At 49.8% G+C, this 557404-nt stretch overlaps 7 protein-coding genes, 2 long non-coding RNA genes and 1 other non-coding gene across 45 annotated transcripts; 4 read left to right on the top strand and 6 right to left on the bottom strand.

The window, feature by feature from the left end:
* Positions 1 to 6989: 6989 nt before the first annotated feature.
* XG (Xg glycoprotein (Xg blood group)) lies at positions 6990 to 40880 on the bottom strand. 21 transcript variants are annotated; one of them, XM_044936705.2, is made up of 18 exons: positions 40734 to 40880; positions 40316 to 40458; positions 32321 to 32365; positions 31910 to 31933; positions 30860 to 30922; positions 29202 to 29258; positions 28784 to 28843; positions 26770 to 26811; positions 25441 to 25485; positions 23007 to 23048; positions 21680 to 21724; positions 19195 to 19236; positions 17869 to 17913; positions 15376 to 15417; positions 14048 to 14092; positions 12430 to 12465; positions 9930 to 10040; positions 6990 to 8789 (listed from the first exon to the last, which is right to left on the bottom strand). In XM_044936705.2, exons 2-18 carry the CDS (start codon positions 40374 to 40376, stop codon positions 8773 to 8775), a joined length of 822 nt encoding a protein of 273 aa, XP_044792640.2. In that variant the 5' UTR covers positions 40377 to 40458; positions 40734 to 40880; the 3' UTR covers positions 6990 to 8772. The 21 variants fall into 21 exon arrangements, with proteins under 21 accessions (XP_044792640.2, XP_044792641.2, XP_045020297.1 ...); XM_044936706.2 differs by lacking the exon at positions 40734 to 40880 and adding an exon at positions 40613 to 40730; XM_045164362.1 differs by lacking the exons at positions 14048 to 14092; positions 40734 to 40880 and having other exon boundaries at positions 40316 to 40606.
* A 5288-nt stretch (positions 40881 to 46168) lies between these two features.
* CD99 (CD99 molecule (Xg blood group)) lies at positions 46169 to 75207 on the bottom strand. Of its 2 annotated transcripts, XM_006049297.4 has the most exons (10): positions 75052 to 75206; positions 63738 to 63767; positions 62071 to 62109; positions 60422 to 60469; positions 59510 to 59578; positions 58141 to 58188; positions 57135 to 57203; positions 52044 to 52157; positions 46961 to 47014; positions 46169 to 46769 (listed from the first exon to the last, which is right to left on the bottom strand). In XM_006049297.4, the coding sequence occupies exons 1-10, from the start codon at positions 75116 to 75118 to the stop codon at positions 46744 to 46746; spliced, it is 564 nt and encodes a 187-aa protein (XP_006049359.4). In that variant the 5' UTR covers positions 75119 to 75206; the 3' UTR covers positions 46169 to 46743. The 2 variants fall into 2 exon arrangements, with proteins under 2 accessions (XP_006049359.4, XP_006049361.3); XM_006049299.4 differs by lacking the exons at positions 46169 to 46769; positions 46961 to 47014 and adding an exon at positions 49458 to 49547 and having other exon boundaries at positions 75052 to 75207.
* LOC102395359 lies at positions 74541 to 89482 on the top strand. The gene is made up of 3 exons (XR_326733.4): positions 74541 to 74832; positions 77024 to 77165; positions 89029 to 89482. It is a non-coding gene; the product is annotated as an uncharacterized LOC102395359 (long non-coding RNA).
* A 13259-nt stretch (positions 89483 to 102741) lies between these two features.
* Positions 102742 to 117238, top strand: LOC112582227. Its single transcript, XR_003106761.3, has 2 exons — positions 102742 to 102844; positions 115889 to 117238. It is a non-coding gene; the product is annotated as an uncharacterized LOC112582227 (long non-coding RNA).
* A 27781-nt stretch (positions 117239 to 145019) lies between these two features.
* Positions 145020 to 145751, bottom strand: LOC112582283 (proline-rich protein HaeIII subfamily 1-like). Its single transcript, XM_025276817.1, has one exon. It carries the CDS (start codon positions 145749 to 145751, stop codon positions 145020 to 145022), a length of 732 nt encoding a protein of 243 aa, XP_025132602.1.
* On the top strand, positions 145729 to 161380 carry ZBED1 (zinc finger BED-type containing 1). Its single transcript, XM_025276656.3, has 2 exons — positions 145729 to 145858; positions 158282 to 161380. Exon 2 carries the CDS (start codon positions 158292 to 158294, stop codon positions 160413 to 160415), a length of 2124 nt encoding a protein of 707 aa, XP_025132441.2. The 5' UTR covers positions 145729 to 145858; positions 158282 to 158291; the 3' UTR covers positions 160416 to 161380.
* DHRSX (dehydrogenase/reductase X-linked) lies at positions 145729 to 359429 on the top strand. 6 transcript variants are annotated; one of them, XM_044936703.2, is made up of 8 exons: positions 145729 to 145858; positions 185665 to 185772; positions 192359 to 192427; positions 248416 to 248517; positions 261014 to 261221; positions 270353 to 270560; positions 284189 to 284451; positions 356501 to 359429. In XM_044936703.2, exons 1-7 carry the CDS (start codon positions 145750 to 145752, stop codon positions 284411 to 284413), a joined length of 1029 nt encoding a protein of 342 aa, XP_044792638.2. In that variant the 5' UTR covers positions 145729 to 145749; the 3' UTR covers positions 284414 to 284451; positions 356501 to 359429. The 6 variants fall into 6 exon arrangements, with proteins under 6 accessions (XP_044792638.2, XP_025132443.3, XP_025132444.3 ...); XM_025276658.3 differs by lacking the exon at positions 356501 to 359429 and adding an exon at positions 290284 to 291841; XM_025276659.3 differs by lacking the exon at positions 356501 to 359429 and adding an exon at positions 286747 to 287648.
* LOC112582428 lies at positions 152061 to 152189 on the bottom strand. The gene has a single exon (XR_003106966.3). It is a non-coding gene; the product is annotated as a small nucleolar RNA U109 (small nucleolar RNA).
* A 98659-nt stretch (positions 359430 to 458088) lies between the features above and the next one.
* On the bottom strand, positions 458089 to 514833 carry ASMT (acetylserotonin O-methyltransferase). Of its 10 annotated transcripts, none has more exons than XM_044936699.2 (8): positions 510878 to 510907; positions 510326 to 510500; positions 508022 to 508151; positions 507318 to 507386; positions 496078 to 496196; positions 494924 to 495064; positions 492122 to 492244; positions 458089 to 458279 (listed from the first exon to the last, which is right to left on the bottom strand). In XM_044936699.2, exons 1-8 carry the CDS (start codon positions 510890 to 510892, stop codon positions 458185 to 458187), a joined length of 867 nt encoding a protein of 288 aa, XP_044792634.2. In that variant the 5' UTR covers positions 510893 to 510907; the 3' UTR covers positions 458089 to 458184. The 10 variants fall into 10 exon arrangements, with proteins under 10 accessions (XP_044792634.2, XP_044792633.2, XP_025132144.3 ...); XM_044936698.2 differs by lacking the exons at positions 458089 to 458279; positions 510878 to 510907 and adding exons at positions 487806 to 488805; positions 514701 to 514833; XM_025276359.3 differs by lacking the exons at positions 458089 to 458279; positions 510878 to 510907 and adding exons at positions 487806 to 488805; positions 513473 to 513867.
* A 12027-nt stretch (positions 514834 to 526860) lies between these two features.
* AKAP17A (A-kinase anchoring protein 17A) lies at positions 526861 to 537761 on the bottom strand. The gene is made up of 5 exons (XM_025275946.3): positions 537603 to 537761; positions 534470 to 535247; positions 533624 to 533772; positions 530501 to 530741; positions 526861 to 528826 (listed from the first exon to the last, which is right to left on the bottom strand). Exons 2-5 carry the CDS (start codon positions 535229 to 535231, stop codon positions 527873 to 527875), a joined length of 2106 nt encoding a protein of 701 aa, XP_025131731.2. The 5' UTR covers positions 535232 to 535247; positions 537603 to 537761; the 3' UTR covers positions 526861 to 527872.
* Positions 537762 to 557404: the final 19643 nt, after the last annotated feature.

The following is a 557404-nucleotide window of genomic DNA, read 5'->3' as shown; positions in this document are numbered from 1 at the left end:
TACACCAATTACATTAATCAATACACTGCCAGGGACACAGCAGGTAAGGGATATGGAGACTTAGCAGCAAACATTGGCCCAACAAGTGAAAATCCCTTCACCAATACAATTTCTAATCAATCTTTTAACTGCTCAAAGGAATCTGTGTTTAGACAGTTTAGAACACCTCATGCCTCTCACAGTTGGGAGGCTCTGAGCAATCACATGTGGCCGGAAAAACCTATTCAGGCAGGCTAGAGGATTTCCAAAGGAGTTTGTAGGTTGAAACACTGTCACACCCAGGAATTGTTAACTGGAGCTGTAAGCTAACTCTTTTTTCAGAGAGAGGTAGTGGGGGACAGCCCCCCGTAAAGTCAGAGGTGTAGGTGAAAGCACAAAGCAGACAGTAGGCAGACTCTGGTTTTGGGGGGTAGATGCTCGAGAATTTCCAGGGGGACTCCTGAGGCTCGATCCCGCCTTTGCGTATGCTGAGCCTCCTTCCTCATGACCTTTGTCATGGGTGGAGCTCCTCACGCTGGCTCCCGGCAGTGATAGAATTCCAGTTGAGCTATTCCAGATCCTGAAAGATGATGCTGTGGAAAGTGCTGCACTCAATATGCAATATGCACTCAATATGCAATATGCCGGCTCCCGGCACCCCAGCTTTTCCTTCCATGGGTCACAGCATCTTCCTGGACGATCTGACAAACAGTCCCAGGTCTTGTTACACCCCTAGCCTCAGGAAACTGCTTGTTGGGGTCTTCCCTCTGTTACCAAGCTTCCCTCCCCCTGGTGGGTTCTGATTGCTGACTTGTGGGCTTGGGATGGCTGGAGCACCCTGTGGCTAGAGAGCGGGGGAAGTAGGTGGGAGCCAGAGAAGCAACTGAAGGGAGCTGGAGAGATGTTTGCATCTGTTCTTTTTCCAATTCTCATGTTTACTTCATATTGTCTGCGAGTGTACTGAGTGGCTTCAGTCATGTCTGACTCTCTGCAACCCTGTGGACTGTAGCCCGCCAGGCTCCTCTGTCCATGGGATTCTTCAGGCGAGAACACTGGAGTGGGTTGCCATGCCCTCCTCCAGGGGATCTTCCTGACCCAAGGATTGAACCCCCGTTTCCTCCATGGCAGGCAGATTGTTTACCGTCTAAACCACCAGGGAAGCCCAGTGTGTACGTATCAATCTCAATTTCACATTTTATCCCACTCTTGATTTCTGCTTTGCAAATACGTTCATCTCTGCCATTTTTCTGGATTCCACATATATGCATTAACATATGATATCTGTCTTTCTGACTTCACTCTGTATAGACAGTCTCTGGGTGCACCCACATCTCTGCTAATGGCACAATTTCATTCCTTATTATGGCAGAGGTATTTAGTCCATCCTAAAGGAAATTAACCCTGAATATTCACTGGAAGGACTGATGCTGAAGCTGAAGCTCCAATCCTTTGGCCACCTGATGGGAAGAACTGACTCATTGGAAAAGACCCTGATGCTGGGAAAGATTGAAGGCAGGAGGAGAAGGGAACGACAGAGGATAAAATGATTGGATGGCATCACCAACTCAATGGACATGAGTTTGCATAAACTCTGGGAGGTGGTGATGGACAGGGAGGCCTGGCGTGCTGTGGTTCATGGGGTCGCAGAGTCGGACACAACTGAGCAACCGAGCAACTACAGCAAAGAGAGCCGAAGGTGGTCAGCCTCAGACCATCCTCCCGGATCTCCGGGCAAAAGCTAGGTCTATTTTTAAACCCAGAGCAGACATCCTGCCGTGGGCGCAGCTGGGTTCCTTTGGGGGTGGGGGGCGCTAGCCAGGAAGCCAGGTGACCTGTGGGTGCCGTGAGCCCAAGGCGGTCTCTGCTCTCGGGTGCCTCACAAAGGATGATTGTCTGTTGCAAAACTGAGCCTGCCTTCTCCCAAGACGTTTGGAGAAAATGAGTCTTTGGTTGCTACATCAGATGCAATGTTGTTGGCAAGTTACAGGGCCCTTTGTGAGACATGGTTCAAGCCCACAAGCTAGAAAAGTATGCCAACCGGCTGGATTGCTTGCCGCATTTTTGTGACGAAAGCCTTGTGAGGAATCTTGAAAGGCAAGCAAGACAATGAGAACAAATTCTGCAGTATATCTATAAATGCATCCTTCTGTGTACATCACGGTTGCAATCATATATCCACATTTTAGGGCTTCCCCGGTGGGTCAGTAGTAAAGAATCCACCCGCAATGCAGACTCAGGAGACGCGGGTTTGATCCCTGGGTCGGGAAGATCCCCTGGAGGAGGGCATGGCAACCCTCCAGTGTTCTTGCCTGGAGAATCCCATGGACAGAGGAGCCTGGCAGGGCTACAGTCCGTGGGGTCGCAGAGATTCAGACTCGACTGAGCGACTTTCACTTCACTGCTCTTTGCCACTCGTGGATCTAGGAGTTACAGATACATCCATGTTTTCCCAAATGTATATTCTAGTGGTGGGGAGAAGCCAGGCAATAAGCAATTGAAAGTCATACTTTATAAGTTGTTGGAAGTGGATATGGGAGACAGAGAGAGAGAGAACAAAAGTCTGAGCAGAGGAGGTGGGCAAGAAAGTGCCCTTGGCTACGATTGCAATGCTCTCATCTCTAATTAATGCCCCTCTGGTTTACAGCCAAAGGTGAGAGAGCCAGGTGGTGCCCCCAGCCCTCCACTCCAGTGGCAAAATGCTCTCTGCTTGTCAGTCCAACTTGTTCAGTCGCTCAGTCGTGTACGTCTCTTTGAGACCCTACAGACTGCAGCCTGCCAGGCCTCCCTGTCCATCTCCAACTCCCGGAGCTTGCTCAGACTCATGTCCATCGAGTCGGTGATGCCATCCAACCATCTCATCCTCTGTCGTCCCCTTCTCCTCCCGCCTTCAATCTTTCCCAGCATCAGGGTCTTTTCAAATGAATCAGCTCTTCCCATCAGGTGGCCAAAGGATTGGAGCTTCAGCTTCAGCATCAGTCCTGCCGATGAATATTCAGGACTGATCTCCTTTAGGATGGACTGGTTGGATCTCCTTGCAGTCCAAGGGACTCTCAAGAGTCTTCTCCAACACCACAGTTCAGAAGCATCGCATCCAAGCACTGCTTTTATTTTTAGCTGAGGGGAGTTTGGGGCATCTGTCCAACCATGGACCATTTATGGAGCCCCAGCTATTTATGGACAGGCAGCTATCTTTGCCGCACACCTGTTCTAGAAGGGCGGGGAGGGAGGTGGCCAGGATAAAGGAGAGACGGCTGCAAAGCACAGATGTGCTCACAGCTCTGCTGGATTCCGGGGAACACGCTGCATTTATATTTGGAACTCCTGGGGACAAGCCTCCGTTTGGAAGGCGGGGCCTGGGTGGACGCCAACCCACACCCACTGAAGCCTGTCAACACTCAGGCCCAGAATAGTAGGCGATATGAAATCAGACAAGCTAATTCTATTATTCCCTCTGGAGTCTGACCTGCAGATAAGCGCTCATGGGAGGGGACTGGCTCTTGGACACCTTGATCCTGTTTTCACTTTTCGCGGCATCTTCTCTGTTTGCTAGGAAATCTCAGGAGACTTTTCACCAGTGAGAGTGGGCTTCTTGTGGCTCAGACAGAACTTGCGTTTGAGCACATTGTGACTCCAAGGAAAGCAAAAGGGTTGCCCAGTGGCTAGCGATCTCTAACGGAGAGGACGCAGGTTCGATCCCTGGTCAGGGAACTAAGACGCTACATGCCGTGGAGCAACCAGACGGCCCGAGTGCCACAACTAGAGAAAGGCTGAGCACTGCAACAAAGACTCACAGCAGCCAAAAGTTGAAAAAATATATATTTTTTAATTTCAAAGAAACAAAGCAGAAAAGGCACTGAATTACCCCACCAAGACTAACGCTTATTCTAAAACTACATGGCAGATGCTGACTGTTTGCAGATGTATGGGCTTCCCAGGTGGCTCAGCGGTAAAGAATTTGCCTGCAATGTAGGAGACTCAGGAGACACAGGTTCGATCCCTGGGTCGGGATGATCCCCTGGAGGAGGAAACGGCAACCCACTCCAGTATTCTTGCCTGGAGAATCTCATAGACAGAGGAGCCTGGCGGGCTACAGTCCATGGGATCTCAAAGAGTCAAACACGACTGAGTGGCTAATACTTTCACTTTCAAAGGAGTTTTTATAAGAAGCCAGACAGTTAATGCTGTTTGCAGTGAAATGGATGGACCTAAAGAGTGTCATGCTGAGTGACCTGAGTCAGACAGAGAAGGAGAAATAGCATATGACATCCCTTACACGTGGAATCTGAAAAGATATGATACAAATGAACTTACTTAGAAAACAGAAACAGACTCAGAGACTTAGAGAGTGAACTTATGGTTGAGGCGTGGGAAGGATGGGGGAAGGGACAGTTAGGGAGTCTGGGATGGACATGGACACACTGCTGTATTTAACATGGAGAACCAGCAAGGACCTGCTGTCCAGCACAGGGAACTCTGCTCAATTCTCTGTAATAACCTTATGGTTCCCAGGGGGAAGGATGGGGGAAGGGACAGTTAGGGAGTCTGGGATGGACATGGACACACTGCTGTATTTAACATGGAGAACCAGCAAGGACCTGCTGGACAGCACAGGGATCTCTGCTCAATTTTGTGTGGCAGCCTGGATGGGAGGGGAGTTTGGGGGAGAATGGATACATGTGTATATATATGGTTGAGTCTCTTTGCTGTCCACCTGAAACTATCACAAGATTGTTTGTTAATTAGCTATACTCTAATACAAAAGTTTTTTTAAAAATAATGAAGCTAATGTTTTTTTTGGCGGGGGGGGGGATAAAAGAAGCTAGAGGGTACAAAGAAACAGAGAATTGAACAACAAAATGTTAAGAAACATTTGCTGAAAGTAAAGATGATTCTGCTACACACGGTGGCTCCTTCGATGTGAAATACCGAAGATGCTGGAAATCTTGAACGTGGATCACAAGAAGTTTCAAGGAAACTGATTTCTGAGCACAGATAAAGGAGTCCTCCAAACCTACGCAAGAAACAGCCACCAAATCTACACTAAATTAGCCAAAGGAAGATAAAAGAACAGATGCACGCACATATCCTCTGAAACAGTCCTCAAAATGAACAAGACCCGCGGCAGTCAGAAGAAAACACAATTTGAAAGTGAGATTCTATCACGTCAGCAGAAACATATGGTCACTAAGAGAGCTGCTCTGTCCCAGATATATACGTGTGTATACAATGTGCTGTCACAGAATATTTGATGTCTAGTGAATTTTCCGTGGAAAGAAAGAGGAAAGTCTCGCCCGAGCCGCCGTAAAAATCAACTGTGCTCGTGGCATGCCACACGCCTACAGAATCCAAGCAAAAATACTCAGAAAAATTCAGAAAGAACTCTTTCCCCCCAGCTTTACTGAGACATAATCTACACGTAGCATTGTAGAAGATTAAAGCGTACATTGGGACGAGGATACATTTCAGTGGGACGAGGATATATTTCAGTGGGACGATGATACATTTCAGTGGGATGACCATTGCAGATACATTTCAGTGGGATGACCATCGCAGCTATGCTTCTGTGGGATGATCACCGTAGCCTTGTCTGACATCTCCACCTTGTGACATAATTCTTTCTTTCTGAGGTGAGACTATTTAAAATCTTTCAAAATATAGGATACAGTTCCTTGGTGGCTCCAGGGGTAAAGAATCCGCCTGCCCATGCAGGAGACTGCAGTTCAAATCCCTGGGTTGGGAAGATTCCCTGGAGAAAGAGATGGAAGCTTACTCTAGTGTTCTTGCCTGGAAATTTCCGTGGACTGGGGCCCCTGGAGGGCTACAACCCATGGGTCTGCAAAGAGCTGCACACGACTTAGCGGCCAAACAACCACAGCCTCACCACCGTTTTGGAAGACAGATGCCAGAAATCAGTTTCCTTGAAACTTCTTGTGATCCACGTTCAAGATTTCCAAAACACTCGTTTTTCAGATGAGATGACGGACGCCCAGAGAGGTTGCCCAACTTGCCTAGGGTCACACAGCTTGACCTGGAGAAGCCAGACTGTGATTTCATGCTTTGGGCCTGAGTCCAGAGTTTAATCATGCCTGGCTTCCCGTATCACCTGTACAGACAAGCTAGATGCATTCCTCATTCTCGCGTTTAAATTAGAAAAAAAACCCCTCACCACTATGTAACCCAAATATATTCATCTCTATGACTTTTTAAGGATGTCTTTAACAGAATCCCACAAACTGGGCAGATGAAACAAGAAATATGTATCTTCTCCCAGGTTCAGAGTCTGGAAGTCCAAGACCGAGGGGTGGGCAGGCGGGCACACCCTCTGAAGGTTATACGGGGCTCTGTCCCGGCTTGCAGTAGCTCTTTGCCTTGTGGCTGGGCCGCTCCAAGCCACTCAGGTTCTTCTCCTCGTGTCTCTCTGTGTGTCTCTGAATTTCCCCTGTTATAAAGACACAGCTCATATTGCTTCAGAAGCCATCATCCTGTTCTGAGTCATTGTCTTAACTGATCACAACTGTCCCCGATCTTTTGACACACAAGGTTCCACTCTGAGATGCCAAGGGTCAGGATATCAGTGCATGAATTTTGATACCTGTGTGTGTGTGTGTGTGTGTGAGAGAGAGAGAGAGAGACTTGCTTTCCCTGCATTAAGAGCTGGAGGTGGGTCAGCAGCCTTGCATACAGTGGTTTATACTTGGAGAAAGGGTGTTCTCTTCTCTTTTCTGTTTCAGTGTAGTCCGTTTACAATGTTGTGTTCATTTCCGGTATAGTCTTCCCTGGTGGCTCAGTTGGTAAACAATCAAATGCCAATGCAAGAGACCCAGGTTCCATCACTGATCAGGAAGATGCCCTGGCAGAGGGCACGGCAACCCACTCCAGTATTCTTGCCTGGGGAATCCCATGGACAGAGGAGCGTGGTGGGCTACGGTCGCTGAGGTCACAAAGAGTCCGATATGACTGACCGACTGACACATAAGGCAATTTCAGTTATTCATGGACATACACGTATATTCTTTTCCAGGATCATTTATTACCACATTTTGAGTAGAGTTCCCTGTGCTATCAAGTAAGACCTTGCTGTTTATCTATTCTACATATGGTATCGTGTATCTCTTCATCCCAAACTCCTAATTTATGCCTCCACGCTCTCCCCTTTGGTGACCAGGAGTTCGTTTTGTATGTCCATGAGTCTATCCCTGTTTTGTAAATAAGTTCATTTGTATCCGTTTTCTTAGATTCCACACGTAAGTGATATCATAGGGTATGTGTGTTCCACAGACTTACGTCACTTACGGCAATACTCCCCAGGTCCACCCATGTTGCTGCATACGGCATGGGTGCATTCTTGTTCGTGGCCGAGTAATATTCCATCTGTACACATGTACCACATCGTCTTGAGCCATTCCTCCGTTGATGGACTCCTAGGCGTCCCCTGCCTTGGCTACTGGGGACAGTGCTGCAGTGAACGCTGGGGTGCAGGTATCTAAGGGGGAGCACCCACACATGAATATCTAGGATTTCCGTGCATCATCTTTCTGCGTTCCAGACTCTAATGACCATCCTCCTCTTTGGTTCCGATACTCAAACCCTAAACGTTCTATCAGCGTTGATCTCAGTCCATCAGACTACACTAGTCTGCCCAAACTACCCATTCTCTCCTCTCCCCTAAAGAATGACTGAAACCCAAGCAAGCAGCTGGTCTACTTTTTAGATGCTGAGGGTAGACAGTTAGTCCAGGACAAAGAAAAGTATACACCAAGGAAAGCGCTGACGTTGTGTTAAGAACTGGTACCCACAGAGGGTCCAAGACCAAAAATAATACAAAAGGGTCTCGACATCTCAAAATCTCTATCCCTCGTTCTGAAAAAATAGTAGAAACCATACAATTTCATGGCAAAAAAACCAAAACACCCCAAGATCTCTCCCCAAGCAGGTTTCCACATCATGGGCCTTGCACTTAAATTTCCAGAAATCCAGCCTCATCCTCTGCAGGTGATAATACTTTTGTCAGCTGAGATAAAGGTCAAATGCTGCCCTTAGGGTAGAAACACATTCATTCCTGATTCACAGGCGGTGGTGAACAGGTCTGGATTCCTGACGTTAACTAAAGGTGCTTAGTTTCCCTGGTGGCTCAAATGGTAAAGCATATGCCTGCAATGCGGGAGACCCAGGCTGGATCCCTGGGTCAGGAAAGATCCCCTGGAGGAGGGCATGGCAACCCACTCCAGGATTCTCGCCCGGAGAATCCCCATGGACAGAGCAGCCTGGTGGGCTACAGTCTAGGGGGTCACAAAGAGTCAGTTGCCACTGAGTGACTAACACTTTCACTTTTGCAAGGAAGCTGTAGCCTCAGCTAAGCTTGTCTCCCCAGCTTGCTAGAAACCCAAGCAGCATCCATCCTTCGGAAGTCCTCCACGGCAGCCCCACCCGAGACCCCCAGCTATTCTCCAGGCTCCTGTGTTCTCTGACCACGTCAGTGGCCTGTGGTCCCAGCAGGACATACTCCAGAGCTCAGACCAGAGTCGGAACCTCTCAGCCCGCATGGCCGGTGGAACCCACAGATCAAGCAATCTCTTTACAATCCGAGATCCAGCTGTCCACCTCGTTCCCATCGGTGTATCTGAGGAATGAGGAGCCCCCTTTTTTGTGGGGCAGCACGTGTATTGCAGACAGAAGAGAAGACCCTCCAGGGCAGCGAGTGAAGCCAAGAATGAAAAGGAACGTTCCACAGGATCGACAGGGTTGTCATCTGAAGGGAGGTTTTCTCAGAGCGGCAGGTGGATTTTGAAGACCTCAGATGGTCCGTGGTTCTGCAAGGAAACATTGAAAGCAAGACGTCATACTTAGGGTAAACACGCACACACACACACACTTCAGTGGATTGATCTTCAAGCACTGTTAATTTTTTTCACTGTAGAGGCGGCAGAGGATGAGATGGTTGGATGGCATCACTGACTCAATGGACATGAGTCTAAGTAAACTCTGGGAGTTGGTGATGGACAGGGAAGCCTGGCATGCTGCAGCCCACGGGGTCACAAAGAGTCGGACACGACTGAGTGACTCAACAACAACATCTATGATGAGGCATGTGGTCCAGAATGTAATTGGTTTTATTTTTTTTTCAGAAACTCTTGCTTCCCCCCCTCCCAAACTTTCAGGCTGGGGTGTTGTATAGACCAAGGCGCTTCCTGGCCAGGGTGTAAGTCAATACCACCCAAACACCAGCAGAGGGAGGCAGAGGGCAGCTATTGAGATTTTGAAGTTTCTCAAATCCAAAACAAAAACAGGATTGGAATAGACTTCTGTTTCATAGCTTCCCTCACGGGCAGTGGAAACCTCACTCTGGCAAAACCCAGATAGATGCCGACATGAGTGGTCTCAAGTCCAAAGCTTGAGAGAATCTAGATTAACGTCTGAGCTGTTGCTTCTTCTGCAAGAAAGCATCTCTTCCCCGACCACCTCTTTAGCGATGTCTCGGAATTTCCTGGATCAGCAGCCAGGATCTCTGCTCCCAAGGGCAGCTCCCTGCGCTTGTAATTCTGCAAACCCAGGAGCTTGGACCCAAAGTTGAAGCAGAAGCCCTACCCGGCCACCCACCACCCCCTGCACAAACTCGTTTCCCTGGAGGTCGTGTGTGCGTGCGGGGTCGTTCAGTCATGTCTGACTCTTTGCGACCCCGTGGACTGCAGCCCAGCAGGCTCCTCTGTCCATGAGGTGTTCCAGGCAAGGAGACTGGAGTGGGTTGCCGTTTAGCTGGTTCTTTTTAATCCCCTCCCCTCCATCTAACCACTGCCCTCTACCATCTCCCCACTGGGAACGACTAACTTTTTGTCTGTATCTGTGAGTCTGCCTCTTTTTCATTCACTCACATATCTATATATCTTTTTAAAATCGGGCTTTACCAGTTAAGGCAGACACAATTGGGGGCGGGGGTGGGGGGGAGGACTTGCCGTTTGTCCTGAGAGAGTTTCTCCTCTGGTTATAGTGCCTGACCGCCAGCCCGATCAGGGTCACCACCACCATGGAGACGATGGGCGATACAATTTTCGCTATCATGTTGCCTGTAGAAATGCAGGGGAACAAGACGGTCTCAGGAAAAACATCTCCAGTGGGGACAGCGTGTATTCCCAGCGACTCCCCACTCCCCCCCGCCCCCGGCCCTCCCCGCCCTCCTATTCACGGGAAAAGGATGGAATTCATCGAAGAAGCCCAAGGGATGCATCCTGCTTTATGTAAGGGCGCTTACTAACCACGTCTGATCAGTCTGGGTCATCCAACGGTTTTGTATAGAAGATATATATATATATGTGTATATATATATACATATATATATATTTAATTTAATGGGTGTGTTTGGATGAATTTGTATCTTTGGGGACAGAAAATGTTGACTCATGTTCTTCAGTCACTCAGTCGTATCCAACTCTGTGTGACTATGGACCGCAGCACGCCAGGCCTCCCTGTCCATCACCATCTCCCAGAGTTTGCTCAGACTCGTGTCCACTGAGTGGGTGATGCCATCCAACCATCTCATCCTGTGTCATCGCGTTCTCCTCCTGCCTTCCATCTTTCCCAGCATCAGGGTCTTTTCCAGTGAGTCAGCTCTTCACATCAAGTGGCCAAAGTATTGGAGTTTCAGCTTCAACATCAGTCCTTCCAATGAATATTCAGGACTGATTTCCTTTAGGATGGACTGGTTGGGTCTCCTTACAGTCCAGGGAAATGCGTGTATAAAGTGCAGAGCAGCCCAGGGGTCACCCGGCCAGTTACCGCTGTAGCCCCCACATCCATCCCATTCCATACTCTGGCCCCACAGATAATACAGTTCCTGGGGCTCCGTTCAAAGCTGGCACAACACCTCTGTCTCCTGTCCTGCCCGACGCCCACACATCTGTAGACTGTGCCTTGGAGATGTCCCATCCAGGAGCAGTCATTCTGTCTTCCAGCCCACCCCAATCCTGGGTGAGTCCTCTGTCCTGGCGAAAGTGAAAAAGTCTTAGCCGCTTCATTTGTGTCCAACTCTTTGTGACCCCACGGACTGTAGCCCCACCAGGCTTTGTCTGTCCATGGGATTCTCCAGGCCAGAATACTGGAGTGGGTAGCTTTTCCCTTCTCCAAGAGATCTTCCCAACAAAGGAATCAAACCAGGGTCGCCTGCATTGCAGACGGATTCTTTACCAGCTAAGCCACCAGGGAAGACTGAGAATACTGGAGTGGGTAGCCCATCCCTTCTCCAGGGGATCTTCCCAACTCAGGAATCGAACTGGGGTCTCCTGTATTGCAGGCGGATTCTTTACCAACTGAGCTGTCAGGGAAGCCCCTGTCTTGCCACGGACTCCATGAATCTGTGTGTCAGACCTGAATCTTGTCTGGGGAGCACCGCTCCTCCCCTACCTCCAGTCCACGAGGAGGAAAGCACCCGTGGCCTTCGCAAACGTCCCATAAACACCCAGGCCCCCCGGGAAACGGCAATATGTCCTGCAAACGGCAATACCATGGCCCCGCCCGGGTCCTGGGTCTGACGGGTTAGAAAGACAGCTCTGTCCCTTATTTCTCCCCCAGAGCCTTGGGGTCGGCCGTGTGGCTCCACCATCACCCTGCACTCGTGTCAGCCTCCAGATCCCCAAGAGGCTGGCCTCCGCCGTCCCAGCGACACACGGCATACGCCCGCTGGCCGGACCCCAGGCCTCCCCTGCGGACCCGTGACGGGGCGGGCGGGGCCCTGCTGGGGGCCTCTCAGGGAGTGAAGGCTGTGTTTTCTCTGCTGCTCTCCTTTGAGGCTTGAGGTCAGCTGTGGTCAACGAAACGGGCACCGGCGGTGGGCAGCAGGAGCTCCAAGCACCACAGCCGGCCTCGCAGAGCCTCAGGCGTCTTTCAGCTCCGAGTTGGTCCCCAGAGCATCAGGCATCTGTCAGCTACAATTGGTCCCTGCAGCCCCAGGCATCTTTCAGCTCCCAGTCGGTCGCCAGAGCCCCAGACATCTTTCAGCTCCAAGTTGGTCCCTACAGCCCCAGGCATCTTTCAGCTCTGAGTCGGTCCCCAGAGCATCAGGCATCTTGCAGCTCCGAGTCGGTCCCCAGAGCCCCAGGCATCTTTCAGCTCCAAGTTGGTCCCCAGAGCATCAGGCATCTTGCAGCTCCCAGTCGGTCGCCAGAGCCCAAGACATCTTTCAGCTCTAAGTTGGTCCCCAGAGCATCAGGCATCTTGCAGCTCCGAGTCGGTCCCCAGAGCATCAGGCATCTTTCAACTCCGAGTCGATTCCCACGTCTCCTTCTCTGACCCCCGTGGGACAGACCCCGCCTGGAAGGAGCTTCTGAACGCCCACACAGAGAGAGAAGGTGGTCCCTGAAAGCCCTCTGTGGAAACAATACCATGCCTGCCCGGGCCCCTCTGCAGCCACGTGGGGACCCCGCCCCTCGGAAGGCCGGGAGCCCTGTCCCCGGGCCGTACCTTGCTGGTTGCCGGGTGTGGAGTGGCCGGCTCCACCTGGAAGGGGACAAGCACACACTCACATGGTATTCGGAAGAGCTGGTCACCGGCTGCCTGCTGCTGGGAGGCGGGCATTACACGTCCAAGCAGGGGAGGGGGCGGGGTGAGGCTGTCACCTCAGGGCGTAGGGATACACACAAAGGCGTGCACAAGAAGCATGTGCACACACCCAAATACACACACGCGCGCACACACACACCCCCATATACACACATGCACACACACACCCATATACACACATGCACACACGCACACCCCCATATACACACATGCACACACACACCCATATACACACATGCACACACACACAATATCCTACACACACAACACATGGACACACCCATATACACATATGCGCACAAACATCCCCCCACACATACACCCATATACACACATGCACACACACCCCCATATACACACATGCACACACACACCACGCACACACACACCCATATACACACATGCACACACATACAACATCCCCCACACACATCACACACCCATATACATGTGTGTACATACATTCAACACACCACACATACATCCCATACACACAACACATCGACACACCCATATGCACGAATGTACATACATGCAACACACCACACACACAACACACACCCAAATACACACATGCACACATATCCCACATACAACACACAGATATACACACATGCACACACAACCCATATACACACGTGTACATACATGCAACACACCACACACCTGACACACACCATACCCATATACACACATGTACATACACGCAACACACACAACACCCCACAACACACATCCATATGCATACATGTACACACAGCCCACACACATGAACATACATGCAAACTCCACACACATGCATGCATGCACACAAAACACACCACCACACATGCAACAACTCACATACATACAGACACGCACATACAACACACGGACACACCCATATGCATAATGCACACCTGGGTATACACATATGCACACATGTACAACACAAGCACACGTCCACACACACACATCGGCACAGCCATGTGTGCACACAGGCAGGCGTGCACACAAGCATCACAGGCACTGTGCCTGTGTGGACATGACCGTGGACACACACATACGTATCTCCACATGTGTGTGCGCAGTACACGCCCACACATGTACACATGAAGACACAAGACCTGCACATATGTCCACATGCACACATTCACCCTGACCCACACACCCACAGCACACACACGGGCACGTGTGTCTCAAATTCATACTCACGCATGCACAGACACACAGCACGAAGGCACATGTGAACCTATGTCCACATGTATAAAAGCAAGCGCCCTCCAAGCCACACGCACGGACATCCACGTGCAGGGACACACACATGTCACATGCGTGTGCACAGGCAGTAACACGCGTGAGCGAGCTTTCATTTCTTGGACGGATTGCGACCCGCGTCCCATGCAAACCCCTCCCCAGCTTCGGTGCTCAGTGAGGACGCCGATCAGAGACCCAGGCGGTCAGGCAGCGCCCACACGGGGGTTAGCTCCTCAGCAGGAGAGCTTCTCCTGCTTTGGCTTTTATGAAAGACCTCCTTTACCATAATAAATGCCAGGGAAGCGGAGTCTGTTGCGCCCTCCTTGCCCTGCAGGAAAGAAAGGCCATGTGAAGAGGAAGGTAAGGCCCGGAAATGCCGGAGACATCCCCAAAGGAAGCTTCAAGAAAGACAGGACCCAGAAGCAGAGGCTGTGATATCCGGGCAAAAGCCCCACCCGGATTGTCCCTGAGCCAGAGAAGAGACAAGCATACCCCGGACATTCACTGGCGGCACCGAGTCGGGCTGAGCTCATCTTGCAAGTTCAGCAGGTCTCCTAATGCCAGGGGCGCGCTGACCCCCAGCTGCAAGAGAGGGGGCTTGCCTGAGCTCAAAACCCCACTTCTCAGCGCGTCCAGGGAGAAGGCCAGTCCCCAAGGCCAGGAAGCATGCCCCACAGGCAGCAGACAGTCATCTCAGGACTGAGCAATAAAGGACCTTTCTCCACACCTTGTGTTCAGAGGGCAATTTTTTTTTCCCCCTCTTTTTGGCTGCATGCAGGATATGCAGGATGTTAATTCCCTGATCAGGCACTGATCCCAGATCCTGCCAGTGAGAGCCCACCATCCTAATGACTGGATCACCAGGGAAGTCCCCAGGGAGTAATTTTTAAAACGTGATTCCCTGGGGGCTCAACATGGTAAAGAATCTGCCTGCAATGCAGGAGACCCAGGTTCGATCCCTGGGTCAGAAAGATTCCCCGGGAGGAGGGCATGGCAACCGAGGGCAGTATTCTTGCCTGGAGTATCCCACGGAGGGAGGAGCCTGGAGGGCTACAGTCCATGGGGTCGCAAAGAGTCAGAGACGACTTAGCGACTAAACAGCACCAACATCTATATTGACAAAGTATTACATGACTACTTTGTACAAGGTTTCATGGGGATTCTATCTCAGTTTAGAAACATGGATCCAGTGCCTTTTGCTTTTCTGGCTCAATTAGCTCCCCAGTTCACTTTACAGCACCAGAGACCCTCTGGAGATTTCTAGATCCACCCCTCGCTTTGAGAAAAGCTCGGTATAGACAAGAATGGAGTTTCTTACTCCCAGGGTAAATTCCTTTCTTTCTTGGCATAATGTACTATCTACACAAAGAATCCGCAATTCCTGGGCTGTTCTCTGCCTAATGAGCTTGCAGCCCGGGGCTCTGTGTCTTGTTTCCTGGATACAGGGGTGTGGGGTCAACCCCGGACACCTGGACGAAACCAAGCTGACGGTCAGCAGTGAAGCGGCCCACACCCAAGACCCAGGAGGAAGCTCTAATGGGAGCCCCGGAAAAGCCCACGCAGCCCCGCCAGCCCCACGGGCCCCAGCGCTGCATGAAGCGAGCCTGTTACCGTAGCCGTCGTGCCCCGGCTGGAACCCGCCACCGCCGCCTCCTGCAGGAGAGAAGAGGGATGTGACAGCCATTCGCAGCGTGGACCTTGGGGTCCAGCAGGCATCCGCCCGGCTGGCACCAAAGCCGGACCCAACAGTCACCCCCAAAAGAGTGCCTGCTCTCCAGTGGCTCAGTCGTGTCTGACTCTTTGTGACCCCATGGACTGCAGCACGCCAGGCTTCCCTGTCCATCACCAACTCCCGGAGCTTGCTCATACTCATGTCCGTCGAGTCGAGTCAACCATCTCATCCCCTGTCGCCCTCTGCTCCTCCTGCCCTCAATCTCTCCCAGCATCAGGGTCTTGTCCACTGAGTTGTCTGGAGCCCTATGTAGTGGAAAAGCTCGGGACCTTCCAGAAAATGCTCTAAGGAGTCGCTCCCCCAGAGGCATGGCTTCTGGATGGAAAAACTCATGCCACAGAGAGCCCTTCAGAAAGCTGTGTGTTTTCAGAGATTACGCATGCCCCCCGCCTATGCCGATATAGGGCTTCAAGGTAACACAGGCTTACCCCCACCTCCAGGGACACAGTTCTATCATGCTAGAAGTCAACTGCATCACATTAAACATACATTTTTTGGGGGGAAGATACACAGAGACACTTCTGCAAAGGTTGGTATAGACACAACATCTGTGTAAACAGAGGTGTGTGTGCGTGACAGTCACTCATTCGTGTCCGACTCTCTGTGACCCCGTGGACTACAGCCTGGGAGGCTCCTCAGTCCATGGGATTCTCCAGGCAAGAATCCTGGAGTGGGTGGTCATGTCCTCCTCCAGGGTATCTCCTGACCCAGGAATGGAACTCAGGTCTACTGCACTGCAGGCCGATTCTCTACTCCTGAGCCACCTGGGAAGCCCAAAGATAGCGACTTAGGACTATAGCTAGATATAGATAAAAATACAGATATAGATGTAGGTATAGGTGTAGACAGATATAGATAGAGACAGATATAGATAGAGAAAGATACCGATATAGATGCTGGTATAGCTGTAGACATATATCAATATACAAATAGGTACAGATACAGATATATAGGTGGGCTTCCTTGATAGCTCAGTTGGTAAAGGATCCGCCTGCAATGCAGGAGACCCCGGTTTGATTTGTGGGCTGGGAAGATCTGCTGGAGAAGGGATAGGCTACCCACTCCAGTATTCTTGGGCTTCCTTGGTGGCTCAGCTGGTGAAGAATCTGCCTGCAATGCGAGAGACCTGGGATCGATCCCTGGGTTAGGAAGATCCCCTGGAGGAGGGCATGGCAACGCATTTCAGTATTTTTGCCTGGACAAGAATGCTTGCCTGGGATACTCTGTCCAGCATCAAATGGACAGAGGAGCCTAGTGAGCTAGAGTTCATGGGGTCGCAAAGAGTTGGACACAACTGAGCGACTGACCACAGCACAGATATAGCTATAGATATACATGTGCATATATACAGACATAGATATACATATACCAAGGCAATGGTACCTGACTCCAGTACTTTTGCCTGGAAAAGCCCATGGACGGAGGAGCCTGGTAGGCTGCGGTCCATGGGGTCGCTAGGAGTCGGACACAACTGAGCGACTTCGCTTTCGCTTTTCACTTTCATGCATTGGAGAAGGAAATGGCAACCCACTCCAGTGTTCCTGCCTGGAGAATCCCAGGGATGGGGGAGCCTGGTGGCATCCGTCTATGGGGTCACACAGAGTTGGACACGACTGAAGTGACTTAGCATAGCATAGCATAGATAAACAGACATATATAAATATATATTCATAAATACATACAGGTAAACATAGATATAAATCAATGTACATGTAGATATAGGTATAGATAGATATACATATAGCTATACATATAAATATATATACAGATATAGATATAGATACGCTTATAGATAAACATAGATATAGATATAAATACATATAGATACATATATTGATCCAGGTAACATAGCTGTAGATAGAAATATATATGCAGGTATGGATATATTTCTGCATATAGATAAATATAGATATAGATACATATACATACAGATACACATGGATCAAGGTCTAGATACAGATACACACAGATATGCACATAGATACAGATATAGCTACGCCCTGACCCGCACACCCACAGCGCACACACACGTGCAAATTCATACTCACGCATGCACAGACAGATAGCGCGAAGGCACATGTGAACCTATGTCCACATGTATAAAAGCAAGCGCCCTCCCAGCCACACACACACACATCCACGTGCAGGCACACACACATGCAACACGCGTGTGCACAGGCAGTAACACGCATGAGCAAGCCTTCATTTCTTGGACTGATTGTGTCCCGCGTCCCATGCAAACCCCTCCCCAGCTTCGGTGCCCATTGAGGACGCCGATCAGAGACCCAGGCGGTCAGGCAGCACCCACGCGGGGGTTAGCTCCTCAGCAGGAGAGCTTCTCCTGCTTTGGCTTTAAGAAAGACCTCCTTTACCATAATTAATGCCAGGTGAGCCGGGTATGTTGCGCCCTCCTCGCCCTGCAGGAAAGAAAGGCCAGGTGAAGAGGAAGGGAAGGCCCGGAAATGCCGGAGACATCGCCAAAGGAAGCTTTGAGAAAGACAGGACCCCGAAGCAGAGGCTGTGACATCGGGCAAAAGCCCCACCCGGATCTTCCCGAGCCAGAGAAGAGACAAGCGCACCCCGGACATTCCCTGGCCGCACCGAGTCAGGCTGAGCTCATCTTGCAAGTTCAGCAGGTGTCCTAATGCCAGGGGCATGCTGACCCCCAGCTGCAGAGAGAGGGGGCTTGCCTGAGCTCAAAACCCCACTTCTCAGCGCATCCAGGGAGAAGTCCAGTCCCCGAGGCCAGGAAGCATGCCCCACGGGCAGCAGACAGTCATCTCAGCAACTGAGAGATCAAGGTCCTTGCTCCACACCTTCTTATCTCCAGAGGGCAATTTGCTTTTTCTTTCTGTTTTTAGCTGCATGCAGAATATGCAGGATGTTAATTCCCTGACCAGGCACTGATCTGATCCTCCCAGTGAGAGCCCACCGTCCTAATGACTGGATCACCGGGGAAGTCCCCAGGGAGAAATTTTTAAAACGCGATTCCCTGGGGGCTCAGCATGGTAAAGAATCTGCCTGCAATGCAGGAGACTCAGGTTCCATCCCTGGGTCAGAAAGATTCCCGTGGACGAGGGCATGGCAACCGACGGCAGTATTATTGCCTGGAGTATCCCACGGACAGAGGAGCCTGGAGGGCTACAGTCCACGGGGTTTCAGAGTCAGAGACCACCTAGCGACTAACAGCACCAACATCTATATTGACAAAGTATCACATGACTACTTTGTACAAGGTTTCATGTGGATTCTATCTCAGTTTAGAAATGTGGATCCAGTGCCTTTTGCTTTTCTGGCTCAATTAGCTCCCAAGTTCACTTTACAGCACCAGAGACCCTCTGGAGATTTCTAGATCCACCCCTCGCTTTGAGAAAAGGTCTGTAGAGACAAGAATGGAGTTTCTTACTCCCAGGGTAAATTCCTTTCTTTCTTGGAATGACCTACTATCTACATAAAGAATCCGCAATTCCTGGGCTGTTCTCTGCCTAATGAGCTTGTAGCCTGGGGCTCTGTGTCTTGTTTCCTGGATAGAGGGGTGTGGGGTCAAAACCTGGACACCTGGACGAAACCAAGCTGACTGTCAACAGTGAAGCGGCCATACCCAAGACCCAGGAGGAAGCTCTAATGGGAGTCCCGGAAAAGCCCACGCAGCCCCGCAACCCCACGGGCCCCAGCGCTGCATGAAGCGAGCCTGTTACCGTAGCCGTCGTGCCCCGGCTGGAACCCGCCACCGCCGCCTCCTGCAGGAGAGAAGAGGGATGTGACAGCCATTCGCAGCGTGGACCTTGGGGTCCAGCAGGCATCCGCCCGGCTGGCACCAAAGCCGGACCCAACAGTCACCCCCAAAAGAGTGCCTGCTCTCCAGTGGCTCAGTCGAGTCTGACTCTTTGTGACCCCATGGACTGCAGCACGCCAGGCCTCCCTGTCCATCACCAACTCCCGGAGCTTGCTCATACTCATGTCCGTCGAGTCGAGTCAACCATCTCATCCCCTGTCGCCCTCTGCTCCTCCTGCCCTCAATCTCTCCCAGCATCAGGGTCTTGTCCACTGAGTCGTCTGGAGCCCTATGTAGTGGAAAAGCTCGGGACCTTCCAGAAAATGCTCTAAGGAGTCCCTCCCCCGGAGGCATGGCTTCTGGATGGAAAAACTCATGCCACAGAGAGCCCTTCAGAAAGCTGTGTGTTTTCAGAGATTACGCATGCCCCCCGCCTATGCCGATATAGGGCTTCAAGGTAACACAGGCTTACCCCCACCTGCAGGGACGCAGTTCTATCATGCTAGAAGTCAACTGCATCACATTAAACATACATTTTTTGGGGGGAAGATACACAGAGACACTTCTGCAAAGGTTGGTATAGACACAACATCTGTGTAAACAGAGGTGTGTGTGCGTGACGGTCACTCATTCGTGTCCGACTCTCTGGGACCCCGTGGACTACAGCCTGGGAGGCTCCTCAGTCCATGGGATTCTCCAGGCAAGAATCCTGGAGTGGGTGGTCATGTCCTCGTCCAGGGGATCTTCCCGACCCAGGGATGGAACTCAGGTCTATTGCACTGCAGGCCGATTCTCTACTCCTGAGCCACCTGGGAAGCCCACAGATAGTGACTTAGGACTATAGCTAGATATAGATAAAAATACAGATATAGATGTAGGTATAGGTGTAGACAGATATAGATACAGAAATAGAGAAAGATACAGATATAGATGCTGGTATAGCTGTAGACAGATATCGATATACAAATAGGTACAGATATAGATATATCGGTGGGCTTCCTTGATAGCTAAGTTGGTAAAGGATCCGCCTGCAATGCAGGAGACCCCGGTTTGATTTGTGGGCTGGGAAGATCTGCTGGAGAAGGGATAGGCTACCCACTCCAGTATTCTTGGGCTTCCCTGGTGGCTCAGCTGGTGAAGAATCTGCCTGCAATGCGGGAGACCTGGGATCGATCACTGGGTTAGGAAGATCCCCTGGAGGAGGGCATGGCAACGCATTTCAGTATTTTTCCTGGACAAGAATGCTTGCCTGGGATACTCTGTCCAGCATCAAATGGACAGAGGAGCCTAGTGAGCTAAAGTTCACGTGGTCGCAAAGAGTTGGACACAACTGAGCGACTGACCACAGCACAGATATAGCTATAGATATACATGTGCATATATACAGACATAGATATACATATACCAAGGCAATGGTACCTGACTCCAGTACTTTTGCCTGGAAAAGCCCATGGACGGAGGAGCCTGGTAGGCTGCGGTCCATGGGGTCGCTAGGAGTCGGACACAACTGAGCGACTTCGCTTTCACTTTTCACTTTCATGCATTGGAGAAGGAAATGGCAACCCACTCCAGTGTTCCTGCCTGGAGAATCCCAGGGATGGGGGAGCCTGGTGGCATCCGTCTATGGGGTCACACAGAGTTGGACACGACTGAAGTGACTTAGCATAGCATAGCATAGATAAACAGACATATATAAATATATATTCATAAATACATACAGGTAAACATAGATATAAATCAATGTACATGTAGATATAGGTATAGATAGATATACATATAGCTATACATATAAATATATATACAGATATAGATATAGATACGCTTATAGATAAACATAGATATAGATATAAATACATATAGATACATATATTGATCCAGGTAACATAGCTGTAGATAGAAATATATATGCAGGTATGGATATATTTCTGCATATAGATAAATATAGATATAGATACATATACATACAGATACACATGGATCAAGGTCTAGATACAGATACAGACAGATATGCACATAGATACAGATATAGCTACGCCCTGACCCGCACACCCACAGCGCACACACACGTGCAAATTCATACTCACGCATGCACAGACAGATAGCGCAAAGGCACATGTGAACCTATGTCCACATGTATAAAAGCAAGCGCCCTCCCAGCCACACACCACACATCCACGTGCAGGCACACACACATGCAACACGCGTGTGCACAGGCAGTAACACGCATGAGCAAGCCTTCATTTCTTGGACTGATTGTGTCCCGCGTCCCATGCAAACCCCTCCCCAGCTTCAGTGCCCATTGAGGACGCTGATCAGAGACCCAGGCGGTCAGGCAGCACCCACGCGGGGGTTAGCTCCTCAGCAGGAGAGCTTCTCCTGCTTTGGCTTTTATGAAAGACCTCCTTTACCATAATTAATGCCAGGTGAGCCGGGTATGTTGCGCCCTCCTCGCCCTGCAGGAAAGAAAGGCCAGGTGAAGAGGAAGGGAAGGCCCGGAAATGCCGGAGACATCCCCAAAGGAAGCTTCGAGAAAGACAGGACCCCGAAGCAGAGGCAGTGACATCCGGCAAAAGCCCCACCCGGATCTTCCCGAGCCAGAGAAGAGACAAGCGCACCCCGGATATTCGCTGGCCGCACCGGGTCGGGCTGAGCTCATCTTGCAACTTCAGCAGGTGTCCTAATGCCAGGGGCACGCTGACCCCCAGCTGCAGAGAGAGGGGGCTTGCCTGAGCTCAAAACCCCACTTCTCAGCGCGTCCAGGGAGAAGTCCAGTCCCCAAGGCCAGGAAGCATGCCCCACGGGCAGCAGACAGTCATCTCAGCAACTGAGAAATCAAGGTCCTTGCTCCACACCTTCTTATCTCCAGAGGGCAATTTGCTTTTTCTTTCTGTTTTTAGCTGCATGCAGAATATGCAGGATGTTAATTCCCTGACCAGGCACTGATCTGATCCTGCCAGTGAGAGCCCACGGTCCTAATGACTGGATCACCAGGGAAGTCCCCAGGGAGTAATTTTTAAAACGCGATTCCCTGGGGGCTCAACATGGTAAAGAATCTGCCTGCAATGCAGGAGACTCAGGTTCCATCCCTGGGTCAGAAAGATTCCCCTGGATGAGGGCATGGCAACCGACGGCAGTATTATTGCCTGGAGTATCCCATGGACAGAGGAGCCTGGAGGGCTACAGTCCACGGGGTTTCAGAGTCAGAGACGACCTAGCAACTAACAGCACCAACATCTATATTGACAAAGTATCACATGACTACTTTGTACAAGGTTTCATGTGGATTCTATCTCAGTTTAGAAATGTGGATCCAGTGCCTTTTGCTTTTCTGGCTCAATTAGCTCCCAAGTTTACTTTACAGCACCAGAGACCCTCTGGAGATTTCTAGATCCACCCCTCGCTTTGAGAAAAGGTCTGTAGAGACAAGAATGGAGTTTCTTACTCCCAGGGTAAATTCCTTTCTTTCTTGGAATGACGTACTATCTACACAAAGAATCCGCAATTCCTGGGCTGTTCTCTGCCTAATGAGCTTGCAGCCCGGGGCTCTGTGTCTTGTTTCCTGGATAGAGGGGTGTGGGGTCAAAACCTGGACACCTGGACGAAATCAAGCTGACGGTCAACAGTGAAGCGGCCATACCCAAGACCCAGGAGGAAGCTCTAATGGGAGCCCCGGAAAAGCCCACGCAGCCCCGCCAGCCCCACGGGCCCCAGCGCTGCATGAAGCGAGCCTGTTACCGTAGCCGTCGTGCCCCGGCTGGAACCCGCCACCGCCGCCTCCTGCAGGAGAGAAGAGGGATGTGACAGCCATTCGCAGCGTGGACCTTGGGGTCCAGCAGGCATCCGCCCGGCTGGCACCAAAGCCGGACCCAACAGTCACCCCCAAAAGAGTGCCTGCTCTCCAGTGGCTCAGTCGTGTCTGACTCTTTGTGACCCCATGGACCGCGGCACGCCAGGCTTCCCTGTCCATCACCAACTCCCGGAGCTTGCTCAAACTCATGTCCGCCGAGTCGGTGATGCCATCCAACCATCTCATCCCCTGTGGCCCCCTTCTCCTCCTGCCCTCAATCTCTCCCAGCATCAGGGTCTTGTCCACTGAGTCGTCTGGAGCCCTATGTAGTGGAAAAGCTCGGGACCTTCCAGAAAATGCTCTAAGGAGTCGCTCCCCCGGAGGCATGGCTTCTGGATGGAAAAATTCATGGCACAGAGAGCCCTTCAGAAAGCTGTGTGTTTTCAGAGATTACGCATGCCCCCCGCCTATGCCGATATAGGGCTTCAAGGTAACACAGGCTTACCCCCACCTGCAGGGACGCAGTTCTATCATGCTAGAAGTCAACTGCATCACATTAAACATACATTTTTTGGGGGAAGATGCACAGAGACACTTGCAAAGGTTGGTATAGACACAACATCTGTGTAAACAGAGGTGTGTGTGCGTGACAGTCTCTCATTCGTGTCCGACTCTCTGTGACCCCGTGGACTACAGCCTGGGAGGCTCCTCAGTCCATGGGATTCTCCAGGCAAGAATCCTGGAGTGGGTTGTCATGTCCTCCTCCAGGGTATCTCCTGACCCAGGAATGGAACTCAGGTCTATTGCACTGCAGGCCGATTCTCTACTCCTGAGCCACCTGGGAAGCCCACAGATAGCGACTTAGGACTATAGCTAGATATAGATAAAAATACAGATATAGATGCAGGTATAGCTGTAGACAGATATCGATATACAAATAGGTACAGATATAGATATATAGGTGGGCTTCCTTGATATCTCAATTGGTAAAGGATCCGCCTGCAATGCAGGAGACCCCGGTTTGATTCTTGGTTCAGGAAGATCTGTTGGAGAAGGGATAGGCTACCCACTCCAGTATTCTTGGGCTTCCTTGGTGGCTCAGCTGGTGAAGAATCTGCCTGAAATGCGGGAGACCTGGGATCGATCACTGGGTTAGGAAGATCCCCTGGAGGAGGGCATGGCAACGCATTTCAGTATTTTTGCCTGGACAAGAATGCTTGCCTGGGATACTCTGTCCAGCATCAAATGGACAGAGGAGACTAGTAAGCTAGAGTTCATGGGGTCGCAAAGAGTTGGACACAACTGAGCGACTGACCACAGCACAGATATAGCTATAGATATACATGTGCATATATACAGACATAGATATACATATACCAAGGCAATGGTACCTGACTCCGGTACTTTTGCCTGGAAAAGCCCATGGACGGAGGAGCCTGGTAGGCTGCGGTCCATGGGGTCGCTAGGAGTCGGACACAACTGAGCGACTTCGCTTTCACTTTTCACTTTCATGCATTGGAGAAGGAAATGGCAACCCACTCCAGTGTTCCTGCCTGGAGAATCCCAGGGATGGGGGAGCCTGGTGGCATCCGTCTATGGGGTCACACAGAGTTGGACACGACTGAAGTGACTTAGCATAGCATAGCATAGATAAACAGACATATATAAATATATATTCATAAATACATACAGGTAAACATAGATATAAATCAATGTACATGTAGATATAGGTATAGATAGATATACATATAGCTATACATATAAATATATATACAGATATAGATATAGATATGCTTATAGATAAACATAGATATAGATATAAATACATACAGATACACATATAGATCCAGGTAACATATAGCTGTAGATAGAAATATATATGCAGGTATGGATATATTTCTGCACATAGATAAATATAGATATAGATACGTATACATACAGATACACATGGATCAAGGTCTAGATACAGATACAGACAGATATGCACATAGATACAGATATAGCTACGCCCTGACCCGCACACCCACAGTGCACACACACGTGCAAATTCATACTCACGCATGCACAGACAGATAGCGCGAAGGCACATGTGAACCTATGTCCACATGTATAAAAGCAAGCGCCCTCCCAGCCACACACCACACATCCACGTGCAGGCACACACACATGCCACAAGCGTGTGCACAGGCAGTAACACGCATGAGCAAGCCTTCATTTCTTGGACTGATTGTGTCCCGCGTCCCATGCAAACCCCTCCCCAGCTTCAGTGCCCATTGAGGACGCCGATCAGAGACCCAGGCGGTCAGGCAGCACCCACGCGTGGGTTAGCTCCTCAGCAGGAGAGCTTCTCCTGCTTTGGCTTTTATGAAAGATCTCCTTTACCATAATTAATGCCAGGTGAGCCGGGTATGTTGCGCCCTCCTCGCCCTGCAGGAAAGAAAGGCCAGGTGAAGAGGAAGGGAAGGCCCGGAAATGCCGGAGACATCCCCAAAGGAAGCTTCGAGAAAGACAGGACCCCGAAGCAGAGGCAGTGACATACGGCAAAAGCCCCACCCAGATCTTCCCGAGCCAGAGAAGAGACAAGCGCACCCCAGACATTCCCTGGCCGCACCGAGTCGGGCTGAGCTCATCTTGCAACTTCAGCAGGTGTCCTAATGCCAGGGGCACGCTGACCCCCAGCTGCGAGAGAGGGGGCTTGCCTGAGCTCAAAACCTCACTTCTCAGCGCGTCCAGGGAGAAGTCCAGTCCCCGAGGCCAGGAAGCATGCCCCACGGGCAGCAGACAGTCATCTCAGCAACTGAGAAATCAAGGACCTTGCTCCACACCTTCTTATGTCCAGAGAGCAATTTGTTTTTTCTTTCTGTTTTTAGCTGCATGCAGGATATGCAGGATGTTAATTCCCTGACCAGGCACTGATCTGATCCTCCCAGTGAGAGCCCACCGTCCTAGTGAGTGGACCACCAGGGATGTCCCCAGGGAGTAATTTTTAAAAAGCGATTCCCTGGGGGCTCAACATGGTAAAGAATCTGCCTGCAATGCAGGAGACCCAGGTTCCATCCCTGAGTCAGAAAGATTCCCCTGGACGAGGGCATGGCAACCGACTGCCGTATTCTTGCCTGGAGAATCCCACGGGCAGAGGAGCCTGGAGGGCTACAGTCCACGGGGTCACAAAGAGTCAGAGACAACTTAGCGACTAAACAGCACCAACATCTATATTGACAAAGTATCACATGACTACTTTGTACAAGGTTTCATGTGGATTCTATCTCAGTTTAGAAATGTGGATCCAGTGCCTTTTGCTTTTCTGGCTCAATTAGCTCCCAAGTTCACTTTACAGCACCAGAGACCCTCTGGAGATGTCTAGATCCACTCCTCGCTTTGAGAAAAGTTCCGTAGAGACAAGAATGGAGTTTCTTACTCCCAGGGTAAATTCCTTTCTTTCTTGGAATGACGTACTATCTACACAAAGAATCCGCAATTCCTGGGCTGTTCTCTGCCTAATGAGCTTGCAGCCCGGGGCTCTGTGTCTTGTTTCCTGGATAGAGGGGTGTGGGGTCAAAACCTGGACACCTGGACGAAATCAAGCTGACGGTCAGCAGTGAAGCGGCCATACCCAAGACCCAGGAGGAAGCTCTAATGGGAGCCCCGGAAAAGCCCACGCAGCCCCGCCAGCCCCACGGGCCCCAGCGCTGCATGAAGCGAGCCTGTTACCGTAGCCGTCGTGCCCCGGCTGGAACCCGCCACCGCCGCCTCCTGCAGGAGAGAAGAGGGATGTGACAGCCATTCGCAGCGTGGACCTTGGGGTCCAGCAGGCATCCGCCCGGCTGGCACCAAAGCCGGACCCAACAGTCACCCCCAAAAGAGTGCCTGCTCTCCAGTGGCTCAGTCGTGTCTGACTCTTTGTGACCCCATGGACCGCAGCACGCCAGGCCTCCCTGTCCATCACCAACTCCCGGAGCTTGCTCATACTCATGTCCGTCGAGTCGAGTCAACCATCTCATCCCCTGTCGCCCTCTGCTCCTCCTGCCCTCAATCTCTCCCAGCATCAGGGTCTTGTCCACTGAGTCGTCTGGAGCCCTATGTAGTGGAAAAGCTCGGGACCTTCCAGAAAATGCTCTAAGGAGTCCCTCCCCCGGAGGCATGGCTTCTGGATGGAAAAACTCATGCCACAGAGAGCCCTTCAGAAAGCTGTGTGTTTTCAGAGATTACGCATGCCCCCCGCCTATGCCATATAGGGCTTCAAGGTAACACAGGCTTACCCCCACCTGCAGGAACGCAGTTCTATCATGCTAGAAGTCAACTGCATCACATTAAACATACATTTTTTGGGGGGAAGATACACAGAGACACTTCTGCAAAGGTTGGTATAGACACAACATCTGTGTAAATAGAGGTGTGTGTGCGTGACAGTCACTCATTCGTGTCCGACTCTCTGTGACCCCGTGGACTACGGCCTGGTAGGCTCCTCAGTCCATGGGATTCTCCAGGCAAGAATCCTGGAGTGGGTGGTCATGTCCTCGTCCAGGGGATCTTCCCGACCCAGGGATGGAACTCAGGTCTATTGCACTGCAGGCCGATTCTCTACTCCTGAGCCACCTGGGAAGCCCACAGATAGCGACTTAGGACTATAGCTAGATATAGATAAAAATACAGATATAGATGTAGGTATAGGTGTAGACAGATATAGATACAGAAATAGAGAAAGATACAGATATAGATGCTGGTATAGCTGTAGACAGATATTGATATACAAATAGGTACAGATACAGATATATAGGTGGGCTTCCTTGATATCTCAATTGGTAAAGGATCCGCCCTGCAATGCAGGATACCCCGGTTTGATTTGTGGGCTGGGAAGATCTGCTGCAGAAGGGATAGGCTACCCACTCCAGTATTCTTGGGCTTCCCTGGTGGCTCAGCTGGTGAAGAATCTGCCTGCAATGCGGGAGACCTGGGTTCGATCCCTGGGTTAGGAAGATCCCCTGGAGGAGGGCATGGCAATGCATTTCAGTATTTTTGCCTGGACAAGAATGCTTGCCTGGGATACTCTGTCCAGTATCAAATGGATGGAAAGGAGCCTGGTGGGCTAGAGTCCATGGGGTCCAAAAAATTGGACATGACTGAGTGACTGAGCACAGCACAGACATAGCTATAGATATAAATGTGCATATACAGACATAGATATACATATACCTATAGATAACCACACATATATAAATATATATTCAGATATACATATAAACATAGATATAGATCTATGTACATATAGGTATAGATATGCATATGGCTATAGATATAAATATATATACAGATATATACATATGCATATAGATAAACATAGATATCGACACACATACATATAGATACACATGGATAAAGTTATAGATACAGATATATATAGATATGCATCTAGATACAAATATAGCTATACATATAGACGTGTCTACAGATAGACACATGCACACAGACATGTCAGTGGAGGTATGTATATGTGTATACACACACATGTGCACACACACATATTTACATGGAGACGATCCCCACTTCTAAGCAGCATCGCCCCTATGGCCGGTTCCGTCCACTTTGCAGACCGCAGGAGTGGACAGCTTCAGGGATGCGCCTCCCTCCCGCCCCCAGAGGTTGGAGGGGAGAGTCCACAGCCCACAACCTTCCTCGCGGGGTCTGGGGCGGGGTCTGGGGCGGGGTCACAGAAGCCCGCACGTACCTGCGGGCGGCCTGGGCGGGTAGCGGCTGCCGTCGATGAGGTCCGAGTCGCTCAGGAAGCCTGTGGACAGAGCAGAGGGCGGTCAGAGCCCGCGGTCTGGGGAGCCCCCTGCACACCCAAGCCCACGTATCGGGACGCACGGACAGCTTATGGAGAGGGGGTTTCCACAATTGGAGAGCCCGTGCCGAAAGATCAACGGGCGGAAACCAAGACCTGATACAGCCAACATAAAAATAAACATAGGACTCTTTAAAAAGAATTGCTTAAAAAAAAAAAAAAAAAAAAAAAGAGCTTCTGCATATTTTAAATGCAACGCGTCTTTCACCATCGAGGACCAAATTCTCCAAAACATGTTCCGGAAGGCGTCTTAGTCCTTCCGAAGACGCTTCTGAAAGTCATCTTAGTCCTGAGGACTCACCTCCACTGTTACCAGGCTGCGGGCGAGGAGGCAGTGGCTTCGTCCTTGGGTAGATATCTGTCGGGAAACACGTGATTTTAGGAAAAGAGGGACAGCTTCCAGCGACGAACCGTTCACACAACACAAAAGGCCGGTATTCAAAACGACGTTCTGGCTAATTCATGTTTGCTGTTTATCGCTTCCACGGAATCTCTGGTGCTCAGAATCCCCAAGCATAAAGCTCTTTTTAAGCATTAGTTTTTATTGGAGTATAATTGCGTCCCTGGTGGCTCAGACGGTAAAGCATATGCCTGCAATGAAGGAGACCCAGGTTTGATCCCTGGGCTGGGAAGATCTCCTGGAGGAGGGCATGGCAACCCACTCCAGTATTCTGGCCTGGGAAATCCCATGGACAGAGGAGCCTGGCGGGCTACAGTCCACGGGGTCACAGAGAGTCGGACACGACTGAGCGACGAACACACACACACACACACACACAGTTACTTCACCGTGTTGAGCTCGTTTCTGCTGTATGGCAAAATGAATCTACTATGCGTATGTCCTAAGTCCTTTCAGTCGTGTCCGACTCTTTGCGACGCCGTGGACTGTAGCCCGCCAGGCTCCTCTGTCCTTGGGGATTCTCCAGGCAGGAATACTAGAATGGGTTGCCATGCCCTCCTCCAGGGGATCGTTCCGGACCCAGGGATCGAACCCTCATCTCTTAAGTCTCCTGTGTTGGCAGGCGGGTTCTTTACCCGCCTGGGAAGCCCATGTAACTCACAGGAAATAGAAATTCATTACTCAGGGCCACCACCATCATTTTAAAGGCTCGAGATTCTAGCAGGCTTTAAAAACAAAAGCCGGAAAGCAACCTTCCTCTGTTTTGAAATGTGCCAGCCTCTGGAGTCCTGAGTCACACACCCCCAAGCCTGAGGCTGGCCCCTGCATGCTGCCGGGTAGATGAGTCTCCAAGGACCTGGGTAGTGACTCATCTTACGGGATGGCCAGCATCTATGATTCTCAGGGGCCCACAGGCGGGAAGCCCATGAAAATATGTTCAACTCATGTTTCCCAAAAACACTGGAGCAAGAAACATCCCCCCACTAGACAAGCAGAGAGATCACTTTGCCAACAAAGGTCTATATACTCAAAGCTCTGGTTCTTCTAATGGTCATGTAAGGGTGTGAGAGTTGGACCATAAAGAAGGCTGAGCGCCAATGAATTGATGCTTTTGAACTTTGGTGTTGGAGAAGACTCTTGAGAGTCCCTTGGACTGCAAGGAGATCCAACCAGTCCATCCTAAAGGAGATCGGTCCTGAATAGTCATTGGAAGGACTGACGCCGAAGCTGAAACTCCAATACTTTGTCCACCTGATGCAAAGAGCTGACTCGTTGGAAAAGACCCTGATGCTGGGAAAGATTGAGGGCAGGAGGAGAAGGGGACAACAGAGGATGAGATGGTTGGATGGCATCACCAACTCAATGGACATGAGTTTGAGGAAGCTCCAGGAGTTGGTGATGGACAGGGAGGCCTGGCGTGCTGCAGTCCGTGGGGTTGCAAAGGGTCAGACACAATTTAGCAACAGAACCATGACAAAGGCTTCATTCAGCCTCCATGACCTTCCCTGAGTTCCAGTGGGCAGGTTCAAAGCTGTTTGGAAATGAATGACCATTCTTACTTCCACCGTTGTTGGGATTTCCAGGCTGTGGCTGGTAGGGGGGCCTCGGGTTGGGGTAGATACCTGTGGGGGAAAACGACATTGCATGTTAAGAAGAGAAAAATGTCCTTCCATCAGAAGCAACTTATAAAACAAGAATATAAGCTTGACAATAGATTTTATATTTTATTCACAGTGGGTGCTCATGAAATATAGATTATCATTGATCAGCTTAAAACTACTTAGACACTAGAAGCAGAACCTGAACATTTAGAAGTTGAAAAGACTACATACACACACTTACAAAACTGTTTAGCATTTATAAGGTATGTAAAAAGCAAACAAAAACTGCTTATTCCTTGAAGGCTTGGGTTTGATCCCTGAGTTGGGAAGGTCCCCTAGAGGAGGAAATGGCAGCCCACTCCAATATTCTTGCCTGGAGACTCCCGTGGACAGAGGAGTCTGGTGGGGTACAGTACATGCGGTCGCAAAGAGTTGGACACGACTGAGTGACTAGCACACACACACAGGGAAATTCTACGTGCAGCTTTCTGAGGAAATGCAAGACTGTTTTCTGTGGAGGCCGCACAGTTTTCTATCCCTACTAGAAACATATAAACGTTCCAAAGTCTCCACACCGCCATCAACACTTGTTATCATCCATATTTCGATTTTAGCCATCCTAATGGGAATAACAGCTCCCTGTGATTTTGCGATCCATTTCGTGAAGGACTTGGGCTTTAAACATCTGTCCATCAGTCACACCCTCCACGACCCTGTCGTTGCTGTGGTTTAGCCGCTCAGTCTGACCCTTTGCAACACTATAGACTGCAGCCCGCCAGGCTCCTCCGTCCATGGGATTCTCCAGGCCAGAACACTGGAGTGGGTTGCCGTTTCCTCATCCAGGGCATCTTCCCGACCCCGGGGGTGGAACTCTCGTCTCCTGCACTGGCAGGCGGATTCTTCACCACGGAGCGTCCCGGGAAGACGTGATAAACTCCTTCCAAAACCTCAGCTTGCGGTGGGGCAGCCTGGTTTCTGTCCACTCACCAGAGTCAGGTAGTCACTCACCTGAGCTGGGCTTCTTGGTGGGCTCTGTGGACAGAGAACATATGTGCAATAAGCCCTGAGGTGTTTTGTGAGGCTCAATGAAACAATCATTAAAGTCCCAATTAAAAAAAAAAAATGAAAATCTCAAGGCACTAACAAAGATAGGATCAGTTCAGTTCAGTCGCTCAGTCGTGTCCGACTCTTTGCGACCCCACGCCAGGTACCAACACAAATTCCATTCCGTGTTCGAGGAGGAGGGGGACTCAAAGGACAAAAGGTCCCTTCACATGCAAGCCCAGCAGTGGCCCCTGGAGCAAATGCAAGCCCACCAGTGTTCCTTTTCTCGTTAGGAAGTTGTCCTTAGGAAGGAATCCCGGCCCCACCCAACCCAGAGCCTTCCAGTAGCTGAGGCAGGCTGCCAGAAGCACTTACTGGGGTCATCGAGAGCATCAGCCAAATCAAAGTCCCCATTCTCACCTGCAAGAACACACAGAGGATCAGTCACAGTGGGATGGAACCGGCCACCTGGCTTTCCTTTGCCCCAGCTGCCCAGATATCTCCCCCCTGCCCAACCCCACTCCCACCACTCCGAGCTTAGCAGAGAAGAAGAGTTCCACCCCTCTCTCCAGCTCCCCAGTAGTGTGTCTGTCCAAACAACCTCCTATTCCTAGCTTTCCCGGCAGGCTCTGCCCACAGCAAAAGAGATCCGTGAAGGAAGATAACTGCACCCGCATCCTTTTTAAAATCAAACTATAGTTGATTTCTGGGCTTCCCTGGTAGCTCAGCTGGTAAAGAATCTGCCTGAGATGAAGGAGACCCTGGTTTGATCCCTGGGTCCGGAAGATTCCCCCGGAGAAGGAAACAACAACCCACTCCAGTATTCTAGCCTGGAGAACCCCATGGACAGAGAAGCCTGGTGGGCTACGGTCCACGGGGTCGCAAAGAGTTGGACACAACTGAGGAGAAGGGGCCGACGGAGGGTAGGATGGTTGGATGGCATCAGCGACTTGATGGACATGAGTTTGAGTAAACTCTGGGAGTTGGTGACGGACAGGGAAGCCTGCCGTGCTGCAGTCCATGGGGTTACAAAGAGCTGGACCCAACTGAGTGACTGAACTGAACCGAACTGAACTGAGTGACTAATACTTTCACAGTTGATTTACGATGTTGTTAGTTTCCCTGGTGACTCGGATGGTAAAGAGTCAGCCTGCGAAGCAGCAGACCTGGGTTTGATCCCTGGGGACAGTGTACAGAAAACTGATTCAGTTATACATATATATAAATTATTTTTCTATACACATACATGTATCTGTTCTTTTTTCACACACTGTTGAATTATAGGTTATTGAAGTGAAAGCGTTAGTCCCTCGGTTGTGTCTGACTCTTACGACCCCATGGACTATAGCCCACCAGGTTCCTCTGTCCATGGGGATTCTCCAGGCAAGAATACTGGAGTGGGTGGTCATGCCCTTCTCCAGGGGATCTTCCAGACCCAGGGATCAAACCCGGTCTCCTGCCTTGCAGGCTGTCTCTTTACCATCTGAGCCACCAAGGAAGCCCATGCAATCAGCCCCTGACAGCTTACAAGCGTCTCTCACCAGGCTCGTCCCTGAAGCTCCAGGCAAACCCCTCAACAATCTTCTCAAACCGGAGCATCCAGCCACTCCCTGTTCTGAGCCTCTGCTACTTATCTTGTCTCGGTCTCTCCCTAATCCATTGCACAACAGACTGGGCAGCACCTGGGCATTTTCCAAAAAGGGCATCTGGCTGCCTCTGGGGACTAGAAGCCTCCAGAGCCAGGCTGCTGGCAGTAGGAAGCCAGGGTGTGCCCCCTCTCCCACTGGCTCTGGAAACACACCAGCTGCCCCACCCCATTCCGTGTCCACTTCTCATTCCAATGATCTCCTTCCATTTGCAGATGCTTCTCATGATAAACCATGCTGAGCGCCAAAGAACAGATGCTTTTCAACTGTGGTGTTGGAGAAGACTCTTGAGAGTCCCTTGGACAGCAAGGAGATCCAACCAGTCCATCCTAAAGGATATCAGTCCTGGGTGTTCAATGGAAGGAGTGATGTTGAAGCTGAAACTCCAATATTTTGGCCACCTGAGGTGAAGAACTGACTCACTGTAAAAGACACTGATGCTGGGAAAGATTGAAGGCGGGAGGAGAAGGGGACGACAGGGGATGAGATGGTTGGATGGCATCACCGACTCAATGGACATGAGTTTGAGTAAACTCTGGGAGTTGATGATGGACAGGGAGGCCTGGTGTGCTGCAGTCCATGGGGTCGCAGAGAGTCGGACAGGACTGAGCGAACGAATAACATCTGCCGATGACTCAACGTCACAGGGGAAGTGGCCTCTGGTTGTCATGGGTGAGGCGCTCTTTGCAGAGCCCTGCGCGTGACTCACAGACAAGGCGGATTCCACCCAGGGGCCCCCCGTCCCCTTGGCGTGGAGCCGATCGTGTGCGGCAGGCCTGGCTGGAGTCTACCAGCCTCCCTCTGGTCTCCGGAGGGGCTGCAGCCAAGAACCTACCTCCCCGACCCGCTGCCGAGTGCATCGAGGTCTAGCCCTGCCCCGTCATGATCTAGTCCCGCCCCCACCACGGTCTAGCCCGGTCCCACCGTGGTCTAGCCCCACCCCCGCCATTGTGTAGCCCCGCCTCCACCACGTTCTAGCCCGCCCCATCACAGTCTAGCCCCGCCCCGTACGTCCTAGCCCTGCCCCTGCCACGTTCTAGTCCCGCCCCATCACAGCCTAACCCCACCCCATCACGGTCTAGCCCCTCCCATCATGGTCTAGCCTCCCCCATCAGTCTAGCCCCACCCCTGCCATTGTGTAGCCCCGCCTTCACCACTTTCTAGCCCCGCCCCATCACAGTCTAGCCCCGCCCAGTACGTCCTAGCCCTGCCCCTGCCACGTTCTAGTCCCACCCTGTCACGTTCTAGTCCCGCCCCATCACAGCCTAACCCCACCCCATCACGGTCTAGCCCCTCCCATCATGGTCTAGCCACCCCCATCACAGTCTAGCCCCACCCCTGCCATTGTGTAGCCCCGCCTTCACCACTTTCTAGCTCCGCCCAGTCACATTCTAGCCCCGCCCACTACATCCTAGCCCTGCCCCTGCCACGTTCTAGTCCCGCCCCATCACAGTCTAACCCCACCCCATCACGGTCTAGCCCCACCCCATCATGGTCTAGCCCCACCCCATCACGGTCTAGCCCCACCCCTGCCATTGTGTAGCCCCGCCTTGACCACTTTCTAGCCCCGCCCAGTACGTCCTAGCCCTGCCCCTGCCACGTTCTAGTCCCGCCCCATCAAGGTCTGTCCACGGTCTAGCCCTGCCCCCGCCACTCTATAGCCCCGCCCCATTACCATAGCTCCACCCTCCGAGGTTCACGTCACTCCGAAGATACCGATTCCAGGGGCTCAATGTCAGGGGGGATGGGGTGTGGGAGACGCAGCTCTCCCGGAGCAGTTATTTCCACCAGCTTTGTTTTTCCCCTCAGAGCCTAAGGACGGGGCTTGGAACACAAGATCTGTTTCCGATCTGGTTCCTTTAGCAGGCCCGGCAGTTTCTAATCAACCGCACATGTGCTCTGGGCTCACCACGAGGGTCCCCATGGCTGACCTCCTGGGAACCTGGGTTTAAAAGGACTTGGGCTGGTGAGCAGGAGGTCTTAGCATCAAACCCCATACCCCCTTACCCTCCGAAAAGAGCTATTTAGGACGGATTTAATATATATATATATGTATATATTTTTATTTATGGCTGTGCCAGATAGTTGGCACATGGAATCTAGTTCTCTGACCAGGGATCCGACTGGGGCCCCTTGCATTGGCAGCTTAGAGTCTTAGCCACTGGACCGCCAGGGACGTCCCAGAGGGATTTTCAAGACAAAACTAGCCTGGGTTGGGAAAAATCCCCTGGGAAAAGGGGGTGGCTCCCCACTTTAGTATTTTTGCCTGGACAACCACATTGACAGAGGAGTCTGGCGGGCTACGGTCCATAGCCCATTGTCGCAAAGAGTCTCAAAAAGTCTCAAAGAGTCAGACACAACTGAGAGACTTAGCATGCAACAGATGGATAGATGATTGATGATAATTAGATTCATGGATCATAGGGAATAGATGATAATTAGAAAGATGAGAGATATACTTAGATGTTAGAAAAATAGGCATAGGATTGATAATAATTATATAGAGAAATAGAAGATAGGATATGTAAAAATAGATGATAGATACAGTGAGAGATACACTGATAAGCTGACCAGTGCATTGACAGACACACGGATAGATACGACAGGTACACAGGTAAATGCCGTCCCTAGCGCTCAGGCAGGATTTCTCAACCTCAGCAGTGTTGACATTTGAACCTGGATGACAGACAGCCTGCTCTGTGGGGTGTATCGTGCATCAGAAAACATGGAACTGCATCCCTTCTCCAGGGGATCTTCCCAACCCAGGGATTGAACCCAGGTCTCCCCACATTGCAGGCGGATCGTTCACCGTCTGAGCCACCAGGGAAGCCCAAGAATACTGGAGTGGGCAGCCTATCCCTTCTCCAGCGGATCTTTCCAACCCAGGAATCGAACCCAGGTCTCCCGCACTGCAGGCTGATTCTTTACCAACTGAGCTATGGGGGAAGCCCAAGGCCCCAGTGGTGACAACCAAAAATGACTCGAGGCAGGGCCAAGTGTCCCCAGGGGGTAGTGTCACCCGTGGTTGAGCATGGCTGGCTGCATGAAGCAACACCTGGAGGTGTGATTTCTGCACCTCCTGGGTGAGAGATGCGTCAATACTATGGGAACCACGGAACAGACATTCTCCCTGTGGCAGAGATCCTTGAGGCTCAACCCGATGGTTAATCAGATGGCCGGGGGGCTCAGACATCACCTCTCAAAGGGCATCCTGACTCCATGAGCATGGCCAGGATGTTTCCCCAAATGCAGCTGCCCTGTCATGGTTTGTCCAGTAGTCACATACAGACGTGAGAATTGGACTATAAAGCAAGCTGAGCGCCGATGAATGGATGCTTTCGACCTGTGGTGTTGGAGAAAACTCTTGAGAGTCCCTTGGACTGCAAGGAGATCCAACCAGTCCATCCTAAAGGAGATCAACCCTGAATATTCATGGGAAGGACTGATGCTGAAGCTGAAGCTCCAATCATTTGGCCACCTGATGCAAAAAACTGACTCATTGGAAAAGCCCCTGATGTTGGGAAAGATGGAAGGCGGGAGAAGGGGACGACAGAGGATGAGGTGGTTGGATGGCATCACCGACTCGATGGACATGGGTTTGGGTGAACTCTGAGAGTTGGTGATGGACAGGGAGGCCTGGCATGCCGCAGTTCACAGACTCTCAAAGAGTCTGACACGACTGAACAACAAGAACCACAGTCAGTCCAGCACCCCACCCACCTACCTAATGAAGCTCTTGCACAGCTGCGACTGGAGTGGTGCCTTCAGTTATTTCTCTTTGGCTACCCCGAAGAGCTTCAAGATCTCAGTTCCCTGACCAGAGATTGAACCGTGAGCCGCGGCAGTGAAAGCCCAGAATTCTAACCCCTGAGCCACGTGACGAGCTGAAGGCATCTGCCATCCAGTGACTCCCGACAGATCAGACCAACTGGGCCGGTTAGGAGGCTGAGTCGTCTGTAGCAGCAGGTGAGCCCAGAGTTCGGTGTCACTGACAAGGGAATAAAGGCTCAGACAGGTTTTCCTGGCTCCGCTGCTGGGCGGGACTGCAGAAAGACAGAGCTTGGCCTCATTGCGCTTCCTTTAGCCCTGGTGTCGGTTCACAGAGAACTCACATCTCTCTGCAAACAAAAGCTCCCGACCTCGTTTCTGCGTGTCCCACGTGCGGGAAGACGCTCAGACCATGTGGATTCGTGGAAGGGTCTCCAGGAAGACCTTGGGCTCTGGGTGCCGGGATGGCTCACAAAACCACACCTGTTTCTAAATACCCGTCCTCAAACAGGTCAAACAGGATGTGCCACAAGAGTGACATCCAAACAAAATCTTTGCACTCCTAACCTAGTCATTTATGCATGGGAGAGTCGGACGGTAAAGAAGGCTGAGCGCCAAAGAACTGATGCTTTTGAACGGTGGTGTTGGAGTGCCGGGAGCCACCACGGGAGATCCCACCCATGACAAAGGTCATGCGGAAGAGACCTGACAGGCAAAGGCGGATCAGGCCTCAAAGGACCCCCTGAATCTGCTCGAGCATCCACCCCAAAACCAAAATCTGTCTGTCTTACTATTTTGTGCCTTTCACCAACTCTTCTGACATTAGCAGGGGGCTATCCCCGACCACCTTTCTCTGGAAAAAATCAACTTAGGGCTTTAGTTAATGGGCATGAAAGGAATATTTCTATTTTAACCCCTCCGATGGCTTTCTAGCTTGCCGGACAGGTTTATCCATACTCTTGCAATTAACACACATGATTGTTCACAACTCCCCAACCTGGAAAGGCATGGGAAGCCAAGACATTCTAAAAGTCCTAATGAGCATAGAGTCCTTTAAGGGGTGAAAAAGTATTAGAATAGAGAGTACTGGCAAAGGGCTTCATTATTGGGCCAATGCTTGCTGCCAAGTTCCCATATCCCTTATCCATTGTGCACCTGGGAGTGCATTGGTTAACGTAGTTGGAATGTAAGAAAAACAAGTAGCAGCCTTGGAATTAACCACATCAGACCTTTGAGCTGATTGGTTCTTTCTTTGTTGTGACCCACCGCACCTTTGCTCTGTGAGAATGTAACTCTGTTTAGTACTTTCTGAGCCTCGGAGAAATAAAGAAGAAACACTTTAAGGGAAATTAAGTTTTCTGGCTGAGCAGCCTTTATCAAAAAAGGGTCATAAAATGTCCACTGGCCTCCAAGGCCAGAAGATAATGTACACAACATTGTTTGTGGGAAAGCTATGCAGAAAAAATCCTGGTTTCGATAAAGACAAAAGAGATGTAATGTTTGGACTGACTCTGTATGACTTGGCATCTTCCATTTCCCTCTATGTACAAGTCAAGGTATAAAGGTTCCTTTTGAAAATAAAGTTATGGGCCTCGCTCACCGAAGCTTGGTCTCCCCGTGTCGTTCTTTTTTCCTTTTCCCTCCTTTTCTCTCTCTGTTCTTCTTTCAGGATGACTCCTTGGAACACAGGAGCTTTATTGGCTTTCTGTGTTTATCAAGGAAGATCAAGCCCTGCTCTCCATTTTGTTATCCTTATCGGCTAAGCCGTCATCCTGAGGGTACCCCTGGATCCTGCTGGGGCTGGACCCGGGTAAGAAGACTCTTGAGAGTCCCTTGGACTGCAAGGAGATCCAACCAGTCCATCCTAAAGGAGATCAGTCCTGGGTGTTCATTGGAAGGACTGATGTTGAAGCTGAAGCTCCAATCCTTTGGCTCCTGATGCAAAGAACTGACTCATTGGAAAAGATCCTGATGCTGGGAAAGATTGAAGGCGGGAGGAGAAGGGGACGACAGAGGATGAGATGGTTGGATAGCATCATTGACTCAATGGACATGAGTCTGAGCAAACTCTGGGAGTTTGTGATGGACAGGGAAGCCTGGTTTGCTGCAGTCCATGGGGTCAAAAAAGACTTAGACACCACTGAGCAACCGAACAGCAATGAGTGACATTGAAAGAAAATCTTTTCATTTCTAACCTGCAACACTACTTACTCTTAAGCCCCTCCCAATCCTCAATGCCTTAGAATTTCAATATCCAAAGGACCAAATATGTGTCTCCAGTTGCTATTAAATCCTGCCCTTCATGGGTTAATTATAGTTTCCTGAGTGAGGCCCCTCCCTGCCTCTGTTCCTCAACATGCCAAGATGGGGAAGAGCCTGTATTGGAGTTTTGGGCGTAAACAACTCACATGCTTTTAATTTGCCAACCGGAGGGCTGACATTGAGGAAAAACATATCTAAAAAACGTGAACCGAGGCTGTCCTTCCTGCAAAACCCCGTCTCTGGCGACAGTAACTTGTCCCACTGAACCCAGCTGCATCTCAGCTGCAGGGTCGCCCTACAGAACTACACAAGCCACTCGGACTGTTGATAGAAAGCGCGGAAGAAAATCTCAACCCGCCCCAGGGACTCGGATCACTTTTTCCATGTGCACCACACCCAGAGATCAAAATCCGAGAACCGAAAAAAAAAAAAAAAAACCCACAGCTGGCTTCTAAGTGTGTTCCCAGCCCTACAGATCTGGGTCCATCCCCCCAGAACCCCGAACGTGGTACCCGGTCCCCTTGTTAGCTGTTCAGTGCCATCAGATCGGAGTCTGTTTTTCTTTTCTACACTCTAGCAGTTTGCAGCTGTTTCCTGAGAGGAAGTGGTTTGGGACAGAGTGTTTATTTTTTTCAGCAAGCAGATAGAAATGCACACCCATCACCTCTTTCTCCGGGAGCCAGCCCTCCCTTACCTCGGACATGCAGCAGAACACACAGGAGCGTGAGGCAGAAGAGACCCCGCCATGCCTCCATCCTTGGTCTCCAGCGGGCGGGCAGGTGGGCGGGCTGGGCGATCTGGCCACCCCACCCTCGACGGGTGACGCCGTGCTGACTTCTGTCGTCGAGAGGAAAACAGGAAAGAAAAGAAAAGAAAGGATGAACCAGCCTCTCTGCCTCTACAGCCTCTACAGCCTCTCTGCGAGCTAGTGATGAGCAGGGCGGTGCTGAACTTCCCAGCCGGAAGCCCGCCCGTGGGGACCAGCTCTTACATGCCTGCTGCAGGGAAGGCACCTCCCTCAGCTACGCTGGCCAAACACCCCTAGGAAGGTGGGGAAATAGGCGACCGCCCGATGCCACTGGGCATCTTGGGTTGTAGGGAAGCTGGCATACCGGCTTGGCAGCTCTGCGCCCTGCAGGCGTGGGAAGAGCCCCAGGATCAAAGGTGCCAAGCTCGTGTGTAAGCAAAAGCTGCCTCGCCCCACGGACGGGGGTCATTCCCAAGACTCTCGTGCAGGGAGACGCCAGACCCAGAGCCTAGAGCAGCGCTCTCAGCCGTGTCCGACGGTAGCCCGCCAGGCTCCTCTGTCCTTGGGGATTCTCCAGGCAAGAATACAGGAGTGGGTCATCTTGCCCTCCTCCAGGGGATCTTCCCAATCTGGGAATTGAACCCAGGTCTCCCGCATTGCAAGCAGATTCTTTACCGTCTAAGCCACCAGGGAAGCCCCCGTTTAATCTCTGCGTTTTTTTTTTTTTTTTGCAACTTGCAGACCCTGTGCCTTTAAAGAGTCACACTGCGCCCCTGAATCTCAGTTATCGATGCAGGTGGTGGGGCAGTGAGGGTCAGCGGCGGGGATGATGGGGGGCCAGACAACCCGACTTCACTTGCTCCTCCTGCTCTGTCCCCTGATCAGTGGTAAAGAATGAACCTGCCATGCAGGAGACGTGGGTTCGATCCCTGGGTCAGGAAGATCCCCTGGAGAAGGACATAGCAAGCCACTCCAGTTTTCTTGCCTGGAGAATCTCATGGACAGAGGAGCCTGGAGGGGCTGCAGTTCATGGGGTCGCAGAGAGTCAGACACGACTGAGCTACTGAAGGACAACAAAACCCACTGTGGGCTTTGGAGGTGGTTATAGACGGGGGCAAATTCCTTTTTTTTTTTTTTTTCAGTTGAAGTATAGAGTTGGTTGACAATGTGTTTTTAATTTCAGGCGTGCAGCAAAGTGATTCAGTTATACAAGTATGTTTATATTCTTTACCAGATTCTTTCCCATCCTACATTATTTTACTGAATGTAGTTCCTTGTGGTCTACATTAGGACCTTGTCGCTGACCTGCAGGGGGAAAAAAAGAAAAATGCATTCTCTTTGAGAGCGACTCTGGGAACCCAAAACCAGGTAGTCTGGTGGTCACGGAGAGGCAGACGATTTTGAGGATTTTCAAGTCGAAGCACAGGCATCACATGAGGTGAACACGGCCGTCACTGTTTCGTTACCTCGGAAGAGCGACCCAATGGGTCTCGGACGTGATTTGGCAAAGAATGAACTGCTCTGCCCTGCCTGCCTTCCCAGGTGGAAGTGAAGTGAGGTCGCTCAGTCGTGTCCGACTCTTTGTGACCCTATGGACTGTAGCCTGCCAGGTTCCTCCGTCCATAGGATTTTCCAGGCAAGCGTACTGGAGTGGGTTGCCATTTGTTCCTCCAGGAGATCTTCCCGACCAAGGGATCGAACCCAGGTCTCCTGCCTTGCAGGCAGACACTTTACCGTCTGAGCCACCGTCTGGCAAAGCAGAAAACATATAAGAGACGCGGGTTCGATCCCTGGGTGTGGAAGATGCCCCTGGAGGAGGCCATGGCAACCTACTCCAGTATTCTTGCCTGGAGCATCCTCTGGGCTTCAGAAGAAATTCCTTCGAACCAGACAGAGGCCCTGGTTGCACGAGACTGCGAAAGCCATCAGACGGGAGACCGACAGGCCGGCTCTGGCTTCGAGGTTGGGCCTGGCCAGCACACCACGTGGCAGGGAGGACCCCCCTGCCACACTCCCACCCACCACCGTCCCACCCCAAGTATGTCGGAGGAGGACCCACATCCACCGGGGGGTGCGCAGAGCAGCTCCAGGCCCCATGAAGTGGGCTGGAAGGAGGGATAGCAGGTGAAATTTAAAATTAAAAAAAATTCCCCAAACGCATCTGCTGCAAGCCCCCTCCAGGCTGACCTGGAGGAAGCGCGGGGTCTCAGATGGGAAAGATACGCTGGGTTAAGGGGGGAGGTGCTGTGTATGCCAGGAGGTTCGGGGACTTCCTGACGTGCTAACACCCCCGAGACCTGGAAGCCCGCTGGTGGAGACGGGGTGCGTTAGGGAACTCCCAGGAGCCTCCAGGGTGTGACGTGGGCAGGGGGGACATCCCCAGATTAACTTGCTGCCGCTAGAGCTCCCAGGGCGTGCCCGGGAGAAGGTGGGTCGTAAGGAGGGACAGGGGCCTAGGGTGACGTTTAATGAGAGCAGGAGACTCAGCACAGGTGGCCCTGGGTCCCCAGGAGGACCTGACTAAGCCCAGAGCTGAGCCCGACCGTGAGTGCACAATGGTGCGTCTGGCCGTTCCTGGGGAATCTCGCAAGCAAGAGAATGTCGGATGCAGGAACCGGTTCTCAGGTCTGGGCGGCGGGAGAGGAAAGCGTTGAGCTGAGACAGGACTCATGGGAAATCCTAGCGGATGGAAGTGCGAGTCACTCAGTCGTGTGCGACTCTGTACGACCCTATGGACTGCAGCTCACCAGGCTCTTCTGTCCATGGGATGCTCCAGGCAAGGACACTGGAGTGGGTTGCCATTTCCTCCTCCAGGGGATCTTCCTGACCCAGGGATCAAACCCAGGTCTCTTATGTCTCCTGCATTGGCAAGTGGGTTCTTTACCACTGGCGCCACCTGGGAAGCCCTATGTCAGTATGGTTGATGTTTTTTCTAGGTATGACAACAAGCCCAGAAACTAAGTTCACTACACAAAAATAATAAATGCGAATGGGGGAAAATATCACTTCAGAGTTAAAAGGTGAGGCATAAAGTGAAAAAGCACATTTGCTACTTATGTCAAGTCAAATCTTTAATATGTGAAGAGTTCCTACAAATCAATAAGAAAAGGACCAGTAACACATACGGGCAAACAGCATATTCATTTCCTGCAAAAACAGAACGTCAACGGGTCTCCCGCACACAGAGTCTCAGTCTCACTTGTGTTAAGACAAATCCAGCATAAACACAGTCGACAGGATATCATTCTTCAGACACTGGCACCAATCGGAAAGCTTGCTCAGCAGTGAGGAAACAAATCTGACATCACTGGGGTGTATCGTGGATTTGCAGAACCTCTATAGGGGGTGTTTGGGCAATGTCCATAAAAATTAAATATACACATGCTTTCCCCACCTCCCCCCTCACAAAGCCAACTTCAGGCATTGCATGGAGCCACAAAACTCTGCTTCCAAAGCTATTCACTGCAGCATCTCACAGCAAAAAAGTGACCACAGTTTACACGGGTTGATCAAATCCATTATGACCAAGACTTGTAACAAATCCTTTGCTGGTATGTCCTCACTTAAATAAAATCTTGACATTGATTTCAAAACCTGTTGGACTGTGATTTCTTTATACAGGAGTTCCAAAATGAGTTTAAAAAGCAATCATTACGCCAAGCATTTAATCATCAAACCTCCCAATTTAAACTCAATTTTTCAAAAGGCCCCACCTTTGATAAACTCTTATTTATTTTAATGTGAACAAGAAATTGAGCTGAGTCTACAACCATGTACATACACCGTCCATAATAAAAGCCTAGTTGACTTCTTTCTTACATGTATAGGTTCAGGAATGAGTCACAATTTCCTCTACTGAACCGCTTTACTAGTGTGTTGTTTAAAGAGACGTTTATGCTTATAAAAATGTTGACATTATTCACAGAGTTACAAAAAGACTTTACACATTTTTTTTTTATAAAGCAAATCACAGCACAGACTCTGATGACTCATTGGGGTTGAATGTGGACACTCTCTGCTCCCTTTGTAACCGGGTGACCTAAGCTAGTTAGCAAGAGGACCCGAGCATATTGATTAACCCTGCCCTCAGCTCTTGACAACTGGTCGACCCCTTCCATTGACTGAAGAGATTTATTTGCGTTCTGTTCTGTAGAACCCAGATGTCACGTCCACCCTTGTACACACCCAGGCCACAGGTATTTGTCATATGAAGTGATGAATGGATGTGATAAACACTTAATCTTCATTTTTTAAAATCATTTCATATATGCAAAAATTATCATAGTGTCCAAGACAGAGCAAGTTCAATAGACAGGTGGCGGTCTCCGGTAATACCTTGAGAAGGAAATTCCCAATGCTTTTCAACAATGACGGGAGGAGGGGTCGTGGAGACAGGGGGGTTGAGCCTTCAATAGGGAGATGGCTCAGTTGCAAACTACCCCAGAAAACAACTGAAAGAGTCTCTCTGAGCTTCCAAGCAGGAAAGACCCAGAATTCATGACCGATACGGGGTTGGCCAAAAAGTCAATTCTGAGCTTTTCGTGAGACGTTTCAGAAAAACCCAAAGGAACTTTTGGACGGAGAAGGAAATGGCAACCCACTCCAGGATTCTTGCCTGGAGAATCCCATGGACTGAGGAGCCCGGTGGGGCTACAGACCATGGGGTCACAGAGAGTCGGACGCGACAAGAGTGACCGGTCAATACCTTGATGGCAGCCGCTTCCCCGGTCAGGTGGTTTGTGAGGGCCGCCCGCACAGGTGTGCTGACATCATACCTTTGAATCCACGGTGACCGATGTGGGGCACACGACGGTTCTTCATACCATCATCAGCAATGAGATTATGTCTTCACTCGGGTAAATGCTGCTACCCTGGATAACTACCCTAAGAGCTTTATGTGAGCAGGCCCGCGCTATGAGAAAATTAGGCAACAACCTCATATTTCTGGAGAGGGAAGTCTATGGGTGGGGTCCAGCCCGTCTGCAACATCAAGGCTTCCACGCTTTCCGAGATAAACACAAAAACCCAAGCAAAGCCCTTGTATGGGGCTGGCCAAAAGGTTCGTTCAACGAACTCATTGCTCACTACAGCTGTGGATGAAAACGAGCGTGTCTTTTATTTTTACTTAAAACCAAACGAACGTTTTGGCCAACTCAACACATAAAAGCCTGCATTTTGGAAGCCGTGCGGCGTGTGCCTTGTTGAGAGTGGAGGAACTGCTTTTAAAGGCGGAGAAGTCATTTCTAATAGCCAAGAGAAGAGCAAGCACTCAGTCCACACTCTAAGATGTTAGAAGATATAGGAGACTGTCTCTCACAAAACAGTGTGGCCCCCCCCAGGTAAACCAAGCTCTCCCGTGGAGGCTGATAAATGTGTTACAAAGATCATAAAAAACAAATTCCTGGCCATTTACCTACATGGAAGACGCAGGAAAGAATCTGATGCAGGGCAGAAGGGCTGCTAACAAATATTTTCCCCACAATGTCATCAACTGGAGGAGGAAACGGCGACCCACTCCAGTATTCTTGCCTGCGAAATCCCATGGACAGAGGAGCCTGGCGGGCTCCAGTCCACGGGGTTGCAGAGTCGGACACGACTTAGCAAGTAAAGCGCCACCACCAATGTGGGCAAAGAAGGGAAGGAACAGACAAAAGCAAACGCCAGAAATAAGAGCTAGCGCCTAGGGTGACGTCTGTCTTATAGAAAAGAGAATTGGGAATCCACATCATGAGTGTCACTAAATTTCCAACAGCCTTCTTTAAAGGGCACCTCCCGGCAAGACATTTACGTAAATAGGACTTGATTTCTAAAATTTCTTTTTATTAGTCTGGTGTGGGAAGAAAAAAATTCACTAGAAATGAAAGAACTTTTGAGGAAACTCGCTTGAGGCTTAACGCCCACTCCATTAAAGAGTCAATGGTCAGGAGAGGTTTCAGACGCATTCTATTTACAGCCAGTTTGTAAACGGTCCAGAGTTTCTGCTCGGGGAACCTCGGTGGCGTACGAACGATGATGGTTGGGAACTTGGCAACTTGGATGGGACTTGGCGATCAGTCGGTCGGACATTCCCTGCACTCACGGGAAAACCCCCTCAGGGTCGTGGAGAAGGCGAGTGTGATTTCCCGCCCCCGTGGATGGAAAACTCACCACAAGTCAAGTTTCACCCGCCTAGCACGGCGGAGGGGGACGTGGTGGAGAGGGGAGTGGGGGATAAAGCATCCCAGCGTTAAAACGAGGAAGCCACCTTGAGCGAAGGCACGGAGAAGCCGGGGTGAGGTCCCAGTGGGTCGTGTCTGCTCCTGCAGCCCATCTCTGGAGCGGCTCGGCAGGCAAGCTTGCGATCCTGCTGCGAGTTACTTGGCTGCCAAACGTCTTTATTTCTCCAGAAGAGTCTGTTGAACTGCAGAGAACAAAGACACAAGAACAGATTTCTGTTTTTTTTTTTCTTTTCAAGGCGTCTCCAGGTGCCCTCTCCACCCGACACCCTCTGCATGGGAGGGCAGGGCAGGGCAGCGGTTGGAAGAGGTGAAATAGCCATGGTGGGGATGCAGGTGGGTGATGATGGGGGATGACACTCCCAGCCCGTCTCACCTGCTGGCTCGGCGGTGCTACGATGGTTCTCCATGTTCACCTGTCCTTCTTCGGCTGAAAGCAAGAACAAAACGTGCCCAAGTTGGGGCAGGGGGGGCGGCAGTGAATACAAAGACAACACACCCCGTCATCATTCTCGGGTGAATCGGCATCGCCCCACTCAGCTGCCTACCTTGCCCCTCCTGGAAAGCAGAGGAACCGCCCCGGTCATCAGGGTGTGAAGGGCCCTTCGTTGGGTCCTGCCTGTTTGCTCCTAAGCTTTTCTGAGTCCGTCTTTTTATTTCCAAATTTCTATTCCTCGATTTCGCAAACACACATCGACGCCAAGAGGAGCAACACGCTTGCCACCCGCCCCCAACCGTCCCCAGAAAGGATCTGTGCGCATAGCATCCTTTGAATTCAAGTGTGAGGAGACAGAATTCGAAATACAGGAGAGGGAGAGGGGATGGAGAAGGGACAGCCTGGGAGTCTGAGGTCAGCAGATGCCAACTCCTATACACAAGATGAATGAAGAACAAGGTCAGACTATAGAGCCCAGTCTATTGAATACCATGGGATAAAGCAGCACCAAAAAGTAAAATATAACAGAGGAACGTACAGATGACTGAGTCACTTGGCTGTACAGCAGAAACCAACACTACACTGTAAATCAACGATGCTTCGATATAATGCAAAGCAAACAAACAAAAAAAAACACATGATATTCCCAGCCAAAACGCGTTTATTTGCATCTGAGTCGGTTCAAATGAGGTGGATGAACTCTGCCATACAGAGTGAAGTAAGTCAGAAAGAGAAAGCTAACTACCGTATATTAATGCATATAGTGTTCGTCGCTCAGTCGAGTCTGACTCTTTGCGACCCCATGGACTGTAGCCCTCCAGGCTCCTCTGTCCATGGGATTTCCCAGGCAAGAATACTGGAGTGGTTGCCATTTCCTTCTCCAGGGGGCTCTTCCCCATCCAGGGATGGAACCCAGGTCTCCCGCATTGCAGGCGGATTCTTTACCATCTAGGCCACCAGGGAAGTCCTTGTTGATGTATAGAGAGCAACGCAGCATTGTAAGGCAATGATCCTCCAACTAAAAATAAACTCTTTAAAAAAGTTAAGGTGGAAGAAAGTGAATGAAAATAATAACAATAAAGCTTGTTTAAGTCGAATGCAATGCAGATGTGGGTTTGATCCGTGGGTCAGGAAGATCCCCTGGAGGAGGAAAAGGCAACCCACTCCAGTATTGTTGCCTGGAGAATCCCCGTGGATAGACGAGCCTAGTGGGTTACAGTTGATGAGGTCACAAAGAGTTGGACACAGCTGAACAACAGAGCATGCATGCTCGCTAACTAGGACGCAGGCTTCATTTCATCAAAACCGAGAACACTCCCTTCAAAGACACAGACGGCCGCAGGAGTGACCAGGGTCAAGGCCATCAGGGTGACTGGTGGAGGGTGACGGGCCCACGACAAGAGCATTGAGAGACACCCCGTCGCGGGGTTCTCAAGCCACCTCCCGTTACTAATCCCAAATCCTGCAACTTGGCCTCCAGACCAGTACCGGCCGTACCACACTGGGAAGGGACACGAGCCTGACCCTCAGCACGAGGTTGGAGAAAGAAAACTCGTATTTACACGCAAGAAGGAGATGGTCTGATGCGAAAAAAGGGACAGAAAGATCTGGTGTTGACTTCTGTGTTTATGGAGGGGTGCAGGATGCACGAATTCTAGGCGGTCATAGACCTGGTCCGTCCTTGACTTCTGCGCTGACATTTCAGAAATTTTAAGTCGGGGTTGGGAAGGAGGTTAAGGGGAGGGTGTGAGGGAGGCTCAAGACGGAGGCAATATATGTATACATACGGCTGATTCACGCTGCTGTACAGCAGATACTAACATCACAAATGTAAAGCGATTATCTTCCAATTAAAAATAATTTTTTAAAAAAAGCAATTGAAGATGGTGAGGTTTTTCAGGTTATTCCTAAGCATGTGGGTTCTCCTTTTTTCACTGAGAACTGCGAAATTCACGTAATTGGCAAAAACCAATTAGAGAGAGTTGGGGAAAAAAAAAAAAAACACTTCATGGAAATGGGCTGTAAAAATCCAGGCGCTATGGAGTCATAAAGTTACAAATTCCATCATTAGTGTGAAAGATCATATCCTATGCCTTAGGGCTGGCTTTGCCCCGGGGAAGGGAGGGGGGTCTCTGCAGACAGGATGGTCCACCCAACGGGCAAGGATGGAAGGTGATTGACAAAGCTGTTTTTGTTCACGGAAGCCCCCCAGCCCCATTGGTGCGTGTCGGTTTCCACTTCAAAAGGGACCACGTCTGCATTTGTCTTCACTTCTTTGAAGGCAAACTGCGCCTTTGAATATAGCATCCCAAGCTTCTGTGCTTCGACAAGGCAGAAAACATAAAGACTTCACAGTACAGCCCGCAGGGTCAGAGAGAAACGTCCCTGGGGAAACGTCTTAGTAGCAAGGAGGAAAAAAAAAAAGGGACAGACAAGGTTTGCTTTTCGAGACAGATGCAGATCAGAAAGGGTCATCTCCACGCCCCTGCCCAGGGTTCTCCACGTGTCCCCTAGATCTTCGACTCATCTGCAAAGGAAGAGCGGAAAAGAACAATGAAAACAAAATAAAAAGAAAATCAGAATCAACCGGAAATAACTGTCTGAGGGCTTGGCTTCGGGTGCAAGAGCCCACGGGTGCATGTAGCAGCAAGCTGTTAAGAGATTCGTCTGTCTGCTGGGCTCAGAAGTTAAGGAGACGGGTTGACACGGCAAGAGCATCACTGGAGTGGATGCTGGGGTTAAGGGGGAGGGGGATGGTGGGGGGAGGGGGAGGGGAGGCAGGAAAAGAAAGAAAGAAAAAGGAAGACAGACCAAGAGGAAGGGAGAAAGGGAGAGACAGAAAGGAAGCAATGGAGAGAAAGAAGAAAGGACGGATTGGGAGGCAGACAGAGGAAGGCTGGAAGAAGGAGGCCAGGAAAAGAGGGGAGAATCCTCCAGAATCCCCTGCCACCAGGGGCACCAAGGGAGCAGCCAGGACATGCGCCGTGAGCAAACAAGCCGTCAGCCACCCACCACGTCCAGCGACAGAACAGCCACACGCCGGGGCCCACCGTGGTGGCCACGTCCTTCCGAAACCGAAACTCCACAGACTCGCAGCTCCACGTGGGTGCCGCACGACTCACAAGAACACCCCAGAAAAGACAACTCTCCTAGAACAGCCCCGTGTGCTGAGGATGCAGAAAAAGGGTCCCCTGGGGTCTTCCCGCGCCCGATGGTCCGGGTTTCGACGTTTCCATACCATCATGGTTCATCAAATACATGTAACTTGATAACAGTAAACTTGTTCTGGAAGGCTTGTGTTCCACGCGGAGCGTCTAACCCACCGAGCCAGAAAGATTCGTCACTGCTCTGCATTCGACTCTGGTGTTCATATGAGAAAGTGTGTGTGCCAGTCGCTCACATACATTCCGGTTTTTTCAGAAAAGCCTGGGGCTCATACCCCGGTGCTCACTTTCCCTATCGAGCGCCTTCCTCGTCTCCCCGCTTGAGTGCCAAGCTCTGAGTTCAAGCGTCTTCAGACAAGGGGAAAATGTAATTGAAAGAGAGACACTGGGACTTCCCTGGTGGTCCCGTGGCCAAGACCCTGCCCTCCCAATGCAGGGCGCCTGGGTTCAATCCCTGACCAGGGAATTAGATCCCACGTGCCAAACTACGACCCCGTACAGCCAAATAAAATAAAAAAGGAAGAGGAAACACTGTTTCGCTTCTATCGAAGGCTTCCTCTTTGAAGCTCTTTTTGCTAGTTCTAGGAGAAGGAAAGGGCAACCCACTCCAGTGTTCTTGCCTGGAGAATCCCATGGACGGGGGAGCCTGGTGGGCTGCTGTCTATGGGGTCGCACAGAGTCAGACACGACTGAAGTGACTTAGCAGCAGCAGCAGGAGAAACAAAAGAAAAAAATATATATCCATATATTTGGCTTCTGTTCCCCTCTAGCCTCGCCTAGATTCTAACTGTAGATCTTTCACGAGTATCTCCTGGAACTCGGTCATCTGGCCATTTGGGCTTTGCTGGATGCTCACCCTTCTGCCAATGTAGCACACCTTCCTGAGAGCGGCCAGATGGAGGGCTCCCACTCACTCCCACATGGGAAATAAGATGCCATCAGGCAACCCTTACCCTCCTCTGGCAAACAGAGGGTTATAAAAAGAGCCGCTTATTTTAGATTTCCGCATCCAAACGCCCGCGTCGGACTGTCAATTTCGGGCTACAAATCGTGTCTGCGGGCCTGAAATGCTGGAAGACGGAGTGTCAAACTCCAACCCTCGGGGGTGAGTGTGCCTCCGTCAGCATCAACTCAAGTCTCCTTGGGAGTTTCCCAAGATCCCTCAGGAAGCAGGCCCTTAGGCAGCCAACATCAGTTGGCAGACGGCCCAGTCGGGACTCAGGATCTTCTTACATAGGACGAGAAGTTCAAATACCTCAAGTCTCCCTACAAAGTGTCTGGGCCATCCAACTGTTTTGAGTACCCCCTGGTACCAGGTTCCAGCAAAAAGGGGACCACTTGCCCGGTGTTTCCACTGTAATTCCCTTGGGTTGAGAAAATAATATGGTGGCCCCATGGCTATGGCTGTTATCCTAAAGACGACGAGGTGTGTGAGTCGCTCAGTCGCTTCCGATTCTCTGTGACCCCATGCTCCAGTCCATGGGGATTCTCCAGGCAAGAATACTGGAGTGCGTTGCCATTCCCTTCTCCCGGGATCTTCCCAACCCAGGGATCAAACCCGCCCAGGTGACCCGGGCGTCACCAAAAGTCTAAAGCACAGACCATTGTCTCTCCTGTCCTCGTTACATAAAAACCTCCCAAAGTGGCATGGTTAGTAACTTGCACAACCTCACACGGCTAGACGCGGGAAGCGCCCAAATCGAAGCGGCAAAGTCAGATCCCGGTTTTCTAGCGTGTTAGGAACTCTCAGCCACTGTCCCCGTGGTTCGTGCCAACCGGAGCTCTGCTTCTCTTTTAGCTTTTTTTCAATATACGGTCCCCGCACCCCACGGAAAGGAGGTGGCGGTGACCGCCCTCACCGTTCTCTTTGAAGCACAGCTTTTTCTTCTGGTAGGCGATGAAGCTGGAGATGGCTCCTCCCAAGGCCACCACGATAGCACCCACGATCCCTGGGATCACGCCTGGCGATTCTTCTGTGGGGAGAAGCACAGAGTGCCGTGATGGGCAGGAGGGAACACTCACGGGGGAGACCACAGAGTCGGGGTAGGGGGGCGGGCTGGTGGCCCGGCCTAGAGGAAGAGAACAGGGCAGAGGACTGAGATGCAGGGACCACAGGGGAGCCACAGAGGGAACCCTACTCTGGAGCCTCTGCCTGAAATTCACCCCTGGAACCGGAATTCATCTCGCCACGCACACCACTGCCAATCCAGTCAAGTGGCTTCCCCGTGGGACGCTAAATGCCACCTCGTCCCGTCCCCAGGACCAGCGCAGGGGACCTCCCAGCTTAGTGAGGAGGCTCCTGGGTGAGGAGACAAATACAGAGCGGAGGGGACCCAGCGGGGACCACTCAGAAGCTGTGCGACCTCACCCAACAAAACTCCCGGGTCTTCAGTTCAGTTCCGTCGCACAGTCATGTCCGACTCTTTGCGACCTCATGGACTGCAGCACCCCAGGCCTCCCTGTCCATCACCAACTCCGGGAGTTTACTCAAACTCATGTCTGTTGAGTCGGTGATGCCATCCCACCATCTCACCCTCTGTCGTCCCCTTCTCTTCCTGCCCTCAATCTTTCCCAGCATCAGGGTCTTTTCCAATGAGTCAACTCTTTGCATGAGGTGGCCAAAGGATTGGAGTTTCAGCTTCAATATCAGTCCTTCCAATGAACACCCAGGACTGATCTCCTTTAAGATGGACTAGTTGGATCTCCTTGCAGTCCAAGGGACTCTCAAGAGTCTTCTCCAACACCACAGTTCAAAAGCATCTATTCTTCGGCACTCAGCCTTCTTCACAGTCCAACTCTCACAACCATACATGACCACAGGAAAAACCATAGCCTTGACTAGACGAACCTTTGTTGGCAAAGTAATGTCTCTGCTTTTTAATATGCTGTCTAGGTTGGTCATAAATTTCCTTCCAAGGAGTAAGCTTCTTCTAATTTCATGGTTGCAGTCACTATCTGCAGTGATTTTGGAGCCCCCCAAAATAAAGTCTGACACTGTTTCCCCATCTATTTGCCATGAAGTGATGGGACCAGATTGCATGATCTTAGTTTTTTGAATGTTGAGCTTTAAGCCCAGATCTTCATGTCCTGTCTAAAAAAAATCCAAAGCCACCAACCTCTTATTTGCTGGACTGTGATGGTGTTTGACCTGCAAGGAGATCCAACCAGTCCATCCTAAAGGAAAATGAGTCCTGAATATTCATTGGAAGCACTGATGCTGAAGCTTAAGCTCCAATCCTTTGGCCACCTGATGCAAAGAGCTGACTCCTTAGAAAAGACCCTGATGCTGGGAAAGATTGAAGGCAGGAGGAGAAGGGGGTGACAGAGGATAAGATGGTTGGATGGCATCACCAACTCAACGGACATGAGTTTGAGTAAACTCTGGGAGGTGGCGATGGACAGGGAGGCCTGGCGTGCTGCAGTCCATGGGGTCACAAAGAGTCGGACACGACTGAGCTAGTCAACAACAACAAGTCTGACCTCTGATCTTTCAAGTTATTTGTTGAAGGCTCACATAATGGTGAGCATTTTTTAGCAACACAAATTTTATAAATTCAGGTCTGAACGTGGTTTTTAGAGACCTAAATGCTACCACACACTAAATCTGTGCCAAGTCGCCTCAGTCACGTCCAGCTTTTTGAGATCCCGTGGACTGCAGCCTCCCAGGCTCCTCTGTACGTGGGATTCTCCAGGCAAGAACACGGGAGTGGGTTGCCATGCCCTCCTCCAGGGGATCTTCCTGACCCAGGGATCAGATACGCGTCTCTTCGTCTCCTGCACTGGCAGGTGAGTTCTTTATACCACGAGTATCTACCCACTCCAGCGTTCTTGCCTGGAGAATCCCAGGGACGGGGGAGCCTGGTGGGCTGCCGTCTATGGGGTCGCACAGAGTCGGACACGACTGAAGCAACTGAGCAGCAGCAGCCACCCAGAAAGCCCAAAATGAAAGTAAGCAGGGATAAAAGACAAAAACTCAACAATGACAAGCAATACACCTATTCCTTAGGCTTTCCGAGTGAAACCTAAATCGACGTCCTTGAAAGAGACAAGCCTCTCTGAAGTGATAAATAAGCAAGTCAGACACACGGGAGACTTAAGATTAATTACTGTTTCCTCCATCATCAACAGCATCTTTTACATCGAACTCATCATTCCCTAAAGCAGAAAAACACTCCACACTGAAATTCTAGCTGAAATGAACAGCAGAAATGGCTTTCCGTACAGATGCTACAGAATGTCAGTTTGACCCAAGAGGCAAGAAAGTGAAAGTGAAAGTCGCTCAGTCGTGTCCGACTCTTTGCGACCCCATGGACTATACAGTCCGTGGAATTCTCCGGGCCGGAGTACTGGAGTGGGTAGCTGTTCCCTTCTCCAGGGGATCTTTCTGACCCAGGAATTGAACCCAAGTCTCCCACAATGCAGGCGGATTCTTTACCAGCTGAGCCACCAGGGAAGCCCAAAGACTCCAGAGAAATACCAAATTCCCAAGTGGTTTCATCTCACTCTCCTCCTCAAGCAAAAGAATAAAGCCAAACCAACTAATGAAAGTAACTTATAAATCAATTAGGCCCCCGAGGACTGAGCCAGAACGTCAGCTTCGGCCTACAGGGCATTCGTTGCCTCTGACTGTCCAACGTATAACCATCCTCTACCACGCGATGTGGATGTTACAAACCCCGTTGTGCTGGAGAGAAACGATGTGACCACTGCTGATGGTTTCAGAGGCTGCCTTCTCCGTTTTAAGGACGCTTTTTCAAGTTCCAGCAACAGCTAGCAGAGCATGTGATGTATCCACCCACCCGGCTAAGAGGAGTCCCTAGCGGGAAACATTGTTGCTGCGATACAAATTCCACAGCTTGATTTACACAACATCCTCTGGGCAAGCTGCCCAAAGCAGAGGGATTCCAGGACTGGGCGACGCCCAGTTTGGGTGGGAAAGCGGGAAATACGGAAGGAACACGTGGAGAAGGCTCTCTGGAAGGCTGCCACCGAGAGCAACAGACTTGATCATCACATGCAGGTTTTTCCAGCTAACAGGAGTGTGCACGCTCATGCGTGTGTATGGATATGCACGTGTCCATGTTTGTGTGTGCATTCGTGTGCCTCGATGCGTGCGTGTGCATCCCAGAGCAGGCACACTGCATAGGGGCGCACGGCACCACTGCCCAGAGGTGCGTGAGTGCACACATGTTCACGTGTGCTACTTCATGAGTGGTGCGGGCGCGTGCTCACGAGTGCACACGTGTGTGTCTGCGTGCATGAGTATGTACTGAACGAGCGCTGCGCGTGTACGTGGGCGCGTGTGCCTTGCATCTGAGCCTGAGTGTGTGTGCACACTGTCTGTCTGCTTTGAGCTCTGTGTCCAGGTACCCCCCAGCCTGGTTGACTCTCCCCCATCACTCGGCAGTGCTGAGCGCCCCCCAGCCCACCCTACCCTCCTAAGAGGCCGCCTCCTACCCCCATACTGACCCCCTGGGACCCACATTCTAAACTATCATAAACTAGCAGATCCGTCATTCTAAACGATCAGAAGACACACACCATCTTCAGAATTAGGCATCAGGTGTGGTCCTATCTAACTGCCAAGAAAATGCATACAATCAAAACTTGTAAATAACATCAGAAAATGCTCCTGGAACTAGTTAGGGAAAAGTTTGACGATATGGAAGGAAGGCAGTGACAAGGTTAAACAGCGTATTAAAAAGCAAACATCACTTTGCCGACAAAGATCTGTACTACTCAAAGCCATGGTTTTTCCAGTAGTCATGTATGGATGTGAGAGTTGGGCCATCAAGAAAGCTGAGCACCGAAGAATGGATGCTTTTAAACTGTGGTGTCGGAGAAGACTCTTGAGAGTCCCTTGGACTGCAAGCAGATCCAACCAGTCCATTCTAAAGGAGATCAGTCCTGGGTGTTCATTGGAAGGACTGATGCTAAAGCTGAAACTCCAATACTTTGGCCACCTGATGCAAAGACCCGACTCACTGGAAAAGACCCTGATGCTGGGAAAGACTGAACACAGGAGGAGAAGGGAACGACAGAGGATGAGATGGCTGGATGGCATCACCAACTCGATGGACATGAGTTTGAGCAAGCTCCGGGAGTTGGTGATGGACAGGGAGGCCTGGCGTGCTGCAGTCCATGGGGTTGCGGAGAGTGGGACACGACTTGGCGGCTGAACAATGTTACGATGCAGTATGACTTAAAGACCGACAGTTTCACTTAACATTGCTTGCATTTAAACTGATATAAAATACTAGAGAGAATAATCACCTTCACTGTGTTAGAAGGTGGACACTATTCCTATTTTTCCATGTTAAAAATTAAACAAATACATCAGTTCAGCCAGTCACTCAGTTTTAACTGACTCTTTGCGACCCCGCGGACTGCAGCATGCCAGGCCTCCCTGTCCATCACCATCTCCCAGAGTTTGCTCAAACTCAACATCCACTGAGTTGGTGATGCCATCAAACAAATACATAAATGTACAAAATATACAAACAAATAATATATTTCAGTGAACAAAAAAGTCCACTCAAAATGTGAAATTTCAACAGCTCTTCAACTCAGAAAACTGATGGCAGTCTAATGACTCTGAGAACACGAAGATGGGTGAGAAAAAGCAGAAAGCATCAAGGAAAAACAAAGAGCTTTTGCTCAACCTCATATGTTTCTCCAGATTGATTCTCGGTATTAAAAATCACATTGAATACTTCTGAGCTTTCATTAAAACCTGGTAAGTCAAGTCAGCAAACTAAACATCAAATCCAAAACAAACAAACAAAAATCTTTTTGCATACTGCTTTCCGGGACTGGAAAACTGGAATTCCCTTGCACAGAGCGTTCACTGTACGATCACGCCAACCCTGGAATGACCTCCTTTCAGCCGACACAGGGATCACCAAAGCCTGAAACACACACAAGGAACCAGAGGAGCCCCAGGCTCTCACCGTTAGAGTCAGGCTGCTTGGGGTCTGGCTGAGGTTTTGAGTTTGGTGAGTCGGGTGTCGCTCCGCCATCTGCGAAAGAGGACAGTTGAACTTATGAGCACTTTGAGGTCAAGAAAGCAAAACATGCGTTTGCACGTGTGGGTGCTGAGTCACTCAGTCGTGTCCGACTCTTCTGCGACCCCGTGGACTGTAGCCCTGCCAGGCTCCTCTGTCCAGGGGATTCTCCAGGCAAGAATATTGGAGTGGGCTGCCATGCCCTCCTCCAGGGGATCTTCCCGACCCGGAGATCAAACCCACGTCTCTTACGTCTGCTGCCTTGGCAGGCAGGTTTGCTTTTTTTTTTACCACTAGCAACCGCCTGCAAAGCAGCTGCATTACAGATAGTTAAGTGGGAAATGCAAGTGTGCCCTTTGTCACGGCCGGGGACACCTTGTCGTGCAGGGGATCCCCGTACACACAGCCACCTGTGGATTTCTGTCCGTCGGCATCCAGCTATAATCCTTCACTTTGTGTATCTCCCATAGAAAATAAAGCAGGTGGCTGGGCCAGCTGCAGAACGTGTGGGGGTCCAGTGCGAAGTGAAAAATGCATTTTGCATGTCCTTGCTCCAAACTGTACCAGGAATTTCAATACGGCGGCCACGCTGAACCGTGAGAAATGAAAGCGTGGCCTCTGTTTGTTCAACCCAAAATGCAGGCCCTTGTGAGTGTGGGGTCCTGTGTGTTCACACATGCCTGTGAGGCCCAGCCCTACCAACGGTATTCAAAGTGCCTTATACACCCCAAAGACTCTGAGTTCTAAAACAGAAGTAAAAAAAAATAAATAAATAAAATAAAACAGAAGTAGGCGTACAGATAAAAGCCAAAAACTCAACCACACAAACCATACGCCTATTCCTCAGGGTTTCCTGGTATAAACTAATTCGACATCTTTAAGAGAGACACGCTCCTTTGAAATGATAAATAATCAATTCAGACACATAGGATATTTAAGACAGCCTACTTACCATTTCCTCCACCATCAACGGCATCGTTTAAATCCCAGTTATCATTCTCTAAAGGAGAAAGATAGTGAATGAATACTGAAGTTCTGCGTGAAATGAAGACCAGAAATGGCTTTCTATACAGACAGTATCGAGTATCAGTCTGACCAAAGACTCAACAGGAAAACCAAACTCTGACCGTTTTCACATTCTTCTTCTCAGGTCAAGAAGAAAAATAAAAGGAAAAACTAAATCAAAATAATGAAAGCAACTTATAAATCAATTATGCCCCATGGGCCGACTTGGAATTCCAAATTCTGCCTGCACACAATTCTTTCCCGTTGACTGTCCACCCTATAACCAACCCTCCCAGGTTGCCAACGACTTCCACAATACAGATGTTACAATGTAAGCACGGATATCTGTGGCCAAATCTGGGCTAGTGCCCACTGAAAGAGGGATTCAACTGACCCAGCTGTGCTCCATAAAAGGATGTTTTATGTCCATAAAATAAAAGATTCCTGATGGTTTCAGATGCTGCCTTCTTAAAGACTCTTTTTCGAGTCCCAGAGACATCTGGGAGAGCTTGTGTATCTACCCAACTTACTGAGTTATCATGAGATGCTAGTGGGGAAGTGTTCCTGCCCCAGGGAGCCCGTGATGATACAAATTCCATTGTTCAAATTATCCACCATCCTCTGGGCAAGCTGCCCGCAACAGAGCGGAGTTTCCAGGACTGGACCATGCAGAGTTTCGGTGGGAAACGGGGAATACGAAAAGAACACGTGGAGAAGGCTCTCTGGAAGCTTCCAGCAACAGCAGCAGACTTGATCGTCTTTCCATCTATGTTTTTGCATGCTCGTGTGTGTGTGTGTGTACGGATGAGTGGCTCCTCTGTCTGTAGCATTCTCCACGCAAGAATACTAGAGTGGACTGCCATGCCCTCCTCCGGGGGAATCGTCCCGACCCAGGGACGGAACCCAGGTCTCCCGCGTTACAGGCAGATTCTTCACCATCGGAGCCACCAGGGAACCCCAGGAATACTGGAGGTGGGTAGCCTATCCCTTCTCCAGGGGATCTTTAAGATCCAGTAATCGAACTGGGGTCTCTTGCATTGCAGACAGATGCTTTACCAGCTGAGCTTATTTAAAATGTTTTTCTCGTTTTTATTTCCATTGCAATCTTGGAAGTAAAATCAGCAAACTAAATATCAAATCCAAAAAAAGAAAAATCTTTTTGAATACTGCTTTCCAGGACTGGAAAACTGGAATTCCCTTGCACAGAGCGTTCACTGTAGGATCACACTAACTCTGGAATGACCTCCTTTCAGCTGACACAGAGGTCACCGAACTCTGAAACACATACAGGAGGCACAGGAGCCCCATGGTCTTACCAGAAGTGCCAGGCTGCTTGGGGTTTGGCTGAGGTTTTGGCTTCGGTGGGTTGGGTGACACTCGGTCTTCTGTGAAAGAGGAAAGTTGCAGTTATGAGCACTTTGAGGTCAAGAAAACAGAACATGCGTTTGCGCGTGTGGGTGCTAAGTCACTCCAGTCGTGTCCAACTCTCTGCGACCCCATGGACTGGGGCCCACCAGGCTCCTCTGTCCATGGGATTCTCCAGGCAAGGATACTGGAGTGGGGTGCCACGCCCTCCTCCAGGGAATCTTCCAGACCCAGGGACCAAACCCCCGTCTCTTATGTCTGCTGCACAGGCAGGCGGGTTCTTTACCACTAAGTACCATCTGGGAAGAACTCGCATACAGATGGTTAACTGCACTGTGGGAAATGGAAGTGTGCCCTTTGTCACGGCCGGGGACACCTTGTCATGGTGGGGACACGTACGTGCAGCCAGCTGCGGATTTCTGTCCGTCAGCATCCAGCTGTAATACTTAACTTCCGACAGCAAATAAAGCAGATGGCTGGGCCCACTACAGAATTTGTGGGGTCCAGTGCAAAGTGAGAATGCTTTTTGCATGTCCTTGCTCAAACCGTGGTACCATTTTCAGCGGCCACACAGCATTCGTTCGACCAAGACCTACTGGGCGGGACCCCACGAACCCACGAGGCCAGCCCTGACAAGGGTGTTTTCATTTTGTCTCATATCACCTCAGACACCATAAGAGGTCTAAATCAAAAGAAGACACGCAGACAAAAGCCAAAAGCTCAAAACCAGCAAACAACAACACCCATTCCTTACGCTTTTCCGGGTGCAAACTCACTTGATTTAGTTAAAAGAGAAAAAGCCTCTTGGAAATGATAAAATAACCAGGTTAGACCCACAGGAGATTAAAGACAAGACTACTTACCGTTTCCTCCACCACCGATGGCATCGTTTAAATCGAAGCCATCATTCCCTAAAGGAGAAAAAATAGTGAACACTGAAGTTCTGCGTGAAATGAAGACCAGACACGGCTTTCAATGCATATAGTATAGAGTATCAGTCTGTATCAACCGCAATACCAAACTCCTGACCGTTTTCACACCCTTCTCTTCAAGGAAAAGAACAAAAGGAAAGATCAAAATCATGAAAGGTATCTATAAATCAATTATGGCCCCCATGGGCCGAGCTGGAATTCCGACTTCTGTCTGCAGACAATTCTTTCCCTGTTGACTGTCCACCCTGAAACCAACTCTCCCAAGATGCCCGTGACTTCGGCAACGTAGACGTTATAATACAACAGCAGAAACCTGTGGCCTGATTCGGGTTCACACCCAGTGAAAAAGTGATTCGGCTGACCCAGGCATGCTCGATAAAATGATGTGACGTTTTAGAGGGTTGGAGATTTTAGAGGTGGCCTTCTCTGTCTTAAGGACTCAAGTCCCAGACACACCCAGGAGAGCTTCTGTGCCCACCCAGCACAAGGTTCGGAGCCACTGTGAGTCATAAGTAGGAAACACCATCAACGTTCCAGGGAGCTCGTGATGGTACACATTTCCGCTGTTCAACAGTGACTCAGCCAGCATGTTCTGCACGCAAAAGGCCCGGGTTCGATCTCTGGGTCGGGAAGATCCCCTGGAGAAGGCAGTGCCAACCGGCTCCAGCATTCTTGCCTGGACAGTCCCACGGATGGAGGAGCCTGGCGGGCTACACAGTTCACGGGCTTGCAGAGAGTCAGACACGACGGAGCAACTAACACTTTCACCTTTTCAGGTGAGAAACCCAATAATTAAACTGAGCTATTATATATACATATATATATTAAAATAGGTGACAAGGGCTTGGTTAACTTTGGGCATTGATTGCGTGCTGGGTGGCTAACCCCCAGTGAATCTGCGCATGCGTGCGTGCGTGTGTGCACTAAGTCACTTCAGTCGTGTCCAACTCCCTGCGACCCCATGGACTGTACCCTACCAGGCTCCTCTGTCTGTGGGATTCTCCAGGCAAGAATACTGGACTGGAGTGGGTTGCCATGCCCTCCACCACGGGATCTTCCCGACCCAGGGCTCGAACCTGCGTCTCTTACGTCTCCTGCATTGGCAGGCGGGTTCTTTACCACTAGCGCCGCTTGGGAAGCCGCCCCCACACCCCAATGAATCTGATCCTTACGCAGTTCTGTCATTGGTCTGAATCTTGAGATTTTTCCAGAAAGGGTGAGTGACGTCAGGTATGGTCCTCGTGGACACTGAGATCTGACTCTGCTCACGGGTTATAAGAGGGTCCCAGCTTCTAAAATTGCTCCTCCCAAGAGATGAGTATTGAAATCCAGTAAGAGACACTCGGCATAAAGAGACGCTTCCCACGGGACCCCCAGAGCACCTCGCAAAAATGTCAGCGTCTGCTCGCTTACGGCCGCTGCTGGACGTGTGAGACATCACAGCATCGTTCAAATATTAACCAGGCCGTATCCATTGCGGGCATCTAAGCCGTCTGCATCTCCCCCAGCTCCTGACGAAAGTGGGGTGCACGACAACTTCTGTGCTGTGTTTTTGGACGCTGAGCACCTCTGCTTCTTACCGGGTGCCGGTTTTGGTGGAAGAGTGGGTTTCTTGTCATCTGTGAAAGAGAAAAGACATTTCAGTCAGAAATCTGGCGGCTGGGAAACACACTCAGCCCTCCACGCACTCCTGTTTCCTTAAAAAGAGTCAGAGAGGGGGGTCTTCCCTTGGTGGCTCCAGGGGTTAAGGATCCCCTTGCTAACAGATTCAACCCCTGATCCGGGAAGATCCCACAAGGCAAGTAAGCCCACGCTCCCACAACTCTTGAATCAATTCAAGATCCAACTCTTGAATCCTGCGTGGCCTAGAGCCCCTCCTCTGCAACAAGCGGAGCTTCCACAATGAGAAGCCCATGTACCCCAATGAGAGTAACCCCCGCTCACCAAAACTAGAGAAAGTCCACGCTCAGCCACAAAGACCCAGAGGAGCCAAAGAAATACATTTAAGAGAAGAAAAAAAAAAAGAGTCAGAAAATGTCTGAAGCATCATGTTTTCCAGACAGCTCAGCCAGCAGCCAAGGAGTAAAAGAGGAAGCCCGGAGAACAGCTGTTTAGCAGCAGGACACGGGGCAGAGCTTGGGGCCTTTGCAGGAGCAGGGGAGCAGTGGACCCCTGGCTAAAAGGCTATTCGGGTTTCTTAGGCGGAGCAACCTTTTGGCCACCTGGGACTCCCACCGAGGCTGACCCTCTGGGCACCAAGGCAGAGTGGGGCTGAGATCATCTGGACCACGGACACCTCCAGGGCATCTCTTCCCAGCAGCCAAGCAGAAGAAGTCTTCCACTGTCAAGAATAAGACTATCCCCGCCACCCACAATCGTTGGCTTTTGGGAACGCTGCTGCTCTCGTGGGTTTCACTGAGGCCTCCGCATCGGACCCCAGGAGTTAAAAAAAGATGTCCTGCGATGGATCCTGGGCCCCCAAATTCAACGGGAGCCTCAGAATTTGACCTTCTTTACAAACAGGGTCTTTGCAAGTAACGTTGGTGTGGGGGCTGGTCACAGTGCATCAGCACAGACCCTTATAGACGAGGGCCCTTATGAGAAGGAGACTGGGAGACAGAGAGGCGCTGACGCCGAGTGGCCGTGTTAAAGGAGACAGGGAGATTGGGGAGATGCAGCCACAGGATGACAGATGGAGTCAGTGTGACCCTGGGGGAGCAGCCCACGGGGGAGCAGCCCACGGGAGACTAGCTCACAAAAGTCCAGTCCACAAGGGACCAGGCCATGGGAAACCACCAGGGCAGACCAGCCTATAGGAGACCAGTTGATGGGAAATCAGCCCATGAGAAATCATCCCACAGAGGACCAGCCCCCAGGAAACCAGCCCACAAGGGACAAGCCCATGGGAGACCAGCCCACAGGGAACCAGTCCATGGAAAACCAGCCCACGAGGGACCAGTCCACAGTCCACAGGGAATCAGCCCATGAGAGATCAGTCCACAGGAAATCAGCTCACCAAAGATCAGCCCACAGGGGACCACCCACTTCTCCAAGCGCCTGGCAATCCTGTGTGGCCTCCTGACCTCCACGGAGTATGGAAGTTATTGCACCAAAAAAAGGATTAACATATCCCGATGAGAGCATCTCCATTTTCCTCAACAAATGTGAGTCTGATGATCGCCATTAAGACGTGTTTCAAAAGATTTACTATGTTCCAAGTCTATAAAATGCTTGCAATCTTACTTACCATCAAGGGCGTGTGATAAATCGAAATCATCTGAAAAAAAAAAAAGAGTCCAGTTAGTTACTAAAAATTAAATTGGGAATTTAAGAAAACAATAAAGAAAGGGGCATGGTTTTGGAAGGTGGATCACGTGTTGTGTTCTCGTTTGCAATATTCACCCTCAAGCCTAAAAGTAAGAACATGGCAGCTTGTGCTTTAGACTGTCGACGATCTCAGTGTTTAGCAACAACTAAACTAGCAGGAAACCAGGATAATTCTGCACGTGAGTTATTCTAAAAAAAGCAGGTCTTTCGAAATCGACAAGGAACAACTTCCAGCACTGAGCTGGGTACCCATTCCCTTCTCCAGGGGCTTCTTCACGCCCCAGGGATCCAACTCGCTTCTCCTGCGTTGGCAGGTGGCTTCTTCACCGTCTGAGTTACCGGAGAAGCCCAGTTTCCAACACACGACGGAGAAAACGTGGAGAGGAAAACCCTTCGAATAGCAACCTATCCATAACTAAACAACCAAAACGTACTTCCTGTAGAAACACCAGGCGATCCAGAAAAGGGGAACTTTTCCTTTTCTTTGTTAACTGCTGCCGAGAAGGCGGAAACTGCCTTTATTCCACGGTTCTTCCATCCAGTTGCTGACTGCTTTATTGAAACAATGTCAATACTATTTCTGTTCCCAATTAATGATGAATTGAAGAAAAGCAAAGGGAATTCTGCTGAGTGTCCGGTCAGCAGAAAGGAGAATGGTGGCCGACTGAAGGATCACTGTTCCGCTCAGTCCAGTCGCTCAGTCGTGTCCGACTCTTTGCGGCCCCATGGACCCCAGCCTGCCAGGCCTCCCTGTGCATCACCAACTCCCGGAGTTTACCCAAACTCATGTCCATCGCGTCGGTGACGCCATCCAACCATCTCATCCTCTGTCGTCCCCTTCTCCTCCTGCCTTCAATCTTTCCCAGCATCAGGGTCTTTGCAAATGTGCACGAATCAAAGATGACACGCACCGCCCCCCCCCAACCTCAGGAAGTGCCGGGCATCTAACAAGCTGCCTTCATCCCCGGGAAGCTCCAGACGGTCACAATACGTTCCGTCCTGCGGAATGTCACACAGAAAGACTAGAACCCCCTCCCTCTCTTGTGTGTATGTGGACAGGCGTGCAGCTGTGTGTGTTGAGTGACTGAGTGTGTGTGTGTGTGTGTGTGTGTATGAGTGTCTGTGCCCATTTACAGAGTGCCTTGGGCTTCCCTGGTAAAGAATCTGCCTGCAATGCAGGAGACCTGGGTTCCATCCCTGTATCAGGAAGAGGGCATGGCAACACTCCAGTGTTCTTGCCTGGAGAATCCCACGGGCAGAGGAGCCTGGCGGGACTACAGTCCATGGGGTCGCAAAGAGTCAGACACGACTGAGCGACTTTCACTCACTTGGGACCCACGGGGCTTGGTGTGTAGGTGTGTGGTTTGGGCTGTTTGCATGTGTGTATGCATATAGGTATGTATGCTTGCTTTATGTGTGTGCCCAAGTGTGTGTCTAACTGCAGTGTGCATGTGTGGATGTGTGGTGTGTGTACAGGCGGGGTTTCCTATGCCGATGTATGCAGTTTGGTGTGTGCCCACGTGTAAGTGTCGAGTTTGGGGCAGCATGTCTCTGTGTGTGATTTTTCTTCCCAGAAGAACAGGCAGGCAGATACTATTTTTAAAAAAAGAACGCAATAATGCCATTTGCGGCAACATGGGTGGACCTGGAGACGACTATACTCAGTGAGGTCAGTCAGACAGAGAAAGCCAGATATCATGTATCACAGACGTGTAGAATGTAAAAAAATATTATACCAGTGAGGCTATTTATAAAACCAAAACAGGTTCAGAGACACAGAGAAGAAACTTGTGGTTCCCGAAAGGCAGAAGTGGTGATGGGGCAATGAATAAGCAGTTCAAGACTCAGACGCACACACTCCTATATCTGGGGCTTGCCAGGCGGCTCGGACGGTAAAGAACCCGCCTGCCAACATAGGCGACGCAGGCTCGATCCCTGGGTCGGGAAGACCCCCCTGGAGGAGGGCAGGGCGACCCACTCCAGTGTTCCTGCCTGGAGAATCCCACGGATAGAGGAGCCTGGCAGGGTTACAATCCACGGGGTCGCAGAGAGCAGGACACGACTGAGCGACGGATGCATATGTGTGCATATGTGTGCTCTGCAGGTACGCGCTCACGGGTGCGTATACGTGTGTGTCTGCACTCGCGTGTTAATATGTATTGAACAAGTGCTGTGTGTGTGTGTGTGTGAATACGTATTGAACCAGTGCACACGCCTTCTGTCTGAGCGGGTGTGCACACACTGCCTCCCTGCTTAGTGGTCCTCACTGCAGACTCTGGTACCTGCCCAGCCGGGATGGTTCTCTACCCATCACCTGGGCGGCGTCTCCACACTGACCAGACCCCCCGCTCTCCCCAGAGGCTGCCTCCTGTGTCCCCACCCCGACTTCGAGAAGCTGACGGGTCCCCTGAGTGCCTCCCACCTCGGCGGGGAGTTGGGGGGGGTGCCCACACACGACCCACCCTCAGCCCACCTCAGAGGTCGTGGAGGCGGGGCGGACTGTCCACACGGCCAGAAGCTGAGTGCCCGGTGCAGACCTTGGAGGCAGAAACCTTCAAGGCGGTTCGCTCGCTGCAGAGCGTGGCAGGACCCCGGCCCCTGGGCCGGAAGCCCTCGGCGCGTCTGTGGTTTCCAGGCGGTGCCCCCTCAAGACTCCAGATGTGCTGGAGGAGGGGACGGGGGGGCACCCCATGACTCAGATGGGGCAAGGCGGGCCCCAGAGGGGACACAGGCCATGAATCATCACCCAGCATCCTCCCCATCGCTCTCGGCCAGCTGGTCTCCTTCCTTCCGTCATCCCATCCTCCCGAGACCCCGGGCGTCCCCAAGGCCTGCGCGCTGGGCTCCTCGTGGGGGGCACCGTCTGGGGCTTCACCTGCTGCAGAAACCACGAGTCCATGCCCCTAATAACCACCGAGCCTCTGGGTGCCCAGCACCGAGCTCGAGGCCATGGTCCAGCTTCCCTGGAGTCCCACCAGGGTGATACTTGGACACGCCCCAACGGGAGGACGGGAAGACCACAAACACCGAGTCACAGCAATGATCCGTCTCCCCGTGGGCGCGGGACACCGAACCACCTCCACGGCGGCATCTCCTGGCTGTCCGAGGGACCCCTCTCAGAAGCCCTTCTCCAGCACCACAGGGGGCAAGCATTCCTTCTCCGGCGCTCAGCCCTCTTTCTGCACGGTGTAGACACCTCAGGCGTGATTACAATGGATTAGATCCATCAGTGGTTACAGAGGTGAAGCGTAAGCTGGAGAGAAGTTTTGGGGGGGCAGGTGAGATCTCGGGGGAAGCCAGCATCAGCCTTCGCAGAGGCGGACAGGAAAGCTTGCTTCCTGCAGCCGGACAGAGTGCATAGTCCACACCCCAGGTGACACTCACCTTCTTCTCCAGCCCTGAGTCCCCTTATCTTGTAGGAATGCAGAGATGACAACCCATGGCCTGGTGATAAGCTTATAAGGAGTCTGGCTGGTCTATTCACCTTATGTATAATCTATGTATCATTTACGTGTGATCATTCATCTAAGATCTATCTCCTGCAGAAGGGAAAGGCTTACCCACTCTCAGGATTCTGGCCTGGGGAGTTCCTTGGACTGTAAAGTCCATGGGGGTCGCAAAGAGGCGGACACGACTGAGCGACTTTCACTTTCAAGATCTCAGTTCAGTTCTTTTCGACCCCATGGACTGCAGCACGCCAGGCCTCCCTGTCCATCACCAACTCCCGGAGTCTACTCAAACTCATGTCCATCGAGTCGGAGATGCCATCCAACCATCTCATCCTCTGTCATCCCCTTCTCCTCCTGCCCCCAACCCCTCCCAGCATCAGAGTCTTTTCCAATGAGTCAACTCTTCGCATGAGGTGGCCAAAGTACTGGAGTTTCAGCTTTAGCATCAGTCCTTCCAAAAAAGACCCAGGGCTGATCTCCTTTAGAATGGACTGGTTGGATCTCCTTGCAGTCCAAGGGACTCTCAAGAGTCTTCTCCAACACCACAGTTCAAAAGCATCAATTCTTCGGCGATCAGCTTTCTCTATAGTCCAACTCTCACATCCATACATGAGTACTGGAAAAACCTCAAGATCTGTCTATCTATATTCATCCATCCATCCAACTGTCCAATCGTTATATCCATCCATCTAACTGCACAATCATTCCATCTACTGGCCTTATCTATTATCTATCATGTGTCTAGCTAGGCATGCATCCTGTCCATCATCTATAAATCGATAACCCATCATCCATCCATCAATCATCAATCCCATCTACCAAGGGCTGGCTCAGTTCAGCCAGGCCCTGAGTTCTGTACTAAGTTGCTTTAGTCGTGCCCAACTTTTTGTGACCCCGTGGACTGTAGCCCGCCAGGCTCCTCTGTCAGTGGGGATTCTCCAGGCAAGAAGACTGGATTGGGTTGCCACGCCCTCCTCCAGGGGATCTTCCTGGCCCAGGGATCGAACCCCGGTCTCCCACATTGCAGGCAGATTCTTTACCAGCTGAGCCACCAGGGAAGCCCCAATCAGGCCAGTGGTCCTTAACTCAGTCCTCAGCACAGTGGCAGGGGTGGGGTGGGGTTGGGGCTGCCCTCATGGGTCAGGCAAGCGCCCCATCCCTGTGACCTCACCCCCTCTGACCCTCCCGCCCACTCTCAGACCCACCCAGGCCCTTTCTCTTCCTCCTACACCGTGTGACCCCTTGTTCGAGCACTGAAGCCTTCACCTCCCTGGGTCCCTTTGTCCAGCAAGGCTTCATTCTGTGCCCAAGATGAGGGCGTCTTGATCCTCCATGGAGCACTGACCTCTAAGACAAGCTAGCCGGCCACAGCAGATGGTGACGGGCAACACTGGAATTCTCGACCTGCAGAGAGAAATCTGCACACCTCCCCACCCGCCCCAGAGGCAGCAGCATCTGCTTGCTGTCTGTCTATCCCTGATGCGGTTCACCGCGCCCTTGCGGTCACACCACCACGAGGCTTCTGGTCGGTTTGCAAAGGGGCAGAGCGCGATCAGACAAGGCTGGGGGTGGGGTGGGGGTGTGGGGTGTGGGTGGTGGGTGGGAGAAGGGGAGGGACGCTGAGAAAAAGAAGTGGTCACAATGTTCTGGCTACACGGTCTGGGGATGACTAATACCTTCCAAGCTCTGGAATGCAACCCTCCTGACTTTAGCCGCGTGCTCAAGGAAGGGCGGTGAACAAGCGGAATTCACCCTAACTCTCTGCAGACACTGGAAAATCAGTGATTGACATATGTGTGTTCCTCCTGGCGGATTCTTCATCGTTCTGGGTCGGGTTTTTTTGTAGGTCTTTCCTCCCTCCTGTGGGTACTGCCCTACGGAAGTCCCTTTAGTATTTGCTGGAAAGCTGGTTTGCTGGTGTTAAACTCTCTTTAATGTCTGCTTATCTGTAAACCTTTTGATTTCCCCGTCAACGTTGAATGAGATCCTTGCCAGGTAATCTTGGTTGTAGATTAGTTTTTTTTTTTTTTTCAGTACTTTAAAGATATCCTGCCATTCCCGTCTGGCCTGCAGAGTTTCTGCTGAAAGATTAGCTGTTAGACAAACTCAGAGGTGGGATTCAAGAGTCAGGGGACATGTATGTGTGTGCGTGCCAAGTTGTGTCCGAATCTTTGCGACCTCACTGGACTGTAGCCCGCCAGGCTCCTCTGTCCATGGGATTCTGCAGGCTAGGATACTGGAGTGGGTTGCCATGCCCTCCTCCAGGGGATCTTCCCCACCCAGGTACTGAACCCAGGTCTCTTAACGTTTGGCAGGTGGGTTTTTTTTTGTTTTTGTTTTTCTTACCACTAGTAACACCTGGGGAATCCCAGACATCTGTACCCTTATGGGGACGACAGAGGATGAGATGGTTGGATGGCATCACTGATTCAATGGACATGAGTTTGGGTGAACTCCGGGAGTTGGTGATGGACAGGGAGGCCTGGCGTGCTGCAGTGCATGGGGTCGCAAAGAGTCGAACACGAATGAGCGACTGAACTGAAGTGATGGTTAATTCATGTCGCTGCATGACAGAAATCAAGCCAATATTGTAAAGCAATCATCAATTAAAAATATATTTTTTTAAGTAATCTTTTTTTCCTCTCAAAAGCACCCTAAGGAGTCATTACTCGACTCTTTGAAAAGTCGCTGACGTCCTAACTGGCTCTTCTGGAAAATAAAGAGATTCTATCAAACACTTTCACAGGCAGAACGCAGAGTGAAAAGAACAGAGGCTTCAGACTGGCAAACGCATGTCAAAGTCCCCAGCCTGCGACCCTCAGGAACAAAGAGGTTTCACCATGAAGCCAGGTCCACCCAGAGGCATGAATCGGCCTGAAACCACACCGGGGCTTACTTAGCAACGCGTGGGCAGAAGCAAGCTGATGTTTGCTCCTCTGACTTGTTTGATGATTTTCTTCTTTGATTGCACTCAACTCACGGCACGTCGGAGGTCTCGAACCCCCCGCCCCACCACCCCATGGAGAAACACTGGGGAATAAAAAAAAAAAAAAGAACTTTTTGGTTTCCTGTTTACGGGACTTTAAAAAAAATAATGAGTTAGCGAAATGGTGGGGGCACCGAGTCATTCTAAGACAAAGCTGAAACTCACACACCCATACGGCAACTCCCAAAACTGTTATACGAACTCGGCAAAGAATAAGAACAGGAAATTAAAAAAAACAAAACAAAAGGAACTGCTGTTTCCCTGCATGAAGAGATAAAACTGCAACTGTGAAAGGCACGGGCAGACCTGGTTTTCCTGTGTTTTCCTTTACACCTATTTATTTATTTTAACAAATCAAGGGTTTGGGGCAATCCCGCTCCAACCCCACCAAATTTACAGGCTCTATTTTCACTATAACTTGGGCTCACTTCCTGTCTGTGTCTCATATTTTGGCGATTCCTGCGACCTTTCAAACTTTTTCATTATGATTATATGTGCAGTCATGTCACCTGCTCCCAACCCTTCATAGAAAATAGATGGGGAAACAATGGAAAGAGTGAGAGACTTTATCTTGGGGGGGGGGGGCTCCAAAATCACAGCAGACGGTGACTGCAGCCATGAAATTAAGAGACGCTTGCTTCTTGGAAGAAAAGCTATGACCCACCTAGACAGCATATTAAAAAGCAGAGACATTACTTTGTCAACAAAGCTCCGTCTAGTCAAGGCTATGGTTTTTCCAGTGGTCGTGTATGGATGTGAGAGTTGGACCATAAAGAAGGCTGAGCACCAAAGAATTGATGCTTTGGAACTGTGGTGTTGGAGAAGCCTCTTGAGAGTCCCTTGGACTGCAAGGAGATCCAACCAGTCCATCCCAAAGGAGATCAGCCCTGGGTGTTCAATAGAAGGACTGATGCTGAAGCTGGAACTCCAATACTTTGGCCACCTTATGCGAAGAGTTGACTCGGAAAAGTCCCTGATGCTCGGAGGGATTGGGGCAGGAGGAGAAGGGGACAACAGAGGATGAGATGGTTGGATGGCATCACCCACTCAATGGACATGAGCTTGAGCAAGCTCCGGGAGTTGGCGATGGACAGGGAGGCCTGGGGTGCCACGCTCCATGGGGTCGCAGCGAGTCAGACACAACACACCATTTGCGTGTCCTGTACAACCAGGCCATTCTCCCAGGAGGACACGAGCATAAAAAACTACTCACAACTGTTGAGTGTGTAGAAGTGTGTGTGTGTTTGTGTGTGTCTTTGTCCCATATGGTTGTAAGGGTGATTATAAATTAGGACTGGGACTTCCTTGGTGGTCCAGTGGTTAAGAATCCACCTGCCAATGCAGGAGAACAGAGGTTCGATGCCCGGTCCGGGAAGATCCGAAATGCATCAGAGCAACCAAGTTCAGGCACTGCAGCTACCGAGCCTGGACTCCAGAGGCCGGGAGCCGCAGTCCGGGAAGCCCCATGCCCAGACCCACTGCTCTGCAACTGGAGAGTAACCCACACTCGCCACATCAAGAGACAGACCCTTTGCAAGAGTGCTCAGTCCTGTCTGACTCTTGGCGACCCTGTGGACTGCAGCCCCCCAGGCTTCTCTGTCCATGGGATTCTCCAGGCAAGAAGACTGGAGTGGGTTGCCACGCCCTTCTCCAGGGGATCTTCCCGACCCAGGGATCGAACCCAGGTCTCTTGCGTCTCTTGCACTGGTAGGTGGATTCTTTACGGCTGAGCCATCGGGGAAGTCTAACAAAGACCCAGTGCAGCCAAAAAGAAAATTAAAAAAACAAAATCCACAAAAGCTCTGTTGGAAACAGGTATAGACGTCTCTTCCCTCACTCTTTTCATTATGATTACACAGGAAGTCATGGCATCCGGTCCCAACCCTTCCCAGCAAACAGATGGGGGAAAATGGAAACAGCGATAGACTTCATTTTCTTGGGCTCCAAAATCACGGCGGACGGTGACTGCAGCCATGAAATTAAGAGACACTCGCTCCTGGGAAGAAAAGCTATGACCAACTTAGACAGCGTATTGAAAAGCAGAGACGTTACTTTGCCAACAAAGGTCTGTCTAGTCAAGGCCAAAGTCCTTTCTCTGCCCTTTTCAAAGGTGGGTAAATATTTTGCATGGCTAAAGGAACCTGTTTTGACAACCTGTACAGAAGGGATGACATTCACTTAGCTGCTTTTACTTTATATATATATATATATATTTTTTTTTTTTTTTTTAATTTGGCGACACCAGGTGCTTGCTGGGGCTCCCCTGGTGACTCAGAGGGTAAAGACTTTGCCTGCAGTTCAGGAGACCCGGGTTTGATCCCTGGGTCTTCTTTGCAGCATGCGGAAATAATTCCCCGACTAGGAATCTAAACCAAGCCCTCTGTATTGGCAGCTCAAAGTCTTAGCCACTGGGCCACCAAGGAAGTCCATGAAGGGTTAGTTGCTCAGTCGTGTCTGACTCTTCTGTGACCCCATAAACTGTAGCCCTCCAGGCTCCTCCATCCATGGGACTCCCCAGGCAAGAATAATGGAGTGAGTTGCCATGCCCTCCCTCCAGGGGATCTAGCTGGCCCAGGAATCGAACCCGGGTCTCCTGTATTGGCAGGCGGATGGATTCTTTACCATCAGAGCCCCCAGGGAAGCCTGTTATATACCCACAAAAGGACTTCTGGAGATTCATAAACACACAATGCCGTATTAATCATAAGAATTGGTGCAGGAAAAGACTTGTCTGGCCATGGAGGGGAGAGTTTAAGACTCTAGGCTTCCGTGTGTGGGGAATCGAGGAAAAAATGGTAGAGACGCACCCCTCTCTCTGCAGGGCAGGAACAGAGAGACAGACGTGGAGGATGGATTGGGTGGACAGAACGGGGGAAGGAGAAGGCGGGATGAACGAGCAGAGCAGCTCGGACATGCGTATACTGCCGCAGGTAGGAGAGAGAGCTGGTGGGCAGCTGCCTATGCGGGCTTCTCCGGTGGCTCCCTGTAGTGCAGCCTCACGGGGGCTAGAAAAACTCTCGCGAGCAGGTGTGACTCACACACAGCAACAGACAGCAAAACGCTCTCACGAAGAACTTTTTACTGAAGCAAACCAAGCAGGTTTTAAGGCAGGAAAGAGAGAAACAGGAAATCCGATCCGGGCCCTCCCCACCAAGCTATAAAGTATTCCAACAAGTCCCCGTGGATCAGGCTGAATGTCTTCTAAAGCCTCCCCCCAAAAAACCCCCCAAAACACACAAGTTCTTGAATGTGCTTTCAACTGAAAGCCGCTTTTGCGACCCCTTGGAGTGCAGCCCACCAGGCTCCTCTGTCCATGGGATTCTCCAGGCCAGAGTACCGGAGTGGGTTGCCATGCCCTCCTCCAGAGGAATCTTCCCGACCCAGGGATCCAAACGGGGTCTCCTGCATGGCAGGCGGATTCTTTAGCAGGTGAGCTACCAGGGAAGGCACACAGTTTAAAAGTTCACACATTAATTAGCAAACCTCCCTAAGACAAACAGCAGGCGGGAGCCAGGGCTTAAAAAATGCAACCTTCATAGCCTGAGCTGGAAATTTCCACATCAACATTTTTTTAGGTCCTTGGGGTGCCGCAGTCTGGTTCCTAAACCGTGCCTACCACCGATCCAACCAGTCCTGAAGACTGGACACAGCCCCAGTCTCTGTCTCCTTAAAAAACAACCATATATAAAGGAGAGAAAGCAACCGTTAATTGGAGAAACAGGTTTTTTTTTTTTAAGCCACACCCAGCAACTTTCCTTTTAAAAGGACAGATTAGACTGGAAACCAGGATCTCAACTTCCATTTTAAGAGGAGAAAGAAAAATGCAGGCAACAGGCAGGCAGGCTGGGTGTGGAGGGTGGTCGGCCTGGGCGTCCTTTATTTTAATTTATTTTTCTAGGGTTTTTCCCAATTATCTCCTGGGCCACATGGCTGATCAGTACGCGTCTCTTGGATGCGGAGCCCTCCACCCGAGCGGCGCGCTCATCAAGTCCCCGCGGCCCTAAAACACACACACACACACACACACACACACACACACACACACACACACAACGCTTGATAGTTTCCAGGCCTCCGAGTTCTTCCTGCCTCCCTCCCCCTCTCCCGGGTTTCAGGCTCCCGGGCCGACTCCAAATTTAGGCCGGGGCCGTAGGGCGTGGCTCCGGGAAGCGGCCGTCACCAGGCCCGGCCCGCGCGCAGCCGGGCCCGGGGGCGGCCGCAGGGGCGCACCGGTGCGCCCCGGAACGAAAGGGGAACCCGGACGGGGCGGGAGGTGGGGTCTCGGGGAGGGGGGTCTGAGGCCGCCGCCAATGCCCACTGGATGCCTCCAACTTGAAGACTTTGTGGATTTGAAAGCAAACAAACACCAAAAAAAACACTTTGAGAGGGTCCGCCTCCAAAGGCGCACGGGGAGAAAGCGAGCGGAAAGAGGGAGCCTGCCTCCTTGGGGCGTCCGGCCACCGCTGGCACAGCGGATCCTTGTCGTGGGGAGGAGAGCCCCGCGCGCCCCGGCTCCAGCCACACAAAGTAAGCCTCCCACCGAGGCGCGTCTCCAGGCATCGTGCGCGCCCACCAGGCAGGTGAGCCCAGACACCGTCGCCCCCAGGTAACCTTCCCCAAGTGCACCCCCCAAAGTGCGTGCCAAACGATGCCCACCCCCCACGGACCGCCTCTTAAGGTTCGCCGGCCCCGCCCCCCTTTCCTGGCGTCCCAACGCGGGTCGCCAAGTCCGATCCGCGCGCCCCTGGTCGTGGTCGGGTGGTGGGGGGCTGGGTGCCCACCGGCCGGCGCTCACTCACCCTGGGTGGACACCAGGCTTCCAAGCAGGGCGAAGAGGATCAGCGTTAGGGCGGCCCGACGCGCCATGGTGCGCCCCTAGCCGCGCAGGGAGCGTCCCGGGAGTGTCGCGCGCGCGCGGGCTGGGGCGCGGGCGGCGGCGGGTGGGCAGGACAACCCCACCCAGCCCCCACCCCCGGGGCGGGGCGGGCAGGCGGGCGAACCCGGGTGGGGTGCAGCGCGATCGCCCCGCCCCGGCCTGAACTCTCCCCGCCCGCGGGCGCCACCCCAAACCCTGGGCCCCCGGGGAGCGAGCCGCCGGGGAGGGGCGCGCGGGCTGGAACCCAACCCTCTCCGGCTCGGGCCGCGTCTCCCCGCCCCGCTTCCACTCCTCTCTTCTCGGGAACCCCTAGACAGACTCCATTCCTCTCCCCTGCTCTGTTAATTGTGCTCCTCCCTGCCTTGGACGCCGCAGCCTGCGGGCCCGAGTCCAGCCCGGGCCAGCACACTGCAGAGCGTGGGCGAGGCTTTTAAGGGCGCAGGGCGGAGGCCCCTGGGGCTTCCCAGGTGGCCTTAGCGGTGAAGAACCCGCTTACCTCTGCAGCAGACGTGGGTTCGATCCCTGGGTCGGGAAGATCCCTTGGAGGAGGGCATGGCAACCCACTCCAGTGTTTTTGCCTGGAGAATCCCATGGACAGAGGAGCCTGGTGGGGCTACAGCCCATGGGGTCACACAGAGTCGGACACGACTTGATGCTTACTTCCCAGACTGGCCAAGAACCTCCTTTGCAGGTTCTTTGCCCTTCCTAAACATCTTCTCCCCAAAGGCAGGAATGGGGAGGTGCAGGCCACCGGGCCTTCTTACCCATTTGAGGCAGCTGGCGCCCAGGTTGGGGGTGGGGAGCGACCTTTCTGGGGACAGTCACCAGGCACAGCTGCAGCGTGGCCCTTTGGCCCTGTCCCAGGCTTAGGTGGGTGCTAAGACGCTTCAGTCGTGTCCGACTCTCTGCCACCCCACGGACTGTAGCCTGCCAGGCTCCCCTGCCCATGGGATGCTCCTGGCAAGGATACTGGAGTGGGTGGCCGTGCCCTCCTCCAGGGGAATCTTCCCGACCCAGGGATCGAACCCACGTCTCCTGCATTGGCAGTTTCTTTACCACTGGCGCCACCTGGGGAAGTGAAGCTCTGAGCTTAAAATGCTCTCTGCCTGCCTTCAGGGCCCTGGAACAGCGGGTTAGACCGAGAAATAGCCCTGAGTCACAGTTCCATCATTCCACCCTGCCCCCCGGCTCAGACCCTCCCCATCACACGCCTTTCTACTCAGGATGACTCAGAACCCTCCTCCCATTCCACCCCACCCGCTACACACACACACACACACACCGCTGCCTGCTGCTACCTTCTGCCCATACACAGAGCGGACACGTGTTCCCCTGGGTGGGACACACACTGGCTGGAGAGATGCAGTGACCCACACACACCCCAGGGCTTCTCAACAGCTAGACAAACACACTTCCAAGGCATGGAGAATGGTGCTTCTTTTTTCTTAGCCAATGGAAACCCCAACACACACAAGATTACATAATGTAATCATGGGGTGGGGGAGGGGACAGAAAAACAGCCTGTGAAAGTGTTACTTCTGTGGATTGACTGCTCCCCACCGCCCACCTCCCCTCTCCTGCAATGCATGCATGCTAAGTCCCTTCAGTCTTGTCTGACTCTGCGACCCCAGGGACTGCTGCTGCTGCTAAGTCGCTTCAGCCATGTCCGACTCTGTGGCCCGCCAGACTTCTCTGTTCATGGGACTCTCCAGGCAAGAATACTGGAGGGGGTTGCCATGCCCTTCTCCAGGGCATCTTCCCGACGCAGGCATCGAAACTGCCTCCCTTACGTTGGCAGGCGAGTTCTTTACCACTGAGCCACCTGGGAAGGCCAGAGAGACCCGCACCTCCTTGCAAACTTTTCTCTGCGTCTTTTTCCGCCTCTCACTTTTCAGGCTTTTCACTCTGCCAGCTATCGCAGTCTTGAGGCCAGCAGAGGGTGTGGACCTTGGGCAGTTGTAAACAAGAGGACTTCTGGGACCCTTCTTAGGGACGAAAGGGATGCTGGGGCTGCTGCAGCCATTTTGGCACCTTGAGGTAAGTCAGACTCTCAGTGAAGAAACTATGTGCTTCCTGCCAAATTCCAAAGACCCTTCCCTGGGAACTTTCCACTTCATCCCATGTACCTTCAAAAGAAACACCCTGCCTGGCAAATCTCCAGCCTCTGATAGCACTGCACCATGGCTGACACGTTTCTCTTTTTGGAAGCTTCTGGAAGCTGGACGCATTTGATCACGGAGCGACTGAGTCCCCATCGTCAGCCATCATGTTTGGCACCATTTCTCTCCGAATGGCAGGCTTGGAGTTTGTTTTTTTCTTTATGTCTCTCCAGAGAGACATTCTGAAGACTTCTCTGATTCATTATGATGACTTTGCTTCTTTTTCTTTTTCCCCAGTGCTGCTTTCCTTGGTTCCAAACAAAAAAATTTCCATAACATCATGCAGATGCTTTGGCTCCAAGAGGCTCTAACTTCCAGAATGAAAATTAAGTTAGTTGAAAAATCTTCCTGCCTTGTATCCAAACACCACAGAACTGGAGTGAAGTTCATTAGCCAGACCGGGAGTGGGACCGAGCACATTTGGGAACAGGCAAGCAACGGGTCTCATCAGGTCAATGCATTCAGCTAACGCTGTCGTTCAGTTGCTAAGTCTTTGACTACGTGTATTGCTTGAAGCTTCAGCTTCAGCAACAGTCCTTCCAATGAATATTCAGGACTGATCTCCTTTAGGATGGACTGGTTGGAACTCCTTGCAGTCCAAGGGACTCTCAAGAGGCTTCTCTAACACCACAGTTCAAAAGCATTAATTCTTCATTGCTCAGCTGTCTTTATCGTCCAACTCCCGTGAATAAGCTCTTTCTCTGCTGCAGATCTCAGCACTGCGGTGTTTGCTTTTGCTGATCGTGTTCAGGATCTAAGTCGTGTTCAATTCTTTGTGACCTCGTGGACTATAGCCCTTGAGGGTCATCGGTCCTTCACTTTCTCCCGGAGTTTGCTTCTGATTCATGTCCACTGAGTCAGTGATGCCATCCAGCCGTCTCATCCTCTGTCATCCCCTTCTCCTCCTGCCTTCACTCTTTCCCAGCATCAGGGTTTTTTCTCGTGAGTCGGCTCTTTGCATCAGGTGCCCAAAGTATTGGCTCTTCGGCTTCAGTCCTTCCGGTGAGTGTTCAGGGTTGATTTCCTGTAGGATTGACTGCTTGCTGGGTGTCAAGCAAATGAAGCTACTCCAGTAGCAGCTTGGATATGTACATACCGGTCGAACCACAGGACGTGACCAAAGTTGGACCATTTTTGATGGATGCAAAAGGCAATTCTACATTTTACTGTTACCCTCGGTGTCTCCCGGTCTTATTCTGGGACCTAATCTATTTCTTCAGTTTTTTAACGGCTAGTTCATCTGACTTTGGTCCATTTGTAATCTGCCGTCCCAGCCAGACCTTTGTGTATATGTATGCATGTTAAGTGACTTCAGTCGTGTCCGACTCTTTGCAACCCCATAGACTGTAACCCACCAGGCTCCTCTGTCCATGGGATTCTCCAGGCAAGAACACTGGAGTGGGTTGCCATGCCCTCCTCCAGGGGATCTTTGCAACCCAGGGATGAAACCTGGGTCTCTTTTGTCTCTTCCTTTGGCAGGCGGGTTCTTTACCACTAGCGCCACCTGGGAAGCCCAGATATATATATAAACTGTAAAACACACGTGTGCACACAGGTTAAACAACAGACGCTTATTCCCACAACCCTGGAGGCTGGAAGTCTGAGATCCCGCGGTGGGCAGATTCTGTGTCTGGTGGGGCCAGCTTCCTGGCTGGCGGGTGACCACCTTCCTTCTGTGACCTCACCTGTTGGAGACACAACTCTGGTGTCTCTTCAATTCAGTTCAGTTCAGTTGCTCAGTCGTGCCCGACTCTCTGTGACCCCGTGGACTGCGGTACACCAGGTCTGCCTGTCCATCACCAACTCCCAGAGTTCACTCAAACTCACATCCATCAAGTCGGTGATGCCATCCAGCCATCTCATCCTCTGTCGTCCCTTTCTCCTCCCACCCTCAATCTTTCCCAGCATCAGGGTCTTTTCAAATGAGGCAGCTCTTCGCATCAGGTGGACAAAGGATTGGCGTTTCAGCTTCAACATCAGTCCTTCCAATGAACATCCAGGACTGATCTCCTTTAAAATGGACTGGCTGCATCTCCTTGCAGTCCAAGGGACGCTCAAGAGTCTTCTCCAACACCACAGTCCCAAAGCATCAATTCTTTGGCGCTCAGCTTTCTTTATAGTCCAACTCTCACATCCATACATGGCTACTGGAAAAACCGTAGCCTTGACTAGGCAGACCTTTGTTGGCAAATTAACGTCTCTGCTTTTTAATATGCTGTCTAGGTTGGTCATAACTTTTCTCCCAAGGAGTAAGCGTCTCTTAATTTCTTGGCTGCAGTCACCATCTGCAGTGATTTTGGAGCCCAAGTAAATGAAGTCAGCCACTGTTTCCACTGTTTCTCCATCCTTTTGCCATGAAGCGATGGGACTGGACCGGATGCCATAATCTTAGTTTTCTGAATGTTGAGCTTTAAGCCAACTTTTTCACTCTCCTCTTTCACTTTCAAGAGGCTCTTTAGTTCTTCACTTTCTGCCATAAGGGTGGTGTCATCTGCATTTCTGAGGTTATTGATATTTCTTCTGGCATTCTTGATTCCAGCTTGTGCTTCCTCCAGCCCAGCGTTTCTCATGATGTACTCTGCATATAAGTTAAATAAGCAGGGTGACAATATACAGTCTTGACGTACTCCTTTTCCTATTTGGAACCAGTCTGTTTTTCCATGTCCGGTTCTAACTGTTACTTCCTGACCTGCATACAGGTTTCTCAACAGGCGGGTCAGGTGGCCTGGTATTCCCATCTCTTTCAGAATTTTCCACAGTTTATTGTTATCCACAATAAAAAGTCAAAGGCCACTCTTCCTCTTATAAGGACATTAATCCTATCCCGGGGACCCAGTTTATAATCTCCTAAACCCCGCCTCCTCGTCTAACCCCGCCTCCTCATCTAACCCCGCCTCCTAATACGGTCACCTTTGGAATCAGGGCTTTCATATATGAATTCTGGGAAAGACACACAGTCATTCACTCCATGACAACCTCCATCTATCGAGAGTATTCTTTACAACAGCAGAATAGTAAAAAGATACAAACAGACACACACACACAAAGCAGCTATCGGAACTGCAGGAAATCAATCTATACTTGGAAACTGCAGCCGTTTGAAAGCTTCTCAGAAGATCGTTTAATGGTTTGCAAATACTCGTAAATCCTAAAGGCACAGCCTAAGCCAATGCATATTCTACAGAAACTCTCCCGAGAGGATGGAGAGAAAATAACAGAAGGCACACGAAAACTTTCCTTGATTAGTTCGTAATATGCTGAGTAAGGTTTTGGTATCTGTTTTCTAAATTTTCTGCACTGTATTATTTTTGAACAGGATGTAAACATATTATGGGCTTCCCTCATAGCTGAGTAGGCAAAGAATCTGCCTGCAAATGCAGGAGACCTGGGTTCCATCCCTAGGTTGGGAAGATCCCCTGGAGGAGGAAAAGGCAATACACTCCAGTATTGTTGCCTGGAGAATCCCATGGACGGAGGAGCCTGGTGGACTACAGTCCATGGGGTCCCAGAGAGTCGGACACAACTTAGTGAGTAAACAACAACAATAGGATAGAATTAAATAAAATGAAATAAAGTACAGCATTAGTAGAACAACAGAATAGAATAGAATTAAATAGAATAAAACAGCATTAATAGAAGAGAAACGTTAAAAACTAGAAAAATAAAGTGTATAAAATAGGTTCTTTGTTTCCCGGGACAAAGAGAACCTAATCTGTCAATGTTTGCAGTAGACAGCTGGCTGGGAAGCGTTCCTTAATAGTCACACATGGAGATCTCTCTCCGTATTTGTCCTGAAATTCCCTTTCCCAACTCAACAGCCCCCTGGCCTGAGAACAATCAGAAGGCTCCCACACATCTTTGAAGGGTCCCCAAGTCTCAACCAACTGATGACTTAAGAAAGCGAACCCCACAGAAGTGAGAACGACAGCCGTAGACTTTTTTATTTTCCAAGGGATGGATTAGATTAAAACACACACACACACACACAACAAACATGGATTGTTCAGCATCTGGAAGACATTTGGAGTCACCAGTCACGTCAAAATCACGAGTCCTTCATCATCTGGAGCTAGTCTGCCTGCTCCGATCAGGACGTCCCTGGGCCGTGACACCCCCGAGGAAAAACAAACAAACAAAAAAACCACCAGCCAAGTCCAGGACTTGTGGGGATGGGGCTGGGGGACTTCGAGATTTAGTTTATCCACAGTGAGGGCAAAGGTGGAGAAGGACGTGGCAACCCACTGCAGCGTTCTCACCTGGAGAATCCCCCGGACAGAGGAGCCTGGAGGGCTACAGTCCATGGGGTCACAAAGAGTCGGACACGACCGAGTGACTCAACTGAACAGCAAAGAGGGGTCTCGGGAACCTCAGACCCAGTAACTGCTCAGTCGGAAGCCCCAGCGTCCGCTGGGACTTGCACTGAGATCAGGAGTGAGGGGGACTGTCTTGCAGGACCCGGCTGACCATCAGCTTGGCTCCTGCAGCTCTCCTGGGCTCCCTTCCGCATTTTCCAGCTCCGTCGTCCCGGCGTCTGGGTGCCCCACTTGGGAGACCCTGGCGACTGCTCCCAGAGGCTGGCGTTGCTGGAACGCTGCGTCCTTCTGGGCAGTCAGCTGGACGGGCCTGAACGCCCTGTGAACTGCCGTCCCCACCACTGAAGTGCCCACCGGCAGGTCCTGACCCCACAGGTAGTCCTCCCTGGAGATCAAGCCTCAGTGTCTGCTTCTGGGGGGTGTCCGACCCCACACACCCCCTGTCTTCCTCTCTTGGAGAACCTTGATGTTTTTCTTCTACATTAGTGCAAATATTTATTGACATCTCAGATGGGGTTCGGTATGATATTTTTTTTTTTTTAATTTTAGTTTTAATTGGAGTCCAATTGCTTTACAGGATCCTGCTGGCTTCTGCCGTTGCGCCTGTTCAGTTGCTCAGTCGTGTCCCGCTCTTTGTGGCCCCATGGACTGTAGCCCGCCAGGCTCCTCTGTCCGTGCGATTCTCCAGGCAGGAATACTGGAGTGGGTTGCCATTCCCTTCTCCAGGGGATCTTCCTGACTCTGGGATGGAACCCGGGTCTCCCTCATTGCAGGCAGAGTCTTTACCGTCTGAGCCACCAGGGAAGGTGTGAAAGTGAAAGTCGCTCAGTTGTGTCTGACTCTCTGCGACCCCGCCGACTATACAGTCCATGGAATTCTCCAGACCAGAACACTGGAGTGGGTAGCCTTTCCCTCCTCCAAGGGATCTTCCCAACCCAAGGATAGAACCCAAGTCTCCTGCATTGCAGGTGGATTCTTTACCAGCTGAGCCACCAGGGAAGCCCGTCCTTCACTATATATAGAAAATAATCTACAAGGACCTACTGTGGGCTTTCCAGGTGGTACTAGTGATAAAGAACCCACCTGCCAACTGAGGAGATGTAAGAGACTTTGGGTTTGATCCCTGGGTTGGGAAGATCCCCTGGAGAAGGGCACGGCAACTGACTGCAGTATCCTTGCCTACCAATGCAGGAGACTTAAGAGATGCGGGTTCCATCCCCAGGTCGGGAAGATCCCCTGGAGAAGGGCATGGCAACCGACTGCAGTATCCTTGCCTGGAGAATCCCCTGGACAGAGGAGCCTGGCGGGCTACAGTCCATGGGGTCGCAGAGAGTCGGACGCAACTGAAGCAACTGAGCACGTAGGCAAGGAGCTACTGTATATCATAGGCACGTCGCGTCAATGATCTGTAATAACCTACATGGTAAAAGAATCTTAAAAAAAAAATAGATTCATGTGTACGTATAACTGAGTCACTAGGTTGTACAGCAGAAACTAACAGCATTGTCAATCAACTACACTCCGATATACTATAAATATTTTTTTAAGAGAAGTTTAAAACTGTAAATTAAGTCAGCGTGGCTCAGGGGAAAATGCTAGTTCCGTCACTCCGATCCTGGCGTGAAAATAACATATTGATTGCTCTAAGAGGAACACCCTTCTCTTAGGGTCGGGACAAACGGAGGTTATAGTGCAGGGCTTTGTTTGTTTGCTTCAGAACCAAGTGGAAAGCAAAACAGAGCTTACAAAAGCAGCAGAGAGACAAAACAAACAAACAAAAAAGAAAATAAAAAAAAGACACGCCCAGCGGCCTCCCCACCGCCCCCACCCTGGCGGACTCCCCGTCTCCTCGTGGCTCAGCAGCGAGGCTGCCTGCTGACTCCTCTGGTTTGAGCTGTTTTGTTTTCGCCTTCTCCATGGAGACTTCCTGCGGCCCTAAATCTGGCTTTTCTGTAACCGCAAAGAACAAAGTCTTGAAGATCAGTTAAGATTTCCGGCACTGAGGCAAGTTCTGTAAGTGAGGGCACTGAAACAGCTTAGATCGGGTCGCACATTCATGTTGTGAAAGCTACTTGTCATTGCCATGGATATTTTGAAAAAACGCAACACACACCCCGGAGATGAGAAAATAATGTGTGTGCTCCGCCCTGCGTGGCAGCCCTGTCTCTCTCTATCATACCGTCTTTTAAGTCTATGCCCACCGCAGAGACATATATCTGTACCTACAGGTTTCCCAAATAGATGAGATGTTGTTGTTCAGTCGCTCAGTCGTGTCCGACTCTTTGCAACCCCATGGACCACAGCACACCAGGCCTCCCTGTCCATCACCAACTCCTGGAGTCCACCCAAACTCATGTCCATTGAGTCGCTGATGCCATCCAACCATCTCATCCTCTGTCGTCCCCTTCTCCTCCTGCCTTCAATCTTTCCCAGCATCAGGGTCTTTTCCCATGAGTCGGCTCTTCCCATCAGGTGGCCAAAGTATTGGAGTTTCAGCTTCAGCAACAGTCCTTCCAATGAATATTCAGGACTGATTTCCTTTAGGATGGACGGGTTGGATCTCCTTGCAGTCCAAGGGACTCTCAGGAGTCTTCTCCAGCACCACAGTTCAAAAGCATCACTTGTTCGGCGCTCAGCTTTCTTTATGGTCCAACTCTCACACCCATACGTGAGCACTGGAAAAACGGTATCTTTGAGTCTACAGACCTCGGTCAGCAAAGTGATGTCTCTGCTTTTGAATCTGCTAGCTCGGTCATAGCTTTCCTTCCAAGGAGCAAACAATCTGTGATTATAACTGCTGACCTATCTACAAGCAAGCTCAATAGTGCTGTGTTCTGTGGCTTGTGTCCCTAAGTTAACGGGCACCATGGGGAAAAAAAGAATACACACGCTTTTCTGAAAAAGTGGGTCCCCTGGCCCGTGGACTGTCTCTCTTTGTTCATGGTGGGGTGATACCCTGGGGACAGACTACAGGCCAACACACCCCTGTGTCCACTGGATGATGGAAAAAAAGAGCTGCAACACTCCAGAACTAGGGCATGAAAATGCAGTTTCCCGGGGCAGGGGCAATGCCATCCCAGCCCCTCCCCTTTCCAACTCTCCCAGAGCCTCCTGGCATCAGTGGCCCATTCAGCTGCCCTGCCAGCCAGTGGGCAAACTCAGTGGGCATGGCTCCAAATGCCCAGCTTCTAGGAGACACCAAACTCTTTGAATTCTTTTTCAGGGGCAGTTAGGGCATGTCTGTGGGCATCCTGAGGGCAGCATAGACAACCAGCTCCCCCCCACACACACACCCACCCCACTTGGGCAATCTAAGGGCGAGAAGTCGTGTGCCTGGTGGCTGGGTTGGGGTGGGGAAGGGAATGTACAAGTGTGTGTTTGCAGACAGGAATGTAAAGGCCCAGGAATTTGAGTGACTCGTGCAAAAATGTCATGCCGTAGGCTGAGCCCGGAAGGGTGGGAGGGGGAAACCCCACGCAGGAGACAGCGCCTCGTCAGCAAGACGAGGATCCGTGTCTCAGGAAGTGGCTGCAGCCGGCAGGGGTGACTCATTGGCAGGAAGAAGAGAATGCAATGGGCGATGACCCAGGAGGCATTTGCGTGGTGGTTCGGCTCCCCTGGTGGCTCAGCTGGTTAAGAATCTGTCTGCAGTGCGGGAGACCTGGGTTCCATTCCTGGGTCAGGAAGATCTGCTGGAGGAGGGAAGGCTATCCATTCCAGTATTCTTGGGCTTCCCGGGTGGCTCAGCTGCTAAAGAATCTGCCTGCAATGTGGGAGACCTGGGTTCGATCCCTGGGTTGGGAAGATCCCCTGGAGGAGGAAATGGCAACCCACTCCTGTATTCTTGTCTGGAGAATCCCATGGACAGAGGAGCCTGGCGGGCTGCAGTCCACGGGGTCGCAGAGAGTCAGAGCTGACTGAGCGGATAACAGTTCCACCTCCGATTCTTCAAGGACCTTTTAAAGTGTGTGGGGGGGCTGCTCCCACACACAGCCCTGACAGAGGAACCTGAGCCCATTCTGGAGTTTTTCGGTGTCAACCAAAGAGGCAGAGTGGGGCCGCAGGCAGGAAGGGGCTCCCAAGGAGACTCAGGCTGCCCTAGTGGACGCCGACGGAACACAGAGGAGGGGGACCCCACAAGCTGTCGGTTGATAAAGGGAAGGGAGGTAGAACTGAGTAGATCCGTTCACAGATCTGGGGAAGGTCACCCCACATAAGAGACCGCTGGGCTCGGCGCCCAGGGCTGCTTTATATCAGCACTAGATTTTTTTCTGGACACAGCAGGGACTTCGAATCCCGTGGAAGAGACAGCAGAGGACCAAATCTTCAAAAGAATATAAGGCATCTCTGTGTGGTGAGCTTTCTTTACAGTCCAACTCTCACATCCATACATGACTCCTGGAAAAACCAGAGCTTTGACTAGAAGGACCTTTGTTGGCTAAGTGATGTCTCTGCTTTTTCATATGCTGTCTAGCTTGGTCATAGCTTTTCTTCTAAGGAGCAACTGAAAGCTGAACGCCGAAGAATGGATGCTTTTGAACTGTGGTGTTGAAGACTCTTGAGAGTCCCTTGGACTGCAAGGAGATCCAACCCGTCCATCCTAAAGGAAATCAGTCCTGAATATTCGTTGGAAGGACTGATGCTGAAGGTGAAACTTCAGTATTTTGGCCACCTGATGCGAAGAGCTGACTCATTTGAAAAGACCCTGATGCTGGGAAAGATTGAGGGCAGGAGGAGAAGGGGACGACAGAGGATGAGATGGCTGGATGGCATCACTGACTCGATGGACGTGAGTCTGAGTGAACTCCGGGAGTTGGTGATGGACAGGGAGGCCTGGCGTGCTGCGATTCATGGGTCGCAGAGAGTCGGACATGACTGAGCGGCTGAACTGAACTGATGTGACGAGCACTTGTTGAGCTGTCGGGGGCTCTGATTGCTTCCTGGGGGCTCCGGCAGAGGCCCGGGTGGTGATTGATCCAAGCCGTTCCCCAGAGGGGAAGTGAGGGTTTCACTGACCATTGAAGAGGAAGCAGGATTCAGGGCTCAAAGAGGACGCGCGTGTGTTAGTCGATCGGTCGTGTCGGACTCTCTGCGACGCCATGCACTGTAGCCCGCCAGGCTCCTCTGTTCATGGGATTCTCCAGGCAAGAATACTGGAGTGGGTTGCCATTTCCTCCTCCAGGGGGTCTTCCTGACCCAGAGATGGAACCCAGGTCTCCTGCATTGCAGGCAGATTCTTTACTAGCTGAGCTGCCAGGGAAGCCCTCAAGAGGATGCTGTGTGTTGTGACCAGCTCAGGGGGCAGAAAAAGAGGAAGTGAGGTCTTGGGTGGGGCCCGGCGAGCAGAGTGAGCTCTCAGGCAGTCCCGGTCCCGAAAGCAGCCCTGGAGTGTCCCCAGGCGTCACTCTCCTGTTCTCGTCTCCTGGCGACCCCCTCAGAGGCCTGCTCCCCGAGACATCCCCCTCCTGGCCCCAGGCCTGCAGCCGCCCTGGGCTTGCACTCTGTTATAAAAAGGTTATTTTTGGCTGGATGGGGTCTTGGCTGCAGCAGGCAGGCGTCCTCGCGTTGTGGCGGGCGGGGGCTGCTCTGCAGCCGTGGTCTACGGGCTGCTCCTTGCGGTGGCTTCTCTTGCAGAGCACGGGCCCCCGGGGACCCGTGGCGTCTTCCCTATGCAGGGATTGAACCCAGGTCTCCCACACTGCGGGCAGGTTCTTTTCCACCTGAGCCACCAGGAAAACCCCGCCAGGCTATGGTAGGCGGTTTCTTCTCCACTGGACCACACGGGAAGTCCCAGGCTTTGCTCTTAAGCTGCTTCTATTGGGGGTCACCTTACTAACAGCCTTTCTGCGGGCATCAAAGTGCAAAGGTCTTTTCTCCATCTTAAAAGCAGTCTGCTCATTACAACCAGAAAAACTAAAAGAATACAGGAAAAGGAAAAGAAGACACGGTTGGCCCTGAAGGAAAGCAGAGGTCTTTCTCACAGTCATCTTCTAGAGCCTAAACTTCCCCATGCACGCAGACTGATTAGATAAGACCCTATTGTCATTAGAAGATTTGCATAGAATGTCTTGGCTGGAGTGGACTTGCTGATAGTTCGTCCTTCCTTGGGTGGCTCAGATGGTAAAGACTCTGCCTGCAAATGCAGAAGACCCGGGGTTCAATCCCTGGGTGGGGAAGATCCCCTGGAGGAGGAAATGGCAACCCACTCCAGTCTTCTGTCCTGGAGAATCCCATGCACCGAGGAGCCTGGTGGGCTGCAGTCCGTGGGGTCACAAAGAGTTCGACATGACTGAGCACGCAGGTGGTCCTGTGACGCCACGCCACTCAGCTTCGGCCCAGAGTATAGCCAAGGGTTTCGTCTCCAAGTTTCACACATTCCAGCCCCCAGCTTGCAATGCAGAGGCTGTTGCAGTGAAAAGGAGATTAAAAAAAAGGAATGAGCTTTTTTTTTTCTTTCTCTTTCCTAAGAACAAAGAAGTTAAAGAAAACTGAGCAGGCCTGGAGATTTCTAGTATCCGGTTTTTTGGTTGCTGTTGTTACTTAGCTGCTCCTAAGTCTGCACATCTGTAACAAACTTTCGTTTTATGCCCTCTGAGTCTACAGCTCACATGTAGTTTTCCTTTGACTCTGTGCTAAATACTTCCTGCATCTGGTGTTTACCCTTAAAACACCCTTCCCCTTGCAGTTATACAGCAGAAAGAGGGCGGCAGGGTCAGCGGACTGCCCGAGTCAATTAGCGGGTTACTGACGCCAGCTTATGACTGTCTTGGCAAGAACGCAAGAGGAAGAAATAAAGACCGTATCACCTTTGTTCCTCATCACCGACTCCTGACTGCAAGCCCTTGTCTTGTATAAGCCCCTAGACACCTCATCTGTCCTAAAGGAAATCAGTCCCGAATAGTCATTGGAAGCGCTGATACCGAAGCTGAAACTTCAATGCTTTGGCCACCTGATGCGAAGAGCTGTCTCACTGGAAAAGACCCCGATGCTGGGAAAGACTGAAGGCGGGAGGAGAAGGGGATGACAGAGGATGAGATGGCTGGATGGCATCACTGACTCGATGGACGTGAGTCTGAGTGAACTCCGGGAGTTCGCGAAGGACAGGGAGGCCTGGCGTGCTGCAGTCCATGGGGTCACAGAGAGTTGGACACGACTGAGCGACTGAACAACAAGACTCCCCATCAAGGGGGGGGGAACAGTCCTTGAGACATGAGTTTACTGGGTTCCCCTCTCCACCAGCTGAGAACAAAAGCCCCCTTTCTATTTCCTCCAACCTCTGTCTCCGTATTTTTCATTCGGCTTCAGTGGGCAGAGAAAGTGAAGATTCTGGCCAGAAGTGAAGCTTGTCCGAGACCCCCCGACACATCAGAATTTCAGGGCAGGAGGAGACCTCTGACTTTGGTGGTTTTTTTTTTTTTCTTTTTTCAGATCCTTGGATCACGCAGGCAGGCCTGGGAGCCACCGCGGCCAGGGTGAGTCCTCAAAAATCATTGTCAGATTTACAAGATGAATGGAAGCGGGTGGAGCGCTCAGCTGTGCCTTCCGAACACACCTGGCTCCTTCCCAGAAGTGACTGTGTCATTTGGTCTTTAAGAAAGCAGACAACTCCCCGGGTGCCCCGCCCAGGGCCCTCCGGTTTCGGTGGGAACTACCTGATATTCAGTCACTGCAGACTATGTGGACATGTCCATGCCAGACTCCCTGACTATCCCTTCCCCCATCCTTCCCCCTGGTGACCATCAGGTTATTACAGAGGATTGAGCAGACTTCCCTGTGCTGTCCAGCAGGTCCTTGCTGGTTCTCCATGTTAAACACAGCAGTGTGTCCATGTCCATCCCAGACTCCCTGACTATCCCTTCCCCCCAGTAATCCTAATTTCCTTCTCTAAGTCTGTGAGTCTCTTTGTGTTTTGCAAGTAAGTTCATTTGTATCATTTATTTTTAGATTCCACATATAAAGGGAAAGTGAAAGCAAAATATTGCTCACTCGATTCTAGCTCTTTGCAACCCCATGGACTGTAGCCCACCAGGCTCCTCTGTCTACGGGATTCTCCAGGCAGGGATACTGGAGTGGGTTGCCATGCCCTCCTCCAGGGGTTGAACCCACATCTCCTGCATTGCAGGGGGATTCTTCACCGTTTAAGCCGTCAGGGAAGCCCAGATTCCACATATAAGTGATGTTCTACAATATTTTTCTTAGAAGAGCATTTTTAAAGCCCTTAAATGAGTGTGCAGTCTTTTACCCACCTCCTCCACAAACTTGAAGCATCTGTGTCAAAATTTAACTCTACGTTAAGGGAATAAGGAAGCTCTCTGAGGTCTCTTTGGATTTTCAGCTACCCCTTGGTAGAGAGGTGTCCTACTTCAATTGCATATTTCACTGGTAAGAGAAAACTTTTCTGAAACACTTCAAGCCCCTGAAGCCAAAGCTGAATCTGAGCCTTAGCACTTAGTTAAAACTATAATCTGAAGAATTAAAGAATACAATGAGATCAATAGCCAGCCATCCTGACTGCAGGTAAGCTAAGCCTTCTTCTCTGTCTCTCTGTGCTCCCTGACAATCAGTATGTATTCCAAGTTTGCATTTTTAATATCACAGAAATCAGCACGATATTTTCAAGGAGCTAATGAGAAGTCATTATGTATGACTTAATGTATGTATGTCATTATGTATGGATGTGAGAGTTGGACTGTGAAGAAAGCTGAGCTCCGAATAATTGATGCTTTTGAACTGTGGTGCTGGAGAAGACTCTTGAGAGTCCTTTGGACTGCAAGGAGATCCAACCAGTCCATCCTGAAGGAGATCAGCCCTGGGATTTCTTTGGAAGGAATGATGCTAAAGCTGAAACTCCAGTACTTTGGCCACCTCATGCGAAGAGTTGACTCATTGGAAAAGACTCTGATGCTGGGAGGGATTGGGGGCAGGAGGAGAAGGGGTCGCCAGAGGATGAGATGGCTGGATGGCATCACCAACTCGATGGACATGAGTTTGAGTGAACTCCGGGAGTTGGTGATGGACAGGGAGGCCTGGTGTGCTGCGATTCATGGGGTCGCAAAGAGTCGGATACGACCGAGCGACTGAACTGAACTGAATGAGAAGTCAAGAGGTTCTTTATATGTTTAATATAAAAGAGAGCTTTGTCTGCCTCCCCCGGGAACGTAATTAGCAGGAACCTGGGCGAATTAAAGAGTCACGTTTCCTTTCCATTTTCCTTCGGATTCTCCTGTTTGTGTGGAGCACTGACTGATTAAAACATTTAAAGCCCTGGTCATGGAGAGATTCACCTTCCCGGGGGGAAAAAAAAAATTGTGGAATAGCTAAAGAATAAACGGAGGAGGAAGGCTGCTCCTGGGCACATATGCAGAGAATAAGGACTTTCCTTGTGGTCCAGGGGCTAAGACTCTTGAGGTCCGAACACCCGGGTTCTGTCTCTGGTCGGAACTGGTTCGCATGGGCCGCAACTCACCCCTGGTGCAGCGAAATGAACACATACATATTTAAAAGCACACGAACGTAAATGTTCTGAGAGTCCGCCAACCCCTTCCAGGGACCCAGTCTCTGATTTACGTGGCTCTCCGAAGCCCACCTCTTCAAAGCATCTTAAAGAAAAGTTAGTGGCTTGGTCCTGTCCAACTCTCTGCAACCCCGTGGACTATAGCCTGCCAGGCTTCTCTGTCCGTGGGATGCTCCAGGCAGGAATCCTGGAGTGGGTTGCCATTTCCTCCTCCAGGGGATCTGCCCGACCCAAGGATAGAACCCGGGTCTCCTGCATTGCAGGCAGATTCTTTACCCCTTGAGCCCCTAACGGCCATATAGTCACTGCCTCCATGGTCATAACTTTCCATATCAATTAATTTCATCTACCACGACCACACGCTAAATGCCATGTTTCGTTCCTGATCGCCAAGTCTCACCCACAATGCATGATCTTTGCAACATCACCAGTTACTGTGTTTCTCCCCCGTGAAAACGCTTCTTGAAAAATAAACGAGCAGTTCTTTGAAACTCATCACGAGAGCAGCCACACTTCGAAAACGTCCTTTTTCGCCCCCTCCTCCTTCCCCCAACCCAGGCTGGGCTAGAGCCAGTTTGGACGTGTGGGAGGCCGTTGATGACTTTCTACCATTTTGCTGTAATTGACAGCGAGCCCGATTTTCCTAGTTGATGGGCACACACAACTTGGGCGATGCTGCGGTTGGGGGTGAAAAGTGAAAGGGTCAGTCGCTCAGTCGGGTCTGACTCTTTGCGACCCCAGGGACTGTAGCCCACCGGCCTCCTCTGTCCAAGGGATTCTCCAGGCAAGAAGACTGGAGTGGGTTGTCGTTTCCTTCTCCAGGGGATCTTCCCCACCCAGGGATCAAACCCAGGTCTCCTGCATTGGCAGGCGGATTCGTTACCACTGAGCCACCAGAGAAGCCTGCGTTTGGGGGCTGGGGGGAGCTTTCTCTGGAAAACAGATGCTAGATGCTCCGCGATCCTAGACGGATCCAGGCAACAACCAGCATGATCGAAGGCATTCTGGGTTTTGATAGGGGCACCATTTCCCTCCCTGGGACTCTATAAATGAAGAAAGAGACTCTTCACCCTGCGGTTGGAGGTAGGCAAAGGACAAGGTGTGGGACTAAAGTGGTCCTGTTGACAAAGCTCCACCACATGCTTCTCACCATGCGCTCACTTCCAGGCACTGTTGCTGTTGTTCAGTTGCTAAGTCGTGAGTGTCTGCTCTTTGCAAACCTGTCCATTCACCCATCCATACATCTGTCCACAAACTCTTCCATCCATCTACCCACCCATTTATTCATACATCCATCCATCTATCCATCCATCATCCATCATCTATCCATCCATCATCCGTCATCTATCCATCATCTACCCATCCCTCCATCACCCATCCACCTATCCATCCATCCATCATCCATCCACCAATCATCCATCTATCATCCATCCATCCATCATCCATCCACCAATCCATCCACCATCCATCCATCACCCATCCATCATCTATCCATCATCCACCCATCCATCCATCACCCATCCACCCATCCATCCATCCATCTATCCATCCATCCCTCCATCCATCATCCACCCACCAACTCATACATCCATCTATCCATCATCTATCCATCCATCCATCCACCCACCCATCCACCCACCCACCCATCCATCCATCCATCCACCCACCCATCCATCCATCCATCATCCACCCACCCACTCATCCACCCATCCATCCATCTATCCACCCACTGATCCATCCATCCATCCATCTATCCATCCATCCAGCATCCACCCGTCCATCATGCATCCATCATCCACCCACCCCTCCATCCATCCATCACCCACCCACCCACCCATCCATCCATCCATCATCCACCCACCCACTCATCCACCCATTCATCTATCCATCATCCATCCATCCATCTATCCATCATCCATCCATTCATCCATCCATCATCCATCCATTCATCCATCCATCATCCATCATCTACACATCCATCCATCCATCATCCGCCCATCCATCCACCCGTCCATCATGCATCCATCATCCACCCACCCACCCATCATCCATCGGTCACCCATCCATGCATCCATCCACTCATCCACCCACCCACCCCTCCATCCATCCATCACTCACCCACCCATCCATCCATCCATCATCCACCCACCCACTCATCCACCCATCCATCTATCCATCATCCACCCATCCATCTATCCATCATCCATCCATTCATCCATCCATCATCCATCCATCATCCATCATCTACACATCCATCCATCCATCATCCACCCACCCATCATCCATCCATCACCCATCCATCACCCATCCACTCATACACCCACCCACCCATGGACACTTGGCTTGCCTCCACAGTTACAGCACTCGCCCACAGTTCTGCTATAAACACCAAACACACCAGTGCACACATCTTCACGTGGACACGTTTTCACGGCTCCTGTGTGTCTGCAGCTAGGAGAGGTGTTGCCGGGTCACACGGTAAGCCTAGCTGAATCTTCCGAGGAGCTGCCAAGCTGCTGCATATCGGCCCCCCTTTCACTTCAACTTAAGTGCCCTTAAATCCCACTCCTGGACTCAGCCACCCTGGGACTTGTAACCCCGCAAATTACCATGGTGCCTTCACTCCTGGGAGGCTCGCCAGAATGTGGATCATGCTCTGCTTCGGACGACTTGAAAAGTGGGCCGTCCGAGCCTGCCCTCCGAGCGTCACCCTTCCTAGTCCCCTACATACGCTGCCAGCATCCCTGGTGATGAGTGTGGGATGCTGGAAATCTGTGCCAAGACTGGGAACCAGGAAACCCAGAGGCCATGCTAGGACACGGGCACTGGGGGTCTTCCCAGGTGTCACTAGTGGTGAAGAACCCGCTTCCCAATGCAGGAAACATCAACGATGCAGGTTCGATCCCTGGGTCAGGAAGATCCCCTGGAGAAGGGAACGGCTACCTACTCCAGTATCCTTGCCTGGAGAATCCCATGGACAGAGGAGCCTGGAGGAGCTACAGTCCATGGGGTTGCAAAGAGCTACTAAACAACAGCAAAATGAGATGAGCAATCTCAAAACCCCCAACAGAATGGGAACATCCTGCACTTCAGTCTCCCAGGGCTCCCAGGACAGCAGGTGCCCAGCATCCCAGGGCCAGGTCGTCCTGTGGACCCAGGGCTGGACCAGGCTTTGGGAAACTGGGTGAAAATTGACCAGGACGGCGGTGCAATGCCCCAACCTGACCACTAGGTAGAGTCATAAGACCGAGTCACTCTTGTGGTTCAGTCCTAAGTCGTGTCCGACTCTGCGACCTCCTGGACTGCAGCACGCGAGGACTCCCTGTCCATCACCAACTCCCGGAGCTTGCTCAAACTCATGTCCATCAAGTCGGTGATGCCATCCAACCATCCCATCCTCTTTCGTCCCCTTCTCTTCCCGCCTTCAATCTTTCCCTGCATCAGGGTCTTTCCCAATGTAGTCAGGTCTTTGCATCAAGTGGCCAAAGGATTGGAGCTTCAGCATCAGTCCTTCAACTGAATCTTCAGGCCTGATCTCCTTTAAGATGGACTGGTTGGATCTCCTTGCAGTGCAAGGAACTCTCAAGAGTCTTGTCCCCAACCAGGACCACCGCCGTCCCCAGAGGCAGCCCAGGAGGGTTGTCACAAGCCAGCCCCAGACAAACCCTGGGAGGCGGGCGTCCCACAAGGTCACAGGGTATTTCAAGAATAAAAAAAATCTAACATAGACTCACAGACGTGGAAAACAGGAAAATGAAGGAGAGATCAATTAAGAGTGGCTCAGTGGTTAAGAGTCTGCCTGCCAATGCAGGAGACCTGGGTTCAGTTCCTGGGTGGGGAAGATCCCCTCGAGAAAGGAATGGCAACCCACTCCAGTATTCTGGACTGGAGAATCCCCATGGACAGAGGCGCCAGGAGGGGCTACAGTCCATGGGGTCGCAAAGCGTAGACACGACTGAGCAACTAAACAATAGGAAAATGAGATGAGCACTCTTGAAAACCCCAACAGAACAGGCATGTCCTACGCTTCAGTATCCCAGGGCTCCCAGGACGGTAGGTGACACGCGCCCAGCATCCCAGGTCCAGGTCCTCCTGTGGACCCAGGGCTGGACCAGGCTTTGGGAAACTGTGGGTAGAAACTGACCAGGAGAGCAGTGCACTACCCCTATATGACCACTAGGTGGCGCCATAAGACCGTGTTATTGTTGCTGTCCAGTCCTAGGTGGTGTCCGATTCTGCGACCCCCATGGACTGCAGCACGCCAGGCCTCCCTGTCCATCACCAACTCCCGGAGTTTGCTCAAACTCCTGTCCATCGAGTTGGTGATGCCATCCAACCATCTCATCCTTGTCGCCCCCTTCTCCTCCTGCCCTCAATCTTTGCCAGCATCAGGGTCTTTTCCATTGAGTCAGCTCTTCCCATCAGGTGGCCAAAGGATTGGAGTTTCAGCTTCAGCATCCGTCCTTGCAATGAATATTCAGGACTGATTTCCTGTACGATTCATAATCTGACGCAGCCACCCTCCAAGGAGCATTGCTGTCCCCAAAGGAAATCTAGCCAGGCTGTCAAAAGCCAGCCTGAGCCCAAGCCTGGGAGGCGGGTGTCCCACAAGGTCAGAGGGGGATTAAACACTGAAATATCTGAACTAGACTCCCAGACATGGAAAGCAGCAAAGTGGGGGAGATATCCCTTAAGAGTTTGGGATTAACGTGTACACACTACTGGTAAAGAATCCGTCTGCAACGCAAGAGATGCAGGAGACGTGGGTTCGATCCCTGGGTCAGGAAGATCCCCTGGAGGAGGGCATGGCAACCTACTCCAGTACTCTTGCCTGGAGAATCCCGTGGACAGAGGAGCCTGGTGGGGCTACAGTCCATGAGGTCACAGAGAGTTGGACACGACTGAGCCCCTAAACCAGGATCCCCCCATGTGTGTGCTCAGACCATCTTTTAGCCAAGCTGATTTTACCAAAGAGGCCTGTGGGTAGCCTGGCATTAATTTTGCATCACTCCCTGTTGACCTCCAAAAAGGTTTTGCTGTGCACGTGCGGTCAGAGGGAGGGTCTCCTGACTTACGGAGAAATCAGTGACCCGGCCTGGCCCCAGCCTCCTGCCTTCGTTGTTCTGCTGGTCTCATCTTGGAGTCTATATCTGCAGGGAGTGAGTCTCCAACTGTTTTATCCTGGGATGGGAGAGGAGGGTCCCATCTGTTTCCTGCCTCGCTCTGTGCTCCTAGGCTTCCTCCGTCTCTTTGGAATGATGGAGGTGATGGTGATGAGCTTGTCTCAAATGTGAGCCTTTTCTTACAAGCCATCTACTTTGCTTCTGGACTTCCTCCAGTTTTCAGTCCATATATCTATTGTAGGAATTAATGGATTCCAACCCCACACACACACCTGGGACAGGAGGAGAAGGGGGCGACAGAGGATGAGATGGCTGGATGGCATCACAGACTCGATGGACAGGAGTTTGAGCAAACTCCGGGAGTTGGTGATGGACAGGGAGGCCTGGCGTGCTGCAGTCCATGGGGTCACAAAGAGTCGGATACGATTGAGCGACTGAACTGAACTGAACATCTGGGACCCACGAACCCCCCAGGTCCTGCCAAGACATACAGAGATTTCATCACTTCCTCCGCCAACGGATAAACAGACCCTCATGTATTTTTTAAGGATTTTTTTTTTGATGTACCTCATTTTTAAAGTCTTTATTGAATTTGCTACTATATCGCTTCTGTTTCACGTTTTCATTTCTTGGACTGCAAAGCACGTAGGATCTTACCTCCCAGACCAGGGATCGAACCCGCACTCTCTGCATCGGAAGATGAAGTCTTAACCACTGGATGGGCAGGGAAGTAAGTACCGAGACCATCAATTTTTATCAAGCCCACCATGCAGGGAGCAAGGACTTCCGCCTCTACACAAAGGGCATAAATACAGGTTGAACGCGGGTCTCAGCATCTCCTAGCTGAGGAGGGCTTCAAACGTCAATTGGAAGCCTCAGGTCTGCAAGCCACTTATCAGAGTCCACATTTCATCAGCAGTCCCCTGATGCAGGAATTAGGTGAAATTTTTATCCACCTGATCGACACTTTTTTTTTTTTTAAATAAAGACTTATAAACCCAACCATTCAAAAATACAGTGTTCCTTTTCCTGTGGTTCCTGTAGTCTTGTTATCGGCTGATAGTTGCTGCAACAAAGGTTTTTAAAAGTGCAAAAGTCTCAACTCCTCCTGACAGCTGTGTTTGTTACTTGATGACCGTCTTTCCAAAAGCGCTGAGCTGAACGTGGCTGTCTTTTGGAACAAAGAAGTTATCCCAGGAATGTCAGCAATGTTTCCTTGTAAAGCGACCCCCTTCTAAGAGGCAGGCAGACCACAGCTTCTGACCTTTCCATGCAAGTCTTTTAGTATCAGTGCTTCTGTTCAGACAGAAATGCAGCGTGCTGTGTGCTGAGTCGCTCAGTCGTGTCTGGCTTTCTGTGACCCCACGGAATGTAGCCCTCCAGGCTCCTCTGTCCATGGGGATTCTCCAGGCAAGAAGACTGGAGTGGGTTGCCATGCCCTCCTCCAGGGGATCTTCCAGACCCAGGTCTCCTGCATTGCAGGCGGATACCTGACCCTCTGAGCCAGCAAGCAAGCCCAGAAATTCAGTACGTCTAAAATATTAGTTTAAATTTATTAGGATCACCCACAGGGAAACCTTACCTATTTTCCACTGAGGTTACCCATACGAAACTTTGAAAGGATCTGGATAAATTAGAAAAAGGCACACCCTAAGGATAAGAACCAGGCAATCCTAGAGGAAATCAACGCTAAATGTTCATTGGAAGGACTGAAGCTGAAGCTCCAATGCTTGGGCCACCTGATACGAAGGACTGACTCATTGGAAAAGACCCTGATGCTGGGAAAGATTGAAGGCGGGAGGAGAAGGGGACGACAGAGGATGAGATGGTTGGATGGCGTCACCGAGTCGATGGACGTGAATCTGCGCAAACTCCGGGAGATAATGAAGGACAGAGGAGCCCTGCCTGCTGCAGTCCACGGGGCTGCCAAGGGTCAGACACGACTGAGCGACCGAACAGCCACAATGATAAGAAAGCTGAGAAAGCAAAGCAACAAACCACTCACTGAAAAGACGAAATGCCAGCCCTGTCCTAAGGTGACACCTCGCTACTCTGGAAACTTCCCATTTTAGTTCATTGGCTCTTCTCGCTTTTTATCATTTGCTTTATCTTTTTTTTTTTTTTTGGCCCCCCAAATGAGCAATTCTGTTTGCTCATAGACCAACACGTAGGCTCACCCTATAATCCCAGGAACCTACCAAGGAGGATACTTACGTGAACTTCAACATCACCCAAAGACACAAACACACTGAAAAACACGCTCAACCAGCTGCCACAGACCCATACAGCAAATGGATGGTTTTTCAGATCGGCTTTTCTGAGCAAGAATTCTGGGATCCAGGAACGGGACCCGTGACCAAGCTTCAGGGCTGTTGAACACTGGTGACTTCACATGCAACTCCGGGAGACGGGGCCCCCAGATCCATCATCGTCCGCAGGAGATAGACGTGGTCGGGGGAGAGAGGGGGTGCGTTCAGGTGAGCTCCTTATGGTAAAAACGCACGTTTGGGCATTTAAAGGGATGACGAGGTGAGGGCAGTGAGTGTTGAAGTCATTCAGGCAACTGAGTCAAACCAGAGAAAGACAGCATCCAAAAACTCCCAAGAAGGATGCTCTGTCTTGTATTATGAAACGCTGGCCGGCTTCCAGCTTGCTCTAGGATTACCGCCCCCCCCCCCCCCCCGAAGATCTGCAGCCCGTTTAGAAAGGCATGCACACACACCTGTTCCACAAGCCCACGTAGACACAGAGTGGCTTGCCAGGACATCCACAGCGTCTCTGGTTGGACCACGGCCAAACGCTTTGCTCAGACACGTGAAGCCAGATAACGAGGAAGGAGAGACTGGGGTGCTTGATTCTGCTAGTCACCTGGGAGCCCTGGATCACGGGGTCGGGGGGACCCTTCCTGGTCTCGGCGACCTGCCCCAAGCCCCTGGGGCTGTCCTCACCCCTGACTTCCCAAATGCTACCGCAAGCTCCAGTGAGAACCCACCCAGGGGACGCGCCTGTCGCTTAAAGGATGTCCACTCATCTCTTTGCTTGTCAAGAACCTTCGGAGGGATGTAGTGGAGATTTGGGGTTCGTACATGCAAATTAGTATATGCACGCGTGCTAACTCGCTTCAGTCATGTCCGACTCTTTGTGACCTCATGGACTGTAGCCCGCCAGGCTCCTCTGTCCTTGGGATTCTCCAGGCAAGAATACTGGGGTGGGTTGCCATGCCCTCCTCCAGGCGGTCTTCCCAACCCAGGGATGGAATCCACATGTCTTACGTACCCTGCATTGGCAGGCGGGTTCTCCACTAGTAGAAGCCCAGACTAATAAATTTAGGATGCATAAACAAGGTTCTACTGCAGAGGAAAGGAAGCTGTATTTAGTACCCTGTGGCCAACCATCATAGAAGGAACATGAAGAACTATATAGACATATAACTGCGTCATCTTCCTCTATAGCAGAAATGAACATGATATTGTAAATCAACTATAGCTCAATAAGAGTAAAAAAAAAAAAGTTTTTTTTCTTAACTTTGCATCTAAACTCCTCAGCTAGTCATTTCAGCATCTTTCAACGCCCCCATCCAGGGGGTGAAAAGCTGAACGTGTTAGCTGGTCAGCCGTGCCTGACTCTTTGTGACCCCACAGACTGAAGTCTGGCAGGCTCCTCTGTCCGTGGGATTCTCCAGACAAGGACTGGAGTGGGTTGCCAGTCCCTTCTCCAGGGGATCTTCCCGACCCAGGGATTGAACCCTGGTCTCTTGCATTGGAAAGGAGATTCTTTACCATGTAAGCCTCTAGCCCGTTTGACATATAATCTGCTTCACCAGCCAGCATGTGTGTGCGTGCGCACGCAAACACACACACACACACACACACACACACACATATCAGAGTTTCCTCACAAGGTTGCTGCTCACTGCAGGCCGTGCCTTCTGCCGTATTATAACCCACCGGATTTCTTAAGGATGCCCATCGCATGCACCCAATCGAACTCAGGACCGTGTGAGCAGTGGCGGCCTGCAGTTTGGAAAACATCGCATTAAAGCCAGGAGGAGAGCACGTCTGTCCACCCACGATTTCCTTCCAAACTTCAAGTTTCCCTCCAGGGAGGCTCTGGCCAGGATTTCCAGATTGGATTTTACACTCGGGGGCAAGAAAAGGTGTTAGGCAAACGTACGCAGATGGAGACGGCTGGATGGCATCGCTGACTTGATGGACGTGAGTTTGAGAGAGCTCTGGGAATTGGTGATGGACAGGGAGGCCTGGCGTGCTGCAGTCCATGGGGTCGCAGAGAGTTGGACGCGACTGAGCGACTGAACGACAACAACAAATTCCTGCTCACCAGATCCTTTCTGGGGACGACTGTGCGTACAGATACTTAGTATTCCTCCTTCCAGGTGAGCTTGAGACGTCCCCCTACTTGTAAATCCTGCCCATCCAGGTGCGCCCATCTCCTACTTCCTGCACAGATGGCAGACCCATCCTGGCCTCCCAGAGCCATCATCGAGGGCTCCGTCTTTGGCTCCAGCAGGCACCCTCTGCCCCACCTTATACCGTCCTGATGGGGAGACCGTAGTGGGAGAGGCGGGGCTTCAGCAAGGGGTCCAGGGTCTCTCTGCAATCCACAGGGGAGTCTTTCCTGCCCTGGGTTCACACCAGACCAGAGCCTCGCCATGCAGTCACCCCACACGTCCTGCCTGCATCCCCACTCAGGTCTCATCACAGGAGATGCTGCTCCTGGAGAGGTCAGGTCCTGCGTCCTGCCCGCCAGGCTCTGGAGGCCACGGCTGGCGTGTCGCTTCAGTCACGTCCGACTCTCTGCAACTATGGACTGCAGCACGCCAGGCCTCCCTGTCCATCACCACCTCCCGGAGTTCACCCAAACTCACGTCCATCGAGTCAGTGATGCCATCCAGCCATCTCATCCTCTGTCGGCCCCTTCTCCTCCTGCCTTAGCGAATTCCTTCTCCTTTCCTTGGGCCTGCCCCTTGTGGCCTAAAGAAAGGGGTGTGTGTGTGTTCCGGGACAGCATCCGGTTCCTCACCCACACAGCGCCCAGGAGGCTGGGAGACACACGTCTATGGAGGGAGGTTTCCAGCCCGGCAGGGCAAAACCCACATGGCTATTCCAAGAGATGCAGCCCGTGCGGTGCGCTCCCCACCCCACCAGCCTCTATGTAAGGACGCTCTGGTTGAACCCAAAGCCCCCCACCCCAGTTCAACCACAGGTGAGAAAAGAGGAGGAAGGGAGTGTCTTTCTCCATCAGCTGACCCTCCCCCTATCCCGGACACAACCCTGAATCCCACACTCCTGTCATTACAGCTCAGTTCACCAGCTGCCAGCGTCGGATGGGGCAGGGGGCCTGGTGGAGAGTTAGGGGTTTGGGACGGAAAGAATTAAGGAGGGAGGGGTCACGCGGAGAGGTGTGGACTCGGGGAAGACAGATAGAAAGACGGGGGCGGGGGGAGGCCACGCGGAGACGCAAGATGGGGAGACAGCCAAGGCCGAGACAGCGCGCGAGGAGACCAGAGCGCACAGGCGCAAGTGGCGCGAGGGGGCACGTGTGCGGGGGGTGGGCGAGACTAGGGTGCCGCGGCCTCCCATCTCCCGGTCTGCGGCGGGCGCTCCCCCTCACCACATCACCCCACCCTGCGGAGAGGCAAGCAGAGGGAGTTCGCCAAGGCTGAGACCGCGGGCGCGAGGTGACCGGGGCGCACAGGCACCAGGGGCGCGCGGGAGCGCGCGTGCGCGGGGGCGCGGGGCAAGGGACGCGGCAGGTGTCGTCCCCCGACTACCCCCCACCCCGACCACCCCTCACCCGGCTCCGCAGCCCCTCCCGGGCGCGCGCCCCCGCGCGCCCCCCGCGCGCCCCGTACGGCCGCGCGCTGCGCCCCGCGAGGGGCCGGGCTTCCATCCACCTGTCAGTGCGCGCCCGCCGCCGCCGCCGCCGCCGCCCAACTTTGCGGGGACTTGCCGGGGCGCGCCGCCTCCTCGCGGCCGTCCGCGTCCTCGCCCATGGCCGCGGCCCCCGCCCGCCCGCCGCCCGCCCAGCCCGGTGGACGCCGGGCGCGGTGAGCGCAGGGCCGAGCCCGGGGTGGGCGCTGCGGGGGTGGGGGTCTCCCCGCGCGCAGCCGCCCCGGGAGCTGCCGCGGCCGAGCGGCGGGGGCCCTGCCTCGCTGCCGCCGGCCGCCCCCCCGCCGGAGCCCCGGCACGGAGCATTGCGGATGCGGCGCGGGGCCGGCGCGGGGCTCCGGGCGCGCTCGGGGGTCGTGAGCGCCGCGCCCCGCGCCCCCGCCCGCGCGCCGCGCCGGGGCCATGCAGTCGCTCATCTCGCCCGTGACCAAGGCCATCCTGGTGGCGCTCTTCATCTTCGCCATTCTGCTCATCCTGTACGTGATCCTCTGGTACATCTGCCGCGATGTGGACTGCGACCACGGCATCTGAGCGCCGCCGGCCCTGTGCCCCGCCGCGCTGAAGGGCGCCCGGGCGCCCGGCATGGGGGCCGCGGGCCCGGCCGGCGCGCGCCCCCACCCCGGCCCCGGGCCCAGCCGCGCGGCGCCCGCCGCCCGCGCCCCCTGCCCGTGACCTTCACGACGGACCGGACGGAGCGGGTGAGCGCGCTCGGGCGGCCGCCCTGCGGGGCCAGCCAGGGGCGGGGGTTGGCGGCGGCGGAGGTGTTAGAGGGGTACGGAGAGGAGCCACAACTTCGCGCAGGGCGCGGGAGCAGGGCGCGGGACTGTCCCCGGTGGGGCGCTGCGCCCCGGGACTCGCCGGCCAGCGGGAGGCGCTAGGGGTGGGGAACGCGCTGGGGGGCCCGCGCCCGCGTGGGGCGCCTTGGGTCCCTCCGGGAGGCTGGGCGCTCCCGCCATCGGTCACCCCCTGCGCAGCGGCCCGGTCCGAGCGGTACCGAGCGCCCGGGGTCCCCCCTCCCCCAGCCCGTGGCTCGCGGGAAAAGCGCTCGAAAGCCCGCGGTGCGCCCTCCTCGCGTTCCCGGGCACTCCCAAGGGGGGTGCCACCCCGCTGGCACGGGGCTTCCTCCCGCGTCCACCCCCCTACCCCCACCCCAGAGGAGACGGAGAGAAGGGAAAGCTTTGCCCCACACCAGGGCTCCGGGAGCAAGTTTGTGACTTAAATTAAGATCTTGTTAGCAAGAACATTACAAAAAAAAAAAAAAAAGATAGCATCCCTCCGGAGCGTTCCTCTACAAAAAGAACGTGTGAGCAAAAACACCCAGCTGAAATAGACTGCCAATTTATGCATCCGCAGAGAGCTAGGTCGTCTTCCTAGGGTAATCAGGGCAGGAATCGGGGCGGCGGCGGGGGGATGAGCCGCGGGTGGGGGGAAATGTTTTGGGTCCTGGCGGTCATGTGCGAGCTGCCTCAACCCTCAACCAGCTCTGCTCTGTGCAATTCGCGCTCCCGGGTGTTTCTCTGCCTCTAAGCCGTTTCCAGCCCCCTGAGGGTTAAGGAGACCGAAAAGGCAGACACTGTCTCCTGCTCCCCAGGAATGGTTGGACAACCCCCCTGAGAGGAGCCAGAGCGTCTGGTTTGGGGCGATCAGCTGTGTGCTGTGCGTTCTCTCCTGGGTCCTCTGGGTTTTCTCCTGTGGTTAAAATTGGTGTCGCCCCAGTCCAGCGACTAGCGCTCTGCGGCTTTTCATGCTGTGTATCCGCCAGGATCCAGTGTCTGGGCCCCAGGAGGGAGAGGAAGGGAGACCCATTTTTAAGTAAACAAAAGCACTGTTGGGTTTTGGGTGGGGGAGGACTCAAGAAAGATCCCAGGAAACCCAGCCTCCCCTCCCTAAACACACACACTCACACCTTGTAAAGGCGTCCTAAAGGCGTTCCGTGGAGCTGGCTCCGGGAACCTGTCTACTAAGATGTCACTGTTTATCTCCTACACCGGTAAATGGCCTGTCCCAGCTTCCCCAGACCCCCAGCCCCTTCCCCTGCCCGCCCCCTGCCCCCACAACGTCCCCAGCTCAAGAACCAAAGCCTAGGACAGACTCCAGACAGACCAGGCTAATACTTGTCAATTTCTGAAGCTCTCGGTGCTCTAGCTATCAGGTGACATGAGCTGGGCAGAAACAGGATGAAAAGGTGTCCGGATACCTTGAAAAACTATTCCTCCCTCTCCTCATCATCGGAGAAAGGACCTCACACGTCCGAGCCTCACACACGGCACGCGGCTCAAATAACAAACACACGCTCTGCGGGAGGTCACAGTGGGACAAGCAGAGATACTCCAACATCGAGACGTCGTTCAGACGCCTAAATTCTAAAATCTAAATCTAAGGGGAAAAAAAAAGATTTAGATACCCGAATGTGAGATGAGCCTGGAGAAGGTTGCTGGGATTGAGGGGCGTCACTCGTGGGAAGCCCCCCCTCCTTTCTGGGAGGAAAACACAGTCGATGGGGAATAGAGCCCAAATTACATAACCGTGACCATCCTTGGGGGGGTTTCGTGCCGGTGGAGTGTCGGTCCCCGCGGCCACGCACGCACCCCAGAGCCCCAGGGCCCCGTTCCCATCTGGTTGATACACTGTCGGCCTCCCTATGGGTTCTTTTCCTCTCGGCCACTTCAATCCCAGCAGATGGCTGTCCCTTCCGTTTCCCAGAGAAGCCTTCCCGTCCACCTGCATGTCACCTCCACGACCCGGGAGACGTGTCTCCTGCATCGCCGTCCCCGAGTGTCTGCAGAGCAGGGCACGGCAGAAATTAGGGCAGGAACCCAGGATTCAGACGGGCTGGCGGGTATAAAGGCGGCTGCCCCGTGGTGGCTTGGCAGGTGAGAGGAAGGTCAGAGAGGAAGGGGGCCTGTGCAGAGGTACCGAGCTCATTCCATTTGTGGTACAAGCAGAAATTAGCACAGTATGGTAAAGCCACGCTACCCCCGATAAAGTAAATGCTCTTGCTGTCAGATAGGAATTGTTACAGTATATAGACACCTCTCCCTTCCAAATTAAAAAAAAAAAAATAGACCAGGGTACAAGGACAGCACTTTAGACAAAAATGAAACCTTGGCCCTCGTGTTTGCCGTGGCCTCTGTGATCTACAGAAGACCTTCCCAAATGGGCTTCGGGATCGCTGCCAAGAGCCCCATTTCAGGTACAGAAAGCAAGGTGGTTTGCCGCCCAAGGTCACAGGGCCGGGAAGTTCCGAGTCCCTGGCGAAGGACAGAGTCACCCTGGCGGGAGATGGGGTCCACTCGGGAGACCTGTCCCCTGCTACGTCCATCAGTATATCTGTCCACTCTTCCACCCCTTCTCCACGGGAGCTCTGAGACCTGGAGGTGGAGCTCTGCGGACCCTGTGGCTGTAATCTGTCTAAAGAAAACGCAGCCTCTGCCGAGGATCGTTCTCCGGGGGTCCAGACAAATGAATCGCAAGCCCACCCAGGTCGCTGGTCTGAAAGGGCTGGGGAAAGAGTGTGACAGGGTGCCCTGTCTCCTTCTGAACTTTCTCCGGGGTGGGCAAGGAATGCAGAGTGCTTGCCAGAAAGAAAAGAAAGAAAAAAAAAAGAATGTGGATTCCTATAAATAGCACTTGCATCTAATCGTCCCCCAGAGAGCGTGTTACAAAGTTCCAGACAGTGAAGAAGGATTATTATTTACACCGCGTTTTATGCTCCTGACAGTAACATGAGTCCAATGATTATCTCAATTACACAGAACAGAAGGAAAAAAAAAAAAGGACAGGCTAAAAAGAAAATGGTTACGTAACTTTCCTAAGATCACAAGGAAAACAAGATCAGTCGCCAACAGTCTCCACGCTCTTTTCCCCGCGGACCTGCGTGCACAATCACCTGTGTTTGTAAACAAAAGCTGTGTGGGTCCTGAGTGACGGAAGTCAGACAGAGAAGGAAAAATACCCTGTGACATCCCTTAAGTGTGGAATCTTAAAAAGAAATGATGCACACCAACTTATTTGCAAAACAGAGACTCACAGACTTAGAGAACGAACTTATGGGAGGGAGAGTCAGGGAGTTGGGGATGGACGTGGACACTCTGCTGTATTTAACATGGAGAACCAGCAAGGACCTGCTGGACAGCACAGGGAACTCTGCTCAATACTCTGTAATCACCTTATGGTCACCAGGGGGAAGGATGGGGGAAGGGATAGTCAGGGAGTCTGGGATGGACATGGACACACTGCTGTATTTAACATGGAGAACCAGCAAGGACCTGCTGGACAGCACAGGGAACTCTGCTCAGTGTCATGTCGCAGCCTGGATGGGAGGGGAGTTTGGGGGAGAATGGATACATGTCCATGTCTGGCTGAGTCCCTTCGCTGTCCACCAGAAACCATCACATCATTGTTAATCAGCTATTCCCCAGTACAAAGTGTTTACTGTTGTTTAAAAAAAGCCAGAACCCGCATTGGTTGCATTTCCATTCAAAACAGCTTTAAATTGTGTTTCTATCTTAACCTATTCCTTATGGTTTAATAATAATATTGCTCTGTTTCGGTTTTTTTTGGATACACTACAAATTAACTGCTTAATGCATATTTCTAGGTGCTGTTTTTTAGTCTCTTAAGTTGTGTCCGACTCTTTGTGATCCTATGGACTGTAGCCTGCCAGTCTCCTCTGTCCATGGGATTCTCCAGGCAAAAACGCTGGAGTGGGTCGCCATCTTCTCCAGGGATCGAACCCAGTTTTCATGAACTGCAGACAAGATTCTTAATGGTTTCGATCCACCAGAGATTGTGTAAAGACACCTCCAGACTTCCCACCTGCAGCTTCTCTCCCCCCATTCCTCAAACTGGAGAGTCTCCACAGAGGCAAAGAGAAATCTCAGCTTCTTTTGAAGATCAGTTAGCTGATGGAAGTGAGCTCCTTGAGTCTGCAGATAAGCGTCACAGAAAACAGAGAAACAGAGCCTGCAGGACCTACAAGCAGGGCACGTCGATGACACGGATAAGGAGGCGGTTTGTCAATCAGAGAGGAAAGAACTTTCTGGGACTTCCTTGCAGGCTCAGACCGAGGTTCGATCCCCGGATCGGGAAGATCCCCTGCAGGAGGGCCTGGCAACCCACTCCAGTCTTCTTGCCTGGAGAATCCCACGGACAGAGGAGCCTGTCGGGCTGCAGTCCACGGGGTCGTGAAGGGTCAGACGACTGAGCAGCTAACACGTTCCTGGGACTTCCCTGGGGATCCAGAGGTAAAGAATCAGCTGGCCAAGGCAGGAAACAGACGTTCAATCCCGGATCTGGTCAGGGAGCTAAGATCCCGTATGCCACAGGGCTCTCACACTGCCAACTATAAAAATAGATTTTCTTTAAGAAAAAGAAAGAGCTTCCTAACACTTACGCTCGAGCAGCACAGGAGCAGACAGGCCCAGAAGTGGCTAGAGGTCTTTGTTTTATTGTTGGCGTTCAGTTGCTAAGCCGTGCTCAACTTTTTCGGTGTTTTTTCTTTTTTTTTTTTCCGTCTGGGCAGTTACATTTGCTCAGGATGTGTGACCCAGGATGTGGGGGGCGGGGGCGTGGTCTCAGCTAAAAACTTTGGCTGCAGGGGTTTCATACCCCGTAAGCTGGGCCACACACCAACCTGCCTCCCACGCCATGCCGTATTCCTGAAAAGCTAGAGTCTATGGGAGAAGAAAGCATGTCATAACTCCAGATAAGTGACTTCGGGGCAGGAAAGAATTGGGTATGGAATCTGATTCTTGCTCCTCAAGCTATTTTCAGCTTAAAAAAAAAAAAAAAAGGAGGCAGAGAATGTTTGTCAAACCATCACGATGCCTCGTACCGTAGCTGTGGTTCCCATTTTTGCTTCACTTCACAGATGTTCACCCTTAAAATGGTCTGAGTTGCAGATGCTCCTAAAAGACGTAGGCACGAAGATGTAATACTTGGCAGGTAATGAAGATACTCAGTCCTAAAGGAAATCAGTCCTGAATATTCATTGGGAGGATTGATGCTGAAGCTGTAACTCCAATAACTTTGGCCACCTGATGCGAAGATCTGACTCATTGGAAAGGGCGCTGATGCTGGGAAAGATTGAGGGTGGGAGGAGAAGGGGACGACAGAGGATGAGATGGTTAGATGGCATCACTGAGTCAATGGATGTGAGTTTGAGTAAACTCTGGGAGTTAGTGATGGAGGCCTGGCGTGCTGCAGTCCATGGGGTCTCAAAGAGTCAGACATGACTGAGCGACTGAACAAAAACAAATGAAGATCGAGCATCTCGCCCGTAAGTTTCAAGATGCCGTATTCTCTGCGTGTCAGGCTACATTGAGATTGCAGAGTGAAATGGATCCGAACCTAGAAGGTGCAGGGGAGAGTTCTCGTCAGGGGCGGTGGCCATGTGGCTGGTGGGGTCCCGAGTCAGTGTCTGAAGCCCGCAGTCCAGGCTCAGATGCTGGGCTGTGCACACAGGGATAAGACAGTTCATTCGAAGAAGTGAACAACCCCGTGGAATGTCCCGGGACTCCCCTAGTGGCTCAGATGGTAAACAATCCACCTGCAATGCGGGAGACCCAGGTTCAGTCCCTGGGTTGGGAAGATCCCCTGGAGGAGGGCATGGCAACCCACTCCAGTATTCTTGCCTGGAGAATCCCATGGACAGAGGAGCCTGGCAGGGTTACAGTCCATGGAATCACACAGAGTCGAACACGACTGAACCAACTTAGCATGCATGGAATGTTCTAGACCCCTTCTGTGCCTTTGGAATCAATTTGTCTCTAAAAGGCAGTGTTGCCATAAGTCACACCCCCCCCCCCCCCACCTCCAACGCCAACACAGGCTGAGTCTGTGCACGCCAAATGGAATCTAAAACTTGACCTTCCAGCCGCATGGGGTCTACACCCTTCCCCGTCTCTCGCTGGCAGGGGTGTCTTTTCCCCAAAACCCACGTCCCCACCCTGATTCGACAGACATGGACCCGCCACTGTTCTTTCCAGCAACGCCCAGCCTGCCCTCGACTCCCCCCACGACCGGGACTTGTGGAGAAAAGCTCAGCTTTCTTCCGGAGCCAATCCAGGGAAATGACTGTGGACGCCAATTTGGCAAATGCGGCTTTTAGCTCAAAATAGTGAGAGCAGAAGGTGACGGCTGGATGGGCCCCTAGGAGGCAATTCCATAAGGATGCCCAAAATAGTGCAAAGCAGACAGGAGCCTTCTCCGCTGGTGGGGCGAGGGGTCAGACATATGTGTGTGAAGTCCGGTACACTGGTTGTTCTCAATGCTGCATTCACACCTGTCCTCCAAGTTGGAATTTTTTTTCTTTTTAATTAATGTATTTGCTTATTTCTGGCTGCACTGGGGGTCTTGGTTGCTGAGCCCATTGTTTGTCTAATTGCGGTGATTGGGGACTACTCTCTCGAGTTGGAATGTTTGGATTTTCATTGCGGTGGCTTCTCTGGCTGGGGCTCCCGGAGTCCAGAACGCAGGTGCAGCAGTTATGGAGCACGGCCTTAGTTGGTCTGGGGCCTATGGGATATCAGGGGCAACAGAGGATGAGATGGTTGGACGGCATCACCGACTTGATGGACGTGAGTGTGAGCAAGCTTCAGGAGTTGGTGATGGACAGGGAAGCCTGGCCTGCTGAAGTCCACGGGGTCACAAAGAGCCGGACACGACTGAGTGACTGAACTGAACTAATATGGAATCTGCCCAGACCAGGGATCGAATCCATGGCGTCTGCATTTGCACTCATATTCTTAACCACTTAAGACCACCTGGGAAGTTCCTCCCCACCACTGGTTGGCTTTTAAGGGGCTGAGAGCAGGGATCACAATTCATTAAGCATCTCCTGTAGGTTTAAGGTTGGTTCATGTGCTCCTTACAAATCCCTGGGAGGTGCTGGTGGGTTTCCCTCTGCGTGGTGAAAACGAGAGTCCAGGCACGTGGTCTGTGGGAATCTGAAGGGCAGCCTGCCAGGGTCAGCAGTGGCTGAGGAAGGGTCATCTGGGTCTCAGTCTCCATGGGGCCAGATGAAAGCCCATCCCACCTCTCATTTGCCTCCCGGTGGCTCCTTAGATGCCTGAGCACGGCCCCCAGGTGCTGGTGTTTGCGTGAGTGTGAGGATGGTTGAAAACCTGGGTTGACCAGTTGCCTGGAGTGTCCATGGCCGGGATGGGGTGATAATATTTATAAAAGGTTAAATGCACCCTTGACTCTACCCGTTCAGGACACTCTGACCAGCTTGCCGTGTCACACCTTACGCTTTCCTACAATTTTTACTGAAACATACTTTGTTCACAATGTTAACAGTAGTTTCAGGATTACAGCAGAATGATTCAGTTATAAATACCTGTGATGATTCAGTTATAAATACCCGCATGCGTGCTAAGTTGCTGCAGTCGTGTCCGACTCTTTGCAACCCCGTGGACTGTAGCCCGCCAGGCTTCTCTGTCCATGGGGTTTCCCAGGCGAGAATTCCATTCTTCCCTCTCTCTCTTTTGTCGTCCTTGTTTTTTGATGTGTGCGTGACAAAGCCCTCAAGTGTTACACTTGAGGTAACTTGATCATCTCAAAATCCCCAGATTCCTTTGATTTTTATCAGCACTGTGATTTGCCCAGCACCGCGATTTTGAGAGATGTGTGTCGCCTCATCGAAGAACCGACTGTCCTTAAGCCTTCCTTGTTTTTTAGTTTTTATTAACTTAAAAAAAAAATGTGGCCACATTGCAAGGCACGTGGGATCTTTCTTCCCTGACCAGGGATCAAATCCACATACCCTGCATTGGAAGACAGGGTCTTAACCACAGCACCACCAGGGAAATCCCTTTATTGACTTACTTTGAAATTTCCCATGACTTCTTCAGGCAGGTTGGAAAGAGTTTGGGATCCATCTGCTCGTGAAAAGTAAAATTTCACTGTTTTTTGTTTTTTTTTTTAAGGAACAAGCATCCTAAAGTTTTACTGTCTGAAATTCATTTTGTTCTTTGTTATCTTTTTCTTTTTTTTCCTTGAAATGTTTCTAGAGTGAAAGTCTTTGAGTCCTGTCCAACTCTTTGCAACCCCACGGACCGCAGCCCACCAGGCTCCTCTGTTCCTGGGATTCTCCAGGCAAGAGTACTGGAGTGGGTTGTCATTCCCTTGTCCAGGGGATCTTCCCAATCCAGGGATCGAACCCAGGTCTCCTGCATTGGCAGGCAGATTCTTTACTGTCTGAGTCACCAGGGAAAACCTGTTTCTTTCTTTCTTTCTTTTTTTTAAATAAAAACAACCAAAGGAATTCTATTTAGGAAATAATTATTCGTCTCCTGGAATGAAAGCCTCTCCCCTGTCTCTTCTTCAGCGCTCAGGGCTTTATTTAGTCCGCTGAGCTATAAAGAGAGGCCACTTTCTGCCAGAGCTGGGTGACCTGTTTCAGGGCCTATATTTGCCCGTCCTGTTTGGTGTGCCCAGCCAGCCTCCTTTCTGTGAGAGAATGAGGTGAAACCAGGGGAGGCCCGGCGTTGGCCTGGAAACCAGGATGTCAGCTTCCATCACTAGCACAAAGTCCCAGAACGATGGCTTCTGAATTGCTGTGGTTCAATCACTCAGTTGTGTCTGACTCTTTGCGACCCCATGGACTGCAGCACGCCAGGCCTCCCTGTCCATCACCAACTCCCAGAGTTTACCCAAACTCATGTCCATCGAGTCAGTGATGCCATCCAGCTATCTCATCCTCTGTCGTCCCCTTCTCCTCCCGCCTTCAATCTTCCCCAGCATCAGGGTCTTTTCCAATGTGTCAGCTCTTCGCATCAGGTGGCCAAAGGATTGGAGTCTCAGCTTCAGCATCAGCCCTTGCAGTGAATGTGTGTGGTTGCTCAGAGTCGTGTCTGACTCTTTGTGACCCCAGGGACTGCAGCCCACCAGGCTCCTCTGTCCATGGGATTCTTCAGGCAAGAACACTCCAGTGGGTTGCCATGCCCTCCTCCAGGGGATCTTCCTGACCGCGGCATCGAACCCAAGTCTCTTGCCCTGCAGGCAGATTCTTTACCGTCAGAGCCACCAGGGAAGCAGGACTTTACGGGGTTGTGAATGGTGGAGTGTCTGGTTGGGACTGACAGGTGAGCCTCCTTGCAAAAGCTGAATTAAGCAGTGCTGTGTCTGGAGCAGCCACGGAGCTGAAAACCTCAGAAATGTGTCCCTCTTGCGGTCCTGGAGGCTGGGTGCCCCCAGGCGTCTTCTGGCAATGAAGTGAAGGCGTTGGTGGGAGCGCTGATAACGGCTCCTTCCCGGCCTGCTCGACGGGTGCCCGCTCGGCTCCCCAGCCTCGAGTGCACACCGGTATTGCCTCTGCTGGGTCCCCAGCCCTGCCTCCTTCGTGGGAGCTTTGCGATGCCTCCTACGCGACCCGATGCCCCCGCGTGGTCTCCCGGGCTGCAGACCCTTCACTGCCTCCCGTCTCGGGTCCCTTCTGGAGGCAGCGTCGGAGGAGTCGGGACCTCACACCCACCGTGGGTCAGGGACCCGGCCGACCACAGCCTCCACGTTCCCCGAGGCTCGTGTTCACGCTGGGCGGTGGGCGGACGCCACTGGGCCGCAGAGCTGAGACAGGTGCCCGACCCGGGCCTGGGACGCACTGGCTGGCTGTCTCTCTATCTGCCTCTCCATCTCTCCTTGTCTGTCTGTCTCTTTGGCTGTCCATCTTTGTCTATTAGTCTCTGTCTCTCTCTCTCCCTGTCTGTCTCTCTGTCTCTTCCTGTATGTCTGTCTGGCTCTCTGTCTCTGCTTGTCTGTCTGTCTCCCTGGCTCTTTCTAGGCCTCTCTCTCTGTGATTCTCTGTCTGTTTCTCTCTCTCCGTCTCTCCTTGTCTGTCTGCTCCTGTCTGTCTCTCTGTATCTCCTCCTCTGCCTGTCTCTCTGGCTCTTTCTCTCCCTCTGTCTCTCCATCTCGCCGTGTGTGTCTCTGTTTCTCTCTCCTTGCTTCTCTTTCTCTCTCTCTCTGTCTCTGTCTTTCTGTGTCTCTCTCTGTCTCACTTTCCCCGTGGACCTGTTGCCTTTCACTCTCTGTCTCCCTGTCTGGCTCTTCCCCCGTGTCTCTCCTTCGCTGACTGTCTATCTGTCTGTCTCTCTCTTATGTCAACCGCTCCCTTCCATCAGGCCTGTAGTATCAATCCGCTCCCTTGGACTGCAAGGAGATCCAACCAGTCCATCCTAAAGGAGATCAGTCCTGAATGTTCATCTGAAGGACTGATGCTGAAGCTGAAGCTCCAATCTTTTGGTCACCTGATGCGAAGAGCTCACTGGAAGAGACCCTGATGCTGGGAAAGATTGAAGGCTGGAGGAGAAGGGGACGACAGAGGATGAGATGGTTCGAAGGCATCACCAACTCAATGGACATGAGTTTGAGCAAGCTCTGGGAGATGGTGATGGACAGGGAGGCCTGACATGCTGCAGTCTATGGGGTCGCAGAGAGTTGGACACAACTGAGTGAGTGAGCAATGACATTCTGAAGGCTGGAGTCTGAGACCCAGGTGTGGTCAGGCCTCTCTCTGGGCATGTGGACGGCTGTCTCCTCCCTGAGTCCTCACGTGGTCCTCCCTGTGTGTGTCTGTGTCCCAACCTCCTCTTCTCATGAGGACCCCAGTCCTACAGGATCAGGACCAGCCTAGTGACCTCATTTTACCTTCATTCTCTCTTTAAGGACCGTCTCCAAACATAGCCCCATCCTGAGGTCCTTGGGTGACGGTTTCGACGTCTGAGTTTCCGGGAAGACTTAGTTCAGCCCAAGCTTTCCAGCTGGAAGCAGACAATAAAGCATCTGCCTGCAATGCAGGAGACGCAGGTTTGATCCCTGGATCCTGTGGAGAAAGAAATGGCAACCCACGCCAGTCTTCTTGCCTGGAGAATCCCATGGATGGAGGAGCCCAGCGGGCTACAGTCCATGGGGTCGCAAAGAGTCAGATGTGCCCAAGCACGCGTGCAAACTGACAGGTCAGCCTATAGTGCTCAGCAAAGACAACGTCCCGGAGCTCCCTCACAACCCCCGGAGGCTGCAGTCTTTGCTGGCCGTGGCTGGTACCGGCTTTGAGTGTAAACCCTTGGCTGGGGAGATGGCCAGGTGATTGGATGAAGGGACAGCCTGGTCTGTGCTGGATCAGACATCTGGGCACAGAGCCAGGAAATCTGTGGAACTGCTGTGTGGGGCTGGGGAGCCTTCTCGGGGACCCTTGCCCGAGGTCTCAAGGACAAAGAGGGGTTCTCCAGAGACGGCTGGGGAGATAATACACACACACACACACGCATGCACAGAATTGCTGGGGTGCCTGGCACCCCGTTTCTGCATTTTTTCCCTGAAAAGCCCATATTTACAGGATCTAGAACAGGGCTGTCCAAAGGAAAAACAAATACGAGCCACTGAAGTCGTTTGCAATTTTCTGGCAGCCGGCGAGGTCCAAACTTCCAGTTGAAAAATAAATAAGTTGAAAAATAAATAGGTGCTAAGGATTTTATGCAAACACGATAAAGATTATAATATGACTTATACGGAAGCCGTTAAGAGGAAATCCTGAGATTCCTCTTCCCAAGAAAGACATTTGTATCTGTTTCTTTAATTTTGTATCTGTACAAGATGATGGATGTTGACGAAACGTGTGGTCATCATTTCATGATGTATGTGAATCAGATCTGTATTGTGCACATCTTATACTGTCCTGTGTGCCGACTGTATCAATAAATGTGGAAGAGAAACATTGGAGTGCTAAGAGAAACATTTGTCTGGTAGCCATGAAAAAGAAACTAGAATGGTAATGATGAAGTCAATTGAAACAATGTATTTGACCTGATGTCTGTATCGAAATAGTATCATTTCAACAGATCGCATGTGTGTGTAGGTATACAAAAACGAACGTGTCAATTTACATAGTAGTAGAGGTATGTGTTTCTATTTTTTAATGCACAACATTTATAAATATTTATGAAAGTATCTATATTCTTTGGGTTTCCCAGGTGGCATGGTGGTAAAAAACTCGCCTGCCAATGCAGGAGACTGAGGAGACGTGGGTTCGATCCCTGGGTCAGGAAGATGCGCTGGAGAAGGACATGGCAACCCATGCAGTATTCTTGCCTGGAGAATCCCACAGACAAAGGAGCCTGGCAGGCTACCGTTCATGGGGTCACAGAGAGTCAGACACATACATAGACTATGAAGTATAAATTTTATAGGCATATACGTACCTTCCATATGTAATTTACTAAAGCTATATTTTAAAATTCTGTATTTATGTACATGCACTTAGAATTGTCTAACCATCATGTATGTCATATCCATACATGTACAAGTAATATCCAGACATAATTTACTAGAGTTATATTTTGAAATTCCATACTTCTGTACGTGCATTTAGAACTCTCCGCCTAACCATAAGTAAGAAGCTGAGCATCCTGTCTTCTTTCTTCGTTTTTATCATTACAAAAAAAAAAAAAAAAGTGTCTGCTGTGTTAAATGTTAGTTGGTTTTATCACCCCAGGATCAGACCCGCATCTCTTGCATCGGAAGGTGGCGTCTTTACAGTGGAGCTACCAGGGAAGCCCTCGCCTCCCGCTTGTTGGGAAGATCCCCTAGAGAAGGAACTGGCAACCCACTTGGGTACTCTTGCCTGGAAAATCTCATGGACGGAGGAGAAGCCTGGTGGGCTGCAGTCCATGGGGTTGCAAAGAGTCGGACACGACTGAGCGACTTCACTTTTTCTTCTTTCTTTCTCTTCACAACCCCTTTAGGGCCTCCGAAAGGACAGAGAAACCCTGGTCGCCATGGACTCTACCGTTCCTCTTGTCTTCCAAGTAGAACACAAGATGCCATGAGCAGATTCCCGCCGTGGACCACGGGCGTGGCCGCGACTCTGATGTGGCTGGAAGCAAGATCCAATGCCTGAGGGTCCCTGGATGGGCCCTTCTTTGCAAAACCGGCATGCCATCCCAGGGGTGCAGGGTGGGGGGGCACCCCCTGCGAGGATCCAGCCCATCTCCCCATCACACGTCTTGCGAAGCCATCACGAGGCGGTCAGGACCCACGAGCCGGTGTCAACCTTCCCCCGGGGTGGGGGGCCATGCTGGCATCTACAACCTCCATCCATCCCCCCAGGGGTGGGGGCGTTCCCATCCCAGCCCCGCCCACCTGGCCCCGTGCCTCATGGTGAGTTTCCATCCGCCTCGCCCTAGCGCACAGTGTTAACTCTCCGGGTGGGGACCCTGCCGCCCAGCGGGGCCTCCCACGGGAAGGCTCTCCGCTTATTCCCGGCTTGATGCGTCTGGAGGACAAGCAGCTTCAGATCGCACCATCACCGTTTAAGGCAGGCGCCGCTGCGGTCCGACCCTCCTCACGTCTCAGATGCAGCCCCGTTTGTCTTGACATACGCGACCGCGCGCCCGGAGCTCTTCGGCTTCCTCCCGTACGTGCAGGAGAAAGACGCCCACGGGATCCCAGCTGCTCTCCTTGCCGACGCTCCCCACTCCGAGGGGTTTTTAACCCGTCTGCCGCGAGAAGAAACCCGGATGGGGAAGAAAAGAGAGTGACCCTGGAAAGTACAAAATGCTGGAGACTTTGCACCCGGGACAAGAGGGTTCTGGGACCTCCCCCAAAACGCACCCGGTAGCGTCGGCTCTCTCTGGGACTCTCAAGGATGCCTCAGTGATCTTTCCACGTTGCACCATGGATAAAACTTGTGGGAGCCCTTCCAGGCAGCCACGGAGGACTCTGGAGCATTTATTGTTATTATTTTTTTTCCTGTCTGCTCTGTTTAAACCGAGAGGGATCCAGGTTGACGGTGGAGGTGGGCCCCCAGCCCTGTGGGGTGCGTGTGTGTCTGTGAATGTCCCGGCCGAAGCCGACCCCCAGCCCCCACTGACCCGTTCTCAAGCTGCTGATGAGCGTTTTCTACGTCTACCCCCCACCCACCCCCCGCCCTCCAAGCGCTCCGTCTTTCTGTCCCGTGGGTGTGGTCTGTGGCGCCTCTGTTTTATCTCGTCTCGTGGCTTCTGCCTGCCCCCTGCGTGGAGACGGGCAATAAAGAGAAAAGCTATTCCAGACATTATGGCTATTCCAGAAAATAAAATATTTTTGAAACCGCACATCAGGGCTATGGCTCTTTTGTCTCGTGGTGGGCTAGTAGGCTGCTAACCCTTGGAAGATGCATGGAGAATTCATTTATTCTGTAGACGATCAAGGGAAGGTGTTTCTTTTCTCCCCCCCCCCCCCAACTTTAAAATTTTCATCTTGTATTAGGGTTGTTGTTGTTCGGTCAATCAGTCGTGTCCAACTCTTTGCAACCCCATGGACTGCAGCACGCCAGGCTTCCCTGTCCATCACCAACTCCCGGAGCTTGCTCAAACTCATGTCCATGGAGCTGGTGATGCCATCCAACCATCTCATCCTCTGTCGTCCCCTTCTCCTCCCACCTTCAAACTTTCCCAGCATCAGGGTCTTTTCCACTGAGTCAGCTCTTCACATCAGGTGGCCAGAGGATTGGGGCTTCAGCATCAGTTCTTCCAAGGAATATTGCTAGGGTTTAGCCAGTTTACAATGTTGTGATGATTTCAGGTGAATAGCAAAGCAACTCAGCCATTCCCCCTCAAACACCCGTCCCATCCAGTGGAAGTCGCTCAGTCCTGTCCGACTCTTTGCAACCCTATGGACTGTAGCCCGCCAGGCTCCTCTGTCCATGGGACTCTCCAGACAAGAATACTGGAGTGGGTTGCCATGCCTTCCTGCAAGGGATCTTCCCGATCCAGGGATGGAACCTCCATCTCCTGCATTGCAGGCAGATTCTTTACACTCGGAGCCACCAGGCTGCCAAATAACCTTGAGAATGAACCTTTTTGAAAGAAAAGGGGGTTGCTGCTGCTGCTGCTCAGTTGCTTCAGTTGTGTCCGACTCTGTGCGATCCCATAGACGCAGGTTTGTCTAATTAAGTCGCAGCCTGTCCGTTTATCCTGGAAGGCTAGTGAAGAAGATAAGAATTTACACTGTTCTTTCAAACATTATTATGTTGAAAAAAATAATGATCTTGCCCCTCTTTGGGAACTCTGCACAGCTGTAAAGAGTTGGTTATAGGTCGGAGTTGTGTGTCCTGGGGCGGCGCTGATAAGGCGGCAAGACAGTCGTCTTTAACGGTCACGTGAAAAGTCTGGACATGAATGGAAAACACAGGCTCTCATACCCAACCCAGTGCTGCACAGGTTATCAAAGGGACTGGCAGAAACCACATCCTCATCCACAAACAGCCCCAGTGAGAAACTCTGTATTTTGGGGACACCCACATCCACATGAGTCCAGCATCCTCACTATTCTTGCTAAAAGTCTCAGTCCAGACAAAAAAAAATCATTAAGATGATTATTGATAAGTGTTTGGTGGCCACAGTGCTTCAGTTCACTTCAGTCGCTCCGTCGTGTCTGGCTCTTTGCAACCCCGTGAACTGCAGCACGCCAGGCCTCCCTGTCCATCACCAGCTCCCCGAGTTTGCTCAGACTCACATCCATCGAGTTGGTGATGCCATCCAACCATCTCGTCCTCTGTCGTCCCCTTCTCCCACCTTCAATCTTTCCCAGCATTAGGGTCTTTTCCACTGAGTCAGTTCTTCACATGAGGTGGCCCATATTGGTAGTTTGGAGAAAAAAAAGGTATTAGATCAGGAATATTCATACGTTTTGAAAGATCGTGGTGTTGTGGGGAAACATAAGAGAAAACATAAGGAATGATGAGGTCCTAAATCAACATCCTGTGATAAATGGAAAAGAATACAAAAAAAGAATATACATTACACACACACATACACACACACACACACACACACATATATATATATATACGATGTAACAATTCATTTGCTGTATAGCAGAAATTAATACAGCATTGTATTAATCAACTGTACTTCAATGAAAACAATTTCTCACTGTTGGAGACTTATCAGATGGTCCAGTGGTTAAGATTTCGCCTTCCAACGGAGGGGCCAAGGGTTCAATCCCTGGTTTGGGAGCTAAGATCTCATATACACTGTGGCCAGAAAATAAAATATAAACCAGCAGCAATATTGTAACAAATTCAATAAAGACCTAAAAAACAAAACAGGAAGAAATTATAAAAAATGTGAAACACGATTCTCATTGGTTTAAAAGAAATTCGCCAGCCTAACCCATGGTGTACTTTGGACGTGAAACCTGCGTGTGTTGTATATACACAATTATGTCTCTGCCGGTAACGGAAGCATTTAAATCAGCTGAGATAACTGGGATACAAATACACATGTGTATGTATAGACATTCCTAGATCGCATCGCAGACTCAAAGGATGTGAATTTGAGCAAATTCCGGGAGACAGTGAAAGACGGGGAAGCCTGGCGGGCTGCAGCCCACGGGGTCGAGAAGAGTCAGACACGACTGAGCGACTGAACAACAGGTCATAGACGCACGATTATGCCTTTGCATGTAATAATAACAAAGACACTTATGTATTATCCATTATATGCTGGGCAGGGAGGAGGACTCAGAAACACAACTCTGAAGTCAGATTCACTCATGTAGAGTTGCTGTGTAGCAGAAATGCAGACAACAGTGTCAATCAACTAGCATCTTTTTTTTTTTAAATAACAAACGTCCACTCTAGTTTCTACAGTAGAGTAGGCATCCCTTTCTCTTCCTGCCTTCAGTCTTTCCCAGCATCAGCGTCTTTTCCAGTGAGTCAGTTCTTCACATCAGGAGGCCAAAGGATTGGAGTTTCAGCTTCAGCATCAGTCCTTCCAATGAATATTCAGGACTGATCTCCTTTGGGATGGACTGGTTGGATCTCCTTGCAGTCCAAGCGACTCTCAAGAGCCTGCTCCATCAGCCATCTACTCTAGAAGCTGGTGTATGTTTATGTATTTGGCTACCTCCGGGGCCTTAGTAGTCGTACCTGTGATCTTTAGCTGCAATGTGAAGAATCTAGTTTCCCGACCAAGGATCGAACCCTGGGCCCCTGCACTGGGAGTTCAGAGTCTTAGCCACTGAACCACCAGGGAAGTCCCAAGTAGGCATCAATTAAAAAAAAAAACACAACAGTATGAACACGTTGGGAAGAAGGAGATGAAGCCGCTTTCTGGGATCGATTGTAAAAGAGGAAACAGGGCATAAATCTGGCCCCTGCGTTTGCTATCACCACGGCGTCTGTTGTTGCAGAAAGCGAAAGCGAAAATGCATCCCCCGCTCCGCAACGCCAGCTCCACCTGCCAGGCTGGACGTAACCTCATTTAGTCCCGCTCAGCCCTGCCAGCCGGGAAGAGATGCCGCTGATCTTTTATAGATTGGGGAGCTGATAGATGTGAGCAATTTGGCCCCGTTACCACAAGCCAGGAGCCAGCCCCACTCAAGCTCCACGTGTCCGAACGCTGGGCCCATGCATTAATCCCCAGACACTCTCACTTGGTTATTTGGTTCCTTCTCTTCATCCATGTCAGTGGGGACAGCTCATGGTTCTTCTCGTGTGTGAAACGGGGCTATTTATCTTCCCCACTGGGGGTCATGCAGGGTAGGAAAAGTGTCCGCCACGTCAGCACCAGTCTGAGTTAATGCCACATCCATGGAGTCGGTGATGCCACCCAACCATCTCATCCTCTGTCGTCCCCTTCTCCTCCCGCCTTCAGTCTTTCCCAGCGTCGGGGTGTCTTATGAGTCAGCTCTTCCCATCAGGTGGCCGTAGTGTTGGACTTTCAGCTTTAGCATCAGTCCTTCCGATGAATATTCAGCACTGATGTCCTTTACGATGGACTGGTTGGATCTCCTTGCAGTCCAGGGGGCTCTCGAGAGTCTTCTCCAGCACCCATCAACTCTAGAAGCTGGAAAAAATACAGGACTAATGTGTATTCCCCGGCGTGTGGACAAGTGGTTGGAACGCGGATGGAATGCCTGAAGGTCCACGCGTTGCTCATTTAGTAACGCCTGGAAGGCCCACGTCTTTCCCTCCCTCTTTTATTTTTTAAATCAAAGGCACTTCTCCAGCACAACATGTTTGTTTTTGGAATCTCCACCTCCGTGTATCTCTGAGCAGGGCCAGCCAGATAAGTTTAAATAGCCAATTATCCGGGATTAAATGAATCGTTCTGCACCAGCGGAGCAGAGAGACAATGAAAGGTGGCCTTGTAGCATCTAGACCCTAGAGAATTCCATCTTCCCCTGAGCAGTCTGGGCGAGCGCACACCTCTGCACTCCCCTTTTTAAAGCACAGCCCTGAGCACTACACCGCCCCCAGGAAAATGCACTTTGCTCAGTGTAGGATAAAGCTCGGAAATCTTTTTTTTTTTTTAAGAGAGTCCACAGGGAGCTCCCCCTGTGCAGACTTGGCCTCTTTCAACAGTGAATTCTAAAAGCATGCATGTAGCAAGACTCATTTTTAAAACTTAATGAAAATAAATTTATTATTTTTTTTAAATCCCTTTCAATCTTCATTTGCTCTGTACACAATAAATGACTCTTTAAAACCGACTGGGGACTTCCCTGCTGGTCCAGTGCCCTCCCACTGCAGGGGGGACCTGGGTTTGATCCCTGGTCACTCCAGTATTCTTGCCTGGAGAATCCCAGGGACAGAGGAGCCTAGTGGGCTGCCGTCTATGGGGTCACACAGAGTCGGACACGACTGAAACGACTTAGCAGCAGCAGCAGCAGCAGAAGCAGGGAACTTTAAAGAAAGCTGAGCGCCAAAGAATTGATGCTTTTGAACTATGGTGCTGGAGGAGACTCTTGAGAATCCCTCAGACTGCAAGGAGATCCAACTAGGAAATCAGTCCTGAATATTCATATACATGTCCCCTGCCTCTTGAACCTCCCTCCCACCCCTCTAGGTCGTCCCAGAGCACCCACCCCCGGCCCCCCCGATGAACTTGAGCTCCCTGGGAAGACAAACAGATTGTGCTGAAACAAAACACTCACTTTTTGCAGATCAGAGTTTCCTACGTACGTGTTTTGATCCCCAGAGACCCTGTTCCTGCGGTGAGTGTCCTGACTTACATTTCTCTTGGAAGGAATTGCTTGGCATAGTTGAGAAAGCACTTAAGAATGCAGAGAGAAGAATGTGATGGTTCGTGTGAGCAATGAAGCCAGCTTTCTGCTTCTAACTGTGCTTCGGTCTCACAGACCACTCGCCTCACCCTGACCTCTGTAAGGTGAGAAGACTCCTACACCTGCATTCTGTAAATATTTGCTGTTTCATTTCCTGAAGTTTTCTGCCACTGCTGCCAGGTAAATATATGTTAAAACATTTAATTGATCAACATCCTTTTTTAAAAAAAAATCACCCTTAGCCTGAGTTTCAGCGTATCTCTCCGTCCCAAGCCCACAACCTGCTTTTCTCAGACCCGTGCAAAAGCGATTTATTTTCTGCATTTATTATTTTTTTCTGCAATCTGGCAGTCTCTGAATCTCCCAATCAAAATAAGTGCTGTCTTTTTTTTTTTTTTTAATTCTTGCCCAAACATTCCCTGTGTCTCTACAACAAAAAGCAATTTCTGTTTTGACAGCATCTTATCACATAATTAGCTTATTCATGTGGTTGACCAGATATACATATTATAGACTTTAAAAAAAAAAAAAATGACATTTTCTGGCAGGGAGAAGAGCTTTCCAAGGGAGCTGCTGATGACTTGTATGGGGTCCAGGCATCAACTGCACAGCGGTAGTTAATGATGAAGCTTGTCTGTGAGTTTTGGTTGAAGGTGGACCTAGTGCAAGACCAACCAGGATCCTCAGACCCTGCTGCTTTAATTTCACTATTGTCGTTGTTTGGTCACTAAGTCATGTCTAAGTCTTTGTGACCCCTGGATTGCAGCACGCCAGGCTTCCCTGTCCTTCACCAACTCCCAGAGCTTGCTCAAACTCATGTCCGTCGAGTCGGTGATCCCATCCAGCCATCTCATCCTCTGTCGTCCCCTTCTCCTCCTGCCTTCAATGTTCCCAGCATCAGGGTGTTTTCCAAAGAGTGAGGTCTTCGCATCAGGTGGCCAGAGTATTGGAGCTTCAGCTTCAGCATCCGTCCTTCTAATGAATATTCAGGGTTGATTTCCTTCAAGATGGACTGGTTTGATCTCAAGAGTCTTTTCCAGCACCACAGTTCAAAAGCATCCTTTTCACTGAAGCCGGCTCAGGTGGTAAAGAATTCAGCAACTTATGGAGCCAGGTCAGGTCCACTTGCAGACTTTCCACGGAATCCCCCATCTTGGCGGGTTTTCAGGGAGGCCCGCCCAGCGCTATCAGCAGACACTGTAGGATCTGCAGGTGCGTGCCGCATCCAGGCATCTTTCAACAGAGCGTTCCCATGCTCGGAAATGTCACGCTGGCTCGGGTGCCAAATATCCCATCTCTGAAAGGCTAGAGAGTATTTTGCAAACACCTGAATGCCTTATCAAGCTGGAGCACAACTTTGGCAGTGCGTGGGTTGGTCTATTTACAAAAGGAAAAAAAAATTATTTTTGGCCACCGAAAAGTCTTTCCACTAAAAATGAATGCATTAGGTTAAAACATGTGGAGTAAATGCACAATTCGGATTCCAAAATATTTGGGGGAGGTGGGGGAGGCTGGAGGCATGGACGTTTCACAGAGAGGTTATTTAGTGCAGGTGAAAGTCGCTCAGTCGTGTCCAGCTCTTTGTGACCACGGACTATAGCCCACCAGGCTCGTCTGTGCATGGGATTCTCCAGGAAAGGATACTGGAGTGGGTTTAAGTTTGACACGATGTGGCATCGTAGCGTGTTATAAATTTATTTCAAAATGTAGCTTAGGGGATAAAAAAAAGGGGTGAGTTAGAAACGTGGCTGGGAGGATATATTTAAATGTTGGAAACAGCAAGTACGCTGACTATAAATGCCCATACACTGAAGTATGGGTCCCATGGGTTGATTTTTATTGATCCTCTATCTGAAGGAACATGAGGAGGTTGTATAATTAATTGGTGGTGATTAACCACCCATTGGTAAATGGGCAGATGTAATAAAATAAACCAGTTTGGGGAACGATCATTCCCCAATGAAATTGTCGCTCCAATAAGCCCAGAAACATGGGAAAATGTTATAGCTGGGTAGCTTAGAAAGTGGACCATGAGCTTCCCAAGTGGTTCAGTGGCTAAGACGCTGCACTCTCAGTTCAGGGGACTTGGGTTCGATCCCTGGGTGAGGCGGGGGGAAGTTAGATCCCATATGCTGCAGGTAAGAGTTCTCGTCCACAAATGAAAATTCTGTGTGCCCCAGTTAAGGTCTGGCAATAGCCAAGTAAATAAATTTTTAAAAGCGAAACTGGGCCAGTGTACAGAATTATCAGATCACTGCATCGTACACCAAGAACTCAGTGTTGTTGGTCAGTTATACTTTAAAAGCAAACAGTAACTTAGGGAAAAAAAAAGAGAAGATCAGATTGGTGGGTACAGAGGCGAGGGATGAAGGGGAAGGGGTCGTTGCAGGATGGTCGTCCAAAGATGCAAACATCCAGTTATAAGATAGATAAGTGCTAGGGGATACTCCAATCCTTTGGCCACCTGATTCGAAGAACTGACTCATCGGGAAAGACCCTGATGCTGGGAAAGATTGAAGGCGGGAGGGGAAGGGGACGACAGAGGATGAGATGGCTGGATGGCATCACCAACTCAATGGACATGAGTTTGACTGAACTCTGGGAGTTGGTGATGGACAGGGAGGCCTGGCGTGCTGCAGTCCATGGGGTCGCAAAGAGTCAGACAGGACTGAGCGACTGAACTGAACTGAGAGGATATTCTGTACAACATGATAAAGATAATTAACACTGCCTTGCATTATATACAAAACTTGTTAAGAGAGTAAACCCTAAGAGTTTTCATCACAAGAAAATTTAAGAAAAATTTTTTTTCTCTTCTTTTCTTTGGTATGTATCTGAAGTGATGGATGGTGAGCCAAAGTATCCTGGCCATCATTTCATGACATATGTAAGTGAAGCCTTATCCTGTGCTGTATCCTTGAAGCTTGGACAGCACTGTCTGTCAATTCTATCTTAGAAAAACTGAAACGAGGAAAACAAGGGAGGATTTTAGGTGGAAAAAATATGATGGAAAAATCCTTTATCACCGCAGCTTCACTTTCAATGAACTGCAGGGAAAACAGATCCGCAACCATGAAGACAGAGTCCCGGGCAATGTGCATTTTTTCCCCAAGGAGTTTATTAGCAATACGTGATTCAAATGGATAAATTATTTTCCAGACATATCTGGAAGCCTGTATTCAGTGTGGTTCAAGGGCGTAAGGAAAACAGATTGTAACGGGTTCTGGGGATCAGAAAGATACACACTTGTTTCAGTTTCTGTTTAATTTACTTTAAGCCAGAGACGTCCGTGCTGATCTAAAGCCTCATTCCTCAATTCTAATTAAAGGGAGGAGTAACTAATTCAAAGCAGTGACTAATAAAAATGCGCCTGCCTTTTAGAATGGACTCGTAGGATCCTCCGTCTCGGACCTACAACACAAATTACATTTTAGGCGCTGTTTTCGGAGTTGGAATTCCATGACTGATTGTCTGAACCAGACGACCTGACAGATGAGGGGAAGAGGGCATGCAGATTAAGTAAGTGTGCATAGCGGGTTGGGTATTTAGCGCTGCATTCGCACTTGGCAATTTTTACCCTCCTCATCCAGCTCCTTAGGATTTATATCTAGAAAATATGCAAGACAGTGAAACCAAACTTTCTGAATATTCTGTACAAGCGGTGGAGAGCCTGCATCATACAGCCTGTTTCGGGTGACTTGCAATCAACTTGATACAAAATTGATCACGATGAAGAAGAAAAAAAATCAGTGTAGTATAAGCTACAGCCTCAACACCAAATACATTAGGAGTAAATGAGATTGAATCGGGGAGGGTTTATTTCTAAGTGGTCTGGCGGGAGGTGAAATGCAAAAAAGATCCTTTTACACATGGCATGCACATATGTCAACCCCAATCTCCCACTTTGTTCCACCTTTCCCTGTGAGAACGTAAGCATAGGAAGCTCAGCTCAGTTCTCTGAGATGACCTAGAGGGGTGGGTGAAGAAGAACTAAAGAGCCTTGTGATGAAAGTGAAAGAGGAGAGCGAAAAAGTTGGCTTAAAGCTCAACATTCAGAAAACGAAGATCATGGCATCTGGTCCCATCACTTCATGGCAAATAGATGGGGAAACAGTGGCAGACTTTATTTTTAGGGGGCTCCAAAATCACTGCAGATGGTGACTGCAGCCATGAAATTAAAAGACGCTTACTCCTTGGAAGAAAAGTTATGACCAACCTAGACAGCATATTCAAAAACAGCGATATTACTTTGCCAACAAAGGTCCGTCTAGTCAAGGCTATGCTTTTTCCAGTAGTCATGTATGGATGTGAGAGTTGGACTATAAAGAAAGCTGAGTGCCAAAGAATTGATGCTTTTGAACTGTGGTGTTGGAGAAGACTCTTGACAGTCCCTTGGACTGCAAGGAGATCCAACCAGTCAATCCTAAAGGAGATCAGTCCTGGGTGTTCATTGGAAGGACTAATGTTAAAGCTGAAACTCCAATCCTTTGGCCACCTGATGCAAAGAGCTGACTCATTGGAAAAGACCCTGATGCTGGGAAAGATTGAAGGCAGGAGGAGAAGGGGGTGACAGAGGATGAGATGGCTGGATGGCATCACTGACTCAATAGACATGAGTCTGAGTAAACTCTGGGAGTTGGTGATGGACAGGGAGGCCTGGCGTGCTGCGATTCATGGGGTTGCAAAGAGTCAGACACAACTGAGCAACTGAACTGACTTACTGAGAGGGGTGGGTTGTAGGGGGTGAGAGGGAGGCTCAAGAGGGAGGGGGGATATATATGTAAACAGACCTGATTCACTTCATCGTACAGCAGAAACTAGCCCAGCATTGTAAAGTCACTATGCATGTGTGTGTCTCAGTTGTTCAGTTGTGTCTGACTCTTTACCTCCCCGCCCCTGGGCCGTAGCCCACCAGGCCCCTCTGTCCCTGGGATTCCCCAGGCAAGAATACTGGTGTGGGTTGCCATTTCCTCTTCCAAGGGAATCTTCCCAACCCAAGGATCAAACCTGGGTCTCCTGCTCTGCAGGCAGACTCTTAACCAGCTGAGCCACCAGGGAAGCCCAAGAATACAGGAGTGGGTAGCCTATCCATTCTCCAGCAGATCTTCCTGACCCAGGAATCAAATCCTGCATTGCAAGTGGATTCTTTACCAGCTGAGCTACCAGGGAATGAGCTACTCCAATAAATGCTCCAATAAAAAAAATAAAATAAAAAGGGTCTTTATGGCTCCCAAACAGCCGCTAAGCTAAGAACACCTTTCACGTTCCTAAATGGCTCCATTTTCTTTTTTAAAAAGTTTTTTTTACATTTTTAAAAATTCCTTCTTCCAGTTTTACTGAGAGAACAGACATACACCACCGGCAGAGCTGAAAGCGTACGGCATAGCGATGTGACTCACATCAAATTGTTTAGTGAAGATTCCTCTTGTCATACAGATGATTCAAATCCTCCGGATGAAAGAAATAGAAAAAATACCTTTCGGTCCGTCCTTGCAATGGTCTCCGTTCCATGGGAGCTGCCTGACCCGAGAGGTCACCCCACACGTCCCCACCCTGGGGCAGCCAGCCAGCTATGAATGACCCATTGTGCAAAAGAGCAGCTCGGCGGTGCAAACCAGGCTCTGGAACACCCGCGGGATCATGCTGCAGAAATCATGTGTTTTTTTTTTTTTTTTTTTGCTGGACTGTCCCTCCCACCCTGCTCTCCGTGAAACTCCCAGCACCCCAGAGGTCAGGGGACATGAAAGCCATCAAGGAAGGCATGTGACCAGCCTCTGCAGTGAGGGGCGCTTTGCACCTGCATTGCAGACAACGCCAAATGCAGTAGCAGTTTCCAGTCTGAAGCTGCAGCGGGTGTCCACACAGCTCTGCTGACTCCTGACCTGCAGAAGGAGCCCTCGATCTGGGGCTCAGGTGAGCTGAACTGTCACTTGACTGAATCCCTTAACACCTACGGATATAGCATTGCAGTCTGTGTGTGTCCTGTTGTTCAGTCGCTCAGTCGTGTCCGACTGTTTGCGACCCCATGCACCGCAGCACGTCAGGCCTCCCTGTCCATCACCAACTCCCAGAGCTTGCTCAAACTCATGTCCATTGAGTCGGTGATGCCATCCAACCACCTCATCCTCTGCCGTCTCCTTCTCCTCCTGCCCTCAATCTTTCCCAGCATCAGGGTCTCTTCCAATGAGTCAGTTCTTCGCATCAGGTGGCCAAAGGATTGGAGTTTCAGCTTCATCATGCGTCCTTCCAGTGAACACCCAGGACTGATCTCCTTTAGGATTGACTGGTTGGAACTCCTTGCAGCCCAAGGACCTCTCAAAAGTCTTCTCCAACAGCACAGTTCAAAAGCATCCATTCTTCAGCGCTCAGCTTTCTTTATAGTCCAACTCTCACATCCATACATGACCACTGGAAAAACTATAGCCTTGACTGGACGGACCTTTGTTGACAATGATGTCTCTGCTTTTAAATATGGTGTCTAGGTTGGTCATAACTTTCCTTCCAAGGAGCAAGCTTCTTTTAATTTCGTGGCTGCAGTCACCATCCGCAGAGACTTTGGAGGTGAAAAAGAGGTGAGCTGAGCTGTGGCTTTATCGAATCCCTTAACACCTACGGATACAGCACCAAGCTCTGTGTGAGTGCGTGCGTGTGTGTGTGCCTGGACAGTATTTTTCCACTTGTGAAACAGACCATCTCTGCTGCATAATCTTTTTAAGCTAACGACAAGAAAAAAAAAAAAAAAAGTTCCTAGCCGTGAAATGTTAATGGGATGCCAAACTCAATTTTCTTGCTCCAGAGAAATCTGTGTCTTCCTGGGCACAGAGGGAAGAGGGGTTGGCAGAGACTTAGTGCCCCAGGCAGGACACTCAATTATTAAGGCCGGGTCAGGACACCCCATGACACCCACATCTTGAGGGATGTCTGGCTATTGGCAAACAGAGTGTGAAAACTCAGAGACAGGGCCCATTTCATGACAGTCATTTGTATGGTGGTTTTTTCCAAGTTATTCAGACAGTAACCTGCCCTAATGGCTCAGATGGTAAAAAATCTGCCTGCAATGCAGGAGACCCGGGTTCGATCCCTGCTTTGGGAAGATCTGCTGGAGAAGGGACAGACTACCCACTCCAGTATTCTTGGGCTTGCCTGGTGGCTCAGCTGGTAAAGAATCTGCCTGCAAGGCGGGAGACCTGGGTTCAATCCCTGGGTCGGGAAGATCCCCTGGAGAAGGGAAAGGCTCCCCACTCCAGTATTCAGGCCTGGAGAGTCCCATGGACAGAGGAGCCTGGTGGGCTACAGTCCGTGGGGTCACAGAGAGTTGGACACGACTGAGTGACTAAGACAACAAACATTATTTTATTTCTTAGCATTATTTGTATGTCTGACTTGTCTTGTTTTTAAATTTATTGATACTGCTTGGAGGGTGATTACTTTCCAACATCGTGATGGTTTTTGCCAACATCAGTATGAGTCGCCCACAGGTGCACAAGTGTCCCATGCGTCCTGAATCGCTACCCAGATTTTCCCTCTAAGCTGTCACACAGCAGGGACTTCAGGTGCCTTTGCTTCATCAAACTCACCCTGGCCATCTACTTTGCATACGGTAAGGTCCTGAGAGTCGTTTTAAAAAGAGACAGACTTCCGTGCCGCATGGCACAGCCAGATAATAATCATAATAACAGAAGAACATAAATAAATCAATAATAAATCAAATAAACAAATAAAATTAAAAAAAATTACAAGACCAGTGCAGGACTTCCCTGGTGGTCCAGTGGTTAAGAATCTGCCTGCCACTGCAGGAGACATGGGTCCAATCCATGGAGATGTGGGTTCAGTCCAGGAAGGTTCCACATGCTATGAGGCAACTGAGCCCAGGGTCCCGAAACAAGAGAACCCATTGCAGCTTGAAGACTGTACGCTGAAACTGCAGAGTAGCACCCCCTCATGCAGCTAGAGAAAGCCTGTAGACAGCAGGAAAGACCCAGGCCAGAGCACTGGGCTGGGTGGCCTTTCCCTTCTCTGGGTGACCTTCCCAACCCAGGGATCGAACCCAGGTCTCCCGCATGGCAGGCGGATTCCTCACCAGCTGAGCCACCAGGGAAGTCCAAGAATACTGGAGGGGGTAGCCTATCCCTTCTCCAGGGGATCTTCCCAACCCAGGGATCGAACCCAGGTCTGCTGCATTGCAGGAGGATTCTTTACCAACTGGGCTACGAGTGAAGCCCTCAAGAAAGGCCCAGTGCAGCCCAGAAACAAATAAACAAATAAATAAAAGAAATAAACTTGCTTTATCTTTCAAGAATTAACAGCTGTCTCTTAAGACCCAGTCCATGATGACTATTGTTCAATAGCCCCTGAGGTTGATTCTATCCATATTCATGAACCGGTAAGGCAGGCTGGTCAAACACTCCAGGGCAGGTGTGTGCTAAGTAATTTCAGGCGTGTCTCACTCTTTGCGACCCATGGACTGTGGCCCTCCAGGCCCCTCTGTCCATGGGATGCTTCAGGCAAGAATACTGGAGTGGGTTGCCCTGCCCTCCTCCAGGGCATCTTCCCGACCCAGGGATGGAACCTGCATGTCTTACATCTCACGCCTTGGGAGACGGGTTCTCCCGGGCAGGTGCAGTTGAGAAGAAAAAAAAGAGACAGCAGCCCATTGTTATGCATGCCTCTTCCTTTTCACAAACAAAATCAGTAAGGGAAAAATAAAAAGAATTGCCCGAGTGTAAAAATAAACGAGAAGGACCGCACACCTGTACCTTGTGTGGATTCAGATCAAATATTTACACAGAGGTAAGCTGAATTTCTAAGTCCACGTGCATGGTGCTGTTTTCTGTTTAAAAATAATTTTTTTTTTAAAAAAAGGGCTGACTCGAAGGTGTCAAAGCCCAAAACAAAAAAAAAGAGGCAGAGTGGAAAATTGCAAGAGGAACAGAAGAACAGGTCTTAGACGCCATCAGAGGCAGACACGCCAGACACAAAGGCGGAACCCTCCTCTGGGAACCGGCAGTGAAGAGTCCTAGGCCAACCTCTGTGGACACAGCTGGGTGTATACGAGGTTGCAAGAAGAGATTCAGCACTGGGGGAGGTTGGGGAAAGTGGGGCTTCAAAGGGATGGATGTTCATGAAATAAAAATCTGTAGGGCTTCCCAGGCGGCTCAGATGCTAAAGAATCCGCCTGCAGTGAGGGAGACCTGGGTTCCATCCCTGAGGCGAGAAGATCCCCTGGAGGAGGGCATGGCAACCCACTCCAGTATTCTTGCCTGGAGCATCCATGTACACAGAAGCCTGGTGGGCTACAGTCCAGGGGGTCTCAAAGGGTCGGACACGACCGAGCGACTGAGCACACACGCAGACTGTGAGGCAAATTGAATAGGAGAAAACTGGGTAAGACGAAAAGAAAAACAAAGCCCGAGGTGCCAAAGTTGCCACTACAGGGGGACATCAAGAAATTTTAAATCATACATGGTCACTTCAGGAATTACTCATTATAATTTTTTTTTTTTAAAAAGAGGAGAAGGCAATTACATACAAAAATTCCTCTTATTTGAAGGGAAAGACATGAACATCTTGCAGCAGAGTTTCATGTTTTTTTGTTTTTTTTTTTTTAGTTTCATGTTTTTTGAATTGCACTTTATTTTATGCCAAGCTGTATATTATGAAGGTTTTAAAAGTTGAATTATTATTGCATTAGAAAGGGAACACGAGGGACCCCACTAGTGGTCCAGTGGCTAAGACTCTGTGTTTCCAAAGTAGGGGGCCCAGGTTAGATCCCTGGTTGGGGAACTAGTCCTACGTGCCCTAACTAACACCCAGTGAAGCCAAATAAAGAAACATAAATATTAAAAAAAATAAAGGTGACATGCTGTGTGACCGTCTGAGACTGGTTTCTTTCACTTCACTTGGTGCTTTTCAGCTTCTTCTGTGTGGCGGAGTGTGTCAGGGGCTTGTTCCTTTATTTTTAAATTAATTTATATTTTAAAAATTACACCTTCATAGACGGGAAAAAAATTTTCTTAATAAAGGTAATACACTATTAAAGTACTGATGGGTAGTAGACCTACAGGGACCTGATTTAGTTAGTAAAATAAAATGCGTTATAATTAGCTTTTCCAATAGTATCTCGTTCTAATGAAGCACACTGATTTATTTCCTAAGGAGCTAAGTCAGAGCATCTAAAATCTCTTGCTTCTTGGAAATCACAAAAATAGGCAGAAGACCTAAACAGACATTTTGCCAAAGAAGCCACACAGATGGCTAAGAGGCACATGAGAAGACGCTCAGCATCACTCATTATAGTTGGTATAGGTGCGGGTGGACAGGTAGGGGTGCGTAGGTGCGGGTGGACAGGTAGGGGTGTGTAGGTGTGGGTGGACAGGTAGGGGTGTGTAGGTGTGGGTGGACAGGTAGGGGTGCGTAGGTGCGGATGGCCCAATAGGGGTGCGTAGGTGTGGACGGACAGGTAGGGGTGCGTAGGTGCGGGTGGACAGGTAGGGGTGTGTAGGTGTGGGTGGACAGGTAGGGGTGCGTAGGTGCGGATGGCCCAATAGGGGTGCGTAGGTGTGGATGGACAGGTAGGGGTGTGTAGGTGCGGCTGGGCAAGTAGGGGTGTGTAGGTGCGGGGGAACAGGTAGGGGTGTGTAGGTACAGATGGACAGGTAGGGGTGCGTAGGTGCAGGTGGACAGGTAGGGGTGTCCAGATGTCGGCATAGATGTGTGACTAGATACGCCTGTCAAGAGAGCCAAGACTGAAAATCAGCAGAGTGGAGAGGAGGGGTCAGCCAGCCCGCTGGGTAGGGCAGGCCCCGCATCGCGGTGAGGGTGGGCTAGACGGCTCCTCGGTGGGGCCTGGAGGGTCTCTTGGCCCGTGGGGCAGACGGGAGGGGACCCCCACTGGGGGTCCTCCAGACCAGAGGAGTCCTGGGCTGTGGGAGTCACGGCTGCAGCGGGGAGGGGCTGACCTGGAGGTCGGACGACCTGGGTCCCGGATACCCGGTTACCCATCAGAGCCCAGGACGCTGGAGGGTTTGGTCATTTTCTTCCACTCCCTCCTGTCCATCCTGAGCTGCTGTATCTTAAACACCTGGGGTCGGGGGCGGGGGAACGTGGTCTCATCTGCATCTGGATGCCTGCCACTGGGTTGGGAGCCAGGGACCCAGGAGTTGCTGGCCCCTTGTGTGGCGGTGCCAGCAGCCTCGGAAGACGACCACCCCAGTCTCCAGATCCAGCCTTGGCCGGGTGAGCGATGCCCTCCTCTCTGCTCCTTTGGTCCTCGCCTGGGGACCCCCTAACCCCCACTCAAGCCTACAGTCTTCGGTTCTTCCGCCACCAGCATCTTTCCGAAATGCCCACCCAAGGCCGCACAGCACGTCACCCTGCAAAGGTGAGGCTTCCTCAAGGCCCTTGGATCACAACAGGCTGACGGATCCGTTGCGATGACTCAGCAGCGTCCTCCCCGGGAGAGCCGGGAGATGAGTAATTGGCCCAGGAGATGCTCTGTTTCAAAAATCAAGGGTGGCTTTCCAGACAGACTTGCCTTTTTTTTTTTTTTGCCTCCCTCTCTTTTCTTTCACAGAAGGAGCTACACCAACAGAGTGCAGCTTTCAGGATGTCAAAATATTTTTTGTAGCTTTCCTAGGAGCCAGGGAACCTTTTTTGAAAAATCTTTAGCTGGGGTTCTGCCACCTTGGCTAGGACAGTTCCGCGATTTCTTCACTGTTGTCTCTTTCTCGTTTTGAGAGCCTGAAAATGCTTCAGAGAGCCAGGACTGAGACTACCCAGTTACACTGAAGTCTGTTTGCAGTTGTCTAACCCTTTTTAATTTTTTTTTTTTCAAATATACCTTTTCAAAACAGGAGATTTCAATGCACAAAGCCAAGGGTGAAAGATCGACTTTGGACTTGCAGCTTTCAGCGGGAGCCGGGGACGTGGAAAGACTACCGATTTGGCAGTCAGATGTGTTATATAAATCAGCTTTCATCTGTCTCCGTAAAAACAGGAAATCGGCTCAGATGAATAATTTATTTGTTCAATTAAAAAGATTGGCCCCTTCACACACATGCCCTGGAGACCAAGCTCAAATAATTAACACGGCAATAAAAAGTCAGGTATCATGTGAAGAAAAAAAAAAGAAAAGAGTGGTTTACATACACACAGACTCCAGTGATGGAATTTTAGATTCTCAGTGAATAAGCTTCCTGCCTCTTAAGGGTGATATTGGTCCACACTTCAAGGTTGAATGAGGACCATGTCTCTCAGTGACTCCTGGATTTTTAATTTCCATGCACGTTGCTTTCAAATTCTGCATTTTTCCCAGGAAAGAGGATCTAAAGGAAATCAACCCTGAATATTCACTGGAAGGACTGATGCTGAAGCTCCAATACTTTGACCTGATGCGAAGAGCTGACTCACTGGAAAAGACCCTGATGCTGGGAAAGGTTGAAGGCGGGAGGAGAAGGGGACGATAGAGGATGAGATGGTTGGATGGCATCATCGACTCAATGGACATGGGTTTGAGTAAACTCTGGGAGTTGGTGATGGACAGGGAAGCCTGGTGTGCCGCGAAGAGTCGGACATGACTTAACAGCTAAAAAACAACTATATATATATACATATATATATGTATGTATATATATAGTACATATATTTTATAGTACATGTATATACTATATATATAGTAGTTCAAGGAGCTCTGCTCAATATAATGTAACAACCTAACCAGGAAAATAATTTGAAAAAGAATGGATACATATATACATATAAACTGAGTGAAGTGAAGTTGCTCAGTCGTGTCCAACTCTTTGCGGCCCCATGGACTATAGCCCACCAGGCTCCGCCATCCGTGGGATTTTCCAGGCAAGAATATAACGGATACATATATACATATACTTTGCTGTATACCTGATAACCTTGTTAATCAACTATATGTGACAATATAAAATAAAAAATTTAAAAATCATAATAATAAAACTTAAAAATACATTCAGCATTGTGTTTTATAACTGGGTTGCTGTAAATACGAATATCATCCGGGCTGGATTCTATTCACATATTTTCCTTTTCATCGTAAAAGAGATGAAAACAGGACTTCCCCGGCGGTCGAGTGGTTAAGACGCTGCATTACGAATGTATGGAACGGGACCTCAATCCCTGGTCTCAAAACTAAAAGGTCCCGCATGCCATGAGGCCAAAAATTAAAAGTAAATAAACGAAAGAAACGAAAGCGTTTTCACGGGCCCCTGAAGCTTTCACAGACGCCAGGAACGGCAAGCGCTTGCTGAAATTCGCTTTATTGTGCTTTGCACACATTGCATTTTTTACAACAGCGTTGTGGCAACCCTACCTTCTCACATAACGATCAGCATTTTTTAGCCACAACGTATTTTTTTTTTAAAATTAAGGTAGACACATTATTTTGATAAGACCCAATGCTTACTGTACGTTAACCCACTACAACCAACGTGCACGTAACTTTATTCAAAATAGGCAAATTTCAAAATATTCAAAGTGATAAATTTATTTTTAATCGGAGGGTAATTGCTTTGCAGTATTGTGTTGGTCTCTGCCATCCATGCAGCTGAATCGGCCACAGGTAGACACACGTCCCCTTCCTCTTGAACCTCCCCTCCACCTCCCACCCCATCCCACTCAGCTAGGCAGTCGCAGAGCCCCAGGTTTGAGCTCCCTCAAACGTGACTTTTATACACACTGGGAAGCCAAAGGTTTTGTGTAACTCTCTTTCTTCTCAGTGGTGTTTCTAGGAGATATTATTTTTACTTTTTAAATTCTTATTCAATATTTAAAGGTTTCGCTCCAGTATTTAAAGGTTTGCAGTTATTACAAAGTTGTAATAGAAAGTTGCCTTGGCTGTAGAATGAATCCTTGTGATTTTTATTTAGTTTTATGCACAACAGCTTGTCCCTCTTAAGAACCCCACCCCTATTTTGCCTCTCCCACCGTCCGCCTCCCCACTGGTACCACGAGTTTCTTCTCTGTATCTGTGAGTCTGATTCTGTTTTATCATATTCACTAGTTTTTAAGAAGCGACTCAGTTACACACACACACACACACACACACGCTTTTCCAGGTTATTAAAAGATATTGAATATAGCCCCCTGTGCAGCACAGTAGGTCCTGGGTGGTTATCCATTTTCTTTATAAAGTGAAAGTTGACCAGCTGTGTCCGACTCTTTGCGACCCCATGGACTATACAGCCCGTGGAATTCTCCAGACCAGAATACTGGAATGGGTAGCCGTTCTCTTCTCCAGGGGATCTGTCCAACCCAGGGATCAAACCCGCGTCTCTTATGTCTCCAAGACATTGGCAGGCAGGTTACTTACCACTAGGGTCACCTGGGCATCCACGTTGCTCCTAATGATCTTATGTCCTCATTTTTCATGGCCGAGTGATATTCCATTATATCTCTGTACCACTTCTTCTTTATTCATTTCTCTGTCCGTGGACACTTAGGTTGCTTCCATATCCTGACTATGGTAAGTAGTGCCTTGTAGAAGAAAATGTGAAAAATGCCAGCTGCTCTCTTGAAAAGAAACCCCTGCAAAGTGGACCAGACGTGGGTGTGAGTTGAGACAGAAGATTAACCTACAGCAAACCTGTCCACAGAGCCTTTAGATCCTCAGGCTACAGAGGCTACTCGGAAAGGACTTTAAAGAAAGAAATAGTCCAGATGTTATTTCCAGCTATCAATGCCTCAGCCGTTTCAGTCGAAAGTGGGACAGGAGCTATATATAAACACGTCAACAAATGAAAATCCTTTTGTGACTTTAACTGCCTCAGGAAAAACACCTCGGCTTCTAGCTGGATATCTGGCACCAGGTTAGAGACGGTGGGGAGGAATCTTCTTTTCACGCTCGCGTTGAAAACACAGCTCTCGGACAGTGTGAAGCTTCCGGAAAAGGTGAGACCATGTTTAATTTCCCTGAAGACGAAGACCCTGCTCTGAGGAATAGCAAACTCAGAGCCAAACAAATATGCAGAATCACTGGATCCTTGAGTGTGTGTGTGGTGTGTGTGTGTCTGTGGTGTGTGTGTGTGTGTCTGTGGTGTGTGTGTGTGTGTGTGCTCACTCTGTTGTGTTGCCCTTTGGAGGTGAGATAGGAAATGCTAAAATGCAATATATATATATTTTTAAAGTGAAGTCGCTCAGTCGTGTCCGACTCTTTGTGACCCCAGGGACTGTAGCCCTCCAGGCTCCTCTGTCCATGGGATTCTCCAGGCAAGAATACTGGAGGGGGTTGCCATTTCCTTCTCCAGGGGATCTTCCCGACCCAGGGGTTGAACCCACATCTCCTGCATTGAAGACAGATTTTTTTTTACCATGTGAGCTAACAGGGAAGCCCATATTTTTAAAAGCTTTCCTGTGCATACATTTGAAACTAATGTAATATTTTAAATCACCCATACCTTGATAAAAACAACATCTGTAAAAAGATGCGGTGGGGATTCCCAGTCGGCATGGTGGTTAGGAATCCACCTGCCAATGCAGAAGACACAGTTTTGATCCCTGGGTCTTCTGTATATTACAAATATATTTATATTACATTTATATTATATATTTATAGCAATATATTTATAACATTATGCATATTATCACAATAATTTTTATTTATATATACAATCAAGAAAAATAATTTTGTGATTTTAACCACTTAAAATTTTTTTTTATGTGCACCATTTTTAAAGTCTTTATTGAACTTGTTACAATATTGCTTCTGTTTAATGTTTTGGTGTTTTGGCCACGACGTGTGTGGGATCTTTGCTCCCCGACCAGAGATGGAACCTGCCAGCCCCTGCCCTGGAAGGTAAAGGCTCAACCACCAGACCACCAGGGACGTCCCCATTTTAACCATTTTAAACTGCAACTTCAGTTGCAGGAAGGACTCTTAACCTATTGTACAACCATCCTTGCTATCTGTTTCCAAGTATTTTTTTTTTTTTTTTTTTTAGTGTAGGAATCCAAAGAGGAAAAATGCTTACTTTCTAAAAATGTCTTTGGACAAAGGCCTCGAGAACAGATGCCAGTGTATCTTTCTAAAAATGATGAAATCGTCAGAGTCAACTGGAGTCCATGGCATTTGGGAACAAATGAGCTTAGATGCTGAAGCTGAAACTCCAGTCCTTTGGCCACCTGATGCGAAGAGCTGACTCACTGGAAAAGACCCTGATGCTGGGAAAGGTTGGGGGCAGGAGGAGAAGGGGACGACAGAGGATGAGATGGTTGGATGGCATCACTGACTCGATGGACGTGAGTTTGAGTAAACTCCGGGAGATGGTGAAGAACAGGGAAGCCTGGCGTGTGACCATGGGGTCCCACAGAGTGGGACACGACTGAGCGCCTGAACTGAACTGAACTGAGCTTTGTTCTGCTCATAATTGTTCTGGGGTCCAGCAGAAACTCTGGGTCCATCTGGCACTAAGTCATCCTTGATGAAGGAAGGAAGGACCATGTAAAGTTTCAGTAACGATCAAGATCATGGCTCCTAAGATTTGAACCATCAGATTCCTCAAAAATGCGTTCAATAATCCCCATGAGGCTTTTTATTATTGCCTTTAAATAGCTGAGACCCCCATGTGTCCTGGGACATGTAGACGAAGGATGGGTCCAGAAATACTCCCCAGGGACCTCCAATGCTACTCAGAAATGGTTCACTTACCCTTTCCTCTCCTGTGCATCTCAGCATAGACACTGTTGGCTGCCCACATGTTTTCTCAACGGCATAACCACCCTTACTTTTTTTTTTTTTAGCAAAGAACACGGCTTAGATTATTTAAAAAAAAAAAAACAATGTCCACTAACAAGCAGATTTGTTAAGTCTTCCTACACGTGTGTGGGCTTCCCTGGTGACTCAGTGGTAAAGAATCTGCCTGCAATGCAGGAGATGGAGGAGATAAGGGTTCAGTCCCTGGGGTGGGGAAGACACCCTGGAGGAAGGCATGGCAACCCACCCCAGTATCCTTGCCTGGAGAATCCCACGGACAGAGGAGCCTGGTGGGCTGCAGTCCATGGGGTCGCAAAGAGTCAGACACGCCTGAGCGACCAAAACGCAGTCTATACGCTGAACATATAAGTACGTAAAGGAATATCTTCCCTGCATTTTACTTTTCTGAACTTTTTTTTTTTTTATGGCTTTTAAAGGGACAGCAGGATCACAATAAAAATCCTCAACTTTGGGGTCTTCCCTGGCAGTCCGCTGGTTAGGAGTCTGCCCTGTCAATGTGGTGGACCTGATTCAATCCCTGTCCAGGGAACTGACAAGCCTTTAAGTGCAGACAGGGGGAATAAAAAAGAAAAGTCAGTCTGTTACCATAAACCCAGCTGCAGTAGAAAGGGGCTTGTTAGGAATCATACGGCTTCCATTTAAAAAAAAAAAAAAGAGAAGCCAAACTTGAACTTTGGATAAAACACACGTGAAACCATCGCTGGCGATTGAACACGTGGCAGAGACCCCGGACGTGGTGTCTGGGGGCATCCGAGGCTATAAGGAAACTCGGGGAACAGCCCACTCTGGGGAAGGAGCCCAGCCAGCTAGCTGCACCTGCCTTCTTTGTCCTGCGGGACACAATAGCAGGAGATAAAACAGGGCGGCAAATTTAGAAGCAGAATTTAAAGACGCCCTCTCTCGCGCCTTCCCCCCAGAGACATACAATACTGCGTTGCACGCCCACGAAGGGCATTGACAATCCTCACAGCTGCTTCTAGAAAGAGGTACCGCAAAATGCCAAAAAAAAAAAAAATACAAACAAACCAAAACAAAAAACAAACCCCCAAACAGCTTGATGACGCCCCTAGTCTGAAGTGTTCTAAGCGGTTTTCTAAGCAGTTCCTTGGGAACACAATCAGCACAGCGTCCCAATGGGAAACACCAGGATACTCTCTGTGTTCGGAAGAGAACCTTGATGCTCCTCCGGACATCTGACAGTGTCCTCCTAACACCAGCTAGGGACAGATTTGGCCACCTGATGGCAAAGAACCAGCTCATTGGAAAAGACCTTGACGATTGAAGGCGGGAGGAGAAGGGGGCAACAGAGGATGAGATGGTTGAATGCCATCACCGACTCGATGGGCATGAGTTTGAGCAAGCTCCAGGAGTTGGTGATGGACAGGGAAGCCTGGCGAGCTGCAGTCCATGGGACTGCAAAGAATCAGACACAACTGAGCGGCTGAACAACAACAAAAAAGGGATAAAGTAGGTGATTAAATAGTTAATCCCACAAGGGTATTGTAAGTAGGAAAAATATGTGAGACCTCTGTGAGTTAATTGGAGGAGGGCATGGCATCCCATCCAGTATTCTCGCCTGGAGCAACTCATGGACAGAGGAGCCTGGCGGGCTACAGTCCGTGGGGTCGCAGAGAGTCCGACATGACTGAAGGGAAACGCTTCATCTGTAAGAACGATCACTCAAGGCAGCAGGTTTGCTGAATCAGAAAACCACGCAGAAAACACAAGACCTGCCTGTGAACGATAAAACAATGATGGTGTGAGCCCTATACCCTTTCCAGTGAGTTCGGTGGGTTAATGACCCCTCAGACATGCCCTCTGCACGCATGAAAGACAATTATCTGTGGACTAGCTGAACCACACAGGCACAGGAAAACTCCCCTGCTCAACGTGCAGGAGGAGCTGATGATGGAAGCGCCATGTCCACTCGAGAAAGACAGAGAAGATCTTCTTTTCTTTTCCTACTTTTCCTTCGATTCTAAAACTGTAGCCCAGTAAGGGGCTTCCCAGGTGGCCCAGTGGTAAAGAATCCGCCTGCCAATGCAGGATACTCAAGAGATGCAGGTTCGATCCCTGGGTCGGGAAGATCCCCTGGGGAGGACGGCATGGCAACCCACTCCAGTATTCTTGCCTGGAGAATCCCAGGGACAGAGGAGCCTGGTGGGCTACAGTCCACGGGGTCATAGAATTGGAAACAACTGAACGACTAAGTATATGGCTCAGTAAGTTCGCAGGGTCCGGCACCGTGTAAAATCCACCTGCTTGTTAGACTCACAGCTTCCTATTCTAATAAATAAATCATTTTGTATCCATCACTTTGCTCTCACTGAATTCTTCTCTGGGCTGACGTTAAGGACTGTGGTTCCAGAGCTCTTTGGAGACCCCCAAAATGACAGCTAACACTTTCATTAGGAAGAGTGTTTCCCTGGGACCCTCTCGCCTCTTAAGGTAGCAGGTCCCAAGAAAGACAACCAGGTGTGACTTTCTTTGTCCTGGCTTACTGATTATCCTGTTGCCGTTTAGTCGCTCAGTCGTGTCTGACTCTCTGTGACCCCATGGACTGTAGCCCGCCAGGCTCCTCTGTCCGTGGGATTCTCCAGACAAGAATACTGAAGTGGGTTGCCATTCCCTTCTCCAGGGGATCTTCCTGACCCAGAGATCGAACCTACATCTCCTGCACAGGCCGGTGGATTTTTTTTTTTTTAACCACTGAGCCAAGGGAAGCCCAAGGGACCTTGGAGATATAATTAAGGTTGAAAAGTGAAAGTCACTCAGTCGTGTCTGACTCTTTGCAACCCCATGAATTGCAGCATGCCAGGCATCCCTGTCCATCACCAACTCCCGGAGTTTACTCAAACTCATGTCCATCAAGTCGGTGATGCCATCCAGCCATCTCATCCTCTGTCGTCCCCTTCTCCTCCTGCTCCAATCCCTCCCAGCATCAGAGTCTTTTCCAATGAGTCAACTCTTCGCATGAGGTGGCCAAAATACTGGAGTTTCAGCTTTAGCATCATTCCTTCCAAAGAAAACCCAGGACTGATCTTTAGAATGGACTGGTTGGATCTCCTTGCAGTCCAAGGGACTCTCAAGAGTCTTCTCCAACACCACAGTTCAAAAGCATCAATTCTTTGGCGCTCAGCTTTCTTCATAGTCCAACTCTCACATCCATACATGACCACTGGAAAAGCCATAGCCTTGACTAGATGGACCTTTGTTGGCAAAGTAATGTCTCTGCTTTTCAATATGCTGTCTAGGTTGGTCATAATCCTCCTTCCAAGGAGTAAGCGTCTTTTAATTTCATGGCTGCAGTCAACATCTGCAGTGATTTTGGAGCCCAAAATAAAGTCTGACACTGTTTCCACTGTTTCCCCGTCTATTTCCCATGAAGTGATGGGACCAGATGCCATGATCTTAGTTTCTGAATGCTGAGCTTTAAGCCAACGTTTTCACTCTCCTCTTTCACTTTCATCAAGAGGCTTTTTAGTTCCTCTTCACTTTCTGCCATAAAGGTGGTGTCATCTGCATATCTGAGGTTATTGATATTTCTCCCGGCAATCTTGATTCCAGCTTGTGCTTCTTCCAGCCCAGCGTGTCTCAGGATGTACTCTGTGTATAAGTTAAATAAGCAGGGTGACAATACACAGCCTTGACGTACTCCTTTTCCTATTTGGAACCAGTCTGTTGTTCCATGTCCAGTTCTAACTGTTGCTTCCTGACCTGCATACAGGTTTCTCAAGAGGCAGGTCAGGTGGTCTGGTATTCCCATCTCTTTCAGAATTTTCCACAGTTTATTGTGATCCACACAGTCAAAGGCTTTGGCATAGTCAATAAAGCAGAAATAGATGTTTTTCTGGAACTCTCTTGCTTTTTCGATGATCCAGCGGATGTTGGCAATTTGATCTCTGGTTCCTCTGCCTTTTCTAAAGCCAGCTTGAACATCTGGAAGTTCACGGCCCACGTATTGCTGAAACCTGGCTTGGAGAATTTTGAGCATTACTTTACTAGTGTGTGAGATGAGTGCAATTGTGTGGTAGTTTGAGCATTCTTTGGCATTGCCTTTCTTTGGGATTCTAATGAAAACTGACCTTTTCCAGTCCTGTGGCCACTGCTGAGTTTTCCAAATGTGCTGGCATATTGAGTGCAGCACTTTCACAGCATCATCTTTCAGGATTTGAAATAGCTCAACTGGAATTCCATCACCTCCACTAGCTTTGTTCGTAGTGATGCTTTCTAAGGCCCATTTGACTTCAGTCCATGGAATTAATTCTCCAGGCCAGAATACTGGGGTGGGTAGCCTTTACCTTTTCTCCGGGGGGAATCTTACCAACCCAGGGATCGAACACAGGTCTCCGAAGCCCAAGAATACTGGAGTGGATAGCCGATCCCTTCTCCAGGTTATGGAACTTAAAATAGGGAGATGATCCTGGATTAGCCTGGTGGGTCCACTCTAATCCCATGAGCCTTCAAAAGCAGAGAACGTTGTTGGGCTGGAACAGTAGAGAAGGGAAGGCAGGAGGTGCTAGAGATGTCGAGGGTGGGATGGTCGGACCAGAGACAGGGCCCCCTTCCCTTCCCACCACTGACCACCAGTTCAGAAGCGGGGAATTCAGCCTTACAGCCCCAAGGAAGTGGGGGTCCTGCCATCCACCAACCTGAACAAGCTCAGAAACAGGCTCTTCCACGTCACTGCCGGGGGAGCCCAGTGGGTAGACGGCTCTGCCTTGACCGTGTTAGACCTCGAGCCCGGGATCACAGGCGAGACTTCTCACCCACAGGGCAGCGAGATGGATCAGATATTGCTGATGCTGCCCTTGGTACACGTGGGGTCATCTATTGTTGTTCAGTCGCTCAGTCATGTCCGGCTCTTTGCGACCCCATGGACCGCAGCACGCCAGGCCTTCTGTGTCCATCACCATCTCCCGGAGCTTGCAAAAACTCGTGCCTGTCAAGTCGGTGATGCCATGCAACCATCTCAGCCTCTGGGGCTGCCAGGTTAGGATTTCTGCAACGTTCTGGGTAGGGGTCTGTGTGCAGTCTCCTTGGGGGTCTGGGTTAGGGGGAGTTGTCGAGAGGGGGGTCCCAGCTGTGATCTGGGTGGGGTTCTCTGGCTCCTGGAGAGTCCCAGCTGGGAGTCCACGTCCAGTCTGGGTGGACTGGGAGGGGGTCCCACAATCTGGGCAGGATCCTCCAGTCTGTGGGAGGTTCAGTGCTCTAGGCTGGAGGGTGGGCATTGAGAGTGGGGGTGGTTAGTGTATCAGGAGTCCGTGGTCAGAATGGATGGTTTGTGGTCCAGGTTAGGCTCTCAGGGTCTGCGAGCCGGGAGAGGGGCCCTGGGGCAGGAGTCCAAGGTAGGGGTTGGGTCCACGTCTGGGTGGCAGGTCGTGCAGTCAGACGGAGTCCTGGGGGTCTGAGTGTGGTCCCAGGGGTGAAAGGGCTTTGGGACCTCAGGGGCTGTGTCCCTGGGGACTGTGGTCCAGACAGGGGACATGTGTGTGTCCCTGGCGACTGGTCCAGACAAGGGACGTGTGTGTGTGTGTGTGTGTGTGTGTGTGTGTGTGTGTGTCCCTGGGGACTGTGGTCCAGACAGGGGACGTGTGTGTGTGTGTGTGTGTGTGTGTGTGTGTGTGTCCCTGGGGACTGGTCCAGACAGGGGACTTGTGTGTGTGAGTGTGTGTGTGTGTGTGTGTGTGTGTGTGTCCTTGGGGACTGTGGGGACTGTGGTCCAGACAGAGGGTGTGTTTGTGTTTGTGTGCATGTCCCTGGGGACTGGTCCAGAGGACTTGTGTGTGTGCATGTGTGTGTGTGTGTGTGTGTCCTTGGGGACTGTGGTCCAGACAGAGGGTGTGTTTGTGTTTGTGTGTGTGCGTGTCTCTGGGGACTGTGGTCCAGACAGAGAGGGGACGTCGGTGTATATGTGTGTCCTTGGGGACTATGGTCCAGACAGAGTGTGTGTGTGTGTGTGTGTGTGTGTGTGTGTGTGTGTGTGACTGGGGACTGTGATCCAGACAGTGGACATGTATGAGGGGGTCTCTGGCCTGGACTGGGGTCCTTGGGTTCCATGATTGGAGAGGGGTCCCAGGGTCCGGTCAGGAGTCCCTGGGGTTTATGATCTGGGAGTGGGGGTCCCCGGTTCTGGGAGGGGGTCCCTGGGGTCCATGATCCTGGGGGCTGTGGTGGTCCTGGAGTCCGGGTGGGGGTCCCTGGGGTCTATGAACCGCGGGGGGATCCCGGGGTCTGGTCAGGGGTCCTTTGGGTCTATGATCCACGGCGGGGGGCAGAGTTCTGGGGTCCCCGTTCGTGGCGGGGGTGCTCGCCCCCAGGGGTCGGACGGGGTTCCGGGAGGGGCTGGGGGTGCGCGCGGAGCCGGAGTCCGGGGCACGCGCAGGAGGCGCTGGGGGCGCGCGGGGGGGCGGGGGGCGGGGGCGCGCACAGGAGGGGCTAAGGCGCGCGCGAGGCGGGAGTCGGGGGCGCGCGCAGGAAGCGCTGGGAGCGCGCGCGCGGGCACGAGGCGGGAGTCGGGGCACGCGCAGGAGGGGCTGGGGGCGCGCGGGGGGCGGGGCGCGGGGGCGCGCACAGGAGGGGCTGAGGCGCGCGCGCGGCGGGAGTCGGGGGCGCGCGCAGGAGGGGCTGGGGGCGCGCGGGGGGCGGGGCGCGCACAGGAGGGGCGGGGGCGCGCGCGAGGCGGGAGTCGGGGGCGCGCGCGGGGGGCGGGGCGCGGGCGCGGCGCGGGGCGGGCCGCCGCGGGCGCGTTTCCGCCGTCCGGCCCGGGGCTCCGAGTCCGGCGGGCGGCGCGGAAGCGGCGGCGGCGGGGCAGCCATGTCGCCTTTGTCCGCGGCGCGGGCGGCCCTGCGGGTGTACGCGGTGGGCGCGGCGCTGATCGTGGCGCAGCTGCTGCGCCGCTGCGTCCGGGGCTTCGTGGAGCCAGGTCAGCGGCCGGGGAGGCGGCCAGGGGCCGGGGCCGGGCGGGGCTGCGGCGTGGGGCTGGCTGGGGACCGCGCCGCCGGGCCCGGGGCGCGCCCTCCTCCCGTGGAGAGGACCCCCAGGTTTGGGGCGGAGCTGGGAAGGGGCGCGGGGAGGCGGGCGCGTCGGGCGCTCCCGGAAGCAGGGCCGAGCGGCCTTGGCGGTGGGAGGAGGCGCGCCCTCCCCACCGCCCCGCCCGCTCCGCGCGCCCCGGGGGCCGGGGTAGCCAGGGGGTCCCCCGCGCCCTGGCCTGGGGGTCGCAGGTTCGTAGGCGCCGCGTCGGGCGCTCCCGGAAGCCGGGCCGGGCGGCCTGGGGGGTTGGCTTGGGGGAAGGCGCGCCCTCCCCAGCGCCCCGGGGGCTGGGGTCTCTCCAGGGCATCCGTGCGCGCCCCAACCACGGCGGGAGCCCTCCCCGCCCGGGTCCCTGCGCTCTGCAGACCCGCGTCCCGGAGGGAGGCGGGGGGCGCCCGACATCCCGGCCCCGCGCAGGCTCCAGTAGAACGGGGCCTGCCCGGGTTTGCAGGGACTGGGGAGCTGGGGCGGGGGCTGGGGCGCGCCAAGGGGCCGGGGGCGGCTTGTAGGGCTTCTAGGAGCCCTAGAGAGGGGAGTTCCCGTTTAGTGGCCGCCGGTTTCTCTGGCCTGCACCACCTGCACGGAGCCTCGGGGCCCAAACTTGGCGGTGCGGGGACCCATTCGCGTCTTCACGCATATTAGGGGACCCCCCCCACCTCCCTTCCCTACCAATCTGGGGGGCGGCGGTGGTCTCTGGCTGTCTGGCCACCTCGGTGTTCTCAGGACTTCGATCGAGGAAACCGGTGTTGTTTCTGTCTGCTCTTGACTTGCAGGATATCAAAAAGAACTCTAGGGTCTTTGAGCCGTAAATGACATGTCCATTTTTTTAGGTGAAAACAAAGTATTCTCTGGGAAGCGTGGTGCCCTGTTACCTTGTAACGACTCTCTTTATCGTCTGGCGTAAGAGAGATTCTTAAGTCCAACTGTGTTTTCGGGGTGTTGGCATAGCACCCCCACACCCCCCTCCCCCCGGGCAGCCTGTGGGTAACGCCCCTGACCACCCCCGGGAGATTGGGGTGGAAAAACAGAGAGGCTGTTACTATGCTTGTGCAGATGTGTCCCCGTGCCTGCAGCACCCCCAGGAAGGCCCTGCAGGGCCCAGGCCTTGCACACCTGCAGCTCTGAGCACAAGGACTTCTTTTTCTCCCCTCCCTGGGTCTTCACCCAGGGAGATACATCTTCCCAGGTTTATGTGAGCTAAGCGTTTAGTTTTCTGATCAACTGCATTTTGGTGCTTTTTAAAAAAGCACATCAAGCGTGACTGGAAAAGACTGCAGTGGAAGGCAGAGGACAGCTTTGACGTCTGGGCTGACTTGTCAACAGTGAAGGACTGTGCAGAGCAGTCCTGTGTTTGCCCCAAACTGGCCCGAAATTGCAGAGCACCCAGGGGTGGAGAAGGCCATGGCACCCCACTCCAGTACTCCTGCCTGGAGAATCCCATGGACGGAGGAGCCTGGTGGGCTGCAGTCCATGGGGTCGCTAGGAGTGGGATACGACTGAGCGACTTCCCTTTCACTTGTCACTTTCATGCATTGGAGGAGGAAATGGCAACCCACTCCAGTGTTCTTGCCTGGAGAATCCCAGGGACGGGGGAGCCTGATGGGCTGCCGTGTGTGGGGTCGCACAGAGTCGGCCACGGCTGACGCGACTTAGCAGCAGCAGCAGGGGAGGTTGTGGGCTTCCCTGGTGGCTCAGACAGTGAACAGTCTGCCTGCAGAGTGCAGGAGACCAGGGTTCTATCCCGGAGGGGAAGATCCCCTGCAGAGGGGAATGGCCACCCACTCCAGTATTCTTGCCTGGAGAATCCCACAGACTGAGGATCCTGGCGGGCCAGACATTGAACCTTGCCCAGATATGCAGCTACATAAACTGTAACCCAGAGGCCCAGTGCACATGCACAATAGCTGGGTTTTTTGTTTTGTTTTGTCTTTATTGAATTGGTTGCACTGTTGCTTCTGTTTTTATGTTTCTGGGTCTTTTGGTCACTGAGTCATAACAGATCTTAGCAACCCCACCCAGGATTGAACCCCGTATTGAACCAGCCAAGTCTTTATCATTGGACCACCAGGGGAGTCCTGGTTTTCTGCCTTTAGACATCAGATGTTTTCTTTTTTAATAGTATGTATAGTCTATATAAATGTGTACAAAGTATCAAATAATGTAGAAATGTTACAGGGAGGAAGTCACCAATTCTGACTCCATGTTGGAAGCTGTTTCTTTGACTTGCTTTTTATTATTATAAAGAAAAAAAAAAGAAGGTCGCTCAGTCCTGTCTGACTCTTTGTGACCCCAATGGACTGTGGCCCACCAGGCACCTCTGCCCATGGGATTTTCTAGGCAAGAATACTGGAGTGGTTGCCATTCCCTTCTCCAGGGCATCTTCTTGACCCAGGGATCAAACCCAGGTCTCCTGCATTGCAGGGAGATTCTTTACCGTCTGAGCCACCAGGGAAGCCCCTTTATTATTATAATCGTACTCAGTGGCTTGCCTGGAGGACCCTGCCTCTCTGTTTGTCAAGTAAAGTGCCTTTTTGGGGCTTCCCGGGTGGCTCAGCTGATAAAGAATCCACCTGCAGAGCTGGAGAGCTGGGTTCCATCCCTGGGTTGGGAAGATGTCCTGGAGAAGGGAAAGGCTACCCACTCCAGTATTCTGGCCTGGAGAATTCCATGGACTGTACAGTCCATGGGGTCGCAAAGAGTCCTAAACGAATAAGCGACTTTCACTTAAAGTGCATTTATTTAGCTCTGGAGAGAGAGTTTGTCCTTGTCCACCTGTGAATAGATGAGTTTAACACAGCGCTTAGAAGGCTGGACATTTCGTGGGAGATGTTTTGCAAGACTGAAGACCCTTTCACGTGATTTCCACACTGTCGCTCCCTCTCGACGCAGCCTTTTGACTTCAGTTCCACATGGCTTTTTCCTCTCAGATCTATATAAGAACCTGGCATCCAGACCCCAGTAAGATGCTTGCTTTGAGGTGCTAGCCTGCCATCTTCTCGGTCTGCAGGCTCCCTGATTAAAGTCTCTTTCTTGCCTCAACAGTTTGTCTCTCGGATTCAGTGGCCTGTGGTGTGGAGAGTGGAGCAAGCATGGTCTCAGTGACAGAAACACTTTCTTATTTACATATTTTAAATGATAACGACAAACCACAGCAATGATTGCTGAAGTGCGTTTGGTTGTGAAAGGTCTTTTTTTTTTTAATATTGTTAATTGAATGATAATTGCTTTACAGTGTTGTGTTGGTTTTTGATGTAAAACAATGTGAATCAGCTATAGTTCAGTGCGCTCAGTCGTGTCCGACTGTTTGCGACCCCATGGACTGCAGCACGCCAGGCCTCCCTGTCCATCACCAACTCCTGGAGCTTGCTCAAACTCATGTCCATCGAGTCAGTGATGCCATCCAACCATCGCATCCTCTGTCATCCCCTTCTTCTGCTGCCCCCAGTCCCTCCCAGCATCAGGGTCTTTTCCAGTGAGTCAGTTCTTCGCATCAGGTGGCCAGAGTATTGGAGTTTCAGCTTCAGCATCAGTCTTTGCAGTGAACATTCAGGACTGATTTCCTTTAGAATGGACTCGTTGGATCTCCTTGCAGTCCAAGGGACTCTCAAGTCTTCTCCAACACCACGGTTCAAAAGCATCCATTCTTTGGCGCTCAGCTTTACAGTCCAGCTTTCACATCCATACATGACGACTGGAAAAATCATAGCCTTGACTAGACGGACCTTTGTTGGCCAAGTAATATCTGTACTTTTTAATACACTGTCTAGGTTGGTCATAACTTTTCTTCTAAAGAGTAAGCGTCTTTTAATTTCACAGCTGCGGTCACCATCTGCAGTGATTTTGGAGCCCAGAAAAATAGTCAGCCACTGTTTCCACGGTTTCCCCATCTATTTGCCATGAAGTGATGGGACCGGATGCCATGATCTTAGTTTTTCTGAGTGTTGAGTTTTAAGCCAGCTTGAATCAGCTATAGGTTTACATACATCCGCTCCCTCTTGAGCCTCCCTCCACCCCCATCCACCCCTCTAGGTCATCACAGGGCCCTGAGCTGAGCTCCCTGTGCTACAGAGCAGCTTCCCACTAGCTGTCTGTTTTACGCATGGTCGTGTGTGTATATATAACAACTCCACTCTCTCAATTCATCCCACCGTCTCCTTCCCCCACTATATGTTCACAAGCCCATTCTCTGTCCCTGTGTCTCGGTTCCTGCTCTGGTCTCTGATCACCCACCCGGAGAAGTCAGATCACACATCAGGCTTAAAACTTCCTTGCTTATGGTAGTTGCTAATGTTTCCACGTCAGGTATTGAATATCGGGTGAATCTGTCTGTGGATCATCTCAGCCCCTCGACGGTGGCTTACTTGGGCAAATGTGGAGTTTTCTGGAGGTGAGCTGTTTCTCGTCTTTTTCGTGGGGGAAAACTCACAGCACATATTCATTGCACTTGAATAACTTCTACCGGCGTGAGTGCGACAAGATGGAGGTTGCTCTCCCATGTTTATGACCCTCCCTTTGGAATTGTGCATGGTCCTGCACATTTTATCCGCTGGGGCAGGCGTGCCATGTGAGTGCCCGTGGATTCTGTGAAAAGGTGGAAGAAGATGCTTGAAAAAGGAGCTGACTCCTGAAGGGGACCTTTTCTTAAAATGTATTACTAGAGACAAGAGCGTGAGAAACTCATGGCGATTGGAGGTCTATGTGTGTCTAGAGACCTATGTGGGCAAATGAAGAATTCCTCTAATAGAGTCTGACTTCCACATTCTCTATGGTCATTGTCTGTTACAACTTGTTCAGTTGCTAAGTCATGTCCGAGTCTGCAGTCCCATGGACCACAGCACACCAGACCTCCCTGTCCATCACCAACTCCCGGAGTTTATTCAAACTCGTGTCCATTGAGTCAGTGATGCCATCCAACCATCTCATCCTCTGTCGTCCCCTTCTCCTCCCGCCTTCAATCTTTCCCAGCATCAGGGTCTCTTCCCATGAGTCAGTTCTTTGCATCAGGTGGTCAAAGTATTGGAGTTTCAGCTTCAACATCAGTCCTTCCAATGACTACTCAGGATTGATTTCCTTTAGGATGGACTGGTTGGATCTCCCTGCTGTCCAAGGGACTCTCAAGAGTCCTCTCCAACACCACAGTTCAAAAGCATCAATTCTTTAGTCAAACCATTGCTTTGACCAGACGGACCTTTGTCAGCAAAGTGATGTCTCTGCTTTTTAATACACACTCTGGGTTTGTCATAGCTTTTCTTTCAAGGAGCAAGAGTCTCTTAATTTCATGGCTGCAGTCACTGTTTGTGGTGATTTTGGAGCCCAAGAAAATAAAGGTACCATGCAGATTTTCCCGTAAGAATTCTGTTTCAGGGACTCCCTTGGGGGCCCCGTGGTTAAGGCTCCTTGCTTCCACTGCAGGGGGCTCATGTTCCATCTGTGGTTGGGGAACTCCGCTCTCCATGCCTCAGACATGGCCCCCCCAATTTTTTTTTTTTTTAAAACTTGATGAAAAAAATTTCCATGATGAACAATAACCACAAAAAAAAAAAAAAAAAAAAAAGTTCTGTTGCAAATAGGAGTCAGGCCTTCTGATCTGGAAAATGGACTTTGGTCTGGAAAATGGACTTCTGATGATGGACTGACTGTCCAGCTCAAGAACAGAGGTCAGCTGGCCCATTTACAAAGCCATTTTAGGGCGGATTCTAGTTTTCAAACTGTAGGATTTTTTAAAAAGTCTGTCAAGAGGAAGTAACATCTGGTTGGTTTTGCGTACATATGAATAGTTGGGAGCTGTTGCTCCAGGGAGGCAAAACCATAGTTTGGTTGATCTTTGGCTCTTTTTTAGTCTTAAAAAGAAATGAGGACTCCCCCCTCCCCCAAGAGCTTTGGTTTGTGTGGCTTTTGCTTGTCTGTATCGATCCTATTCAGTTCCATGTTAATAAAGTTAAAACTGAAAATTTTTTTTTCGATGATGTTGAGAAATTCTTGTCACAGTTGCTTAGCTGTGGTCATGGTATTGTGGTTATGTTTTTTATCTTTTATCGGGAAATACAGTTTTCTCCCAGGGAGGGGCCACAGTTTTTTTGTTTTTTTTTTTTTTGAAATGTAGGAGAAAGATAGAACGGCTCAACAGCTACTGTAACATTGCCAGCCCTGAGAACTCCTTTATTATTCTAGCACATTATAGATTCCATCTTGCAAAGGAATGAGCAGCCGACATTCACATGCAAAAAATGAAAAAAGAACTTTAAATGGTCAACACGGAAATCTACAACGTGTATTTCAGATCACATTAACAAGACACTTACATGTGATTCCCAGTAACATTTCTTTGTTGTTGTTGCTGAGTCATAACCAAGTCTCTGTGACCCCGTGGACTGTAGCCCGCCAGGCTCCTCTGTCCGTGGGATTCTCCAGGCAAGAATCCTGGAGTGGGCTGCCGTTTCCTCCTCCAGGGCATCTTCCTGACCCAGGGATCCATCCCACGTCTCCTGCATATTAGCAGGTGGGTTCGTTACCACTGAGCCACCTGGAAAGCCCAACACTTTAATTTTTCTTCCTTTTACCCATCGAAAAATAACAAACCGCTTACATGTTATTCCCAGTAACACTTTTTTTTTTACCCAGCGAAAAATCAGAAGCCCTAGTAACATTTTTTTCAACCTAACAAAAACTAACAAGCTCCTTATATGTTATTCCCAGTAATTTTTTTTTTTCCACCCAACAAAAAAACAACTATGTTCTCCCAAAACAAATACCAAATCAGGGAGCATAGTGGCTGTTTTTGGTCCTTGCCAGCTTCTGGAAGTCCCGGTGGAGCAGAGTGATGCTGGCCCTCCACTCGCTGACTTCATCCTTTTTCTTGGGACATGGTCATTATGTTTGTGGACGATCTGGCCGGTGCCACTGCTGTGAGCAAAGGCAAGACCTCCCCAGGCCCCGGGTAGCATCTTGGCGATGGTTCCCGCACTCCCCCCGCCTCTGAGAGATGCTAGGGTTGCCCGCTTGGCGTGGAGGCTGCTTGGACAGAACCTTCATTCCCGACTCTGAAAGCGGCCATGGACCATGCAAGTCTCGCTGTGTCCCGCTGTGGTCAGTGTATACGCTCCAACCCATCACACATGACTGGACAGCTCCAGAGAAAAGAAGGGAAGCGGAATACGCGCTAACGCCATATGCAGACATAAACTCTAGGGGCTTCGCTGATGGGCCAGTGGTTAAGAATCTGCCTTGCCACGTGGGGGGACAGCAGTTCGATCCCTGGTCTGGGGATCTCGCCGTGTAGCATGTCAGCGCACGTGCTGCAGCTGGACAGCAGCTACCACTCACGACTAGAAAAAGCTTTCATGTGGCAGTGAAGACCCAGGGCAGCCAGAAAAAAGCACAAACCCCCCAAAACTCAAAACGGATTAAAGCCCCAAACGTAAGACTCTGGAAACCATGAGACTCGTAGGAGAAAACACAGGAAGAGAGTAATTTGACTTAATTCTTAGCAGTACCTTTTTGGTCCTGTGTCTTGCGGCAAGGGAAATAAAAGCAGAAATAACCAAATGGGACTGAATTAAACGTAAAAGCTTTCTGCACAGTAAAGGGAACCTGGGACAAAACAGAAGGACAGCCAGTGGAAAGGGAGAAAGTGTTTACAAATAATGTGACTGATGACGGGCTTCCCAGGTGGCTCAGGGGTAAAGAATCTGTCTGCAGGGCAGGAGATACAGGAGACCTGGGTTCAATCCCTGGGTCGGGAAGATTCCCCTGGAGGAGGAAATAGCAACCCACTCCAGTCTTCTTGCCTGGAGAATCCCCATGGACAGAGGAGCCTGGCGGGCTACAGTCCGTGGGGTTGCAGAGAGTTGGACATGACTGAAGCGACGTAGCATGCAACCCACTTAAAAATAGCCAGAGGACCTCAGTGGACATTTTGAGTTGACATTTCTTCCAAGAAGACAGACAGGTGGCCAACAGATAAACTTGAAAAGATGCTCAGCCTGGTTGACCTCAGAGAAAGGCCGATTAAAAGCAGAGTGGAAAAACAAACAAACAAACTGCCTTCCTGTGTCCCCGTCTCCCTAGGCGGCCTCGGGGAATCCTGCCATCATTTGCCCATTGGTTGTGAAACTGCAAGGGGGAGACCCCCCACGGGCGGTGCCTCCTTAAGCTGTGGCTTTGTCACGATGCTTCCTGCAGGACCACGGACCTCAGGCTGCCTTCAGCCCAACAGCACCGATCGTTCGTCGTGGTTGGCATCACGACGACCACGTAGTAGGAAACTCTGATGAGACTTGAATTGCATTGCCTATGTAGGACGGAAGAGCTCCATTCCAGAGCCCAGCTGTGGTGCCTGCTGCGAGGTTCCCCTCGCTTTAGGGGACGGCCTTTCCCATGCCCAGGCGGCCCCCCCCACTCAGTCCATCTGCAGGAGCTGTGATCCTGGGGTCCCTTCTTTCTCTACACATCCTGGCCTTGTTGGATCGCCACCCCCGGGGCCCCACCTCTGAGCCCTCTGGCCCGAGCAAAGCATTTGAAATCACACGAAGGCATCCTGTCTCTTCCTGGGGACCAGACGTCTGAAGGCCAGGTGTCCCAGGGCTGGGCTCCCTGCAGAGGCTCCAGGGGAGGGTCCTTCCCGCCTCTCCCAGCTTCTGGGGGGCTCCAGGCATCCGTCCCTGGGCTGGTATCCGCCTCCCTCCCGTCTCTGCCCCTGTCTCCACGTGGCTGCTCCTCTGCGTCCGCGTCTCCCCTCTTCTGTGTCTTATAAGGACCCTGTCCCTGGGTTTAGGGCCACCCCCATCCAGGAGGACCTCATCTCGGACCTTCACTCCATCACAGCTGCAGAGAACTTATTTCCATGTAATGTCCTCTTCTGAGGTTTTGGGAGGACATGAATTTTCAGTGGAGGGTGATTTTCAGCCCACTGTCGTTACTGAGTTTTGAATATTTGCCCCCCACTCAGAAAATGCCTGGTGGCTGCAGTGTGTGATTTAACTGTGAGTGCTACACAGTAGACTGAGCAAAGGCCGGGAGACGGGGAAGGACAGGGAAGCCTGGCGTGCTGCGGTCCATGGGGTCGCAGAGAGTCGGACACGAATGAGCGACCAAACGACAACAGGAGATTGAAGGCTTGCAGATTTAACAGACACGTTTTTAAATTTGTTTTAATTAAAGAATTTTTTAACAAATTGATGTTTGATTTCCAGGGCTGTGTTAGTTTCAGGCGCACAGCAAAGTGATTCAGTTGGGCACACACATATACATTCATATTCTTTTCCTTTACAGCAAGATGATAGTAGTGTATTATATAGTTATCTGGGTATATAATCGTATAATGAATGTGGTTTCCTGTTATATACAGTAACTAGGTCCCTGTCGGTCATCTAGTTTATAGTCAGAAAGTGAGAGTCGCTCAGTCGTGTCTGACTCTTAGGCCAGAAGACTGGAGTGGGTAACCTTTCCCTTCTTCAGGGGAATCTTCCTAACCCAGGGATCGAACCCAGGTCTCCCACACTGCAGGTGGATTCTTTAGCAGCTGAGCCACCAGGGAAGCCCAACAATACTGAAGTGGGTAGCCTATCCCTTCTCCAGGGGATCTTCCCAACCCAGGGATTGAACTGAGGTCTCCCACATTGCAGGCAGATTCTTTACCAGCTGAGCCACCAGGGAAGCCCGTAATGAAGATAGTTTCCTATTACATATGGTACATTGGTCCTTGTTAGTTATCTATTTTATATATAGTTGTGTGTATCTGTTAATCCCAAACTCCTAATTTATCTCTCCTCCTTCCGCTTTGGTAGCCATACGTTTTCTATGTCTGTGAGTAACAGACACCTTCAGTTCTTTTCTTGATATAGTCTTTTTTTGTTTGTATGTTTTGGACCACATGCAGGATCCTAGTTGTGCGTGCAGGGTTCCTCCTGTGCCCCCTGCCATGCATAAAATAGCTGTGGAGTGGCCATCTATAAAGTAGGTGACTAACAAGCTCCCCCTGGGAAGCCGTAAGCACTGGCCGACCGGGGAGGTCCTTCCCCTGACACCTCTTAAGAAAACTCAGCTAGCCTTTCGGGGGTCCTGGCCCTCTGACTGGCAGCTCCACGGAGCCGAACGTGTGAGCATCGCCAGCAGTGGGAGCCTGGGGACCTGAGCTCTGAGAGCCCAGGGACGCTGCACCACGGCTGGTTGGCTTCTCACTGTCCAGGTGTTTGTGGCCACGAGGCGGGGGGCATTCTGAGACATTCCAGGGATGGAGAATTCCCTTCCTGCCCCAGTCTGACATCCATTCCCAGATGCCCCTGGGGAGAAAAATAGAGCCTGCGAAGTACAAAAGTGCTCTTTCTAATTTTTTCATTATCATTGATGCCATTGTTGTTCAGTAATGCCTGACTCTGCGACCTCATAGACTGCAGCACGCCAGGCTTCCCCATCCTTCACCATCTCCTGGAGCTTGCTTAAACTTATATCCATTGAGTCGGTGATGCCATCCCACCATCTCATCCTCTGTTGTCCCCTTCTCCTCCTGCCCTCAGTCTTTCCCTGCATCAGGAACGATTTTCCAATGAGTCAGTTCTCTAGATCGGTGAGTGTGCTTCTGTTTTGTTATCTTCACTAGTTTCGTATATGTGTGTGTATATATATATACATGTATGTATTTGGCTGCTTTGTGTCTTTGTTGGAATATGCAGAATCTTCAGCTGTGACATGTGCGATCCAGTTCCCTGACCAAGGATGGAAGCCAGGCCCCCTGCATTGGAAGCTTGGAGTCTTAGCCACTGGGACCACCAGCAAAGTCCGCATATTCACTAGTTTTTAATATTTTTTTATTGGATCGCCATTTGTCTTCCACTTTCTTAACTTCACTCAGTACGATAATCTCTAGGTCCATCCATGTTGCAGCAAGTACCATCCGTTAATTCCTTTTCGTGGCTGAGTAGTATTCCATGGTATACACGTACCACCTCTTTATCCATTCCTCTGTTGATGGACACTTAGGTTGCTTCCGTGTCTTGGCTATTTTGAATAGTGTTGGAATGAACACTGAAGTGCATGTATCTTTTTGAATTGTAGTTTTGTCTGCATATTATGCCCAGGAATGGGACGGCAGGATCGTATGGTAGCTGATTTTAGTTTCTAAAAGAACTTCCGTACTGTTCTCCACAGCGGCTGCGCCAGTTCACATCCCCACCAACAGTCTAGGAAGGGGTCCCTTTTCTCCACATCCTTGTCAACATTTGTTACTTGTGTTTTTTTTTTTTTTCATGAAAGCCATTGCGACGGGGTGAGGTGATAACCTCATTGTGGGCAAAAAGGCATCACTGAAAAACATAAAATTTGGAAAAAAAAAAAAACTTGAATGCTGGTCTGCCAGCCTAGTGTCTGCTCGTGCGTGCTAAGTCACTCAGTTGTGTCTGACTCTTCGCGACCCCATGGACATCAGCCTGCCGGACTCCTCTGTCCATGGGGATTGTCCAGGCTAGAACACTGGAGTGGGTTGCCATGCCCCCCTCCAGGGGATCTTCCCAACCCAGGGATCGAACCCAGGTCTTCTGCATTGCAGGCGGATTCTTTACCGTCTGAGCCACCAGGGAAGCCCAAGAATACTGGAGTGGGTAGCCTATCCCTTCTCCAGGGGATCTTCCCCACCTGCATTGCAGGCAGGTTCTTTACCAGTTGAGCTACCAGGGAAGCTCAAGAATACTGCAGTGGGTAGCCTATCCCTTCTCTAGGGGATCTTCCAAACCCAGGCATGCAGCCAGGGGTCTACTGCATTGCAGGCGGATTCTTTACCAGGTGAGCCACAAGGGACGCACGGTGCCTGCTTGACAACCCCCACATGTGCTGCTCTTATCTGAGCCAGTTTTCTTGGTGGCCTTTGACACACCTGCGTCCTGACCAGGAGTCTTTAGGAGTGGGGGACGTGGGTCCTCTTGGCCTGGCAAGGGGGTGTTTGGGAACCGTGGGGTCTGCCTGGGGAACAGACCCACCTGCTTGCCTGCTTATTTGCGGGGCTGGTTTATTTCCCAAAACAGGACGTAATACACCAGCTCAGGTGATGAAAGAGCTGTCATGAGGATTCCAAAGAGGATGGAAACACTAAAAAAAAAAAAAGGCAATCAATAAATGCATGTCTCCGACGCACCTGGATGGAACAGCTGCTCGCTTTTCAGACTGAGCCCTTGCTGCTTTGCCACCAGCTGGAGCGGAGGCCTCGGGGTGGTCCCCACCTCCGTGCGCCCTCGTTTCCAGAGCCACCCTGCTCCCCCCGCCCGCCGGCTGGCCGGGCGGAGCCGGGCCGTCTTCTCACGCTCTTTGTTCTGCTGCTTCTCGGCAGGTCGTCCCGAATGAGCGGAGGCCCAGCCGGGGGCGGCGCGATGGAGTGCAAGAGCCTGGAGGGCGGGCAGAGCGACCTCAAGCTGGTGGCGCACCCGCGCGCCAAGAGCAAAGTGTGGCGCTACTTCGGCTTCGACACGAACGCCGAGGGCTGCATCCTTCAGTGGAAGAAGATCTACTGTCGCATCTGCATGGCCCAGATCGCCTACTCGGGCAACACCTCCAACCTGTCCTACCACCTGGAGAAGAACCACCCCGACGAGTTCTGTGAGTTCGTCAAGAGCAACACGGAACAGATGCGCGAGGCCTTCGCCAGCGCCTTCTCCAAGCTGAAGCCGGACCCCGCGCAGCCCGGCGGCACGCCTGAGACGGTGGCCGCCAAGGCCGGCGCGCATGGCCACGAGAGCCGCAAGCAGCAGGAGCTGACCACCGCCGTCATGGGCCTCATCTGCGAGGGCCTCTACCCGGCCTCCATCGTCGACGAGCCCACGTTCAGGGCGCTGCTGAAGGCTGCCGAGCCACGCTACGAGCTGCCGAGCCGCAAGTTCTTCTGCGGCAAGGCCATCCCCGAGCGCTACGGCGCCGTGCGCGAGGCGGTGCTCAAGGAGCTGGCGGACGCCGCCTGGTGCGGCGTCTCCACCGACCTGTGGCGCAGCCAGACCCAGAACCGCACCTACGTGACGCTCTCGGCGCACTTCCTGGGCCGCGCGGCCCCCCACGGGCTGGCGGTGGGCTCCCGCTGCCTCAAGACCTTCGAGGTGCCCGAGGAGAACGCGGCCGAGACCATCACGCGCGTCCTCTACGAGGCGTTCATCGAGTGGGGCGTCCACGCCAAGGTCTTCGGCGCCACCACGGACCGCGGCAAGGACCTGGCCCAGGCCTGCTCGCTGCTGGACATCCCGGTGCACATGCCGTGCCTGGGCCATACCTTCGACGCGGCCATCCGCCAGGCCTTCCGGCTGCCCAAGCTGGGCGCGCTGCTGGGCCGCTGCGCCAAGCTGGTGGCCTACTTCCAGCAGTCGTCCGTGGCCATGGTCATGCTCCACGAAAAGCAGAGACAGCAGAACGCGGCCCCGTGCATGCTGGTGAGCAACCGCGTGGCCTGGTGGGGCAGCACGCTGGCCATGCTGCGGAGGCTCAAGGAGCAGCAGTTCGCCGTGGCCGGGGTCCTGCTGGAAGACACCAACAACCACCACCTCATGCTGGAGGCCGCCGAGTGGGCCACCATCGAGGGCCTGGTGCAGCTGCTGCAGCCCTTCCAGCAGGTGGCCGAGATGCTGTCGGCCTCCAAGTACCCCACCATCAGCATGGTCAAGCCGCTGCTGCACATGCTGCTGAACACGACGCTCAACCCCAAGGAGACGGACCCCAAGGAGATCAGCATGGCCAAGGAGGTGATCGCCAAGGAGCTCGCCAAGACCTACCAGGAGAGCCCCGAGATCGACCTGTTCCTCAACGTGGCCACCTTCCTGGACCCGCGCTACAAGAGGCTGCCGTTCCTCTCCACCTTCGAGCGGCAGCAGGTGGAGAACCGCGTGCTGGAAGAGGCCAAGGGCCTCCTGGAGAAGGTCAAAGAGGGCGCCTACCGCGCTTCCGAGGACAAGGCGGCCGCCCCGCCCGAGGAGCCGCCGCCGGCCAAGAAGCCGGCGCCCTCGCCCACCCCGCCTCCAGCCAGCGTCATCAACGACATGCTGGCCGAGATCTTCTGCCCCACCGGGGGCGTGGAGGACCAGGAGGAGTGGCACGCCCAGGTGGTGGAGGAGCTCAGCAACTTCAAGTCGCAGAAGCCCCTGGGACTCAACGAGGACCCGCTCAAGTGGTGGTCAGACCGCCTGGCGCTGTTCCCCGTGCTGCCCAAGGTGCTCCAGAAGTACTGGGCCGTGGCGGCCACGCGCGTCGGCCCCGAGCGCCTCTTCGGCTCGTGCGCCACCGTGGTGAGCGCCAAGCGCAACCGCCTGGCCCCCGCGCACGTGGACGAGCAGGTCTTCCTGTACGAGAACGCGCGTGGCGGCGCCGACGCCGAGCTGGAGGACGAAGACGAGGGCGAGTGGGGCCTGGACCACGAGCAGGCCTTCGCGCCCGGCGAGGCGGCCCACGCCGGCTTCTTCGGCGTCAGGGACGGCAGCTTCGTGTAGCCGGGGCTGGGGCTGGCTCGCACCGGCAGGGCGGGGGCGGGTGCACAGCCGCGCGCTGCGGGGCGGTACCCTTCTGGATGCTCGGCTGTTGGGACTAACGGCCCCGCCACCCCAGCGCGGACCGGCGCACTGCTGCTGGGAATGCGGGAATCGAGCAGAAGAGAGACACGGATCTTTGTGGGGGTGTGTGTGTGTGTGTGCGTGCCCCAGAGGGGAGACGCGGACTCTGGGTGGTCCAGAGAAGGGAGACGGACTCTGGGTGTCTCAGACAAGAGAGACGGACTCTGGGTGGCCCCAGAGGACAAAAACGGACTCTGGGTGGTCCACAGAGAAGACAGACAGACTCTGGGTGTCTCAGCCAAGAGAGACGGACTCTGGGTGGCCCCAGAGGACTGAGATGAACTCTGCATGGTCCACAGAGAAGAGAGAGGAGGCTCTTGAGTGGTGCAAACCTGGTGAAAACAAGTGTTTGCTCTGCGGGGGGCGGCGGCTGTGGTGGGGAACCCCCTTGTATTCCAGGAACGGGGAAAGAAATGACTTGTAAAAACCGGAGGCGTCCGCCCATCGGATTACAAATCATCAACGCCCCCGACGCTAGCATGGCCGGCGGGGGTGTTCTGACTCCCTCTGTTAATTCCGTACCTGTAGTGTCCATGTCCTCACGCCAGGGAGGGTTTGGGGTGAATCAGAAACAAATGGAAATCAGGGGGCCGCTGAGGAAGAAAGCCCCTTCCGTGTTCCCCAAAGCCCACCTCCCCGTGAGCACCATTTGCACGCCCCACCCCTGCCCCGGGCACCATCCGCGGCTGTTAGCCCGGTCGGTCCGTAAAGGAACACGACTACCTTGTCAATTACCAGGGAACCTGGAGACACGCTTTAGCCACCCGCCCTGTTTTCAAGGCGTGATGGAACATGTTACCCTTGAACCCGTAGTGCCATCGCTTATAAAAAAGCCGAAGAAGAAATATTGGGTGTGGTTTGTTTTCTGCCACCCACGAGTGTTGTTGTTTTTTTTTCCTCCCCGCCCTTGCCCGAATTCATGGTCCTTGCCAGGTTCTCTAGCTCTTGTGTTCTCCAGGTGGTGTTCGTGCGTCCCCGATGCTTCAAAGATGCTTCCCAGGGGCCTCTGTGGTAAAAAACCTGCCTGCCAAGGCAGGAGACCTGGGTTCAATCCCTGGGTTGGGAAGATCCACTGCAGGAGGAAATGGCAGCCCACTCCAATATTCTTGCCTGGAGAATCCCATGGACAGAGGAGCCTGGTGGGGCTACAGTCCCATGGGGTCAAAGAGAGATATGACTGAGCAACTCTACAACAACAATAGCCAATTAACAATGTTGGACAGTTTCAGGTGGACAGCAAAGAGACTCAGCCACACATACACATGTATCCATTCTCCCCCAAACTCCCCTCCACCCAGGCTGCCACATGACATTGAGCTGAGTTCTCTGTGCTGGACAGCAGGTCCTTGCTGGTTCTCCATGTTAAATACAGCAGTGTGTCCATGTCCATCCCAGACTCCCTGACTATCCCTTCCCCCATCCTTCTCCCTGTAATAAGGTTATTACAGAGTATTGAGCAGAGTTTCCTGTGCTGTCCAGCAGGTCCTTGCTGGTTCTCCACGTTAAACACAGCAGTGTGTCCATGTCCGTCCTGAGCCTTGACACAGTGACGATGGACCATGTGTACCACCAGGGCATCCAGGGTTTTTCCATCTCCTCCTATCTTTCCCTGCTCCCTCCCTCGCTCTCCTTTCTTTTAAGAAAGCAAGCTACCCCAGAAACAGCCTTGGAGGTTAGCATCCCTCCTGTTTTTCCTTTTCTGTGTTTTATGGGTTGCCTCTATTCCACGGTGGTTCAGGGATGCCACGTCAGACATCAAATTTTTTCTGCACAGACGTTTTGAGCTTAACTAGGCCATTTTCCAGTCATGAAAACCTGCCACTTTCAGAGCTTTCTCCATCGAACACGATAGTGGAACGTGTCCGTAAATGTCTCAGATAAGAGGTCATTGCCGGCATCCAGAACTTCTCGTAAAGACATGGCCACTAACTGTCACGCACGTGTCTTATCTGGTCTGCCTGGGACTCTGCTTCCAGGAAATGGAGTGTGTTTTGTGCTCAGGTCTTGTCGTCAAAATCCTGATTCTCTGCTTCGTCTAAGTGGTGTTTGTTCCATGCTCAGTAAAGTCACAATGACGTCACGATTCTCAGATGTTCCTTTTTTTTTTCCTGGTGTGCGGAAGGGTACTGTTCCCTTTATTCCGAGCAGCCCCTAGGAGGATGGCAGGACTGGGCTGAAAGGAAGCGTAGATGACGGTTGTACATGTTTTTTTTTAGTGAAGGGGCTGAGGATGTGCTCCCAGCCCCTGGTCGTTGGATGTCGGGCTGATTTGCAGGTGGACGACCTGGGTGGAGGTAGCTGGGGAGCCCCAGGAGCTGTGTCTTGAAGTCCTTGTAAAGCGAGGTGGTCACAACAGTTGTGATCTGGTGGGGAGAGGGCAGGGAGGTCTTCCCTGAGTGGTCCCCCTGCCGGGGATCAGGGGAGTCGCATGGTAGCATCTTACCACGTGGCCAGCCTCTGGACAGAGAACGGGGGGCTGTCCATCCGGCTTGCCTGGAGGACCGCCTCAGCTCATCCCCTCTACTTTCTCTTCCTGTCCTTCCCCCGGTGGAGTGGGGGTGTGTTACTTGCGGGGGGTGGGAAGGGGCGGGCATTCACGTTTTGAGTCTTGATCAAGTCTCCATGCTCCCTTGATCCCTATTGATGTCATTTTGGGTCCGAGGGACACGGCTGCTTCTCACCGAGGCTCGGGGAAGCAAACGGCTGAGCGTGCGGAGAACGCGGTGGGTTTTCACAGCTTTGTGCTGCTTTTCGGATGGGCTTCCCTGGACGCTCAGCTCGTAAAGAATCCGCCCACAATGCAGGAGACCTGAGTTCAATCCCTGGGTTGGGAAGCTCCCCTGGAGAAGGGAACGGCTACCTACTGCAGTATTCTGGCCTGGAGAATCCCACAGAGGGTATAGTCCTTGGAGTCCTAAAGAGTCGGACACATTGTATCTCTTAATGTAGTAGTTTCTATCTCTTAAGCCCCTCCCCACATCCTGACCCTCCCCCGTACCCTTCCCCCAGTGGTAATCACTAGTTACTTCTCTGCATCTGGGAGTCTGTTTCTTTTTGATATATTTATTCATTAAATGTTTTAGATTCTGGATACAGGTGGTAACATGCTATTTCTCTGTTTGTGATGTATTTCACTACATGTAATACCCTCCGAGTCCATCTGTGTTGTCACAGATCACAAAAGATTTGTTCTTGTTTATGGCTGAGTAATATTCCATTGTGTGTGTGTGTGCTTTGGCCACCTCATGCAAAGAGTTGACTCATTGGAAAAGACCCTGACGCTGGGAGGGATTGGGGGCAGGAGGAGAAGGGGACGACAGAGGATGAGATGGCTGGATGGCATCACCGACTTGATGGACGTGAGTCTGAGTGAACTCCGGGAGTTGGTGATGGACAGGGAGGCCTGGCGTGCTGCGATTCATGGGGTTGCAAAGAGTCGGACACGACTGAGCGACTGAACTGAACTGACCTATCATCTATCCATATGTCCATATTCCTTCCCACTATAGGTTATCGCAAGATACTGAATTTAGTCCCCTGTGCTATATGGTAGCTCCTTGTTTCTTATTCTATATACAGTAGTATGTATCTGTTAGTCCCAAATTCCTCATGTGTCCCTGCTCCTCTGTCCCCTGTGGGAACCAAAAGTTTGTTTCCTACGTCTATTTCTGTCTGGTAACTCACTTCATTTGTATCGTTTTTTAGATTTCACGTGTAAATGATTCCATATGGTATTTGTCTTTCTGATCTGGTTCACTCAATGTGATCGATCGTCTCTAGGTTCGTCCGTCTTGGCTGCACGTGTGTATTATTTCATTCCTTTTCACGGCTGAGTAATGTTCCATTGCACATAATAAGTACCGCCTCTTTTTTATCCCTTCCTCTACGGATGGACATTGCTTCCATGTCTTGGCTATTGTGATAAGAGCTTCAGTGAACATTGGGACGCATGTATCTTTTAGAATTATAGTTTCCTCCAGATATATATGCCCAGGAGTGGGATTGCAGGACGATATGGTAGCTCTATTTTTAGGTTTTTTTTTTGAGGAACTCGTGTACTGTTCTCTGTGGTGGCCGCATCCATTTATATTCCCATCAACTAGTGTGAGAGGGTCTTCCTCTTCTTTTTGATCGTGTTTCTGTTGTTGAGAAACATGAAATGCATTGATAAACATACTCGCCATCTGACCAAGAAGGGTGGTAAGCCGCAAGGCCCGGAGCTTCCCCATCCTCCCCCAGCATGAGCTTTTTCTGCCGTTTTCCTTCTTTTCTGGGACAAAAATCTGAGTCTGTGCAGTTCATCTGGTTGGAGAAGCAGCCTGCGTCTGTGTCCAGACACATCTTGTTTCTGCGTCTGTGTAGCCTGCTCCCTCTGACCCTTAATTCTGTCCTGTACGCCGATGCTTAACCATCCGGCCGGGGGCCGTCTGTGGGCTCCTAGAAGTAGTTAATAGCATTAGTTGCTCAGTTGTGTCCAACTGCCTGCAACCCCATGGACTGTAGCTCACCAGGCTCGTCTGTCCATGGCATTCTGCAGGCAAGAACACTGGAGCGGGTTGCCATGCCCTTCTCCAATGGGAATCTTCCCGACCCAGGGATCAAACCCAGGCCTCCTGTGTTGTAAGCAGATTCTTTTACCATTGGAGCTACCAGAAAGGTCCCGTGGCTTGTAAGCACAGCTCAGTCAAAAAGCCACTGGGCTGAGCCCACGTCAGTTGAGGTCTGATTCAGGTCCCTCCAACGTCCTTTCCCTCAAGTTGAGCCGAGCTCACCAGGTTATGCGTTCTCTGTCGGCAGTCTTTCCAAGCAAGGGGAGAGCTTTCCTTTCTAGTTGCTTTGGGCAGCAAGGCTTTAACTGTCACTGAAGCAAACCTGAGTCTTTTCCCCCTACAACGCAGTTAAGTGAGTCTGCAGACCCCAGGTCGTAGTGAAGAAAGTGTAGTGTTTATTGGAGGCCCCAGGCAAGGAGGATGGTCAGTGTATGCTCAAAAGACTGTGAACTCCCTGCTGGATTTTGGCAAAGCGTTTTAAATTTTTTTAATTTAAATTTATTTATTAATGTCTGGCTGCACTGGGTCTTCTTTGCGGCACAGAGGGTGCTTCTGCAGGCGGTGAGCGGGCTCTGCTCTACCCGTGGTTTGGAGGCTCATTGCTGTGGCTTCTCTTTGAAAGGTTGCTGCTGAGCTGTGCAAGACGCTGGGATTCTTGGCCTCCAGAGGAGAGGAATTCAATCTGGGGCCAGTGGCGAGGCCTGACTGCTCAGAGCTTTTGTGTAATATAGTTTTATTAAAGTATAAAGAGATAGAGAAAGCATCTGACATAGACATCAGAAGGGGGCAGAGAGAGTGCCCCCCTGCTAGTCTTTAGCTGGATCTTATACAGCTACTAGCAGTCTGCTAATTAGAGAAACGAGCTGTCTCAAAACTCAGAGAGTGGCACCAGGCCCCTCACCCGCAACCCACATTTTGAGGTAACGTTGGCACCAGGTGAGTCATCCCGGGCCATTAAACGGTTGACCTGAATCATGAAGAAGGGCAGGTTTCCAAGCACATAGATAGTTTCATTAACATAGATTAGGAGAACAATGTGTGAATAAAACATACTGGTTTGCTGAGCCCTTATCATACGGTTCTGAATCCTAGGCAGAACCGACTTGAAGAAATCAGAGTCTAATAGTTCATTCACATAGCTTAAGACAAACATTTCCCTAAGAAAATGCATTGGTTAGCTCAAGGTTTGAGAAAAGTTAAGTTCAGGTGGAACCAGGTGTCATCATGGCAACGCCGAATTTTAAAAGAAACCTTCTAATTTTGTACAGAGAAGGGAAAAAGGCTGACACGTATAGTTTGTCTCCTCTTGCCACTTAAGAGAGAGAGAAAAAACGTCCGAGACTTGCAGCCTATTTCCTCCGTCTGGAGACCCCTGGCCGTCCCGCCTGTTACCCTCTCCTCTTCTCTTGTGGACCGCGGGCTCTAGGGTGTGTGGGCTTCAGTAGTCGCAGCCCCTGGGCTCAGCAGTTGTGGCCCATAGGGTTTAGTTGCTCCAAGGGATCCTCCCGGGTCAGGGATCAAACCCGTTGTCTCTTGCATTTTTATGGCAGGTGGCCTCTTTACTGCTGAGCCACCAGGGACGCCCCAGGAAAGCATCTTGAAAGGCCAGGTGGTGGAGGGACGTTCTGGGGTCTGTGGTCGGCTCGTGCACGGGGCCTCTGACTGAGGGTGAGGGGACAGGGTGGGGTCACAGGGGTTGATGTTACCCGCCCTTGGGCACCGGTAGGTCTGAGGGCTTGTGATCAAATAGGTAACTTCTTCCTCTCTGATGGGAGTTTAAGCATCTGTGTGTGAGTCACTCAGTCGTGTCCGACTCTGCGATCCCATGGACTGTAGCCCGCCAGGGTCCTCGTTCCATGGGATTCTCCAGACCAGAATATGGAGTGGGTTGACATTCCCTTCCCCAGGGGATCTTTGCAGCCCAGGGATCGGACCCATGTTTGCTGCATCGGCAGACAGGTTCTTTACCACTGAGCCATCAGCAAAGCCCATTTCAGCAGTTACTTCTTCCTTGATTGTTTCTTTGAATTCCAAACGATGTTGGGACTTCCCTAACTCAGGCTACCTTCGGAGTTCCGCTCTCACCTCCACTCGGGAAGGGGGGCAGTGCTGGGCGGATTTGGAAAGAGACCCTGATGGTCTCGGTCTCGGCCGCCCTGTGAGCAGGACCTGAACCTCTGGAAAGGTGGGGCATCTACAAGCTTCTGAAATCACTACAGCCGTTGCTCCGACAGCTTGTGTTCCTGGGTTCCCGGAGCAGGGCGGACCAACCCTGACGCTTAACTAGAATTCTTCTTGGGAATGTGCAGCCCCGTGGGTCCCTATCCTATAAATTATTCAGAATTCAGACACGATGCTGCATGTTCTGCAGCTGTTTTGGGCCCCAGGACTGGCTTTGCAGCTCTGCTTGGACACACAAGCCCTTCCGTGCCTCTCACATCCGCAGACGCATGGCTGGGACCTGTACATGGTGGGGCGCCATTGGCCACCTTCTGAGCTCTGGCGGCTGCGACCCTGTGGTCCCGTGTGAGTGTGAGGCGTCTCCTGCTTGCTATCTGGTGACACTTCCGGGTGGTGCTAGTGGGAAAGAACCTGCCTGCCAATGCAGGAGACTTCAGAGACACAGGTTCGATCCCTGGGTGGGGAAGATCCCCTGGAGGAAGGCATGGCAACCCACTCCAGTGTTCTTGCCTGGAAAATCCCATGGACAGAGGAGCCTGGTGGGCTACAGTCCCTGGGGTTGCAAACAGTCAGACTGAGTGACTAACACACTTTCATTCACATTTGGAGGCCAGACATCGTTCTTGTTTATTGCCGTGACAGGAGATACTGTCATTTCATGATACAAATATATAAAATATAATTATCAGTTCAGTTCAGTTGCTCAGTCGTGTCCGACTCTTTGCGACCCTGTGAGCTGCAGTATGCCAGGGTTCCCTGACCATCACCAACTCCTGGAGCTTGCTCAAAAGAACATAATTATAAACATATATAAATGTAAGTGTACATATTTATACATATGAATATGTGCACCTTTATATTCTATGTATTTTTATAGTCAATTATTTATCATCTATGTATTACATATCTGTCTATGCACATTTTTATCATCTCAGTTCAGTTCAGTCGCTCAGTCGTGTCTGACTCGCTGCAACCCCATGAATCGCAGCACGCCAGGCCTCCCTGTCCATCACCAACTCCCGGGTTCGCTCAGACCCACGTCCATGGTGTCTGTGATGCCGTCCAGCCATCTCATCCTCTGTCGTCCCCTTCTCCTCTTGCTTATCATCTACTTACTAGTAAATCTATGTATCTATTATCTTTCATCTATTCATTGGAAGGGCTGATGTTGAAGCTGAAACTCCAATCCTTTGGCCACCTCATGCGAAGAGCGGACTCATTGGAAAAGACCCTGATGCTGGGAAAGATTGAGGGCAGGAGGAGAAGGGGGCAACAGAGGATGAGATGGTTGGATGGCATCACTGACTTGATAGATATGAATTTGAGCAAGCTCCAGGAGTTGGTGATGGACAAGGAGGCCTCGCGTGCTGCGGTCCATGGGGTCGCAAAGAGGCAGACACGAGTGAGCCACTGAACTGAACTGAACTGATGCATATGTCTCTTTTCTATTTATTGAACATCTATTTACCTTTTTGTCATTTGTATCTAATATCTGTATCATCTATGTATTTTTGTGTCTATGTATCTGTGATTGAACATCTATTTACCTTTTTATCATTTGTATCTGATATCTTTATCATCTATGTAATTTTGTGTCTATGTATCTGTGATTGAACATCTATTTGCCTTTTTATTATTTGTATCTAATATCTGTACCTATGTATTTTTGTGTCTGTATCTGTGATCTGTCAGTTTATCATATCTATCTTGGTGTCTGTCATCTTTCTATGTATCTGTTACTTGTCATCTGTATTGTTATTGCTGTTTAGTCACTCAGTCGTGTCTGACTCTCTGACCCCATGGACTGCAGCACGCCAGGCTTCCGTATCCTTGACCATCTTCTGGAGTTTGCTCAGACTCATGTCCATGGAGTCGGTGATGCCATCCAATGCCAATATATCATTTATATATTTATTGTTAATTTATCTTCTATGTGTATCTGTGTATTTTCTTCCTTGATGGCTTTCCTGGTAGCTCAGATGGTAAAGAATCTGCCTACCACGCTGGAGATCCAGGTTCAATCTCTGGGTCAGGGAAGATCCCCTGGGGAAGGGAATGGCTACCCACTGCAGTATTCTGGCCTGGAATTTCTGGACAGAGGAGCCTGGCGGGCTACAGCCCATGGGGTTGCACAGAGGTGCGCATGACTGATAGACAACACACACACATAACCACTCTTTTTGTTAAAATTCTTTGCCCATATAGGTTTTTACAGGGTATGAATAGAGTTCCCTGTGCTATACAGTAGGTCCTTATTAGCTATTCATCATATGTAGCTGCTTTAGAATAGCAAATGGCAACCCCCTGTAGTAATGTTGCCTGGGGAATCCCATGGACGGAGGAGCCTGGTGGGCTACAGCCCATGGGGTCGCAGAGAGTCGGACACGGCTGAGCGACCAACACACAGATGTACTTTGTGTTGTCATCTCTATATTTATTTCCCTCCATCCCTCTATCTGTCTTTACCTCCCTGTCTGTCCCTCTGCCTCTGAGTTTGTCCATCTTTCCATCTGTGGATGGACATCTATCTACATCTGTCTATCCATTCATCTGTCTCTCTATCTCACCATCTCCACCATCCATCCATCCATCCTGTACTTGAACGGTTAAAGGCACGTTGAGCAGCTTTGATTTTCTCTGCAGGAAATTGAATGAAGCCATACATTTCTCCTTAAAGGGAAGCTGTCCTTGGTTCACTTGTCATGAGTTTACACATTTCCTGCTGCATAAGATGGTTTGGCAGGAACCATGGGGTTCCTATAGTGCACTCTGCTTGTGTGCCTGGGAACCGCTGAGCGCTCGACATTTCAAGCTTCTCACCCAGAGGAGCTGGGGGGTGGGTGTCAACCCCTCTGAGCTCAGTACCCAGTCCCCTGTCTCCTAGGCTGGTGTGGCATCCCCTCTTTCACACGGAGTTGGCCAGAGAGCAGGGAGCACCCCTCGGAGCCAAGACAACAGACCCTGGAGCCGTAGTCCAAAGTGGACGCTAAGGCAGGGCTCTGTACAGTGGGGTTGAGTGGACGTGGGTCTGCCTGGGGGAGCATGGGGTCTCAGAGGAGGACCCCATCCCTGGGCTGTGGGTGGTGAAGCTCAGATGGGGGTCTTCAGGTGAGGCTCAGATGATGGGGGTCTCCAGGTGTGGGACTCAGATGATGAGGGTCTCCAGGTGGGGGTCGGATGATGAAGGTCTTCAGGTGGGCTCAGATGACAGAGAGTCTCCAGAGGGGCTCAGATGATGGGGGTTTCCAGGAGGGCTCAGATGACAGAGTCTCCAGAGGGGCTCAGATGATGAGGGTCTCCAGAGGGGCTCAGATGATGAGGGTCTCCAGGTGGGGCTCAGATGATGAAGGTCTCCAGGTAGGCTTAGATGACAGAGAGTCTCCAGAAGGGCTCAGATGATGGGGGTTTCCAGGAGGGCTCAGATGACAGAGAGTCTCCAGAGGGGCTCAGATGATGAGGGTCTCCAGGTGGGGCTCGGATGATGGGGGTCTCCAGGTGGGGCTCAGATGATGGGGTCTCCAGGTGGGGCTCGGATGATGGGGGTCTCCAGGTGGGGCTCGGATCATGGGGGTCTACAGGTGGGGCTCGGATGATGGGGGTCTCCAGGTGGGACGCAGATGATGAGGGTCTCCAGGTGAGGCTCAGATGATGAGGGTGTCAGGTAGGGCTCAGATGATGAGGGTCTCCAGGGGGGACTCAGATGATGAGGGTCTCCAGGTGGGCTCAGATGATGAGGGTCTCCAGGTGGGAGTGAGATGATGAGGGTCTGCAGGTGGGGCTCAGATGATGGAGAGTCTCCTGGGCTGTGGGTGGTGAAGCTCAGATGGGGGTCTCCAGGGGGAGCTCAGATGATGAGGGATCTCCAGGGGATGCTCAGATGGTGGGAGTCTCCAGGTGAGACTCAGATGATGAGGGTCTCTAGGTGGGACTCAGATGATGGGAGTCTCCAGGTGGGCTCAGATGATGAGGGTGTCCAGGTGGGAGTCAGATGATGGAGGTTCCAGGTGGGGCTCAGATGATGGGGGTCTCAGGGTGGGGCTCAGATGATGAGGGTCTCCAGGTGGGCTCAGATGATGCGGGTGTCCAGGTGGGAGTCAGATGTTGGAGGTTCCAGGTGGGGCTCAGATGATGGGGATCTCCAGGTGGGCTCAGATGATGCGGGTGTCCAGGCGGGAGTCAGATGTTGGAGGTTCCAGGTGGGGCTCAGATGATGGGGGTGTCCAGGTGGGGCTCAGATGATGAAGGTTTCCAGGGGAGCTCAGATGATGAAGGTCTTCAGGTGAGGCTCAGAGAGGACAGTCTCTGCATGGTGCTTAGATGATGAGGTTCTCCAGGTTGTTCCCAGATCAGGGTCTCAGATGATGAGGGTCTCCAGGTGGGACTCAGATGATGGGGTCTCCATGTGGGGCTCAGATGGTGGGGGTCTCCAGGTGGGGCTCAGATGGTGGGGGTCTCCAGGTGGGGCTCAGATGGTGGGGGTCTCCAGGTAGGGCTCAGATGGTGGGGGTCTCCAGGGGGGCTCAGATGATGGGAGTCTCCAGGTGGGGCTCAGATGATGAGGGTCTCCAGGTGGGGCTCAGATGATGGGGGTCTCCATGTGGGGCTCAGATGGTGGGGGTCTCCAGGTGGGGCTCAGATGGTGGGGGTCTCCAGGTGTGGCTCAGATGATGAGGGTCTCCAGGTGGGGCTCAGATGGGGATCTCTAAGGGGGGCTCAGATGATGAAGGTCTCAGGGGGGCTCAGATGATGGAGAGTCTCCAGATGGGGCTCAGATGACGAGGGTCTCCAGGTGGGGCTCAGATGATGAGGGTCTCCAGGTGGGGCTCAGATGATGAGAGATCTCCAGGGGGGGCTCAGATGGTGGGGGTCTCCAGGTGGGGCTCAGATGATGGGGGTCTCCAGGTTGTTCCCAGATCAGGGTCTCCAGGCGGCAGAGTGTCATGTGTGAGGACCAGCTCTGGGAAGCAGTAACTGGGTCACCTCCTTTTCCGCTCACGTCTAGGATCTCACGCCTGGGTCCCTGGTGGCCAGCCCCAGGGGTGTGGTCAGACCTGCCCAGGCTGCCACAGCGTGCTTGGCCTCGGGAAAGAACCCGGCCTGGGATCCCAGAGAGGGTGTGGGTGTGGTGCCCGAGCCAGTGGCGAGGCTGTGTGCCTGGCGTCTTGCAGGACAGACGTCCCTGGGAAGCGCTGGTGGTATCCCTGCCTGGTTTTGACCTGATCACCCTAGTGGGGGTTGGTGTGTATCGGGGCTGGGAAGGTGGGATAACGGGAGGAGCACAGCCACAGTCAGGGGTGACAGCAAGTAGGTAGGGATCTGCTGACGGCTCAAGAGAAGCCCTACCAGGTAGCCCCCAGCCTTGCCTTTCCTCCTTCACCTCCAGCCTTCCGAGGTCCACACCTCCAGCTGAGACGGTGTGAGCTTGCTGTGGACTGAGTCTCTGTATCCCCCTGGAATTCATATGTGGAAACCCTGGCCCCCGAAGGGGATGTGCTGGGATGTGGAGGGGAATCTTTGGGAGGTGATGAGGGTTAGATGAAGCCATGAGGGTGGGGTCCCCATGATGGGATGAGTGGCCTTGTGAGGGGGGGAAGAGAAATCAGAGCTATCTCTCCATCACACGAGGATACAGCAAGTGTGCAGATGTACGGACCAGGAGGAGAGCTTTGCCTCTTGGCAACTAATCTACTCTGTGATCTCAGACCCACAGTGGGCAGGACTCTGAGAATCACGCCTGTGGTTTAAAGCACCTAGTTTCGGTAACTTTGATATAGCAACCAGTATTTGCCTCGTTGCAACAAACCACCACCGCCCCCCCCAAAAAAAACAAAAACAAAAACAAAAACAGAAGCAGTATTGTAACAAATTCAATAAACACTATAAAAATGGCCCCACATTAAAAAATTGAAGTTAGTAGACTTTGAGTTAACTGGATTATCTGCCATAATGTGGGTGGGCCTCATCTTATCAGTTGATGATGTCAATTTGAAAAAAGACTGCGGTTCCCTAAGTGAAAGTGAAAGTGAAGTCCCTCAGTCGTGTCCGACTCTTTGTGACCCCATGAATCACAGCACACCAGGCCTCCCTGTCCGTCACCAACTCCCGGAGTTCACTCAAACTCATGTGCATTGAGTCGGTGATGCCAGCCAGCCATCTCATCCTCTGTTGTCCCCTTCTCCTCCTGCCCCCAATCCCTCCCAGCATCAGGGTCTTTTCCAGTGAGTCAACTCTTCGCATGAGGTGGCCAAGGTATTGGAGTTTCAGCTTCAGCATCAGTCCTTCCAATGAACACCCAGGACTGATCTCCTTTAGAATGGACTGGTTGGATCTCCTTGCAGTCCAAGGGACTCTCAAGAGTCTTCTCCAACACCACAGTTCCAAAGCATCCATTCTTTGGTGCTCAGCGTTCTTTATGGCCCAGCTCTCACATCCAGACATGTCTGTGTCTCTCTCTGCCTTGCTCTCTGTGTGTGCTCTTGATGTGTGTCTCTGGAGAGACCTGTAAGTAGTACATACTTTATGTGCATAGGTTGTACTACAAGAAAGCCAATTAGGGATGCCAGTATCACAGAAGCTGAGTCCCTGTCAGCTGTGAACGCATGTGTGTTCAGTCGCTCAGTTGTGTCTGACTCTTTACGACCCCATGAATCACAGAATGCCAGGCCTCCCTGTCCATCACCATCTCCCGGAGTTCACCCAAACTCATGTCTGTCACGTCGGTGATGCCATCCAGCCATCTCATCCTGTGTCGCCCCCTTCTCCTCCCGCCTTCCATCTTTCCCAGCATCAGGGTCTTTTCCAATGAGTCGGCTCTTTGCATCCAATGGCCAAAATATTGCAACTTCAGCTTCAACATCAGTCCTTCCAATGAATGTGTAGTGTTGACTTCCGTTAGGATAACTGACAAATAATCCACCCATTAAATCGTGTAGTTCAGTAAAATTTTCTGGGGGCCCTGCCATTTGGTCCTTCAGCTTATGGTTGTGTTCCCCCCAAAGCAAGTTTCCTGATCACTTGGAATATCCTGAGGACTTGGGCTTATTTAGGGTTTAAAAAATATGCCTGAGATGTATTCATTACAAAAGAATTCTGAAGAGTGTTCTTGGCTGTGAAGACTATTCCTTTGGTGTTACGTGGCATACAGCTAGGGAGGTTGCAGAATTTTCCTGTAGACACCCCCACTGACACTGTTTTTCTCTTGTCCTCTGTTCTTTTGGAAGATGGGGGTGGAGATCAATGAGCCTTGTCCTCGGGGTGACCAGGGAGACGTGGGTCTGTTGGCAAAATTCACTGGAAAATGTGACATGTGTAACACATTGACACTATCATTCCTCAGACCACTGCTCACAGCACTGAGTAACTTAAATTGTTTTTTTAAATATTCAATTTAATCTTATTATTTTTTAAATTGGGGTATACTTGCTTCAGTACGTTGTGTTAATGTCTGCTATACAATGAACTGAAATTCACCTCAAAATGACCATGAGGTACCACTGGTCAGAATGGCCACCATCAAAAAAATCTACACCCAATAAATGCTGGAGAGGGTGTGGAGAGAAGGGAGCCCTCCTCCACCGTCGGTGGCAATGTCAATTGATGTAGGCTCAAGAGCATGGAGGTTCCTTAGAAAGCTAAACACATTATTACCGTGTGATTCCGCAGTCTCACTCGTAGGCACACAGCCAGACAATACCCTCATTTAAAAAGATACACACGCCCCAGTGCTCACAGCACCCCTGTGTTACAATAGCCAGGACATAGAAACAACCTAGCTGGCCATCAACAGATGAATGGATAAGACTGTGGTACATACATACAATGGAATATTACTCACTCACGAGAAAGGACGAAATCAGGGCATGGGTAGAGATGTTTGAGGACGAAGGAACTTTTTAACATAAGGTCCGGACAACTCTGTGGGCTGTTTCCTTTTCTGCCAGCCTCCTTTGAGGGCTGATGGATAGATGATGTGACCTAACTGTGTCCTAAGCCTTCCCATCTCTGCCCCCGCTTTGCTCTCCCGCCTTAAGGCCTGGAGATCAGTCTGTCCCCGGAATGAATGAGTGTCGTGTTCCTCTTCTGTGGTCACAAGATGGGTCACAGGCGGGTACAGTGTCCGAACTGGACACTTTATCCTTCAAGTCCGCTTCTCATGGTGCGTCTATCAGAAGATTCTCACTAGTGAGACACGTAAGCTTCTTAATTGTCGTGGTTTACCGACACAGCCTTTCTCAGTGATGCTGTGTTTCGGGAAAACAGAATCCTGCAGCCAGTTGAGTTAGAAGGGCAGACACGCATCACTTTAACATTATTTCCTCTCAATTTTGAGGACTCGTGAGACAGGACTGGCAGCCCACTCTAGTATTCCTGCCTGGAGAGTCCCCACGGACAGAGGAGCCTGGTGGGCTACAGTCTATGGGGTTGCAAAGAGTCAGACATGTCTGAGTGGCCAAGCACACCATACCACATGCATAGTAAAGTGGACAGTGTTGGTAACAGCAGCAGGAAAAGGTGGGTAGTGTAGGTTATTATTCGTCTCTGAGAAGAAAGCCAGAACTTCCAAGTACCACTCAGCCCCCATTATTCATGGTTAAACACAGCGTTTCCCCCATTTTAAACTGAGACTGTAGTCACCGTACAATGCACCCTTTCTATGGCACAATTCAGGGGTTCTTAGGGTATTTGCAGAGTTGGACAAGCACCACCCCTATGTCATTTTTGAACTTCTTTTTATCACCTCCTTCCCACATGGCTCAGTGGTAAGGAATCCTCCTGGCAATGCAGGAGACGCAGGTTCAATCCCTGGGTCAGGAAGATTCCCCTGGAGGAGGAAATGGCCACCCACTCCAGTGTCATTGCCTGGGAAATCTCATGGGTGGAGGAGCCTGGTGGGGCTGCAGTCCACGGGGCCGTGAAAGAGTCGGAAACGACTTAGCAACTAAACAACAGCAACCACAAAAAGATTCCTGTACCTACTACCTGCTGTTCCTCACTCGTCTCCCTCCTCCCCGGCCCCTGGAAAACACCAGTGTACACACTCTGTCTCCATATGTTTGCCTATTTCTGCATTTTGTATAAATTGGATCATGAAATATATGGCCTTTCGCATGTGATTTCTGTCTCTGAACATCGTGTGTTTGGGGTTTCCATCTACATGGTAGCCTGTGTCAGAGCTTCACTCATTTTCATGGCTGTGTCGTATTCCACCGTGTGGATGGGCCTCATGCTGTTTAACCATCCGTCCATCATACTATCTTATCATCCATCCATCTATTCTCCATCCATCCATTCATCCATCAACCAACCATCCATCCATCATCCATCCACCCATCCATCCATCCATCCATAATACACCATTTATCACCCATCCACCCACCATCCACCCACTCATCCATCCATCTATCCATCCATCATCCACCCATCTACTCATCCATCATCCATCTAGCTATCATCCATCCACCCATTATCCAGCCACTCATCCATCCATCTATCCATCCATCAATGCATCATCCATCTATCCATCTATCCATCATCCACCATCCACCCATCCACCCATCATCCACCCACCCATCCACCATATACTATCTTATCATCCATCCATCTATCCATCCATCCATCCATTCATCCATCAACCAACCATCCATCCATCCATTCATCCATCAACCAACCATCCATCCATCCATTCATCCATCAACCAACCATCCACCCATCATCCATCCACCCATCCATCCACCCATCATCCATCCACCCATCCACCCATCATCCATCCACCCATCCATCCATCATCCATTCATCCATCCATCCATCCATCATACACCATCCATCCATCATACACCATCCATCCATCCATTCATCCATCCATCCATCGACCTATCCATCATCCATCCATCCATCATCTATCATCCGTCTGTCCATCCATCCATCCACCCACCCATCCATCCATCCATCATCCATCCATTCATTATCCATCCATCATCCATCATCCATCTATCATCCATCCACCCACCCACCCATCCATCCATCCAACATCCATCCATCAGTCCGTCAACACTTGGGCTGTTCTCACTTTTCTGGCTGTTGTGAATCAAGCTCCTCTGAATCTAGCTTCATCATGCGTGTGTGAGCAGATGCATGGTTTCCTTTCTCCGGGATAGACTGACACCTCGGTGTGGCGCAGCTGGGCTCTTGTCTCTCCATGTTTAACCTCTTGAAGAGCCACCTGTCAGACTCTTTGCCAAAGTGGCCACTCCAGCTTACGTTCGCATCAACCTTGCGTTGGTTCTGATTTCTGTACCTCCTCGCTAACTTTATAGTCTCTTCCTTTCTCCCGCCCTTTCTTTCCTCCTCTCTCCCTTTCTTACTTTACCTCTTTCTCCATTTTCTCCTTTTTTCCTCTTTCTTTTTCCTCTCTCTCTCCCCTTCCGTCCTCCCCTCTCCCTCCTCCCTTTAATATAGCAGCCGTTTACGCAGTTGTGAACCAGTCACTCACTGTGGCGTGGATTTCTCTTTCCCCGATGCTCTCCTAGCAGACTTCTGTTGTCTCCCAGGAGAGCACAGGAGCAAAGATTTAAGGGGTGAAGCAGTGAATAGGCGACCCACGTGCTCTCACAGAGAATTCACAGCGGCTTACACGTGTCTGCAGAAGATAGGAAACGCGGAACATAAATCAAAGTCCAGGAACCTCATAGATAACAGAGGGGAGACGGTGTTGCCGCTGCCCTGGGCTTTCAAAACCCCTGTACCTGGCGCCCACTTCTGTCTCATGACAGCGAGGAGCCTCGGCCGGGCGTCCAGCCGCCGGTATCTGATAAAAAAGGGACCAGGCATGCAGTAGGCCCCCAATTCTAAAAGTGGCCACAAAGCTCGGGTCATTTCAACATAGCTGGACAGGGGCCAAGATGGCAGAGTTCTTTGTTTTGAGGTGGTTGTTTTTTTTTTTAATTTCATGTATTTGTGTATTTATTTTTGGTAGCACTGGGTCTTTGTCGCTACACGTGGGCTTTTTGTCTAGTTGAGGCGAGCGGGGGCTTCTCACGTGGGGGCTTCTCTTGTTGCAGAGCCTGGGCTCCAGGGCACGCAAGCTTCAGGAGTTTGGCTCCCAGGCTCTAGATCTCAGCCTCAGGAGTTGTGGTTCACTGGGCTTAGTTACTCCCTGGCATGTGGGATCCTCCTGGACCAGGGACTGAACCCATGTCTCCTGTGTTGCAAGGAGGATTCTTTACCGCTGAGCCACCAGGGAAGCCCCGTTTCGCTTTATACTGTCAGTTCAGTTCAGTTCAGTTCAGTTCAGTTCAGTGGCTCAGTCATGTCTGACTCCTTTTGACTCCATGGACCTCAGCCTCCATCTCCTGGAGCTTGCTCAAACTCACATCCATTGAGTCGGTGATGCCATCCAACCATCTCATCCTCTGTTGCCCCCTTCTCCTCCCGCCTTCAATCTTTCCCAGCATCAGGGTCTTTTCCAGTGAGTCAGTTCTTCGCATCAGGTGGCCAAAGGATTGGAGTTTCAGCTTTAGCATCAGTCCTTCCAATGAATATTCAGGACTGATTTCCTTTAGGATGGACAGGTTGGATCTCCTTGCTTTGTACTTTAAGAAGGCTATATTCTTTTTTTTTTTCTTGAAGACATGAGTTTAGGCTTTTTACAAAAAGTTCCTGGGACTCCCCTGGCGGGCGGACCAGCCGTTAGAACTTGGTGCTCTCACTGCCGGGACCTCAGGTTCGATCCCTGGTTGGGGAGCTGCAGGCTGGGAGTAGCAGCCAAAATACGCACGTAAATAAAAGCTGCTAGTTTGAGATAGTTTTAGATTCAGGTACAATTATAAAGAATATAATGGAGCAACATGTTCCTGTTTTTCTGCAAGAGGAGCCCTCTTGTATCATGACGGTTACAGGTACCATATCCCAGACCAGCAGGCTGACTTTGATGCAATGCAGTGCTTTCGGCCGCATCTCCTGCCCTAACTTGTGTTCACTCCTGTGTCTGTGTGATCCTTGAGATTTATGTGTGCGTGTGGGTTTGAAAATTCCCCATCATGGTTCTCAGTGGTAAAGAATCTCCCTGCAGTGCAGGAGCCCCGGGTTCGATCCCTGGGTCAGAAAAGACCCCCTGGAGGAGGGCATGGTAACCCACTCCAGGATTCTTGCCTGGAGAATCCCATGGACAGAGGAGCCTGGTGGGCTACAGCCCACGGGGTCACAGAGAGTTAGACAGGACTGAGCCAGTTCCAACATCCTTGTCTACATCTGTGTCTTTTTCGGTCCCGGTGAATTTCTTGTTTGTTTCCTTCTTTTCGCTTTTCCAGAGAGTTGTTAAATGTTTTCAGATTATTTTGCAAGAACTCTTTGTAGACAAAGAACGTGACCTTCTTCCCACATGGCACCGTTTCTGTTTTTCCTTTTGCTGTCTTCTGAGGCACTTTTGGTTCCCTGGGATGAAGCCGTCTTTTCATGGTCCGAGTGATAGATTATTTCCTGCACAGTGTCTGCGTCTTGCTTAAAGAAGCTGTCCTTGCTTTCCTGGTTGTTGTTGTTTTTTTCTCATCATTCGTGAAAAAACAACCAGCGTCACCACGTCTTCTGCTGTTTTTATGAGTGAATTACACACACACCTTCCTCTTCTGTTACTTAATACAAGTCTGTCTGCTCAGTGCAGTAAAGATGAACAAGCCGAAATGTTGGGAGTTTGGAGCAGGGAAAGCTTTACTGCAGGCTCATGCAAGGAGACAGGTGTCTTTTGCCCTCAAATCCTGAGCCTCCTGATGTTTCAGCAAAGCCTTGTTAAGGGCCAGGTGAGCGAGGGGGTGAGGTTAGTGGCTGCAAACTTTTTGGTTCAGCAATCCGTGTCCCTTGCGATGCTCATCTTAACCTCCAACAACACAAGTGTTTTTCTCTGTTCTGCAACCTCTTATCTCCCTGTGAATGGAAGAACGTTGTCCCCTTAAAGGTCAGAGCCTTGAGAATGGACTATCCTGTCTATTTATAATGTTACTCTAAGCCTCCAAGCAGACAAAGGTTATTCTCTATTCTGCAACTTTTTAAATGTCTCTGTGAATGGAAAAGGGTTATACTCCTAAAGATCTGAGACTGAGAATGTGTTTTTGGTGTTAGATCCCACCGGACTGAGGACTGAACTGAACTGATGACCCTCCAAGAAGACAAATGTTATTTTCTATTCTGCAACTTTTCATCTATGAATGTGATACCCTTAAAGGTCAGAACCTAACAATGAACTATCCTGTCTACAATGTTACTATAAATCTGCAACCAAACAAAGGTTATTCTCTCTTCTGCAACTTTTTAAATCTCTCTGTGAGGGGAAAAGGGTCACGCCCTTAAAGATCAGAACCTGAGAGTGAACTGTCCCTATTACAGGCTATGGGCAACATTTGTAACGCAAAGCAAAAGAGTACAAAGGTTAAAGTAAAAGAAAGATCCAATACAGATGATTTTGAGCAAGCTCCAGGAGGAGGTGGTGAAGGATAGGGAAGCCTGGCGTGCTGCAGTCCACGAGGTCGCAAGGAGTCAGACACGACTGAGCGACAAGAGACGGAGTCAGATTTGTTCTTCCCCGTGACTTTAGGGGCGGCTCTCACGTGTCGCGAGCTCGGCGTATGGAGCCCTGTCATGCTGCTATTTTCCCAAGCTGCTGCCCATCCCCGAGCCGTGAGGTCAGCCCTCCGACTTAGACAGAAGCATGACCGTGGCGTGTCTAAACATAGCTCGCAAGGGAGTGCTCGGCTCGCCCTGCAAACGCTGTGCCTTTGCCAACCGTTCGTTTGCCAAGATCTGAGCTGCCTTTTTTTTTTAAAATTGCTTTTTATTGATTGTTTACTTTTGGCTCTGCTGGGTCTTGGTTGCTACACGTGGGCCTTCTCTCGTTGCAGAGAGAGGGGGCTGGTGTCTAGTTGGAGTGTGTGGACTTATCATTGCGGTGACTTCGCGGTTTGCGGAACACGGGCTTCAGGAATTGCGGGTTCCGGGCCCTGGAGGACAGTTGATGCCGCCGTGGTGTGTGAGATTGTCCCCAGATCAGGGCTGGAACCCGTGTCTCCTGCCTTGGCCCGGCCAGTCCTTTACCTCCAAGCCACCGGGGAACCCGTAGTTGCCTTTCTTCATGAGCGCCTGACCGTCCAGACCCAAACCCTGGGGCAAGTAGTTGCCTCTTGCAGTGTCGGACCAGGAGGCTGCAAAACTGAATGGTTTTAGAATTAGACGAGCAGGTGAGAGCTTTGACAGGGCAGCTGGTACGCTTGTCTGGGATGGGCAGCTGGCGCGGTTGGGGTCAGGTTAGCATCCTGAATTTACAGAGCACTGGAGACATAAGACTCGGGTGCGATCCCTGCATCAAGAAGCTCTCCTGGAGGAGGGCATGGCACCCCACTCCAGGATTCTGGCCTGGAGAATCCCATGGACAGAGGAGCCTGGCAGGCTGCCATCCACGGGGTCACAAGAGTCGGACACAAACCTACAGAAACCCATGGACAGAGGAGCCTGGCTGGCTACAGTCCACGGGGTTGCATAGAATCAGACACGACTGAGCGACTAAACAGAATACCGCATACTCCACTATTATGAATAGACCCTTACATCAACTCTCAATGGGTCAAAGACCTCAAAAAGGGAGTTTAAAAATACAAAGCTCTTGCAAGAATGCGTAAGGTTTAATCTTTGTAAATTCACGACGGTCCGTGGGGTCACAAAGAGTCAGACACGACTTGGAGAGCGAAGGACTACAACGGCAGCTGGCTGATACATGGTTTCTGCATGGAGACACTGCGCTGTTGCAAAGAGCTCTGAGTTGGCACCTGACCTGGCCTCTTCACAGCCGATTCCTGGAAGTGACTTTGCGAGATCAAACGATAGAATCACATGTAATTGGGGTAGATACTACAGAGTTTTCCCCGACGGGGACTGAGCCGTTTTGCACTCCTATCCACTTTGTGGGTCAGAGCGTTGTCCCCGTGGCCACACCGGAGAACGTGATGTTTTGAACTCTCACCAACCTGCTGGGTCAGATGGTATCTTGCGGTTTTCGTTAGCTATTACACATCCCTCACTGGGTGTAAAGTTGGTCCTGTGATTTGAAGGGCCATTTCAATATGTTTTTGTTTGTTTGTTATTTTTTAAGCATTTAAATTTTTAAAATATATTTTTATTGTTTTAAAGCCTTTACTGTATTTGTTTTGGGCTTCCCTGATAGCTCAGTTGGTAAAGAATCCTACTGCAATGCAGGAGACCCCAGTTCAATTCCTGGGTTGGGAAGATCCCCTGGAAAAGGCTACCCACTCCAGTATTCTAGGGCTTCCCTGATGGCTCAGACGGTAAAGAATCCGCCTGCAATGAGGGAGACCTGGGTTCAATCCCTGGGGTTGGGAAGATTCCCATGGAGAAGGGAAAGGCTACCCACTCCAGTCTTCTGACCTGGAGAATTCAATGGACTATATAGTCAGTCCATGGGGTTGCAAAGAGTCAGATACAACTGAGCGACTTTCATTTCACTTCATTCTCTGTGTTATAAGATTGTTTCTGTCTTAAGCTTTTTTTAAGTGTTTACTGATTTTGTTACAGTATTGTTTCTGGGGCTTCCCCGATGGTTCAAGCATTAAAGAACATGTCTGCAGTGCAGGAGATGTAAGAGACATGAGTGTGATCCCTGGGTCAGGAAGATCCCCTGGAGGAGGCGACCCACTCCAGTATTCTTGCCTGGAGAATCCCATGGACAGAGGAGCCTGGTGGCTGCAGTCCATGGCGCGCGGTCACAAGTTTTTGTTTTTAAATCTTTGTTGAATCTGTTGCAGTATTGTTTCTAAGTTAAGTTTTGGGGTCTTGACCCTAAGGCGGAATCTTAGCCCCCTGACCAGGGATCAAACCCACAACCTCTGTATTGGAAGGTGAAGTCTTAATCAGTGGACCACCAGGGAAGTTTCTTAAATATGTTTTTATGTCAACAGATGCTTTTGTCCTTCTTCCCTGTAGAGACTTTTATTTCTTGGCTTTTCAGAACTCTTTGCATTTTAGGAAAATACTTCTTTGAATGCGACGAGAGTTGCAGACTTTGTCCCAGTTCATTGTTTCTGTCTGACTTTGCTTATGCTGTTTTTGTACACATTTATTTTAAATAATTAATTTTGGGGGGCCATGCTGCCAGGCATGTGGGATCTTAGTTCTCCGACCAAGGACTGAACCTTTGTTCCCTGGAATGGAAGCACAGATTCTTAAGCACTGGATCACCAGGGAAATCCCTTGGTGGTTTTTTTTTTGGTCAACAGTGTACAATTTTTTTTTTTTTTTGGAGTGAAATTGGTGTTTTGCCTTAGAATTAGCAAAGAGTTTCCTGGTCTGAGGTTAAAGGTACATTTTTGTGTTCTTTGAATATTTTCAGTGTTTAGTTTTTTTCCTCTTGGAGTTTATTTAGATGTGTCTTAGGAGTTATGGATCTAATTTTATGTTTTCAAAGCCTCTATTTAGATGTCCTAACCGTATTTATTATGGCTTCTCTGGTGGATCAGTGGTAAAGAATCTGCCTGCAATGCAGGAGACACAGGTTTGATCCCTGGGTTGGGAAGCTCCCCTGGAGGAGGAAATGGCAACCGACTCCGGTACTCTTGCCTGGAGAATCCCGTGGACGGAGGAGCCTGGTGGGCTACCGTCCATGGGGTCACAAAGAGTCGGACATGACGTAGTGATAAACACGCATAGAAATGGAGTATAGCTTTTAAAAATGGTGACTCTGTTGTATCGCTGAAACTTATAAAAATATCGTAAATCAAGTGTACTTTGCTGGAGAAAAGGAATTTTGTAAAATAAAATACAGGAGACAGGGAAGATACCAAATTCATGTTTGCTACGTTGATCCTAAAGGAAATCAGTGAGACCAGCCCATCCTAGAGGAGATCAGTCCTGGGTGTTCACTGGCAGGACTGATGCTGAAGGTGAAGCTCCTTTGGCCCCCTGATGCGAAGAGCTGACTCATTTGAAAAGACCCTTATGCTGGGAAAGATTGAAGGCGGGAGGAGAAGGAGACGACACAGGATGAGATGGTTGGATGGCTTCAGCGACTCCATGCACATGAGTTTGGGTGGACTCTGGGAGTTGGTGATGGACAGGGAGGCCTGGTGTGCTGCGGTCCATGGCATTGCAAAGAGTCAGACACGACTGAATGACTGAACTGAACTGACCTGACCGGCGTTGATCCTATAATAAACCTCCTAGGACCAGCCACTTCCTACACATAGCAACTCACTCACCTAGAAGCCTACTGCTCAGATGCAAAGTGACCCGTCTGTCCAGGACTCAGCCCTACCCCTTCCTGGCAGGGGCTCCCAGACTCTGGGCCTCCATCCACCTGCACCCACCCCCCTCCCATGGACTGTAGCCCTCCAGGCTCCTCTGTCCACAGGATTCTCCAGGCAAGAATCCTGCAGTGGGTTGCCATGCCCTCCTCCAGGGGATCTTCTCGACCGAGGGATCGAACCCAGGTCTCCTGCATTGCAGGCAGATTCTTTACCATCTGAGCCACTAGGGAAGCCCCATATATATAATACACACACACACACACACACACACACACCTTGTTACATACCCTGTTCCTTGATGGTTATTACAGGGTATTGAATACTGTCCCCTGCTCTGTATAGTAGGAACTTGTTGTTGCCCCATCTGATATATAACAGTTTGCATTCTCTAACCCCAAGTGACCAGCCCTTCCCTCCCCTGCCCCGTCTCCCCGTCTAGAGCACCCCACGTGTGTTCTCTCTGCCCGTGAATCGGACACAGCAAGCTTTAGGTTGAAACATCAACCGCTGTGTGTAAGACCTCCAGTTCACAACACAGATAGCCTGGCCCTTGAGAATTCATCCAGGACTCCCCACCCAGGGTCCTGGGCTACACCCCTCATCTCACCCTTTCTGCACATCACGTTGGCACCGTTCATTCTTGCGGAGGTGTCTGTGGGGGTTGAGCAAGGCTTTGTGAGGTGTGTACACCAGGCTGTCACAATGCAAGTGTGCTCTGCCACGCAGTCGTGTCCGACTCTTTGTAGACCCCGTGGACTGTAGCCCACCAGGCTCCTCTGTCCGTGGGATTCTCCAGGCAAGAATACTGCAGTGGGTTGCCTTTTCCTCCTCCAGGGGGTCTGGAGTCAGGGATAGAACCCGTGTCGACGGCTGCTTTACCCCTAGGGCCCCCTGGCAAGCCCAGGCAGTCATCAGTCAGGGCGACGGTCCTGTGTTACCCTCTCCCATCCTGAGCCTGTAAATAACTCACAGGAACAAAACCACAGGTATCAAACCACAGCTCCTGTTGGCATCCCGCCCTCTTTTGTTACTTCATTAGGACCGACTCGTGCTCTGCTTCTAACCCTTGTTTTCTTTTTTTCTTTCTTTCTTCGTCCGCAGTCTTCTCTCCGCAACCCGAACGTGTTGCCATAGTGACCGGAGGGACCGATGGCATCGGATACTCGACCGCCAAGCACCTGGCGAAGCTGGGCATGCACGTCATCATAGGTGATGTCCCTTTGTTCAGGACCTTATGTGTTAGAGTGCCTGGGAGATACGCCGTCGTCTGCCTCTGCGTGATGCAGATCTTGGTGTGGTTACAGATCCAGGGGGGTTTCCCAGGAGGCCCAGTGGTAAAAGAATCCGCCTGCCAATGTAGGAGACACAAGGGACCTGGGTTTGATCCCTGGGTCGGGAAGATGCCCTGGAAGAGAGCATGGCAACCCACTGCAGTGTTCTTGCCTGGAGAATCCCACGGACAGAGGAGCCTGGTGGGCTGCAGTCCCTGGGGTCTCGAAGAGTCCGACACGACTTAGTGACTGAACAGCGTATTCCACTATGGGCTTCCCAGGTGACTCAGTGGTAAAGAACCATCCCGCCAATGTGAGAGACCAGGGTTTGATCCCTGGGTCTAGAAGACCCCTGGGAGGAGGAAATTGCAACCCAGTCTAGTATTGTCAACTGGGAAACCCCATGGACAAAAGAGCCTGGTGGGCTACGGTCCAGGGGCCGACTTAATAACTAACCAACAGAGCCAGCAGGTGCAGAAGGCGGTAACGGTCACCCTGAAAAGCTGAAACAGACAGGAGATTGTGATACTCTTTCTTTCTTTTTGGATAGGAGTCTAGCTTCTCCTTTAATGTGGATCATATTTTTTTTTTTTACCTGTGTGACTCACTGCAATAAATGACAATAAGTGTGGGTTAGCCTCCCAGACCTGTCATAACAAATTACAGCACAGACTGGATAGGTGAAACGGCGCACATTCACCCTCCCGCAGTCCTGGAGGCTGGAGCTGAGAGCCAGGTGTGGGCAGGCCTGGTTCCTCCCGAGGCCTCTCTGCTGGGCGCGTGGACGGCCGTCTCCTCCCCGAGTCCTCATGTGGCTGTCCCTGTGTGTGTCTCTGTGCCCTGACCCCTTCTTTCTGAAGCTTTCTAGTGGCTCATGAAAGGGAATGGGAAGTCGCTCAGTCGTGTCCGCCTCTTTGCGACCCCGTGGACTGTAGCCCACCAAGCTCCTCCGTCCATGGGATGCTTCAGGCAAGAATACTGGAGTGGGTTGCCATTTCCTTCTCCAGGGGATCTTCCCAACCCAGGGATCGAACCCAGGTTTCCCACACTGGAGGCAGACGCTTTAACCTCTGAGCCACCAGGGAAGCCCATAAAGCCCTAGTGGCTTATCAGATCAGATCAGTTGGTCCCTAAATCAACTTGCGAAATGAAGGGACTTTCTTCTGCTAGGAAAGTGGAGACACTTTAAGTCAATTCAATTTACATTTGTGAATATTGCCGTTGTTTAAATCAGCTGGAAAAAAAGATACAGGGACATTAACTTTGAAAAAAAACAAAACAAAATATAGTATTGATCACATTTTTCTGGACATCCTCTGCATTTAATTAATTGTTCTTATGGTGTCCGTTTTGATAAAAATTGTGCTATAGGTCTGGTTTTACCTCTTTCAACTGTTGGCTGTTCAGTCATGTCTGACTCTTTGCAACCCCACGGACTGCAGTAAAGCAAGTCCTTCCCTGTCCTTCACCATCTCCTGGAGCTTGTCCAAACTCATGTCCATCGAGTTGGTGATGCCATCCAACCATCTCATCCTCTGTCGTCCCCTTCTCCTCCTGCCTTCAACCTTTCCCAGCATCGGGGTCTTTTCAAATGAGTCAGTTCTTCGCACCAGGTGGCCAAAGTATTGGAGTTTCAGCTTCAGCATCAGTCCTTCCATGACCATTCAGGACTGATCTCCTTTAGGACTAACTAGCGATGAGCAGGGCGTATGTTCCAATAAAACTTATTTTTTTTTACAGCAGGAGATGAACCAGGTTTAGCTTTGGGCTAAACCATTGTTCACTGGCCCTAATTTGGGTCAATATCTTTTTTTTTTTCCTAACAAGTGGTACTCTCCTTCCTTCCTGCTGCTGCTGCTGCTGCTAAGTCGCTTCAGTCGCGTCTGACTCTGTGCGACCCCATAGATGGCAGCCCACCAGGCTCCCCCGTCCCTGGGATTCTCCAGGCAAGAACACTGGAGTGGGTTGCCATTTCCTTCTCCAGTGCATGAAACTGAAAAGAGAAAGTGAAGTTGCTCAGTCGTGTCCAACTCTTAGCGACCCCATGGACTGCAGCCTACCAGGCTCCTCCGTTCCTAACAAGTGGTACTTTCCTTCCTTCCTGCAGACCTTTACAATCTGGTGAGCAGGGTTCATCCTTCCCAGAGCAAATCTGAACGTGGGAGTTTGCCCTTCCCCCATGACTTGGTGCCATTGAACCCTTGCTTTGTTTTATACAAAAACTTAACCGCGACGGAACAGAGCTTGACGGCAAGGCAGACCCACCGTGTCTGTGACCTGCTTCCTTTAGGGGAGTGTTTTCAGATATGCCAGTGGATCCCCAGTAGATGTAGAAGCAACATTAGCAACTGTCTAAGGTCAGGCATGGGCTTCCCTGGTGGCTCAGACCGTAGAGAACCCGCCTGCAATGCAGGAGACCCGCGTTCGATCCCTGGCTCGGGAAGATCCAATGGAGAAGGGCGTGGCAACCCAGTCCAGTATTCTCGCCTGGAGAATCCCATGGACAGAGGAGCCTGGAGGGCTACAGTCCATGGGGTCGCAGAGAGTCAGGCACGACTGAAGCACGTTAATACATACACATACATAGCTGATACACAGTGTCGTCTTAGATTCAGCTGTACAGCAGTCATAGAGTTGTATTTGTGCATTTGCATATTCTTTTATCAGACTCTTCTCCCAGGATAAGCTATTGCAAGGTATTGCATTTAGTTCCCTGTGCCGGGCAGTAGGTCCTTGCTGTGTATCTGCTTTAAATATAGTCGTGTCTCTATGTTTGTCACAAACTCCTAATTTACCCCTCCTGAGCATTCCCCTTTGCTAACCGTAAGTTTGTTCTCTATGTCTGAGTCTATTTCTGTTTTGCAAATAAGTTCATTTGTATCGTGTTTTAATTTTTTTTTTTACACTTTTTTTTTAAACACCAAAAATATTTTTTATTGGGGTACAGCGGATTAACAGTGCTGTGGTGGTCTCAGGTGGACAGCAAAGGGGCTCAGCCGTACATATACGTAGACACGTTCTCCCCCAAACTCCCCTCCAGCCAGGCTGCCACCTGACACTGAGCAGAGTTCCCGGTGCTGTCCAGCAGGTCCTTGCTGGTTCTCCATGTTAAACACAGCAGTGTGTCCATGTCCATCTCAGACGTCCTGACTATCACTCCCCCATCCTTCCCCCTGGGAACCATAAGGTTGTTACAGAGTATTGAGCAGAGTTCCCTGTGCTGGACAGCAGGTCCTTGCTGGTTATCTCTTTTATATATCACAGTTAATACATACCAATTCCAAGCTGCTAATTTCTCTCTCCCCACCCCGTTCCTTTTTGGTAACAGTGAGTTTGTTTTCTACGTGTTTCAGTCCGTGTCTCTTTTGTAAATAAGTTCCTTTGTATCATTTGTGTTTTTGTTAGCTTGCACATACAGGCACTGGCATACGCTGCCTGCCGTGGCTGCCTGATCTCTGAGTGAGCTCTCCGTTGCCGGGGGCACGTGCGTTTCCCTGTGTCTAGTCTGCGCTGCGGGTCCACTGCCTGCCCCCTCCCCACCCCAGGTTTCTCAGGACCCCCTGTGTGTTTTTTAGGAACTCGGGGCTTCTTTCTTCCTTCACTGGAACCTTTGCTATACCAGCTCTCAATGCCAACGTGGCCTGACCCTGCCAGGCAGCCTGGCAGCAGATGACATTTTAATAGCACGTCTCACTATGATGATTTATTTTTTCCTTTGCTGTCCATTCCTTCTGATTTTCACTTTATGTGTCTTGGTTTCTTTGCTGTTAAGGTGTCTAAATGGTTTATGATGTCTGTCTTCCTTACATTGTCTCTTTTATTGTTAAAAATATTCATCTTTGTTTCATTTAAAATAAATGCACTTAAAAAAAATCTCACCCATTTCAGAAGCAAGCTCATGCATGCCCACATCCCCCACTCAGCCATGAATTCTCTTTCTCAGAGGTGGTGGTCTTTGATGTGTCCAGTGTTTAGAGATGGAAGACATGCGTTCTTTCCCCTCGTGCCCCTGGCTCCCGCTTGCAGGAAGAATCTCTGAGCAAACCGGTCATAACCACACAACCATGATTTCTTTAAGGCGGCTGAGGTGCAAATCCCTTTTGCAGCTGCGTCATCTTGATGTCCACGGCTTTGAACTTCTCCAGGGGCGGCGGTGGTCTCTAAATCCCTTTTCGTTCACCTCCCCCAAAGGTGTCCTCTGCCACTGTTCACTTCTCTGTCTCCAGCTGGAGCTAAAACTATTTCTGTTTTCCCTGAGTTCACCACCCTGATGCTGGGAAAGATTGAGGGCAGGAAGAGAAGGGGGTGACAGAGGATGAGATGGTTGGATGGCATCACCGACCCAAGGGACGGGAATTTGCAGAAACTCTGGTGCCGGGGTCCAGCCCCGGCTGATCCAGAGAATTCAAAGCGGGGACGGCGTTGGCGAGGATCAGGATACAATAGCTTCAATTAGATATTAATTAGAGATGTAAAGAGTAATAGAATGAGGATAGCTCAGTAGGAAGATTCAGTGGAGAAAAGAGGCTGAGTAGCTTGGTTTACGTGGGAAACCAATAAAACTTCAAGACAAGAAGTTTGCACCACTTACGTAGGCCGCAGGCATCCTTCCGTTCTCCCGAAGGAGAGGAGACACTGAAGCCTCCCCGGTCGGATCTTAGAAGCCCAGGCATAATTAGTAAGCATGGCGGGTTCCGCGCTCCAGATGGAGACTCAGCCAGAGTTTGAGAGAGAGAGCGACATGGGGAGACCAGTCTTTCGAGGAACTGATCCCAATTCTTTATTTTCCATGGTCTACTTTTATACACTGAGATGTTATGCAAAAGTCACGTGGGGTCAGCAGTCCTGACTTTTATCAAAGTCAGGTGCTCCATACAAATGTATACAGAGGTCTTAAGGGTGTTACATCATCTTCTGGCCAGGGGGCCTGCTGACAATTTATGAACTTCTCCTTCTGACAGCGGTCAGTCAACCAGGACACTTATTTCTCCAGGGGTGATTATTCTTAAAAAAGACTCCACCTTCCGAAGCTACCAGATAAAGTTACATTCCTATAGGGTGAGGGTGTAGTGGGTTTTAATTAAGGAAAGAATTTACTTAGCCTAAGGTCTAACGTGATTAATATCAAAGGTTAATACTTATTTCTTCTATATATTCATTAATGTGTGTAAGGGCAGGGGATGTGGAGACTTAGCAACAAACATTGGCTCAACAAATGAAAAACCCTTCACCAATACAATTTCTAATCAGCCCACTATACTTATACTAATGCTTTCTAACTTTTCTAAGGAACCTGTTTATAGAAGGTTTAAAGCATCTCGTGCCTCTCACGGTTGGGAGGCTGTGAGCAATCACATGTGGCCGGACAAGCCTGTCAGGCAGGCTAGAGAACCTTCAGAGGAGTTTGTAGGTTAAAACACTCTTGTCACGCCCAGGAGTTTTTATTAACTGGAGCTCTAAGTTAACTCCTTCTTTGAAAGAGGTGGTGGGGGACAGCCCCCCGTAAAGTCAGAGGTGTAGGTGAGAGCACAAAGTAGTAAAGCAGGGAGACTCTGGTTTTGGGGGTGGATGCTCGAGAATTTCCAGGGGGACTCCTGAGGCTCGATCCCGCCTTTGAGTATGTCGAGCCTCCTTCCTCATGCCCTTTGCCATGGGTGGAGGTCCTCACGCCTGGTCCCAACACTCTGGGAGATGCTGAAGGACAGGGAAGCCTGGCGGGGCTACAGTCCACGGGGTCGCAGAGAGTCGGACACGACGGAGCGACTAACCCTTTCCTTTGATCTGTTTTGTGTATTTTTCTGGTTGGCCGCACAGTGGCTTGCGGGATCTTAGATTTCCCCCCAGCAGGGATTGAACCCAGGTAGCGAACGTGTGGAGTCCTTGCCACTGGGCTGCACGCATTCCCTCATGATGCTTTTCACAGCTCCAGCCACCTGTGAGTGGAGGGGTTGCCTGGACCACAAGGGCTTTGAAAGTTCTGTGTCCTGTGGGACATGGCCTGGGACAGTTTCAGGCCCATAGTCTTCTTGGCCTCACCATGGTTCTCATGCCAGAAGCTGACACGCGTGTGTGAAATCAATGAAAAGTAGGATGCCCCAGAAATGCATACGGGTGTGTGTGTGTATGTGTGTGCTCAGTTGCTCAGTCGTGCCCGATTCTCTGCAACACCGTGGACCGTAGCCCGCCCAGCTCCTCTGTCCATTGGATTCTCCAGGCAAGGACACTGGAGTGGGTTGCCTCACCCTTCTCCGGGGCATCTTAGGTCCTGCATTGCAGGCAGATTCTTTGAGCCACCAGGGAAGCCCCCCAGACAAGCATGCTTTTGGCCAATGCAGGCTGGAGAAAGTGTATCTTCAGCGGATACACTGAATCAGGCACAGTTGCTTTGAGCTGTTGGCCGAGTCCCAGCAGCAGAAATGGAAGCAGACACTTGGTAGGCTTTGCTGTTCACCGTCTCGAGAAAACACTGTTTCACGTGGAGCGGTTTTCTTCCTCTGAGTCGTGTGTCTTTCTTTGCCTTCTAGCCGGAAATAACGACAGCAAAGCCCAGGAGGCCGTGAGGAGGATAAAAGAGGACACGCTCAACGACCAAGGTACCTGACTGGCCTCCCCCGGACAGATGGCGCTTCTGCTTTGCTCTGGGTTCCTGGTGGGGCTGATGGAAGCAGCTTCGGGGAGGGGGCCATGTCTCTGCTCTGGAGCGTCTCTCTGAGGGCCTCTGGTCCTCCTTGGCCGGTGCAAGGCTGCAGCAAGCACGGTACCCCCCATGAGGGAGAGTGTTCCTGGTGAGATGGGGCCGTGTTTTCATTCCTTGTCCATCCCCAGGGTCCTCCGAGGCCCGTGTCCACTCAGGACTCTTTGGATGTGCCTACCGGCAGCTGCATCTGCCTCCTTCCGCTTCTTGTTTTTTTTTTTTTTAATAATGTTATTTATTTATTCATGTTTTTTGGCCGTGCTGGGTCTTTGCTGCTGCTCCGGGTTTTTCTTTGGTTGTGGCGGGTCGAGGCTCCTCTCTAGTTGCCGAGTTCTGGCTTCTTCTGCGCTGCCTTCTGTTGTTTTGGAGCACAGGCTCTAGAAGTTGTGGTTCCCGGGCTTAGTTGTCTCCCACGGCACGTGGGATCATCCCGGATGAGGGATTGAACCTCTGTCCCCCGCATTTGAAAAGACCCTGATGCCGGGAGAGATTGAAGGTGGGAGGAGAAGGGGGCGACAGAGGGTGAGATGGCTGGATGGCATCACCGACTTGATGGACGTGAGTTTGAGTAAACTCCGGGAGTTGGTGATGGCCAGGGAGGCCTGGAGTGCTGCAGTCCATGGGGTCGCAGAGAGTCGGACATGACTGAGTGGCTGAACAACAACAGCTTACCAGAAAAAAGAAAAAAGACAAACCCATGCCACCACAAAATACCAATAAACCCCCAACATGAGATAAGCAAACAGCAAAATGCCACTAAGAGTGTTCAAAGGAATCCAAACGGAAGTAGGTACCAAAGTGAAAGTCGGTCAGTTGTGTCTGACTCTTTGCGACCCCATGCTCTGTATGGGATTCTCCAGGCCAGAATACTGGAGTGGGTAGCCTCTCCCTTCTCCAGGGCATCTTCTCAACCCAGGGATTGAAGCCAGGTCTCCCGCATTGCAGGAGGATTCTTTACCAGCTGAGCCACCAGGGAAGCCCAACAATCCTGGAGTGGGTACCCTATCCCTTCTCCAGGGGACCTTCTTGATCCAGGAATCGAACCAGGGTCTCCTGCATTGCAGGCAGATTCTTTACCAACTGAGCTATGAGGGAAGCCTAAATGGATATTGGTCTTCAGTAATTACATGCTAATAAAACCTCTCTTATTTGGAGCAAATAGTTATGCTGCTGCTAAGTTGTTTCAGTCGTGTCCGACTCTGTGTGACCCCATAGATGGCAGCCCACCAGGCTCCCCCGTCCCTGGGATTCTCCAGGCAGCAACACTGGAGTGGGTTGCCATTTCTGTCTCCAATGCATGAAAGTGAAAAGTGAAAGTGAAGTCGCTCAGTTGTGTCCGACTTTTAGCGACCTCATGGACTGCAGCCTACCAGGCTCCTCCGCTCATGGGATTTTCCAGGCAAGAGTACTGGAGTGGGGTGCCATTCCCTTCTCCAAATAGTCATGCTAATTTACCAAAAACAAAAAAAACAAGCCCAGGCCACCCCACAATACCAATGAAAAAACCCAACTCCACAAAACAAACAGGAAAATGACTTAACAATGTTCAAATGAACCCAAGTGGAAATAGATACTGGTTTTGAGTAATTACATGCTGAGAAAAGCTCTCTCATTTGGAGCAAACAGTTGTGCCAATTTACCAAGGGAAAAAAAACCAGAGCCACCCCTAAAATACCAATAAAACCCCTAGCGCTAGAAAACAAACAGGAAAATGGTTTGCTATTATTCAGAGGGACTCAAATGGAAATAGATGAGTGACATAGTCTTCAAAGGAGACCCATGAAGGTCAGCTTTGCTTTTGCGCATTTCACTGGTGACTCACACAAGCCATGGTGGAATTCCCTGGTCGCAAATCCCAGTTTCTGTGCTTTGTTTTGTTTTTTTAATATTTCTTGTTTGTCCCTGCGGATCTTAGTTGGGGCCCACGGAATCTTGGACCCTCGCTGAAGTGTGCGGGAGCTTTTCTTGCAGCGTGTGGGATTCTAGTTCCCCGACCAGGGATGGAACCCGGGCCCCCAGCTTGGGGAGCTCGGACTCTTAGCTGCTGGACCACCAGGGAAGTCTCCTGTCCTTTGATTTGAAAAGGAAGAAGTCGTGTCTTGCTTTGCGTCACTGTTCTACATCTTTCACCATCAAGAGGGTCTTCCCGATCAGTTTCACTCCTTTCCTCATATTCTTTTTTTAAAATGTTTTAGAATTAAAGATTATCAAGTTAGTTTCAGCGATACAACCCAGCGACTCAGTGATACATATACATGTATTTCTTTTCAGGTTCTTGCCCCATGTTGGTTTCTGAGAGAATATTGAGTAGAATTCCCTGTGCTATGTAATAGGTCCTTGCTGTGTATCTCTTCTCTATATAGTGGTGTGTGGGCTTTCTAGGCGGTGCTAATGATGCCCGCCTGCAATGCAGGAGACGCAGGTTCGATCCCTGGGTCGGGAAGATCCCCTGGAGAAGGGAAATGGCAACCCACACCAGTATTCTGGCCTTGGAGAATCCCATGGACAGAGGAGCCTGGTGGGCCACAGTCCATGGGGTTGCAAAGAATCAGACGCGACTTAGTGACTAAGCAACATTGAGAGCTCAGAAGCCCAAAGACAGCTTCTGAAAGGCAGGAGGAGGAGTCCAAAGGGATTGAATGCAGGTCCCCGGAAAAGGTCTCCAGGAATCTGGTTCCGAGTGGACCCCCTCCAGCTGTGTGTTCCACATGGAGCGATTCTTCTGGGCCATGGTTCGCCCGCTGGGTGAAGCCAGCCGGCCGGAAGGGGTCCGGCAAGGATGCCACGTGCTCAGAGGCAGGCGTTGCCACACCTCCGTCTTGGAGCTCCCTGTGGGCTGGTCTCTGTGTCTGGGCAACGGGCCGCCCACCTGTGCGTGTCCTGAACCGCCCTCCTCGCCTGCAATCTGCCTTCTAGGACTCGCTGGCTTACACTCGGGAGAGGATTCAGCTCTCCCGTTGTTCCAGCCTCATATTGGCATCGGCCCTCCGCTCCGTGCCTGCGGATAAGCCGGGGCGTGGACAGGGAGGGCGGGGCGTGGGGTTTCCAGGGTTGGTGCATCGCTGCCTTGGCCATCAGCCTGATCCATGTCCTAGGCGCGGGCGCGTGCCTGTCAGACGCCTGCCCTGACGTGCCCTCGGAGGGTTCTCATTTCGAGTGCTTGATTGATGTGCCTTTAAAGGCATCCACGTTGGAGACCTTCCGAAGGAGTCCACGTGGCAGCCTGGGATGGCAAGCCATATCTAAATGATGCCCGTCATGGGTTTTCTGGGCTGGACTTGTCCTTGGAAACCCTCCCTACAGAAAGATGTCTCCCGTTTGGAGCAAATTGCACGATCACCTGCTCGTAAAATGGAGCTCGAGATTATGTTAAGATGCCTTTAGGGGTTGTTCAGTCGCTAATCGTGTCTGGCTCTTTGCAGCCCCGTGGACTGCAGCACGCCAGGCCTCCCTGTCCATCACCATCTCCCAGAACTTGTTCAAATTGATATGCATCGAGTCAGTGATGCCATCCAACCATCTCATCCTCTGTCACCCCCTTCTCCTCCCACCTTCAATCTTTCCCAGCATCAGGGTCTTTTGCAATGAGTCAGCTCTTTGCATCAGGTGGCCAAATACTGGAGTTTCAGCTTCAGCATCAGTCCTTCCAACGAATATTCAGGACTGATCTCCTTTAGGATAGACTGGTTTGATCTCCTGTCAGTCCAAGGGACTCTCAAGAGTCTTCTCCAGAACCATAGTTCACAATCATCAATTCTTTGGCGCTCAGCAAATTCTGGGTGTGTGCGGGAGGCTGATGCATTTGAGTGGATCCTAAGTTCCAGGGAAGGAAGTGGCAAACCGCTAGTATTGTTACCTGGAGAACCCCACGGACAGAGGAGCCTGACGGGCTACAGTCCATGGGGTTGCCAAGAGCTGAGCGACTAACACTGCTAAATTCATTGAGACACCGTTATGGATTACATGGTGGTGGTGGGTCCCTTCAAAAAATATCATCCATGGATGAGACAGTAAATGAAACATGGATCTATGCGTACAAGGGAATCAGCCATAACGAGGAAGGGAATTCTGACACCTGCTTCTGCGTGGGTGAAGCTCGAAGTCATGATGATGAATGAAATAAGCCGGACCCAGAGGACAAGTCCTGTAGGATTTCCCCTGTTAGGGCATCACTAGAGGAGCGTGGAGAATCCCATAGGTGGAGGAGCCTGGTAGGCTGCAGTCCATGAGGGGGTCATGGGGAGTCGGACATGACTGAGTGACTTCACTTTTCACTTTCATGCATTGGAGAAGGAAATGGCAACCCACTCCAATGTTCTTGCCTGGAAAATCCCAGGGATGGGGGAGCCTGGTGGGCTGCCATCTGTGGGGTCGCACAGAATCAGACACGACTGACGTGACTTAGCAGCAGCAGCAGCAGAGGAGCGTGGGAGCTCTAGTGCTAAAAGAGACGTGGGTTTGATGGTGGGGAAGATGCCCTGGACGAGGGCATGGCACCCTATTCCAGTATTCTTGCCTGGAGAATCCCATGGACAGAGGAGCCTTGCAGGCTACATTCTGTGGGGTCACAAAGAGTCAGACACAACTGAGACACTTCATTTTCACTTTCACCGAATTTACAATCTTTACCTTTTTCTTGGATTTCATTTAATTTCCGTAACCACGCAGCCTTTAACAATATGAGGTATCAAGTTTTAGGAAAGCCCATTCTTTTTCCAGAAGATTGTCAAAAAAAAGAAAAAAAAGAAAGAACATTCGAATGAGAAACAGAAGTGCTTGCCTAATCTAAGAGGGTAAGGAAAATGAAAGTTTTAGGTGCTCAGTCGTGTCTGACTCTTTCTGACCCCGTGGACTGAGGATGATGGTGCTCATGACAGAGCGAAAGTGATGGGGATGATGGAGATGATGGGCATGATGGGCATGATGGGGATGGCGATGGGGATGGTGCTGTTGCTGCTCCTGGTGGCGGTGGGGATAGCGGTAATTATGACATGGTGATGCTGATATAAATGATGATCATTACGGCTCTCTTGTCCACCGCACTTATTATCACGTAAAATCAGTTAATTCTGGAGGTGATGCCCAGAGACATGAATGGGCTCCCCGGGGATGCCGGGCTAGCTGCTGATTCGATCTGATTTGTGTCTGTCCTCCACAATTTGCTTTTTCCGCTGCATTATGCCAGAGACTCATTAATTCAGTGGATTCACGGTGTCCTGTGTGGTGACATGCTTAATTTAATTGTCAGAAGCGACATCAGCAGGAGCTGATTGCAGCTGTCTGTTTGACCTTGCACACAGCATTTCCTTAATTTTCGCGTCTTCTCTCCTGAGCTGAAATTTTGCAACTTTTGTTCAACTGCGAGAACCAGCTTTTCCTCCGATACCCCCCAGAATGAATTAATTCATGTTCGTCTTCTGTTCGTTGAAACCTTTGTCCCTGGATGAGGAGCTTGCTGCTGAGAAATTTGATCTCCTCTCACCTTCATGGCATTTCAGCCTTGCTTTTGCATAAAGCATTTATCAGACTTATTTCTAGTCAACTGTGGCCGTTGGATATGGTGTGTGTTGATTAAAATACGCCTTTCAGGATAATATAAAAGAAGAAACCCCTCCTTTACTTCTCAATTTTCTTATTTTACAGCTGCACTTGTAACCGTATCCCTCCGTCCATCTCAAGGCTGGAATTTGCAGGATATAAAAAGCTTCTCTTGAAAGCCCTTTCTCGATGAAATCAATTGCACCCCAGATAACTTCTTCATGTGGATACATGGTTACTGAGACAGGACATTTCCTCCCAGGAAATGTAAGGCAGAAAAAAAGAATCAATTTCTTCTTTGGTCTGTTCCGTAAAGAACCATCTGAAGCTTGCAGAGACAAATTCAGGGAGGCATGGTCGCTCTTCTCTTTTTATTCTTTTCCGAGTCCTATTTTGTCCAAATCTGAACAACATGAATTCTGATTAGAAAATATGTCCTGTCTGGCGTCCCTTCCCAGCCGCGTGGAAACTGTTCTACAGGGAAAGAAACTTTGTCCACATCACTGAGTCACGTTTCTAGTACACGTGGGCTTCTTAGGAGAAAAGAAAGAAAGTGAAGTCGCTCAGTCGTGTCTGACTCTTTGCGACCCCATGGACTGTAGCCCCCACCAGGCTCCTCCGTGCATGGGATTTTCCAGGCAAGAATACTGGAGTGGATTGCCATTCCCTTTTGCAGGGGGTCTTCCCCACCCAGGGATCGAACGCGGGTCTGCCGCATTGCAGGCAGACTCTTTACCAACTGAGCTACCAGGGAATCCCATCTTCTTAGGAGGCTCGGTGGCAAGGACTTCCCTGCCAATGCAGGAGACACGGGTTCCATCCCTGGGTCGGAAAGATCCCCTGGAGGAAGGAATATAAACTCACAGCATTCTTCTCTCCTGGAAAATCCATGCACAGAGGAGCCTGGAGGGCTACCGTCCATGAGGTTGCAAAGAGTCAGACGCTACTGAGCGACTTTGCTTGCGAGCATCCTAGGGCGAGCACCACTTCAATGATGGCTTGATTCAGGGTTATTGGTGCCGTGGTACGGGCAGAGCTAACGACTGATGCATTCTCGGGAGAAATCGTGAGGTCAGCTTTTCAAAGGAGACGTCTTGCCCTCCTGAATTGTCTCACGTGTCATTGGAGACTCTTCTCTGCTGTCCCGCTGTCCTGGGAGTCTCAGGAAGCCAGTCCCATCCACCGGTGTCCTTCCTACTCTCCCTCCGTGGCTGACCCCACCCTCCAGCCCGCAGACCCGACACCTGCCTGTATTCAGCGGCCGTGCTCAGCCAGGCAGAGACCATGGCTGATGGAACTTGAGAACAGTTCTCCAGGGCTTAGAGGTTGTGTTTCTGAATTTAAAAAAAAAATTTTTTTAAGCCTCCTAGCTATACAGAGCACATCATGAGAAACGCTGGGCTGGAGGAAGCACAAGCTGGAATCAAGATTGCCGGGAGAAATATCAATAACCTCAGATATGCAGATGACACCACCCTTATGGCAGAAAGTGAAGAGGAACTAAAAAGCCTCTTGATGAAAGTGAAAGAGAAGAGTGAAAACGTTGGCTTAAAGCTCAACATTCAGAAACTAAGATGATGGCATCTGGTCCCATCACTTCATGGCAAATAGATGGGGAAACAGTGGAAACAGTGTCAGACTTTATTTTGTGGGGCTCCAAATTTTTTCACACTCAATACTAGGTTAATGAAGAGACCTACGTTAAGGAAACTTAAGTGTTTGTTTTTTTTTCCAGAGAGACATCAAAGTGAATCCGTTTACCGCAGACTGGGACTTGAGCCCACGTGGTTGGAACTCAAACCCAGCCCAAACCCCCGGTTACCTGCTTTCAGGAGCTAATGCAGCTCAGGTTCTTGATGTCTCATCACAGAAAGAATTCAGGGAGAGACAAAGTGATCTGTAAAAAGTAAATTTACTCAGATGCAGAGCGAAGCGCGCTGCACAGAGTGTGGACCGTTGCAGAGGGCGAGTGCAGCAATATATACTTTTTTATTGTATATTTATTTTACTGTCTGCTGTGCTGGGTCTTCACTGTTGCATGGGCTGCTCCCTAGCTGTGGGCGAACAGGGCTCCTCTCTAGCCGTGGCGCACGGCTTCTCACTGCCTGTTGAGGGTGTCAGGAGTTGTGGCTCCCGGGCTGAAGAGCACAGACTCACTTGTTGTGGTACACGGCCTTAGTTGCCCTGCTTCCTGTGAGATCTTCCCAGATCGGGCATTGACCCAGCGTCTCCTGCATTGGCAGGTGGACGCGCAACCGCTGAGGCACCAGGGAAGCCCCTTGAATGTTTTAATTTGGCCCGATGAGCCCGGGAGGGCCCATGGACAACCTTTTTCTACATCCTCTGGGCCACATTTCGCCTTTGAAGGCAATGCTTTGAAGGCAGTGTGGCCGTACAGAAACGGGGTTATGCTTCCGCATCAGACTGACTTGCCCAAATGAACTTACTTACAAAACAGAACCAGAGTCACAGACTTAGAGAAGGATCTTATGGTTGTCAAGGGGAAGGATGGGGGCAGGGATGGTCAGGGAGTTTGGGATGGACATGGACACACTGCTGTATTTAACATGGAGAACCAGCAAGGATCTCTCAAGGAACTCTGCTCAACGCTCTGTAATAACCTTATGGTTCCAGGGGGAAGGATGGGGGCAGGGATGGTCAGGGAGTCTGGGATGGACATGGACACACTGCTGTATTTAACATGGAGAACCAGCAAGGACCTGCTGTCCAGCACAGGGAACTCTGCTCAATACTCTGTAATAACCTTATGGTCACCAGGGGAAAGGATGGGGGAAGGGATAGTCAGGGAGTTTGGGATGGACATGGACACAATGCTGTATTTAACATAGAGAACCAACAAGGAGCTGCTGGACAGCACAGGGAACTGTGCTCCGTGTCACGTGGCAGCCTGGACGGGAGGGGAGTTTGCGGGAGAAGGGATCCACGTGTATGGACGGCTGAGTCCCCCGGCTGTCCTCCTCAAAGCATCACAACGTTGTTCATCACCTATTCAGTTCAGTCGCTTAGTCGTGTCCGACTCTTTGCGACCCCATGGACTGCAGCACGCCAGGCTTCCCGGCCCAGGCTATACTCCAGTACGAAGTAAAACCTTGAAAATAAAGAGAAGACTGGCTCGTTCACGGCGCTGGGCAGGCGTCACCCGCCTGCCGCCAACTCCAGGTTTACGGCAGTCAGACGCTTAACCGAGTCGTGCACCCGTCAGGCGGGAACTTGACAGAGGTCCTGTCACCCTGCACGTCTGCCTGCATCCCTCCGGCCATGGGGACCTGCAGACCTGGGCTTTGTCTTGGGTACCGCAGAGATGCTCTGTGACTCACCCCTCACACCCGCAGAATGGGAAGTGCCGTGGTGGGAACGACATTGATGCGGGTTTTGCTTTCACTTATTACTCCCCAGATCCTTCACATCCAGTCTTCGCCTGCTATTTCTGTGGCTTTTATTTATTTTATTTAAAACACGTGTTTATGGGAGGATAATTGCTTTACAATACTGTCATGGTTTCTGCCATTCAGCAACGTGAATCAGCTATAGTTCAGTTCAGTTGCTCAGTCGTGTCCGACTCTTTGCGACCCCGTGGACTGCAGCCCGCCAGGCCTCCCTGTCCATCACCAACTCCAGGAGCTTGCTCAAACTCACGTCCATCAAGTCCGTGATGCCATCCAGCCATCTCATCCTCTGTCGTCCCCTTCTCCTTCCACCCTCAATCTTTCCCAGCATCAGGGCCCATGAGTCAGCTCTCGACGTCAGGTGGCCAAAGGATTGCACCTTCCCAAATTCCGTATGCCGTTGATTCTGGGCACTGATATAAACTTGATGGAGACACAGCCTGTGTCTGTCACCAGGTACGCGGGGCAACACGGCTCCTCTGCCTCCGCCAGTGACGGAGGACTGTTTTTTCAGATTTACAGATAATTCTCTCCCTGCCTTCCCCTCCTTCTGCCTTCGGCAGTGAGCTCACATATTCTGATGATGTTTTTGTAAAATAACAGACTTAATTTTCATTACGGTTGAAGACATTTTTGTTTTAGAATGTTATCAGGGCGAAAATTGAAAATTCAATTTAATGAAAGTGTGTCTGTGTGTGTGTATCTGTGAGTTTCCGTGTGTATGTATCTATATATTTCTCTTTTTACTTGTATCTATCTATAGATAATAATATCTATTCAAGGCAAATAGGTATCTATTAAGTATAAATAGGTATTTAAATTGTATCTATACATGGTACTTGTAGATATCTATTTGTAGATAGATGCAGTGATTATTCTGTTTATATTTTTATTCTAACATGTTTTTTGAACATTTGTATTTTATATTAACAGTATAGCCGATTCACTTGTAGCTCAGCTGGTAAAGACTCCGCCTGCAATGCAGGAGACCTGGGTTCGATCCGTGGGTCGGGAAGATCCCCTGGAGAGGGGAAAGGCTACCCACTCCAGTATTGTTGGGCTTCCCTCGTGGCTCAGTTGGTAAAGAATCTGCCTGAAATGCAGGAGACCTGAGTTCGATCCCTGGGTTGGGAAGATGCCCTGGAAAAGGGAAAGGCTCCCCACTCCAGTGTTGTGTCCATGGGGTCCCAAGGAGTCACACACGACTGAGCAGCTTTCACTTCCACAGCTGATTCACAATATTGTGTGATTTTCAGGTATATAGCAGAGTGATTCAGTTATACTGAATGTATGAATCTGAATGTATATATCTAGTCTTTTTCAAATTCTTTTCCCATTTAGGGTATTACAGAATTTTTTTTTTTTTTCAGTGTTAATTCTATCACAGAATATTGAGTAGAGTTAACTGGTGCTATACAGGAGGTCTTTGTTGATGATCTGTTTTATATATTGTAGTTTCTGTATTTTAACCCAACCTCCTAATTTATGCCTTCCCATTATTCCCCTTTGGTAACCTTCAGTTTGTTTTCTAAGTCTGTGACTATGCTTCTTTTTTTTTGTAAATAGGTTCATTTGTGTAATATTTTAAAAACCGACATTTAAGTAATATTATATGACATTTGTCTTTCTCTGACTTCCTTCGCTCAGTATGATAATATCCAGGTCCATCTATGTTGCTGCAAATGCCATTATGTGGCTCTTTCTGATGGCCGAGTAATATTCCCTTGTACATATGCACCATGCCTTCCCTATCCATTCATCTGTGGATGGACACTTAGGTCACTTTATTTTGAGTTCTTTAGGTTCTTAGCTTTGCCAGGTTTGTACAGAGAAGCTGAAGAAAGAGAATGATGGTTTGGATGAGCTTTCTTGAACAGACATGGAGGCCGAAGTGGTTAAGACAGAGGATGACTTGTTGATCATGGTTGTGTAGTTGCTCAGGCACATCTGACAGTCTTTCAGCCCCATGGACTGTAGCCCGCCAGGCTCCTCTGTCCGTCGGATTCTCTAGGCTAGAATTCTGGAGTGGGTTGCCATTTCCTCCTCCAGGGGGTCTTCCCGACCCAGGGATTCGAACTTGCATTCCCTGCATCGGCAGGCGGATTCTTCACCACTGAGCCCCCGGGAAAGCTAAGGGCTGAGTACCCTTACCTGCAGCCCGTCTTCGTGCCTGGTTGATCGGTGGTTTGGAAAGCTGGGTTTTCAACCTGTTTTTCCCTGGACACAGAAATCTGCCTACATCCATCCCACATCCTGCCACCTGCACGGCCTCTGTGTATCTTGATGATTTTCCAAAACAAGAACAGTTAATCTGTTCAAATTCCCCTCCAGCATCTCACTTACCCCAATCGATCACAGCCGGCTCTGCACGAAACCTGGAAAGGTGATTTCAGGACGAACGTGCTGGGAGGTCTGATCGCTCGTGCCTGCCAGAGTTCTCTGTGGTTTCGCTGCGAGATCTTCATTCTCTTCTGTTTCATCTGATTTTATTGTTATCTCGTCTTATTTCTTTTTTTTAAAGGAAGGATAGCTGGTTTACAATGTTGTGTTAGCTTCAGGTTGTAGCTTCTTATATGTATGCATAGATACTTTCTCAGATTCTTTTACATTGTAGGTTATTTCAGAATATTGAATATTCTTCCTTGTGCTGTATAGGAGGACCTTGCTGGTCATCTGTCTCATATATTTCTTGTTGTTGTTCAGTGGCTCAGTTGTGTTCGATTCTTTGTGACCCCATGGACTGCAGCACGCCAGGCCTCCCTGTCCATCACCAACTCCCGGAGTTCACTCAAACTCATGTCCATTGAGTCCGTGATGCCATCCAGCCAGCTCATCCTCTGTCGTCCCATTCTCCTCCTGCCCTCAATCCCTCCCAGCATCAGAGTCTTTTCCAATGAGTCAACTCTTCGCATGAGGTGGCCAAAGTACTGGAGTTTCAGCTTCAGCATCAGTCCTTCCAGTAAACACCCAGGACTGATTTCCTTTAGGATGGACTGGTTTGATCTCCTTGCAGTCCAAGGGACTCTCAAGAGTCTTCTCCAGCACCACAACTCAGAAGCATCAATTCTTCTGTGCTCAGCCTTCTTGATGGTCCGTGACTACTGGAAAAACCATAGCTTTGACTGTATAGGCCTTTGTTGGCAAATTGATGTCTCTGCTTTTGAATATGCTGTCTAGGTTGGTCATAGCTTTCCTTCCAAGGAGCAAGCATCCTTTAATTTCATGGCTGCAGTCACCATCCACAGTGATTTTGGAGCCCAAGAAAATAAACATTGTTGCTGATTCCATTGTCTTCCCATCTATTTGCCATGCAATGATGGGATCGGATTGCATGATCTTAGTTTTTTGAATGATAAATTTTAAACCAGCTTTTTCAGTCTCCTCTTTCACCTTCATCAACAGGCTCTTTAGTTCCGCTTTGCTTTCTGCCATTAAAGTCATATCTGCTGCTGCTAAGTCGCTTCAGTCGTGTCCGACTCGGTGCGAGGCCATAGACGGCAGCCCAGCAGGCTTCCCCGTCCCTGGGATTCTCCAGGCGAGAACACTGGAGTGGGTTGCCATTTATCTGGAAAGGCACTAAATCCCTTCATGGTGACGTCAGCTACTCAGTTACTAGCAGGAAACCTTTTGTAAAGTCAGTGCTTGATGGCATGAATGCCTCCTTCACCAAAATCTTATATCCTGCCCCTGCCCACCCCCACCTCTCTGGAGCAGTCTCTCAGAGCTGCCTGAGGTGTTGTCTCCTGGGCTACAGTCCTTGTTTTACCCCCAAATAAAAGGTAACTCACACTGTTCGTTTTTTTTTTTTTTAGTCGAGATAATAATATTCGCAACAACGCCTATGACAAGTGTCATTTGATTGAGTCATCCCCAAACCACCTCCCTTAAGCCTGGTCCATGGAAAAATCCTCATCCCCGAAACCTGGAGGGTTGGGGGCCGCTGGATTCGAAGGGACGTCCACCTGTGATCTCAAAACCAAGAGGAAAGACAGACTTTCCGGTTGTGGGTTCCAGCCTGCCTTGCTTGGAGGGGATCACACTGTGCTTTCTCAGCTAATTAGCCTCATAATGGGTCTAATTGCTTTTATTCTGCAAATATTCCTCCGGATTCATATAGCTTTGCAATACCGATTTCTCTGAAGTTGATTTAAGGAAGTGCCTGGAGGTGGTTGGGCTTCCCAGGTTGGCTCAGTGGTGAAGAATCCACCTGCCAATGCGAGAGAGGCAGGAGACACAGGTTCGATCCCTGGGTCGGGAAGATCCCCTAGAGGAGGGCATGGCAACCCACTCTGGTATTCTTGCCTGGAGCATCCCATGGGCAGAGGAGCCTGGTGGGCTACAGTCCATGGGATGGCAGAGTTTTGGACATGAGTTAGCGACGCAGGACACACGCGGGGTGGAGGTGACCGGCATCGTTTTTATTCAGCCCAAGAGCGCTTTTCTGTCTTGCAAGATTCTGCTTTATATTCTTCTGCTCACCGATGGGGGTAGTATCAGAGATTGCCTTTGACAGCCGGATGGGGAACGTCAAAGCTTGTTCTAAGAAACAGCACAGGCTAGCGAACTGCCCACCCCCACCCCGCCCCCTAGCACCAGTTCCTGTGTTGCTCACTTTATGCTTGGAAATAAATCCCTGCTCCAGGAAAGTGTTCTCCACGGTGCAGTTCCACACAGTCCTGCGTCATCCCATTGGTCTCTTTATGATGGTTTTTCAAGGAGGTCGGCACCGTTCCAGGGCCATTCCGGCAGGCTCAGATATTTTTTTTTTTCCCTTTGTAAATGTTTGATGCTTTCAAACTGTGTTGCTGGAGAAGACTCTTGAGAGTCCTTTGAAGTGCAAGGAGATCCAACCCGTCCATCCTAAAAGAAATCAGTCCTGAGTGTTCATTGGAAGGACTGATGCTGAAGCTGAAGCTCCAATACTTTGGCTACGTGATGGGAAGAGCTGATTCATTGGAAAAGACCCTGATGCTGGGAAAGATTGAAGGTGGGAGAACAAGGGGATGACAGAGGATGAGATGGTTGGATGCCATCACTGACTCGATGGATGTGAGTTTGAATAAGTTCTGGGAGATAGTGAAGGACAGGGAGGCCTGGCGTGCTGCAGTCCATGGGGTAGGAAAGAGTCAGTTTATGTGATACAGTTAAGACTTATAAGATACAATTAAAGAAATTCAACTAGGTAAAGCAATATTATTGTAGTGATCCTATGTTGATGGGATTAAATTGATGACATGGCAGCTCGCCTCAAGAAGTCAGAATAGTTCCAACGACTAGAGACTCCGTAAGAGCTCTGCTGACTAAGTGAATAATGAGTGCGAAAATCTGAAACATGTCTGAATAATTGCGTAAAATTTTTCAAATAAGCTCTGCCTTGTTACTGAAATTTCTCCCATTTCTAATTCTGCCAAAAAGAAAATTAACATCAGCAACTTCCATTTATTAAGTGTTTACAAGGTGTCAGGTACTGTTCTAATAGTCTTCCATGCATTACTTTATTTTTTTAAATTATTGATTTTACATTGGAGTAGCGTTGATTAACAGTGTGTTGAAGTGACTCAGTTACACATATACATGGACCTGTTCTTTTTCAAATCCTTTTCCCGTTTTGCTTATTACAGAGCATTGAGCAGAGTTCCCTGTGCTGTCCAGCAGGTCCTTGCTGGTTCTCCATGTTAAACACAGCAGTGTGTCCATGTCCATCCCAAACTCCCTGACTATCCCTTCCCCATCCTTCCCCCTGGTGACCTTAAGGTTATTACAGAGTATTGAGCAGAGTTCCCTGTGCTGGACAGCAGGTCCTTGTTGGTTATCCATAGTGTTTTGGTTTTTTTTGGTCTGGCTGCAAGGCATGTGGGCTCTTAGTTCCCCAACCAAGGTCGAACCCCCGTCACCTGCATTGGTGACGAGGAGTCTTAACCAGTAGGCGACCAGGGCAGTCCCTGGATGTGTTTTACATACAGTATTAGTGGTGTTTATATTGCCTTTTTTGCAGCATCTTAAAAAAGTGATACATATAACCATGTGTGCAAAACAGAAACTCACTCACAGACATGGAAAAGAAACCTGTGGTTAGCAGGGGGCAAGGGGCGGGGAGGGGTGTACATTGAAAGCTGGAGGTTGACACATGAGAGATTTTTTATTTACTATTAACCTATAGTTGATTTAACGGTGTTGTTAGTTTCAGCTGTACAGCAGTGATTCATTTATACGTTTATATAGACATATTCTTTTCCATTATAGGTTGTTAAAGTGAAAGGGTCTGTCGTGTCCAGCTCTTTGCAATGCCATGGACTATAGCCCGCCAAGCTCCTCTGTCCCTGGGATTCTCCAGGCAAGGGTACTGGAGTGGCTTGCCATGCCCTCCTCCAGGGGATCTTCCCGACTCAGGGATCGAACCTACGTCTCCTGCATTGCAGGCGGATTCTTTATCGGCTGAGCTAGCAGAGAAGAACCAGGGTGGACATTAGACAGCTGTCATCGGCAGTTGTGGGGTGCAAGCCTTTCTCCGTGGCCATCATATTTATAGCCAAGACAGCATCTTGTTTACATGACAGACCCCAGCCTTGCAGGTGACGCTGGGCTGGCATCCTGCCTTCTGACAATTCACTTTAGTGCCTTAGTTATTGTTAAGAGCAGAGAAAGACACACACACACACACACACACACATGCATACTGACAATTCCCTTTTGTGCTTTGGTTATTGTCAAGAGCAGAGACACACACACACACACGCGCACACACACACACACACACACACACTCTACAGCTTACTAAGCCTCCAATACACACTGCCTTCAGCCCCGCAGCTCCACAGAATCTCGGCGTTGGCATGAGTCACCTAATTCCATCTTTCCACCTGGTTTATGGGCGCCTGTGTAGAAGGAGCCAGGACTCTTTTTTTCTACAGGAAGAAATGAGACCCTGGGAAAATTGCCCTTTTTATTTGTGTTTTGGTGAAAACACGAACGCCAGTCACAGCCCTGGGCAGCTGAGTAAAAGAAGAAAATAACAAAACTACAGTGAGGCCAATTCTGTGTCCGGGGAACCCTGCGGATTCTTTGAAAAGCCACGGAGCCCTGCGCTTCCTGGACCAAGATGAAATAACAAACCGAAAATCAAACAGACAGACAAAGAGTGCACAATAGCCGAGGCCGGTCCCTGCGGGGGTAGGAGGGGGGGACGGAAAAGAAAGTAGGGACGTAGCTGGGGTTTTCCAGACAAGTAGAAATAGATGGAGAGAAGCAGGATGCGATTATGGGAAATGGCGGCGCTCTGCGGGAGAAATAGCTTTCATTTATTTTATTTTTTTTTTCCCTCCCCTCATGCAGTCTCTCAAACTTGAAGCCCAGAAATGCATTTTAGAAGTATAACATGCCCAGACCACATGGGCTTCCCTGGTGACTCAGAGAGTAAACAATCCGCCTGCAGCGTGGGAGACCCGGGTTCGATCCCTGGGTCGGGAAGACCCCCTGGAGGAGGGCATGGCAACCCACTCCCGTATCCTTGCCTGGAGAATCCCACGGACAGAGGAGCCTGGTGGGCTGCGATCCACGCGGTTGCAAAGAGATGGACACGACTCAGCAACTAAGGCCCAGCACTCTGAATCTTGGCTGAGGGATGCAGGGAGTAAGTGATGGAGGGATAGAGGTTCTCTGAAGCACAGAGGTTTCTGGAACACACAAAGGGATTGGGGGTATTTGCCTTTAGTTTTCCAGCAGCATAGAGTGTTATGGATTGCATGTGTGTGCATCATCAATGTTCATAGCTGGAAACTGTGACCCTTCCAGTTGGTGTTAGGACCTTTGTCGGGGGCGGCGGTGGTGATTAGGGTTAGATGAGACAGTGGAGGTAGGGTCCCTACAGCTGATGGCGAGCTGCTGCTTCTAAGCCTCTAGTGTTCCCTAGAATGGGACTGCTGAAGGACAGGGAGGCCTGGCGTGCTGCGGTCCATGGGGTCGCAGAGAGCCGGACACGACTGAGCGACTGAACAACAACAAATGCTTCCGTGAATTTACACACAGACCTTGATTTATTGCCTTTTTTTTTTTTTTTCAGTAAATTGAAGTTTCATAAAAATAAACTGTTTGTTAGAATGGTTTAATAAAAACTGAAAGCGGAAATCTTTATAAAAGTGAAATGAAACCATAGTAAAATGAAATTCTTCTAAAGGGCAGTTGATTTCCTCATTTCTTTTGTTTTTTTTTTTTTTCTTTCTTTGCCTCTTCTGTATAATCTTTTGGCTCAAACCCACCACCCTCTGCTTGCAATTCTCACAGAGGCAACGTTCACCCTCAGACAGGATTCATTTTTCTTGTTCAAAACAAGTTTAACCACCTTCTCTTCAGCTGGAAAGCTGGAGGATTTAGGAACGGCTGACTCAGATTCTGGTAAACTCATTGGAAAGTGAAATGTTCCCCACTCAGGAGGTTGGTGGAGTCTCTCGAAAGCGATGGTGGGTTATGCCTCAACAGAAGACAGTTAGACCCAATGCAAACCAGAAAGCTTCCACGGGGTTTTAGTTTAGACAGAGGCAACATGCCCGTCAAACTATTCTTTTTTTTGGAAAAATTTCTTTTATGGAAGTAGAGTTGATTTATAGTGTTGTGTTAATTTCGGCAGTACACCAACGTGATTCAGTTATATATATTTATATTCTTTTTGTATTCCCTTCCATAGTGGTGTATCACAGGATAGCGAAAAGAGTTCCCCGTGCAAACCAGGAGGACCTTGTTTATCCATCCTATACATTATAGTTTCGTTTCCATTTCATGAGTAACTAAAAAAAAAAAAAAAGGAAGATGGAGCAAAATATCCTAACGTGGATTGCCTCACAGTCCCAGTCCTGCACTTCTCCCACTTGGCAGCCAGCCGGCTGCTCTCTATGTCTTCGAGTCACTCTGTGTTTTCATCGAGTCATTCGTTTGCATGATGTTGTAGCTTCCACGTATAAGCGACATATATGTCTTTCTCGGTCTGACTTCTCAAATTACCCTTAGAGACTGAAGGCAGACCTTGGTAATAATGCTGTGGGTTCGGTTTCCAGACCTCCACAATGAAGGAGATATCGCAATAAATTGTTGTTGTTCGGTCGCTCGGTCGTGTCTGCCTCTTTGCGACCCCGTGGACTGTAGCACGCCAGGCCTCCCCGTCCTTGACTCTAAATGGAATCACACAAATGTTTTGGCTTCCCAATGCCTGTAAGAGTAATGTTTGCAGTAGACTGCAGTCTATTAAGTGTATGATGAAGCCTCCCCGGTGGGTCAGTGGTAAAGAATCTGCCACGCAGGAGACCTGGGTTCCATCCCTGGGTCAGGAAGATCCCCTGGAGGAGGCCATGGCCACCCCCTCCAGTGTTCTTCCCTGGAGAATCCCAAGGACAGAGGAGCCTGGTGGGCTACAGTCCACGGGGTCGCAGACAGGTGGACATGATGGAAGCAACTTAGCATGCAGGCATACAAGTGTATCATGCCATCATATCACAGCAACCAACATTCATTCATTCATTCAAAATACTTTGTTGCTGAAAAGTGGCTCTCCATCTTTGAGCCTTCAGGGAGTCACAGGCGTGACATCAAGGGTCACAGACACCGTCACAAATTGAGTCATGATGAAAAAGTTTCAGATATTTCGAGCATGACCAAAATGGGACCCAGAGACAGGAAGTGAGCAAATGCCGTCGAAGACACAGCATGCATAGACGCCTTGCTCGATGCAGAGTTGCCCCGAGCCTTCAGGTTTTTCTAAACAAGAAATCATAGCATTTTCGAAGCCCAGTAAAACGAGCTCTGCCTGTAAATTCACGTCAAGCGTTTGATCCGGACAAATTAGCCTGTTCATTTTGTAGCAGCGATTTGAATTTCAATGTGCCTTTAAAATAATTCTATTATAAAATACTTCATGCATACAAAAGATGGGGTCGCCAGGAGTCGGAGGCGGCTGAAGCAGCTGAGCGCACACGGGTACAAAAGATACAGAGAAGCGTATAAAGAAAGGCTGGGGACCCGACATGCAGGTTTATCAAATATCCGCATTTTGCCACATAAATTTCAGATCTTTTGTGTGTATGTGTGTGAGAAATGAAACATTTCAGAAACCATTCTGCTACTGTATATATCCCTCTTGGTGATTCTATTAGTACACAGAAAAAAAAAAACCCTGCTAGAAAAAAAAAAACCCTGCTAGGAAATCAACCCTGAATATTCACTGGAAGGATTGATGCTTAAGCTGGAACTCCAATTCTTTGGCCACCTGATGCCAAGAGCTGACTCATTGGAAAAGACCCTGACGCTGGGAAAGATTGAAGGCGGGAGGAGAAGGGGACGACAGGGGATGAGATGGTTGGATGGCATCACCAACTCAATGGACATGGGCCAACTCCAGGAGATAGTGAAGGACAGGGAAGCCTGGTGAGCTGCAGTCCGTGGGGTTGCAAAGAGTCAGACATGACTGAGCGACTGAACAAGGACAAATAAGACCAATTTCAAATAAGACCAAACAACGATAAGACCAATTTCAAAAGTAGTTTTGCATGCCTTAAAAGCTTTTCATCTCCCATTCATCGAGAGCCTAGAAGAGAAAGGTGTCCCTTTCCTGTTCTTACTTTCCATTTCCCCGCTGGTGCTTGCATTTAAAACTCATTATCTAAGGAGGTAGCATCTCTCCGCCGAAGGAAGCTGTGCTGTGAAAACTGGGCTCCCGGTGTCAGCGGTTTCTGGGTGTCTCTAGGGCGAGTCCGGTCATCCCCTCCTGGGTCACCTTGATGCAGAGTTCGGGCACAGCCTGGGAGTCTTTGAAAGCGGCCCCATTCGAACCAGAAGCGGGGTCACGAGCCTCTTCAGCAAACCTCCGATCTCAGCTCTTTTGGGTACTGTTTTACTCCGAGTCCCTCTGTACTTTGCTACGTGCTACAAAAGATAAGACGGGTTCTCTCGAGCCTCTTCAGCAAACCTCCGATCTCAGCTCTTTTGGGTACTGTTTTACTCCGAGTCCCTCTGTACTTTGCCACGTGCTACAAAAGATAAGACGGGTTCTCTCGTTTGCTCAGACGGTAAAGAATCTGCCTGCAATGCAGGAGTGAGTGAGTGAGTGCTCAATCGTGTCCAACTCTTTGTGACCCCATGGACTGTAGCCCACCAGGCTCCTCTGTCCATGGGATTCTCTGGGCAAAGAATGCTGGAGCGGGTGGCCATTTGGAGGCTCTGCCAAACTCTGGGTGATGGTGATGGACAGGGAAGCCTGGCGTGCTGCAGTCCGTGGGATCGCCAGGAGCCGGATACGACTGAGCGTTTGAACAACCCCAACAAACGATGGGGCGAAAGAATCAGATGTGAAAATGACCCAGGATGTTGGCAAAGACCTGTGGGATCGCGTGATGAAACTCCAGATTCCCCTCCTATGTTGAGAATAATTATAATCTCCTTATGGCACGTAGAAATACAGTTTTACTGGATTATCGTAACTGTGTTGTTTTTTTTTTTTGTATTTTAATGTTTTCATGTATGTGTTTATTTATGCGGCCGTGCTGGGTCTTGGATGGGGCGTGTGAGCGCTTTCGTCGTGGCCCGTGACGGCCTCTCGGCTGCGTTCACTTCCTGGCGGCTGCCCGCAAGCTCTCTGTCGTCGAGGCGGGCCGCTCTCACTAGTGGGGCCTGGCTTCTCATTGCGGTGGCTTGTCGAGTTGCAGAGCATGGGCTCACGGGCTCAGTACTTTCTGCATCACCCCTTTACTTGCTCCTTGCCACATTTGATCTGCCTGGACTGTGGATGGAGACCCTGTGTCTCCTGCCTTTCGAGGCGGGATTCTTACCCACCAGACCCCCAGGGAAGCCCCCCATGTGGACTCTTCGTTGCAGCATGTGGGGTATAGTTCCCTGACCAGGCATCGAACCCAGGGTCCCCTGCTTTGGGAGCCTGGAGTCTTCACCACTGGACCACCAGGGAAATCCCTTCCTCGTGTTTAGGAATTCATGCTTTTCTGGTCTATGGTCGGTGACAGCAGGCACGCGAGATGTCCTGGAGATTCCAAGGGGATAGTCAAGCTGGTCTGTGATGCTGAGGACGGCGTTGGGTGAAGAGACCCCGATCCAGGGTGGATGCTGGTAGACGGGAGGGCTGTCATGGGACCCCCAGTCTTCCTCTCAGGCTTGGCTGTTGGGGCAACCAGGGTCTACTTACTTCCCACCTCGGACCTGACTGTCTAGAATGGTTCCGGGAGCTCACGATTCCTTAAATCACTCTGGGTTCAGGATCACGCCTGCTGAGATTTGTCCGTCTGCACCCAGTTTGTGGAAATCCTAGGTCTGTCCTAAGAGCTTGGTGGCCCTCGGGATTCTCTGAAGTGTGGAGGAGGGTGGAAGATTGCCTGTCTCAGGAGTGTTATGGGGACCAGCTCTCAGGCTGAAGGAAGGACATGTCCATGGAACGTGGGGTAGTGGCCCTGCGTGGTCTCGCACGGGGTCCACTGTATTTCCCTCTGCGGTGCTATTTCCATGGACACATGATTCATTCTGCAGACTTCTCTGTACCAGTCAATCCAAGATGGGCAGAATAATGAAATTCTATGGAGGGCTTCCCAGGTGGCGCTCGGGCTAAAAATTTCACCTGCCAATTGAGGAGACGCGGGTTCAATCCCTCCATCAGGAAGGTCCCCTGGAGGAGGGCATGGCAACCCACTCCAGTGTCCTTGCCTGGGGAATCCCCATGGACAGAGGAGCCTGGGGGGCTACAGCCCACGGGGTGGCAGAGAGTCGGACACGACTGAGCACCTGAGCACGTTGATGGGTCCAGTTCCCCACTGCAGTTGGTTATCATGCAAAGACCCCTGTTGCTTTGAAGGTGGGGGGGAGATACTGCCAAAGATAATCTGCAGTTGTCTAGGAAAGCTCTCCAAACAGCCCTCCGTTTTCCAGCGACACGTCTCTGTGAGCTTGTCTTTTCTTCGATAGAAACGCCATATGGCCACAGATGGAAGGCAGACATCGATAGGAGGATTGGGCTGTCTTCCTCGTAAGCCAGACTTTGGCAAAAACGTCAAGACATTTGCAGAAATGTCGTGTGCGTTAGTTACTCGGTCGTCATGTCCCACTGTTTGCAACCCCATGGACTGTAGCCCACCAGGCTCCTCTGTCCACGGATTCTCCAGGCAAGAATGCTGGAGTGGGTTGCCACGCCCTTCATCAGGGGATCTTCCCCACCCAGGGATCGAACCCACATCTCCTGCACTGTAGGCAGATTCTTTGCCATCTGAGCCCCCAGGGGAGCCCCGAGTGCTTTTCGAAAGTGTGTCAGTTCATAAAGTCCACATGCTAGTCTTGAGTGAGTTTAAAAACAGGCAGAGCTTGGCTAAGAGACCTTGGGCGTCTCCTGTAGATGCATCACCTTGTTTGAAGTGCTACCAGCTAGTCAGAGGCGCCGGAGTGGCTGTCTTCTTTCCAGCTTTGGCTCACTCAGCCCACCTCTGGGGTCCTTGTTTGCTGGAGCTCTTGCAGACCATGCTCTGGACTTGTATGCAGTGGGAGAAAATGTGGACCTGACTCTTGTGAGTCAAGTCTGAGGGTCACCCCCATCCTGAAATGTCTCTGATGAGGGCTTGGGTCCAGAAAATCCATTGGGTGTCCTGTGGGATTTGGAGAGGGCAGACTTGGAAATGCATGCAGGGAAGCAGTCCAGGGCTCCAAGGAAAGATGCGGGGTCCTTGGGTTCTGAGTCACCAAGGGCTCAGCTGATGGAGAATGATGGTGCGTCTCAATGAGGAGATGCAAGTCCAAGCTGATGGTGACTTTGCAGTATCATCACCTGCCGTTCGTTCATTGCAGAGCTCCCAGGGTGCCCTGGGCGTATCTCAGGATGTTGCTGACGCTTGTGGAATTTGTGGAATTGCAATCCGTCATGGTGCTCAGGACGGTTGACAAGGTCACTTGGGTGGCCGACAGACACAGGCTGCACCTCCCTTTCAGACAAGAGCAGAGTAAGAAAGGGATTCAGCTGACCTTGCTAGCAAGATTGCTCTCATTTTTATTTTTAAAACAACAACGGGACTTATTGTTTGAGATCAGTCCTTTGGCCACCTGATACGAACAGCTGACTCATTGGAAAAGACCCTGATGCTGGGAAAGATTGAGGGTGGGAGGAGAAGGGGACGACAGAGGATGAGACGGTTGGATGGCATCACCAACTCAATGGACATTTTTGTCGCTCAGTTGTGTCTGACTCTTTGTGACCCCCATGGACTGTAGCCCACCAGGCTCCTCTGTCCATTGGATTCTCCAGGCAAAAATACTGGAGTGGGTTGCCACGCCTTCCTGGGGAATCTTCCCAACCCGGGGATTGAACCCTGGTCTGCAGTCTCCTGCATTGCAGGTAGATCCTTTACCACCTGAGCCACTGGGAAAGCCCCAGTGGGCATGAGTTTGCGTCAAATCCAAGAGACCCTGAAGGACAGGGAAGCCCGGCGTGCTGCGGTCAATGGGGTTGCATGCAAAGAGTCGGACACGACTTGGAGACTGAAGAACAGCTAAAAGTTCTTGGTGGTGGGTGAGCTGTGTGCCTTTGCAGCTTGAGGTGCCCACCGAAAACCCCTTTGCCCAAACTTATACAGGGTGCATGAGTCATAACGGTAGGTGTTTCTAAGGAGGCCAACATAACTCTCTGGTTTGCATGGCTGGTCCGGCTGAGATCCTGATTGCTTGAGACAAAGGGTTTCTCAACCTTGACGCTATTGACAGGTCCAGAGGGTGGAGATCAAAACGTAAATTGGGGAAGTACGTCCAGCAAGTAGAAGGCATGGGGGAAGGAAGGCGGATGAAGAAGGCAGGCTGTGGTTCTGGACCACTGATAGGAATTGAGACCTGACTGTTCACATAACACGGATGGCTTCCCGGGTGGTGCAGTGGTAATGAATCTGCCTGCGATGTGGGAGACGTGGGCTCCATCCCTGGGTGGGGAAGATCCCCTAGAGAAGGGAATGGCAACCCACTCCAGTGTTCTTGCCTGGACAATCCTCATGGACAGAGGAGCCTGGCAGGCTACAGTCCACGGGGTCGCAGAGAGTCAGTCATGACTGACACGCTAGCGTGCGGAAAACAGGGATAAAGAGAGTGGAAAGGAAGGTTGGATGTCAAATATGAGAGCGATGGCTGTGGTTAGGGGACCAAGTGGCATGGGGTTTAGTGTTGGAAGGAAGAGGCACGGATGGAAGTCAGGAAGGAAAGGAGGGAGGGTCTCCCCAGGCGCCAGCAGTTGGTGAAGTTCTGAGAAGCTCGGACTGAGTTAACTCCACCGTCTAAACTTGAGGTTGAAGCTAAATATGGACATAGACCCGCTGACCTCTTGGCAGGGTTGTGAGGTGACCTTGAACCTGAGAACCTCATGGACTTCTCTCACATCCTTTCTCCTTGGAAATAGAGGAGGTGCTTTCTCGAGAGGTGCCACGGAGGGTGATGTGGACGGAGGTGAGGGAGATGTTTCCACGCACAGCCTCTCCCCGCAGAATCCATCCTCAGCCCTGGGTCCACCTCCCGGGGCTGCAGTGAGCAAGGAGCGGGTGGACTGCCCGAGGTGGGGGCGCTGTCTTTGCACACGGAGCAGAAGGAAGCGCAGGCCTCCCTGGGGGCTGGGGATGGAGGTTTGCTGCGCTGCCATGCCCTGCCGGCTGTGTGTGCCCCCCAGGGCACAGGTGTCCACAGATACCAGGGTCCCCCAGACACGAGTGTCCACAGACACGAGTGTCCCCCAGATACAAGTGCACCCCAGAGTTAAGTGTCCCCCCAGACACAAATGCTCCCAGACACAAGTGTCCCCAGACACCAGAGACCCCAGACACAAATATCCCCCCAGATACCAGTGTCCCCCAGACACAAATGCTCCCAGATACAAGTGTCCCCCCAGATAGAAGTGTCCCCCAGACTTAAGTGCCTCCCAGACACAGTAAACCCAGACACCAGTGCCCCCAGACACCAGTGTCCCCCAGACACAAGTGTTCCCCCAGACACAAATGTCTGCAGACCCAATACCCCACCAGACAGGACCATGTGTGTGAAGTCAACTGCATCATGACATTTCGGATTTTATTTGCTCACATTCTCAGTGTTCTCACCAAGAAAAAGGGAAAGCACGAGGGCTTCCCTGGCGGCTCAGATGGTAAAGAATCCGACTGCAGTGCAGCAGACCTGGGTTCCATCCCTGGGTTGGGAGGATCCCCTGGAGGAGGAAATGGAAATCCACCCCACTGTTCTTGCCTGGAGGATCCCATGGACAGAGGAGCCTGGTGGGCTACACTCCTGGGGTCGCAGAGAGTCGGACATGACTGAGCGAATAAGCAGGAGCAGGAGGCAATAGAAAATGGGATCCGCTTCCTCGTGGAATTTATGTAAACGACATTGCTGGGGTTGAGTCTCTCTCCCCTCTTATTTCTTTCACTGTTTGTGCTGTGATAAGCTTGTTCTAGGCAGCATCTCTTCTCTTTCTACAACATCTTCACCGCAGAAAAGTACATAACCTTGGAAGAGGAACACAGTTGGGGTTGTTAGCTTCCCAGACAGAAGCCCCACGCTGTTTGAGAGTGAAAAGTGAAAGTGAAAGTCACTCAGTCGTGTCCATCTCTTTGTGACTCCGTGGACTATAGCCCACCAGGCTCCTCTGTCCATGGGATTCTCCAGGGAAGAATACTGGAGTGGGTTGCCATGCCTTCCTCCAGGGGATCTTCCTGCCTCGGGTTGAACCCGGGTCTCCTGCAATGCAGGTGGATTCTGTACTGTCTGAGCCACGACAAGGGGTATTTGGGGGGGAAAAAAAAAAAGAAAAATGAACTTTCCTGCTGAGCAAAGTATCCCCAGGTGTGTGCATAATCTCTGGGGTTTGCTGTAAAGACAGAACTTGGGGTTTGGTACGATGAGGCGTTGCCCCATGGCGTCCTGGGCAGGTTGGTGTCTGAGCATCGAGAGTGTGCTGTTTGAGTTCAGTGAAATCCCGGCAGAGGCAGTGAACATTCTGCGTGCATGTGGATTTGAGTGTGAATGGAGAGGAAGACGGGTTTCAGGAGTCCCCAAGCTAAAGGAGATTGTCAAAGCGATCGCAGAAGCTGGTTCTTCTACAAGTTAAACAAGTGAGTTAACACATCAACAGAAGAGTTGAACATATGTTACCATTTGAGCATCTCTTGGTATTTACACAAGAGAACTGAAAGCAGGTGTCCACAGGAAAACTTGTGCCTGACTGTTCACAGCAGTGCTGCTCAGAATCGCCTAAAGATGGAAGCAATTCGAGCATCCATCCGGGGATGGGTGGATACACAGAATGTGGTCCACACAGTGGAATGAAAAGGAGTGAAGCTCCGACACAGGCTACGATGTGGGTGGACCCTGAACACGTGATGCTCAGAGAGAGAGGCAGACACAGAAGGACACACGGTGTGTGACTGCATTGATGGGAAACGTCCAGAACAGGCAAATCCACAGAGACAGGAAGTGGGTTCGTGGTTGCCAGGGACTGGAGGAGGCAAGTGGATGAGTACATGGATGGATGAATGGATGGATGGGTGTATGCTTGGTGGGTGGATGGATGGATGAGTGGGTGGATGGGTGGATGGTGGATAGATGGATGAATAATGGATAAATGGATGGATGGATGGATGGATGAGTGAATGGATGGATGGGTGGATGGATGGATGGGTGGATGAATGGATGGATGGATGGGTGGATGGTTGGGTGGATGGATGGGTGGGTGGATGGATGGATGGGTGGATGGATGGATGGATAGGATAGATGAAAAATAGATGGATGAATGGATGGATGGATGATGAATTAGATGTTTGGATGAATGAGTGGATGGTGGGTAGATGGATGGGATAGATCAATGATGAATAGATGGATGGATGGATGAGTGGATGGATGGATGAATAAATGAATGGATAGGTAGGTAGATGGATGGATGGATAATGGATGGATGGATAGATGAGTGGATGGGTGGATACATGGATGGATGGATGATGAATTAGATGTATGGGTGTATGAGTGGATGGTGGATGGATAGATGATGGATAGATGGATGGACAGATGGGTGGGTGGGTGGATGCATGGATGGATGAATGAATGGATGGATAGATGGATGGGTGGATGGTGGATGGATGGATGCATGGATGGATGAATGGATAGGTGGATGGAAGGATGGGTGGATGGAAGTATGGATGAATGGATGGGTGGGTGGATGATTGGAAAAGTAGATGGTGGATGGATAGATGGATAAATGGATAGTGGATGGGTGGATGGATGTTGGATAGATACATGGATGGATGAATGGATAGGTGGATGGATGGCTGGGTGGATCAATGTATAGATGGGTGGATGGATGGATAGATGGATGGTTGGGTGGATGGATGGATGAATGGATAGGTTGATTATGGATGAGTGGATGGTGGATGGATGGATGATGGATAGATGCATGGATGGATGAATGGATAGGTGGGTGGATGGATGGAGAAGCAGAATGGAGTCCATACCATGGAATGAAAGGAGTGAAGCTCTGACATAGCCTACAATGTGGATGGACCTTGAACACATGATGCTCAGAGAGACAAGCAGAAACAGAAGGACACACATTGATTCCATTGACAGGAAATGTCCGGATCAGGCAGCTCCATGGAGACAGATCATCGATTAGTAAGAATGGGGAGAGAGGAAGGAATACACGGTAATACCTATAGGACTAGTGGTTTCATTTGGAGAGGACAAAGATGTTGTGGAGCTATGTTGAAGTGTGGGTTGTACAGAACTGTCATGGTGCTAAATGTCACCAAAGTATTAAAAATGTAACAGTTTTTAAAAGGACAATTTTTGATGCAGCTTTATTGAGATCTAATCCTATACGATAAACATCAGCCCTTAAAGCATACAATTTAGTCGTCTTCAGTAGGTTCACAGAGTTGCATTACCATCAGCACTGTTTGATTTCAGAGTATGTTCACGGCACTAGGAAGAAACGTTTGTGCTCACCAGCAGTCACTCTCCGTTAATCTAGACGCTCATGATGTTAGCAGCCTTGAATCTGCTTCCTGTCTCTGTGGATTTGCCTGTTCTGGATCCTATCAATGGAAGGGCACACCGTGTGTCCTTCTGTGTCTGCTTCTCTCACTGACCATCGTGCATTCAGGGTCCATCCATGTTGTACCCCGAGTCAGAACTTTACTTCTTTTCACAGCTGTGTAATATTCCACTGAGTGGATGGATGCTGTGTTTATCCATGATCCATCCATCCACCCATCCATCCTCTGTCATCCATCCATCCATCCATCCACCCAGGCATGCATCTGTCTGTACACCCACCCATGCACGCGTGCATCCATCCATGCATCCATCTATTTATCCATCCATCCATCATCCATTCATCTATCTACACATCCATCCATCCATCATCCATTCATCCATCCACCCACCCATCCAGCCATCCATCCATCTATTCATCCATCCATCCATCATACATCCATCTATCCATCCACCCACCCATGCATGCATGCATGCATCCATCCACGCATCCATCCATCAATCCATCCATCTACTCATCCATACATCCATCATCCATTCATCCATCCACCCATCCATCCATCCATCCACCCATCCATCCATCCATCCACTCATCCATCCACCTACCCATCCATCCATCCACTATCCATCTATTCATCCATTCATCCATATATCCATCCACCCACCCACCCACCCATCCATCCATTGACATACATTTGATTAGTTTCCAGTTTAAATAAATCATTTTAAAATGGTGAATTTTACATTGTGTACCACTTTATCACACACACACACAAACTAATAAGTCCCGAGAGCTTCTTACCTCCCAGGCTCTGTTGCTAGTATCTCACGATGGGAGCCATTTCACTTCACAGGTATTCTTTGCGGCAGGCGCATCTGTGATCCGTAGTTCACAGATGAGGAAATGAAGGTATTGAGATGCCCAGGAGCCCAGGACGCCCCCAGGTAGTCAGTGGTGGGGCTGCAGTGAGCATAGGCACCTAGAGTGTCCCCACCAGTCACCCCGGCTCCACCCTAAACAGGACGCACCATGGCTGAGCGCTGTTTCATGAAACACAGACACTACGGTTGTCATGATGTCAAGAGTAGAGCTCAGTTCAGTTTAGCTGCTCAGTGGTGTTTGACTCTTTGTGACCCCATGGACTGCAGCGCACCAGGCCTCTCTGTCCTTCACCAACTCCTGGAGCTTGCTCAAACTCATGTCCATTGAGTCAGTGACACCATCCAACCATCTCATCCTCTGTTGCCCCCTTCTCCTCCCACCTTCAATATTTCCCAGCATCGGGGTCTTTTCCAATGAGTCAGCTCTTCCCATCAGGTGGCCAAAGAATTGGAGTTTCAGCTTCAGCCTCAGTCCTTCCAATGAACATTCAGGACTGATTTCCTTTAGGATGGGCTGGTTGGATCTCCTTGCAGTCCAAGGGACTCTCAAGAGTCTTCTCCAACACCACAGTTCAAAAGCATCAATTCTTGGTGCTCAGCTTTCTTTATGGTCCAACTCTAATATCCATATGTGACTACTGGGAAAACCGTAGCTTTGAGTAGATGGACCTTTGTTTGCAAGGTAATGTCTCTGCTTTTTAATATGCTGTCAGGAAGCTTCCATAAATCTCTTACCCTTACCCCTTGGAGGGCAGACAGAATTGAAAACCACAATCACAGAAAACTAATCAAACTGATCACATGGACCACAGCCTTCTGTAACTCAATTGAAACTATGAGCCATGCCACGTAGGGCCACCCAAGACGGACGGGTCATGGTGGAGAGTTCTGACAAAACGTGGTCCACTGGAGAAGGCAATGGCAAATCACTTCGGCATTCTTGCCTTGAGAACCCCATAAACAGTATGAAAAGGCAGAAAGATATGACACTGAAAGATGAACTCCCCAGGTCGGTAGGTGCCCAGTATGCTCCTGGAGAAGAGAACAGAGCTGGGTTCCTACAAAGCTGGAGACATGCATCGCAACTGTCCAGACTGTGAGCAGACAGGCGGTAGCGATGATGAAATATTCCAGAATGAAGGATGAGTCAGAGCCTTGTTGAGTGATTAGGGCACACATAGCGGGCAGGGGAGGATTGTGGAGACAGATGGCATGGGAAGTGCTGGACGTTCAGCACGGTGAGTCATGGTCGCTGGTGGTGGAGAAGCTTCCAGGAGGTCGGGAGCGACGCCTGTGTTGAGTGAGGCATGTTGAGGGTGAGGCATTTGCGGTGGAGGAGGTTGGCTGGCAGCACTCTGTCTCTGTCTTCTGTGTTCTCTTGCCTTAGTCATTCCTCGGTGACTTTCTGGCAAGGAGACATGAGTCCAGAAGTCTGGACACCCCACACTTTTACTTCACATCAGGTGGCCAAAGGATGTGACGTGTCAGCTTCTGCATCAGTGCTTCCAGTGAATATTCAGGACTGATCTCCTTTAGAATTCACTGGTTTGATCTCCTTGCCATCCAAGGGACTGTCAAGAGTTTTCTCCAACACCACAGTTCAAAAGCATCAATTCTTCAGAAGCATATGTTCCCTCTTGTGTCTTTTCAAAGTCCTTCCTTCCACACACCCTTCCCCTGTCTACCCCTAATCTTTCCTTCTTTGACTCTGGGGACGGATTTTGGAGATTCATGCTGATGCAGGCAAACCCCCACAGCGAGTATTCTTAAGCTCTTTCCCAAAGGGCATCAAGAATTTGCCGGGGGTGTGGAGAAAAAGGGCACGCTCTTGCACTCTTGGTGGGAATGTAAATTGATCCAGCCACTATGGAAGACGCTATGGAGATGGCTTAAAACACTAGGAATAAAACCACTGTATGACCGAGCAATCCCGCTCCCAGGCATATACCCCGAGGAAACCAAAATTGAAAGCGACACGTGTATCTCATTGTTCGTTGCAGCACTATTTACGGTAGCTGGAACATGGACACGACCTAGATGCCCAGCGACACGTGAATGGAGAAAGAAGTTGTGGTTCATATGCACAGTGGAATATTACTCAGCCATGAAAAGGAATGCCTTTGAATTCTAATAAGGTGGATGAACCTAGAACCTATTATAGACAGTGAATTGAGTCAGAAAGAGAAAGATACATACCGTATTCTAACACATCTATATGGAATCTAGAAAAATGGTACTGAAGAATCTATTTCCAGGGCAACAGTGGAGAAACAGAAAGAGAATAGACTTATGGGCCTGGGGAGAGGGAAGGAGAGGGTGAGATGTATGAGGAGAGTAACATGGAAACTTCTATCACCATATGTCAAATACAGAGCCAAGGGGAATTTGCTGTATGGCTCTGGACACCCAAACAGGGGCTCTGTGTCAACCTAGAGGGGTGTGATGGGGAGGGAGACGGGAGGGAGTTTCAAAAGGGAGGGGATATATGTATACCTATGGCTGATTCATGTTGAGGTTTGACAGAAAACAGCAAAATTCTGTAAGGCAACTATCTTTCAATAAAAAATAAATAAAAAAAAAGAATATGCTGGAATGACCACCAGTATCTGTACTCCTGTAATCCTGGCCTCTGGGATATGGGGTCCCAGGAAGCATGGCGAACTGGTGCCCGTGTTGTGAATCCAAGATGTCTCCCAGGGAAGGAAATTACGCACTAATTGAAGGAAGACCGAGATGCCCTGAATTCACAAAAGTGCCATCCCACCCTGTAATTTAGTTTTGAAAGGAAGAAAATGAAGTGCTTTGCTGCTGGCAAACCATTTCCAGCATCCTGATTAAAGCTGGTGTGTTTGACGAAAATGGTTCTTGCCGTCCCGTCATTCAAAAGTAGGAATCCCAGCTCGTCTCTGTAGTTCAGGAACCGTCCCCTGATCTGCTCAGGAGTGAGCCCGGGACGCCACCAAGAAGACAGGGTGGAGTGTGTGGTGTATCCCCAAGGCCACCTCCTCCTTTGGGCTTCCCGTGGGGCTCAGACGGTAAAGGATCCACCTGCCAGTGCAGGAGATGTGGGTTCCATCCCTGGGTCGGGAAGATCCCCTGGAGGAGGGCATGGCAACCCACTCCAGTCTTCTTGCCTGGAGAACCCCATGGACAGAAGCGCCTGGTGGGTTACAGTCCATGGGTTTGCAAAGAATTGGACACAATCTAGCGACTGATATCTCCAGATTCCTGTTGAGATTTGGGCAGCTTTTGTGCCTCATTGAGAGTTCAGTAAAAATGGAAACGTTTTTTAAAGTCCTTGATAAATCACAGATGAGGGTCTTTGTAAGACCTTTGTCAACACTAGCAGACTCTGCAATGCATACATGTCTTCAGCTGTCGTGATCACCTCTGTTAGCGTCTCCAGCGGTCTTCTGAAAAGTTCTCTTAAAATCTGTATGAAAAGGGTCTCCTCTAAGTCGTGTGTTTGCACCAACTGAAGATAGATTTTCTTCTAGCATGTGGGACTCGGCGGGGAGGGGTTTTAATCACTGGTCTTGTCGTTATAATCACTAAATCCATCCCCAGATTTCAGCTCCATCCTTCTCATAGACAAGCCAAGGAGCCCGGTATCCTGACTATAGATGTTTCTGGTTTAAAATTTATTTTTAATTGGAGTATAACCACTCTGCACTGTGTGCTAAGTTGCTAACTCATGTGCGACCGCATGGACCACAGGCCTCCCTGTCCATCACCAACTCCCGGAGTTTACTCAGACTCATGTACATTGAGTTGGTGATGCCATCCGACCATCTCATCATCTGTCATCCCCTTCTCTTCCTGCCCTCAGTCTTTCCCAGCATCAGGGCCTTATGCAGTGAGTCAACTCTTTGCATCAGTTGGAATTGGAGCTTCCGCATCAGTCCTTCCAGTGAATATTCAGGACTGATTTCCTTTAGGATGGACTGGTTTGATCTCCTCGCAATCCAAGGGACTCTCAAGAGTCTTCTCCAGCACCACAGTTCCAAAGACCATGGGAGAGTCTAATATATAACGCTTAATGGATGTCATGGGTGTACACTCAGACTGCAGAGTTATATGAGGGAAAAAGACCCTGTTTCTTCAACAGACACTTTGTAAGATGGAAATAAAGAGATGGAGTAGCGTTGAGTGCTCAGTCGTGTCCAATTCCTTTCAACCCGCTGGACTGTAGCCCCCAGGCTCCTCTGTCCACGGGATTCTCCAGACAAGAATACAGGAGTGGGTTGCCATGCCCTCCTCCAGGGGATCTTCCTCACCTAGGGATCGAACCCAGCTCTCCAGCATTGCAGGCAGAGTCTTTAAAGCTTTTTTCTTTTATATACAGTGATTGATTCCTCTTAATCCTCTAGTGAGGCTGAGTTTTTTTGGTTGGCCTGGGAGTCCCAGGGAGTTTGAGCCACACGTCTCGTTACAGTTTCTGGGAAACGAACGCTGACCTGTTTTTATTTCCTGATTCCTGAAGTTATCTGACGCTATCTCTTGCTCTCCTGCCTGCATGATCCGCCACCTGGATCTTCAAGTATTTGCAGAACCGCTTGTGATTCAAGACTCTTGTTGATGTTGCTTCTCTATTCACCGAAACCTAACAGCGTGGAAGCAGCGTCTTGACCGTATTTGATTTTCCCTTTGTGAGATGGCCTGCCGTCTGCTCCGCGGATGCTTGGAGAACTCAGTCTCTTTTTAATGCACAATCGGTTCACCAGGATGTGGTTGCTAGACGTATGGGCCTTTAAAAATAGTGTTTACAGTCTGTAGTAGCTCTTATTATTGCATATTTGAGTCTGTATCACGGGACTTTTTCTGTTGCACCGAATCTTTCCCTAGTTTTCCATTCTTCTATTCTGCGGTTCATTTCCTTGGGGTTGCTCATTATCTTAACGTTTTAACCATTTGTTGAAAACTGAAGTATCCTTAACCAATGGGGCTTCCCTGTGGCTCAGTTGGTAACGAATCTGCCTGCCAACGCAGGAGACATGGGTTTGATTCCTGGGTTGGAAAGATCCCCTGGAGAAGGAAATGGCAACCCACTCCAGTATTCGTGCCTGGAGAGTCCCATACACAGAGGAGCCTGGCGGGCTGCAGTCCTCGGGGTCTCAAAGAGTCAGACGTGACTGAGCAACTTGCACTCTCACTGTCTTATAGTCACTTTATGAGTTTGTGACTTAGTCACTCAGTCATGTCTGACTGTTTGAGACCCTGTGGACTGTAGCCTACCAGGCTCCTCTGTCCATGGTATTCTCCAGGCCAGAATACTGCAGTGGGTTGCCATGCCCTCCTCCAGGGGATCTTCCCAGACCCAGGGATCTAACCCGGGTTTCTTGCATTGCAGGTGGATTCTTTACTGTCTGAGCCACCACGGAAGCAAGAAGTGAAAGTCACTCAGTCGTGTCCGACTCTTTGTGACCCCATGGATTGTACAGTCCATGGAATTCTCCAGGCCAGCATACTGGAGTGGGTAGCCTTTCCCTTCTCCAGGGGATCTTGCCGATCCTGGTAAGAACATAGTAGCTAAATAAAAACATTGTTGTAGACAGGGCTTCCCTGGTGGCTCAGATGGTAAAGCATCTGCCTGCGATGCAGGAGATCTGGGTTTGATCCTCAGGTTGGGAAGATCTCCTGGAGAAGGGCATGGTGACCCACTCCAGTATTCTTGCGTGGAGAATCCCCCTGGTGCGCTACAGTCCTTGGGGTCACAAAGAGTCAGACACGACTGAGCCACTAAGCACAGACAGGGCTCTGGGTGTTGCAGCAAAACGCAGACCGTTTGAGGGTCCGCTGTGGTCTGTGTGACTGTGCCACCCACGGAGAAGCCGTGATGGCTCCTTTCAGATGGCTGCAGGTTTGTCCTGGCCCAACTCCACGGGACACGTGGTTTTGTCTACGTAAACCGTCGCTCACTTTAAAAAATAATTAATTTGGCTTCACGGGTCCTACTTGTATCGGGGAGCATCTTCAGTCTTCGTTGCTGTATGCAGCCTGTTAGTAGCAGCCTTTGGGATCCAGTTTCCTGACCAGGGAGCGAACCCGCACCCCCTCCATGGGGAGCTTGGAGTCTTAGCCTCTGGACCACCAGGGGAGTCCCTCGACCGTGGCTTATTATTGTCCACTTGCCACTGGGCCTGTCGAGGACCTGGAAGGCCACCGCGGATCGTCAGCATCATTGCACAACCCTCTCCCGGTCCGTGTTGAAAGCTGGAGCTTCAGGCCTAGGGAATCTTGCTTGGCCATCACCTCCCTGCTTCTGAGGGAGGAGGGAGTTTCCCTGAGCCTAGGGAAACATCACATACGCATTAAACATTCATGAGTGAAAAACAGCAGCCGTTGTCCAGACCTTCATTAGACATTCACGCGGGGGAGTCACGCTGCAGCTTCCAAGTGACGCTAAGGCTTTTCTCTCCAGCTCATTGAATGTCACTGAATGTCACCATCTCCAGCTGAAGGCGCAAGGACTCTAGACCCCAATGCTCGAGCATCTCACAGTCTGTTTTAAATTCTCTTAAAATAGTGCATCTCCTTTGCCGGGGAAACCAGTGTGCTGCCTGGGAAACCTAGCTCTTCTTTTTGATTTGCCAAAAAAAAAAAAAAAAGTATATATATATATATATATATATATATATAAAAAGCAAGATCTCTCTGGTGGTCCAGTGGTTAAGACTCTGTGCTTCCAATGCAGGTGGAATGGGTTCTATTCCCAGTCAGTAAACTAAGATTTCACATGCCCCCCGAGCCAAAATAAAGAAATAGAATAAAACTCCTCTCGGAAAGAATACCGCCCTCCCTCCCAGAATTTTTTAAAAATTGTGTTTCTAAAAAAATGTAAAAGTAAATTTTGTGTGGCTCTTATGAGGCTTTCCAGGTTTCACTAGTGGTTAAGAACCCACCTTCCAACGCACGACACTTAAGAGGTGCGGGTTCAATGCCTGTTCAGTCCCTGGGTCGCACACTCCAGTATTCTTGCCTGGAGAATCCCAGGGACAGAGGAGCCTGGTGGGCTACAGTCCTGGGATCTTGAAGACTCAGACACGACTAAAGTGACTTAGCATGCACGCTTCTTTGCACGTAGTGAATTGAAGATAATTATATCAAATTACCTACAATTAAAAACCTCCTCGTCTCTCGGAATCGAATGATATTGCTTGTGCGTGAGCTTGTGTATGCATAATGAAGGCTTCATTTAAGAGCGAGGCTACACTTTGCTTTTGTGGGTTTGCATAGAAGGAGCTATGGGGTCTTCATGTCAGGAGGTATGCGTTTTGGTGGGCATGGTTTGCAATGGGACCGTAAGCACCCAATAGCCAATTAATCTGGGTTTAGTTTTTTAGTTGCTCAGTCATGTCCGACTCTTTGTGACCCCATGGACTACAGCCCGCCAGGCTCGTCTGTCCATGGGATTCTCCAGGCAAGAACACTGGAGTGGGTTGCCATGCCCTCCTCCAGGGCATCTTCCTGACTCAGGGATCAAACCCGGGTCTCCTCGTTTTCAGGCAGAGTCCAGCATTGCAGGCGGCTTCTTTACTGACTGAGCTATGTGGGAAGCCCCAGCCTATTAATCGAATGGAGTTCAATTTAAGTGACTCTATTTAATACTGAATGCAGAAGAGTTATGAGGTCAGTAGATATTGATGGAAGCAATTGCCTTTAAAATGATGTATGGCAGCCTTCCAGATGCTAAGAGGTCTGTGGCAATCTGAGTTAATAGAAAACCCTACAAGTGTGCCTGCTAAGTCACTTCAGTCGTGTCTGACTCTTTGTGACCCCCTGGACTGTAGCCCGCCAGGCTCCTCTGTCCATGGGATTCTCCAGGCAAGAAGACTGGAGTGGGTTGCCATTTCCTCCTCTAGGGGATCTTCCTGACCTAGGGATCAAACCAGGGTCTCGTGCATTGCAGGCGGTTGAGCCACCAGGGAAGCCCCTATTGAATAATCTGGCTAGAATTTGAAGGAAAAAACTTGACGTACTTTTGCTACCGTATGAAATTGGGAGTCTGATGATTTGGGGCTGGACTGGGGTGGGCTGGTACCAGGGGGTGGTCATGTCCCTGAAAGGAGAAGCCGGAGGCCAACAGAGTTTTTGATTCATATTCACACTGCAGCCGTCTCTAATCTGCTCTCGTGAGAAGCTCCAAGTGTCTGGCAGGGTCTGTTTACCCGGAATCCTGGCTGGCACAGGGCGGGTTATCTGCCCACACTATCACCCAAATCAAGGTCTGATTTGGCCAATTAGAAACCTAATTTTAAAAGCTCTAGGAAAATATCACTGCACACGTTCTGGCCTGTCTTTTCCCGTCCTGACACGTTTCTCCAGAGCAGTTTTTCTTCGCATCTTGGGTTTCTCACGACTTACTCACTCCCTGGGGCCTGGAGTTAGCTGTTCAGTCCATCTGTCTGTTCTTTTCCTCCCTGTCCTTCTGCAATGCCTTTCTCACCTCTTTTAGGAGCCCGTTGCCCTCCTATGTAATGAAAACAGGACTTGCACCATGAATGAAGTTGTTCAGTCGTGTCTGACCCTTTGGGGACCCCATGGACTGCACCACGCCAGGCTTCCCTGTCCTCTGCTATGTCCCGGAATTTGCTGAAACTCATGTCCATTGAGTCACTGATGCCATCCAACCATGTCGTCCTCTCCTGCCCCGCTTCTCCTCCCGCCTTCAATCTTGCCCAGCATCAGGGTCTTTTCCAGGGAGTCGACTCTGCATCAGGTGGCCATAGTACTGGAGCTTCAGCATCAGTCCTTTCAATGAACACCCAGGACTGGTTTCCTTTAGGATGGACTGGTTGGATCTCCTTGCAGTCCAAGGGACTCTCAAGAGTCTTCTCCAACAGCACAGCTCAAAAGCATCAGTTCTTCGGCGCTCAGCCTTCTTCACAGTCCAACTCTCACATCCATGCATGACTGCTGAAAGAAGCATAGCTTTGACTAGATGGACCTTTGTGGTATGAATCAAGTGATTACTGGGTATGTAGCATATGTTGGATGTAATGCTGAGAATGTTGCACGGCTTATCCATACAACATCCCGATGGTAGGTGTGATCCTAAGCTCCATCTCACAGATGAGAAAACCAAGGCTTTCTGAGACGAAGGGGTCCGGCCACCTAGGGTAGAGGCGTGGACTGCAAGCCCACTTCTGGCCATCTCTCAAGCCTCTCCTCCCATCTGCTGTGCCCCGCTGTCTGCTCTGTCATCAGCTTGACGTCCTTTGGGCTCAGTACTTCTAGTACTCGGGCTTAGCTTCTCCGCAGCATGTGAGATCTTCCCAGACCAGGGATGGAACCCTTGTCCCCTGCGTTGGCAGGCGGATTCTTATCCACTGGCCCACCAGGCAAGTCCTTGTTACTGTTTTATGTTTTGTTTTAGTTTTGGCGGCAAGGTGTATAGGATCTTAACTCCCTGATCACGGATTGAACCCACACCCCGCTGCGTTGGAAGGCAAAGTCCTAAGCACTGGACTGCCAGGGAAGTCCCCCACCAGAGACATTTAGAGCGCCCCGGACTATGTCCCTTCCTCCTTCCTCTAGGTGACATCCAAGCTTTCCTTGCCTCCTTTCTGGTTGACCTCCCGATCAACACTTCAGGAAGCAACATGGTGCCCTCTTGGCCAGTTGTACAGACGCTGCCTCTTGCCCTTGGGTTTGTTCTGCCTTTTCTGTCTGGGTTTGTCGTTGGCTTCAACAAGTGTGTTTATTTCTGGTGTACAGCAAAGTGATTCAGTCATATATATATACACACACACATTGTTTTTCACATTCTTTCCCATTATGATTTATCTCAGATTATTGACTATAGTTCCCTCTTCAGTGCAGTATTCTCTTGTGTTTATCTATCCTGTATATAATCGTTTGCCTCTGATAACCCCAAACTCCCAATCCCTCCCTCCTCCACCCGCCACCTCCTTTTTTGGCAACCACAGCTCTGAGTGTGACTGTGAATCTCTCTGTTTAATAGATAGGTCCATTTGTGTGATAGTTTACACGCCATATTTAAATATCCATGTATACATTTATCACGTGATATTTATCTACATATAAATTCCACATGTAAATTATCATATGATACTTGTCTTTCTCTGTCGCGTTGACTTTAGCATGATCATCTCTAGGTCCACCCACGCAGCTACACATGGCTCCATCCCTTTTCATGGCTGTGTAGTATTCTGTCGCATATGTGTTACCACATCTTCTTTATCCATTCCTATCAGCCATTCCTGTGACCAAGGACATTTTTTATGAGGTGAATCTGAAGCATTTGCTTAGTGGGTAGTGGTAGACACCCCAGAACACACCACACACACACACACACACACTAAAAGATGCTTCCTTGGGGTCTAGAATTTGAAGGTCATGTTCATGTCACTAAAGCGTTTAACTGTGAAGAATTGGTGTCCCTGCGCTCTGTTTACGTAACAAGTGGGCGATGGTGTCAATGATCTGTCACACTACAGGCTTCTTTTCAATGATCCAAACAGTAGCCAGGACACTCAAAGCAGGCCAGGTGGAGAATAGTTTTCAGGAGCATCTCTAAGTATTTGTTTAGTCACTACGTCGTGTCTAACTCTTTGCGACGCCGTGGACTGTAGCCCACCAGGCTCCTCTGTCCATGGGATTCTCCAGGCAAGAATACTGGAGTGGGTTGCCATTTCCTGCTCCAGGGGATCTTTCTGATCCACGGATCGAACCTCAGTCTGCTGCATTGCAGGCAGATTCTTTACCATCTGAGCCAGCAGAGAAGCCAGTAAGAGTACTGAAGTGGGTTGCCATGTCCTTCTCCAGGGGAATCTTCCCGACCCAGGGATCGAATATGTGTCTCTTGCATTGATAGGTGGATACTTTACCACATAGCCACCAGGGAAGCTCGAAGTATTGGGTCTGCCAAAAAGTTACTTCACTTACAACTTACGGAAAACCCCAAACGAACTTCTAGGCCAACCCAGTGGCTTTCCAAAGGTAGCGCGGTGTGTCTGCGTATCTCCCTGTCCATCCTGGTAATGGATGGTGACCTGGCAAGCTGACAGGGGCACCCACATCCGTAATCCCCAGCCAGTGGTCTGAGCTAGACTCCACAAGCGTCACTGTCCCCACTGGTGTCTTGCTGGCCGTAGGTTCGTCTTTGAGTCTCAGGTCGGCCTTAGGGCTGCCGACTGGGGGAGCTGGGTGGAAACCATCATGGCGCTTGGGATGAGACACCCAAAGGCATCATGGGAGCTGGGTGGAAACCATCATGGCCCTTGGGATGAGACACCCAAAGGCATCATGGGAGCTGGCTGGAAAGCATCATGGTGCTTGAGATGAGAGATCCAAAGGCATCATGGGAGCTGGGTGGAAAGCCTCATGGCACTTGAGATGAGAGACCCAAAGGCATCATGGGAGCTGGGTGGAAACCATCATGGCACTTGAGATGAGAGACCCAAAGGCATCATGGGAGCTGGGTGGAAAGCATCATGGCGCTTGGGATGAGAGACCCAAAGGCATCATGGGAGCTGGCTGGAAAGCATCATGGTGCTTGGGATGAGAGACCCAAAGGCATCATGGGAGCTGGGTGGAAACCATCATGGCGCTTGGGATGAGAGACCCAAAGGCATCATGGGAGCTGGCTGGAAAGCATCATGGCGCTTGGGATGAGAGACCCAAAGGCATCATGGGAGCTGGGTGGAAACCATCATGGCGCTTGGGATGAGAGACCCAAAGGCATCATGGGAGCTGGCTGGAAAGCATCATGGCGCTTGAGATGAGAGACCCAAAGGCATCATGGGAGCTGGCTGGAAAGCATCATGGCGCTTGAGATGAGAGATCCAAAGGCATCATGGGAGCTGGGTGGAAAGCATCATGGCGCTTGAGATGAGAGACCCAAAGGCATCATGGGAGCTGGGTGGAAACCATCATAGCGCTTGGGATGAGAGACCCAAAGGCATAATGGGAGCTGGGTGGAAAGCATCATGGCACTTGAGATGAGAGATCCAAAGGCATCATGGGAGCTGGGCGGAAATCATCATGGCACTTGGGATGAGAGACCCAAAGGCATCATGGGAGCTATGGTCCATCGGTGGTCTGGTGGTGAATTTTCTTCCGGATTCCTCAATGCCTTCACCGTGAGCCTGTGGTCTTTGGAGGAGCTCATTGTCCTGCGGTATCCGAGGTTGCCTGAGGTGGCTCTGAGTGACCCCCACGTGGCACCTGGACCCCAGTGCCTTGGACAATTCCTGCCCTAGATAGGGGGCCCCCAAAATACCTGGCAGCAGCTTCCCAGGTGGCTCAGCAAGTAAAGAATCCGCCTGCTAATGCAGGAGACGTGGGTTCGATCCCTGGGTCAGGAAGATCCCTTGTAGGAGGAAATGGCAACCCACTGCAGTATCCTTGTCTGGAGAATCCCATGGACAGAGGAGCCTGGCAGGCTACAGTCCATGGGGTCACAAGAGTCGGACACGACTAAGCGATTAAAGCTTGCACTTTCACTTTGGCTTTTTAAGCCGTTGTGAACGTTTTTTGCACTAGTCTTTTTTTGTAGATGGATGCTGTCATTTCTCTTCAGTAAATGGAATGAAAATATATATATATATATATATCAGTTCAGTCGCTCAGTCGTGTCCGACTCTTTGTGACCCCATGAATCGCAGCACACCAGGCCTCCCTGTCCATGACCAACTCCTGGAGTTCACCCAAACTCATGTCCATTGAGTCGATCATGCCATCCAACCATCTCATCCTCTGTCGTCCCCTTCTCCTCCTGCCTTCAATCTTTCCCAGCATCAGGGTCTTTTCCAATGAGTCAGCTCTTCATATGTATTTATTTAATTATTTGGCTGCACTGGATCACAAAGTTTCTACACGTTTCTTTACCCACGACATGGGAGATGTTTAGCTGTAGTATGTGGGATGCAGTTCCCTGACCAGGTATCGAACTTGGCTCCCCTGCATTGGGAGCTCAGAGTCTTAGCCACGGAACTACCGAGAAATTCCCTGAAAAATCCATCTTGATGGGATTTCTTTGCCCTGAAGCCCTTTCAAACATGATTTCCTGGGGTCGTGACTGCAGGAGACAGGAGGTGATGTTTATTCCAATGTAATTTTTTTTTCCTTTTTTCCAAGCATGCACCTGAGTGTTGACAGGGTGGGTGGATGGATGTGGCGACGCTTGCTTCCACCGTCAGCGGCAGTCCCCGGGAGGCCCTGCATGGATTGTCGTTAGGTTGAAATTGCAGGCAGCTGCACAGGCAGGCTCTAAGGAAAAATATGATGAGTGGAAGGAGCCGTCAGGGACCCATGGGCGCACGGCCAGGTTGCGGGAGAGACCCGAGGCCCTGGGGAAAAAAGGCGGGCAGTGGACGGCCAGCTCTGCCTCGGGTTTGGCACATACGCGGTTACTTAACCCTGCGGCTGGGACCCGTCTTTAAACACAACGTGGATGGCTTCAGGGTCGCGTCCGCTGAACTCACCGGGACAGCCTAGAGAGCCGGCTTGCTCCCAGCCTTGTGTTCGAGGCGTGGCTGCAGCTGGGGAGGAGGGGTGTGAGGTCTGTCCTCCCGTCAGACTGACGGAAGCACTTCTAAAAAGAAGCGGCATGAGTCTGGCACTCCCTGCTGGTCAGCAGAGAGCTTCATTTGTGGTTGTTCAGAGTCGCTCCATTGTGTCCAACTCTTTGGGACCCCATGGACTGCAGCGCACCAGGCCTCCCTGTCCATCACCAACTCCCAGGGTTTGCTCAAACTCGTGTCCATTGAGTCGGTGATGCCATCCAACCATCCTCTGTCGTCCCCGTCTCCTCCTGCCCTGAATCTTTCTCAGCATCAAGGTCTTTTCAAATGAGTCAGCTCTTCGCATCAGGAGGCCAAAGTATTGGAGTTTCAGCTTCAGCATCAGTCCTGCCAATGAATATTCAGGACTGATTTCCTTTAGGATGGCTGGTTGGATCTCCTTGCAGTCCAAGGGACTCTCAAGAGTCTTCTGCAACACCACAGTTCAGAAGCATCCATTCTTTGGTGCTCAGCTTTCTTTATAGTCCAACTCTCACATCCATACCTGACTACTGGAAGGAAAAACCGTACCTTTGACTGCACAGATAAGTGATGACAATTCACATTTAGCACCGAGACCTTTCTAGATGCCTTTCTAGAGTGGGTTGCGATTTCCTCCTCTAAGGGATCTTCCCAACCCAGGGATCGAACCTATGTCTCCTGCATTGCAGGTAGATTCTTTACCATCTGAGCCACCAGGGAAGACTTTTATAAAAGAAGGACTTATTGCAAATTAATTTCTAAAAACTAAGACTTTTTTTTTCCTAAATGAGAGAACAGGTTTTTTTTTTTCAGACTTTTTTTTTTTTGATGTGGTTAAAGAATATTTTTTTGATCTGGACCACTTTTAAAGTTGTTATTGAATTTGTTTCAATATTGCTTCTGTTTTGTGTCTTGATTTTTTTCTTTTTGGCCATGAGGCAGGTGGGATCTCAACTCCCTGCCCAGGGATTGAACCTCCTACTCCTGCATTGGAAGGTCCAGTCCTAACCGCTGAACCGCCAGGGAGGTCTCAAGAGAACATTTTTTTTCCAGGGTACTGTGTGATGTTGGTTGCATCTGAGGAGAAGAAATGAATAAGGCGACCTCTTTTTTTTTTTTTTTTTTTGTTTGTTTTGTTGGTCTGGAGTAAGATGGTAGCTCCATCTTCGAGGTGTTTTGCTAGATGAATGCTTAAAATGGAAATTCAAAACAAAGGGTGGTCAGTGCCTCATGGAGCAAGAAATGCACAAATCGGAGAGATCCTGGTGGGGTTTTCTGCCAGCAGAAGGAATCCGCCCGAGGGGGGAGCAAGATGGCAGAGGAGTAGCTGCCCGTGGACTACACGTCTCTCCACGGATGCATCAGGGATATGCCTTCAGACACACAAGTGCTTGCAGAACCCCAGCTCAGAGCTGACAGCAGTCAGTCCCTGACGCCCGCAGAGGAATCTAGAGACGCACGCAAGACTCCATAGGATGGAGGAACGGCGGAGCGGGGGGACAAGAGTGTTGGTGGGACTGGACCTGCCCTCGGCAGCTGGGGGAACTGAAGCAGGGGTCCCACCTCCCACCCCATCAGGGCGATCACCTGTGTCAGAGCAGACGGGATCTGCCCGTTTGCTTGGCCAACTTTGTCGACATCTGTGGTGTGTCTCTTCTGTCCTGCTGTCTTTCTTTATGCCTTTTTTTTTTTTTTTTTTAATATTTACTTATTTGGCTGGGCTGGTTCTTCACTGCAGCACGTGCGATCTAGTTTCCGGGCCAGGGATGGAACCCAGGCCCCCTGCACTGGGAGTGTGGAGTCTTAGCCACTGGACCCCCAGGAGGTCTTCATAGCTGTTACGCTGATGCTGGTGTGACCCTAGGTACTCAGGTCCCTCGGCAAAGAGGCCAGTTTACCCTCTCCAGCCACCGTGGGGGTGCACACCTCCTCTGGATCTTGTGGACTTCCGAGGGACCACCGTTCGTGGCTAATGAGTACATGCTGGAAGGTCTCTGGGCTGGAGGTCTTAGCCCTCCTGGAGTCTAAAGTTGAAGTCCTTCTGGAGTTTCTAGGCCGGTCATGGAGTTCTTTGAATACCCTGATATAAATATACATATATTTGCTATTTCAATTAATGTCCTGAAATATATATATTTTTTGCTTTTTAATTCCATTCAGTCGTGTCTGACTCTTTGAGACCCCATGGAATGCAGGACGCCAGTCGTCCTTGTCCATCACCAACTGCTGGAGCTTGCTCAAACTCATGTCCATCGAGTCAGTGATGCCATCCAACCATCTCAGCTCTGTTTTCGCTTTTCAAATACTCATAAGTCTGGAAGTTCGCTGGAGGTCCAGGGGTTAAGACTCCTTGCTCCCAGTGCCAACTGCATGGGTTTGATCCCCACTGGTTGGAGAACTAAACTCCCATACACTTCAAGGCAAAAAAAAAAAATTCATTACTCTAACAAAATATCTCTATCTTTTAGTTTTTGAAGTGTTGGTGGTGGTGGTTATCGTTCGAGTCAACAAAGTCGTGTCTAAATCGTGTCTGGCTCTTTGAGTCGCCATGGACTGTAGCCCTACCAGGCTCCTCTATCCGTGGGATTCTGCAGGCTGGGAGGCTGGAGTGGGTTGCCATTTCCTCCTCCCTCTTCCCGACCCAGGGATCGAACCCAGGGAACCCCAGGGTCTCCTGACTTCCAGGCAGATCCTTTACCATCTGAGCCACCTGGGAAGCCCTGAGTGTTTGTGGCTTGGTCGTAAGAAAGGATTCGGTCTCACTGATGCTCTGTCTTCCTGGTGTCTTAGTCTCCGAGGAGAAGGAAGCAGGGCTTCCGTGAGTAAGCACGCTTGGACGACAGGACTGTGTTCCGTGTGGCCCAGCACAGGAGGCCTCGTTTACTGAACAATGTATGTGTCGCTGTATGTCCAGACTTGTCTGTTATCTGTGGGCATGTCTCTGTGATGTTATGCAGAACGAAACTATCTCTTAAAAAAAAAACAAAACAAAAACCCCAAAACAGTGAGGGCAAAGAAAGAATTGTGGAAGGCAACTGTCTGCCTAAAAAAAAAAAAAAAATCCACTGTTTGAATATTGTAATTATCCTCCAATTAAAATAATTAATTAAAGGGCTTCCCTAGTGGATCAGCTGGTAAAGAATCCACCTGCAATGCGGGAGACCTGGGTTTGATCCCTGGGTTTGGAAAATGTCCCTGGAGAAGGGAAAGGCTACCCACTTCAGTATTCTGGCTTGGAGAATTCCATGGACTGTGGGGTCGCAAAGAGCCGGAGACTTTTCTTTTTTTTTTTTTTTAAAGTCCATTTAAAAGCAGAACCGCAGACATCCAGAGAAGATGAAAGCACATTTTTCCATCTTGATGCTGCTTGTTCTTTGGGGAGGTTTAACAGCCTTGATGAACAGGTTCTGCCAAATCCGTAATGTGTTCTTTACGACCGCGGGAGGGAAATGGTGCAGAAAATCACTGTGGCATTCCCAGTAAGATGATAGTCATTACCGAGAGAATGCTGAGACCTCAGTCGTGATTGCAGCTTCGGGCTCTGCTCATGGAGGCGGCGGGGAGGCGTCCGATGAGGACTGGGGCGCTGGGGGGCCGGGGTTTGGAGCAGGAGAAAGTGGGGGCGTTCCCTTCTTTCCCTCCACAGGGCACATACTGGCTGAAGAGACAAGAACTGTGCTCACTTCCTTCAAGGAATGGTCTTGTTGCTTTTCAGTCGCTCAGTCGTGTCCGACTCTTTGCGACCCCATGGACTGCAGCACGCCAGGCCTCCGTGTCCATCACCAACTCCCGGAGTTTACTCAAACCCATGTCCATCGAGTCGGTGATGCCATCCAACCATCTCATTCTCTGTCATCCCCTTCTCCTCTCGCCTTCAATCTTTCCCAGCATCAGGATCTTCTCCAGTGAGTCAGTTCTTGGCATCAGGTGGCCAAAGTATTGGAGTTTCAGCTTCAGCATCAGTCCTTCCAATGAATATTCAGGACTGATTTCCTTTAGGACGGACATGTTGGATCTCCTTGCAGTCCAAGGGATTCTCAAGAGTCTTATCCAACACCACAGTTCAAAAGCATCCATTCTTCGGCACTCAGCTTTCTTTATGGTCCAGCTCTCACATCTATACGTGACTACTGGAAAAACCATAGCCTTGACTAGATGGACCTTAGTTATCAAAGTGGTGTGTCTGCTTTTCAATATGCTGTCTAGGTTAGTCATAGCTTTCCTTCCAAGGAGCAAGTGTCTCTTAGTATCACGGCTTTGGTCACCATCTGCAGTGATTTTGGAGCCCAGGAAAAGTCTTGAGATACTGCCAGAAGAGAAAATTGCAGGCTAACATCTTTGATGAGTATTGTTGTTATTTTTCAGCCGCTCAGTCGTGTCCGACTCTTTGCGACCCCATGGACTGCAGCACGCTAGGCCTCCCTGTCCTTCACCAACTCCCAGAGCTTACTCAAACTCAGGTCCATCGAGTCAGTGATGCCATCCAACCATATCATCCTCTGTCGTCCCCTTCTCCTGCCTTCTGTCTTTCCCAGCATCGGGGTCTTTTCCCATCACACCTATATTTTTGATGAGTATAGATGCAAAGATTCTCAACCAGATACCAGCACACTGAATCCAAGATCACATCAAAAAGATGGTGGACCAGTGCTGCGCTGGATTCATGCCAGAGTCACAGAGATGCTTCAACACACGCAAACCAGACTGTCGATTAAAGAAAGCGCAGTCACCCCTGAAAGCAGAGAGGTGTTTTATTGGGTGGCATGTTGAGGACTCTGAGCCCGGGAACAGCATCTCCGTAGCTCTGAGAAATCTGCTCCAAGGAGGCGGGAGGGGGCATCAGGCTTTATACAAGTTTGCAACAAAGGGAGCAGGCGGTCTGAAGAGCAAAGATCAGATATCAGGGAAGGAATTGAGCATTCTACGCAGGGGAGGATGCAAGCCTCTGGGGTCACTGAATTCACTCCTTTCCTATGCACCTCGGTTGTCTGGGGTCAAACTCATTTTGTTGTTCACCTTAAGGAGAGATAGATGTCTGATTCTTGTGTCCTCGCGGACCTCAGCACTCACTGTCGGGGGAGGGAACACCTTCTGGATCACAGCTTCGGGAGCCCTCCTTCACGTCTGGAGGCCAGACCTCGCCGCTGATGTCTTTGACATCTCTTGTTTATTGATACGGCCAGAGACATTTTCATTTGACAAAATCCACGGAGGAAAAGAGGAGAATCACAGGACCATCTCAAAAAAAAAAAAATAGTAATTTATTTTTTACTAGTTTATTTGATAAAACAAAAACAAGGTGAATGAACAGACAGAAAACACTGGCACCCTCCTCCGCAATCGCCGTCACCAAAATGTGAGCGGATGAAAAGAATTCTTCTGTATTAAAAAGAATCCAAACCCAGGGGGTTCTTGTTTGCAGGAAAAACACAATAATGATACATCTCCCTCTCCTGTCTCCTGTCTCCTGTCTTCTTTCTTCCCTGTCTCCCTTCCTTGCCTTTTTTTTTTTTTTGAAAACAAATATTCTTTACAATAGAATGGACAGACTTCCCTGGCAGTCCAGTTGTTAAGAATCTGTGCTTCCACTCCAGGCGCACGGGTTTGATCCCTGGTCAGATAACTAAACTTCTGCAAGCCATGTGGCGTGGCCAAAATATAAAGTTATATTAAAAAAAAAAAGAATGGAACAACAGCATTGCAAATCAACTATACCCCAATAAAATTTTTTTAAAAATAAAAAAAGAACAGTGAGTAACACACGCCTTGGGTGTCTCCTGTCTGTTACTGGAGGGACGAGTGTAGCCGGAGACAAAACGAACCACAAACCTCCCTGTTCTTGTGCGTTACTTACTCAGGCGTGTCCGACTCTCTGCGACCCCATGGACTGCAGCCCACCAGGCTCCCCTGTCCATGGGATTCTCCAGGCAAGAGTACCAGAGTGGGTTGCCATTTCCTTCTCCAGTTCCTGTTCTTGGATAATGTAGAAACATGAAAACCTTTTATTGAATTGATCCCAACTCCAGCCACCTGAGAACTTTCTAAAAGTGAAGCTGTGGTGGACCATAGACACTGTTTATGAGGCCATGGAGTTCTACAACTTTGCCTGATGCCCAAAGCATTTTTATAAATACTGAGCTATTTAGAGGGCTTCATTCCAGTCTTTTCCCAGGTCGGTTATCACAGCATGTTGAGTAGAGTTTCCTGTGCTATACAGTAAGTCCTTGTTGGTTATCTAGTATATTTAATTTAGAGGACGATATATATTGTTCACGGGATTCTTGAGTGAAGGCGAGAGGAGAAGGGGACGACAGAGGATAAGATGGTTGGATGGCATCACCGACTTGATGGACATGAATTTGAGCAAGCTCCAGGAGCTGGTGATGGACAGGGAGGCCTGGCGTCCTGCAGTCCATGGGGTCGCAAAGAGTTGGAGTGAACTGAGTGATTAAACAACAATATTAGTGTGCATCCCAAATTCCTAGTGTATCCCATCTCCACTTTCTCCTTTGGTAACCATAAGTTTGTCTTCTATATCTGTGAGTCTCTTTCTGTTTTGAAAATAAGTTCATTTGTATATTTCAAAAAAACCAGATGCCACATATGAGTGATATCGTATGGTATTTGCCTTTCTCTGTGTGTCTTACTATGATCATCTCTGGGTCCATCCATGTTGCTGGAACTGGCATTATTTCATTCTTTTTTATGGCTGTGTAATAGTCCACCGCTGGCTTCCCAGGTGGCTCAGTGATAAAGAGTCTGCCTGCAAGAGATGCAGGTTGGATCCCTGGGTTGAGAAGATCCCCTGGAGTATGTAATGGCAACCCACTCCAGTGTTCTGGCCTGGGGAATCCCATGAATAGAATAGCCTGGCGGGCTACAGTTCATAGGGTCAGAGGTGGCACCGCACTCCAGCGTTCTTGCCTGGAGAACCCCATGGACGGAGGAGCCTGGTTGGAAGGCTGCAGTCCCTGGGGTCGCTGAGCGGCTTCACTTCCACTTTTCACTTTCACGCATTGGAGAAGGACATGGCAACCTGCTCCAGTGTTCTTGCCTGGAGAGTCCCAGGGACGGGGGAGCCTGGTGGGCTGCCATCTATGGGGTCGCACAGAGTCGGACACGACTGAAGCGACTCAGCAGCAGCGAGTAAAGAAGAGCAGTACCCCGTTTTATTTACGTACCACATCTTCTTTGTGCATTCATCTGACGATGGGTTGTTTCACATCTCGGCTATCGTAAACAGTGCTACCATGGACTCTGGGATGCACGTTTCCTTTTGCGTTTTCTCTGGATAAACACCCAGGAGTGGGATTACAGGGTCATCCGGGTCCCTCCATTTTTAGCTTCTTACGGAAGCTCCATGCTGTTCTCCGTAGTGGGTGCGCCCATGTGTATCCCACCCGCAGCGTAGGCGGCTTCCCTTCTCTCCACCCTCTTCCTGCTTTTTGAGCGTAGCCGCTCTGACAGGTGCGAGGTGATACGTCAAGGCAGTTAAATTTGCATTTCTCCCGTGATTCCGCATGCAAGCTCACCAGGGATGACAGTGGGGCCGTGCTGACTTCATTTGGGTGTTGTCATCCAGACACAGTGGGGGGAACACATTAAACCCACGCTAATTAGGGGCTCTGATCATCTGCGCTGGGCGGAAGCTTCTTTTGGCCCTGCCCTGTCGATGGAAGAAGTAAATAAGATCCCCAGGAGAACCATTTACCTCCCGGGAGTAGGAATTGCTTTTGAAGCTCTTTAAACATCACTGTTTCCAAGCATGACTCTGATTGCCTCCTAAGCGGCTGTCTTCTGAGTCAGTCCAATGTCACTCTTTTCTCTTTAGTTGTGAAGTGCTTTGGGGACATCTGTTAGGTGCCTTGGGGACATCTGTTAGGTGCCTTGGGGTCAGTTAGCGTCAGTCGAGAATGTTCTCGTTTTAATTTCATCTTCCAAACACACTTGGGGGTCAGAAACATTTGAATGGTCTGTAATCTGAAAGTTGCACAGATGTTAGCAGCTTTTACCAACGTTTTTTTTTTACCTGTGCTGTTGGCTTTTTGGGTGATGGTGGTTGTTTAATTGGTGAGTCGTGTTTGAGTCTCTGTGACCCCATGGACTGTAGCCCACCAGGCTCCTCTGTCCATGGGATTCTCCAGGCAAGGATACTGGTGTGAGTTGCCATTCTCTCCTCCAGGGGATCGTCCCCACCCAGCGATCGAACCCACATCTCCTGCATTGGCAGGCGGATTCGTTACCCCCGAGCCACGTGCAAAGCCCATAGTGGAATACTATATGTGTGCTCAGTCACTCAGTCGTGCCCGACTCTCTGCGACCCCAGTGAACTGTAGCCATCCAGGCTCCTCTGTCCATGGGATTCTCCGGGCAAGGATACTGGAGTGGGTTGCCATTTTGGTGGTGGTGGTGGTTTTATGCTTGAGGCTCTAGGGCTTGAGCTTTACTGTAACGCCTTCCTGAGATGGCTCTGCGGGGCGGTGAGGAAGTGGGAGCCTTACAGGAATGAACTTTCCTGGAGGTCGACGCGTGTGTCCTGACCATATCGCTCTGCAGCGAGCGGTCTGTGTGATTCTGAGGACCCAGTCTTTGCTTGATAGGGATAAGCTTGAGGCTCAGGTGGGCACAGAGGGACGTTGTAAGAGAGGTTTTCCCAGGCGGCTCAGTGGTAAAGAACCTGCCTGCCAATGCAGGAGACTCAGTAGATGCACGTTCGATCCCTGGGTCGGGAAGATCCCCTGGAGGAGGACATGGAAACCCACTCCAGTATTCTTCCCTGGAGAATCCATCCCATAGAGGAGTCTGGGGGGCTACAGTCCATGGGGTCACCAAGAGTCGGACATGACTGAGCAACGAACACATTGACTTCCACTTTTCACTGTTCTTTTTATCCCAGTGGAAACGTTTTAATTTGCCTTTTCATTCAAGGTTTTCTTTTTTCCTCTGTAGTTATTAATGTGAGATCTCTCTTCCCATTCTGGTGTTTGTTTTTTTTTTTTTTCATTGTCTTTCCCTCCCCCCATTTTAAAAGTCTTTATTGAATTTGTTACAATACTCCTTCTGTTTTATGTTTTCATTTCTTCGGTTGCAAGGCATATGGGATCTTGGCTCCCCAAGCAGGGGTCGAAGCTGCACCTTTTGCTTTGGAAGGTGAAGTCTTAACAACTGAACAGCAGTGAGATCCTCTGATGCGATTTCTTGGCAGCTTTTTGTATCAGAAACATGCACACGTCATAAGGAGAATCAGTTCAGGCTCCCCTCTACCCCCTATGTTCTAAGTCAGTCAGTTTGGAGGTGGGGTTGTCTGGTTTTTGAAAGTAGGAAAGGATTTGATAAAATACCGTCTGATGCCCTCCCCTGTTTTTTCTGTGTCTTTCCTTCATGAATTTTTTTTCCTATTTATCCCATATTCGTTGGCCTGATTAGCCCTAATTTGCTTGATTAGATCGTAACAGACAGTCCTTTTCCCGATTAAAGTACTCATTTCCTTGAGATGTTCCTATTTTACTTGTAAATCGAGCCTATTATTCATTTGGTTAGAAGTACACACCTATCATTTTAAAATCTTCTTCCTATCATAGACTCATCCCTGTGTGCTAATTTGTATTCCCAACCTTGTCAGATGTATTATCCACAGTCTTCTCTGGGTCCTTGTTTTTTTTTTTTTTAATCTGTCGATTCCTCAGATGCTCAAAGATATACATGGTGTTCTCCCAGAACCGTTTCGGTTCTGCCCACCTCTTCCTGCGTTTCTAATGGGTTTTGACAAAGAGCCTGTGATGTTGCATTGTTGGAAACCTTCTGATGAAGAAATGGCAGCAGAGGATTTCGCTGCTTAACTATAACCATCATGGCTTCAACATTTTTTATTGATCTTTGTTGGGCTATAGCTGCTTCACAACATTCTGTGGGCTTCTGCTGTGCAGCAAGGTGTCAGCCGTACGTATACACAGAGCGTCCCTTTTTGGCTTCCCTCCCCATTTAGGTCTTTACAGAGCATTGAGTAGACTTCCCTGAGGTATACAGTCATGCTTGTTACTTATCTATTTCACACAGAGTATCAATAGTGCGTATGTTTCAATCCAAATCTTGCAAATTCTTCCCACATTCTCTCCCCACCTTGGTGTCCACACACATGTTCTCTACGTCTGTATCACGCCTTCGCGTTGCCTGAACACTGGACCCACAGGTAACGATCCGCATTGTCCCATTGGTATCCCATTGATATTTAGCCCTGAAGCACCTCCTTGTTGTCTCGATAGGGCCAGCTCTCCGGTGTTTCCTTGTTAGCCTGACACTTTTCAGCCTTTTAACTTTTAATCCCTGCCTTTAAAAACTCCATCATGAGCTTACAGAGAATCTTCCTGTATCCTGCCTTCAACGTGGTCTCCCATTGGGAGGCTACCATCTTGGTTTTGTATCATGACCGGCCCCTTGCCATTCAGTCTCACTCTTTCCTGCATCAGGATCAGACCCTTGGCTTAACTCTTAACTCTTTCAAACTTCACCCCCTACCTGTTATCTGAGTTTCTGGCTTTTTTTGCTACCCAGACAACTGGTATACCTTCTGTGTTCCAGCCGCCTGCATGACAGATGTTCTATTTCTTGTCCCCTAGGGGACGGAGGAGCCTGGTGGGCTGCAGTCCATGAGGTCACTAAGAGTCAGACACGACTGAGTGACTTCACTTTGACTTTTCACTTTCATGCATTGGAGAAGGAAATGGCAACCTGCTCCCGTATTCTTGCCTGGAGAATCCCAGAGACAGAGGAGCCTGGTAGGATGCCATCTATGGGGTCGCACAGATTTGGACACAACTGAAGTGACTTAGCAGCAGCAGCAGCATCAGGGGGTGCCCTGAATATTCTCAGAGCATGGCAGCCTTTATTTCTCTATAATCATGTAGCTAGAAATGAAAGGTTAGGTTAATGGCACCCGAGGTCAAGTGAAAAATGTCAGCTACAGGGCTTCCCTGGTAGTCCAGTGCTTAAGACTCTGAGTGTCCAATGCAAGGGGCTTGGGTTCAGTCCCTGATGGGGGAGCTAGATGCCCCACGCCCACAACTTAAAGATCCTGTGTGCTGCAAGTAAGACCCACAGTAACCAAATACATAATTGGAGAAGGAAATGGCAACCCACTCCAGTCTCCTTGCCTGGAGAATCCCATGGACAGAGGAGCCTGGTAGGCTACAGTCCGTGGGGTCGCAAAGAGTCGGACACAACTGAGCGACTTCACTTTCAACCAAATAAACAAAAGGCAAAAATATTGTTAAACTGTCACCTGTTGTTTCCTCCTCCCCGCCAAGAGCCCTGCTGTGTCAGCTACTCCAGCGCCTCTCACTGTGTCCATCGTTGCAGGTATGCAACCCCTAGCTGCATGTTAGGTGAACCCCTAACACCCGTGAGTGCCTTGCCCTCTCAGTGGTCAGTCCTGCTGCCTCTGCTGGATGGAGGCAGGGGTCACACTGTGTAACCTGTCTTCTGTACTGCTCTTCTCAAAGACGGAGCTCTTCAAGCATTCTGGTCTGCGGGGAGCAGTCTGCCCTCCCCAGCAGCAGGACTTGATTTAGGGGCTCCTCTTCCTCACTGGAAAAGACCCTGATGCTGGGAAAGATTGCAGGCGGGAGGAGAAGGGGATGACAGAGGATGAGATGGTTGGATGGCATCACCTACGCGATGGACATGAGTACGAGCAAGCTCCGGGAGACAGTGGAGGACAGGCAGGCCTGGCGTGCTGCAGTCCATGGGGTCGCAGAGAGTCGGACACGACTGAGCGACTGAACGACAGATCCCCCGTGCAGGATCCCCCACTCCTTCCAGTGACGCTGTTGTAGAGGTGAGAGACGGGGGCAGCTCCTGAGTGGATGTGGAAACTGGTGCTGATGATGAGACTGGGCGTAAGGAATTTCCGGGCAGTCCAGTGGTTAGGACTTAGCACTTTCACTGCCAGGGCCCTCATTCCATTCCTGGTTGAGGAACTAAGATCTTGCAAGCTGTGTGGCACGGCTATAAAAAATGAAAAGATTCAAACCAGCGGGTAGAAAGAAAGCAGGATGCAGTGACCCGCTCACAAGGCAGTGCTCTCAACACGAAGCATCAGTCCCCGTGTTGCTTGTCAATTATGGTCCTTTTGGGGCTTCCCACGAGGCGCTAGCGGTAAAGAACCTGCCTGCCCATGCAGCACACTCAGGAGACTCGAGTTTGATCCCCGAGTCAGGAAGATCCCCTGGGGTAGGGCATGGCACGCCACTCCAGTACTCTTGCCCGGAGAATCCCATGGACGGAGGAGCCTGGCGGGCCGCAGTCCATGGGGTTGCAGAGAGTTGGACAGGACTGGAAGCTGAGTGTGTGGGTCCACACATCCTTTTTTTCTTTTTTTTTTTTTTTACCATCGGTTGTAGTTATTAGCAATCGTGTGGGTTTTCCTCTTTTTTTTTTTTTTTTAAACATTCTTGGGAGTGTTTCAGGGGGAAGTTAGAACAGCGTGTTGGGAATTCCTGTGCAGATGGCACCGACTTCTAGAGCAGAAATTCCCAACTCCCTGCGGCAAAGCTCCGTCTTCCCCAATCTGCCACAGCCTGCTGCCATGGAGAACAGAATCAAAAGAGCAAAAAAAAAACCCCAAAAATGCATTTAAGAAACATGCAAGGGACTTCTGCTTTACAAGGCAAGGGGTAGGGGTTTCATCCCTGGTTGGGGAGGTAAGATCCCACGTGCCTCTTGGCCAAAAAGCCAAAGCATAAACCAGAAACGGTATTGTAACAAGGTCATAAAGACTTTAAAAGATGGCCCACATTTTTAAAAAATGTTAAAAAAGGAAACATGCAAAAGGTAAGTGCCTAATATTGCCTTTTTTTTTTTTTAAACCCCTGGGCTCAGCCGACATACAGCAACTATTGATTTTTATTTATGTTTTTTAAATTTCTAAATGCATACAGTAAAGAGTCTGCCTGAAATGCAGGAGATGGGTCCTACTCTTTGCTACCGTGTGGACTGTAGCTCACCAGGCTTCCTCTGTCCATGGGGATTCTCCAGGCAAGAATACTGGAGTGGGTTGCCATGCCCTTCTCCAGGGGGTCTTCCAGACTCAGGGATCAAACCGGGGTCTCCTGGAACATCCCCATGGAGACAGGAAGCCTGGTGAGCTACAGTCCACGGGGTCGCGTAGAGCAGGACAGGACTGAGCGGCTAACACTTCGACTTTTCAAATGCATCCTCACCTTCCCAGGGTGTATTCCAGCGGAGGGCTCACCCACGATTCGCAGGATGGTGACCGTGCTGAGTAACTCATCCTGGACTACGCCCACCCCTTACGCAGGCTCCCTTTGTTATGGTTTTTTAGGGAAAGCGTTGAAAACGCGCCCTCCCTTGTTCTCAGGGGCTGGGTGACATGGCACACACAGCTTCCTCTGTCTGTACTCCAGAGTATCCTAACATGTCCCTTCCGAGTGAACGCTGATGGACTGTAGCGTGTGTGGTGAATTTAAAGGTGACCTCGCTTCTTTGTCTTCCTCCAGTGGAGTTTCTGTATTGCGACCTGGCGTCCATGAGGTCTATCCGGCAGTTCGTCCAGACGTTCAAAATGAAGAAACTGCCCCTCCATGTCCTGGTGAATAACGGTGAGTGATGCAAGGCTGTTCTTCGCGTCTGCACCTCTGTGTCTTCCCTACAAATAGATTCATCAGTACCGTTTTTATAGAGCCCATATATATGTGTTCATATATGATGTTTATTTCACTCCTTCAGACTTCCTTTACTCTGTGTAACAGACTCTAGGTTCATCCACATCCCTACAGCTGAGTCAGTTTCATTCCTTTTCGTGACTGAGTGATACGTCCCCAATTCTTCACTCTGAATAAGAGGCTGATGATCGAGAGGGTGGAATGGCGTGGGGTGGAGGGAGGCTCAGGAGGGCTGAATGTATATTTATGGCTGATTCACGGTGTTTACAGAAAAAAAGCAGCATCGTAAAGTAATTTTCCTCCAAGTAAACAATAAATGTTTTTGCCAACAAAGGTCCGTCTACTTGAAGCTATGGTTTCTCCAGTGGTCATGTATGGATGTGAGAGTTGAACTGTAAAGAAAGCTGAGCTCAGGAGAATTGATGCTTTTGAACTGTGGTGTTGGAGAAGACTCTTGAGAGTCCCTTGGACTGCAAGGAGATCCAACCAGTCCATCCTAAAGGAAATCAGTCCTGAATATTCATTGGAAGGACTGATGCTGAAGCTGAAGCCTCAATGCTTTGGCCACCTAATGGGAAGAACGGACTCATTGGGAAAGACCCTGATGCTGGGAGAGATTGAAGGCGGGAGGACAAGCGGGCGACAGAGGATGAGATGGTTGGATGGCATCACCGACTCAATGGACGTGAGTTTGAGCAAGCTCCGGGAGTTGGTGACAGACAGGGAAGCCTGGTGTGCTGAAGTCCGTGGGGTCGCAAAGAATCAGGAACGACTGAGCAACTGAACTGAACTGAAACAATAAATTGGAAAAATAATGGTGAGGTCTGGTGAACTTCAGAGGTTAATTCAGGCACAGACAGGAGCTCTGGCAATCCCTGGGGAAAGCGGGATTACCATGGAAATATAGTTTCAGTTTATTGCCGAAGCTGTGTTCCACTGATGCGTTTGGCCTTCGCTATCAGGATAATCAATTTTAGGGTGTTGCTTTAAAATGATGTAAAGTGTGCTCAGGGCTTCCCTGGTGGCTCAGACGGTAAAGAATCTGTGTGCAGTGCAGGAGACGTGGGTTCGATCCCTGGGTTGGGAAGATCCCCTGGAGGAGGAAATGGCAACCCACTCCAGTGTTGTTGCCTGGAGAATCCCATGGACAGTCAAGTCTGACTCTTTGTGACCCTGTGGACTGCAGCATGCCAGGCTTCGCTGTCTTCCGCTACCTTCCTTCCTTTCTCCCCTAGGATCGTGGTGATGGTGTATGATCCTTTTAACGTGTTCTTGGATTCTGTTCACTACAATTTTGTGGAGGAATTTTGGATTGCAGTTCATCAGTGACACTGGCCTGTAATTTTCTTTTTTTGTGAGGTCTTTGTCTGGTTTTGGTATCAGCATGATGGTGGCCTCATAGAATGAGTTTGGAAGTGTTCCCTCTTTCCCTTTTAAGTATAGCGGTATGTGCATGCCCATCCCAAACTTCCTAACTATCCTTTTCGCATATCCTTCCTCCCAGTAACCATAAATTTTTTCTTTAAGCCTGTGTGTGTGTGTGTGTGTGTGTTAGCTGGTCAATCGTGTGTGACTATTTGTGGACCCATGGACTGCAGCCCACCAGGCTCCTCTGTCCGGGGAATTCTCCAGGCAAGAACCCTGGAGTGTGTTGCCATTTCCTCCTCCTCTATACCTGTGAGTCTGTTTCTGCTTCATGACTAAGTTCAACTGTATCATTTCTCTTTAGACTCTGCATATAAGGGATATCATATGCTGTTTCTCCTTCTCTGTCTGACTAACTTCACCCATATGACGATCTGGAGGTTCATGCTTGTTACTACCAATGGCTTTCTTTCATCCCTTTTCACGGCTGAGTAATACTCCAATGCACATATGTACCCCATGTCATGTATCTGTTCCTCTGCCGATGGACATTTAGGTCAAACCACAACTCTAAAGGGAACGATACTGGGAATATTCTGAGTCAGCACCTGCAAACCCATTTCCTGAGTTCTGGGACCAAGGCCCTGTCCATGGTACTGATGCTGTTTAATAGCATCTGCTGAGTTAACCAAAGCTATTTGCCCGGGACCCTCCTCTGGGATAGCAACTCCTCCTCGCAAGGCGATTGGTTCAAAGGGGTTGGATTCAGACTCCCCTGGTGGTCCAGTGGTTAACAATCCCCCTCACCCTGAACCCAGTGCTGAGCACACAGGTTTGATCCCTGGTCTGGGAAAAATTTCACACGCCCTGGAGCCACTAAGCCCGTGTGTTACCAGTACTGAAGCCCTGACGCCCTAGAGCCTGTGATCCGCAATGATAAGCCTCAGCACTGCAGCTAGAGAGTAACCCCCGCTCACTGTCGCGAGAGAGAGCCAAGTAGCAGCAGAAACCCTGTGCAGCAAAAAATAAATAAATGAAATTTTAAAAAAGGTGGGTGGAGCTTGTGTTTGTAGGACCAACTCCTGTTAAACCACCCCAGGCATCAGGTCTCATGGAGAACACCCCCAGCTGCGTCCCACGGGAAAGCTGTCCGAGGGTCATGGCTAGCTGGTGGTCCTCGCTAGCTTTGCATGTTTAACATTTATTATTATTTTTTTTATTAGCATTCTTGATGGAGATCACTTTTCTAGTCTTTCTTGAATTTGTTACATTATTGCTTCTGCAGTATCTGTCAGAGGAAAGTCTCATGTTCTAAAGAAAGCAGTTATGTTCTGAAGCTGTAAATTATGTCCATGAAAGTGGTGAGTGAAAGTCGTTCAGTCATGTCCGACTCTTTGTGACTCGCATGGACTATACAGTCCGTGGAATTCTCCAGGCCAAAATACTGGAGTGGGTAACCTTTCCCTTCTCCAGGGGAATCTTCCCAACCCAGGGATCAAACTCGGGTCTCTCGCATTACAGGCGGATTTTTTTACCAGCTGAGCTACCAGAGAAGCCCAAGAATACTGGAGTGGGTAGCCTTTCCCTTCTCCAGTGGAATCTTTTCAACCCAGGGATGGAACCCAGGTCTCCTGCATTGCAGGCAGATTCTGTACAAACTGAGCCACCGGGGAAGCCCACAGTGCCAGGAAAGTCCCTAAAATTTATTATTAAAGAGAGCAATCAGGATTTTGCAGGTGTTCGGCAATCCAGTTGGGGAATATCTGTGCATCCATTAGCATGACGCAAATGGAAGGAGACTGCCTCGCTCCGCCGGTAGGGGAGCTTGTGATCGAGGCTGGGGCTTTGTCCACCCCGAGAATGATTAATAGTGGGTGTCCTGCAAAGCCGGTCAATATTTATCATTTATTCCCATCCAAATTTGATGGATCTCATTTCCCATCCTCATGGCAGAACTTGGACAGGTTTGTGCTCACCGCTCAGAATTTATGGTTTGTCCTTGTAGGAATACGTCCCATCACTCTCCCAGATGAATCTCCCAACATCAAGCATTAGTAAAAAATATGTGTTCCCCCCGCCAAATAAATGTGTCAGTGATAACCCTGAGAAAGAACAGCGATGGCTTGCCTGGCCAGATACACAGTAACCCAGTTTTCATGGTAAATCTTCATTAGTTTAGGAACTCATAGCATAAATCAGCTCGCGGACCAAGGACCGTTAGAGCTGGCCTTCCAGGCACTGGCCCCGGGGGACCTTGGTGTCCAGAGCAGTCAGGAAAGCGGGGACTGGGGTCCGATTCTTGGGGAGCAAGTTCCCAAATGTTGTCGTTGTTCAGTCGCTCAGTCGTGTCCGACTCTGTGTGACCCCATGGACTGCAGCACGTCAGGCTTCCCTGTCCTTCACCACCTCCCAGAGTTTGCTCAAACTCGTGTCCGTTGAGTCGGTGATGCCATCCAACCATCTCATCCTCTGTCGTCCCCTTCTCCTCCCGCCTTCAATCTTCCCCAGCATCAAGGTCTTTTCCAATGAGTCAGCTCTTCTCATCAGGTGGCCAAAGGATTGGAGCTTCAGCATCAGTCCTTCCAACAAATATTCAGGACTGATTTCTTTTAGGAAGGACTGGTTGGATCTTTCAGCTTTGGTAATCATGGTCTTGTTCTCTACATCTGTGACTTTGTTTTGTAAATAGGTTCATTTGACCATGTTTTTAGATTCCATGTATAACTGATACCACATGATATTTGTCTTCCTCTGTCTGACTTACTTCACTTAATACGATAATCTCTAGGTCCGTCCGTGTTGCTGCAAAAAGCATATGTCATTCTTTTTCATGGCCGAGTAATATTCCACTGTATATATGTACCACACCTTCTTTATCCATTTTTCTGCAACATTTAGGTTGCATCCACGTCTCGGCTCATATAAATTGTGCAATGCAAAAGCTGTTCACAGAGCTGGGTGTTTCCTATCCCGCTGACCCCAGGCATCCTGGGTGTACATACATCAGAGGCTGGGAGGTGCTTCCAGCCAAGAATAGCTGCTGGTTGGAGAAGCATGTCTGCCCTGCTCCTGGGGCATGGGGCAGGCACGGTGGTCTTCCCTCCGTGGTGACAGGCAGATGATGTTATGGGGAGCACGGTGGATGCACTGAGCTGTGGACCCATCCACACGGCGCTCTCGTTAATGTTTTCCCCATTGACTTAAGGTAGATTCTGATCACCGTCATTTGCTCTTTGAACGTCTACATTTTCCCTGGTCCACAGTAAGACCATGTGTCCACTACCCCCCAACCCTGGGGTCACTCAGCCCCCCACCCCCTGGGTCCTGCTTGTGTGATGAGGATCTGGGGTCACGGTCACCCCCCTGGTCCTGACTCCAGTCAAACGCTTTCTCTCCATTTGTAGCGTTTGTGTGTGTATGTGTGCGTGTGTGTGTGTGTGTGTGTGTGAAGTCGCTCAGTCGTGTCCGACTCTGTGTGACCCCACGGACTGTAGCCCGCCAGGTTCCTCTGTCCATGGGATTCTCCAGGCAAGAATACTGGAGTGGGTTGCCATTTCCTTCTCCAGGGGATCTTCCTGATCCAGGCATAAAACCCGCGTCTTTTATGTCTGCTGCATTGGCAGGCGGGTTCCTTACTACTGAACCACCTGGAAAGCCAGACGGCAGCTCAGTTAATCATGGCTTTAGTCATGAGTGGGGACCCTGGGAGTTTTGAGCCCAGCATCCAGGGCGCTGCCGTCCGCACCTGGCTCCCCCAGTGGATGAATCCCCAGATGATCTGACGCGTCTGGAACACGGTGGGGTGTGGGGCTGTAGGCACGCCAGCGATGCCCGGGCCACCGCTGTAAAAATATATTTCCGCCCTCAATGCTCTTGCCCAGGGCTTGCTCAGATGACCCTTGAAGATTTCCCAGGTCACCTTGAACTCCCCCTGTGCCCGGAGCCTCCTCGCTGTCGACTGGAGTCAGAGAGTTTCTGCTCGAATCTGTCAGCAGAGTTTGTGTGCGGAGGCCATCCGAGCTGGCACGGCCCTCGGGCTGCACGGGACCTGTCTCGTCCGTGATCGCTGGGAAACACATAATCCGAACGGACTGAGTGAATAGGTCCAGCCTTAAGGAGATGGCTCAGGGGGGTGTCCTTCCGCTCAGATCACCGTGTACCTGACCGCAAGTGCCCCAGCCAAAAAAAAAAATGAACACGAATGAGTCCAGTGGGTCTGTCCAGTAGCGTTAGCTCCAGAGCCCATCAGGTGGGCCGAGCTCTGGCCGTCCACACTCTCCTGGGTGGTTTCTCTGCTGCCAGTATCCAAGAAATCAAAGACCATTTTCCCCTCAGCTTCGTCAACAGGGATGGAACCCAGACCCCCTGCATTGCAAGCGCGGATTCCTAACCACTGGACCACGATGGAAGTCCCCCAAGAGCATCTTGAGGGTGTGAGAAGCAGCACCAGCTTTTTTATAACCTCGTCCTCAGCTCCACAGGCTGAAGCGCTGGAGACACCTTCAAATTCAACCCGCAATTCCTGCCGACCCCTGTGTCCCCTTCCAGCGCCCCTGTTCCACGAGGTGGCGTGTTTTCCAATGGATGCTGATACAGCAAAGGGCTTCCCTGGTCGCTCCGTGGGCAAGAATCCACCTGCCAAGCAGGAGATGCAGGTTCGATCCCTGGGTCAGGAAGATCCCCTGGAGGAGGAAATGGCAACCCACTCCAGAATTCTTGCCTGGAGAATCCCGTGGACAGAGGAGCCTGGCGGGCTGCAGTCCATGGGGTCACAAAGAGTCAGACACGAATGAGTGACTAAGCACAGCACAGCCCAGCGGGTTCATAAATACCTGCTTTCTTGTTAATAATCATCTTTTATGAAGTACAATGGGTGTACAATGTTGTATGTTGCAGGTGTACAGTATGAAAGTGAAACTGTTGGTCCCTCAACTGTTTCTGACTCTTTCTGACCCCATGGACTGTAGCCTGCCAGGCTCCTCTGTCCGTAGGATTCCCCAGGCAGGAACACTGGGGTGGGTTGCCATTTCCTCCTCCAGGGGATCTTCCTGACCCAGGGATTGTACGCGGGTGTCCTGCATTGCAGGCCGACTCTTTACCAGCTGAGCCGCAACGTAGAGGGTAGTGATTCACAATTGGTAAACTTATAGTCCATGGATAGTTATTATAAAATGTTGGTTGTGTTCCCTGTGCTGTGAAATATATCCTTGTACTTTATTTTATACTAATGTGAAATGAAGTGAAAGTCGCTCAGCTGTGTCCGACTCTCTGCGACCCCATGGACCATATAGTCCATGGAATTCTCCCGGCCAGAAGACTGGAGTGGTTAGCCTTTCCCTTCTCCAGGGAGATCTTCCTAACCCAGTGGTTGAATCCAGGTCTCTTGCTTTGCAGGTGAATTCTTTACCAGCTGAGCCACCAGGGAAGCCCAAGAATACTGGAGTGGGTAGCCTATCCCTTCTCCAGCGGATTTTCCCGACCCAGGAATTGAACTGGGGTCTCCTGCATTGCAGGCGGGTTCTTTACCAGCTGAGCCACCAGGGAAGCCCAAGAATACTGGAGTGGGTAGCCTATCCCTTCTCCAGTGGATTTTCCGAACCCAGGAATTGAACTGGGGTCTCCTGCATTGCAGGCGGGTTCTTTACCAGCTGAGCTATGAGGGAATTTTATACTAGTACATACTGGTTTGTACCTCTTAACCCTCTCCGCGCTTCTTGCCCCCACCCCTTCCTTCTCTTCTGGCGGTCACCACCAGTTTGCTCCTTGTACGTCTGAGTCTGTTTCTTTTTGGTTATATTCACTACTTTGTGGTATTTTTAAGATTCCACCTATAAGTGATATGATGCAGTATTTTATCTTTCTCTGACTTATTTCTGGTAGCATAATCCCTTCAAGTCCATCTGTGTTGCAGCATATGGGATTATTTCATTCCTTTTTTGTGACTGAGTGATATTCCATTTGACTGAGTAATATTCCGAGTAATGGGCTTCCCTGGTGGCTCAGCTGGTAAAGAATCCACCTGCAATGTTGGGAGACCAGGGTTCCATCCCTGTGTTGGGAAGATCCCCTGGAGAAGGGAAAGGGCCCACTTGATTATTCCGGCCTGGAGAATCTCATGGACTGCATAGCCCATGGGGTCGCAGAGAGTCGGACACGACTGAGCGACTTTCACTCACTCACTCAATATCCTGTTGTATCTATGTCCACATCTTCTATATCCATTCATCTGTTGATAGACACTGAGGTTGCTTCCCTGTCTTGTCTGCAGTGAGCATTGGGGTGCATGTGTCTTTTGAAATGATTTTCTCTAGATATATGCCCAGGCGTGGGAATGCTGGATTAGAGATGGAGATTTTAGATTTGACATATAAGTGAAACAACGTGGTATTCGTCTTTCTGTTTATAGCTTACTTAGCTTAGTATGATCATCTCTGGGTCCAGCCATGTCACTGCAAATGGTGTTATTTCATTCTTTTTCATGGCTGAGTAATATTCCATTTTATATATATATATATATATATATGTATGTACGTATGTGTATATATGTATACATATGGTCTCCCACATTGCAGGCGGATTCTTTACCAGCTGAGCCACCAGGGAAGCCCATGGAATATATGGAATATTACTCAGTCAAATGGAATATCACTCAATCATAAAAAAGGAATGAGGGAATACACACACACACACACCCCCCCCCCACATCTTCCATATCCATTCACTGTCAGTGGACACAGGTTATTTCCACGTCTTGCCTGTTGTAATTAACGCTGCTAGCAACCTGCTCCGGTATTCGTGGCTGGAAAATCCCATGGACAAAAAGAACTTGGTGGGCTACAGTCCATGGGGCCTCAGAGAATTGGACACGAGTGAGCAAGCAAGCATACAGATATATTGAAATAAGCACAGGCCTTTGCCTGCATTTTGGACCACTGTCCCTCTGGTCCTCCCATGGGGTTGCACCTGGAGCTGCTGTTATCTGAATGTTCCACAAGGGTCTCATGTCCAGAGTGGCTTTCTCCTGTGGTATGAAGTTGTTGCCATTGTTCAGTCACTCAGTCGTGTCCGACTCTTTTCAACCCCATGGACTGCAGCACACCAGGCCTCCCTATCCATCATCAACTTCTGGAGCTTGCTCAAACTCATGTCCATCGAGCTGGTGATGCCATCCAACCGTCTCATCCTCTGTCAGCCCCTTCTCCTCCTGCCTTCAATCTTTCCCAGCATCAGGGTCTTTTCAAATGACTCAGTTCTTTGCATCAGGTAGCCAAAGTATTGGAGCTTCAGCTTAAGCATCAGTCCTCCCACTGAATACTCAGGGTTGATTTCCTTTAGGATGGACTGGTATGCTCTCTTTGCAGTCCAAGGGACTCTCAAGAGTCTTCTCCAGGCATGAAGTTAGTCCTGCCTGGCTCCTGGCCTCCGCTGGGCTGGTTGACGAGATCCCCACGTGCGGTCTCTGCGCCAGAACAGAGGTCTTAGGAGTGCCAGCCTTCTCTCGGGAGGCTAGCTCTGCCCCGAGAGACAGAATTCTGAAAGCTGGGGTCTTTTCTGAGTATGCCCTCGGACGCTCTACGACCTTATCACCGCCGCCAAGTTCCACTCATGACGGCAGAGTTCGGGAGGCCACTGCGACTCAGGAAATGTGCTGTAGACTCTGTCTCCCGAGGGAACGCGTGTCCACAGTGAGCAGGCTGGCTGTCCCTCTGCCCGCAGCCCTGGGTCCTTTCCCGACCAGCCTCATGTGAGCCGCGTGCTCCTGAAATGTACGAGTCTGTCATACGCTGAGCACCCTCCCTGCTGCGGGCACGCACACAGCTTATTGAACGCAGCTTCATCCCGTCCACCTTCAACATCAAGGGAACTTATCTCCAGGGAACTGTCCACATTGTCTCCAAGATGCCTCACCTCTGCCTGGATTCTTCCAGACAGCTTCTGAAGGGCATCCCCGACACACTCTTCAGAAACGTTCTTATCATACACCTTACTCCTCATCACATGTAAAACAGATATCCAGTGCGAGTTTGGTGTATTCTTAAAAATTTTTTTGTTGGGCTATAATTGATTTTCCAACGTTGTCTTTGTTTCTGCCGTACAATGAAGCGAACCAGCCGTGTGCTGGGTTCAGTCGCTCAGTCGTGTCCGACTCTTTGCGACCCTGTGGACTGCAGCCCGCCAGGCTCCTCTGTCCATGGGATTCTCCAGGCAAGGATACTGGAGTGGGTAGACTTTCCCTTCTCTAGGCGCATCTTTCCAAACCAGGGATGGAACCCAGGTCTCCTGCATTGCAGGCAGATTCTTTACCAGCTGAGCCCCCAGGGAAGCCCAAATGAGCTAGACGTATACATATATCCCCTCCCTCGTGAGCCTCCCTCCCAGCCCCCACCCACCCCTCTAGGTCATCACAGAGCCCCGAGCTGAGCTCCCTGGGCTATACAGAGCTTCCCACTAGCTGTCTGCTTCACACATGGTCATGTGTATATCAGTCCTTTACGCCGGCCCTTTTCTCTTCTATTCTTCCCACCCTCTCCTTCCCCAAGCGTCCCGCAAACTGTTCTCTGCGTCTGCATCTCTATTACTGCTCTGAAATTAGGTTCCTCTGAACCGTTTTTCTAGATTCCGCATATATGCGTGAATGTAGGGTACTTGTTTTCGTGACTTACTTCGCATTGTATGACAGACTCTAGGTCCATCCACATCTCTGCAACTGACACAATTTTATTCCTTTTTATGGCTGAGTAAACCCACTCCAGTACTCTTGCCTGGAAACTCCCATGGACAGAGGAGCCTGGTAGGCTGCTGTCTATGGGGTCGGATAGAGTTGGACACGACTGAGCAACTTCACTTTCAGTTTTCACTTTTCATGCATTGGAGAAGGAAATGGCAACCCACTCCAGTGTTCTTGCCTGCAGAATCCCAGGGACAGGGGAGCCTGGCGGGCTGCCGTCTATGGGGTCGCACAGAGTCGGAGACGACTGAAGTGCCTTAGAATATTCCATGGTGGGCTTTCCAGGTGGCTCGCTGGATTATGAATCTGCCTTTGATGCAGGAGACCCCGGTCGATCCCTCAGTCTGGAAGATCCCCTGGAGGAGGGCATGACAACCCACTCCCGTACTCTTGCCTGGAGAATCCCATGGACAGAGGAGCCTGGTGGGGCTGTAGTCCATGGGGTTGCAAAGACTTGGACATGACTGAACATACATTCATTAGACATTCTATTGTATATATGTTACTTTTTATAGACTACAGTTTAATGCAGGACAACATTTTAAAACATCTTTGAGCTTAACATCATATAGTAACAGCAAACTCTGTTGATATGTGAAACTCATAGCAAAGTTTCTCATTTCAGAACCACACACGTTTAGACACCTGAGCACTGTGCAGAAAATGTCTCTAGTGGAGGAAACCTGTTTTGTTTACATAGAGGTCTTGGGAAGAAAGAGGATCAGTGGATGTAGTCTTAAAATAACGGACGTTGGTTCTAAGTCTGTAATTTACTGGTGTGAACTTTGCCAAGCCCCTTGACTTTTTTTTTTTTTTTAATATTTAAAAAGCATTTTATTTTAAGGGGCTTCTCAGGGCTCCCCTTGTGGCTCAGCTGGTAAAGAATCCGCCTGCAATGCAGGAGGCCTGGGTTTGATCCCTGGGTTGGGAAGGTCCCCTGGAGAAGGGAAAGGCTCCCCACTCCAGTATTGTGGCCTGGAGAATCCCACTGACTGTATAGTCCATGGGGTCGTAAAGTCAGAGACGACTGATCGACGTTCACTTTCACTTGTCACCTTCAGCTGGTGAAGATTCTGCCTGCCAATGCAGGAGATGCAGGTTCAATCCCTTGGGTGGAAAGATTCCCCTGGAGAAGGGAATGGCAACCCACTCCCGTACTCTTGCCTGGAGAAATCCCATGGACAGAGGAGCCTGGTGGGCTGCCGTGAAATAGTCAGAGGTGACTGAGCAACTCAGCACAGGTTAAAGCACATTTTATTTTTAATATAGCTGTGCGTGTATGTCAGCCCCAAACTCCCAATCTATTGGGTTGGCCAAAACATTCTTTTGAGATTTTCTGGAAGATCTTACAGGAAACCTAAGCAGTCTCTTTGGAAACCCAATATTTTGTTCATGTGATTTTAGGTGCTGTATGAGTGGTCCCCAACCTGTTTGGCACCAGGGACAAATTTCACAGAAGCCAACTTTCCGGAGACTGAAGGCAGAGGGGGTGGTGATGGTTTCGGGAAGACCCAGGTGCAGTTGCATTGATTGTGAATTTTATTGCCGTTGTTCAGTGGCTGCGTTGCATCCGACTCTGCGACCCCATGAACCGCAGCACGCCAGGCCTCCTTGTCCATCACCAGCTCCCAGAGTTCACTCAAACCCATGTCCATTGAGTCGGTGATGCCATCCAACCATCTCATCCTCCGTCGTCCCCTTCTCCTCTCGCCTTCAATCTTTCCCAGCATCAGGGTCTTTTCCAATGAGTCAGCTCTTCACATCAGGTGGCCACAGTATTGGAGCTTCAGCTTCAGTCCTTCCAATGAATCTTCAGGACCGATCTCCTTTAGGATGGACTGGTTGGATCTCCTTGCAGTCCAAGGGACTCCCAAGAGTCTTCTCCAACACCACAGTTCAAAAGCATCAATTCTTCGGCGCTCAGCTTTCTTTATGGTCCAACCCTCACATCCGTACATGACTACTGGAAAAACCATAGCTTTGACTTGATGGATCTTTGCCTGCAAAGCGATGTCTCTGCTTTTCAAAATGCCGTCTAGGTTGCCCATAACTTTCCTTCCAAGGAGCAAGCGTCTTTCAGTTTTGTGGCTGCAGTCACCGTCCTTGGTGATTTTGGAGCCCAAGGAAAAAAAGTCTGTCACTGCTTCCACTTTCCCCTCATCTATTTGCGGTGGACAGGGCTGGACACTGAGGCAGGAAGGGGTGCTGGCAGTTAGGACCAGAGTCACTGTCCTGGAGCTTGGTGGCTTCCCCATTGTCTAGGGGGCAGCGTAGAATCTCATCTCTCCCCACACCACCCCCACTCCTTTCTGACTGTCCTGAGGCCCCCTTTGTCCCTAGCCGGCGTGATGATGGTGCCCCAGAGGACCACGGAGGACGGCTTTGAGGAGCACTTCGGCGTCAACTATCTGGGGCACTTCCTACTGACCAACCTCCTCCTGGACACCCTGCGGGAGTCGGGCGCCCCTGGCCGCAGCACCCGGGTGGTGACCGTGTCCTCGGCCACGCACTACGTGGGGGAGCTGAACCTGGACGACCTCCAGAGCAGGTGAGTCGGGGAGGTGAGGCGACCTGTCACCGCTTGCCCCAGGCGACGTTGCTTCCCACCTCCTGGTCTGCAGCTCAGCCTCCCTCGTGGCAAAAATCTGCAGCGACCAACACAGGCAGACCTGGGAGAGGCTGTGCATTTTGGTTCCAGACCGCAGCCATAAAGCACATATCGCATGAAAGCGAGGCGCACAAGTTGGCTTTTCTTTCTACTACATCTGAAAGGGATGCTTACTCTAGCCTGTAATTTCTTAGATGTGCAATAAATAGCATTGTGCCTAAAATAACAGGGTACGGACCTTCATTAAAAAAAATCCTTTATTGCTGAAGAATGCCAACCGTCCTCTGAGCCTTGAGCGTTCAGTTCAGTTCACTCGGTCAGTCGTGTCCGACTCTGTGCGACGTCATGGACTGCAGCACGCCAGGCCTCCCTGTCCATCACCAACTCCCGGAGCTTGCTCAAACTCATGTCCGTCGAGTCCATGATGCCATCCAACCATCTCGTCTCAGCGACCTGTAATCTGTTTGTAAGAGTTCTTGTGTGGTCAGTACTTCTCTAGTTGTCTATTTTATGCATAGTATCAACCGTGCATATGTATCAATCGCTGTCTCTCAATTCATCCCACCCGGACATCCCCCTTTGGTGTCCATATGTTTGTCCTCTAGGTCTGCGTGTCTTTCTGTTTTGCAAATAAGAGCATCTATACCATTTCTCTCCGTGGAGAAGGGAATGGCAACCTGCTCGACTACTCTTGCCCGGAGAATCCCATGGACAGGGGAGCCTGGCGGGCTGCAGTCCGTGGGGTTGCAAAAAGTCAGACCTGACTTAGCTACTGGAAACCTACCGTTTCTCTACGTTTCACCTAAGTGTTAATACACGGTATTTGTTTTTCTCTTTCTGACTTCACTCTGCATGAAAGTCACAGCCTTTTTGCAGTACTCACATCCAAGGTCACTCATTATAGCTCAACGTAACAAATATGAGTATTACGCAAACATTTAAAAGACTGTGAGAAAGCAGGCCTTTAATTTAGATTCGGCTGGAAATCTGTCCCTGAAGGAATGATAATACGAATCTCCTGGCTGCCTACACTTTTTATATTACTTGTTTCCATCTCGTGTACATTCAGAAAACGAAGCTCAACATTCAGAAAACGAAGACCGTTGCATCCGGTCCCATCACTTCATGGGAAATAGATGGGGAAACAGTGGAAACAGTGTCAGACTTTATTTTTCTGGGCTCCAAAATCACTGCAGATGGTGACTGCAGCCATGAAATGAAAAGACGCTTACTCCTTGGAAGGAAAGTTATGACCAACCTAGATAGCACATTCAAAAGCAGAGACATTACTTTGCTGACAAAGGTCCGTCTAGTCAAGGCTTTGGTTTTTCCTGTGGTCATGTATGGATGTGAGAGTTGGACTGTGAAGAAGGCTGAGAGCCGAAGAATTGATGCTTTTGAGCTGTGGTGTTGGAGAAGATTCTTGAGAGTCCCTTGGACTGCAAGGAGATCCAACCAGTCCATTCTGAAGGGGATCAGCCCTGGGATTTCTTTGGAAGGACTGATGCTAAAGCTGAAACTCCAATACTTTGGCCACCTCATGCGAAGAGTTGACTCATTGGAAAAGACCCTGATGCTGGGAGGGATTGGGGGCATGAGGAGAAGGGGACGACAGAGGATGAGTGGCTGGATGGCATCACTGACTCGATGGACGTGAGTTTGAGTGAAGTCCGGGAGTTGGTGATGGACAGGGAGGCCTGGCGTGCTGCGATTCATGGGGTCGCAAAGAGTCGGACACGACTGAGCGACTGATCTGATCTGATCTCTGATCTCGTGTACACCTTGCTTATAACCTAGCAACTCACAGCTGTTAAGTGTGATGTCAGAACTTCAGAGCACCATTTTCAATTGGCCCTTCACTTCTATTCGGGATTAGGGCACTGTGAAATAAAAATTCTGTCAAATTTAAAAAAAGGATGCGGTGAGAATGACAGAAATGTGACAGAGACATGAGGTGGACAGACGCTGTTTTTAAACACGGCGCCAGTAGATTTACTCCACACGGAGCTCACCCAGACCTTCAGTGTGCACGAAAACCCAATATCGCTGACCTGCAGGAAAGTGAGATCTGCCCAGGTTAGGGACTGTTTGCTGTTTTGCGGTCACACATGTAAGCACTGTCTACATATCAGACTATTTATATTTACGCTTTGAGGCAAACCCTATTATATTCTCAACACGTGAGAAAACCGTGAAACGTAGTTCAAATTTAGTCTATGAGGCATAGCTGATGTTCAGTGTTGTAATTTCCGCCTTGGAGCAAAGTGACTTCTCTATACACATATATCCCTTCTCTTCTCTTTTATTCTTTTCCTTGATGGCTTATCAGGGCTTCCCTGGTGGCTCAGCTGGGAAAGAATCCGCCTGCAGCGCAGGAGACCCTGGTTTGGTGCCTGGGTCTGGGAAGATCCTCTGGAGCAGGGAAAGGCTTCTACAGACACATATTATATGTTGTTATATATAATCATATATGGTATACATTTAATATATGGAGCTTCCCTGGTGGCTCAGATGGTAAAGAATCTGCCTACGATATGAGAGACTGGGTTTGATCCCTGGGTTGGGAAGATCCTCTGGAGGAGGGAAATGGCAACCCAACCAGTATTATATCATTATATATGACATATATTAACTTATATATACAACAACATTTATATAAGTATATAGCTAATATATAGCTAATCTTAATATATTTATATTTACTATATTTATGTAATAACATGTAAATGTAATATTGTATAATATTGCATATATTATATAATATATATTAAACATATAATTGTTAAATATATTGAATATATAACTTTTAAGCTTGGACAGTTAAACTTATTTAACTTAAATAATTGTGTTAATATTTATATAATTGTATGTATAAGCATAATTATACTTGCATAGTCACATGTATTATCATATTCATATCATCATTTGCATGTGTGTTAGTTGGTCAGGACTCTTTGTGACCTCATGGACTGTAGCCCACCAGGCTCCTCCATCCGTGGGATTCTCCAGGCAAGAATACTGGAGTGGGTATTAATTTCCCATTTCCGTATTAATATATAGTATATATATATTTCCCATTTCCATATAATATGTAGCATATATATTAATATATAGTATATATACATTTCCCATTTCCATATTAATATATAGTATATATATAATAATTTCCATTTCCATATTAATATATAGTATATATATATAATAATTTCCATTTCCATATTAATATATAGTATATAAATTTACCATTTCCGATATATAATGGGAAATATATTTCCTATTTCCGTATTAATATATAGTATATATAGAATAATTTCTATATTAATATATAGTATATAAGTTAAAAATTGTGTTGTATTTATTGTCTGATATTGGCTATATTCCTCATGCTGTAAAACATATCCTCGTTCCTTATTTTACTTTTTTACTTTCTGGACACACCCTGCCACATGCAGGGATCTTAGTTCCCTGACCAGGGATCAAACTCACACCCGTTACACTGGGAGGTAAAGTCTTAATGACTGGACCACCAGGGAAGTCCTCTGGTGCCGTTTCTGCAGCTTATTTTATGTTGTTGATGTTGTTTAGTCCTTCAGGCGTGTCCGACTCTCTATGACCCCAAAGAGTGTAGCCCACCAGGCTCCTCTGTCCATGGGATTCTCCAGGCAAGAACACTGGAGTGGGTTGCCGTTCGCTCCTCCGGGGGAGCTTCCGGACTCAGGGATCGAACCCATGCCTCCTGCCTCACAGGCAGATTCTTTACCACTGAGCCACGGGGGAAGCCCGTTAGACAGTACCTATTTTTTCTCTGACGAGAACTTGAAAAACTCTTTTTTTTTTTTTTTAGTGCAAATGTATGATCTACTCCATTCCTGGCGTCTTGCTGGCAATGGATGCCCTTCCTCACTGTGTCCAGTTAGCACCTGGTCTCGGGTGACTCAGTATCCTTACTTGAAACGCTTACATGAAACGCAGGAATCAAAGCCCAGTGTCTTCTTCTCAACCGAGAAAACCACGCTGCTGCAATTTAGGATAAGATTTCCCATCTCTAAGGAATGCTTTCCTAGGTTCTTCATCAAGAACCAACCCTTTAGAGAATTATCGCGTCTTTGGTTCAGTACACAGATTTGCGAGGATTGTGTTTAAAATACAATCCTTCACCTTTCCTTCTCTTGGCTTTAAGGTAGAGAAAGTGACAGGGATCTGAACATGCCAACTCATATGTGCCACTTTGATACACAGATTATTTTGAGCTGAAGGCCATTGTGAAGTGACAGATGCAGAAAGATGCCTTTCTGGAACTTCCCTTATCTAACTAAAAACAGAAACTTCTGAGAAGTGAGGACTTCCCAAGTCTTTGGCATTTCTTTTCTATGAAATCCCCCATACCTGTGAAATTCGTGTGTTTCTCTTGTTAATCTGACCGTTGTTGCTTTAATTTGCATGCCCTCGTTACAGAACATAAAAGTATGGAAGAAACATTTTTTTTTTTCCTTTCCAACAAAAAGGCTACCACAGTAATATCTCTACTTCTCTTTTCGATTGGCCTTCAAATGATTTATGAGGTAGTTATATTAATAAGTTACTGTTTACTGAAAACAAAGGTATATTTATGGTTTCAGTTCTAGGTTTTGAGACCGTGTATTACAAAGGGCACTTAGCAAAAGCCTCATGTTTCAGAGCAACTTGTGTAGACATTGTATGAATATCTTCTGCTTTAGTCTGTAGGTTTACTTTCTCTTTGGCTGCCTGCTGGCTGTTAACCTTGTAATCATCTCTTCATTGTTTTCAATACCTAGGGTGTCTGCTGTCCCTCGGGGCTTTACTTAGAAACTCTAATGGGAATCCTGCCCTCTGGTATCTCAGCTCTGATGCTTCTCCGTTTCCACTGTGGATGTTTCTTTATCTTTCAAAGCACCAGGGAACCACTCCTGAAATTACTTGTACTCGCGTTTTTCTTCTTTAAAAAAAAACTCCTTTAGAGAAAAGTATTGACTTTTCCCATTGTCTCTTGTCCATGCTCTTGTAGAGAACCATAACTCTTCTTTTCAAAAAGTTTTAGCATATTTATTTTTTCACTGGAGTATGAATGCCTTATAATGTTGTGTTAGTTTCTGCTGTGCAATGAAGTGAATCAGCTATGTGTATACACATAATCCCTTCCCTCTTGACGTTCCTTTGCACCCCTCATCCCGCCCCATTAGGTCATCACAGACCACAGGGCTGAGCTCCCTGTGCTATACAGCAGCTCCCCACTAGCTAGCGTGGTGGTGGATAGATGTAAGCGCTACTCTCTCAGTTCGTCCCACCCTCTGCTCCCCCCACAAGACCCCATGTCTGCATGCCTGTCTCTACATCAGTGTCTGTATTCCTGCCCTGCAAATAGGTTCCTCAGAACCAGTTTTCCAAATTCCCTGCTGCTGCTGCTGCTAAGTTGCTTCAGTCGTGTCCGACTCTGTGCGACCCCAGAGACGGCAGCCCGCCAAGGCTCCCCCATCTCTGGGATTCTTCAGGCAAGAACACTGGAGTGGGTTGCCATTTCCTTCTCCAATGCGTGAAAGTGAAAAGTGAAAGGGAAGTCGCTCAGTTGTGTCCAACTCTTAGCGACCCCATGGACTGCAGCCCACAAGGCTCCTCCGCCCATGGGATTTGCCAGGCAAGAGTGTTGGAGTGGGTTGCCATTGCCTTCTCCGTCCACATTCCCTATACATGCATTAATATACAGTAATTGCCTTTCCCTTTCTGACTCACTGCAATCTGTGTGACAGATACTCTGGGTCCATCGACATCGTGAGAAACGACCCAATGTCTTCCCTTCTTTATGGCTTAGTAATATTCCATGCACGTATTACGTCATTCTCTTTATGCATTCACCTGCTGATGGGCGTCTAGGTTGCTTCCAGGTCCCGGTTATTGTCGATAGCGCCTCAGTGAACATTGGTATGCACGTGCATTTTTGAAGGGTGCTTTTTCTCAGGACATATACTCAGGAGTGGGGTTGCTAGGCATAGCTTAGTTTTATTTTTTGTTTTTTTTAAAGAACCTCCATAGGAGTCTCCATAGAGGTAAGCCATAATTCTGTCAATGGATCAGTTTTCCTTTAAGGAACCTGGACATTTCCGGCGTCTTCTTTTCTTTCTTAACTTCACGACTGTCCTTCTCTCCCAAACAGCCCTGTTGATTCAGGAGCAAACGGATGTGTGTGCTGTTGAAACGGTCCAATGCCAACAGCAAAGTTGAGCCTTTACCTCCCTGTACTTAATAACCCCCTCATTCCTGGAGCTTTCTCCTCCCCTGCTGGGAAGAGAGAGGAACAACTTGCCAGAAACAGGCATCTTCACTATAATTGGGGGGTTGTCATGGATCCGGGGGAGGGAATTTGTGCTTGGAACTCTGCTGTATTATCGTCTCCGTTACTCCCTCCAACAAAAGATGTGTTTGGAGTTCCTCTGGCAAATGTTCTGCCAAAGCTCGTCCTGCGTCACCCTTGGCCGACCTGCCCTTTTACTCATCGCTGAGTCAAAGGGCTTGGGGCTTATTCTCCAGCTTAAATTGCAGGGCCCCCCTGGCAGAACCTCCGAGTCTGCACGTGGCCTCTTGTGACAAGCGGCTGGCTGCCCGCGCCGCCGTGGGGGCCTGCTGACAAGGAAGAAAGTTGCTGCCCGGGGAAACGGCAGGAGGTGGGACGGAGTCCCCGAGGGTGTTCGCGAGGTTGTCACATTCTGACAGCCGAGAGCCCACGTGTGCAATTTACAAAACAGCTTGAGGTGGTTTTTTTTTTTTTTTTTTCCAGAAAGCCTCAGTAGTCAGTGACGCTTACGTGACTTCATTTCTCAGTCTTATCATTGCTTGTCCTGTTTTCTACATTTAAATATTTCCCTTTTCTCATATTTTTCCCTCTTGTGTGCTCTTCCTCGGTCATGTTTCCCGATTTTGCTTTTCTGAATCATTGAGTCCATTTAGTTCATTTAATGCAATTTTCAATTCCTGTTTAGTAAGAGCCTTTGTGCATAAGAGGCATTGAATTCCAGCGAGTGCTTTTTTTTTTTTTCTTTGCTTCACATGTCAGGATGGATTTCTTTCTTTTTCATCTTTGACTGCCTTAAGTTCCCACAAGGGTGAATTCTGTGGATGGATTGTCTCCGAATGTTAGACTCACCACTGGAGTTGAAAATGTAGAATAACGTAGACTCTGGGGCACGTTGAACCAGAAGAAGGAACACAAGTGGGGCTGCATTCATATCCACAAAATTACACAAAAAGAGCTACGGACGTGAAGACAATGACCGATCCCCAATGCATCAGATGTGAAGTATTTTGCCAGGAAGACTTCCTTGGTTTTCTTTATGTTTCAGACTTGTTTTTGTTTTTTTCCACGTGGGCTATTTCTGAAGTCGATATTGAATGTGTTACAATGTAGCTTCTGTTCTTATTTTGTGGATAGTTGAATTCTCACGTTTTAATGTTCTTTCACAATTTCAACTGCTAGCTTTTCTTTTTAAGCACAAATCACCTGGGTTTTTTATTTGTAGATTTATTGTTGATGACAAAAAAAAAAGGATGAAAGCCTCAAAACTGGTCCTTGTTATTTATTCTTTTAAATTTCATTGGAATGTAATTGCTTTACACCATTGTCTCCTATGTATTGGTTTTTCTAACCGTGAGGCATGTGGGATGTTGTCTCTCTGACCGGGGATCAAACACAGCCCCTGCGTTGGCAGGTAGATTCTTAGCCACTGGACTGCCAGGAAAGTCCCCAGTAGAGATATTAACGAGCTCTTCATTTTACGCAGGCTCTGTAGCTATGCATAAAATTGCTAGCTAAAAGACTCTGATGCTGGGAGGGATTGGGGGCAGGAGGAGAAGGGGATGACAGAGGGTGAGATGGCTGGATGGCATCACCGACTTGATGGACCTGACTTTGAGTGAACTCCGGGAGTTGGTGATGGACAGGGAGGCCTGGCGTGCTGCGATTCATGGGGTGGCAAAGAGTCGGACACGACTGAGCGACTGGACTGAACTGAACTGAATACACCACAGTTAGTTTGCCTGGAGTGATAGTTTCTCTGCAGTGAATTCTTTTCTACATTCCAGGAATGCTACTTTCTGGGAAAGGATAGGTGTAAGTGACCAACCATTATGTTTTCATTTATTTATTTAAATAATTGTTTTTGATGGGGACTGTTTTTTAAGTCTTTATTGAATTTCTTATTAATGCCATATTGCTTGTTTTATGCTTTGGTATTTTGGCCACAAGGCGTGTGGGATCTTAGCTCCCTGACCAGGGATCAAAGCCACACCTCTTGCATCGGAAGGTGAAGAAGTCTTCACCAGTCTGGACCGCCAGAGAAAAGCCCTGTGGTTTTCATTAAGTGCTGCCCACGTCCAACCTCATAAAATAGTCCCTGATGGTAGGAAGCCAAAAAAGGAGTGGATGGAAGTGGTCATTGTGCACTAGAGGAGTACATCCGTCATAGCATCTTCCCCAAGCATTGAACATTCCAAGGAGAAAAAAAAAAGTGGTGTGGAGCCCTACAGCAAGGTCACAGGTGTGGAGCCCTGCTCCGGAATCACAGGACAAACATCTCGGGAACCGACCAAGCCCCATAGCAACTGCTGCCAGGAGCCTCTGGATCTAAAGCAGCCAGTTCCCTGACCCTATATTAGGTGAAATATCCACCCTAGTATCCACCCTGTAGCATCCCAGGAGATCTCCACAGTGCAGGTAACACACGTGGGCTCCCCTGGTGACTCATTCAGTAAAGAATCTGCCTGCACTGCACGAGACCTGGGTTCGATGCCTGGGTTGGGCAAGATCTCCTGGAGGAGGGCATGGCAACCCACTCCAGTCTTCTTGCCTGGAGAATCCCACGGACGGAGGAGCCTGGTGGGGTGCAGCCCACGGGGTTGCAAAGAGTCGGACACGACTGAGCGACTTAGCACAGCCCACTTGACCTCGGGCACGTCTCTAGGTGCCCTCAACCTGTGCCTGGCGCTGTTGTCCATGGCTGGGCAAGGGCAGCGTCGACGTCCAGACGCCCGGGTCTCACGGCCTCTCCTCTTTGCTCCTGCAGTACCTACTACTCAGCGCATGCAGCCTACGCCCAGAGCAAGCTGGCCCTGGTGCTGTTCACCTACCACCTGCAGGCGCTGCTGACCGCCCGGGGCATGCCCGTGACCGCCAACGTGGCCGACCCCGGCGTGGTGGACACCGACCTCTACAGACACGTCTTCTGGGGCACCCGGCTCGTCAAGAAGCTCCTTGGCTGGTGGGTCTTCAAGGTAAAGGCCGCGACGCTGGGGGTGTTGCTACGGTCCGCAGGCAGATCTGGCTTTACCCTCCTCGATGACGCTGTGTTACCGTTTCCAGGCTCCACGTCTTCTTTCTCCGTTCATTTGTTGATGGATACTGAGGTTGCTTCCATGTCTCGGTGATTGTAAATATTGGTGCGATGAACGCTGGGGGGCGCGTGTCTTTTCTAATTATCATTTTCTCCAGGTATATCCCCCAGTAGCCGGATCACAGGATCGTATGAAACAGATTGTATCTGTTTCTAGTTTTTTGAGAACCTTCCATACCGTTTTCCATAGTGCCTACCCAAGTATACATTCCCACCAAAACTGCTGTGAAGGTTGAGTTGCAGGTATCTTTTCTAAGCATGGCTTTCTTCAGATATATTCCTAGCAGTAAGATTGCAGGGTCAGATGGTAGATCTATTTTTAGGGTTGTTTTTTTTTTTTTTTTTAAGGAATTTCCATACCATTCTGGTAAAGAATCAGCTCGTACAGAATCCGCCTGCAATGCAGGAGACCTGGGTTAGATCCCTAGGTCAGGAAGAGCCTCTGGAGAAGGGAAAGGCTACCCATTCCACTATTCTGGCCTGGAGAATTCCATGCACTGTATGTTCATGGGGTCACAAAGAGTCGGACACAGCTGAGCGACTTTCACTTCATTTCCGTCTGACCAGTGTGAGGTCTCCGCTCATTGGAGTTTTGATTTGCGTTTCTTTAATAACCAGCGACGTTGAGCATCTTTTCGTGGACCCGAGGGCCGTCTGTGTGTCTTTCTTTGGAGAGATGTCTGTTGGGATCTTCGTGTGATTTTCTCTTTAGGATAAATTCTCGAGAAGGAGTTTGTTTAGCTAGAGGATGCGCTCTGTGTGTTAGACGCTCAGTCGTGTCCGACTCTTTGCGACCCCATGGATTGTAGCCTGCCAGGCTCCTCTGTCTGTGGGATTCTCCACGCAGGAATATTGGAGGTGGTTGCCATTTCCTCCTCCAGGGGATCTTCCCCACGCCGGGGATTGAACCTGGGTCTCCTGCATGGCAGGCAGATTCTCTACCAAGTGAGCCACCAAGCCCCTAGGCTTCAGGACACAGACATGGAAAATGTGGACCCCAACCTCCCACCACACACGTGTGCTGATGTAGAACGGTGTCCGTAGCCCAAATGCAGTTCGTGGAAGTCTGCATTTTGTTGCTGTTACCCGTCAGATTGTCTTCTTGCTGGAATTACATCACTCCTCTAGCCGTGATCTTTTCCGTGGGAGGTGCTGACTCCCCGATGGGAGTTGGGTAAATCACCCACCTCCACAGTACTTGGCAGGTATGCAGAATTCATTTCGTCCTCTCTGTGGGATCTCGGAGATTAGCAACCGTGATGGCCAGAGCCCTGGAGGGGCGGGGTGGACGCCGTCCACAGCCGTGATTGTCGCCAGTTCTCCGCCTCCGGGTTCCCCTCGGTCCGGAATTCCGGGACCACCCCCGGAACCCAGATTCTGGCAGATGTGAACAAGCAGAGGCGACTGTCCCCAGCAAGCAGCCAACAGCAGGTGTGATCACATGTCCGTCACCGGGACATCAAAACCCACCTCTCCTGTATCACCCGGTTCCCCTCTCTGGTTCCATTTAAAGTCTCATTTCCTCTTGTGAATGAGACGTGGGTGCTGTGCTATGTCGCTCAGCTGTGTCGGACTCTTTGTGACCCTGTGGACTGTAGCCCGCCGGGCTCCTCTGTCCATGTGGATTCTCCAGGCAAAAATACTGGAGTGGGTTGCCACGCCCTCCTCCAGGGGATCTTCCCGACCCAGGGTTTGAAGCGTCTCTTGCGCTGCATGCGGATTCTTTACCGCTGAGCCACCAGGGAAGCCGAAGTCTCTGGTATTACCCTTTCTCAACAACACACTGGCAGTTGCCACGGGCATCTTGTGTCCACCTCTGCAAGGATTCAGTCAAGCTCTGATACAGCGCCACACCTTCCACATTCCCTGAAGGGGGCTCAGCGTGGACACCAGACAGGAGACATCTGTGCTCTGCAAAGGACCGGCACGACAGGTCTTCAGATGGCCAGGTATTTTCAGGAGCCCATTTCATGAGCCCGATTATTTCGTCTCCTCATACCTAGAAAAGCACCTAAAATCCTGCATGGTGGTGACCGCTCCCCGTGACCAGCAGAAACCTTTCGTAGAATAATACGTGTTTGACAGCGCGCACTTCCCCTTCCACAAAATCACTTATATACCGACCTTCCCCCTCTTGGCTCTTTGGAGCAGTCTCTCAGAGCTATCTGAACTGCTGTCTGCTGCCTGCAGTCCTCATTTTGACCGAAAGAAAGCTTAACCGCCAGCTCTCACATTGTGCATTTATTTTTTTTGAGTTGAGCGCTTCTTGACTGACCAGATTATATTTCTAAACCACCTTTTAGATGATTTTTACAAATAGGGAAAAAAACCCATTTAGGATGAAGAGGTCTCCTTCTGTTTAATCATTTGCTCGTATTTCTATGTTCAGGTGATGGTTAGGTTTTTACAACTGGTATCTTATTGTTGTTGTTCAGTTGCTCCGTCGTGTCCGACTCTGTGACCCCATGGACTGCAGCACGCCAGGCCTCCCTGTCCATCACCAACTCCCAGAGTTCACTCGGGCTCATGTCCATCGAGTCAGTGATGCCATCCAACCATGTCATCCTCTGTCGTCCCCTTCTCCTCCCGCCTTCAATCTTTCCCAGTATCAGGGTCTTTTCAAATGAGTCAGCTCTTCCCATCGGGTGGTCAAAGGATTGGAGTTTCAGCTTCAGCATCAGTCCTTCCAGTGAATATTTAGGACTGATTTCCTTTAGGATGGACTGGTTGGATCTCCTTGCAGTCCAAGAAACTCTCAAGAGTCTTCTGCAACACCACAGTTCAAAAGCATCAATTCTTGGGTGCTCAGTTTTCTTTATAGTCCAACTCTCACATCCATACATGACTACGGGAAAAACCATAGCCTTGACTATAGTATACTATACTTATATGACTATAATATGCTATAATATGTTATATGACTATATAAGTATCAGTATACTTACTTATAAGTATATATGAGTGGATGCTTATATGATTATAGTGATACAGTAATATGTATATAGTCATATAATAATATGACTATACTATAATCATCTCATCTGAACAAATCTAACAGGAGGGGGAATTTTTAACTTACTTTAGAGAACGTTGAGATTTCAGATGCTGCTGTTTTCTGTCTGAAAGCAAGCAGTCTTTCATTTTGCTCACATCTTTCTTGATGGTTGCGATCTTGTGGTCTATGATAAGAAGTGTATGTATTTGGTTTTTTTTTTTCTTTGTCCCCTTTTCTGGCTCAGACCTCCTAAAACCCTTGAAATTTCCCAAGTGCTGAGATCCTGAAAGGCTCCCCTGCTATGTAAATGTGTGACCTTTGGAACTTGCCCTAGGGTGGGGGGGGAGGCTGGTTGCCAAGGCAACCAACTGGCCATTAAGGGGTGGGACTTTTCAGGCTTAACCCTCTGACCTCCAGGGAGAGCGGGGCTGGAGACTGAATTCATCACCAACGCCCGGTGTTTCGGGGCTTCCCCAGGTGGCTCTGCCTGCAGTGTAGGAGATGGGGGTTCATCCCTGAATCTGGAAGATCCCCTGGAGGAGGGCATGGCAACCCCACTCCAGCGTTCTTGCCTGGAGACTCCCATGAACAGAGGAGCCTGGCGGGGCCACAGTCCATGGGGTCGCAAAGAGTCAGACAGGGCTGAATCGACTCAGCACGCGTGCATTCACACACTTAGATCTGTCTCTTGGGGGAGGTCACACTTTATCACACTGCACGTAGTATTAAATGTTGAGAGCTGCCCACGTTGATGTATATCAAAGTGCATTATTCACTCCTGTCCTTGTGAACTCATCCACCCGCACATATGATGTGGTTCAGATCCTTTCTCTGGGGTAAGAATATGTGGGTTCTTTCTGGTTTTTTGCTGTTCCCTGCAGGTTCGGTCTTCTGCAGACCGCCATTTCTCACTTTCTGTTGGGAACATCAAAGGCAGTGGCATTCTAAGACTAGAAGGGCCTCCTATGTCAACGCTGCCTGGGAATTCCATTTGGTTTTAAAAGACAGTTTCTCCAGTGTACAGTCTTAGTGCTGAGAATTCAACACGATTTTGTTTTTCATTTGCTCAATCGTGTCTGACTCTCTGCGACCCCATGGACTGCAGCACGCCAGGCTTCCCTGTCCTTCACCGTCCTTCACCAACTCGCAGAGCTTTCTCAAACTCATGTCCATTTAAAGTCAGTGATGCCATCCAACTGTCTCATCCTCTGTCACCCCTTCTCCTGCCTTCAATCTTTCGCAGCATCAGGGTCTTTTCCAGTGAGTCAGTTCTTTGCATCAGGTGGCCAAAGGGTTGGAGTTTCACCTTCAACATCAGTCCTTCCAATGAATATTCAGGACTGATTTCCTCTAGGATGGACTGGTTGGATCTCCTTGCAGTCTAAGGGACTCTCAAGAATCTTCTCCTTGAGAAGACACCACAGTTCAAAAGCATCCATTCTTCGGCGCTCAGCTTTCTTTGTAGTCCAACTCTCACATCCATACATTAGAAATAACCATAGCCTTGACTAGATGGACCTTTGTTGGCAAAGTAATGTCTCTGTTTTTAATATGCTGTCTAAGTTGGTCATAGCTTTCCTTCCAAGGAGCAAGAGTCTTTTAATTTCATGGCTGCAGTCACCATCTGCAGGGATTTTGGAGCCCAAGAGAATAAAGTCTCTCACTGTTTCCAGATGGTTTGCATCTTCTTCATGTGCATTAAGCAATGGACTATGGAGTCTTTGCCAAGTTGAGTGAACTGCTGGACGCTTGCACCCTGGAGCAGGAAATGGGGTTTGCTGTGTTTTAATTAGCATTTTCCGCAATATCCTGTGGTTCAATAGCCTCCGAGGGATTACTTGGCATCTGAACGTTGCCTTTTTAGAAACGTCCGGTTGTCCCGTTTCCCCTTTTCTCTAGGCAGTGTTAGCTTTTGTTGTCGTTTAGGCACTGAGCCGTGTCCGACTCTTCGTGACCCTAAGGAATGGCAACACGCCAGGCTTCCCTGCCCGTCACCGTCTCCTGGACTTTGCTCAAACTCAGGTCCAGTGAGTTGGTGATGTTTAGCCTTTCTCTTCTTTTTTTTTTTTTATAAAATTTTATGTATTTATTAAAATTTTGGAGCTGTGAGTTGATTTACAGCATTGAGTTAGTTTCAGGAGTATGACAAGGTGAACCATTTGTGAATATGTGTGTGTCCACTCTCTCTTTAGATTGTTTGGCCATCTAGGTCGTTGCAGAATATCGAGTGGAGTTCCCTGTGCCATACACTGGGTCCTTTGTAGTTACCCGTCTTATATATACTAGTGTGTACACGTCAATGTCCATCTCCCAACTCATCCCACGCTCCTTTACGCCCTAGCAACCGCTAGTTTTCTATGTCTGCAACTCTATTTCTGTTTTGTAAAAATGTCCATTTGTACCCTTTTTTTAAGATGCCACATATATGTGATATCTTATGCTTTTTGTCTTTCTCTGTCTGGCTTACCTCACCTAGTATGACGCTCTCTAGGTCCATCCATGTTGCTGCCAATGGCGTGATCTCTTTCTTTTTTGTGGGTGACTAATATTCCATGTGTATACATGCACCGCATCTTTATGCATTCATCTGGTGATGGATATCCATGTTGGTGCAAATGGCGTGATCGCGTTCTTTTTCGTGGCTGACTAATATTCCATTTGTATACATGCACCACATCTTCTTTATCCATTCATCTGCCGATATCCAGGCTGTCCCCATGGATGTGGCTGTTGTAAATATTAGGCTTTCCCTTTTGGACTCAGCCCTGTGTGTTTATTCTGACTGCTGATTTGCGTCTTTTACGCATGTTGCCGATACTCTTTTCCACTGTATTTTGTGTTTCAAGAAAATACAAAGAAGTAATATTGGAGAGTCATAACCAATGATATTAGAACATAGGAGGAAAATATTTTGGAGACGGAGAAACTGAAAAATAGATATACTAATATTTATCTGTATCTGTATCTACAGACACATGCATAAATATACATATGTACATGGAAAAGGGCCTTCGCACGTGGCACAGTGATTAAAAAATCCACCAGCCAATGCAGGAGACTTGGGTTTGATCCCTAAGTTGGGGAGATCCCCTGGAGAAGGAAATGGCAACCCACTCCAGTGTTCTTGCCTGGAGAATCCCATGGACAGAGGAGCCTGGTGGGCTGTGGTCCATACAGTCTCAAAGAGTCAGACACGACTAAACTGGCTTAGCACATGGACATATGTATATATTTAAGGTTCCCTGGTGGCTCAGATGGTAAAGAATCTGTCTGCAATGCAAGAGACGCAGATTCAAACTGTGGGTCACGAAGATCCCCAGGAGAAGGAAATGGGAACCCACTCTATTATTCTTGCCTGGAGAATCACGTGGACAGAGGAGCCTGGTGGGCCGCAGTCTGTGGGGTCACATAGAGAGTCAGACACAGCTGAGCATGCACGCAACCATACATTATACAAATTACTTCCTTAGATGGATGTGTGTATATATGACTTGTGTGAATTCTCCCAAGGCTGTGCCCTTGATCCCTGGGCAGTGGGGGGAGTCCGTAGGATTAACGTGTCTTTGTGTCCCTTGACATCATTTAGTGACATTCTTTTTAGTCCGTCCCCTACGTACAAACGAGTTCCATTCCAGGAGCACGTGCGTAAGTCCTATTTGTGAGTCCAACAGAGTTAGCCTGGGTACCCAACTAACCCCATCGGCTGTACAGTTCTGTATTGTCTTAGGTGTATAGTACTTTTCTCACAAAGAATGCACAAAAAGCAAACACAAGATAAACATTTTCAATCTCACAGTGCAGTACCGTGAAAAGTACAGTCGTCCAGGGCAATGGCTGGCACACAGGGGCTGGCATCGACGGAATCAGGCAAGAAGAGTTACTGACTGAGCAGGGAGAGGGGATGGGAGACGGCAGAGCTGAGGAATTGTCAGCAACAGTAGGCGGAGGGCGAGCTGCGGGGTCGCTCATGTTGATGGAACGCACCGTCACATCTTTGCGAGTTTGCAACTTGAGAGTTTGCGTGTAGAGGACTTCCTGGTACACCACTCTGAAACCTCTATTCTGCACCTTACCAAAAACGGTGGACTTGATTCCAAGTTCAGAGCCAGTTTCCGGAGCACGGCAGTTTTTCCCTTGAGAAAAAAAATGACAGGTTGATACATTTGTGAAGATGAGATACCTAATTGTTTTTTAAAAAAAAAACAGTTTTCTTTATTTATTGGCCGTGCTGGGTCTTCATTCCTGTGTGGACTTTTCTGCAGCTGCACAGAGCGGGGTAACTCTCTAGTTGCGGTTCTTGAGGGCTTCTCAAGGTGGTGGCTTCTGTTACTGCCGAGCACAGGCTCTGAGACACAGGTTCAGTAGTTGCGGTAGCTTAGTCGCTCTGTGGCATGCGGGATCATCCCAGACCGGAGATGGAACATGAATATCCTGCATTGGCAGGTGGATTATTTACCACCGAGACACCAGGGAAGCCCTTAAATGGTTCTTTCCACGAGCGAATCGAGACCGTTCCATCCATCAGTGCCTGCAGCTGGGTGATGTCTCACGCACGCCCTATGCACAGAGCTCTGAAGACATTTAATAAAGCATGGAGGAGGCATGTCCCATGACTGTACCAGGCAGGAACTCCCCTGCTCCTGACTCTGTTGCTTCCTCAGCCATTCTCTCGAGCCCTAAGAGGAGGAATATGGTGGTGATGATCTGCTCTTGTGTTCAGGGCAGAACGCAGACAGGGCAGCCCTCGGAGCTGAGCTGAAGGTTGAGCTTGGACCACAAAGGAGGCTGAGAGCCAAAGATTTGATGCTTTTGAACTGTGGTGCTGGAGAAGACTCTTGAGAGTCCCTTGGACTGCAAGGAGATCCAACCAGTCCGTCCTAAAGGAAATCAAGCATGAATGTTCACTGGAAGGACTGATGCTGAAGCTCCAATACTTTGGCCACCTCATGTGAAGAGCCAACTCATTGGAAAAGACCCTGATGCTGGGAAGGATCGAAGGCGGGAGGAGAAGGGGGCGACAGAGGATGAGGTGGTTGGATGGCATCATCGACTCAATGGACAGGAGTAAACTCCGGGAGACCGTGAAGGACAGGGGAGCCTGGCATGCTGCAGCCCATGGGGTCACAAAGAGTCGGAAACAACTGAGTGACTGAAGAACAATCCAAGGGTCCAAGGAGCCTGAGTTAGGCTCGGACCATTGGTGATGCAGAAATAGCTCAAAATGGGGGTGGTCATACTGTCACTGACCCCTTCTCACTGGGTCCCCATCCGAACCCCAGACCCCTTCAAAATGACCTCAGTTCCCCCTTTCTCAAGTCTCCTCAGGACACCTGGTTCCAGCTCCAGACTGGACACGGGAGCTTGTCATTGGCCCAAGCCCAAGCTTGTCATTGCCCACTTGCAGTGAGTGTCTTAGATTTTGGGGGCTGCATCCTATCCAGAGATGCCAGATGCTCGATGTCAACAGTGATGTAGAATCAGATGCTTCCAGCCTCTGGACCATCCCATGGACCACAGCCTACAGAGCATCCCATGGGCTGCAGCCTGTAGAGAATTCGGACCACATTCTACAGAGCATCCCATGGGCCACAGTCCACAGAGCTTCCTTAGGGCCACAGCCCACAGAGCAACCCAAGGGCCACAGCCCACGGAGCAGCCCACGGACCACAGCCCACGGAGCATCCCATGGGCCGCAGCATGTAGAGAATCCCATGGACCACAGTCTACAGAGCATCCCATGGGCCACAGTCCATGGAGCATGCCATGGGCCACAGACTATAGAGCATCCATGGAGCACAGCCCACAGAGCATCCCATGGACCAGAGGGCATGATCCACAGGGGGTGAACCCAGGGTCTGGTTAGAGGCCATTGAAAGTGTGGAGAGAGACAGAAGGAGATTGTTTTGAGGACAACTCCAGGACTTCCCTGGTGGTCCAGTGGCTAAGATTCCACACTCCTAGTGCAGGGTCCCTGGGTTCCATCCCTCCCTGGTCAGGCAATTATATTTCACATACCACAGTCTAATTCATGTGCCAAAACAAAAGATGCCCCGTGCCACAAATAAGACCTGGCACAGATAAATAAATAAATGTGTGTGTGTGCATGCACAGAGGCATGCATGCACTCAGTCACTCAGTCATGTCTGACTCTTCGCTACCCCGTGGACTGTAGCCCGCCAGGCTCCTCTGTCCATGGGATTCTCCAGGCAAGAATATGGGAGTGGGTTGCCATTTCTTTTTCAAGGGCATCTTCCTGACCCAGGGATTGAGCCCATGTCTCCTGCATTGGCAGGTGGATTCTTTAGCACTGAGCCATGGGGAAGGCCAAATATATAAGTATGAAAAAAAAAAAAGACCATTCCAGAGAGCACATCATAATGTCTTGACTCATTGACCTTGGAAGGTGAAACAAGGAAGTCTCAGGAGTCATTTGGGGTTTCTGACTCAGGAACACCAGGCTGTGCATTGATGCCTGTCTGGGAAATGGGGTACCAGGCAGGTGAGAAGGAAAGATGGTTTGACCCTGAGGTGTGTCCATGGGGTCTCCGCCTCCAGTGCCAGCTGGGCTGCTGAGAGCGTGTGTCTGCAACTCAGAGGAACACACAGAAAGTGCAGCTTTCAGAGATTCCGGCAGAGACGCAAGGGACTTGTCAGGCCATGAGCTTGGGGGACATGCCCATCCTGATTCAGGAGGATGGTGGGGAGGGTTGGGGTCTCTGGAAGAACCAAGATCTGGCCATCCTGTGCACCCTGCTGCTCCCTTGCCCTCCCTCTACTGTGCCCCTCACCTTTGTAATTTCTTAATTCTGGATAATGGCATCTCCTAAGATTGTTGTGAGCGGCACTGACATAATATGTGGGAAAGCGTTTCCAATGCTGCAGAGGGCTGTGTAATTATGTAATTATAACACATTCATCTTTCTCTGCAGCACACAGCTCCCAGCTCTGTTGAGCACAGTTTCAATCCCACCCTCTGCTCTCTTTGCTTTTTATTTTGGTTTCTTTTTTCCATGCATGTGTACCCAGCCATTGACCCAATGCCCCTTCCTGTTATGAGCTCCAGGTGCCCGGGAGCTCTTACCTAAACTATCTTTCTTGGTATTCGGGGCCACAAAAATATTGTTGTTCTCATACAGTTGCTCAGTCACGTCTGGCTGTTGATGACCCCATGGGCTGCAGCACGCCAGGCTTTCCTGTCCTTCTCCATCTCCTGGAGTTTGCTGAAATTCATGTCCATTGAATCGGTGATGCCATCCAACCATCTCATCCTCTGTCGCCCCCTTCTCCTCCTGCCTTCAATCTTTCCCAGCATCAGGGTCTTTTCCAATGAGTCCGTTCTCCGCATCAGGTGGCCAAAGTATTGGAGTTTCAGCTTTGGCATCAGTCCTCCCAATGAATATTCAGGACTGATTTCCTTTAGGAGGGACTGGTTGGATTTCTTTGCAGTCCAAGGGACTCTCAAGAGTCTTCTCCAGCTCCAGCACTACAATTCAAAAGTATTAACTCGTCAGCGTTCTGCCTTCTTTCTGGTGACATGGGTGACTCTCAGCGTCTCAGACCTCCTTCCTTTCAGGCAGGCATGATGTCTCACGATCCTCGTGGCTGAGACTTAGGACTGTGACGTCAGATGCAGGGAAGAAGAAATGCATAAAACCGTCCATTTCATGACCTGTCAAAACATTTGGGAATTAAAACATTACAAATGAAATCTCATTTCCTTCCTCTCTGTCATCCGCCCAAGGCCTGGAAATGTTCTGTAGGTGATCGAGGGTGGCTGTTTTTAGCCCGGCATCTGTCATGTGCTTAAGTGGGATAAGTGGATGTGATTAATCCTCCATGAGGTGTGTGCGCGCCGAGAATGGCTCCTTTTCAAAAAAATGTCCCTTTTCTATGTCAGAGAACTCTCTGGATGGTCAAGACCACCTTGGGTGAATGTTGTGTGTGTGTGTGCAAGGGTATGCATGTGTGTGTATGAACGTGTGTACATGAGGGCATCAGTTCAGTTCAGTCGATCAGTCGTGTCCGACTCTGCAACCCCATGAATTGCAGCACGCCAGGCCTCCCTGTCCATCACCAACTCCCAGAGTTATATGTGTGTTGATGTGAATGTGTGTGTCTGTATGTAAATGCTTGTGTGTTTTGTATGTGTGTGCATATGAATAGTTGCACGTGTGTGAAAATGCAAGTGTGTGCCTGGGGGAATGTGTGTGTGCATTGAATATATATCTGTGTGCATGTGAATATTTGTATTTGTGAATCTAAATGCATGTGTGTGCCTGGGGGTATGTGTGTGTGTGTGAAGGTATGCATGTGAATGTGTGTGTGTGTATGCATGTGAATATTTGTGTATCCATGTAAATGCGTGTGTCTGCCTGGGTGTATGTATGTGCAGCCTTGTGAATGTGTGTGCCTGGGTGCGTTTGCATGCATATAAGTGCATTTGTGTGCACGGGTGTGTGTGCGTATGAGTCTGTGTGCATCTGTGTAAATGCATGTGTGTGCCTGAGGGTATGTGTATCCATGTGAATGTGTGTGCCTGGGTGTGTGTGCCTGTGCTCATAAATGCATTTGTCTGCATGGGTGTGTGTGCTGTGAGTGTGTGTGCCTGTGAATATTTGTGTGTGCATGTGAATACATGTGTGTACTTGGGTGTGTGTGCATTGAGTATATCTTTCTGTGCATGTGTATATTTGTGCGTCCATATGCGTGTGTGTGCATGTGAATATATGTGTGTGTATGAATGCATGTGTGTGCCTGGTGGTATATGTGTGTGCATGTGAATATTTGTGTGTCCATATAGATGCATTTGTGTGCATGGGGGTGTGTGTGCGTGTGAGTGTGTGAGCATGTGAATATCTGTGTGTGCATGGGTGTGTGTGTGTGCCCGTGAATGTCTGTGCCTGGGTATATGTGAGTGTGTATGCATGAGGGTGTAGTATGTTTGTGCTTGGGAGTCACATCACCAGACAGAATCCCATGATATCTCGTCCCTCCTGACTGTGCCTGAGTTTCTGGCAAAGTGTGCATCCCAAGTTCATGTCCAGCACACCACAGGCACCATCTCCTAAAACAGCCGTCCTTGTGTTCCGTTGGACATGCTGATCACAAGGACTGTTACCCAGATAAGAGGATTTTCGAGGTGTAGGGGAAGTGGACCCCTTCCTCCCCAGACAATGCCCGCTGGACGACCCAAAGGAGGCAGCCTCTAAAGACAAGAGTGGATGCCTCTCAAGACAGCGGAGCCCTGTGGCTATATTAAAGAGGGTCTTTCCCGTGGGGGTGACTCACTCCAGGGGCGAGACAAAGTGGGGGTTCTGGGCACAGACCCCTGGGATCTCAGCCCAGAGAATGACCGACTTAGGAAGCAGGCTCACTCCAGGAGCTGATTGAACCATGTTTTTGCCATGGGAAGTGCAGCGCTCCACATCAATCCATTTGACCAAGAACACATCACATCTTCTAATCCAGTGATCATGCCAGGCACCAGCCCTAAGCCCAGCAGCTCAGCATGTGTTACATTCCAACCTTCTGCCTTCCACCCAGCATCCACTTTTCTCCCGTCACCCTAATGCCTTTCAAGCTCCTTTTCAGACTTTCCGGTTCTCGTACCGTATCTCCTCCCCTGCTTGGAAAGCAAGAACGTCTCCGCTGTCTGGATGTTTCCTCTAAAATTGCTAGATAGCACGTGTTCAACCCCGAGGCTGAACCGCCATCTGCTTTGACCCAGTGAGCTGGTATTCTGGTTTCATAGAGCCTGCCCTGCGTGGCAGGAATTAACCCAACCTTGTAAATCAACTCTGCATGCATGCTAAGTCACTTCAGGTGGGTCCAACTCCTTACGACCCCACGGACTGTAACCTCACAGGCTCCTCTGTCCGTGGGATTCTCCAGGCAAGGATACAGGACTTGGTATAGCCCACTAGAGTGGGTAGCCATGCCCTTCTGCAGGGCATCTTCCCAACCCAGGGATCAAACCTGCATCTCTTCTAGTCTCCCACATTGGCCGGCAGGTTCTTTACCACTAGTACCTCCTGGGAAGCCTCGTAAATCAACTATACTTCAATAAAATGAATTAACAAGAAAAAGAACTGGAGACCTGAGTATTTAAACTCAGGGTCTGTGCCCAGAACCCGCACTTTGTCTCAGCCCTGGAGTGAGTCACCTCCATCAAAAAAGACCTTCTCATTGTAGCCACAGGGCTCTGCTCTCTTGAGATGCATCCAGCCTTCTCTTTAGAGGCTGCTTCCTTTGGGTCGTCCAGAGGAAGGGGGGCCCTTTGTACGTGTGTGTGGAAATGCACAAGAACAACATGGAAATGCAACCCACAAGGGTGCACCATCACGAGGTCATGGAGTGCCAGCTCCCCCAGCCTTGGCCAGGCAGGCTTGAGTTGATGAGTCGATGGGCCCCGGTAAGGGGCCCTGTGTCTCCTTCTCGACATCTGTGGGCTCCCGAGACCCCCGTGTCCCTGCTCTGACAGTTAGCATCTTCGTCTGCATTCCTTTTTCCTGCAGACCCCAGACGAGGGAGCCTGGACTTCCGTCTACGCCGCGGTCACCCCGGACCTGGAAGGTCTCGGTGGCTGCTATCTCTACAACGAGAAGGAGACCCGGTCTCTGGAGGCCACGTACGACCCAGAGCTTCAGCGGCAGCTCTGGGCCAGAAGCTGCCAGCTGACGGGCATTGTCGATGTGACCCGGGAGACCTTCGGCGGGAGCGGTCTGCCGGGAAGAGCATGATCTGACGGGGAGCACCACGGTCGGCGTCGACCTCGCAGGTCTGTTTGTGCTGGACCGCGTCTCTCCATCACCCTCATCCCCCCGACCCTCCGGGCTCTGTATCCCCCCAGGGTCTCCCGTCGGGACCCGGGTGGGAACTCACGGGAAAGAGGGAATGCTGAGCGGACCCCTGAGCTGGTGTGGTTCTCAGCCATGAATCCTGTGATCCCCCACTAAGTGTCCAGTTGTACTGGGTGCTCTGAGTCATTAAATCCTGCAAGCCTCATGGGCGGTGTTCCTTCCTTAAAGCGCAGAGGCGCTGTGGGACCCTGGGGTAGATAGACACGTTTTGGGTGAAACACACACTTTCAAGGGAAGTCTGGAAGCTTCGAGGATGTCCTGCGTTCCCGTCTCTCTCATACACGAATCGTGCCAGAGATGCGTCTCTGATTCCTGGCTCCCAGAAAGGCAGATGCTTTGAGCCTTCCTTCTTTACTGCCTTGATCAAGGGTCATTGACCCTGCACTGTCTTCAGGAGGACCGGCTCCTAGGGGCTAATGTGTGGCCCCCAAGGCTCCCACCAGGGCTCTCACCCCACGACTCATGGAAGGACCATCTCCTGAGAGGTAGGTAATTCTGTAGGACACGTGATACCAGGGGAGCCCGGGACACAGTCCCCATGGGGCTCTCTAGGATGCAGATGTGGACAGGATGTGGGCGTCTGGACCACCTCCACCACCTTTTAGGGTCTCGGTCATAGAATGGCAGCTTTGCTGTCCACTCACCCTTCAGTGGGCACACGAAACCTCTCTCCTGCTCTCTGCCCTTGCATTCATCATCTGTTAATATGTGCATGTCCCTCTCCTGGAGTATGGGTTATACCAGAGGATGTGGGTTATCCTTCAAACCAGAATATGGTTGTCATTTTTTAGTCGCTCAGTCATGTCTGACTCTTTGCGACCCCCTGGACTGTAGCCCCCCATGCTCCTCTATCCATGGGCAGTCTCTAGGCAAGAATACTAGAGTGGGTTGCCATTTCCTTCTCCAGGGGGCCTTCCCAGCACAGGGATTGAACCCAGTCTCTTATGTCTCTTGCATTGGCAGGCAGATTCTTTACCACTTTGTCACCTGGGAATGTACAGATGTGTTTGTATTTGGGACAAGAATCATTGCCAATAATAATGAAGGTCTTCAGATAGGAAGTTGTTCTTGCTTACCAATGTGCTCATGAGGTTGTTTATCAGAGATAGGTAGAGGGAGATTTGATTATGGAAGAGGAGGGGGTTATGGGACTATGGAGGCAGAGACGAGAGGGAGGTGGCCACCAGCCCAGGGACGGACGCCTGGAGCCCCCAGAAGCTGGGAGAGGTGGGAAGGACCCTCCCCTGGAGACTCTGGAGGGAGCTCAGCCCTGGGACCCCTTGACCTCAGACGTCTGGTCTCCAGGACTGGGGGACGATGGATGGTTGGTTGTCAGGACTGGGAGAGGATGGATTCCTAAGGTTTTAAGCCAATCAATGAGAAGGCTGCATTAGCCTGAAAACATTCCTGAAGGATAGTGGGTTCTGATGGGTGGAGCCTAGAAATGGGGCATTATGTGAATATAGGGTCCCTGTAGATGTGGTGAAGTGAAGGGTCTGAGATGAGGTTCCTCTTGGATAGGGGTGGCCCTAAACCCCAGGGACAGGGTCCTTGTAAGACACAGAAGAGGAGAGACATGGACACAGAGGAGAAGCCACGTGGAGACGGAGGCAGAGACGGGAGGGAGGCGGGCACCAGCCCAGGGACGGACACCCAGAGCCTCCAGACGCCAGAAGAGGCAGGAAGGACCCTCCCCTGGAGCCTCTGCAGGGAGCTCAGCCCTGCATCTGCAGAAGTGAGAGACAATGGACTTCCTGCTGGTGGTCCAGTGGTTCAGACTCCAGGCTTCCAGTGCCAGGGATGTGGGTTTGATCCCTGATCAGGGAACTAAGATCCCACATGCTACATGGTGCAGCCAAAAGAAAAATTATTTTAATGTGAAATAAATAAATTATAAAAAAACTGAGAATAAATTTCCGTTTTTTAAAAAACACCAAAAGGCTTCCTTGGTGGCTCAGAAGCTGTCTGCCATTGTAGGAGACCGGGGTTCAGTCCCTGAGTCAGGACGATCCCCTGGAGAAGGGCATGGCAATCCACTCTAGTCTTCTTACCTGGAGAATCCCATGAACAGAGGAGCCTGGCGGGCTACAGTCCATGGGGTTGCAAAAAGCCAGACACAGCAGCTAAAAAGACAAACAGAACACCAATACCACGATCGTGATTTGATATGAGAAACTTACACAGTTGTTGACCCATATGAACATCTCATACAGGGTGGTGGACTCTTGCCTGGACCCATGCCCACCAGTCAGGTCAAGGAAGGCTCGATCCTGTCTCTGAGAACGGCTCTTGGGTTCTCAGAGTCTAGCGTGGAGACTTCGGACGCGTGGGATCCTAACAAAATGACTGTATGTGTTTCCTGCCAGACCGCACCCTGGATTTCAAGACCAGTGAGCGCTGGTTAGCTAGCCATATTCCCTCGGCAGATGGAATCCTATGGAGGCCCCAGACCTGACGTCGGGCTTCCAGCACAGTAGGCATTGGGGTTGCAACCAGCTTCTCTTCCAGAGTCGGGTTTATACTTCACGAGTATAAGATGATAGAGCGTGCTTCCAGAATGCAGTGTTTATTTTTTTAAACATTTTCTTTAACTATACTTAATTTGCAATATGGTGTTAGTTTTCGGGTGTACAGCAAAGTATTTCAGTTATAAATACCTTGGGTGGGCCAGAACGTTTGTTTGAGGTTCCGTAAGATGTTATGGTTGGATGGCATCACCAGCTGGTCGGATGGCACCATTGACTCGATGGACATGAGTTTGAGCAAGCTCCCACAGTTGGTGATGGACAGGGAAGGGCTGCAGTCCATGGGGTCACAGATTCGGACACGACTGAGGGAATGAACTGAACTGAAGACATCATGAAAAGACCCAAGGGAACTTTTTGCCCAACCCTATATATACACACATATTCTTTTTCAGATTCTTTTCCGTTACTGGTTATTACGAGATATTGAATCTAACTCCCTGTGCTGTACAGATACAGTAGTCTGCATGTGTTAATTCCAAATGTCTAAAAGTATTCCTTCCCCACCTTCTCCTCTCTGCCAACCACAAGTCTGATCTCTATATCTGTGAGTCTCCTTCTGTTTTGTAAATAAATTCATTTGTATCATGTTTTGTTTTTTCAGCTTTCACATAGAAGTGATTAGCATACGGTACTTGTCTTTCTGGGTCTGATTTACTTCACTTAGTGTGATAATCTCTGGGTTCATGCATGTTGCTCTCAATGTCATTATTTTATTCCTTTTCATGGCTGAGCACCTGTCGATGGGCGCTTAGGTTGCTTCCACGTTTTGGCTGTTGTAAATAGCGCTGGTGTGATCCGTGGGGTCCGTGTATCTTTTCGAGTTGGAGTTTCCCTCTCTTCTGGATATACAACCAGAAGTGGGATTGCTAGATCATACGGCAACTCTTCTTTTTAATTTTTTGCGAAACCTCCGTCCTGTTCTCCACAGAGTGTGCACCACTCACATTCTCACCAGCAGTGAAGGAGGGTTCATTTTTCTGGGACAAAGTGTTTATTCAACGGTCACTTAATGAAACCATGAAGGAACACCACAGCTCTCACTTGGGAAAACTCAAGACAACCAAGAATGGATTCTCTCTCGGTCTCCTGCCTCTGGGGCAGAGTGTGTTTCTCGGCGGAGGTGTTCAACGTGAAACAAATCAGCTTCTAAGCAAAGATGCCGAAGCTGTGTCTTGGCATCTAGTACCTGCTTCTTCAGCGTGGATGGGGCTGCAGGGACGCTGCCCAAACTTTATTTCTGCTGATGGGTCTTCTGGGCACACGGTGTTGGGTGTTGTGGTGCTGCACAGGGGTCCCCGGCACAGCTTGGAGTCACAGGACGCAGCTGTCCTGACACTGTCCCCAGAAACTCGCCACATCCTCATCACACACATGGCCCCTGGTATAGGAGCACGGCTGCGAATGGTACCCTCCCGGGGAGGGTGCGTTTTCATTCCCCTATCTGCTTGTCGCCTCTGCGTGGAGAATGGCGTGCTCATGGGGGCTTTGCTTCCACCTCTCCTCGGTAGCTCTGCTTCTCTTTGGAAGCAAAAGACAGGAAAAGATTCTAGAGATTTGTGTTCTAAGATATAGTGCAAGAGCCTTTCATGGACATCATTTACTCATCGGTTCATCTGTTCATTCATTCAGCTCTCTGTTCTAAAAGAGTATCAGGTACCTTTAACGGTTTAAGTAGATAGATGGATAGGTAGGTAGATAGATATATTTTAGGCATGATATTTAGACAGATGGATAAGTAGATAGATGCTGGCTAGATGATATTTAGGTAGACATATACAATGATAGATGGAAAGAGATGGATAGAAAGATAGATACATTATAGAGATAGGTAGACTGATACACCAATTGATTGATAGATATTCAGGATAGATAGATATGCTAGATGGATGGATAGATATGATAGATATTCAGGACTTATGATGGAGATGATGGATGGATAGATGGATGGATGGTTAGATAAGATGGTTGGGTAGATAGATATATAGATAGAATGGATGGATGGGTATTCTGGATTGATGATAGGTGTAATGGATGGATAGATATGATGGTTGGATAGACAGAGAGATAGGATAGATATTCAGGATTGATGGACATGATGGGTAGGTGGATGGATAGATAGATGTGATGGTTGGATAGATACATGGATAGAATGGATGGATAAATAGATGTTAGGATTATAGGTGTGATGGATGGATGGGTACATATGATGGTTGGATAGATATATGGATAGGACGGATGGATAAATAGATATTCAGGATTGATGATAGGTATGATGGATAGATGGATGGATGGGTAGATATGATAGCTGGGTAGACAGATATGATGATATTCAGGACTGATGATAGACATGGATGGATGGATGGATGAACAGACAGGATGGATGGGTAGATATTCAGGATTGATGATAGACCGCTGTGATGAATGGATGGATGGATGGATGGATAGATATGATGGATTGACAGATATGATGGATGGATGGATAAGTAGATATGATGAATGGATAGATAGATATATAGAATGGATGGATAGATATTCAGGATTGATGATAGGTGTGATGGATAGATGGATGGATAGATATGATGGTTGCATAGACAGATACACATGATAGATATTCAAGATTGATGATAGACATGGTGGGTGGATGGATGTACGGATGGACGGACAGACAGAGAGATAGGATGGATGGATAGACAGATATTCAGGGTTGATGATAGATGTGATGGATGGGTGGATGGATAGATATGCTGGATGGATGATACAGATGATGGATGGGTGGGTGGATAGGTAGATATAATGGGTGGATGGATAGATATTCATGAGTGATGATATTCAGATAGATAGCATTCCAGGAGAGCCAACTTTTTATGTAAATGACCAGTTAATAGATATCTTCCTATGGCAGGGCTATATGTTTTCTCTTATAACTATTCAGCTCTTCCATACAACACACAAGGAGCTACAGGCACAATGCTAACATGTGTGGCTGTGTTCTAATAAAACTTTATTTACAAAAAGGGAGGACGGTCAGACTTATCCAAGGTCCGTAGTATGTGGACACCGGGTGTCGTCCCCCTGTGTGCCGTGGGGAGAACTGTAAATCCATCAAGTGTGTGGGAAATTGCCCCCCAAAGACTCAGTGTCTGACCTTGTTTCAAGGTCCTGGTGGCCCTTGGGTGGGACCCTGAGGTGTGTCTAACTTCAGCGACCGTGTTTTCATTACAGATGAACAGGATGCAACGGATTCGGTGTCGCAGGACCAGGCGGCGTTAGTGTAAACGAGCAGGAGACGAGGACGTGTGCATTTGGGGTCCTCACCGTCTCGCCCGTGTACGGCTGTGGTTGGCAGAGCTGAGACATCAGCTCACAGGACCATCCACGTGGTGGCCCGAAAGGAACAAGCCAGAGACTTCTGTAGGTGCCCTGACTCTGCAGGACGTCTCCTTGGATAAGAGACATCCTGACACCCTTCCCATGAGAGCCGTGGTGTGACAAGGAGTCTCCCGGGGACCGGGGACCAGCACCAGGAAGAGAGCAGGCAGAGGTCATAGAGACAGTGGAAGCCAAGGGTCAGAGATCCCCGACCTCCTTCTTCCCTGCTGCAGGAGTGGCAATCACCATGTGAACCCACAAGATGATTGGGGGGTCCCAGTGACTCATCGCTCGGATCTCTGTGTGATGGGGGCCCGTGGTCCCCGTGGACGACCCTGCTGATTCACCCAGCTCACTCTTGTGCTATCTACACGAGGGTCCTGGGGCAGCTGTAACTAAGGACCCCAAACGGGTGGCTAAAAACAACAGATATCCATCCTCCCCCAGCCCTGGAGACGGTCCTCAAATGGTCATGGTGTCCCAAGGCTGAGCTCCCTGCAGAGGCTCCAAGGGAGGGTCCTCCCTGCCTCTTCCAGCTTCCGGGGGCTCCAGGCATCTGTCCCTGGGCTGGTGGCTGCCTCCCTCCCGTCTCCGCCTCCATCTCCACGTGGCTTCTCCTCTGTGTCCATGTCTTTCCTCTTCTGTGTCTTATAAGGACCCTGTCCCAGGGTTTAGAGCCACCCTCATCCAGGAGGAATCTCATCTCAGACCCTTCACTTCTATCTGGATAGTCAAGAATGATCTCTTCAGCTCTAGATCCCGCATTAGTTACATCTGCCAAGACCCTTTTGCCAACAGTCATATCCACCAATAATAGGGACTAAGACGTGCTCATAATTTTTGGTAGACAGTATTCAATCCACTACATCCTACATGAACCATAAAGCTTGAAAACTCAGAAGACATTCGTTCCTTCTCTGATGACCTGGAAAACCATGGAGATCACAGCTTCCTGTATACATACTCAGAGTTGCTTTCCTGGTTGACTGACCCATGTAGCTACACAGGACCATAGGTTCATAAGAATGTCTGTTGCCTTAATGCCCTGTGACCAGCATCTTAAAGTTCTTAATGAAATGAAAACAAGGAATACACAGTTTCATTTGGTACCGGAACTGCAAATGCTATAGACTTCTTTGCTCACATTCCTTCCAACCTCAAGAAAGAGAAGCAAGTCTACAGCCAATAGGGACACCCCCACCCCCAGTGCATCCTCTCCACCATCAAACCATCCATGTGCTCAAGCCTGTCCTGGGTTGTGAAGACTGTCCCCAAGGTCCAGTCCCGAATACTCATTGGAAGGACTGAAGCTGAAGCTCCAATACTTTGGCCACCTGATGTGAAGAGTCGACTCATTGGAAGAGATCCCGATGCTGGGAAAGATTGAGGGCAGGAGGAGAAGAGAGCGACAGAGGATGAGAGGGTTGGATGGCATTACCGATTCGGTGGACATGAACTTGGGCAAGCTCCAGGAGATAGCGAGGGATAGGGAAGCCTGACATGTTGCAGTCCATGGAGTCACAAAGAGTCGGACATGACTTGGAGACTGAATGATGATGAGGTCTGGTAAGGCTAGAGGGTTTTGGATGCACACTAGGGGGCCTCTGAAAACAACGCTCAGCCTCGCCTTCAACAGAATTCCCAAACTCATCCCTCGGGGCATCAGCATTTATTAGACCTCCTCAAGCCATCGTCTTGCTCAGACAAGTTTGAGACCCACAGAGATGCAGCTTTCAGCCCTGAACGCTGGCACCTCCCAGAACTGCTCAGATATTCTGCTAAGTCCTATAGCCATGACTGTCCTGTTTGAGAACTAGGATTACTTCCTGTGTTGAAACCAAGATGGAGACATGCCTCATCTGATATTTCCAAACAGCCAGAATGATGTTCCAAGAAGTAGAATCTTGACTTATAGGAAGACCCCAGCCTTTGAGGTTTGTCTGTCACCAGAGAGTCATTGCATGGCTTGAGGTCATCGTCTGCAAGCGCCAGCTACTCTTCCCCATCATCACAAAGGTGGTTCCTAAGTACAGGCTCAGGATGGGGAAGCTGGCCAAGCTGCCATCCTTTGTCATTGAGAGAACAAGCTTTCTGTGTTCTTGTTCTTGCTGAGTCTCTTGAGAATCCCTGGGACATTCCATAATCCTTGAGCAAAGAGAGGCTCCAAGGTCAAGTGGAACGTTGCAGGACCCTGGCCTCAGATGGCCCCATCTCATCTCACGACTGCCTTTATGTCATTCATCCACTGGGCAGGCGGGTGTGTGTGCTCAGTCACTCAGTCGTGTCTGGCTCTTTGCAACCCCGTGGACTGTAGCCCTCCAGGCTCCTCTGTCCATGGGATTCTCCAGGCACGAATACTGGAGTGTGGATAGCCAGTCCCTTCTCCAGGGGATCTTCCTGACCCTAGGAAATCTAACCCACGTCTCCTGCACTGGCAGGCAGATTCTATACCCCTGAGCCACCCGGGAAGCCCTTGTTCACCAGGGGAGAGAGAGAACTCGGTTCTGGAGAAGTTACCATGTTCCCTCCACACCTGGCTGTGGAACATTCCTCAGAGCTCGGAGACACTGTCCAGCACCTGGAGAGGTCCTGTGCACCATCGGGTGAGTATGGCTGAATCCGAGGCATCATGAGCACTGGGATTCTGGGTATGAGCCTGGCAGTGGTGTTCGGGGAGCCTGGGAGGGGGTGGTGTGGACACGCACAGGGATGGAGGACCTTTTGCCCCTGGGCAAAATGATTCAGTAGGTGGACCCACAGTGTGTGCATTCGTCAGTAAGGCTGCTTGTTCATCCCTTCCATGTAGCATCAGTGAGTTCTGCTCACCAATGGGAATGGCTGCCTCATCCATCCATCCATGCATCCATCCATCCATCATCTGTCTCTCAATCCATCCACCCATCCATCCATGTGTCCATTCATCCATCCAACCTTTCATCTATCCATCCTTCATCTATCCATCTACCCATCCATCCATCTCTCTCCATTCATCCATCTGTCCATCCACCCATCCATCCATCATCTATCTCTCCATCCATCCACCCATCCACCTATCCATCTATCCATCCACCCACCCACCTATCCATCCATCCATCCACCCACCCATCCATCCATGCATTAAACCATCCATCCATCATCTATCTCTCCATCCACCCATCCACCCACCTACCTATCCATCCATCCTTCCATCCATCCATCTGTCCTCCCATCTATCCATCTACCAGTCCATCCATCTATGTGTCCATTCACCCATCCGTCCTTTCACCTATTCATCCATCCATGCTTTCATCCATCCATCCATCCAGCATCCTTTCATGTTTTATCCATCCATCCTTCATCCATCCACCCCCACATCCATCCATCCATAAATCAACTGCTGATCTATCCATCCATCCACTCACACATCCATCCATCCATCCTTCCAGCAACCGTGTGTAGAGTAGGGCTACCCAGCCAGGCTCTGAACAAACACCAGATGGAGCTCACTGTTGAGTGCCACAGAGCTCTTGTCCTAAAGGAGCTAGCCATCTAGGGTGGGGTGAGTAATAGCCCCAAGGATATAAAGTCCCAATGCCCAGAAACTGGGGATGTACTGGATGTGATAAGAGGCACTTTTCATGGAAGTGAGCTCTGCAAATGCAGGTCTGTGTCAAATGTGACCCAGTTCCTCTGTCTTGATACCAACTGAATGTTGAGGGTGTCTATTTCATAAACACCTCTCACCTTGGCTTTTAGGAAATACAACAATAGCACCAGGCTCCCTCCAAGGCTGGAGGGTTTGGGAGGCTGATTGGGGTAGCTCCTCAGAAGACCCACGGGGCGGGTCAGGGAGGTAGCGCCATGCCTGTTTCCCAAGTGGCCTGGTCCTCAGGATGGGTCAGGTCTCACAGTGAGTGCCGTCATTAAGCTTTTTGGTGACTGTCTTGCTGACTCTTCTTCCATCAACTGATGCTGCTAACATGTGCCCTGTCTATACCCAGGTTTGCTGAATGGACAGCGAGACCTATGCATTCTGTCTGAGGGACGCTTAGGGGCAAATCCATGCCAGGCATGGTTTTCCATCCAGGCTCTATAGTCACTAAATTTGTCATTTAAGAAACCTGTTGAAGTTGTGTGTGTGGTGTTGTCTGGGTACCGCTATGCTAGGAATTTGTTTAACAAAGGCCACAAGAGCATAAACATTATCCCAGACATAACAATGTCCTGGGTCTCTGCATGTGTGGTAGGGGAGTGTGCATGTGTAGTAAAAAGCTTGAGAACTCTCCAGTGTCTGAGGCTCTCTTCAATGAAGCGAGTCATGGCACAGGACTATAACTCGCCTTAGCAACCTTTGTTTTTAGGGCTTCGCTGATAGCTCAGTTGGTAAAGAATCCGCCTGCAATGCAGGAGACCCCAGTTTGATTCCTGGGTCTGGAAGATCCCCTGGAGAAGGGATAGGCTACCCACTCCAGTATTCTTAGGCTTCCCTGGTGGCTGAGTTGGTAAAGAATCTGCCTGCAATGCAGGGGTTCGATCCCTGGGTTGGGAAGATGCCCGGAGAAGGGAAAGGCTCCGCACTCCAGTATTCTGGCCTGGAGAATGCCATGGACTGTATAGTCCGTGAGGTCGCAAAGAGTTGGACACAACTGAGCGACTTTCACTTTCAACGAAGCATTTTCTGAGGTTCACTAACTTCTAGCACTCTTTGCGTTTATTGCTAACTTACAACTTCTGGTGATATCAACTGCATCTATTTCTTCCCTTTTTTCTTTATAATTCTTCGCCTTCCTCCTAGGAGGTCGTGTCAAACTTCCCATGTTTGACACCTGCCCTTAATTTTTGACTTTTCATGTTTCTGGTCACAGTGTCCTCATTTCTGACACTTGGGTGGGTCTCACAGATACAGTCTTATTTGTATGGCTCCTCTTTTCCCTCATGGGTAACTGAAATGGGTTTTTAAAAATCCCCAAGTGCATAGGATTACAGATAATCATCTTACTGTTGTGAGTTCAGGAATGCATTTACCCAGAATGGGCTTAAATTGTCCTTCAAGGACCCTTCGGGACTTCTGGTCTACCATGCTGCCACATGTGTAGATGCATTGAGAATTTTTCATTCAAGGATATCCTGAGGGGAAGAAACCATAAAATGGTCACTTGTGGGCTTCCCTAGTGGCTCAGTGGTAAAAATCTGCCTGCCAATGTGGGAGACCTGGGTTCCATCCCTGGGTCAGGAAGATCCCCTGGAGAAGGGAATGGCAACTCACTCCAGTATTCTTGCCTGGAGAATCCAATGGACAGAGGAGCCTGGTGGGCTGCAGTCCATGGGGTCTCAAGAGTTGAGCACGACGGAGTGACTGAGCACGCAAGGTGTCCTTGGCAAAGTCAAGCAGGCTTTAATGCTCCCTTGTAGCGGAAACCCTGCTTCCTTTCAAAACTCCATCTCTGAAGGGGAGGAAGGAGCGAAAATAGGAAGAGTTCCAACAACCTTCATAATAGAAAGAAACAGACTCTGTTGCTTGGTTGCTTCAGTCATGTCTGACTCTCTGCGACCTCGTGGACTGTAGCTCACCAGGTTCCTCTGTCCATGGGATTCTCCAGGCAAGAATGCTGGAGTGGGTTGCCATTTCCTCCTCTAGGGGATCTTCCCGACCCGGAGATTGAACCCTCTTTTCCTGCATTGACAGGCAGGTTGTTTAACATGCTGAGCCACCTGGGAAGCCCAGACCCCGTTGGCTTCTATCATTTCCTGCCAGTCTTTGAAATTCTTTCTGTGCAGGGTTTTACAAGTACCAAAGCAGAATGAAATGCAGCAGTCTATTTCCGAGACGATGAAGGACCTCAGAGGCAGTGCATGAGTGATGGTGTGCTTGCTGGCCGTGGGCTGGAAGGAGTTATGAAACTATCCGCGGTGATTCAGAGAATGCCAGAAGCTGTCAGAAGCATGGGATTCACTTTCAGGACCTGCCTGGGGTGCTGGGGAAAATGGCACGTGGTCACGTTAGAGACCCAAAATTGTTTCTCGAGGAAAACGACCAAAAGCATCACCAGGCGGTGCAGTTGGCAACTCTCCGCTTGGAAGGCAGTGGCCGGAGCCCCCGTGGGTCACACCCGCGAATGATGTGTCTGAGAGGTTCGCGAATCTGCAGAGGGACGTCAGGACGTGGCCCGGAAACAGGACCAAGTGGCCAGATGCCTGCACTTAGGATTTCTCACAATCCTGGAGAATACTCCAATACTGGAGTGGGTTGCCATTTCTGTCTCCAGGGGATCTTCCCGACCCAGGAATGGAGCCCGCATCTCCTGGGCTTCCCAGGTGGCACTAGTAGAAGGAAGGATGAAAACAGAAAATAAAAATAGGTGCTAGATGATGGATAGATAAGGGATCGGTGATGGATACGTAGACAGAGACAGACTGCGTCTCTTAAGCTAAGTCAAGCTTTCTCAGCCTCAGCCCTACTGACGTCTGGGGCTGGACTCTGCTGTGGGGTGTCCTGGGCACCGTGGGGATGGGGCAGCGTCTCTGGTCAGCCCCCACCACACGCCGGGAGCCCCACCACCGTGGTAACACCCCAGATGCTGGGTGTCTGTGTCCCAATGCCCCCAGACATTGCCAGGGTCCCCTGGAGATCAGGGTCCTTTGTGGACCCCGAGGCCCCACGCCAAAGACTAAAATGTTCAAAGCCGTGTGCGACTAGCTTTTAGAACAGCAGAGCTGGGATACACATTAAAATTCCAAGTGAGTTATCCATGTGTTCCAGGCGAAATTTTTTAAAAAAAGTAATAAATAACAGCCGCTGACATCCATCCCAGCCCTTGAGCTCTGTTGTTTACTTCTCAGGCAGAGGTGTCCCCGGCTACCCTTTCTCAGAGCACTCAGGGTCTGGGAGCGGGGAGAAGCTGGTGGACGTGCATCTCAGAACATCCGTTCCCCCCCACACCTGCCTGCCCGCCTGCCTGGTCCGGGGGCCCCTCCCCGAGACGCAGCCTCAGCAGCTGGACGGAGCCGGTACCTGGCCCAATGGCGTGGACAGAGACTGGGGATGTTAAGAGGATCCAAGCAAGGAGTCCTGCCAGGGCCAAGCAGCAGTGAGACGCTTGCCTTCTCTGGGATCGCGGTGTCGTGGTACCACTTCCAGCTCCGCTCTGGACCTGTGTGGGCAGGAGGGGAGGAGGAAAAGGGAAGGAGACAGAGAGAAGCAGAGAGAGACAGAGAGAAACAGAGACAGAGAGAAGCATAAAGAGATAGAAGCAGACAGAGAGAGACAAACAGTTCGTTTTAGTTCAGTTCACTCGCTCAGTCGTGTCCAACTCTTTGCGACCCCATGGCCTGCAGCACGCCAGGCCTCCCTGTCCATCGCCACCTCCTGGAGTTTGCTCAAACTCACCATCTCATCCTCTGTCATCCCCTTCTCCTCCTGCCCTCAATCTTTCCCAGCATCACGGTCTTTTCAAATGAGTCAGCTGTTCGCATCAGGTGGCCAGAGTATTGGAGTTTCATCTTCAGCATCAGTCCTTCCCATGAACACCTAGGACTGGTCTCCTTTAGGATGGACTGGTTGGATCTCCTTGAACTCCAAGGGACTCTCAAGAGCCTTCTCCAACACCACAGTTCAAAAGCATCCATTCTTGGGCACTCAGCTTTCTTTACAGTCCAACTCTCACATCCGTACGTGACTCCTGGAAAAACCATAGCTTTGACTAGATGGACCTTTGTTGAGAGAAGCAGACAGAGAGGTAAAGATGGATGCAGAAAGAGAGAGAAGCAGAGAGAGGTGGGTTTCTCTGCAAGGCACCCCATGTAGGTCCAAGTAAACAGACAAGCAGCTCATGGTCAGAAGACCTGAACACCTGGAAGAGTCCATTTCAGGTTCATTTCCAGGTCCCTGAAGACCTTCTGGGAATCGCTTTTTTTTAGACAGAGTGTGGCAGAGGGTCCCAGGGTGTGTGATCAACTGCTGGACCATCTTCTGATTGGCTGGTGGTGATGTCATGCGGAGGCAGCATCGCCTGCCTTCTGCTTCCAGCCGTCTGGGGTCCCCGTGCTGGTGGGCAGGGCATACGGTTAACTTCTTCTGCCTCCTGGGGGCTTCACTGTCTGCAATACAGCTCAAAGGACTTGGCTCAGAATATTACCTCCAGCCCTTGAGGAGGAACTGTAGGTCCTTGGCTTTGCTTAATGGCTAAACTATTTGCATTTGGTCTCCGTTGACTCTTTCCCTCCCGTCCAGCCCTTGAGGAGGAAGTGGAGGTCCTTGGCTTTGCTTAAAGGCTAAGCTGATAGCCCTTGGTCTCCGTTGACTCTTTTCCTACCCTCCAGCCCTTGAGGAAGAGCTGGAGGCCCTTGGGTTTGTTTAGTGGCTGAGCTGATTGCCCTTGGCCTTCTTTGACTGTTTCCCTTTGTTTCTGCTTTTGCTCACTTCTCTGATTCAGTTTATTCTTTGGCACTCCGCGAAGTCCTAGGAGGCGAAAGCTTTCTTCTAAACAATAGGCAGGAGGAGGCCGTGAGGCAGGGAGTGTTCTGCCCAGGGAAGGACCCACAGAGTCGGCTCATTTACGTTATTAAGAATTGTAGACATTCTAGAAATGAAGCAAAAGCTACCCCACGTCCCCTTTCATTCTCACTCACGCTCAGTGACTCAGTCATCTGTGAGTCTTTTGCAAACCCATGGACTGCAGCCCGCCAGGCTCCTCTGTCCATGGCATTCTCCAGGCAGGAATACTGGAGTGGGTAGCCTTTCCCTTCTCCAGCAGATCTTCCCAACCCAGGTCTCCCGCATTGCAGGCAGATTTTTTACCAGCTGAGCCACCAGGGAAGCCCAAGAATACTGGAGCAGGTAGCCTATCCCTTCTCCAGCAGATCTTCCCAACCCAGGAATCGAACCAGGGTCTCAGCATTGCAGGCAGATTCTTTACCAACTGAGCTATCAGGGAAGCCAACAAGTCAGCAAGACGTGTGTTGAAATTGGTTGATGCTGTCGACCAAAAAATACAGTCACCACCTGATATCAGAGGTGTTTTATTGGGTGGGCATGTTGAGGACTCGGAGCCCGGGAGACAGCATCTCATTAGCTGTGAGAAAACCGCTCCAAGGAGGCGGGAGGGGGAGTCAGGCTGTATACGAGTTTGCAACAAAGGGAGTAGGCGGTCTGCACAGCAAAGATCAGATATCAGTGAAGGAACTGAGGATTCTAGGTAAGGGAAGGTGCACCCTGTGGGCTCACCGAATTCACTCCTTTCAAATGCACCTCGGCTGTCTGGGGCCAAGCCTGTTTCCTTGTTCACCTTCAGGAAAGGTGGAGGTCATGGATGGCTGATTCTTGTATTCTCCCAGGTCCTCTGCAGTCACCGTGGGGGTGGTGGATTGAAATTTTGCCAGTCTCATGGCCCAGGCAGTAAAGAATCCGCCTCCCATGCAGGAGACCCAGGTTTGATCCCAGGGTTGGGAAGATCCCCTGGAGAAGGAAATGGCAACCCACTCCAGTATTCTTGCCTGGAGAATCCCATGGATGGAGGAGCCTGGTGGGCTACAGTCCCAGGGGTTGCAAAAAAGTCAGACTTAGCGAGTTAAACAGCAGGGGATCTTCCCTACCCAGGGATTGAACCCAGGTCTCCCGCATTGCAGGTGGATTCTTTACTGACTGAGCCACCATGGAAGCCCAAGAATACTGGAGTGAATACCCTTTCCCTACTCCAGGGGATCTTCCCAACCCAGGTATCAAACCCAGGTCTCCCGCAATTGCAGGCAGATTCTTTACCGTCTGAGCCACCAGGGAAGCCCTGTAATCATAAAGCTTTTTTAAATTTTAATATTTATTAAGGTTTTTTAAAAATTTTAATATGTCTTTATTTTGGGCTGCCCTGGGTCTCGGTTGTGGCAGGCAGGATCTTTCGCTGCTTGGGGGGTCAGGCTTTATTGCCCCGAGGCATATGAGATCTTAGTTCCCTGACCACGTGTCTAACCCATGTCCCCTGCAGTGGAAGGCGGATTCCTAAGCACTGGACCACCAGTGAAGCCTCAGTCATAAAGGTTTTGATCTGAGGGAGGAATAGGATCAGATAGGCAGGGAGGCAAGCAAGCAGATGACAGAAGAGAGGATTCAAGATGGTACCCTCCTTTTTGGAGGAAGAAGCCAGGAACCGCAGATGCAAGTCCAGAAGCCGAAAGAGACCCAGAAATAGATTCCTCCCCGCCAAGTCCTGCCGACACCTCTATCTTAGCCCTGCGTGATCTGTTTCAGATGTCTCGCACGCAGAATCTTAAGACAGCCTCCGTGTCTTGTGTCGGCACGGTTCCAGCAGGCCGCCAGCACTCACTGACCCCGTGCCATGCCAATCTTTGCGGAGCATGGAAAAGCAGTTGTCCGTCTCTCCTGATGCTGGACAGCTCCTACGACTTCTGAACTTCTTGCTCTTTCTTCCTGAAGCCCAGCATTGAAATCAGTCAAAACACACACAGGTTCATCCACCTCACAAGAGCTGATGCAAACCCGTTCCTTTTTCATGGCTGAGTAATACTCCATTGTATACATCTGCCACAGCTTCTTTATCCATTCCTCGGTCAGTGGACATCTACATTGCTTCCATGTCCTTTATGCCTGTTTAGTTGCTCAGTCGTGTCCGACTCCTTGCAGCTCCACGGACTGCAGCATGCCAGGCTTCCCTGTCCTTCACCTGCTCCCGGAGTTTGCTCAAACTCGTGTCCTTTGAGCCAGTGATGCCATCCAGCCATCTCGTCCTCCGTCGCCCCCTTCTCCTTCTGCCCTCCGTCTTTCCCAGCATCAGGTTCTTTTCCATGTCCTGCTGCTGCTGCTGCTGCTAAGTCGCTTCAGTCGTGTCCGACTCTGTGCGACCCCATAGACGGCAGCCCACCAGGCTCCCCCGTCCTTGGGATTCTCCAGGCAAGAACACTGGAGTGGGTTGCCATTTCCTTCTCCAATGCATGAAAGTGAAAAGTGAAAGTGAAGTCACTCAGTCGTGTCCGACTCTTCGCGACCCCATGGACTGCAGCCCACCAGGCTCCTCCACCCATGGGATTTTCCAGGCAAGAGTACTGGGGTGGGGTGCTATTGTGTTCCCCCTTCCATGTCCTACCTGCTGTGAATAGCGCTGTGCAGGTGTCTTTGAATTATGGTTTCCCCAGGGTATATGCCCGGTAGTGGGATTGCTGGGTCATATGGTCATTTGATTACTAGCTTTTGAAGGAATATCTCTACTGTTCTCCATAGTGAGTGAACCAAGTTACATTCACACCCAGAGTGTAGGAGGGTGCCCGTTTCTCCACAGCCTCTCCAGCATTTATTGTTTGTAGGCTTTTCGATGATGGCTATTCTGACCTTTGTGAGCAGATAGGTCAGTGAGGTTTTGCTTTGCATTTCTCGAATAATGAGTGATGCTGAGGGACGATGTAGGGGGTGGAGGGGGCATGGTTCAAGAGGGAGGGGATTTGTGTATGCCTTCCGCAGACTCACATTGGTGTGCAGCAGAAACCAACACAACATTGCAAAGCAATTCTCCTCCAGTTAAAACACACACACACACACACACACACACACACCTTCAGCAGACTCACGTTATTATACAGCAGAAAGCAACACAACATTGCAAAGCAATTCTCCTCCAGTTAAAACACACACACAGACACAGAGGCAACTGCAACCTTTATTTAGTTGGTCGTTGCAAATTGGTCCCTCTCTGTCTGTCTCTCTCTTTTTTTTTTTTTTTTTTTTGCCTCCTCTGAACCTCCCTTTGCTGACCTGGTCTCTCCCTCTCTTCGCAATCAAGTCCTCTGTCTCCACTTCAGCTATTCATTTCAAATTCCTACCCATTTAATAACAGCTGCACTGGGATCTCCGCCCGTCCCTTGGAAATTAATTTAGTTACCTTCACAGGGAGACTTCGCTTCCTACTTTAAAGTACCCGACGGCGAGGAGGGTGGAGAGGGTTAGCCTGCGGTCAAGGGCACAGCCGCCCGCCGAGCACTCCGAGTGCCCCCCCCCCCAGCTCCAGGGCTGCACCGCAGACCACATTAGTAATTGATGCTTCGAGCCAGCATCCCCGGGCGGAGATGCCAGTCGGGTCCTTAGGAAATTCTGCAAGTCATCCTGGGTCCATGTGTTTGTCCGTGTGAAGGATGAACTAGAGCACAGAGAAGGAAAAGGAAAAAAGAGATGCTTTCCTTGGAATGAGACAGAAGGGTTGTAGATGAGGTAGCTGTAGGTGGAAGCTTGCCCACGTGTGGGTACCCCTGTGCGGCTTTATCATCTTTTTCTGTCTGCATCACCGGCTTTTCCGTGTTGGGTCTCTTGGTTGCCTGGTGGGGACGTGCGTGCAACGGCACCTCAGTTGTGTCTGACTCCTCCTCTGTCTGTGGGATTTCCTAGGCAAGAATACTGGAGTGGGTTGCCATTTCCTTCTCCAGGGGATATATATATGTATTCATGGGCTTCCCTGAAAAAGGAAATACATACATATATATTTATGTATATATATTTTCAATATATATAAATTGAAATATATGAATGTATTCCAGTCCTTCACTTTCACTTTTCACTTTCACGCATTGGAGAAGGAAATGGCAACCCACTCCAGTGTTCTTGCCTGGAGAGTCCCAGGGACGGGGGAGCCTGGTGGGCTGCCGTCTATGGGGTCTCACAGAGTCGGACACGACTGAAGTGACTTAGCAGCAGCAGCAGCATTTGTTGTGGTATGAGATGGGCGGCATAACATTTACCATCTTAATCCCTCTAAGCGTACAGGGAGTTTGGGGTTAACATGCGCACACCACTCCATACAAGATAGATCATTAACAAAGACCTACTCCGTCTAGTCAAGGCTATGCTTTTTCCTGTGGTCATGTATGGATGTGAGAGTTGGACTGTGAAGAAAGCTGAGCGCAGAAAAATCAATGCTTTTGAATTGTGGTGTTGGAGAAGACTCTTGAGAGTCCCTTGGGCTGCCAGGAGATCTAACCAGTCCATCCTAAAGGAGATCAGCCCGGGGATTTCTTTGGAAGGACTGATGCTGAAGCTGAAACTCCAGTACTTTGGCCACCTGATGTGAAGACTTGACTCATTGGAAAAGACTCTGATGCTGGGAGGGATTGGGGGCGGGATGAGAAGGGGACGACAGAGGATGAGATGGCTGGATGGAATCACCGACTCGATGGACATGAGTTTGAGTGAACTCCGGGAGTTGGTGATGGACAGGGAGGCCTGGCGTGCTGCGATTCATGGGGTCACAAAGAGTCCCACACGACTGAGCAACTGAACTGAACTGAACTGAACACCACAGGGAACCCTGCTCAATATTATGTAACAACCTAAATGGGAAAAGAATTTGAAAGAGAATAGATATACATGTAACTGAATGACTTTGCTCTATACCTGAAACTATGGAAACATTGTAAATCAACTACGATCTTCAAGTGTTAGCTGCTTAATCGCATCCGCCTCTCTGTGACCCCGTGGACTGTAGCCCACCAGGCTCCTCTGTCCATGGGATTCTCCAGGCAAGAAGACTGGGGTGGGTTGCCATGCCCTCCTCCAGGGGATCTTCTCAAACGATGGATGGAACCTGCGTCTCCTGCATTGCAGGCAGATTCTTTACCGACTGAGCCCCCAGGGATGGCAATATCAACCGTACTCCAATATAAAGTAAAAACTAAAGAAAAAAATTTTTAAGTAAAAAAAATAATAATAAACAAGATGGATAGCATCTGGTTGTACCCACACGGTCTTAGGAACTTTTGGACACAAATTGAACAGCCCTGTTCCTGGGGAAATAGAATATCATAAATATGCCAACAGTCTCTGGGTCTATGAAGCAGCTTTCTGCCAGGCAGTTTCCAAGAAAAAGGGTTTTATGTCCACAGTGAAACGAGCCAGCCCGGTTATCTCCAAACAGAAATGTCCTGAAATCCTTCATCTGTGTACGTGGTTCCCTTAGAGAGATGGATTTTATATTCTTGTGGAAAAACTGTAATTTTTCTGTGCTACGCAGCCTAAGTCCCAGAGCCTCAGTTGACACCTCAGAGATGAAATCAGAAGCACTGTGACATTCTAGGATATTTACCCGCGAACTTGCTTCTGTGCCCTTTAGAGTGGAGGTTCCTGGGGGACATTCGTTTCTAGGGGTGGAGACCTTCTCTGACAGCAGATTGCTTTGTGCAATCAATGGGCTTTTGTTCGTGCACTTTACAGGAAAAAGTGTGTAAGAGGTGCTCAGTAATAGAGAACTGACCCTATTTGAGCTAGAGTAAGTTGGAAAAAATTTACTGCAACGTATATGTTGTCGTCCACTTGCTCAGTCACGTCTGACGCTTTGAGACCCCACGGACTGCAGCACGCCAGGCTTCCCTGTCCATCACCAACTCCCAGAGTCTACCCAAAATCATGTCCATCGAGTCAGTGATGCCATCCAACCATCTTAGCCTCTGTCACCCCCTTCTCCTCCCGCCTTCAATCTTTCCAGCATCAGGGTCTTTTCCAGTGAAGGAGCTCTTCACATCAGGTAGTCAGAGTATTGGAGCTTCAGCTTCAGCATCAGTCCTTCCAGTGAATATTCAGGACTGATCTCCTTTAGGATGGCCTGCTTGGATCTCCTTGCACTCCACGGGACGCTCAAGAGTCTTCTCCAACACCACAGTTCAAAAGCATCCATTCTTTGGTGCTCAGCTTTCTTCACAGTCCAACTCTCACATCCATACATGACTCCTGGAAAAACCATATCCTTGACTAGACGGACCTTTGTCGGCAAAGCAAAAACAGAGACACACGCAAAACCCAGAGGGGAAGATCGGAACAGCACAGCCTGCGTTTTGCAGAGTCGTCTCACTGAGCATCCCTCACTCTTACGTTAAAGGCAGAAAACGGAAAAGGGTTTTTACTCCACATTCAGTAATCGGATTTGCGAACTCAGAAAATTCCACATCGGAATAGAAGCAGTTCATCCGCTCCGAACTTGGTACCTCTCAGCCCCCACGTGTTTGCAGCCCGGGCGGCTGCCCAGCTCTGCTTCTTGACATCTCGTCTCTCATCCCCCTCACCCCAGGCTCTTCAACAAAACTTTCATTTTTCAAGGTCAGAGTTGTTTCCTCAAAGCAGTGCATGGATTTCTCCATCTCTGCAGAGCGTGGAGGTTCAACTGTGCTGTGCTGAGCTTGGTCGCTCAGTTGTGCCTGACTCTTTGCGACCCCCATGGACTTGTAGCCCACCAGGCTCCTCTGTCCATGCGATTTTCCAGGCAAGGAAACTGGAGCGGGTTGCATTTCCTTCTCCAGGGAATCTTCCCAACTCAGGGATTGAAGCCAGGTCTCCTGCATTGCAGGTGGATTCTTTACAAACTGAGCTACCAGGGAAGCCCCAGAGGTTCAATTAGAAAATGGCTGGATTCCTGTCCATCTGTGGAGTCCTTTAACTGTATCTACTCAGATGTGTCTGAGTGTGTTCACTCGTGTCCGACTCTTTGCAACCCAATGGACTGTAGCCCTCCAGGCTCCTCTGTCCATGAGATTCTGCAGACAAGAATACTGGAGTGGGTTGCCATTCCTCCTCCAGGGGATCTTCCCAACCCAGGGACTGAACCTAGGGTCTCTTGATTTGGTAGGCACATTCTTTACCGCTGAGCCTCCTGGGAATATCTACTCAGAGCTGAGGAGCCAAAAAAAAAAAAAAAAGGCTCCACGTGGGACTTCCCTGGAAGCCAAGGGTTAGGACTCTACGAGTTCATTTGCCAAGGGCTCTGGTTCAATCCCTGGTCTGGGAAGCAAGATCCCACAAGCTACACGTTATGGCCAATAAATAAATAAATGATATTTTAAAACCCAGCAAACCAAAGAGCAGCACTCCGTGTGAGTCCATTGCATGAGATGTTCAGAAACCTCAGGACCCCCAGAGGCAGAGCGAGTTGATGGTCCCTAGGCAGTCAGGACCCAGAAATGGGAAGGGAGCCCCGGAAAGTGAACAGGAGGGCAAGGAACACAGAATTCATTCACCTGAGAGGTGAGGAGGAGACAGACGTAAGCTAGGCAGAAATCACACTTGAACGAAATACGAAAAAGCTTCCCACTGCCTCATTTGGCATCTTTAAAAAGTTTTAATTTTTATATTGGAGTGTATACTCAATGAGGGCTTCCCTGGGGGCTCAGACAGGAAAGAACCTGCCTGCAATGCGGGAGATGTGGGTTCTGTCCCTGGGTCGGGAAGATCCCCTGGAGAAGAGATAGGCTACCCACTCTAGTATTCTTGGGCATCTCTGGTGGCTCAGGTGGTAAAGAATTTGCCTGCAATTTGGCAGATGTGGGTTCGATCCCTGGGTGGGGAAGATACCCTGGAGAAGGAAATGGCAACCCACTCCAATACTCTGGACTGGAGAATCCCCATGGACAGAGGAGCCTGGTGGGCTGCAGTCCATGGGGTCGCAAAGAGTCAGACATGACTGAGCGTCTGAGCACACACACAGTTGATGAACAATGTTGTTAGTTCCAGGTGTATAGCAAAGCGAGTCAGTTACATACATAGGTTATTACTGAGCACCGAGTCTTCTGCTGTGCAGTAGGTCCTTGCTGTTTATCTACTATATACCCAGAAGTGTGTGCATTTTCATCCCAAGCTCCTAACTTATCTTTCTTCCTTTCCCCAATTTGGTCATCATAAATTTGTTCTCTATGTCTAGGAGTCTATTTCTGTTTCATGAATAAGTTCATTTGTATCCTTTTTTTTTTTTTTAGATTCCCCATATAAGTATCATATGATATTTATCTTTCTCTGTCCGACTTAACTCACTTAGTATGACAACCTCTAAGTCCATCTGTGTTGCTGGATTTCGTGTTTTATCTCATTCTTTTTCATGGCTCAGTAATATTCCGTTGTATATATGTGTTAGTATACTGTATTGGTGTTTTTCTTTCTGGCTTACTTCACTCTGTATAATAGGCTCCAGTTTCATCCACCTCATTAGAACTGATTCAAATGTATTCTTTTTAATGGCTGAGTAATACTCCATTGTGTATATGTACCACAGCTTTCTTATCCATTCATCTGCTGATGGACATCTAGGTTGCTTCCATGTCCTGGCTATTATAAACAGTGCTGCGATGAACATTGGGGTACACGTGTCTCTTTCCCTTCTGGTTTCCTCAGTGTGTATGCCCAGCAGTGGGATTGCTGGATCATAAGGCAGTTCTATTTCCAGTTTTTTAAGGAATCTCCACACTGTTCTCCATAGTGGCTGTACTAGTTTGCATTCCCACCAACAGTGTAAGAGGGTTCCCTTTTCTCCACACCCTCTCCAGCATTTATTGCTTGTAGACTTTTGGATAGCAGCCATTCTGACTGGTGTGAAATGGTACCTCATTGTGGTTTTGATTTGCATTTCTCTGATAATGAGTGATGTTGAGCATCTTTTCATGTGTTTGTTAGCCATCTGTATGTCTTCTTTGGAGAAATGTCTATTTAGTTCTTTGGCCCATTTTTTGATTGGGTCATTTATTTTTCTGGAGTTGAGCTGTAGGAGTTGCTTGTATATCATGTGCGATGTTGAGCATCTTTTCATGTGTCTGTTGTCTGTCTCTGTATGTCTTGTTTGGAGAAACATCTGTTTAAATCTTCTGTACGTTTGGCGTCTTGCTGGCATTTTCTATTTAGACTTTTCTTCCATGATCCTACAAACAGAGCTACATTCTTGGCCTTCCTCACGAATTGAGTGCACTTCCCTGGTGGCTCAGTTGAAAAAGAATGTGCCTTGCAATGCAAGAGACCCAGGTTCGATCCCTGGGTCAGGAAGATCCCCTGGAGAAGGGCATGGCAACCCACTCCAGTATTCTTGCCAGGAGAAACCCATGGACAGACGAGCGTAGCAGGCTAAAGTCCATGGGGTTGCAGACTGCTGGACATGACTGGAGATGTTCTTGAAGCTTACTTTTTCTTGCGCATGGAAAAATTTGCAGCGACTTGCCTGGTGGTCCAGTGAATAATACTTCCCCTTGCAATGCAGGGGATGTTGATTCGATCCCAGGTCAGGGAACTAAGATCCTTCATGTTGAGCAGACAAAAAAAAAAAAACAGCAAGATTTGCACAAATGTCCATGGAGGGAACGGATCGGCCAAAGCTCAGAGCCGTGATGTGTCCTGCTTGGTTGCGAGCCTCTGGCACAGACAGGAATCTCGCAGTCACAAGCAATTAATTCTTGCCAGGACTGGCCCAAGGTTAATTTTAATGTCCTCCATGCTCTCTTGCCAGATTAGATACATCTGCCTCCTTCAGGCTCTGCCTTATGGTTCTTGGCAGGACCTGGCTACGTGGAGGCTGGCACGCTCAGCCCGTTAATCATCCTTGGCAGCCAGGTTCTTGTGGCTGATGGACCACCCCCCCCCCATTCCCTGGGGAGACCAGAGGATGCTGAGTGAAGATGACATGTTGTGGTTGCCATGGAAGCTCGGAAGGCTCTCTTGTGCCCCCATTCTGATGGCGGGAGTCAAGAGACACTCGAGACACACACATTAAAAAAAAACCAGCATTTGATCTGCAGCAATGTGGATGGACCTGGAGATCGTCATGCTGAGGGAACTAGGGTAGAGACAGAAAGACAAACACCGTATCGGTCAGTTAGTTCAGTCGTGTCGGAGTCTTTGTGACCCCGTGAACTGCAGCACACCAGGCCTGCCCGTCCATCACCGACTCCCAGAGCTCCTATGACTTAAATGCAGAATCTAAAAAGAAATGGTACAAAGGAGCTTATTTACAAAACAGAAACAGACTCACAGACTTAGAGAAAGAACTTGTGGTTACTAATGGGGATGGGTGGGAGGAAGCATAGTTCGGGAGTCTGGGGTGGACTCGTTGATGTTCTTCAGTGTTGCTCAGCTAAGCCGTATCCGACTCCTTGTGACCCCACGGACTGCAGCACACCAGGCCTCCCTGTCCATCACCATCTCCTGGAGCTTGCTCAAACCCGTGTCCATTGAGTCGGTGATGCCATCCAACCATCTCATCCTCTGTCATCCCCATCTCCTCCTGCCTTCATTCTTTCCCAGCATCAGGGTCTTTTCTAGTACATCGGCTCTTCGCATCAGGTGGCCAAAGGATTGGAGTTCCAGCATCAGTCTTTCCGATGAATATTCAGGACTGATTTCCTTTATCACTGACTGGTTGGATCTCCTTGCTGTCCAAGGGATTCTCAAGAGTCTTCTCCAACACCATAGTTCCAAAGCATCAGTTTTTCGGTGCTCAGCCTTCTTCACGGTCCAGCTCTCACATCCATACATGACTACTGGAAAAACCATAACTTTGACTAGACAGACCTTTGTTGGCAAAGTGATGTCTGTGCTTTTTAATAATCTGTCTAGGTTTGTCATAGCTCTTCTTCCAACGAGCAAGCGTCTTTTGATTTCATGGCTGCTGGCACCATCCATAGCGATTTGGGAGCCCAAAAAAGAAAGGTCTCACTGCTTTTACTGCTTCCGCGTCTATTTGCCATGAAGTGATGGGACTGGATGCCACGATCTTAGGTTTCTTAATGTTGAATTTCAGGCCAGCTTTTTCATTCTCCTCTCTCACTCTCATCAAGAGGCTCTTTAACTCCTGTTACCTTTCTGCCATGAGAGTGGTGTACACGATGTGCTGTGTGGTCTTCAGTCGCTCAGTCTTGTGTGACTCTTTGCGACCCTGTGGACTGTAGCCCACCAGGCTCCTCTGTCCATGGGGTTCTCCAGGCAAGAGCACTGGAGTGGGTTGCCATGCCCTCCGGCGGGGATCTTCCCCACCCAGGGATCGAACCCAGGTCTGCGGATTGCAGGTGGATTCTTTACCAGCTGAGCCACCATGGAAGCCCAAGAATACTGGAGTGGGTCGCCTATCCCTTCTCCAGGGAATCTTCCTGACCCAGGAATCGAACCAGGGTCTGCTGCATTGCAGGTGGATTCTTTACCAACTGAGCTGTCAGGGAAACCCAGTATGTACTGTGCTATATATTAATATAAGATTTATATTCTATACTATTATATATGTATATAGCATAGATATTATAGATACTATTATAGATATTATTGATACACTATTTCTACATATACAAATACTAATATATATGATATTATGCATGCTTTTTTGTCCTTAATGCCATTTGTTACTTATCTTTTAAACAGACTTTATGTTTGAGAGCTGATTTTGGTTCACAGCAAATTTGAAGACACCTCCCATGTACAAGGGGCTTCCCTGGTGGCTCAGCTGATAAAGAATCCGCCTGCAATGCGGGAGACCTGGGTTCGATCCCTGGGTTGGGAAGATCCCCTGGAGAAGGGAAAGTCTACCCACTCCGGTATTCTGGCCTGGAGAATTCCATGGACTGTGTAGTCCATGGGGTCACAAAGGGTCGGACATGACTGAGCGACTTTCACTTTCAATGAAGCATATACTGTCTCTTCCATTATAAACACACCCCACACAAAAAGGCTAGATTTGTTATAATTGGTGGTTTTTTAAAAACATTTATTTTTGTCTGTGCTGAGTCCTTGGTGCTGTGTGTGGGCTTTCTGTGGTTGCGGTGAGCGGAGCCTCCCCTCTGGTTGTGGTGAGCGGGGCCTCCTCTCTGGCTTTGGTGCACAAGCTTCTCGTTTTGGTGGCTTCTGTTCTTGCAGACCCGGGCTCCAGAGCTCAGGTCAACAGCTGTGGCTGGCGGGCTCAGCTGCCCCCACCGCATGTGGGATCTTCCCGCAGCACGGATCGAACCTGCATCCCTTGCATTGCAAGGCGGAGTCTTAGCCACTGGACCAGCACGGAAGCCCCTATCAACGGATGATTCTACTTTGGTTCTGCATGTATTAATGATAGCTTACAGTGCATGGTATTGGATTCGTGATCTCTGAAGAACAAGATTTAGCTTCGGGACCAGGGACCAGGCTTGACCACTCAAGGGCTCTTGTGTGGCAGAAGTTTTATCACAGTGAAAACGATCAGAGAAAGCTTCTGACAGAGATGTCAGAAGGAAGACAGAGCGTGCCCCCTCCCTAATCTAAGCAAGGGAGCTATACACTTTTCAAATTGGTTATATAATAAATCAAAAGCATGTCTCAAGGTTGTAAAGATCTTACTAGACCCAGTCCCACAATTTACATTTTAAGGGAGCAGGGTTAGAACTTAACAGTAGAAAGATCTTACCAGACCCACTCCCATAATATACATTTTAAGATATCAGGATTAGTCAGAAGGAGAAACTGTCCTCAAGCAGGATACATTGTTTTTATACAATCCCCAGTACAGAGTTTAAGCTGAGTTGTTTTGTTGTATAATCATCAAAGAAAAAAAAAAAAACTTATGTGACTAAGACTAAGGAAGTTCAGTTCAGTCCAGTCGCTCAATCGTGTCTGATTCCTTGCGACCCCATGGACCCCAGCACGCCGGGCCTCCCTGTCCATCACCAACTCCCGGAGTTTGCTCAAACGCATGTCCATCGAGTTGGTGATGCCAAGGAATGTAGGCTAAGGAATGCAGAGAGAAAAACAGATTTGTCCTTTCCTCCTCTTTGAGAATTCCAGACCCCTGTCTCTTTTTCAAGATCCCCAGTCCCCTACCTCCTCCTCCTCCTCCTCCTCCTCCTGCTCCTCCTCCTCCTCCTCCTCCTCTGGGAGTCCGGACTTCTCATCAACCTGCCTAGGAATTAACCCTCTCATTAACATGAGACTCTGAGGATGGTGAGTTGTGTCCACCACCTACCAGCACCCATCAGATGCCTGTTCCATTGTCCACTGCACACTCTGGGCAGGGTTCACTGAAGCCGACGGCTTCTTCTCTAATTAGCTCAGTCTCTCTACACACCCGGGAAAATACGATTAACCGGATTCCCGCTTATTAAGTCTCAGTCATGTTTCCATCTGCCTGCAGTAGAACTGAGCCAGGTTCCGTTAATCAGACTTTTGGGTGTTCCCCAGCTCTGCAATTAAGCAGTTCTGGGCAGACTCTTGGTTTGCATTCAACAGATGGCTGGTTACATCCCTGGGGTGAGAGATGAGCATAGATTTCAGGGGTTTCTTTTGTAAATTGAAGTACAATTGATTTACAATGTTGCATTAGTTTCTGCTGTACTGCAAAGTGATTCAGCGACCAGTTCAGTTCAGCCACTCAGTTGTATCCGACTCTTTGCATCCCCATGGACTGCAGCATGCCAGGCCTCCCTGTCTATCACCAACTCCCGATCTTGGTCAAACTCCTGTCCATCGAGTCAATGATGCCATCCAACCATCTCGTCCTCTGTCGTCCCCTTCTCCTCTCGCCTTCAATCTTTCCCAGCATCAGGGTCTTTTCCAGTGTGTCAGTTCTTCCCAAAGGATTGCAGTTTCAGCTTCCGTATCAGTCCTTCCAATGAATATTCAGGACTGATCTCCTTTAGCACGGACTGGTTTAATCTCCTTGCAGTCCAAGGGACTCTCAAGAGTCTTCTCCAGCACCACAGTTCAAGAGCATCAATTCTTCAGCACTCAGCTTTCTTTACAGTCCAACTCTCACATCCGTACATGACCACTGAAAAACCATAGCCTTGACTAGATGAACTTTTGTTGGCAATGTAAAGTCTCTGCTTTTTAATATGCTGTCTAAGTTGGTGATAGCTTTTCTTCCAAGGAGCAAGCGTCTTTTAATTTCACGGCTGCAGTCGCCATCTGCAGTGATTTTGGATACGTCTGTGAGAGTTGGACTATTTTAATAGAAAGCCTTCCTCAGTGATTCAGCCGTACGTATACATATACCCCCTCCCTCTTGAGCCTCCCTCCCGCCCCTCCATCCCACTCCACTAGGTCATCACAGAGCACCTACGAAGCTGTGGATCTCACTGCTTTAATTCTCAGGCACCCTGACGTTTTCTGCCGTCAAGGTTGTACAGCGAAGATGTCTTGCGATAGCCCCATCTGAAACACCGTTTTTAGAAGGAAGCATGGGAGAAGCTACTAATGTTTCTCACATCCTTTCCTAGATTGATGGAGCTTTTTCACACTCTCCCTAGCCTGTGTTGTGGTTCAGTCACTAAGTCGTGTCCAGCTCTCTTGTGAGTCTATGGACTGTAGCCTGCCAGGCTCCTCTGTCCCTGGGATTCTCCAGGCAGGAATATTGGAGTGGGTTGCCATTTCCTTCTCCAGGGGATCTTCCCGACCCAGGGATCAAACCTGCATCTCCTGCATGGGTAGGCAGATTCTGAACCAGTGAGCCACCTGGGAAGCCCACCCCCAACCCCTGACCGCGTGTGCACTGTCAATCACTCGGTCATGTCCAGCTCTTTGCGACCCCGTAGTCTGCAGCCCGCCAGGCTCCTCTGACCATGGGGTTCTCCAGGCATGAATACTGGAGTGGATAGACATTTCCTTCTCCAGGGGATCTTACTGACCCAGGAATCGAACCCTCATCTCCTTTTTGGCAGGCAGATTCTTTACCCGCTGAGCCACCTGGAAAGTGAGAAACAGTTTATTTTTCCTTGTCCCCTTCTACGTAAACATTTATGGACAAAGAGAGTCAGCCAGACATGTCTCTTCTCCCTTTCTGACCCTGCCCTTATCCAAGCCTGACGGTTGGCAATTACTCATTCCAGAGAGCTTTGGATCACAGAGATTGCATCCTAACAGCTCAAATCACGGAGCTAATTTTTCCCCTCAGTAAATATCTCTCTGAGTTTTCACTGTCTCCCGGAGTTTGCTCGAACTCATGTCTATGAATCAGTGACGCCATCCAACCATCTCAACCTCTGTTGCCCTCTTCTTCGCTTGTCCTCAGTCTTTCCCAGCCTCAGGGTCTTTTCCAATGAGTCCTGGAAAAACCACGAGTGAGTTTGAAAGCTCCCCGTGGAGGAAGCCCTTTCTGAAGCAACACCTTTGTGGAGAAGGTCAAATGTTGTCCGCATTCCCATGAGGCTGCCTGAGAAGGAGGTGCCTTGGTGCCGATCGCCGGAGGCTGGGTTGAGCTCGACGATGCGGTCCATCCCAGTCCTTGTGATCCTTTGTTCCTCTGCAGCGAGAGATTGCTACAGCCTAGGCTTCGACTCGCTCAAGCTCATCTCCTTCCCCTGTGTCTCCAGGCTCTTTCTTCTTGGAGCCTCAGCCTTGACTGGGAGCCTGGAGTTCTGCTGATGACTGCACCTTTATGCCTTTGAGGCCCCAAGGCTGGGGAAGCTTCTCATATGTCATGCTTGCTTGTTAAATGGATGGATGGATGGATGGATGGATGGATTAGTAGATGAATGTCCAAGTGGATGGATGATGGATCAGTGGGTGGATGGCTGGGTGAATCAATGGGTGAATGAATAGATAGATGCGTGGTGAATGGATATGGAGATGGGTGCAGGGCGAATGGACAGATGGGTGGATGGATGGTTAGATGGATTTGTGGATGGATGTGTAAGTGAATGGATGATGAATGGATGGATGGATGAATGGATGGATACATAGATGAATAGATGGTGAGGGAATGGGTGGGTGGATGCATGCATGGATGGATGGTTAGATGGATTTGTGGATGGATGCATAACTGAATGGATGGTGAATGGATAGATGAATGAATGCATGGATAAATAGATGAATGGATGGTGAGTGGTTGGGTGGATGGATGGATGTTTAGATGCTTAGATGGATTTGCTGCTGCTGCTAAGGCGTTTCAGTTGTGTCCAACTCTGTGCGACCCCAGAGATGGCAGCCCACCAGGCTCCGCCGTCCCTGGGATTCTCCAGGCAAGAACACTGGAGTTGTGGATGGATGCATAAATGAATGGATGAATGAATGATGGATAAATAGATGAATGAATGGATAGGTAGATGAATGGATGGTGGGTGGATGGATGGTTAGATGAATTTGTGGATGGGAGCATAAGTTAATGGATGATGAATGGATGAATGAACAGATGGATAAATAGATGAATGGATGGTGAGTAGCTGGGTGGGTGGATGGATGGATGGTTAGAGGCTTAGATGGATTTGTGGATGGATGCATAAGTGAATGGATGAATGAATGGATGGATAAATAGATAAATGGATGGTGAGTGGTTGGGTGGGTAGATGGGTGCATGGATGGATTGTTAGATGGATTTGTGGATGGATGTGTAAGTGAATGGATGGTGAATGGATGGATGAATGAATGCACGGATAAACAGATGAATGGATGGTGAGTGGTTGGGTGGATGGATGTTTAGATGCTTAGATAGATTTGTGGATGGATGCATAAGTGAATGGATAAATAAATGATGGATAAATAGATGAATGGATGGATACGTAGATGAATGGATGGTGAGGGATGGTTGGGTGAGTGGGTGGATGGATGGATGGATGGATTTGTGGATGGATGCGTAAGTGAATGATGGTGAATGAATAAATGGATAGATAAATAGATGAATGGATGGTGAGTGGTTGGGTGTGTGGATGATGGCTCGTTCCAATGGCACAAGCCTCTCGCCTCATTTTCTGAAGTTTTCCTGCCCGAGGTTTTCTCCAGGCTCCATCCACCTTGAACAGACAGCTGGCCATGTCACCTTGGCAGTCTGGGCCATTCGTCTGCTTGAATAGCAGTTTGAACCCATGGAGTCTCTGGCCGGCCTTGTTGAGTCCCTTGCTGTCCTTCCAGGTTCACTAACATTTGGGTCTTGGGGTCTAGCTTGGCCAACAGTACCCTGTCCAGCCCTCATTAATGAGGCCGCAGAGCAACCATCTGCCACAGCAGCTCAAATACTGACATATTTGGACCCCTTGATTTTCTGTTGCTCCTCCATGGGTCCCGTGGGCATGGGTAGACTTGAGTCCCATGCAGCCATGTCTGATCTGAGCAACCATGTCTGGTCTGAGCAACCACGTCTGATCTGAGCAACCACGTCTGATCTGAGCAACCGTGTCTGATCTGAGCAGCCACGTCTTATCTGAGCAACCATGTCTGATCTAAGCAACAGCATTGTTTTTCAATTTCTCTTCCAACACTTTTGCCCAGCACGTTTTCCTCGCATAGTTTGGGCAGACCCTTTCTCTGACTTCTATTTGAGTTCAGTATCACAGAGGCACACCCTACTTCTGGAGTGAGGAGCCTTTCCCTTCTCCAGGGGATCTTCCCAACCCAGGGATCAAACCCAGGTCTCCCGCATTGCAGGCAGGTTCTTTACCAGCTGAGCCACCAGGGAAGCCCAAGAAGACTAGAATGGATAGCCTATCCCTTCTCCAGGGGATCTTCCTGATCCAGGAATCAAACCCGGGTCTCCTGCATTGCAGGTGGATTCTTTACCAGCTGAGATACCAGGGAAGCCCTACTTCTAAAGCTATTGTTTAAAAATTAGTGCATGGGGCCACAAGAGTATTTTGCCTTCAATGTGGCCACACCAGAGATGGCTCGTGCCTGTCATTTTTCTCAGAAGAGCAAAGTAACAGAAATGAACATTTCTCTGCCTCTGCTTATTCAGGACAGTCAGTTCCTCCAGACAGAAACCAATATCTGTTGAAGGGAACGTAAAGGACAGAAAGAGACCTTATTGTCTTCAATTTCCGTTAATTGATTCCTAAGGAACCACGCGGTGACACACGACAAATGAGGGTAGGGAGGTGAAACTGCACAAAAATCACGTAGGAGGCTCAAGCCAGACCGATTTGTTTTGAGGCCACTTAGAGGCTGTCTCACAAGGACATGCGATCATCAGTTTTCCTTGTTTTCAGGCCACCGAGGATGCTCCACCGCCCGGAGGAAAACATCCGTCAGATGACTGTCCTTCTGGGATGAAGAAAAGAGGAAAACAGTCCTTTCAGGCCAGTTGAAAAGGCTCTGACGACTCGCCACGGGGATTCAGAACCTCGTGGATAATGGCGGTGGTGCTGATGGTGGTGGTGATGGGGATGGGGATAGAGGATGAAGGTGATGGCGGAGATGACGCAGTAGTGGTGATGATGTCACAATAGTGGTGATGATGTCACAACAGTGGTGATGATGTCACAACAGTGGTGATGATGTCACAGTAGTGGTGATGATGTCAGGTGATGGTGATGATGGTCTTGGGGACGACGGGATGAAGGTGATGGTGCGGATGATGACAGGATGATGGTGACGTGACTGATGATGGTGTTGACGGTGACTTGGTGATGATGATGGTGGCGATGATGATGGGATGGTGATAACAGCGTGAAGATGTTGATGTTTCTCACACAATAATGGCCACGATGTTCGCATGATGTTGGTGATGATGATGATGTTTTTGCTAATCAGCTGTGAGCCTCAGAACACCAGATCATACACAGTTGAGTTTGGGTTTTCATCAAGGATCTCCTTTTTCATGGTCTTATTTAACATGACTTAAGGCTATCTTTAGTTGTAGCATGTGGGGGTCTTTAATTATGGAAGCTAATTCTCAGTTGCAGCATGTGGGATCCGGTTCCCTGACCTGGGATCAAACCCGAGCCCTCTGCATTGGGAGCAGGGAGTCTTAGTCACTGGACCACCAGGGAAATCCCTCCCCCCAAAATAAAAAAAGTAAAAAGTGTATTCTGGCTACTTCCAGTTTCCCACCTTACATTCACTCTTGCTTTTTTTTATTTTTAAGTATTCATTTTAGCCCTAGTACTTGTGTTAATTTTGTGTCTACTTGTCTTGAGCATCATGTCTGGCTATGTGGTCAGACATTATTCTGGATGTTTCTGTGGGGGTGTTTAATGGAAGAGATTAACCTTTAAATTGTTGGACTTTGAGTAGAACAGATTGCCCCTCCATAACGTGAGTGGGCCTGGTCAAATTGGTTGAAGGCATGAATAGAAGAAAAGAGTGCTCTCCCCAGAGAAAGGTGGAATTTGTAAGCAGATGTCCTTTGGACTTGAGCTGAAATATCATCTCCTTCCTGGGTCTTCAGCTTGCTGATCTACCCTGCAGATTTTGGACTTGCCAGCTTCTGTAACTGCATGTAATTGCATGAGTCAATTCTTTAAAAAAATCTCTCTCTCTCTCTCTATACACACACACACACACACACACACACACACACATATATATATATATTGTTGTTGTTCAGTCGCCCGGTCATGTCTGACTCTTTGCAACCCCATGGACTGCAGCATACCAGGCTTCCCAGTCCTTCACCATCTCCCAAAGTTTGCCCAAGTCCATGTCCATTGAGTTGGTGATGCCATCCAGCCATATCCTCTGTTGCCCTCTTCTCCTTCTGCCTTCAATCTTGCTGAGCATCAGGGTCTTTATACAGGGGCTTCCCAGGTGGTAAAGAATGTGCCCACCAATACAGGAGATATAAGAGATGTAGGTTTGATCCCTGTGTAGGAAAGATCCCCCTGAAGGAGGCCATGGGAACCCACTCCAGTATTCTTGCCTGAAGAATCCCACACACAGAGGAGCCCAAGTGGGCTACAAAGGGTTGCAAAGAGTCAGAAACAGCTGAAGCGACTTAGCATGCACACATGCATATATAAACACACACAAACATATATATACACACATGTACACACACACACATATATACATACACGTACATATATACAGACATACAAATACTGCAATACACTTATGTATATATACATATACTGTATAGATACATATACACACATACATGATATACTGCATACACACATATACATATATACATACATACATGTGGTGTATATACACATATATACATACAGATACTGTATATTCACACATACACATATGCATGTACTGTATATAAACATATACACATATACATATGCTGTGTACACATGTGCATATAGACACATATACACACGTGTGCTGTATATGCATGTGTGTGTACATAGATACACACACATCCTATATATACACATACACATATACATACATATACTGTGTGTACACATATGCATATACACACACATACACATATCTGCTGTGTGTGCATGTGCATATGTACACATATACACATACTACATATACACTATATGTATACATACATATAGTGTGTGTACACATATGCATATACATGCATACACATATACACACATATGCTGTATATGTGTGTGCATATGTACATATACACACATACTATATATACACATATATACATATACATGCATATGCTGTATATGCATATACATGTACTACATATATATACACATATATATGTATTCCTACATATACTGTATATACACGCACATATATGCATTATATGCACACATATATATAGGCATACTGTATGCACACATATATACCCATGCACATTCTGTTCATTCCTTTTCTCTGGAGAACCCTAATACAATCATTGCAACATGAATATTAAAATAAAACCTCTCCCACGCACAATCTAATTGCCCCGCCGTTCTGAGTCTTTTCTTTAGTAATTATGATGTGCAAATGTGTTTGTAATTATAGCGTTCTAATATTTAATTTGATATTCATTCATGAAAATTTTTCGTATGGCTTTCCCCATTAGTTGTGCTGACAGCCTAGCGTCTTATCAAACACGACGTGCTCTGTATCCAGCTGCCTATAAAACTGTGCTGTGGTCTCCATCTTTGTGCTTTCCTCCTCCTCATAATTGTATTATTTGCTCAGAATAAACCCGGTTAACAGGACTTGTTGGTCACACGGTATGGACATTTTGCATTTTGTTGACACCAACTGTGTTTGTCCCTTTCTTTTCCGCTCCTAGGAATCAAGCTATGCCTTTGGAAGTGGAATTGCCCCATTACATTGAGAGTTAAGTGTTAGTCGCTCAGTCGTTTCTGAGTCTTTGTGACTTCGTGGACTGTAGCCTGCCGGGCTCCTCTGTCTATGGGATTGTCCAGGCAACAACACTGGAGTGGGTTGCCTTTCCCTCCTCCAGGGGATCTTCCGGATCCAGGGATCAAACCCAGTCTTCCACATTGCAGGCAGATTCTTTACCAACTGAGCCACCAGGGAAGCCCCTTAAATTACGAGGCACCAGTTAAATTGGCATTTTTTTAGTTTTTATATTTTATGGGGAAAAAAAAACATTTGTTCATTTATTTGTTCATTTATTTATTGTGCTGGTGTTAATTGCTGCACATGGAATCTTTAGTTGCAGCATGTGGGATCCAGTTCCCTGACCAGGAATCAAGCTCAAGCTCCCTTCGTGGGAAGTGTAGAATCAATCATGGGACTACCTGGGAAGTCCCTGAACTTTTTATATAAATAACAGTTTTTTTAGTATAAGTACATATCAAATATTGCATAATAAACAATACATGCTGCTGCTAAGTCACTTCAGTCGTGTCCGACTCTGTGCGACCCCATAGACGGCAGCCCACCAGGGTCCCCCGTCCCTGGGATTCTCCAGGCAAGAACACTGGAGTGGGTTGCCATTTCCTTCTCCGATGCATAAAAGTGAAAAGTGAAAGGGAAGTCGCTCAGTCGTGTCCGACTCTTCGCGACCCCATGGACTGCAGCCCACCAGGCTCCTCCATCCATGGGATTTTTCCAGGCAAGAGTACTCCCATACAATATTTCAGACAAATAGTTTATTTAGTAAAAGTATGTCCCATCGTGTGTTCGAGGTCCATCCACGTTGTAGCCTGCTGCTGCTACTGTTGCTAAGTGACTTCAGTCGTGTCCGACTCTGTGCGACCCCATAGACGGCAGCCCACCAGGCTCCCCCGTCCCTGGGATTCTCCAGGCAAGAACACTGGAGTGGGTTGCCATTTCCTTCTCCAATGCATGACAGTGTATTGAGTGGGCTTCTGTGGTGGCTCAGATGGTAAAGAATCTGCCTGCCAGTGCAGGACACCCGGGTTCAATCCCTGAGTTGGGAAGATCCCCTTCTCCAGTTCATTTAGTTATAAGCATGTCCCGTGCAATATTTGAGACAAGTAATTTATTAAGTATGTCTCATGTGATATTTGAGACAAAGAATTAATTTACTGTGGGAGTATCCCATGCAATATTTGACACAAGTAGTTTATTTACTCTAAGTACATCTCATGCAATATTTGAGTCATTTAAACAGTTAACTTAGTATAAGCCTGTCCCATGTAATATTTGAGACAAATAGTTTATTTAGTATAAGTGTTGCTGCTGCTAAGTCACTTCAGTCATGTTTGACTCTGTGCGACCCCATAGACAGCCGCCCACCAGGCTCCCCCGTCCCTGGGATTCTCCAGACAAGAACACTGGAGTGGGTTGCCATTTCCTTCTCCAATGCGTGAAAGTGAAAAGTGAAAGTGAAGTCGCTCAGTCGTGTCTGCCCTCAATGACCCCATGGACTGCAGCCTTCCAGGCTCCTCCGTCCATGGGATTTTCCAGGCAAGACTACTCCCATACAATATTTCAGACAAATAGTTTATTTAGTAAAAGTATGTCCCATGCTATGGTTGTGACTTACTTATACCAAAGAACACATATTTGGTTTTTTTTAATCTGAAATTCAAATGTAACTATGAGTCCTGTGTTTCAATTTGCTAAAGCCGGCAACCCTGTTTGAAACATTTGTCTAAGACCTAGGACCAGGCTTATGAAGCTGTTACACTCAGAATATTCCATACTGCTCAGCACTTTGCAATCTGACCTTTGATGGGATCGTTGGAGTGAGTGAACTTAAAGGCTAGCATTTTTTGAGCACTGCTGAGAACCCTTGCAGAGAAGGCAATGGCAACCCACTCCAGTGTTCTTGCCTGGAGAATCCCAGGGACAGGGGAGCCTGGTGGGCTGCCGTCTATGGGGTCGCACAGAGTCGGACACGACTGAGGCGACTTAGCAGCAGCAGCAGCAGACAACCTCTTGAGGAAGCATAGACCAGTACCTCAGGAACATATATTGAGTGTGGGTGTGTATGAAGCTAGGAGAGAGCCAACCAAGACTGCTTAGCTTAAAAGAAAGAAATATAGCTATACTTAACAAGTAGAACCAGCAAGGACCTGCTGGACACCTCAGGGAACTCTGCGCAATACTCTGTAATAACCTTATGGTCACCAGGGGGAAGGATGGGGGAAAGGATAGTCAGGGAGTCTGGGATGGACATGGACACACTGCTGTATGTAACATGGAGAACCAGCAAGGACCTGCTGTCCAGCACAGGGAACTCTGCTCAATGTCATGTGGCAGCCTGGACGGGAGGGGAGTTTGGGGGAGAATGGATACTTAGAAGTCCAGCTGGATTCCTGTATCTGCTTCTGTGTTCAGTCTCTTGTGTTCTCATCCACCATATAGGTGCTGGAAAACTCCCCTGGACTCTTGTAAGAGACTAAAGGTGAAACAGACACATATCCTCTCAGTATTATTCAGTTCAGTCATGTCTGACTCTCTGCGACCCCATGAACCGCAGCACTCCAGGCCTCCCTGTCCATCACCAACTCCCGCAGTCCACCCATACCCATGTCCGTTGAGTCGGTGATGCCATCCAGTCATCTCATCCTCTGTCGCCCCCTTCTCCTCCTGCCTTCAATCTCCCCCAGCGTCAGGGTCTTTTCCAGTGAGTCGGCTCTTTGCATCAGGTGGCCATAGTATTGGAGGGAAATGTCTCACTAGACTCCTGCCCTTAACAAGGACGTGAAAACCTTTGTCTTCTGTTTTGGGAGATATCAGAGGACACATCAAACATGTGGCTCAAGTCTGACCAGTTCACCGACTATTCTCTGAAGAAAAAGTGGGTTCAGGGCTCTGCATGTTTATGCAGCCTTCGAGATCCTGGCGTGACGCTCTGTTATCCCGTCAGTCTTGAGATGCTTGTAGTGAGAATCTTTACAAATACAAGCACCCAGCATTTTTCAGTGTCTTTCAGCAGGAATGTTGGGTCAAGTGAGTTAACCTTCCATGTTACCAGAAATAGCAAGCATATTAAACGAGTGCAGCATGACAGATTAAGAAAACAAGAAGAAAATCGGAATTAAGGATTTAAGTTATGTAACAGAAGGAAAATTTCATGGGTGTGTAACAAAGTCCATATCCATAAAACAGAAATGACCTTTCAAACTATCAGTTCCATCTTGCTATATTCCACATATATGCATTAATATCCGGTCCTTGTTCTATCTTTCTGACTTACGTCAGTCTCTATAATATGGTTCATTTGCAGAGGAATGGAGATCCAGACTTGTGGGCACAGTGGGAGGAGGAGAATGTGAAAGTGAAACTCACTCAGTCGTGTCTGACTCTTTATGACCCCATGGACTATACAGTCCTTGGAATTCTCCAGACCAGAAAACTGGAGTGGGTAGCCTTTCCCTTCTCCAGGGGAATCTTCGCAACCCAGGGATCGAACCCAGTTCTCCCAGCATTGCAGGTGGATTCTTTACCAGCTGAGCCACTTAGGGAAGCCTTAGAATACTGGAGTAGATAGCCTATCCCTTCTCCAGGGGATCTTCCTGACCCAGGAATCAAACCAGTGTCTCCCGCATTGCAGGCAGATTCTTTACCAGCTGAGCTACGGGACAGAAGGAGAGAGAAGCATGGATACATATACGCTGCTGTATATAAGAATAGATGCCAGTGGGTGTCTGCTCTATGACTCAGGGAACTCACACCAGTGATCTGAGACAACCTGGAGCATTGGGGTGGGGAGGGAGGTGGAGGGAAGTTCAAGAGGGAGGGGAACATGCCTATATTTATGGCTGATTCGTGCTGGTACATGGCAGAGACCAACACGGTATTGTACAGCCATTATCCTGCAGTTAAAAATAGATAAATCAACTATTAGCTCAGAAAGGAAAAAAAATTCCAAGTGGTATAAATAGGTCAACCGTATTCGGGGCCATACTGTCATGAAGACAACATTTGAAAACAAGAATATTCGCAAAGAAACGCGATCGTCCAACTGGAATGTTTTTACTGAAGTGCCGTTGATGGTCAATGCCGTGCCAAGGTCTGCTGTAGAGCAAAGCCCTTCCATTGTACACACATCTATGCATTCTTTTTTAAAACATTGCTTCCCATGCTGGTTTATGCCAGGATATCGAGTCTAGCTCCCTGAGCTCTGCAGTAGGACCTGGTGTTTTATCCATCCTGTATATAATTGTTGGCATCAGCTAACTCCAAACTCCCATCCATCCTTCCTTCACTGCTGTCTCCTCTGGCAACCACAAATCTATTCTCTGCGTCTGTAAATCTATTTCTGTGTGTGTGTGTGTGTGTGTGTGTGCTCAGTCATGTCTGACTCGTCGCGACCCCACGAGCTGTACCCCACCCGGCTCCTCTGTCTGTGGCATTCTCCAGGCAAGGCTGCAGTGGCTTGTCATTTCTTTCTCTAACGGATCTTCCTAACACAGGGATCCATCCTGGGTCTCTTGCGTTGTGTCGGTAACTTTATTTATACCGTATTTTTAGATTCCGCAAGTAAGGGATATCATGTGGCATTTGACTTTCTCTGTCTGACTTTCTTCAGTTAGTAAGATCATCTCTGTGACTTCCCAGGTGGCTCAGTGGTAAAGCATCTGCCTGAAATGTAGGAGACCCAGGTTCAACCCCCGGGTCAGGAAGATTCCCTGGAGAAGGGCATGGCAACCCACTCCGGTATTCTTCCCTGGAGAATTCCATGAACACAGGAGCCTGGTGGGCTAAAGCCCATGCCTTTGCAAAGTGGGGTTGCAAAGAGTCGAACATGATAGAGTGACTAAGGCTTTCACTTTCAAAATCGTCGCTAGGTCCGTCCACGTAGTTGCAAATGGCACTGTTCCAACCTCCCTTATGGCCGAGTAACGTTCCACACTGTGTAGGTAGCACGTCTTCTTTATCTAGTCATCTGTCGACCAACACTTAGGTTGCTTCCACATCTCAGCTGTTGTGAACAGCGCTGCTGGGACCACTGGGGCGCGTGTATCTTTACGAATTATGGTTTTCTCTGGGAACATGCCCGGGAGTGGGATTACTGGGTCATATGTTAGCTCTATTTTTGTTTTCTGAGGAGCCACGATACTGCTCTCCACAGTGGCTGCACCAGCTTACCTCCCCACCAACAGCGTAGGGGAGTTTTCCGTAACTATTCCATAAGCGTCCATTGCTCTGATTTGTAGATGAGTTCATTTGTATGCTTTTTGAAGATTCTACATAAGAGCAATGTCATACACTTGTCATTCTTTATCTGATTGACTTGGTACAATACTGTCCAGGTCCGTCCATGCTGGCTCATTCTTTTTGATGACCGAGTAATATTCCATTGTATTATACCACCTCTTCTTTATCCATTCATCTCTCACTGGCCACTTACATTGTTTCTGAGTCTTGGCTATTGTCCATAGTTCTGCTATGAACTTTGGGCTGCATGTATATGTTTTTGAAGCTTAGTTTCCAACCGGAATAGTTTTAAACTCTCTTTTACGTATCTTTTTGGAAGAAGAAGATTTAAACTCATCACCATTTCAGAACTCTATGGGTTTGGCAAAAAGTACTCTTGGAGTAGGGTGGGGTGAGGGGACTGACCTTTTCTGGAATGAGTTTACTTTTAAAATAATGAATTAAGCATTCGATTGAGAAGTGGATAAAGAGAAGCATCCATCTCAAGAAAGTAATAAATGAAACTTTTTAGTTACTAATAGAGGAATTGAATAACTGAGATCATGGATCTATATAGAAAGTGAAGTGAGAGTCGCCCAGTTGTGTCTGACTCTTTGCGACCCCATGGACTATACAGTCCATGGAATTCTCCAGGCCAGGATACTGGAGTGGGTAGCCAGTTCCCTTCACCAGCAGATCTTCCAAACCCAGGGATTGAACCCAGGTCTCCCACATTGCAGGCAGATTCTTTACCAGCTGAGCCACCAGGGAAGCCCAAGAATACTGAAGTGGGTAGCCTATCCCTTCTCCAGCAGATCTTCCCAACCCAGGAATCAAACCAGGGTCCTCTGCATTGCAGGCGGATTCTTTACCAGCTGAGCCACCAGGGAAGACCAAGAATACTGGACTGGGTAGCCATTCCCTTCTCCAGCAGATCCTCCAAACCCAGGGATTGAACCCAGGTCTCCTGCATTGCAGGCGGATTCTTTACCAGCTGAGCCACCAGGGAAGCCCAAGAATACTGGAGTGGGTTGCCATGCCCTCCTTCAGGGGATTGTCATGAGTTAGGGATCGAACCAGGGTCTCCTGCATTGCAGGCAGATTCTTTACCAGCTGAGCCACCAGGGAAGCCCAAGAATACTGGAGTGGGTAGCCTATCCCTTCTCCAGCGGATCTTCCCAACTCAGGAATCAAACCAGGGTCTCCTGCATCACAGGTGGATTCTTTACCATCAGAGCCACTTAGACTTAGACTGCTAGAAAGCGTAGGAAAAAGAACATTCAAGTGCACATACCCCAAATCAACCCCCAATCAACCCCAAAGCAGTACACGCATCACAAAAATCAGTGTGACTGACAGAGGTTTATACAAATATTTTTGAAAAATAGAATAAAAAGGGGTGCTTCTAGGGAAAATATGCATTAGCACAGCTAGAAAAACAAAGAAAGCGTCCGTATATCAGCTTTAAGGAAGAAGCTGAACAAGAGCTATCGGTATAAGAACGTTCAAGGTCACACAATTCCGAACCAAGTTCTCTGAAACCTGCGAGTCATTCTCAAGGTATTTATATTATTCAGAGACCAGGTTCAGGAGGAATGCTTCCGAGTAATTTTGTGAGCAACGTCTCAGAATCATTCTGAAATTTGATTTAAAAAGCACACTGAGATCTATAGGCTGTCGTGTGAAACAGACAGCTGGTGGGAAGCTGCTCCGTAGCACAGGGAGCTTGGCTCGGGGCTCTGTGATGACCTAGAGGGCCGGGTGTGGGGAGGGAGGCTCCAGAGGGAGGGGATCTATGTAGACATATGGCTGATTCACGCTGCTGCACAGCAGACCCTAACAGCATCGTAGAGCAGTTATACCCCGATACAAATGTATCTTTAAATTTTAAAAAAGGAAAAAAAAGTACTATAAGGCAAAGAGACTCCAAAGTGATATGAATATGGTTGCAAATAACATGAAAATCAATGCAGCAGATAGCAGTGTTCACTCCATCAGAACAATACACACAGAAAGGCGAGCCTAATGTTAGGCACTGCAGTGTTGTGCCAAGTCATTTCAGCCGTGTCCGACTCTTTGCGACCCCATGGACTCTAGTTCACAGGCTCCTCTGTCCATGGGATTCTGCAGACAAGAACACTGGAGTGGGTTGCCATGGCCCTCCCCCAGGGGATTGTCATGACTTAGGGATCAAACCCGGGTCTCTTGCATTGCAGGCAGCTTCTTTACCATCTGAGCCACCTGGGAAAGCTATTGATAGCCTTTGCAAAGAAAGCTGAGCGCCAAAGAATGTATACTTTCGAACTATGGTGCTGGAGAAGACTCTTGAGAGTCTCGTGGACAGCAAAGAGATCAAACCAGACCATCCTAAAGGAAATGAACCCGAATATTCACTGGGAGGACTGATGCTGAAGCTGAAGCTCCAATACTTTGGCCACCTGAGGCGAAGAGCTGACTCACTTTCCCTGATGCTGGGAAAGATTGAGGGCGGGAGGAGAAGGGGACGACAGAGGATGAGATGGTTGGATGGCATCACTGACTCAATGGACATGAGTTTGAGCAAGCTCCGGGAGACAGTGAAGGACAGGGAAGCCTGGCATCCTGCAGTCCATGGGGTCTCAAAGAATCACACACAACTCAGTGACTGAACAACAAATGTTCTCAGTGGACACATTTTCTTATTAATTTCAAGTGAAACCCGTAGACTGATCAGCATATCCAAGAACTGCTCAGCCTGCAGGGACTAAACCGCTTTTACACATTTTTCAGGGCTCTTGTATTAAAGGAGAGCCTGGAAGTAAGAAGGTCCACCTCCCCGCCATCACTTAACCCAGAGACCGAAATCACCATCATGTGGAAATAATGAAAGGTAGCCGTGCAAACAGGTATGCGTCTGGACATGTAATCAACGCCCAGCTTTTCTTGTTTTGTGTTTTTTCCTTTTTGTTTTTTCCTTCTTTGTGGGGGGTGGGGTAGATTTTGCGTCTCATCATGATTGACTCAACAGTGGAGGAGCAATGTAAATCAAGGCATTCTCTGCGCTAGATGGAGAGAAAATTGTATGTTCTGTGACACGTGCCATCAGGCCCGTACTATTTCCACTGAGCCCGTGGCTAATTATTGTCTGCCATGAACCTTTGGGTTAATTTATGCACGCCTATCCCTCATCTCCCAGAAGCAAAAAAAAAAAAAAAAATAGAGCACAACACCGGGGCTGCGGAAACCCGTAATTTTAGCTGTCGGTCGACGCCTCCCTGATGAGACAAAGCCCTTGCGAGTTGAGTCTCATCATCCACGCAAGTGTGGAGGTTGGAGACGAAGCATTTGGTTCTGAGTTTGTTCTCCATGCCCGGCCGGACATGTGCGTGCAGGAGTCTCGATGTTTGTTGCTAGGGGTGTTCGTTTCCCCAAGCTGGTACCCACGGCACATCTCCCAGGAAACTTACCCTAGTTTTTTGTTCTAAAAATAAACCCTTTCTTTGCATTTATCATCTTAAAATATGAGGCTTGTCTTAATATCATCTTACAATTATCTTAAAATCATCTTAATATCATCTTAAAATATGAGGCTTTATGAGCCTTGACTCCTAAAGATAATTCTTGGTTGTATTTCAGTCACTGTTGCTTCCTTGGTGATTTTTTCTTTTTTTTTGGTGGCGGGAAAGGATTAGATTAGATTTGCTCAATCAGACATTGCTGGTTTCACCCATCGACCACTGGCTCTTGTCTGGAGGTTTCAGATCCCACCTTCATCCCTGGCCACCATCAGAAAGAATTCTGTGTCCATTTCCTCCTTTGCTCACTAACCTGAGTAAAGCTGGGCTTGGCATGTGTCCAGTGACCTTTGCGGACAGGAAAGCATTTTCCACATCGCCTCCTTTGGATGGAAATGAAGATGCATGAAGATCACTGGGAACCAAGGCTAACTTGTTAAAAGAGAGAAGACCTTTCATGATGCCAGCAAGCCTTTATCTCATCCAGCAGAGATGCTCATGGGCAATAACAAACGTCCATCTAGTCAAAGCTATGGTTTTCCCAGTAGTCATGTATGGATGTGAGAGTTGGATCGTAAAGAATAGTAGGTGCTGAAGAATGGATGCTTTTGGACTGTGGTGTTGGAGAAGACTCTTGAGAGTCCCTTGCACTGCAAGGAGATCAAACCAGTCAATCCTAAAGGAAATCAGTCCTGAGTATTCATTGGAAGGACTAATGCTAAAGCTGAAGCTCCAATCCTTTGGAGCTTGATTCAAAGAGGTAACTAATTGGAAAAGACCTTGAGGCTGAAAAAGATTGAAGGCGGGAGGAGAAGGGGATGACAGAGAATGAGATGGTTGGATGGCGTCACTGACTTGATGGACATGAGTTTGAGTAAACTCTGGGAGTTGATGATGGACAGGGAGGCCTGGTGGTTCAGACTATAAAGGATCCCCCTGCAATGCAGGAGACCTAGGTTTCATCCCTGGGTTGGGAAGATCCCCTGGAGGAGGGCATGGCAACCCTCTCCAGTATTCTTGCCTGGAGAATCCCCATGGACAGAGGAGCCTGGCGGGCTACAGTCCGTGGGGTCTCAGAGTTGGACACGATTGAGCGACTAAGCACAGTGTGTATCTTTTAATCACAAACTGCTAATTTTCCCCTCCTCTGCCCTCTCCCCTTTGGTCACCGTAAGTTTGTTTTCTGTCTCTGTGAGTGTCTTTCTGTTTCACAAATAAGTTCATTGGTATCATTAAAAAACAAATTTATTGGAGTATAGATGTTTTATGCTGTGTTAGTTTCTGCTGTACAACCAAGTGAATCCGCTGTATGGACACACGGACCCCCTCCTTTTTGGATTCCCTTCCCATTTAGATCGTTCGTTAGTATCCTTTTCCAAAAGTAGATTCCACGTATCAGTGACATCACGTGGTATTTTTCCTTCTCTCTGTGGCTTGCTTCATTTAGTGTGATCATTTCTAGGCCCAACCATGCTGCTTCCAATGGCATGGTTACAGGCTTTTCGTGGCCGCGTAGTATTCCCTTGTGTAAATGTACCACATGTTCTTTATCCGTTCTTCTGTTGATGGACACGTAGCTTGCTTCCACGTCCTGGCTGTTGTAAACAGTGCCGCAGTGAACCGTGGGGTGCACGTATCCTTCCGGCTCATGATTTTCTCCGGGCGGGTGTATGCCCAGGAGTGGGATTGCAGAGTCCCGTCGTAGTCCTGTTTTTAATTTTTTAAGGAATCTCCATACCGTTCTGCATAATGGTTTCCCGATTTCCATTCCCACCGACAGTGTAGGAGCGTCCCCTTTTCTCCACACCCTCTCCAGCATTTACTGTTTTTAGATTTTTTGATGACGGCCATGCTGGCTGGTGTGAGGTGATAACCTCATTGTAGTTTTGATTTCCGTTTCTCTAATGTTCACCGGTGTTCCACATCTTCTCATGTGCCTCTTGGCCATCTGTGTGTCTTCTTTGAAGAAATGTCTATTTAGGTTTTCTGCACGTTTTTTGACCGCATGGTTTGTTTTGATGTTGTTCAGCAGAAATGAACATGATATTGTAAATCAACAACACTTCAATTAAAAAAAAAATGTATCTCAGTCAGTAAAGAATCTTTCTGCAATGCAGGACACATGGGTTCGATCCCTGGGTCGGGAAGATCCGCTGGAGGAGGCCATGGCCACCCAGTGTAATATCCTTGCCTGGAGGATCCCAGGGAAGAGGAGCCTTGGGGGCTACAGTCCATGGGGTTGCAAAGAGTCGAACACAACTTAGCAACTAAACCACCAAACGTGAAAATATGTTTCTATTTACATAGATTCCAATCTGATTCTTAGAGTGAGTTGTTTTTTTTTTCTGGTAGGTTAAGAAGTTTCTTATAAAATAACTCAGTCTTCAGTAAATTTGCAACTGAATTCAGTCATCAGAGAAAGCTCAAGGCAGAAGAGTTAGAAAACCTGTTTGTTTGTTTGTTTTTAATTCTTATTATTTAATTTTTTGTCACTCTTGGTTGGCTAATACATCCAGAGCTAATTTTTTTTTCGATGTCTTGGAGATATTTCTGTTATACGTCTTTGTTTCATCACCAACATTCTTAGAGTCTGATCTTAACCTTGAGTGTTAGAAAGTTCCCATGATAATACTATTTATCAGATGTGTTCCCACTGACTCACTTTGTCACAGCATGGTTTATTTTTTTTTCCTTATTATTATTATCCTTATTATAATGACAAGCAATGCCCCATCCTATTTTAATTACGGAGCACTGCATAGAGGCCACACTGTGGAAATCTACCCCCTTGTCTCTTTTTTTTTCCCCCATCACAGTCCTGCCCTGTAAAAATCCAGAATGGCTTAAGCAACGTGCAGTGGGGTTTTGGGAGACGTGATGGATACTTTGTTTTTTCGGCAACAGAATAAATAAAGGAAGGTCGGATTGTAACCCAAAGTATAAAACAAATAACCGTTCTGAGAACATAAATAAGTGATTAGATAAATCCATATTGGGGAGAATAGATAAATCTTCCTTGAAGGAGAAGAAACTCAGATAGGTAATTTACGTAGACAGTCAACCCTCCGGGACATGGAGCATAAATTTCCAGGCCCATCACGGACTCGATGGGCTTGAGTTTGAGCAAACTCCGGGAGTTGATGATGGACAGGGAAGCCTGGCGTGCTGCAGTCCAGGGGGTCGCAGAGAGTTGGACACGACTGAGAGACTGAAGAACAACACCAAGACCTGTTCCTCCAGGTTCCCTGGGCCACAGAGTGCCTCTCTCCACCGTGAACTCCTTCCTGGGGTGTCGAAGGTCAGCAGCTGCAGCAGCTTGGGGTTCAGTCTCCCGAGAGGCACACAGCGAATTGCCTTGTTGTCATTCAGTCGCTGGCAAACGCCGTTCACTGCGGACAAGCACAAAGCCATCTGAATTTGTTCATTCCTGCTTGCTGGAGAGACAACAGAAAATACATTTGCTTTTGAAAAAAAAAAATAATAATTCTAGGCTCTGGGTTTTATGAGATGACCCCAGGGAGAGTTTTAGAATCTCACTTGACCCCGAGAAGCAGTCGTTCTGAAACTGGGCTGCAGGCTTTAGAATCCAGAGAGCTTGCAAAAATCCCAATACCTGTACTAGCTTCCCTGGCCATTGAATTAAAATCTCTTGAGGGTTAGGGCAAAGGGAAGTATTTTGGGTTCCCCAGTGACTCTCGTGCAGGGGTCCCCAACCTCCAGGCTGGGGACAAATATGTCCTGTCAGAAGAGCAGCAGCATTAGATTAGCAATAAAGTGCAAAAGAAATGTAGTGTGCTTGAATCATCCCGAAACCATCCCCACGCCCCCACCACCACCTAAAGGAAATCAGTCCTGAATATTCACTGGAAGGACTGATGCTGAAGCTGAAACTTTGGCCACCTGATGCGAAGAACTGACTCCTTGGAAAAGACCCTGATGCTGGGAAAGATTGAAGGCAGGAGGAGAAGGAGATGACAGAGGAGGAGATGGTTGGATGGCATCACCGACTCCATGGACATGGCTTTAGGCAAGCTCTGGAGTTGGTGATGGGCAGGGAAGCCTGCCGTGCTGCAGCCCATGGGGCCGCAGAGTCGGACACGACTGAGCGACTGAACTGAACTCACCCCCGCCATGGTCTGTGGAAAAATGGTCTCCCGTGAAAGTGGACCCTGGGGCTGAAAAGTTTGGGATGCGATGCTCTAGTGAACGGAAAATTTTAGTCTCTCTGTAAAAAGCATTGTGTGCAAAAACAACGTATTTCTAGCAGTGATTATGCCATCCTTGAAAAGTATTTGTGACAAAGATTTCTGAGTCTTAACCACTTTGGAGTGTTTCATAACAACAGAGAAAGTCTGACTCATGCTTGGCGTTGGCTGAGGTGAGACACAGCTCATGTTTTATTCACCTTCTAGGCTGTTTGTACTACCTAGGATTTTTAAGATGAAAGTATCTGTAATGTTAGTGGTATCTCCTATTACCCAATTACAATATTATTGCATTCTTTCCCTACCCAAAGTTTCCTGTCCTGTGAATATGTTTTTGTCCATCACGTGTTATTTTTATTCACCATGAAAAAGTTAATCTAAAAAAAAATTTTTTTTTTTAAGTTTCAGTTTGGGAGGATGAAAAATGTTCTGAACACGAACACCAAGAACGCTTCCGCAACAGCGTGAAGGTACCTGATGTCACGGCATTCTCCGCTTGAAAAATGGTCTCACAAGATTACAGAAAGAATTAAATTAGTTAAATCGTTTTTAAAAAGGAAGCTGAAATGTAAAAAGAAACAGTTAACCTGGCCTCATGCCGTCTGTTGCCTTGCCAGAAGCGTGGAGCCCCAGTTGTCCAGGGGGGCTTCCCAAGTGGCTCAGTGGTAAAGAACTGTCCTGCCGATGCAGGAGGCTCAGGTTCAATCGCTCCGTCAGGAAGATTCCCCCCTGGAGGAGGGCATGGTGACCCACTCCAGTGTTCTTGCCTGAAGAATCCCATGGACAGAGGAGCCTGGCGGGTTACAGTCCACGGGGTCGCAAAGACTCGGACATGCCTGAGCGACTAAGCACCCATGCGTGCACCCCAAATTACTCAAGCAGAATCCACATTTTAGCAACATCTCCAAGACATGCATATAGGCATGCTTAAGGGTCAATTGCCCTGATAGCTAGCACCTATTTAAGAAGAGTGCAATGCTGTTTATTGAGAATAAAGAAAAGGAGGAAGGGAAGGGAAAAAGAATGACGGATCTGAGAAGAACCAGAAGCATGACCGAGTCCAGCCTCTACATTTTACGGATAACAGGATGGTGAATGAAACCTCAGAAATGGGTTAGCAGTATACCCCGCCAGGCAAGCTGAGATCAGTGTGTATACATTCTGGCCCAGGGCTGCCTTTAAGCTAGGGTGAGTATGACATGTGACCAAGTGAAACTCACACATCCTTCAGGAATAACACAGATCCCCAGGTTTAGCCTCCAAACATCCCGTCTTGCTGAGGAAGCATCATGTGCAGCTTGCCAACAAACAGCCAAAGCAGACTTTATGGATTTGATTAGAAACCCACTGGAAATATCACCCACGATCCAACATTTTCAATGCATTCAGAGGCGTTCCTAAAACTTAACTGTTTTCTTCCAGATCTGTTATTGGTGTTGTCCAGTGGCTCAGTCGTGTCCGACTCTGTGTGACCCCATGGACTGCGGCATGCCAGGCTTCCCTGTCCATCACCAACTCCTGGAGTTTGCTCAAACTCATGTCCATTGAGTTGGTGATGCCCTCTAACTATCTTATCCTCTGCCACCTTCTTCTCCTTTTGCCTGTTAGGATATTAACATAAATCTGCAAATGGCAACCCACCCCAGTGTTCTTGCCTGGAGAATCCCATGGACAGAGGAGCCTGACGGGCTACAGTCCATGGGGTCGCAGAGAGTCAGGCATGACTGAGCAACTCACACACACACACACACACACAGGCTCTGTGGGCAGAAGGGCGTGGTTTTTGATAACTCACACAGTTTCAAACATAAAAAGACAGTAATAAAAAGAGAAGAAGGAAAAGAGACTGGACTTTGAGTCTTACTCATTGAGGCATGGTCTTTCCACACCATCAACTTTCCACGCCACTGACTTTCTCTAGACGTTCTGAACTGGATACACTTTAGGAGTGTATTCAACAAAGTAAGAAATGTAGCAGAAGCATCCTGCAAAATAACAGAGCCTCTGTGCGGCTATGTACATGAATGTGGGCGTCTGTATGCATATGTCTGTGTATTCCCGTTGCATGATAACTGGTACAGTGTAACTCAGCACATGAGAGTCTCCTGCTGAATAAACTAAGAGGTACAGAGCCTGGCATTTGCCCAAGATTCCATCCATTGGGAATCTCGAGCCCTGATGCTGGAGAAGACTCTTGAGAGTCCCTTGGGCTGCAAGGAGATCCATCCAGTCCATCCTAAAGGAAATCAGTCCTGACTGTTCATTGGAAGGACTGATGCTGAAGCTGAAACTGCAATCCTTTGGCCAATTGATGGGAAGAGCTGGCTCATTGGAAAAACCCTGATGCCGGGAGAGATTGAAGGCGGGAGGAGAAGGAGACATCAGAGGATGAGATGGTTGGATGGCATCACTGACTCGATGGGCATGAATTTGAGTAAACTCTGGGAGATGGTGATGGACAGAGAGGCCTGGCATGTTGCAGTCCATGGGGTCGCCAAGAGTCAGACGGGACTGTGCGACTGAACTGACTGACTGAAGATCTGGGGAGAAAATGATAGAAGAATTTGCCACAGTTCAAAAGCATCAATTCTTTGGTGCTCAGCTTTTTTTATAGTCCAAGTCTCGCATCCATACATGACTACTGGAAAAACCATAGCCTTGACTAGACGGACCTTTGTCGGCAAAGTAATGTCTCTGCTTTTTAATATGCTGTCTAGGTTGGTCATAACTTTTCTTCCAAGGAGCAAGTGTCTTTTAATTTCATGGCTGCAGTCACCATCTGTGGTGATGTTGGAGCACAAAAACATAATCCCGGATCTTAGCAAAACATTTTTTAATTTAAACGTCGCTTTATCTGAAGTTACTGGATTTAGGCAGTTTGAACATTCTTTTCAATATAAGATTAGCCACAAAGGAAAAAAAAAATCCTCAAATATCATGCCTAGTTGTTCACAGATAAGCCTTCAAGATGCTTTTTTTTGAGTGGACAGATTTGAGAAATGGAGGAGAATATAAAAATAATGGACGTACCTCAAACAATCTGAGTCATGGAGAGTTTGCCAAAATCTTGGTTGTGAAATTTTTAACTTTGCTTTCTTGGACTAATCTGTATATTGGTTTTAATTCCATATACAGTTTTTCCTTTAATGAGTGGGTTGACTTGAATATGACACAGTTGCGTTTGCTAAAAGTTGGCTTAATTCTCAACATGCAAAATATTAAGATCAAGATATCCAGTCACATCACTTCACGGCAAATAGATGGGGAAACAATAGAAAAAGTGACAGATTTTATTTCCTTGGGCTCCAAAATCACTGCAGATACTGACTGCAGCCATGAAATTAAAAGATACTTGCTCCTTGGAAGAAAAGCTATAACAGACCTAGACAGCATATTAAAAAGCAGAGACATTACTTGGCCAACAAAGGTCTGTCTAGTCAAGGCTGTGGTTTTTCCTGTGGTCATGTATGGATGTGAGAGTTGGACTATGAAGAAAGCCGAGTGCCAAAGAATCGATGCTTTTGAACTGTGCTGTTGGAGAAGACTCTTGAGAGTCCCTTGGACTGCAAGGAGATCCAACCAGAGCATCCTAAAGGGGATCAGTCCTGGGTGTTCATTGGAAGGACTGATGCTGAGGCTGAAACTCCAATCCTTTGGCCACCTGATGCGAAGAACTGACTCACTGGAAAAGACCCTGATGCTGGGAAAATTCAGGGCAGGAGAAGGGGATGACAGAGGATGAGATGGTTGGATGGCATCACCATCTCCATGGACATGAGTTTGGGCAAGCTCCGGGAGATGGTGATGGACAGGGAGGCCTGGCGTGCTGCAGTCCAGCAGAGGTCGCAGAGCCAGACACAACTGAGCGACTGAACAACAGCATACATCCTTAGGAGAGGGGGAAAAAAACCAACATTGCTTTACCTAGCCAGATTCGCTCATTCGTTTGGCAAAGTTAGATTTGGTACCGGGATCTCCGATGAGAATGAAAGCTCTCTCTTTGTTGCCGTCTTGTCTCTGCAGTCTGCATTTTGTATCATTCAGAGTCAGATACCACATTTCCATGATCTCATCTTCCATTGACATCCTCCAAAACCTTCAGCTCATCAGAGGCCGCCGATTATCTGTAATGACACCCCCCAGCAGCGCTACACAGTATGTGCAACTTAGCGGAGATGATCGATGTTAGAAAGGATCTCTCTGGCACGGCAAGGCTGTTGTCCTACCAGGGCTCATCTGGGCAGCGCATGCTGCCCTCCCCTGCATTCCCCACCACCCCCGGTGCTTCCCACGATCCCAGCAGTTCGCACCCCCTCACCCCTGCATCGGCGATAATAACGGAGCTCATCCACGCCTGCAGTTGCCGGTCCTCAGGAAGAAATGCCCGCCCTCCCCCCTGGCAAATGCACTTCCGTATTTTAAACTCCCACTGATGTTGGAACAGCAGCCTCTGTTCCCCTTCCCTCCTCACCCAGATGTCACTGTCATTTGCCAGCAGCCCAGAGTGCCAGTGTATCCGACGCCAAGTCCAAGTCTCTCCAGGCCCTCGGATGCGGGCCAAGGCTGTACTGTGGAAGTGGCCCCCGCGTGGCTCTGTGTGTGATTGCAGATGGGGGCACATCCTTGTAGTTCGGCCGCTCAGTCGTGTCCGACTCTTTGTGACCCCGTGGACCGCAGCACGCCAGGCCTCCCTGTCCATCACCAACTCCCGGAGTTTGCTCAAACTCATGTCCATCGAGTCAGTGATGCCATCCAGCCATCTCATCCTCTGTCGTCCCCTTCTCCTCCTGCCCCCAATCCCTCCCAGCATCAGGGTCTCTTCCAATGAGTCAGCTCTTCGCATCAGGTGGCCAAAGGATTGGAGTTTCAGCTTCAACATCAGTCCTTCCAATGAACACCCAGGACTGATCTCCTTTAGGTGGTGGATGGCTGGCTGGATGGATAGATAGATACATATGGATGGATGGAGGGGTGGGTGGGTAGATGGATGGATCGATACATATGACAAGTCGGTAAATCTGATAGCTAGCTAGATAGGGAATAGGTAAGGGGCTTCCCTATTTAAAAAAGTATGTAGTCTGAGTTCTGAATGGGAAGAAAGAGGCAAGTGAGGGCAGACAATTGAAGTGAAGGATGAGGGACTCTTCCAGAAAGAATGTGCTGGATAAAGGGGAAAGTGAAGTCGCTCAGTCGTGTCCGACTCTTTGCAACCCCATGGACTGTAGCCTACCAGGCTCCTCTGTCAATGGGATTTTCCAGGCAATAGTACTGGAGTGGATTGCGGTTTCCTTCTCCAGGGGAGCTTCCCGACCCAGGGATCAAACCCGGGTCTCCTGCACTGCAGACAGATGCTTTACCGTCTGAGCCACCAGGGAAGTCTTCTGTCAAAGCTCAGACGCCCACCGGGATCTTGAGGGCTTCTTAGCTCCGGAACGTTCATCAACACGCCCTGTTCTGTGTGTACACACCGTGGAGTATCATTCAGGATTTAAAGACAGAGACTTCCCGGGCAGTCCAGTGGTTACGGCTCCACGCTTCCACTGCAGGGTCCATGGAATCCATCCTGGGCTTGGGAACAGAAAATAAAACAACCCGAAACAGACAGAAACCATCAAGCACTCAGCTAAAGTCAGAGAGGACTGGGACGGGAGGACCCATGAGGGTCAGGAGACAGCGGTCTCTGCATTTTGCTCTGAGGACGTTGGGAAGCCATGGTGGGCATTTGTGACCCTTCCCCCCGAGTCCCATATCTGGATGGGGGAGCTCACAGGAGACTCGCCCCACCCAGGACTGGGACCCCCAAGGACCAGGTTCAAAAGTGAAGGGGAATCGTGTAATAATCTATAATGGAAACGACTGTAGAAACAAACAGATATGCACATATATCTATAACTGAGGGCTTCCCTGTTGGCTCAGTGGATAAAGAATCGACCTGCTGATGCAGGAGACGTGGATTCAATCTGTGGGTCGGGAAGATCCCCTGGAGTTGGGAAATGGCAAACCACCCAAGTATCCTTGCCTGGAGAATCCCATGGACAGAGGAGCCTGGCGGGCTACAGTCCAGGGGGGAGGTCACAAAAGAGTCGGACACGACCTAATGACTAGAACAGTAACATGTATAACTGAATCACTTTGCTGGACGCCTGAAACTATCACAACATTTAAATCAACTATATGTGAGCATCCCTGTGTGCTCGTCTGTATGTTTTATAGGTTGTGTGTGAGTGAGAGAGAAGACAGAAGCAAAGAGGAGAAAAGGGGGAAACAGAGACACTCACACGTTAGTATAAATTCCAGGGAAGAATTGAGAACCTCCCCGGAAGGATAAGGAGACGGAAGCACTAAAACAACAGACTGACAACCGGGCCGTGGCCTCGGGCTTGCTGAGTGTCCCCAAGTGCTTCCTGAATTCCTGCAGCTCCCCAGTCAGCCGTGAGCTATCGATGAGGGACGGCGCACCCAGGTGGCTCAGCGGATAAAGAATCCGCCTGCCGATGCAGGAGACATGGGTTCGACCCCTGGGTGGGGAAGATCCCCTGGAGGAGGGCGTGGCAACCCACTCCAGTTTTCTGGCCTGGAGAATCCCATGGACTGTATAGTCGCAAAGAGTCAGACAGGACTGAGAGACTTTCACTTTTCCATAGCCAATTTCAAACTATCACTGAAACAGTGATAGCTTCCAGTGGCCAGCACAGGGACTCACCCACACATACACGTGTATCTATCCTCCCCCAAACTCCCCTCCCATCCAGGCTGCCACGTGACACTGAGCAGAGTTCCCTGTGCTGTCCAGCAGGTCCTTGCTGGTTCTCCATGTTAAATACAGCAGTGTGTCCATGTCCATCCCAGACTCCCTAACCATCCCTTACCCCATCCTTCCCCCTGGTGACCATAAGGTTATTACAGAGGATTGAGCAGAGTTCCCTCTGCTGTCCAGCAGGTCCTTGCTGGTTCTCCATTTTGAATATAGCAAGCTGTATATGACAAAAAAATTTTTTTTAATTAACTCAAAATGCAGTAAAAGCTTCAGCACTCCATATGAAAACCCTCAAACACTGAAAACACATTAAAAAGAGTTTCTTGACACAGGCAGCAGCAATGAGTTCACAGAACGGATATGAAAACTTTAGCAACAGAAGCAAATAAATACACAAATGGGATTGCACCAATTAAAAAAAAAAAAACAACGACTTCTGCATAGCAAGGGAAACAATGAATACAGCAAAGAGACATTTTCTGTATCTCTGCAGAATGGGTGAAAAAATATTTGTAAACTGTGTATTTCATAATATAGACCATTGGGGCAAGAGGACTCACCCGTTAAAAACTTCACTGACTGTACAGTGGATTGGGACGTTCTGCTTTTATTCCAGAGTTCTGGATTTCTGGTTCATCTCTTCAGATCCAACAATGTGTCTTAATTATGCAAATAAGTTAACGGAATGTTACTTCTTAGTGAAAGATGCAAGCTGTATTATTATGGGATTTGTGGTTTCCTGGGAGTATAAACATGGCTCTAACAAATTGGCTGAATTTCTTCTTTTTTTTTTTTCAAATGGTTGATGCGATTTCATTCATTCTCTGAAGGGCCCTTCATATCTATGCTCCTATGTGGAAAAATCCAAATATTCTTTGTTCTCTATGTAATACACAGCCCTCTTGAAGCTAATATGCTGCCTCCTCCGAGCTTTGCAGCTCAGATTCTGTTCCAGAGAGCTGTCTAGGGCTCTTCAGGGTTTTTCTGCATTTCATCTCATTTCCTTTTAAAATCTGCAAACAAGTTTGTGCCGGCCTGCACCACATTCGCACTCAGGGAACTTGCAGTAGGCAGCTGGCACGCTGTTCTGGTTGTAAATGAGGTTGGTGGACACAGGGTTCATTTTCCGGGAGCTGTGGGGCTCAGCTCTGCGTTTGCACCCCCCCAGCACAGCACTAGACGGTTGTAAACAGCCGCTCCCCATCACCCTGGCGTCACATTGGAGGGGAAGCTTCCCGCTGACGGCCGACGTGAGTCTGAGTGCAGTAGAAAAACAGGAGATGAGGCCCATTTCCAGGTCGTTAAATCTGTGCAGAAAACTCCTACACCAAGTGTTCGTCACTCAGTCATGTCTGACTTTCTGCAACCCCATGAACTGCAGCCCACCAGGCTCTTCTGTCCAGGGGATTCTCCAGGCAAGAACACTGGAGTGGGTTGCCATGCCCTTCTCCAATCCCTAATTGAAGCTGAAAAGTCCATTTGGGTTGTAATCAAACCAGCCTGGCATTTCCTGTCAACTTGCATATTGAGGAATACACCATAAAGGATTGTTGTATTAATAAAATTGATTAGCAATTAATTATTAATTTAAACTTAATAAATAAAATATTGTTGTATTAATATCAGGTACTAATATATTGTTGGGGTTTCCCAGGTGGCGATAGTGGTAAGGAACCTGCATGCAAATACAGGAGATCTTAAGAGACTACAGGTTCAATTCCTGGTCAGGAAGATCCCCTGGAGAAGGACATGGCAACCCACTCGAGTATTCTTGCCTGGAGAATTCCATATTACAAGTCATTATAATCATTATACTTTGTTGGCAAAGTAATGTGTCTGCTTTTTAATAAGCTGTCTAAGTTGGTCATAGCTTTTCTTCCAAGGAGCAAGCATCTTTTAATTTCATGGCTGCAATCACCATCTGCAGTGATTTTGGAGCCCCCCAAAATAAAGTCTGCCACTGTTTCCACTGTTTCCCCATCTATTTCCCATGAAGTGATGGGATCAGATGCCATGATCTTAGTTTTCTGAATGTTGAGCTTTAAGCCAGCTTTTTCACTCTCCTCTTTCACTTTCATCAAGAGGCTCTTTACTTCTTCTTCACTTTCTGCCATAAGGGTGGTGTCATCTGCATATCGGAGGTTATTGATATTTCTCCCTGCAATCTTGATTCCAGCTTGTGCGTCTTCCAGCCCAGAGTTTCTCATGATGTACTCTGCATATAAGTTAAATAAGCAGGGTGACAATATACAGCCTTGACATCCTCCTTTTCCTGTTTGGAACCAGTCTGTTGTTCCATGTCCAGTTCTAACTGTTGCTTCCTGACCTGCATACACATTTCACAAGAGGCAGGTCGGGTGGTGTGGTATTCCCATCTCTTTAAGAATTTTCCACAGTTTGTGGTGATCCACACAGTCAAAGGCTTTGGCATAGTCGATAAAGCAGAAATAGGTGTTAGCTCTTCTCTAAGTGCTTGATAGAATTTGCCTCTGAAGCCATCAGGTCCTGTACCTTTGTTGCAAGGTTTTGTTTTTTTTTTTTCATTTCTTTTAGAACAGTTATAATTTCATTTCTTATTATTGGTGTGTTTGTACAAGCTGTGCCTGTCTGAGAATCGGCCCACTCCTTCCCATTGTCCAGTGGATCGGTATTCAGTTGTTTGCAGCCGTCTGTTGTGATTCTTTGTATTTCTGTGGTGTCAGTTGTAACTTCTCCCTTTGCATTTCTAACTTTGTTGATTTGAATCTTCTCCCTTTATTTTCTTGATGAGTCTGACTAAAGGGTTTATTAATTCTGTTTATCTTCTCAAAGAACCAGCTTTTAGTCCCATCGATCTTTGCTATTGTTTCCTTTGTCTCTATTTCATTTATTTCTACTCTGGGCTTTATGATTTTTTCCCTCTACTAACTTTGGATTTTGTTTGTTCTTCACTTTCTAGTAGCTTTAGGTTTGAGGTTAGATTGTTTATGTGAGGTTTTCCCTGTTCCTCGAGGTGAGACTGAATTGCTATAAACTTACTCTTAGAACTGCTTTTGCTGCATCCCATAGGTTTTGGGTCATCATGGTTTTGTTGTCATTTGTTTCTAGGTATTTTTAAAATTTCCTCTGATTTCTTCAATGATCTTTTTGTTATTAAGTATTATTTAGCCTCCATGTGTGTCTGTTTTTTATAATTTTCCCCCTGTAATTGATTTCTAATCTCATAGGATTGTGGTTGGAAAAAATGCTTGATGTGATTTCAGTTTTCTTAAATTTACCAAGGCTTGATTTGTGACCTAAGATGCCATCTATCCTGCAGAATGTTCTCTGTGCACTTGAGAAGAAAATATATTCTGCTGCTTTCAGGTGGAATGTCTATAAATATCAATTAATCTGTCTGTGGAGAACTAAATGGCAACCCCCTCCAGTATTCTTGCCCAGGACGTCCCATGGACAGGCGAGCCTGGTGGGCTACAGTCCATGGAATCGCAAAGAGCTGGACATGACTGACTGACTCACACTGACTAAATCTGTCGGGTCTGTTGCGTCATTTAACACTTGTATTTCTCTATTTTCTGCCTGAATGATGAGTCCATTGGTGTAAATGGGATGTTAAAGTCCCCCCACTATAATTGTGTTACTGTTGACTTCCCCTTTTATGGCTGTTAGTTTGCTTTATATATTGAATATATGCTCATATGTTGGGTCCATAAATATTTATAACTATTATATCTTCTTCTTAGAATGACGGCTTGATCATTATGTAGCGCCCTTCCTTCTCTTTTGTAATCGGGTTGATTTTAAAGTCTATTTTATCTGATACAAGTATTGCTACTGCTGCTTTCTTTTGATTTCCATTTGTATGGAGTATCTTTTCCATCTCCTCACTTTTGGTGTGTAGTTCTGAGATGAGTCTCTTGTAGGAAGCATATATATGTTTTGTATCCATTTTTTGTATCCATTCAGCCAGTCTAGTGTCTTGAGGCTGGGGCATTTAATCCGTTTACCTTTAAGGTAATTATCAATATGTATGTTCTCGTTGCTGTTTTCTTAATTGTTTTGTGCTTATTTTTGTAGATCTTTTTCTTGTGTTTTGTGCATAGAGAACTTCTTTCAGCATCTGTTGTTTTACAAAACATTCTTGGGCTTCTCTTGCAGCTCAGCTGGTAGAGCATCCTCCTGCAATGCGGGAGACCTGGGTTAGATCCCTGGGTTGGGAAGATCCCCTGGAGAAGGGAAAGGCTACCCACTCCAGTATTCTGGCCTGGAGAATCTACTATAGTCCATGGGGTCCAAAGAGTTTTATAAAGCTGGTTTGGTGGTGCTGAATTGTCTTAGCATTTGCTTGTCTGTAAAGCTCTTGGAGAGGTTCAAGATGGTGCATGGGGGGAGCTCTTGGGTGGGTTCAAGATGGCGCACGGGGGGAGCTTTTGGACGGATTGAAGATGGTGCACGAGGAGAACTCTTGCCCGGGTTCAAGATGGCGCACAGCGGGGGGAAGGTGTTGGATGGATTCAAGATGGCGCACGGGGGGCGGGGTGTGAGCTCCTGGGCGGGTTCAAGATGGCGCTCGGGCGGAGCTCTTGGAAGGGCTCAAGATGGCGCACGGGGGGGAACTCTTGGACGGATTCAAAATGGCGCACAGGGGGAGCTCTTGGACGGATTGAAGATGGTGCATGGGGGGAGCTCTTGGAAGGGTTCAAGATGGTGCACTGGGGGAGCTCTTGGATGGGTTCAAGATGGTGCACGGGGTAGGGGAGCTCTTGGACGGGTTCAACATGGCGCATGGGGGGAGCTCTTGGATGGATTCAAAATGGCACACGGGGGGGAGCTCTTGGAAGGGCTCAAGATGACGCACACGGGGGTGGGGGGGAAGCTCTTGGACGGATTCAAGATGGCGCACCAGGGGAGCTCTTGGACGGATTCAAGATGGCGCACAGGGGGAGCTCTTGGATGGATTCAAGATGGCGCACGGGGGGAGCTCTTGGGCGGGTTCAAGATGGCGCAAGGCGGGAGCTCTGTCGTGGGTGTTGGCTGGTCGTCACCCTTTTCTCTGAGATGCGTTGAGCAAGTTTTCCTAAAGGTGGACCTTCTGCCTTTTGGGGGGCATTTAAATTGGAGCAGTTTTCCAATACTTGCAGGACTAGCTTGCTCTTTCCCTGCTGTTTCTTTGAACGTTGCCTGTTACCGTTGGACATACACACACACATATACACATATACATGTATGTATGCACACACATACTCACATATGCATATATATGCATGCCTGTTCCCCTTAGCGATGTGTGGATATACACATGGGCTTCCGTGGTGGCTCAGCTAGTGAAGAATCGGCCTGCGATGCGGGAGGCCTGGGTTGGGAAGATGGCCTGGAGAAGGGCAAGGCTCCCCACTCCAGTTTTCTGGCCTGGACAATCCCATGCACTGTATAGAGTCCATGGGATCGTAGAGTTTTATAAAGCTGCTTTGGTGGTGCTGCATTCTCTTTGCCTTTGCTTGTCCATGAAGCTTTTTGTTTCTCTGTGGAATCTGAATGAGACCCTTGCTGGATGGGGTCATCTTGCTTGTCGGTTACTCCCTTTCATCAGTTTAAATGCGTCCTGCAAGTCGCTTCTAGCCTACAGCTTCTGCCGAAAAATCAGCTGATAAACTTACGGAGATCGCTTTGTATGTGGTTGTTTTTCCCTTGCTGCTTTTAATATTTTTTTTTCTTTGAACTTCATTTTTGTTAGTTCGATTAATGTGTGTCTGAGCGTGTTTTTCTTTGGGTTTATGCTCTGTGGGCCTCTCAGCACTTCCTGGACTTGGGTAGCTATTTCCTCTCTCATGTTAGGGAAGCTTTCAACCATAATCTCTTCAAGTATGTTCTCAGACCCTTTCTCTCGTCCTTCTGGGACCCCTATCATTTGAGTGTTGCTGCGTTTGAATGTCGTCCAGGGCGTCTCTGAGGCTCTCCTCATTTCTCTTCATTCTTTTTTCTGTATTCTGCTCCTCAGAAGAATGTTCCGAGGACAAGAATATACTCCTGACAAGAATACAGAATCTTTCTCTCTTCCGGCTCACTTACCTGTTCTTCTGCCTCAGTTATTCCTCTGTAGGTTCCTCTCATTATATTTTTTCACTTCAGTTATTGTGCTGTTCATCACTGTTTTTCTTTCTTTCTTCTAGGTCCTTGTGAGACATTTCTTATATGTTCTCCGAAACCCGTCCATTCTATTTGTGAGATTTTGGTTAATTCAGTAGCAGTACTGTGAATGCTTTTTCAGGTAGAAAATTACCTATTTTCTCTTCATGCATTTGGTCTTGTAGGTTTTGACCATGTTCTTCCATCTTAACACATTTCTGTCATTCCGTCTTGGTTTACATCGTTCTGTCTTGCTGGTTGTCTGTCCTGAGGCGTCCACTGGTGTAGCTTGTGGGCAGTGGGGTGCAGCTGGGCCTGCGTGCTGAGATGAGGCCCTGTGAGGAGATACGAACTCCACACTCTCCTTTTGAGCCATATCGACTCCATCCCAAAGCAGAGAGCGTACTGAGCCTCCAGTAAAACAAAAAGCAGGGTCTTATAGAAAGATTTGCACACCTGTGTTCATAGCGGTGCCGTTCACAACTGCTGAAGTGTGCCAATAAAGCAAGATTCCAAGGAGGGATGAATTTATAAGGAAAAGGTGGTCCACCCATAAAGGGAATATTACTCAGCCCAGATGGTAAAGAATTTGCTTGCAATGTGGGAGACCCCGACCACCCACTCCAGTATTCTTGCCTGGAGAATCCCATGGATAGAGGAGCCTGGCGGGTTACATACAGTCTGTGGGACTGGAAAGAGTCGAACACGACTGAGCGGGTTTTACTTTTAAAGAGGAAGGAAATTCCGGCAGAGGCTAACGATGTGGAGGAACCTCGAGAACTTTGTGATTGTTCAGTCGCTCAGTCGTGTCCAGCCCGGCTGGACTCCACGGACTGCAGCCCGCCAGGCTCCTCTGTCCATGGGATTCTCCTGGCGAGAATACTGGAGCGGGTGGCCATGCCCTCCTCCAGGGGGTCTTTCCGACCCAGGGATCCAACCCTCACCTCCTGCATTGGCAGGCGTGCTGTTTACTGCTGAGCCATCTCGGAATTATGCTCAGTGAAATAAACCAGACGCAGGAGAGCACATACTATATGGTTCCACTCGTGTGCTCCCTGGAGAAGTCAGATTTAAAGGACAGATGATGCTGGTTGACGGGGGCTATGGGGCTACAGTTTAACCACAACCCTTTCCGTTTTCCGAGAACAGTGAGTCCTGGAGATGGGTGGTGCCGTGAGTTCCAGAACCCTGTGAATGTACTTAATGCTACTGAACTGTATGATTTTAAATGGTGAAAATGATATATTTTATTTTATGAATGGTTCATTCACCACAGTGTTTTTTGTTTTGTTTTTTTTTTACAGAAGTGGGGAGGGGAATCAAAATGGCTCAATAAAGCTGTCCAAGTTCTTTGGAGCTCACTGGCTAGTTCCTGGAAGGTAGAGACTCAGTCTCTCCTAGAAAAGTCAGCCTTAAGGGGACCCCACGTTCCTCAGAGCCTCCGTGAGGCTGCCCAGCAGGTGGGCAGAAGCCAGTACAGCCAGCTTCCACTGAGTCACGTGCAGCTTGCCAAGCTGTGATGCGTAAATAAGGATTTCCACGTGCCAGTCAGCCAAATGCATTGGCGGGCTCTTGTTTCCTCTCGGGAGAAAGCAGAGAAAATGGCCTCATAATTGGAAGAGTATGTTTTGGGGGGAACAGGGCAGATGGTCGGGAGTCAATTCTTGAGCCCACAGTGGGGAGAAACCAAGGAGATATGCTTTTCTAAACCTAACACAGACTTGTGTTGTGTTATAAGGGACATTTTGAAAACTCCTAGTCTGGAGAGGAAAAAAAATAAAGACTTAGTCTTTGAGAGCCGATGGACTATAGCCCACCAGGCTGGTCTGTCCATTGGATTCTCCAGGCAAGAGTCCTGGAGTGAGTTGCCATGCATGCCCTTGCCCAGGGGATATTTCTGATCCAGGGATTGAGCCTGGGACTCCTGCCCTTCAGACGGATTCCTTGCCCCCCCCCCCGAGCCACAAGGCAAGCACTGTTTTGCAAACATAGAGCAATCCAATGTCATCAAAATTCGACTGCTCTGTGCAACCTTGCCTCCCCATTGAGTCCGTGGAACCCCTTTAGAGACCAGGCAGGATATCCCTGTGAGTGGACCGGGAATTGCCCAGGAAATCTGATGAGGCCCCTGTCAGATCTCAGGTGTGTTCACCAGGACGCATGCTGCGGCCCTGGAGGCAGAGGCTGTGTACGAGGGAGCAGTGGTAGGCAGGATTCTGAAGCGGCCTCGAGATTTCTGTTCCCCAGTGCACACACCCTGTATAATCTCCTCCCTTGGAGTGTGAGCACGGCGGGTGTCAGCCCCCACCCCCTGCCCTGTGACCATGTTGCAATGGGTGAACTTGAGCCCATCAAAGGAGAGGGGTGCTGGTGGGCCTGACCTAATCAGAGAAGCCCTTTAAAGGATGATGGCTTCTTCTTCTTTTTTTTTTAATGCTTTGTTGTTGTTTTTATTTTTTTTTTTTTATTAATTGAGGTAGAGTTGATTGACAGCGTGGTATTAGTTCCAGGTGTACGGCAAGGGGATTTAGCTTTATATATATATATACACACACACACACACACACACACACACACACATGCATGCCTGCTAAGTCACCGTCAGTTGGGTCCAGGGCTTCGTGACCCCATGGACCATAGCCCGCCAGACTCCTTTGTGCATCGATTCTCCAGGCAAGAACCCTGGAGTGGGCTGCCATGCCCTTCACCAGGGGCTCTTCCCCACCCCAGGGATCAAACCTGCGTCTCTTATGCCTGTGTGTACACACACACATACATATATACATACAATGTGTTTCCTAAGAGTCTTTTCCCTTTTACCTTGTTGCAGAAGATTGACTCGATACTGTGCCACACAGGAGGTCCTTCTTGCTTGTCCGTTTTATGTACAGTAGTGTCTGTATGCTAATCCCAAAGTCCTAATTTATTCCCTCCCCTGCTTCCCCTTTGGTAACCCTGCTGCTGCTGCTAAGTCGCTTCAGTCGTGTCCGACTCTTAGCGACCGCATGGAGTGCAGCCCACCAGGCTCCTCCGTCCATGGTAACCCTAAGTTTGTTTTTCTGTCAGTGGATCTATTTCTGTTTTGTACATAAGTTCGTCTGGTGTCATTTTAGGTTCCACATGTAAGTGATACCACATGATATTTGTCTTTTGCTGTCTGGCTTACTTCACTCACTGTAATACTGTCTAAGGTTATCCATGTTCCAAATGGCCCTGTTACATGTTTTTCTTATGGCTAAATAATACACCATTGTCTGTCTGTCTGTATGCTTATATTTATACACACTTGGGGCTTCCAGATGGCTCGGTGGGAAAGAATCTGCCTGCCAGTGCAGAAGCCACAGGAAAAATGGGTTCCATCCCTGGATCAGGAAGATCCCCTGCAGGAGGAAATGGAAACTCACTCCAGGATTCTTGCCTGGGAAATCCCATGGATGGAGGAACCTAGTTGGCTACAGTCCATGAGGTCACAGAGAGCCGAACACGACTGAGTAACTCAGCACAGACACACACACATACACACACACACACACACACACACACACACATACACAGACACAGACACATATACACACACAAACACACACATATATACACACACATACACACACACATATACACACACATACACACAGATATACACACACATATACACACACACATACACATATATATACACACACACATATATACACACACATACACACACACACATATATATATACACATGCACACACAGACACACACACAGAGCACATTTATAAGAAGGTAAATTCTGCCAATTAGAAGGAACTTACCATTTCCTTCTCCAGGGGATGTTCCACACCCAGGCATTGAACCCGTGTCTCTTATATCTCCTATAAATATATACATACACACACACACACCACATTTAAAAGAAGGTGAATTCTGCCAGCTAGAAGGCAGAATTCTCTTCCAAGTGGAAGAGAAGCTCGACCTTCAGGGGAAAATATGGGTCTTAACAGCTGGTTAAAATATCGAACACGACCGACTCTGCTAACTCTACAATTGGATTTCAACCCAATGGTCCGTAGGAAACATCTAACGCTCTCACCCTGCAAACCTGTCTGAATCAGGCAGCACGTGCCTGGGTGCAGCTGAAATAACAGGACAGCAGGTGAGTGCAGAAGCAGGATCACTTCCCCCACTCTGGGCATGGGTCTCATGAGGCTGCAGAAAGCGGTTCAGGGTTAAGCGCCGCTGAGATCTCTGGTGTGTCTCAGAGCCGGGGTATTTCACAGTGGAGGTTGCCTCTTCAACATTCAGATACGGCAGTTCACATGCAGGGGGATTCCCTGGATGAACCCACGTGGTGATTAGACAACTTCAGCAAGTCGGCCTTCACACGGGCGGGGTCTGCAGGTGACGGGGACCATCCTGTCGATTGACCTGGTCCATTCACCTCATCCTCACTTCTTTTCTCGATGTAACAGAAGCATCAGGCACCAGTGGTCACCAGCACGTGTGGCATTATTTTAACAGGTTTAGAAAAAGCCCCTTTGTGTGGAGGTGGGGGGTTTCCCTGATAGTTCAACTGGTAAGGAATCTGCCTGCAATGCAGGAGGCCCCAGTTCGATTCCTGAGTCGGGAAGATTCCCCTGGAGAAGGGACAGGCAACCCACTCCAGGATTCTTGGGCTTCCCTGGTGGCTCAGCTGGTAAAGAATCTGCCTGCAATGCAGCAGACCTAGGTTCGATCCCTGGGTTGGGAACATCCCGTTGGAGAAGGGCATGGGTATCCACTCTAGTATTGTTGCCTGGAGAATTCCATGGACAGAGGAGCCCGGCAGCCTAGTCCGTGGGGTTGCAAAAGAGTCAGAGAGACGTAGTGACTAAACAGTGGCAACAAATTGGAATAAACAGTCCCAATCCCATTTTCCTACCAAAAGCTGGTCAGAAAACTGGAGTCATCCACTGTAACCCATCCGTGACTAACATCATTGGTGACGGAAGAATGCTCTGCATAGAAAAAGAGGGTTAGTTCCCCAAAACAAAGGCAACTGTGTGGCCTTTGGAAGAGGCAAGACCAGCAAAAGTCCACCAGACTTGGTGCCTTAGCTCCAGATGCTGTAACAAAACATCAGAGACCGGGCTAAATGACAGGAATTCATGCTCTCACAGTTCTGGAAGCTGGACGTTCAAGATCACAGCGTGGGCTGATAAAGTCCCGAGGCAGACTCTCTTCCTGGTAGACACGTGGCTGCCTTCTCACCACGTCCTCACGTGGTGCAGAGAAGAGATGTGCTCTCTTTCTCTCCTTATGTGTGTGTATGTGTGAAGTGTCTCCGTTGTGTTAGACTCTTAACACCCATTGGACTGTAGCCCACCAGGCTCCTCTGTTCATGGCATTCTCCAGGCAGGAATACTGGAGTGGGTTTGCCATGTCCTTCTCCAAGGCGATCATGGGGGCCCCACCCTCAAGAGGTCATCTCCATCTCATCACCGCCCAGCTTCTAACACCATTGCACGGAGGGTCAAGGGCTTCAACGTACGAATTTTAGGTGAGGGACACCGTTCGGTCCGTACAACGCAGCCTTTCCTATCCTTGTAAATAGCATCGTTCAGCTGGTCAAAACAAGACGGAAGCTTGATTCTTCCTTGTCCGCCAGATTCAATACGTTTCCACGCCTCGCCAGTTCTGACCGTCACATAGAGTTGCTGTGTGTCCCCTTCTCACCACCACGGCAGCCACCAGCTGAGCCCCAGCCTCCATCGTGCACGTGGACCAGAGCCTTAAGTGTCCTAGGCATCCTACCTTTTGTTGTTGGTCAGTGGCTAAGTCGTGTCCGACTCTTTGCGACCCCATGGACCACAGCACGCCAGGCTTCCCAGTCCTTCACAATCTCCTGGAGCTTGCTCAAAGTCATGTCCATCGAGTCGGTGATGCCATCCAACCATCTCACCCTCTGTCATCCCCTTCTCCTCCTCCCTTCAATCTTTCCCAGCATCAGGGTCTTTTCCAATGAGTCAGTTCTTTGCATCAGGTGGACAAAGTATTGGAGTTTCAGCCTCAGCATCAGCCCTTCCAATGAACATTCAGGACCTTTAGGATGGACCTTTAGGATTTCCTTTAGGATGGACTGGTTGGATCTCCTTGCAGTCCAAGGGACTCTCAAGAGTCTTCCCCAATACCACAGTTCAAAAGCATCCATTCTTTGGTGCTCAGCTTTCTTTATGGTCCAACTCTCACATCCACACATGACCACTGGAAAAACCGTAGCTCTGACTAGATGAAGCTTTGTTGCCAAAGTAATGTCTCTGCTTTTTAAAACGCTATCTAGGTTGTCATAGCTTTTCATCCAAGAGTAAGTGTTTTTTAATTTCATGTGTGCAGTCAGCATCTGCAGTGATTTTGGAGCCAAAGAAAATGAAGTCTGTCACTGTTTCCTTTGTTTCCACATCTATACACAAGCGTGTGTAAAATCGACAGCTAGTGGGAAGCTGCTGCGTAGCTCAGGGAGCTCAGCTCGCTGCTCTGTGATGACCTAGAGGGGTGGACGGGGCGGGGGGAGGCTTAGGAGGGAGGGGTATCTGTACATGTACGGCTGTTCACTTCATTGTTCAGCAGAAGCCAACACATTGTAAAGCAATTATACTCCAATTAAAAAAAAATTATTTTTAAAGATGAATATCACCCCCTTAGGTCGCCCCTGACTTTTCCATTCACTGGGACCTTGCTCACCATCTTTTTAATTCCTTAATACACACATCACATTCCTTACCCTTAATTTCTTTTTATTGTTGTTTAGTTGCTGAGTTGTGTCCGACTCTTTGCAACCATGTGGACGGTAGCCCCACCAGGCTCCTCTGTCCATGGCATTCTCCAGGCAAGGATGCTGGAGCGGGTTGCCATGCCCTCCTCCAGGGGATCTTCCCCACCCAGGGATCAAACCCAGGTCTCTTACAGTGGCAGGGGAATTCTTCACTGCTGAGCTGCCAGGGAAGCCCCTTATTATTGTTATTCACTGCTGATTCCTCCTATTGCAATAGAGGTTTCCTGGGAGCAGGAACTGTCCCTGCTGGGACTCTGTCTACACCTCCCAGGACCTGCGTGTCAAATGAGCAGTTTGTTAGACAGATGAGGGGGAGGGGGTGACTGGTCTCACCTGCCTCCTGCCTCTACAAAGCAGAATCTCGCCCTCCCCCACCCCACCAGGATGTCTTCCTTCTTCTCCTCTCCCTGAGTAACAGTCCATCCCCCAAGGCTGATTTCATAGAGCACATTTTAATCAAGACGGCGACTCCCTCCTTCACATTCAATCTCCAATTAAAATCTCTAATAAGGGTTTCAAAGAGGGAGAAGTCAATGTCATCCATGCCTTAAATAAATGGTCTAGGCGGCACTCTGATACCAAAATTACAGAAGGCATTTTGCTATACATACTGCTAAGTAGGAAAGCAAAAAGAAGTGTCAGTCGCTCAGTCATGTCTGACTCTTGCGACCCCATGGACTGTAGCCCACCAGGCTCCTCTGTCCATGGGATGCTCCAGGCAGGAATACTGGAGTGGGTGGCCATTCTGTTCTGCCGGGGATCTTCCTGACCCAAAACCAAATAAAATACAAACAAGAATAATTGAAAAAGAAGGAAAAAAGGAGGAAGGGGTAAATTCGGAGTTTGGGATTGACATATACACACTGCTGCTGCTGCTGCTAAGTCACTTCAGTCGTGTCCGACTCTGGGTGACCCCAAAGATGGCAGCCCACCAGAGTCCCCGTCCCTGGGATTCTCCAGGCAAGAACACTGGAGTGGGTTGCCATTTCCTTCTCCAATGCAGGAAAGTGAAAAGTGAAAGTGAAGTCGCTCAGTTGTGTCCGACTCTTAGAGACCCCATGGACTGCAGCCTACCAGGCTCCTCCGTGCATGGGGTTTCCCAGGCAAGAGTACTGGCGTGGGGTGCCATTGCCTTCTCCGATATACACACTGCTATATGTAAAATAGATAATACACACCGATAAATATAGGGGCTTCCCTGGTTGCTCAGATGATAAATCTGCCTGCAATGCAGGAGACCCAGGTTCGGTCCCTGGGTTGGGAAGATCCCCTGGAGAAGGGAATGGCAACCCACTCCAGTATTGCTGCCTGGAGAATCCCATGGACAGAGGAGCCTTGAATGGCTACTGTCCATGGGGTCACAAAGGTTGGACACCACTGGCCAACTCACAAGGTCTTTTTATATAGAACAAGAAATTATATTCAGTGTCTTGTAATAATGTATAAGGGAAAAGAATCTGAAAAATATATGTGTAACAGAGTCACGTTGCTATAAATCCAAAACCAACACAACACTGTAAGCTGAGTATATAACAACTATGAGAAGAAAAGGTTTTTGTAACAAAAAATATGATTTAAAAACCTTTGGGATTCAGAGAAAATTGGGGGTATTTGATCCCGAGAAATAAGCAGAGATACAATAGTGTGCATGAAATAGAGAAACATAACCTCAGAGTTTAAAGTGTGAATGCAGGCACTTTGTACGGTGAGAAATCAATTTTTGGTGAAATAGAAAACTGAGGCGGAAAAAAATGTTTCCAGCATGCAGAGGAGAGTTCAAAATGCTTAGGGGGATAAAACATCAACTTAGAGACACTGAGACCACTCACCAAAGCCAAACTGGAAACAGGATTTCCTACAAAGGAATCTGGGCTATATCGACCAGAAGCACTAACTGTAGAAATGATGAAAGATGAGTGTTGCAAGCCAAGAAATAGAAAAATGACTACATGCTGAGCTCTCAGTGAAAATTTGAAAGAAAACCAATTCTACATGTGTTCTGGTAGCATTGTCCAGAAGATTAAAAAAAAAAAAAACTCTACAAGTGCTCATGGAAAGATAAGAGTAGCAGAAGAACCAATATTGGTTTGGCTTCATTTCATCTCAGCTGCAAGAAATGACACAATGATATTGGACTGCCAAGCATTGATGAGGGGAAAAAAAAATCATTATTAAAAATTCCACAGTGAAGGTACTGTAGAATTATCTTTTACCCCCAAAGTAGTGTTCAAATAATTTTCAGTACAGTTAATACAATTCACAATATGGTACCCAATATCACTGTGGACGGTGACTGCAGCCATGAAATTAAGACGCTTGCTCCTTGGAAGGAAAGCTAAGACAAACCGAGACAGCGTGTTAAAAAGCAGAGACCTCACTTTGCTGACAAAGGTCCGTATAATCAAAGCTGTGGTTTTCCCAGTAGTCATGTATGAATGTGAGAGTTGGACCATAAAGAAGACTGAGTGCCAAAGAATTGATGCTTTTGAACTGTGGTGCTGGAGAAGACTGTTGAGAGTCCCTTGGACTGCAAGGAGATCCAAGCAGTCCATCCTAAAGGAAATCAGTCCTGAATATTCATTGGGATGACTGATGTTGAAGCTGAAGCTCCAATCCTTTTGCCACCTGAGGTGAAGAGCCAACTCTTTGGAAAAGACCCTGATGCTGGGAGAGATTGAAGGCGAGAGGAGAAGGGGACGACAGAGGATGAGATGGGTGGATGGCATCACCGACTCGAAGGACATGAGTTTGAGTAAACTCCGGGAGTTGGTGATGGACAGGGAGGCCTGGCGTGCTGCAGGCCATGGGGTCACAAAGAGTCAGATATAACTTAGTAAGTGAACAGCAGTGTATTGCAGTCAGCAACCATCCAGTGCTGCAGACTTGGGGTGTGGAGAGGCAACCAGCTTCCACGTAAACAAATGAATATCCTGCCAGATAGATTTATGCCCTAAATCAAACGTTCTTTGCATTATGCAAATTTTTTGCCTACAGAGCAGTTAGAAAGAGTAAAGAGGGTTTGGTTCTTAATCCACACTTCAAAAAATATCAAAAAAACAGTAAGCGAAACAGATTATGATTTACTAAATTTTTGCAATAATCAGGTCACAGCCAAGTCATCCTTAACTTCAGATCCTTTGAGCCCTGGAACGGGGATAAAATATCTTTAATAGGATTTTCTAATGATGAGAAAATAGTTTGCATATTCTTCTCTGAGGGACAAAATCAAAAAAAGTTGATCGTTATGTGTTTGATACTTTCCTCTGTAAATTAGTGGCCTTTAAAAGTGGGATGGAACTTCCCAGGTGGCTCAGTGGTAAAGCGTCTACCTGCTAAGCAGGAGATGGGGGTTCTGTTCCTGGGTCAGGAAGACCCCCAGGAGAAAGAAATGGCAACCCAGTCCAGTATTGTTGCCTGGAGAATCCCGTGGATAGAAGAGCCTGGCGGGCTGTAGTCCATGGGATTGCAAAGACTCGGGCACAACTTGATCAGTAAAAACAACAGAAAGGGGTCAGGTCTTGTCACATGAAAATTTGGAATTGAAATCCATTTTAAGAATGAAAGTATTCGGAGACTTGCTTGGTGGTCCAGTGGGTAAAGCTCCACACTCCCAATACAGGGAGCCCAGGTTTTATGCCCGGTCAGGGGATTAGATTCCACATGCTGCAAGTAAGACATAGCACAACCAAATAAATAAGTTAAAAAAAATAATAAGCATTGCCGTATTTACTAAAATCCCCTTCACTGCCATGTGCTACAAAAATAAAAAAAATTACAGCTGTTTGGGAAAGCGTTCCAACCATCCATGCCTGTACTGAAATGTTTTTATCCTTTTCATAATTTCAGAAACTCGGGAGGGTGCCTTGACTTTATGGACGGCCCTTGTGGATACACCGAAAATGGAAGTGGTGTGATCCAAATTGGCAAGAGACTAAATTCGCACGCCATGTCTAGAATCGGTGAGTCAGTTCCTGGTGAGTGTGCTTGTCCGTGTGACTAAACATTTGTGTGCATTCCATGAACTGCTTTGTGGGAAGCGTTGTAGCAGTGCTCACAATCGTAGCAGCAATAATGTTGTCAGTAGCGGTCCTAGTGGTAGACGTTACAATTGTAGTGGGAAGCCTAATGCCTGTAGTAGTCATTGTATTAGTACTAAAGGTGTCGCTTCCCTGGTGGCTCACACGGTGAAAGCGTCTGCCTACAAAGCACGAGACCCAGGTTCCATCCCTGGGTCGGGAAGATGCTCTGGAGAAGGAAGTGGCCACCAAGTCCTGTACTCTTGCCTGGGAAATCCCATGGACGGAGGAGCCTGGTGGGCTACAGTCCACGGGGTTGCAAAGAGGCGGACACGACTGAGCCGCTTCACAACAACAAACGCTGGCACCGTTGCAGCACGAGGAATATTTTTAGTAGCTTTTATAGGCACGTTAGTTATCGTGATGGTTACAAGTGTAGGAGTAAACGCAAAGTTGTGGTCGTGGTTGGCATAGTGGCTTCTGCAGCAGTAGCGATTGATGCAGCTGTGGTTGTAATGCAAGTGGGCATAGTAACAGTTGCAGCCGTGCTAATTGTTGCAGCTTTAGGTGTAGCCGTGGCGAAAAGTACAGTAGTTGTGAAAGGCGTGTCTACTGCAGTAGCGTCTGGAATACTCATGCTCCCTGTAGTGCCATTTGCTGTAGCGTAAGTTGTAGCAGGAGCCATAATTGCCGTAGTTCTCACTGTTGCCATTGGAATGGTCGTGCTGGGAAGGACAGTGGTAGCAGTTGCGGAAGTACAAACTATGCGGTCGTTAGACTGGCGGTAAGAATGACAGCGCAGCGGCAGCAGCGATCGATGCAGCGCTGAAGAGCACAGCTGTGCCAGCGGTGTTCGTAATAGTGCTCACAGCCGTGCTCTTGGCCATGCGCGTCGCAGCGGCACTGCTTGCAGCAGCGCCGGTACCAGTGCTTGCAAGTGTTACACTCGTCGTAGGAAAGCTAATAATTATGGTAGGAATCACACTAGCACTAGTTGCATACTTGTAACAGTCGTCACTGTGATACCAGCCATAGCAGCGGTCGTCATGGTAACCGTTACCGTTGAAGTCGTCAAGCTGACGGTTGTAGTAGTCATTGCTCTAGCACCAGTTGGCATAGTCGTTGTAACAGTCGTCACTATCATACCAGCCAAAGCAGTAGTTGTCATGGTGACTGTTACCATGGTAGTCATAAAGCTGACGGTTGTAGTAGTCATTGCTCTAGCACCAGTTGGCATAGTTGTAACAGTAGTCAGGATGATACCAGCCATAGCAGTGATCGTCATGGTAACCGTTACTTTGTAGTCGTGAAGCTGACGGTTGTAGTAGTCATTGCTCTAGCACCAGTTGGCATAGTTGTAACAGTCGTCACTATGATACCAGCCAAAGCAGTAGTCATCACAGTGACTGTTACCATTGTAGTCGTAAAGCTGATGGTTGTAGTAGTAACTGTAGTAGTACTAGTTGGCATAGTCATTGTCGCAGTGGTCACTCTTGTACCAGCCATAGCAGTAGTCATCATGGTAACTCTTACGGTTGTAGTCGTCAAGCTGACGGTTGTAGTAGTCATTGCTCTAGCACCAGTTGGCATAGTCGTTGTAACAGTCGTCACTATGATACCAGCCAAAGCAGTAGTTGTCATGGTGACTGTTACCGTGGTAGTCATAAAGCTGACGGTTGTAGTAGTGATTGCTCTAGCACCAGTTGGCATAGTTGTAACAGTAGTCACGATGATACCAGTCATAGCAGTGGTCGTCATGGTAACTGTTACCGTGGTAGTCGTAAAGCTGACGGTTGTAGTAGTAACTGTACTAGTACTAGTTGGCATACTCATTGTCGCACTGGTCACTCTTGTACCAGCCATAGCAGTGGTCGTCATGGTAACCGTTACGGTTGTAGTCGTCAAGCTGACGGTTGTAGTAGTCATTGCTCTAGCACCAGTTGGCATAGTCGTAACAGTCGTCACGATGATACCAGCCATAGCAGTGGTCGTCATGGTAACCGTTACGGTTGTAGTCGTCAAGCTGACGGTTGTAGTAGTCATTGCTCTAGTACCAGTTGGCATAGTCGTTGTAACAGTTGTCACGATGATACCAGCCATAGCAGTGGTCGTCATGGTAACCGTTACGGTTGAAGTCGTCAAGCTGACGGTTGTGGTAGTCATTGCTCTAGCACCAGTTGGCATAGTCGTTGTAACAGTCGTCACGATGATACCAGCCATAGCAGCGGTCGTCACGGTAACCGTTACCGTGGTAGTCGTCAAGCTGAGGGTTGTAGCAGTGCGTGCTGTAGCACCAGCTGCAGTAGTCTCTGTGCTCGTACAGTGGTTTCCACGCCAGTATCACTGACAGCAGTCCTCCACGTAGACCGTGCTGAGGGTCGGCTCTGGCTGTAGAAGTTTCCCCGCACAAGCTCAGTGGAGCCTCACGGTGACTGTGTGACCCGTCGCCTCCCCTGAGCGGCTTCGGGACCTGTCCACGCTCGCACAGCTCGTGCCCAGCAGAGGCTCAGCCCTGCATCCTCTGTGCTTTGCCAGACTCACCAGAGATAAGGAACAAAGACACACTTTCCACAAAATACACAGAAAAACCCAAAGCCACACAAAAGGAGGGGGTATTCTTCCTGTCCTCAAAGAATTCTCCTAGAAACACAACACTGTAAAGCAGTTGTCCTCCAATTAAAAACAAATTAAAAAAAAAAAAATTTCCACCCTGAGGTCCATCATCTCCAGGAAGAACAAGCCAAGAGGTCACCTCCAAAGACATGCACCTTCAAGATGACGCACGTGGGTCTACATTTAGAGCTTGTCCACGAGAAAAGTCTAGAGTTTTTCTTTGCCATGAAACAGATACTTGAAGGGAAGGATTGTGACAAACCATTGACAAGACGGTTTAAACACGGGGCACCTTGCCACCAAAGTCCGTTTCTCATTAGGACCAGACTCTTGTCCAGATGGGACTCTGCACAGCTTGGCTATTTCTTCCTTCGCCCCTGCACAGCTGTCCTGGCCACAGTGACTGCAGTTACTGAGCCCCGGGGAGCTTTTCGGCCTGACGATGCTTTAGAGCCGAGGTCCCCAACCTTTTTTTGGTGTCAGGGACTGGTTTCACAGCAGATGGACGTTTCCACAGATCGGGGAGTTGGGGTATGGTTTCGGGATTCAAGCACATGGCATTTCTTCCATGCCCTGTATTTCCATTCTTAGGACGTCAGCTCAGAGCATCAGGCATTGGATCCTGGAGGCCGGGGACTCCAGTAGTCACATCTCTGGGATCAGAGCTCATCTTCAGAACTTGACGGAAAACCCACTTGCATCCCCATTTGGTACCTGGCGTGTACAACCAGCCCAGGGGTGGAATTCCCAGTCCCACCCATGCAGGCTGCACACGGCAGCCCCATCGCTTTGTGCCCGGCGCTGTGTCTTCTGTGGGGCCGCCTCCCTGACAGAGCTTGCATCTTCTCAGCGCAGGTCGTTATGACTTAGATCCCATCTCTGGTTTCCACTGGGATGGCAGGTGCTGTGACCTTCACGGGACTTTGGGGAGCGCCATTTTCAGGCAAGCCAAGCTGTGCTTTTTTCTGTTTGTTTTGTGAAATAGATACATATTATTGAAGTGTAGTTGACTTACAATGATTCAGGTGCCCAGCCAGGTGATTCAGTTGTACAAATACACACATATATTACTTTTGAAGTTATTTTCCATCATAAGTTATTATAAGATATTGCCTATAGTTCCCTGTGCTCTACACTAAACCTCTGTTGCTTGTTGCAGAGCTATTTTTTAATGAGAAATCTGACATTCTATTCATACTAAATCAAATGAGTGGAATCTAAATGTCATGAGTTTTTAGTTAGGCAAAAATTTATAAGTTTTCTAAAACATATCAGTTCAGTTCAGTTCAGTCGCTCAGTCGTGTCCGACTCTTTGTGACCCCATGAATCGCAGCACACGTATTATACATATTTATCTGTAATATGCAAAAGCTTTTCTACTATACTTGATAAAGGCTTGAGTTCAGTTCAGTCACTCAGTAGTGTGTAACTCTTTGTGACCCCATGGACTGCAGCACACCTGTCCATCACCAACTCCCAGAGTTTACTCAAACTCATGTCCATTGAGTCAGTGATGCCATTCAACCATCTCATCCTCTGTCATCCCCTTTTCCTCCTGCCCATCGTTCCCAGCATCAGGGTCTTTTCAAATGAGTCAGTTCTTCCATTTAGGTGGCCAAAGTAGTGGACCTTCAACTTCAGCATCAGTCCTTCCAATGAATATTCAGGACTGATTTGCTCTAGGATGGACTGGTTGGATCTCCGTGCAGTCCAATGGACTCTCAAGAGTCTTCTCCAACACCACAGTTCAAAAGCATCAATTCTTGGGCACTCAGCCTTCTTTATGGTCCAACTCTGACATCCGTGCATGACCACTGGAAAGACCATAGCTTTCACTAGATGGACCTTTTGTCAGCAAAGTGATGTCTCTTGTATAACACATACAGACATATAGAAACATACGTGCCCATCACCACACGTACATACAGACATAGACACATGTACAAATGCACTTTATGTCTATTCAGCTTTATTAAAAACATAACTATTGGGACTTTCCCTGGTGATCCAGTGGTTAAGAATCTGCCTTGCAATGCAGGGGACACAGATTTCCACCCCTGGTCCAGTTAGATCCCGCCTGCCACAACGCAGCTAAGCTCGTGCAAAACTACTAAAGCCCACACGGCTGGAGCCCATGCTTCACAGCAAGTTACCGCCATGAGACGTCCATGCCCCTCAGCTGGAGAGTAGCCCTCCCCCTTTTCTGCAACCAGAGACAGCCCCTGTGCAGAAATGAAGACCCACCACAGCCAAAATTTAAACAATAAATCTTTTCTTAAAAAGGCATAACTATTAAAGTACAGTCAGTAGAACTATATTTTGCATCTACTCATTGGACAACCTGTCTTGATGTCTTTTGAAATCACTGGATAACCTGCTTCACATTTTGAAATATTGATGCTATTTCATTATATATACACGTTTCCCCAGACAGGTAGGATCAGAAAGCTTGTCCCTTTGTGTTCCAACGTAGGCAAAGTGGGGACATTCAGAAGACAATGATCAATTATCACTTGCCCTGGATAGGACAATGACTCCGCGGTAAAAGAATCTGCTTGCCATGCAGGAGACTGCCTGCAATTCAGGAGACATGGGTTCGATCCCTGGGTCAGGAAGATCCCCTGGAGAAGGAAATGGCCACCCACTCCAGTATTGTGGCCTGGAGAATTCCCTGGACAGAGGAGCCTGGTGGGCTACAGCCCATGGGATCACAAGGGTCAAACATGAGTCAACGACTAAACCTCCACCACCCCCAAAGGACAAGGTTGTTGCATTTGGTATGATTACTAATGTAATGTCTTTCTCTTTCTTTGCCCTGGACCCCTGTCCACAGCCCCCTGGGATGGGAGACATATGCCTTTAGGTATCACACATTCAGAATTAACTTAACTCAAACATCCAGGCTGCCCATGACTTCTCAAGTTGAAACACGAAATTAACCCGCACGGGTCTTCTACAATTTCCTTTTTCCTCTAATCTGTGAGAAAGATGGGTTCTTGGAAAAAGTGAGACAAGTCAGACATCAACGATAAGGAGAAAACATCGGCGGGCCTTCTTTTTCTTTGTTGGTGGTTTAGTCGCTAAGTCATTACCAAAATCTTGTGATCCCATGGACTGTAGCCCACCAGGCTCCTCTGTCCATGAGATTCTGCAGGCAGGAATGCTGGAATGGGTTGCTGTTCCCTCCTCCAGGGGATCTTCCCTCCTCCAGAGCATCTTGCTGACTTAGGGATCAAACCGAGGTCTCCCCCATTGTGGGCAGCTTCTTTACCATCTGAGCCCCCAGAGAGAAGGCAGATCCCTCACTGCTGGACCACCAGGGACGTCCCAGGTATTCTATTTAGGGTTTTTTTTTTTTTTTCTTCCTGTCCTGAAAAGGCTAGTGAATCTTCGGTGGGTTGATTTTGTTCTCATCTTTTGCTTGCTTTAAAATTCTGGAAAAGTGAATTATCAGTCAATGGATTTTTATGTTTGAAATAAGGGTCCAGGTGTCTACAAGATCACTCCCCTGCACTCAGAGGTCAGAAAAGGCCATCTGGAGACATCTAATGTAACACGTGAAGGGGACATGGACATAGCCAGCCATGAGCTGGAGGGTATTCCAGGAAGGAATACTGGTCCCCTCTGTTAAGAATCTGAAGAAGTTCAGACTGGTTCGGGGTGGATTCATGGAAGAGTCTGGGGTTGGGGAGGAAGGGGTGTGGGAAGAGTAATAGCTGGGGAAAGAGAGACAGGAAATTCGGGCAAAAGGCAGGCGTTCTGTCACCCAGTGGCTGATTGCCCATGTTAAGCCGGAAAATCCTTTAGTCCTAACTTGCCAAGTGATAGATGTGGAGTTTCTGGCTGTACCTGGGAGTGGTTCTGGGCTGGAATCCTGACAGTTGGGTCACCTGTCACCCCTTCAGGTATACTGCCTCATGTCAGCCTGCGGTGGACGCGGGTGTTATATCTGCCAGGGTTCTGCAGGGAACCAGTCGGTAGGATCCATCCATCCCCCCATCTATCTGTCCACCCATGGTATCTACTTATCTACCTGTGTGTCTGTCCATCCATCCATCCATCCTTCAGTCATATCTATCCATCCATCCATCATATCTATCCATCCATCCATCCCTCAGTCATATCTATCCATGCATCCATCATATGTATCCATCCATCCATCATCTCTATCCATCCATGCATGCATTATATTCTATCTACCCATCTATCTATCATTTCTCTATCCATCATCCATCAATCATATCTATCTGTCTGTCTATCCATCCATCCTTCATATTTATCTGTCTATCCATCTATCCATCAGCGATATCTGTCTGTATGTCTATCCATCCATCAATCATATCTATTTGGCTATCCATCCATCCATTGTATCTGTCTATCTATCCATCCATCCATCCATCATATCCATCTATCCATCCATCCATCATATCTATCTATCCATCCATCATATCTGTCTATCCATCCATCCATCCATCCCTCATATCCATCTATCCATCCATCCATCATATGTATATATCCATCCATCATATCCATCTATGCATCCATCCATCATATCTGTCTGCCCATCTATCCATCCATGTCTATTATCTACCTGTCAATCATCTATGTATCATCCATCTACCTATTAACTGTCTACATCTATCTCTATTATCCATCAATTGTCTATTCATCTATATCAATATGTATAATTTTATCTGTATATATAGTATCTACCTATTAACCATCTATCTGTAACTGTACCTATACCTATATCTGTCATCCATCCATCCATCCATCTGCCTATCATCTATCTCTGTCAACCTGTCTGTCTATGTCTATTATCTGTCTCCATATCTATCAATCATCTGTCCATCTATATCAATACCTCCATCTGTTTACCTATCTGTATCGATTATCTACCTGCCATCAGTCATCTGTCTATATCTATACCTATTGTTGTTCAATTTCTAAGTCACATCCAACTCTTTGTGACCCCATGGACCGCAGCATGCCAGGCCTCCCTGTCCATCACCAACTCCCAGAGCTTGCTCAAACTCATGTCCATCAAGTCGGTGATGCCATCCAACCATCTCATCCTCTGTCGTCCCCTTCTCCTCCTTCCTTCAATCTTTCCCAGCATCAAGGTCTTTTCCAATGAATCAACTGTTTGCATCAGGTGGCTCAAGTATTGGAGCTTCAGATTTATCATCAGTCCTTCCAGTGAATATTCAGGCTTAATTTCCAAAGAGAGCTTTATTTTTAAGGAATTAGCTCATGCAGTTGTGGGAGCTGACAAGTCCATCACCTTCAGGGTAGGCCAGCAGGCTGAAGACCCAAGAAAGAGCTGATGTTGCAGCTGAAGAAGCCCAGAGACCATCTGCTGGCAGAATTCCTTTTTTTGCTCAGGGCAGGTCAACCCTTAGGCTATTGATGCCTTCAACTGACTAGACGAGGCCCACCAACATCGGGGAGGGCAGTCTGATTTACTCAGAGCTCACCGAGTAAAATATTCATCTTGTACCAAAAAAAAACCAAAACAAAACCTCACAGAAACATCCAGAATTATGTTTGATTGCCTCTGGGGACTGAAGGTCAGCCACGTTTACCAATAAAACCAGCCATCACAGGCCTTTCACACAGCCTGAATCTACGCCCAATTCAGGGAGAGAAAGAGAGAGAGACCCGTGATAGAATGACTAAAGTCTTACCTGGGGATAGGAGCTAACACCTCTCAAACAGAAACTTCACAGCTGTGCCTTCCTCACTCAACAGGGGTCTGCCTCACTGACTAAAGTTTCCTTGCCAAGCTAAATGTTAGGTAGAATTTCCCCACCTTTCTGCCTCATCTACCTGGCATTTTCGAGCTGCTTCAAGGTACACCCCTCACTGCCTGTTGTTTATCCTCATGGACACAGGGTTCAGCCTTCCTTACAGAGTCTGATAAAATATGATGACAGCCTGGTGCGTTTTGGGGCACAAATACATTTCATCAGTGGATTATTTTTGGACAATCAGGGCAAAAGGTATGAGAGACTTTGAGGCTTCTCAAACTTGACTGGGTACTTGATCCCCTGGAACCTTGTGAAAATACAGATCGTCATCCAGCAGGTCTGGGTGGAACTGAGGTTTTCGCATTTCAAACAAGCTCTCAGGTGGGATCAGTGATGTTGGTCCATGGACTACATTTATACCATCAACGTATAGACCTCTGGGCTTCCCTCGTGGCTCAGCAGTAAAGAATCCGCCTGCCAAGCAGGAGATGTGCATTCAAACTCTGCGTCAGGAAGCAGGAGATGTGGGTTCGATCTCTGGGTCAGGACTATCTCCCTGAGAAGGAAATGGCAACCCCCTACAGTATTCTTGCCTGGAGAATCCTATGGACAGAGGAGCCTGGTGGGCTGTAATCCCTGGGGTCACAGTCAGACACGACTTAGTAACTAAACAACAACAAACAGATCTTTACATTTAGAAAAGGATGTGAAAGTCGCCGAGTCATGTCCAACTCTTTTTGGACCCCAGTCCATGGGATTCTCCAAGCCACAATACTGGAGTGGGTAGCCGTTCCCTTCTCCAGGGGATCTTCCCAACCCAGGGACCGAACCCGGGTCTCCCACATTGCAGGTGGATTCTTTACCGGCTGAGCCACCAAGGAAGCCCAGACACATTTAGACAACCAGGACCCAAACTGGGCACAAACAAGTCTCTTGATTTCTTGTTTCTATAAGACCTCATCACCTGAGCTTCTGTAAGTCCTTGGGTATCATCAAAGCAAGGTGTTGGCCCTACACCCGGAGGCCTGGTACTTGGGAAGGTTGTGGCCAGCCAGGGTGTCTTTCTGGGACGTTAGCTTCTTGTCATGACCCAAGAAGCTCATTCACCACATGCGAGAACGTCGTGATGCATGAACGTGGTGCAGACTCCCAAGGCTTCAACAAAATTATTCACTCCTATTCAAATGCTGGTGGCCCAGATGGTAAAGAATCCGCCTGCAATGCAGGAGACCCAGGTTCAATCCCCGGGTCAGGAAGATCCCCTGGAGGAGGTCACAGACAGAGGAGCCTGGCGGGGCTACAGTCCATGGGGTTGCAAAGAGTCAGACGTGACTGAGCAACTCACGCTTTCACGCTATTCAAACGTACTCATATTGCAGCGTGAAAAGCCAGGAGCAAGGTAGCCAGGAGGGACACTTAGCTTAGGTCGACAGATTCCCACCGACTCTCAGGGTCCAGGCACACAGAACCCCTCATAGCACCCAGCTGCCACTCCAGTCCATTGACAACCAGCCAGCGGGCTCCAGCATGTCCTCCACTCCTGTTTCTGCAGAATGGTTTCTGTATTGCATTCCTTTCTTTGCGGGGCTGCGTTGGGTCTTCATTGCTGAGTGCGGGCTTTCTCTCGTTGGCGTTGAGCGTGGGCTCCTCTCGAGTTGTCTTGCACGGGCTTTTCATTGCGGTGGCTTCCCCTGTTTGCAGCTTTTTCGGGCTCTAGGGCATAGGCTCAGTAGTTGTGGCACGCGGGCTTAGTTGCTCCGAGGCCTGTGGGATCTTCCCGGACCAGGGATTGAAGCCGGGTCTCTTCCCTGCATTGGCAGGCAGGTTCTTATCCACTCCACCACCAGGGAAGCCCACAGAACAATTTCAGTTGCACTGGTTTTGAAGGGGGGCGCATGGAAGAGCAAAGCAGGAGGCTTCGCTGTGTGGACAGACAAAGGCCACCTGCCTTTTCAGTAAAGAAAGGAAGCTGCAGGGGTCAGGATCTCAGCCCCTGCAGCCGCCCCCAAGGGTGCACCCTCGGGGGACTCAGGGTGGAGAAAAACAGGAGGCTGGCCCCAGAGCGCTGAGGTGCCCATCAAAGGAATGATTTCAGTGAGCCCAGACTCTTGCAGCTTCCCAGACACAGAAAAGCCCTAAATTCATCCACTAGAGATGTTCCTATTTTGTGACCTTTATAGTAATCTTTTGATTTCAACTACATGCGTTTTAGGTTTGTCTGTTTTTGCAAAACTTCATATACATCCTGGCCCCTCCCATGCCTCTTTGGGACAGACCCTCCAAGCTCTCTGAGAGGCTGTTTCCTAGGCCATAGTCCTCAGTAAAGTCACCAAAGGAAATCAAACCAGTGCATCGTAAAGGAAATCCATCGTGAATATTCATTGGAAGGACTGATGCGGAAACTCCAATCCTTTGGCCACCTGATGCAAAGAGCCGACTCACTGGAAAAGACCCTGATGCTGGGAAAGATTGAAGGCGGGAGGAGAAGGGGACGACAGAGGATGAGATGGTTGGATGGCATCACAGACTCAACGGACTTGAGTTTGAGTAAACTCCGGGAGTTGGTGATGGACAGGGAGGCCTGGCGTGCTGCAGTCCATGGGGTCGTAAAGAGTCAGATACAAAAAAACAAAAACAAAAACAAAAAAAAAGTCAGATACGATTTGGCAACTGAACTGCAACAACAAAGTCATTAAATAAAACAGATTTTCTAATTTGAAGTTGTGCATTCTTTTTTTTTTCAGTCGACTGCTGATTGCACAGAGCCATGACCAAAGTCAAAGAAGGAAAAACAAATCGGAATTTGGTGGGCTGCGTGGAAATATATCTAGGTTTATATGGACCAGGTCACAGCCGGATCTGACTTCTGAGCCCATGTACCTGGCACAGATAAACTGAAGAGTCCTAATATTTATCCTACTTCCTATTCCTCTAGTTTCCAAAATAATGCATGTGAAAATTAAATTATATTAGCTGTATAGGATAATAGGGTTTCCCCAGTGGCCTAGTGGTAAAGAATCTTGCCAATGCAAGAGACATGGGTTCGATCCCTGGGTCGGAAAGATGCCCTGGAGAAGAGCATGGCAATCCACTCCAGTATTCTTGTCTGGAGAATCCCATGGACAGAGGAGCCTGGTGGGCTACAGTCCATGGGGTTGCAGAGAGTCAGACAGGACTGAGCAACTGACACTTATAAATATGTATATTGAATACATTTGGTTATATTTATATAAAAACATATAAGTATATATATATATGATTTCAAAAACTAAGAGAGAATAAATATATATGACTTCACACGTTGCTCCAAAACTGAGATAGGATACATTCCTGCTGTTTTGTCTTCCGTGGCATGTCAGATCTTAGTTCCCCAAAGTCGCACCTCCTGCATTGAAAGGTGAACTGTTAACTCCTGGACCGTCAGGAAGTGCCAATTCCTGCTGTTTTAAACTACCAGCTTTGGGGTGTTTTATTACAAAAGCCCCTGGAAACAAAAACCCCACCTAGACATCTTAGCAGAGAGAAATCTCACAGAAACACATGCATAAGCTAGGAGTTTCCCAGTGGCTCAGCGGTAAAAAACCTGTCTGTCAATGTAAGAGACGCGTATTTGATCCCTGGGTTGGGAAGATCCCCTAGAGAAGGAAATGGCAACCCACTCCAGTATTCTTGCCTGGAGAATCCCACGGACAGAGGAGCCTGGCAGGCTGAAGTCCATCGGGTCGCAAAGACTCGGACATGACTAAGCAACAACTCAGGCATAGCTGCCTAATAGAATACACGTTGGTGATTTAAGTGCTTGTGAGGAGAAACAGAACAGTCCGAATACAGAGTTCTCTGTGTTTCCTGGGAGCTGCTTGCAGCAGGAGGCGTGGGGGACGGGCGTGTCCAGGCAGGTTTGCTTTGGAAGCCTTTCGGGCATGGTTTCCAAACCTCTCCAAGAAAGCCTCACCAGGATTTCGAAGCTGGCGGGGAAATGGTGCTGTGATTCCAGATGGCTCCAGAGCTGTGCAAGCCGCACACGTTAACCATTAAGTCTAAGGAAACGGGGAGCCCTTACCTGGATCCCACTGGACCCATGCCCAAATGACGGCTGGAGGGTGCTTACCACACAAAGCAAGGGGAGAAGCCCGCATACCCTGCAGCGGGCACAAAACTCTTTTTCTTTTGCGTTCTATGCTCATTCCCTAATATTCCTCTTAGGAAGTGTCAACTGAAACAAGCAAAAAAAGCACAGCCTGAGAGTTGTGACTTAACATTTTTCTTCTTCTGTCCTTCAGTCGTGTCCGACTCTTTGTGCCCCGTAGACTGCAGCACACCAGGCCTCCCTGTCCATCACCAACTCCAGGAGTTGAGTCAAACTCATGTCCATCGAGTCTGTGATGCCATCCAACCATCTCATCCTCTGTCGTCCTTTTCTCCCACCTTCAATCTTTCCCAGCAGCAGGGTCTTTTCCAATGAGTCAGCTCTTCGCATCAGGGGGCGAAAGTATTGGAGTTTCAGCTTCAGCATCAGTCCGTCCAATGAGTATGCAGGCTTGATGTCCTTCAGGATGGACTGGTTGGATCTCCTAGCTGTCCACGAGACCCTAAGAGTCTTCTCCAGCACCATTGTTTACATAGCGTCTTTTCTAATCGATTTATCACTTGTCTTTCGAACATAAAGCGTTCCTCACTGTGAGAGCTGCAGGCAGTTGGGACCGCAGTTGGCGGGTGGTCTCAGGGGCTCTCCGTGAGGATGAAGGTGGTTCTCTCACCAGATGGCATGGTAGGACCCGAGTTCTGTTTAGAGCAGCTTATGATATGCCTCGTCAGTAGGAGCCTGCAAGAGCTTCTTGAACTGAATGCCTGTGTCAAGTCCAGATTTGATCTGTGCAAGCTAAGTCGCTTCAGTCGTGTCCGACTCATTGCGACCCCATAGAGGGTAGCCCCACCAGGCTCCTCCGTCCAGGGGAGTCTCCAGGCAAGAATACTGGAGTGGGCTGCCATGCCCTCCTCCAGGGGATCTTCCCGACCCAGGGATGGAACCCGCGTCTCTTAAGTCTCCTGCATTGGCAGGCGGGTTCATTTACCACTTGCGCCACCTGGGAAGCTCCAATCCCATCAAAGCCCAGGTCTGATGCTTGATCGTGAAATCAGCGCATGCCACGTAGAAACGACGTTACACCCCGGCCCCCTCGGTGTGGCTGGCTTGATCGTTACGCCCTCCTTGACTTGCCTGGTTTCCTCCTTTGTCCGACCTCCTGACCCCTCACCCCGCACGAGAGCCCCTTCCCCCTGCCTGCATTCGATCCTCAATCCAGGCTCTGCTTCGGGAAAACGGTCAGTGGAGACACATGACTTTCTCTGATGGAGTTTAAGGCTGCGGGCGGGTGGGGTCTGCTCTCACCCTCTGGGAATCCTCTGCCATTTCCATGAGCAGAGACCTGCCCTCCAGTGCAAGCCCTGTGTCTTTCTTGGAGGGCTCTGTTGATCGCTGAAACCCACTGGAGTCACCAGGTGGGAGTCTGCAAAAGCCCCACAGCCCCGCCGGTCACTAGGGCACTTGTGCGGTGTTGTTTAGTGGCTCAGTCCTGTCCAACTCTGTGCAACCCCATGGACTGTAGCTGGCCAGGCTCCTCTGTTTGTGGGATTCTCTAGGGAAGAATACTGGAGTGGGTTGCCATGCCCTTCTCCAGGGGATATTCCCGACCCAGGGATGGAACCTGGGTCTCCAGCACTGGCAGGCAAATTCTTCACCGTCTGAACCACCAGGGAAGCCCTGCAAATGCACAAGGAGTATAAATACCCCACCTCCCACACCTGTCCCCCAGATCACCCTGGGAACTCGTTTACACCGTTTCTCACAGCATCACCACGATACTACCCTCCCCAGTCACCTTGATGGGGCTGGCTCGGTAATTCCTCCCGCTCCTTGGCCAGTTTCAATCCTTGTGTGACCTCCTTGGACTTTGCCCAAATTTGCCCAAGTTCATGCCCATTGAGTCTGTGATGCCATCCAACCGTCTCATCCTCTGTCGCCCCCTTCTCCTCCCGCCTGCAATCTCTCCCAGCATCAGGGTCTTTCTCAGTGACTCAGATGTGATATTTGGGCCGACTCCAGGAGATAGCAAAGGGACAGGGAAGCCTGGCGTGCTTCAGCCCTCGGCAGTCGCAAAGAGTCGATCACGACTTGCTGACCGAACAGCAAACGACCTCTGTACCTACTCTGCTAGAGCCCCCTGTCCCAGCCTGCGTGCAGCTCACAACCCAGGCTGAGTTTCTGGAAGCAGGACGGTGGAGACGGGATGCGTCCACCTGCTGTGTCGAGAACAGTCTATGATGATGCTGGAGACGGGGATGGCCCGTGTTGCGTACAGAGGACGTCTGAGCAGAGAGGCTGGTACTTTGAGCATCCTGGAGATGGAGGTGGGTGAGGAGAAGCACCCTCTCTGGGGCTTTGATGAGCCACACGCATATACGAAGGGAGTATGTGTGTTTGTCTGGCCTTCTCCTTCCCCCGTGGATCCTCTCTGGTTCCTGATGACTCTGTGTCTTCTCACTTTGCCATCTCCACTTCTCCGCCTTGACACCCGTCACCGCGGTCTGGCTCACTGACACCATCGCACCATTGAAGGCTTTTGGGGAGCGAGGTGTAGGCGTCAGACACTCGGCCAGGCACCGGGCAGACAGAAATGAGCCCTTGCTGGAGCCCCAGGGTGTGATGAACAGATGCCAGAGATCATCAGGATATGCGGTAAAATGGTACCAAATCTGTCTCCTGTGAGCGTAAGTTTGGGGAAACAGAACTGGTCAGTCTTTGCTGAGGAGTGGGGTTTGTTTTTGTTTTTTGAGCTTTTTATTTTGTATCGGGGGAGAAGGAAATGGGTAGTCACTGCAGTATTCTGGCCTGGAGAATCCCATGGATGGAGGAGCCTGGCGGGCTGCAGTCCATGGGGCCGCAGAGAGTCAGACACGACTGAGCGACTTCACTCTCAGTGTCAGACTGCCATCCTCCCCCAAACTCCCCTCCAGCCAGGCTGCCACGTGGCACTGAGCACAGTTCCCGGTGCTGGACAGCAGGTCGTTGCTGGTTCTCTATGTTAAATACAGCCGTGTGTCCATGTCCATCCCAGACTCCCTGACTATCCCTTCCCCCATCCTTCCCCCTGGGAACCATCAGGTTATTACAGAGGATTTTGGAGAAGGCGATGGCACCCCACTCCAGTACTCTTGCCTGGAAAATCCCATGGATGGAGGACCCTGGTAGGCTGCAGTCCATGGGGTCGCTAGGAGTCGGACACAACTGAGCGACTTCCCTTTCACTTTTCACTTTCATGCACTGGAGAAGGAAATGGCAACCCACTCCAGTGTTCTTGCCTGGAGAGTCCCAGGGACGGGGGAGCCTGGTGGGCTGCCGTCTCTGGGGTTGCACAGAGTCGGACACGACTGAAGCGACTTAGCAGCAGCAGCAGCAGCAGCAGCAGCAGAGCAGACTTCCTGTGCTGTCCAGCAGGTCCTTGCTGGTTCTCCATGTTAAATACAGCCGTGTGTCCATGTCCATCCCAAACTCCCTGACTATCCCTTCCCCCACCCTTCCCCCTGGTGACCATAAGGTTATTGCAGAGTATTGAGCAGAGTCCCCTGTGCTGTCCAGCAGGTCCTTGCTGGTTCTCCATGTTAAATACAGCAGTGTGTCCATGTCCATCCCAAACTCCCTATCCATTTACCGTGTCTTTCCCCGCTGGCAAGCGTAAGTTCGTTCTCTAATAAGTCTGTGAGTCTCTTTATGTTTTGTAAGTTCATTTGTGTCATTTGTTTTTAGAGTCCACATATAAGGGATGTTATGTGATATTTCTTCTTCTCTGTCTGACTTTATGACTAGTTTTTTTTTTAATTTTTAATTTTACAATAAGGGCATTATAGTATTGTGATGGTTTTTGACGTACGTCAGTATGAATTGGCCATAGGCATACACATGTCCCCTCCCTCCTAACTTCCCCCATCTCCCTTCCCACCCCACCCTTCCAGGTTGTCTGAGAGCACAGGCTTTGGGTGCCCTGCTTCATATATCAAACTCCCACTGGCCTAATTGAAGTATGGTTGACTTACAATATTGTATTAGTCTCAGGTGTGCAGCAAAATGATTTAGTTACACATGAATCAGCTCAGTCCAGTCGCTCAGTTGTGTCCGACTCTCTGTGACCCCTCAGACCGCAGCACGCCAGGCTTTCCTGTCCATCACCAACTCTCAGAGTTTGCTCAAACTCATGTCCATCAAGTCGGTAATGCCATCCAACCGTCTCATCCTCTGTCATCCCCCTTCTCCTCCCGCCTTCAGTCTATACATGAATATATACGTATATTTTTTGGTTCTTTTCCATTATCGATTATTAATATAGTTTCCTGTGCTTTACTAGTAGGTCCTTGTTTATTTTACATACACTAGTGTGCATCTGCTAAATCCAACCTCCTAAAGTCATCCCCTCCTGCCCCTCTGGGGACCATAAGTTTGGTTTCTATGTCTGTGAGTCCGTTTGTGTTTTGTAAGTCAGCTCACTTGTACTACTTTTTAGAGTCTACATATAAGTGATATATTTGCCTTCCTCTGACTCACCTCAGTCAGTAGGATCATCCCTGGGTCCAGCCATGCTTCTGCAAATGGCATGGCTTCCTTCCTTTTTATGGCTGCGTAATATTCCATTCGTATATGTACCGCATCTCCTTGATCCATCATCTGTCGCTGGACACTTGGGTTGCTTCCACGTCCTGGCTGTTGTAAATAGTGATGCAGTGAGCAGCGGGGGGCGTGTATCGTTTTGCATTAGCGTTGCCTCTGCATGTGTGTCCAGGAGCAGACTGGCTTGATGGATTTTTCCTGTTTGGAAGAAGCTCTGTACTCTTCTGCATAGTGGCTGTGCCGCGTTCATCACCGTCATCAACGTTTACCACCGCGACCACCACGTCATCACCATCACCGGCCTCACCGTCATCAGTATCATCACCATGACTTTCACCAGCATCAGCATTATCACCGCCCTCATCCTCACCGCCATCGTCCTCAGCATCGCCGCCATGACGCCCACCGTCATGACGTCACGACGTCACGACGTCTGTGTCGTCATGACGCTCGTCGTCGTCATGACGCTCGTCGTCGTCATGGCGCTCACCGTCTTCATCCCCGTCACGCTGCCCATCCGCGCCATCACGGCCGTCATCACGAGGTTCACCATCAGTGTGGCCACCGTCGCCTCCGTCAGCATCGTCAGCTCCGTGATGACTCACATCACGATCGCCACCGTCACCAGCAGGCTCACCGCCGCCCTCCACGTTGCCACCAGCACCGCGCTCACCGTCGTCCCCACCACCATCCTCAGCGTCATCACGTCCACCGTCACCTCCTCCACCGTCATCACCATCACCAGCGCCACCGACACCATCGTCGTGTTACAGAAGCAGAGCCTCGCTCACGGTCACGGAGCTGACACTGTTATTCACACACAGACCTTCCCAACGCAAGGCTCTCTCTTCCCATCCGCGTACCACGTGCCAGAAGCCGTCCTTCAAAGACAGACGCAGCGTGCCCTTTCCTCTCCTCGTCTTCTCCCTACTTGCCCCCTGGAATGGGGAACCACCCCCTGGACCACAAGGATACGGACCATGACTCAGGGTGTAGGAGCAGGGAAATGCAAGAACCCTGCTTTCTGAGGACTGACACCAGCCCTGGACTGCTCCTCGGGGTGACCTTTACATGCGACAACATCACATGCCCCCCATTTTCCAGCACTGCTCTTTTCAGCCTTCTCCTCCTGCCAGCCCGAATCCTGCTGCAGCCTTCAAGCTCCACAGACCTTGTAAACCACTGCCCGGTCCCCCTCCCCATTCCTGCACACACGCCCAACCCTCCATCCTAACTACTCTGCAGGCAGCTCAGCCATTTCTGTAATCTGATTTGCTTTTGATCGATGTCGGGAAGGATAAAAGCAGTGGATTCCAAGGGCAGACCTGGACCAGAACCATCAAGGTGCACCAGGTGAAATCGCTAAGGATACATATTTGGAAAGTGTTGGCTCATCGTGAGAGATGTCTGGGACAGCTCTTAACACAGGATTTTGTAAAAACCCAATATATTCTAAAGTGCACCTCTTTCCACCTCTGGCCCAGATCCAGCCAGCAAATAAGGGAGGTCTTTCCTCTTTGATCCTTCATCCCGAATTGATCATCACCGATAAATGAGATCAAAGCTTCCAGACTCTCATGTCTTAGAGCCTTCTGGGAAAGTGAGTGTTCAGCCATTGTCAGAGTGCAGCTGGATGTCGGCGTGGACAGCTCAGTGTCACAGGGGCATCACTGCCTTTCAGCCTTGCCCTGCCAGGATTTCACAGTCCTTGCATGTGGCTTGGGAAACACAGCTCTAGGAGGAACAGTGATCCTAGGAGTGAGTCTAGCGTCTTGGGGCATTTTTCTGACACAACGAGATGCTGATTGTCAGAGATAGTAAGGCTCAGGGCTGGAGAGTGGTTTCTGTCCCAGAGACAGGCTTTTTTTTTTTTTTAACTATACAGCAAAGAATCTGCCTGCAATACAGTAGACCCAGGTTCAATCCCTGGGCCTGGAAGACCCCCTGGAGGAGGGCAACTCACTCCAGTATTCTTCCCTGGAGAATCCCATGGACAGAGGAGCCTGGTGGGCTATACAGTCCATGGGGCCACAAAGAGAGACAACTGAGTGAGTAACCCTTTCACCTTTCAGGGCTCAGGGCTGGACGGTGGTATCTGTCCCAGGGAGAGGTTCTTTTCTTCAATTGAAGTATAGTTGATTTGCAATAGTGTGTTAGTTCCATGTGTCCAGCAGAGGGACTCAGTAATTGTTTGCAGATTATTTTCCCTTACACGTTATTATAAAATACTGAATATAGTTGTTCCCTGTGGCTTCCCAGGTGGTGCCAGTGGTAAAGAACCAGCCTGCCAGTGCAGGAGACATAAGAGACTCAGGTTTGATTCCTGGGTCGGGAAGATCCCCTGGAGGAGGGCATGGCAACCCACTCCAGTATTCTTGCCCGGAGAATCCCATGGACGGAGGAGCCTAGTGGGGCTACAGTCCATGGGGTCACAAAAGAGATGGACACGACTTAGCTACTGAAACAACAAACATTTTTGCTCACTGTCAATGGGTGGGATCTTAGTTCCCTGCCCAGGGATGGAACCCCAGTGCCCTGAAGTAGACGTGCGGAGTCTTAACCACTGGACCCCTAGGAACCCCAGTCGGTCCTTGTTGATTGCATATTTCATATACAGCAGTGTTCATTCCACTATATAAAGTCTCTGTTCATCCCCAAATCCTGATTTACCTCTTCCTCAGCCCTTTCCCCTTTGGTAATCATATTTGTTCTCTCTATCTACGAGCTTGCTTCTGTTTTGTAGATTTGTCTTAGTTTAGATTCTACATGAGTGATAACGTGTATTTGTCTTTCTCTGTATGACTTACTTCACTTACTGTGACTCTGTCTAGGCTCATCTACATCGCTGCAAATGCCACCGTTTAGTCCTTTTTTATGACTGCGTAATATTCCACTGTGTATATATGCACCACATTTTCTTTATCCATTCCTCTGCTGGTGTACACTTAGGTCACTTCTATGTCCTGGCTATTGCAAATAGTGCTGCTGTGGAAATAGGGGTGCATGTGTCTTTTTGAACCATAGTTTTCTCCAGAAATATGCCCAGAAGTGGGATTGCTGGGCCGTATTGTAGCTCCGTTTTTAGTTTTTGGAGGAACCTTCATGGTTTTCTCCATCACGGCTGCACCAGTTTAGATTGCCACAACACTGCAGGAGGACTCCCTTCTCCCCACACCCTGGGAGGGACCATCTTGATATCACCAAGGCAAGCTGCAGTCTATCTGTGACCCAGAACATGGCCCTGAAATTCTGAGAAAGCGCAGAGCTGATGTTGTTGGAGAAACAAAACCCTCAGTTTGTAGGATGTTTATGCAAAATGCCAGCTGGGAAATATATGGAAACAGTTCTGTCAGTGACCTTCCAGTGGCCAGAACGGCTCATCAGAAATGCCTGCAGAGCTGGCTGTGCGTTGACTCCTAGCAAGGGCTGTGTGCAGAGCCGGCTCAGTGTTGACCAGAAAGAGACATCTGGGTCTTTATGCCAAAAATTCAAATTAGTCGTGCAAACAGCAAGGATTTAATCCTGCCCAAAGAAAATGGGATTAAGGGAATAGCATTGCAGAAAATGCTACTGGAAAAAATTTCAGAAGATGGAGCACAATCCTTGTATTTATTTTTTATGTGGATGTTTTATTTTATATTAGGGTACAGCTGATTTAAAAAATGTTGTGAAAGTTGCAAGTGGACAGCAAAGGGACTCAGCCATATGTACACATGGATCCATTCTGCCCAGACTCCCCTCCAGCCAGGCTGCCACGTGACACTGAGCAGAGTCCCCTGTGCTGTCCAGCAGGTCCTTGCTGGTTTTCCATGTTAAACACAGCAGTGTGTCCATGTCCATCCCAAACTCCCTAACTATCCCTTCCCCCATCCTTCCCCCCTGGGAACCGTAAGGTTATTACAGAGGATTGAGCAGAGTTCCCTGTGCTGTCCAGCAGGTCCTTTCTGGTTCTCCATGTTAAATACAGCCGTTTGTCCATGTCTGTCCCAAACTCCGTGACTATCCCTTCCCCACATCCTTACCCCCATATGTTCATATTCTACGTCTGTGAGTCTGTTTCTTTTTTGTAAGTTCGTCTGTATTATTTGTTCTTGGTGATGGCTTAGTTGCTAAGTTGTGATCAGCTCTTTGCGACCCCATGAATTGTAGCCCGCCGGGCTCCCCTGCCCATGGGGTTCTCCAGGCAAGCATACTGGAGTGGGTTGCCATTCCCTTCTCCATTTCTTCTTAGATTCCCCGTATAAGTGATGTCACGCAATACTTCCGCTTCTCTCTCTGACTTACTGGACCTCACTTCATATGATCATCTCTAGGTCCATCCACATTGCTGCAAATGGCATTCACTCCTTTTCATGGCTGAGTAACATTCCATTGTGTCAATGTACCACATCTTCTTTCTCCATCCCTCTGTTGATGGACACTTGGGTTGCTTCCATGTCCTGGCTGCTATGAACACTAGGGTGTGTGTGTCTTTTCAAATTATGCTTCTTCTCTGGGTACCTGCCCAGGAGTGGGATGGTTGGCTCACACAGTAGTTCTGTCTTCAGTTTTTTAAAGAACCTCCATTGTGTTCTCCATAGTGGCTGCAACCAATTACAACCCCTCCAACAGTGTAGGAGGCATTCCCTCTTTTCACCTGAATGTATTGTTTGCCCCACATACAGCTGCTCTGGGGGTTCGGGCTTCAACATATGAACTTTGAAGGGACCTGGACCGATGGACGTGAGTTTGAGCAAGCTCCGGGAGTTGGGGATGGACAGGGAGGCCTGGCGTGCTGCAGTCCATGGGGTCACAGAGAGTCGGACACGACTGAGCTACTGGACTGAACTGAACTGAAGCTGTCCATAGCAGCAGGCTCGAGAGAGCCATGCAGGACTGTCGGAGCCCGGCACGCGCAGCTCAGCTCTGACCTCATTCCGAAACTCAGTGGGAGGCTCACCCACCCCGCTGGGAACCCGCTGTCTGCAGGAGCCAGCCCAGGCCCTCCCCGTGTCTGCAGAGCCTTCGTGCCTCTCAGGTCCACTGCCCTGCTGTGTCCCTCAGCCCCGGTCCCCAGCCTCACCGCCCAGATCCCAGCTGCCAGGACCTGGTGTCAACTTTAAAAAAAAAAACAAGTGCAACGTGAGAGCTGTGAGTTAAGTTCGATTTGGGTATGAAATGAGGACTGCAGCCCGGGAGACAGCACCTCAGACAGCTCTGAGAAACTGCTCCAAAGAGGCAGGGAGGGGGAAAGTTAGTACAGATGTGATTTTGGTAAACGGGGGTGGTTTAGTCACTCTGTCATGTCTGACTCTTTGCGACCCCCTGGACTGCAGCCCGCCAGGCTCCTCTGTCCATGGGATTCTCCAGGCAAGAAGACTGGAGTGGGTTGCCATGCCCTTCTCCAAGGGATCTTCCCAACCCAGGGATCAAACTCGTGTCTCCTGCATTGCAGGTGGATTCTCTACCGTCTGAGCCACCAGGGAAGCCAAATGGGGAGTTTGTGCAATCAAAGGGGTAATATTTTGCAAAAAGGTTTCTGCTGATCTCATCGACTGTCAGGAGCCAGCGTGAGGACCTCCGCTCGTGGCAAAGGTCATGAGGAAGGAGGCTCGACATACGCAAAGGCGGGATCGAGCCTCAGGAGTGCCCTTGGAAATTTTCCAGTATCTACCTGCAAAACCAGAGTCTGCCTACTTTACTACTTTGTGCTCTCACCTAGACCTCTGACTTTACGGGGGGCTGTCCCACCTCTTTCGGAGAAGGAGTTAACTTAGAACTCCAATTAATAATAATTTCTGGGCATGATAGTAGTGTTTTAACCTACAAACTCCTCTGAAGGTTCTCTAGCCTTCCTGACAGGCTTGTCCGGCCACATGTGATTGTTTACAGTCTCTCAACCCTGAGAGGCACGAGATGTGTTAAACCTTTTAAAAACAGGTTTTTTAGAGAAGTTAGAAAACTATTAGTATAAGTATAGTGGGCTGATTAAAAATTGTATTGGTGAAGGGATTTTTATTTGTTGAGCCAATGTTTACTGTTAAGTCTCTACATCCCCTGTCTTTATACACATTAATGAATATATGGAAAAAATAAGTATTAACCTTTGATATTAATCACGTTGGACCTTAGGCTAAGCAAATTTTTTCTTTAATTAAAACCCACTACACCCCCACCTTATAGGAATGTAACTTTATCTGGTACCTTCGGAAGGTGGCGTCTGTTTTAAAAATAATCACCCCTGGAGAAATAAGTGTTTTGGTTGACTGACCGCTGTCACAAGGAGAGGGTCATAAATTGTCAGCAGGTCCCCTGGCCAGAAGATGATGTAACACCCCTAAGACCTTTGTATACATTTGTATAAAGCACCTGACTTTAATAAAAGGACTGTTGACCCCGCGTGACTTTTGTATAACATCTCAGTGTATAAAAACAGACCCTGAAAAAATTAAAAATTGGATCAGTTCCTCAAAAGACTGGTCTCCCCATGTTGTTTTTTCTCTCACCTTTTGGCTGAATCTGCATCTGAAACGTGGAGGCTCGTCAAGCCTACTAATTATGTCTGGGCTTCTAAGATCTGACCGAGGAGGCCTTAGTGTCTCCTCTCCTTCGGGAGAACGGGAGGACGCCTGCAGCCTACGTAGGTGACGTAAATTCTTTGCCTTAGAATTTTATTAGCTTTCCACATAAACCAAGTTATTCAGCCTCTTTTCTCCACTAAATTTTCCTACTGAGCTATCTTTATTCTATTACTCTTTATATCTCTAATTAATATTTAATTAAAGCTATTGTATCCTGATCGCCGAAGCTGTCTCTCCTTCAAATTTCCCTGGATCCACCGGGGCTGGACCCCGACAAGTGGCCCCTGAACAGGGACTTCTTCTAGTCCCGAGGAATAGTTATCACCATGAATGGTTTCAGGGCTTCTCTAGGTAGGAGGAGATATGAGAACTGGCTTCGGAAAGAATGGGCTCCTGAAAATATCTCTCTGAGGACCTGGCCTTCTGCTGTCCGCCCTGAGGTCCCTTCAGGGGGTGTGGAAGGTCAACAGCCGCAGCACTTGATCTAATCCTTGTGAAGTTAGACGGCCAGCGTCTGTGGTAAGGGGCAGTTTGTACTTGACCCTGGCTTTGGTGACTGGGCTTCCTCAGTGGCTCAGTCGGTAAAGAATCTGCCTGCAGTGTGACAGACCCGGGTTCAATCCCTGGGCCGGGAAGATGCCCTGGAGGAGGAAACGGCAACCCACTTCAGTATCCTTGCCTGGAGAATCCCCATGGACAGAGGGGCCTGGCGGGCTGCAGTCCATGGGGTCTGAAAAGAGGCAGACACGAGTGAGTGACAATCAACTTGGTGACTGAAGCCACCTCCGGTTCCTTAAGTCCACTGGCCACCATGGAAGCAGGAGTCAGTGCAGACTGGAATCCAGGCCCACCAGCCCCCCGGGGGAGGTGGACGAGGAGTCCCCCGGCCCCATGACCAGCTGCTGCCACTTGCTTTACAGGACGCCACGTTTCCTGAGCAGTGAAGTCTAACCCGCCCCACTGAGCTGCCTGGGCTGTCTGCAGCCCCCTCCCCAAATGCCCACTGAATCCCAGCCCACATTCTGCCTCCTGGGAAACCTCCCAGCCCAAGACCATCCACAGAGCTCCTAGAAAAATCAAATGTGCCCTGGATATATACCCAAGAGGAGAAAAAAAAAAAAAAAAAAAAGGCAAGCACACTGGGACATCAAACTCCATCCCCTTAGCACCCATGAGCGAAGGCAGCTGTATTAAGACAAGTGTACAGAAATGAAAAGTTGCTTCCACGTCACAGCTGATGTAAACAGAGGTGCATTGAACGTTGCAGTCCATGTCTCTTTTTTCGGCTTCCCCGGTGGCTCCAATGGTAAAGAATTTCCCTGCAATGATAGAAGACCTGGGTTCGATCCCTGGGTCGGGAAGATCCCCTGGAGGAGGGCATGGCAACCCAGTCCAGTATGCTTGCCTTGGGGAATCTCCATGCACAGAGGAGTCCAGTGGGGGCTACAGTCAGGTGGGTCTCACAGAGTCAGACGCGACTGAGCTCAAGCACAGATGTGTCTTTTTCAATTCTGGTGGATTCGGAGAGGGACAGGCTGTGACGGTTTGAGAGCGTGGCATTGAAACAGATACATTACCATGTGTTAACAAAAAGCAACTGTAAGATTCCCCTGTGAGTGAATTTCCCCGGCCTCTCCTTGTGTTTTTTTCCTTGTGCAAAGGAAATGCAGGTAAGTCTTGAGCTGGGGGTGATTTTCTCTTCTTTTGGGGGTTTACTCTGTAATTGCTTATTATTTATTAATATGATATTAATAATTATATTAATAATCAATGTAATAAATTAATATTATGTGAATATCACTGTCCACAGAAATACAAGATGCAAAATGCCTAATGCGGTCCCTTAAAAACCATTTTAGTATCATTTCTGTTTGCTTTATTTTGGGGGGGATGATTATAAATTTTAGCATCATTTACTCATTTTTATTGATTTATCTTTTAATTAAAAAAATTTGTATCTGGTTTTATTTATATTCTACTACAGTGAAGAAAGCATATACATTTTACAGATACGAAATACGACAAGACTTTTTCTTTGTAAGCGTGCATGGCTGATTCTGTTCCTTTAACTTAATTATACATTAGGTTTTTCTGTCTGTGCTGTTAGATTTTAAAACGTGTTGCCTAAGCTACTGTGATCACGTGTTTATTGAAGCCTAAACGGATTGAGCAGATTTGCTGCTTCTCAACCCTTTCAAAATATTTTGTAAGTAAAAAATTAGTATTTGGTTTTATTTACGTGCAGTTACAATGAGGGAAGTATATACATTTTACAAATAAGAGATACGGAGTTTTTCTTTGTAAGCATGACTTTCTTATTCTGTTGCTTTCACTTAATAATGTGTAAGGATTTTACTTCATGCTGCTATGTTTTAAAACTGTTGCCTGAGCTACTGTGAAGACTTACATATTGAGCCCTAAACAGGTCACGTAGGTTTCCAAGTTTTCAGCTTCATATGAATGAAATGATGTCACGCGGTTCCCTCAGTCTCCCCTCTTCTGTTAATATGTGTCAGTTCCTGCTGTACAGCAAAACGTGACTCGGCCATACGGTGTACATATATCCCCCCGTCTGGCATTTTTATTATTTTTAATTATTTAAAAATCATTTTTCAAAGTCATTTTATCACTTAAAAATCCCTTTTCATCTTTGCTGTATTATCATTTCAAATTACTTTTTAAACATCGTTTGGTCACATTTGTCATTTTTATCGTATTAAATCTCTTTTTAATGCCTATTTCTATCTAAAAATCGTTTTACACCCTTTTTCTCATTGTAATCATTTTCAGTCATTTTATCACTTAAAAATTCCTTTTAATCTTTGTATTGCCATTTCAAATAATTTAAAAAATGGTACCTCATAGTGGTTTTGATTTGCATTTCTCTGATAATGAGTAATGTTGAGCATCTTTTCATGTGTTTGTTAGCCATCTGTATGTCTTCTTTGGAGAAATGTCTGTTTAGTTCTTTGGCCCGTTTTTTGATTGAGTTGTTTATTTTTCTGGAATTGAGCTGCAGGAGCTGCTTGTATATTTTTGAGATTAATTCTTTGTCAGTTGCTTCGTTTGCTATTATTTTCTCCTTTTCTGAAGGCTGTCTTTTCACCTGGCTTATGGTTTCCTTTGTTGTGCAAAAGCTTTTAAGTTTAATTAGGTCCCATTTGTTTATTTTTGCTTTTATTTCCTTTGGGAGGTGGGTCATAGAGGATCCTGCTGTGATTTATGTCAGAGAGTGTTTTGCCTATGTTCTCCTCTAGGAGTTTTATAGTTTCTGGTCTTAGGTTTAGATCTTTAATCCATTTTGAGTTTATTTTTGTCTATGGTGTTAGAAAGTTGTTCTTACCCTTACCAGTTCCTTTTATTCTTTTTGTATTTTTAAAATCGTTTAAAAATCATCTTACCAATTTGTCATTTTTGATTCCTTCTTGTCCTTTAAGAATCATTTTTGTCGTTTAAAGAGCCTTATCGTTTAAACATCATTGTTATCAGTTTTGTATGTATATCATTTTGCATCATCGTTTGGGAATCGATAACTAAAGTGATGAATCAGTTGACGAGTCAATTTATGGCATCACTCCGTATCATTTGTACCGAACTGCAGCATGAGGAGGCTAACGCAGTGCAGCAGGGAAGGAAGAACATCCCCCCCACCCCGATTCTTCCCCCTCCTCAAGCCCTGCACGCCCACCTCCCTGCAATCAAACTTTTATGCTCCTTCCGTCTTGCTGCCTCCTGCCCCCTTGACTCACAGACGCTGCTGCTTGCGGGTGAATCAGGTGAGCGGCCAGCAGAAGGCACGCCGACGGGACAGCCAAGGACACAGCATCAGGGAAGGACCCGGGCTGCTCAGGGCTCACGGGGCCCAGCGCCTGCGGGCCAGGGCCCAGGACCACAGCACGCGCGCGCGGGTCCGTCCCATCCCAGGACGTCCGAGGCTCCGGGGGGCGGGCGGCGGGGGGGGGGGGGGGGTCAGCCACGGGAACCCCGGTCTCAGGTGCAGGCCCCCAGGCGACCCGGGAGATGGGGCGCCCCTCACTGTCTCTCTCTGCCTTCCCGCGGGGCTGAGGTCCACCATCACCTGCCCGAGGTGAGCTCTGTGGGGCAGGGATGGGGGTGAACACAGAAGGCGGAGCAGCTGATGAGAACGCCCGCTTGCTGTCTCCATCGCGCTCTCCACGCCTGGACTCCCTGTCCACTCTCTGCTCACAGACGGGGAGACTCCTGGTGGACGTTCCTCTGCAGGCCACCCAGAGTCTGGTATTCCTTATTTTCCTTTTTTATGGAAGCATAATTTACAGTGTGGTTAGTTTCAAGTGTACAGCTAAGTAAATCAGGAATACAGATGCATATATATATATTTTTTTTCAGATTCTTTTTTCCATTATATGTCATGACAAAATACTGAGTAGAGTTCGCTGTGCTATACAGCAGGTCCTTATTGCTTATTGTGTATGTATGTTCTTGTTCAGTGGCTCAGTTGTGTCCAACTCTTTGCGACCCCGTGGACTGCAGCACGCCAGGCTTCCCTGTCCATCACCAACTCCTGGATTGTGTCGGTGATGCCATCCAACCAGCTCGTCCTCTGTAATCCCCTTCTCCTCCCGCCTTCAGTCTTTCCCAGCATCAGGGTCTTTTCCAAGGAGTCAGTTCTTCACATCACATGGCCAAAGGATTGGAGTAGAGTGTGTAGGTTAATCTCAGACTCCTCAGTTATCCCTCCCCATTTCCACTTTGGTAACCATGCGTTTGTTTGCTATTTCACCAAGTCTGTTTCTGCTTCACAAATAAGTTCGTGGGTATTACTTTTCCACTTATATTTCCACATATAAGTGGTATGACATGGTATTTGTCTTTGTCTGGCTTATGTCACTTAGTGTGACCATCCCTAGGTCCATGGACACATAAGAATCTGCCCATGAACATTTCTCTGTAATCCACTCCGCTTTTGGTACGTGTATTTACTTTTCCTGTTGAAGCCATGAAATTAAAAGACACTTACTCCTTGGAAGGAAAGTTGTGACCAACCTAGATAGCATATTCAAAAGCAGAGACATTACTTTGTCAACAAAGGTCCATCTAGTCAAGGCTATGGTTTTTCCCATGGTCATGTATGGATGTGAGAGTTGGACTGTGAATAAAGCTGAGCGCCGAAGAATGGATGCTTTTGAACTGTGGTGTTGGAGAAGACTCTTGAGAATCCCTTGGACTGCAAGGAGATCCAACCAGTCATTCTGAAGGAGATCAGCCCTGGGATTTCTTTGGAAGGAATGATGCTAAAGCTGAAACTCCAGTACTTTGGCCACCTCATGCGAAGAGCTAAGTCATTGGAAAAGACTCTGATGCTGGGAGGGATTGGGGGCAGGAGGAGACGGGGACGACAGAGGATGAGATGGCTGGATGGCATCACCGACTCGATGGACGTGAGTCTCAGTGAACTCTGGGAGTTGGTGACGGACAGGGAGGCCTGGCGTGCTGCGATTCATGGGGTCGCAAAGAGTCGGACACAACTGAGCGACTGAACTGAACTGAACATACAGTCCCTGTGCTATGCAGAAAGTCCTTGTTGCTTATCTACTTTACATAGAGTAGTTTGTATCTGTTAAGCCCAGCTTCCTAATGTATCCTTCCCCGTTGATAACCATAAGCTTGTTTTCTGTGTCTCTGAGTCTGTTTTGTAAATAAGTTCATTTGTATCATTTTTTTTTCAGAGTCTACTTGTAAGTCATATCACATGGTATTTGTCTGTCTGGCTTACTTCAGTTAGTATGACCGTCCCTAGGTCCATAGAGACCTAAGAATCTTCTCATGGACATTAACCTGTAATCCACTCAGCGTTTGTTACTTATTTTTAACTTTTTTATTGAACAGAGTCGATTTACAGTGTTGCTGGTTTCAGATGGACAGCCCAGTGATTCAGTTAGACGTGTACATATGTATCTAATCTGTCTCAAATTCCTTTCCCACTTAGGTTGTTACATAGCATTGAGCAGAGTGCCGTGAGCTCTACACTAGGTCCTTGTTGGCCATCTGGTATATGTATACTAGACTAAATCTGTTAATCCCAAGCTCCTCATTTATCCCTTTACAATCAGAAGTGTCTTTCATGTGCCTGTGACTCTTTTTCTGACCTGTGAGTCAGTTCCTTGGTCTCATATTTTCCATTCCACATGTAAGTAAGAATGTCTCTCATATTCTGCATTCCACACGTAAGTAACATCATCACTTTTGTCTTTGTCTTACTCAGTGTGACAGTCTCTAGATCCAGCATGGTGCTGCGAAAGCGATTATTGCTATTCTTTTTTATGGCTGAGTAATATTCCATTGTCTTTATGGACCACCTCTCTTGCATTCACCTGCTGATGGGCACGTAGCTTGTTTTGCATGTCCTGGCTATTGTAAATAGCTCTCCTGTGAACAGCTGGGGTGCGTGTATCTTTTTTTGAATCATGGTTTCGTCTGGGTCTGTGCCAAGGAGTGGGATGGTGGGGTCACGTGGTGCCTCTCTGTTTAGTTTTTTTAAGGAACCTCCGTGCTGTTCTGTGCCTCATGGCTGCACCAATTTCCATTCCCACCGACTCTGCAGGAGGGCTCCCTTCGCTCCCCGCCCTGGAAGGGACTGTCTTGAGCATCCCCGAGCTGAGCTGCACTCTGTCCGCGACGCGGAACTCATCCCTGGAATTCGGAGAAGGCACAGAGCTGAGGTTACTGGACAAGCAAAGCCCTCGGTGGTAGGATGCTTATGCCAAAGCTACCTGGGAAGTATATGAAGATGGTTCTGCCCTTGACCTTCCAAGGAGCCAGGAAGGCTCATCAGACATGTAGTAGGAGCTGGGTGTGGGCTGACTTCTGACAGGGCTGTGAGCAAAGCCAGCTCCGTCTTTTAAGAAGATATCTGGGTCTCTATGCCAAAAACTCAAATCAGTCTTTCCAAGACCAGGGATTGAATCACTCCCATAGAAAATGAGATTAAGAAGGAAAAAGCATTTCAGAAAATGCTACTGGAAAAAAAGTCCAGAAGGCTCAGCATAATCCTTTGAAAAGATGCTTTTATAGGAGTGTGATGAGGGGCGTGTGTGAAAGTGAAAGCGTGAGTCACTCAGTCGTGTCTGAGTCGTTGCGGCCCCATGGACTGTAGCCCGCCGGCTCCTCTGTCCGTGGGATTCTCCAGGCAGGAACATTGGAGTGGATTGCCATTTCCTTCTCTAGGGGATCTTCCCTACCCAGGGATCAAACCTGGGTCTCCTGCATTGCAGGCAGACGCTTCACCATCTGAGCCACCAGAGAGAGGTTTACTGTATAATTACAGACAGGGGGCCAGAGAAATCATGAGAGTTAGTAGGGTACGCTCTGGGTGAACTTAAAAGATGCTCTGATTCCAAGAGAAATACATACAACACGTAAAAATGTCAGCCTCCATATAGTTGCAACGTTATATTACCATCACTGTGCGTTCCCTCCTCTGTCAGTGAGATCCTCCTTTCTCTCCAAGCATCTCTGGCTTCACACAGGCTTCATCATCTGAGAACGCACAGGCGTGGGCATTTGTCAGCAGAGGCGGCCCGGACAGACACCCCACGGGGCACAGGTATCCCAGGTGGGACTGGGTCAGGGGCTGAGAGATGCCGCCTGGTCTGTGTGTCCTGACGCGGCGTCGAGAGAGACAGAGAACCAGAGACGGGGGGCATGGGGAGAGAGAGAGAAGTCTGGAGAGACAGAGAGAGAGAGAGGAGAGAGAGAGATGGAGAGAGACAAGGAGGCCAAGGACAGACAGACGCACACGGAGACTGAGCCTGGCAGAGACAGAGATGGGAGGAGCGATGGAGACAGTGAGAGACAGAGAGATGGGAGGAGCGACGGAGACAGTGAGAGAGAGGCACAGCTCAAGAGACAGAGGTGGGGAAACGCAGAGTAAGAGAAGGGGAAATAGAGGGAGACGCAGAGAAGAGACGGACGGAGGGGGGTGGGTAGAGCAGTAGAGAGAGACTCAGAGACAGAAAGACAAGCAGAGAGAGACAGATGGAGAAAAGCAGAGAGAGAAGGAATCAGGGGAACAGGCCTAAATAAAATATATACAGACACACAGATATATATACAGAGAGAGAGAGAGTCAGACAGAGGAGGAGACAGAGAGAGGCAGAGAAGCAGGGAGAGGAGACAGGCAGAGAGAGAGAGAAGCTGAGAGACAGGCAAGCAGAGATAGAGAGACGGAGAAGTTGGAGTGGAGAGACACAGAGTGACAGAAGGAGCCAGAGGCAGAGACACGGGCAGACGGACGGAGAGTCGCCGAGAGGTGGGGAGAAACCAAGATAAAGAGGCAGCGATGGACACAGAGAGAGAGAAGGAGAGACAGAGACACAGGGGGAGATGCAGAGAGACTAAGAGACGCACAGAGACAGCCCAAGATGGGGGGAGAGAGCATCAGAGAGACAAAGCGGAGAGACAGGAGGAAAAGGTGAGAGAGACGCAGTCGGACGGAGAAGGAGAGAGAGACCCGGAGAACCAGGGAGACAAGAGAGAGACTCAGACAATCAGAGGTGTGGGAAGAGAAACGGAGAGTCAGGGAGACAAGAGAGAGACAGAGAGAGGCAGAGAGAGAGAGAAGGAGAGAGACCCAGACAAACAGAGGAGCAGAAAGAGAAATGGAGAGTGAGGGAAATGAGAGACAGACAGAGAGAGACAGAGTCACAAGCGGCAAGACAGAGACAGGCAGGCATACAGACAGCACACAGAGACACAGGGAGAGGCAGAGAGAGAGAGGGGGACAGACAGAGAGACAGAGAGGGAGGTAGCAGAGTATTTGAGAGAGACAGAGGGCAGAGAGGCAGGAGAATGTCAGATGGAAAAGAAGCATAGACAGACGTCAGGGGAGACAGAGGGAGATGCGGAGAGACACAGAGAGTGATGGAGACAGAGAAGCAGAGACAGAGACTGACAGAGAGACAGAAAGACAGAAGCAAAAGCAGACACGAGACACAGACCACGGAGTGCAGAGAGAGACACAGAGAGAGGGAGATGGAAGACTCAGAGAGAGAGAGACATAGAGATGGAGAAGACTGAGCATCAGAGAGAGAGCTGGGAGGGGCAGAGACGCAGAGAGGCAAGGAGAGACAGAGACAGCCATGCAGACGGCGGAAAAGAGGCTAGAGGAACAGGAGCAGAGACTCAGAGGCATCGAGACAGAGCGAGGGAATCGCGGGGAGATGGAGCAGAGGGGAGAGAGGCGAGCAGACAGACAGACAGAGAAGCAGAGAGACGGAGACAGAGACGCAGAAGCAAGGAGACACAGCGGAGAAAGGAGCCATCCACAGACCCAGAGACAGAGATGCAGAGAGGCAGACAGACAGGAGAGCAGAGAGAGCGAGATAGAGAGAGAGAGGAGAGCCAGACACAGAGACGCAGAGAGGCAGACAGACAGACAGCAGAGCGGAGAGAGTGAGATAAACAGAGAGAGGAGGAGAGCCAGACACAGAGACGCAGAGAGAGATAGATGCAGAGAGGCAGACAGACAGGAGAGTGGAGAGAGTGAGATAAACAGAGAGAGGAGGAGAGCCAGACACAGAGACGCAGAGAGAGATAGATGCAGAGAGACAGACAGACAGGAGAGCGGAGACAGCGAGATAAACAGAGAGAGGAGGAGAGCCAGACACAGAGAGAAGCAGAGAGACGGGGACAGAGACAGAGATGCAGAAGCAAGGAGACACAGCAGAGAAAGGAGCCATCCACAGACCCAGAGAGAGATGCAGAGAGGCAGACAGACAGACAGGAGAGCGGAGAGAGCAAGATAAACAGAGAAAGGAGGAGAGCCAGACACAGAGACACAGAGAGGAGAGGCTAGAGGCAGCAGAGACTCAGAGGCATCGAGACTGACTGAGAGAATCGGGGAGAGACAGAGCAGAGGGGAGAGAGGCGAGCGGAGAGACAGAGAGTCAGAGGGACAGAAGGTGAGCAAGATGCAGAGACAGTGAGTCAGATGCCGGCAGAGACAGAGAAGCAGAGAGACAGACAGACGCATGAACAGAATGACGGAGGCAAGCGGAGAGACAGAGAGTCAGAGGGACAGAATGAGAGAAGAGTAATCTCGCAAGACAGAGAGGGCCGAAGAGCAGAGCTAAAGATGGGGGGAGACAGGCAGACGGAGAGTTAAAGAAGCAGACAGACACACGGAGAAGAGATGCAGAGAGACAGAGAGTCAGAGAGAGACACAGACAGACAGTGACAGAGACAGAGGGTCAGAGAGGGAGAAACAGAGATGGACACAGTGAGACAGACAGAGGAGGCAAGAGTCAGACAGAACAGCAGTGAGCGAGATGCAGAGAGAGACAGAGAAGCAGAGAGACCGAGGCGTGAGCAGAGTGACAGACGGAAGCACAGAGGTAGAGGGACCGTTATCTGCGGAGAGGGAAGCAGAGACAGAAGCAGAGACACTCACAGAAGAAGAGAGACGGAGAAGCTGAGAGACAGACACACAGTCAGAGACACAGAGAGAAACAGGGATCCAGAGACACAGTCAGACAGGGAGATACGGAGACCAGCAGACAGACAGAACCTGACGGAGCCGGGGACACATGCAGAGATAAAGAAGCCGACAGACAGGGAGAGGCGAAAGCTGAAACCCAGAGCTCCCCGAGACGGGAAAAAAAAAAATGCAGCCACACGGGGACGTGAAACTGCGTCCCCTCAGCACCTGCCAGAGAACGCGTTGATTTTTTTTTTCTTTTTACATTTATGTTTTTATCTTTATTTTTTTTAATCAAAGGAAATTTGCTTTACAGAATTTTATTGTTTTCTTTCTTTTTTGCATTTATGTTCTTTTTTTTTTAATTTTTATTTTCTTATTGAAGGATAATTGCTTTACAGAATTTTGCTGTTTTCTGTCAAACCTCAACATGAATCAGCCATAGGTATACATATATCCCCTCCCCTTTGAACCTCCCTCCCATCTCCCACCACATCCCACCCCTCTAGGTTTATACAGAGCCCCTGCTTGACTTTCCTGGGCCCTACAGCAAATTCCCCTTATTTAGAAATAAAAAAAGAACAACCTGATCATTAGCAATCAGAGCTTTGCAACTGGGTTGAGCGCTTAAGAGAACGTTCTGGAAGATGAGGTGTACTCACAGATGGTGTGGAGATGAGAGAGGCCCCGGAGCAGACCCTGCAAGGGCTTTGGTTTTGTGACTTAGCTTTGTGTCGAAGGAGTGGATGCTGGAAGGTGTGAACGACCCCACAAGCTTGACGGGCGTCTGGTGGAACCAAAGACAGCCATTTGTACAGAGGATCTGCTAAAGCCCCCATGCCCTGAAGAATGTGTTTGTCGGTGGTATTAAAAATAATACAGTTCAGTTCAGTCACTCAGTCATGTCCGACTCTGCCACCCCATGGACTGCAGCACGCCAGGCCTCCCTGTCCATCACCAACTCCCGGAGTTCACGCAAACTCATGTCCATTGAGTCGGTGATGCCATCCAACCATCTCATCCTCTGTCGTCCCCTTCTCCTCCTGTCCCCAGTCACTCCCAGCATCAGGGTCTTTTCCAGCGAGTCAACTCTTCACATCAGGTGCCCAAAGTATTAGAGTTTCAGCTTCAGCATCAGTCCTTCCAATGAATATTCAGGACTGATCTCCTTTAGGATGGACTGGTTAGATCTGCTTGCAGTCCAAGGGACTCTCAAGAGTCTTCTCCAACACCAGAGTTCAAAAGCATCAATTCTTCGGCGCTCAGCTTTCTTTATAGTCCCACTGTCATGGCGGTACAAAGTGATATAGTCCAGCTGTCATATCCATACAAAGTGATACATATGTTTCAAAGTCATCTCTCAAATTATAGTGGAAGACGGGCAGAGTGGGGGAAAAGCACAGGACTAACTTTGTACCTTTTTCATGATCCTGATACAGCTGAAACACTGTTCTTCAGAAAGACCACACTACTGATGGGCATAATGGTGACGTGAAAAAGGCCCTTTCTAAACAAGAGAGGCAGTGCTTCCTTGGGGGTCCAGTGCCGGAGAATCCTCTGGCCAACGTATGGGACACTGGTTCAATCCCCTGGTGGGGAAGATCCCAGGTGCCTCCTGGCCAGAAACGCAGAACATAAAACAGAGGCAACATTGTAACAAATTCAAGAAAGACTTTCAAAATGGTTTACATCAAAAAGAAAAAAAAAAACCTTGAAAAACATAAATAGTCCAATTTAAGGTAGGCAAACAATAGGAATGGGCATTTTCCCAGATCAAAGAATAGCCAATAAGCCAACAAAAAGACGTTCACCTCCAAGGAAATGCACAGCCTCCATGAGATAGCCCTGCACACACACTAGAGTGGCCATAATAAACAAAAGGGATTAACAAGTATTACGGGGGAGAGACATTGGAAACCTCGTCGTGCTTGTCTGGATATAAAATTGTGCACCACTCTGGAAAACCACTTGGCATAGGTTTTAACATAGAGTTACCGTGTGACCCAGCAATTCCATGTCTATTTCTGTACCCGAGAAAAAGGAACACGTGTCTACACAAAGACCTGTGCATGGATATTCATAGCCACATGACTCATAATAATGAAAAAACAGAAATGACCCAAATACCCAACCACTGATGAATGGATTAGTAAAAGGTGCTATGATTACCTCATGAAACACTTTCAATAAAAGGAATGAAATGTCCACACGGCTGTGTTTAACATGGGGAACCAGCAAGGACCTGCTGGACAGCACAGGGAACTCTGCTCAATACTCTGTAATAACCTTATGGTCACCAGGGGGAAGGATGGGGGAAGGGATAGTTAGGTGGTTTGTGATGGACATGGACACACTGCTGTGTTTAACATGGGAGATCCATAATTTTGTGAATATACTAAAAACCACTGAATTACTTTTGGAAAAAAGTACACATACCCACCCCCCAATATTCATAGCAGTATTATTTACAATTAGCAAGACGTGGAAGCAACTTAAGTGTGCATCAACAGATGAATGGATGAAGAAGATGTGATATGTATATACAATAGAATACTACTCGGCCATAAAAAAGAATAAAATAATGCCATCAGCAGCGACATGGATAGACCTAGAGAGTGTTGTACTGAGTGAGTCACAGAAAGATAGACAGCATATGGTATCACTTATATGGGGAACCTGAAAATGAAGATAAATGACCTTATCCATGAAACACACACAGACTCACAGAGACAGAAAATTAACTTACGATTATCAAAAGAGAAAGAAGGGGTAAGTCAGGAATTTGTAACGCACACACTACTTTGTATAAAATAGACTAATGGCAGGAACCTACTGTACAACCCGGGAAACTCTGTTCAATATCTTGTAATAATTTATACTGGAAGAGATTCTTAAGAAGTATAGGGTTGCCATTTCCTGCTCCAGAGACTCTTCTCAAGTCAGGCATTGAACCTTCACCTCCTGCATTGGCAGACGAACTCTTTTATCACTGCACCATCTGGGAAGCCTACACACACACACACACACACGTGTACATCGCATTAAAAACCAGAGACATCACTTTGCCAGCAAAGGACCACCTAGTTAAAGCTCTAGTTAAAGCTATGGTTCTTCCAGTGGTCATGTATGGATGTAAGAGTTGGACCATAAAGAAGACTGAGCACCAAAGAATTCATCCTTTTGAACTATGATGTTGGAGAAGACTCTGGAGAGTCCCTTGGACTGCAAGGAGATCCAACCAGTCCATCCTAAAGGAGATTGGTCCTGAATATTCATTGAAAGGACTGATGCTGAAGCTGAAGCTCCAGTCTTTGGCCACCTGATGTGAAGAGCTGACTCACTGGAAGAGACCCTGATGCTGAGAGAAAAATTGAGGGCAGGAGGAGAAGGGGATGACAGAGGATGAGATGGTTAGATGGCATCACCGACTCGATGAACATGAATTTGAGCAAGCTCTGGGAGATGGTCATAGACAGGGAAGCCTGGCGTGCTGCAGTCCATGGGGTCGCAAACAGACACGACTGAGTGACTGAACAACAATCACTTATATGTGGAATCTTTAAAAAGTTACAAACTAACTAAGAAAAGAGAAATAGATCCACAGAGAACAGACACCTTTGACAAGAAGAAGGTGGAGTGGACTGGGAGGTCTTGATTAGCAGATGTAAGCCACTATATAGAGAATGGATTAACCACAAGGTCCTTCTGTACAGCACGGGGAACTATATTCAATATCCTATCATAAAGCCTAATGGAAAACAATATGAAAAAGAATATATCCATACCGATACACGTACATACTATTATAAATCAACTCTATTCCAATAAAATCATTTTCTTTAAAGGGCATTTGGAAGAAGGAGCTGAGATGTCCCTGTACCAGCATGATGCCCGTGGGTCGATTAAAACCTCCAGAGACATAAAATTGTCTGTTGTTCAGTCGCTCCGTCGTGTCTGACACTCAGGCCTCGTGGACCGCAGCATGCCAGGCCTCCCTGTCCATCACCAACTCCTGGAGCTTGCTCAAACTGACATCCATCGAGTGGGTGATGCCATGCAAGCATCTAAGGAGAGAATTAAAAGCCTGCTGCCTGGCACCGCACATCAGACTATGCGACCCCGGATCCTCGAACTGAGTGAGCCCGTTGACGACCTTGAAAGGTCAGCACCATCTGCGTTTTTTTCCCCGGTGTCGTGGACAAGCGCCAGGAGGTCGGTGAAGCTCTCGGTGGAGACATCCAGCTGCTCTCCCGAGACGGGTGTCATCATCGTTCCCTCGGGAAACGCATGGAGAACGCGGCCTCCGGGATGCCAGGCGCCTTCAGGGCCGCGCTCTGCCCGCGGTTCGCCGTGGGGACTCCCTCCAGCCTGGCCGCGACGCTCCGTTCTGTCTTTGGAGCCTCGTGGTTTCTGAGCGCCAGGCACAGCAGGGAGTGATGCACGGTCACGCAAAGAACAGAACGTGCGTGCGTGAGTCTGCACGGATGGAAACGGGAGGCGCGCTGGGATTCTCGCAGAGCTGTGGACGCGGCGGGGGAAGGAGAGGGCGCGACGAGCTGAGACGCAGCGATGAGCTGAGAGAGTGGCCGTGACGCCTGTACATTACCGCGTGTCAAACAGACGGCCAGTGGGAAGCTGCTTCGAAGCTCAGGGAGCCCAGCTCGGGGCTCTGTGATGACCTGGGGGCGGAGACAGATGGGTGGGTGGATCAAGACGGAGGGGAAACATGTATACACCAGGCTGAGTCACGTTGGCTACAGCAGAAACCAACTCAACCTTGTAAAGCCATTATTTTGCTTAGTCACTTAGTCGTGTCTGACTCTGTGTGACCCCCACGGACTGTAGCCCCACCAGGCTCCTCTGTGCATGGGATTCTCCAGGCAACGATGCTAGAGTGGGTGGCTATTTCCTCTTCTAGGGGATCAAACCCCCGTCTCCTGCATTGGCAAGTAGATTACTTACCACTAAGCCACCAGGAAAACCCAAAGCAGTGACCCTCCAAAGAAAAAATAAAGGAGATGGAGTGAAGAAACACACGGAGAATTTCCATGCAGAAGAAGTCCCGATAATTTATGTAAATCCCAAGGACATAAGGAGATGGGGTGTAGCTCCTGACTTCTGAAGGCTGGGCCGGATCACGTCACTTCCTCGCCAAGGGGGAGAAAGAGACACCCGATGGTGGAGACGCTGGTGGACGCACCACGAGCAGATGACCAAGGTCGAGATCAGTGGTGATGAGTCACACGGCCAGCTGCACGCTGGACATGATGCGAGGAGAAGGGGACCTCGTCTCTGTGACCTTCCTCCCCCAAACCCGTAACTCCAGCCCAGCCCCGAGAAGAACGTCACACAAACCCAAACGCAGGGGCGTCCGAGAAAATGCTCTTCAGAACCAGGAATGTCAAGGTCATCAAAGGTGAAGACAGTCAGAAACCACCACAACCCAGAGGAGTCCAAAGAGACAAGCAAACTGAATGTCACAGGGGAGCTGGGATGGGGTTCCTGGGACAGAAAAAAAGGACATTAGGGAAAACGAAGGACTTTTGAATAATGCATGGATTTGAGTGAATGATCGTGTATCCATATTGGTCCATGAATTGTAAGGACAGTACCGGGCTCAGATAAGATGTAACTGACATGGGGAAGAAAAGATATGCAACAAGCAACAAAGGCTTACCGTGTAGCAAAGGGGACTAGTTAGTATCTTGTAATAACCTTGTAGTATCTTGTAATGGAAAACGATTCCAAAAATTATACCTATATATACCTGAATCACACACACACAAAAAAACAATTTTGCTTTTTGAAATTTAGTGATGCCTTTCTTTCTGCCAGTTTTTCTAAATAGCCTGTAGACATCTAATAACATGTGATGTACAAAATTTTCCATTTATTTGTGCAGGATATAAGATTAACTTGTGCTTTCTAGGTGGCTCAGATGGTAAAGTGTCTGCCTGCAATGCAGGAGACCTGGGTTCCATCCCTGGGTTGGGAAGATCCCCTGGAGAAGGGAACAGCTACCCACTCCAGTATTCTGGGTTGACTAATTCCATGGACTGTATAGTCCAGTCCATAGGATAGCAAAGATGGAACACAGTTGAGCAACTAACACAGACATAATGTTAATATAAATAAATACACATAGAAATACATCTTAATTATCATTGAGATCATTCAAGATGGTCTTGTTCTTACTTTCCTGCACGTGATAAAGAACTCTCAGAGAACTGTTAATATGTCTCACTATCATGATGTATATTTTTCTTTTCCCTTATATTTCGTCTGATTTTTGGCTTTACGTATCTTTGTTTCTTTGTTGTTAGGTGTCCAGTGGTTTATGAGGTCTATCTTTGTTTTGAATTGTACGTTTTTTCATTAAAACTATTCATCTTTGTTTCCTTTACAAAGAAATTAATTTAATAAAATTTTTTTCAAAAGATGTAAATAACATGAGGCAAACTGCTGTGGACACTGTAAGAATTGTCTGTATGATCTTCACAACCTTTCTGACAACCTAAAACTGTGCTACATTTTCTAAAACACAAGTCTCCTCCACCCCTGCATATATATCCGAAGAAAACAAAAACAGCTGAAAAGATACAGTATATCAGTGTGTATGTACCAGCACTGTTCACAATAGCCAAGACATGGAAGCAACCTAAGTGTCCATTAACAGATGAACGTGTAAAGAAGATGTGGCCCACACATACGATGGAATATTACTCACCCACGAAGAGCGGGGACATGCCATTCGCAGCAATGTGGATGAACCCAGAGATGGTGATACTCGGTGAAGTAGGCCAGACAGAGAAATAGAAATATCACGTGCTATCAATTCTATGTGGAATCTAAAAAAGGGGGGGAAGGGTACAAATGGACTCATTTACAAATCAGAAATAGACTCACACACATAGAGAACAGACTTATGGTTACCAGAGAGAAAGAGAAAAAGGATGAACAAGGACTATGGGATTAATAGGTGCACACTGCTTTGTATAAGGGCTTCCCTGATGGCTCAGCTGGGCAAGAATCTGCCTGCAATGCAGGAGACCGTGATTAGATTCCTGAGTCGGGCAGATCTGCTGGAGAAGGGGTAGGCTACCCACTGCAGTCTTCTTGGGCTTCCCTTGTGGCTCAGCTGGAAATGAATCCACCTGCAATGCAGGAGACCTGAGTTGGGAAGATTCCCCTGGAGAAGGGAAAGGCTACCCACTCCAGTGTTCTGACCTGGGGAATTCCATGGACTGTATAGTCCATGGGGGTCGCAAAGAGTCAGACACGACTGAGTGACTTTCACTTTCACTGTGTATAAAATAATCAGCAAGGACCTACTGTAAAGCACAGGGAACTATACCCAATATTTTATAATAACCTACAAGGGAAAAAAACTAAAAAAAGAATATATATTCACAAACACACACACACACACACACACACACACATATGTGCTGTGCTGTGCTTAGTCAGTCATGTCTGACTCTTTGAGACCCCATGGACTGTAGCCCACCAGGCTCCTCTGTCCATGGGATTCTCTAGGCAAGAATACTGGAGTGAGCTGCCATGCCCTCCTCCAGGGGATCTTCCCCAGAAAAGGGGATATATCACCATCAGTTCAGTTTAGTTCAGTCATTCAGTTGTATCCAACTCTTTGTGACCCCATGGACCGCAGCACGCCAGTCTCCCCCGTCCCTGGGATTCTCCAGGCAAGAACACTGCAGTGGGTTGCCATTTCCTTCTCCAATGTATGAAAGTGAAAAGTGAAAGTAAAGTTGCTCAGTCGTGTCCAACTCTTAGCGACCCCATGGACTGCAGCCTACCAGGCTCCTCCGTCCATGGGATTTTCCAGGCAAGAGTACTGGAGTGGGGTGCCATTGCCTTCTCCACAATGGACATGAGTTTGAGTAAATTCTGGGAGCTGGTGATGGACAGGGAGGCCTGGCGTGCTGCAGTCCATGGGGTCACAAAGAGTCGGACACGAATGAGCGACTGAACTGATGTAAAACAGATAGCCAATGGGAATTTGCTCTGTGACTTGGGAAACTCAAACGGGGGCTCTGGGACAACCTAGAGGGGTGCGATGGGGTGGGAGGTGGGAGGGAAGTTCAAGAGGGAGGGGACATGGGTAAACCTATGTCTGATTCATGTTGACATTTGGCAGAAACCCACACAATACTGCAAGGCAATACCCTTCAGTTTAAAAAAACATTTTACATTAAAAACAAATCGCCATGGTGCGTGGGCTCACTTCCTCCAAGGCGTGTGATGGATCCTCTCATACCTAGGGCTGGAACCTGTGTCCCGTGCATTGAAAGGCAGATTCCACCTCGGAGCCACCAGGGAAGCCTCATTTTAATCCTTTTTGCAAGCCTGAAGCTAATGACGGTGGTCTATTCTAAACGGGGGGAAACTGGGGCTTAGCAATGCTGAGGGTCTCCGAAAAGACACCCCAGCCAAGAGGGACAGCAAAGCCTGAAGTAGGAGTCCAGGCTCTCAGAGGTCAAAAGCCTACACCTTCTGCACGACTGCGGAACATTTTATGACTCAGTCCTTCCACCCGGTGGAGAGACGGCGGCTCGCAGGATGACAACATGCTGTGAAATGGGTCACTGCGGATACGGCAGAACCGCGCGTGATTAAAAGCATCCTCCGTGAGGGGATGGGACACAGCGAGACGTGTGCCCATCAGGGCTGACTTTTAATTAACGTTCCTCTGCAACCGGGACTGATCCTAGCAGGCTTTCTGGAGTCGCCCGGCGCCCTGGGCATCGGGCCTTCTCGGTGAGACGGCTTTGAAGGCAAGAGACGCTGCAAGCCAGCTGATCGCCAGCATCCAAGCCCGTCAGCGTCAGTGAGGAGTCTGTTAAAAGCTGTCACTCTCAGGATCTCTTAAAACCAGCTCAGCACAGACGATGGAAACCGAAAAACAGTTCTTGTCTGTTGGAGAGACCCGCAAAGTGACCCAGGAGGATGGAAACTCGAGCTTTCATAGAGAGCGCCGAGGCAGCCACAGAGACAAAATTGGTCCTTTGGAGCACAAAGGAAAATGTAAGGTTAGAAGCCTACGGTCGGGCTTCCCTGGTGGTCCAATGGTTAAGAATCCGCCTGCCAACACAGGATACACAGGTTCGAATCCCGGTCCAGGAAGATCACATATGCCAAGGGGCAGCCAAGCCTGCATGCCAGAACTACTTAACCCTTGATCAATTTTAAGCTCTCACAACTTCACACCATGATGTTAACTGTGCTGCTGCTGCTGCTAAGTCGCTTCAGTCGTGTCCGACCCTGTGCGACCCCATAGACGGCAGCCCACCAGGCTCCCCTGTCCCTGGGATTCTCCAGGCAAGAACACTGGAGCGGGTTGCCATTGCCTTCTCCAATGCATGAAAGTGAAAAGTGAACGTGAAGTCGCTCAGTCGTGTCCGACCCGCAGCAACCCCATGGACTGCAGCCCACCAGGCTCCTCTGTCCGTGGCATTTTCCAGGCAAGAGGACTGGAGTGGGGTGCCATCGCCTTCTCCACGCAGCCGTAAAAAAGAATGAAACAGTGCCACTTTGCAGCAACCCGGATGGACCTAGAGGTGGCGACACCGAGCGCAGGGACTCACACGGAAAAGGAGGCGGATCCTATGACGGCCCTTACATGAGGAATCCAAAAAGATACAAATGAACTAACTTAGAAAGAGAAAGAGACTCACAGACTTTGAGAAGGAATTTATGGTTGCTGGGGGTTGGGGGAAGGGATAGACAGTCTGGGATGGACGTGGACACATGGCTGTATTTAACATGGAGAACCAACAAGGAAGGACCTGCTGTCCAGCAGCGGGAACTCTGCTCAATACTCTGTAATGACCTTATGGTCACCAGGGGAAAGGATGGGGTAGGGATAGTTGGGGAGTCTGGGATGGACATGGACACACTGCTGTATTTAACATGGAGAACCAGCAAGGCCCTGCTGTCCAGCACAGGGAGCTCTGCTCAGTGTCAGGTGGCAGCCTGGATGGAGGGGAGCTGGGGGAGAAGGGATGCATGTGTGTCTCTGCCTGAGTCCCTTTCTGTCCACCTGAAACAGTCACAGCATTGTTAGTAGGCTACACTCCAATACAAAATAAAAAGTTTAAAAGAAAAAAGAGGGGACATAGCTGGTATCTAGACCCATATCCTCAGACACAATTATTGTCATAACTAATTTCCCACCAAAGTTTTCTATAACCCATCACTATTCCTTGGTTTCTGCCGGCGGGCGTGTCGAGGCATTTAACAAGGCTTAACAGACAGCTGGTTTCCTTCAGAAAAATCTAGCCTCAGCGTCCAAGACTGGAAAGCACAGCTTCTCCTCCAAGACATGGATTCAGACAGAAAGCCACGCCACTAAGAAGTAGACGGCGTGTACCAGGGACATCACACCTAGATGACGGCTTTTCTCCACGGTCTCCTCTCACGGAATCCACAGCCCTGGTGCTCACGTCGCAAAAACCAGAGCCCTTCCCACAGGTCTGTGAGCATCGAGAAACTTGACTGTTGTTTCCTCCCACGTGAGGAGCTCAAGGGTCTCCCAGGGAAAGGACGTCACCCCTGCCTGGACCAGGGCTTTCGTTGGCGTTGGGTCCACCAAAACGTTTTGTTCAAAACCCTAAGGAACCTTTGGGCCCATGCCATATTTTGCTTGGCTTTTTTGTTTTTTTTTGAAATATCAATGGTTTCTGGGTTTTTTTTCCAGCTTTATTGAGATGGGATGGACATAGTTTAAGTGGTTACAGGATGTTTATTTAATTTTATGTTATATATTATATGTTATGTCATATCATACGCCAATTGTATGTATTTTATATGTATTATGGGTTTCCCTCGTGGCTCAGACAATAAAGAATCTGCCTGCCAATGCAGGAGACCTGGATTCGATCCCTGGGTTGGAAAGATCCCCTGGAGAAGGCAATGGCACCCCCCACCAGTACTCGTGCCTGGAAAATCCCATGGACGGAGGAGCCTGATAGGCTGCAGTCCATGGGGTTGCTAAGGGTTGGACACAACTGAGTGACTTCACTTGCACTTTTCACTCTCAAGCATTGGAGAAGGAAATGGCAACCCACTCCAGTGTTCTTGCCTGGAGAATCCCAGGGACGGGGGAGCCTGGTGGGCTGCCGTCTGTGAGGTCGCACAGAGTCGGACACAACTAAAGCGACTTAGCAGCAGCAGCAGGTGCAAAAGCAAAGGTCTTGTGTGAGAGCAGGGAAGGGTTCTACTGGCTAAAATTATTTTACTTTGCATTCATTCAGCACCACTTTCTTGATACAGGTAGTTGCCCATATTTGAACTTGGCGAGGCAAAAAAAAAAAAAATGCTGGTTATCTGGAAGGAAGGAAAGAAGGGAGGGAGGGAAAGAAAGGAGAGGGGAAGGGAAGAAGGAAGAAGAGAATTAACAAAGAAAGACTAGCACACCACAGAAATTCCAAGCATGACTTGTTCCTGGTGGGGAACCTAAAAGACAGCATATTAAAACATTTTAGCGAACTGAAGCTGCCTTAAAATGCTTCTATCTTGCAGATGCTAGACAAGTTGCTACAATTGAAGAAACACTAATGGAGACAACAAAATAGTATGTTTCACCGATCAAGTGAAGCTCCAATCCTCTGGCCAAGTCCATCCTAAAGGAAATCAGTCCTGAATGTTCCCTGGAAGGACTGATGCCGAAGCTGAAGCTGCAATCCTCTGGCCACCTGATGAGAACGGCGGACTCATTTGAAAAGACCCTGATGCTGGGAAAGATTGAAGGTGGGAGGAGAAGGGGACAACAGAGGATGAGCTGGTTGGATGGCATCACCGACTCGATGGACATGAGTTTGAGTAAGCTCCGGGAGTTGGTGATGGACAGGGAAGACCATTGTGCTGCAGTATGGGGTTCCAGAGAGCTGGACACGACTGAGCAAATGAACAACAACGCTAATGATTTACAAATACTTTAGACACAATAAACACCAGTTTAATTTAGAAGGCTCTCCATTATCGCTGACAAAGATGTTCTGCAAATGTTAACACATCAAACATGAGAAAAAGCCAAAGAGATGTGATGTAGTTCATCTTTGTAAGCTAAGCAACTGACTGGTAAACTCTTAATTGAAACAACTGCTGCGTAGATTTAAGTTTGCTCTTATCACGCAACCCCCGCCCTTACACACACGTTTCCTGAATGCAAAGCGTCTCAGTAGCCTGTCCCCAAATGTGGACTCCCTCATGGCTTCCCTGGTGGCTCAGACAGTAAAGAATCTCCTGCAGTGCAGGAGACGTGGATCGGGAAGATCCCTGGGTCGGGAATATCCCCCAGAGAAGGAAATGGCAACCCACTCCAGCATTCTTGCCTGGAGAATCCCATGGACAGAGGAGTCTGGCGGGCTACAGTCCACGGGGTCACACAGAGTCAGACACGACTGAGCGACTAACACTTTCACTTTCAAACATGGACTCACATCTGAGAAATGGATAATGGCATGAACATACACGAAACCTCTGATTCACCCCATAGCTCTTGTTTCTAATATCTGGTGTTTTGCCCATCCTAAGGCAGTCCTTGGATTCTAACAGTTCCTGTCTTCAGTTGCCCCACTTTTTCCAAGGAGGGAAATCCCCCACTCCTCAAACACACACTTGTCACTGGCTCAGTTGGGAAAGAATCCACCTGCAATGAAGGAGACCGTGGTTCAATTCCTGAGTCAGGAAGATCCCCTGGACAAGGGATAGGCCACCCACTCCAGTATTCTTGGGCTTCCCTGGTGGCTCAGCTGGTAAAGAATCTGCCTGCAATGCAGGAGACTTGGGTTCAATCCCTGGGGTTGGGAAGATCCCCTGGAGAAGGGAAAGGCTACCCACTCCAGTATTCTGGCTGGGAGAATTCCACAGTCCATGGGGTCGCAAAGAGTTGGACACGACTGAGCAACTTTCACTTTGGGAGAACAGATAAGATAGAAAATACAGCACTGGGCTTATATCGGAGGCTCTCACATTCTGACCAAACCCACTGGGCACTAGAACAGACTCCTGCATTTCTGCCACAGGCGACAAGTGGTCCTGCCCTGCATTTCGACAGATGGAATTCCCAACCATCTGAAGCATCTGCTATTTGCCCTCCACACACACAGAGCTGGCCTTACTAGCTGTCTGACCTCGACGGCTCTGGGTCCCAGTGCCGGCCGAGGATCAATGGTGATGCTTTGTATGTTTTAGGGTCTGTTCTTTTTTTTTTTTTTTAATTTCTTTTTGACATGGACCATTTCTAAAGCCTTTACTGAATTTGTTACCATATTGCTTCTGTCTTAGGGGCTAGTGTTCTTGACCTCCCAGCATGTAGCATGTTAGCTCTCTGACCAGGGATTGAACTTGCTTCCCCTGCACTGGAAGCTGAAGTCTTCAACCACTGGACCACCACGGAAGTCCCTCTCATCTTTTGTTGAGATGCCTTCCTTCCTCTTCTTTGATATTCTTACCTCTCCAGCAGCCCTCAACTGGGCGGCTCAAAAGCAGAAGCAACACACGGATGCCAGGCTCACACTTGACCCAGACTGACTGCCCATCTCCGTGGGGTCACGGGCTCCAGGCAGGAAGTGGGGGTCGCGCGTTCCCGCCAGTGACACGTACGTAGGGAGACCGGATGGATGCCCCTCCTGACCCTGGACGTGTCCACACGGGCCCCTCCCCTCTCGACCCTGGACGTGTCTACACGGGCCTCTCTCTACACTTTCCCTTTTGCCTGCCTTTCTCCTCTGCAATTTTGAGACCCAGACTCAGCCCCTGGGTCGGGAAGACCCCCTGGAGGAGGGTGTGGCCACCCACTCCAGTATTCTTGCCTGGAGAATCCCCATGGACAGAGGAGTCTGGCAGGCTACAGTCCATGGGGTCGCAGAGAGTCAGACACGGCTGAGCGACTAACAGGAACACCCCCGTTTTGCCCGCCTGTCTCCACATTTTCTTCCCTTGACCCCCACTTTTGCCTGCCTTCCCCCCATTTTCCTGCCTTTATCTCCCCCCAATTTTGCCTCCCCCACGCCCACCACGTTGCCGTCAAGACACTAGAATCTATTTGTTGGAGTTACCTTAACTGTGATTGCCACACCTTCCTACCCCTTCACAGGAAGCTTATTTTTAACAGCAAAAACACTTTGTATCGGGGTAGAGCCAATTAACAACGCTGTGAGGTCTCAGGTGAACAGCAAAGGGACTGGCCAAACACACACGTGTATCCATTCTCTGCCCACACAAAGCCCGGTTTGCAAAGAAACACTGAACCACTCCTGGAGCACAGGCTTTAGGATGAAAACACCCCCCAACCCTCCCATGCGCTACCCACCCCGGGTCAGTCATCCATCTGGGGTCAAACTCGGAGCAGGACGTGAAGGCTTATGAAGGTGCTGAGCTAGGCTGGAAGCCCACCTGTCCTCTGCTCCCAAAGCCCCCTCTTCCCCGACCAGCAGGGCTGCCTCCCTCCCGGGGTGCAGACACCAGCCTGGGGCGGGGGCAGGGGAGCCAGCCCACAGGGTGCATTTTGTCTGCAGGTCCCAGCTGCTCCCGTGGGGGTGCCTCGCTGTGACTGCGTTTATTTTTAATCCTCCCCGACATCTGCCTCGCGGCCTCCGGAGAGGAAATGAGGCCATCTGAACAAGGAGGACGGATCACCTGAGGTGCCGTCGCTGGGTGAGTTCTCAGAGATTTCTGTGAGAAAATACAGCCATCGGATGCACACACCGCTATATTTAAAATGGAGAACGCTAGCAAGGTAATGCTGAAAATGCTCCAAGCCAGGCTTCAACAGTACGTGAACTGAGAACTTCCAGATGTTCAGGCCAGATTTAGAAAAGGCTGAGGAACCAGGAATCGAATTGCCAACATCCGCTGGATCATAGGAAAAGCAAGAGAGTTCCAGAAAAACATCTATTTCTGCTTTATTGCCTACACCAAAGCCTTTGACTGTGTGGATCATAACAAACTGTGGAAAATTCTTAAAGAGAGGGGAATACCTGGCCACCTGACCTGCCTCTTGAGAAATCTGTATGCAGGTCAGGAAGCAACAGTTAGAAGTGGACATGGAACAGCAGACTGGTTCCAAATAGGAAAAGGAGTACGTCAAGGCTGTATATTGTCACCCTGCTTATTTAACTTATATGCAGAGTACATCATGAGAAACGCTGGACTGGAAGAAACACAAGCTGGAATCAAGATTGCCGGAAGAAATACCAACAACCTCAGATATGCAGATGACACCACCCTTATGGCAGAAAGTGAAGAGGAAGTAAAAAGCCTCTTGATGAAAGTGAAAGAGGAGAGTGAAAAAGTTGGCTTAAAAGTCAACATTCATACATCAACATGAATCTGCCACGGGTGTACATGTATTTCCCATCCAGTTGATGTATGGCAAAACCAATACAATATTGTAAAGTAATTAGCCTGCAATTAAAATTAATAAATTTATATTAAAAAATAAATTAAGTAGCTTGTAAAAAAAAAAAGTCAAGATTGAGAAAACTAAGATCATGGCATCTGGTCCCATCACTTCATGGCAAATAGATGGGGAAATAACAGAAACAGTGAGAGACTTTATTTTCTTGGGCTCCAAAATCACTGCAGATGGTGACTGCAGCCATGAACTTAACAGACACTTTTTGATGATGGCCATTCTGACCATGGTATGAGGTGGTACCTCACTGTAGTTTTGATTTGTGTTTCTCCCGTAATGGCCACTCTTTTAAAAAATTAAAAGATGCTTACTCCTTGGAAGAAGAGTTATGACCAACCTAGATAGCATATTGAAAAGCAGAGACATTACTTTGCCAACAAAGGTCCGTCTAGTCAAGGCTATGGTTTTTCCTGTGGTCATGTATGGATGTGAGAGTTGGACTGTGAAGAAGGCTGAGCGCCGAAGAATTGATGCTTTTGAACTGTGGTGTTGGAGAAGACTCTTGAGAGGCCCTTGGACTGCAAGGAGATCCCACCAGTCCATTCTAAAGGAGATCAGTCCTGAATATTCATTGGAAGGACTGATGCTGAAGCTAAAACTCCAATACTTTGGCCACCTCATGCAAAGAGCTGACTCGTTAGAAAAGACCCTGATGCTGGGAAAGATTGAAGGCAGGAGGAGAAGGGGACGACAGAGGATGAGATGGTCGGATGGCATCACCGGCTCGATGGACTCTGCTCAGTGTCACGCGGCAGCCTGGCTGGGAGGGGAGTTTGGGGGAGAAGGGATACGTGTATATGGATGGCTGAGTGCCTTTGCCGTCCACCTGAAACCATCAAAACACTGTTAACTGGCTATATCCCAATGCAAAATAGAAAGTCAAAAATTACAGCCATCAGACAAACTATTGTATTCAGATATAAATATAAGTGATACACAGTAGGGTCGTGCCGTGTAGCAGACAGAACCATATGCAATATTCCTGTGATAAAGCATAATCAAGGAGGATATGAAGAGGAATGTATCTGTGTAGGTGTAACTGAGTCATTCTGCTGTATCTCTGAAAGTAACACAATGTTGCAAACCAAGCCGACTTCAAAAACAGAACACACAGCTGTGGGAACAAAGTGCTCCCGTTCTCCGTCTCCACATATTGACCTTACCTTGGCGCTTTCTCTTCCGTCCCCTAGCTTTCTCACGGGAAACCAAATGTTGAAACCATGTGAGCCGAGGCACACGGACCGGAAGGTCTTTACTCCTTGTCCGTTCTTCCCGGGGCAGTTTCCAAAGTGTACTTGGACACAGAGCGTTCTGAGTTCAGTCACATCCCCTTATTTTAGTTAGAAAATGCACACAAGTCTACATGCAAAGTAAACTGAGCTGCCTCTCCTTAATTTCTCACTGCTTATAACTTCAGGTAAAAGATTTGAATGATTGCTTTCATTACCCCGAGCAGCATGTACTGTTCAAAACTCAAGTGAATGGAATAGAAATGTCAGTTGAATAATTTTTATGCATGCTAAGTCGCTTGCGGTTATATCTGACTCTTTACAACCCCACAGACTGCAGCCCACTCCTGTGTCTATGGGGTTCTCCAGGCAAGAATACTGGAGTGCGTTGCCATTTCCTCCTCCAGGGGATCTTCCCCACCCAGGGATCAAACCTCCATCTCTCTCGTCTTCTGCATTGGCAGGCAGATTCTTTGCCCTATCGCCATGTTATGCCCACCTGTCAAGAGGTGAAGAAGAGTCTATTCTATCCTGAAAAGCGATTCTTTGCAAGTTACATGGCAGGTTTGAGAGAAACTCACTAGGTGCTCTTTAATTTTTTTGTAAAAACCACATAATATACGTACACTGCTGGTGAGAATGTCAGTGGGTGCAGCCAACGTGGAAAACATTATGGAAGTTCCTCAAAGAATGAAAAACACGGTTATCATACGACCCAGCAGCCCCAGCCTAAGGTACACATCCGGACAAAACTCTGAAAAGATATATGTACCCTTATGTTCAGAGCAGCTCTGTTCACAATGGCCAAGACACAGAAGCAACCTAAATCCATCGACAAGGAGCAGATAAAGAAGACTGTATGTGTGTGCAAGGGAATATTACTCAGCCAGAAAAAAGAATGAATGGATGCCAACTACAGAAACATGGACGGACCTAGAGGTTCTCGCACTAAGTCAGAAAGACTATGATTAATACCATTTGATATCACTTATATGTAGCACCGAAAAAATACAACAGAATAGTGGCTATCTCAAAGCAGCAGCAGACTCGAGAGATAGAAACTACTTTCTATAAAATAAGCTCTGAGGACATTTTGTACAAGACAGGGAACGTGGCCAATATCACGTAATAACTATAAATGTCAAGAATTATACCCCGAAAATAAATGAAACAAAGAGAGACCAAGAAGTTGACGACATAAAAAAGAATTAAACTCCGAATGTGAATCAATACATTCTACTCCTGTAACAAATATACAAACGTACTTTGCAGTTTCTTTAAAGACAACAACTCCCAACATAATGTGAAATGTCTTACCACACATCTACATGATGTGATGTACAGAAATATAAAACACAGATGACATATTTTGTTATTTATACAAAGACTTCCCGGGTGGTCCAATGGCTAGGACTCTGAGCTCCCAATGCAGGGGGCCTAGGTTCAATCCCTGGTCGGGGAACTATATCCCACGTGTCTCAATGAAGAGTTTGCATGGTGCAATTAAAAGGTAGCATATGCCACAACTAAGACCCAGCACAGGTGAGTAAACAAATATATTTTAAATTAGTTACATAATTAGACACATACAGCTTGTACACACACACACACACACACACACACACACTGCGTGTGCATAACTTTCAAAACTGCGTGACTAAGTCAGAAAGCGGGAAGAAGAGACAAACTGGGCTTTATGACATAATATTTTCCCATTTTTCTAAGGTGAATATGTAGAGCTTACCAGGCAGTTCAGGTGGTAAAGAATCTGCCTTCAATGCAGGAGACCCAGGTTCGATCTCTGGTTTGTGAAGATCCCCTGGACAAACTGAAGTGAAGATGAAAGTTGCTCAGTCGTGTCCGACTCTCTGCGATCCCATGGACTGTACAGTCCACGGAATTCTCCAGGCCAGAATATTGGAGTGGGTAGCCTTTCCCTTCTCCACGGGATCTTCCCAACCCAGGGATTGAACCCAGGTCTCCTGCGTTGCAGGCAGATTCTTTACCAGCTGAGCCACCAGGGAAGAACTGGCAGCCCACTCCAGTATTCTTGCCTGGAGAATCCCATGGACAGAGGAGCCTGTTGGGCTATACAGTCCATGGGGTTGCAAAGAGGCGGACAGGACTGAGTGACTTTCACTTTCGACACTTTTGAAGATGACTATACTCACAAATGTCTTTCATCCTTAAATGGATACTAAGGATGAAAAGCCCCAACAATCCAATGACGATCAATTGTGAATCATGAGATTCAGAACAAGGAAGATGGTAGTGAAAGATGGGGGCTTCCCACGTGACTCAGTGGTAAACAACCCGCCTGCCAAGCAGGAGACCCCAGTTCGATCCCTGGGTCGGGAAGATTCCCCCGGAGGAGGGAACGGCAACCCACTGCAGTATTCTGGCCTGGAGAATCCCCATGGACAGAGGAGCCTGGCGGGCTACAGTCCACGGGGTTGCAGAGAGTCAAGATAGCAACTATACAACAAGATGGAATAAGGTGAGTTTGGCTTCGCAAGTCCGGTAACAGGGACTAACCTGATTTTCCCCAGTGAGCCCACTGCTTCCCCCATAACCCAGGAGCAGCCTGTGAATATTCAAATCACGTGAAGACAGACGCAAACACTCACGAACAGCAAACCAAGTCAGGAGAGCAGAGCGGCCTCTGCCACAGAAAGGCCCGATGAGTAAGAACAACGGAAGAGCCTGGCGTGTTGTTTCACTGGGATCCTGGTAATACTTTTGGTGCGGGTGATACGCCTGCGGCTCAGAAAGGAATTCAGGCTCAGCGCTGAACGCACGTGAGGGTCAGCGCACCTGCAGCGAGAAGCAGACACAGGAGGCTGGATACACACCCAGGGAGGGGACCGTTACACCCGGTCGTAGTAAATCTCCACCTGCCATGTGGTGACTTGTGTCCCCGTGAAACTCACATGCTGACGCCCCGACCCCCCAGGACCTCACACTGAGACTGTATTTGGAGATAAGCGTCTTTGGAGAGCGGATGAAGGTTACACGAGGTCATCACCATGGGTCCTGATCCCTCGGAATTAGGACTTATTGAAACTCACAGGTCATCGAGTTTAAACAACCTCTGTGCATTAGGGTATGTCCTGACCCCATAGGACTGGGGTCCTTATATAAAAAGAGGCAATCAGGGTACAGACACAGAGAGATGGCCACGTGAGGGCTCGGGGAGGGGACAGCTGTCCACACGCCCAGGAGAGAGGCCTCGGGAGGAACCAGCCCTGCCCACACTTGGGGGTCTCAGCCTCCAGGACTGCAGGAGGGTGAATGTCTGTTGTCTTAGCCGCCCCATCCAGGGTAATTTTATGGCAGCCCCAGCCCACGAATGCATCAGTTTTCCAAGGAAACGCTTTCACGGGTTATAGCCATCAGCAGGCCCTGCAGGTCCCATATGGCAGTTTGTGGAATAGAAGCGGCAGACTTCATTCTGGAGTGCATAAAACCCAAAAAGCGATGTAACGCGACGTAACCCTGAAAAGCTGAGTCACGGGACGCAGCTGAAAAGCACCGTGGAGACAAGATAGAATGCGTTCGGACAAGAACATGCCCTGCGAGCAATGCCGTGCACGGGTCACATTTCTGTGATCTGTATTCGAACTGAAAACCATTTGAGTCTTTTGGCCCCAAAACGTCAACACTGGTGCTCACGGTTTGAGGGACGGGCCACGCCACATGTCGAGCTCGCCGGGTGAGGAGGACGAAAACCCAGCCGTGAGCTGTAAGCAAGAGCTGGGAATAAGCACGGTCATATCCAGAGCCGACTCTATACAACACCCGTGAGGCCCCTTCCTGGCATTGTGCCTCATTCCAGGTGACTCAGGGATAAAGAATCTGCCTGTTAAAGTGGGAGACCCGGGTTCGATCCCTGAGTTGGGAAGATCCCCTAGAGAAGGAAAAGGCGACCCACTCCAGTGTTCTTGCCTGGAGAATCCCAGGGACAGAGAAGCCTGGTGGGCTGCAGTCCACGGGGTTGCAGAGAGTCAGACACCACACACACACACACACACACACACACACACGGTGAAAGAGAGTAGGACCCTGGGACACTTTGCTAGAGTGTCTTCAGCAAAAAAATACAGAGAAACTATAAGGGACTAACAATAACTGCCTGCATGCACAGTTGAGACAATTATCAACAATAAGATACAAAAAGACCACTTCTGAGGAGCTGGGAGCAAAAGCAGGGTGGCCTTGGTGCCCATGGGCCCCCCCAAGGCGGGTAGGCAGACCACCCTAAGCCATCTTTCCATCCCAGCCCACCTAATTGCCCCCCACCCTGGGGGCTCAGATGGTAAAAATATGCCTGCAATGCAAGAGACCCCGGGCTCGATTCCTGGGTGGGGAAGATCCCCTGGAGGAGGAAATGGCAAGCCACTCCAGCATTCTTGCCTGGAGAATCCCATGGACAGAGGAGTCTGGCAGGGCTACAGTCCATGGAGTCGCAAAGAGGCGGACACAACTGAGCACAGTCCAGCACAATGAATCAGATTCTTCCGTGAGAAATCTGCAAAGATCCTCATTTAGTCTGTATAGCATATCATAGTAACAGATGACTCGTGAAGAACCTTTCCCTCCTCAATGGAAACCATCAATGCCTGGAGAGCTGGCATATTTACTCGCAATAAACAAAGTTTTGCACCAAATTTCAGATGATTCATGAGATTTCAGAGTCATGAGCCCACGATTGCAGAATGAAATCATCTTGTATTTTTTAACCTGCTTCTTTTTAAAGATTTTTATGTGCACTCTTTTTAAGGTCTTTATTGAATTTGCTACAATATTGCTTCTGTTTTATATTTTTTGGCGAGGAGGCGGCGTGTGGGATCTCAGCTCCCTGAGCAGGGATCAAACCCACATGCTCTGCATTGGATGGCTGAAGTCTTAACCACTGGACCCCCAGGGAAGTTCAATGAACCCTTTTAATGTCATGTCTTAGCTCACTTCTCTGACATTAGCTGTGTAATTTACTCCCGTCTTGATTTTTAAAATCCCACTAAATAAAACTATGGTTTTTGTTGTCAAACCTGGCAAAAACAAAGGTATGCTTCAGTTAATAATTGACCAATGGAGGGGTGGGGAATTCAGCTGCCCGCACTGGCAGCTTTATAACTCCAATTAATACGTTTTCTGTACAAGAGACATGTTGAAGTCATGATGCATTTTTTTTTTAAACCAAATGCATTTTTTTCTCTGCTGAGAAAAAGTATGGAGCACAGGACTGGCATTGACCTGAAGAGGAACAACGGGCAGATAATCCAGACCTGGGTGTTTTCAGCCCCGTAACAGAAATTGAAAACAGAAACCAGAGAAATCGGAGACGCGGCCATCTGAGGTGCACAGCCATAATTTGAGGCAGTGGATAAAACTGCAAGAGTAAAAAAAACCATCAAGAATGAAGTAGAGAGATCCCAGGGTTTAAAAGTACACGGTAGGCACTTTCCTCAAAGTCCAATGGTTAAGACTTGACCTTCCGATGCAGGGGCTATGGGTCTGAAGTCTGGTTTTGGAGCTACAATCCCACGTGCCGCAAGGTCAAAACATAAAAACATAAAGCAGAAGCAACATTGTAACAAATTTAATAAAGACCTTGGGGCTTCCCTGACAGCGCACTTGGTAATGAGTCCACTTGCCATGCAGGAGACCCCTGTTCAATTCCTGGCTTGGGAAGATCTGCTGGAGAAGGGATAGGCTACCCATTCCAGTTTTCTTGGGCTTCCCTGGTGGCTCAGCTGGTAAAGAATCCGCCTGCATTGCGGGAGACCTGGGTTCCATCCCTGGGTTGGGAAGATCCCCTGGAGAAGAAAATGGCAACCCACTCCAGTCTTCTTGCCTGGAGGATCCCATAGACCAAGGAGCCTGGCGGGCTGCAGTCCACGGGATCACAAAGAGTCAGACACGACTGGAGTCGCGCAGGCACCCATCAGCAGCGTATCTGTGACCATCCCAATCGCCCAACTCATCCCACCCTTCCCTTCCCCGCTTGGTGTCCATACGTTTGTTCTCTACATCTGCGCCTCTAGCTCTGCTCTGCAAATGATCCTAAAACTACTTTGGCCGTTTCCGCTGCTTACAAATTTTCACGCACTTGTATTTTTCCTCGCGTGCTCCCTGCAACCTGATTTTTATTAAACAGACAGTGACGTATACTTTGAGGCTGACCGTCTTTCCTAAGATATTGTGGCATGGATACAATGAACCTATTACTCTTCCTTTTAAATGGCTTCTTGAGGCATTAAATCTCCTGTCCAAGCCTTTTTAAAGGCTCAATGAATCTGCCAAACACACTGATGACTTTATGTCATGTTCAAAAAGTTTCTTAATTATGTTCCTGAGCAATAAATACAATAGCAGGAAGATCCCTGCCCTGGAGCCATATTTTACAAACACAATCTATGCAGATGTTCGGTTGGCTATGAGGACCACAGCGCTCTGGATTTGGCAGAAAACGCTACAAGAAAACTGAACTCATCACCCACAAGGTCAAGATCATCACTTCTGGACTGCTTGCTTGGAGTCAGAACTGTGCCCGGCACACGGATTCCTCCGTTAAAACTTGAGTGGCAGAACTTCCCTGGCGGTCCAGTGTTTTAAGAACCCACCTGCCAATGCAGGAGACCCGGGTTTGATCCCTGGATCGGGAAGATCCCCTGGAGGAGGGCATGGCAACCCACTCCAGCCTTCTTGCCTGGAGAATCCCATGGACAGAGGGGCCTGGCGGGCTACAGTCCATGGGGTCGCAAAGAGTCCGATACGACTGAGCAGCTGAACAACACAGCTGCTTTACAATGCCTGCGGTCTGTATCTTGTCCATTTCTTGCGGTCATCCATCAAAGAAAGATGCTCCCTTCACCATGAGCAGCATTAAGAGTTCCTTCATCTGACTTTAAAATGCTTACGAGATTTTGTAATAACTTTAATAATATGGTAAGTGACATATGATCCTGCAATCCCACTCGTGGACACATATACTCCCAACAAAATCATAATTAAAAAAAATACACGCACCCCCATTCACATAGCAGCAGTATTCAAAATAGCCTGGACGTGGAAGCTACCTAGACGTCCATCGACAGAGGAATGGATTAAGAAGATGTGGTCCACACAGACAGTGGGATACTACTCGGCCATGAAAAAGAACAAAATAATGCCATTTGCAACAACACGGATGGACCTAGCGATGATCACACTACGCGAAATAAGTCAGACAGAGAAACACAAATACCATAAGTTGTCACTTATTTGTGGAATCTCAAAAAAAAAAAAAAAGATACAAATAAACTTATTTATAAAGCTGAAACAGACTCTTTGACACAGAAAACCAACTTCTGTTTACCAAAGGGAAAAGGTGGTTGAGGGATAAATTAGGGATTAACACAGACACACTATTATACATAAAATAGATAAGCAACAAGGACCTACTGAATAGCACAGAGGACAGTATTCAATATCATGTAATAAAGTCTTGCTTGTGGTAAACAATCCGCCTGCCAATGCAGGAGACACGGGAGACACAAGTTGGATCCCAGGGTCAGGAAGATCCCCTGGATGAAGCCATGGCAACCCACTCCAGTGTTCCTGCCTGGAGAAGCCCATGGACAGAGGAGCCTGGTGGGCTGCAGTCCATGGGGTCGCAGAGATTTGGACCCAACTCAGCTTACATATATGCAGTAATCAATAAGACATATGGATCCAAACATTTGTGTATCTGTGTATAACAGAACTACTTTTCTGTATACCTGAAGCTAACCTAATGTTGTGTATCAACTGTTCTTCAATAAAAAATGGTTTTGATTTTTCTGGCTATTATCTTCTTATAGTTGTTATTTAGTCGCTAAATCGTGTCCAGCTCTTTGTGACCCCATGGTCTATAGCACGGCATGTAGACCGTGTCTAATGGTCTGTCCTCCACTATCTCCCAGAGCTTGCTCAAACTCACGAGCATTGAGTCAGTGATGCCATCCAACCATCTCATCCTCTGTCGTCCCCTTCACCTCCCGCCTTCAATCTTTCCCAGCATCAGGGTCTTTTCCAATGAGTCAGCTCTTCCCATCAGGTAGCCAAAGGACTGGAGCTTCAGGATCAGTCCTTCCAATGAATATTCAAGGTTGATTTCCTTTAGGATGGACTGGTGTAAGATTCTAGTGCTTCAGAAACATCATTTTTATCAGGAGAAAAGGAACAGAGGACGTACCATCTTTGTATTGAACTACAGCATTAAAAGCACAGCAGTGACATCTCCCTAAACCCCTGTATGAGCGTGCTAAGTCACTTATGTCTTGTCCAACTCTGTTCAAGTCTATAGACTGTAGCCCACCAGGCTCCTCTGTCCATGGGATTCCGCAGGCAAGAAGACTGGAGTCTGCAGGCTAGAATGCTGGAGTGGATTGCCATTTCCTCCTCCAGGGGATCTTCCCAAGCCAGGGATCGAACCTGTGTCTCTTGCGTTTCCTACATGGACAGGCGGGTTCTCTACCATTACTGCCACGTGGGAAGCCCAAACCAATGTACACGATGCACCAACTCTGCAGACCTTGTCAGTGGCTTCACCACAAAGCACTGAGGAGAGGCCCTGCACAGCGTCCAGGAGATGCATCTTTGCACACCCCCGCCTCGCCTCCAGCCTGGGCCGGGGACCCCAGCATGAAGAGCACAGACAGGGCGGTTACAGTGGGAGAGAACCAACCCTCAGGACTCACTGTGGGTGTGGACAGCTCACAGGCAGCAGGCCACAGTCACCGGCCGTGAAGGGACCTCAGGGGGTGACCCCGGGGGAGCACAGCCTAGTGTATCCCCAGGCGTGGACCCAGGACGGGCCCGGAGCCATGTCCGCTTGGCCCCTGCTGCCCGCAGCCCTGCCTACCAGGGGACACACGGCTGCCTAGCCCTGCTGGTGTCCTGCCGCTCTCCAGGCTTCTGCAAGGATGGGTCACAGTCTCTCCTTGCTGGCTCCTGACTCCCGCAAGGCTCACCATCCTCAGACGGTCCAGGGCTCAGCAGTGGACCAGAGGCACAGAGACGGCCGACTCATTCCTGTCATTATGCTCCTGGTAGCGGTATTATCACTCCTCCTCCCGGGGTGGCAGGTCTACTGCGGTCATCCCATGGGAGCTGGATCACCGTTGGAATCTTATGCCGGCAGCACCAGTGTGAGAATACGGTTGAAGCTGTTGTTCAGTTGCTCAGTCGTGTTCGGCTCTCTGTGACCCCATGGTCTGCAGCACGCCAGGCTTCCCTGTCCTTCAGCATCTCCCGGAGTTTGCTCAACTCCTGTCCATTGAGTTGGTGATGCCATCCAACCATCTCATCCTCTGTCACCCTCTTCTTCTTCTGCCTTCAGTCTTTGCCAGCATCAAGGTCTCTTCCAACATGGTAGGCTGTATCAGCATTACACGCTCACGGTGGCCGTGTATTAATATTTGACTCCCACGGTGGCCGTGTCACCGTTATCACCACCATGGAGGCTGTATCCCCCTTCCTCCCCTGGAAGCAGGACTCCTCGTCCTCCTCCCCGTCTCCTGCAACGGGCATCATCACCCTCCCGGGAGCAGAATAACAGGGACGCTCAGGGCATCCCCAGCCAGCACTGCCCGAGCTCCTGCCATACCCCGGATGCGCTTGTATGTGTTGTGTCTGTAATACCTCACTTCCGGCTCAAAACCCAAGAGAGACACTTCCTTCCCTCACCCTCCTCTGCATACTGAGCAGCTGAGGCTCAGAGAGGTTAAGGAACTTCTCCACGGTCCACCAGCGACCAGGCAGTATGGCCCGATCACACCCTGGCACTGGCCCCTCGCCCCACAGCCTAGATTAACCCAACTGGAGAACACCCCGTCCAAAAAAAAAAAAAAAAAACACACCCATCACCTGCCTGCTTCCGCATCTGAATCTCCCTACCTTTCTCTCCTTCCAGCTGTCCTCCAGCCTCACCCTGCACTTCCTCCTAACTTTACCCCTTTTCTGACGGAGTAGGGGGACATGCTTCTTCTCAGAACTTCCTCCTGTCTGCACTCACACCTCGGAGTATCAGCTCCTTTGCAGATGTAATGAAGGTCACCTCCCTGCTAACCCCACCGAGGCTGTCCTCAATGACCCAGGTCACCGCCCCCCTCCATGGGGCCACGGGAGCTACGGCGTTCAGGGCTCTCTACCTACTGAGAGCAGAGAAGAGAAAGTCAGCAGTTCAAAGCATAAGAAAGTCTTGTGTGGCTGTTGCTGGCTTTGAGGATGAAATGGCCATGCCAAAAAATGTGGGAAGCAGCTGCATTCTGCCAACAACCACTGGACTTAGACCAGGGTCCTAAAACCATGCTGCAATCACCAACACAGCTTCAGTAGACCCTGACCAAAGAACACAGCGTCCTTTCAGGCTTCCTACCTATGGAAACTATGAGATCATAAATGGGGAATTTTGAACTGAGAGACTTGCAGTCATGACCATATAATCAAAGCTGTGGTTTTCCCAGGTGTCATGAATGGATGTGAGAGTTGGACTACAAAGGTCCATCTAGTCAAGGCTATGGTTTTTCCAGTGGTCGTGTATGGATGTGAGAGCTGGACTATAAAGAGAACTGAGTGCCAAAGAATTGATGCTTTTGAACTGTGGTGTTGGAGAAGGCTCTTGAGAGTCCCCTGGACTGCAAGGAGACCCAACCAGTCCATCCTGAAGGAGATCAGTCCTGAATATTCACTGGAGGGACTGATGCTGGAGCTGGAGCTCCAATCCTTTGGACACCTGATAGGAAGAGCTTATTCGTTGGAAAAGACCCTGATGCTGGGAAAGATTGAGGGCAGGAGAAGGGAACGACAGAGGATGAGACGTTTGGATGGCATCACTGACTCGATGGACATGAGTCTGAGCAAACTCCAGGAGATGGTGAAGGACAGGGAAGCCTGGTGTGCTGTAGACCATGAGGTCACAAAGAGTTGGACTCGATTTTACCCACTGAACAACAACACACTTGAACTCATTTGTCGCCCAGCACAGCAACAGACAAAGCCTCTGTGTCCACTAAGCCTGCTCCTGCTTTGCCTCTGATGAACTTGGACCGCTTTCCCTTCCCTCCTCCGACGTGAATCTCAGTGGATCAGGGACCACCGAGGTCCGCCTTCTTCTGAGACACCCCCTCGCTCTAATCTCTCATCTCTGTCTCCTGTAACTCCTCAGCGGTCTTTCTGGGACAGCCAGGCTCCTCTGACTTTTCATTGTCTTCATTCCTTTAGAAGAACATTCTTCCATCTTTCAGTCTCCAGCCCACCTCCCCTACCGTCTTCATTCCTTTAGAAGAACATTCTTCCATCTTTCAGTCTCCAGCCCACCTCCCCTACCCTGTCTCTTTCCTAGGTGATCTCATCTATGCTCTCCAACAACCCCCAACTCCCTCTGCCCACTGCCTTTCATTTCTACCCCCCATAGACAGAGACGGTGAAGGACAGGGAGGCCTGGCATGCTGCAGTCCACGGGGTAGCAAAGAGTCGGACACCACTGAGCGACTGAAAGGCAACAATGCACACAGCATCTTTGCAGCAGCCCACGAAGATGCCTTGAAACTCATGGACGGGTCGCTAAAACAAAATCCTGATCCGTTTCTGAGCCCGATCTTCTTCTGTAACACCTGTTTCAGGAAGTCCCACTGGGTAAGCCTCGGAGGCAAGGTTTCCAGATGCTCTTAGGTTGAGAGAATCCAGAAGACGATCTTGTTTTGTGGTCTCCCCTTAGGAGGGATGAGACAGTCCCCAGAAGACAAGCCCCCATCCCCCACGTGGAGGGAGTAGGAATCTTCTCCCAAAAGAATCCATAGTCCTGGTTGGGTTGCCTGACTTTTATAATACAATCCCCATCAAAGGACCAGCCCTGGAGGGCAGACAGAGACAGCTGTCCTGGGGTACGGGCTCAGGGGAGGGGAACACAGAAAAAGATGAAGAAATCCGATGTCTTTTAAGAAGGAGTTGGGGCCAGCGTTGGCGAGAAAATTCCAGAATCGGCCAGCACCCTTCTCTCCACCCAGACATACTGGCTTCATCCACCCCAGAGCAAGAGCACTCAAATGCTGTTTCTTTGAGCAGACATATCACCAAAACAGAGATTTCCACATTTACAAAACCAAAGTTTCCAAATGCATAACTAATTGGGTTCTATTAAGGCGTTTACGGTTTAGCTCACATTTACACAAGTCCTTCTTCAGAGCTTAATTACAAATGTACGCTGCAGGATTTATTTTCGAAATGGCTCATTTTTTTCCTCCCTTCATCCAACTACCCAGAAAGCCAAAAACAAACAAACAGAGCTGTGTGCACACAGCTTGGATGGTCTCAGCCTCCAAATCAAGTCACTTGTTTGGTTTTAATTACTGGAGGTTTGACTTCAGCAGGAAAAACATCTTTTTTGGAAAACGGCTTCCTTCTGGAGTCGAAAAATTATCATCCGTTAAGTAGACACAAGATGCCTCAAATTTCCTGCACGAAAATGGATGTTGTGGTAATTTTCGTCTGTTTTTCTTTCAGCTGATAAAAACGCTATTTATCAAACAGGCATTTGTAAAGTGTCGGGGAATCATAGAAACAGCTTCAGGAAAAGATTTTGAATTATTATTTGTGACATCTAGTCAGCCTATTGGAGGAGGAAATGGCAACCCACTCCGGGATTCTTGCCTGGAGAATTCCATGGACAGAGGACCCTGGCGGGCTACAGTCCATGGGGTCACACAGAGTCGGACATGACTTAGTGACTAAGCCAAACCACTCAGAGCATAAAAGAACAGGTTGCTGTATCTGTGGGTTCTTTGTGAAATAAATTCTGGCTTTTACTTGTAGGGATAAGTACATGTATGAAGACCATGGCAGGGCACACACGTGAAGGATACATTCTAAGTTCACAGTAGTTATGACATCTGAAGAGGAGAGGGTCAAGGGAGGACTGGCCTTAAAACTCTTACACACACACCCATTCCTATCCCATCCACCCAACCATCACTGGCAACAGAGTGTTAAAATTTTATCATGCATACAATAGATGTGAAAATGTCCAGGGGAAGATACCCATTGCCGTATATTTGATTACAAAGAAAAGCCTATGAGCTACTTCCCTGAATCTCGATCCCCCATCCTGTTGAAAACAGGATAGAGAATGGTCTAGAGTGTAGACCATTTGCAGGAGATTTCCTTACAAAATAGACGTGGTGCTGAGACCCATTGCGTGCCTAGAAGATTCTTGTTTTCTGTATCAGTCAGGTATGACTTAGACTATGCTGCGTAACAAACAGTCCTATCTCTCAAACCCCTACCACAATAAAGAGTTATTTTTTCAGACCTATGAGTCTATTAAGCAGTGACTGCTGGGCTGATCTAGGCTGGGTTCTCCCGACTCTGGCTAATCAGAATCCAATGGTTTAAATTCATGTCTGCTCCACATGGTTTTATTATTTTTGCACCTAGTGGCTATCTTGGACATATTTTTGAAATGTAGTCTACAGAGGACAACTCGAACCATTTGGGATTGCAGCATTTTCTGCTGACGTTCCAAAAGAGAAAGCAAAATGGATGCAAACTCCAAAGTCCACAGAGGAGAGAGGTGTGGTCCTCTTGTGAAAAAATGAGTCAGGGCAAAGGCATGGAGGAAGAAAAAAAGCTGTGAGCAACTCATGCCGTCAACCGCACCTTCTAACCTGAAGCCTGGTGAAAATGAAAAAGTGTTACTCGCTCAGTCGTGTCTGACTCTTTGCAAGCCCATGGACTGTAGCCTGCATGGACTGTAGCCCTCCTCAATCCATGGAATTCTCCAGACAAGAATACTGGAGTGGGTTGCCCTTCCCTTCTCCAGGGGGTCTTCCCGACTCCGGGATTAAACCCTGGTCTCCTGCACTGCAGGCAGATTCTTTACCATCTGAGCCACCAGGGAAGCCACAGAGAGGGGACTGATTTCCTATTTCCCCTTTTGGATCCAAACTCCATCCTTTCTTTATTTTTAAATATTTAATTGGAGTGTAGTTGCTTTAACATATTGTGCTGGCTTCTGATGTACAGCGGAGTGAATGAGCCATATGTATACATACACCCCCTCCCTCTGGAGCCTCCCTCCCACCTCCCCATCCACCCTCTAGGTCATCACAGAGCGCTGAGCTGACTTCCCTCTTCTTTAGAGCAGCTTCCCACTAGCTATCTGTTTCACACCTTGTAATGTACGTTTAGGGCTTCCCAGGCGGCGGTAGTCGTAAAGAACACGCTGGCCAGTGCAGGAGGCCGAAGAGACAAAGGCTCGATCCCTGGGTTGCGAAGATCCCCTGGAGGAGGGCATGGCGAGCCACTCCAGCATTCTTTTTTTTTTTCCTCCATTGGACTGCACCAGGTCTTAATTGCAGCGGCAGCTTCTGCTGCTGCTAAGTCGCTTCAGTCATGTCCGTCTTCAGCAGTCTCCACATGCAATGCCGGAGAACCTGGTTCAATCCCCGGGTTGGGAAGATCCCCTGGAGAAGAGAACGGCAGCCCACTCCAGTATTCTTGCCTGGAGAATCCCATGGACAGAGGAGCCTGCTGGGCTGCAGTCCATGGGGTCGCAAAGAGTTGCACACGACTGAACAATTAACACTTTACCACTTTGCTGTACACCTTAAAGTCTCACAAGACTGCAAATCAACCATGCTGCTGCTAAGTCACTTCAGTCGTGTCCAACCCTGTGCGACCCCATAGACGGCCTCTTACCAGGCTCCCCCGTCCCTGTGATTCTGCAGGCAAGAACACTGGAGTGGGTTGCCATTTCCTTCTCCAATGCATGAAAGTGAAAAGTGAAAGTGAAGTCGCTCAGTCGTGTCCGACCCTCAGCGACCCCATGGACTGCAGCCTTCCAGGCTCCTCCATCCATACTTCAATGTAAAAAAAATTTTTTTTAATGACATCACCTTCTTGCCCCATTTCCTTGTCAAGTCTGTCAGAGGGGGTCCCCTGAGACAGAGCCTCCTTGCAGCTGTAAAGCCGGGATGACAGGCGGCTCGGACAGCAGAGACTCTCATTCCTGGGGCGTCCTGGGTGTATACCCCTCCCCAGCAACGATGGAGAGAGCATACAGTGAGGAACGCCCACCCACCTCAGCAGCTCCTTTTTGCCCTTCACCACCCCATGCAGAAAATTTAGAATTCCTTTGGCCACCCTGCAAACCTCCAATCAAATATATCTGAGCATCTGGAGCTGGGTCCTGCCATCAGGATTTTTTTAAACCTGCCAGGGGTCCCTTAAGGGAAGCCAGAGTTGTGAGTCACTGCCTGGGAGAGACAGCTCAGGGTCACACACGGCCAGTTCACAGCGGTGGTTAAACCTACATCGCAAAGAAAACAGAACCAAGGAGCATCAGCCAGGGGATGCTTTGGCAGCCTGTCTGCAAAAACAGCCGAGAGTCAGAACCCGAAACGGGGAATGGGAAGAAGCTTTGTCTGGAAAACCAGGTGGTTGTAGAAGACAGGACCCAGAGCGGATATACAGCTACACCCTAGACCATCTGTAGACCGCGAGCAACCAGCTCCTGGGTGGGGATTTGCAAACGCTGAGATCAAAGTAACGGCTAGAATTCATGGAAAAGAGCTACACCCGCTGTCAGAATAACCATCAGACGTCCACATAGAGTGAACCCGGACCGCTTCTTCAGAGATTTGCTCAGATCATCAAGAAATGAGAGTGAAGCAATTATCCTACAATTACAAAAATAAAAAGAAATGATGGCTCTGGGATTCAAAAAGATGCACGCACCCCCAGTGTTCAGCCCTGCACTGTTTTACAATAGCCCATGGAAGCAACCAAGATATCCATGGACAGAGGGATGGATAAGGAAGAGGTGGTGTGTATACACAATTGAATATTACTCCATCATAAAAAGGAATGAGTGTGATTCAGTTGAACTGAGATGGATGAACTGACAGCCTGTTGTACTGAGTTAAGTCAGTCCGAAGGAGAAAAACAAATACCGTACATTAACGCATATATGCGGAATCTAAAAAAAAATGATACCGATGAACCTGTTTGCAGGGCAGGAACAGAGACGCAGACGTAGAGAACAAACTTGTGGGCACAGAGGGGGAAGGAGGGAGGGGGGACAAATTGAGAGAGTAACATTGACATATACACACGACCACGGGTAAAATAAATCACCAGCGGGAGGCCAGGGTATCGCACACGGAGCTCAGCTCAGGGCTCGGTGATGACCTAATGGGGTGGGATATATGGGTACACATGGCGGATTCACGCTAGCAGAGACCAACAATACTGGAAAGCAGTTATATTCCAGTTAAAAACAAATTAAAAAAACAATAAAATGAAGACCCATCTCCTAATAGAACCACAACCTGAGGTCCTATTGGGGGCGGGGGCAGTGAGGAGTTAGGGGCCACACACACTTCAGTGCAGAACAGGACACAACCAGAGATTCAGTTTATACGAACAGCATCCCACGGCCGTGAAGTCCAAGCCCCTAAGTGGTTCTTTGTGCTGAGTCGTGAGGAATCAAACCTGGAATTTCCACCGCCCCCCGCACCTCACCTCCCAGGACTGGACTCACACCCGTTCCTCGACCAAGGTCTAGCAGCAAATGGAATAACGATCGTCATCAAACATAGCAAATTCACGCCTTCCCCAGGGGCTGTGGAGGCGGCCAGCCTCCCATCTGAAGTAACAGGGTCACCGTGGATGATGACTGCAGCCATGGAATTAAAAGACGCTTGCTTCTTGGAAGAAAAGCTATGACAAACCTAGACAGCATATGAAAAAGCAGGGATATCAATTTGCTGACAAAGGTCCGTCTACTCAAAGCTGTGGTTTTCCCAGTAGTCACGTATGGATATGAGAGTTGGACCATAAAGAAAGCTGAGGGCCAAAGAATTGATGCTTTTGAACTGTGGTGTTGGAGAAGACTCTTGAGAGCCCCTTGGACTGCAAGGAGATCCAACCAGTCCATCCTAAAGGAGATCACTCCTGAGTGTTCATTGGAAGGACTGATGCTGAAGCTGAAACTCCAATCCTTTGGCCACCTGATGCGAAAAACTGACTCATTGGAAAAGACCCTGATGCTGGGAAAGACTGGAGGCAGGAGAAGGGGACGACAGAGGATGAGATGGTTGGATGGCATCACCGACTCAACGGACAAGAGTCTGCGCAAGCTCCAGGAGTTGGTGATGAACAGGGAGGCCTGGTGTGCTGCAGTCCATAGGGTCGCAAAGAATCAGACACAACTGAGCCACTGAACAACCATCATAACCCAGCACAGAAACTTCTGTAAAAGGAAAATGCCCGTCCAAGAGCTCATCACAAATTCTGGTCATGCAGGTGGCTGTGGGGAGAGTGTGTGTAATCCGGGAACATCTTAATATTGAAACTTCTCAACCATGAAAGAATTAAGGTCCTGAAACGACTGTTTCCAGAGAAAGAAATGTCACCTATACTCAGAGTTCTTTTAATGACCTGTTTCTACTCTGGAGTTTTGCCTAATAACCCAATTACAAAGGGTTTTTGCTTTTTATTCCTCCTGAGCCAGTTCCTGTTTTGTTCAGAAAATCTTGTATGAATACTGCCCAAGACCCTGCTTAGAGAAAGGCATCTGGACTAGAAAGAAAGAAAAACTGTGAGTAGCTCAGTCGTGTCCAACTCTGCGACCCCCATGGACTGCAGCCCACCAGGCTCCTCTTTCCATGGGATTCTCCAGGCAAGAATACTGGCGTGGGTTGCCATGCCCTCCTCCAGGGGATCTTCCTGACCCAGGGATCGAATCCGAGTCTCTTTAAGTCTCCTACACTGGCAGGAGGGTTCTTTACCACTAGAACCACCGAAAATGGGGTGACTTTATTCCCTGATGGACATTTGCTGATGCTTGAAGACAATTGTTATGACTTGGGGTGGGCAGAGATGCTCCCGGCGGGTGGTGGGGGGTGATCAGGGATGCTGGTCCACACCCCACAGTGCCCAGGACGCCCCGCATCAGAGACTGGTCCAGCCCCCACGTCTCAGCAGTGCTGAGGCTGAGAAATCCTGACCAAGCACTAGAGACATCACCTGTCTGGCCGTCTGGCCGTCCACCTATCCGTCTATGTACGTGTCTATCCCCCCGCCCATCCAGCCATCTCTCCATCCATCTGTGTATGTACTTCCGGCTCTGGTTGGAAACTGAGATGACCTGCCCACCACCCCGCTCCAGGGACATAAAACAACATTCTGGCTGTGACCGCGATGGGGTAGGGGAGGAAGTGCTCCTGGCGTGTGGTGGGGGCCGACTGGGTGTGTTGCTGCACACCCCACTGGACACAGGACACCTAAATGGGAGACACGTTCAGCCCCGGGCGTCAGCCTGCTGAGACTGAGAAACCCTGAGCAGCCATGACTGTCTAATTATCTGTCTGTCTGTCCATCCATCCATCTATCCACGCATCTATCAGAGTAAGGCTGAGAAACTCTGAGCAGGCACGACTGTCTAATTATCTGTCTGTCTATCCATCCATCTATCTATCCATGCATCTATCAGAGTGAGGCTGAAAACCCTGACCTAGCATGGCTGTCTAAGTATCTACTAATCCATCTATCCACTTATTCTATCTATCCATCCATTCTCCACCTATCTATCCGTCCATCGATCCATATATCTACCTCTCCATCCATCCATCCATCCATCCATCTATCCATCCATCCATCCATGTATCCATCCATCCATCCATCCACCCACCCATCATTCATCCATCGATCCATACATTGATCCATTATATGTACCTATCCATCCATCTATCCATTCATCCATCCATCCATCCATCATCCATCCATCATCCATCTATCATCCATCCATCCATCCATCCATCTATCCACCCATTATCCACCATCGATCCATCCATTGATCCATATATGTACCTATCCACCCATCCATCATCCATCCATCACCCATCCACCCATCATCCATTGATCGATCCAACCATTGATCCATATATGTACCTATCCATCTATCCATCCATCTATCCATCCATCCATCATCCATCCATCTATCATCCATCCATCGATCCAACCATTGATCCATATATGTACCTATCCATCCATCTAACTATCTATCCATCCATCCATGCATGCACCCATCATCCATCCATCGATCCATCCATTGATCCATAACCTAACCTATCCATCCATCCATCTATCCATCCATCCATCCATCCATGTATCCATCCATCCATCCATCCATCCACCCATCATCCATCCATCCATCGATCTATCCATCCATCATCCATCCACCTATCATCCATCAATCGATCCAACCATTGATCCATATATGTACCTATCCATCCATCCATCCATCCATCATCCATCCATCATCCATCCATCCATCCGTCTATCCCTCCGTCCACCCATCCATCCACGTATGCATCTCTGGCTGTGGTTCACAGACTGGGAGGACGTTACCCTCCAAGGGGACATATGACAACATCTGGAAACATTCTGGCCGTGGCAGTGATGGGGGCAGGGGCTGCCCCTGGCGTGCGGTGGGGGGAGCCCAGGGACACTCCTCCACACCCCAAACAGGGCCCAGGACACCCCCCATCATAGACTCGTCCAGCCCCAGACGCCAGGCGGCTGAGGCTGAGAAAGCCTGACCAGGCATGGCAGACCGGACAACTCTCTGATGCGGGGTGGCATCCTAGACCTGTGGGGTGTGGAGTGCCGACCCCGGTCTCCACCCAGCACGCGGCAGAGGCATTCTCCCTGCTAAGTACTGAGCAGCAGAAAGACCCCCAGACATTGGCAAGCGTCCCCTTGAGGCAGAATCCCACAGATTGACAGTGACCAATTTGGACTCAGCTGTTTGTATGGGGTCTGGGAGAACCTCCACCCCCTTTCAGGGATAAACTGGGGCAGGAAGACACCGGCGGCAAGGAGAAGGGATCCGTGTAGATGTACGGAGACACGTGTATGTCTGGCTAAGTCCCTTTGCTGTTCAGCTGAAACCATCACAGCATTGTTGATCAGCCATCGGTTCAGTTAGTTCAGCCGCTCAGTCGTGTCCGACTCCATGCGATCCCGTGGAGTATACAGGCCATGGAATTCTCCAGGCCAGAATACTGGAGTGGGTGGCCTTTCCCTTCTCCAGGGATAGAACCTAGGTCTCCCGCATTAGGGACAGGCTACCCACTCCAGTCTTCTTGGGCTTCCCTTGTGGCTCAGCTGGTAAAGGATCAATCCAGGAAATAAAAGCAAAAATAAATAACAGACCAAGTGCGAAGGAGGCTGAATGGACATCACTCAGACCGTACGGACTGCAATAAAAAATTAATAAGAGGGACTTCCCTGGCAGTTCCGTGGTTGAGACTTCACCTCCCGATGCAGGCGGTGGTGGGTTCAGTCCCTGGTCAGGGAGCTGGGACCCTCCCACAAGCCTCCTGGGCAAATACTAACACAGAGAACAGAAGCAACATTGTTACAAAGTCAATAAAGACTTTAAAACTGATCCACATTTTTTAAAAAATCCTTTAACAAAGGGTTACTAAGAAAACAGTGTAAACAAATTCATGTTCACCAACATGACAACTTAGATAAATAGATCTCAATTCCTCAAAACACACAAATCACCAAAATTCACTCACAGAAAAATGAATAACTGTCATGTAACTGCCTCAGTGGGGTTCCCCAGGTGGTGTGAACGGTAAAGAATCCGCCTGCAAGGCAGGAGACCCGGGTTCCATCCCTGGGTCGGGAAGATCCCCTGGAGGAGGGCATGGCAACCCACTCCAGTATCCTTGCCTAGAGAATCCCATGGACAGAGGAGCCTGGAGGGCTACGGTGCACGGGGTCGCAAAGAGTCAGATACAACTGAGCGATTAACACAACAGCCTGCTAAGCAATTAGACTGATAGTTAGATACTTAGAACAACAACAACAAAAAAAAACCCTCCAAACTTGATGGTTTCACAGGCAAATTCTACCAAATATTTAAGGGGGGAAAAAAATCTCTGCTCTCTACAAACATTGCCAGAAGACAGCAGTAGGGGAAATACGTGTCAATTGATGATGTTAAGGATTTTGGCATATTTGCTGTTAATGAACTCTTGCCAAGGGTTTCGTGTGCTAGTCTTAAGCCTGCTTTGACCATATGTGAAACAGAGAGCCAGCCTGACGCATGACACGGGGAACCCAATGCAGGTGCTGTGTGGCAGCCTGAAGGGTGGGCTGGGGAGGGAGGTGGGAGAGGGATTCCAAAGGGAGGGGCTACGTGCATGCCTATGGCTGATTCATGTCCCTGTAAGGCACAGGCCATCACAAGACCACAATTATCCTCCAATTAAAATAGACACATTTTAACACATTTTTAATCAGAGTAATGCTGGCTTCCATCACTTCCCCCCAAAAGTCAAAAGTACAAACAGAGCAATTTCCACGAACGAGGGTTGAATGAAACAGGACTCCTTCGTAGAAATGGGATATCGGTTCAACCCCTTTGGAACAAACCAAGGTGATTCACCATGACAACGGCAGGCAGCGGAGTAGAAAGTCTATGAGGACAGTAGATGCGGGATAGACAGCTGGCCGACGTCAGCGTTCACCTACGTTCTTCAAAACGGTATGGAGTCTCAGAAAGACGGAACCGATGAAGCTGCTTGTGGGGCAGGAATAGAGAAGGAGACCTAGAAAATGGACACAGGAGGGCAAGCGCACGGTGGGCTGAGCTGAGAGCGTAGCACTTACCTCTCTACACGGCCACGTGTGAAACAGACAGAGGGCGGGAGCCGCTGTGAGACGGAGCTCAGCTCGGGGCTCTGTGATGACCCAGAGCGGCTGGGATGAGGTGTGAATCAACAGGGAGGGGATATATGTATCCACATGGCTGATCCATGCTGCCTGCACAGCAGAAACTAACACGACACTGTAAAGCAGTTATATGCCAATTAAAGACAGATTAAATAACAAAAGCGCGTCTCAAACTAAGAATAGACTTCTTACACCTGTAAAAAGCGCCCACCAACACTGCCAGCTAATTATCCTTCACGGTTAAAGACTGCTCCCCTAAGAGCGTCGGGAAAGATACGGAAGCCAGGCCACTCTCTTGGGCACCATCCAATGAGACATTGTACAGCGAGACCAAGAAAGAACATACAGCCTGACCACAAGCAAGCAGGCAAGCTCGTTTTTTTTTTTTTTTTTAATGACTGTCTAGATAGACTAAAAAGTGCCTACAGAAAAAGATGCTCAGAGAAATCGTGTGAGTCTAGCAAGACTGTGTCACAAAACAAGACTAGTTTATAAAAGTCGATGGTATTTTTTTATGGACTACCAATGAATAATTAGACGTTAAAAGATTTGAAAACACTTCTGAGTATTGCTGGAGTTTAGGGGAGAATGGATACATGTATATGCATGGCTGAGTTCCTTTGCTGTCCACCTGCAACCATCAAAACACTGCTAACTTGCTATAGTCCATTACAAAATAAGATGTTCAAAAAGACATTATGTTGGGAAGACCCCCGGAGAAGGGAAAGGCTACCCACTCCAGTATTCTGGCCTGGAGAATCCCATGGACTGTAGAGTCCATGGGGTTGCAGAGTTGGACACGACTGAGCGACGTTCAGTTTCAGGATAAAGAAGATGTGATATACATGTATGTTATTGTTGTTGGGTAGTGACCCCATTGTGTCTGACTCTTTCTGACCCCATGGACTGTAGCCCCCAAGGTTCCTCTGGCCATAGGATTCTACAGGCCAGAATACTGGAGTGGGTAGCCGTTCCCTTGTCCACGGGATCTTCCCAACCCACGGATCTAACCTGTGTCTCCTGCATTGGCAGGTAGATTCTTAACCCCTGAGCAACCAGGGAAAGGCATCACACACACACACACACATACAGTGGAATACCACTCAGTCATAAAAAAGAATAAAATAATGCCCTTTGTAGCAGCAGGGATGAACCCAGAGATTATCATACAAAGTAAGCCAGAGAAAGACAAATACCATAGGACATCACTTAGATGTGGGATCTAAAATAAGACACAAATGAAAGCATTTGCAAAACAGAAAGAGACTCACACACGTAGAGAACCAACTTGTGGTTGTCAAGGAGGAAGGAGTAGAGGGATGAATTGGGAGTCTGAGATTCACAGACACACACCATGGTTTACAAAATAAACAGACAAGCAGGACATGCTGTATACCACGGGGAGCTCTACTGAATACCCTGTAGTAACAGGAAAAGAATCTGAGAAAGAACATACATAAATGCATGTATGTATATATACTTAAAACTTAGTAACATTGTTGATCGGCTATGCTCCAACGCAAAATAAAAAGCTATAAACGAAAACCAGTGTGTAACTAACATCAGGGTAGACATCAATTAACAGAAGCGAGGAAACCAAAACACGACCATGCTTATAGGGTAAATTGATTTTTAACAAAGATGATAAGATAATTCAATGGGGAAAGGATAGTTTTTTTAAAAATGGTGCTAGAAACCTTGAGGCCAGCCTTATGCAAGAACAACGCCATGCTTCTATACGTCACATCATAAGAAAGTTAACTCAACGTTTGATAAATCGGGGGGCTTCACCGGTGGCCAACCAGTACAGAATCTACCTGCCAGTACAGGAGACCCGGGCTCGATCCCTGGGTTGGGAAGGTCCCCTGGAGAAGGACACAGCAACTCACTGCAGTACTCTTGCCTGGAAAATCCCATGGAGAGTGAAGCCTGGCGGGCTACAGTCCATGGGGTCACAAAGAGTCGGGCACGACTGGGCGACTAATGCTTACTTACTTACCAGTATTCTTGGTTGGAGAATCCCATGGTCAGTGGAGCCTGGTGGGCTACAGTCCATGGGGTTGCAGAGACTCAGACATGACTGAGCATGCACGCACCCAATACGTAAATAGAGATACGGATGGAACTGGTCCCACCAGATGAGTCCCGAGAGAATGAATTGTATGTGTCTACTCGATGGCCGCAGGAGCTTCAGGTAGGTGGTTAAACATGACTCTGGGTGTGTCTGGGAGGATGTTTGTGGATGAGACAAGCACTCGAATGGGTCGGCTGAAACAAGCAGATTGCTGCCCTAGCGTGGGTGAGCCTCGTCTAATCGCTGAAGGTCTGGACAGACCAGAACCGCAGACCTTCCCGAGGTGAGAGAGAGTCCCTCCTGCCCAACTCCTCCGCGGGGGCCTGGATCTCCTCCTGCCTGAGGACCTGAAGAGGAACATCAGCTCTTCCTGGGTGTCCGGCTTGTTGCCTCGCCTGCGGACCTCAGGACTTGTCAGCCTCCGTGGCACCATGAGCCAATTCCTCGTAGTAGATATCTCTCCATTGTCTACCTGTCTATCTACCCACCCACCCATTCACCTGTCTGTCTTATCTCTCAGTCTACGTATCTTTCTGTCCACCCATTCACCATCTTACCTAGCTATCTATCCATCATTATCTGTTCAGCTAACAACCTACCCAGGGACCTATATACCTTTCCATCCATCCATTCCCCTGTCTATCATTTGTCAATCTAGATATCTACCTATCCGTCCACCATTATCTATCAACCTATCTATCCACCCATCCATCGCCTGTCTATATTATCTATTGATCTAGGTATCTGGCTCTCCATCCATCCACCTGTCTATATTATCTAGGTACCTATCCATCTATCATCATCATTTACCTACCAACATACCTAACTAGCTATCCACCCATCCATTCACCTGTCTATCTTATCTATCAGCCTAAGTATTTATCTATCCATCCATAATTATCTATCCATCCATCCACCCACCCATCCGTTCACCTGTCTTATCTAGCAGTCGAGTATCTACCCATCTTATATGTTATCTATCATCCATCCATCCGTCCATCAATCTACCATTCTACTATCTCTCATCTATTCATCTGTCTATCCACCGATATTTTATTATCTATCCATCTATCAATAATGCTCTATATATCTTTTATCTATATATCTGTCCATTTATCTATCAATCATTTATCTATCTATCTACCAATTTTCTACCATCTATCTATCTATCTAATCTATATATCTGCATCACCTATATAATCTAAGTATCTATCATTATTAAGAGCTAATATCATCTATAATCATATATATATGTATCTACTTCTTGTCTATATATATACATATGCACACACACTGTCCCTCCATAGTTCAGTTCAGTTCAGTCCCTCAGTTGTGTCCGACTCTTTGTGACCCCATGAATCACAGTAGCCAGGCCTCCCTGTCCATCACCAACTCCCGGAGTTCACCCAGACTCACGTCCATCGAGTCCGTGATGCCATCCAGCCATCTCATCCTCTGTCGTCCCCTTCTCCTCCTGCCCCAAATCCCGCCCAGCATCAGAGTCTTTTCCAAGGAGTCAACTCTTCGCATGAGGTGGCCAAAGTACTGGAGTTTCAGCTTTAGCCTCATTCCTTCCAAAGAACACCCAGGGCTGATCTCCTTCAGAATGGGCTGGTTGGATCTCCTTGCAGTCCAAGGGACTCTCAAGAGTCTTCTCCAACACCACAGTTCAAAAGCATCAATTCTTCAGCGCTCAGCCTTCTTCACAGTTCAACTCTCACATCCATACATGACTACTGGAAAAACCATAGCCTTGACTAGATGGACCTTTGTTGGGAAAGTAATGTCTCTGTTCCTCCATAAACGCCTGTGTTAATCTTAGAACACACGTGTGAAGAAAACTCTGATTTGCTCCTGAAACCAGAGGCCCTTGTGAGACCTTCAGAAGAACTAGTTTCAGAAACACAAACTCCACCTGTTTTTATTATCTATCCATCAATAGTCTACACATCTTTTATGCACACATCTGTCCATTTATCCATCTATTCATCCATACACCTGTCTTATCAGGTTGGTATCTATCTGTCCATCCATCATTATCTATCTACCCATCCATCCATGCACCTGTCTTTATTAACAATCAAGTACCTGCCCACCCATCTGTCTTATCTATCTACCCATCCATCCATCCACCTATCTTTACTGACAATCAAGTACCTACCCATATCTATCATATCTACCATCTGTCTACCCATTATCTAGCTGGCTAGCACCCACTCCAGTGTTCTTGCCTGGAGAATCCCAGGGATGAGGAAGCCTGGTGGGCTGCCGTCTATGGGGTCACACAGAGTTGGACACGACTGAAGTGACTTAGCAGCAGCAGCAGCAGCATCCATCCAATATATCACTCTACTATCTATCATGTATTCCTCTCTCCATTCATCAATGTCAGGCTCAGATGGTGAAGAATCCACCTGCAATGCAGGAGACCTGGGTTCCATCCCTGGGTCAGGGAGATCCGCTGGAGGAGGGAAACGCAACCCACTCCAGTGTTCTTGCCTGGAGAATCCCATGGACTGAGGAACCTGGTGGGCTATACAGTCCATGGGGTCACAAAGAGTCAGACATAACAGAGTGACTAGGACTTTCACATTCATCTATCTGTCTAATCTATCTGCCCACCTGTTTTCCATCTGCTATGTATCTGTCCGTCTATCAGCAATCTCTTCCTTCCACACATGTGTCAGTTTATCCATCAGTCACCAGTCTTCCTGCCCATCTACCGATTTTCTGTCCCCTATCCACCCTGCTCATCTATACATCTGCATCATCTATCTATTTATGTATCTATCATCTCATTCTTCCGCTCTGTCGTGACCTACCATCATGCTGATTTATATCTACATACGTATGTACTGTCTCTCTATATATGCAAACAGACACACATCATCCCTCCAGAAACCCGCGCTACTCTAAAATAGCACTTAGGAACAAAACCCCCATTTGCTTCTGAAACCAGAGGCCCCCGTGAGGCTGAGCTTCAGAAACACAAACTGCAGAGTGTCCTGTCACGTCACACCAGCGGCATCCGTCCAGAGCAGTGTGGACTCAGGAAAGACGCGGCCCCAGTCTCGGGCCGGGTCCTGGAGCGTCAGTCCACCCCTAAAGAACATCGGCCGGGGGTGCGGGCCTTGCATTCGTGCCCATCCATTCAGCGAAGAGACCAGAGCTGCCCAGGTCATCGATGCCCAGCCATAGATGCGGGCGGGGGCGGGGGGGCGGTCCCATCAAGGCCATGATTGGAAAGGATTCACTGTCCTGGCGTGTCTGTGTACACGCTCGGAATTAAAGTGAATTTAGCAGACTTCCCTGGTAGCCCAGTGGTTCAGAATCCACCTGCCAATGCAGGGGACTCGGGTTCAATACCTGGTCCAGGAAGATCCCACATGCCGCGGGGCGACTAAGCCCATGAGCCACAAAAACTGAGCCTGCAACCAGAAAGCCTCGTGTGAGACCTTCAGAAACACCAGTTTCAGAAACACAAACTCCACCTGTTCTTATTATCTATCCATCTATCAAGAACCTCTCTGTGTGTTTTTTATCTCTGCCGTGCTGTGCTTAGTCACTCCATCATGTCTGACTCTTTTGCAAACCCATGGACTGTAGCCCACCAAGCTCCTGTGTCCATGGGGATTCTCCAGGCAAGAATACTGCAGTGGGTTGCCATTCCCTCCTCCAAGGCATCCTCCCCACCCAGGGATTGAACCCAGGTCTTCCACACTGCAGGTAAGTTTTTTCTTTACAGTCTGAGCCTCCAGGGAAGCCCAAGAATACTGGAATGGGTAGCCTATCCCTTCTCCAGGGGCTACTCCCGAGCCAAGAATCAAACCGGGGTCTCCTGCCTTGCAGGCGGATTCTTTGCCAGCTGAGCCACTGGGGAAGCCCGCTTTTATCTATACATCTGTCTCTTTCTCCATCTGTCCATCATCTACCTACCCACCCATCCACTACTGAGCCCCGTGTTCCACAACAACAGAAGACCCCGCAGTGAGAAGCCCACACACCCTGGAGAGTAGTCCCCGCTCACCGCAACTAGGGAAAGTCACACGTAGTCATGTACACCCCGGGCTGATTCACGTCGATGTCCGGCAAAAACCACCACAACGTTGTAAAGCAGTTAGCCTCCAATTAAATTAATTAAAAAAAAAAAAAAAACAGACTCACTGCAGCCAAAAGCAAATAAATAAACAAAGTGAACGTAGCTACCAAACATCTCTGGAAATGCCAAATGCAGGGATGTCCCAGCGCCCGCGGCCCCCTGTCTGGGGGGGACATCTGTACGACTTAGAGAAATACTCTCATCGCCCCTTGAGCTGAGTGCTATTTCAAAGCCCCCCCACCCCGGGTGCATTTTGGGTTCTCTGCCCCCCGCCACGCTCAGCCACGAAGCCGGAGGTCCTTCCCCAAGCCCTATAGTGGGCTCATCCTCATTCATTTCATGGGGCACCCAGAGTCCCATCTGAGCTCAACAAACAGAACCCAAGCATGGTCCAGACACCCAGCCCGGCTCGGGACAGCCCCACCACGACGGGGCATCTGCCCTCACGAGCAAGTCAACAAGGTGGACGCCTCTCGGATGAGATCTCGGGAGCCCGGCGCCCAGACACTCTGCACCGGACAGTTACCCGTACCCCCCATAATGTGACCACGACGCAGCAAATATTTCAGGAACACAGTGCCAGGTTATAGAATCTGCATCTTAAACACACGTCCTTCTAGCAGACGTCACCCCTGACGCTGTCATAATGGTTTAAGAGACGTAAGGAAGCCAGGCGTCACTGGGGCAGTTTCTCCAGCCGGGCAACTGGAACCAAAGCGTGTGATGAACCATCCCTGGGTGGGAGGGCTGTGACCTGTGTGGACCGCCGAGTGCATCTCCCATGGGCAATCGAGAACGTCGCTGTCAACTCAAGAGCTGCTGAGGGTCCCAGACATATGGGAAGGAGAGACAGATGTCTGGAGAAGCCACCTCCAGGGACTGCCTGGCTGAGCCCAGAATCTGACCAGTGAGAAGGACGGCCATCCCTCCCTCCCTCATCCCGAACAATGAGTTAGAAACTCAGAAAGGTGGTCCACGATGGCCTTGCCACGTCAGACTGCCAACCTCCACACCCACCAGGATGGCTCTAGCCCAAAAAACAGAAACGAGCAAGTTAACCGGGATCTGGAGAGAGTAGGACTCGTCCACACCCTCTGGTGTGAATGGAAAGGGTGGTGCCAATGTGGAAGAGTTTGACTTGATTTTGCAACCCGGCAATTCTACTCCTGGATATAGGCCCAAAGGAATGGCAACTTAGGGTTCAAATGCCGGAGTCCAGCTCCAGCAGCCAGGGATTCAACCTGAAGGGGTGAGCGGTGTCAGTGAGAGAAACTGAGGCAGCCTCTCATTTTACTTGGACTGCCTGTTTATTTCAAGCATATGATTCTCTTTTATACTTTTATAAAAGCATTAGGTCAGAGGTTTTCTATTTTTAGTTCCCATGGACCCAGATTTATTTTTCTCCAAAAATCATTGTTGCCCCTCAAAAGGAGTTCCTTCTTCAGCAATTCTCTTATCTACTTCTTCTCATGTGTCCTTGTGAATATTCTGTAACTCTTGCTAATGTCTGGGCTGCATACCACATTCCTCAGTTTATTTCTTATCTTTTTAAGCCCTGTTTGCCCCTAGTATCCTAAGCTCACTATTTCTTAGAAAGGGCTTCTACCTAATAATATCTCTAAAGTCCCTAATTTCTATAAGCTATAGTAGAATATGCTAACATTACAGCAATTCTTAAATCTTTAGCTTCTAACTATTTTAATTATTCCTAAGCCCTAAATTCAGCAAACTCCTTTGCCATAAACTTTTCTCACAAATGGGCTTCAGATAGCAATCCCTCCCATGGCCCCAAGCTGCGGCCTGTGTGCTCACCCTGGAGCACTTTTTTGCAAAAGTCCTTGAACAAATGTCAGTGATTAACATTATGAATTATTCTTTGAGCACAGCTGCAGAAAGCTTTATGCCTTCTCATGCTCCTCTCAAAAACAATAAGCACCTTAATATTCTCTTCAGTCAACTCAGCCGAGGAAAGGGAAAAACAAGTCAGAATCACAAAGCCTAACTCCTTCATTCCGGGTCCGTGCCTACAGAACAAAGGGAGGGGGTTTAGGGCCGTGCCTCTATTTTGTCAGTAATGCCTAAGTGGAATATTACGCAGGCATGAAAGGGAGTGAAGCTCTGACACAGGCCACAGTGTAGATGGACCTTGGATACACAATACTCAGGGAGAGAAGCAGACACGGAAGGACACTGTCTGGGTCTGCTTGGGCTGCCATAGAAAAATACCAGGCTGGGGGCTTCAGCAACAGAAACAGAGTTCCTACAGTTCTTCAGGCTAGAAGTCAGAGATCGGGGTGTTAGGATGGATGGATGGGTAAGTGCGTAGATGAGTGGATGGGTGGATAAATGGGTGAGTGGGTGGATGGATGGGTGGATGGATGGATGGGTGGATGGATGGATGGATGATGGATGGATGGATGGATAGGTTGGTGGGTAGATGAATGGATGGGTGGATGGATGGATAAATGGGTGGGTGGGTGGATGGATGGATAAATGGGTGGGTGGGTGGATGGATGAATGGATGGATGGGCGGATGGGTGGGTGGATGGATTGGTGGATGGGTAGATGATGGATGGATGGATGGATGGATGGGTGGATGGGTGGATGATGGATGGATGGATGGGTGGGTGGATTGATGGATGGGTGGATGGGTGGATGATGGATGGATGGGTGGGTGGATGGATGGATGAATGGATGGGTGGATGGATGGATGGGTAGATAGGTGGATGGACGGACAGATGGATGGATGGGTGGATGGATGGATGGATGATGGATGGATGGATAGGTGGGTGGGTGGATGAATAAATAGATGAGTGGACAGATGGATGGATGTATGGATGGGTCAACAGCATGGAGTCCATGCACGTGGTGGAATATTACACAGCCATGAAAAAGAGTGAAGCCCTGATACAGGCTACAGTGTGGCTGGACCTTGAACACACTATGCATAGTGAGAGAGGCAGACACAGAAGGAGACACTGTGTGTGATTCCATTGATAGGAAACAGAAAATTTGCCAGAACAGGCAAATCCACAGAGACAGTAAGTGGATTAGTGGTTGCCAGGGACTGGCGTAGGGGAGGAGGGGTGGGTGGATGGATGGGTGAGTGAATGGATGGATATATGGATGGATGGGTGGGTGTGTGGATGTATGAGTGGATGGATGGATTGATAGGTGGATGGATGGATGGATGGATGAATAGATATGTGAATGGATGATGGATGGATGGGTGGGTGGATAGATGGAAGGATGTATGGGTAGATAGATACATGAATGAATGGATGGATGGATGGATGTGTGGGTAGACAGATGGATGGATGGATGGGATGAGACAGGAGGGGCATTTTCTTTTTTAAATCGGCACTTTCTGACCACAGAACTTTGAAAACAAAGTTTAAAAACAAGACCACAGACTTCCCTGGAGGCCCAGTGGTTAAGAGTCCATCTGCCAATGCAGGCACTCAGCTCCCATCCCTGGTCCAGGAAAATTCCACCCGCCTCGGACCAACGAGGCCCATGAGCCACAACGACCAAAGCCCACGTACGAAGAGGCTGTGCGCCTACACGGGAGAGGCCACCAGAGTGAGAAGCCCGTGGGCCACAGCTCTACAGCAGCCTGCACACAGCAACAGAGACCTCGCGGAACCAAGATCAACTCAGAGAAAAACCAGGATTGCTTCCCGGATCCTGCACTCTTTACAGATGGAAGGTTTGTCTCGGCCCTTGCATCGAGCAAGTCGGTCAGCACCGTTTTTCCAACACCACGCACCCACTCTGTGTCTCTGTCTCACACTTTGGTGATTCTCACAGGATTTCAAACTTCCTCACGATGGTTATACGAGGAATGGCCTCTCTGATCTCTGCTGTGAGTACTACAAGTCACTGCAGGCTCAGAGGATAGAGAGGGCTCTTTAGAAATAAACGGATCTACATTGAATTTTTTAGAGATAAATGCTATTGCACAGCAAACAGACTACAAACTACTGTGAACATAACTTATCCATGGAGCGTTGCTGTTGTTCAGTCGCTGAGTCGTGTCCGACTCTTTGCGACCCCATGGACCGTAGCACGCCAGGCATCCCTGTCCATCACCATCTCCCGGAGTCTACTCAAACTCATGTCCATGGAGTCGGTGATGCCATCCAGCCATCTCATCCTCTGTCGTCCCCTTCTCCTCCTGCCTTCAATCTTTCCCAGCATCGGGGTCTTTTCCAACGAGTCAGCTCTTCCCATCAGGTGGCCAAAGGATTGGAGTGTCAGCCTCAGCATCAGTCCTTCCAGTGAATCTTTAGGGTTGATGTCCTTTAGGATGGACTGGCCGATGTTTCCCAGTGCATCTGGGAAACAAACAAACAAAAATTCACATGACATTGTGATATTCGCTTGATAGCTGTGGTCTGGAACCCAACCCACTCGCGGTATCTCAGAGGTATAACTGCATGAGGCATCCAGGTAGAGGTTTAATATTTAATAAAAGAGCTAGAGTTTGCTTGTCCCGCAAATAAAGTAAAATAATGATATCAAGTGAGACCGGCACTGCTCCACTTCACGGATACAATAAGAAGCTCTCATTATGCATGCAGACTAGGGATCGCGGCTCTTAACACTCTGGGGAAAAGAATGGAATAAACTCACTCTTTTTTTTTTTCCTCCAACCAAACACCCAGAAAGAATGAAGACCTCAGGGACTTCAATGAGAATGAGCCGCCTTCCTGCCCGTCCTCATTCAGATGGGGAGAGTGATGAGTGTAATTACGCTTGTGAGCAGAACAGAGTTCTTATCTCCTAAGAACAGGTGTTCTGGGGATTTTCCATTTTCCTTTCTTTTCATAACCCCTTCCCTCCCGCTCCCTCTGTCACTGTCAGAAAACACACAACACAGAAAACAGAGCCACCTCTTAACAAAGTCTGTGCCACGAGGTGGGACGCGTCTGAAAACCCGCCTTCCGTTCACCCCGTTGCAAAGAAGTGACTGCAACCTGTTTCGACAAAAACGTGTGCTTCAGTTTCAAGCTTGCCTGTGCTGTGCTGTGCGTGAAGGGAAAGTTCATACATTTGAACTCTTCATGGACGTGTGTCCTAGGTCAAAGGCATGCATGCACCGGTGCTCAGTCACTTCAGTCGTGTCTGACTCTCTGCAACCCCATGGACTGTAGCCCGCCAGGCTCCTCTGTCCATGGCATTCTCCAGGCAAGAAGACTGGAGTGGGTTGCCATGCTCTTCTCCAGGGGATCTTCCCGACCCAGGGATCAAACCCGCATCTCTTATGTCTGCTGTATTGGCAGGCAAGTCCTTTCTTTACCACGGGCACCATCTGGGAAGCCCTTGGTCAAAGACACTGGAACCCTTTTGGAAGGAATGACTCGGGGCTTCCCCTCGTGGTGGTGGTCCAGCGGTCAGGTCTGTGAACCTTTAATGTAGCGGGCGTAAGTTCAAACCCTGGGCAGGAAAGTTCTACATGTTGCTTGCTATAGCCAAAATTAAGGCAAAGCACTAACACAGGTCATTAGTCCAATGGAACAACTCGCACAGCTAAAGCGTGTTCAAATTGACAAAGCATTGGTGTATACTCTGCCGCATTGGAACTCTTCAATGGGCACAGGGGAACGATTAGCTAACCCTGTCCAGGGGAGAAACTAAGGTTTGGAGAGGTCCAACCCTTCCTCCAAGGTTCTACAGCTTGCTCAACTCAGAGGTTGCTCAGGAAGACCATACTGATCTACAGATTTTTTTTTTAAAACTTTCATATTGGCGCATGCATGCATGCTAAATTGCTTCAGTGATGTCCAACTGTTTACGACCCCATGGACTGTAGCCCACCAGGCTCCTCTGTCCATGGGATTCTCCAGACAAGAACACTGGAGTGGGTTACCATGCCCTCCTCCAGGGATCTTCCAAACCCAGGGATCGAACCTGCAACTCTTAGGTCTCCTGCATTGGCAGGTGGGTTCTTTACCGCTAGCACCACCTGGGAAACCCGCACTGCAGTGGAGCTGATTTGCAATGGTGTGTTACTTTCAAGTGTACAGCAAAGTAATTGCGTTATACACACACATATATCCACTCTTTTTTAAGATTCTTTTCCCTTACAAGTTATTACAGAGTACTGAACAGAGCTCCCTGTGCTGTTCAGGAGGTCCTCCTTGCTCTTCATGTATTTTACAAATAGCAGTGTGCATCTGTTAATCTCAAACTCCTAATTTACCCCTACCCCGCCTCGCTTGACCCCTCTGATAACCACAAGTTGGTTTTCTGTTTGTGGGTCTCTTTCTGTTTTGTGTATAGACTCATCTTTTCAGTTCAGTTCAGTTCAGTCGCTCAGTCCTGTCCGATTCTTTGCGACCCCATGAATCGCAGCATGCCAGGCCTCCCTGTCCATCACCATCTCCCAGAGTTCACTCAGACTCACGTCCACCGAGTAGGTGATGCCATCCATCCATCTCATCCTCTGTCGTCCCCTTCTCCTCCTGCCCCCAATTCCTCCCAGCATCAGAGTCTTTTCCAATGAGTCAGCTCTTCGCATGAGGTGGCCAAAGTACTGGAGTTTCAGCTTTAACATGAGTCCTTCCAGAGAACACTCAGGGCTGATCTCCTTTAGAATGGACTGGTTGGATCTCCTTGCAGTCCAAGAGACTCTCAAGAGTCTTCTCCAACACCACAGTTCAAAAGCATCAATTCTGTATCTTTTTTTTTTTAAGATTGTCCATACAAATGACATCACATGATATTAATCTTATGGAAGGTGGACCCCACGCTCCAGCCTTTGTTCCATTACGGCTGCGTGTACAGGACGGCTCACACCCCAGCAGGGTTGGGGTGTCCGGAGCCCAGGATTTCTCAGAAAACAGTAGTGGAGGACCACGGCTCATGCTGCGTGAGCACAGTCTCAGATTTGTCCAGCGTGGGGACCCTCTGGTCGCCCAGCTTTCAGTGGTGGATAAACAGCTTGGCGGGACTTCCCAGGTGGCCCAGTGATTAAGAATCCACCTGCCAGTGCAGGAGACGTAGGTTCGGTCCCTGATCTGGGAAGATCGTACATGCCATGGAACAACTGAGCCCATGCACCGCAATTACTGAGCCCATGTGCCTGAGAGCTGGTGCTCGGCAACAAGAGGACCCACCACAATGAGAAGCCCACTCCCCACAACCATAGAGTAGCCCCTCTTGCTACAACTAGAGAAAAGCCGGAGCGACAAAGACCCAGATCACCACAAAACAAACGCAAATTTTAAAAGATAGTTGGCCATCATGGCTTCTATGAGTTTCCATGGTGGACACCACTCCATGAAGGTTGGTAAGATGAGTCGTTCCAACAGCAGCTAAGCAGAGATGCGGTTTCCTAGCACCGTGGATGCGTCTTATGGCTTCTGGAGACAGGACTAAACATCTTTGTATGCTTTCAAACTGTGCTGCTGGAGAAGACTCTTGACAGTCCCTTGGACTGCAAGGAAATCCATCCAGTCCATCCTAAAGGAAATCAACCCTGAATACTAATTGGAAGGACTGATGCTGCAGGTGAAGCTTCATGACTTTGGCCACCTGATGCAAAGAGTTGACTCATTGGAAAAGACCCTGATGCTGGGAAAGACTGAAGGCGGGAGGAGAAGGGGACAACAGAGGATGAGACGGTTGGATGGCATCACTGACTCAATGGACATGAGTTTAAGCAAATGCTGGGAGATAGTGGAAGACAGAGAAGCCTAGAGTTCTGCAGTCCAGGGGGTCACAAAGTGTCGGACAGGACTTAGAGACTGAACAAGAAGAACAACAACCCAGGGTAACGTCAGGAGGGAGAGAATATGGGACCACGGATCAGACCCAAGCTCAGGGTCTCCTGACACGAGCTGAACCTGGAACCTAGACATGTTTCTCCACTTGGATGAACTCGTCTGTAGGTGGGAACAAATGCTATTTGCTTCTCTGCTTCAAGATCATTTATTAAAGTTTTACATTGATTGTAAACGGGGGGGAAAATTGTATTGCATCCTTTAGAAAACATTGACACCGTTCTATGAAAGTAAAATAAATTGCTTCATCAAAGGGAGGACAGAAGAAGAAAAGGAACCCTCAGAGAACCCAGTACTCCCATCGTCTGTGTGAATTTGACCTTCATCAGACATCTACCATCTTATCTGTCTTTAATGTTTTATGTTCCAGTGGAAGTCCTCCACGGAGCACGTCGGAATTTCCCCCGTAAATCTCCCAGGTGCCGTCATGGGGTTAGAAACGGCATCGTCAAGGACGGCGCCTCTTCGGTAAGCTAATCACAGCCCCCGCTGCCTCATTGGCAAGCTCTTCCGCTGATTCTCAAGGATTTTCAAGCCGACGCACATCAGCGGAAAGGTCGATCGACACGTCCTTGGGATAGACATCTTGACAACAGCTTTCATAACCGTGTTAGAGCGATGAGTTAAATGTATTAACGGAGAGCGATGGATTAACTTTCCTGACTTTCTAGCACAGCAAAGGTTTTATTTTTAATTGTGGGGTAGCTGCTTTACAATGTTGCTGGTTTCTGCCGTACAACAACGTGAATCGGCTGTAAGTACACACGTATCCCCTCCCTCTTGAGGCTCCCTCCCACCCCTGTCCACCCCTCTGGGTCATCACGGAGCCGCGAGCTGAGCTCCTTGTCTACACAGCAGCTTCCCACTCGCTGTCTGTTTAACACAGGGTGGCGTGTGTATGTCAGGGATACTCTCTCGATCCATCCCACCCTCTCCTTCCCCACTGTGCCCACACGTCCATTCCCTACATCTGGGTGTCCCTTTCTTCTCTGTAAATAGGTTCGTCTGCACCATCTTTCTAGATTCCATGCTGCTACCGCTGCTAAGTCGCTTCAGTCGTGTCCCACTCTGTGCGACCCCATAGACGGCAGCCCACCAGGCTCCCCCGTCCCTAGGATTCTCCAGGCAAGAACACTGGAGTGGGTTGCCATTTCCTTCTCCAATGCATGAAAGTGAAAAGTGAAAGTGAAGTCGCTCAGTCGTGTCCGACTTCACGACCCCATGGACTACAGCCCACCAGGCTCCTGCATCCATGGGATTTTGCAGGCAAGAGTACTGGAGTGGGGTGCCATTGTCTTCTCCGTCTAGATTCCATATGTGTGCATTAATATACAATATTGCTTCTTGTCTTTCTGATGTACTTCACTCTGTATAACAGGCTCTACGTTCAACCACCTCGGTTTAACTGACTCAAAATTGTTCCTTTTTAATGGGTGAGTAATATTCCATCAAGTGTGTTTATATATATATATATACACACATGATATATATATATCAAATATATATTTTATATATATATATCAAATATATATTATATATATATATATGATAGGACCACAACTTCTATCCATTTGTCTGTTGATGGTCAATTAGGTTGCTTCCATGTCCTGCCTATTCTGAATACTGCTGCAAGGGACACTGGGGTACATGCATCTTTTCTAATGACAGTTTTTGTCTTTTCTCGATAAATGCCCAGGAGTGGGATTGCTGGGTCATATGGTAGTTCTAGCTTTAGTTTCTTGAGGAACCTCCATACTGTTATCTGCAGTATCTACGCTTTGCACCACAGAAAGTGTCTTAATCCAAGATGGCATTTTATATTTTTAATTTTTTTTTTTTCTTCTTGGCCACACTGCACAACGTGCAGGATCTCAGTTCCCTGGCCAAGGACTGAACCCTCACCCCCCTGCATTGGAAGCCTAAGTCTTCATCACTAGACCACGAGGGAAGCCCCTAAATATCATCTCCTGGGTCTGCTGGCTGGTCCTAACATTACGAATTGCGTTCTCACACCCGCATGGCCCCCACCGATCTGAGTGATACTCCCCGCTGTGGTTTCACAGGTGGAGAGACAAAGGGTGCGATTCCTGCCCTTCAAAGAACAAAGCGTCCCCGTTCTGGGCCATTTATATAACTTGTAGTGTGTCCTGCACCTCCCATCCGGCCAAATGTTGGCAACTTCAAGTCTGATTGCATTACAAGAAGTCTCCTTTCACAGTTTTCAGCTTTGTTTTCTTTCTTTTTTTTTTTTCTTTTTTTTTTTTTTCCTGGAGACATACCCTGACCGGAAAGGACATTTTCTGGATCATTTAGTAACACAGTCTGGCGTCCGGTCGGCAAAGTCTGGTGGAAATATCCTTGGCCGCTAAGACACTGTTCTCTGCTGGTCTCACCACGCCAGCCCACATGAAGATGCTGCCACCGGGCGGAGCGATTTTAAAGTGAATTTTGTAAGTGAGGGAAGTAGCTCAGGGGCGTTGGATTTTGTGAAATCACGAGGGGGCTGCTGGGGAGATTCACCTTCCTGGGGCTCTGGGTCGAGTGAGGACAGACGACCAAGAAACAAGAGGGATTTGTCACGAGGCGTCAAATCAAGACTTACTTTCTCCCAGCTTCCCTGGTGGCTCTGGGGTTAAGCATACGCCTGCCAATGCAGGAGACTCGGGTTCGATCCGTGGCCTGGGAAGATCCCACATGCTGTGGGCAAGCAAGCCTGTGTTCTGCAACAAGAGTAGCTACCACAACGAGAAGCCTGCAGACCACACCTAGAGAGTAGCCCCCGCTCACAGCAGCCAGAGAAAAGTCTATGAAGCAACCAAGATCCAGCACGGCCAAAAACTAATTTTTTAAAATTACTTTATATGGTCAAACCTATGGTTTTTCCAGTAGTCATGTACGGACATGAAAGTCGGACCATCAAGAAGGCTGAGTGCCAAAGAATGCTTGCTTTTGAACTGTGGTGTTGGAGAAGACTCTTGAGAGTCCCTTGGACTGCAAGGAGATGCAACCAGTCCATCCTAAAGGAGATCAGTCCTGGGTGTTCATTGGAAGGACTGATGCCCAAGCTGAAGCTCCAATCCTTTGGCCACCTCATGCAAAGAGTTAACTCATTGGAAAAGACTCTGATGCTGGGAAAGATTGAGGGCAAGAGGTGAAGGGGACAACAGAGGATGAGATGATTGAATGGCATCGCCAACTCGAAGGACATGAGTTTGGGTAAACTCCAGGAGTTGGTGATGGACAGGGAGGCCTGGCGTGCTGCAGTCCATGGGTTGCGAAGAGTTGAACATGACTTAGCAACAGAACAACAACCTCTTTCATGCTCCCCTGTGAGGTCATGGCATCTCAGGGGTTCCACTGAGACAAGACAGTGTTGGAAACAGGCCATTTTAGTTCGACTTTGCCTGTACTTGGAAACGTGCCTACAAGGCCACTGAGAAATGACAGGCTTCTGATACATGCACAGGGGCATCGCTTTCTGTGATCAGCTGGAGACGTATTTACCAAAGAACTGAGAGTAAATTCCATTTAAGGAAAAAAATAATAATAAAGAGGACAAAAAATAAGTGATCCAGATGAACCAGCACCATCGCTGTGGCGTTGAGAATCCATTGTAACTAAATTGTTCCTGTCTTACCAAAAGGAGGAATTAGCTTCCCCGAAAGGCCATTTATAAAGGACACGTCACTTCAGAGAAAGACAAATACTGTTTGCAATCACTTATATGTGGAATCTGAAAAGTACAGACAACTGGTAAGTGTAACAACAAAAAAAAGAGAATCAGTCACTGATACAGAAAACAAATTAGTGGTTACCAGTGCTGGGGGGAGGCAAGATGGGGGAGAGGACTTTTTAAAAAGGGGTTATTACAGGGTTATATAAAGCCATATGCACATTTCAAATGCATAACCAGCAAGGACCTGCTGGACAGCACAGGGAGCTCTGCTCAATACTCTGTAATAACCTTATGGTTCCCAGGGGGAAGGATCGGGGAAGGAATAGTTAGGGAGTTTGGGATGGACATGGACACACTGCTGTATTTAACATGGAGAACCAGCAAGGACCTGCTGGACAGCACAGGGAACTCTGCTCAGTGTCACGTGGCAGCCTGGCTGGAGGGGAGCTGGGAGAGAAGGGACACATGTGTATGTGTGGCGGAGTCCCTTTGCTGTCTACCTGAGACTGTTTCCACATTGTTAATCAGCTATATTCCAATATAAAATAAAAAGCTTAAGAATAAATAAAAATAAAAACCATGTATATGAAACTTTAAAAAATTGCAAAGCCCTGTGGACCTTAAAGAATGTTTCACTCAGTGCAAAATGTTTAAAAATAAAATGCCTATGAAAAATAAAGGTGTCACAATGTTATAAATTAAATTTCGATATTTTTTTAAATTTGGAAAAAACAGGAAAAATAAAATGTTCATCATTCAGACACTTGAATGAGTTGTTCGATGAGCTGGTAAATGAAGACTGGGTCATATGATTACACTGGGAAAAGAATGCTTTTCTTTTTTCCTTTATGGTTTTTGGGTTTTTTTTTTTTTTTTTTAGGATTCTTGCTTTATAATGCTGTGTTGGTTTCTTCTATACAACTCGGCGAATCAGCTATTTATTGTCGTTCAGTCGCTCAGCCGTGTCCGACTCTTTGCGACCCCATGGACTGCAGCACGCCAGGCCTCCCTGTCCATCACCAACTCCCGGCGTTCACCCAAACCCATGTCCATCGAGTCAGTGATGCCATCCAGCCGTCTCATCCTCTGTCGCCCCCTTCTCCTCCTGCCTCAGTCTTTCCCAGCAGCAGGGATCAGCTCTAAGGACACTTACATCTCCTCCCTCTCGAGCCTGCCTGCCACCCCCATCCACCGCTCTGGGTCATCACGGAGCCCCGAGCTGAGCTCCCTGTCTATCCCCAGCTTCCCACTGGCTGTCTCTTTCACACGTGGTGGTGTGTATATGTCAGAACCACTCTCTTAATTCACCCCACCCTCTCCTTCCCTTGCCGTGTCTGCAGGGCGAGAATACAGACTGAGACGTAGGAGACTGCTGACCCCTTATGTGGGCGTTCATCAGAGCTTCTGTTAGAACAGGTGACCCTGGGTACCAGGAGGCGGGTCTTACATTCCCGGCTGCGTGACCCAGGGCAGGGGGACCTCTGCTTGCCACCCCCTCAAGCGTGTCATACGGACAGTGGGGCTGGGCTTGCGTGGGGGCTGGAGGCACTGGGGAGCTGGAGAACCGTATTTCTGGCGAATCGTTTCTTTCCATAGACACCCCAGCATGCTGTTCAACAAGGTCCCCCCACCCACACAGGAAGGCGCCCACACCCCCATAACCCGGCGATCCCATCTCAGGGTGGACGCCCCCCAAAGACACCCCAACCCAAGCACAGCAAAGGGCTCAGACGAGACCCCTCTCAGCCGCGTTAGCATCCGTACCCCCAGGCAGGAGAAATTCTAAACCCCTCTCTGCGGTACAACAGACAAATCAATGAGGAATCCTTATCACAAATGCCAGCAAGGAACCAGCTCTAAGGGACACGTGGAGACACATACAGACTCACATTCAGGAATCCCTAAACACAGCGCTGACCTGGAGAAGCCAGCTTCCAGCATCCCCAAGCGAGGGGGAAACGCCTCTATGATTTGCTTAGATCAATATAGACCACAGGGGCTTCCCCAGTGGCTCAGTGGGCAAAGAATCTGCCTGCAATACAGGAGGTCCAGGTTCAGTCCCTGTTCAGAGCTGTTTCTCCCTGTTCTCTGCTCCCCTGCAGGGCTTCCCTGGGGGCTCAAAATGGTAAAGAATCCGCCTGCAATACAGGAGACGTGGGTTCGATCCCTGGGTCGGGAAGATTCCCCTGGGGGAGGGCATGGCAACCCACTCCAGTATGCTTGTCTGCAGAATCCCCATGGACAGAGGAGGCTGGCACTCACACTCCATGGCATTGTAAAAAGTTGGACATGACTTAGCCACTAAACACAACTCATCACAGGCAGTTCCCTGGGGATCCAGTGGTAAGGCTTCACCTTCCAGCCCACACGGTGAGGGTTCCATCCCTGGTCCGGGAGTGACGATCCCACATGCCTTGTGGCCAAGAAACCAAAACAAAAAAACAGAAGCAATAATGTACCAGTTCAATAGACTTTTTTTTTAAAAAAAATAATGGTCCACATCAAAAAAAAAAAAAAAAAAAAAAGGGAAGGGAGGTTGGGGGCGGATGGATACATGTATATGTAATACGACTGAGTCCCTTCGCTGTCCACTGAAACTCTCATAATATTATTAACCGGCTATACTCTAATATAAAATAAAAAGTATTTTTTAAAAGAAAGACTGTGGTTATCAACCTAGAGGGGTGGGCAGGGAGGTGGGAAAGAAAGTGAAAGTGAAGTTGCTCAGTCGCATCCAACTCTTTGTGACCCCGTGGACCACTCTTTGCGACCCCGTGGACTAGCCCACCAAGCTCCTCGTCCATGTGATTCTCCAGGCAAGAATACTGGAGTGGGTTGCCATTTCCTTCTCCAGGGGATCTTCCCAACCCAGGGATTGAACCCAGGTCTCCCGCATTGCGGGCAGATGCTTTAACCTCTGAGCCACCAGGGAAGCCTTGCCAGAGATGTGGGAGGGAGGTTCAAAAGAGAGGGGATGTATGTATACCTATGGCTGATTCATGTTGAGGTTTGGCAGAAAACAAGAGTCTGTAAAGCAATTATCCTTCAATAAAAAATGAATAAATTTTTTTTAAAAGGCTGTGGCTGACACATATACAGGATGTATAAAATAGTTAACGAGCAAGAACCTACTGAGTTCCAGCACGGCGAACTCCGCTCAGTGTCCCGTGGCAGCCTGGATGGGAGCTGAGTTTGGGGCAGAATGGATACACGCATTTGTGTGGCTGAGTCCATCTGCTGTCCACCTAGGACTACCACGCATTGTTGACTGGCTATATTCCAATATAAAATTAAAAGTTACCAATGCAATATTGTAAAGTAAAAATAATAATAAAAAAAATTTTTTTAATAAAAAGTTAAAGAAAAAAATAAAAAGCACAAAAATGGCCCAAACCATCAGTAAGTGGCAACCACAGTGGTGATGGCGGGCTGGGTGGGTGTAAGAAGCTTCCACCAGGCTGAGTGGGAACCATCAACGGACCTGCTGGTCAGCTCTGCTTTCTGTGTAGAACCTGCTACATTCGTGGGTCGTTTCTGTCTGTGGAAAATACAGACAGTAGAGAAAATACTAGTCTATTTTGGTGGATCTGGCACCATTTAAATGAATTTCCTCTTATATTGACAAGAATAATTGACACAGAAGTAGAAAAAAAATGGTGCTAAGTCGCTTCAGTCATGTCCAACTGTTTTGGGACTCCACAAACTGCAGTCCACCAGGCTCCTGTGTCCATGGGACTCTCCAGGCAAGAACACTGGAGTGGGTTGCCATTCCCTTCTCCAGGGGATCTTCCTGCCCCAGGGATCAAACTCACCTCTCTCCCATCTCCTGCATTGGCAGGTGGGTTCTTTTCCACTGAGCCACCTGGGAAGCGCACCCTCTGCCCTCCCCCAAAAAATGGTATATCAGTCTCAGTCATCTCAGATGCAACAGTGGAGCGGAATATCAGTCCTCGAATTTCCAGCTAATTTGCACCAATAACTTTGAGTTGCTTGAGAACCCGAGAACGTTTTCTGACGTGTGTTGGGCTCTGATAACTAGTCATCCAAGCCTTCCTCCGAGGGGTGGTCACTGGTTTGCAAAATACAGAAAAGCCAGCTCCTGTATCCCATAAGATGACCTCATGGGCCATTAAAGCAGAGACGGGTGTGATCTTGCGACCCAACGGCTTGGCCCCCGCCCGCCCTCTGCAGCGATAGCTTGTCTGACATGCCAGCGGGACAGAAAGCCCACCCAGGCCCCGTCTCCCCAGCGCCCGCGGTGGACAGAGTGTGCTCCGCGGTGGACGGACCGTGTGCACTGTGCTGGGTCCCCGCGGGGAGAAAGCAGAGAGGCCGCGCCTGCAGGACGCAGAGCAGAGGCAGGTGCAGGAGGGGGTTCGTTCGGGCAGTCGCCGCCCCGACCCCCCAACAAGGGCCGCCCCCCAGACCCCTCCCGGCCCCCAACGTCTCCTGTTTACCGGAAGGGTCCACGTGGGGCTGAGGCCCCTGCACACCGTGGGATGGGTCTCAGCCCCGCAGCAGCCCAGAGGGTGCCGACAGGGGCTCGGATCACCCGGGCAGACACACACACACCACACCACACACACCACACACACATATACACATCATACACACACGCCACACACACACACCACACACATACACATCATATACACATGCCACACACACACACCACACACCACACACACACACACATAAACACAACAGACACACACATGCCACACACACACAGCCACCATACACACAGCATACACACACACACACACACACACACCCCATACACACACACATACCACACACACACACATATACACACCACACACACACACACACACACCATACACACACACCATACACACACACACCACACACACACACTAGAGACACACATATACACACCATACACACACACACACTAACCACACACACACACATATACACAACAGACACACACAGACACACCATACACACACACACATCACACACACACACACACACCACACACACACACATATACACACCACACACACACACACAGACACACCATACACACACACACCACACACACACTAGAGACACACATATACACACCATACACACACACACACTAACCACACACACACACACTAACCACACACACACACATGACACACAGACACACACACACACATATACACACCATAAACACACACAAACACACCATACACACACACACACACATATACACAACAGATACACACAGACACACCATACACACACACATCACACACACACACACACACATATACACACCACACACACACACAGACACACCATACACACACACACCACACACACACTGGAGACACATATACACACCATACACACACACACACACTAACCACACACACACACACTAACCACACACACACACGACACACAGACACACACACACACCACACACACACATATACACACCATACACACACACAAACCACACACACACACAGACACCATTCAGACACACAGACACACACACACACACACCACACACACCACACACACACACACAGACACCATACACACACAGAGACACACACACGCCACACACACACATATACACACCATGCACACATACCATACACACACACACAGAACCACACACACAAACACACCATACACACACACACAGATACACACACATGCAACACACCAGCATACACACACACCACACACACACATGCAACACACGTACACACATGCCACACACGCATACATACCATACACAGACACACACACACACACACACACTACACATGCATACTATACACACACAACATGCATGTCACACACGCACACCATACACACATGCACGCACATACATGCACGGCATACACACACATGCCATGCCCACACATACACACTATAAGACACAACACATGTGCCACAAATACACACACACACACACATTCCACACACACATGACAAACACACATTGTATACACAACACACACTTTACACACACACTGCACACACAACACTCATGCCACAAATACACACATACAATGCACACACGGTACACACATAGACATACCACACAGACACACACATGCCATACACACACACATTGCACACACAACACAGAGGCCTCAAATACACACATGCTACACACACACACCATATACACAGATACACACCACAGACACATACGACATATACATGCACCATATATGCACACCATACAGACAACACACCTGCCAGAAACACACACATGTGACACAAACACACACCCGACACACATGACATACTTGCCATATACACACATACACTCTGCACACATACAACACACAGGCCACTCACACACATGTCATATACACCCATAAACACTGCACACACAACAGAAACCACAAATACACACATGTACCATGCACCTATCACACGCACCACACACATGCATACATGCCATATACACACATACACGCTGCACGCACATCACACACACAAAGACACACAACACACAAACACATCACAGACACACATACCACATGCGCACATGTGCTACGGAAGCTGGTCAAGTCTGTACTTTTGGGGGGATATTCTGACTCAGGGTTGGAGATTGTCCCCCCACAGAGTGCTGCAGGAAAACTCCGTCTTTGGCGCAGACACATTGCCTAAATTGATACCTGTCGCGTATTTCCATGGTTCGTTTGGCCCAGAGTCATCCTTAACACATGACTTCTAACTAAATCGGAGGCTCCCATCTGCTGGGACCTCAAGGTTTGGCAACGCCCATATTCTTCCCTGGCGATGTGGAACTGACACGGCTTTGAGAGCCGGGTGCCCCGGCCCCTGCTCCAATGTAGGACGGCATCATGTTCAGTGGAACCACGGGGTGACCCTTGGACGGGGACTGGCTCGCTGGGACCTTCGCAACAGAGCACAGAAGCCCGTTTGCACGTCAGGAGGAGGTGCCGTCCGACAGACACACAGCTGCCCCTGACAAACGCACTGAACCTCCAAATCTGACATTTCCAGGAGGTAAACAGAACCAGCCAAGCTGGCCGCGATCCCTAGAGCCTCTGCAGCCCGCCTGGCAGACAGTGAGTCAAGGCTTCTGACAGCAAAATCCACTTCCAGGGCTGCAGACACACAGGGAAGAATCTGAGCCCGACCGTCAGTATTAAGGCTGCCGCTCAGCCAAATGTGTGGTTAATTACTTCTGAAGATGCACAATCAAGATAACCTTTCAGGGACATCTCTGGTGGTCCAGTGGTTGAGAACCCATCTGCCAGTGCAGGGTACATGGGTTCGATCCCTGGTCCGGGAATATTCAACAACTATGGAGTCCATGAGCCACAAAGAAAGACCCCACAACTGAAGGCCCAACACAGCCAAATAAATACATTTTTTGTTAAGATAATTAATTAAAAACAATTTCTTTTCTGATGCTGAAGCCGAAGCTCCACTACTTTGGCCACCTGATGAGAAGAGCCAACTCATTGGAAAAGACCCTGATGCTGGGAAAGACTGAAGGCGGGAGGAGAAGGGGACGACAGAGGATGAGATGGTTGGATGGCATCACCGACTCCACGGACATGAGTTTGAGCAAGCTCCGAGAGTTGGTGATGGACAGGGAGGCCTGGCGTGCTGCGGTCCATGGGGTCGCAAAGAGTCAGACACGATTGAGCAACTGAACAACCGCAAAATTGTAAAAAAAAAAAAAAAAAAAGATAAGCCTTCAGTCCAGTCCTGGAGTTCTGCAGAAAATCTCCATGCTTCCTTTAGATATTCACACACAAAGACGCACAACACACAAACACACCACAGACACACACATCTGGGATCTCAAGGTCTTAGCCACAAAGCCTGAAGCTAGCAGCTCTGCTCTGCGGTGGGGTTTTCCAGGGTCACAAAGCTGAGAGGAGACCCTGAGCCTCAGTTAGCTCACCTGCAGCCTTGGAGAGTCGTGGCACAGCCGTGCTGGAGGGGAGGCAAAATTAGACAGGACAACACACCAGAAAGGAACACTTGGAATCTCTGTTTAATATCCAGATGCGTACCAGAGTTATACTGGAAATTTTTTTTTTTAAAAATACAAATGCTCAGGTATTGCTTTTTTTTTTTTCCCCTTCCAGAACTCCAGATGTTTCTAATGAGCAGCCATGTTTAATAACAGCTGGACTGTATGATGATTGTTTACTTGTATCTAGTTTGTTTCATATTTTCTATTTCATATTCAGTGCTCCCATTTCATTTAGTTTATGTCCTCCAATTCCTCCATCTCTTTTTTTTTATGTTCTTCCTCAAGGCTTTCTCAAGCACAGAAACCCTTTTGTATACATATATATGTATGTATGTATGTATGTATGTATACATATATATACGTATAAATGCTTTTGTATACATATATAAATAATATGTATAATATATATTTTAGAAAAGTTATGAATTTGTGACTAAAAATTTAATGACGTTTTGACTCCACTCTTTAGGCTTAGAATAAATAGAATGCTACACTTCTAATTAAAAAAAAAAAATAGCAATTAGGGTCTTTTGTTTCCCGAATGTTATTGAGAGGACTGTTTCAATATTCACTTTCATAACAAATCGCTAGCCACAGAAGTTAGTTTCTGCAAAAATGCCCAGGTCGGTAACGTATGAAAAATGGTCGGCCCTGTGGCACCCTCGGGGAACACTTTGAGGATCCCTCATGGTGGGGGAGGCATTGTTTCCTTCCATCCACTCTTTTTCGCATCTGGTCTGAGCAGAATGTTTGCGAAACAGCTGTATTGGTTTGACCAAGAAGTTAGTTTAGATTGTCTTCTAAGAAGTTAAGGCAGGACCAGAATAAACTTCTTGGGCAGCCCAATAAAACTGAGCCATTTGCCTCTTTGTATAAATTTCTTTGCTGCTGCTGCTGCTAAGTCACTTCAGTCATGTCTGACCCTGTGCAAACCCATAGAAGGCAGCCCAGCAGGCTCCCCCTGTCCCTGGGATTCTCCAGGCAAGAACACTGGAGTGGGTTGCCATTTCCTTCTCCCATGCATGAAAGTGAAGTGAAAGGGAAGTCGCTCAGTCGTGTCCGACTCTTCACGACCCCATGGACTGCAGCCCACCAGGCTCCTCCATCCATGGGATTTTCCAGGCGAGAGTACCGGAGTGGGTTTCCGTTGCCAAACCATAATCAATAAGGCTGACCATCACACCCAGAAAAGCAACATGGAAAGAACTGTGGACCCCCCCCAAGGTGCATCTTCTTTGCATTTGTGCACACAGGAGCCGTTTCACCCTGTAAATGCAGAACTGACAGAAACAGCCCAGGGAAAAGAGGACCGTTGATGGAGGTACTGGCCAGGATAGGCTACCAGAGGCTGCTGTAACATACAGCCCCAGAACCTCAGTGGTTCACGTACACGCAGGCTACCTGCCCATCAGTGGGCTTCCAGCTCTTCTTAGGACCAGGACCCAGGGTGATGGAGCAGCCCAGACCTGCAACATTGCCTGTCTCACAAGGGAGAGAGAACCAGAGCCGTATGGAACCCGGAGCCAGCTTGTCAACCTTCAGATAGGAAAACCACACAACTCACATCTACCCAAAGCCATGCTCCATGGTGACTGAGCTCAGTTCAGCAGAAACTATGAGCTTCCTCCGCTGGGGCAGCCGTATTTGAAAGTGATCACAGAATCTACCATAAGGAGAAGACCAAACAAACGAACAGTAATACTGTACTACTCACTGAATCAGCCAACGGAAAGCAACAAGTGGGAGAGCCCGGGACCAATGAAGGAACACAAAGAAGATGTCATCCGAAATTAAATAGCTCTGCACCTCAGTGTTCACTGCACTGCTATTCACAGCAGCCAAGGCGTGGAAGCAACCTAAGTGTCTGTCGACGGAGGAAATGGATAACGAAGATGTGGTACGTATACATGATGGAATACTATGCAGCCATGAAAAATGATTCAGTAATGCCGTTTGCAGCAACACAGATGGACCTGGAGATGAGCATACTAAGTGAAGTCACATAGAGAAAGACACGTATCATATGACATCACTAATATGTGGAATCTAAAAAAAAAGTGCTACAGGGCTTCCCTGGTTGCTCAGGCGTCACCTGCCAATGCAGGAAGACACAGGTTCCGTCCCTGGTCCAGGAAGCTCCCACATGCCATGGAAAAACTATGCATGTGTCTCCACTCTGGACTCTGCACAGCCTGGAACCTGTGTGCTCTGCGGGAGAAGCCGCTGCAAAGAGAAGCCGACTCACCACACTTAGAGGGTAGCCCCCGCTGACAGCAACCAGAGAAAGCCCTTGCAGCTAGGAAGACCCCGTACAATCGACATCACTTATTTTTAAAAGTTTAAAATGGTACCAATGAGTTTATTTACAAAACAGAAAGAGACTCACAGACCTAGAGAATAAACTTCCGGCCACGGAAGGGTGACGGGTGGTTGCAGGGATAACTTAGGAGAGTCAGCACCAACCCGTAAATGCTACTCTGTATAAAATAGAGAACTATCATAGTTACCATCAGTTAATAATTAGATACAGTTCCCTATACACACAGGGACGACCGTGTGTGTCGTTCAGGGAACTCCACTCAGTGCTCTGTGACAATCAATACAGGAAAAGAATCTGGAAAAGAGCGGATATCCGCATGTGGAGAGCTGGGCTACTTTGCTGTACACCCAAAACTACCATAGCATTGTCAGTCAACTATACTCCAATAATAATTATGCGAAAATAAATAAAATTCACCAAGTAAAATAATAAAATACGGTGCCAATGAACTTGTCTGTGAAGCAGAAACAGACTCACAGACATATAGAACATGTGTGAATAAATATAGACATATAGAACATGGGTGGATAAAGTACAAGGTCCTCCTATATAGCACAGGGAATTATATTCAATATCCAGTGATAAGCCATCACAGAAAAGCATATGAAAAGGAAGGCATGGGTGTGTATAACTGAGTTGGTGTGCTGCACAGAATAAACGAACACAACAGTGAAAATCAGCTATACTTCAGTCATAAACAGACAGGGCAAAGAAATGAATGGCTTTCCGATCCTCAGCTTTGCAAGGCTGGCTTTGGGCCAGGGCTATGAACATTCAATCCCTGGCTTTTATGGGCTTTGGTGGGGGCAAGAGAAGCACTCCACTCTGCCCAGGACATAAAATTCAAGGTCATCCACACGTTCTCAAAGAATTCCCCACGACGCTTCCCTGATTAAAAAAAGTGGTAGTCGCCAAACCCAACCGAGGCCAACGGTACGTATGAAAAAAAAATCACTCTTCAAAAACCCCACGTGGCTAGAAATTTTAATGGCCTATATTTTAATGCTTTACTACTAAAAATGTCAGGGGGAAACGTGGATGTTTAATTCACCCAGCATTACAGAAATGCCTCAAACTCTTTATAGCCTTAGTCGAGAAATCAGTAGCTTGACAACGCCCATTTGAAAATGATGACTCTTGTTTGAGGGAGAGTGGCTTCCGTGCCAGGGACCACCTGTGGACAGAAAGGGAAAATAATTGGGGTTCCAATTGCCAACCGTGCCCCCTAAAATCTCCAACTGAGCTTTGATAGAGCGTTAAAGGAATGCATGACTCCCCTGGGGGCCATCATGACAAAGTACCGCAGACTCAGTGTCTCAAATCATAGACGTTCATGGCCCCAAGTCACGGAGGCTATAACCTGAGACCCCGTTGTGGGCAGGGCTGGCTCCTCCCGAGGTCTCTCTGCTGGGCGTGTGGACGGCCGTCTCCTGCCCGTGTGCTCACAAGCTCGCCCCTCTGTGTGTGTTTCTGGGTCCTCATCCCCTCTTGACATGAGGACCCCAGTCCTTTGGGTCAGGACCCACCCTAGTGACCTCATTTCAGCTTCATCCCCATCTTCAAAGACCCTCATCTCCAAATGCAGTCACATGCTTAGGTCCCTGGGGAGGGGGGTGGGGTCAAAGAATTCCCCAGGACGGTTCCCTGATTAAAAAAGCTACAGTCACCAAACCAACAGAGACCAACAGTGCCAAGACATGAATTTGGTGGGGGTGGGGGGTTACTATTTAGTCCCAGAAGCCGCACAATGAGAGCACGTCACTTCACAAAACTACAAAATATTCAGAGCTGTTTCTGCCCCTTACGTGGTCCCCTAACGGGGCTTCCCTGGTGGCGCAGATGGTAAAGAACCTGCCTACAATACAGGAGACGTGGGTTCGATCCCTGGGTCAGGAAGATCCCCTGGAGGAGGGCACGGCAACCCCCTCCAGTATCCTGGCCTGGAGAATCCCATGGGCAGAGGAGCCTGGCGGGGCTGCAGTCCACGGGGTCACAGAGAGTCAGACACGACTGAGCCTGCGGTCCTTGGTGATGTTCTCTGCCCGTCTCTTTTCTGATATCCAGCATCTTCAGAAGGAATTGAGCGAGACCCTGAGCGTCAGTTATCAATGAAAGCACTGCCTGGGATATTTGCGTCGTCAGAGACGGTTCCTGCACCCTTTTAAGAGGGAGACGCCCGCCTCCCCGGGCGTGTCTGAAAGGATGACAGCCAGCATCTCTGCAGACAACCCATCAGAGCTGCAGACACCCAGGAAAGCACGGCAGAAACTGGCAGTGACCCCCGGGGACTCCGATAGGTTCACACTGTTATGAACAAATATTGAATTTCTCCCCAAGTCGGCTCCATGCATCAGCTCAGCACACATAGTTCTCCCGAAAACGTAACCGACACAGCACAAACCTGTGCAAAGTGTGAGTCGCTCAGTCGTGTCTGACTCTCTGTGAACCCGTGGACTGTAGCCTGCCAGGCTCCTCTGTCCATGGGATTCTCCAGGCAGGAATACTGGAGTGGCTTGCCATGCCCTCCTCCAGCAGATCTTCCCAACTCAGGGATCAAACCTGGGTCTCCTGCATTGCAGGCAGATTGTTGACCAGCTGAGTCACTAGGGAAGCCCTTATTTTATATATATTATACCTTAAAGTTGATTTTTTAAAAATTCCAAATAAGATAAAAAACTGTATCTGTGATGATTCCAGTATCTATGTCATCTTCAGGTAGGTGTGTGTTGAGTATCTTTTGCAGACATTGAGACTTTTCTGGCTATGGATGTGAAGACTGAATTGTAACCTGGGTTTCTGGAATGTTATGCCAGTTGAACCTACTGGTGTTGTTTCAGAGGACTCTGAGGAGCTCCGGTACCATGGTTCTCAGTCCAGAGAAGGTAGCGTTAGTGGTCAGGAACCCATAGGCAATGAATGCAGGAGACGCCAGTGCGATCCCTGGGTCAGGAAGGTCTCCTGGAGGAGGAAATGACAACCCACTCCAGTCTTCTTGCCTGGAGAATCCCACGGCCAGAGGAGCCTGGTGGGCTACAGTCCATGGGGTCTCAAAGAGTCGGACACGACTGAGCATAGCAGACGTTACATTAGTGAGGATTATAAGGACATCGAGCTAGCGAAGCACTTAGCCTACCCAGGATGGTTTCCTTAAAGCACCACCGTTTCTTCAATGGGGTGGATATAGACAAAGAAACATGTAACACGTCAGCAGATTAAAAGCAAATATAGAGGAAGAAAATATATACAATGTCAGCATATATTTAAGAGGGAGCAGATGCAAGAACTTGAAATAATTTTTATTTATATTTGCTACAGTCCATGGGGTCGCAGAGACTCGGACACGACTGAGCAACGTCTCTTTCTTTCCCTTTCTTTCTTTGCATTTAATATTGTGCTTTTTCACATTGTCTTTATTGGTGCATAGGTGCTTTTAATATTATGGCATTTTATATACTGTCTATATTTGCATTTAAAACGGTCACACTTTATGTATTATGTTTGTGCATTTTTGCATTCACTGTGGTGAGTCTATACACTCTATCAACATTTGCACTTAGTCTCATGCTGTCTAATATGTTGGCTCTGTCTATATTTGCATTTAATATGGTGGCATTGTATAATTTTTTCTTTTCTATTTGCTTTTAATCTGGTGACAGCTTACATATTTTCTCTTATTTGTCTGTATTTCTTTTAATACTGTGGCATTATATAGTCTTTATTTGTCTAAATTTTCATTTAATCTGGGGACATTTTGCACATCTTCTTTCCTACATTTGCATTCAATATGGTCACACTTCATATATCGTCTTTGTCTAGATTTACATTTAATAGTATCAAATTTTATATCCTGTCTATTTGTCTGTATTTGCATTTCATATGGTGACATTTTATGTACTTTCTTCTACACTTGCTTTTAATGGGGTAATATTTTACATATTTTCTTTTCATGTCTCTATTTGCTTTCAATATTACGGCATTTTCTATATTGTCTTCATTTGTCTGTATTTGCATGTCATACGGTGACATTTTACATAGCTTCTTTGTCCATATTTGCATTTAATGTGCTGACATTTTCTATATTTTCTTCCTCTGTATTTGCTTTTAATCTCCTGACACGTTACATACTTCTTTGTCTACATTTGCTTTTAAGAGGGTGACACATACTCGCCTCGTCCTGACAATTGCATTTACTTTTATATCAACACGCTACAAATGTATGTTTTAAAAATCTGTAAATAGTTCAAAACAACACGTCGCTCTCTTTTTTAATTCTTAGAGAAATGAGATTCTAGTCTTCCTTTCTGACCACTACTCCCCTCCCCCGCAAAAAATACTAAAAGTTCCTTCTCTGAAAGAAACTTGCTCAAGCCTCTCTGGCTAGAAATGAGAAGAAAGGATTATTGTGTGAAGAATTTCCATCTGAAGCGGAATGCAGATGAAGGCATCCCTCCCTTGCAGAAGGCAGAAGGCGGCTTCCTCCTTTTCTCTGGGGAAGAAGACTTGGAATGTCCAGGGGCCTTCAACTTCGGGTTGGGGGTGTGTGTATTGTGTTAAGTCACTCAGTCTTATCTCTTTGTGACCCGTGGACTGTAGCCTGCCAGGCTCCTCTGTGCATGGGATTCTCCAGGCCAGAATACTGGAGTGAGTTGCCATTTCCTCCTCCAAGGGATCTTCCCCACCCAGGGATGGAACCCGAATCTCCTGCATTGCAGGCATATTCTTTACCATCTGAGCCACCAGGGACACCCACCTGGGGTTGGGTGTTCCCCGTGAATCCAGGAAAGGCGATGCTTTGGTCTGCCCAGTGCCAGGTCATCCCTGTGCGTACCGGCCGCTGCTCCAGTGCGTCAGCAAACAGCATCCACAGGGCAAATTGCAGGAATATTTCCCGGGAGGGAGGGAGGTGGACTCTTGAGCTGGCCAAATGGACGGAGGAGCCCGGAGCCAGACAGGCATCAGCTTGAGGTAGGAAGACAGATGGATTCCAGGTTGCAAACTTACAATCAGCCACCCTTCCACCCGCCTGCAATGCGGGAGACCTAGCTAAGATCCCTGGGTGGGGAAGATCCCCTGGAGGAGGGCATGGCAACCCACTCCAGTATTCCTGCCTGGAGAATCCCATGGACAGAAGAGCCCGGGGCTACAGTCCATGGGGTCACAAAGAGTCAGACACGATGGAGCGAATAATACTTTCACAGATTTCCACTTGCATTTCTTGAGATAAGAGATAGGTGCGCTGCAGCTGAGGAGAAGGCAATGGCACCCCACTCCAGAGCTCTTGCCTGGAGAATCCCATGGACAGAGGAGCCTGGTGGGCTGCAGCCCATTGAGTCGCTAGAGTTTGACACGACTGAGCGACTTCACTTTCCCTTTTCACTTTCATGCATTGGAGAAGGAAATGGCAACCCACTCCAGTGATCTTGCCTGGAGAATCCCAGGGACGGGGGAGCCTGGTGGGCTACGTCTATGGGGTCGCACAGAGTCGGACACAACTGAAGTGACTCAGCAGCAGCAGGACTGCAGCTGAGGACTTTACAACCAACCAAAAACAGGGTAGATAGCCAGTCTTTTTCTCTTCCCTCAAGGGAATGATCAAGGCAAGGACAAGGAAAGGGAAAAAGCCTGTCTGATAAGGGAAACATCACACCTACGCAGAAAGGCTCCCTGCAGTCAAAAGTCAGAGGATAATTCCAGACCATAATGAGTCCTGCTCCTCCCAGAAGCCTTCCCTTCGAGATACAGGTAGGCTAGGGTGTGTGTGTGCCCTCCAGGGGAGTGTCCTGAGAGCGGGTGGGGGGGGGGGGGGAACCCAGGTGATTGGTTGGAGGGATGATGATAACCAGGAAAACGGTCCCTTTTTGCAGATGACACCACCCTGATGGCAGAAAGAGAAGAACTAAAGAGGCTCTTGATGATAGTGAAAGAGGAGAGTGAAAAAGTTGGCTTAAAACTCAACACTCAAAAAACTAAGATCAAGGCATCCGGTCCCATCACATCATGGCAAATAGATGGGGAAACAGTGGAAACAGTGTCAGACTTTATTTTTCTGGGCTCCAAAATCACTGCAGATGGTGACTGCAGCCATGAAATTAAAAGACGCTTACTCCTTGGAAGGAAAGTTATAACCAAACTAGATAGCATATTCAAAAGCAGAGACATTACTTTGCCAACAAAGGTCCGTCTAGTCAAGGCTATGGTCTTTCCATTGGTCATGTATGGATGTGAGCGTTGGACCACAAAGAAGGCTGAGCGCCAAAGAATTGATGCTTTTGAACTGTGGTGTTGGAGAAGACTCTTGAGAGTCCCTTGGACTGCAAGGAGATCCAACCAGTCCATTCTAAAGGAGATCAGTCCTGGGTGCTCTTTGGAAGGAATGATGCTAAAGCTGAAACTCCAGTAGTTTGGCCACCTCATGCAAAGATTTGACTCATTGGAAAAGACTCTGATGCTGGGAGGGATTGTAGGCAAGAGGAGAAGGGAACGACAGAGGATGAGATGGCTGGATGGCATCACTGACTCGATGGATGTGAGTTTGAGCAAAGTCCGGGAGATGGTGATGGACAGGGAGGCCTGGCATGCTGGAGTCCATGGGGTCGCAGAGTCAGACACGACTGAGCCACTGAGCAACAACAATAAAGAATTTAAAGTTCCCAAAGGCACGACTCTCTTTCTGAGCTCACCCTGGCACCTTTCCGCACGTACTTTTCTTTTCAATAGTCTTTTAACTTTACTGTCTGCCTTGTGCCTCCCTGCCTGAGTTCGTTCTTGACTAGACAGGCAAGACGAGGGACCTGAGCCCTAACTGCGGGCCCCGGAGGCCTCTGTGGTCCAGTCTGGGAAGCCGAGACCCTACTTCCAGCAGTAAGCAGCCGCTCCCTGCTGTACACGTTGGAAAACAAGCTCAGGGAAAGGACCTCTGTGTATTCCTCACCCCTTGGCTGAGTATCCGGTGATGGTGGAGGAGAACAGAAAACCCGTGACACAGAGGAGGGGGGTATCTGTTGGTGCCCTTGCAGCTTTGCGACATTGAGACGACCTTGAATGAGGAAAGATGACCATCCCCATGGTTCCCTGCATCTCCTGGTATTCCAGGCTGGAGTCCCTTCCATTAACATCAGAATTGGGATAATAACCATCAAGAATAGACGGCACGCAGATTTGCTTCTTTACTGCAATGACGGATGCCAATCTAAGGAACCGTGAGAAAGGAGATACTCAGCGCCAAGGCGGCTGTGGGGAGACTCAGCTGATAAACGGACACCATGTCAACTATTTTATGGTTCCCTTTTTTAACAATGGAAACATTTGATTTATAAACAAAGGCTTTTTGTTGCCTCTGTGTCCCTGAAGGGTTTGTGATACATGAACTCAAAAGAGAGGTGGTACATATATACAATGGAATATTACGTGGCCATAAAAAAGACCAAATTTGAGTCCGATATAGTGAAGTGGATGGGCTTCCCTGGTTCAGATGGTAAAGAATCCGCCTGCAATGCAGGAGACCTGCGTTTGATCCCTGGGTCGGGAAGGTCCCCTGGAGAAGGGAAGGGCTACCCACTCCAGTATTCTGGCCTGGAGAATGTCATGGACAGAGAAGCCTGGCAGGCTACAGTCCATGGGGTTGAAAAAGAGTCGGACACGACTGAAGCGACTTGGACCGACAGCTTGTTATACAGTGAAGTCAGTCAGAAAGAGAAGAGCAAATATCATACATTAACACACATACGTGGGAAAGATTGAGGGCAGGAGGAGAAGAGGATGACAGAGGATGAGATGGTTGGATGGCATCACCAACTCAATGAACATGGGTTTGAGCAAACTCTGGGAGTTGGTGATGAACAGGGAGGCCTGGCGCGCTGCAGTCCATGGGGTCACAAAGAGTCGGACACGACTGAGTGACTGGACTGAACTGAACGAATAGTGTGTGAGTCTCAATCCCAATCTCCCAATTCATTCCACCCCGTACTCCTCTTGGGGTCCGTACATTTGTCTCTACGTCTGCATCTCTACACCGGGAGCAAACCCTAATTCAAAAAGACATCCTCACCGCAAAATGTTGAGAACTGCACTATTTATAACAGCCAGGACAGAGAAGCAACCTAGATGTCCATCAACAGATGAACGGATAAAGAAGATACTTACATGTGATGGAATATTACTCGGCCATGAAAAAGAATGAAGCGATGCATTTTGCAGCAACAGGCTTGGACCTAGAGACTATCTTACAAAGTAAGTCAGAAAGAGAAAAACAAATATCATGTATGAACACATATACGTGGAATCTAGAAAAATAGTACGGATGAGCCTATCTGCAGACCAGAAATAAGCAGAAATATTGCTGCTTCTGTTGCCATTTTTTCCCGTCTGGAGTGTAGACGTCATAGAAACATCCAGGGGATTCTTTGACTATCTTTCATTAGAATGAAAACAGTTTACGTGGCCATTTACCTACCGACTGAAGCTATGTGGAGAACATTTGATTATGCAGCAGGAAAACCACTGGGAGCTCGTTATCTGTGGTCAGAGAAGAAAACCGTTTGGGTCGTTGATACGAAACAGTGATAGCTGTCTCTTAGGGTACGTAGCTGTCCCCTTCACAGAGCGGCTTCTTGCCCCTTCAAAGTGAAAACCATCAGTCGCTGAGTCCTGTCCGACTCTCTGTGACCCTGTGGACTGTAGCCCGCCGGGCTCCTCTGTCTGTGGGTACCCTACCGCTCACCCTTCTCCTGACGCCTTTGAGCAAACACGAATCATACACCTTAAATAAAGCATTGATTTCCGTGACGGTTTATCTCAAGATATTGCATAGAGTTGCCTCGGTTCTACAGGAGGACCTGGAATATCCATCCTACACAGAATAGTTTCCATCCAGAAACCCCAAACTCCCAGCCCTTCCGTCCGTCACCCCCTCGCCTTGGCAACTGCTGTTCTGTCCTCTGTGTCTGGGACGCTGCTTCTCTTTCTCGGCTCAATTCATCTTCTGTCGTATTTTGCACTTCACAACAGGGCGACGTTATCTGGCGTTCATCTCTATCTGACTTAACTCACTTCACAGGACCATCTCTAGTTGCGAAGAACCAGGTTATTCTTGCTTTAAACTTTTCATTTTGTTTTGAGGTAGAGCTGATGAACAATGTTCGGGGGTTTCAGGTGGTCAATGAAGGGACTCACCCACACATACACACGTATCCATTCTCCCCCTAACTCCCCTCCCATCCAGGCTGCCACGTGGCACTGAGCAGAGTTCCCTGTGCTGTCCAGCAGGTCCTTGCTGGTTCTCCATGTTAAATACAGCAGTGTGTCCATGTCCATCCAAGACTTCCCGACTATCCCTTCCCCCATCCTTCCCCCTGGTGACCATAAGGTTATTACAGAGGATTGAGCAGAGTTCCCTGTGTTGTCCAGCAAGTCCTCGTTGGTTCTCCATGTTAAACACAGCAGAGTGTCCATGTCCATCCCAGACTCGCTGACTATCCCCTCCCCCTATTTTTCCCACCTACAAACATAAACTCTCTTGAATCTGTTTCTGTTTTGTAAGTAAGCTCATTTGTATCGTTTCTTTTTCGGTTTCACATATAAGGGATGTCATAGGATAGTTCTCCTTCTCTGTCTCACTTACTTCACTGAGTACGAGAATTTCTAGGTTCATCCATGTAGCTGCAAATGGCACTATTTCATTGTTTTTAGTGGCTGAGTAATATTCCATCACACACACACCCCCCACACACACATTTTCTGTATCCATCCCTGTGGAAGGACATTTATGTTGCCATCCAAGGCAAAGCATCAGCCTGTGACTGCAAGTCCATACACAGAAGACCCCGTTCCATCCACATACTAGAAGCTGCACACAGAATTTGAAAAATGAGCCAATTGGTGGCTGCTGTTCCTGTGTTTTTTGCATGCTTCTTCAAGAGCACAGAGGGTAAGGGAGTTCCACACCGCAAAACATTCCTCCCACGCAGATCCTCAAAGAGTAGGGATCAAGGAAGGAGGAGATGGTTGGATGGCATCACTGACTCAACAGCCATGAGTTTGAGCAAACTCCGGGAGATGGTGAAGGACAGGGAAGCCTGGCGTGCTGCAGTCCGTGGGGTTGCAGAGAATCAGACACGACTGAGTGAACTACAACAACAAGGAAGTTATCTGAGACGTGGTCCCCAGCAGCTTGTTTTTTTCCGAGAGAGGTGGGCCTCCCTGGTGGCTCAGATGGTAAAGAATCTGCCTGCCAATGCAGGAGATACGGGTTCAGTTCCTGAGTCAGAAAGATCCCCCGGCCATAGGAATGCACTCCATAGCAACCCACTCCAGTATTCTTGCCTGGAGAATCCTACGGACAGAGGAGCCTCGTGGGCTACAGTCCATGGGGTCGCAAAGAGTCGGACACAACTGAGCGACTAAACAACAGCAGAAATTACTGTACTCTATGCTGTTTCTGTTAATATATCATGTTACTTTTAACTCGTCTGGCCTCCAGATCAAGTAACCCTTCAGATTTCAAGACACCAGCCGTGTGCCCGACCACGTAATTCAGTCCAGACATGACTGTGAAGTGACGAGCTGAACCCACAGGGTAAGGGCTCGGCCTGACAAAACAGCGCCCACATCAGACGCCCATGAAGAGTCCCAGGAATATGCCCACGAATGCCCCCATGCTTCCAATCAATGGGGTAGAAACGGGAGGTTCCACGCCCCCATTTCTGGTATCCCTAACCTGCCAGAGGGGCGTACAGAACTTACACGAGCAGCGTCCTCACGGGATTTCAGAAATGGAATATTTCCTGCCGGGTCAGTAAACAAAGGCTGTCAGAGACATCGGCGATGGGAGCCTCCGTGGACGGTGAGCCGGTGAGCCCAGAAGGAGCTCAGGAAGGGAAGGGAGACCTGTCATGTAGCGGCCATCTGACCGCAGCCAGCTCCCCACAGAGAGCCCTGGGGAAGCTCAGGTTGCGAACACACGGGGTGTTGACGGCAGACACCCGAGACGCGTATGAAAGGGGTGATTCAGAGAATCCAGACTCTTGCCTCCTCCCATACACAGACAGGCACCGTGCTCCTTAACTTGGGACATCGCCTTCTTTAACTCACACTCATCTTTTCCCGTTCGGACGACCTGGTCTTTGTTTGCAGAGCCTCTATGGTAACCTGTCTTGTCCTCTGACTTGCCTGGCTTTGACCATGGGCTTGAAGCCCTAAAAATTCCCCCACTGAATAAAACACAGCTCTCAAATTGTCAGTTCAGTTCAGTCGCTCATTCGTGTCTGACTCTTTGCGACCCCGTGGACTGCAGCGTGCCAGGCCTCCCTGTCCATCACCAGCTCCCAGAGTTTGCTCAAGCTCATGTCCATTGAGTCATTGATGCCATCCAACCATCTCATCCTCTGTCGTCCCCTTCTCCTCCTGCCTTCAATCTTTCCCAGCATCAGGGTCTTTTCCAATGAGTCAGCTCTTTGCATCAGGTGGCCAAAGTATTGGAGTTTCAGCTTCAGGCCTTCCAAGGAATATTCAGGACTGATTTCCTTTAGGATGGACTGGTTTGACCACAAGGCACATGGGATGTTAATTCCCCAACCAGGGATCGAACGAGCACCCCCTGCCTTGTAAGGCAGCGTCTTTTCTTAAACGAATTTTTTGTTTAAGTATTTCTTTATTTGACTGTGTCAGGACGTAGCTGCTCCACAGCACGTGGGATCTGAGTCCCCCAACCAGGAATCGATCCCACATCCCCAGCTTTGCAAGGCAGAGTCTTAACCACTCGACCACAAGGGAGGTCCCCAATGCTTCTCTGTGTGCGGGAAGAGGCAACAGAGTCTGCGCTCATTGAAATCATTCTTGTAACGTGCACCTTGCCTGTCTGGGGCCGGCATCGTTTTTTCTCCCTTCCTGAATCCCCTCGGGGTCACTGTTGGGGCAAGAGTTGGGGCACTGTTGGGGGAAGGCCGCAGCACCCTTTGTCTATTGACAGTTAGCAGTGAATGCAAAGTGTCACCTGCCAAGTCAACAAAGGACACTGCAGACGTCAGTCAAGCTGTCAACCACTTCCTTCAGGCAGGAAGGAGAGCCCCGGGGGAGCAAACAGGACGCCTGCTTTTTTTCACTTTGCTGACAAAGGTCCGTCTGGTCAAAGCAATGGTTTTTCCACTGGTCCTCTATGGATGTGAGAGTTAGACCATAAAGAAACCTGAGCGCCGAAGAATTGATGCTTTTGAACTGCGGTGCTGGAGAAGACTCTTGAGAGTCCCTTGGACTGCAAGGAGATCCAACCAGTCCATCCTAAAGGAGATCAATCCTGAATATTCATTGGAAGGACTGATGCTGAAGCTCCAATCATTTGGCCACCTGATGCGAGGAATTGACTCATTGGAAAAGACCCTGATGCTGGGAGAGACTGAAGGCAGGAGGAGAAGGGGATGACAGAGGGTGAGATGCTTGGATGGCATCACCGACTCGATGGACATGAGTTTAGGTAAACTCCGTGAGTTGGTGATGGACAGGGAGGCCTGGCGTGCTGCTGTGAGTGAGGTTTGCAGAGTCAGACACGACTTGGCAACTGAACATCAACCATATAAAGAAAAGCTGTGAATTCGTTACCTGGAGATGCCTGGTTTCTTTCATTAACAGGAATCTTTCAGTGTTCCCACTACCTGGTTTTTGTTGCAAAAACTCCTCCACGACCTGCCTGCTCTCCCATCTCTTCGCAGCAGCCCCTCACAGCGATCTGACAGGCTGCCTTCTGGGCTTAATCCCTCAGTTTTCTCTGCCAAATAAAACATGATTCAACATATAGGTTGTGCATTTTCTTTTAACTGCTAAATTCTTTTTACTTTTTAAAACTTATCATTTTATAGTGGAGAATACCCCGGTGGCTCAGACGGTAAAGAATCTGCCTGCAATGAGGGAGACCTGGGTTCCGTCCCTGGGTCGTGAAGATTCCCCTGGAGGAGAGCATAGCAATCAACTCCAGTATTCTGGCCTGGAGAATCCCATGGACAGAGGAGCCTGACGGGCTACAGTCCACACAGCGTGGAGTCACAAAGTGTCAGACACAACTGAGCGACTAACACTTACTTAGGGACGATTGACAATGCTGTGATAGTTTCAGCTGGACATAAGTTGTTGCTAGTCGCTCAGTCGTGTCTGACTCTTTGCGACCCGATGGACTGTAGCCCACCAGGCTCCTCTGTCCATGGGATTCTGCAGGCAAGAACACTGGATTGGGTTTCCAGTCCCTTCTCCAGGGGATCTTCCAGACTCAGGAATCGAAACCAGGTCTCCTTCATTGTCGGCAGATTCTTTACCATCTGAGCCACCAGGAAAGCCTAAGTTGTGCATTCTCTTAATTGCTAAGCTCATTTTTTGCGGAGCCCTGTACCAACATCACAGGACAAAAGTCTCTGGAACGGACCGAGCCACACAGCAACTGTTACCATGAGAGTCCAGACGTAAACCAGCCAGTTCCCTGACCCCGTATTAGGTAAAATACCCACCCTAGTGTCCACCCTAGATAGCATCCTAACCACTCAGCTAATGCCATGCTTCCGGCAGAAAATTTCTCTGTCTTGAGGCTATAAAAATTGGCTGGTAGCCTGCAAAAGGGTTTGGCTCTCTCTTGAGCCAGCCCCCTGTTCTAACAGCGTCTTCCACTCTAATAAACTTAATTCTTCTTAAGCCTCATGTCTGGAAATTCTTTTCCAACCTGCACACAGATCCTGACAATTTCATTCTTTAAAAACTTTTTATTTTATACTCGAACAGAGCCGATTAACAATGGTGGGACAGTTTCTTGTCGACATAGGTTGGTGTCTTTTTTTTTTTTCCAGTCAATATAAGTGATGTTTTCAGTCCACAGTACTGCAGGCATGACTGATGAAATCAGTAGCCAAGGGGGAATGAAACCAGTCCAGCCTAAGGGAAATCAGTCCTGAATATTCACTGGAAGGACTGGTGCTGAAGCTGAAGCTCCAGTACTCTGGCCACCTGAAGCAAAGAACTGACTCATTGGGAAATACCCTGATGCTGGGAAAGATTGAAGGCAGGAGGAGAAGGGGACGACAGAGGACGAGATGGTTGGATGGCATCACCGACTCAATGGACATGGGTTTGGGTGGACTCCAGGAGCTGGTGATGGACAGGGAGGCCTGGCGTGCTGCAGTCCTTGGGGTGGCAAAGAGGCGGACACGACTGAGCGACTGAAATGGGAAACGGGCAGAGACGTAATGCACTTCTCGTTATGTCCCTGGAGTGGGGAGGGGGTCCGTAGCTCCTCTGGGGGCTTCTGGGACATGCCCAGAACTTTCCCCCTTCAGGAAGAAGAAGCAGAGTCCTTTGGTCTTACCCTCCTGGCTCCTCGTGGGTGTTCACATGATGCTGTGATGTCCAGACTCCTGCTTGACCGCTCAGAGGACCGCAGGAAACGACAGTGTCTCAGGAAGTTTCGGGACACACGCCGGGCAGTGACTCCTCCTAACTGAGTCCCTGCCCTTTGGAAGAAAGCTCAGTCTTGTAAACAACGGCTGTGTGAAATGGAGTATCTCCGGTCACATCAATAAACACGACGGATGCAAAGGCCAACGGCGACTTCAAAGCCTCCAAATGTGAATGTGTTTGTCCCTCGGTCGTGTCCGACTCTCTGTGACCCCGTGGACTGTAGCCCACCAGGCTCCTGTGTCCATGGGATTCTCCAGGCAAGGATACTGGAGCGGGTTGCCATGCCTTCCTCCAGGGGATCTTCCCAACCTAGGGACCAAACCTGGGTCTCCCGCGTTGCAGGCAGATTCTTTACCATCTGAGGCACTGAGGAAGGCGTGGAATATCTGGCATTCTTTACAATCATCTCTTGATGTTCACAATATCTGTCTTTTGTTGCAAAATTTCTATATAACCTGGCTCTTCCCCTCACCTCCTCTTCCCTCACGGTCAGTTGAAATACTGCCTCCCAGGCTTGGGAGTCCAAAAAATTCCCCCACCCCCGCCCGAATAAAACCTGTCAGCTTTTAAGCTGTGAATGACTTTTCAGTCCACAAACTTACCGGTGCTATGGGTCAGTTATAACACAATAAAACCGGAAGAAAAAAAACCATTATTTTTTTTTTTAAAAAAGAGGCAAGCTTACGTGTTTTTCTTAGGTGATTTTCTTACGTGACTTTATGTTTGCTTGCGTGATTTTCCTTTATGTATTCTCATAGGGAAAATGACTAATAAGCTTCAGGCACTGAAGCTTCATCCGATAAGCAATGCAAAACAGCAAAAAGAAAAGAGCTTCTCGCTATTATCATACAGGGTTGCAAAGAGTCGGACACGACCGAAGGGATTCAGCGCATGTACACGCATCTGTCTTTGGCTGCTGCTGTTAAGTCATGTCAGTTGTATCAGACTCTGCGCAACCCCATAGACGGCAGCCCACTAGGCTCCTCTGTCCCTGGGATTCTCCAGGCAAGGACACTGGAGTGGGTTGCCGTTTCCTTCCCCATAAATCCAAACTGCAAAGTGGGGAAAGGAGAAAAGAGTGGGTGGATGCAGTGATGGTGGATTCGCTGCAGAAGGCTGAGGTCTCGAGCTGAGGGCAGAGACGAGCTTTGGCTGCAACAGAGAAACGTGAGTTGCAGGCGCTGGGTTGGAATCATAAGGCGCAGAGCCTGGAGGAGGAAGCGTCCTCTGGAGAAGGGCACCGCGGCGGGAGACGGACGCCCCCGCGGGCTGTGAGCTCTGAGCGCGGCCCTCCCGGCCCGGCCCACAGCTTCTGGGAGACGGGGGTCAGCCCGCAAGGGACGCATGTCCGAGCGGGTGAGCCAGGCGGCGGGGCGGCCGCGACGGTGGAAACCGAGGACATGAACTGGGAAGAAAGGAAGTGCTGGACAGGAAGCCTTGCAGAGAGAACACTGCTCAAGTGGTGGCTGATGCCTACGGGTCTGCCTGTCTGCCTGTCTGTCTACCCGGGAGGGTACAGTGCCAAAGACCTCAGGGCCCCCACAATATACTGTCCACACTTTCATCTGCATGTATAATCTCTGTGTATTATCAGCTAGCTACCCACCTGCCTGTGGTCTATCCAGCTACCTATCCCCTACCTATCACTGATCTACCTGTTTACCTACCTATGTGCCCAACTGTCTATTTATCTCCCTGTCTAGCTATCTAAATGTGTATCCACCTGTCTGCCTACCTGTCTATTTATCGCCCTGTCTAACTATCTTCCCTGGTGGCTCAGCTGGTCAAGAATCCTCCTGCAATGCGGGAGAGCTGGGTTCGACCCCTGGCTTGGGAAGATCCCCTGGAGGAGGGAAAGGCTACCCACTGCGGCATTCTGCCCTGGAGAGCTCCATGGACAGTCCACGGGGTCGCAAAGAGTCGGACACGACGGACCAACGTCTACTTTCACTTGGAGAAGGAAATGGCAACCCACTGCAGTACTCTTGCCTGCAAAATTCCATGGATGGAGGAGCCTGGTGGGCTTCAGTCCACGGGGTCGCAAAGAGTCGGACACAACTGAGCGCGTTTTACTTTCATTTTCCCTAACTATCTACCTGTCTCCCTCCTCCCTCCTACCTGTGTCTTTATCTGCCTGTTTACCCATCTGCTGTCTATGGATCCATCTACGTACCTGTCTTTCTACACGTATGTCTGTCTATCTACCTGTGTGTCTATGTACCTACCTACCTACCTGTCTGTTCTCTCTCTCTCTCCAGGAGCTTTGTCTAAAAACCTACAACCGAAGAACAGCACACCCTTCTCCCCGCGGAACCGCAGCAGGCACCCCCCCAGATCCTGCATCGGGCACTTCCATCACCTGGGATCTTCACCAAGTATAGTCCCCCACCCTCTGCCAAACTGTAACACACAGATGCTTGTGCGGTTCCACGAAATACAGAGCATCAGAGGCCCCGGGGTCCTAAGAATGGAGAGCGGAGGAGGCAATTCAAGTGGATACAGCGGAACGCGGCGTGGCGAGGAAAAAGAGGAGAGAGACGGGATGCGAAGGAGCACGCTGAGAAGGCAAAACAGTTCAGGAACCCACGTCTTAGGAAGAAAAAATTAGAAAGCAGTGCAAACAGAGACCTAGCATTTTTGTTTTGAAGGCTCCATCATTAACTCGATCAAAAAAGAGAGAGCTGACCATAGCATCCTGCAGTCCCACTCCTGAGCGCATAAACGGTGAAATCCAGCATCTGAAAAGATACAGGGACCCATGTATTCACTGCAGCACAGCTTACAGGAGGCAGGGCATGGAAGCAAGCTAGACGTCCATCGGCAGATGAGGGCATGAAGAAGACGTGCTGCATATATATGATGGAATGTTATGCAGCCGTAAACAAGAGTGAAATCATGCCATTTGAAGTCAGAGAAAGAGAAATGTCGTATGACATCCCTTGTATGTGGAATCTAAGAAGAAATGATACAAAGGGACTTACAAAACACAAAGAGACTCACAGACTTAGAAAGTTAATTTATTACCATGGGAGACGGATAGTTAGCGAGTCTGGGATGGACATGGACACACTGCTGTATTTAACACGGAGCACCAGCAAGGACCTGCTGGGCAGCACAGGGGACTCTGCTCAATACTCTGTAATAACCTTATGGTTCCCAGGGGGGGCTTCAAGAATCGGGCCAAGTGCCTCCTGGGGGTGGGGTCGGGGTACCATCCTGGTGAATGCCCCTGTCCACGTGTTCTCCTCAGGGGTGCTCCCAGTATCTGCAGCCTCTGGAGAAGGGATGGACTATGCACTCCGGGATTCTTGGGCTTCCCCGGTGGCTCAGCTGGTAAAGAATCTGCCTGCAACGCAGCAGCACTGCATGGCTACTGAGGTTTTTTTTTAATTTTTTTTAATATTTATGTATTCGCTGCACAGGACTTGGTTGCAGCATGGGGGATCCACTTCCATAACTAGGGATGGAACCTGCCCCGCTCCCCTGGCGCTGCAGAGTCTTAGCCACGGGACCACCAGGGCAGTGCCGATGCTTAAGGTTTTAATTCACGATCCCAGGGTTCTGTTCAGACCCAAGGATTGGAGCAACGCATAATCACCCCTTAATCAGGCATTATGGCACAGGAGTCCCTGGTCACTGAGAGATCAGTGAGGTCAGAGAGCTCACTGCTCTCACTGAGAGAGCGACTCGGGGAACACAGCCATGTGGGGAAGCTCACAGAGGCATGAAAAATGCAGACGTACAGACGCAGTGATAAATACGGACACACGGAAAGAGGAGTAAATATAGACGCTCCCGGACATATAAACGCAGACACACACAGACACACGAGAGACACAGACGCAATAATAAATACAGATACACAGATCAGTGTGCACAGACGCACACAGAGGCATGAAAAATACAGACGTACAGACGCAGTAATAAATACGGACACAGAGAAACAGGAACAGATATAGATGCTTCCGGGCGTATAACTGCAGACCCACACAGACACACGAGAAACACAGACGCGCGAGAAACACACACATATAAACACGGACTCACAGAGAGAGGAAGAAATACAGACACACACAGACATATAAATGCAGAACCAGGGGTTCCCTGGTGGCTCCGTGGGAAAGAATCCGCCTGCCGACGCTGGAGACGCGGGTTCCATCCCTGGTCCGGGGATATCCCACATGCGGGGAAACAGCCAAGCCTGTGCACCAAGGCTGTGGAGCCTGTGGTCCATGACCAGAGAAGTCACCACGATCTAAATGCACACGCTAAGATTCATGAAAAAGAGGTGGACGCAGACCTCTAAACACACACACACAGGTTCGTGGTAAACGTGGACACACGCAGAGCTTTAGACAGAGACGCCCAGATGCAGGGATAAATGCAGATGCCGAGACAGATAAACACAGACACACACAAACACACACACACACACACACACACATACACAGACCGACAAAAACCTGGACATACACATACACACACACACACACACTCAGGGACCATCCCCCTTCACAGCCTTCCACAGCAAAGTGGAGGCTCCATCCTTCCAACGCAGTGCTCCCCAAGCTTTTAGGCACCAGGGACCGCTTTCACAGAAGACGGTTTTTCACAGAGCGATGCGGGGAAAGGATGGTTTCAGGTTGATTCAATCGCATCGCATTGATCAAGCACGTCATTTCTATTATTCTCACACCAGCTGCAACTTCAGACCGTCAGGCACCGGAACCCAGACGTTGGGGATCCCCTGTCCCGAGGAGATGAGTGTCCTCCAAGGCTCCCGGACTCTGCCTGTGGTCTGGGGTGAGCTGCAGGTGACCGAGGCACTCAGCATCTCCCCCCACCACCACGACGACTTCCTCCCCCAGGGAAGACAACCTCTCTCTCTATTTCCCGCCATCCCAGGAACCATGAGGGCACCGTGGTGCTCAGCCATGTCTGCGGGAAGCCAAGCTCAGGCGCCAGCCAGAAAACACGACCCGATCCCTTTGAGGCTGAGCAAACCCTGTGCAACACCAGCATAGGTACGGAAAGAAAAGACAGACAGGCCATGCCTCCCAAAACGCCCTCATGACTGTCTTATGGTCGCAGTCATAGAGAACACAACTGCAAGAAGGGGTGTGTGCTGTGCTCAGTCGCTCAGTCGTGTCCGGCTCTTTACGACCCCGTGGACTGTGTAGCCCCCCCCAGGTTCCTCTGCCCACGGGATTCTCCAGGCAAGAATACCGGAGTGGTTTGCCATGCCCTCCTCCGGGGGAATCTTCCCCACCCAGGGATCGGTAGAACCCAGGTCTCCCGCATTGCAGGTGGATTCTTTACCACCTGAGCCACACGGGACACCCATCTGGTCTGAAATCTTCCCTGCTGGTCCCAGGATCAGCGCCCCAGTGTGCCTCCAAACTTTTCCTCAACTCCTCAAACGCACAAACGTTGGCACGTCCAGACCTTGGTGCTAACAACATGCCTCTTTTTTCTGCCCTGGTATCCAAGGGCCCCTAATTCTGAAATGGCAACTCTCTGTACACATCAGCCTGGGTCACGAGTCACCCAGAAAACACAACCTGATCCCTTCGAGGCTGAGCAAACTCCAGGCAACGCCAGCATACGTATGGAAGGACAAGGCAGACGGGCACGCGTCCCAAGACGCCCTCACGACTGTGGTTAAGGCAACTTGCATCCAGAGGCTGTTTCTCAAAGGCAGAGCCCCCGAGAGCTGGGGAGCTTGGTCAGTCCACCCCGGATGGGCTTCACCCAAAACAACTCTGATGTCCGCGTTTTACGGGAACTGCTGGCCGCTGACAAAGTGAGAGGGTCTCGCCCGTGCTAGATAAAAGGTGTCCTCCTTCACAAGGAGGACCGAGGCTTTCAGGAGGAAACTTTCCACGTGTGCTAAGGCACTCATCGCAGGTGAAGTGTGCATGTTCACCCAATAAAATATATATCACATGCTGCCTGGAGGAGGCTGTCGTCAACGGAATTGTCTCTCCCCACCCCAAAGTGTTAGGTGCTAGCCTGACCTTCAGAATGGGACCTTCTCTGGAAACGAGTTCTCTGCAGGTGTGATGGAGTGAAGGGTCTGAGATGAGGTCCTCCTGGATGGGGATGGCCCTAAATCCAGGGACGGGGTCTTCATAAGACACAGAAGAGGAGAGACACGGACACAGAGGAGAAGCCATGTGGAGATGGAGGCAGAGACGGGAGGGAGGCGGCCACCAGCCCAGGGACGGATGCCTGGAGCCCCCAGAAGCTGCAAGAGGCGGGAAGGACCCTCCCCTGGAGCCTCTGCAGGGAGCCCAGCCCTGGGACACCCTGACCTCAGACATCTGGTCTCCAGGACTCAGGGAAGATATACATCTTCCCTGTCTGTGGTTTTAAACCACCTGATCTGTGGTCACTTAGAACAGCTTATTGAAACCTTTTATAATAGGGTTCTTCCCAAAGGCTCAACAGGTAAAGAATCAGGAGGAGACAAGGGAGACCCACGTTCGATCCCTGGGTGGGAAAGATCCCCTGGAGGGGGAAATGGCAACCCACTCCAGTATTCTGCCCTGGAGAATCCCATGGCCTGTATAGGCCATGGGGTCACAAAGAGTCAGACACGGCTGGGCAACGTTCACTTTCAGAGCATGTTCATTATGTCAGGGGCCACCCATCGCCGCGTGCGCCTTCACTGGCCTCCAGACAGGTGAGGCAATTTGAGCTTTTTTTTCTAACAGCCATGAGAGCCATGGCGGTGGGAGATGGTTAACAAGTACAGACAGGATCTAACTGGTGTTCTAGAGAATTCTGACGAGAGAGAGGAACACCACTTACAGGAAAAAACAGCAAGAGCAGGGAGTTCAGCCAGCAGGAGGTGTTTGCTCTAAACACGTGAAAATAAAATTTTTTTAGTAGTTAAAGGAAAACTGTCTCTCTGCTCAAAGCTCTTCCAACACCCAAAGGGTGGCTTTTCCACACCGAGCAATGGCCCAATTCTCTTCAGACACCTTCTGGGCGCCCTACCACTCAGTTCAACCCTGATATGAGCTGACTTAGTGCATACCCCATGGGGGTAAACGGCTTAGCCCTGCAGACACCCCCACTTCAACTCCAACTGCAAGGAATGGGTCCCCAGGTCACTCACTTCTGTCCAACGTGGCTACAACCTGAAGGCGGGAGGAGAAGGGACGACAGAGGAGGAGATGGTTGGATGGCATCACCCACTCGATGGACGTGAGTTTGGGTAGACTCCGGGAGTTGGCAATGGATAGGGAGGCCTGGCATGCAGCAGTCCATGGGGTCTCAGAGAGTCGGACACGACTGAGCAACTGAACTGAACTGAACTGAATAACGGGCCATACCTGCAAGGGGAGCAGGACGATTGTGCCTGGCTGGTTCAGCCACGAATGCAGGATTTTCTTCCCACTAAACAAAAAAAAAACCCGGTTCCTTCTGCTTTTCCCACTACAAATGGGCACCCGCCTTCCACCTCGATAAGGATTAAATCAGCTGCTGCTGCAGCTGAAGACGTTCAACACCCCCCAAAAGGAGCTCAGGGTGGAGAACAGACATCAGGCATGTGTGCTCTGGGAAAGACTGGCGGGACAGGTCTTCACATAGATATTTTCAGGAGCCGATGTTATGAAGCCAGCTCTTGCATCTTGTCATATCTGGAAAAGCTCTAAATTGCTTCACGGTGAGATGACATCAACTCCTGGTGACTAACAGAAGGTTCTTTGCAAAGAGAAATGTTTGCGTGAACTCCCGCTTCACCAGAATCACATCGACACTGACCATCACCTCTTTGGAGCAACTTCTCAGAGCCATCTGAGGGGCTCTCTCCCAGGATGCGCTCCTCATTTAGCCTCCAAATAACATGTAACTCCAAAGTCTCACATTGTGCAATCTTTCTTAAGTCAACGCTTTGTCCTGAGATGTTTCTGGAGCCTAGACCAAATCTGTAGGCAAGACTAACATGAACACAATAGAAACCTCTTATGTCCCCTGACCAGATAATCCCGAAAACGTCATCTGCAGATCCTTCAATTAATAACATCAGCAGAGACCGTGTCTCTAAACGAGGTCACTGTTACGGATTCTGGACATAAACATATGCACATGTTTGGGGGGATGCCCACTGAACCCAGGACATCCTTTGGTGGTTGCTGTTGTTCAGCTGCTCAGTCGTGTTCGAGTCTTTGTGACCCCATGGACTGCAGCACGCCAGGCCTCCCTGTCCATCACCAACTCCCGGAGTTTACCCAAAGTCATGATCACTGAGTCGGTTCCAACCATCTCATCCTCTGTCGTCCCCTTCTCCTCCTGCCTTCAATCTTTCCCAGCATTAAGGTCTTTTCCAATGAGTCAGGTCTTCGCATCAGGTGGCCAGGGTATTGGAGTTTCAGCTTCAGCATCTGTCCTTCCAGTGAACATTCAGGACTGATTCCCTTTAGTACGGAATGGTTGGATCTCCTTGCTGTCCACGGCACTCTCACGAAAACAGTATGAAGATTCATTTAAAAACTAGGACTAAAACTGCCATACGACCCAGCAATCCCACCACTGGGCATACACACTGAGGAAACCAGAAGGGAAAGAGACACGTGTACCCCAATGTTCATCGCAGCACTGTTTATAATAGCCAGGACATGGAAGCAACCTAGATGTCCATCAGCAGACGAATGGATAAGAAAGCTGTGGTACATATACACAATGGAGTATTACTCAGCCATTAGAAAGAATACATTTGAATCAGTTCTAATGAGGTGGATGAAACTGGAGCCTATTATACAGAGTGAAGTAAGTCAGAAAGAAAAACACCAATACAGTATACTAACGCATATATATGGAATTCAGAAACATGGTAACGATAACCCTGTATGCGAGACAGCAAAAGAGACACAGATGTATAGAACAGACTTTTGGACTCAGTGGGAGACGGCAAGGGTGGGATGATTTGGGAGAAGAGCACTGACACATGTAGGTTACCATAGGCAAGAGAGCTGACCAGGGCAAGTCCGACGCACGACGCGGGGCAGCCGAAGCCGGAGCTCTGTGACGCGTGCAGGGACAGGGTGGGGAGGGAGCTGGGAGGGGAGTCAAGAATGAAGGGGACATGTGTACCTGTGACCGGTTCATGCTGATACATGGCGAAAATCATCACAATATTGTAAACTAATTATATATTAAAAAAAAAAAGTCTTCTCCGGCAGCACAATTGAGAAGCATCCCAGCATTGCCATATCTTAACCACCTAATCCATCAATAAACTCGAGCTGTCCGTGGCAACCCAGGCGGCCAGCACACAAGGCGGACCACCCCTCTCTCCAAACACCCAGAACGGAAATCAGGCTCAGAAGCCCACCTGCCCCTGCCCTCATGTACACGTTCCCGAAGCCACGAGCTCAGGTCTGCACGAAACCTTTGTTGAAGCAGGTACGGCCCGACGCTCATTTTCCTTCTGATTTTTACAAATACCCAAAACCTGGGTCTGAGGTAACAGCTTCTCCTTTCTTCAAATAATGTGCCTCCGCTTCTCCGTATATAAATAACCCTGCTTATTCAGGAGGTAAAAATAGCAGCCAAGAGTGGATGGCTCAAACAGAAAAGAAGAAAGGGGAAGAAAATGAAACGGTGCAGCTGCAAAGGTTACAAATAGTGGAGAAAAAATCCTGAAAGGGCGCATGTGGGTGCTTAGTTGCTCAGTTGTGTCCGACTCTTGGCGACCCCGTGGACTGCAGCCCCTCCAGGCTCCTTTGTCCATGGGATTCTCCAGGCAAGGATACTAGAGTCGGTTGCCATGCCCTCCTCCAGGGGATCTTCCCCACCCAGGGATCACACCCGAGTCTCTTGAATTGCAGGCGGATTCTTTACCGTCTGAGCCACCAGGGAAGCCCAACAAGTGTCCAACGGTCTGGAAATTAGCATGTGGCAGAAACGGAGGTGTTCAGCTACGTTGGAAGGGGACCCAAGAACAAATACAGGTAGAATGAAGCAGGGTCTCCTCCACCCCACCAGTCTGGACCAAGGGTCCCCAGCCTCTGGGATCTGATGCCTGAAGGATGCTATGAGGTGGAGCTGATGTAATAACAGAAACAAACTGCACAAAACAAAAAAAAAAAGTAAGGCTTGCCCAGTGGCTCAGCTGGTAAAGAATCTGCCTGAAATGCAGACGACCTGGGTTCGATCCCTGGCTGGGGAAGATCCCCTGGAGGAGGGCATGGCAACCCACTCCAGTATTCTTGCCTGGAGAAATCCCATGGGCAGAGGAGCCAAAGAAATGTATGTTACATATTTATAAATCTGATTTATATACATATACGATATGTGGGCTTTCCCGGTGACCTAGGTGGTAAAGAATCCACCTGTGAATGCAGGAGACACTGCTTACATCCCTGGGGTGGGCAGATCCCCTGGAGAAGGGTGTGGCAGCCCACTCCATATTCTTGCCTGGAGAATCCCACGGACAGAGGAGCCTGGAGGGCCACAGTCCACGGGGTCGAAAAGAGTTAGACACGACTGAGCACGCACGCCCAGTTAATGCAAGGGGCTCGAGGCAGCCTGCAAGCATCCCCACCGCCCAGAGGTTCACAGAAACACGGTCTTCCATGAAACTGGTCCCTGGTGCCAAAAAGGCTGGGGACCTCTGTTCTGGACCATCCTCGCCTCCTGTGTAAACTGGGGTTTGGTCGCTACCTCAGGGTCCTCAAGAGCACCCAGGACCCAGCAGAACCAGCAGAGGGAGAGCTCTGTGTGTCTGACTCAGTCCAGGCTCACCTGCTCGGGAAGCCTCACTGAAGTCGCTGAAGATGAACTCAGAGGGGCCGTGAGAAATTGCCTTTCCATCCTAGAGGAAATCGGTCCTGAATATTCACTGGAACGACTGATGCTGAAGCTGAAACTCCAATACTTTGGCCACCTGATGTGAAGAGCCGGCCTCATTGGAAGAGACCCTGATGCTGGGAAAGATTGAAGGCGGGAGGAGAAGGGGACGACAGACAATGAGATGGTTGGATGGCATCACCGACTCAATGGTCATGACTTTGGGTAAAGTCCGGGAGTTGGTGATGGACAGGGAAGCCTGGCGTGCTGCAGTCCATGGGGTCGCAAAGAGTCAGACACGACTGAGCGACTGAACTGAACCGAGACACGTGCAGCGGAAGCCAGAGGTGAGGAGCAGGCAGGAAACAGACATCTGGGGGGGATGTCAAGGTCAACACCTGAGCCCCACGAGGATCAGAACAACCTCCCCACCCCTGAGCTCCGTCAGACACACAGAACCTGTTCCTTTCCCTTTACATGACTCTTCACAGTCAGCAAAGTCATGTCCTTTGACTTAAAAGGCGCAGGACTTCCCCTCCATGGAGAGCAAGTGTAGGGCAGTCCTCTGGGGAAAGACCCACAAAGGGCTAACCAAGAAGAGGCCCTAAGCATCACTCCCCCAATTTCCCCCTCAGGCCAGTCTCCCCCCTGCCCTGGGCAACCTGCTTTCCATCGCTCAGGCACTGATGCCATTTCCTAGGCCCCTCTATGCATGGAATTTCTATTGCTGTTACTCGGTCACTCCTTCATGTCTGACTCTCTGCAATCCCACGGACTGCAGCACACCAGGCCTCCCTGTCCATCACCAACTCACGGAGTTTATCCAAAGTCATGTCCAGCGAGTCAGTGATGCCATCCAACCATCTCAGCCTCTGTCGTCCCCTTCTCCTCCCGCCCTCAATCTTTCCCAGCATCAGGGTCTTTTCCAATGAGTCAGCTCTTCCCATCAGGTGGCCAGAGTATTGGAGCTTCAGCTTCAGCATCAGTCCTTCCAATGAATATTCAGAACTGATTTCCTTTAGGATGGACTGGTTGGAGCTCCTTGCTCTTTGCATCAGGTGACCAGAGTATTGGAGCTTCAGCTTCAGCATCAGTCCTTCCAATTAAAAGAAAAATAAAAAGTTAAGCAGGAGGGATAAGCTGGGAGACTGGGGTCGACGTGACTATGTATGAAAGAGATAAGCGAAGACTGACTGTGTAGCACAGGGAACTCTCCTCAGCGGTCTATTACGGGCCTTCCCAGGCCGTCTACTGGTTAAGACTCCGTCGTCCCACTGCAGGGGCTGTGGGTTCAACCCCTGGTCAGGGAACTAATTTCCCACAGGCTGCTCTATGTGCCCCCTTCCCAAAAAATAGAGATTAAAAAAAAAATACTATGTAATGACCTATATGGGAAAAGAATGTAAAAAAGAGGGAATACCGATGACTTGGTGGTAAAGAATCCACCTGCAAGGCAGGAGACCCGGGTTCGATCCCCGGGTTGGGAAGATCCCCTGGAGGAGGGCATGGCAACCCACTCCAGTGTTCTTGCCTGGAGAACCGCATGGACAGAGGAGCCTGGCGGGCTACAGTCCACGGGGTCGCAAAGAGTCGGACACGACTGAGCAACTGAGCACACACATATATTTACATACAACTGATTCACTTTGCTGTACAGCTGAAATTAACAGAACATTATAAATCATCTTTACTTCAGTTGAAAAAAATTAATTAAGGAAAACTCCTTATGTGGCAAATTACAGTCGGACTGGAAACAGGCCAAACAGGCCTATTTGTACAAAGGCAGACACATCACTCGTTGCATGCAGACGGGGAATCTCTTTTTCCCGCTCAAACCCCACGTCCTCCAAGCAGACGAAAGTGCTCTACTTGCTTCGGTCGTGTCCGACTCTTTGCGACCCCGTGGAGACGAAGGGGGAAAACTGCTTCCGGAGCTTACATATCTCAGTATGCGTTTAGCCAGACACAGAGAACAGACTTGTGATTGCCAAGGGCGGGGAGGGGTAGGGCAGGATGGACTGGGGGGTTTGGGGTTTAGCAGCTTCAAATTATCACATACACGATGGATAAGAAGCAAGGCCCTACCGCACAGCGCAGGCAGCTCTATTCAGTCTCCTGTGATCGACCATCATGGAACAGAAGATGCAGAAATACAGCGGGAGTTTTGAACCGTGTGGTACTAAAAGCAAAACAAGAAGCTGAGAAGACAGAAGACGCAGAAAGAAGAGGGAAGGAATTTTTTTGAGAAAGAAAGAAGGTCGTCATCGGCAAACTCCAATGAAGAATGTAGCAGAAGTTGGTACCAAATTAATACTCAAGAAAGGGTTTCCCCAGTGGCTCAGTGGTAAAGAATCTGCCTACAATGCACGAGTCGCAGGTTTGACCCCTTTATATGGATCCATATATGTTTATAGGGTTTCCCTGGTGGGTCATTGTTAAACAATCTGTCTGCACTGTGGGAGACTCGGGTTCGATCCCTGGGTTGGGAAGATCCCCTGGAGGAGGGCACGGCAACCCACTCCAGTGTTCTTGCCTGGAGAATCCCATGGACACAGGAGCCTGGCGGGCTGCCGTCCACGAAGGCACAAACGGTTGGACACGACTGAAGTGACTTAGCACAGCATAACTGTTGGTTGCTCAGTCCTGTCCGACTCTGAGACCTCATGGACTGAGGCCCCCCCAGGCTCCTCTGTCCATGGGATTCTCCAGGTAACAATACTGAGGGGGGGGGGTGTTGCCATTTCTTCCTCCAGGGGATCTTCCCCACCCGGGGATCAAACCCAGGTCCTCTGCATTGCAGGCAAATTCTTCACTGTCTAAGTCCACGCACAGCATAGCGTATACTCCAGAAAATAAAATTTTAAATCAGACTTTATCTAATTCAGTCATGTGGAATCCCTCTTTCTATGACCACCTGGAATAAACGAGGTGTCTCAGTAGCTGTAAAAAGAAAAAAAAACATATACAGATTTCATTTATTGAAATAAATGGTAAAGCTGTTTTGGGGGGAAAAAAAATGTGTTTAGCACACACGGGTTCCTATACGTACAGACAGACCACAGAGTTAGGTTCCAGACAATACAAAGAGAGCAGTGTGGTCAGAAAGAAAGACACGGATAGAGGGCTGTCATCGGACACTCGTGGAGGCACACGCACACACACACACACACACACTCACACACATGTAGGCATGTACAGATAGGCACACGTCTCTTTTCTGTGTCATAGAACCAGGTATGTTGTCGTTCCGTCGCCAAGTCACGTCTGACTCTTCGCAACCCCTCAGACTGCAGCACGCCAGGCTGCGGTATAAACAGCCGCTCTATAACCACAGAAGTAGGTACATCAATTCATACACCGCTCCAGACTTCAGGCGGAACAGCGGGGAAATTATTAGAAGTCATAAGTCAGACATGAGTAGACAGGAAGCCAATTCCAACCCCGTGTCTCCGGCAAAACGAGCGCCCCCAGGCACCACCTCCAGGCATCTTTCTTCCGTAACTGCATCAGCTTGACACTCAATTCCAGCAGCACAAAGGCAGCACCCGGAGGTTCCAGGACACAACACCTGAGACTAACGCTCCAGTCCCCAGATTCAGCCATCAGCTCTGTTACCTCCTAAGAGCAGCCACGCCTGGCCGACCCGCAACGCACGGCTCAGCGTTTCCAAGTGAGCGGTCTATCGGACGCGGCCAAGACGCTTCAGCTGGCACCATCCAAAGCCAGACAGCATATTAAAAAGCAGAGACATCACTTGTCTGACAAAGGTCCGTCTAGTCAAGGCTATGGTTTTTCCTGTGGTCATGTATGCATGTGAGAGTTGGACTGTGAAGAAGGCTGAGCGCTGAAGAATTGATGCTTTTGAACTGTGGTGTTGGAGAAGACTCTTGAGAGTCCCTTGGACTGCCAGGAGATCCAACCAGTCCATCCTAAAGGAAATCAGTCCTGAATGTTCATTGGAAGGACTGATGTTGAAGTTGAAACTCCAATCCTTTGGCTACCTGATACAAAGAACTGACTCATTGGAAAACTCCCTGATGCTGGGAAAGATTGAAGGTGGGAGAAGAAAGGGACGACAGAGGATGAGATGGTTGGATGGCATCACTGACTCGATGGACGTGAGCTTGAGCGAACTCCGGGAGTTGGTGATGGACAGGGAGGCCTGGCGTGCTGCGATTCATGGGGTCGCAGAGTCGGACACGACTGAGCGACTGAACTGAACTGAACTGAACAGCCGATTAACAATGCTGTGACGGTTTCAGGTGGACAATGAATGGACTGAAGCTCGGAGAAATGACTCCCCTGGGATGGAGCCCCTCGGGGGTGATCACAGAGGTTACAATTCGGGAGGAAACATATACATAAATACAAACACAACAATCACTAACAGCTCGCTGGACTCGTCTAGTGGGGCAGTGGTTGAGAAACCACGTGCAAACGCAGCAGACCCAGGCTGGATCTCTGCGGGAAGATCCCACAGGCCATTGGAGCCACAGAGCCCACGCACCACAGCCAAAGAGCCTGGGCTCCAGAGGCCCCTACTGAGGCCACGAGCAGCAGTTCCTGAAGCCCGCGTGCCCGAGAGCCTGTGCTCTGCAGCAAGAGACAAGAAGCTCCCAAGTGGAAAGTAGAAAGCAGAGAGGAAGTGGAAGAAGAGAACAGCCCTTGCTCGTCGCAACTACAGAAAAGCCACACGGCAACAAAGACCCAGCACAACCGAAAACAAAGATCAAATGTTTCTTCAAAAATGACAGTTGAAGCCTTGCCTTGCTTCTGATTATAAAACATATCCAACAGGACTTGCCCGGCCGTCCAGTGGTTAAAAATCCACCTGCCAGTAAAGGGGACACGGGTCTGATCTCCGGTCCGGAAAAATCACACGTCCCACACACGTTATGTCACCATGAAAAAACACGAACGTTAATTCCTGCTTTCATGCAAAGTGAAGTCAGTCAGAGAAAGACAAATGCATTGTATTATATTGCTCACATGTAGAACCTAAAAGATACCACAAATGAATTTACAAAACAGTCAAGACGTGGAAACAAACTAAGCTGTCCATTGACAGGGGAATGGTTAAAGAAGGTGGGGTACATATATACAATAGAACATTACGTGCCCTAAAAAAGAGCGAAATACAGCCCTTGGCATCCACATGGATGGACCTAGAGATTGTCATGGGCTTCCCCGGTGGCTCAGATGGTAATGAATCCACCTGCAAGGCAGGAGACCCAGGCTCCATCCCTGGGTCAGGAAGATCCCCTGGAGGAGGGATTAGCTACCTTGGAAGATCCCCTGGAGGAGGGAATGGCTACCTTGGAAGATCTCCTGGAGGAGGGAATAGCTACCTTGGCAACAACCTCATAGATACAGACAGCTGGTTGCCACAGGTGAGGGGTGGGAGGTGAACGAAACGTGGAAGGACGGTCAGAGGCACAGACTTCCAGGTATAAGCCACACGACATGCGGCATGTTGATGGTAGTTCATGATGCTGTATTTATTGCATATCAGAAAGCTGGTAAAGGAGTAGATATTAAAAGTCCACACGACAGACCTCTTGGACTCTATGGTGCAAAATAGACCAGCAATTCTTTTCTGCTTTTTCAAACTTGAACAATCTGGGATGTGTCCACGATCTATCCGTTTCCTTGAGCATGAGTGTCCTGGGTCGATCAAAACAAACAAATGGGATCATGACTTAAAACCACAGACATCCACCCTTCCCGAGTCCTGGAGACCAGACATCTGAGGTCAAGGGGTCCCAGGGCTGAGCTCCCTGCAGAGTCTCCATGGGAGGGTCCTTCCCGCCTCTTCCGGCTTCCGGGGGCTCTAGGCATCCATCTGTGGGCTGGTGGCCGCCTCCCTCCCGTCTCCGCCTCCGTCTCCACGTGGCTTCTCCTCCGTGTCCGTGTCTCCCCTCTTCTGTGTCTTATAAGGACCCTATCCTTGGGTTTAGGGACATCCCCATCCAGGAGAAACCTCATCTCAGACCTTTAACTCCATCACAGGAAGGAAGCAAAATAGAATGGACTGGAATCAAGTGAAAATAAGGATAATTAAAGAAAGTAAGATAAAACTCAAAGTGACCATCCGTGGGCATAAACCTCATATCCCTCAACAGGGCAGAAAAACAAGAAACGTGCAAAATAGACAGACAAGAATGGGAAAAAAGAAGAAGAAAAGACAAGAACGAAACGTGACCAACACCGTCTCTTCACTGCAGGCGTTGAGTCATGACGGGAGGTCACACGCTGCAGGGCTCACTTCCTGGCCAAGACAGCATCATAGGTTCCCCCCGTCCTCTGGCACCGCACGTCTCGGAAGCCGGCGGGGGCCAGGAGCGCACAGTACTGGCCGGGGGTCCGCTCACGGCCCTCCGTCTGCACCAGCATGTTCAGCGAGTACAGCAGCGTGGTCAGGGGGCCCCGCCCGTCCGCGTCCAGGAGGCTCTCGATGACCAGGATGCCGCCACCTGCCGTGGGGAGGGTGAGGGGTTGAGCGAGGGTCAGCCTGGACCCAGGACCTGGGGTCCACTCTCTCATGACCCAGCTTTCTGCCCACACCCCCAGCTCACAGGTTAGCCCGCAGCTCTGGGCATTTCCCACCCTCCCCTGCAAGATGGACCCTAATCTAGGACCCCTCCGCGGGACAGACCCTGACCTAGGACCCCCCCATGGGACAGACCCTGACCTAGGAACCCCGAGGCACAGATCCTGACCTAGGACCCACAGCCATCGTCCCCTCTTTCCTCCCAGCTCTAGAGGCCAGCGTAGCCGGTAGGCACTGGACAGAGCACACGATTAAGCAGGGCTGTGTCTACGCACACTGTCCACCCGCCTCTGGCTGGTAACCGGGAGCGTGCTCAGTCGCTTCAGCTGTGTCTGACTCTTTCCCACCCCGTGGACTGTAGCCCCACCAGGCTCCTTATGTCCACGGGACTCTCCAGCCAAGAAGGCTGGAGAGGGTTGCCATGCAAGGACAGGGTCCTTATGAGAAACAGAAAAGGAGACAGACAGAGACACAGGAGAAACCAGGCGGACACAGAGGCAGAGACGGGAGGGAGGCGGGGAGAAAGGACCATCGATCCTCAAAATGCATCCTTCGGAACGCAGTCCCGGGAAACGACTCGTGACCGTTTGTTCTTATTTTCCAGCTTCATCGCTTAGAAACAAATCCACAAAACGATGTGTAACATCATCTTCTCTGAAAGCTCAAAGGCGAGTGTGCCAATCAAGCGATCAAAGTAACCCTTACACACTTTCTGACCCGTTTTATTCCGTACCCGATTCTCAGACCAAGCGCCACGCTCTCCTGGCTTCTTTAAAAAGTCACCAAGTCCCGGGTCCTTTTTGGACAATGGATCTCGTGGCTAGGAATGCCCACACTCCCTCCCCCTGATGTCAAAGTAAGATCCGTGCGTTATTGGTAGTAGTTTGCAGCGATGCAGACACAGTGGGGCTGACCCTTAGTAGGAGGCTCATGGGGAGAGGCGGAGATGGGACCTCCAAGCAGCGAGAACGTGAGGAAAAGAGCTTTGCCTCCAGATCTGGGGGATTCTCCTAGCTGCGCTGTCTGTAAGGTCGAGTTTGTACCATGCATGCACCATCTGAGTGTGTCAATACATATTCACGCACATATATATACCGATGCAGACACGTGTAACACACACATGCATACACATATGCACCCATATATACACGGGTGTTCCTGATGGCTCAGTTAGTAAAGACTCCGCCTGCACTGTGGGAGACCCAGGTTCGATTCCCGGGTCAGGAAGATCCGCTGGAGAAGGGATAGGCTACCCACTCCCGTATTCTTGGGCTTCCCTGGTGGCTCAGCTGGTAAAGAATCCACCTTCAGTGCGGGAGACCTGGGTTTGATCCCTGGGTTGGGACGATCCCCTGGAGAAGGAAATGGCTACCCAGTCCTGTATTCTGGCCTGGAGAATTCCATGGGCTGTATAGTCCATGGGGTTGCAAAGAGTCAGGCATGACTGAGCAACTTTTACATCCCGTAATGTAACGACATACACAAATGTAATATAGTCTTACTGTAAATATATAGTATTTTAATATTTAAAATTTTTACATTTAAACGTTTTTCATGATATTTATTTTTAAGGATATCCAAAAATAACACAAATTATATAACTATTATTTTATACTCTTGACATCCATTCATTATTTAAAAGTAAATGCTTAATATATAAATTTTAAATGTAAACACGACATGCTTTATGTGTTATATATGTGCATGTCCCGCCGCTCAGTCGTGTCCAACTCTTTGTGACCCCATGGACTGTAGACCTCCAGGCTCCTGGGATTCTCCAGGCAGGAATACTGGAGGAGGTTGCCATTTCCTCCTCTAGGGGATCTTCCCAACCCAGGGATCGAACCTGCATCTCCTACGTTTCCTACACCGGCAGCTGAGCACCACCTGGGATTTGTGTATATATGTGTGTATAGGCTCCAATCCTTTGGCCACCTGATGCTAAGAGCTGACTCATTGGAAAAGACCCTGATGCTGGGAAAGATTGAAGGCGGGAGGAGAAGGGGACGACACAGGATGAGGTGGTTGGATGGCATCACCGACTCAATGGACGTGAGTTTGAGTAAACTCCGGAAGCCGGTGAGGGACAGGGAGGCCTGGGGTGCTGCAGTCCATGGGGTCGCAAAGAGTCGGACACGACTGAGCTACTGAACTGAAACACAGGAAGCGAACCAGAGCCCACACAGCATCACCCCCGGGGGAAACTCATAGTTTCCGTGACCTTGGAGACGCCGAGCCACGCACATTCTTCTAAACAGAAAAACTTCAGGCAAGCCACTACCCAGTTTGGCAACTTTTTATATTTTTTTTTCTTCTTTTAACTAATTTTTTACGGAGGTATAGCTTCTTGACAATGTTGCGTTCGTTTGTGCCACACAGCAAAGGGCATCAGCTGTGCGTGCTGTGTGCTGAGCCGCTTGAGTCGTGTCTGACTCTGTGCGACCCCATGGACTGCTGCCCGCCAGGCTCCTCTGTCCATGGGATTCTGCAGGCTACGGATACATATATATCTGTTCCTTGACGATTTTCCTGTTTGTACAAGCAAATAATAATAATGATACTAGGGTCCAATGAAGGATGTCCTCAGAGGCCCGCTGGCTAAGACTCTGTACGCTCAAACCAGGGGACCTGGGTTCCACGCCTGGCCAGGGAACTAGATCCCGCTGCCACAGTTAAGAGTTTGCAAGCCACGATGAAAGATCCTGTATCCCACAACGAGGATGGAAGATCTCCAGTGCCGTGGCTAAGGCCCAGCACAGATAAAGAAATGAATCAGTAAAAGTAAAAAGGACCAAGGTTTCAAACATCCCTCTACACAAAGTCAAAAAACAAACAAACTCAAGTCACCATCAAGTAACGTCAGTATGCATTGAAACATAAATAATTCACTTTTGCTCAACACGCTTCCTAGAGCTCCCCCACAGAAGGGCTCTAGACACAACCCTCCATGAACGACTTCACTTCTGAAAATGACACCGTACTTTGAGAACCACAACTTCAGGGTGGGGGGCAACGGAAGAGTGTGGCGATGAAAAGACGATATGAGGGAGCCCGTGACGTGGTGATGTCTTGAAAAAGAAGGCAGCCTCCAGAGGCCGGCCGGAACTCCGGCCTCCTCACACGCAGAGGCGAGTCTTCGTCCCCGTGACGGGGTTTGTGAGCCCTCGTCGCGTCGAGACACCCGTACCTCTGCCCTGAGTGGACCCCCGGGCCCGGCGCCCAGCGTCCCCGCCACCTACCTGTCCTGCAGGCCTGATAGACTCTCTGCAGCAGGTGGGAGCACTTGGCATCGGTCCAGTCATGCAGGACCCTGGCCAGGATATACAGGTCCGCCTCCGGGAGGGCATCTTTGAAGAAATCCCCTGCAACACAGGCGCGGGGGCCCCTTGTCAGCCTGCCTCAATTCCAAGTGAGGACACCTACGCCCAGCATGGCCGGGTCACTCATACACACAGACCTGGCCCCAGATGCCCCCAGCTGCTGACCTCCCGACACAGACGACGTCTCCGTGTGATGATGAGACGATTCTGAACGATGGAATACTCCCTTTATGCCCCCTTTCCGCGTCAGCTCTGGACGACGATTTTATTTTTACTTGATTTCAGAAAGTCTCGTGTAAACAGCACCCTTAAAGCAGCGGTCCACAACCCTCCTGGGCTTCCCAGGGGGCTCAGATGGTCAAGAATCCGCCTGCCAATGTAGGACATCAGGGTTTGATCCCTGGGTTGGGAAGATTCCCCCTGGAGAAGGGAATGGCAACCCACTCCAGCATTCTTGACTGGAGCATCCCCACAGACAGAGGAGCCTGGCGGGTACAGTCCGTGCATTGCAAAGAGTTGAACACGACCGAGCAACTAACCACTTCATTTCACGTCCATCTAGTTTTCCCAGCTTCCAAAGCCTGCTTCTTTCTCTGCTCTTTTTTTTTTTTTTTTTTAAAAACCAATGGGACCTGTAGTGTCTTTCCTGCTTTCTTTTTCCTTCTTCTCTTTTTCTTTCTTCTCTTTTCTCTTTCTCAGCCTTCCTTCCCCCACCCCTTTCTTTCTTTCTTGCACTGGGTCTTCCAGCATGCAGGAACTTAGCTCCTGGACTAGGAGTGGAACCAGGGTCCCCTGTCCCGGAGGCTCACAGTCTTAGCCACTTGGGCCACCAAGGAAGTCCCCCAAAGGCTCCTTCTTCGCCCCATTTCCCGGGTGAGGCACAGAACTGACACGTGTCAGTGCGTATATCTCCAAGAAGATGCCCTAGAGGTGGTTAACTTCACACTGAGGTCCTCCTTCTGAGCACAAAATCGAAGGGGGCTCCCCAAACTCAGTCATTCAGATTCAGTATATTTTAATTCAACAGTTTAAAAAAATCCAACATAAAGCCCCCCATTCTGCACCCCCCAAAAAAAGAAAACTTCCTGATGGTCTACATTTCAGAATTTTCTTTTTTTTTTATTTTTTTAATTTTATTTTATTTTTAAACTTTACATAATTGTATTAGTTTGCCAAAAGGCAGCATCCAGTCCTTTAAGGACACAGTCTGGCACATTCTGGTCACCTTGAAATCTGCCTTTCGGACACAGAGTCATTGGAAAGGAGCTGACCCTTCACCCGGGTCAGTCAGAGTCCCCCCACAACATACGGCCCTGGATGGAATGCTGGCGGCGTGTCCCTTGAGATGCCCTGAACTTGGAGGTGAACTTTTAAAAAAAATAAAATAGGGAATTAATTCCCCTGTTATCCAGAGTTTAGGACTCCATGGTTTCATTACCAAGAAAATAAGTTCAATCCCAGGTCAGGGAACTAACATCCCACAAGCTGCATCCCATGGCCAAAATAATAACAATAATCATAATAATAGGGAGTTCTTGGCAGATCTCAGAGTGGACAGAAATGATACCCCCAACCTGCTGTCTTCCTCCTGACACAGCAGAGAAAAAGAGTCACAAACAGCCAGTTGTCTCTACACATGGAGGTAATGGAGGTACACGGTGTCTGCAGCTCAGACCTCGGTACCGAGGTGACGGCCCGCAGCTGGGAACTGCACCCCACGTTTCCAAGGCAACCACAAGTCCCTCGCAGCGGTCCGCAAACCTGCTGTGGTTTCTGAGCCTTGGGACGTCTGAGAAGCTTCTGCCTCCTCCGTCAGCAACTGTCCCCTCACCTTGCCTTCAACCCACGTCCCTCATTGCCACTCGCGCATGAGCTGGTTGTAAATACCTACGTGAGTTTCCCGGGACGGCCGTAAGAAGTGCCCAGAGACCAGGACATCCGTCCTCCCCCAGCCCTGGAGACCAGACATCTGAGGTCAGGTGTCCCAGGGCTGAGCTCCCTGCAGAGGCTCCAGGGGAGGGTCCTTCCTGCCTCTTCCAGCTTCTGGGGGCTCCGGGCGTCCATCCCTGGGCTGGTGGCCGCCTCCCTCCCGTCTCTGCCTCCGCCTCCACGTGGCTTCTCCTCTGTGTCCATGTCTCTCCTCTTCCCTGTCTTATAAGGACCGTGTCACTGGGGTTTAGGGCCACCCCCATCCAGGAGGATCCTCATCTCAGACCCTTCACTGCATCACCTCTGCAAACACCTTATTTCCTAAAGTCCTGTTTACAAACTCTGGGTGAGGAGACACATTGAACCCAGTACAACACTCAGGAAAGAATTAACTGCAAGAAAACAACACCCTCCCACATTTCCCCACCCATCCTGCATCACAGTTCTAGGTTTAAATGCCCGGGTGCTCAGTCGTGTCCAACTCTTTCATGACCCCATGGACTGTAGCCCCACCAGGCTCCTCTGTCCATGGGGATTCTCCAGGCAAGAATACTGGAGTGGGTAGCCATTTCTGTCTCTAGGGGATCTTCCCGACTTGGGGATCGAACCTGCGTCTCTTGCGTCCTCTGCCCTGGCAGGTGGATTCTTTACCACTGAGCCCCCTGGAAGCTCCATCTTAAGGGGGTGTATTTGGACGGTCCAGAAAGCCACGCTGAACGCCCACTGGCTCCGTCTCCTCAGCCCGCCAGGACCCACGTGTTTCCCTGCGGACACAGTGTTCCAGACACCCACCTTCATGGAAGCTGATGCGCTCATCCTCCAAGGCTGAGAAATGTCTCTTGGCCATCTGCACCACTCCTGGGATGTCGTACACGATGACCCGACATCCCGGGTACAGGGACACGCACGCCTTGGCCAGAGCCCCAGAACCTCCTGCAAGAGAACGTGGGCTCTGACAGCCCCCAGGCCTGGGCGGTACCCACAGTCTGGTCTCCATGGTGACAGGCTCACGTACAAAGCCCTGTATCTAAGGCAACTTCCTGGCTGGACCAACCTACACATCCACCCTCCATGTAGACTCTGACCTGACGGCTTCCCCTCGTCCGCCTGAGAACAGACAGCGGCCAGGCAGAGGAAGCCCCTGGGCAGATGCCACGGGAAGACGTGCCCATGTCTCCCTGTGGGAGACATTTCCAGGGGACACCCGGGTGAGACATGGAGACCTCCCTCCAGATGCCAGCAGCGTGAACATCTCAGAGTCAAGGAATCTGCTTTTATAAAATAACCTCAACCTAAAGGTCAATCAACAGAGCTATGGATGGAGAAGATGTTGTACACGTATACAGTGGAATATTACGCAGCCGTGAAAAAGAACAAAGTGATGCCATTGCCATGATGCGGATGGACCTAGAGATGATCGTACCAAGTGACGTTCATCAGAGAGAGAGAGAGACAAATACCACGTGATGTCACTCATTCGTGGAACCCAAAATGTGATACAAATGAACTCACGCGCAAAACAGAAATAGACTCTCAGACACGGGAAACAAACACACCAAAGGGGAAGGAGGGGAGGGAGAAAAGAGGAGACTGGGACGGACATGGCAGGCTGCTATAAATCACTCTGATACTTGACAAGTTTCTAGTGTGCAGCGCAGGGAATTGTACTCAATATATGTGCCTGTGCTAAGTCACATCAGCTGCGTTCAACTCTGTGTGACCCCGTGGACCGTAGCCCCCCAGGCTCCTCTGTCCATGGGAGTCTCCAGTCAAGAATACTGGAGTGGGTTGCCATGCCCTTCTCCAGGGGATCTTCCCGACCCAGGGATCGAACCCAGGAGTCCTGCATTGCAGGCAGATTCCTTACCATCTGAGCCACCAGGGAAGCCCTAGGGTCTACAAACAGAATTCCAAACGCAGCTCCAGGGTCCGGGGCGGACACTCACCCCCCAGGTCGCAGATGAGCGGGAAGGGGGACAGGTCGAAGGCCGCGAGCACCGTCGCCCCCTCCAGCCTCCACACGTCCTGCAGACCCTGCATGAACTGCAGCCTTTCGTCCTCGGACCTGGAACACGACGAGATGAGCCCATGAGAACCGTGCGAAGTCTGCTGGGTATCACCCTGAGCAACGACCCGGGGGCCCCCGAGCTGAGCAAAGACCCGGGTCCACCACCCACCGGGGTGGAGCGCCAGGCCACCCAGTGAGCTGTGCAATGCGGGAGGCTGGAGGCCGGGGGGTGGGGGGTGTCCACACAGGCTGGGGGAGGGGGCTGGGCATGACGGGGATTCAGGGAGGTGGAGACAAGTGGAGGGGGAGCTGGGTCCCGGGAGGAGGAGGGAGGAGGCTCTAAGGAGGGGACAGAGGTGAGAAGGAGCCAACGACGCTGCAGGGTGGGCAGAAGAGTGGGGCGGTGAGGGTCTCCTGGGGGCCGCCTCTCGTCTCTCAGCCTCTGCAGAGGCTGGTCTGTGGTTTTGGACTCAGTGGGGAGGTAGGGAGGCAGGGAAGAATACACGGGGTGCAGAGCCGGCCCCGGGTCTCAGGACCCTCAGCAGTGGCCACCCTCCCCCGTTAATCGCTGGTGCATTTCCTGCCCGAGCCTGGGAGCAGCCCCACACACCGCAGACGCTCATGAAGCCACCCGCACCGTCTGACACGTCGTCACGGAGTCAGCAGCACGGTCTGCAGAGCCCAGGCTTGTCTCTTTCCACAGCCCACCCCCCCCCAAAGAAAAAGCATTTCCCCGCTCATTCTGGACAGATCAAACGAGTCCCTAACTTTTCTACTGCAATATTACTCAGCCAAGAAAAAGACCAGATTAATGCCATTGATAGCAGCCTGGATGGACCGAGTGACTCTTATGCTAAGGAAAGGAACTCAGAGAGAGCAAGACAGATCCTATACAACCGACAGGCATGTACTAGAAACTTACGCAAATCAACCATTTTACCAACACACGCTCACAGACTTAGAAAGCGTTAGTCGCTCAGTCCTGTCTGCCTCTTTGCAACCCCACAGACTGTAGCCCGCCAGGCTCCTCTGTCCATGAGGTTCTCCAGGCAAGAGCACTGGAGTGGGTTGCCATGCCCTCCTCCAGGGGATCTTCACGACCCAGAGTTTGAACACAGATCTCCACCATTGCACGTGGATTCTTTACAGTCTGAGCCAACAGGAAAGACGTAAACTCTGAAAACCAAGTAATGATTATCAAAAATTTAGAAAAAATAGTTAGGGAGAAAGGAAAAATTGAGCTGGCTAATAACAAATGCCGTTTGGGCGAGCATCCTCGAGCGCTCCAGTCGTGTCCAAGTCTTTGTGACCCGATGGACCATTGCCCACCAGGCTGCTGTATCCATGGCATTTTCCCAGGCATGAACATATACGTCACAGGTGATGAAATTGGACCTGTTGAGTAGCATGGGGCAGTCTAGGGAACACACAGGAGTCACCTTATATGGGGGAAAGAACCGAAAAGAGAATATACCCGTGGCTGTGTCTCACTGAACCAACTTCCTGTACGCTTGGAACAAACCTATTGCTGATCCTCAACTCTGCTCCAATGTAAAGAAACAAGCAAAGAACAAACGGAAACAAGCAAAAGCGTTGCATGGAGTAATGCTGCCCCCTGGTGGCCATGTTTGGTAACAGCGACTATAAAAACTGGGTTGACGGGCACTTAATATTCCCAAGCTCTGCAGGGCTCCAAGTACTTCTGCCCTCCTAGGAGTCTCCTAGGGGTGATCGGCGAACAAGAACTCAAAACTGGGCAGATGACCACGAAGCCAATGTCAGCAGGTACCTTTAACTTGCACTCGTTGAAAACATATCACATAAAATGATCTCAACACAGTCAAACATTAGGGAAGGGAACAGCAGACGGGTTCCAAACAGGAAAAGGAGTCCGCCAAGGCTCTATATGGTCACCCTGCTTATTTAACTTCTATGCAGAGTACATCATGAGAAACGCTGGGCTGGAGGAAGCACAGGCTGGAATCAAGATTGCCGGGAGAAATATCAATGACCTCAGATATGCAGATGACACCACCCTTATGGCAGAAAGTGAAGAGGAACTCAAAAGCCTCTTGATTAAAGTGAAAGAGGAGAGTGAAAACGTTGGCTTAAAAGGTCAACGTTCAGAAAACCAAGATCATGGCATCCGGTCCAATCACTTCATGGCAAATAGATGGAGAAACAGTGGCTGACTATTTTTCTGAGCTCCAAAATCACTGCACATGGTGATTGCAGCCATGAAATTAAAAGACGCTTACTCCTTGGAAGGAAAGTTATGATCAACCTAGACAGCATATTAGAAAGCAGAAACATTACTTTGTCAACAAAGGTCCATCTAGTCAAGGCTATGGTTTTCCCTGTGGTCATGTATGGATGTGAGAGTTGGGCTGTGAAGAAAGCTGAGCACCGAAGAGTTGATGCTTTTGAACTGTGCTGTTGGAGAAGACTCTTGAGAGTCCCTTGGACTGCAAGGAGATCCAACCAGTCCATGCTGAAGGAGATCAGCCCTGGGTGTTCATTGGAAGGACTGCTGCTGAAGGTGAAAGTCCAATACTTTGGCCACATCATGCGAAGAGTTGACTCATTGGAAAAGACCCTGATGCTGGGAGGGATTGGGGGCAGGAGGAGAAGGGGACGACAGAGGATGAGATGGCTGGATGGCATCACCGACTCGATGGACGTGAGTTTGAGTGAATTCCGGGAGTTGGTGATGGGCAGGGAGGGCTGGCGTGCTGCGATTCATGGGGTCGCAAAGGGTCGGACACGACTGAGCAACTGCACTGAACTCATGGCCCAGCAATCTCACCTCGAGGCATATACCTGGAGAAAACCATAATTTGAAAAGATACATGCACCTCGATGATCATAGCAACACTCGTCACGATGTTCAAGACGTGGAAGCAACCAAGCTGTCCATCGACAGAGGCACAGATGAGCAAGGCGTGGAATATGACTCAGATGAGGAAGCCGTGGTATCCACACACTGCGGAATATGACTCAGCCGCAAAAGGAGAAAGAGACCAGGTGTACTTAGCATAACAGAACCACTTTCCTGGGGTGAAGAATGCGCATCAGGGATTATTAGCGAGAGGCAAACCAGATTTCAATGCAGAATCACTTGGCACCGGTCAGAATGGCCGCTGTAAACAACTCCACAAACACTCGGTGCTGAAGAGTCTGTGGAGGAAACAGAATCCTCCTCCTACCACCGGGGAACGCAAATGGTGCCAACCTCTATGGACAACAGTGTGGATACTCCTCAGACAATGAAAAGAGAGAGAGACGAGGCAATTAGAACAGTCCGTAACACCACACACAACAAGAATCTGCAAATAGCCTAAGACCTAGATGGAAGGACAGGTTCTATGAAATTCTTAGGGGAAATACACGCGGGACACATTTTGACATCCACCCCTTGGAATAATGGGGCTTCCCTGGTAACTCAGCTGCTAAAGAATCCCGCAATGCGGGAGACCCCTGGTTCAACTCCTGGGTTGGGAAGATCCCCTGAAGAAGGGAGAGGCTACCCACCTCCAGTATTGGGCTTCCCTGATAGCTCAGCTGGTAAAGAATCAGCCGGCAATGTGGGAGAGCTGGGTTCCATCCCTGGGTTGGGAAGATCCCCTGCAGGAGGGAAAGGCCACCCACTCCAGTATTCTGGCCTGGAGGATTCCATGGACTGTATAGTCCACGGGGCCGCAGACAGTCAGACACGACTGAGTGATTTTCACTTAGAAGAATGAAAACCAAACCCAAAATCAAAACAGGACCTAATTAACCTTAAAAGCATTTCCAGAGCCAGGACATCCTCAAGGAAAGAGAAATCCCTAAAACTGGGGATGGGGAATCATTTTCAAACAAAGATACCTGCCAGAAATTCATCTCCAGAACATACAAACAGCTCCTGCACCTCAATGTCAAAAACACAACCAACCCATGAAAAAAAAAGGGCGGCCAAAGATGGAAATGCATATTTCTTCCAATAAACTATAGAGGTTGCATTAGATTCATGAAAAGTGCTCAGCACCAGGAATTATAAGGGAGAGGCAGATCAAATTCCAGCGAGGTATCGCCTCACATAGCTGAGAATGGTCATGGTCAAACCCTCTACCCACATGCAGTGCCGCAGATGCTGTGGAAGAGCAAGGGACCCTCCTCCTGGGATGCTGGGAATCCAAACAGGTGACGGGCGTCATGGGGGACAGCGTAGGGGGCGCCTGAAACAATGAAAGCCGGAACGAAATGGGAATATTCCCCAAGACCGCACACAAACACGCACTTCAGGAAAGACCGAGATCTAAATCAGAGGACACAGACTGTGAGCTTCTGGAGGAAAATACAGTTAGGACAGCCTTGCCATCCACTCAGAGTAGTGAAATATACACCAAAAGTAAGAAAACAGGATCTGCTGCTGCTGCTAAGTCGCTTCAGTCGTGTCCGACTCTGTGCGACCCCATAGACGGTAGCCCACCAGGCTCCCCCGTCCCTGGGATTCTCCAGGCAAGAACACTGGAGTGGGTTGCCATTTCCTTCTCCAATGCATGAAAGTGAAACGTGAAAGTGAAGTCGCTCGGTAGTGTCCGACTCTGAACGACCCCATGGACTGCAGCCCACCAGGCTCCTCCGTCCAGGGGATTTTCCAGGCAAGAGTAGTGGAGTGGGGTGCCATCGCCTTCTCCGAAACAGGATCTACTTAACCGCAAAAGAATCTGCACAGCACAGGGAATCCCACATGAACAGATAACGCTCAGAATGGCAAACAATCTTTGCAAACCAAGATACCCACGGAGAACTCGTGTCCGAAACACAGAAACAGCTTGTGCGGCTCCGTGTAAAAAACAAACACACACACACACACACAAAAAGAAATAAAGGGGACATAGATTGAAATGGGTATGTCTTCCGAGAAGGCAGAGAGATTGCATTAGGGACATGAAAATGTGCTGAGCTTCACTGCTTATTAGAGAGAGGCCACTTAAAATTATGGTGAGGTATCTTATCACCGTACACCTTGCCCATCTTGTGAGACCGGGCATCTAAAAAAATCTCCAAAATAAACGCTGAAGAGGGTGTGGAGGGGAGAGAGCCTCCCTGCACTGTTGCTGGGAGTGGGAAACGGTCCATGCACGAGGGAGAAGAGTATGTGGGTCCTTCAGAAAACAAGACAGAGAAGCATCTTAGGACATGCTCGCCCCGACCACAGGCACAGAGCCAGAGAAGCCCCAGGGTTTCCAAAACATAGGTATACTCGGGAGATCACAGCCGCACCAGGAAAATAACCAGGACACAGAGACAGCCTGAGTGTTCGGGGACAGGTGAACGGGTAAAGAAGAGGACCTCACAGACACGACGAACCATCAACTCAGCCACAAACGAGCAGGAGAGAATGCCATGTCCAGCCTGAGAGAAGGAAGCAGAGATGATCAGACCTAGAGAAGCCAGGCAGACAGGGCGAAGGAGACCACTTGTGGCTGGAATCTAATAACGGATACAAATGAACTGCTTTACCCAATAGAAACAGACGTTGGAACAGAGAAAAGAAACTTACGCTTATAAAAACAAAAAAGTTAGTGATGAGGGATCCATTAAGAGTTTGTTAATAAGACACACATTTGTTCATGCTGAGTGGCTCAGTCGTGTCCGACTCTCCGCGACTCCATGGACTGTAGCCCACCAGGCTCCTCTGTCTGTGGGATTCTCCAGGCAAGGATACTGGAGTGAGTTGCCATGCCCTCCTCCAGGGGATCTCCCAACCCAGGGATCGAACCCTCATCTCCTGCATTGCAGGCAGATTCTTTATCCACCAAGCCACAGATTATAATATAATATAATCAAACAGATGATCCAAAATGACCTACTGAATAGCAAAACAGCGTCTACTGAACACACTCTAACCACCTGTATGGCGGAAAAATAAAGAAGAGATAAACATCTACGTATAAGGAAATCCAAGTTCCTGTACCCTTGAAACAAATACAATATCGGAGGAATGAAGCGTCCTCCAGTGTAAATTAACATTTCTTCTACAAAAAGGAGTTAAAAAAAAAACAGTTTATGGAGAAATGCTGGCACCTCGTGGCTGGGCTTTGTAACAACACGTATAAAAGCTGCGTTTGCTGTCGTTAAATTGAGGGCAGGAGGAGAAGGGGGCGACAGAGGGTGAGATGGTTGGAGGCATCACCGACTCCATGGGCATGACTCTGAGCAAGCTCTGGGAGATGGTGGTGGACAGGGACGCCTGGCGTGCTGCAGTCCATGGGGTGGCAGAGAGTCAGACGCGACTGAGCGACTTTCACTTCACAACCCTCTTGAACAATCGTGAAGAGCTTCGTGTGGATCCACCACACAGAAAATGAACAATGAACCAAAAATAAGGAAAAAAGCATGTGGGCACAGACCTTAAATGCATTTTGACAACGGACAACATCGAAAACGGTACAGAAAGAGACTCTCAGAATGGAAAAGAAATTTTTTCTAACCAAGATACCCACAAGAAATTCACCTGCGATTGCTACAAACAGCGCACACGTCTCCATATCAAAACCACAAAACATCAGAGATAAAAAGGCTCCAAAGATAAAAACACATATTCCTTCCAAGAAGGCATACAGAGGGCCATTCCACTCACGAAAGGTCGCTCAGCATCACTAATTATTAGAAGGTACTCAAAGAGAATGAGGTATCTCCTCACACCGGTCAGCATGACCATCATCAAGACATTCTACCAAGAATACGTGCTAACAAAGGGCGGAGAAAAAAAGGAAATCCTCCTACACTTTTGCTATGGAACTAAATCAGGGCAGGAACTGTGGAAAACAGCATGGAGCGTCCTTAGAACACTAACCATCCAGAAAACGTACAACCCATCAGTCCCACCTGTGGGCTTAGATCCAGAGAAACATCGCGATTCGAAATGACACACACACCCCTGTCTTCAGGACGGCGTGATTTACAAAGGCCACGAAAGCAAATCGACCGAAATGTCTGTCGACGGGAAAATGAAGACAGAGTGGGGCCCACCTCTCCCCTGGAGCACGACTCAGCCACACAGAGGACAGAATAAGGCCACGGAGAGCGGCATGCCCCGACCGAGTGACCGTCACACTCGGGGAGGGAAGGAAGTCAGAGACGGGGAGACAGAGGTCCTGAGACATCACGGACACCTGGATTGTAGATATTCATGCAGACGACCTAATTACACAACAGAGACAGACTCTGAAACTGAGAGAAATTACCTATAAGTGTCTCACACACACACACACACACACACACACACAAGCTGTAATGGGGATGGGGTTGTTTAAGAGTTTGGAATGGACATATTCCAGTTCCCATATACGATGTGATGATCAAAAACACCTGCTGAACACCACAGGGAACTCTAATGAACGGATGCTAATTACCTAGACGGGAAAGAGAGCCCGAGACAGAATGGACAGATGTCTGTGTGTAAATGAATCAAGTTCCCGCACCCCTGAAACTAACGCAACGCGGGAAGCAGCCGTGCTCCACCGTAACACACGGGCTTCCCTGGCGGCTCAGGCGGTAGAGAATCCGCCTGCTGTGCGGAGACCCACAAGGCTCAATCCCAGGGCCAGGAAGACCCCAGAAGACCCGCGTTCCATCCCTGGGTCATGGAAAGATCCCCTGGAGAAGTGATTGGCAACCCACTCCAGTATACTTGCCTGGGAAATCCCATGGACAGAGGAGCCTAGACTCTTGAGAGTCCCTTGGACTGCAAGGAGATCTAACCAGTCCATCCTAAAGGAGATCAGTCCTGAGTGTTCATTGGAAGGGCTGATGCTAAAGCTGAAACTCCAGTACTTTGGCCACCTCATGCAAAGAGTTGACTCATTGGAAAAGACCCTGATGCTGGGAGGGATTCGGGGCAGGAGGAGAAGGGGACAACAGAGGATGAGATGGTTGAATGGCATCACCAACTGGATGGACATGGGTTTGGGTGGACTCCGGGAGTTGGCGATAGACATGGAGGCTTGGTGTGCTGCAGTTCATGGGGTCGCAGAGTCAGACACGACCGAGTGACTGAGCTGAACTATATATATTAGTATAATGAATAATCAACAAAAAGAAGAAAACAGGACCTCATCTACCTGAAGAGCATTTGCTCAACAAAGAAAGCCCTGAACAAAAGAAACAGATAGTGTTCAGACTGCAAAAAAAAAAAATTTGCAAATGAAGACACTCACAAGAAATTCAACTCCAAAACTTATGAGGAGCTCATGCATTTCAATATGACAAACACAGACAACGCAAGAAGAAAAAATATACATATATATGCCAAAGATCAAAATGGATATCTCGTCCAAGGAGGCATACAGGTTGGCATCAGGTCCATAAAAAGATGCTCAGCATCAGTAATTATTAGAGAGAAGCAAATCAAAAGTACAATGATGTATCCCTTCGAACAGGTCAAAATGGGCATGTTTGGTAAGATCTACAAAGATTAAGTGCTGCAAAGGGCAGACGAAAAGCGGAAACCTCCTGCACTCTTGGTGGGAAGCTAAACTGGTGCAGCAAACGTGGAAAACGGCATGGAGGTTCCTTACAAAACTTCAGCATCCAGAAACCGTACAATCCAGTAATCCCACCTCTGGGCTCAGATCCAGAAAAAAAAGTCATGTTTCAAAATAACACACACCTTCCTGTTCTCAGGGCTGCACGACGCACATTGGCCAAGACACCGAATCCGCCAAAACATCCCTTGACAGGAAAACGAAGGCAGATCTCTCTGTGCAGGAACACGGCTCACCCGCAGAGCGGAGCAGAATAAGGCCGCTGCCAGCAGCCTGGGTGGACCGAGTGACTCCCGTACCAAGTGACGGAAGTCAGAGAAAGACAGATATCATATAACCATGACGGGGGCCTCTGGGTGTTCATGCAAACGAACTAATTTACACAACAGAGCCAGACTCTGAAACGGAGTAAAGAAACTTATGTGTGAAAGTTGCTCAGTCGTGTCCGACTCTTTGCGACCCCATCGACTATACAGTCCATGGGATTCTCCAGGGCAGAATACTGGAGTGGGTGGCCTTTCCCTTCTCCAGGGGATCTTCCCGACCCAGGGATCAAACCCAGGTCTCCCAACATTGCAGGTGGATTCTTTACCAGCTGAGCCACCAGGGAAGCCCAAGATTACTGGAGTGGGTAGCTTGACCCTTCCAGGGGAATCTTACCAACCCAGGAATCGAACCGGGGTCTGCTGCATCGCAGGCAGATTCTTTACCAGCTGAGCTACCAGTGAAGGTCAAAGGAAGTTATGACTATCCAAAAAAAAAAAATGTTATGAGAATGTGACAAATGAAGGGTTAGGAATGAACATGTACACACTCATATATACAGAATTGATGATCAAAAAGTCTGTGCTGAATTGCACAGGGAAGTCTACTGAGCATGATGTAACTACCTCTGTGAGAAAAACAATGCAAAAAAGAATAAACCTCTATGTATAACTGAATCAAACTCTGGAATACCTTAAACACACACACACACACACACACACACACACACACCAGGTGGAAACTCAACTCTGCTGCTGCTGCTAAGTCGCTTCAGTCGTGTCCAACTCTGTGCGACCCCATAGACAGCAGCCCACCAGGCTCCCCTGTCCCTGGGATTGTCCCGGCAAGAACACTGGAGTGGGTTGCCATTTCCTTCTCCAATGCATGAAAGTGAAAAGTGAAAGTGAAGTCGCTCAGTCATGTCTGACTCTTAGCGACCCCATGGACTCTAGCCTTCCAGGCTCCTCCATCCATGGGGTTTTCCAGGCAAGAGGACTGGAGTGGGGTTCTGAGTATTAAGGAAACGCAAATCAAACCTACAACAGGTAAATCATCTCGCACCGGTCAGAACTGCCATTATGAAAAACTCTGCAAACATTAAGTGTTGGAGAGCTCGTGGAGAAAAAGGAGCCCTCTGCAGTTTTGGTGGGAATGTGTACTTGTCCAGGTATTATGGAAAACGGTATGGAATGTTCTTTAAAAACTAGAGAGAGAGCTATCGTACGATCCTGTGGTCCCGCCGCTGGGGCATACACCTGGAGAAAATCGTAATTAGAAAAGACACGCACCCGCCAGGATTCATCACAACGCTATTCACAACAGCAAAGACATGGAGGCAACCTCAATGTCCATCAACAGAGGAATGGAGAAAGAAGATGTGGTACATATATAGGGTGGGATATTAGTCAGTTGTTACAAAATGAAATCATGTGTATATTTGCATAACCGAATCCCTTCACTGTAGAGCGGAAATTAATGGAACACTGTAAATCCACACAACTGCTGTAACATTTCAAGCAACCTAGATGCCCATAGACAGACAAATGAATAAAGAATCTGTGGTACATATATGCAATGGAATATTACTCCGCCATGAAAAGGAACGCCTTTGAGTCACTTTTAATGAGGTTGAGGAACCTGGAGCCTGTTACACGGAGGGAAGCAAGTCAGAAAAACAAATATCGTATACTGAGACATACTTATGGAATCTAGAAAGACGGTACTCATGAACACATTTGCAGGGAATCACCAGAGAAGGCAATGGCACCCCACTCCAGTACTCTTGCATAGAACATCCCATGGATGGAGTAGCCTGGAAGGTTGCAGTCCATGGGGTCGCGAACAGTCGGACACGACTGAGTGACCTCACTTTCACTTCTCACTTTCATGCATTGGAGAAGGAAATGGCAACCCACTCCAGAGTTCTTGCCTGGAGAGTCCCAGGGATGGGGCAGCCTGGGGGGCTGCCGTCTATGGGGTCGCACAGAGTCAGACACGACTGAAGTGACTTAGCAGCAGCAGCAGCAGCAGTGGAGATGGAGACATAACAGACTTACGGACCCGGGGAGGTAGGGAGGAAGAGAAGGTGGGAGGTACGGAGAGAGGAACTCGGAAACCTAAGTCACCAAGTGTGACGCAGATAGCCGATGGGAATCTGCGGGATGACTCAGGGAGCTCAAACCGGGGCTCTGGGACAACCTAGAGGGGTGGGAGGTGGGAGGGAGGTTCAAGAGGGACGGGACACAGGTCAACCGATGGCTGACACATGCGGATGTCTGGCAGAAACCCACACAATACTGCAAAGGGATTATCCTTCAATGAGAAATACACAAATGCAACTCTCAAGCAGGATGCTATGGGAGTGGGTGGGAGGCGTTACCTGTAGATGGCAGAGAAGAGCTCCTCGGACGGGATCCTGAAGGCTTTCGGATACTGGTTCCTCCCTTCCCTGAAAACGAGGAGGAGACTGTCACTGAGGCCCCGAGAAGTCACTGCACTCCGTTCATACGGCCCTGCGCTCACAGACCTTACCCTGGCACCACAGAGGGCCTCCGCCGGAAACGAGTAACCCAAGACTACTCAGGAATCGTTTTCCAGTTTGCAGTTCCGTTCAGTCCACTCGCTCGGTCGTGTCCGACTCTTTGCGACCCCACGGACTGCAGCACGCCAGGCCTCCCTGTCCATCACCAACTCCCGGAGCTTGCTCAAACCCATGTCCATGGACTCGGTGATGCCATCCAACCAGCTCATCCTCTGTCGCCCCCTTCTCCTCCCGCCTCCAATCCTGCCCAGCATCCGGGTCTTTGCCAGTGGGTCAGTTTTTCACATCATATGGCCAAAGTGTTAGAGCTTCAGCATCAGTCCTTCCAGTGACTGTTTCCTTTATTTCTATTATTACTCCATCAGCTCCACCTCACACCATCAGGCATTAGATCCGGGAGTTTGGAGACCCGTGCGCCAATAAATCTAGATCCGGGAGTTTGGAGACCCGCGCGCTAAGAAGCCTAACACGTTGCTTCCTGGGACGGCCGGCAGCCAGCCCGCAGGCCGCCCTGGGGACTCGGGGGCGCGGCTGACACGCACCTGACTGCCTCCGCCAGGTAGCGCCAGCACACGTAAGCGGTCCTGCCCGCGTACAGAAGCATGTCCCGCTGGGACCTGGGGCTGCCTCTCACCACGTAGGTGCTGGCGAGCTCCGTGTTTGCATACACAGCTGAAAACAAACAGAAGGGGGGGGGGAATAAAGTTAGACACCCAGGCATCGCCAAGATGCCAACAAGGACGCTGGCAACCTCCTGGCTGGAGACGTGATTCTCGCCTGGGACGGTCGGAACCCCGACAGCTGGACCCTCGTTCCGAAGGACCGGCTGGCCTGTGGTGCAGGGGCTGCGTGTCCTGCCTGCTGCCTTCAGCCCTCGTAAATCCCACGGAAAGATCCGATGTAGCAAACGGAAAGGGCCAGCGAGCCCCAGGGTTGTTCAATCCCTCAGTCGCCTCCGACTTTTTGCGACCCCATAGACTACATGTAATACATGTCCGCAGGGCTCCAATCCTTGGGCCACCTGCTGCAAAGAACTGACTCCTTGGAAAAGACCCTGATGCTGGGAAAGATTAAGGGTGGGAGGAGAAGGGGATGACAGACGATGAGATGGCTGGATGGCATCACCGACTCGATAGACATGAGTTGGAGCAAACTCTAGGAGATAGAGAAGGACAGGGAAGCCTGGTGTGCTGCAGTCTATGGGGTCACAAAGAGTTGGACACGATGGAGCGACTGACTGAACTGAATTCACTCACTGTTTCTGCCCATCTGTACCTGCTGAATGCTTGCGGGGCTCCAAGGGGTCCCCAGGGCGACAGCGTTGCAGCCGGAGGTCCTGTAACCTGGTCTCTGAGCCGAGCGTCCCAGCGTCTCCGGCCTGGCAGCTTAGCCCACGTCCCGACGTGCCTACCCGAGAGTCTGCAGGTACAGCACGCTCCTCCCGCCCCCAGGAGCTTCCCCTTGAACGTCCGCCATCCTCCGCAGGTGTGTCCTGGCCGGACCGCAGCCCGCACTGGGGGTTCGAGGTCAGCACGGCCAGTGGGGGAAAGGGACGGGGCTGCAAAGCTTACTCACAGGGTGTGACTGCTTGATTCCCAAGCCTGCAGCCATCTGAGTACCATCAACCCCCAAACAACATCCTCCTGTTCAAGTTAACTCACTTTCTGTTTGCACCCCATAAATCCAACGGGGACGCAAGTCCTTGCTTCAAGGAGAAAGCCCCATCACCCACCCTTACCATTGCCCACCCACCCACCCCTATTCTGCCAGGCAGTGGTCCCTACACTTTGCAATTTCACATATTCTCAAGATTCTAAAAAAAAAAAAAAAAAAAAAATCTGAGTGACTGAGATAGGGCTTACAATTTTTAATTCTGCAAAGAAGGGGCATTGAAAGTAAAAACTGGCAAGGACCATCTTCTGTAAGAGGAAAGCAGCTTCAATACCAAAACAAGAATATGATCTTAACACAAAGGGCAACCCTTGAAAAGAAGCAGTTTAGCATGATGGAAAAATTACTCCCGTGTAACTTTTCGGTCACATTTCTGTCTTGTTCCTTGGATATTTCATCAGGGTTTCAGTGCAAACACCAGCCTCTGGAAACTTCCTGATCCACAGTCAGCAAATGACAACCCGAGTTTGGTACCCGGTTTTGGCCATCTGTTTTTGCCAATAAAGCTTTATTGGAACCTTGTTCCGTCAACCTGTTGTGCTAAAAAGCTTTATTGTAACTCTGTTTCACCGCCTGTCTGTTCTATAAAGCTTTATTGGAATCCTGTTCCACCATCTGTCTATCAATAAATCTTTATTGGAACCCTGTTCCACCACCTGTCTGGTCAATAAACCTTTATAGGAACTCTGTTCCACCACTTCTCTGGCCAATAAGGCTTTATTGTCAGCCTGTTCCACCACCTGTGTTGACAATAAAGCTTTATTGGAATCTTGTTCCATCACCTGTGTTGACAATAAAGTTTTATTGGAACCTTGTTCCACCACCTGTCTGGCTAATAAAGCTTTATTGGTACCATGTTCTACCACCTGCCTGGCCAATAAAGCTTTATTGGAACCCTGTTCCAACACCTGTTTGGTCAATAAGCCTTTACTGGATCTTTGTTCCGCCACCTGTCTGGCCAATAAAGTTTTATTAGGATCAGCCCCGCCCATCTGTCTGTCTCCAGCAGCTCTGATGCTCCAAAGGCAGAGATGAGTGTCATCTGCAGAGACCTCGTGGCCGGCCTACCAGGCTGAGAAGACTTACTCTGTGGCTCTTTCCAGAAAAATAAAATAGGAAACTGTGCTGAGAGTGCGCCTTTAAAACGCCTTCTTCCAAACAGCCAGGGTGCTTACCTTTTCCTCCCCGCACATCGGCTTGCAGCAGCTTCAGGGACACACAGGTGTCCAGCAGCAGCTCTGTCCCCCGGGGGCTGGAGCCCAGACGTGAAGACACTGCCGCTGAGTCCAGGGGCTCCGGGGCCTCTGCCAGGAGCTCAAACACCCCCAGCTCACAGGCAGCAAAGAGAACCTCGGGGCAATGAAGACAGAGTCAGCTTTAGTTCTCAGAAGACTCACACTCTTCAGGAGGGTGAGTCAGACAGAGAAGGGAAAATATCATACGACATCCCTTACATGTGGGATCTGTAAAGAAATGACACAAACCAACTTACAGAATAGAAAGAGACTCACAGACTTAGAAAATGAACTTATGGTTGGTGGCAGAAAGGATGGTCAGGGAGTCTGGGATGGACATGGACTCACTGCTGTATTTAACATGGAGAACCAGCAAGGACCTGCTGGACAGCACAGGGAGCTCTGCTCAATCCTCTGTAATAACCTTATGGTCACCAGGGGGAATGATGGGGGCAGGGATACTCAGGGAGTCTGGGATGGACATGGACACACTGCTGTATTTAACATGGAGAACCAGCAAGGACCTGCTGTCCAGCACAGGGAGCTCTGCTCAGTGTCGTGTGGCAGCCTGGATGGGAGGGGAGCTGGGGGAGAAGGGATGCATGGGTGCGTATAGTTGACCCTTTGCTGTCCACCTGAAACCATCACAGCATTGTTCATTGGCTATGCTAAGTCACTTCAGTCGTGTCCGACTCTGTGTGACCCCATGGACTGCAGCCTACCAGGCTCCCCTGTCCCTGGGATTCTCCAGGCAAGAACACTGGAGTGGGGTGCCATTGCCTTCTCCAGTTCATTGGCTATACCCCAGTATAAAATTAAATGTTTACATTAAAAAGGCCGTATCCATTCCTGTTCTGTTAAGACTGTATTAACTCTTATTCTGTTAAGATTGTATCTACTCTTCTTAAGGTTCATTAGTTGTTATCCTTAATAGGTCGCTCGAAGTCCTACTATATTAAGATTGTATTAAGCTTTATCCTCTTAAGATGGTATCAGCTCTTGCAGTGAGCTCAATATTAACTCTAATTATATTAAGTTGTAATGACTCTTGTTCTATTGAGATGTCATGAACAGTCCATTAAGAGTGCATTCAGATTTTTTTCTATTAGGATTTTATTGACTCTCCTTGTACGAAGGTCGTATTCAGCCGTATTCTATTAACATGGAATCAGTTCTCACCCTGTTAAAGTTGTGTTGATTCTTGTTCAGTGAAGTTGGCATGATCTCTTACCCTGCTATGATTATACCAGCGCCTATATTCAGGTTTTATTCACTCCCTATTCCTGGGTTTCAGCAGACAAGCGCATCTGGGGTTTCCCTGGTGGCTCAGACAGGAAAGAATCTGCCTGACAATGCAGGAGACCCGAGTTTGATCCCTGGGTCGGGAAGATCCCCTGGAGGAGAAAATGGCAACTCACTCCAGCATTCTTGCCTGCAGAATCCTATGGACAGAGGAGCCTGGAGGGCTACAGTCCATGGGGTTGCAGAGTCAGACACGACTAAGTGACTAACACGTACCCTGCAATGATTGTATAAGCCCTGTGCTCGGGTTTCATTCACTCTCTATGTAAAAACATTTCATGAACTCCTATTCCAAGTGGTTGTAGTACATTTTCTTGCCTTAATGTTGGGTGCACTCTTATTCTATTGAGGTATTATAAACGCTCACTCCATCTAGGTTGCATTCAGGTTTTTTTCTATTCATATTTTATTAGCTCTCCTGTACGCAGGTTGTCTTCAGTCATATTCTATTAAGATGGTTTCAGCTCTTGTTCTGTTAACGGGGTATTGACTCTTATTCTGTAAGGCTGGAGTACGTTTTATTCTCTGAAAGTTGGGTGCGCTCTCGTTCTATGGAGGTTTTATCAATTTCCTCCTGAGGTTGCATTAAGTTTTATCCAATTAATATAGCGTTGGCTTTTCTACTGAGGTTGTATTAACTCTAATTTTAGTAAAGTTGCAATCCCTCTTGTCTGAGATGTTTTGAACCCATCCTACTAAGGTTGTATTCATATTTTATTCTATTGAGTTTTAAAATTATTTTTATTTATATTCATTAGTCTCCACCAGGTCTTAGTCGTGGCATGTGGGGTCTAGCTCCCTGACCGGGGGTTGAACCCGGGCCCCTGCGTTGGGAACTCAAGAGTCTTAGTCACTGGGCCCTCAGGGACGTCCTTCTACTGAGTTTTACTCAGTCTCCCATTCCACTCAGGTTGTATTTACATTTATTCTCTTAACACTGGATTCACTCTCGTTCTATTGAAATATTTAAGGTTAATTTTACAGCAGCAGCTTACAATGTTGTGTTAGTCTCTGCTGGGCAGCAAAGGCAATCAGCCATCGTTTATACATATATCCCCTCTTATTCTGGATTTCCTTCCCATGTAGGTCAGCACAGAACTTTGAGTGGAGTTCCCTGAGCCGTACAGCAGGTTCTCATTCGTCCTGTTTTATACACACGATCAACAGTGTATATGTCTCAATCCCAGCCTCCCAACCCATCCACGATTTTATTAAGTCTGTTGTTGCTGAGGTCCTGTTAAGTTTTATCCTCAATGCCGGATTCACCTTTGTTCTATTGAGATGTTATTTCTTAATACTCGGTTTATATTAAGTTTTATTCTAGTAAGATTGTTTGCACTCTTGTTTCACTAACACAGTGAAAAAAGGGTTAGTCAGTCATGTCTGACTCATTTTTGACACCATGGGCTGTAGCCCCCCAGGCCCCTCTGCCCACGGGATTCTCCAGGCAAGAATCCTGGAGTGGGTTGCCATTTCCTCCTCCAGGGGGTCTTCCCGACCCAGGGGTGGAACCTGGACCTCCTGCATTGCAGGCAGATTCTTTACCAAATGAGCCACCAGGGAAGCCCCTACAAATGTCGTTCTGAGACGCCACTCCATGAGGGCCAACACATCCCTAGAAGGGCCCCAGGCCCCGATGGTCAAGCTTCTGCCCGTGGACACGCCCAGAGTCCCAGCACACCCTCACGCCCCCCGGAGGAGACCCCGTCCTCACTCAGCACTGAGTGCCTGTCGTCCTCCTCACCTCCCGGCAACAGAACCCCAGCCGGTGGAGCCTCTTCCTACCTGGGAGACCATGAAGCCGTTGGCGTATTCCGTCAGGAGACGGTAGCCCTCACCCTCCTGGGAGCACATCTTCCTTCCGCGCCGGTCTGGCTTGGAGGGACCCCGGCTATCTTAGCTTTGGGCTTCACCAGTCTATGAGCAACCTGGGCGGACGGCCAGCGTGTCAGTACTGACCCTGCAAGCTGGGCGCCAGGGAGCGAGCCCAAGACGGATCGTTCTAGGAGATTCCGTTAGCTTGGTGAAGGGGATGAGAGAGCTTACGAGGGACCCCTGGGGCTTCTGTTCACTCCTTCTGTCTCTGACGAGCACACAGCCCGAAAATCGCCTGTCAGCCCCAGCTCCCTCCCATCCTCGTACCATCAGCGGTGCAACTGGTCCCAAACCCACATGCCCACTAATCACTAGGGATGATGAGTCACTGGATGGACTGAACAGTCTCTGGGCCCTTCATTTCGGCCGGGGGTGGGGAAGCGGGGGTGAGGGGGTGGGGGGGGGTCTTGGGTGCGGCCATAACAAATGCCCACAGAATGTGGGATTAAAACCACAGACATCTGTGCTCCCCCAGTTCTGGGGACCAGATGTGTGAGCTCAAGGGGTCCTAGGGCTGAGCTCCATCCAGAGGCTCCAGGGGAGAGTCCTTCCTGCCTACTCCAGCTTCTGGGAGCTCCAGGCGCCCATCCCTGGGCTGGAGGCCGCCTCCCTCCCGTCTCTGCCTCCGTCTCCACGTGGCTTCTCCTCTGTGTCCCTGACTCTCCTCTTCTGTGTCTTATACAGACCCTGTCCTTGGGTTTAGGGCCACCCCCATTCAGGAAGGACCTCATCTCATATCCTTCACTCCATCACAGCTGCAGAGAACCTTTGTCCAAACAAGGCCAGGTTCTCAGGTTCCGGGGGTGAGGACATGGACGGCTCTTTGGGGAGCCGTGATTCAACCTCATACAGGGGGTGGTCAACGCATCCCCGTTTATCAGGGTGATCGGTTATTTCCAGCAGTGGCATTTCAATCGCCAGGAACCGTGGTGAGCCACGCTGTTGTGGGAGGAAGCCCAGAACCTGCCCTGAGCTGCTGTCCTGCCGTGGGCCGCCCCAGCCCCGCTGAGGATACACTCTCTCTTTCCCAGCCATCTCTGACGCTCAGCTTCACGGAGCCCAGATGGGCGCTTCAGCTTCCACCCCCCACCACAGGGGCTCCCCTGCCCTTTTCCACCCTGAACCCCGGCAAGCACACCTCCATGTCCGCTGACCATGCTGTACCTCATGCCCTGTTTCTGGGCACACCCTGCTGGAGTAGGGGCTGGGGGAAAGCTCCAACTATGAACCAACACTCTGCCTCGGAGAGGTCCTCTGTGCTTCGTGGCTGGGCAAGTGAGGGTTCCAATAAAGCTTTATTGACGAAAAAAAGGTGGTGGAACAGATACCAATAAAGTTTTATTGACCAGACAGGTGTTGGAACTAGGTTCCAATAAAGCTTTATTGACAAAAAGGGGGGTGGGTGGAACAGATACCAATAAAGCTTTATTGACCAGACAGGTATTGGAACAAGGTTTCAATAAAGCTTTATTGACAAAAAAGGTGGTGAAACAGATACCAATAAAGCTTTATTGACCAGAGAGGTGTTAGAACAAGGTTCCAATAAAGCTTTATTGACGAAAAAAAGGTGGTGGAACAGATACCAATAAAGCAATACTGAGCACACAGGTGATGGAACAAGGTTCCAATAAAGCCTTGTTAACCGGACAGGTGGTAGGTAGACAGGGTTTCGATAAAGGTTTATTGGCAGAAAGCCTAACGGGGAAGGTCATGGGGGAATCCTCAGGAGGGACCCCCAGGAGGACAGAGCGACTGGCCACTGAGTGCATTTGCTTGATTAAACCGCCGGCAGCCCTTTCTCAGCCAGCTCCCCTGAGGCTGCGGAATCAATCCCGGGTCTTCACTTAAGGCGATTAGTTTAGTGATGAGATGGAGGGTTCAAGAGGATCAGCATGACCTGAGACTGAACCGTGAAATTCAAGGTCGGAGCTTGGATTCACTCTTCCGGGAGCAGAAAGTGTTAAACCAGGGTTTCCTGGCCTCCTTAATCAATGGAAACTGATCAGGGACGACAGAGGATGAGATGGTTGGATGGCATCACTGATGAGATGGACATGAGTTTGAGCAAGCTCTGGGACTTGGTGATGGACAGGGAGGCCTGGCATGCTGCAGTCCATGGGGTCGCAAAGAGTCGGACACCACTGAGTGACTGAACTGACTGAACACATCAGAGGCCAGACAAGAAATTCTGCAAAGAATTGACTCATTGGAAAAGACCCGGATGCTGGGAAAGACTGAAGGCGGGAGGAGAAGGGGGCGACACAGGATGAGATGGTTGAATGGCATCACCGACTCGACGGACATGAGTTTGAGCAAGCTCCGGGAGTTGGTGATGGACAAGGAGGCCTGGTGCGCTGCAATTCATGGGGTCACAAAGAGTCTGACACGACTGACTGACTGAACTGCAACTAAGGAAGGATGGGGATTGGATCCATGGACTCAGAGCCTCTGACTATTTGACCATCAGCACATCTCATTCTCCAGATGGATGGTCACCCTCCTGTTGGCCACAGTCTCTGATCTCAGGACCCATGATGGGACTTGAAGGAACAGGATGTTTATCTGCCCGAATTCTCAATCTTGATGGCAAGGGCAAGTTGCCTGGGGGAGGGCCGTTCAGAGACCTGCCCCTGGGTCAGCTTCAGTTTCAGTTCAGTTGCTCAGTCATGTCTGACTCTTTGCGACCCCATGAACCGCAGCACGCCAGGCCTCCCTGTCCATCACCAGCTCCCGGAGTTCACTCAAACTCATGTCCGTTGAGTCAGTGATGCCATACAACCATCTTATCCTCTGTCGTCCCCTTCTCCTCCTGCCCTCAGTTCTTTCCCAGAATCAGGGTCTTTTCCAATGAGTCACCTCTTCACATCAGGTGGCCAAAGTATTGGATTTTCAGCTTCAACATCAGTCCTTCCAATGAACACCCAGGACTGATCTCCTTTAGAATGGACTGGTTGGATCTCCTTGCAGTCCAAGGGACTCTCAAGAGTCTTCTCCAACACCACAGTTCAAAAGCATTTGTGCTCAGCTTTCTTTATAGTCCAACTCTCATATCCATACATGACCACTGGAAAAACCATAGCCTTAACTAGACAGACCTTTGTTGACAAAGTAATGTCTCTGTTTTTTAATATGCTATCTAGGTTGGTCATAACTTTCCTTCCAAGGAGCAAGCGTCTTTTAATTTCATGGCTGCAATCACCATCTGCAGTGATTTTGGAGCCCCCAAAAATAAAGTCTGACACTGTTTCCACTGTTTCCCCATCTATTTCCCATGAAGTAATGGGACCAGATGCCATGATCTTAGTTTTCTCAATGCCAAGCTTTAAGCCAACTTTTTCACTCTCCTTTTTCACTTTCATCAAGAGGCTCTTTAGTTCTTCACTTTCTGCCATAAGGGTGGTGTCATCTGCATATCTGAGGTTATTGATATTTCTCCCGGCAATCTTGATTCCAGCTTGTGCTTCTTCCAGCCCAGTGTTTCTCATGATGTACTCTGCATGTAAGTTAAATAAGCAGGGTGACAATATACAGCCTTGACGTACTCCTTTTCCTATTTGGAACCAGTCTGTTGTTCCATGTCCAGTTCTAATTGTTGCTTCCTGACCTGCATACAGGTTTCTCAAGAGGCAGGTCAGGTGTTCTGGTATTCCCATCTCTTTCAGAATTTTCCACAGTTTATTGTGATCCACACAGCGAAAGGCTTTGGCATCATCAATAAAGCAGAAATAGATATTTTTCTGGAACTCTCTTGCTTTTTCAATGATCCAGCAGATGTTGGCAATTTGATCTCTGGTTCCTCTGCCTTTTCTAAAACCAGCTTGCACATCAGGAAGTTCACGGTTCACATATTGCTGAAGCCTGTCTTGGAGAATTTTGAACATTACTTTACTAGCATGTGAGATGAGTGCAATTGTGCGGTAGTTTGAGCATTCTTTGGCATTGCCTTTCTTTGGAATTGGAATGGAAACTGACCTTTTCCAGTCCTGTGGCCACTGCTGAGTTTTCCAAATTTGCTGGCATATTGAGTGCAGCACTTTCACAGCGTCATCTTTCAGGATTTGGAATAGCTCAGCTGGAATTCCATCACCCCCACTAGCTTTGTTCGTAGTGATGCTTCCTAAGGCCCACCTGACTTCACATTCCAGGATGTCTGGCTCTAGGTGAGTGATCACACCATCATGATTATCTGGGTCATGAAGCTCTTTTTTGTACAGTTCTTCTGTGTATTCTTGCCACCTCTTCTTAATATATTCTGCTTCTGTTAGGTCCATACCATTTCTGTCCTTTATCGAGCCCATCTTTGCATGAAATGTTCCCTTGGTATCTCTAAATTTCTTGAAGAGATCTCTAATCTTTCCCATTCTGTTGTTTTCCTCTATTTCTTTGCATTGATTGCTGAGGAAGGTTTTCTGATCTCTCCTTGCTATTCTTTGGAACTCTGCATTCAAATGGGCCAGCTTGGATCCCCTGAATCGGGAAGTCAGGTTTTTGGCTTTTAAAACACTCAAGGTCCGATGTGTAAAATCAAAGATTCAACACGAGCTAGTCATTGGGTGGTTCGGTCAATAAAGAGTCCACCTGTCAGTGCAGGAGACCCAAGTTCGATCCCTAGGTCGGGAAGATCCCCTGGAGGAAGGCATGGCAAACCACTCCAGTAATCTTGCCTGGAGAATCCCACGGACAGAGGACTCAGGCAGGTGACAGTCCATGGGGTCACAAAGAGTGAGACATGACTTAGTGACTAAACCACCCGTCATTATACGAGAAATGGTTGCATCAACTCCAAAATGCAGATTAAAAAAAAAAAAGAACTTTTAAGACACTTGACTGGCAGTGTAGTTTCCATTACAGGGGACACAGGCTCAATCCCTGATCGGGGAACTAAGACCCCATGTACTGCCGGTGGCAAAAACATAGGAAAAAAAAGAAAACAAAAACATCTAACATCTCTGAAACTGGGATGTTGCTCTGGGTTGAAGACTGTTCCCCTAAAATTCCTGGAACCTTGGGTCTCTGCAGGTGTGATAAAGGCAAGGTCTGAGATGAGGTCCCCCTGGCTGGGGGTGGCCCTAAACCCCATGACAGGATCCTTATAGGACACAGAAGAGGAGAGAGATGGACACAGAGGAGAAGCCACGTGGAGACAGAGGCAGACGGGAGGGAGGCGGCCACCAGCCCAGGGACGGACGCCTGGACCCCCCAGAAGCTGAAAGAGGCGGGGAGGAGCCTCCCCTGGAGCCTCTGCAGGGAGCTCAGCCCTGGGACACCCTGGCCTCCTTTTTGTGTGAGTGCCCTCAGTTCACGGGTTAACTTTGAAGAAACTCCACATTCCTACTTCCTACTGCAGGGGCCCTGCAGGGAATCAACATACGGATTTTTAAGTAATATGTATTTATTTGGCTGCCCTGGGTCTCAGTTGTGGCCTGTGGAATCTTCACTCTTAGGGGGAGCATGAGCGTCTCTTAGTTTCCCCAGGGGCTCAGCTAGTAAAAAAAAAAAAAAAAATCTGCCTGCAATGCCGGAGACACAGGAGACGAGTCCCCATCCCTGGGTGGGGAAAATCCCCTGGGAGGAAATGGCAACCCACTCCAGTACGTGTGTTAGCCATTCAGTCGTGTCCGACTCTGCAGCCCCATGGACGTAGCCCACCGGGGTCCTCTGTCCATGGGATTCTCCAGGCAAGAACACTGGAGTGGGTTGCCATTTCCTTCTCCAGGGGACCTTCGCAACCCAGGGATTGAACCCACATCTCCTGCATTGCATGTGTATCCTTTATCAGTGAATCACCAGGGAAGGGCCCCCTGTTCTGCTGAAAGTGAAACTCAAAGTTGCTCAGTCGTTCTTTGAACCTGGGTCTCCTGCATGGTGGGCAGATTCTATACCATCTGAGCTACAGGGAAAATCCCCATGGACAGAGGAGCCTGGAGGGTTACAGTCCCCGGGGTCGCGAAAGAGCCGGACACGACTGGGCAGAAGCGCGCATGACGAGTGTTATTTATTTAAGCCCCAGCTCGTGGGCATTTGTCACACGCTCCCCAGAAAACCCCTATGGATTTCTTCCCGAAGGAGGAAACAGACAGAACAAGCTCCGCCTTGAGAGCAGGACTCCATCTCTGGCCGGACTGTGGACTTTGAGCTCTATGCCCAGTATCTATGGAAACACCAACCAACTGGAAAACCAGACCTCCCGGATGGAAGAACCCCAGGATTCATACCTAGACTGTCAGTCGTCTAAAAGAATACCCTAATTATCTGTGTGACCGAATAGAATCATACATTCTATTCTGCTTATTGGGGTATGACCACAGGCCTATTGGTAATTGTCCAGTGTTAACCACCTCAGCTTAAGGCATACGAATCACAGGTTAACTATGATTGCATCTTCTTCCTTCATTCAGACTAGTTTCAGGGAATTTGGGGAGGTGGGTTTGGGCACGGATGCTTAGGGTATATAAGGTTTTCAGAAAAATTGGTCAGGGTCGTTGGCTAGGAGGAGACTCTGCCTTGGGCCCTCCGGTGTAATAAACTGCACTCCAATATCTGCACTGTCCTTCTGAATAAGTGTGTTTCCCGGAACGCGTGGCTACATTACGAGTAACTGGAGGGTCACAGAGCGCTGGGGGACTGGTGGACGGCGGGGTTCATCTCTCAGAGGGGCACCCACAACTCTTGTGTCTTGCAGCAGGAGTCTGAGGGTAGGAGGTACCGAGCGAGCGTGAGGAAGATGGTATCGTCTGAGCCTGGGATGGGGGGGGACGTGGGGGGAACCTGGGGGGCAGGAGGGTGGAGCCATGCCATCCTCATCTTTTGCTAGATGTCTGGGGCTGCCCGATGTCTGGGGATTACAAGAAGACTCTTGGGAGTCCCCTGGACTGCAAGGAGATCCAACCAGTCCATCCTAAAGGAAATCAGTCCTGAATATTCATTGGAAGGACTGATGCTGAAGCTGAAACTCCAATACTTTGACCACCTGATGCGAAGAGCTGACTCACCGGAAAAGACTCTGATGCTGGGAAAGATTGAAGGCAGGAGGAGAAGGGGACGACAGAGGATGAAATGGTTGGATGGCATCAGCGACTCAATGGACATGAGTTTGAGTAAACTCTGGGAGTTGGTGACAGACAGGGAGGCCTGGCGTGCTGCAGTCCATGGGGCTGCAAAGAGTCGGACGCGACTGAGTGACTGAACTGGACTGAAACCTTGACAAAGTCCACCGCGCCCAGGGAAATCCTTGTAACCCAGCAGCACCCTAAGGCGCCTTTACAGGAAGAGACCCCGTCCCCCATGCCCTCCGATTCGATTCCTCCCTAAAGTTCACGGTTAACCTTTTCTGATGCACTCTTCCGGAATTGTTTTGCAGATGCTGAAATCACCACCAGGTGGCTGAAATGAACCACCCGAGGAGCAAGGAGCCCTCAGACGGACTGGCGCCTGAGGACTGATGGCTGAGAACCTTCCACCCCTGCTCCACGCCTGCCCCCATGACCCCAGTTGTGACATTTTCTCACTGTGAATCGAGGAGCCAGGCACCAGCTGATCTCAGATGTTCCAACGGCCCCTCGGGCACCATGTGACCTTCTAAAGACGTTTGACTGAAACCCTTCGGGGGGAGTTTGCCTTTTTGAGCGCCCGCCCACACCTGTCCAGCACCCGCCCAGCACCTGCTGTAATAAAGCTGCCCTTTCCTTCACCACCGCCCACGGTCAGGAGGTTGGTGCAGGTGAGTGGACCTGAGTTTTGTCCAGTCATTAGACCAAGTGATCCTCCTGAGCCCAGGGAAAGGAGAAATCAAAAGTAGAAGCCAACACACCCTCTTCTTAGGTTTTTAATTCAAGGAAAATGGTCAATATTGCATTAAAATGTTGCGAGTCCCTGGAAAAGCAAGACCAAACCAGTCCATCCTAAAGGACATCAACCCTGAGTACTCACGGGAAGGACTGATGCTTAAGCTGCAGCTCCAATACTCTGGCCGCCTGATGCCAAGAGCTGACTCATTGGAAAGACCCTGATGCTGGGAAAGATTGAGGGCAGGAGGAGAAGGGGACGACAGAGGATGAGATGGTTGGATGGCATCACTGACTCAAGGGACATGAGTTTGAGTGAACTCTGGGAGTTGGTGATGGACAGGGAGGCCTGGCGTGCTGCAGTCCATGGGGTCGCAAAGAGTCGGACACGACTGAGCAACAACAAAAATGCACATAATGTAAAACTGTGTTAAGTGAACTCGCAAGATCTGAGGCCTTTCCGAGTGCTGTGGAGACATCACGCCTATCACATCACAGTCGCAACCCCACCAAGGAGACCCTGTCCCCACTAAGTCACTCCTCATCCTCTTCCTCCCGTCCCTGGCACCACAAACGCACTTGCTGCCTCTGTGGATTTGCCTGTTGTGGCCGTTTCCTATCAATGGAGTCACACACCATGCATCCTTCTGTGTCCGCCTCGCTCGCTGAGCATCGTGTGTTCAGGGCCCACCCACGCTGCAGCCTGTCAGAGCTTCGCTCCTTTTCAAGGCTGCGTCATATTCCACTGTGTGCATGGAACCCATGCTGTTTATCCATTTGTCAAACCACCCACTATCCATCTATCCACCTATCCATCAACCCAGCCATCCATCCATTTATCCACTCACCCACCCTTCCATCCACCCACCTATCCATCAACCCAGCCATCCATCCATTAACCCAGCCATCCATCCATTTGTCCACTCACCCAGCCTTCCATCCACCCACTTATCTGTCCATCCACCCGCTTATCCATCCATCCACCTATCCATCAACCCAGCCATCCATCCATCAACCTAGCCATCCATCGATTTATCCACTGACACTCTTCCATCCACCCACCTATTTGTCCATCCACCCACCTATCTGTCCATCCATCCACCCACTTACCCATCTATCCACATAACCTAGCCATCCATCCATTTATCCACTCACCCACCCTTCCATCCACCCACCCACTTACCCATCCATCCACATAACCTAGCCACCCATCCATTTATCCACTCACCCACCCTTCCATCCACCCACCCACTTACCCATCCATCCACATAACCTAGCCTTCCATCCATTTATCCACTCACCCACCCATCCATCCACATAACCTAGCCACCCATCCATTTATCCACTCACCCACCCATCCATCCACATAACCTACCCACCCATCCATTTATCCACTCACCCACCCATCCATCCACATAACCTAGCCACCCATCCATTTATCCACTCACCCACCCTTCCATCCACATAACCTAGCCACCCATCCATTTATCCACCCACCCACCCACCATCCCTCCAGCCATGCACCTGGGTGATTTCCACGCTCATGGCTGTTGTAAACAGTGCTGCTATGAAAATTACTGTAGAAAGTCTTTCTCGGACAACTCTTTTCACATCTTTCGGGTGTATTCGTAGGAGTGGGGCAAGTAGATCCCACGGAACTTCTACGTTTGACTGTATAAGCGTTAGTCGCTTAGTCGTGTCTGACTCTGCGACCCCCATGGACTGTAGTCTGTCCATGGAATTCTCCAGGCAACAATACGGGAGTGGATTGCCATTTCCTTCTCCGTGTTTCACTTTAAGAAACGGCTCAAGTGTTTCCCACAGCAGCTGCCCTACTTTACCTTCCCAGCAGCAGCACAAGAGGAGCCAATCTCTCCACACCCCTGCCGGCACTTTTCCCTTGTATCGGCATCAGCGACGAGTGATGGGGACTATTGCTATCCTCGTGCTTTCTCTTTTAAGGGAGTAACATTTTTCATTTTTAGTCTGGAGACTGCGCGGTGGGATGATTTAGCTTGCTGCCCTAAAGCAAGAGGGGACGTGGTTGGATGTTCTTAGACATCACGTGGTGTCGGGTACCTGCGGCTCCTGTTGTGTTCCACAGCAGGTGAGGGGCCCTAGAAATAAAAGAACACTCCTCAGGGCCCCAGACGCCGCACGTCCAAGACCCTGGCGGGGGCACAGCGTCTGGCGAGGGCTCCTGCTGGTTCTGAGGGTGTCTTCTCACTGTGCGCCCCCCTGGTGGGAGGGACGAGGGAGCTCCCTGGGGAGTCCAGGGAGTCTTTCATGAAGACGTGCACGGGGGCTCCACCTGCATAACCTGTCACCTCCCAAACATCCCCCAGCCCCCGACACCATTACCCTGGGTGGGGTTCCAAGGACCCACCGTTGGTACCAAAGTTCTCCAATGTTAAAGTCCCATAGTTCCGTTTCCTGCATCTGTGGTTCTGTGTCACCAGATTCAACCAAGCTTAGCTGGTAAACACCGTTCTCAGCCGAGGCTGGTGGAGTCTGTGGGCATCGGACCAGCACACAGAGGTCCGACTGCAGGAAGGCAAAGTGGTTCTCTGTGGGCGCGCTCGGTCGTGTCCGACGCTCTGTGAATGCACGGGCCGCAGCTCACAGGTGCCTCAGGCCATGGGACTCTCCAGGCCAGAACACTGCAGTGGGCTGCCATTCCCTCCTCAGGCCATGGGACTCTCCAGGCCAGAACACTGCAGTGGGCTGCCATTCCCTCCTCAGGCCATGGGACTCTCCAGGCCAGAACACTGCAGTGGGCTGCCATTTCCTCCTCTGTCCATGGGACTCTCCAGGCCAGAACACTGCAGTGGGCTGCCATTTCCTCCTCAGGCCATGGGACTCTCCAGGCCAGAACACTGCAGTGGGCTGCCATTTCCTCCTCTGTCCATGGGACTCTCCAGGCCAGAACACTGCAGTGGGCTGCCATTTCCTCCTCAGGCCATGGGACTCTCCAGGCCAGAACACCGCAGTGGGCTGCCATTTCCTCCTCCAGGGGCTCTTCCCGACCCAGGAATAGAAGCCGAGTCTCCCGGGGCTACTGCACTGCAGGCGGGCTCTTTACCGCTGAGTCACGGGGAAGTTACTGCCTGTCTGAGGAGGCTGTACAAATAGCTCAGCAAAGAAGAGAAGCGAAAGGCGAGGGAGAAAGGGAGAGATGTGCCCACCTGAATGCAGAGCTCCAGACAACAGCAAGGAGAGAAAAGAAAGCCTTCTTAAACGAACAATGCAAAGAGACAGAGGGAAACCACAGAATGGCAAAGACTAGACATTTCTTCGAGAAAACTGGTGCCATCAAGGGCACATTTCATGCAAGGATGAGCATGAAAAAGCACAGAAACGGTAAGGACTGAACAGAAGCACAAGAGATGAAGCAGAGTGGCAAGAATACACAGAAGAACTGTGCAAAAAAAGATCTTAATGACCCGGATAACCACAACGGTGTGGTCACTCACCTAGAGCCAGACAATAAGGAATGTGAAACCAAGTGGGCCTCAGGAAGCATCACTACAAACAAAGCTAGTGGAGGTGATGGGATTCCAGTTGAGCTATTTCAAGTCCTGAAAGCTGATGCTGTGAAAGTGCTGCACTCCACATGCCAACCAATTTGGAAAACTCAGCAGTGGCCACAGGACTGGAAAAGGTCAGTTTTCATCCCAATCCCAAAGAAGGACAATGCTAAAGAATGCTCAAACGACGCACAATTTTACTCGTTTGACGTGCTAGCAAGAATTATGCTGAAAATCCTTCAAACCAGGCTTCAGCAGTAACTGAACTGAGAACTTCCAGATGCTCAAGCTGGGTTTAGAAAGGGCAGAGGAACCAGAGATCAAATTGCCAAAAATCGCTGGATTACAGAAAAAGCAAGGGAATTCCAGAAAAACATCTACCTCTATTTCACTGACTATGCTAAAGCCTTTGACCGTGTGGATCATAACAAACAGTGCAAAATTCTTCAAGAGATGGGAATACCAGACCACCTGACCTGCCTCTTGAGAAATCTGTATATAGGTCAGGAAGCACCAGTTAGAACTGGACACGGAACAACAGACTGGTTCCAAATAGGAAAAGGAGTACGTCAAGGCTGTATATCGTCACCCTGCTTATTTAACTTCTATGCAAAGTACATCATGAGAAACGCTGGGCTGGAGCAAGCACAGGCTGGAATCAAGATTGCCGGGAGAAATATCAATGACTTCAGATATGCAGATGACACCACCCTTATGGCAGAAAGTGAAGAACTAAAGAGCCTCTTGATGAAGGTGAAAGAGGAGAGTGAAAAAGTTGGCTTAAAGCTCAACATTCAGAAAACTAAGACCACGGCATCCAGGCCCATCACTTCATAGCAAATAGATGGGGAAACAGTGGAAGCAGTAACAGATTTTACTTTCTGGGCTCCCTAATCACACCGGATGGTGACTGCAGCCAGAAATTAAAAGACGCTCCTTAGAAGAAAAGCTCCGACAAACCTAGACAGCATCTGAAAAAGCAGAGACGTGACTTTGCCGATAAAAGGCCCACACACTGAAAGCTATGGCTTCTCCAGTGGTCATACACGGGCGTGACGCCGGGCCGGAAAGAAAGCGGAGCACCAGAGAGCTGATGCTTTCCAACTCTCGTGTTGGAGAAGACTCTTGAGAATCCCCTGGACTTCGAGGAGATCCAACCAGTCCATTCTAAAGGAAATCCGTCCTGAATATTCATTGGAAGGACTGATGCTGAAGATGAAGCTCCAATACTTGGGCAACCTGATTCAAAAAGCCAACTCATTGGAAAAGACCCTGATGCTGGGCAAGATTGAGGGCAGGAGGAGAAGGGGACAACAGAGGATGAGATGGTTGGATGGCGTCACGGATCAATGGACAGGAGTCTGAGCAAATCCTGGGAGACAGTGAGCGTGCTGCAGTCCACGGGGTGGCAAAGAGATGGACACGAATCAGTGACTCACACAAATGCCCCTCTCTCAGAACCAGGGTCCCTGCAAGGGCACCATCACCCGCCTACTACCTCAAGGTTAGGAAACAACCACTTTCTTTCCATCACTTTTTCAAAACAGCACTGTAACTTTTAAAAAAACCTGCTTTTGTAAACTTGCTAAAGGGGTAGCTCAGACAGTAAAGAATCTCCCAGCCGATGCAGGAGACCAGGGTTCAATCCCTGGGTCAGGAGATTCCCTGAAGGAGGAAATGGCAACCCACTCCAGGATTCTTGCCTGGAGAATCCCCCAGACAGAGAAGCCTGCAGGGCTACAGTCCACAGGGTCACAAAGAATTGGACACAACTGAGTGACTAACACTTTCACTTGCAAACAAACCAAATGCCTCTGAGGACCCATGTTCTCCAGGGAGTTATGTTAGGACAGTAACAGCATGTGAAATGACCATTTACAAATGACCAAGGGATTTCAAGCGCACTAGATTACGCTCAGCTAGTGACATAGCCTGAACAACTTGAAAACAAAACAAAAACTCCCCACGTAAGCATGGGAAACATGAGTTCATTGGAAAAAAAGATTTTATTTTACCATAAAAATGCAAACTGGAATAAACACCATCTCTCCTAAGGTGGACATTACAGCTATTTTTAAGTATTTCCGAGCTTCCCTTGGAGAAGCTGACAATTATAAAATTCAACAAGTTTGCAGCCTTAAATCTGAAACGTTCCAAGTAAAAATAATTTAGCAAAACGGCTTCTTAAAAAAACCACACAGGCTAACCTTGACTAGAAACCAAAGCTAATTTTAAACCAGCCTGCTTTTTTGTTTTATGCTGAATGACTTGAGTTTGTAAAAAGCGAATGTTTGGGACCCCCGTGTACCACCTGACGCTTTTCTGCTGTATGCTGAATGACTTGACTTGGTAGAAAGTCAATGTTTGGGACTCTTCTGTACCCCGTCTGCACCAGCCCACGCCCGTAAAGAGTTTCCGTGTTTCAGAGCACGCAGCTTCCTTCCGGTGACTTAATCGCGTCAATAGCCACTTGCCTTTGGCATCCCACCCAAACTTCATTCCCGACAGGTTAACCCTACAGAAAAGGGGGAAAACGAAACAAAAAACAGGAAAAACAAAAAACAAACCAAAGACCTCCAGCGAGAGGCTTCCTGCTCTTAATGCCCGGTGGGGCCGTGGCTGCCGGACTGGAAGCCGGTACGTCCCCGTCACTGCGGCCTGGCTCTGCTCCTGAGGCCAGGACACGGCGTCTCCTTGCGGTGGCCCGATGCCGCGCAGCTGGTCTGGCTGCGCCCGGCGGGGTCTCCGATGCTCAAGGCTCGCAGCCCCGTGAGCTTCTCCTGATCCAGGGAGGACCGGCGACATTAAAGCGACTGGGTCAACAGTTTGATGGGAAACCGAAGCTCGTGATCACGAGCCCGACGCACTAGGGCCGCGGCCTGGAGAATGAATACTCTGGACGAAAAGCCTGGGGCCCTGCGCTCCTCACCGGGACGCTCCCCAGGCGCCCGTGGCACGGCCGGTCTCCGGGAAGGCGGCCCCGGGGCGCGCGGCCTGCATTACCTATTCCAGGCGCTGCGGTGGCGGCCGGCGGAGCCCGAGCGCGGCCTGTCGTCGCCCCGCCGATGGCGGCTGCGCTTCCGGCTGGAGCTAGCCCTGCGGTCCCGCTCGCGGCCACGGCTCTGGCTCTTCTCCCGCCGGCTGCGCCGCTCTCGGCTGCGGCTGCGGGACTTGCGGGAGCGGCCGCGCTCCTCGGGGCTGGCACTGCGGCCTTGGCGCGAGCGCTTGCGGTGCGCCCGCCGCTCCCTGCGCGGCCTGCCGTCCTCCCGGCTGCCTGCCCGCCGCCGCGGCACGCTGCGCTCCCGCTTGTGCCTGTGCTCGCCATCGCCGCCGTCGTCCCGGCCCGCCCCGCCGCCGGCCCGGCCGCCGCCCCCGCTGGGCTCCCGGTTGCACTTGTCTTGCTCGGAGCGCGCGTCCTTCCGGGGCGCACTCGGCTCGCAGGCGGCAGGCGCGGCCTTGGGCTGCTGGGTGTTGTCCGGGATGCAGGCCAGCACAGCGGGGCACCTCTTCTCCGAGTGGCCCTCATCCGGGCCTCGAGGGTCCTGCCCCTCCTTGCCCGGAGCCGCCTCCTCCTGGGGGGCGGCAGGGGCAGCGGCGGCGCTCCCGTTCAGGTTCTGGGAGGCGACCGGCCGCACCGCGGGCTCCCGGTCCCGGGGCGCAGCGCCAGCCGAGGCGGACACGGTGTGCAGGATGTCCAGCACCGGCCGCAGCAGATCGGCGGGGGAGGCGGCGCCCGACTCGGCAGCGGTGGCACGCGGCTCGTCTGCCTTCTTGCTGAGCAGCAGGCTGAGCAGACGCGCACGCAGCTCACGCTCCCGCCGCTGCAGGCCCAGCGCGCGCTCCTTCTCCTCCTCCACACGTCGCAGCTCGGCCTCCTGCAGCCGCCGCCGCTCCTCCAGTTGCTGCAGCCGCAGGCTCTCCTCCTTGTGCTCCTGCTCGTGCAGCTTGGCGGCCTGCGGGACAGAGCGGGGCGGCGGGGCATGAGCCGGGCTCTCAGCACAGGCGGGCGCTCCCAGGACGGCCCGGCTGGAGCGCGGCCCGCTGGGTCCAACCACACCGGGAGTCCTGCGACCGGCATCCAGGGCTAAGTCCGGCCAACCTCCTGGGCACAACCCTGGGGACGGGCGCCTATCGGGGGCCGGGCCCCTCAGGGTGGCACACTCGGAGGCCACCATCACCAGCCAGGAGGATGCCTGGCAAAGCTCCTGGGCACAAACTTGGCGGGGGGTGGGGAGGGTGGGGCGCCTCTCATGCCTCCAAATGGCATGCTCGCAGACCACGATCGTCAGCCAGAAGCAAGCCCGGCAGATTCCCAGCACAGCCCTCGTGAAAGGGGCCCCTCTCGGGCGGACCAGGCCTCTCCGGGTGGCACGCTGGGAGGCCACGATCGTCAACCAGGAGCAAGCCCGGCAAACGTCCTCGGCACAGCCCTGGGTGGGGGGGCGCCTCGAGGGCGGCCCGGGCCCTCCGGTGCACGCTCCCTGCCACGTGGGCCCCAGATTACTGTGCGGACAGTTGACATCCCGCGTGGGTGTGGGAGGCGTGGAGGCCTGGCCTGCTCGGGGTCTTCAACGTTCACCACGCAATAAGAACACGCGGCCACAGCTCTCGGCGCGCACGCTGCTCTCCTTCCCGCGGACTGGCCACAACTGTAACCAGATGGCAGGTGAGGGTCGCCCCGCGCCTGCCTGGGCTCCACGCGCGCCACCCGTACAGGGCGGCAGGGACCCTCCAGCTTCACGGCAGTAGGGGCAGGAGCACAGCCTGGCTCCGAGGACTGCCATGCGGACCGCGCCTCGTCTGGGGCCCGCCCTGTCCTCCCGGGCGGTCGGGGACGCCTGGCCTGAAAGACACCGGCGCCATGGGCTCGGCGGGAGCGCGAAGAGAGTCGTGGGGCCAGGCGGGGGCCCCTCCATCGCTTGGGGAAGCCCGGCCACCCCGAGGCTGCGGCGCCGGGCCTCGGAGGCCTGGTTGCAGGGACGCAGACCCACAGCGCTGCCATTTCTTCGGGGTACAGCCCGGGCCTGGGGCAACACGGGGCGCTGCAACCGCGGTCCCCCGCGACAAACGCCATCCCCGGGCTAGAACCCGGTGCCAGCGAGGAGCGGCACGTCCGTGAAGGCAAGGCCTCCCAAGGGCCGATCCTCCCTGAACATCCAGGCATCCCTATGGGCTGGCAGGCCATGTGGGTGGGGCATCCCCAGGGTAGGGCATCCCTATGGGCTGGCAGGCCATGTGGGCGGAGCTTCCCAGGGGCGGAGCATACCCGTGGGCAGGTCATCCTTGGGGATGGGGCATCCCTATAGGCTGGCAGGCCATGTGGGCAGGGCCTCCCTGAGGGTAGGGCATCCCAAAGGCCGATCCTCCCTCTGTACCAGGCATCCCTGAGCGTGGGGCACCCCGCAGTGGGTGGGGCGCCCATGGATGTGGGTCATCCCTCAACGCGGGCAGTCGCTGTGGGCGCGCCCACCCTGTGGGCGGAGCCTCCCGAGGGTGGGGCGTCCCGGGGCGGGCGGTCCCTGTGGGCGGAGCTTCCCGAGGGCGGGGTGCCCCGGCGGGCGGTCCCTGTGGGCGCCACTCCCCGTGGGCGGAGCTTCCCGAGGGCGGGGCGTCCCGGGCGGCGGTACCTTGGCGCGGCTCAGCAGCTCGGCCACCAGCCGGAGGGACTGCAGGTTGCGCTGGGCCAGCAGCAGCTTGCGCTCCTCCAGCCGGATCCTCTCCTGCAGCTTGCGCTGCTCCTCCGCCTGCAGCTTCTCCAGCTTCTTCTGGCTGCGCCGCAGCTCGCGGTCCCGCTGCTTCTGCTCGCGCCTCCGCAGCTTTTCCTCGCGCTTCCGCTCGCGCTCCTGTTCCTCCAGCTCCTTCTGCTTCCTGCGCGGGCGGGCGGGACACGACGGCTCCGTGAGGGCCATGGGGCCCGGGCTGGCGATCGCGGCACTTGGCTCCTTAGCGCTCTGTCCGCACAGACATCTCAGCCACGGCCGACGACCCCAGGAGCGAGGCGCGCACAGGGCGAAGTTTTCCCCATGTTTCCAGGGAGAGCCTGGCTAAACCCAACCCCAGCCCAGACAACTGAACAAGGCTGATGCGTGGGAAGCGGAGTTTTTCACCAGATCCAGCTGCTCCTACAGGGACCACAGCAAACGAACCAGGACGGGCCTCAGCAGCACAGGGAGGAGGCCCTCCACCACGGGCACCACACGGGCACAGCCCGAGCGCTGGACAGGCCCTGCTCCCAATGCACGAGAGACCCGTGCCCTGGGGTTTCCCATCCCGAGCCCCCAGCCCCAGAGCTGGAGGGGAGCAGGAATGCACCCGGTGGCAGGAAGGTTCTAGAAGCACCCAGCTACTGGAAGCCCCCAACAGAGCACACTGCATGACGTTTAATGGGACTTGCAGAAAAGGCACACGCTCAGTGACACAAAGCCTATCTGGCTTGCTCTGGGGAGGGGGGTGTCCCCCAACGGAGGGGCCCCACATCACGCACCCCTGGGGAACCCCTGTGAGGTCACCGCGTAGATAGCACCTGGAGACAGTGGCGGTTCCGTAAGCATCCGCACCGCACCGGCCAGCTCAGGCCCAACGGCACCCTGTCCTCAACCAGCAACCAGGACCCCGCACGGCTGGGAGGGATCCAACCTCCAGGGGCGGGAAGACCAATGAGCGTGTCCTCATGGAACACTCGCACCCCTCAGTCTTAACTTTCAGGCCAGGGGCAGGGGCAGGGTGGGCACAGCAGAGAGGCAAGGCTGCCCTGGACAGCATGTGGCACGGGGATGCCAGGGCCAGGAAGGATACTCTGCAGAAGAGCCGGCATCACTCCCAGGGTGCCAGGTCAGCAGAGAAGCAGCACTGGACAAGGAGGCCGGAGGACCCAAGCTCCAGCTGTGGAGGAGGCCGGGCCACGCAGGGAGGCAAGGCGGCTCGCGAGAACGCTGGCATCCAGGAGGCCACACAGCAGAAGGTCTCCCGCAGCAGGGATCGGTGAGAGGGGCTGCCGCTCAGACTGCTAGTCAGGGGCCCTGAGTGCCCAGAGCCCTCAGCCGTCCAGCTAAGGGCCCGTGACCAGGAACAGGACTGCTGCAGGCCACGCTGTACCTCATTAGCAGCGAAGGACCAACTCGGTCGCCCCTGACGAAGGACAAGACGCCCAGGCTCCCGGGCTGGCCCGCAGGCTAACAGTGAGGCCAACTGGGCTTGGACACACAGCCCTGCACACCCAAGGGCCTCCCGGGCACCCACGGGCCAGGCTTTCGTGCCAGGCCAGCCAGGCCCAAGCTCCCCAGCCGCGTCAGAGGTGCCGCCCCGCCGGCTGCGAGCTGCTCTCCCCCACGACGCCCCTTGCGCCTGAGCTCAAAGGCCGCCCTCAGGGCGCTTTTCCCCGCAGTAATGTGAAGGTGGAGAAAAGTGCCTGTCCCAAGACCCTAGAGAGGCCTCGGGGTAAGCTCTGTGACGCCCTAGAGAGGCCTCGGGGTAAGCTCTGTGACGCCCCAGAGAGGCCATGGGGTAACCTCTGTGACGCCCAGCTCAGGGACTGCGGACAAGGTTGATTGTGGAAGAGAGAAGATGGGGCCTGCCTGGGACCAGGACCTGTGGTCCGCATGCCGCCGGAGCTCCCTGGTTCAGCCTGTGGCAGGCATACCGACCCTAGGGCCTCGTCCAGTGTGAGATCCAAACTGCTCCCCGCTTGCGGCCGCCACCTGAGGCCCGGCACGAGGCCAGGACACCCCGCCCTCTCCGGGCATCTGTCCTCTCTGCAGCCACGGCCTCACTCCGAGGCTCCCGACCCCGTGTCCACATCCTGGCCAGCTGCCTGCACAGAGGCCGGCACCATCCCCAGCACCTGCCGCTCTGGAAATGGGTTCCGGGGCAGACAGGGGAAGCACTGACCCCAGAGACAGGCCCAAATCCACGTTAGTGACCATTGGAACCACACAGGAGCCCCAAGGCCGGAGCGACACGCAAGTCAGGTCAGCCCAGACACACACACACAGGCTGGTGAGGAATGAACCCCAGACCACACACGCCTGAGACTCAACACTGCAAAACACACAAGAGAAACCCTGCCCATCGCTCACACGGACAAGTGCGGAGAAGAAACACCCAAGCGCAGGAGGCACGAGGGGGCGCCAGGGGCTGCTGCTCCCTTCCCAGAATGCAGCTCTTCCACAGGCCAGCTTGCCTGCGGGGCTCACAGGGCGCCAGGCTGAGTCCCTTCAGTCCTGCCCCACCCTGCGGCACCACGGACTGCAGCCCGCCAGGCTCCCCTGTCCACGGGACCCTCCAGGCCAGCACACTGGAGTGGACTGCCCTTTCCTTCTCCAGAGGATCTTCCCCACCCAGGATCGAACCCACCTAAGTCCACTGCCCTGGCAGGCAGGCGGGTTCTCCACTAGCGCCAGAACGTAAAAGCGGGAGACAAAGGTCGTGACCCAAGACGCCTGACTGTTACTTTACAGGACTTCTAAATATCTCTTGTTAGGAAAAGCCGACAATACCCTCATTTCCTTACTTCACTTTAAGGCGGCCTCAGCCTGAACGCCAAAAGCCTGTAAGATGGACAAAAATTGCGTGCCCGCGTCGGCAGGTGGTGCAAGGCGCCCCGGCAGGCTCAGCGGGAAGGCCTAGCGGGAACGGGCGGTGCCCTGGGGGTGGGCCGCAGGCCCGCACTCCCACTGCGTCCCCCGAGGGGACAGGCGCGGGGACAGGCGCGCACGCGCACAGGCCCGCGGAGCCCGGCCCGCAGCACACACCTCTCCTCAGCCCTCTGCCGCTCCTCCGCCTCCTTCTCCCGCCGTTTCTGCTCCTCCCGCTGCTGCTCGAGCTCCTGAAGCTTCTGTCTCTCAAGCTGCCGCTTCTTGATGGAGGCGTCGCTCAGGTGTTTGGTGGAATCGAAAGACACCTTCGGAGGCAGGGCAGGGTTAGGACGAGCTCGCACTGTCCTGCACACGCAGACGGCCCTGCGCTCAGCAGGCGGCCTGCCTCAGACTCACCGCAGAGAGCGGGCTCCCCTAACGCCCTTGACCGGGAGGACCTCGGGACTAGAGGGCAGGGCTCGAAATGAGCGCTCGGGACCCCAGCCCTTCCAGGACGGCCCCTTCCGCCGGCAATACAAGCGCGCATAGAGGCCAGCGCTGCCTGCCCCGGCGCCCGCGAGAGCGTGGCTCCTCCCCTCCTGCGGTGGGGCGCCCCCACTCCCTGCGGCCAGCTGCCTTCACCTCCCAGCCCCGAGGGCCCCGGCTCCTCCACCAGCCTGGCGTGGGAAGCCAGCACAAGCCAGAGTCCGCGGCAATGATGGACAGCGCCCTCTCATTTCAAGGGGGGCTGCGAGAGCGTTCCACTGCTCCCCACGTTTCCTGAGACACAGACTCTGCGCCCGCAGCGTGGGGGCCCCAGGCAGCCCTCCCATGCCCGAGGCCCTGCAGCGCAGCCCTCCCCGCCCGCACCTTGATGTTGCAGGCCACAGCTGCCCCGCCCCCATCCCCCACTCCCCACCTTGATGTCTCCCACCCCCCCACTCCCCACCTTGATGTCCCCCGCCCCCCCATCCCCCACTCCCCACCTTGATGTCCCCCGCTCCCCCATCCCCCACTCCCCACCTTGATGTTGCAGGCCACAGCCTTGCCGTCCTCGCCCTTGAACATGAGCTTCATGCCACGCAGCGCGCTCATGGCCTGAATGAAGCCGGCGTACTCGCGGTACTGCACGTAGGCCTCAAAGTTGAGGTGGCCGCCGAAGCTGAACGTGTGGAAGTTGCGGCCTGTCATCTCCTCGCGGTAAGGGTCCAGCATGGGGATGTCCACGTTGCGGATCTCACCAAAGCGCTCGAACACACGCACCAGCACCTCCTCGCTCGGCTTCTCCGAGCCCGACTCCTTCAGCGAGAACCACTTGCACGGCAGCCCCTCCAGGTGGATGGTGTCCGGCCGCTCGCCCGGCAGCGTCTCGTTCATGTCCTTGGCGTCGCGGAAGAAGGAGTCCCAGTCGTGGCGCGTGGGGAAGTCGACCTTGAACTCTGCAGCACGCACCTTGAGGATGTCGGAGAAGCCGCTCAGCTTGATGGTCTTGCCGTCCAGGCAGGCCAGGAAGGACTTGACGAGACTCTTGTTCTCCACCTCACCCTCGAAGCGGATGAAGTCCATGGTGCTCTTGGAGATGCGCAGCGTCGAGAACTGGTGGTGCTGCACCATGCCCTTCAGCCGCTCCATCACCTCCCAGTTGGAGATGGACTTGCCCGGCTGTTTCAGCTGCGGCAGTGCCACGCTGATGGTCATCTTCGTGATGGGCTTCAGGTACAGGCCGTACGGCGGGCACAGCTCCACCGCCTCAGACGTGTCGTGCACGATGGTGGCCGCAGCCATAGCCGGGACCTTGGGCCTGAAACACAAGATGCGCACGCCTTGTTTCCATGGCCGGCCCGGTGTCCCACCCCCAGGCTGGCCAGCACACGGGCCCGGGGCAGGGAGGCCCATCTGCCCTCTGCTTGCCTGACACACTGGTCGCTTCGTCAGGGAAGGCCCCTCAGCCCCTCAGGGTTAGTTGCTCAGTCGTGTCAGACTCTCTGGACCCCATGGACTGCAGCCCGCCAGGCTCCTCTGCCCGTGAAATTCTCCAGGCAAGAATACTGGAGTGGGTTGCCCTTCCCTTCTCCAGGAAGGGGTCTTTCCCACCCAGGGATCGAACCCAGGGTGTCCTGCATTGCAGGCAGATGCTTTACTGTCTGAACCACCAGGGACGCCCCAGCCCCTGACATGTGGGCCCTTTTAACTGGATTACACAAATGCAGGGGAAAAAAGGATGGGTTTGCAAAACAACACTTGCCTGCCCCAAGCCTCCATGGGCACTGAGCTGCCCCCAATAGCCAGAGGCAGCTCCACCAGTGCTGGGGTGGCGGGAGCCCAGATGGGCAGGGTCCCTGCCCTCGGGGTGCGGGGGACAGGCCACCTCCGTGGAGGCTGCAGAGATGCCTCACCGGGGAAGGGACAACCCACACGAGCACCTGGGAAGGTCTGTGCAGGAGGAAGCCCGCAGAAACAGGAAGGAACTTTCAGGCTGAGAGAACGGCTAAGGACCGTTGACTTCAGTATCTCTACCACGGGCAGAAGCACCTTCTCTGTGTCCAGATAAAACTATCAGAGCTGCAGGGCCTCTCGGAAGCCGCGGACGGGGAGCTGACTGGGCTCTCCTCCCCCTCAACCAGCTTCTCCCTACCGGTCGGACAGGTGCCTACTTCCGCAAAGCAGGGCCAGACCTGACCCATGGACAGCACACAGTAATGGAGATGGCCTTGGGCTGTGCGCCCGCCCACCAGATAGCTCTGAAAGCTTCCGAGGGGCCTGGGTTCAATCCCTGGGGCGGGAAGATCCCCTGGAGGAGGGCATGGCAACCCACTCCAGTCTTCTTGCCTAGAGAATGCCACGGACAGAGGAGCCTTGGTGGGCTACAGTCCACGGGGTCACAAAGAGTCACGACTGAGTAATTAAGCACACACACACACCCAGACCCGGGAGAAGCTGCAGGGACTGGGGTGGAGAGGTCCCAGCTGGAGGAAAGAGCCACCTGGCCCGGATCTGGGGCACGAGTGAGGGGGCTCAGCCTGGGCTGAGAGTGGCGATATCCCCCCTCCACCCGCAGAAAACCTCAAAGACCTCAGAGAGGACTGGAGTCAGAGACCCCGGAAGCCCACTGCCTACTAGGAACCCTGGAGATTCCCATCTTCCCTGGTCGCCCAGCTACCCCTGCACCCTGGGGAAGACCCCCAGCCCCTTCGCTGCACACACCACCCCCAACACACCCCTGGCAGCCCCTCACGATCCCCATCGCCTCCACCCATCCAAATGCTCACCCAACTGCCCCAACTCCCACCTTCTCTCTCCCCAGCCACCCCCTGTGGCTCTGGTAACGCCCTCCAACCTCCAGTAATCCCTAGCTTCACCCCCAGCCCCGGTACAGCCTGCTTTCCTCCGACCCTGGTGGACCCCGATTCGCCTGCACGGGCCCTGTCCACCGCCCCCACCCCCGCAGCTCCCTAGAGACCTCCCCTCCTCTGCTCAATCACCTTTGTCCCCTCTCCCAAATCCCCCCAGAAGACCCCCCCCCGCTGCTCTCAGCACCCCCGGGAGACCCCCGCAGCCCCCGGTTGTCCGTCACCCCCAAGCCCCTCAAAGGCTTTCGACCCCCAAAGCCCACACCCCCAAGTCCCCAGACCCCCACTCCCAAGTCCGCAGGCCCAGGACACCCGCGCCCCGGCCGTCCCGGGAGACCCCCTCAGCCCCCGCCCCCCGGTTCTCCGTCATCCCCAGGTCCCTCAAGGGCTCTCGACTCCCGAAGCCCCCGACCCCAAGTCCGCAAGCTCACGAGACCCGCCTGCCCCGGCCGTCCCGGGAGACCCCCTCAGACCCCGGCCCGCGGCACTCCGTCACCCCCAGGCCCCTCAAAGGCTTTCAACCCCCAAAGCCCGCGCCCGCAAGTCCCCAGACACCCCGCTCCCAAGTCCGCAGGCCCACGAGACCCCCCGCCCCGGCCGCCCCGAGAGACCCCCGCAGCCCCCAGCCCCCGGTTCTCCGTCACCCCCATGCCCCCAGCGCCCAGGCCCCTCAAAGGCTCTCGACCCCCGAAGCCCGCAGGCCCACGAGAGCCGCGCCCCGGCCGCCCGCCCCGCGAGGCCGCCCTCCCCGGCCCCCCGACACCCCGGGGTCCCTCGCGCCGGCGGGCGGGGCCCCGCCCACGTACCAGGCCGCCGCCGCCCTGGCCCCAGCGCTCCCGCGGGCCTCCGACGACGCCGGCAGGCCCGGCCTCCCCGCCCGGCGCCGCCGCCGCCACCGCCGTCCGCCGGAGGCGCCCCCGACGCGACCCGCTGCCGCCTCCTCTGCCGCCACCGCCCGCCCCTGTGACGCATTTCCGCTTCCGCCGCTCGGGCCCGCGGAAGCTGGCCGCGCGGCGGATCCAGGTTTCTCCTCCTGGCCATGGCCCCGCCCCCCAGAGGCGGGACTTCCGGGGCGGCCGTGGGTGGGGTCGGCCGGCCCGGGCTTTGCGGTGCGCGTGCGCGAGCTCGCGCCCTTCCCCCGCCCCGCCCCGCCCCCAACCCTGCTACCTGTTTTCAGGTCCAGGCAGAGGCCTCACCTGGGGCCCCAGCGTGAAGGCACCAGACTCAGGACTCAGGCCAGCTGTGTGGGGTACACTGCTATTATAGTTATGCGTCGCACATAAGATATAATATCACTTCATTATGAACTATGACAAATGCATATTTATTAATTACTGATTTAATTCCTTAGAAGTATGGACTGCTTGTATGACATTGTTATATTATGCTATAATGTAGCATACATATAATGTAACGGGGCTTCCCTGGTGGCTCCATTGGTAAAGAGTCCGCCTGCAATGCGAGACACCTGGGTTCAATCCCTGGGTTGGGAAGATCCCCTGGAGAAGGGCATGAATACCCACTCCAGTATTCTGGCCTGGAGAATTCCGTGGACTATAGGCATCGCAAAGAGTCAGACACAACTGAGCGACTTTCACTTCCCATAATGTAACTACACACACTTATGTAATATAGTGTTGATGTAAATATCTAGTATTTTAATATTGAAAATTTTTACATTTTAACATTTATGTTTCATGCTTAGTTTTAAGGATATCTGAAAATAACACATACTGCATAATTATTATTTTATATTTTTGTCATACATCTATGCATTTTATCATTTTAAATCGCTTAATATATAAAATTTAAATATAAATATATAATATACTTTATGTGTTATATATGTGTGTGCTCAGTCACTCAGTTGTGTCTAACTCTTTGTGACTCCGTAGACTGTATCGTGCCAAGCTCTTCTGTCCGTGGGATTCTTCAGGCAAGAATACTGGAGTGGGTTGCCATTGTCTTCTCTAGGAGATCTTGTTGACCCAGGGGTGAAACCTGTGTCTCTTGTGTCTCCTGCATTGGCAGGTGGGTTCTTTACCACTATACCACGTGGGAAACCCATGTTATATATAACCCATTTCAAAAATAATGAACTTTTGTATAACTTTACCTGTAATATATATCTTATGCATAATAATACATTTAGGTCTGCTGCTGCTACTGCTGCTAAGTCGCTTCAGTCGTGTCCAACTCTGTGCGACCCCATAGACGGCAGCCCACCACGCTCCCCCGTCCTTGCCTGGATTCTCCAGGCAAGAACACTGGAGTGGATTGCTATTTCCTCCTCCGATGCATGAAAGTGAAAAGTGAAAGTGAAGTCGCTCAGTCGTGTCCAACTCTTAGCGACCCGATGGACTGAAGCCTACCAGGCTCCTCCGTCCATGGGATTTTCCAGGCAAAAATATATCCCTGGGGACCTGTTAAATTTGGAAACTGCCAATAACCAAGCAAAGGGAATTAAGACATGAGATACTCACTTCTTTGGGACCAGCAAGACTCAGAGAAGATTGCAATAATCTGGGAAATAGTCAAAGAAAGTCCTTTTACATTTTTCAGCAAAATATCCCTCCATGGAATGTTCCCCAGAAACACAAAAACAACGTTCCCAGGGACCTGTAGCCTTAATCCTCTGTTGAGGAGTGATAAATACCAGGTATGTAAATTTCACTCCCATTGAGCATGACGGGGAGCGGGAATAGGATACACTGTCACTTCCAGGGTGATATTGCACAGCTGAAGGAATTCTACAATTGAAATTACAGTCTATCATCTGTACAGTCAAGCTAATGAAATGAGAAGTTATTCCAGGTGGCCCTGCCCTAATCAGGTGTCGGGATCCAAACCATTTGAAACAGTGGAAACGCAGCCCAGTTGCCTTCGAGGAAGCCAGTTGCCTGGTGGAAAAAAGAAGCCATTTGGCAGGAGTTGGCATGTGGCTTCTGAGTGGTGAAGGTATCGATGCGGTCAGTCTAATGAAATGAGAGAGTGTTCTAGGTGGGCCTGACCTAATCAGCTGTTGGGGTCAGCGAGCGTTGAAATGACAGAAACACACCCTGGTTGCCTTCAAGGAAGCAAAGTGGAAAGAGATCACTTGCCAGGGATTGGCAGGTGGCTTCTGGGTGATGAGGTTCTTAATGTTCCGATACAAGAAACTGAAATTCTTCCAACAATCACTGAGCTTGGAAGAGAGACCCACACCTCCAAGGAGAGACATCCCCCTTCCAGCCCTGGTTATTAGCTTGATCTCAGGCTTTTGAGCCCTTGAGGAGAAGACCCTGTTAGGAATATGTGCTTGGATTCCAATTGAGGGAAACTGGGAGATGACAGATGTCTGTTGTTTAAAAGCTTCTAAGTCTGAACTCGTTTATTACACAGCCATACATGATGAACACATCCAGAATAAACATATGGACATTAAGTCCTCAGCAACCACAGAAAACACTAAGATCATGGCATCCAGCCCCATCACTTCGTGGCGAATAGATGGGGAAAAGTGGAAACAGTGACAGGTTTTATTTTCTTGGGCTCCATAATCAATGCAGACAGTGATTGCAGCCATGAAAGTAAAACACATTTACTCCTAGGAAGAAAAGTTATGACCAACCTAGACAGCATATTCAAAAGCAAAGACATCACTTTACAGACAAAGGTCTGTATTCAAAGCTATATAGTCACGTATGGTTGTGAGAGTTGAACTGTAAAGAAGGTTGAACACTGAAGAATTGATACGTTCGAACTATGTTGAGAGTTCCTTGGACAGCAAGGAGATCAAACCAATCCATGTTAAAGGAAATCAACCCTGAATATTCATTGCAAGGACTGAAGCTGAAGCTCCAATACTCTGGCCACCTGATATGAAGAGTCAAATCATTGGAAAAGACCCTGATGCTGGAAAAGATTGAGGGCAGGAGGAGAATGGGGCAACAGAGGATGCGATGGTTGAATGGCATCACCGACTTCATGAACATAAGTTTGAGCAAGTTTCAGGAGATGGTGAAGGGCAGGGAAGCCTGGCGTGCTGCAGTTCATGGGATCGCAGAGAGTTGGGCACGATTTAGCGACCGAACAACAACCAACCACAGGAAAGCGTTCCTCTCTACCCCATGCAGACAATGATGTACATTCTGTGCTTAAATCTTATCGCTCTATTCATTTCCAAGGGCTGCTGTAAGCTGTTACCCCAAAGAGAACAGAAATGTATACCCTCACTGTTCTGGAGACCAGAAAGTCTGAAACCAACCAAGGCATGGGTGCATTTCGGTCCCTTCCGAGTGCTCCCAGGAAGGATCTGCTCCGGGTCTGTCGGCAGGCTTTCTGTGCTTTGCCGACAATCTCCAGTGTCCCTTTGAAACAGAGCAACAACCTATGGTCCTTGTCTCCCATGCCCTCCGCCTACCTTCTGTCTGTAAAAAATAAACTTAAACTTCTGCTTTAGCTGAAGCAGAAGTTTAATCAGAGAAGTAAGAACATGGCAGAACCACACTAAATCAGTCAAGCAAGACTAAATTATAACAGTTGACTCATAAAGCATAGTCAAGTACCTTTAGTTCCTCCCGAAGGGCTGTAGTGAAGTTGGAAACAGCAACCCACTCCAGTGTTCTTGCCTGGAAAAATCCCATGGACAGAGGAGCCTGGTGGGCTACAGTCCATGGGGGTCGCAGAGAGTCGGACACGACCTAACGACTGAGCATGCACACGAGAGCTATAGACGTTCTGAGCCACGTCCTGTGAGCTGCCTTGTAGATACTGACACCCCCTACCAGGGGGAGAAGTTAACAACTTCATGGCCAGGCTGTAGGCATGACATAAGCTGTCACAGATCTGAGGACTGGCCTCAAAGAATGGGAACAAACCGACCGCACAATGGAAGATTAATTGTACCTAAAACAGCCAAGATGGTGCTGGTCAGACCACTGATGACCGATCTGAGGATGACTGGCAGAGCTGACTGTGCTGTTTCTGCACGTAGCCCCCATCCAACATCCGTCTGCCTACATATCCATCTGTTCATCCATCCATTCATCTACCCATCTGTCCAAACATCCGTTGACTCATCCATCCACTCATCCAGCAATCCATCCATCCACCTCTCCATCCATCCATCCATCCACTTATCCAACAACACATCCATTCATCCATCCATCCACTCAATTCATCCATCTATCCATCCATCCACCCATCAATTCATCCACCATCCATCATCCATCCATCCATCATCCATGCATCATCCATCCATCCACCCATCCATCTAACCATCCATCCATATATCCATCCATCCATTTACCCATCTATCATCCATCATCAAACATCCATCTATCTATCCATCATCCATCCATCCATCCGTCTATCCATCATCCACCCATCTATCCATCCATCCACCTCACCATCCATCATCCTTCCATACATACATCATCCACTCCCCCATCCATGTAACCATCCATCCATCTATCCATCTATTCATCCATCCATTTATGCATCCACCGTCCACCATCCACCCACCATCCATCCAGTCATCCACCCATTCATGCGTTTATCCAACCATCCATCCATTCATCATCCATCCACCCATTCATCCATCCATCCATCATCCATCTATCCACCCATCTATCTATCCATCCATCCGTCCATCTATCCACCCATCCATCCGTCCATCTATCAACCTATCCATCTATCCATCCATCCAGTCATTCACTCATGCATCCATCCACCCATCCATTCATCTATCCATCATATCCATCCATCCATCCACCCATCTATCATATCCATCCATCCATCCACCCATCTATCCATCTATCCACCCATCCATCATCCACCCATCCATCTATCAATCTATCCATCCATCCATCTATCCACCCGATCAGTCACTCATGCATCCAGCCATCCATTGGTCTGACTATCCATGCATCCACCTACGCATCTGTGTCCATTCACCTGTCCATGCATCCATCCACCTGGGAATCCGTATGTGCACCCACTCACCCACCTCTGCGTCTGCCCATCGGGCCATGCCTCTGTCCATTCACCTCACAGATCCATGCCTCTCAAGACTGTTGTTGTTGTTTCACTCGCTAAGTTACGTCCAGCTCTTTGCGACCTCGTGGACGGTAGCCCCCCAGGCTCCTCTGTCCGCGGGATTCTCCAGGCAAGAATACTGGAGTGGGTTGCCATGCCCACCTCCAGGGGATCTTCCTGACCCAGGGATCAAACCTGGGTCTCCTGCTTTGCAGGTGGACTCTACCACTGAGTCACCAGGAAATCTAAAGACTTTACTCAGAACCACTCCTTTCCACTAGATGGCGCATACACCTCCTTAATGAACTGGAGAGAGCTCCCTTAGATTGATCCTTTGATCTGGTTTTGAAGCCAACATGTCTAAAGAATTATCCATCCTTAGCAAAGGCATCAGCCTGGTCATTTCCCATGAACGTTACCCAGTTTATGGAATCCGTCCGTCTTCTGCAACTCAGTCTCTTGTTCATTCATGCTCAGTCTCTTCGATCATTCTTTATTTAGTCCAGAACTTTTAATGCAATTTCTCGTGCCCTCTGCTGTTCACTTGAAAGTGGTGTCTGACTCTTTGCAACCCCATGGACTACAGCACACCAGGCCTCCCTGTCCTTTACTGTCTCACAGAGCTTGCTCAAACTCTTGTCCATTGAGTCAGTAATGCCATCCAACCATCTCATCCTCTGTTGTCCCCTTCTCCTCCTGCCTTCAATCTTTCCCAGGATCAGGGTCTTTTCCAATGAGTCAGCTCTTTGCATCAGGTGGCCAAAGGATTGGAGTTTCAGCTTCAGCATCAGTCCTTCCCATGAATATTCAGGACTGATTTCCTTTAGGATGGACTGGTTGGATCTCCCTGCTGTCCTAGGGACTCTCAAGAGTCTTCTCCAGCACCACAGTTCAAAAGCATCCGTTCTTCAGCGCTCAGCCTCCTTTGTGGTCCAGCTCTCACATCCGTACATGACTACTACGCAGCACAATAAAAAATTACCCTGTGAATGGAAGACAGCAGAGAATCCAGTCTCTGCTCTGCTGGTGCTGCGTGCACAAATTCGTCTGATTCTCCAAAGGAGGTTGGACAAATTCTATTACATGCCATTTTCAACGTGCCCGCATTCTCTTTGAGTGTGCCATCTCGATGTTGGTAATTCGTTCTATGGAATGATTTCCCCACAGATACACAAAAGCGTATGTGTAAGCTGTATTCCATGCGCTTGTGTGGCAGCTCCCCAAGGTGCCGCTATTGCTAAAGAATGCACCTGCCAAAGCAGGAGATGCAAGTTCAATTCCTGGGTCGGGAAGATCCCCCGGAGGAGGGCAACCCACTCCAGTATTCTTGCCTGGAGAATCCCACGGACAGAGGAGCCTGGCGTGGCTACAGTCCATGCGGTTGCAAAGAGTCAGACGCAACTGACAGACCAAGCATGCACGCATTCTCAAAGTTGGAACTCTCAATCGTAGAGGCAAAAAGAGACCTGCCTTTGATTCAGGTTAACTCTTCACTACACACAAGCAAGGGGCTTCCCTGGTGGCTCAGTTGGTGAAGAATCTGCCTGCCAATCCAGGAGACGGAGGTTCGATCCCTGAGTGGGGAAGACCCCGTGGAGCAGGGCATGGCAACCCACTCCAGTACTCTTTCTTGGTAAACCCCACGGACAGAGGAGCCTGGCGGGCTACAGTCCATGGGGTCGCAAAGAGACAGACGTGACCGCGTGACTGAGCATGCGCACACACATAGTCCCTGTAGGTGTAAAAGGCGTGTGTGCAGCGAAGGCTTCTGGCTGCAGGAGACCTGAAACTGGAGACAGCCCTCGGGCACACACAGGATGCTGAGTAAGCTCTTAACAGTAACGGCTACGCTGAGTCAGGCTCGGATGTCCTCACCACCCACGCGCTCACGGGGAGACCTTACGCCGACCTGTGACACCCCCCACTGCTGTCATGACTCGGCGTTCCCAGTGGCTCCACAGCAGGATCGGCAGTGTGGGGAGCGGGGGAGTAGCGGCTGCCGTGTCGAAGGAGCAGAGAGGAGGGTGAGGATGGGATGAAGGACTCGCAGCTTGATCGGGGTGTCCAGTTGGATTACGGGGGTAAGAGTGCGCCTGAGGTCCCAGGCTCTGGCCACGGGGTGAGGTCAGTGACATGAGCTGAGGGGGAAACCCACAGGGGAAGGGACACTCTGGAGTAGGAAGGAGGCAAGAGGGTCCACTCGGGTTGAGTTAGTTCCGAGACACCTGCAGCTTTAATGGAGCTGTCCCATAATGTAAGGAGTCCAGGGTGAGCCTACAGCAGAAAAAGGTCATGAGATAGGAGGAGCTTCCCCAGGACAGGAGAAAAACTGGGCACAATCCATTAGTCCACACGTCTGTCCCTCAATTCATCCATCTGTCCATTGATTCATCCACCAGTTCATTTATCCATCTATCCACTAACTCAGTTATCCATCATACACCAATTCAGTTATTCATCATCCACCCACCCATCCATCCATTCACCAATTCAATTATCCATCTATCCACCAGTTCAATTATCCATCCACCCATCCGTCCATCCACCAATTCAATTATCCATCCATCCACCAACTCAGTTATCCATATATCCACCAATTCAATTATCCATCATCCACCCATTCACCCATCCATCCATCCACCAATTCAGTTATCCATCATCCACCCATCCACCCCTCCATCCATCCATCCACTAACTCAGTTATCCATCCATCCATCCACCAATTCAATTATCCATCATCCATCCATCCATCCACCCACCAGTTCATTTATCCATCCATCTATCCACCAACTCAGTTATCCATCCATCCACCCATCCATCCACTAGTTCAATTATCCATCCACCCATCCATCCACCCATCATCCATCCACCAATTCAGTTATCCACCCACCCATCCATCTATCCATCCATCAATTCAATTATCCATCCACCCATCCATCCATCCATCCACCAATTCAATTACCCATTCCTAAATTCATCCATCCAACCGCCAGTTCAATTATCCATCCACCCATCCACCAATTCAATTATCCATGCATCCATTCATGCCAGCATCAATGTGTCACAATATGCATGGAATATTGTTCACCAGGGAAGCTCCCCTGAACCTCAGCATCCAATATTTACTGATACTCAAACACATACAGCCACGTGTCTGTTCTTTGGTCTCCAGCCCCTCCCAGAAGTTCAGGAAACTAATATCTGCAGTCTCTGTCTTCCCCCGGAGTTTGGATCTGACATGGTGTGTCCCAAAGTCCCCATCATAAATTGCATTATCAAAGGGTCCAGTTACTAAATCCCCCAAGCAAACAAAGGCATGCCTCTGAGAAGGAAACTCCAGGGGCCTGGAGGCACAGACAGACCTGTCTTTGTTGTTGTCCAGTCACTCAAACTCATGTCCATTGAGTCAGTGATGCCATCCAACCATCTCATCCTCTGTCATCCTCTTCTCCTCCCACCCTCAATCTTTCCCAGCATCAGGGTCTTTTCCATTGAGTCAGCTCTTTGCATCAGGTGGCCAAAGGATTGGAGCTTTGGACCTGTGTTTGAGTCAGGTCAAGTCTTCACTGCATACAAGCCAGGGGCTTCCCTGGTAGCTCAACAGTAAAGAATCCACCTGCCAATGCAAGACACTCGGGTTCAATCTCTGGGTGGGGAAGATCCCCTGGAGAAGGGAATGGCAACTCATTCCTGTATTCTTGCCTGAAGAATCCCATGGACAGAGGAGCCTGGCGGGCTACCATCCACAGGGTCGCCGCGATTGGGACACGACTAAGCAGCTGAACAACAACAGCATCTTCACTACACACGAGCAAAGCACAGAAGAGCTACGATTTACAGCAGGGCTTTGAAGGAAGATGACAAAGGGTGATAGCCTGCGGAGGTGAAGGCGGAGTCCCCATAGGAGAACAGGATGAGAGCTTCAAAGGCAGGAGGGACCACAGGGCTCGTTGAAGGAAGCTGAGATGAACCTGGCCTCCTGGTGCAGACAGGGTTCCTCTGCACGGAGCCCAGGCGGCAGTAGCCCAAGGTCCTTATGAAGACTCCCTGGGGGCCAGGAGCTCAGAGCCCTCCGGTGGAGTTCCCCCGGAGAACAAGATCCTGGCCGATCGACACGAAGCCAAACTGTACCCCGGCCGGCAGCTTCCAGGTGGAGGCTGTGGTTAGAGCTCGCTGCGATAAGTCCACCTTCATCTCATACTTCCCTTCGCCTATGTGGCCTGTCACAAGATTGTAGGCAGACACACACGGTGTTTCCTGGAGCAGGAGGTCGCTTTAGCAAGGGCCCTCCCCGCTCCAGGCATGCAAAGCTGAGCTGTATTTTCAGGGTGGTTGTTGCTGCTTTGCGGACGTGAGTCAAGTGTCTTCAGGCTTTGCAGTCTCCCCCATCATTTCTCAGAAGCTCCTCGCATCTCCACAGTCTTTCTACCCCAGATCCACACAGTGAGCGCCGGAATCACCATGTTTTCCGTATCTATTTGTATTGAAGTGTTGTTGAGTTCAGTTCAGTTCAGTCGCTCAGTCGTGTCCGACTCTTTGCGACCCCATGACTGGCACGCCAGGCCTCCCTGTCCATCACCAGCTCCTGGAGCTTACTCAAACTCATGTCCATCGAGTCGGTGATGCCATCCAACCATCTCATCCTCTGTCGTCCCCTTCGCCTCCCGCCCTCAATCTTTCCCAGCATCAGGGTCTTTTCCAAAGAGTCAGTTCTTCCCATCAGGTGGCGAAAGTACTGGATCTTCAATGTCAGCATCAGTCCTTCCAGTGAATATTCAAGACTGACTTCCTTTCATATGGACTGGTTGGATCTCCTTGCAGTCCAAGGGACTCTCAAGAGTCTTCTCCGACATCACAGTTCAAAGTCATCAATTCTTCAGCGCTCAGCTTTCTTTATAGTCCAACTATACATGACCACTGGGAAAACCATAGCTTTGACTAGATGGACCTTTGTTGGCAAAGTAATGTCTCTGCTTTTTAATATGCTGTCGAAGTTGGTCATAACTTTTCTGCCAAGGAGCAAGTGTCTGTTAATTCCATGGGTGCAGTCACCATCTGCAGGGATTTTGGAGCCCAAGAAAAAGTCTCTCACTGTTTCCATTGTTTCCCCATCTATTTGCCATGAAGTGATGGGACCAGATACCATGATCTTCATTTTTTTAATGTTGAGTTTCAAGGCAGCTTTTTCACTCTACTCTTTCACTTTCACCAAAAGGCTCTTTAGTTTTTCTTCGCTTTCTGTCATAAGGGTGGTGTCATCTGCATATCTGAGGTTATCAATATTTCTCCCGGAAAACTTGATTCCAGCTTGTGCTTCCTGCAGCCCAGCATTCCTCATGATGTACTCTGCATAGAAGTTAAATAAGCAGGGTGACAATATACAGCCTTGACATACTGCTTTCCCGATTTGGAATCAGTCCATTGTTCCGTGTCCGATTCTAACTGTTGCTTCTTGACCTGCAGACAGATTTCTCAGGAGGCAGGTCAGGTGGTCTGGTATTCCCAGCTCCTTAAGAATTTGATTCACAATATTGTTAATTCCTGTTGTACAGCAAAGCGATTTGGCTATACGTATTATGTGCATTCTTTTCTTAATATTCTTTTCCATTGTGGTTTATCATAAGATCTTTTTTAATTGGAGGAGAATCACTTTATGATGTTGTGTTAGTTTCTGCTGAACAACAACATGAATCTCCTATACATATGCACATATCTCCTCCCTCTTGACCCTCCCCCCACCCACCTGTCTAGGTCATCAAGAGCATCAAGCTGAGCTCCCTGTGCTATAGAGCAGCTTCCCACCAGCTGTTCACACACGGTCATGTACATGTGTCAGATCTTCTCAGGTGTCTCAGTGGGTAAAGGACCCGCCTGCCAACTCAGGAGACATAAGAGATGCCGATTCGATCCCTGGGTGGGGAAGATCCCCGGGAGGAGGGCATGGCCACCCACTCCAGTGTTCCTGGAGAAATCCCCTTTGATACAGGAGCCTGGGGGGCTCCATAGGGCCTCAAAGCATTGGACACGACTCAGCACGCACACACACGTGTATGTGTCAACGCCACTCTCTCCATTTTTCCTGCCTTTTCCTCCACCCGCTGTGTCCGCAACGACTTCATCGTGCTCCAGTTGCTCAGTTGTGTCCAACTCTTTTTCTTGCCTTGAGAAAATCCCCATGAGAAAGTCTTCCTATTTAATAAATGACACCAGCCCGAGCTCTCCCTTTCTCCTTCCTGAAAGGAAAGCTGAGATGTGTATGGTTCTCTTGGAGTCTTTCTGCCCGCCTCCCTTTCTCTCCCGCTGACGGTACGACATGTGCGTCATCGCTGATTTTGGGGTTTGCAGACACAGACCCTTGAGGGCTGGTGCGAGGCAGACCGAAGCCACCCCAAGTCCCTGGAAATTGTCCAGGGGCTGATTGGACAAGGAGGGGTGGGTGATCTGTGTCCGGCCCTTGTTGATGGTGAGCGCGCAAGAATCAAAAACGTTCTGTGAGAAAGGACCCAGGGTACCACTCTGGGCTGTTTAAGGTTGCTAAGCAATTGGGGATCGGGGAGGACATTTCACTGAAAGCACAGCCTGTGCTACCGATTCTGGGAATTCATTAGATGTTGGTGTGTGAGTGGTGCTAGAGATGTGGTGTGAAGGATGCAGAGGGTTTGGCTTATTTCTTTTGTGAGAAGTAGACAATGAGATGTTGTGAGGATCAGACAGAGGCTTTGGAACAGGAGAGAAAGATACAAAACCAAGATAAACAAGAGTTCTTCCCTTCGAAGAAATGATGTCTTTGGGTCTCTCACCTGAATCCATGCATGTGGCGTGCATTCTCAGTCACTCAGTCGTGTCCGACTCTTTTGTGACCCCATGGACTGTAGCCCACCAGGCTCCTCTGTCAATGGGATTCTCCAAGCAAGAAGACTGGAGTGGGTTGCCATTTCCTCCTCCAGGGAATCTTCCTGGCCCACGGATCGAACCTGCATCTCTTCTGTCTCCTGCATTGGCAGGCGGATTCTTTACCACAGTCCCACCCGGGAAGCTCCGCGCAGGAGTCTGAGCTCACTGAAGTCATTTGTTCGGTGTGCACCTCAGTCATCTGGGGCCAGTATCCTGTTTTTCCGCTACATCCTCTCAGGGTGCTCTGTTGGGAGCGGCTACGGTGGCTGAGGACTGTGTCGGGGCGGGGGGTGGTGTGCGCATTCCGTTTATTTCGGTCCTGAGTTCCCTAAGGACTCACGGGCAGGCGACAGTAGAGGCTGAACGGCTGCGATAGTCTTTGTTTTGTGATACGGAAGTCAACACTTTTCATTCACAGTTGCAAGGATTGAGAATCCCAGTGACAAGTGAAATGAACTAGGGTCTGAGAATTCACGGCACTGGCCGCCTTTGTCCTCTTTATCCATTCATGCATGCACACATACACCCATTCATGCACCATCTACCTACCCATAAACCTTCTATCTGTCATCCATCCATCCTCCCACCCAGTCATCCGGCCACCCACACACCCATCCATCCACTCATCCATCCATCCATCATCCACTCATCCATCCATCCGTCATCCATCCATCCACCCATCCATCCACCTACCCACCCACACATCCATCCACTCATCCATCCATCCATCTACCCATCCATCCACCCATCCATCCATCAACCTACCCAGCTACCCATCCATCCACTTACCCATCCATCCATCCATCAACCTACACAGCCACCCATCCATCCACTCACCCATCCATCCATCAACCTACCCAGCCACCCATCCATCCACTCACCCATCCATGCATCAACCTACCCACCCACCCATCCATCCACTCACCCATCCATTCATCATCCATCCACCCACCCATCCATCCATCAACCCCCCACCCACTCATCCATCCATCCACCCATCCATCCATCATCCATCCATCCACTTATCCATCTATCCATCAACCTGCCCACCCAACCATCCATCCACTCATCTATCCACCCACTCATCTATCCATCCACCCATCCATCTACCCATCCATCCATCCACCCATCCATCTACCCACTTATCCATTCATCCACTCATCCATCCATCATCCATCCATCCACTTATCCATCCAGCCATCAACCTACCCACCCAACCATCCATCCACTCATCCATCCATCCACCCACTCATCCATCCATCCACCCATCTATCCACTCACCCATCCATCCATCATCCATCCACTCACCCACCCATCAACCATCCATCCATCCATCCATCCACTGACTCATCTATTTATCCATCCATCCATCTACCCACCCATCCAACCACCCACTCATCCATTCATTCATCAATCCCACCATCTACCCACCCATAAAGTTTCTGTCTGTTATCCATCCATCATCCACCCACTCATCCATCCACCCACACACTCATTCGTCCACTCATCCATCCATCACCCATCCACCCATCCATCCATCCACTCACTCATCCATCATCCATCCATCCATCCATCACCCTTCTCAAACTCTCCTTCTCCACACATCTCATCCTCAGTTGAGAGAATTGCCACTTGGGACAAAATTCTCTTGATCAAGGGACCACCGGTCTCTCCACTTCATGTTTCATGAACTTCGCCTTGTGCGACCCATCCTTGTTTAAAACGATACTGCTTGGTTCCTTGTGTATTTCTGCAACAAGTTTCACTCTTCTCAAAGGTCACATGCCACGAGCATCGCTCTGCTGATCAGTGAATTTGGGGCTGCTAGTTTTATGGCTTCCCCAAGGACGTATGATCAGCAAACTCAGGGAAACCCTCGCTAGTTTTTGCTGGCATTTCCCTCTCCCCGAGACAGTAGCTAGCTTTGCAGCCCATCTCAGTCACCCAGCCTGGCTCACAGGTAAACTTGCTGCTTCCTACAGCGAGGGGCTGGGTGGGGCCGGCTCTTCACTTCCTGCCTTCTCTTGGTTCTCTTTTTCACCTCTTTGCTCACCAAGCATCTTGCAGCCGCTCTGACAATGGCCGATGTGCGGAATTGCAGGGATATTTAGGGGCTGCGTAGAGTTTCCCTGGGGGCTCAGATGTTAAAGAGTCTACTCACAATGCAGGATTCAAGCCCTGGGTCAGGACGATCCCCTGGAGGAGGAAATGGCAACCCACTCCAGTATCCTTGCCTGCAGAATCCCATGGACAGAGGAGCCTGGCGGGCTACCGTCCTTGGGGTCGCAAAGAGTCAGACACGACTGAGAGACTCACACTTTCACTTTTCACTTTAGAGCTGGAAAAAGTGTTTAGGCTGCCATGGGGCCCTTCTCCCTCTGTGCAGAGGGTTTCAGCACCCATCGTGGCCAGGGCCTTTCTGGGTCTTTCCGTAAATGAACCAGTTCCCTAGCATTCACTTTGCCTCTCTGCAGCTGCAGAGATGCACACAAGCCTTACGGTTCTTTGTTTGCATGTGGAAAGCAGTTCGGGTAAGATCAGCCTGCGACAATACCTGCTGGGATGTGTTGCTTGGAAAAGGCCCCTCTGGCTCCACATTGGAACTGTTTCTTGGACTTGCTCTCTGTTGCGTCTGTTATTATCATGACACAGGATGGCCCACCTCAGAGAGCCCTGCCCCTCTGCCTGGCTGATAAAGCACTTTGTTCCGAACCCCGTCCACCCGTGGATGGCACGAGGGAAGAAATGAACACATTCCCCTGCCCGAGGCGCGCCGTTTCAGGAGACGTTTGCCAGACGGATGCCCTCCCTACTTTGTCTCCTCATCTCCCCGCCCCTCCAGACTCGGTTCTGAGCCGTCGAAAGCCAGGAAATCTTGACAAGAAGGAAGAAGGGAGGGGGTCCCTCTCTCTGAGCCGGTCTGTCTTTGCCTTGATGAGAGGGGATTGGATGTGAGGTGGGCCAAGACCTGCCCCAGAGGAAAACCCTGAAACCACACAGAGGTGGGTGTCGTCTGCGGGTGGGCCCACAACCCCCAGGTTGTCTCAGAATTAACCCACTCCCCACCACAAAGCAAGCCACACTCCCGGGGAGAATCTGGGGGTAGCCTTGGGACTCCCTTCTCTCTGTGGCTGAGCCCTGGGCCTGAAGACTTACGCCACCCTTGTGACTGAAGTGGAAACACTCTCTGCAAAGGTTAATTCATGCAATAATCCAGGTGAGGTTCCTCCTGGAGAACGATGGCCCTAAACCCAAGGACAGGGTACTTATAAGACACAGAAGAGGAGAGACATGGACACAGAGGAGAAGCCACGTGGAAACACAGGCAGAGATGGGAGGGAGGCAGCCACCAGCCGAGGGATGGACGCCCAGAGCCCCCAGAAGCTGGAAGAGGCGGGAAGGACCCTCCCTTGGAGCCTTTGGATGGAGCTCAGCCCTGGGACTCCTTGACCTCAGACGTGTGGTTTCCAGGACTCGGGGATGATAGATTCCAGTTATTTTAATATGTCCAGCTTATGGTCATTTGTAGCAGCTGGTTGGGCTTCCCAGGTGGCTCTAGAGGTAAAGAACCTCTGTGCCAATGCAGGAGAGCAAAGAGATGTGGGTTTGACCCCTGGGTCTGAGAGATCCCCTGGAGGAGGGCATGGCAACCCACTCCAGTGTTCCTGTCTGGAGAATCCCATGGACAGAGGAGCCTGGTAGGCTGCAGTCCATGGGGTCGCAAAGAGTCAGACACGACTGAAGTGACTTAGCACAGACACACACCCCCAGCGACCCCACAGCGGTATTATTTAAGACATGCAAGATTTCGAGTCTTTTGGGGGTGGAGAGAAATCGGGGTTCTGGAGACCCTGGGCCAGGAGACCCAGAGGACAGAGACAGAGCTGGCAGGGGAGGGTTTGTTCTCGGGGGGCTGCATCCTCGGCCAGGAGCCTGCACACCTCTGTATGGCCCAGCCACGTTGAGCTGGGTGTTCGAGCGTCTCAAGGAGCGCGGGGCTTGCTTGCAGTTACAGGATCAGCGTTGCCATGACACAAACCGTCATGAGGAACTCGCGCTGAGGGGCTTTAGAATCTGAAACCACGGTGAGTCAAGTGGAGGGGACTGATTTGGCGCCCTTCGTCGGTTTCGCTTTTTGTTTTTGCTCCCGGACAACCATCTCCAGGGTCTCGTCGGTTTTGTGTGCAGCCAGCGGCGTTCTGCTTGCCAGGATCATGCAGGTAACACAGGGACCCTATTTCCACGTCACATTTCCCATCTGTTCCCTGGGCTCTGGGCTCATGGTTGGTGGGCCAGCAGGGACCCAGCAGGAGACTCACAAGCCCTGGGGCAGTTGACACTCTCAAGGACAGAGTCTGTCCAATTCTTGTTGTTTTTTAATGTCGGTGAAACCCACATGGCATTCAATGAATCATTTCAAAATCCACAGTGCTGTGGAACAGTCGTCTTTATCGAGGTTCGGAACGTCTCCATCCCCCCACAAAGACACACCACCCCAATAAGTCATCCCCCTCCCCCCAGGCCCCTGGCACCACAAACCCACTTCCTCCCTCTGTGGATCTGCCTGTTCTGGACGTCTCCTACAGGTGGAACCACACACTGTGCATCCTGCTGTGTCTGCTTGTCTCACTGAGCAGCGTGTGTTCAGGGTCCGGCCACACTGCAGCCTGTGTCAGAGCTCCGCTCCTTTTCATGGCTGCGTAATATTCCACTGAGTGGATGGACCCCATGCTGTTTATCCATCATCCATCCATCCATCTATCCTTTAATTCACCTACTTATCCATCACCCACATAACCATCCATCCACCCACCCTCCCATCCATCATCCATTCATCCTCCATCCATCCACTCATCCATCCATCATCCATCCTTCATCCACCCATCCCTCCACCCACCCACCCACCTGCCCATCATTCATCCACCCACACACCCGCCCATCATCCATCCACCCACCCACCCATCCATCATCCATTTATCCTCCATCCATCCATCCATCCACTCATCCATCCATCATCCATCCTTCATCCACCCACCCACCCACCTGCCCATCATCCATCCACCCACTGTCCCAGTGACCCGCCCATCATCCACCCACCCACCCACCCATCCATCATCCATTCATCCTCCATCCATCCATCCATCCACCTACCTATCCATCCACCCATCCATCATCCACTTATCAATCATCCATCCTCCATCCATCCACCCACCCACCCATCCATCATCCATTCATCCTCCATCCATCCATCCATCCATCCACCCATCCATCATCCACTTATCAATCATCCATCTGATCCATCCACCCACCCATCCATCCAACCATCCATCATCCATCCATCATCCACTTATCAATCATCCATCCTCCATCCATCCACCCACCCATCCACCCATCCATCCATCCACCCATCCATCATCCATTTTTCAACCATCCATCCATGCATGGACACGGGCTGTTTCCAGATTTGGGCTGCTGTAACTCATGCCACTTGAACAATGCAGACTCATCTCCTCCTGGGTCCCACTTAGTGGGACCAAGAGCCCTTTCTGATCCCCTTGACTCTGTTAGCACTCATACACTGAGACCTCACAGCCTGGCCTCGTGCCAGGGCTATGGGGAACTGAAACCTTCCCCCTGAGCCTCCTGTACTCATGACCTTGTTTTTCCTCTTGAGGTTTTGTCAGTGCCAGCCTCTCAAGAGAAACCGCCAGACCTGATGGAGAGCGCTGATAGGTGAGCTGAAGGGTGTGTCCCTTCCTCTTCCCGTGTGTTCACCTGATTCTCTGTACCAAGTGGTCCACCCAGGGCTGCACAGGAACCTGGAGGCCGTGGTACAGGGACCCGCCTTTCTGAGAGGCCAGTTGTGGTTCCTGCAAAACTAGCGGCTGGCTTCATTGCCTCTTGGGGTCCACTTTGCTCTGAAAGGTGTGATGGAAACCAAAGTGCAGGCTCAGGACCATGACCTAGCCCATCCAGCCACTTACCCATCAACCCGTCCATCCATCCATCCAAACATCCATCTACTCATCCATCCATCCATCCATCATCCATCTATCATCCATCATCCATCTATCACCCATCATCCATCCTTCATCCATCATCCATCCATCCATCATCCATCATCCATCCATCCATCATCCATCTGTCATCCACCATCATCCATCCATCCATTCATCCATCATCCATCCATCATCCATCCATCATCCATCTTCCACCCATCATCCATCCATGCATGCATCCATCCATCCATCGTCCATCCATCCATCATCCATCATCCATCCATACATCCATCATCCATCCATCCATCATTCATCATCCATCCATCCATCATCCATCTGTCATCCACCATCATCCATCCATCCATTCATCCATCATCCATCCATCATCCATCTGTCATCCACCCATCCATTCATCCATCATCCATCCATCCATCATCCATCTATCCATCATTCATGCATCCATCCATCCATCCACCCATGGGTCTGGTCTCCGTGGGGAGGAAGAGGAAATGTGGGCAACTGGATTTCCCCTCCACAGGCTCACCCCAGATGTCATCAGCATCCACTCAGGGGCGTGGCCTGACCCTGCTCAGTAGCAGATCACGCTTCTCTTACCTCTTAACTTCTACTTTCACATTTGCTAGAGCGGGGACCCCTGAGAGCCAGGATGGAGAGTGGACCCCCCACCTGCTGGAAAGACACCAAGTGGACAAATTTCGCAGTTTGCATGAGAGTGGAGCTGGGTTGGCTGCCAGATTGCCATCTTGTCATCCTAAAGTGCTTTTCAACAACTAAATAATCTCATACCACGTGGAGAATGGACGTGGTTCCTCCCCACTGTAACTGGGCAGGTGCCTACGAGGCCTTCCAGGACAGACCTGCCCTGCAGTGTCCCCAGCCTGCCTTCTAGTTTGTAGCAAAGCTTTGCCCCCAGGCCTCCCTGAGTTCCAAAGAATACATTTAATCAGAGAACCGAGAAAACACAGAAACAAAGAAAAGCAATCAAGCAAGACAAAATAAAAATCGTTGTGCTTCCCCGGTAGCTCAGATGGTGAAGAACCTGCCTTCAGTGCAGAAGATTGAGGTTCAGTCCCTGGGTCCAGAACATCCCTTGGAGAAGGGAATGGCAACCCACTCCAGTATTCTGGCCTGGAGAATCCCATGGACAGAGGAGCCTGGTGGGCTACAGTCCATGGAGTCACAAAGAGTTGGACACGACTAGATACATAGATAGAAAGAAGAAGTTAGTTGCTAAGTCATGTCCGACTCTTTGAGATCCAGTGGAGTGTAACCCCCCAGGCTCCTCTGTCCATGGGATTCTCCAGGCCAGAATACTGAAGTGGGTTGCCATGCCCTCCTCTAGGGGATCTTCCCAACAGGGATCAAACCCAGGTCTCCGGCATTGCAGGTGGATTCTTTACCGTCTGAGCCACCAGGGAAGCACATAGAAGTACTTATATACTCCATACCCCATAAGTAGACGGATGACCCCGGGTTTTCCCAAACTGCGGTTCCACATTCGCTCATTCAGCACCCCTGTGACTTCCCAGAAGACGGCCACCCAGAATCAGCACCCTCATCCCCTCTTCCGCATGACTCTGGGCCCCAGAGCTGGACTTTGGCTCTCGGAGGGTCTTTTCCCAGCAGCTGCCTCCTTCTGATCACAGCGCACCTGCTGTGAAGTCCCCTTCCTCACC

The sequence above is a fragment of the Bubalus bubalis genome, chromosome X, assembly GCF_019923935.1.
Source record: "Bubalus bubalis isolate 160015118507 breed Murrah chromosome X, NDDB_SH_1, whole genome shotgun sequence".
Classification (NCBI taxonomy): Eukaryota; Metazoa; Chordata; class Mammalia; order Artiodactyla; family Bovidae; genus Bubalus; species Bubalus bubalis.
Note: the sequence above shows the minus strand (reverse complement) of the source record. Positions and strands in the feature narration are given on the sequence as shown.

Bases quoted from the DNA above. Each gene is read 5' to 3' on its own strand.
- XG (XM_044936705.2), bottom strand. From the start codon at position 40,376: ATGGAGGCATGGCGGGGTCTCTTCTGCCTCACGCTCCTGTGTGTTCTG. The intron at 25,486-26,769 runs GTAACAGGCTCG...TCTTTCCTGCAG, and splicing joins GCCGGGGCACGACGGCTACG to GGCGAGGAGGGCGCAACATA. The intron at 21,725-23,006 runs GTAACAGGCTCG...TCTTTCCTGCAG, and splicing joins GCCGGGGCACGACGGCTACG to GGCGAGGAGGGCGCAACATA.
- CD99 (XM_006049297.4), bottom strand. From the start codon at position 75,118: ATGGCGCGTCGGGCCGCCCTAACGCTGATCCTCTTCGCCCTGCTTGGA. The intron at 57,204-58,140 runs GTAAGTAGGCTG...CCTCTTTCGCAG, and splicing joins CGTTGATGGTGGAGGAAATG to ATGGCGGAGCGACACCCGAC. The intron at 47,015-52,043 runs GTGAGGGCGGTC...TCTTGCTTTCAG, and splicing joins GCTGTGCTTCAAAGAGAACG to CCGAAGAAGGACAGGTGAAC.
- DHRSX (XM_044936703.2), top strand. From the start codon at position 145,750: ATGTCGCCTTTGTCCGCGGCGCGGGCGGCCCTGCGGGTGTACGCGGTG. The intron at 185,773-192,358 runs GTGATGTCCCTT...TTTGCCTTCTAG, and splicing joins GGGCATGCACGTCATCATAG to CCGGAAATAACGACAGCAAA. The intron at 261,222-270,352 runs GTGAGTCGGGGA...TTGCTCCTGCAG, and splicing joins CTGGACGACCTCCAGAGCAG to TACCTACTACTCAGCGCATG.
- LOC112582283 (XM_025276817.1), bottom strand. From the start codon at position 145,751: ATGGCTGCCCCGCCGCCGCCGCTTCCGCGCCGCCCGCCGGACTCGGAG.
- ZBED1 (XM_025276656.3), top strand. From the start codon at position 158,292: ATGAGCGGAGGCCCAGCCGGGGGCGGCGCGATGGAGTGCAAGAGCCTG.
- ASMT (XM_044936695.2), bottom strand. From the start codon at position 511,045: ATGAACAATGCTGTGATGGTTTCAGGTGGACAGCAAAGGGTCAACTAT. The intron at 510,501-510,877 runs GTGTGTCCATGT...CATTGCCCCGAG, and splicing joins TCTCCATGTTAAATACAGCA to GTTCTCTTTGCTGCCTGTGA. The intron at 496,197-507,317 runs GTAACGCCTCCC...GTCGTGTTCCAG, and splicing joins CTCTTCTCTGCCATCTACAG to GTCCGAGGACGAAAGGCTGC.
- AKAP17A (XM_025275946.3), bottom strand. From the start codon at position 535,231: ATGGCTGCGGCCACCATCGTGCACGACACGTCTGAGGCGGTGGAGCTG. The intron at 530,742-533,623 runs GTGTGTGCTGCG...CCGCCCGCGCAG, and splicing joins CGGCAGAGGGCTGAGGAGAG to GAAGCAGAAGGAGCTGGAGG. The intron at 528,827-530,500 runs GTACCGCCGCCC...TCTGTCCCGCAG, and splicing joins AGCTGCTGAGCCGCGCCAAG to GCCGCCAAGCTGCACGAGCA.